The following is a 576,716-nucleotide window of genomic DNA, read 5'->3' as shown; positions in this document are numbered from 1 at the left end:
TTTCATAAAATGACAATGATCCGAAGCACAGCAACAAATCTAAGAAAATAAAATAATCAAGTTGCTGCAATGGACCAGTAGAAGTTAAGACCTTATTTAGATTAATATGCTGTGGTGGCACCCCAAGAGAAATGTCAATGAATGAATGCTGCAAACCTCAATGAACTAAAGCAATACTATAAAGAAGTGGGACAAAATTTCTCAACAACATATGAGAAAATGATAACATCAGAAACAATTACTTTAAAGTTATTGCTGCTAAAGGTGCTTCTGCATGTAACATAACCATGGGGTGTATATATTTCACACACTGCTTCTGCATTTTGGTTTAGATTCATTAAAATGAATAATAGTGAAATATATCATGTGTCATTGTTTATCTGAGGTTGTACTGACCTAGTTTCAGAATTGTATTATTCTTTTTTAAATATTATTTTGTCCTGACAAGTAAAACCTTATATTGGAAAGAGGGTGTACCTAATTCTCAAACCCACTGAAAACCAATGCATCTGCCAGAGAAGTGTAAAATAAAAGCCACAAAGCCCAAGCTCCCCTGTCCTAGCTACCAAGCCCTACTTAAAGACCTCTCTCAGCCCTAGTTTTCAGACAGATACAGGTGTTGGGTATTTCAGCACCAATTCCACAACAACAAGAAAAGCACCGGGGAAATGCTCCCAATACACTGTTATCCCCCATGTTGTCTGGCATACTGAATTAAAAATATACTCACTGGTCTCCGATTGAGATCAACCACTTAAGCCTATAAATAGGATGCGTGCGTGTCTCTGACAAACTCAAATGTGGCTATGCTCACCCAGAAGACCTACATTTCAAAAGAAACATTGCTCCCTTCCAGCATCAAATAAATTTACCCCACATGATAAAGAAAAACTGTCTGATAAACTGATTCATTCATGTGTGGTACTTTCAAAAGTCTTATTTACAATGCTAAATACTAAAGCACTTTTAAGCTTTATGCATAAAAAGCAAACAGTATAGCATTTGTAAAAAAGTCTCAAGTTCATCAGATTGTCTTTGTATGGTCCAACAACCATTTGGCACAAACTGGCTAAAAGGAAAGTGACAAGTGAAAAGGCAACACAATAGAATTACTGAAAGGACATTTTATAAAATTAACTTATATGAAAACAATGGAATCAGGAACGGAGTATCAGATAATCTGAGCACTGAATGGATTTATGTTGTGTTTTCTGGCACTGATGAAGGTACAAACACGAATAAGGCTGATACATTAGTGGATTGAAGAGAGACAGATTAAACACATGGAACGGCTTTTACAGCCTTTGAGGATATAGGTGAGCTGCATTAGCTAACAATCCTCTCAATTGGCTGCAGCTCCCCACGAGACAATGGCAAGGACATCACACTGGCGTCTTATTTACATGATTTAAGTGATATGACTAAAACACCTCACACTTAAAGTAGGATTAATCAAACACTTTTAATCCCATTCATTTTTGCTCCTTCCTTCCCATCCCTGCTCTTCTCACATGTTCCTCTGCTTTTCTCACACAGGCAAACGTGCTAAAAACTGGTTCAGAAATGCTTTGTAACTGAACTTTAAATGCTGAACAACTAAATAAAAAAAAGATAAAAATAATTAGTTTTCTGTTTTTAACTAAACAATGAATAGCTGAATATCCTCATAATTATGTGAATATGCCATGAAACAGATTATCTTTATTTAGTTGCTTTTTGTACATCCATTGGTTTTGTATCTTTTAAATTGTTTGAGTTATATGAAGAAATTACATGGCCAGCTTTGTAAATATTTCATACGGTTACTCATGCTGTACTTTAATCATACTTTAGGAGCACTGCATCAAAATTGCACAAATCAATCTTTTACATAAAAAAGCAAAACTTATAGTGAGGGAAACATAGAAAATGATCATCCAACTTTTTTTGCAAATATCTTCTTTGCAGGATAAATTGATCAATTCTTTATCTTTGATTTGATTTCCCAGCCTTTGCCCAGAGTTGATCTCATCATCCTTATAAAGAGAGATGATACAGTAAACCCATCATACAATACTTGTTAACCAAATGGCAGATGTGACAGATAAAGGTAACAACTAGCTGGAGAAAAGAAGAAGGAACATTTAGACCCAAATATGTTTATCGGGAGTTAGTAGAGATTAAAATAGAGGGGAAAAGAAAACACTTTTTATTTGTTGGATGTGCATAAAATTTACTGCTTTGTAAAAAGTTCTCAACATATAATTTATCAGATCATTTTATCCAAACTTTTCATTGTCAATTTCTTCTATTGTGCAAACTGACACATGTTAATGCAGCTTTAGACAGTTCAGCCACAGTTCTTGTCTAATACATATGTTATTTATGGCCTCTCACAATGAAATATATGGGAAAACATGCAAATAAAGATTTTTTTTCCTTCAGTTTTCCACCATTTCCTCTCCCAACTTAATCATCAGTCCCATAAGAGGTAACCATCACATTTTCACCCTTTAAAATCTACCAAATGATGTATAATGGAGCCAGGAAATGCTTTATGCTTACTGTTTAATACAGAGATTGTGACAACCTGTTGTATTCTGTTTGATTTGTGATGAAAGAGTTTCTTTTGATCAGCACCTGATCTATGATCAAACGGCAGCATGATCAAAAGAGTTTGTGAGCAACAGGTAGCACTTCACAGTTTTAATGTTACCGTCTTTCATCCTAAATTGAAAAGTTTGGCTTGAACTACCTTCTTACTTCCGTACTTTGTTTTGTCCCCGTTGTTTTGGTTGGCAGTTGGGTGTAAAAGACTTCCAATAGCAGGTAACAGATGATTATTGTTTTGTGGTTTTCTGTGTTTGATCACCACAACTATTCAACTGTTTGATTTTAAAACTGGTGTGCAGGGAGAGCAGACAATGAAAGACATTTATATTATTCAGAACAACGGCAGTATCTAGGGCACTTTATCGAGAAAGTAAACAATAAATACTTGTCCAATTAGATAAAGTCCAGCTCAGTCAAATTCATTATCAATTAAAATTATCTAGCTAAGGAAACCAACAGATTGCAGCAATTTGCATTGAAGTAGGTGTGTTTTGTTATCTATATTGTAAGTATTTTGAGAGACATTCCTTTAATTTCTACAATGTCTAAAACTCTATAGGACATGAAAAACACACACAGACAAAAAACGATGAACAAAAGAAGGAAAGCAACACAAACAGTCTTTCGGATAAACTGATCACAGCACAGAAGAGGGAGTCTTTTCACCGGTCAGAATTTGGCCTGAGTAGCTGTGAGATGATTCTTCGCTGGGGACCTCGTGATGATGATTAGATAATGTTGGAAGATATCGCTTTTGTAACAACGATGATATGACGATAACTGGAGGGAAAATGATTATTTATAAGAGAAATTTGACACATTCTACTGGCGGCCTGTCCAGGATGTACCCCGCCTCTCGCCCATTGACTGCTGGGATAGGCTCCAGCCCCCCCGCGACCCGACCGACGGATTCAGCGGTATAGATAATGGATGGATGGATGACACATTCTGACATACTTTCCTGTACCACATGTAGCAAGTAAGGGACAAGACATAGACCCACTTCACCGTGTTTGCAGCTAGTCTTTTGCACATCACACAGATGATACTTTATGAATCTGAAGTGAATGTTGTTGCCTATTTTTTGTCACACTTCATTTTGTGTAATAGCTACATTTACCACAGCCCAAAGTGTAGCCATTTCACAATAGAATCTCAAAAATTGGTAGAGGAAAAGTATTACATCTTATGGGCTACAAAACATTTACATACCTTTATCTGTGTTCCAAAGTGGTATCATGCCTACATTTTGCATAATGTGAAACTATATGTGATTTAAAAACTAAAAGATTACTTCATTGTCCTAGGTTTCCCTTTGCTAATAGTAACTTCACTACTTTATGATTATTTGCATCATGTAAAACTGTCATAGGTGTGACACTATACAACTATTAGATGTTCCAAAATATGTATACTGTATGAATGTAGGAAGGGGTGGACAGTGGCATTAAACCACAGACTATAACTGAGAACCAAATTTGAGTCCCATCCAGCCCAGTATAGTCCAACAACTTTTGACTTCATGACTTTGCTGTCATCTCTCTGGGTACTCCGGCTTCCTCCCACTGTCCAAAAACATGCATGTTAGGTTAATCGGTGTCTCTAAAATTGTCCTTAGGAGTGAGTGTGAGCGTGTGTGTGGTTGTTTGTCTTGTTTGTCTCTGTGTGGCCCTGTGATGGACTGACGACCTGACAGATTCAGCGGGTATAGAAAATGGATGGATGGATGGACTTTGCTGTCAGATGCAGCTGGTTTGGGTTATGTATAAAAAACACATCATTATGGTTAGATACTCATAAATAGCCCACAAAGTTTCAGGTTCACATCAAGGCACCTGAATTCTCCTCTATACACGACAACAAGTAATGTAAAACGATATCATATCAGAATTTCTGCTCCATATTGTGTCAATACTTCATTTTAAACATGTTGACAAACATACGTATAACTTATTTTCTTGTGAAACTGGGATGATAAATGTAAAAAATACGAAGGCTATAAAGCTATTGGAAATAGTTTGTATTACTATTTGCTTGAGAAAATCCACCTATGCACAAAAACAATATGGATGTTTGATCTATTGATAGAAACCATTTCAACCAATAAATACTTTACCTTTAGTAGTTTACCTTCACCTCAGCGTAAATATATGCTCTGTAAAAAATAAAACTTTTACAATTTGGCCAGCTAGTAATACCCAATCAGAAGAGTACACTGTGTTATACTTTCAGTGCTATTTGTGTCAGTTTGCCCTGGCCTGCAGGCTGGACGGTCAGACAGTAGTCATGTAAGTTAGTGGAGGGACGCCAGCTCTGCTGGGGGTAATTGGATCAACTTGAGGACACAAATGCACAACAGGGACATGCAACACCCTCCCCTGGGATTGAATGTGTTTCTTTCTACCACTGCAGCAAGTAAGTCACAAATCAATAGACAATGAAAACACATATTTCACTTCAGTGATGATATTAAGAAGTGCTTTGAGAGCCATGGTCTGGCCAGATGAGATATTTTGATCTGAGCTGAAAGCCTTTTCTGTCCCCTTTGATTGAATCTGACCAAGTAAAACAAGTCCAGGTGATGTTTCACAATATTATTCAGGTGCCTATTGTGCCCAGAGCTGGCACAAAACGTCTTTTACAGATTTCCAAAATCTCTTGAAGGAACATTCTTCTATGAACTGTCAGGGGGAAACAAAGTGCCCGTATTTTCGCATATTTAGAAAGGAGAAGGCAAAACTGTTGCATGAACATAAATATACCTCATTCTCATGTGGAAACTAAATGGCATGTACAGTGTCCATAGTAATTTAAACTGGCTTCAAATCAGATGGTACAGATCATTAAATGAAATTGAAATAAACACTAGAATTGCCAACACTAGGGCTTCACCATCATTCATCAGTGTTAGTCGGTAAACACGAGAAGAACGAAATAGTTTGAATTTTAAATTGCATTAATTTTCCAAAGGAACTAGACTAGAGAGAAAAATAGCACTTCACCTTGTCATGTATGTGTCGCAGTCTATCAATGGCAACTAAGACCTAAAAACAACACCCCTAGTGATTGGATCATTGATTGGTTCTCTTATTGGATGGCTCGGCTGCCACTCACGGTCTTCTCTGTTGGTTTGTCTAAGCTCAGGGTTTACGCATAGCGACTAATCTTTGTCCAGGTTACAGGCGCATAGGATTTGTGTCGCAGCGTTTCCACACTAAGAGAGCATCTGCCTGGATATATTTCCATTCAACGGGAAAATCATCCATATTCTTATCCTCCTCCGCCAAGTGAGTAAATGTGTAAATGGAGTTTCAGTCGTCGTGACTGCCGTTCGCCGCCTCTCACCCTGCAGAAGATTCTGAGCTGAACTTGCTGCAACATCATCCATATCACGGCAGCTCTCTCCTTCGCAGACATGGGTACCGTGCTCTCTATATCACCTTCCACAAAAAAGGCATCTATTATGGAAGCTGAGGCCACGGGAGAAGTACACAAAAACGACAAGAGCCTGAAGCGGCACTCGATGTTTGTGTCTCTCTCCTGGAAGAAGCTAGTGTCCACTTCGGCCAAGAAGAGCGCCAAGAAAGTGACCCCGAAGCCACTGCCCACCCGCGAGCTCCCGTCCAGCCAGGTGGCTCAGCTCAACAGCGAAAACATCAGGAAAACGCACCAAACCGAGGAGAAGAAACCCAAAGCGCCCATTCCAGTCCCGGTGCCCACTGTTCCCACGCAAAACAGCGAGGTTTCGATCCAAAGCGGGAGGCTTTCCACTGTCCAGAAGCAGCCCAGCAGCGTCTCTCTGGTGTCGCCCAGGCGGATAGTCATCCAGGCGTCAACCGGGGAGCTGCTTCGTTGTTTGGGGGACTTCATGTGCCGCAGGTGTTTTAAACTAAAAGAGTTAAGCAGTGGCGAGGTGATCCTCTGGTTCCGAAACATTGACCGGACTCTTTTGATCCAGGGTTGGCAGGACATTGGCTTCATCACGCCGGCCAACGTGGTGTTCGTGTACCTGCTGTGCCAAGACTCCATAACGGACAGCATTGACAGTCAGGCTGAGCTGCAGGGCACCTTTCAGACTTGCCTCTACCTCGCATACTCCTACATGGGCAATGAGATCTCATACCCACTCAAGCCATTCATGATCGAGTCGAACAAGGACGTTTTCTGGGAGACGTCGCTTCGGATCATCGACAGCATGAGTGCCAAAATGCTGCAGTTGAACGCAGACCCGCACTTTTTCACCGAGGTCTTCCAGGACCTGAAAAACCAACGCGATGTCAGCGAGTCCACTCTGGACCGCTGAGGCGGAAACGAACAAGACACTGGAGTATTTTAGAGATGAATGTAAAAAAAGATGACTGCAGAATCACATTAGCGTGGTTTTGAATAGCAAGGCCATCATTGAAAGGTCCTCGCGTCTGAGCTGAGTGTCTCTCGTGATGTTACACTACTTAAGTATGGTGTTTAGGTTACAGTATAGGAAGTTTCAAACTTGCATGCCAATTGTACATTGCATTTCTGTGGTCCAATCCACAGTCCTATTTTGAACTTTCCCTAAGGTGACACGGGGATCGACTTCATTCTACACGTTCTTCTCTAAGAGACTCTTAGATCCCCGTTTCATACAAGATTAGCCAATGTTCTGAAAAAAACCTGAATGGATGCTTTAAGGTGAAGTCAAAGACAGGACCAGAATAGATCAGTGAGTGGAGTTAGAGCAGGGGGCGGAGCTGTCCGAGGTGCTGACCTGTGCAGCCATTCTCTCTTGTCTCCCTGCTGTGGGAGTCACTTTTTCCTCAACAGAGCCAAGTGTAGCTTTGGAGGACCACAATCAGCCCAGTCAACTTTCAACACATAAACCTTGAAAGAACAGGTAGCAGATTGTACTTTTTAAACAGTAAGCTGGTAAATTACACTGTTGCACAGGCAAGAGATGGCAAGAAGCAATGATGAATATAACTGTAAATATCAATGTATGGGCAACAGCGGTATGAGGCTACACATATCATCTGTAAACCCTGTATACATGTTAAAAGTCTCACCTTCAAAAAAACAAAAAACACCATGCTGGGGATCTTTTAATAGCTGGTTGGTGTATAACTGTTTTCAGCTCTTTCTTCTGTCATAACAGAAATCTCAATTTGCAATTACAACTGTAGTAACATACCCGTGCAGTAAGTACGTTTCAAGCTGAACATGAGGGGTAGATATTCAAAATTAGAGGAAGAGAGTGTCTCCACCTCTGGAATGTATTCGGTTGCACTAAGGGGGTCTATAGATGGCCATACAGCAAGGTAGTCAACCCAAGGCATCTTTTATGTTTTGCTTTTCAATACATGTTGGCCACTGTGGTGTACTGCTCTGCAACACATTGCAGTGGTCAGCTGGAGGCTGAATGTGTAGTTTTTCACAAGATTATTTTATTTTTATCTTCTATGTGCCAACTATAAAATGATCTGAAATCATGTTTTCCATGTACATGTACGTATTTAATTTCCCGCTGCTTGTTTTGAAGGTGGCTGTATGATATGTAGTTGAAGCATCACAAACACAAATAGCTTAATGGTCAAATAAATTTTTTGCGCACTACTCTAAATGTGTCCTGGGCCTCAGTTTGCTGGCTTAGGTTCACTTTCAGTTGAGCTCATTTAGGATTCTTCAAAATGTAAATATGTAATTAGGGAAATCTTATTTGTGAGTGACGGACGAATATAATTTTGCACGTGTCATTGCAGTATGTATAAGCTAAAGGTGTTTTGACTTCAACTCTGAAACCAAACTTGCAGGGTAAACCTGTGTATTGAGTCTCATGGACCCTCCGACAGATCATTGTGATGTGCTGTGAATCCGTTGCTTGGAAAGTGAATAATGATGCTGCTATTTTTGCACAGCTGTGAACAAACTGTTGATGTTTTGCACAGTGGTATAACATAATGGTGATGTACCAGTGTTTCCTCTCAAGCACTGGAGTGTTTGCCATTAAGTTTGCAGTTACTGTCACCAGCTCTCGCTTTAGAATGATCATCTGTGAACCGAATCTTTTGTACAGTCCATTTTATGTCATGCTGTATGAAAAGTGATGTTTAGGTGTGTGTGCTGTCTGCGGTGTCACGCCACAGATGCGTTCACTCTTTCTACATGTTGGTAAAAGGTCAATAAGGTAATTGTTTAATGTGACCCTAATGTAATAAAACCAAACTAAAGTAGAATATCATGTCTCTCCTGCATTTATATTGTCTTAAAGTTTCTGTAAGTAATCTAATTGTGTGTGCACACGCGTGTAGTCCGTATTTATACATGGCTTGCGGTTTGTTGAACAAGTAATTCACTCCACACCTTATCTACGCACAATACCCACTAATCCTCAATTCGCTATGAACCCTTGAGACACAATTATGCAATAGAAATAAGTCCATGACGAATATGCTTACCGGGATGTGTTGCCATAGGTTGCTAAGAGATTGTAACTCGTGAGAATTTTTTGGTTGCTATGAAACTAGAAGTCATCCGTTAGAGGTATTGTTACATGGAAAGTTTTGTTTAGACGTTTTTTTTTTTTTAGAGATAATGCAGTTTAGGGGTGTATATATAATCAGCTATATATGTAAATCTGAACCAAACAGCTGTTACATCCCATAATATTGTTGGAATTGATGCTGCCTTGTAGATTGAGGACATCAAAGGATGCTGACATACATAAAGGATATTTTTGGTATCCTGTCTTTGTGTCCTGGCTTTGCTATGAGGCCATGTACTTAAATGGGAACAAAGGCAGCTTAGAATTGCGAGAGGGAATTGCGAACCTTCACAGTTCTGTCTTTATGCAGTAATTTTCTTATCTGATCTCGCATGGCATTTTTTGTGTTTTTACAGATCTTCATTTAGCATGACAAGAACTTTCAGCAGCCTCCATTACTTCAGATCAGGGATATATTGATGATTTACTGGATGGCTGAGCAGAACTGCATTGATAAGGATTTCCTCTTAGTTTTATGAATAAGCCACATGGGCTTGGAGGGTTCTTTCGTGTGATTGGTTAAAATCTGCTGCAGTCTCAGAGCTGTCTGTGGCTCGCTTGCTCTCCCCCTCTCTTCTTACAAGGACACACAGTGTCTATTTACAGAGCAAAAACTGTGAAAAGCAGACAGAAAATGAGAAAAGGCAAGACATTTGTGACAGAAAAGGGGCAGAAGGGGAATTGTTTGAAGGGTAGATAGAGGTAGAGAAGCTACAAAGATTAAAAAAGGGAAAGATGAAAACAGAATCACGGCACACTGGTTTCAAATTCAATGCTTTTATTTCTAATTTCAGTCTGATGGTAAGAAAATATGCAACCTCAAATCTTAGTTTTATTTCAGGGGAACATAATCAATTCAAGAATTTTGAAAATGAAACTTTAGTGAAATACAGAATGTCTGCAGCAAAATAGTTCCTCCTGAAATATGATATTGCTCACTGCTGCATGTTGTGTGACATACAAACATTTTAAACTTCCATGTGATCTAAGAAGTTCATTTTCCCTTTGATCTATGAGATCAACCAGCTCAGTGAAACAGGTTGACTTCATGGTAGAATTCTGCAGCAGCATTATGTAACCCACATAAGAGCTGCGAACCAAAACTGTGTTTTGAGCCTTTTTTGGTTATTAAGATTCAACCCAGGTCTCCTGCATATCTGTCTGCCAGCCTGCTCCCTGCATTCTTCTCGGCTGCGTCTCTATAGTAACGGGTAGGTAAGTGAATGGGAACTGGGCAAAGTGAGCTGTGTAGGGGTCCGCGTGGGCTGAACCACTGCGCAACACATGCACACTGCAGTGATCAATAGAAGATGTACACACAGTGTAAGGGAACGTGTGTTGGTCCTGACATGTTTCTAACATCTCCACATTCAACCACTCTGTCATTTCCCAGCTGTCGTTGCCCCAGCTTTGGAGCTGCTGTGGTTATTAGAAGCTAAATGTAACAAAGTACATTTACTCTGTACTTGTATATACTTTAGTCATTGGCTTCCCTGCCTTTTTTTCTGCTCTTCCACATCTTAGGGGGACATATTATATATTCATTACATGTATATGACATAGTTACTGGTGACTGTACAAGTCAAATATTTTGCACAAAATAAAAAAAAAACATGTAAAGAACTTGATATAGTATATCATGTTTTGTTGTAGAAATACTCAGTAGTTTATACAAGTTGAGTTGAAATCTATCAGCCCTTCTTAGATACTTTCTTAATTTGATAATTGTTGTTATGGAATTATTGTCTTAACTCCCTATTAAGATTTTGCTTACCTTCCTATTACATCTGATGAGAAGTGAAATATAGACTTTCAATGTTTGTGCCGGCCGGCCACGTGTTTATTTTCTTCTGCAAAAGAGGTCAATCCTCACCAGTCAGCGTTCGTGGTGAGAAGAGACCCAGAACAAAGGAAATCAGAAGCATTTATACAGAAAGAGGAGGGTTTGGTTCTTTCAGGTGACACCTGAAAGAACACACCGTGTGTATTCTCCAACTGTCTCCTTGCCACACCCCCTGGGGGAAAGTCTCGCACTTTGGGGAGATGCAGAATCCGGAGACAATGGTCATTTGAATGATTATTGTCAATGTGTTAATCAACAGACACATGGTCTGCAGACATTGGGTCTACAACAAGGTGTCTTTTAAGAGACAAAAGGTTAGCAGACATCGAATTTACCATAACACTGAACTATTGAGATGTAATTTCTTTCTCTTTTTTCAGAATAACAATCAGAAAAGTAATCAGTCAGCTTAAAAAATGACCGAACGTTTAATCCATAATCAAAATAGTAATGATCTGCAGGTAGATGCAATAGTTTAAAACGAACTCCACTTCAACCAACTCAAAATCGTGCTTGCATTAATGCATGAGTAACAATATTCTGCAAAAGGTTCACAGTCACTGGGGATCAATTTTAACATTGGTTGGCTGCCTCCTTTTCCTCTTCCTCTTCTTCTTCTTCTTCTTCTTAATACAATAAAACATAGAAATATTAAACTTGTGATATCCTTCCAAATAGCTGCTACTAATCCATACCTTAAATATGAGTTGCTATGTCTCAAGTTGGAACAGGGAATCATATGACATGGATGCTGAAAAAACTTGCAGTATCATATCTAACATGTTATACATTGTATTTATAAACCCAATGCACAAACCCAAGTTCCATAAAGGCCTATTTTTGTTTGTTTAAATCATTATTTAACAAGCAAAGGGAGTTATCTTATGCCAAATGTATCCCAAAAATTAGAGAGACAGGCAGATAAAGACAGAAAAGTTAATAAAATATAAAAAGTAAACCTGTACTGGATTATTGTACAATCAACAGATTAATTTTTCAAAAAAGGAGTAATGGCTCAACCTCATGAAAACAAAAAGAAAATATGCAAAATTGTAAAGAAATTTGGTCTTTCAACATCAACAGTGCATTATGTTGTGAAAAGATTCAGGTTGTCTCAGGACATCAAAGTGCATAATGGTCAAGGATGGAACCACAGCTGGGTGTGTGTGACCTTTGAGCCCCCCAGGCAGAGCTCCATAAGAAACCACTAGACCACCTTGATCCATATGGCCACATGGGCCTGGGAGCTCCATTTTCACTCAGCACGGTCCACTGCTGCATCCAAAGAAATGCAACCTTAATTCTAGATTTTTTTTAAAACATTTTCTCAATACAGTGGAGTTTGTCAGTGGAGACTCAGAGTTATTTCCTCCATATTCGTTTGTCTGTTGATGAACAAATTACAGATTTAAGTTTTAGTTACATTTTAGAAAACTTTGGCGGTTGGTACTCATATCTAAGTAATATTTAATTGGAGACATTTTAATTTTAGGTATTTAGGACATTTTTGTATAGATATACTTCCTCTATAGTGACAGACCAGGAGAATGGCAATGAAAAGAAATTTAATGCATTTTTACTTGGTTACACTCACCAACACACAGTACCCATTTTAAATCGTTTGCTCAGGTCCATCTATCTTATAAAGGGATTCTCTTTTAGGTATCGTCATCCTCATTTGTTTCATTGGAAAAAAGTCCAAATCTGAACTAGCCCTTTTAACACTGTTGGGGATTATGTCTATTCTGCTGTCCGACTACATAACCACACGCCTAATCTCTTTAACTAGATTACACCACTGTTAAGATACAGCAAGAGGCACTCAGTCTCCTCTATTACCCCTCAGGCATATTAAGCAGAGAAAAATAACTTGTTCACAAAGTCTCAATCAATTTTATCATTTGGTTTATTTAGGAGGGATTTGAGTAATTTGCGTCCCTTATAAATTTGTGTTGAAAGGCGCTATACTGCTGTCTAAGTAACATCTTTGTTAAGCAGATCAGAGTTCTTACATGTTATGTAATACAATTTCTTAATTTATCACACACCCCCACTGTGTTTGTAGCTATGTTATCTTCTGTATAAGTGATTCATTTCACACTGTGCAAATCAGCATGGATTTTTTTTTTACATTTAGTTTCATTTAACAGCCAGAATCCAACTCTAGGTTTTGAAGTGTAGAGGTGCTCCATTTCCAGGTCTTTATTCTAAACTCACAAATTAGCATTTCAAGAGAGCCATTACTGCTTTTCTGTGCACAGGCTTTAATAGCCTATTTACCACACTTCGGGCACTTATTTTATTCTAATTTTCATTACAGCAAACTGCAGTGAATAAATTCCTTTAACTGTGAGTTTTGTAAATTCTGGGCTTTTTCTCAAAGATTAAAGACCCCAAATCCTCAGTGGCTGTTAATACCTGAAACCCAACATTGCTGTGGCAGAGCTCATTAAGTTACACAGCCTCGATTAAGAATTTTTATCCCCACTAGATTTATGCCCTTTGATTAATATCTTATTGAATATTTTTCATTATTACAGACATAATATATATATTATTATTATTATCATGGCATGACATTAGGGGGTCTTTAGGAGGATTTATAAACCAAAAATCCAAGTCTGTGTCCTTACAAGTCCAAATAGAGTATGGAGATCTTTGCCCTTCCCTGCTTTCTTGTCTCGCTTTACTTTGCTTCTCCTTCTCTCACCCTCTTATTCTTATGTCTATTTCAGAACCACGTAGGTGTGTTGTTCTAAATTCACTGAGCCTTTATTACCACTCTCTGGCTAGTTGGCTGACTCACTGACTGTAGAAACACAAGGCCCACTGACTACCTACCTGGTAATGCACTGCAGTGTTCAGAGAAACCTGGTTATTTACTGAGCCGTGACTCATCCAAACCTGTCGATATATAATGAACTTTTAAGCAAATTTGATTAAAATAAATGTTTTTTAAGCTCACATCTCTGATACTTAAAAAAAGAACAGTCACATAAGAATAGAAAGTACATCATTGTTCAATGCAAGACTGATGAACAGTTGATATTTTATATTGACTCTTTAAAAAAACTCAAAATGCAGAAGAAGTGCCAGAAATACTAGGTCTGCCCTAACCCAAAAAGTTCAGATGTTTGGCCATAATGCACAGTACCACAATCAGTGAAGACCAAACACATTATGTCGCCACAAAAACCTACAGTTAAACATGGTGGTGGAGGGCTGATGATTAGGGATTGATTTGAAGTATTTTAGAGTCAAATGTGAGCCCAACTAATGCTTGGCTGAAACTGGGGCATGCAAACAATCAATGATTCAAAACATCCATCCATCCATCCGTTTTCTATACCCGCTTAATCCGTCGGTTGGGTCGCGGGGGGGCTGGAGCCTATCCCAGCGGTCATCGAGCGAGAGGCGGGGTACACCCTGGACAGGTCGCCAGTCCGTCACAGGGCCACACAGAGACAAACGAGACAAACAACCACACACACGCTCACACTCACTCCTAGGGAAAATTTTAGAGACACCAATTAAACCTAACATGCTGTTTTTGGGCAGTGGGAGGAAGCCAGAGTACCCAGAGAGAACCCACGCATACACGGGGAGAACATGCAAACTCCACACAGAAAGGCCCCAGCCAGTTGAACCTGGACACCCTCTCGCTGTGAGGCTGATTCATTCATGAACAGAGTCCATTTATCATTTACGTCGATAAACACAAAACAGCTATTTAGAGCAAAGCAGAGAAGGCCATAGAATGATGCGACCATCGCCATGTTTGACTATAGGAATGGAGGCCTGTTAATGAGGTGATAATCAGTGACTCTGATAACTTTGCTTCTCTTGGTGTTGAGAGTCCTTTAGTTGTCTTCTTCTTAACTCCTATAAGTTCTGCTGTGCGTAATGCTGTGTTTCATTCTACCACAAAGGTTTGATTGGAGGAATGCTACACCAATCCTTCTGTAACATTCTCACACAAAGAAACTGTGGACCTCATTTGTAGGGACGATTAGCTTGCTGGCTGCGTGCCCGATGGAGACTCTGTCCCTGATTGCCCAGTTTGGTTAAACAACCAAATTGGCGAAATCTCTTGGTGGTTCTGCATTTTAAACTCCCATTAAATGGAGGCTACTGTACTAATGGTGACTTTATATGCTACAGTGTTTTCAGTGTGTTCTTCCACTGTTTTCTTCATTCTAAATATTTTCCCAAAACCATTCAAGAATTGTTTCTACTTTGTCATTACTGAGAATTGTGAGTAGACTTATGGGGTAAAATAAATGTATGCAGAATTAATTTTAAGATGAATAACAAACAAGAAAAAGTTGACTGTACTTTGCATGTTTATTGTAAGTGCTGTTAAGTAACATTTAAGTAGCTGCTAATAATGCTTGTTTCTTCTTGTTTTTCTCCTTCTCATCCTTTTGTTTATTTATTGCTCCTTGGTCCTCTGCGTTCACATGGTTAATACAGTGGCTCACAGGAAAACACCCACCTAGTTTGTTATGCAAGAGAAGGGATGAGGCTCAACAACAACACGCCAACAGATTAGAGGCAGAAAGGAGAGAGTGCCAACTGCAAATTTGTGGAAGTGGTTAAGTCCTTCTCTGTGTTGTTAATAGAAGAACAGACTTTAGTGTGAAACACAAACCTGGGATGCACACTGCTTGTCCTGCATGTGTGTGTGTCTTTTAAAGGACCTGGACTAGGGAGAGTTAGATTCAGTTGTCAGTAGCGACCCCATGTTTTTCCTATTGATATGCAGGACACACACACAAACACTGCTATGAATGATCCACTCCCTCTGTCCACACACACACACACACACACACACACACACACACACACACACACACACAAACAAACTTGTTTTTCTATCCTTGTAGTGATTCACCATTGATATATGGCAATCCCTTATCCCTTAGCCTAACCAAATCTATCACAATAAAATGCTCAAACTTAACCTTTACTCTAAAACTATCCTTAACCTAATTCAAACGTTGACCATAAAGAAAATAAGTTTTGACCATCTCTTAACATGTTGGCCCCATCAAATCTGTTGGACCCCACAAATATAGAGGGCTCAAAGGTTCTGGATCCCACAAACACTGAAAAACAAGAACACAAACAGCACTTTCTGAATCTTTGATTTATCTGTCTGCATTACAGATGTAGGTACTGATAAAGCTTTACAAGTTATAATATCACATCACAAATACAGTTCAAATTCCAGGAAATCCATATTTCATTCATTCAGTACATGCTTTATTCTGCAAGTGAAGCTGTAACAAAACGAGACAAGGAGCTAATTTGGCAACTTGCAAATGCCTCCATGTTCTATGTTGAACCCAGTTATGTAAACAGAGTTGTGAGGTCAGAAGAATCATGGCGCCACCACATGGCTGGCAACTGTTAGTGTTAGTAACTTTTTCCCCCCTATCTGTTGAAGCTGCAACAGCAGCACACTACATCTTAAAAAGATTCAGATTTTTCTAACAGTAAAATGATGACAAATTACCATCTCATTAAATGCACAAACATGAATTTGATATTTGTACAAATAATATGTACATTTATTGTACTTTTTAGGCAATTACATTTCTTTATTACTATATGAAAAGAAGCTAAACATATTCTATATATAATGTTTAGTGATGTGCTGAACGATCCAAATAGAGCCAAGAAGTTAAATAGTGAATTGAGTATTACTGTTATAGTTGTTTGCATTTTTTTCTCTGGGGCAGTAACCGCCATACCTGAGTAATGCCACTACTCATTCAAGAGAAGTTATCTCTTATGTTATATTTCACATTTGAGAGCACCTTGATGTCAAATCCTCATATAAAGGGCTGACTCATTGCTGTTCAGTATGGATCAGTGGGATAAATCTCCAAAACTCATCCATTGGTTAGTCAAAGAAGCCAAATACCTTCTGTAGTAACTATTTACCCCAATTTGTGAACAAACCAGTTGTTTCTTTTTCTTCTTTGCCCATGTCATTAACATTATTATCCCTTTTTATTTTTATAGACTGCATAAGCAACATTAATTTTAATCCAAATTTCGAAGGAAAAGAACATGCAATTCAAGCACACACTGGCAAAAAAAAAAGATGTATCCACAAGTCTGATTTAGTGATTTAATTAGTTTAATTATTTTTACAATTGTTTACGCCACAGTATGGTGCTGTGTAACTGGATGTTTTCTAATTCACTATGAAATCACTAAAGGCAATGGAAGCGTGAGCCCGTCTCTGTCCTGTAGTATTTACAGTTCTTCATCCTGTTTCACACAAAACAAAACACATCCATGTGCCTTTGCACTTTACGCTAACCAGCTTTGATTTTCTCACAAAATTGTTCCTTACAACAATGATTACAGGCAACTCCTCTCATGTGAGATGAGTTACTATAAGTGAATATCACGTCCGTTTCAGAGCCACGAGATGGCGTCAGTAGTCCAATAATCGTTTGAAAATTTGCTCCAAAACTGATGCAAATCCATTTTCCAAAGATAGTTTACCACGTCAGAGCTCAGTGAGGGCTGCACAGAGAAAGCGAGTGAGCAAAGAGGGATGATTGAAGGGTTGAAAGGTCTTCCTATATACTATATTAAATAAAACACACACACACCCCGTCTGACCTGGTCTCTCGCATGGAGATGTTTATTGATTTTTTTATTCAATTTAATAAATTGTGCTGAAATTGTACAATTCTAAATTTGGGATTTTTTTGGATTGATTTTTGGAATTTAGAAATTCCATGCGTCAAAGTTCGAACCACTGTGCGTAAAAGGACAGATTGCCCTCTTGGTGGGTTCCGGCAAGTGAAATATGCTGAAGACGTTTGAATTAAACCTGAACAAGCACGTTCCTCTTTAAGTTTTTACACGTTTTCGCACGTCCCGCTTTCTTACAAGCAGTTTCAGGCGCAACTTATCGATGCGCAAAGTCCTCACGGAAGGAAACAATGGGGAAAATGTTATGTTTGCCTTTTTTTGAGATTTTTGTACACGTGTATACACACATAAGCACACACGTACGCAAGCAAATACACGTAGGATCTCTTATTTCGTTGAGCCGTCTTCAAATAAATGTTTACTCTCGCAACGCGTTTGTTTCACTATTTGCCATAAGACCGGGATGGATATGTCACAATCACAAGTTGAATAAACTGCTACGGCAGCATGTTGGAAAAGTTTTATGAAAAAAAAAAAATCTTTAGTCTACGTCACTTTTAGTTTAAACCACATTTGTGTCTGCAAACCAAAACTGGCCTCTTTGTGGTGTCTATTTCCCAGTTTGTGTAATATACGCCATAGAGTCAATTATAGTGGTTATTGATGTTGCTCAGGCTGTTGATGTTGTTGACACAGCTGATGTGAGATGGGGACACGGTGCTGAAGGGCCCCGGAGGCTGGAGGTTGTGGCTGTGATACAGAGCCGCCGGGGGGGACCCTGGCCAGTAGGAGAAACCTGAGGGCCCGACACCGGGAGCCACGAGGTTTAGTTTGGAAATCCCAGTGAAGGGAAGCGGGGAGAAGTTCCCCTGAAATTTATAGATGGCCTGCTCGGTGGTAGACGGCTGGCAAACTTGGGCCAAGCCATGGAAATCAAACTTGTAGGCGTATCTCTTGCCATGGACTTTGGTCATGATGTTTTTGTCGTAGTAGTAGCGCAGCGCTCTGCTCAGTTTGTCGTAGTTCATGTTGGGTTTGCTTTTGCGTTCGCCCCAGCGCCGGGCCACCTCGTCCGGGTCGATGAGCTTGAACTCTCCATTGGTGCCCTCCCAGGCGATGCATGACACGTTGGTGCTGTCAGAGAGGAGCTCCAGCAGGAACTGCCAGAGCTGGATCTGCCCACTCCCTGTACGGGGGACAATAAAAAAAAAAGCCCAACTTTAGTCTAAAAGACAGAAAAGTACTAATTTATTTATCCATTTAACATTCAGCGGTAGCTTCTTCTTTTTTTTTGACCAACGTTTTAAGAAAAATGATACAACTAGAGATTGTTTGATTCATTACACGTATTTTAACAGGATTGTTTCTCTTTCAAGCATTTCAAGCAGCTCAAGAACATGAAGTCTACGTTTAAAAACCAGAGCAGGACTGTATTATCCGTGATAGCCCCTGTTAAGATAAGTTCTTGAGTCTACATGTGAACTATTATAGGCCTATTAAAAAAGATCAATCAGTCTTCTTTTTCCACATACATCAGTTTACTGAAATATATATATATATATATTTATATATGTGTGTGGGTGTGTGTAGCTTTATTTTTTCCCTTTGAGATGAGTGATGAGATGAGTTCGTGCCAACTGATTGTTATCATTTAATAAAATTAGTCAAAAGGATAGATCTTGTTATCTAGTGTCTTTTTTGTCAATGATCATTGTTTACATTGATCTTTCTTTCTTTCCTCCTTTCTTTTTATTGTCTCCCAGATGTTATGGATGCTGCTATTTCAGATACATAACTCCATATCAACAACAAATAAACAAACAAACAAATAGGCCAAAATAAATTAATAAATATACCCAAGTGTAAATAATCAATGAACATATAGTGATCATAGTTCATGCGCTTCCAAAAGCAAGAAGAATGCCTTGTTCCACTTGCTTCAACAAAGGCCATTATGATTATTCTTATTTGTATTTATATATATATATATATATATATATATATATATATATATATTTTTTTTATATATATATATATATATATATATATATATATATATATATATATATATATACACATAGATAGATAGATAAATATATCCTTTATTTATTCCATGATACAAACCTACAGCTTACATTCGTCCATTTTGGGAGCTTAAACTAAATTCTAAATATGTCATAAAACGCGACCTAAAGCGTTTCCATTTTGATTCAGTATAACTGCATCACATACGGGCTGTAGAAATAGGGCAAGACCTACCCTTAAAGGAAATCATATTTCATTTGCGTGCAAACGTATTTGGTTGTGCATAATTCACAGCACTGCTGGAGCATATATCATCATCACCAGCAGCACATGTATCATTCCCGATGATATGACCCAAATACTTTATTTGCCACATATTTTAACATCCAGTCTGCGAAACAGAATTAAGGACATTTTAGCTTCTGGCTCTCCTAATTGGGGGAAATAACACAACCCAATATGTTTAAAGTTAAACACAATGTCATATAATGCGCACCATGATAGGCAGACATTAAGCGGTTGCTGTAAATCAGCTTGTAAACAGATAAAATTACAAAATCATCAGCACACATGGGGCGGTTTGCAGGACAATCAAACTTTGAGATAAAAAAAAATGGATTGAATGTTGGATTCTAGAGTTTATTATAAAATATCGTAATTTGTAGACATTTGGGGTTCAACGGGGATGCCTCTACAATTGGGGTTACACAAAAATGAAGTAAAAATAGCCAGTAGCAATATTATATATTATATATCAACTCTATATTAAGCATAACATTTGCTCGTCTCTAATTATTTTGTGAATTATTTCTCATGCATCTTACATCGCGAGTTTATCTGGGAGACTACTCTCAGCTATTTCTTATATTTCTATTTGTTTATTTTCATTGTTTGAATTTTAGAGGTACGAAATGCCATGCTAGGATAAAGAGAGACTTCTTCAATGCAAAAAAAAATGATCCCAGGCTGATAAATATCACCCAGGGACATTCTCTTACCTTTTTGCACTCCTGTGTTTATTGGACCCCAAGACGATCCTTTACTTTCTTTCAACAGATTTTCTGTTGGGTCTGAAATTAAAACAGACAAATCGTCAGCATCATGTATAGGGTATAAGCAAAAAATCTATTCAAGTGATTGCTAAATGAATCCTGGGACACACGGGCCTTTACTGTTGCATATATATATATTTTTTAAAGGCCTATAATGATTTACTCTGCTTTTGTTGGGGTAAAATAAACGTCCAGAATTGTCTTCAGATGTCGTCTATCAAGAAACACTCCCCCATGTCAATGGAGAAGGTGAACAGTTAAAGGGGAAAAAAATGTATTTAAAAATAGCATTTCTTTTCATTTGCATTTAGAAAAAAAAAAATCATCCGGGAGAGAAAAGCCCCACTTGATATAAAATGCTATGAAACTAATAAATTCTACTATTGGCTTTGAATTAAATGTTTAAATTCTCAAATAGATTAAAATCCTAATTGTATCCTGCTGCAGTTTGAGTCCAATGGGTGAAGCGTGTCGTCTATGCGGTCCCCCTGTGCAAGAAGCCAGGAAACGCGTCCAGGAAAAAGGATTTCCGATTTCCGACAAAAGAGCAGACGGGCTTTCAGATTGAAAAGGCTCAACAATGCTGTGCCCTGGAAACGGAGCATCATCACCCGCGGAACATCGACACGCAGCAATATTTAAAAAAAAAAGATATTTTCTAACAGGCTGTTTCTCTGACTCCTAACGGGACAAAAGGACGAACCTGAGAGATACATGTTGAACATGAGGTTTCCTCCGCAGTCCTGCCTCATTGTGTTCAGATGCTCAGAAAGGGTTGGATTTCATTTCGTTGGTGGCGCAGGGAAAGATTTTTATTAAACTTTATCTCATAACTGTGATCTGGAATAAATGCGGGTGGACAGATTGAAGTTTCCAGGCAACTGTCACTGGCCCCCATCTCTGAGACAATATTCAGACAGCAATTTCCCCTGGTGCATTGCTTTAATTAAAAGAGCAATTTACCTCTGTCAGCCCGCCTGGTGCCCACAATAAAAAGAGGCCGATAGAAATTCGGCCCTTATCAATCCGCGATCACAGTTTAATAAAGTTTCCGCGTTAAGATCTGAGTTTCTATGGTGAATTGAAGTGTTTGACATGGAAACCAGTTCAGATCCTCCTCACTTTTCCGCCTCTTTACCTCTCGGCAAACAAGAAAGGCCTATTTCATGTTGGAAAAAGAATATTTACCTTGAAAAGCACGCTTGGGTGTGCACGAGAAAACAAGAACATGTCATCCCTGCTAACCTGCACCGTGTGGGTTTAAGGTTATATGGCTTCAATCTGAGGCTAATGAGGTCGTAACTTTAAAACCATGGCTTCTGATGCTCATTTACGCTATCATGTCGGCTCCTACGTTTTTCTGCTTCTTCTGTTTTTCGAAGCAGATGACTGTGTGGAAACCCTTTAGCTTCATGGCTCTGCGTTAAACTCTGCTTATTTCAGATTTCGGGATGGATGCAGTGTTCTTTCATATCTTAGTGCAGAGCTATCTACGCACCCTTTGTAACAATTAATACTGGTTCCATTCTGGTCACTCACTTGGCATCAATTTCCAATTCCCAGAGATATGCAGGACGTTTCAACCAGTTTATTTGGGTGGAAATTCAGTGGACACACACACAAAAACACATAAGACTGGTGATGCAGCGCAACATGCATTGTAATTAGTTCTTCCTTTTATTGTGAAAACTGCAAGTATGGCATACACATCATAGAAAAAAATCTGTTGATCTAAACCAACAAACATAAAGCAAACATTGGTTGTATGCTATCAGTCTTTCTCTCCCCATCCTATCTCTATCTGCATCTACACAGCGAAAGCAGTCTAGCCAGCGCAAGGCCGAGAACACACGTTTCATGAAGCGGCTAAACCCAGACAATGACAAATGTAAGCCTGCTGGATTCATGCTGGATTCGTGTGTGCTTTTGGTTCTTTTTCTCCTCCCATAGTGTTTCACGACATAAACAGATGCATAGCAGGTAAAACATTGATATCGCATGTCTGAAACTGAGAAATAAACACAAATGTTCAGCTCCAATTGGGTTAACTATAATGAGAACATGTTGACAATACAAATGGCTCACAGAAAATATCCATCCTAGAAAAGAAGGTCAGTGTGTTAAAAAGACAAGATCAGAATGAAAACTACGGTTTAAATCTTATCATAGCATCAGCCCTCTGATATGATCAAACCAAAAGTGAATGGCCTGCTAATCACTAATCATCTCTATAAAGAGGGAGTCTCAGTCAGGGGACTCCAAACGCATCTGCCTGGAGTAAAGTATCACACCTTTATATAAAGAGTTGCAGCTATTTGGTTTTCTATTAATCAACATAATTGTGTTACAACATATGACCCCCAAAACAGGCAAGAAACAAAATGTGTGGCTTGCCAATGCAAAGCTCTTTATCAACCAGAACTGTTTTTGTGTTTCATCCGTCACTTTAAAGGTGTCCTTGTAGGCACGTCTCTGGCGTCCGAGACTTGCTTTAGCTGCCTGTGTCCACTACAAGTCGCAGGCAACTTAAAACAAGCCTCGGAAGCTGGACTTCACTGATGAATTGGTAGAACAAGCCGCAGGAAGCTTCCTGTCACTGAACCCCATGAAGACAGAAATCCACAGAAGAATCCACAAAATTTAAAAAATGGCATGTTTTTTGTATAATTGCAGATCAGTTGTATTTGCTTCACTGTCATTTAAACTTACTTATCTTGGCTATAAAATGTAATACTTAAGAATAAAGCTATGTTTCTCTTTACATATCAAATAAACTTAAAACTAAAACTAAATCAGGCAAGCATATCGGGAATCCAATAATACTGCCATACTGCCAGTCTCTCAAAGAAAAGCTGTCATTACAAATAAACACTTCTTTAAAGTCTTAACTTACCTTTATGTTCCAAATTACGTGGCCGCAGCTTGTAACTCACCACACCACTCAGATGTCACTCCTCTGTGAGCCACGCTGCAGCTGCTTTAATCAGTGTGTAGAGGAATTTATATTTGAGAAAGGTGTGTGTGCATGGTTACACATTCATGAAGAGATCCTGTTGTTTTTTGGGTGTGGAACAGTGAGAAGATGAAGGCTATGAGGTGTGTGACGTGGAATCCCATGTCCTGGACCAGCAACAGGCGTGTGCGTGGAGGTAAACACGCTCTAGGATCCTGGCGGATGTCTAAGGTAAACATGAATGAGTTGTTATAGAATTAGCAAACAAAAGCTAATCTACTAGACTTTCAAACGTAGTACATTGAACTTTTTTTTTTTTTGTTCGTTGGTTTTGTTTTATGGAGAATTTCATTTATTGACAGCCTCTTTCTAGTTAGCTTTCAGCAGCTCAAAAGGCATTAAAAGAGTTAACTGCTTTTCTTCTTCACATCTACTTCTCCTCCTTAAAGCACACACCATTTTGTTTTTTGAACACTTGACATTTTTGTTGGATTCTGATAATGTCTTTGTGGCCTCCCCAACAAAACAAAGAAAAATAAATATGTGTGTGGCTGTACATGTGCAGGGGTCACACAGAGAATTTTATTTTCATGAAAGTGCTGTTACATCCCACAACTGTAGGGGGGGCCACAGAGCAAAACTGGGCAAATTCTCCAGTGTTGCTTTAAGTTAACCATTAAGAAATCAATAGTGGATAAGATCAATGGTTTTCACTTTTGTCAAACCAACAAATATGTCAAACAATGGCAATGGTTTTGTCACCAGTGAGGCTTACATGTGGCAACTTAGCAATAATGTTCATTCAGGTCATTAAGACATAGGCATAGAAGGGGAACAAAATTTGTGAAAGAAAAAAAGTTGAGTAAACTTCCCCACCAAAAGGCTAGTTTAAATAGCTTGGTGTTGCGCTCCTAAGTTTTTTCCTAAGTCCTAAGATTTTTATATTATTTTAAGACCATGAAATCAATATTTAACAAATTACTGCTATCATACCTCATTTATGAACAAAAGGAAAGTCTTACTGATTCTTAAAGTTAAAGGTTAAAGGGTAAACAAGCTAACACGAGGTTGAAATAAATCATTAGCATGAACAGTCAACATATTAGTCTGATAAGTGAATAGATTCTATTGGTTTTCTGACTTGCCACTTGGGTATGACATCTTTGTCAGCACTGACTACCAACAAAGAGTCAAATGGAACAGCATTACTCCTGTGCTCTAAAATTTTGAGGATGAAAACAGAAGAATACAACACCTTACTTTTGTTACAAACACTTGCCCCTTTCTTGTAGAATATAGGCAACAACATTGCATGGTTATGTTTAAAAAAACTTAAACTTAACACACCACCATTTTGCTGGTTGCCTCTAGGATGCATTGGCACAACACATTACAACACTTTACGCAACAATATTACTTGCTTTGTTATATGTTGTTTGTTTTATGCTGCCATCATTGGGATGAATGCCATTTTGACACTTTCTCGCTTTCTTTGAACACTACTTTAGGTCATTAATGTCTGCATGAGCATAATTTCCATGCAGTCACTTTTGTGAGTCTAGCATATGACATTTTAGCGTCTCAGATGGGTACTTCTGTAGGCATCTTTGAATAAGAGTAGCTTTTGGCACCGAATGCTTTTCTGTTATGTGCAGGTGAATAATGGCCTCTGTGTCCACTTTTGATCGAAGCGATAAAGCTCTGCAGTATTTTTTACTACATAAAGGCCAATAAAGCAAGAGCAAACACAAAAATCCAAACTAAGTAAGAAAAAAAAGAGTCGGGGACGTTTCTCTCAGCAGTCAACAATTCTAAAGTGAACAGCTGTGAAAAAGTCAAATATCATAAGATGCCTGGTGCTTTTCTCACAGCTTCACTTTACTATGAAGTAAACTGTTGAAAAACAAATAATAGAAACAAATATAATCTCATGCTCTTGTTTATTGGAAATAAGACAACAGTCTGACAAGAACAATATTACACATCCTAAAGCCTAACAGAATCAAATCTTTCTGTGAAATTTCACCAAAGGGCTTAGTATGTGTTCAGTAAATACAAAACATAATCTGTCTGCCAACAGCCTTGTTGGCAGAGCTAAAAGGGGCTCTGATTTTGCAATGCTTGTACATCTGTAGTATGACCTCTTGTCATTACTACAGGTACATAGTGTTTGATAGCGTAAAAGGGCCAAATGTTACAGTTTCTCTGAGTTTTCATATTCTATTATAATTTGTAATATCAATGGAAAATTTGGAAATATCATTGTAGAAAAAAAAGAATACCGACAAAGAGTCTCTAGTTTTGAAGAAAAGCCTTTATTTCCTATTTCAAGAACATGCTTTAGCATGATAGTAGAAGTAGGTACCTAAATATCCATACATGCAGAGCCACAGAGTGATAGAAAGAATTTGTCCATCCACTGTTTTGTGAGAGCATTCTGTCCAGGGTCCAAGTTAGGGAGGCGATTAGAGGAGAGTTTCTTTCATTTTTTTCCTTTTCAGGTCAGGTCAGGCAGGCAGAGTGAAAGCTTAGTGCTGGATCCTACGAATGGACTGCACCTGGTTGGTGTGAGCCTGGGTGCTGAACTCATTGTAGTTTCTGTACTCGCCTTGGCGTCTGTCTCTCTCCAGGATGTACTGGTAGCCACGGTAACCAGGGAACTGGTAGGCCACCCAGCTGCAGAGAAGGAGGAGGGGTTAATTCAAGGTTTGAGCAAATCATTCAACATGTCATTTGTAACAGACACTTCAGAAAGGAACTGGGTTGCTTTTAAAAGTTAGATCAAGCTATATCTACATTCATCTAGAATATTTTTAAAATAACTAGCACCATGGAGATAAAACTGATGTCTGTAAAAAAGGAAGGTGTGACTTACGCTCCCTGGTTGACTTTGATGGAGGGCACCTCCTTGGTGCACCAGCCCATGGCCTGTAGGGAGGGGTAGTCATCGCACAGCTCAAACTTACGGCCCTGGAAGTCCTCACACTCGTACATGGTCACCTTGCTGTCACTGTGTTTCTGCATAGAAATAAGGAAATATATGAGGGTGCTGCAGGAGATCAATGTTATCACTGATATCCCTCTGCAAACGCTAAGTAATTAGATGAAAAAGGAGAAATTAAACTTGAGAAACTATTACTAAACTACCGTGGTACATTTCTGCAGATTTTGTAATGTTTGGATTTGAATTTCTTCTTTTGATTTTTAGAACAGAGCCAAATGGAATACAGAAGAGAGAAAATAAGACTGAAGCTTAAAAAAGGGTAAGAAGAAATGATTTTAACACATTTTGGGGACTCACAGTGATGATTAGGGGTAGGTTAACATCAAGGAAGGGGGGGGGGGCAGGGGTGTAAGCTACTCTTTGCAGTTGACAGAGGCTGCATAAAAAGAGGGAACGGATGAATGAAAGGATTTCAGGGACTTACGGCGCACTTGATGGGTCTGAAGGAAAGCATGTGCTCAGTTCTGTAGCTGCTATTTCCACTCCAAGCCTCATAGCGGGGATAGTCTCCCTTCTCCAGGATAAACTGCTGTCCCTGGAACTCTGGGTACTCATAACCCACCCAACTGGAAAGGAGAAATGAGAGAAATATTGACTGTGCTGAAAGTGAATGAAGAACCAAAAAGGAGGAAAAATAATCCCAAAATAAAAAAGGAGAAACTCCTGAATACGTACATAGAATTATATAGAACAACTAATGACTTTAAACCGTCATATTGTGATTAAGTGCAGAGCCCAACACCCAAAGAATAGCCTCATGTGAAAAGCACATGCAGCCTCTTTTGTCACTTAGAGGCACAAAGCAAACATTAAGGATTGCTGCTGCTGCCGTTGCTGCTGCACCCAGGGCGCTTTATCTGATCACCAGTCAGTCAGTCAGCCAGCCATGCTGGCTCGTAGCCGGCAGCTGCACACAGCCAACTCATTTCACAACAGCGTCACACTTGGATGCATGCACACACACACACATATAGCCAATACGTGCCAACTAGCAAAGTAATAACACAGCAGGTTGTAATTTGTCTATATTTTTTGTTATTTGTCTTTTCTACTTTGTGATTAGAGTCAGTGTCTCAACCATGTCTGTTTTAATCAGTTTATAATTTTTGTTTTAATTTTTGACAGATCAAATATAATAGAAGTAAATAATATGAATCTATCGGATGTTACTTTGGCTCTTAGTTTTCCACAGATACTTAAAAACTTATGAGGAAATCTCCTCCTATTTGAATGCATTCTTTATAAGGTCGGCTTTAACTTTATCCACACTCAACAAATCTTTGACTTGAATCTGCTCAGATCATTAGCGAATTGTAGGAAAATACAGACTTACAAACCAAACAGGATCCACACAAAAGTATATATATCTAGAAAGTGAGGTGTTCTAGCAGTCAAGTGGTTAAAGCAATCAGAAATTTAGAACATAGATTGGGATGGAGAGCAGGGAGAGTAAAAAATCCAGAAGTACATCGACAGTGCTGACTTACGGTCCATTCTCAACCTTGATGGAGCGGATCTTGTTGAAGCCCCTCTCCATGATGTTCGGGCACTCCAGCATGAACTCACAGCGCTTTCCCTGGAAGTTCTCCTCCTCCCAGATTGTGATCTTGAACTGGCCCATCTGCTCCATCTGTTGAGTGTTCATGGCTGCTGCTTCTCCCGAAGGGGTTACTCTCTGCAGAAGAAGACACTCAAATATTAAATGGTTGACAGAACAAATGACAACCACAACAAAAGGCCTGCATGACTTGAGTCAGCATAACACAGAAAAGGTCTCTTAATATTAGAAACTGTCCTGAAGTACACCCCTGGCGAGTCCCTTTTAAATGCAAGCATTGTATTTCAGCTTAAACAAAAACTAGTGAGTAATTAACTAAAAGTATCTGGAAAAGGTCACCCTCCAACAGTCTCACAAGAAGAAAAGTTCCACTCCACCATCTTTCCATTTCCCCTCAGCAGATATTTGTCTCATCCACTCAACTGAGTCGCCATGCTATGTCACAAATGTGATAACCACCAACTAAATATATGTAAATTAAAGCAAGAAAGTGCACCAGCTTTCTCAGCAAGACAGGTTTTTTTTTTCATTTTTAAGAAATGCTAAAAGTCTTTAGTCAAAGTTCTTAGAAAGAAAAAAAAAACAAAACTGGTGAACAGAAACAGAAATTTGCTTTGGTCTTGTTTACAGGCAAAACACAAGCACACCAGTAAGGGATCATCCCATTAGTTTTGTCCCTTGGAATAGAAACAAAAGTATGGAGTGGCTTCTATGTTTTTACTGTAAGTAAATCAAAGTACACCCACAGCAGTCTATCTAAAAAATACACGATATGGGGAGCATCTTGGTGGCAGTACACAGAGCTGTTCTCCCTGTATGCAGTTGTCTTAAAGCTAATTCTAAGGCAGTGTGTTGATATACTTACAGACAGTACTGAGGTGGGACAGATCCAGTATAATCAATGTCGGTCAAGAGAGCCTCGCCTGTGTTTTTATAGGGCCGGGCCCCCTGGACCTGGGCCACTCCATTTGCCGAGCAGCCTTGCACACTCAGCAGCTGAACAGGCCAGCTGAAAGGGGCGCATTAGTCTCGCGCTTTGTGGAGGCTCCAGAGCACTATTGTCCTCAGAGCCCCAAACTGACTTAGTCATCAATATGGCAGCCATGGTCAGTGGCAACCTGACCCAGGACTATACAATGGCAACACACTGACACAACAGTTTGATTGGTGAAGCAGGATAATAGACACATTCTGGGAGCTGATCCCCACTCTCTGTCACTCACTCTGCTGTAGGTATCCTAAAGATGGGAAAAGGGTCCAAGGCATCCCTCATCGTGACTGCTTGGGTGTACACCAATGTCATCTAGAGCGCATATCTCCCTCTTTCACAGAGAATCTGGAAAGAGTCAGCTGGATGAAGTTCGTCGGTGAAAAAGCTGCAGTTTTTCTACCAATACCTTTTGAAAAATATGGCCTCTAGTCCTCTGTGATGAAAGACCCAAATATCACCCTGACATTTTGTCATAAGATCTAGGAAAAGATAGGTATAACCATGGCAGTTAGATGGGTTAGCTGAGTCACACGTAAAATAGTCTAAACAAAAGCACAGAGCATTTCCAATGAGGGGAAATAGCAAACACCAAAAGTACTTAAATGTTTGTGTTTTTCTTAACAATACACAAATTCAACCAAAGCTTTTTCAGCATGATTCCAGTTTATAATTTAAAGGGGATTTTTGTTACTATGTACGTGACAGGATGATAAAGCTGTAGTAATCCCGTCTGGACATATTCTCTGCATGATTCAGAAGAGAATATTTTAAATTCTTGGAAAACAAAATAACATTTTTCAGTGAAAGTTAATATGTTGATAGATGTGTAATTGAGTTTGAGAAGAGAATAAAATTGAAGAACTGGGCTTTGAATTTCTGTGTTTTCTGTGGCACCTTTAAAATTATGATTGAAATTTTTGTATTACTGTTTCTTTGTCTCATTGCATATATGTAAACATATATGTATATGTATGTATGTCTATGTATGACTACTTGCACTATGTTAAAAAATTGCAGTTTTTGACTTCACAAGAAGAATAGCAATATCCCCAAGTGTTGTGTCAGGAAAGACTGCGTTGAGATTAGTGATGTATTTTCCTGTAGCAGTAGTGACATCTAGTGGCAAATATATTTATTACATTTAAGTTGGCCAAAAAAAACAATACATTTTGAGATCTTGTTAATCAAGCTCTGAATTCTTACTTTTCACGTGGTCTGTTTATGTTCATGCTGCTAATATTGTTTCAAGTGAACGGAAGTAATGAAAAACAGGTCGTTTTTTTTTCAAACTAATAGTTCATTTTGCTGACATGAATATACTACTGTATTGCTTACTAAACATTTTGGCGATCAGCCAATTTCCTGAACTGCCTGCTGCCAGAAATGAATATATCAAGAATAACAACTATCTAGCCATGTGTGGAGCCCAGAGGATATTACTGAGTGAATATCTCTCTTTTATCACTAAATACTGTATACAATGCAGCTCTGAGTTACTTTGGTCATATGCAGAGCGAGTGTTTGTGTGTGTGTTCCACCTGTGGGGCATGTGTGCTGTTTACTTGTATGAACAGCTTTCTCTTTGTCCTCTGTTAACCCATTCATTGTCCCTCTCTCTACATCTGTGTGCTTTAGTGTGTGTCACCCTGCTTGCCCTCAGAGCAGGTGACGGGCAGGTGAAAGGAAAGGCTTATATGGACGCAGATGTTATATATGTGTGTTTGTGTATGTGTGCGTATACTTTCATTACTCAAAGGGTGGACTATAACTCCATTTATCTTGACACATTGTGTCAAAAAACCTCCCTTTTGGAGTCAGAAAGTAAATTTCAAATCATTAGATTCTGAGGTAATGTCCTCTGAAGTGATGTAAAACATGAGTAGTGTGTGTGCATGTGCTACAGCCTGAACTACTTACCATATATACAAATTTGTGTACATTATTTTTTACATTTGTACATTATTATTATTTATATATTGTATGTATTTGTGTGTGGAGGTAGGAAGACGGTCTTTTCCCTTCCTTTTCTTTTTTTGAGATGAATCAGTTAGAGATCCTCACTGGCACATAAACACACACTCAGTGGAAGTCTTATCCAAGCCCTATCACTAATCTTCATAATAATCATTTAATTTCTAATCCTAACTTCAATCCATCCCTTTCTCCTAACCCTCACCAGAACCTCAGAAATAATGTCTTGCCTGGCTTTGATCCCCATGAGGAATACTAGTCTTCAGTCTACGGTAGAAACTGTCCCACTGAGGTGACACAAATGAGCACACACCCACACACATAGACACAAGTGCACCTCATTTCCCTGTTAAATACAGCTGGGAGGAAGAATTTGCATGTGTAAGGTCAGGGTAGTCCAGAACAGTGCGCTCACTATATGGTTCTACTTTGAATCCTTATCATCTGGTATTACAAATCCTTACATGTGTTTTAACTGGGCAGATGACTCCATCCTGTCCTATTATGCTGGGTTTAGTTTTTTTTTTCCAAACATCTCCAAACAGCACTGGGAAACAAAATTAGAGTTTGTGACAAATGGTTGAGAAGAAATGGGTTAACAGCCAGATATGATCTACTTTAGGTTGCAATGTCCATCCTCAACCCTTCCCTTTATTTTTGCCTGAATCTATAGTAGGCAGCTCCTGTCGGTCTTCCCTGGGATTCTTTGTGAATTATTTGCTTTCATTGTCTGTTTACTAATGTGTTCATTTGGAAAATATAGCACAACATTTCAAGACAACCATCTGAAAATGACATATTCCCATACATACAATCATGATCAAACAGGGTGAAGGCCTAATTTAATACTCAGACTGTATATTTTGGACACAGTGAAACACCTGTATTATTACTGCTGAGTTTTAGATGTGAGCCTGAATTATTTGATTAGTTAGTGAATGAACTTGCATGCAAACAGATACACACACATATACATATATGTATATATATATTTATATGAATACATATATACACACACGCAGACAAAAGCTCACACATGACAGTATATCTACACACAGGCACGCTGACATGCAGATTACACTGAATAAATGCTCTCCTTCAGGTGGAACGTTACCATGGAGACTAATCCAGGTAAGGGTGATGTGAGCAGGACATCTGCTCGTGCCGCCTACACTTGTCCCCGATGTTCTCTGACCGGACACCTAAGCAGCATGACACAAAAACATGAAGAAACCGTATATAGGTTATGACATTTTCTATGGTTTTGTTTTGTATTGGTGGAGGTAAACATGAAGATAGAAAGGCAAGTCAGTATTACACTGTGATGACAGGCACAAACAAAGCCATTGACAGTCAGTTGTGCGGACATACGTAAAATATCCTTCATTGAGTCGTACAGAATGTCTGAACAACTTACTTGGCAAATTTTTCTGTGATCACTCAAATGTTGACTTTTCAGTTTAATCCAGTCGTGGCCATTTACTAACAAAAAAGTCTGTGAGCAAAGGTGAGGAAGAGCCACCTGGAAGAGGGAACAGGCCTTGGGCATTTGCATGAGTTCATTATCAGTAACTGTCAGAGGAAACAGCCCATAGCCTACAGGCAGCACACATGAACACACATACATACACACAGCCTCTGGGAAGCACTGGCTCCTCTCCATTTACAGATAGCACCAGAGTTGGGCAGGCACCACAAATGCAATCATGTTCCTGTTGCACAGATACAAATGGGGCTGTTAATGATACAGTATGACCCAGCAGAACAGAGTTTACAGGGTCATCGCTGAGGCAGCAGATGTCTTGAAATGAGACAATGCCAGTGTTTGGAAGAGTCAGGTTTTGTGAAATGTATACATAAAGCCCAGGAAATTTGTGCTGCTGGTAACTTTTTAGATAAACATCCCCTTTGGTAACTGTATTCAGTTTGACTGATAAAACAGGATCAATAGAGATTGTATGTGTTTTAAAGAAATGGCGGGCTCTGATGTGTAACACGTGTTTGAAATATATTTCTTGGGTTACACGGTGGTGTGGTGGTTAGCACCGTCACATCACAGTGAGTGGGTTCCAGATTCAACTGCTGGCTGATGCCTCTCTGTGTGGAGTTTGCATGATCTCCCCGTGTATGCGTGGGTTCTCTCTTGGTACTCTGGCTTCCTCCCACTGTCCAAAACATGCATGTCAGGTTAATTGGTGTCTTTAAAATTGTCCTTAGGAGTGAGTGTGAGTGTGTGTGTGGTTGTTCGTCTCGTTTGTCTCTGTGTGGCCCTGTGATGGAGTGGCGACCTGTCCAGGGTGTACCCCGCCTCTCGCCCGATGACTGCTGGGATAGGCTCCAGCCCCCCCGCGACCCAACCGACGGATCAAGCGGGTATAGAAAATGGATGGATGGATATATATTTAGATTTATGTGGATATTGCATACATTTTCATCAAAAATGTCAAATGTTGAATTATTCCAGGTAATTCAATATGAAACTCACTTAAACTAACACAAAAAGATATAGAGGGTAACCACTGATTGCATTCTCTCCTCATGGGTACTAACTGTTTGTTTTTTGATATATACCTAGGGAACCTTTCTCTTCAGGTACTGAGACCAACAGTATATTGAAATACTGAATATTTACATGGTCACATAAGGACAAGCAGTTGCCATGGTAGCATCACTATACACCAGTTGTCAATGCAGCTTTCCCACAAATATTTTGGTCTACCCGATGCATTCTCAGTTGTCTCATGAAAAAAAAAGAGAAAAGGGTAGTAACATTAAAAAATGAATTGCAATGCAATAATTCAATAGCCAGCCTCCACCCATAGTGTTTTAATTTGGGTAGATTTGCCACTGCCAATGAACAAAACATCAGGTCACAATGCTTCTGTTCATGGTAGGATTTTGGGTGGCCAGGTGACAGGTGGCTAAGCCTCCATGTTCAGTCCTAAACAAATTATCTCCACGCTAACACAACTCTTAAAGGGTGGGTGTAGCAACAGCAGGACCAGTTGGAACAGTCATTCTAACTCGGAGCAAGGTAACCAGGATACTGAGGAGTGTGAGCCTTGCTGTCCTCTGCCTTTAAGCAAATATTGACTGGAGATTTAAGTGGAGGCAAATAGGCTCTCAGGTAAAGAGTGACATGGAAGGCTTTTTCATGAAGTCGCATGGAAGGTGGTGAAACATGCATCAGGTGTTGTTTGTTTATTTTTTGTTTTTAACTTAATGAGGAGTGTGTGGGGGGGGGGGCATTTGGGAGGGACACAAAAACAGAGCAAAGATGATCATCTGCATCAAAGGAAAAATACAAAATCTGAGCGTGAACATGAATGATCTCTGGAAACGGTAGACATGCTGCACTGTTGGACAATGTGCGTATTTCAACTTTTCACACAGAGACAGGCAAATGCTGGAGAGGCAACACTCAAAATAACTTTTAATTTCATTGATTACGTTTCACTTTTACCCAGATCATTGTTAAACATCAAAAACCTAACATGGCTCTCATTTACTCTTGTGTTGCTCGTGAGTACATAAATGAGAAGTAATACAAAGTATCAGTTTAAATTCAAATGTATTTAATGATGGTTTGATTTATGACATATGTGCTTTGGCTCTTTGTCAGAGTGGTACAGAACATGTTCTATTAGATGGTCAATGTGTCATCTCCTGATTTAGATAAGCAATATGAAATAAAGACTCATTTGTAGCAAAGCAGCATAGTCTGTATCAGGAGTATCAGTTCATTGTCAAACCATGGAGAAAATTTGCTTCATTTGCTTCATTTTAAGGCATATATAATGATCCATGTAAGAAACAATGACTAATGAATGGCAGCAGTGCTATGGTTGAATACTTCATCTCAGCATCCAGATGACAGATGGCTTGTATTAGATGTCTGCTGTGCATGTGTGGTTAATGTTTAGTTAATGATTAACATAACCTCCCATTAAGCCCATCTCTCTGCACTCTGTCGCTTGCCCGAGGTCTCGCTTCCTGACGTAGGAGATGGGTTGTGATGAAAGTTGTGCCCCCACCCACACAGTGGAAAAAACATGTTGTCATCATGAATGTGCCAAAGGGAAACTGATTAGCAAAAGTGCACTAAAGGGAGATAAAGAGATTATCACCCCTATCATGGTAAATGTCAATCTCTTCATTGGGCAAACAAGCAAAACTCATACAAACAGGTACAACCTGTCACTTAAAAATGACAGAGGTCTTGGACTTTTTTTTACCAGTGTCAGTTACAATTATAATGTATGTCTCTACTAGCCTAAGGGAATCAGGTGTTGCATGGACATATGGATTGATTGGAGGCCAGGGTTTTCAGTTTTGTGTTTGCATTTTCAGTAAAAACTAGAATGCACAGAGCATGTTCGACACAAGCTGCTACTAATTGTGGATCTGGAGTTCTGTTTTCATTCTATTTTCAATTTACTCAGCACAAACATCCTCTGAGCAAAACAGCCATTACCCTTCAAACTTTGTTTAAAGGAGGCAGCAAGTTGCTCTGTCCTCTTTCAGTAGAGCATTGTCTGCAGCCAGCTGTATGCAAATATGAGAATCTACCTATCCAGTGGAGTATAGGCTTCAACACACCTGTTGTCAGTTACTGAATGTGGGTTTATCATTATGCTATCTCAGATGAGGCAATTGTCCTGACTCAAGCGTTGGTGCATTGTCTTAGATATGTCTAATAAACCTTTGTAGGCTTTAGATAACCTTTTGACTTCTCTGTGCTCCTGCACGGTTGTAGCACCTGGTCTTACCTACTCTACACAACCAAATACACTGAACTTTTTATATTATTGGGAGAACACCCCCTCTAGACCAAATCCCATTTGTTTGTAATAAGTCTTGAAAGTGTGGATAACATTCATCTTCTTGCGTGACGGAAAACAAACTTTGCGTCTTTTCCAGCTGCCCACCCGTACCTGCGTAACGCGAGCCGAACGAACAAAACTTCATCTTCAGGTATTGTACGTGAGGCTCAACGTGAAGCAAATACGGACAAAGGGGAAAAGTCACAAAACCCATCAGGGTAATGCTGCTCCACAGATGTGCCGTGCTGCGTTCGTAACAGCTGGTCTCTCATTTGTCAACCTTTGGGAGGAAGATTTTTTTGAGGGGGAGGAGAAAAGAAAAAAGTTAGATCACCGAGCAAAAGTCATGAGGAGGACAGATTCTCAGCATGAAATAATGGCCTACCTTCAGAAGAAACAAAGCAGTAACTTGGTCCTCACCTTTTACACGCGCTGAATGTGTTCTGTGTGTGACAGGTATACACCTTTTATACCTTCATACGCGTGCGCGCGCTCCCTCTCTTCTTTCTCCACCCATTGAAGTGGATCCTCGGGGCGCGCACAGACACCTGTCGCATGATGCGTTGCTCTGATCCAATATTGACATAAAGAGGGAGGGGTGCAAGGGCGGGGGAGGGGGACGGTTTCACAGACAAACACGTGGATATAATCACGCGCGTGCGCGAGAAATGAATTACTTTAAAGTGCCCTCCCTCCCTCCCTCTTCCTCCCCTGTGCCAGGCAACGACGTGTGTGACCTCTGCGTATGCACTGAGCTGTAAAAGCCTCATTGTAACGTAACTACCTGGCGACCTACTCATTTCGTTTGACTCAGCGTAGGATCGAGCATCATTTCCATACAGTTTGCCTTGCAAATGCCTTATCTGGTGCTGGACGGCTTACTTTGCTTCACAACTTTTTTTTGTGGAAGCTTACTCTGGAGTCTTGCTGGTTGTGGAGGAAAGTGTGATCAGTTCAGATGTGTCAGTGACAGAAAAACCCACTCTGAGACAATACACATACAAAGCCTACATATTTCCAAGAGAATATCAGAGGATCAAGACTTTCAATCCACTGAGGGTGGATATACACTACACATACAGTATATTCCAGTTTGATACAGAAATAAAAGATTAAAATATGATTCAAATGTAGGCTATTTGTTACTCGGGAAGATAAATTGTTTCATACAGTCACAATGCCAGCAGGCCAATCAGTGAGATTCATGTCATCTATTTTCAGGCATAATGGTTAGTATTTAATGTACGTGATAAGTTTTTAATGTATATTGTGGCTGATGAACCTGGAGTTTGAATAATCTACAATCTGCTCTTGTCAAAGGGCAAGGGATATTTAAAAAAAAAAAAAAAAGAGGGCCGGGAGAGTGATAACTGATCATTTTGACAATTGTTTTCCTCACATAATGGCTCCAAAATAGAGTATAGAAGATATATTGGGGCCTTGCTGCCTCAATCAGGTGGAGTACACAGATCAACATCTTAGAAAATGCATCCTTAGGAATAACAATAGAATAAATAAACTGTTAAAATGTTGTTCTGTTTTTTATTGTTATGCTTTATTTGTACATTTCCATATCATTTCAAAGTACCTTGTTCACAAGTTTGATGTTCTGCATTAAATTACTCATTGCCTTCCATATAATTTCTGTAGATTTGACAAGTTTGGACAAAATCTGCCATTCAGCTTTATATCAAACAAAGTGATGATGAATATTGTAACATTTCACTGAACTGTATTGCTCAGCTCCATTTGATGTGTTTTCAGAAAAGCTCAAGACAAAACGTTGATCTTAGGATGCCCACTGGTGTTTCACTCAGATCAGCTCATGTGTCTTAGATAAACAAAAAAAAATGGCAGTTTATTCCATGAATTTTTCAGCACTGGTTCATTATTGAAACAGGACTTTATTTCAATCCAATCCAGAAATTACAAAGATCAAACACTGACTTATCAAATTTCTAAATGTACACCAGAGTGTACTTACTCCCAGAGGTAGGAAATATTGACTACTGTCCAGCAAAAATCAATAAAAAATATCATGCTACTATAAATGTACTTATTTTCAATACAGGATGCATTAAGAGTCATTTGAAAAAATAAAAATAAAAATAGGAAGAAGTTCATAGCTGAAAAAGGAAACTTCACATTATGAAGTAAATCCAGGAGAACACCACAGAGTCAAACATAAAACCGCTGCCCTACATCTAGTTCCTGTATCGTGAAGAAATAGTGATACTTTGTAAAGTTGGAGCTCAAAATGTATTGCTCCGACATCAAACACCCGTCATTTGAAGTGTTAAAGAGCAGCGGAGGACAGTGATCCTCTGTGTGCTGGAAAATTTAAAGTATTAGTCCCCCCCCACCCCCAATGAATGATAAGACTTGGTTTCGTGTATTAAGAGTTCTGCAGAAGTGTGAACGGGGACGGACAAATTCTCAGTGGAGTAAGATAGATGGATAAGTAAGCTGAAGGAAAAGGAATGTTGGGAAAAAGTGTAGATTCTGATGTGGTGTACGGATGCACAGTTCTACATCGTTGCCATGTCAACAAACAGCTGCGGGCTGGAGAGCCAACGAAGGCTTGCAGTTCATCTGTAAAAGTCCTCAGAGTTGTAGCTTGAATTTGAAATGATTTCACCCATGAGCTCTCAGTGAACACTCTGGCTCACTCTTTTTGTGTAGGCTTCCCAGCCCGACTTTCTGTAGGACTCAGCGGCTTTCAGCCTATCAGAGGCCTCCAAGACGCCTCGTCCCACAATGATGACGTCCGAGCCTTTGCTGTAGATAACTTCCTCTGGGGTGGTGTACTGTTGGCCCAACGAGTCTCCTGGAGGGTGGAGGGAGACAGAGGGAGACATGGCTGAGGAAGGGAGACTACAAAGAGTGCTGGTACAGTCAGCTATAATACCTAGTACTACAGCACCACCATGTGTCAAATAGGTGTTATTACACACAATGAAGAAGAGCTGTAAGCTATTCAAAAAATATGGGTACATTTCATGAATGCATTGACTCTGTATTAATTTAATTAGCAATGAAGGATTGACTTCCCTCATCAACTTTGTTATGCAATAGTACTTTAAGATTAAAAAAAAGTGCTGCAACTATACAATAATCACTGCATATAGTCTGTAGTGGTGTGATAGGTAGAAAAACACAAAAGAGGATGCCTGTTGAAACGAGTCGGCGTGAAATTTGCTGTTGTGGTGCATTTCTTAATCTGCACGTACAGGATGGTTCCCTTTTGTTAAAACACAATAGGCAACCCATAAAGTACATCATGCCAATCAATGTGTCTTTTGAATATTATCAAAATTACTGTAGAAAATATCAAAATGCAGAAACATTTACCTCCTGCCTGCAACTGCACCCCAGGGGTCATGTGGATGAACTCTGGCCTCTCGGTAATCTTCGAGCTGCAGATGAATCCGATCACAAAGTCCGAGTGCTCTTCTGCCATCTCCAGCTGTTAAGACAGAAAAGACGCAAACAGCTGTGAGCAGACGGGCGTCGACTCAGTGAGCAATGGCAGAACGAGGCCTCAGTGCTCACCGCAGCCTTTGTGTATTCGCCTGTAGCAAGAGATCCCTGGGAGCTCATCTGAGCAATGAGCAAACAGCCTCGACCCAGAGGCTTCCCGACACCTCCCAGGCCCTGCACGACCCCGGGCCCCGGCACGGCGTGAGCATTCACTATGTGGGACCATGAGGAGATCTGGTACACACCACCTGCAGAGCGGATATGAAATCACTATGTTGGGCTACTTTAAACATGAACAAGTGTATGTGTGGTTCACAAATAAGTGAACAACGAATTTAATACAAAAGCAAAATCCTCTCACCCTTGTATTGATGCTTTACTGTGTTCCCAATGTCAGCAAACTTTCGATCTTCAAATACAAGGAAGTCGTGTTTCTTGGCCACAGCCTGGAGCTTCTGAGTGAAAGCCACTGTGAAGTCCTGTCAGCACACACAACAATGACATCAGTTTGTTTGTTCTGACAAAGCTTTCCATGTAACGGACTGCTCCTCTCGCACCTCCAGGATGTCGACGTGAGTCTTCAACATGCAGATCTTTGGACCGAGAGACTCTGCCAGCTGGAGCAGCTCCTCGCTGCTGGTCAAGTCAGCGGACACACAGAGGTTAGACTGCTTCTCCTCCATGATCTTCAGCAGCTTTGAAGCCAGAGGGTGAACACCTGCAGACAAAAATGCAATTTATAGCTTGCTATGCTTTGTAGGGCATTCGATTAAGCAGAAAGACTACATACATGGCAACTCTGCTCTTTCTGCGTAGCTCAGCTCCCGTTTTGGTTCAACACATGGCTTCCTTGTGACTGGAGCATCACTTCCATTCTGCTTCTTGGGGCTGAAAGAGGCAATATAAAAATGTTGCTTTGGGAGATTTTTGGGGTAAAACACTGAAAATCATTCACCATCAAAGGGGAAAATATGGATCAAGTGTACCTGAAAGTGTTATTGTCCAGAATGAACTCGCGGACACTTTCGGCGGTTTGGTCATCGATGCGTTTGGCGGCGAGAAGCACATTGAGCAGCTTGAACAAGGAGATGATGGGAAGGAGCCTGATTCCCCGAGAGGCCAACATCTCCACGCCACCTTGCTGTCTATCCATTAGTACAACGGCATCCGTCACCTTGAGCAAATAAACAAAACATTCTTGAGAACGTCACACCTTGTGGGGCCAACTTTGGTTCTAGTTGAACACTCTCGTATCATTCCAACTATTGAAATCTTCTCATGATTCTCCACCTTCAGGCCTTCTTTGTGGAGCACTTCTGCTGTCTCCATGATGCTGCTGCCACTGGTCACGGTGTCCTCAATGATCAGACACGTGTCCCCTTCTCTAAATGAGCCTTCCACCAGTCGCTTGGTTCCTAGAGGATACATGAGGATTATCAGCCGCAGAAGACAAACTGACCCACAATTATGCTCCATCTATCATCAGCCAATAATACATGCAGAAAAAAGGATAACTCAAGGATTAAAATAAGCTCAAAGGTCACTTTGTATTTTAAGAGCTTGATGAATTCAGCCCGACTCACCGTAGTCCTTGGCTTCCTTTCGCCTGATGAGCATGGGCCTTTCATGTCTGGAGCAGATAATAGTGGCTAAAGGCAGGGCCGTGTAAGGAACGCCACACACCGAGTCAAACTGGAGGCACTCTTCCTGCACGCGCTGGTATATGAGGCTTGACACCTGCAAAGAGAAGAAGAGAGATCTGCTGTTAAAGGTTACGATTAATGCTATAGATGTACAACGTGAATTAAAATGTTCAAAGATCCATTATTGTGAGCAAGGACAAAGACAGCACTTAACTGCCTGCTAACAAAGACTGATCTGGGGCATCAAACTCACACCTAGAAGGACACCATCCTGCTGTAAGAACATTTACACAAGGCGGTGCAGGCCCTCGTGTCTGCTATTTTTCGCAATGCCTACTTTTAGGGTCATGCGACAACAACAAAATAAACAAGAGAACATAAACTGTGCTTCGGTCATGTCCTTTTAATCTGGTCAGTGTCCAGGATACCTCATCATAGGTGACCTCAAGAAGAGCAGCATTATTTCATACATTTGCAAAGATAAAGCTGCCCAGTGCTGTTGACACTGCAGATTTTGACTGCTGACTGGGACAAAGATAAAGAGTTTCAACAACCTTAATCTTAAAGTATCTGGTGGATTCTTAAAGCGTCAATGAATGGAGCGACTTGTTGAGAATTCATTCATTTGACTGTTGGACTTTCAAATAGTGATACGCCCACGTGTGTGTTGATATCACATCCAATAAGGAGGAACAGATCATTTTTAAAGAATATAATGAGCTTTTGCTGCTTGATAGTTACGTTTTGTGATGTTTCCTGGTTGTTTCTACACTTAAAGTTGTTCTCAATTCAGAACACGCAGCGCTGCGTTAAAAACAGCACGTGCTTACCTGATTCATAAGTGTTGGGTGGGACACGAGCACCCTCAGGTCAATATAAATCGGAGTCAGCAAGCCGCTTTTCAGCTTGTATTCTCCAAACTTCACCGCGTTCACGTCGTGGAGCTTCAGGATCAAACTGTCAATGGTAACGTCGTCCATTCTTGAGTATTGTGGAGATTCAGCTTCACCTTTCCTCTGAATTCAATCACCGAGTGGCGCTCGCGTGGTAGGAGGCAGTGACGACACCAAACTTCCGTTCAAGCTTCTTCAGAATAAACGTCTCGAATCTCGGGAGGAAAATTTGAATTGTGTTGAATGCATGGTTTGCACAAATACTGCAACGTTTGTGAATTATCAATGTTTTTTTTTTTGTTGTTGTTACTACCACTAAATTATAAGTGTTTCATTTCCACAAAGGCTGCTGCGTCTTTAACGAAGTAGGCTATATTCTGATTAATCAGAATAACACTGTTTCTAAGACTGAAAGACAGTCAGCAGTTATGCATCTTTGTATGAAGAAACATATCTCCAATGCAATTATCGACTCAAGTTTTGTTGCGTCATAAAGTTCAAACCTTTATTTTAAAAAACGCCTCTACCGGAAGTTCTTCCAACATGGAGCGCTAACAGCTTCTGTTTGAGAACTATTTTACGCGGATTGACTAGATCCGTTTGGGATTATTGTTGTGTTGTATATTTGGATCTGCATCAAACGTCTCTCAAAAATTAAGATAAGATGCCATATCAGACATTAAGATTATGTGCAGGTGTATTTAAAACAACTTTAACATCAGCTTGACAGGGAGAAAGGGGAGAATTGCCAAATGAAACAAGGAGGATTTACATACTGCTTTATCTCTCGATGTTAACAAAAAGGTCTCAAAAGATATTGACAAGATGTTATTAAACTTTATATGGAGGAATTTAAACCACTATATTAAAAAATAATAATTAAAATCAGTATTAATGAACTCATGTGATAATGGTGGCCTTAACTTTTTAGACTTTTACACTTTAAATAATACTTTCAAATTAAATTGGCTTAAACAATTTATCAAGAACTTCACACCAATATTGTTCCATATGTAGTATATATGTGGGGAAAAAATGTTTGTAGATCAATGACCAAGAAAGAAGCATCTGTTTATGAAAGAAGGATAGTTTTGAGGGGATTTTTTTCAAAATTGTAATTACAAAGTAAAAAGAAATTTAGGCCTCCTAATTTAGAGAAAATAAAATTTGGTATGAAGTTCCATAATATCATACCAAATTTTATTTTCTCTAAATTAAACTACAAATATTGGAAAAATGCTACCAATATTTGAATATTAACACTGTAAAGGGCAGCCACCCAACTCGATAGACTTCTTAGTAGCAGTTCCAGAAATGACAATGCACGTGTTCAAACTATATATCCAACATATTAACACCCAACATCTGTACAGAGTGCTGCACTTGACAACCCACACCGGGAATGTCTCATTAACATGCAAAGCCTTGAAGCAGCCAGGGCATTTGTTTACTACTGTACCTCTGAGAAAGGGCCTACAAATCTCCACAAAAAAAATAAACAATATAACACAAAATATGGCAAGTGACACCACCAAATGGCATATTTTTTTCAGTTTATTAAAAAGATTCAGTCCACAGTAGTTCAGAGTCTGGCACCAACAATATAAAAACAAATTAAATCAAAAAATAAAGTGTACACCCCAAATAGCATTGAGCAAAATGCCTGAATAAAAAGGGATAAATAAAAGAAATGACTTTAAAAATACCAACATGTATGTATTTAAAAATGAATATCACTTTAAAACAAGGGCAAATTTCTTAATTCAGCTTTGAAAAAACAGTTTGAACGTTTTGGTCAGTCAGCTGTGGTTTAACAGTCCTACAGGTGCTTTATTTTTTTCATATTTACACCCATATTGCATACAACATGACCAAAAGATGATGAAAGTCTATACAATAACAGCTGGGCAAAATAATATCACTTCAACAGGAACAGTGCTCATATTTTAAAATTTGTTGTGACTTAGAAAGCAGAATAAGTAGAACATTGATAACAAAGACAAAGACAGGACACTTAAGGTGGCCCTTTTTAAAAAAAAAAAAAAAAAAAGAACGCTGACAAGGTAACAAGAAACGTCAAAACAGTTCAAACTTATTTACTGCCGTGTCTATGTGGTTCAGTACAGCTAAAATGAGAGTTGTTAAAGCAGTTTTAGGGACCAATGAAAATACTGCATGGCTGTGAATGTTATTTTCAAATGAGCTCTGTTTTTCTTCCGATTTCTGAAATGTTTCGGCCGAGAATGATGAAACAAATGTGGCCGCACTTATTGTAAGCATTTCTTGGATGCTTTTTGTTTTGGCTAAAGGAGAACAAATGTCGTGGAATATTCTGATATCAACAAAAGCTCCCATGACTCAGTGAAGATACACAACGGTGCTGCATTTGGTGTGCAAATGTGTGTGTGTGTGGACAGAACAGTATGCTTGTCAGGGCATGTTCAAGATCAGGAAGCAGCAGGATTTGGGCTGTAATTTGATGAAGAAATCCTGTTTCTCTTAAAAAGGAGACGATAAACACCCACATGAAAAATCGGACAGCTCTTAGATAAGGCACAGAGTTTGGAGTAGAAAAGTCTTGTTAAGGCACTACACTCTGGTGTGGTGAAAACGTTTTAAGGCACAAATCTATGGAAACGTTTTAATGCAGCACAAGGAGGCTTCCTTCTTGAAGTGACGACATTATAAGGTGTCCCACTTTTGTATCCTCCTATCTTCACACTCCTACTGCTCCTCTACTCTGAGGGGCTTTGAGCATCTGCAAGCAGCTCTGGCCTTAGACATTCAATCGGACAGTGGATGTTCTGGAAGAGAGAGGAGGGCAAGAAAACAGGGAAAGAAAAAAAATGAGGTGTTTGTTTATGTTTTCAGAGGTGCACACCGCCCCAAAGTTATTTCCTCACATAGAAAATACAAGTTCTACATTTTTTAAGCTGTAAACTCAATTAGTATAACAGAAAAATATTTTGTTTGCATAGTGTTTCTAAAGATGCTTTATGTCCCCATGGATAAAAGATCTTTTCCAACAGAAGATTCAAGGTTTGGAGTTTTACACAATGGATCGGTTTGTAAAAAATGAGCATTTAAGCATTTCAATTTAATATCCATTTTGTTTCTGACACTGACCAGTTTACGTAGAGCATTTTCTCTGTAACGGTCGAAGGCATCTGAGGGAACAGGATGCAGGAGGTCGGCTTCCACATTAGTCTGTGTTCCGGGCCTCCTACAGTTTTCACATCGCCAACCCTTTACATCAAGAAGAGGTCAATGAGCATACAATTCACACACAGACAAAAGCAGTCCAACCACAATTCCACAATCATGCAGCTCTGGGACTTTCTGCATACCTGAATATCACAATTAAAAAGAGATCATTCACATTTTACCATCTTATTATTGTTTTGGAACATTCCCAAACCAGCAGGGCACAGGAAACGGAGTATTGTCTTACCTGCTGTCCTCCATAGCAGGTACATGTACAGATGGCACCCAAGTATTCCTTCTGCCACTGATTTCCAACCCGGTACATTTTCCCATCGTCATAGCATGTCGACTCATCTGGACAATGACATTGATTTATTAGAGATCAGCAGTGCTGAAGTATTCTAATCCAGTTCATATACTGTAGGTTGGTATCTACGCCAAAGATTAGACTTAGTTCACCGGAGTGTGTGTAAACCAAGTATTCCATGCAAAACAAACATGAAATGAATTTCATAAAAGATAAGACACAGGGAATCTAGTAGCCTGATATTCACTAAAAGCACTGCTTGATGACAACTGTGTAAACCAGCGAGTACTTACGAGGTTCACATTTGAATTCTCCCTTTCCGTTGCCGAGGCAGGTGCAGCTCATCATATGACCGTTCTCGGTGCGGCGGTCCCACTTTTCTCCAACGCGGTAGTTATTACCGTTGTCGTGGCACCACTCTGCAGAAGGGAGTGGTGGGAAACAAGAAGGACAGAAACGGAGGATAACGAGAGAGGAAGACACACGGAACAGAGATAAAAGAAGAGGAAGGGTGGAAGGTAGCGGATTAAAGTGGATATATAAGAGGAAAGATGTTCATCAGTTTGTTTGAAGAGCAGTCAAACATAATTCAATCAGAAGGGAAAAAAAAACATTCACATTCCATTTCAAAAACACAAAACCTTGTTTGAATATTCCTGACTCCCAGTGTAACGAACAACACGTCATCCCAGTAATACTGCACTGATACTGAACGTGAACCTGCCATGTGGTCTGGGTTCCTGGTTTTCTAATGTTAGTTATGCACAGTTAATGACAACGCGTGTTACTCAGAGTGAGCGTGAGCTGAGCTTGCTTCCTCAGGAAGACAGTGCTGAGAGATCAGCATGGGCAGACTCGCAACAGTGGAAAAAATCTCATCTTTATAATCAAGTTTTATACAAACTGCATCCAAACATCTATGATATAACATACAATAATAACTATACAGAAGACAAAAAAAATAGCTGTAAATGATTCCATTGTCACTGACAAGGCTGCCCATGCTGTTTTTTTATTATTCAATGCTGCAGCACATAGAGCACAAGCTATTTGAGTCTATGGCTTGTGAACTGTTGCTAAGGAATTTACAATGCATATGATAGGGAAAAAAAAGCTTGTGTTTTTATTTATTGAGTATTACTCCTTTAACTGCCTCTTATAAATTCCCCTCGAGTTAATCACATAGAATTATTGGATTTGATTTGTTTAATTCCATGGTGTTTGCAAAGCAGGATGGGATGGGGTTAATAAGCCACTCACTGGATGAATCACATCTAAAATGACCACTGCCCAGACCCAGGCAGTGGCACCACAGCTTGAAGCCCGTCTCAGACATGCGCTCCCACTCTGAGCCCACCTCATGGTAGGCGTGTGTGAAAGTGTCATAACACACATCCCGGTTGGTGGTAACAGGGATGTCATCTGGAACTAAGGGGAAGGAAAAATAAAGTTTAAAACAAAACCAACAGATTTAGTTTGCAGAGACATGTAGGTGGTATATGCAATAAACTGATTTTCGTTTTTCTTTGAAGACTCACCATTTTATCTTATTTATGTGTCTTAGTAGGATCTATATTTTGAAAAACTAAGTTTACCTCCGTGTAGTTCATGTAATGGGTGCTACTTGTGTATTCTTTACATATTAAGCAATTTTCTGTGCATGTGCGCACTTTTTATATAAACAAACTTGAGTCTCTATCAATGAGCACTACTGTACCAGCATTGCCAACTGTTACGACTTCCTCCAGGACCCTCTCTTTAGCCCCATCTTTCATGGCCTCTACAAGAACATTATAGGATGATCCGGATGTCAGTCCAATCAGCGTGGCGCTGTTGGAGGTGCCAGGGAGGCGCATCTGTATGCAGAAAGCGAAAAAAGCGATGTTGGCATCCTTCATCAGTGTTTGGCATCCATGCAGGTTGGGAGTGTGTGTGAGTGTGTGCATACCTGAAAGCCTCTTTCCTCCACATGTGTAATGGGGGTACAGGAAACCTCATACTCTGAAGTTTCTGGGACGGGTTGCCAGGAGATGGCTGTGATTGTTTTTGCTTCCTGGGGCAACTCTGTTTCGTTGTCAGGGAAACCAAAAGCAAGACCTGGGAGAGGGTTGTCGCTCACCTGCAGGGTCAGACGTAAAATCCAACAATGTGATGTCACTCCAAAAATGTTGCATCTATACTTAAAGAACAACAGCTTATATCCTGGTATATTTGCAGTTCAGACTTTTGAAATTCTAAAATGTCTAAATAATAATGAAAAATTTAAACAAAGACATTTGTACTTGTACATAACAGAAATAAAGAATAGTTGGTTATATCAGCACAGGGGTTTCGATTTAAAACACGTCATTCAGGTGGGTTTGCTGTCACTCATCAATCCCGAACTTAAGAAAAATACTCTATCACCCACTGATATTTACATGTTTTTTTATCCTAACATTCTAATTTATTATTTATTGCAATATAAAGAAAATATATCTTTACAAGCTTAGGAAAAAAAGAAGCATTGTGATATAACAAGTTTATAGAAGTTAATTAAAGCCTCACACACCTTAACCAGGGGTACTCTGTTTCCATCAGGGCCTGCTACAGGAATGTAAACCAGGGGCTCTCTAAGAATAGGTCTCTGGCCTTCACTGGGTCCGTTAAAGGGTCCATGAAATCCAGTATGGGGGCCAAGGTTCTGATACTCTGTGTAGATATGCTGACCTTGCTGGCCTGGTAGGTTCTGTCCACTTGTACCACCCAAGTGAACATGGTTAGAGTCAAAACTAGACGAAAAAAAGATGCAAATGGTGAAAAGAAGTGAACAATAAAAAAAAAAAAAAAAAAAGATGAAAAAGCCCTGCTTTTCAACAAAGAAATTGTATAGCTTTGATGTAATAATTTTAGTTTGATCATCCAGATGCTTACATCTTGTCATTAGTGGACTCTGGAACATCCAAGATGTCAATGCTGGGTCGATGGGAAACAGGAAGCTGTGGCAGCTCAGGCACCAGTAGTTCAGGAACAATTGAATAGTCTGTAGCTGGTTCTAAATACAAGAGAAACATGTGTATGCTGGCTGTTAGAAGCAAGCATGGTAACACACACTTTAAGTAGCCGACTTAGAGGCAGGCAAAAACCACAAGATGGTTTCAACTGTGTTCCAGTTCAGATGGCAGGAAACTGTTAGACCAGTTCCTCTCAAAGAATGCATACAGTTCATTAAGACAAATGCTTAAGAAGCAGTTACAGATTAAAACCAGAAGAGTAATGACTTTAAAGGGTAAACATGCATCTGATGAATCCAAACAAGCGAGAAAGCTTGTTTCCAGTTCTGGCATTGGTTATAGATGTGGTGCATTCGGTTAAAAGTAGAAGTACTGTATATAAAGACACTGTTTAAATAAAGCTTAATTTATATATAAGAAAAAACAAATCATAACAACTGCCTGCCTTCCTCTTAGCATCAGTTTAAATATGTAATTAAACTGCATAAATGTTACAGTCAACGCAAGAGCAACATGCTGTCGGTGCATTTTTGGAGCAGTTAGAAAAAAAGGCCAGTAGAGGGAAGCAGACAATAGATCTAAAAAACAGATGAACTAAAGGCAAACATGTAGCAGTTAAGAGTTAAGACATGCAGTTCTGTTCATCCATAAGAAAAGTTCCCCTTTATAAACAAAAAGCACGACAGTGACACACAACAAATTTCAATTTGTGTTCTTAAGTTTAAATAGAAAATTACTTCACCTATTCATTGAAAGCCTTGGCATAAATTGTGCAATTGGATATCATATAAACTGTCTTTATTACTTTATTTATTGGCCTGCTCATCATGAATTTTGAGGAAAGTCTTAACATCATCTCAGTTTATCATTCGATAGCACTAGTAATTTGTCATATTTTTACCATATCGTGATTTAAGATGAAAGGATGATACGCTTACTGTTTGTGGGGAAAAAAAAGACAGAAGGCAAGTAACACTTAGATAAAATCTTTAACTAGCATCTAATAAAAGAAAAAAAAAAAAAAAAAAAAAAAAAATCAATCTTTTTGCACTTACGGGTTCTGGCTTTGCCAACAAGCGGTGTGCTTCTCAAAGCATTCTGCAGTGCTACAATCTTGATGACGTACTCTGTGCCTGGTTTTAGACCTAAGATAAAAAAAAAAACACATTTGTCAAAAATATTAAAAAAAAGAATAAATAGTGTGCATTTACCATTTGTATGCTTAAATCTCATACACACTCACCATCGATAGTGGCGTAACTCTGGCCTGCGTGGGGCCTAGGAGTGACTTCTCGAGGCAAACCTCCAGCCTCCTCATAAGTGACGTAATAGCCAGTGACCTTTGGACTGCGTGATGGCTCCCACATGAAAGAAATGCTGTTAGGATTCAGGGAGGTAAAGCGGATATTGGTGGGCGGGATGACCAGTGGTTGAGCTAAAAGACAGATATGTCAATCATTAGTCAGGAAAACAAATTAAATTCATGTTGCATTGAGCAACGCGTTTGGCACAAACAGCAAATACAGCACTTTCTTCCACTGTAACGACATAATACGGAAAGAACTATCAACAATACTGAAGCATAACATCTGACAGCTACTAAACACTCGTTGGAAGCATCCAAACATGGCTTACTGGATTTTTGGATTTTCAGATTTGAAGCAGATCTTAACACAATGTGGTCAGTGAAAGTAATTTAGCTAAATGAATATTAGAACGTATGAAGGAAAGAGTTTGTTATTTACCTGTGGTAGCAGTGAGTGTGAGAGGCACGCTTCGTCCATTGCCTTTCAGCGTATAGACACTAATCTTATAAGTGGTTCCAGGCTCCAGACCTTAAATATAGACATGCACAGGTTAGTGAGACACACAGTGGGTTTGTATGAGCACTTTGTGATGACTTACTAATATCATATTTAAATTGTGCTTTCCTCTTACAACTACAGGTTTCAGTTTTATGCATTTAACTTCTGATTGCCTACCCGTGATAGAGTATGAGCGCAACTCCGGGCCGATTGTCTTTTGAATGGGGGTGTATCCTGAAGGGGACATGGTGGGTGTGGCTTCGATAAGGAACCCGGAGATTGTGTCCGTCTTCGAACGCCAGGTCAGAGTGATGGTGGAATCATTCACGTCAGAGATGCGTACACGCCGGGGGGGACTGATATCTTCAAGTAAATGAGTCACAGTGGGGAAAAAGTATCAGTAAGAAAGAGGCTATATACCAAAACTGCATCACTTTGTCAGAATGTCAATGTTTATGAGTTAAAAGACTCACTCTCCTGAGTGGTGACCTCTCCTTGGACTGACCTACTGGTCAGAGAGTTTTTCAAGGCATAAACATGTACTTCATAGGTTGTTGCAATCTGATGGAGAAAAAAAAAAAAAAGAGAGACTGTCAGACTTCACAGATCTGAGACTGAGTACACAGTGTGCAGTGGGAATCTGAACTGTTAGTCTGCTTAAGCATCCCTTTTTGCCTCTGTGTGAGTATGTGTGTGTTAGTTATTTTACAAACAAGTGCGCTGATGTGGAAAAGTTCCAGATGGATAATTATTTTTGGGTTATTTAAATTGATTTTTTTTTTTTTGTGGATTTTATTCACACCCACCATGAGACCAGATATGTGTGCCTGAGTGGCGTCTGGGGCCAGGTTGATCTCTTTGGTGGGTCCGCTTTTGCTCTTCGGGTTCACCACCACACGGTAGCCTGTGAGGCCTGTAAGGCCAGTAATTCGATTTCCCTGACCCGGTGCGGCCCAGCGCATAGTGAAAGATGTGGGGCCAACCTGGGAGAACTGGAGATTAGTAGGAGGAGAGATTGCTGGGGAAAAAGGGAGGAAAAAGAAAAAACAAGGTGAGAAAAGTTAGTGCGGACATCGTATAAAAATTATTCAATTTTACTCAGGTTTGTTACCCTAGAGGTCTGTCCCCTGTAATGTAATCCTTTTGTAAAATCTTCTAGAAAAATAAAAGATAAAAAATTACCTGTAGCTTGTGTCCCGACAAGTGGCTTACTGGCTGTGTCATCATACATGGCAATGACTTTCACAGTGTATTCAGTGCCTGGCTGAAGTCCATAGATGACAGTGGACTCTGCGTCTCCTCTCGGAGTGGGAAACAGCTCTCTCTCACCCTCTTCTGGACTTGAATACAAGACCCGGTAAGATGTAACAATTCCATCAGGACTGTCCCAAGTGATCCGCAGGGAGGTGGAGTCAATGTCTGAGAAAGTGAGGTCCTTGGGATGATCGATATCTAAAAGAGCAGAAAAAAGGGAAAGATAACAGTGTTGCAGAGGAGGGAGAGGTTATGGTTTTTCCAATCCTCCCAAATCTAATTGTGGAAATGTCAAGTCCTTACTTGTTACAGCGTTCACCACTAGTGGAGAGCTCTCTTCATCTTGTCCAAGAGTGTACACACTGAAAGTATATTCTGCTGCGGGCATCAGACCTGTAAAAGTAAACTCTACCTGGTCTGGAGAAGAGAAGAAGAAAGGGTTTTCAATTTTGGAATGAAAAGCTTGCACACAAAAAAAAAAAAAAAAAGAAAAAAAAGTGAACTTGAATGCCATACCTGGGGCAACCAGTTCAGAGAAAGTTGATCCTTGTCCATTTTTGGGGACCCCCGTTACTCTGTATCCTTTGATCGGGCCTTGGGTTGGGCTCCATTTTACTGTTACACTGTTGTCGTCCACATTTGTCACCTCCATATCAGAGGGAGAGTCGACACCTGGCGGGGGAGAAAGAAAAGCTTAGGAGGACAATCACAAAAACAAATGGTAAATTGACGTGCATTCGAAAAAGAATGCGACATAGTGTCTGTACCCGTCTTGTGCGTGACATAGATCGGAATGCTGGAAGCGGGGCTATCTCCTCTGCCAGTCACAGCGTACACAGTGACAGTATAATCAGTGCCAGGCTTCAAGTTGTTGATTGTAGCAGTGGACTGAGAGCCGGGCACGGTGAACTCCTTGGGACTACTGTTACCTCCTGAGTCAAAAGAAACCGTATGATGGATAGATTTAACTCTCAATGCTGCTAATTAGATAACCGTTTGGCAAAAGTATGACAATAATAATAATTAAATAATTATACAGAAGTTAAAAAGTACCAACTCAGTTAAATAAACTCAGCATATATTCTACTTATGTCTACCTGACTCTCCGTGAGTGATCCTGTAGTAGCGCACAGTGACCGGAGGAGCAGCCCACCGGACTGTGATGCTCATGGGGGTCGACTCCAACACTTCCAGGTCAGTGGGAGCATCAGAAACTGGAAAGCCACATAATTAACACAATACTCTGCATTGTAATGACATCATGATGCGTAAATGGGTTAATAACGGTAACAAATCCTGCATCCATACTTGTTTTCTGTTTCCCGCTGAGCGGCAGGCTCTCTTGGATCCCGCTTACGGCGTAGATGTTGACCGAGTACTCTGTGTCTGGATTGAGTCCTGTCAGAGTGAAGTGGGTCCTGGATGGGGGCAGCCTCTCATCCTTGGCCCTCCCACCACTTGCCATCTGGTAACGGATGCGGTAACCAGTGATTTTGCTCTGGGGAGCGAGCCAGTGGACGGTGAAGGAGTTGGTAAAGATTTCAGAGAAACGGAGGCCAACTGGTGAATCCAGAGCTGAGGACAGAGAAGGATGGATAAAGGTCAGAAATAAAGGAAAAAGAAAAAAAAATAGATTACTTACACTGACTCTGTAAATGATTTGTCAAATTACCCGTTTTCTTGGTTCCAACAAGTGGCGAGCTCTCCCTCTGCTCATACACACACACCACGCTCACCAGATACTCCGTGTTAGGCAGCAAATCTGAGGGCAGGAAAGAGAATTCAAACATAAATGTAGCCATCTGTGTGTGTGTGTGTGTGTGTGTGTGTGTGTGTGTGTGTGTGTGTGTGTGTGTGAGCTGTGCATTTTATGCGCCTGCAGCAACTTACTCCTTAGCACCACTCGGTTAGACCCGCCTCCCACACTGGTCTCTGTAATTTCATCCTCATCATCAATAGGGTGATACCTTTATGATAAAGATAAAAGCAACATGTGAGGATGCTAAAATCTAAAAAATTAATAATAATAAGATGACAGCTGAATGAGAAAATTAATAAAATGTTCCCCCAGATCCAAGGTTATGTTATTCTTGTACCTGATGTAGAAGCTGTTAATGTCAGCAGTGTTTGGGACTCGAGGAGAGACCCAGGTGACTTCAATGCTGTCCGGCCCAACCTCGCCAAAGCCCAAACCAGTGGGTGCTGGCACAGCTTTTCAGAGAAGAGAGCAGCCTGGTTCAGTGTGTTTCCAAAAGGAAAAATCAGATCTACAACATATTTACATATCTGAAGAGCTGGTTGGTAAGCTGTAATAATTTTGTGAAAGAGTGATGAGGCAAGAGAATAATTTATAAGAGACTCTGTGAAGAGTCGGTGTTTTATGTGTGAGGCTGAAATTTTACAACATCTTAAAAGTTAAAGAACAGGCAGTGTTTGCACTGGGGGGCAAAATAAGCCTCAGTATGACAAAACCTCTCAACTAAAACCAGATGGTCCACGCGTACACAGAGACACAGGGGCTTATTAAACTGACAACACAGCATGCAAAGCAATTACATCAGCGACTTAAAAGGTTTTTGTGTTTGAAGAGCCGTGTCAGAGGGTTAATAAGAACCAGATTACATTATATAATCTTGACACACACAGTCATTTGTGATTTCCTCATCAGCAACTCAAATCACACCATAAACTTCCATTATTCTTATTCATAAAGTGCTGAGTGAAAATGTTTTTCTCATTTAGGCATGAACTCTTACAGGTCTGTTGGGTGACAGTGATGGCTTCGCTCTCGCCGTTCTCCGTCACGGTGATCACGCTGATGTCATAGTCGATGCCAGGTTCCAGTCCGTAGACCGTGTAATGACCGGTGCTTGGTATGACCATATCTTCAAAGATGGGGATGCTCTCGCCAGCTGCAACCACCGTGATCTTGTAGCCAGTGATGACTGTGGTGTTGAGCGGGGACCAGCGGAGACTGATGGTGGTGTCGCTCACACCCTCAAAGCTGAGGTCAGTCAGCTGTGGGACTTCTGGATTGGTGGAAAGAGGATTTGGGAGGGGAGAGGAAAGAGGAGAAAACAGACACAAACAAACAAACAAACAAACAAACAAACAAACAAGAGGCAAAAGGCCAACGGAAAGCAAAAGGTTTGGACAAAAAGAAAGAGAAAGCAGCAAGAGTCAGTGGTTAGGCAGAGGAATAAAAACTGTCCACTTCCAGCAGCTCGTCACTTTCAACAGTGATGGAAGAGTTTCTCTCGTATATTACCATTCAGTTAGGTTACTGAATGAAATGGTTTCATTAAAAGTCACGAGGCATTAGTATTGCAAAGTCACTAAGCAGCTAGTTTTGACCAAAAGAGCTAGCACGACGTTAAATGTTGAAAAAAAAAAAAAAAAAAAACTTTCAACATAGAGTTATTGTAATAACTGTTGCCAATGCAAAAGACAGCCTGTTCTTATCTGTCCAAACAAACAACACACAAAAGTTATTTCAAACCCATATCAAGAGTATCTCTACAAGGACTAAATACAGTATTTATGCACAGAAATATTTCCAGCTGGCTTCCAGACTTCCTCATCTGGCTCAAAAACACATCCACCCCTTTTGGCAACTTCTTGAACTCACCTGGTGTAATTACAGTTGATACAGGAGTGCTCTCCATATGGTCTTTGATAGAGACAACACTGACATTATACTCCACGCCTGGACTAAGGTTTTCCAGGGTGCAGGAATTCTGTCCAGCATCCACAAATTCCTCCACACTGTTTCCTTGTTGCCCATTGGTGGGAGTGCAAGTTACTCTGTAGCCTGTGATGTCTTTAAAGGGTAGAGATTCAGAGAAAGTCGGGTAAGAGCGGTGCATACAGCTGGTAGACTGATAATCTTTGTTTGAAAAGTCTTTCGTCTTCTATGATTGATATTGATATACGACTGTGTACCTGGTGTACTGGCTCCATTCCATTGGACTGTGAGCTCGCCAGTTCCAGGGTTGGACTCCAAGTTCAGATCAGTGGGAGGAGACAGAGCTGAAGATAAAAAGAGGTTCCAAGGAGGAAAAACAAGAAGAGTAAAAAATAAAACGTGGAAAAGAAGAGGGGGGAAAAAGGTAGCCAATGTAAGGGAAAAAAAAAAAAAAAGGTGACAATAAATAGTCAAGCGTTTAAAAAGGATTGTTTACTTACGCGTGACAACACGGTGGGTGATTGGGGTTCCTTCCTCTTGGCCATTAACAATTGACTGGACACTGTAGGTGTACTCTACTCCCGGAGACAGACCGGAAACGTAAATACTTCCAGAGTCAGAGGTCACATCTCGGGGGGCTTCCCCACCCAGACTGGGCCGTACTGTCAGCTGAAAGATAAATGGACACAGAGTCAAACAGAAGGAACGGAGGTCAGAGGTCAGTGTTTTCCCAAGAAAATGAAGCCAACGGAACTGTGTCATCTTTGGTCTTGCCATGTTCTGACCAATAAGATGCATCTCTGAGGTCTTGAGTTTCCACATTGAACAACTGTAAAGATGCTTGCACTGAACCAAGGAAAACTAAAATGTGCTTGCATGTAAGAACAATCACAGAAGGCTGTAGCTGCTTTTAAGAAATATGAATGACATGATCAGACTCATAAATAGGTAGAATTGAGATATAAAAAGCAGACTAATGGGCAAGTTTTGCCTCTCAACATTTACAGCTGTGTGTTATGCATAAGCAGTGAGCATACCTTGTAGCTAACGCGGGGAACTGGATTCCAAGAGATTATTATGGAGGTGTCAGTCACATCAGTGTTGAACTGAGGAGCATTACCCATTTGTGTGCCTGGAAACAGCAGAGTAAAGATGTGTTATGAGTTCTGGTTAACTGGGCAGCATGGAAATAAAATATACAAACATATCCCCTCGTGTTGACATGCAGGTTATGCATGTTTGCATACACACAAGGCCACATTACCATTCTTTCACACTCCTCACAAAGTATTAAAATTGCAATATGTTCTTGTAATGTCTGATCTCAGCAGACAGATTGTAATTTTTCTTTTTCCTTTTTAAAAGAGCTTAAAAATAATTCAGACAAATCCAGCTCCTGTTAGGTATACCCAAACTGACCACAGTGCTTTATAGGCTGTAATTAATGCACCCGACACTTACTGGTGGTAAACACGGAACTCTCTCCCGCACTCAGTGTATTGTCCTGCTCTGAGTGCAGTGTGACGGTGTACTCCGTATCAGGCTTCAGGTTGAGGAGGGTGTACTGAGTCAGGCGGCCGGGCAGGCGCAGCTGTATGGGGTTTGAGCCCTCGACGGTGAGGAAGAGACGATAGCCGGTGATTTTGGCACGTGGTGGAAACCACAGCATCACTGCGCTCACATCAGTGACGTTGGTGAAATGGATGTCTGTGGGGGCATCTGGCTCTAAAAAGAAAGGAGTCGGAAAACATTGTCAGATGTACAGCAGTTTGCTTTGAAATGAGGGAAATATTAACATTTACAGGAACATATCGACAGTTCAAATTCAAAAACAGTCTTAGCTAATGTGCAAGTCACGTTGTTTTACATCACAGGCATTTCTGATATGCAAGCGGTGCCCTGAAAAAGATGAGGCACTTTGGATGTTTGCATTCTCATCAAACATACAATAGTAGCCATCTTATCAGTCTCAAATTCATCCTGCACAGCTATAAAAACCATGCTGCAGCCAAAGACATAACAAACTATCATCAACAAAAAGAACAAAGAGTCGTACAACAGATGGTACAGACCACACGGAAGATTGATCTCAAAAGCAAGTCGTAAAGGATAAAAGCCTAAATCCATTAGAACTTTTGAAAGGTGTCCCGCCTGCATGCAACAAGCTTCTTGCCACAAACCCTGAAAATTGAACTACTGTAACCCGGAGATATGAGGCCATTATGCAGCAACAGCAAGTTGTGGCCAAAACAGACACTGAATGCTTCTTAATGCATACTGTATGACAGCAATCACAGCACCATTATTGAAAGCATACTATTTTAAAGCCTGGAAATGTTTCTGGATTGCATTAATACTCCACACAACAGCTTTTTAATTGTGTGAATGTTTGGGGTCATGTGAGTCTTTAAAAGTCTCCATTCATATCTACTGTAAATGAACCGAGTACTACTTTAGACTGTAAAGATGTTAGAGATGAATCCCTGTGATTATTACTTCTGCCAACCAAATCAGAGTCGTCTTTCTGACAACATTTCTCATACTCACTAGTAGTTTGCTCCCCAATGAGCGGTAAACTTTCCTCTCCGTTGTGAATGGCATAGACACTGAAGCGGTACAGTGTGCCCGGCAGCAGCTGCGTCACTTCAGTGTAGGAGTTCTGACTGATAGGCAGAGTCATTTCCCTCTGAGGAGAACCAGACTCCTCAATGGGGACCACGATGACCCGGTAACCTGAGACGGCACCAGTTGGGCGGGACCAGGTCAGAACTATTTTCTTATCAGACACTTCGAAGAACTGCAGGTCAGTGGGGGAAGCCACTTCATCTGTGGAAAAGAAGAAAAATTTCTCATGGCCATTCTGTAAAATTCCATGAACAATGAAAGAACTTTATATCATTTGATCACATGAATTGAAAACGAACACAGTAGAGCCATAGCAAACTTTGCTTTAATTTGATGAATCTGAAAGCAAAGCACATTGATGTGCCGAGTGGCAGATATGTCCAAACATGCCATCCCATTCATTCTGACCTCTTCAACAGCAAACATACTCGATAGAACCCATTAATGTCTTCCTCCTTTCTATAGTTTAAGAAACAACCCACTAAGTAACTTTAACCTCAAATAGGAATGACAGCTCTTCTCTGTCTGAATCTGGAATAGTTGGAATAAGTCTTATGTACATATGTGGGAAATAAAGCTGGTGAATGCAGAGAAAGTGGTGGAACAACCAGAGAAAATGTGAGATGGCTTTGTTAAGAAAATCTAATTTGTTGAAAATAAACTTAATAACTAACCACCTTTAACAGTCAAAATGATGAATTCATTAGCTCATACTCAACAAATCTGAAAAACAAGGTAAAAGTGAGGAAAACCAGCTAATAGCTGTGTTTTTAGTCATCTTTTAGAAGTAATTTTACAGATAGGATGTTATATCATCATCAATCAAAACACACATTGGTTCATACATACATTGACATACAACATTTGATCATTTAGACAAAAAGGATGCCAAACGTTATACCCCATGATGGGGTGGACAGCAGAAAAGAAGAGCCTGAAAGGGAGCAAAGACAGAAAGCAGAGCTACATCGGACTTCTGAAGGACATGAGAAAGATAAACAGAAATAAGAATTAAAAGAAAAGGTTAAGGTAATTAAAGCGGGATGTCTGGGCTGACTAACATTTTGTCAGTTTGAGCTTGTGCAGACACAAAGATCAAAGTAAGGCAAAGACAGCAAAATGCTTGGCTGAGGATGCAACATTTATTTTTCTGTGCCGAGCCTGTAATTTCCCGCTGACTCTCATGACGGTTTTAAAAAAAAGAAAAGAAAAAAAGAGTTTATTAGCATTACGAGACAATGTACAGCAGAGGAGGGTTTGCTAGTGTGTCCAAAGATGACAACACTCTCAAATAGGCCACTTTAGTTCATCACACAAACTGTACAAATAAGCATTCACAAAGCTCTCCAACATCTGCACAATTGGCTTCACTGAATGTTCGACTTGGCAGAGTCAGGAGTTTTACATAACTCCAGTCGAGCAGAATAGGAACAGAACAGCTTTGAACTCAATGACTTCACAGTCCAACTCTTTTGACTTTTAGCATTAAGAAGTGGAAGCTAGTGGAAAATGAATGACTAAATAATTCACGAGACGAATTGCATATAGCTTAAAGAGGGTTCCTGAACGTTAAAAATAATGTCACATTTATCTGAGCATTTCCTTGTAAGTTCTCATTCAGAAGGTGGCACTGAGTAAATGAGTTTCATCACCTTTGAGAAACACAGGTCAACACAACTGCTCTGCTAAGTATAAGCCAGTATCGCATCTTTGCAGGTATGCTAGGGCTTGAGTTGGTGTTGCAGATTACATAAATATGAAAATTAACTTCAATGAGGGGGAGATGACATGAATATGTAGGGAATATTCCCCAAAGAATGCTTTCAACTGGTCAAAAGATTTAGCTAGATTATTTGCGCATGTCACTTGCAATCACTGAGAAAAAAAAAACCTTACCAGTAACCATTGAGATTATATAACCTTGTGCATAACATTGGTGCTTTACCTGGGAGTGGATCTCCAGCGGTGTTGACCTGAACAAAGATTGGTTCACTCTCCAGGCTGTCCTCCACTGCATAGATACTGATGTTGTACAACTTCCCAGGCAGAAGGTCACTCAGAGTCACGTATGTTGCAGAGTCTGGGAGAGTCAGCTCTGTGCTTTCACCTTCTACGGATGGCGTGTAGACCACACGGTAGCCTGCAAGGAGAGACAACATAGGGTTGATTGTGCGCGGACAGGTGAGGGGTGCAAAGACTTTGGCTGTGACCAACAAGACTGATGTGATGTCCCTTACCAGTGATGGGAGCCAGTGGTTTTTCCCAGCTAACTATAATGGAGGTTTCTCCCACCTCCTTCACTTCATGCTCCTTGGGAGCATCAGGTGCTGCAGAACAAATAAATGTGAAAGAATGCAGAGAAGAGAAAATTACAGCCATTGCTTCTTTACTTTATCACTTCCTCTATGGACCTGGCACATGTCCAATAGGTTGCTTGCACTTTACTATAAAAAAGCCCACATTTAAGTGTAGTTGCAGCAACTTTTGTGCCTCAGAGAATGAGGCAAAAAAAACACCAGGTAAAAGATGAGGGTGAAAGAGAGTCACGTGTATCTACACACCAGTTGTTTGTGAAGTAGTGAGAATGAGGTTGTCGTCTTCTCCATCTGTAACCTCATAGACGCTAACAGTGTACTTTCTCCCAGGCAGAAGCTCGTTAATGTTCACTGAGGTAGCTGTACGTGGCAGGTCTGACAAGATACATACGTGTATAGCAACAAATCATTACAATCAACAATACGTTTGGCGCTACTCCAGAACAAAGCAAAACTGTTAAAGAGTATCTGCACATACCGACAATAACGGGTTGTCTGGCAGCCTGTCCCTGCTCAGTGAGCTCGTACTCAACCCTGAAACCGGAAACCGTGTCAGAGGCAGAAACCCAAGAGATGACAAAGCTGTTGGAGGTGATTTCGGTCACTGATTCTGAGATGTCAACCACAGGTGGAAGCATGGTGGTCTCGCCTTGTGCAGTGGCCACTACAGAGGGACACAGAGAAAGAATATTGTCTGACAATAAGCAACACAACACAAACACAGCAGACAAATAAATTGGACATTTATTACGGGAACTCACATGACCCATAAGTAGTGGTGAAGTCAAATCGTGTGATCTCTCTGCGTCCAAAGCGCAACACGCTGATCAGCTGACCCTCATATGTGATGCCTGGTTTCAGACTTGAGATGGTGTAGGAGTTAAGATGGCCCGGAATAATCACTTCCCTCCACGGGGTCCGTGAGTCTTTCTGTGATGAGATGTTTTAAAAGTTAACAGCTGAATGTTTGATATGTTAATGGGAATATTTAAATCACTGGATTGGTGCCAGATTTATTTAATTTAAAAAAACCCACCACTCTCCATTTAAGGATATATTGGGTGATGTGTGCAGACGATGGGGTGTTCCACTGAAGAGGATGAGTGTTGGGCTGGGTTCCAGCCTCTGCTATGATCACCTGTACAGGACGATGACCACCTGTAAAAGGAAGAGACCGACAGGCGTAAGCATAGCTGCTCCAGAATACACTTTCTACAGTAAAGCTATATCAATGCTGTGATATTAGGATGGATATTGATTAAATCCAGATATATTATCTAATGTATGTTAAATTAAATCAAACCTTTCAGTTTATAAACATAACATTTATTACAATATCAACAGATTCACAGTCATACAGTCTAAGACAGATAAAGACCCTGTTGCGGTAGATATTCCAGCCTAACAGTGAGAGTCAGTGTGCAGCTGTTTTTTTTTCCTGAACAGAAAACAGAGTGGAAAAAAGAAAAGAAAAAAAACTAGCAGGTCCCTGTGAGATTCCAGCAGAGATTTCCATCACAGGACGGGGAGAAAAACTTTTACTCTCCTTGTTCTTTACCATGTTTTCAAATCTTTCCTGTCCCCTTGGAAGTGCAGATGAAAAGTGAAAGTATAGTTGACAATCAAAGATAACACTTGTATAAAATGCTCAATTCTCTCTTTTTTCTTCTTTTTTTTTATGAAACATTTCTGCAGTGAATACCTCAAATATGGACAGCAGACTTTATGAAACTAAGGAATTTATTATCAGGACAGTTCAGTTCTCTTTATCAAGCTAGTTGCTGTGTTTCATTTTTGGAAGGGTAGCTGTGACGAAGCCATTCTTAAGGAAAGAAAACAGGCAGAAAAGGCGGATGTATAGGGGCGGTCGGTGGCGTAGTGGGTTAAGCAGCCGCCCCATGTACAGAGGCTTAGTCCTCGATGCAGCGGGCCCTGGTTCGACTCCCGCATCGACCCAAAAAAGTACTTAAAAAAAAAAAAGAAAAGGCTGATGTATACCAAATACTACAAGAAGTGGACTGAAAATCAGTGGCAACAGGTCTTATGGAGGGATGAATCCTCCCCAGAGCCCGGACCTCAACATTATTGAAGTAGTGTGGGATCATCTTGACAGAAAACAGAACAAAAGGCAGCATCCAAAGAAGAGCTTTGGAATGTCCTTCAAAGGGCCTGGGGAACTATTTCTGAAGACTATTGACTTTCAAGCTCGCTGCAAATGTATAAACTCTTATTCTGCATCATAAAATGCATTCCCATTCACTTATTTCAATAATTGCTGCTCTGATTTCTTGTCAACCTGACTATGTAAAAATAAATCAGGGGTGGCTAAAGACCTTTGCACAGTACTACATGTCCTACTGTTAAGGTAGCCCAGCAATCTCATCGAAATATTTGCGTTGCCCAAAGCAATAAATACATTTGGATAAACAGCCAGGTATAAAAGGTATTGCGCTGGATGAACAACTTTCCATCCAACAAACGTTCCATCCAATAAATTCACAATTCACCAGCAATGGCACAAAACAACATTTAACAGCTGCACTATCCAGTCAAAGCAAGGTGGACTTCTTGGGAAACCTCCCAGTCGTGAGTGCTGTTGGTCATTACTCTGAACGACAGCACTCTTGATAGATTTGTGGTCTACAATACAAAAAATGGCAGCAAGCTTGTAGGGTACAAATCCTCTAAATACTGCAATTAACACACAAGCCGACTACTGAACAGTTTAGCTGCTACAAGACATGAAACATGTTATGAATAGTAGCAAAAAAAAATGGCAAGATCTGTAATGGTTTTAAAATTTAAAAAAAAAGAAGGGTATCAAGTTGTCTTCAGTGTAAACAGAAGTCATGTGGTGAGCAGACTCCTGACATATACTAAGCTGATAGAAACTGGTAGCGTCTATAAAGAATCGAGGTTTTCTAACCACTTTTCCAAATAGCAGACCTGTAATCAAAGTTTCTGAGCAAGTGGCTCGGTTAACCAGAAGTTGCGAGCAGATACGCAAACCTCAAAAACAGTCTGGGACCAATTACCGCATATTACAGACCCACAGGCCACTGGCGAGGGGAAGGGATATGTAGAATCATAGATGGGAGTGGTTAAAGAACAGATGCACACTCGAAGTGGATATGCACACACATTCTCCCTGCGCTGCTTGCACACATTTCACACATGCATGCACACATCCACCCTTACTTTGCACACATAGACATAACATCTATTCTTGACACTCAGACAGATGCACACTAAGGTTCTGATAAGGAGAACAGTAAAGGGAGGTAATAATCTAAATGAGAATGAGAATGCCCCAAAAGATTAAATTACACCACAGGCTACAAGAGATAAACACTGATAGCAGAAAAGAGAGCAGCATTTTTTGGAAGAAGAAGATCTTATCAGTGTATGTGCTCAATTTGAGGCTTGTGAAAATGATCCTTAACTCGGGTTTTCCATTTTTACCTTTTATGGTGTTTTCCTGAGAGAGCCAAGTGAGTTCAAGTCTGGATGTCTTGCTGCCCTTAAATCATTATATGCTGTATTTTGTATGCCTAAGCACACACATACACACAGTGCAAGTTCACAGATGGTTGCTATTATGGCCACTTACGGCACAGCGGTGCCCTACATTTCGCATCTCCCGTCAACCTGCTTCACAAAACAAGAAACAGTTCAAATGTTCCTTTACACAAGACCTGATGAACCTGAAGTCGTTTTCCACTTGCATTATTTTACAGCCTCACTTGGAAATTTACTGTCATATTTATTTATTCATGCCGTTTTCCTACTCAAGACACCAAATCCATTCCACAGAAGCCCATCATCCATGCGTGCTCAGATTTAGAGAGAATGGAAGGCAACAGGAACAACATGCCATGACTTACACTGTTGTATTTAAAGATAACTACTGAATATAACACAAAAAAGCCAAGAAAAGTCACAGGAGGAGAAAAGAATAAACTAAAAGTAAACGGTAAGATATTCTTGGTGTGATGCAATGCCTCTTTAATGTACTTTTTGAAGAAGGCAACTTAACCATTACGGATATATAGCAATGGGCAGTCAACCATAAACCCTTTGTTCTGCTACAAACTTCAACTCTGAAACAGGAGATTTAACAGATGAAATTTCTAAAAATCCATATCTAAACTAAATTGAAATTGTTCAACGAGCTTTTTAAGAAAATACTTCCGTGTCAGGGTATAACACAAAGTTAAGGGAATGCCGTGTTTAGTGCAGCTGTGGCAACATCACAGGGGATGAGACACATGCTGGCAGGAACAAAGGCTCAAAGTAGGGGTGTGTGCTTGTAAAAGAGGAAATGAAAACGTAACGCCCCCCCCCCCACAATTTCACATCAAAGTCAAGGGCCTCATTTTTGAGGTGACTTAAACAAACATTTTTCAGAGCTGGAACACAGTTCGTGATGTAAAAAAATTCTGAAAAGGTCGAAGGTGCAAAAGGTAACCAGGTGGGTAATAAAAGAACACAATCCAGACAAAAATACTTACGTGTCGAGGATAGTCTTGATGACTGCGTTGCAACGACTCACTATGGCCTTATATGCCAAAACATTTTGGTATGGTATAGTAAAACTTCTGATCCGTCTTACATCATCATTATAGAACTCAATTTGAAAAACCTAAATCTTACCAGGGTATGACTGCTGCGGGTCACAGCTGAGCTCTCCAACTCCATTGCCATGGCAATAGCACTTGAACTTGATTCCATGGATGAGTTTCTCCCAAGACTCCCCGATCTGATAATAAGCTCTCGTCTCTGGCTCCTGGCACTGGTCTGAGAGCAGAATTATATATAAAAAAAAAAAAAAAATTTAAAGAAATTTAAAAAAAAAAAAGCACTAGTGAGATTCAAAAAGTGTGGCACAGATGTGGTTTTCAGCAGAAGCATGCAGAAATATCAGTTAAATTAGCCTCTGCGTGTCTTTTCTTTAACCCTTCATACAAAAGGACAAGTCAAAGTAGTAAATTAACTAAATCTAACAAACTGCAGCCTGTACAATGTGAATCTGTGAAGTAATAAACCCACCAATTGGATCACACCTCCAGCGACCGCGCCCCAATCCAAGGCAAGTGCAGTTCATCACATATCCCTCATCATGGTGTTTAGTGAAGGTCTGGTTAACGTCGTAGGTCTGACCATCCACGGTACACTGGTCTGCAACAGACATGCAGAGATACAGTGAAACATGCACCAACATGGTAAAACTTTCTTCTTTTTTTTTCTTCTTTTGAATATCTTTGATTTTGAACACTGAGTTTTTGTACGCGTGTCTTTCAGCTACAGCTGCAGCCATATAAAGTGCAGGTGTTCAGGCTCAAGTTTGACCTTTTTTGTGGGTGAGTGATTACATCAAACATGACCCTTCACCTCCTCACTCATGGACTCCTTATACTAGTGGCTGATTATTATGCCGTACACACTGCCACTCTCGATCTACCTGTGTGTATCCAATTTAGTCTGTCTCACACGCGTACACACACGTACCGTTGAGTTGGGAGTAAGCGACACAGCTCCATTCTCCTCGTCCATTACCAACACAGGTACACCGCATCATGTGACCGAGAACATCATGCCATTTATCCCACTGGTCGCCTACACGGTACATCACCCCTTCAGTTGCAGTGCACACTTCTTCATGAGCTTGAACACACAGAAAATAACAGATTTATTATTTCAGGAATTTGACTCATCACAAACAAAGTGGAGATTAATTTCACTCCTCATGTCTTTTGGAAAGCAATACTTATTTTTAAAGGTGGAACTGTAACAGACTTGAACACAATGCATCAACGCACAACTAAAATTGTACATATTTAGTGAACGATTCCCCTGAGAGATCACCGACTTTACCCTATAATCATCACAGAAGGCTGTTGAGGATACCACCATAATAAAACACCTGTGTCCAAAGGAAAGAAAATTTGATAAAAGTTAGAAACAGCTGTCTCGCCTCGACTGCGTGTGTGTGTTCGCCATATGTCCTTGGTTAATTAAAAGAGTGTGAGAGATAGAAAGCCAGCAAACGTGGGTGGGATGAGCAGAGACTTGTGTTAATAGGGGTGTGCATATGTGCGATGGAAAGAATGTCATTGGCACACTGGCTTTATTTCAGTGCAGGTTTTAACCTATTCCGAGTGTTGACCTTTATAAAAGGAAGGGGTAAAGGAGCAAAACTTACAATGAGTCCTGAACGTAAAACGAGGCATTTATTGTTGAGACTGATCAGTCACAGGTAAGATGCCTGAAAACCGTTTCATTGCTTCACAGCAGGTGAAAGAAAAGAAAGAGATGATATAAGGATCCGGGCAAACTTGCGCTTCCATCTGGACGAGCCCCTCTTCTTGTAAGAGATCTTGTATTTCAGTGGGACCTTCTTGTCTAAATAAAAGATAAATACAAATAAATATAGTCTTTGGAGTCCAGACAAGACTTTTATTTGCCTGGTACAATCTGTGCCAGATCTCCTGACTCTTAGAAAATAAAAATCCCTCAGACTTGGTTTAGTGGCTGCTTATTAAGGTTGTCGCTGGGGCAGAAACACAGGGGCTGGAGATGATATGAGACAGTCAAGTGCCAATGTCAAGTTAAGCCAAGCAGCCATGTCCAGGCTGAACCAAAATTAGACCCATGAATAACTGGATAAATGGCTAAAGGGAAACTTAAAACCCATGTCATGATATACCTTTTCATCAAAGCAACAAAAAAGAAAAAGAAAATCTGTTGTTGTTGTTCATTTTTGTTTTACATGAACAATACATCATTGTGTGCATTAGATAAAATTGTGTAACATCATAGATGATTTCTCTTCTGGCTTGTGTTCAGTTGTTTTGAGTGACGTGCCTTCAACCCTTTTTTTCTCAGCTGCCCATAGCTGGAGGGTACTTTGCTGTTTTTTTATAATCTAAACATATTATCTCTTTACGTCTTTACACCTCTAATCTTTTCAAAACCGTCAAAACTTTTATGATACAGAAATATGAGCTGGTTAAACAAATGGGACACTGAATGAATAGGTGTATGTATTCACATTCATGTGCACGTGACTGTGTGTACATGTATGTGTGAAAGTATATACGTTTGTATGGGTTCATAGGTGTATGCAGATATGTGTGTGTATTTGTTTGATGTTGAGAAGATGGATGGTCACCAGCCATCACCTAAACTTATTTTATGCTATTGTTTGGTTATTGCTGTTGTTCTTTTTCCATTTCTTTTTTGCTTGGACACTTATCATAATTTAATCTGTAAAATGATTATTGAAAACAGGGTAGACAACATAAGTTTGCTTATTTCTGCCACCTTTCATTCAGCATTTGCATCAGTTTATTTTTTGTTGTTGTTTTGTTTTAACTTTTGATGAATGAAATAAACAAATAAACTAAACAAAAGGTTGTCAACAGTATCAACTTAATCGGAATGCAACTCAGCCGGTTTTAAAGAACCCACCCATAAAGAATCCCTCTGGATAGTCTTTTTTTCAAACAACATACTTTCTCCAACTGTTTTCACTACTTGTTTCATTGTCTTTAAAGCCAAATATATTCACACATGACATGAATCAGTCAAATTACTCGTAATGTGGCAATTTAAAGTGTCACTGGATATAATAATTCCTTCCATGCAAAAAAAGATCAATTATCAACTGAAACTTGAGCTGCAGAACCAAAGAATGGTTTGGAGGAATTAGGAACCTCTGTTTTTGTTAGTGATTAGATCAGGACACTTGATCCAATAATGCAAATGATGCAGCTTGCATAATGTAACTGAACCCTGAATGTCGGGTAACACCTGGAGGCCGCTGCTCGACCATCCCAGGGGATGATGACAGACAACAGATTAGCCCATCTAGAACCTTTGAAGGAGATTACCACAGACGGAAGAGAAAGCAGGGGCTCCAGACCTGTTTAAACGTCACCATTAACATCTCAAAAACTGTGTTTGTTTTGAGAATGCCTGTGAAGTAATTAATGTCAGTATACAGACCGCCTGCAACTTTTATCACTGAACTGCGTTTACCACACACAAACAGCTCTGACAATGGTTGACAGTTGTTAAAACCTGCCATGATAGTTTCGACAACAAGGTGTCAGCCAAATGGTGGTCCCAGGGTGAAGTTAGCATATAAAAGGAATCTTGTGGAATATTTTTGGTCCATCTTCTGAAGCACATCTTGATGTGAATGTGTCAGCTCAGAGTGTCTTGATGTCTCAGAAGCAGTTTGATTCAGAGTAACGTTAAACAAGATTTATACATAAAGTGATTCCTCTGATCCACCACTGAAGACATTCACTGCCATAAAAAAACTTGCTTGTTCTGAACACTCAGCTGAGTTTGGGTTAAAAGGCTTAGTCCCCTTCTACAATTCACCTTCCTATAAACAGCTGATATAATGATTGTGGTGTAGGCCTAGTAAGCTCCCTAAAAATCAACATGCGTCTGATCTGTAAACAGTTTACGTGAAGCTTCGGATTGTATGACTCCTACTTCAACAGGCTTAAGCCTCTTTTGGCTGAAGCCAGACATCAACACATTCTTACAATGCACTGGTAACTTCAATGTGAATTTGGCTGTGTTGTGAATAAAAGGTGTTCAAAATGTAAATAAGACTTTGTGTGAGCCATCAGCTCTGACTCCTTTTTGACATCTCTCTGATAAGATGATCCGGCCTGGGGTGGAGATACATTTCACACAAGAATGTGCGAGATGCTGCAATTAGCAGTGTTTGGTATGCTAAAGTGCATTTTGAAGCATATAGAATTTAAATGTCCAAGGGCATATTTCAAGGAGCCAAAGGGTTATTTTAGCCTTTGTTTTATTTTTGTATTCATTTCCATTGAGGTCTGCATAAGGAACATGGTAGATTAGGCAAATTAATCAGTTAAGGTGTGGAGCGACTGTGAGATGGCAACATTAGGCAGGCCTGCCTACACAGCACAGTCAAATAAGGAAGAGTGCTTCGGCTGTATCTGTTAATGTCAACCATTTCTATGGGTTATAGGAGTTTTGATTAATCTTTCAGCAATAAGAAATGCATGTTTTATTATTTTCATTCATTGATATTTTCACACTCCAGCTTCCTCCCAACTGTCCAAAAACGGGCATTTTAGGTTAATTGGTGACTCTAAATTGTCCCGGGGAGTGAGTGTGAGCGTGCATGGTTATGTCTTGTTTGTCTGGACTGGCAACCTGTCCAGGGTGCATCATGCCTCTCGCTCAATGACAGCTGGGATAGGCTCCAGCCCCCCCCGCCACCCTAAATTGGATTAAGCGTGTATAGAAAATGAATGTATGGATGGTATTTTTATGATGGCTGCTGCTGCATCTCTTTATTAATTCAAGCTAGCTCAAAAACCTCATTTCCCAGCACTCACTGTGTCTCCCTAGCTGACTGAAGTTTTCATGTTCAGTTTGTATGCAGTATTTGCCAACAGTACCAATTATTCCCGTGGTTAAGGTAAAATATGTTACGAGCTTTGGTGGAACTCAAATGTGAGATGACCACAACAGAAAGGCAGAAATATAACACTGGGAATTCTTGACCAATCAGAGAGGTTCACTGGTGTGACCCCCATCTCAAAGGTTCCTGGTTATTTCAAAAGTGATATCACCCCCGCATGGCACCTGCGGTGGAAGTGGTAGGTGGGGGTGTTGAAGGAAGGACCCTCCAAAAAAAAAATTAAAGAACTTCTGGAAAATATTCCTGTGGTCGAAAATGATGTCACCATCACAGCTTATGTCACTATAATGACAAGTATAACTGTTGAGTTTATCCACAGTTTCTCTAAATACCACACATACACAAAACACAACCTAAAGCTCCACCATCTTCTCTTTCCATCTCACACTTACCAGCCATAGGACAGAACCCAAAACGTTGTTCCACATCATAGTTTGTTGTGGTGCCACACCACTTCATGCCATCCCTACGTCCATCTGCAGTGCAGTCAGTATAGTTTCGCCCATTGTAGAGGTAGGGGAACTGACACAGAGCACCATTAGAATTACCACCTCGTGTCACCACAAGCACTGTTGAAGAAAAAAGGAAATCATAAAAAAAGTCATCACTGTGATTTATTATCTAAAACTCCAACGCATCCTTTGATTCGTTTTATTTTTTTTTCAAGGCACAGTGTAATAATTACCATAGGCGTGTCATCTCCTTGATATACTGTGGATAAGACTTGTTTGCACTTTGGAAAAAGTCTCAGCAAATTAAGAAAATGTGAGTCGAGCAGCAGATTGTTAATGTACTGCCACCGATGTCTCAGACAGCGTGCATAGAAGTCTACGGGAGAATCTTCTAAAACTGAAGTTCACATATGTGTGGCACAGATGCGCACCTTAGCTGTTTGGGCTAATGTTAGCTTTGCAAGTCATGTTTCCATGTTATGAGCAATGAACTGAGAATAAACAAGTCCTTCACTTCTGACCTGACAGAATAACTACAATGTATCCAACGGAAAATATTAGACTTCCAAATTTCCCCACATAAGGCCCAGGTGACAAATTTTAGTGACTATTTATTACAGCCATCTACTGACATTATGCAGCCGAGTTCAGTCGCTAAAAAACTGAGTGATGAAAACTAGCCTGATGAAGCAACATTTTAAAAAGCTTGCTTGAAATTTCCCTTAAAACTGATTGGAGACCTTCAGCTGCAGAATGAAAATGCCTGGTAATACCAGTCCTGATTTCAGTATTTAAAAAAGGTGGTCACTTGAAAGACCTGCTCTGAAAGATATATTCACACTGCAGATAAGCTTGCATTATAAATCAGCCGCAGCAGTGTGGGGTTTCTACTATTTTTCTGAAATCAAGCTTGCATTTGATCTGTTTCCGAGCACCACATTTCAAAAACTCTTAGACATTCCCACCTTAAGCAATACCAACCCATCTGCTCACCATTCTTCTCTGTACAGAAAGAATATTTCTGGTCCGTCTCAAAGTCAGAGGAGGTGGAACACCACAGCTGTCCGTCACTGCGTCCATCAGAGGTGCAAGAGTGGTAGGTCTTCTTCTTGTAGACAAAAGGGAACACACAGGGCTTGCCTCCAGAGTTACCGCCGTAAACTGGAGCTGGTCCATCTGGATGAGGATATTTTAAATCACATTGATAAATAAGAATAATTAAACAGTTGTTTCGCTTAAAATTATGTGTGTATTGATCATTTACCCCAATTACATACAGCTTCAGGTACATTTAAGTTTACAAAATGATGGCTGTTTTTGAGGGTAGCTGTGCGCTGAACTAGTTTCTAAAAGCTCTAAATTTGCAAAGAAAAAGTAACAGCTCTCACCCCATGGGTCACAGCTCACTCCATTGCCAAGGCAGGTACAGATCATCTGCTTAGATCCCTGGTTCTTCATCCAGCGCTGTCCAACAAAGTATGTCAGTCCTGCATCGGTCCTACAGGTTCCCTCTTTTGGAAGCTGAACTACAGTCGTAGGCGTCTGGAGTGCAGTCTCAAGGTTGGTGACCACACGAGAGCCAGTGCCTATGGTGTAATGCATAACGTAAATCAGATGCCACAAACCAATAATCAAAAGTACAGCAGAAAAATATTTGCTCACCAGAAAAGTTGCCACAGACAGAGATTATGGGAGTGGAAAACTTATATTAGCAGTAAACTCCCTTTAAATAAAACAAAATAATAATCTCTGAGGGTCCAATATGCTGCTTTTGGGGATTTACCATATCCATATAGCTTTGTATATGCGAAAGGTCAGCAAAGTTTAAACTAAATGGTGTACACAGTTTACCGCTCCTGCAACATGTTGTTGGCAGTCAAGGCTTTCATCCTGTTACGTTTCAAAATCATAAGTATTAACATTAATTTAAGTCCTGTATTGTGGCTGGTTTGGTATGCCTCAAAATAAAATATGACAGAATTTTAAAAAAGCGGCTACCTCTCACTTCACCATTTTCAACCAATCAGAGCGGACGGGGGGGTTGCTTAAAGAGACAGAATCTAAAACAGTGATTTTCAGAAAGAAAGTGACAAATGGTACTGCAGCAATGTACATTATCAAAAACTATTATGTGTTATTTTAAACGTTTAGGCATGTCAACTTACTGTAGTAGAATACAAAATGATGTACATCTAAATTAGCCATATAGGAGCTCTTTAAATAAACACCACTGCAGTACAGTTCAATGCTGACAAAAAAAAAAAGTTTAACTTCCAACAAATGCTGTACAGATTTATTTTTTTTTTTTACTGGCTTTAAGTCACAACAAGAACATGTTTCTGCTGTGTCACACCCCATAATCACTGCACATTTTTCTCACCAGTGTTCCCATGTGGATATCCCCCTCAACATCACTTGATCCCACATGCCATAACCGTCTTTCCATCTCATGAGGTCATGATCATAAGTTACAAGAAAACTTCTCTCACATCATCACTTGGACACTTGGCACTTCTTATCTCTCCCTCCTCTCAACATCTGTCTCTGGTATACATTCTTCTCGTCACACATAGTCAGAGGTGAGGCAAGGGACAGGGATATTATCATTTCTCACCCAGGCTGGTGGTGTGAAGTGAGACATGTCGTTCACACTTCCATTCCCCACGACCATTGCCTGTGCACAGACACTGAAGCTGGTGGCCGTTGGCATCTGTCTTGGTCCACGTATCTCCAATACGGTGTGAGGTAAGAGTCTCTTGGTCATTACAGCGATCTAGGAGGAAGAAAAAAAAAAAGTGAGAGAGAAGAATAAACATAAATTAAATTAATCCTCTCAAACAACAGATGTTTCCATGTTTGTGACTTACAACTTCACTTTCAACTAGAGCATATGGATTAATTTATCAAATTACCTCCAATAAAAAAAAAAAATGTTTTTTTTAAAAAAAGCCTCAAAGGCCATCCTGATTCTTGCATGCAACAACAAGATACAATAACAATAAGAACAATGACGTCCATCCTGATTTATTGCATTAGACAGAATAATTAAGGAGGCTTGCAATGGTTTGAACTGGCGACACAGCTGGTAAACGTTTCCTGCACACCAAGCAAAAAACCTCCAACAATCACAAGCTACCCTTTGCTGTTGGGCCTGGCAGCAGAAAGCATGTGCGTGAAGGTCATGATTAAGCTCACGTGCATAACCATGCGATTACAAATTAGTAGGATTTTAGCCGCAAATGATTAGATTTTCCGCTTATCTCTGTTGCTCAGTTAACCCCAACAGGTTTCAGACATTATCAATATACAAAAAGTAAAGTCTTTAATACAAACGTCTGACAGACGAGTGAGAAGGAGTTTATCCCACCCAAATCACATGATTTCAGTTTTCAAAGCTGGCCTTTCAAACTCTAAGCTCTCAGCATCACAGATGAAGCTTAGCCACATGGAATCACTGCCAGGGGAAATAAAACATATTGGGGAGTTTTTTTAAATTCAAAAGCTAAAGATAAAATTGTGCCTTACTTCTGGAGGTGCATGTGATGAGTCCACCTCCCTCTCCAAGACAGGTGCAGTCCACTACCATCCATCCCTGATATGGCTTCTCCCACGTCTCCCCAACATTATGAGATGTCCCCGCAGAACTGTCATAGCAACGTTCAGCTGCAACACACAGACACATGAACAACTTCACCTCTTTTCCAGTCATCGATGCCCATGTGTTAACACTCATAAAACTCTAAAATAATGTTAAGCATTGAAGGCAAAATATAAAAATGATTGATACATAATGAGAATCCAGTCACAAACGTTTGCGGCAACCTAACAAGCAATTCAGAGGGTTTTTCCGACCAGGTAAATACAGTCATCTGTTAGTCAGCTGTCTGAATGACTCACCGACAGGTTTACAGGTCCACTCTCCCTTGCTGTTACCCAGACAGACACACTCCAACATGTGGCCTCCTGTTTCATGAGGTCTCCTCCAGGTGTCTCCTATCTTATATGAAGCCCCACTGTCGTGACAGCGATCTGGATAGATAGAAGGAAGAAAGAAAAAAAAGATTATTTTTGTTCTTGCGTGTTAGGAGTACACATCGTGAAAAAAAAACAAAGGAAATGAAAAAAACCGAGACAGTGTTTGCCATTATCTAACCATGCAGCTAACTGCAAACAGCTGCATGGCACCAGTTGTTAATCAACAGGGGAGAATTTAGAGATTAACAAGTTTATTGCAATCAGTCTGGTAGGCCAGGATAGAAAAACTGGAGCCAGGATGTGGGGTCTGAGGTTAGAACAGTAACTGCGAGGGCAAGTCCCAAACGGAGGAGGCTCGTATCGAGCTACATACAAAAACCTTGAAACAATATGCACATACTTGCGATGGTGCAACTGATCTTGCCCTTTCCAGATCCAATACAGGTACAGTCCCAGATCATGCCGTCCATGGGCCTCTCAAAGGTTTCTCCCACAGTGTAGTACTTCTGGTTGAGTTTGTCGTAGCACTTTTCCTCCGCTGCACCAAGAAAACTCTGTTAAAGACTTGTTGGTTTTGTAGGGGAAACAAAACATTGTGTTCTGGTGCAAAAGACGTATCTTGTGGGAATAGAAGAAATATAAAGTTGTTACACACAAACTAACCTTCAGGTTTGCTTTTGCACTTAATCCCAGCAACTCCATGGCAGGTACAGATGAGAGTGCCGGCCAAAAATGGACGCTCCCACTGCTCATTGACATTATAGAAGTGGCCATTCTCTGTACAACCGTCTGACCAAAGAGAGAACAAAGCACAGCTAATGGTATAGGCAGCAGAAGGTGGGGTGGGTATGGGTGATTTTTTTTGTTTTTTTGTTTTGGGGTCTTTTTTTGGGGGGGGGGGGGTCTTGGGTAGCCACACTGGATAGACCAAAGCATTTGCTGGAAAATGGTCACAGCTACACACATACTCCATCATTGCTGGTTAAAACAACAAACACAACCACTTTTTTTTTTTTTTAAATCTCTATATCAAAATAAGCAAAACCTAGATTAGAATAAACATTCTGTCCAATGATAATAAGACTCGACGCATATCTGTAAAACTGACGCTGGCAGGCTTAACATGACATCAAAGGGCTCTTATAGAGAGTGATAAATCATTTGCACAGGGTGGAGAATAATAGTTATCCACTTTTACTCTCTTCCTCCCCCACCGGGCACGTTCTTTGTGCATATCTCCTGACTTCCCCTGCCATGAACTTCTTTTTTTCCCCTTTTATCAACCTTCAAACGAATGCCAAGAGCCTCCCCTCCCTCTTTGTGAACTTGGATCATTACAGTTTTCACATGGACCAAGCAGACAGCTGGGGTTAAAGGTTAATCTAGTCACTCAGAGACTGATTAGGCCAATTAGTTTTTAATGTCATCATTAGGTTGATGACATCAAATGCTTAAACAGAGTAGGTATCCAATTGCTTTTCAATTCAGCAAGTGTGTGATGTGACACACAAGAGTTAGGCAGCACATGAAAATATATAATTAGTGTCCCCCCTTTATATATTTCTATGTCAAAAAATGATGAATGGTCCCTGTTTGTTGAAAAAGGAAAAACTGAGAAAGATTGCAGCTTACCTTGAGAGACTGAGGGGACGTGATGCTGCTGTGCCTGACGCCGATCTCGCTGCGTCCCTTTGGGCATGCAGTTCACCGCAGTCCCGATGCACAGAGCGACCAGCACCCTGGCTATGGTACCGTGACCGGACATATTGCTAAAAACCAAGTTGCTCGGGTGCTGCAGCACGCGGTCACAGGTGCTCCTTGTGCGACTTCTGTTCCTAATTGAATCACCAGAAACAAGTCGGTTCCAGACTGCAAATGTATTTAATGCCGCTCTCCAACCTCATTCAGTCCGCTTCCCTCCAGCCTGCGGCCCCAAAGTGCAGGTTACCTCTATGGGCTGGGAGAGCTTTATCTGGGCATGGCTTAGTTTGCAGGCGGAGGAGGGAGGGAGGGAGGTCCAATGAGCCGACTACCCACGCAGCATGTAAGTGAAGCAGACAATCCTCCGAAATAAAGTTGAATTTTCCAACAAGATGTGGTCATTTTTTAGTTGCTATTACACTTTACACAGAGACCTGCAACACCGAGGTTAGTGGATTTTAAAATACCACTGAAATTATAACCAAGTAGAAATACCACGCATGCTGGCTTGGCGTTCTGCTATCGGCTGCTTTCTCTTGAAATGACACCTTTCACCATTCCAATCACACCACCGGACTGTCTAATTCACTGGATTTAACAGTCAGAAAGAGACCGCTACTTTCCCAGTGAGAGAAGCCACTTCCACTTGATTTTGCTCAAATTGATTGGATTCATATTTATTCAGTTGACTCGACTTTTCTGCAAGACATTGATGCAGTATAGTATGTGTATTGGCCTATATATTCGCACAGAGCATTGATCTGTAGGAATTAGGTCAAATGACGTCAGTGTGTGGAAAGTCTCCAACAGCCTTAAATTTGTGAGTCTGGAAAGTGTTTATGCAGTATGTCTGTGTGTTTTATTGAAATGATTCTTCTGTGATGCAAGCTAATTATCCTCCTGTCTCACCCACCTTCCTTCTTGCTCCTTTGCATGCCTTATTCAACAATGTTCTATCTGTTTTTAAACCACTATTAGTTGGCCAGTGCATGCTGCATAAATAGTTCTTCACCTGTTACTGATTTTGCTCAGTTCCCATGGGGGTGCTCCTGGACTGCAGGGACCTTTTCATACTGAAAAGGCTGTTGTATCCTCACCTAAGGAATTGCAATCTACAACTCCATTTGTAGAGTTCTTTTTAGCTCTTGCTTCAGTTTGTGAGCTTTTCCAGCATGAGGGCAGCTATCTGTGACATTGCCCAGCCCAGACGATGGACGTGCACAGTGACTGTACAACCATGTAGGTTGTTTGTTTATACCCTTAGACACAACATGTGATGACTTTCTGTAACGTGTTGCCTGCATGAGCCACAGGAGGAAACGACTTGCGATTCATAGAAGCGTTCCCACAACTGAGCAGATGTCCTCCTCAAATCATTCATCTAAGAGTCTTTATAAGGAGGAGCAGGATAGGGGTGGATGTTGTGGCTGTGTTCAATGCTTTGAACCGTATACCTTAGTGAGATCTAGACTAACATATGACAACTCAGTCTATACTTGGTTAGGGTTACAAAACTATCATGATTAAGGCTTAAATACATTGTTTTTACAACAGGGCCACCTCAGTGGATGCCATTTTGCCTGCTGCCTTTGTTACAAACACAACATGTCACAAAGAAACTGTTTCTTCCTGATTGGCTTTAGGCAATAAAAACACTTGGTTAGGTTCAAGAAAACAAAACTGCTTGCCTAGGGTTTAGAAAGAGATCGTGCAATGGCTAAAATACACTCATGAATGTCTTTACAAAATGACAACATTTGTAAAGCCATCTTAAGTCAATCAGTCATTTGTGCTCTCTGAAGTGTTTTGATTTTGTTAAAATACTAAAATAGGAGCGCTCATTAGAAGCCTTTGAGATGAAAATTCAGCACCCTCTAGTTTGTAATTTTTAAATGACAACATCAGGATCATCAAAGAGAGAGCACTTATATAAAGTATGATAGATTTGATGTTGAAATGATTATATATATATTTTTTTACATTTCTCATGAAAATCATTTAGTCTTGAAATACAGTTGACGTTTAAAACCAATTTACTGAGTGGTACAGCTTGAAAAAAATTAAAAACAGCTCATTAACAGTTATGGGTGTCATTATTTTCGTTGTGGTCTCACTAGCTCAACTGTCACTGCAAAAAACAGATTAATCATCAGTTAGCTGGTAAATTAAGGCAATCAAAGTGTGGAGAAATGTGAGAGAAGACTTTCAAACCCACCATGTTTTGCGTGTCGAGAAATCCAAGGAGTGTAGACACATTTTTGAGACGTTAGAAATCTTATGCTTGTTTTTTTGTTTTGTTTTTTACAACTGTCTTAAGACTATTTTTTATTGACCATTTGCTCCACATCAGGAGACAGAGATTAGTTACAGGGGACTTATTCTGAAACACCATAGAAAAAAGATCCATCTGTTACATTTTGTCTCATGCAGGGGAAAAATGTCAGCTGGCATGTTGACATGTTGTCTCAGTTCCCCCATTCAGCACTCACTCTCGGTGCTACCCCTCAGGTTTTGCATTCTGCTTTGTAGGGTATGATGCCCCTCTCTTTCAGTTGTGGTCATCCAGCCCTGCAACCAAAACACACGATGGCTTGATGACCACTACTCCTCAGTCTCTAAAGTGGATTACCCAATGAGCCAGCATGAAAAGTGGAGGGTAGGGGCAAGAAAAGAATTTGGATTGGGCCTTTGAGGCAAGAAAATGATCCAATAACTGTCTGTCTGCATTTCTGTCCAGATGAAGGCCAATAGTCCTTTACAAACTGTCTGTCCAAGGCATGATTGTCGCAGCTTTGTTGTGTCTCAATGTTCAGTTTGTACAGTCCGAAGGTGAAATTTGGGGTCAAAGTTGATGCACATCTGAGCAAGCAGTGGAAGCCGTCACAGAGCCAAACTGACATGTAGGGGAGCAAAACATGCCAAAACTGTCAATGCTATCAAAAGGAAAATGCTGATATGTTTTGACATATGTCTAAACATTAAAAAAAGCTAAATTAAGCTGATTAAACCCTTTCCTAAAGCCATGTGTACGCTCAGTGTTCTGGGAGTTACAGTGAGTATGTCGTTATTCACACTTAAGTTGAGTCATGGTTTGTGTTGCGAGTAGCTAATTATGATAGGTACAGATGTATCCCTTCTCAGTTTGTTGGTCATGGGCTTATTAACTTACAGACCAAAACAACTGCCAAATATTTAGCTTGCGGCAAATTGGTACTGTCAGGTGGGGAATTAGACAGCTTTACATCTCTGTGTATTTCATATGTGCTGTAAGCTTTTTTATTCCACCATGTTGTTGCAACATGCATAAGAATCCTTTAATAGAAAAGATGGCCTCAGTGCAAGCAGAATCTATGTAATATGACATTCAACCCAAACAATGAGTTCCAAATTACCCAAAGTTCAAAATGGCAGTATATCATTTTTACATTCTCTGTACACTAATTCCAATATTGTCCAAAACTGATTCAGCCAGAACCAACAGAGGATCTTTCATCGCTATCAGTCAGGCTTTGAATTTGACATTATAAATTAATTTTGCATAGTTCCCGTAGGTGTTGGCAATGTTATGTTTCTGTGTTGAACTTGAATTTAGAGCTTATGACAGCAACAACAGAGAACAAATAACTGCTGTGTGGCAGAGAAGAGGAAAACTAAATACATGCTATAATAATAAAATAATTATATATATTTTTTTATATTTTTAATTTATTTAAAAATGCATTATATCAATGCAATGTAATGAGGTAGTTATGTTTTGTATTAAAATGTAGCTATCCATTGTCATGAGTCTAACCACTGGAAACTGTTAATCATCATACTGAATGCTTCAGCTCTGAGGTAACCTCTTTCAGTGCTATATTGGCTTTTTCATCAACAAAACATTGTGCTATTTCATTATAAGTTTGTCCAGAACAACAACAAAGCCTTTATTTAAAAAGTGCAACCATTTTGTGTACAATAGGAATTTATCCTCTTCTCTGGATTAATTCTCACTTGAGGGGCACAGACTAAATTAATGTCTGTGGTTACCATCTGTAAACCTCATCTGCCACTGCTCTGTTGCGACGATGATTAAGCTGAAAATCCCAATGTAAAGTCATTATTGTGAAACCTAACTGCCTGATGTGGTTTCACATAGAAATACACACATTCTCTGGTTTTAAGTGGTAATTTTCCATCAGAGCAAATCACGCAGGATGATCAAAATGAAAATTGCAACAGTGAGTGCCATTTTGCAACTTGGGTACAGTGTGGCAATGACACTCTGTTCACAACAAATAAAAGACCTTTTTCTATGACAGGGTAAGACTTTCTTTTTGTGCAGCATGAAAATTTATGACTTGAGGAAACGATTTTAGCATTTTTAAAGACTATAAAATTCTTAATGAGAAGAAAAGTTGCAGATTATTCAAGACAAAGTCCTGACGTGGATGTTAGCAAAAATATAGCAAAAAAAAGAGAAGAAAAGAGGAACATGGCCACAAGAGGTATGAATAAGCCCAAAAGCTGTTGGGAGGTGTACTAAGTGAAAAGCGAGGGAAGCTTATGTCAGCAAATACAGTTGAGAAATTTTTGGGGAGTAAATTAAGTTCAATCCTGACGTGTGCAAATGATACAGTAACTTTCTGATTTCATCACACAAGATCATCCAGGGTGATCATTCTGAGAAAGGGAACAAATGCAAGGAAAGAGGTCACAGCTGCAAAGCCTCTGTACAGCTGGAACAGCCAGTTATTCTTCTCGCCTCAAACTGTTGGACTGCTCCTGAGTCAGCTGAGAGTTAGAAGCTTTCTGTGGCTCTCACCTTGTTGTGACCCAGATATTAAGGTCGGTCACGTGAAATATTCTCCATCAACTAATAAAAAGCCTTAGTAGAACCATAGTTCATCCAGAAATTAATCACATAGTTGTTAAACTATTTTACTCCAAAGTCAACTAATCTGACCTCACGGAGGAGCTACATGTTTGGCAGAGCTACAGAGTTCTGAATGACCCACCCAATAGTTGGACGGTCAACGTATCAAAATTACACAAAGTATCTTTGCTACTATCCCTCTTCTGTTTATCCTTTGCTGTTTACTTTGGCATTTGGAAAAAGGAGCAGAAGATAAAGGGGAAGACACAAAACACAAGAAGATGTGGAATAAACCTACAGCACACCTTTTTTCAGAGAATGTCAAGCATTTGCTTTTAAATCTTTAATGGCCGACCCTTGAAAAGTTTCACCAGAAATATTATTGTTTTAAAAGATAAATTGTACAAAGGGACATAATTACACTCCTAATCTCTTGTTAACATCACCCTTTTTCTGTCTCCTTTGCCTTTGGCTTTTTTTCCCTCCTCCCTCTGTGTCATCCAGGGAGATGAGGTCACAGTCTGAGGAAAGATGAAGTGATTAGAAGCTCAGACTCAAAAGTTTTCTTAGTTCTACATATCGTCTTGATCTCATGACTTGAAATGTTGCATAAAACATTCAGCTGAGTAAGCAAAAAGTTGTCCTCTAATCCTTAACTGAATTAGTTGCCAGAGGCTGCTTCTGTATACATATGTTATGGGACCGTATCAGATCTCATCAGTATTCTCTTTTCTCATTTCAAGCAAACACATTTAAAAGCTGATTGTGTTTTTGTGGGTGACACCCCCCTCGAGTTTCTAGTATCGGCGTCTGCTGTGTCGCCACCGTCATGGTCATTTGCTGTGGAGACGTGCTGGAAAATTGTACGATAGCCCAAAAGAGCGTGAGAGCAACATGGCCTCAACATTAGCAACAGCACACCACAAATATGAGTGTGTCAGATCGCTGACCAGTGAGTTAGCACGTAGGTTGGTGGTAGTCGTCAGCAGGAAACTTGTAAATGCATCATGTACACCTCATGGACCACTTCCACTGTTATTGTCTGTTTTTTTTTTTTTAACCACCTGGAAAGTGGGATGTAGATTATTCATTAATTAACATGTTCCGAAGGATTGTCAGAAGAAAGCCCATGAATTTTAGCATTTAACATGCTAACGGAGACCTGAAGAGAATGAGATGAAGTTCTCGTGTTGCTTTGCAGTTTCTCTGAGGATTGCATAATCTGATTTTAGGGTCAGTTTGGTGGGACGTCCACTCCTGGGAAGATTGGCAGCTTAATGTTTTCCACTTGTGAATAATCTTTCTATCTGTCGAACGATGGACTCCAAATTGTTTGGGAATGGCCTCATAACCCTTCCCAGATTGATAGGAGGCAACAGTTGTTTCTCTCAGGTCATTGCTGATGTCTTTCCTGCTTGGCATTGTGTTAACACACACCTGAATGCTCCAGATCAGCAAACTGCCGCAACCTCTACTTTTATAGAAGCGCTCACACTTGCAGATGATCACTAAACCAGGCTTAAACCAGGCTTTACCCTCTTAATTCTAATGGAAGCACTAAGGATATCCAAAGTTTTTAACCACCTTTTGGCTTAAAATTAAAAGAGGGTGTAATTTATTTTTCACATAACTCTATATGTATTTCAAATTTGAGGCTACTATGGTCTTGATTTTATTTGCTTTGTTTGTATTATCCCAGTATTAGTAATATTTTTTAATTGTTTAGCAAACCATTGCTTTATTCAACATCATATAACAGTCTTGCCATCGCAGCATTTCTCTACAAAGGTTCAATGTGCACACAAAGTAGATGTCGGTTGTAGATGTCATTTTACTGAAATGTCACACAAACTCAGCATTTTCAAAATGTATTCTAAACCATAACTGATACATCAAGACACATTTGGTGTTTCTTAAATCCTGAATGAGTTGCCTCTGAAGAGTTAAAATAACATGTCCATTGACTTCAAAGAATAATACACATATCTGAGCAGAACTCAATTAAAAAGCTCATCCATACACAAGCAGCTGTGCTCCAAAAGCAAACATCCAGTAAGTGTAAACTTTCAGTGTTTGATTATTCAGTGAGCAGACTGTGGGTTAAACAAACCGAGGGGATAACATGAGTTAAATTTGCTTATTCAAGATTTTTCCTGCATCCTGTTTCATTCCTTCCCTTTTCTATGACAGTCTGTCTCTCTTCATCTTTTATAACACCCAGTTTTCTTAATTGGTTCCTAATCTTTCCTTCTCCCTTCATCCCTTCTCTACATTCCCCCCGTGAATCCCCCACCCCCACCCCCACACACACACGCACGCACGCACACGCACACGCACACGCACACACCCTATTCTCCCCTCCTCCAACAAGCAAACAGACAGATGATGCCATTGCTGCAGCATTTGGTTTATCTCATGGTGACAGACCATAATGCAAAGGGCTTGTCAACCCCCACAGGGAACCAAGCTGATGGGGAGGAAGTTTGGAGAGTCACAGGGGGGATAGTGGTCTGTGTGTGGGTGGAGGTGTGTGTTTAAGCCAGCAGATCTCACAGACAGATGTGAATTGGGCTCCATCCTAACAGCACCATAAAAGAAGAAAGCAGCAGTTTCCAAACAGATGTATTGGTAATACGAAGTCCAAGATCTGTTCAATTTTTATTCACCATACTATTTTTAACACTGGCTATGTGTATGCTCTGACTCTGGTTGTAATAGCTGCAAGCTACAAGTTGTGTGCCTTTGTGACATCTAAGTCTGCTGACAGGATTGCCTAAAAAGAGCTTTAGAGGTCTGCTGGTGGTTTAGAAAGCTTACATTCTGATACGTTTGTCTAAATATAATCACACTACCTTGTAATGGCATCTCTTCCTTGGCTTCCTCGCAGGTTAGAGAAGATTTTAAAGACTTGCTTTTAACTTATTTTGAATAAGTTAAATGGCAGAGCACCAGAAAATTGAACTGAGCTTGTAAAGTCATGTGATCTCTGTGATCTTTCGAGTGTCCCAAAGGTTATGAAAGCGATACTTGGTGAGTGTGCATTTCTATACCGTGTCCATTATGGAATGGTCTCCCAGACATTCGCTTGAGGTTGAGTTGAGGTTTTGTAAGCAAAGCTGAATATCCACTCGTGATTGTTTAGAATAAGGCATAGTAAATATGTGATTGGGTTTATATAATGATAAATAAATATGTTTAGGTATGTATAAACACATATTTAGGCTTAAATGTTGATGGTAGGTTACAGGTTTGCGTCATGTCACCTTAAAGCTTCCCTGTACAAAACAACAGGAAATGAACAACTTTACTATCCCACAATTTCCAGATCTTTCTCGTGACACTAAAGAACATGTGGACAAACAAGTCCATTGCATGTGTTCTTATGAAAATGGGCTAATATCCATGATAGTTTATACCTGACAGGCCAACTGCCTCCTTTTCTTGTCAAAATCCACCAGAAGTGCGTTGTCCACAATTTATTGAATACTAGAACTGCTTGCAAACTTAGTTCAAATCTGAAATCATTAACAAACTATATTGCCTAGCATATTGCCTTCTCCAAAGGACAAGTGATGACAAAATAACAGCCAAGAACTAAGATTAGCACAAGTGAATAAGCATGTCGTCTCATCATTTCACTTGTCAGTCATTCCAAAAAGACTCACAGTCATGTCATTCAAGCCAGTCACGCCTCAATCCCAAGTCTCTAAGGCCAGATATATCTTATATTAATGTAATTAGTTATCAAGTTATTATATTAGCTAATGCTCCAGAGACAGTTTTGATTGATCTGATGTTTCATGGGTAAACTTGAAGCTTTATGAAAGGAGTTCTGTTGGAGCAAGATAATATATGGATTGGAATTGGCTTAAAGTGACTCGGTGCTGAGTCACTTTAAGCCAATTCCAAATCAGGTACACTGTAGAGAACAGTCACTACATCTTCCTTTTAGTGTGAAGCAGCTGGGCAGCCAGGGTTTCTCTGTTCCTCTTACATGTTCCTCCTGTGGCTTTGTTGGTTTTGTGATGGTGTTTTGGTGTCCTCTCACTGTCCAAATAAGTTTTTAATGGCTGAGATATCCATATATGGGTTGTCTCAGAATTTGTCTGGACAGATTCTAAATATGCTTTCACTGATGAATATATTTATAAGGCTGTAAATGTGAGGTTTCCAATGTGATCCCTTGGTGAGACTTGAACTAGGGAAACACTCTTGGCTCGAAAGGGGTTGGAAAGATTTCCTTGAAGGGAAATAATTTTATAAAGTAGGAATACTTGCCTTTACAAGCCTGGCCCATGCATGAAATCTGGGTGCTGTCAACCACAGCAATGATTTACTTCTGGCTTTTTTGCTTCCATATTAGGTGTTAATTTCCACAAAATACAAACTATATATATATATATAGAGATATATATATATATATATAGAGAGAGAGAGATATATACATATTTGATGACAATGATGTGCTTTCCCTAGCTTTTCATTCATAAAATAAAATTGAAACCTGGGTTTGGCTTCTTAACTTCGAGGCAATTTGAGAAGCATTACCATTTATCAGTGGTTGAATGGGTACGGTGCTCTTTGGACTCTTTAACAAAGATGCATGAGCCAGACGATGCCCTGTCTGGCCCGGCTGTCCCCCGACTGACCTGCACATATTTAAGATTCCCATTTCCATCTGTGTGTTCCTGTTTCTGAGAAATGTATTAATGGTATTTTCCTCCGAATTAGGTTTTCATTTTTCATCGGAAACAAAACTTAAGGTCAACTATAACAAGACAGATCACAAGTTCCACAATTTTATTTTCTATAATGAAAACATTATCGTTAGTCAAATTGAAGAAATATTAAATATTTTCTTTAAACTAAAAGAAAGTTAAACTCTTTTATGAAGACCAAAGGGTATTCAGACTCTGGTTTCCATGGTAACTTCATAACAGTGGTGAGGAATTTGAGAGTCATAACTTTTCTCCAGAACAGGAAGACAGAAAAGAAGTGTTTGGGGGGGCTGTGGGGGAGAGGAGCAAGATTTGGAAGAATAAGAGAGAGAACAGACATGAGAAGGAAAGAAGGCAACCTCCAACAGCCATAGTGCCTAAAAGGGTTTGGCTGAGTCATTACAATACCGCTAAAAAACAGTTACTAAGCACAGAGGGCACGGAAAGTCAGGATAGCTGGGAAATGATGAATTCCCTCAAGCGTCTGACTCATAATGTTCTAAATCGAGGTGTATAACTACAGATGGAGATGTTTTGGAAGGACACATGTGAGTTTGTGTGTGCTGAGGGCATAGTTACGTATAACCTAAGAGAATACTACAGCCAGAACCCTCTTGTTTCAGCACAGTCTCACTAGAAAGCATATAATGCATCCACTTGTCCAAAACCTAGCAGTGTCACATTCTGTGGTTTTAAAATGTGAGATGGTAACATATCCCTTTGCTCTTGTTTTCTCTCAGACTGTGTTCACATGACATGATTGGAATCACGAGGCACTAATTTCAAAATGTGAAAACCATAACCATGTAGATTTTATTTATCCGCCTAACCATATCTTTTTTTTAACATTTAGACCTAACCATGTACAGCAATTCCAACCGTAGCAATGTATATTTCACACATAAACCTAACAATTCCCGGGTGAGAGCACACAAGAAGTCTAAGGAATCATTAGAGGGAGGCAAGTACGAGAACTGTTAAAAACATCAGAATAGTAGCCACCATCCCCTCACTCCTCTATGGCATTTATGAGCAAAGTAAACACTAGTGAATCGTGGAAAGCTGGTTTGAAAAGACAGGACAATGACCTGCTGAAGAATCAGTTCTGGTAAAGAGTAAGGAAAATAAAGTAATTGAGGTTGCAACACTGTGCAACACTGTCATGGAATCGTGTTTTTTGCTTTCTTCCATCACTTTTTTTTTTTCCGAGCTCACATCCATAATGGAAAAGGAAACCAAGACAGTCACTAAAATTATGGTAATAGTTTATGAGACATGACACAGTTTTACACTAACCACCACATTATCCCATGCTTTAACTGCTTTCAATTTCACTCGTACTACTGCAGAAATTTTTGTTTTTGTAAGACATGCTCATGCTGCAGGTAAATTGTAACCTTTTCAAATTAGCACAAAATATATTTTCTCTTTATAGGATAGCATTACTGGTGTTTTTTTTAAATTTTTTTATCAAAGACTGATTACCAGCTGGGCTCTGTTGATGATTCTGGATTATTGGTGTGCCAATATTCCTGGACAGAGCTGTGTGCCCCAAAGATTTAATTCCCTTCCATTTCACAGAAGTAAAGACAGAAACCCAGAAGACTGATGCATTTAAACTACGCATGGGAAATACCAGCAGAGAGAAGTGAAAACCATAGGGGATTCTATATTGTGTAACATGAGTGAGATGATCCTTTAATCATTTTTTAAGTTGTGCCACTGAGTTTATTTAGTGTCCCATAGTCTTATTATGGCTTTGGTTCAATAAGCTCTTTCATTTGAGGTTTTTGTGTGAAAGGAGTCTAGAATGATACTGCAGCTCTGTTTTCTTTTCTCCTCTCTCTGAATGTGAGTGTTACATCATAACCTGCGCGAGTCCACTGGGCCTGAGTAGAAACCAGAGACTGGAAACAAACCTGGGAAATAAATGCATATGGGCACACAGATGTCCAGATGCTCTGTGCAGCCACTCTGACAGCATTGGAAAGACATCTGTTACTTTGACAGGGCTACCAGTGAGCGAGACGCTGTGTGTGTCCACGCTGATGTAACAATCAGGGCAAATTTACTGTATGATGGATGTGGCCAAATACAAGACTGTTTGTGTAAGATTTCATACACAAGTATGTTTTCTTTCTTTTTTTCCTGATCAGAAAATAGCAATGAAACTGTTAGGATTCAATTACCTTAGGAGACATCTGGGTTTGCAATAAACAGTAATAAAATCTTTTCTTGGTGAGAAAGGGAAAGAATGACAAGACGATAATGAAAAAAAAGTGCATGAGATGGGAGGAAGTAAATGGTAATGGAAGGATGGAAATTATGTAATAATTGGGTGTAGATTGTGTATTTAAATAAAACAGACTCCTTTCTAATTGTGTTAGAATTGGATTTAACTGTCTGAATTCCTATGGTGTCAGAGCTCAGCTGAAGAGAGGGATTTAAACCTCTTATATGAAGGCAAAGAAGGGTATGTGCTAGAGTGTAATGTAAATAAGAGATCAAGAGAGGGTTTATGGTCATCTCATGTCTTTAGATGAGCTGCATTATTAGCAGTGACTGTGTCTTTGCTACCTGGCCACTGAACCAGGACAGATGAATCAGGTCAAGTCTTTTGATGTTGTGCATTGACCTGCCCCCAAATATCTACTCCGCTATCAGAACAGAAGAGCAACTGTATTACTCAGGGCATCCAGCCCACTCTTCTGACTGTCTTTATTAATCCCTCTGATGATTTACGGTGCAGAGAGATGGGAAAACTTTTAGCACAGCTGCAAGTTGTACGTCAAGGGTCAACAAATGATCATTCATACTAGTGCAGGTGGCAGCAAAACCACGTGTTGTCAAGGAAGGAAATCAGGCATCAGTACAGGGCAAGCAGCTGTGGACAACCAACTTTGAAAAGTGAAAATTCTCAAAAAAAAACCTGAACTTTAAAAGTATGGTAAGACATTGGTAGATTTGGTTTGTGTTTTGCCAAGAGGGGTCGTCACCCAGTAATAAAGAGAAAAGACGTTTCGATGCAGTACATTGTTAGTGTCTTAGGATGGTGATGAAGTAAAATGGGATGGGCAGCTTTTTTGCCTGTTACTGTGATGAACAGTCCCGTTGTGGCAACTTTCCATTGTTACCTTGAAAACATTTAGCAGTGCAGTTTGGTCAAGTAAGTTCAAATAAAAAGATGGACTTCAGTCAAAACTCATGCCATAAGTTTTTTTTCTCCCAAAAGTTCTTTCTTAAGCAACAAAACAATGATTAATTTTTCTGTTACATCCACCTAGCTAGTCTCACTTTCTCTGTAAATGGTTTGGTTGGAGTTTGTGGCTTTTTTTGACAACTCTGATTGATACTACACAGAAACACGTAAAAGGAGATGAAAGACTGTAAAAAATTTGGAAATGACACACAATTATACACCCCTTCCCCAGTGACCAATTCAAGTTAAAACCATGCATTTTCTGTATGGAATCAGTGGTGGATTAAGTCAGTTGTGTTTTTTGTCACAGCATGTGATTTAAATCATCCTGCTTTGCTGTAGATTTTAAACCTGAAAGAACTGATTGGCCTGAAAGACATGACAAGCCTTAAGATATCTGTTTTTTATCATTTTTGCAGTAAATCAGCAAACACATGACCGGATACAACAACAACAACAACAACAAAAAAATGTTGCTGATTATGTGCTATGGGTATAAAACGGTGATTCACCACTTTGCCTCCCATTCTTCAGACTCCAGGACCCTTTTCCCACCATAGAAGGGCATGGTCTGCTGGCTCGGTTTGTTTGTGTTTGTGTGTGCATGCCTTAGACATTGCAGCATTAACATTTTGTTTTTTCAAACAACATATGTCCATTGTAAAATGACACTTATTCAAAACAAATCCCTCACTTCTGCCCACCAGCTATGGTTTCTTAAACTATTTCACCATTAGCACAGGACACCACACACAGTGACAATGTACACATTGGTCAATTGCTGTGGTTCAAGCTAGCTTTAAATATGAGGGGATTTACAAAACATTATTTTCCCTAATGCATACTTGTATAGTCTCAAAATAGACAGCAAAAGCACAAAAGTAGCTATATAAACAGCTCCAGCAACCCTTTAGTGGTTTATTTTCTTGTGAAATAACTAGATTTTTTTTTTTTTTTTCAAAAAAGAGATCTGAAAGTAATGCACAAAAGCAACTCAAGGCAACTCAGATATTTTTCACTGTTACTGATACTGATGCAATGTTGGGATTTTTTTATAGAGAAGTGTGAGAAGAGCAAATTACGTTATCATATGCAAGCTCTTATGGTGACATGATGAAGACCAGAGAACTGCAGTTAAAGGAACATAAAAAAGAGACACACATACACAAATGCATGCCGCTGTACCAGCTTTTACTTTCAGGGGGAAATTCTCTCACACATCCCGCTCTTGCCTTTTCCAGGCCAGATTCCCATGCGTTTCTCACGTGCAGTTTTTCTCACAAACTTCACTTCTCTACACCCTTCTGCTCATGCACTTTTAAGCAAGCCCCTCCGTTTGATTTGACCGTAACATTAGTTGATGTCATTGATGCAAATATTGTAGATATATTGAGTACAAATGGTTTGAAATGATGGTAATGATGGCTTATTCTGATTTATTGCTCACCTTTGATGCTGCCACCATTTACACTTCAATTAACAGCTGCAGAAAGGTTTTAGTGACCTTAAATGATTTTAATGCACTCATGTGTGCCATCTCACCACTTGCCTTTGCCCACTTTCCCCCTTTTTTTTTGCTTTCTATTGCTTCATTTCTTTCAAACTTTTCCTTTTTGTCTCTCCTATGTTCCATTTTACCACTGTCCCCACCCTTTTTTTTCCCTGTCCATTGTCCCTTGCTCTCTATGTATGTAATTAGTTTCATCCTCCTCCCGGCCCGGATGACCCGAGTTGATCTGAGAGCTCTAGTGTTTTATTCATCCTTCAGCTTAAACCTCTAATCACGCTAACTACATGACAGTCACTATAAAAAGAGATCCTCTGTGTGGATGTGAACTCTCTGTGTGTGTGTGTGTGTGTGTGTGTGTGCGTGTGTGTGTGTGCATGTGTAGCTGTATGTTTGTGAATGGTTGCACACTTTGTGTGTGTCTACCATAACTATCTCTGTAAGTCTGCAGGTTACACCCAGATAATACATCATGATAACAGCAGCATGGGGTCTGAATGTGTGTTTGTGCGAGTGTTTCGTACAGGAAAACTATCACCTCATGAGTTGGGCACTACCGCTAAAGATAAGCACTTAATTAGCCTTTCTGCTGGGGTTGCTAGGCAGAATATTTTTTTCCCCCCCATTGAGAGTTTTTTTTAACATCAAAGAGAAAAAGATCTTCATTTGTCATGTTTTATCTACTGTCTCCCTTTTAATCGACTTGCCTCCTCCCCTTTGCTCCAGTCTTTTTGTTCTGTTATTTCATCCTCTGTAAACAAAGGCAAACCATTTCCTCAAGCAAAGCTTTATCCTTTTTTAAATTTAATGCAAACATGAACTCTGCTGTAGTCTGTCATGCAAATACATCTCAGTTAATGTGCAACTTGACAGAAAAAAACCACATAAAACTTTTAAAAATTATGAGGCTTTAACCCTGCCAGAAATAGAAAGGTCGCACTTTCCCTCTGAGTTTTGGGTATGTGACATTTTTTTTCTGTTTTTTAGATGAAGCAGATGAAGAATGTGAGAATGTGATCATTACCAAGCAGTTGGTACAAAGACAAGAAATATAGCTCCATATTCAAACTGCCAGCTTTCTCTGCAAGCAAAGAAATGACCCTGAGCGCCCCCCATCTAAGGACTGGAGGTTTGCCAGACTAAGCTTCTCTCCACAATCTGTATATCAGACTCCCTCCTTCTCCTCCATTACAATTCTTTCATATGCCTCACTTCCTCCTTCTCTCAGTTTTCCCTTTTTCAGACATCTATCTTATCCACAGTTGCTTCCTCTGCTCTCACCTCCTCTCCCTCCTCCATATCTTCTCTAATTTCATCTTCCTCCAGCCCCCATCGCTATCTCATTACCGTCTTCCTCCTCCTCCACATCAGTCTCTTAAAGAAAGGTAGTGTCCATCAAATGAGGCCTCAAGTTTCAGAATATTTTGTTTTGCCCCAAATATAGCGTACAAATAGTAACATGAAAATCACTGCAGAGCTGCACCATATAGAATCAAAAGATGTCAAAAGGGAAGGCAATATCCTACTTTCTACGGACAAATAAGATGAGAATCTTTCAGTTACAACCCACAGAGACCTCAACCAGCTTTTATCCTGCAACAGATTATAAAAAGCGCAAAAAGAAGATGATAAGAAACAAAGCAGCTGCACTTATAAAGCTGGCTGTGAAGTTTCAAAGCCAAGGGTTTGTCCAGAATGAATCACCATGAAGAAGTGAGTTCAGGATCCTGTCTTTTTACTCTTGGTGATGTAGTAATTTTATAAAACTTCTAATTACACATGTAAACTTTATCTCAACTTAGTTTCAGTCCAACAGGATGTCAGTGAGAATGTGAGATCTTTGTGAGAGGTCTGGAGCCAGTCATGGTTCATTTATGATGCGAAAGGCTTTATGAATCATAGCCAGCAAAAACAAACCAAAGACTCCCTCTCTGTCTTGCCTTAAACACCCAGATCCCTTTGTGGGTCATTACAGGGGGGGTTTCATATACGCAAGTCATGTGTCAACACCTTCTTGAGGTCTTACAGAGTGGTGGGAAAGAGCGAAAAACACAAAAAGAATACAAAAGTTTGTGAAAAGTGCCTTAAAGCAATGCATTGCCTCGACTGGATGAAAATGTGAAAAATGGTGTCACTGCAAAAAAATTTAGCTTTCAGCTCAAGAAAAAATTGGATTTGAAGCAATCAGATGAACTGTCATGAGGTTTTTCACATGATAGAAGGATGTGCCGGTTAAAAATATGAAATATGAAGAGCAGACAAGCTCCTTCTTTCCCATCTGTATCTATTCATCTCTTGTTCTTCTTATGGCCTTTGAGATGTGGTTTTAGAATCTTTCCCTCTCTACCCTCATGTCCAAGCAGCTGACTCTACTTTCCTCTTTGCCCTCCATTCCCCTGCCTAACCGCCGTTGAGCTCATGCTCTATCATTTAACCATACCACACTGGGAAAAGCCTTCCTTTTGATGCATCCACCTCTGTATATGTGTGTGTGTGAGTTTGTGTGTGTCTAATGTGTTCCTCCCAAAGGGAAGGGAGGAGCATCGTTTTTGAGTCAGATAGGATGCTGAGCCATCTGAAATGCTTGCGGACAAACATCTACACGTACTAACACCCACACAGGAGCACAAAGTCACAATGGAGAAAACATACACAGACATCCATCTGAAACAATCATTTAATTAAAAGGTTGAAACTCGCTGACTTACCTTGGTATGATAACACAGATGCCATGTAACCGCAAAATAAATGTAGCAGTTGGAAAAAAGCTAAAGATGAGTAAAACTCCTTTCCAGAAGAAATTACCTAATAGATCTATCCTTGGCATAGCCAAAGTAAACAGAGCTTTTCTAAAACCACATGGAGTAACAGCTTGATGGTCTCCTTTGAAAGCAGATGCTCTTATTTTTTCTTAAACAGTCAAAATCGCTCTGAATAGTACTAGGACTCACTTACAAATGTGTGAACACATATTATGTGTGATAATATTTGTTTTTTTCTTTTGTCAATCCAATTTTTTTGGTTTATACAGCTGTTTTCTTTTCTTACTTTAATGTATGTGCAGATGGTCTTCAAACATTATTTTCTACTAAAGCTTGTGAATCATCTGAAAATTTAATAAAAAAGTTTGGTCAGGAATATATTAATCACTGGATTTTCAGGAGGCCTTTCAGGTGATTTCTGTCCATTTGGGGATTTTTACTTTGATTGTTTTTGCTGATTCTGTACATGAAATGTGCTATACAGATAAATTTGATTTGATTTGATTTAAAGGACAGCAGTATTTAAGGGTATTCAGTTCAATTCAGTCAAATTATACTTTATTAATCCCCAGTGGGAAATATATTACTGTAGTATAAATTATCATTAATGTTACAGTACTACTGTTATAGATAAATAAAATAATAAAAATAAAACTTTCACACCAGAGCTTATCCAAAACTATGGTACGGACTGAACAAGCGAACTCTGCTCCTCCTGAAAATGTGGGTCTTGGTTCACTTGCAAGTGAACCCTCATACGGTTCGGTTACAGTGGGAAATGCAAATGGACTATCTAGTGAGGCAATATTTTGCTCAGTGTCTGTGTACCCACAGCAGCTTTTGCTCTCCGCTGTTTTTTTCAGAGCTGCTGCATTAGTCTGTACAGAGCAACATGCTGGACAGCTTGCTGCCTCGACTGCTGCTCATACTGGGCAGCTTCTTGTGAGAAAGTATTTAGGTTTAAACATAAAAGTAAAAACAGAAACCCCAAGACTGCCTAAATTTGCTGCTGCTTTATTGTTTGTTTTTGTTGTGAACAAGCCGGCTGAAGGGGATGGATTTCCGTTTTCGGTCCTGCCCAATTGATGAGCCTGGTTTTCATCTTTATGGTGCTTTGTTCCTTCCTGGTCAGTGCTCGTTTCAGGCAATACCGACCCAAACGAGCAGCTATTGTAACAGCGTGACGTTCAGGCAGTCGGGTCCGCTTTCAAAACTGCAGTATGAAATGTTTCGGCATTCCCCACTCAATCGAACCCAGTCCTGGACTGTGAAAGCATCATCAGAAATCAAAGTGTATCAAAGAGAGCTGTGGCAGAAAACAATGGGTTGGGATGTTGTATCTAACATGGACAAGAACTCAGCCAACAGTTCAACTGGGATGCAGAGACGCTTTCTATCAGATATCACACTTCCAGGATTACATCATCTGTTGTTAACAAACACTGCAGTCCCTCCTGCCTTCCTGGCTGCAGTCTCTGTCTGGCTGTATAGTTATAAATCTGAGTAGAGAGATGTTTGAGTTGTCTCTGCAGCCATGTCAGTGAAAAAAAATTGCCTTCCTTATATTATAGCTGTGTCCTTATCTCAGTTTATCTATTTTATCTGACAGTGATCTCACACACCCATGATGATCAAAGGAAGAAATGGTTTAAATTTCCTCATCATTTCTCTCCATTTTGTCAGTGCTCTGCATCCTAGATGTCAGCTGTTTAACTTATCTGTATTTGGGATCTTATTTCAGGCATTACTTGGGCTTTGGAAATCTCAATCAGCGTTTCAAACATACAAGCAAGTCTCCCGTTACCCTGGTAATACATGATAACAGATGACAGTAAAGTGTGTCACAGCTACCAGCAGAAATCATTACAGCAGCACAGCATCCAAATCAGCATGGAAAATTGTTTTAAAATCTGTAATTCCACAGTCAAAAATCTCAAAAAGATGCCAGGAAAGACAATTTTAGATCTCAATATGTATGATATGAATAAACAACTCTCTGTTAAGTAATTATTGCATAAATCTAATTTTGTATTTACAATCTAACTAAACTGTTTATGTTTTGGCACATCTATTGGGCTGTTAAGACCCTTTTTGTTGCCTGGTTTTGTTGTGGAGACGTCCTCTTTGAATCATGCCCACAGCTACAAAAGTGAGATTAAAGAATTCTGAACCACAACTATTCTTTTCTAATTAACAGAAAACTGGAGTAATAAGCTACACAGGGTGTGTAGTCATAAAGCATATTGGAAAAGAGTCAGACAGGGAGACAGGCAGACATTGAGTTGGCCTTGGCTTTCCCCCTCATTTGAACCCTATGAGTTTATGGCAGCTGTTTTTCAATGAGCTCATAATAGTGGAAGCCCAGGATTTGTCATTTTGTCTGCTTTATGTGTGTATGCTCAGACCCACCAGAGTGGATTTCTGGGCGGTGAGTCACAGAAAGTGGAGATTGTAGAGTCAGGCAGATGCATATCCCAATGTCCCAGAGCAAAAACACCTCTCCACCCCCTACATACAGACACATAGAGGGCCAACAATCACATCAGACATTTAGTGTGAACACTAGTGTGTGCATTTGTCTGTGCCAACTTTTACAATCAGAGTAAGTCTTGCACTCATGTCCTCTATAGAACTCAGCTATTACTGTTGTACTAACATGTAGGGTTTCAATTATCATGATTGCTGATAAAACTGTTGTTTTACTTTCTTTAAAATTATGGATGTATAATGCTCTGAAATACACATTTTGAAAACCTTTGTTCCCATTGGGGAAACTGAACCCTCTGAAAGACACATCATCATCCAACTGCACCATAGAGGCCCAGTCTCATCATTGTGAGAAGTAACCTTCATGGAATATAAACTCCCAAATGTAATCATAATTAAAGAGGTGCCTTTTCTAAAATACATGTTCTAGCTAATGTTAAAACAGAGTGAAGTAATGATGGATGGACAGAAAGAAAAATAGGACACTTGTTCAGACAAGAATCGGCTCTGAGCAGATATTATGAGTATATGGTTCATCAGTTTAGCTTGACGACGCAACCCTGTAAACATGTTTCCATATCTTGGAAACAGCCTCTCCTCCAATGTCCACCATAATGACAAGATCCAGCGCCATCTTAAATGCAATGGCACAGCTTCCAGACATCTAGAAGCCAACATCCTTCATGGTCAAGACATCCAACAAGAAAGTTAATGCACAAAGCAGTGTTTTGATACAGACTTGCTTCAATGCATCAAAACCCTCAGTCAAACTACAGACAACATCTTTGTCAGTTGGGAAGTTCTATCGATGCTGCCTTCTGAACATCTTAAATGTCAGTTTGGAAGACAGAACAGCCAAAGCAAAGCATACTGAATGAAGCATAAACAACCTGTATTAAAGCCTGTGGCTTCAAAAACCAACTAAATTAGAGCAAACATGTTATAGGTATGACAGAAACCTAAATAAGTGCAGTTTAGATTTTGATTTAATCAGGATGAAGGGTGATTTAAGGCTTAAGTTTGTGGGTCCTCTGCTGCTCTGTGGGTTAGGGTTAGAATCCAAGACTTAAGCCCAAGTTGCTAAACAACTTCAGTGCCACTCTCAATAGGTCGCAATTTATGTCTTGATGTTTGGTTTGTAAAGTCACGGATGATGCCACGAGTGCAGAAAATAGAAATGAGAATACTAGAGGTCCCAACACATGGTAGATAATTCAGTTTAGTTTTTGCAGCGACATGAGCCTTTCACGTGTCTCAAAGCTACACAATTCAGTATCTAGTACTGTTGATTGCATTTGTCAATAGTGGAGGGAAAGTTGCAAAGTCTGTGGTTTTATTTAAACATTCTTTGCACTGTCTTTATAGTCAATAAGCCAGTGCATAACATGTGCACATTTGGATGTTTATTATTTCCATACCAGAGTGTTTAAGGAAATTACTTAACAACATTTTTTCATATGAAAACCATGTGTTTGTGACATATTTCTAAAGAGTAATGACAAGAATAAATCACTTTGCTCACCTCTCATCCCAGTATAGTTAATTGCCTCAGGGACTGCAGTGACATATGACTGTAATTGCAGGCTCAAGCTGATCGCAGGACTTTTTGTTTATACTTTACTGTACTTTACTCCCTCACTGAGCTTTCTTTAACTATTCTAATTCACTGCATCATAATTACATAAAAGTACTTGGTTGGAAACTAAGCTAAGGAGACAGACATAGAATATGAAGTCAGTGTTGTGTTCCGACCAGGCCAGCGGGAGATAGAATCATGGATTCAGAATTAGAATTCTATTACTATTCCAGAACCGTTTCTGTGTACTGTTCCCTCACAGTTGTGGCTCATTCATTCCAATGTCACACACACACAAACGTGCACCCAAGCGTGATGTCTTAAGGACAGGACTGGAAGGGATGGATTATTTCAAGGTGTGAACAGCATATACTTATGCTGTATGGTGAGTATACCTGTCTGTGCACCCTTATGTTTATACTCCCTGCTGGTTTTTAGTTGTATTTCATTATCTTTATAAACAAAGGCAGAGCTGCTTTTCCGTCTGGACCATGATTACATGACATCAGTTAAGATGTGACAAAAGGAGATTCTTCTGTACTTTGGTCTGTCTGTATACAATTTGTATGTCATCAGTATATTGATTCATGTCAAACACACTCATGCTCACGGTGGGTGAGCGTGAGTATGTTTCAGCATGAAGCTGTTTCGTGGTGTTGTCTGCTGGCCAGGTAATTTGGGTGAGCATCAGGTGAGTGTTGACAGATAACCCAGCCAGGTGAATGAATCACTGTCTAACTGTCTTGAAAAGAGGAGAAAGATAAAGATGAAAGAATCTTAGAGTCAACATTGTGTAATCACTGTTATCTTCTTGTGTTTGTTTTTTTTCCCCTCCTTTTACTAAAATTTGACTAAAAATATACGTAAATACGTATCAGTACACATTGCTAACTTTTCAAAACTTTGACTGGAGACTGCTTACATTTTTGTTTGTTAAAACTTTCAAAGCCACAGCAAGTGCAATGATCAATCATGTGAAAACATTCCAACTGAGAGAGTGTGTGGAGTGGTTTCCATACATAAAGCTTAACTATTTAACCAGAACTGTTTTTGAGACAGTGATAGTTGCCAAGCAGCAGATATAGTGGAAGAAAAGGAAAAGGAATGTTAATTACCCACAAAGTGGTCTTACATGAAAATATAAAAATATGAAGTAGCGATGCAGCAAACATCTTTGGATTAGTTACAGAGATAGGAAATGCACATTTTTTCAGTTCACTTGGAAGTAATGTATTTCCGCTGGAAGTTGGAAGTCTTGTTTGTCTCTTCTAAGCCAAGAAAAGGAGATTTTTATGCTGTAAATTAAATTTCGTCCAACAGCACCTCGAACCTAAACAGCCTAGGGTTTTTTTTTATTCCCAAGGAACTAAGAGATTATTTCAACACCAGGAAAGGTTGCATTTGCACTCAAGTCTTAGATACAAGGGAAGATTGGTTCAACTAATTTCACTGAAGGGTGTTGGGGCTGCCATGCTGTTCACAAAGCGGCCCATAAAGCAGTGAAAGCTTCAGCTGTATCAACACACTTATATAGATTTCAAAGAAGTTTGGGGGTGTTTTCATTAGAAGATAACCACTGTAAAACAACCAGATTACTGTTTTACTGCTCGTACACTGTCATTTCTTGTTGCAATCAGAGCTGTCTTTTCCCATTAATATTATAGCTCGCTAAACCGCCGCACCTATGTCTTTTCAGTTGATAAAAGTGGGCATGACTAGTTGAGTGTAAATGTTCTTTTAACAAACTATAAACACAACCATTCCTGTGGCATAACTGAAAATGAACCAATTTTATGTGGTGGAAACAAAATGCTGGGAAATACTTGACCAAACAGAAATGTTTAGCGCTGTCAGCTGCACAATGGTCGTTTAGGGCATTTTCAAAAGTACTACCTCCCCAATGGGGCCATTCTTTGGGATTTAATTTCTAACGAATAACTGTGTTTAGCCCAATTGCTTCACTGAAACTGGAGCAGGTCAAGGAAAGCGAAGGACCCCCCCAAAAGACCAGAATTCCTGGAAAAGGTTCCTGTGGTCTAGATGCAGCTTTATGTTTTATGTATGTTTTTAAGACAAGCAGTTATATCTATCTAACCCTCATAATGAAGTTTTTAAAAAAAATAATGTCTCAAACAGGAACTGAAAGTGGATTCAATCAGCAACTGAAACTAAAAGTTAAGTTTCAAACTAACGTGAATGTGGAAAGTACCAGGTCATGTGTATGAATCCACCACCAAGCCTTCTGACTTCCAAAATTTGGACAGTTGAATCTGACAATCACTTCTTTCATGATAGTATGACAAAATTCCCTGAGACTGTACTATGTCTCTAAGCAACAGCACTCAATGTATCTCAGAAGATCATGAGGAATACACATCATGGGTTTCAGTTCAGTGGGCATGCAGTCAGAGTTCCGGTCGAGCCACTGATGATTGGTGTGAGCATCTGTTCAAGAAAGAAACTGTAGTGATTTTGGATGCTGAAAAGAAATGTTTTGCACATCTTTAATAAGAGGATGAACAAGCCAACACTCGTTGAATAGCCTGTTTGGCAGTTTTGAGGGAGAGCATTGCCTTAACAGCTGTGAGATCACTTAAATATCCAAAACCACATGAGTGAATGCCATAACACACACACACACACACACACACACACAAACAGCACATACACACAGCTGCACCTGGATGAATCCTTTACTCTCATGTTAGCGTTGATTATCGGTCCAAACAAGGACCTGTTCACCTCATGTGAATGAAATTAGTGTTCCTATAGTCAGCTGTAAACTTGTATCAGCTTAAAACCTTGAAAGATGGCTTGTTGAAGCCAGAATAAGGGCAAAGCAATGCTGGCAATTTAATTATATTTTAAACCATAGAACCATTACAACTTAAAGAATAACATCATAGCTACAAAGCAGTTTTAAATTCAGGGTTATCTTGTTTAATTGTGCTCAATTTGAGGAAAATAAATCAAGATATTTCAAGAGCATTGGTGGACTCGTGTAATTACTCCACCATTGATGACCACAGACATGCTGCACACACCCTGCCCTGCCCAAATAGTTGCTCTGTGTATGTGTCTAAGCAACATTTCAGTCTCTAAAATGCAATTTTAAGAGCATCTGTTAATCTGGTGAGTTATGGAGTGCAGTAAATATTTTTTTCAAATGTTACCATAAAATTATGAAGGAAGAAAAGAAAAAGTGATTATCTATGCTGGAAATGTTCAGTTTAGAAATAGTAAAAGCAGTAAGATTTTAAATAGTTTTGCATGAACATTAAAAGCATTGCTTGATTTTGCTTTATGATTTGTTTTGCCTTCTGGCTATGCCATTAAGATGGCTTAGACTAGCATAAAACCTGAATCTGCTTTCTCTTATTGACAATATTGAAACGGCAGTAGGTGGGTTTGACTTGAAAGCAGCACAGTAATGCTGCTTTTCCTGAGCAGACTCCTGACATCTGACCTTCTGTCTGGAGTCACACAGGTCAGCACATCAGGGCCTGGTGTATTTGTCCAGTTCTCTAAACATCCGTTGCAAATTATTGAGTGTGCGTGCACACTTATCTATAAGTTTGTCAATGTTTGTTTGCATGGGTGTAACACTGTCTTATCAGAAATCACCCTCGGATATAAACAATGGAAGCTTTGAGGGGTTAAAGTGGGGCATCTGGGGAAGTATGTTGTCTGATCCAGTAAAAAAACCAGAGCGAACCTGTAGGTCTCCGATTTGAGCTGAGAGTGGGTAAATTAGATTTAGACCTGAAAGATGTATGTTTGATAAGCTTCTATTCAAAGTAAAGTGCATGGCACAGAGAATAATCTTTTCTGTTCTTCATCTTACTCTGAAAAAAATCATGTAATAACAAACTATAAACAGATGGGAACAAAAGCAGCTGATGGCAACAGATTTATGACGACAATATCATGAGTATTTATGATGCAACAAATCGACCAACATTAACATCCATAGAGGATGGCTAAAAATGTATTGGGACTCAGCCACTGAACTATGTGACTAGTTCTAACTTGTTTTTCATTGCACCAGTGGGCGTATGGTCACCCTGTTTGTTCAAACTTAAGTGTTAAAGGAATAAACATATTTAAAGTTGACATCTTTTAACTGTGTTTAGTCTCCTGTAAAATGGTATAAATAAATATCTAATAATTACTCACTGTTCTTAGCAGTGTGCATTTGGTTTGTTAATACAGTCTGTGCTTTCGCGCTTCTGAGTCAACTGTGTAGCCTTGACAGTCAAATGGAACAGCGATGTAGTCCATCGTCACAGACTTTGACATATTTTTTCTAAATCATTAGTAACTACAACAAAGCGCTTTGTATGCTGATACAAAGATGAAAGGACTGACCTCATGCGTCTTGGTTGTGTATTAGAAGCTTTCTGCAAAGTAAGATTTGGCTGAAGAAATAGTATACACTGTCTGTGTTTATTGGTATCCACGCACCAAAGGGAACAACAAGACTTGGAAGCATCTGGAAATCAAAGAAACAATGACTATGTTTACATAAACAGCACGGTTCAGACAATTGTTCTTATTCGATTATGACGATTTTCCAATCGTGTTTACAGCAGCTGCATTTACAAGTATGTGACAAATAAAATACACTTCCTTTTTATTCTGTTTTGTGTATTTGGATACAAGACAAAATGATTGGTTATTACCAGGTCTTAAAATTAGGTAAAATACAACCTGAGATGAACATCAACACATTGCATGTTACTCCAAGTTTTTATTTATTGAGCAAAAACTAAGCCAAAATGTACTAAAACTCAGTCTCTCACGTTGTTGTGGATTCTCAAGGCCCACTCCTCTAGCATTAATTCATAGATCCATAGATAGGTTTGCAGGCATTGTTTATGCACAGCTCTCTTAAGGTCCCACCACAGCATTTCAATCAAGTTGAAGGCTGGACTTTGACTGGACCATTGCAATAGTTGTAAAGTTGCTGGTCTGCTTCAGATCAAATCTGTCCAGGGTATACCCTGCCTCTCGCCCAATGGCATCTGAGATAGGCTACAGCCCTGCTGCAATTCTGAGAAGGATGAAACGTGTATGTAAAATAGATGGATGGATGGATGGGCCTGGGAACATTTTCCTATCACATTTTAAGACAGATTTATTAAATTTGACTTACCCCCTGCTGCGTCCTGTGAGCCGAGTTCCAGCCTCGTTTTGGCGTTGACGAAGGTAGTCTGGCTAGTTGGCTGGAGCTTAGAAAATAAAGCGTTTTGCTTCTCAAAACAATATGCATTCAAAAGAGTAATACATTTGCATCACAAAATCGTCCATCCAGAAAAAGTCAGACCTCACAATCGCTTGGCGCTATTTTCTCTCTACCTCCCTTCATATCAATGAGTTCAGCCACCTGCCGACAGCTGCGCCTGTTACGGTGTTTGCTGCTCAGAAGCAGGGGAGTGCTCGGTTTGCACTTCGGTCTATACGGTCTACACAGCCCGTGGTGATACAAAGGGAGATAAAATAGTGCCAAGCGATTGTGAGATCTAACTTTTTCTGGATGAACGATTTTGTGATGCAAATGTATTACTCTTTTGAACGCATATTGTTTTGAGAAGCAAAACGCTTTATTTTTTAAACCCCAGCCAACTAGCCGGACTGCCTTCGTCAGCGCCAAAACGAGGCTGGAACTCGGCTCACAGGACGCAGCAGGGGGTAAGTCAAATTTAATAAATGATATTGCTAATATGAGATGTCATACAGCTTCATGTCAAAAGAGGCGAACTATCCCTTTAACACACTAGAACGCTCCAGACCAGCAAACTGCCAGAACTCCTATTTTTAAAGAAGTGCTCAAACGCGTTGATGACAATTGATCAAGTGCATTTATTTAGCAATTATCCCAACATGTCAAAATAAAGTGTGAAATGCCTAATTACCCAATAGGACAGACGGTTTATTCCGACAAAACAAAACAAAAAAAAAAACAACCAAAAGACTGTTTTCTCTCCTGCCTTTTTCTGTTCCTTTTGTAGATGTTACCCCCCTAACACACAAGCACTCCCACTGGGGATTGGGTGTGTGTCTGTATGTGGAGAATAGTATTTCAGTGAAAGTCTCAAAAATGATGTAAGCACTACACAATGTTGAATGCACATATGCACACACACACAGTGGTTTAATGAGAAAAAGGTGCAAGCAGTACAGTGCATTTCAATGCCGCCATCTCGTACTACTCCCCTCCCCCAAAGTCCCCCCTCTCTTGGTTCCACATCTGTTTCACAAACTTTGGAAGGGGCCTTGGAGAGAACGATATCTGGGTCAGAGTAAACTCTTACTTGATGGGCATGTATGAGCGAACAAGCATGAATGTATGCACAATGTACTGCATTTATTGTCTGAAAAAACTATTAAAACGGTATTTGATCCTTTTAAACTGAGGATGGTGCAATGTGCAGGGTTCTGGTTAAAAGCCTGAGTGTGACATTTTGATTGTATTCTGCATGAATCTAGCAGAAAGTTAAGTTCAGAGGGTGATTAAAAAAAGGAAATTTGATTTTTCATGGAAAGACTACATCAATGATATAATTCACATACACACATTTATATATGTATATATGTATATACGGTATATATACATATATACAATAGCGTTTCAAACTCTGCGAAACTGTGAAACAGTTGAGCCTTTTGAAATGTGTCTCAATGCTGCCACCCTATGGATAAAATAGCTGACACACCTTGGAATGGAGCCAAGTTAAATATGAGTAAATACTGTATAAAGAAAAGTAAATGGAAAAATTAAATACAATAAAGAAACAGCCCATATCAGTTAAAATGCATAGGGGGAAAAGCTCTGGAACATGTTTTTAATGAGAGAAATGAAGACATTTAAATGGACGGCCTACCATTTAGGATAGATGTCATAAACATGTTTCTGCCTGCAAAGAGTTTTTTAGTTGAAACCTTTATGTAGGTCCATGTGTAAAAGGACTAAATAGGACTTATTATGCATTACAGTGCAACAGACATGCTGTCAAAGTTACATTTACACTTCTAAAATAAAGATAATAAATCAAAAACATTGAATACACTACTTTACAAAAGTCTTGAGCCACTCCTAATTTCTTAATTTATTGCCAGGAAAATAGGAAAAAAGTGCAATAATTTAGTGAAACATGTGCAAATATGAATGTGATCACAGTATAAAAGTCTTAAACAATTTGTACAATTAAAAAAAGCCTTAAAGTCAATATTTGGTCTGAGCTCCTTTATTCTCCAACAGCCTGAACCCGTCTTTAAGTAGTCTTCAGGAATAGTTCTCCAGGCTTCTTGAAGGACATCCCAAAGCTCTTCTTTGGATGTCGGCTGCCTTTTGTTCCGTTCTCTGTCAGGATGACCCCACTCTGCTCTGGGGAGGATTCATCCCTCCATCAGACCTGTTGCCACTGATTTTTAGTCCACTTCTTGGGACATTTGGCATAGCTCAGCCTTTGTCTCTTGTTTCCCCTGCCTAACAATAGCTTCTTGACTTGACTTATTTGTTGTAGACAGTTTTCAAGACTTTCCACCTCTTGTTTTTTTCCATCACTTGTCTAGTTTCCTCAAGTTCTATTTGAAGAAATACTGAGATATGCCAAGAAACAGATTCCTCTGAAAATGGTCTGGCTGAATATGTGTGAAAAAGCAGCCAATATCCAACGAAGAACTTTGAAAGATGTTCAGAAAGCCTGGAGAACTATTGCTGAAGACCACTTTAAAAGATTACAAGGAAGTCTGGCTGCTTGGAAACAATTAGAAAAAAAACGAGGGTTGACTCAAGACTTTGCACTTTGCTATATATGACAAAGTATGTGGACTAAACAACAGACTTCAGTCAGTCAACATAGCAAACAGTAGTTGCATGTTAGATGAAATTAGTTTGCACAGTTAAAATAAATGATAGAATGTGGTATATACACTGTGGATTAAAGGGAGTTCAGTTTGTAGAACTGGTTAACGTTTCAAACATTTTCTTCAGGCCAATTTAACCTCTGTATTTTTTCCCGTCTGTTTTTGTCTGTCAGCCTTCGTTTTTGGGATATTTTGCTTTGGCCAGTCTGACAAAGTCCTCTGCACTGTCCAGTGACACCAGCCGGTCCTGAAGGAGACATGAAGAAAAAAGACGATTTTCAAACATCAGGCCCTTATCATGCCCTACCTCTCATAGGATTTTTAATGCAATCTGATCATTACTTTTTTAGTAATCCTGCTGGCAGACGGCGAAAGATGCAAACCATACCAACATAAATTCTGTGGTGTAATAAAGCATTTGAGAATGGCCAGTTGGAAGTGACAGTGGACGATAGATACATCATAGGAAAATGGAGGCGTGACAAAAGAGCGGACAAGTGAAAAGAGTGAAATAAAAGAGGGGTAGCAGACAAGGGGGCAAAAAGAAATGAAACTATTTTCATGTGACACACAAGAAATACTTTTTATTGACTGTACAGAATAGTATGGAAGCCCAGAGTGGACGTGGTACATATAAACGTTTTTTTGATGGTTTTCTCAAGATAACGAGATAATTATCTCGTTATTATTTCAATGAAAGGGTAAATAGATTTAAAGTAAAGGAAAATGGGTACACCTTTGCCAGAAATATATATTAACACATATAAACAGGGGTGGATTGGGGAGAAAAAGTGGCCTTGAAAACCATTGGTAAATTAACTTGTTATCTCGAGAAAACGATTATAACGAGATAATTATCTCGTTATCTCGAGAAAACCATCAGAAAAAAGTTTATGTACCACGTCCGCTCAGGGCTTCCGTAGAATAGGAAATATGTAGCGTAATGAGACTTCTCAGGAGAAAATTCTGGGAAACTGCCACTAATTGGATAATAAGTGATAAAGAGCTGGGTTTGTTTTGGCTTTGCAGCCTAAGGATGGCCTGTTTAAGTTGAATTTAGTGTTGTATGTTGGGCTCCAGAGAAGGAATGCAATGCCTGAACCCCTCCTCCAGTTTAATTCTAAATGCCTTCATATTAAGGCTAAGACTACACACTTCAAGCCAATATCAATGTTATGAATATAGCTTGAATATATTTTGGTAAACAAAAGCTGCGCGCATGCATGTATACCATGACGTAGAGGTATCTGCTGTGGCGTTCCGTTCCGGGGGGGAACAGAGAGGTGTGGTCCAGCAGCTGTTTCAACAGGTTGGAAGCTTTGTTAAGATGTTCTTGATCTCGACTGAACTGGCTCTGTCTGTTCACACACAGCAGGGAATCCACCTCACACTGATAACCTACAGGGACCCAGAGAGAGGATTAGGAGATACAGATTGAAAGATGCAAGGCAGTTGAGGAAACATACCAAACTGTCCCTTTTGGTGAATTATTCTATTCTGTTTTATGATAGGAACAGTCCACGTGTTATTAAACATCTAAATTATACCTGAATTGTATTAGATTTACTTGAGCTCCAGAGTGCTTGTTTTGTTCATGCTGGGGCACTGCCACACATTGCTGACATTCTGAGGCACTATGAGGACAGGGGATATCTTTAATGACATTTGAGCTCAGCGTTCACTGCAAATGTAACTAAAAAACTAATCATATAAACTAAATACTTAACCTGTAAAGATACAGACTGTAAAATGATCTGTCAGTGCAGTAAGAATATTACAAATGGTGAGATTTCTTGAAACCTGCCTAATAGAAGAGCAAGCAATCCCTTTAAATTTGAAGTTTAACCCTGATTTTAGGTCAAAACCACTTTTTAAATTCTTTTTTTAATGTTTGTTTGTCTTTATTTGTGGTATTTGATCTTAAACCAGAGCTTTGAAACATTAGGCCTTTTCTTAACCATTATCAAATAGGTGGTTATCTGAACCTTTTGGTCATTCAAGGCTCCTTACCAACATTTCGAAAGTGGCCATAATGAAATGGACACTGAGCATCATTTATGACAATTCTCCATACTGCACCCACCAACACTTAAAGACCTTACTTCAAAACAATGATGACAATACATTTTCTAAGGAAAAACGAGTTATAAGACACAGTAATTTTGCATAATACAGCTTTTAGTTTCAGCTTTACATCAGATATTGTGTACTTTTTTTGTTTTTTTTAATGTTAATTGAAGAATGTTTCTGCATTTAATGAAATGACCTACAGATATTGTTGAAAATGGCTATTATATAAATGATTAGACTTTTTTACAATTCCATTCATGTATCATCAATTTTATTACACAAATTCTGGTGGCTTGTCGTATTAAGAGACTATAACTGTTCATTGTATTGTTATATTCAAATTCATCTTTCATAGTATTGATAGATAAAAAAGCTCAACTTTAACTAAAATCTTACGGCTCTTAGTAATATTTCGAATCAGCACCATTGTGGCTTAACCCAAGCCATTAAGGTATGCGATAAGTGCAGGTCTGCAGCCAGACTCTCTTGACCGAGTCTGATTGTTTCTTACAGAGCTCTCATTCATGGTTGCCAATTGTTTATGAAATTCAACACTGTTTGCAGACAATCAAAGCTCAGAAACCACAACAAAAGTTCAAATGCAACAAACCTGGGGTCCGTTTCACGTAGCAGGTTCAACCAACTCTGAGTCTATTCCTGACCTCTGAGTTGATCTACTCTGAGATAGAAAACCCTGAGTTTTCGGTTCCAGAAACGCTGATTTGAGTGAGTTTAATCAACTCTGAGTAAGTTCACCTTGAGTTTAGCGCGTGCACCACAACTTTAAAAAGCCAGCATCAATGGAGCCCCGATTCGACGAGTCACCTTGGCAACGGGGAAGAGGAGGGGCTACGTTTTTCACCAACCTCGAATTGGAAATCTTAATGCGCTCATACGGCGAGTTTCAATACGTTTTTAGAAATAAGTGCAACACCGTTGCAGCAGCAAAAGTGTAAGTTTAAATATAGTCCTTTGCAATCACAATAATATTACAGGGAAACTGCTTGAATGGTAGCCCATTCATTCATTTCATTTAGGTGCAATCTCGCGGGGGAGAAGCGCACTTGGCAGCAGTTTAAGACAAAAACATTGTTCAAACAGGTGAGACCTCGGCATGGAGGTACCTCATTTTGATCATGTTTTACACTGTAAAATAAATATTAAGTGGCTATTTGACTGTGCAGTTATTTTATTCCCAACATAATGCTGTTTTCACACACATAAACTATGTATTCTCATCTATACCATCCATCCATCCATTATCTATACACCGATGAATCCGTCAGTCGGGTCGCGGGGGGGCTGGAGCCTATCCCAGCGGTCAATGGGCAAGAGGCGGGGTACACCCTGGACAGGCCGCCAGTCCATCACAGGGCCACATAGAGACAAACGAGACAAACAACCATGCACACTCACAGTCACTCCGAAGGACAATTTAGAGTCATCATCTATATCATGTTCTGTTAAATAATTAAGCCTATTTAAACTAACACAGACTTCTACTGAGCCAACACAAAGAAGGCAGATGCCCGTAAAACGGGTGGTGGCCACCACCTCTAACGGGAGGCCAGTGGCTGAGGGAGTCCACCCCCAAGACACGAGTGCCTTTATAAAATATAATAGGCCTATATATGTCTTTTTTAAGCCTATTGATACAAATATTTATTTGTCTTTTATGTCTTTTTTTTCTTTTGTCCCAACACATTCTGATGGTGCCGCTCAAAAAGATAATTGTCTGTAAATGCAAAAACATCTATGCGCGGTCTGATAACCATCTCCAACGAATATTTATTTCTCCGCGCAATAATGCTGCACCTTCATCCACGGGATCGTTGTCAAAAGGACATGTTTGTGAAAAAAGTCGCCTCCTACTGTGCCTAATGGACTTCTAGAAGTAGAAGAACTCGCTCTGCTGACTGAATGAATGAGGAAATCAAATGGCGTGTGTGGCTGAAAGACGGCGGAGACAGAAAGAAACTCAAGGTTTCTTGAATAAAACCTGGTCCCGACCAGGTTAGGTTCAGAGAGTCTGTTACTCCGGTAACTGACCGAGAGGTTAAGTTACCTCTCTTTGTGAAACAGGCTAGAGTTACCCCTCTTTCTCGGGGTTGAGTTACCTCCCTTTGTGAAACGGAAAACTCAGGGTTTCCCTCATTTCAGGGTTAACCTACTCAGAGTTTTCACTAAACCTGCTACGTGAAACGGACCTCTGAACCACAACTGCATTGCAAATAAACAGACTGGACTTGAAATTTAGCACTCCCATGAGTCTTTGTTCAAGCCAGCACAAAACTGACCTCAGTCAAAGTCTTTGGTGAAAATAAAATCCCATTTTCTTAAATCTTAGGGTACTCATTTACTCGCATTTTCTTGTTATTTTAAATCACATAAGTAAATGCATAGTTTTGTTTTAATTTTATTCAATTGTTTTATCATGTCCAAAAACACAAAGAAAACATGAAAAAGAAAAGAGAATAACCCAGCAAAATGACCCAATTATGTGGCACAATACAACAAAGATGAGAGCATTTAAGAGATAAACAACATGCCACATGCTGTGCGGGGTTATGTAAAGGGGGTTATTCTGAAAAGCAACAAATCTTTCCGAATAACATAAGTAAAATTTCTTTGATAAACCCAGATGTAAAAAAAAACATTTATGTTTGTGTGGTTTCTGGTACCAGCTCTATAAGTTGAGTCTCTATGGGTTGACATACCTACCAAACCTTATTTTACTTAGGCAGCAGAGTTGATAGATGCTAAAAAGATTGATCTAATAATAATTTAGCCTAAAAGATAATGTGTATCTATCAGGTTTCCCTCCCTTTGCATCCCTATTGGCCTATCAGTGGCAGTACAAGAAACTATAGGCCAGGGATACCCACATCCTGTCCTCAAGTGCCGCTGTCCTGCAGGTTTTAGATGTTTCCCTGCTTCAACTCACCCGATTCAGATCAAATGGATCTCTTCAAAAGATTGTTAAGTTCTCCACAAGCCTGCTAATGGTGCATTGATCTGAATCAGGTGTGTTGAAGCAGGAAAACATGTAAAACCTGCAGGACAGCGGCCCTTTAGCACCGGATGTGGGTATCCAAGCGATAGGTGGTTCCTGAACTTCTTTGTCTTAATTGGCTTCATGGACCTGGACCTGTGAGAGTGTGATCGTGTCTGGTAAAGCTTGCAGGAAAGATTGCCACTTCAGTGCTGTTCACCACCTCCTTTTTACTAAAGTTTTTCCTAAATGTTTCCTTTTAGATTTTAACTGCAGGAGAGAAATTCTTATCTAATAATAATTTGATTTTCCAAATCTAAGTATGATTATAAGCAGCTGTTGTTGAGAAGCAACAATCATCAGCTCTAAACAGTACTAAAAACCACAATGTGCCTTGAAGGCCTTGTACAGTAAATTTGTCTTAAAATAGGATCAATCAGACTTTATGGATAGATATCATGGTGTAAATCTTGGTTGGATTTGTTTATGCAGCATGTTTTTTGAGTTCCCTAACGATAAACAGTGGATTGCATGGAGGACAAATGTACTGAAAAAACATGGAAACTAGTGTGTCTCACCCAGCTGCAGCAGGATTTTCTGCCATCTGGATCTGACCTCTCGTCTGGCATAGTGCAAAGTGTGTATATCATAATTCAGCTTCTCCCATTCCTGCACACAAACATACGAGCATATGTGCATAAATATTACTTTATCAGACCTTTTCAATTCAATACAAAAAAAATGTATATAAAACAATATGTTGGCATTGGTTTGTGATAGGTAAGCACCAATTGTGTAATTCTATTTCGATACTGCAAATTATGTGGAAAATGATAATGGACAACAGCTATTACAGATTTTTTAAATACAAAAATATAAATAGCAGATTATAATAACACATTTTTGAGTATTTCAGCACTTCATTTTCCAAAGACCATTACCAACCCAGGGACTTTTCTGTGCTTACACAGCCCATCAAAACTTGTTAGTTTCAGGGCAAAGCAAATGTGACACAACCAGGACACACCAGATGAATATTGGCCACTGTCATTGGTTATTGTTATTCTATGGGCTGATTACAGTCAGCTGGCTCATTTCTCCGTACATCTCTAGTCTGTGAAGCTTCACTCACTGAACAACATACATGCCACTGTGAAGGTAACGTGTTTGTCCTTAGAATGGACGTTAACATTCTTAACATTTTTCAATGTAAATTGACAAGAATTTTTCTACTACTTTTAGCCTATTTTGCCGAAATTTTTGTCATAACAGCACTGCAGAAATTTAAATTTTTGACTGTAGCACTAAATGAAAAGTGAGGGAACCAACAGTGTCAGTACAGTTAATCTTCTGGGGGACATGAATGTGAAATCCAGTCTACATGCGGAGTCGTCCAATAGCTGTTCAACAGTTTTGATAAAAAACAAAACAAGTAAAAAGTCAGCCTATTAGGGCCACTAAATAAAAAGCCAGGCTCTCACAAAAGGCTATGGGATCCATGCTATGAGGATGAGGAAACTCTTCCAAAGACATGCTCAGGAATAGTGCCAGATTGGAAGCTCCACACTACACGCATTGCTAAAAGGCACACAAAAAGTAAACATAAAGAGAATAAAAACATATGTATATATGTATATATGTATAAAAATCACACAAATTTATGATGGACAAATTCCACGGAGCAGTTTCAGAGTCCTGTGAGCTTTTGTTCATGCTGCATCTGTCACAGTCACAGCTCACTGGGAGTGCTGTTAATGTGATCTGAAACACCTACACTTTTCTCTCTATGGCAAGATGCAATTAAAACTGCACACTTAAACCAGGCAACCTCTAAATTTTAGTAGCAGTTTTAAATCGTTCAAAGCTGAAAGTTTAAAGATTACATCATGTTTTGTTTTTTTTGTCTTTTACTTGTTTTTCACTGTTGCAGATGCATTCATAGTTTTTTTCGGCCAAATGTTAAAAACGGTCTCACAGCATGCTTCAGTGAATATACTTTGGGCTGGCCAGTTAGGCTGTTGGCCCACATCTCAACTGAGGAATTCCTTTATCAACACAATGCTCTCTCTGTGTCCTGCAGCATGCTATTCTCAACACGAACATTGTCACATGTTTACCATCATTCTCACAGAAGAGACTGAAATATCTTAGCTCCTCTGTGGAAGATTACTGAGCTGCAGTCCCAACATTTTGAGGAAATTACTTTTTCAGTAAACATGTCTCGTCTGCGGAAAAACGAAGTAAGACTCACAAATAAAAAATACATTTTGAGACTTTCTTTTGAGGAGACAGTAACTTAAAAATCTAAGATAGGGTTGCACATGAATTTCACTATTCAACCCTACACAGCGGTCTAACCTAATGACTAAACAGCCATGTATAAAAAGCATGGCCCAGTTATTGAGTTGGTGTGTAACGGAGCATTTCACCTCTCTGTGTGTTGGGATAATGTGATCTAAATCATTTTTATTCAAAGTGAGCTCTTCCACCAGCTTTGATCCTTCTTTCTAAAAATCTAATGGCTGTCCTTAATGCATATTGAACACATCAAACATAGCACCATGAGTATTCTAAATGTGTGTACAGTCTCTATACCTAAGTGACTGGCTGCTTTCCGTTACCTTTCCTGACTACTGCTTCCAATGACAACTCTGCAGACTAAAGAAACAGGAAGGGATGGCATTCGACTTCCCTATGAGAGAATTTGTGATAGCTATGCCTTCATAAGATGCTACTTCTGACAACATTGATGCGAGGCATCATTTTTTATATCGCTTGGTCTACCTGGTGTTATGCTAACATCAATTCAATATAAAGTTGGTCCATACGTCCGAAATGTCACAATGACACAATAAAGACCCAGAAATTGTAAGATGGTAGCGTTCCTTAACTGTTAGCCATTTTGCATTCCACTTTGAGACCCTGTTAAAATACTGTGACTTCTGCACACTCATTTGACACAGAACTAAATACCAATTAGAAGTTATTGGCCATAAGACTTGTTGTCTCTCCAATGTAAAAGGGGCTTTAAAAACTTATGAAATTAAAAAAAAAAAAATTCAGTCAAATCTCACCCAAGCAGTCTGGTGTATCTGCTGCACTCTTTAAACAGAATTTTGGAGCAAATAGTCAAGCAGACGAACATTTCTGCCCCACTTTTCCCACAGTTACCGATCATGTTGAGTTTCCTTAATGAGATCATTTTGATATCTAATTATTGTGAAATCCAGGTCAGGTTCATTAAGTGATGTGACATAACATGAAACGGAATCAAAGGCGTCTTTGAGAGTCACCTGTGTGTGCCCTCTGCCTCTATTGGATTATTACATTAGAAAACTCCAGTGGACCAAATAAGGACAAGAGACTGAATTAGAAGCACAAGCATGGATTTTCTAAAAGAATCTAACCCTAAAGAAGTCCTGTTTATCTTTGCCCAGAGGTGACTTTCGTGTTGCTGCCATGTTATCTAAAGTTGCATGGAGTCATTGCAAAAGTCAACTTTTGTCTGATTACTCCAAACTTCTGTTCCCACCTGTTTACAGCAGGCACATAGAAAACATGCCTTTTGAGAGATAAAAATTATACTTTGGATGAGTCTTTTTAGCTTAAGGTTAGTGAAAAAAATACACATTTTTGCATGTAAATCTTCAGTAAAGTTATACAACAACAGCATTGTGAAAATTTGCAGCAAATTAAACCATCAAAAAAAATTTCAAACGGCAGATTATCTTTTACTCAGAGAGCAAGCATATGGACCAATTTACTTACTTTTGCATTGAGCATGTATAAGTATGTGTTTATTGTCTTTTACATTGTCTCGTGTGTGCAACATGATTTTTGTCACCTCTGTAGCCTTGTCAGTCTGGTCCCTCATGCTGATAAAAGCCTGTAGCTCTCTGTCCCATCCACGCCTGGTGCAAGAGTCACCATGTCTGATTGCGGTGGCCCACGGATCCGCAGTCTTCCTCTGTTTCTGCTGGTACGCCCATGGGTTCTTCTTCATGGGCAGTGGTCCAAAGAGGCTCTCCTCTTCGGTGTCACTGCTGCTGGAGCCGCTGGATAACAGTTCAAGTGGTCTAGGAGGTGAAGTGGTGTGTGTACTGGTAAGTAAAAAGAAAGAAAGAGATTGAGTGAGCTGAAAAAGTGAGTTTAAAGTAGAATTCTAAAATTAGTTGTATTTTTTTAGTAAATAAAGATTAAAAGGTAGAACTTTTGGGTTGTTGATGTATCTGTGAAGTGTTTCTCTCACCTCAAGATAGCCTTCTTCTCCTCTCTGTTGCGGTTCTGATAGTACTGACAGCAGCAGAGAGTAAAATTAGCACCCATTGCCCCTCTCCAAAAATGGATATCTGTCCCTCCAAGTAACAGTCAGACCGTCTGTCACAGATTTCCCCCAGAATCCTTAAAACATTTAAACTTGTTCAAAAGGAAACATCCAAAATGCCCAGGAGTACACATCCGGTCAACATCCTAACTTGTTATGCTCTTCCCTCGATCCTGGCCAGAATAAGAACCTATCCTGAAAGCTGTCTGCCAATTACATTATCCACGTGAATTGAGACTGGATGACAGCAACACACCAGCACACACACACACACACACACACACACAAACACACGGGGCAGTTCAGGGATGAATGGCACATTTATTCAGCAGCTCTTGATGGTGCAGAGCGTCCTGATAGACGCAGGGCTTTGAAACTTCACTGCTGCAAAACACAGGCTTATTGTCTGTAGTTCAGATGTGGTTTTTATGCTATGATCTTTTAGGTTTAAAAGAAACGCTGGTTAATTAAGTGTATGGTTTCATGCTTGCAGGAGAGAAAGCAGCAGAAGTCTTTGATAAACAGTCACTTGGATCCTTCTCAAGGGGGAGTTTTCTATCACACAAAAATGCCAATCCTTTTTGATTTGAATTAACTTTTATTCTTAATTTGTTGAACTTACCTCAGGCTGATGAAAAGCAGCAGTTGCTCTTTGTCAGTTTGTCAAATCAACTCCATCCATCCATTTTCTATACCCGCTTAATCCGCCGGTTGGGTCGCGGGGGGGCTGGAGCCTATCCCAGTGGTCATCGGGCGAGAGGCGGGGTCCACCCTGGACAGGTTGCCAGTCCATCACAGGGCCACACAGAGACAAACGAGACAAACAACCACACTCACTCCTAAGGACAATTTCTAGAGACACCAATTAACCTAACATGCATGTTTTTGGACAGTGGGAGGAACCCGGAGAGAACCCACGCATACACGGGGAGATCATGCAAACTCCACACAGAAAGGCCCCAGCTGGGAGTTGAACCTGGAACCCTCTTGATAACCACCACACCACCGTGCAGCCCAAATCAACTCTACTTGCCTTTTTTTCTCCTTTCTGGTAATGCAAGCAGCAGCAGGTCTGTCTGCTGGTCTAATTTTTCTATCCAGATTGAACTATTTGATCGAGACTGAGCTATTAAATTGATTAACGTTCCCCATTAGATCTTGATGGCCCCCCAAATGTTTCTCCATCACAAACATCAAGTTGACATATTTATTTTCATGTGAAATATCTTCTTGAATATCTGAAGGGTGGCCATGAAATTTGCTAAATATATATAAATATATATGTATATATATATATATCAATGACAAATTCAGAAGAGTAAGTGTGATTGTGATCCTCTGATTTGTCCCCTAAAACCACTGTTAGGCCAGAATGTCCTTTTGTCCGTATGATTTCAGTTCATGACAAAGTCTGATGTTAATGTCTAAAGTTGGACTGTTTTTTAGAAACAAAAACAATCAGTGATTGGCCATCATGACGAACACACAAATGACATGTTTACGGAAAAAATCTGAACCATTGATTTTTTTTTAGGAAGCCCGTCTTACTTTTTTACTTTATATGAACCCATATACAACAGTTTTTTCAACACCCAAGTGTGATTTCACTTCAATATTTGGTCTACATACATACATGAGCATTCCACTTTTTAGTACATTAAAACAGTGTTTCCCTTGGGATTATTGTAGCAGCAGAAATGTTGCTCATCCCAAATTTTTTTAAAGGCTTAGACAGGCTGGATATAGTTAGATACTGTAGCTGGCTAGTTAGATATAGGCCTACACAATTGAGTAACTAAATGTGTATTGATACTTCAAATAAGTCTTTGATACGTTTTGCTTTATTTTATATTTAACCTACAGAAATAAAATGCAGATGATGGCGTGTTCAACTTAGCCTACCTCCATATGTTTTACCAGGGGTGGACTGGGACAAAAAATCGGCCCTGGCATTTTGGACTAGACTGGCCCACCACATTGCACAACACAAACATTGTCAGATTTTTTTTTTTTGGTGTACTGAATGTGTATACCAACTGTGCAAATTTTGAAAAAATAAATACCTTGAGGCATGGAACGGGTTAATGGAAATTAGTGAGAGTGGACACTTAAAATACTTCCAAAACCTTAATTTATTAACACTATTGTGACTTTCTTTCATTGACTTTATCCATCTTAATAGAAACTGCCACCTGCCTTTTGGCAAAACCTAATTTAGCCTTGGTCTAGCCAAGGCTACTCTACCCACAAACATTGATAGTCTAATGATGACATTTGCATGCTACATTCTGTTATGTTGGTGAATAGTGGTTTTAAGGTTCTCGCATTGAAAAGTGTTCAGTTCAGGGTGGAAGACATAGACGTGTTAGGCTTATTTTCCCATGCACTCAGTGTAGGCTATAATAATTCTTAAAAAAAGAAAATCGAATTGTTATCTGGAAACTCCACCAGATTCTTGTTTTACATGTCCTCAGCTACCTCTGTGGTGATTTTTTTAATTATTTCACTGCATCATGCCGGCTGCCTCTTTATTTGGAGCATCCCTTCTGCAACAATTAGCGCTACGCGCTTGCAAAGCTCATTTTGCGTAAAAAGGTTAAAAAAGAGTGTCAATTTCAGTTATTAACCCGGTAGCTGCATCTACCCAAAATTTAATTTAACCCGTCAGCGGAACCAGCGGAAATGTAATTTTTCCGTTCCGCCACTAATTCGACTGCGACTGAGATCGAGACTCGTCAGACCAGGCAGTTTTTTTCCAATCTTCTACTGCCCAGTTCTAGTGAGCCTCAGTTTCCTACTGCGGCCACGCCATCTGCGCTTCGGAGAGGCACGGTGGCGCAGCTACACTTGAAAATCTAGTGCGCGTCTACACCTTGTCGTACGGTAAAGCGTTTGAGCCCAATGCACGATGTATAAGGACAGATAAAATAATTCTTAAAAAAAGAAAATCGAATTGTTATCTGCAAACTCCACCAGATTCTTGTTCTACATGTCCCCAGCTACCTCTGTGGTGATTTCCAAGTTATTTCACTGCATCGTTGTTTTAATAATCTGATGCTGAAATCATACCCAATGCATGAATATGGCTAGATTTAAAAAATCATTAAAAATGAAATTCTAGTTGTTTTCTGCAAACTCCACCAGAATCTTGTTCTACATGTCCCCAGCTACCTCTGTGGTGATTTCCAAGTTATTTCACTGCATCATGCCGGCTGCCTCTTTATTTGGAGCATCCTTCTGCAACAATTAGCGCTACGCGCTTGCAAATTTTGCGTAAAAAGGTTAAAAAAATGGTGTCAATTTCAGTTTTTTTTTTCATTGAGAGCCCCCTAAGGGGCCTCACAATGAAAAAAATTAACCCGGTAGCTGCATCTACCCAAAATTTAATTTTGCGGAACCAGCGGAAATGTCACCGGTGTGTTTTGCTGGTATGTCCAGGTAAGAGCAACAAAAAATAATTACAAGGTTGTTCAGAATTATCATTTTAAACCAACAATTAATCTTTTTAAAACATTTTTGAATAGCAGTTGTCTCTTTCTGAATGAGTGAACACATCCATAGGGCATGAGGGTCACTGAATGGTTTCAAATGGAAATGATGTGAATCATATGCTATCACCTGTTCGAGACTACGACACCAAAGTGTCGGACAGCCCTCTCCACCAGCATTATCCACACACCAAATGAGGGTAAATCCTTGAGAAGAATGGTGTAACATACCAGTAGCATTACTGTTAAAGGTATTCAACCCATCTAACACTGTTTTTTTTTAAGTGAAATCAGATATGGCGATGTGTTCTAAATTGTGACATCTAATGGTTTTTAGCTTGTTATACAGAAGTAGGTCAAAGGAAACATCACCATGGCACCGCAGTGGACAAAGTGAAACTCTTCTTTTTAAACTCTTTGAAAAGCTCCCCCTTTTCTGGGTTGTAGACTAATATAAAACCAGCAAGAAATTGGAGCAGATGCTGCAAAATCTTGTTTACCGTGATCAATGTGGAAGGCTACATATTCATGTTGTTCATATTTTTCACAGGAGGTGGCAGTATTTCCCTATTTTACACTCTGAACTCTTTCTCCTGCCTCCTACATAATTTCCAAACATCCTAAAATTATTCACACAGTAGCACAGGCAGCAGAGTTATATATTTGATCAGTTTTATCAACATTCAGATGAAATTCATTCTAAATAATTACTCTCATTCTTTGTTTGGTGATTTTAAGCTTTTTCCTTCTGGATGAGGATTTTTAGGCCCAGAACAGAGCGCTACAGAAACCGCTTTGTTTCTTTGTTCCTTTCTTTATGAACTTTAAAGATTTATTGTCAAAAATCATTTAGTTGTTTTTATTGTCTTGTTCTTTTTATCATTAGTTGGGATTTTTAACATGATTTTGTAGATTTAATATTGTTTGGATGGACAAGCACTCGTCTTATTGGCCTTTCGCTAAGAAACCATATAAGTATCGACATGTTCCTCCAGCACCACTTATGCTATATGAGCGTATCCAACTGGTCCATTACATACTATCCAATAAGACTGAGGTGGCTGTGGTTTCTGTGTGCAGTGCATACATATAAGACGTTTCAGAGGAAATTCTTTGGAGAAAACGCAGAGAATTGGTGGTAACAGAGTTCTCTTTAGCCTGCCTGGCTTACAGCCATGCTACCACAAACTCCTTTATTGTTCAACACAGCCTCAATCCTCTTAGAGAAAGTTTCTTGTCATTTCTTTAAGTATTAATCAGGAATAGTTCTCCAAGTTACTTGAAGGACATCCCAAAGCTCTCCATTGGATGTTGGCTGCCTTTTGTTCTGTACTCTGTCATGATGATCCCACACATCGTTAATAATGATGAGGTGTGGACTCTGGGGTTTCTCCCGGTTTCCCTTCCTTAAGAATGGCTTCTTGACAGCCATGCTCCCATGAAGACCATTTCTGATGATGCTTCAGCGCATCAACTGAAGATCCATATGCATATCACTCATGTCCTTTGTCTTTGCTGGAGTTTTGTCTTATTTTTAAGGACATCCCTTTCAGATACTGGTCATCTGCTGTAGATCGTGTTTTTGAATTTGTTCATTTTCCTAAAACGTTTTTAAGGACACACTGCCCACCGTGCTGAGATATGTCAAGTTTTAAGCTAATCGCTCACCTTGTTGGTGCTAAAATACTATTTTATGTCTGTCAGACCGTGTTGTCTCTGGGATTTTTCATAGATGCAACTATAGAAATGTGAACAAATCATGTGTGTTTTTGACAGGCTGCTCGTGCCGAAATATACAATTTAAAATGGTCTCTTTGCCAAGTTGTCTGTTATGTGTAGAGACAAAACAGGTTCATCCCTTGAGTTTTTCGCCATTTTTTTCTGCTTCAATTATTCATCGGTCAGTGTTGAAGTGGCCTCACAAACAAAAAAACTAATTCCTCTGAAAATGGTCCCATACAAAGACTTGAGTGAATTAAAAAGCAGTCAATGTCCTAACAAAAATGTTGAAAGACCTTTGGAAAACCCGGAGAACTATTGCTCAAGATTACTTTAAAAGCCAAGGGCTGGCTGCTGTTTGTGAACACATCACACAAACAAACTACAGACTCCCTGAATCTTTTCACAATATTCTGCTGTAGACATTTAAAGACAAAATTTCTGTGGGACACATTTGGTCAGCTGGTTGTAGGATCTTCCAGAGCATTGTTATTTGTTTATTCTGTAAACATGTTTATTTTCAGTTCACAATTTTGTTTTAGCATGATGCTGCTATCACTTGGTTGGATTAAGGTGGTTAGAGAAGGCATTGGAGATCGTTTCCTTTGTTAGTAAGTTTGTAAAATTAAGGATCAAGCAAAAATAGTAAAACAGTAAATAAACACAAAAAAGAGCAACTGTACAATTTGGAATTATTTTCACGTGTTGCTTTATTTCCATGTATTTTTGCATGATGTATTTATTTTTTAAGATATTAATCTTTATTTGTTTTTAATAATTGATCTATTTATTTTCCTAATTACTTTCGTCATTTCTAAAATTGCACTCCTCTCGTTTTCCACCCTCACTACAGAAACGTCTCGCCACCTCTGTTTCAGCTCTGGAACAACTGGCCAGTGGGCGCAGTCACGGACCACCACAAAATAGGGAATTTTCTGTCCCGCCAATCAGCGAATCCTATCTGTGACGTAGGCTTAACTGATTGGCAGGAAGATTTTCCGCTCTTCTCTGATTGGTCCAATATGTTGTCAGCGGTGTAAGCCGGCTCCTGTAGCAGTCTGATCCGCTGTCACCTCAGTCCGGACATCACTCCGCTTCCCCAGCTCGTCACTGACTGTTTATTCGACCTTTGCATTATAAAAGGTAGGCAATTTTGATTTTTAAGTTCAGCTACTGCAGAACGAAATAATGCCGACGTACAGGGCAGATAAATGTACTCAACCCTTAACTCGATTTACATCTTGCTTTGCAAGAGCCTACCCGCCGTGTGTTCTAGAAACCTGCATTTATATCTATATCTCTCTCTATATATATATATATATGTATATATATATAACAATGTGTTATATTTTGAGTTTGCAGAATTCATCCTAGTGCCACTTTTGGGGCTTCAGATTTAGATTAAGCAGTTTGGAGCTAGCCCAAGGTGTCCATTCAGGCCCCGAGCAGCCCTGGAAGTCCTCTTCCTGGTTTCATGTTTCATGCTCTCTATTTATCTGGATATTTTCAGCTAAATGTGCGTGACGCACCTTCACGGGTCTTTTCTTTTTTGCATTCCCAGTATGACTGTTTTTAGCTTTGTGTCCGAGGATCTTTCTCCCCATCATGTCTCAATCAACTTGTCAGGAGGTTTTGAGGACATTGTGTAATATTCAAAACGGGGACAAAAGTCATTAAGTTGTCACATATCAGCAGGCTACTATTAAACACTCGGGGGATATCTGTGATATTGATGCAAATGTTAAATGCCAAAAAACCATGGTAAAACCCGATTTTAGAAATATATATTTATTTATTTATTTATTTATTTGTTTGTGGGCTTATTTATCACGGCTTTGGCTAATTTTTGTTGGCATTTATTTACTATAAGCTGTACATGTTACATGGTTCACTTTAACAGCTTTTCCAGTTAAGAGGATTATTATGGAGTTAATCTGGTACATCAACTTAAATGCTGAGTCACTGTTCTGGCCACTCCAAGTTTATGTTGTGAATGAATCTATTTATTGAGAGCAAAACAAACTTGTGTCATTTTTCTGTGTAATTTAACATTTAACAAAACTGTTACCTCTGTCTGCACCTGCATCTTTCATCGACCCCTTAATTTGTGTCTGAGATAAAGCTAAAGCTGTACATTTCTCTGCATTTCAACCTCTTTTTTCTCGATCTTCTTTCATTTCTCTCTTCGTCGTCCTCTCCACAGTCTGTGTTAAGGCTCCAAGATGTCTCCGAAGATCAAGGCTGGCTCGGTGGTGGAGATGCAGGGAGATGAGATGACTCGGGTCATCTGGGAGCTCATTAAGGAGAAGCTCATCTTCCCCTACCTGGAGCTTGACCTGCACAGGTGAAGACGCCTCTTTAGAAAGATCACACTTTCCCCTGAAATGTGCAGCACAGTCAGTCTTAGTTAAATTTAAAAAATAAGTTGAAGAAGAAAAGTGGAAAAAATCAAGTCTGGAGTTTTTGCTGGTCTTGTTTTTCTAGTTTGACTTGATTATCTTGAATTCTTTGCGTGGTGTTAGTGAAAAGCAGGACAAACTGTTGGAGTGTCTGACATTGCGCAATAACGAGTTGCTTGGGTTTGTTACAAGTACATCTGTCCATTGAGTGTTGACCCGTCCCTGACAGAAGGTTTTCTCAAGGTGTCGTTATCTCGCCTGGAAAGCAGAAGGCGTAGCTGCACTTACACAATTTTATCTCTTCATGAACTTTGCTTGGCGCTGTATGTTATTTACGTGACCTTCACATGAAGCTCGAGTCACTTATCGTATGTTCCCACCCGAATTTAATCTTTAAAGTGGACATGAAATGATCAGTTGCAGTCATTTAGTTCGTAGTTTTGAGTACCCCTCGATTAGCTTTGCACACTTTTCATTAGTTCAGAGCAAGGGGAAGCCAGGATAAAGTGTCTTCTGATTGGTTTGTTAAGGGGAGGAGCATGATGGTGACCTGTACCTATGCAATTTTTTTTCTTTTAGCTTTGAGTAATGTTTAAGGTGATAATGCATGATTTTAACACTACAGATAAGCTGGAAAACATGGAAAAGCATGCTTTGAGCACTTTAACATATTAAATTTGAATAGATCTTTCATGTTGTTTCATCACTACTTCTTGTGAGAAATCAGAAACGTTTCTGATTTGTCGCACGGCAGGTTCTGAAAGTCCACATTTGATAATAAATATTGTAATAACGAACCTGTTACAACCCTTGTTTTGAATTTCTGATCCCTGCTGTCACAATGCTCAGATCTGACAAGCGAATAGCCATGTGATCACAGCAGTGAGTCTCCCCGTACACCACGTCACATTCCTCTGTCCTGCTCAAACAGGTGAAGCAACCTCTAAAACTTACAGACTGAAAATGTCTGCAGCACGTTTTCAACACTTCTCAGATGCTGGAAATCTGGATGTCTAAAGATTTTACAGCTGGTATCCAAGTCACCCTGCCCTCTCTTTGTTACATGGTACATGCTTGATTCTGCCTCCAGCTGAGGAAACCCTAGAAAGAAGATGAGTTACATAATGTTTTTTCCCTTCAGCCGTACAAACGGAGGTCCTTCCCACCGGGACTTAAATGAGCTGTAGAAGTACTCAGATCGATAACAAGGTTATAGAAATGATTTAGGGGTTTGGTGTAGGCTTTCTGGAGGTTTTCTCAGGGAATGATTTAACTTGTTGAATCAACAGGCTGATTTGATTGTTGTGGTTTGGGTTCAGCTTTCCGAGGAAGGGGCCGACGAAAGTAGGTGAGAGGTCACAGCTGCTTTTCAACAAAGCCAGCCAGTGCACACAAATGTACAGAGGCTAATACCTGAAGGGAATGATAAGCACTTGTTTTCAGATCTCACAGTAACAAGGGGAGCGACTTATCCGGAGGTCTCGGCAGAGAGCCAGCTATCATTGCACAACCGAGCACTTGTGCCTTTGTGTTGCTGGCTGGTTGGACAGATCTCCTCATTATAGACACCAACAGTGCAGCATAGAAGAGGAGCAGGGGGAGCACAGCGGCAGTACTTTGGACAAAGTGGGATAGGACGTTTATGGCTGTTCTTGATGGAGAGCACCGTGACAGTTTTTGATGGAAACGTATTTAGCTCCAGTACGGCAGGCACGAAGCCAGAGCAGCAATCTGACTGAATCCTTCACTTGGAAACCAGCTCACGTAGCCTTTCAGTGCTCATTAATGCTGTTCAAGTCCTTTGACACAGTAGTTGTGTTTCATATCGCAGTCGTTGTACTGATGAATTCACCATTCGAGCCGATTAAAGCAGCGGCATACACTCACTTAAGTGCTTGTTCAGTTAATGCTCCAGGCTGCTGCTAAACGGTGTATCATCGGTGTAGCATCGATAATCGCAGCTTTTCTCGAAACAGAATACTTTTGTAAATGGGATCAATGTATTCCACTGTTGCTGAGATTTTTAAGTGGTCTTTACTGTCCTTGAGCAGAGAAGCATCTGATTCCACCACATTTTGCTGGAAAATGTGAAGAGAGGCTTGTTTTTGTCCATAAATGACCTTTTTCCTTTCTCATATCTCTGCTTATTCTCTTACTAAAGCAGGGCTGACTGTAGATGACAGGAGTCATTAAACTTGGAAATAGTCTAAAATACTAACAAAATAAAAACTAAATCCGTAATTTATTAATTGTTTGAGCCTTTATTTAAAAGAAAATAAAATATTTTCAGTGTTTTTCTTCACTGACTGACTTCATTGTATCCAGAAAACATAAACAAATCTAAAATTTGGTGCAGCAACACTCAGTAAAGGTTGTTGCAGACTCATGTTTGCCACTGTGTTACATCAGCTCCCTTTTAATTTGAACTGAGGATACTAATTATTGCAGGTTTTTGGAGAATCTGTGTCCATTCTTGCTGAATTCAGGGTTTCAGCAGCCCAACAGTCTGTGGTTGTTGTTGTCGTCATCTGATTCACCTCTTCATGATGCTCAGGCACACACACACACACACATACACACACACACACACACACACACACACACACACACACACTCTGTGTCTATGAAGCCACGGTGGAAGTTGTGCAGAATGAGGCCTGGCATTGTCCTGCTGAAATAACTACTGACCTCCTGGGTAAAGAAGTCACCTCGAGGGTAGCATATGTCTCTCCAGAATTCTAACATACACCATTTGCATCTATAGTAACTTCACACAAATGAAGTCATCCATGCCATGGACACTGATGTACCCCTGTACCGTCACAGACGCTTGGTTTTTGCACTTTTCTCTGATAACAGCTTGGATGGTCTTTCTCATCTTAGAATTGTGTGTGCTGTCTTTCTGTCCATCTGAGATGAGCTGGTGTCCAGAGAACTGGGCCGTGTTTCTGCACAGAGTTGACCTATGGCTTCCTCCTTGTGTGATACAGTTTCAGGTTATATTTCTGGATGCAGCGGTGGACTGTGTTGAGTGAAAATAGTGTTCCATGGTACTCCTGAGCCCATGTGGCTGTAATGATCATACAGTGCTGCCTGAGGGCTCAAAGTCTATATTATATTTTAGGTTCATTTTAGAATGAAAATAAAGATTCTCTTCTTATGTTTAATTTAGGAAAAATAATTAATTAACTACATTAGATAGAGCATCGTGGTATATCAAGATACAGTTATGTTGTTCAAATGCCCAGATTTTATTAGCAACTCCACTGATACTGGAGTTGCTAATACTATTGAACATTTCCACAGGCTGTATCAGATGCATCTATTTTTTTTCATTCTGACTCTTTTAAATTCGGTCTCTGTGTCTCTCCCTTTAAAGCTATGACCTCGGTATGGAGAACCGAGACGCAACTGACGACCGGGTGACGGTTGAGGCAGCGGACGCAGTACAACGCTACAACGTGGGCATCAAGTGCGCCACCATCACGCCAGATGAGAAGCGCGTGGAGGAGTTCAAGCTGAAGCAGATGTGGCGTTCGCCCAACGGGACCATCCGTAACATTCTGGGGGGCACAGTGTTCAGGGAGGCCATCATCTGTAAGAACATCCCCCGCCTGGTGCCCGGCTGGACGATGCCCATCATCATCGGCAGACACGCGCACGGAGACCAGGTAACACATTCCTGCATAAAGAAAACTGCGTGCAGTTTTTTTTTTAAATGTATAATTACTGATATTTTACTGAGTTAAAAAGCAAATGTCTTTTTTTTTATTATTATTATTATTTTTTTGAACCCCTTGTCCTGTTTAGCATTATGGCAGCAGAATTGTAATCTGAATACCGTTTATGCCAAACAAATTTGATATGCCAAGGGAAGCTTTATGAATGTAAAGCTCCCCTTGACGCCCATCAACTCCTTATTTATTTATTTATTTTTTTTAATGATACTTAACATGTGATAGTGCCGAACCAGACCGGGGGGCAGAGAAAGAGGGAGAGCGAAGAAGAAAAAAAAAAGGAACAGAAATAGGAAGAGACAATCATAGAAAACAGTGAAAAATCAGACAACCAGCTGCTACACCTGTAAAAACAAAACTGAAGACAATCCACGGATTTTGTGGGGAATCCAGCCTTAGAGCCGCCAGGAGCACCTGTAGGCAGGCAAGCAGAGAACAAACACACAAACAAACAAACAAAAAAACACAAGCAGCAGCAATCAGATATAATACAACCGTGGATACAGATGACCTTAAACCACAGGACAACACAACTGCTGCTTAGCGAGCATGCTACTGGGCTAATGAATGTGTGTGAATGTGTGTGTGTGTGCGCATGAACATGCAAGACACAAAGATGGTCCCACATAAAAAAATGTTTAAAAAAAAAAAGCAAATGTCTAAAGCATATAAAAGGACAAGAGACCTGAAATAGCACATGACTTAAATCAGCTTGTTTTAGAAACTGCAGCTGCACTTTTATCCCACAAACCAGTTACTGAAGTACTTTGAGAGGTCTCATTTCCAGGCAACCTGACTGTTTTCTCTGTCAACTCATGTATGATGAGCTCAGTGAGTTGATGGTTAGATCAGACGTGGTGGGGTTGCCAGGAGGGACTTGGTCAATAATTATGTTTCATCAGCCGCCCTTTGGACAACAATGACCTGCCCCTGCAGCCTTGACAGGTTGCAGCAGCGTTACAGCAACTAAATCACGGGTTAACTCATGGCAATTACGCCAAAGTCAACAGTTCTCTAGTCAGAGTAGGGAAGAGCGAGTGAAGAGTGTGCTGGTTACGTAATAGATGTCAGGGGCATTTGCGTTAAATGCTCTGTCGGGTGAGCCCTGCTGACGTGTTTATGACTGCCGCGGTCGTTGTCATGTGAACTTTGATCTGACATTTTAAGAGACTGAGGCCTTTAGTGGATTCAAACAGCCATGTTGCTTACCATGATTAACCCCCTCCCTCCTCACTGTGTACCCTCCACAGTACAAAGCCACTGACTTTGTGGTGCCTGGGCCGGGAAAACTGGAAATGATCTACACACCCACAAACGGAGAGCCAGTAAAATATGTCGTCCATGACTTTCAGGGTAAGAATGCAGCTAGTTGGATGTGCAGTCACACTTCCAAACAACATGTGAAAGGTCTGATCATGGTCAGGTGCTGAAAAGCCTCCCAGATCTACACTTTACATCTAACTCTGCCTTTGTTATACTGCTTGCTACTTCATACACAGATGATTAGATGAGCCATTTATTGCCACTGACTCTGTGACCCTTTAATGGCAGGCATATTTATCTTTGCTTTTTAGGCCTAACATTAATTTGACTGCAAGGAGACACATTTAATATCACAAATAAATCCTAAAGTCTCTCTAAAAGTACATTTGAAAGAATGTCAAATATAAAAATAAGAAAGTATTATGGTATCAGCACATTGAGCTAATTTTTTGTAAGTGGGAAAATAGTTCACCAATGAGTTCAGTGATGTCTTTTCTAGACTTTCGGTTTGTTAAAGCTTTGCTAGAGTGCACTGTTACATTTTAAAATGAACCAAACAAAGAAAAACAAACTCTAATCAACTTCAGTTCATGTGAAAATACCGTATGAACAGTTTATTGTGCTGTGTCCGTCCAGGTGGTGGTGTAGCCTTGGGAATGTACAACACAGATAAGTCCATCAGGGACTTTGCTCACAGTTCCTTCCAGATGGGCCTGTCTAAAGCCTGGCCTCTGTATCTCAGTACTAAGAACACCATTCTGAAGAAGTACGACGGTCGCTTCAAAGACATCTTCCAGGAGATCTACGAGAAGTAAGGATCTTAAAGTCATAATCGCCATAGTCACAAATGAACTGTACCAGATGCAGACACAACTTAAAGGGGATTTCTTTGTGTTTCAGGGAATATCGGGCTCAGTTTGAGGCCAAAGGCATCTGGTATGAGCACCGTCTGATAGATGACATGGTGGCTCAGGCCATGAAATCTGAGGGAGGCTTCATTTGGGCCTGTAAGAACTATGATGGGGATGTACAGTCTGACTCTGTTGCACAAGGTAGGGGAAACAAGTCCGTCTCCATCAGAATATGTGAGATGAATCATGAAATATTCTAGTTCACCTGAGCAAAACTCTGTTAATAGGGGGTAATATCGGGTGTTTTCCTGAAGATTTCTTTGAAGTTAATTGCTTTTTTTCATTGCTGTTCTTAGGCTATGGCTCCCTGGGTATGATGACCAGTGTGCTAATCTGTCCTGATGGACGCACAGTGGAGTCAGAGGCCGCCCACGGCACAGTGACTCGCCACTACAGACAACACCAGCAGGGCAAAGAAACCTCCACCAACCCCATCGGTAGGAGGATAAACCTGAGGATCACGTTGAACATTACTGTAAAACCCTCAGATTCAGAAGTTGTAAACTTGTGTTCTGCGATCTGCCTCGATTTATTGACTAATGTTTGTTAATACAATGTTCATCTGTTTGCTTCAGCCTCCATCTTTGCGTGGACACGAGGTCTGCTCCACCGGGCGAAGCTGGACAACAACACAGAGCTGCGGGTCTTCTCTGAGGCTCTGGAGGCTGTCTGCATTGAGACCATCGAGGCTGGTTTCATGACCAAGGATTTGGCCATCTGCATCAAAGGCCTGCCGAAGTTAGTCACATGTGTCTTACTTTGTGCACATACACTGTTAACACAACGTAATGGTGGATATATTAGATATGTCATTTTTTTTTAAATTTTTTGCACCAATGTGGATCTGTTTGCCAGATTGGGACTCGGGGGAAATACTGATACTGAGTCAGATCCTGTAAAAACATGCAGCCGTTTCAATTCTGACATGTTATTCTAAACAGGCCACTTTATCAGAACTCTGAGGCAGATGCTAAAGAAACAGCTGTTTCACCAACAGTTCACTCTTACTGCTTTTTGACAAAGAGATGGTAAGTCTGGCTCATGTTTGCGCACAAGTTCGGTGCTGGAACCTTTTCATTAGTTTAGGTGGTGTCTAAATGGGGACTGGTGCAATTTTCTAAAAGTCAAGGACTGGAAATTAAACACTTCTTTCTTTATCTCCTCTCACATAAGAAACACTGCATTTGCATTTGCGAAGGATAGGAGACAACGTTGTTTTTCGACAGCCAAAATGTTTCTTGATTAGTTTCAGACAGTCGTGCTGACTGGGATTTATGCTAATGAATAAATATGAAAACAGGAGGATGAATATGAACAGCTGTTCTTAATTTACAACAAATTATTTCCCTTCTGTAGCTTTCATTTTCCTTTTTTTTCAGTTTTTCAAAGTACCAAACTTGGTAGGTTCGATTCCCACTCTCGCAATGATATCGTACTTTCACAGAGTTGTCTAGTATGGTATGAACACAAATGATGAAGGCCAATATGGTTTAGTGCATCTTTAGAACAAATTCAGGAGATTGCTTCCTGAAGTTGAGATAATCTGACCACACATTAAACAGTTGCAGGAAACCTTAAAGTTATCTGGATTAATACCAGCAGAGTGCCTGCATACACTTTCTGCTCTTCCATAAAAATGCAAAGCTGTACTAAGTCTACAGTGGGACTTAATTATAAAACAATTTCACTTGTGAAGAAGAGGTTTGAAGAATTGCAGGTCAGGTGGTGCAGATTGGCTTTCATTTTGGGTGCAGTTATTTTAGAAAATATTAAGAAGGAGGCTGTCCACCTCCCCAAAAAGTTTTCTAACCTAATCAGCTGATCATTTCCAGAATTCAACAAAATTCTGTCATTGGACAGAAAATTAATTCTAAGCTGTTAAACTTGCAGAATGAGTCATCGACATTTTGTAGTTTTCCAGACAAACTCTTACAAACCGTAAGACTGTATGACTTCTTCCTGTTTTAGACCAGGGACTGTTGTACATGGGATATTTTGTGTGAGATGGATGATTTAAAACCACTTTAAACAATTAGATTTTGTAAGAACTTTAACTTTTCTCTGGAAAGTAATGTTAACTTGTAATGCCAACAAAAGCTGCTGCGTACCCTTGGGTATTAGTCATAAACTGAGCTGCACTTTATAATCACTACCTTAAAGGCCTCGGTATGCTACTCCTTCGATATCCGTCAATCCGACTCCGTGGTCCCGCAGAGGCTATTAAACCTTTCGAAGTTCTCCGTCGGGATGTCGGATACGCAAGACAATTCACCTCCCGATCAGTAGGCGTCGCTACGCTAGACGACCTAATCTCGCGACGTCTATCGTGAAAGTCGTTGATTGATTGTTTACCTTCCGGCTCCATTCCACTCCTCACAGTGAATGATGGCGACCGAGAGAGAAAGATTTTTGTTGGAGTTAGAGCTTGTTGATATTGAAATGCAAATCATTTTGACCAAATGTTGACCGGCACACAGTAAACTCTTTAAAAAATGGCGGTGTTGTTGTTCTGAGAGGAAGGAGCAAAACCGGAAAAGTGATTCCGGAAATTATGTTGTTAGCCGACCAATGACAACCCTTGCTGTCTATGCGAGTCTCCGTCGCCTCGACGGATAGTTAGGAATTTTGGGAGAGCGGAGAGCGCTCTCCGTGGCTCTCCGTAGCCTTTCCCGGACGACCATAAATCGGGCTTAAAGGCCACCTATTAAAATGAATTCAAAGTTGAAAGTTTCAGGTAAGCCCTCACTGATCTTCTCTCCTGTGTTTGCAGAGTGACACGTGCCGACTACTTGAACACCTTTGAGTTCCTCGACAAATTGGCGGAGAACCTGAAGCTGAAGCTCGCCAGCCAGCCCAAGTTGTGATCTCCTGTCCCAGCTGCAGCACTTCCACGCAGACACACACAGTCAATAAACACACACGTCCACGCACACGGAGACATCCACACAAGAGTTACTGGCGATCAAGGAGGGTACTTGACAAGAATGGACCCTTCGAGCTTCCGTCCTTTCTGAAAAGCCATTCTTTTGACTGTGAGGAAACACAACGCAGAGAGACACCGGGTACTGACCTGACAGCTCGCTGTCCTTCTTCACCCTCATTGCACTAGCTCCCCTGACATGTGTTGTCATGATTTGTTGGTGATCTGTACTGGACCGGCTGAGGGAGCCTCGAACGCCATTGCCTTATTAGTTTTGTGTCAAAGTCCTCTATAGATTCTGGTCTTCTCCCTCGCCTTGAAGTGTTTTTTAACTATACCCCAGGCAGCATTACATGTTTGAGTGCCAGAAAAGCAGAGCACAGTGAGGCTGTGTGCCACTAATGAGACCTCTCAGCTCTGCAGCTGAGTGACCACATTCCAAGATATTTTACTCTTTTACAACTAAGAAATCATAATCTATGAATTTTAACATGGGTTGTGACTCTTCTCACACAATTTGTAATGACACTACTACTAAACAATAAACCATTTGTTCAGTAGCAATTAGCAAAAATATTTGGTTTTTCGTTTTTGTGCTTGTGAACGACATGGTAACAGATGTTAACCTGCCACCAACAAAACCTTCACCCTGCTGCTTTTTAATGAGTACTAAACATGTAATTCCAGATCTTATAACTCATAAATTAGTTTTTTTTATTGACTTCAATTGCTAAAAGTTGTAAAAACAAAATTAAAATAAAGAAATTACACACAACATGCTGAGTCTGTACTGACATACTGCAAATGCAGCATACACTTCAGACAGAAACGAGTAGAAACGGAATACATCACAGTGTTGACATAAAAATTTCCTCCCTTATGAAACAAAACTTTCATTTATTTAAGCCAACACAAGCTGCACAGCACACACAAAACGAACAGTTTTGTACATCCGCAGACAGACGTGTGGAACACACTGACACACAAATCGTATCTTTAGTTTGTAAATTGTGCAACACATGGAGCAGTACGTTCATTCACCAGTTCACCTTTTTGAATTCCAGGAATTTTTTTCTGTTAATTCTAAATCAAAAATCTTCCTCCAAGTTAACGTTTGCTTTGGTTAACAGGAGAATGAATATTCCTCGATGATCCAATGTTCTAGGGGGTCTTAGTGTTCCCTTTTGTTTTTTTGCAAAATGAACTTTGGCCTTTATTCAAAGCAGCCTGACTTGGTGAGAAAGGAATTGCAGACCTGGTCTCAAACCTGGGTCAGCTGCAACGAGGACTTTAGGACATGTGTACATGGGGTGTCTCTCCAACCAGAGAGGCTGCTCAGCACCCCAAAAATGTATTCCCAAAGGTTTAAAACAGCAGGTGTATTATGAAATAATTCAACCGTATAAAACAAACAGGTTGACTGACTGTCAAAAAAGGGCTCTTGAGGGACAAATAAAGTATCTGGGTGATTCTTAGTATGACTGAGGTATTGCTCTACAGTATATGAAATGCAGGGATGTTTAGTGTCCAAAAAAACTAAAATGCTTTATTTCTCAGCTCTAAGATAAAAGTATCCATTCTCCCAGCTGATGGCGCTGTTGCATTAAAACCCTCCCACTGTTCAAAGGGCAGGTGGAGCCCTGTCACAGCCAACTGCAGCTGAGGCGCATGTTGTGAAAGAGAGCTGCGCAGAGAATAGAACAGCAGGAACGGGCAGCTTCAGTCACACACCAACTCCGAGGCGGCCTGTACCCGCAGGATGGATCCACATCAACAAAGATATCCTGGAAACAGGCTGAACCCCAGAGGAAATGACCCGGGACAAAACCCAGCTGGTCCTGCAAATGTTCAAACACCTCAAGGAGTCGATGAGGGAACACCTGAAAGCAGAAACCAAGGGGCGGCAAACAGAGAGCCGCAATAGTAAGTAACAAGTTAAACTGGAATGAAATGAACCGACAGAAACACAACCATAACCCTCTGTTTTATCCATGTACAGGTGTAGTCTATCAGATGTCTGTTTCTACATTGGAGTTAATTTCTTAGGGTGTGTTTGTGTTTTGCTGGATGTTTGCTCCAGTTCACTTTCACTTTCGTTTCATGAGATTGGAAACTGAAATGGTGCCTTCACTGCCCCTCGTAAATCTTAGCTGTCTCAGACAGAGTTCGAATTGCTTTTTAATTGATGCGGTCCCAACACCTAAGCTTAGTTTCACTGATAACCCTTAAGATAAACAAAAAAACTTGCAAACACATGCAAATGCCAAACATGCTAACTCAAAGAAGGGCCTTAACTAGGATTCAAACCAGGAACCCTGTTGCTATGAGGCACCAATGCTAATCACCTCACCACTGAGCAGCCCTGCTTCATGTACCCTAAAACATAAAAGTAATGCCACATGAATAGTGGCCTCTACAATAATGAAAACAGCATTGTATGGATCAATACTTTTCGCTCATACCTGTATATTCCCAACTAAGGCTGGGAGAGCTTTTGGTGTCACAATTGATGACCACTTCTTCTGTGAACATGTTGGGGGATCATGTTCAGAGTGGCGTAACACAAATGACAGCGTGACAGAGACAGCTCCACACTGCTCCAACAGTCACACCGTTGTTGTACTTTCCCATCAACGTGGCATAAGCTTATGGTGGTGTAAAGAGCTGCAGGTGGACAAGGCGGATATGTTGATCCTGATAAGCAGCGTTGGGACTGATCTGCAACAGTTTCATTAAAGGTAGGGTAGGAGATCCTGGATTTTGAGTCCAGCGAAGCTGCATTTTGAAAATACACAGGTAAAAAGTCCCAACCCTTTTCTTCACTTTCCCCCCGAAGGCACGCCTCTAGAGTACATGAACGCGCACGAAGGTGCACGAGCGCTGTTCTGACAGCAAGCATCAATCGTTGCTGTATTTAGTATTTAGTATATGATAACTATACGTTTAATAATGCTAGGTGCTAGCCAAGCTGGCTCTAGTTTAGCTTCCTGCCAAGCTTCTGGACGCGTAATTCGTTCACGGAGCAGGGTACGCGCACAGGGGGAAGGAGGGGGAGGGAGGAGCAGATTGCAGTTTGATAGACGGCATCAGTATCCAATCATTGTGAACGGTCCGTTCAGTATGATTGGATAGTGTTTTTCCTAGATTGTACGTTCTAGAGGCCACTAAAACTTTTCATATATGTGTCAAAACTTTTAATTAATTGGTTGCATTGGGGGTGTGAAGAGTATTTCAAGCAATATGTAAAAAAATGTTCCAGAAAAAGATCCCCTACCCCACCTTTAATGTTATTCTGCAGATGCACATTATTAAATATGTTTGCTAGGGCTAATTTTTAATCTAATTAATCACATGATTTCCCTGATTAATCACGATTAATTGCATTTGTACGCAAAATCCAAAAATGAATCCAAAAGTAGTGTATAGCTTTTAGCATTTAGTTTTATTTTAAATGTACTGCCATATGAATGAAAGTGCCATAACATTTGTTGTGCAAACACACTTTTAACATCAGCATTTTTATGTAGTTTATATGTAGAAGCCTCGCTCCACTGTCTGTTTCCTTGAATGACTTGCTGCTATCAGTTGTGTGTTTTGCCTTTAAGTGATATTTTAGACTGGAACTACTACACTGAGAAGACGATTCAACTTGCCAGTGTTTACAGATGACTTTGGTTCTGTCGACTCCGCCGTCTGGAAGAACTTTAAAATGACAATGGCCGAGTAAAAGTTCCGTACCCTTCTCCATGTTTGGTGGATCCGCCGATTACTTTCTTTTCCGGTTCCACAGCAGACAGCAACAGACTTTTACAAAATAAAAGCCTGTGAGCAACAGACTTTTACTAAATAAAAGCCTGTGAGCAACAGACTTTTACAATAATAAAATAAATAATAAAACTGGGGTGGTCCGTGGCGTAGTGGGTTGAGGAGGCATGTACAAAAGTCCTTGCTGCAGCTGGCCCCGGTTCAAGTCTCACATTGGACGGCCGTGTGCTGCGTGTCGCTCCCCCTCTCTCTGCCCCCTGCTTCCTGTCTCTCTGAACTGTCCTATCCATTAAAGGCACAAAAGCCCCCAAAAATTCTATATAAAAAAAAAATAATAATGTGTTAATGCGCGATAAAATATTTATCGCCGTTAAATAACTAACGAGTTAAAGCGATGATAACGAGTTAACTAGCCCAGCCCTAATATTTGCATTACTGCATTTCTTCCATTGTGGCTAACCTGAAAAAGACTGATAGCTCTGTTCCACAGCGGTTCTTCCAATTGTGGATTCTGCAGAAATGTGAGAACATTTTTCACTTTGTGCTGCTTTTACAGTCCTAACCACATTATTCAGCTCCGCTTTGTGTTAATGGAGGTATGTTATTGTTAGCATTTGTCTGTTCGTCTGATGGTTTACAAGATTACCCAAAAGCTACTCAGCCGAATTTAATGAAACTTGGAGGGAGGTTGGGGCAAAGTCAAAGGAATTACCTTGGTGGAGGATGTGCTCTTTTTGTGCACTTTTTTCTGCTGCAGGTCATTAGAATATTAAAGGGATATTTAACACTTCATCTCTCAGACTTTTCCCGCAGGGATCAAGTTAAAACGTTAAAACAAATGGAACAAAGTTTCTTTCACTTGACAAACGGATCAGTACATTTTTTTTAATTGTCTGAGAAAACTTTCCACCCAGAACCCTTCACGTGGCACATTACTTTCAGCATTATTGATTCTAAACTTTTTTACAAATATATAAAGCAAATAACATTTTACAAACATGGCTTTGGATGCTTAATTCTGTTTTTTTTGTAAAATATTGTGTAGTTGCTCCTTGGGAAAAAAAGGAATCACCATTCTTTGATGATTTTAATTCAGCTCCATTCAGCTCTTTTGTAGAAAAAAAAAGGCTTTGTAAAACATACCTCAAAGAAGATTAAAAAAATGATTGGAATTGACGATATTTCTTTTACAAATCAATTAGGGGAAAAAATTTGGGACCAAAAAAAATCACAGTTATTTGTTACAGCTCCTCTGTCATTTCTGACAGCTTGAATTCTTTGAAGGCTTCACTAATGGAAAACAGTATCCTTCATCAATCATTTCTTGTACAGCAGTTGACAGATCTGCTTTGCAAGAAGGAGCCTTTTCATGGACTATTTTTCTTTCATTTCCATTATAGATTAGACTCAGGTAGTCATCGTTTCCACTGACAGCTCTCTTGTTCCCGCAATGTTTCCTGCCAGTCGGCCAGCTGCAACAGCTCGTTATCCTCTACAAACTCTCTCTTTTAACTGCGGACTCATTTACATATTTAGACTTGTGCAAGTCTTTGTTTCAGAAAAGCAAATTACAGGGTGACTCTGTAATTTCTTCCTCTACTTGATCTAGAAAATATTTGCCAGTAATTACAATAATTTCACTTATCTTAACAGGTATGTTTTACAGAGCCAGAAGCACTGAAAAAATAGAGCAAGTTAAAGATTTATGATTGAGTCAAACTCAAGTAAAAGTATGTTGAGTTTTTTGGAAGCTTAAATTGTCCGGCAGCTCTCAAAAATGTGTTGAATCGATGTGATGTGTTGAAATATGTTTTATTACTCTGTGCTACTTAAAATTGTCCCATTGATTTATTGTTTTACTGTTTCAGCACTAATGATGAATTAACTCTGCTGCCAAGATTACGTGGCTTTTAAACCTTTTTTTTCTAATTGTAAGCATCGCTTCAGGAAGCAAAGAAAAAAGCAGATTTGTTTCAACTTAAAATCTGTTCTGCAGGATTAATAATCTACCCAGTTGCAGCAATCTTTAATGACACAACACCTGTTCAAACGTTGTCAAACTGCAGGATTACACTCAGGTTTTGCAGTGTACACATCCCTGTGTCTTTGTGTCTCAGCTTAGGTGGATTCACCATGATCCCACCGAACGAATCTCGCCGAAGCGAGATGAAAGCAGGTAATTATCCAACTGATTCTCTTTCAGTCTTCATGCACATTTGAAACATCTCTTAAAATGAGTGTTTACTGTTGTTGCAGCGGCTCAGAAAGAAGAACAGAATTTTCAGAAATGGAAAGAGGCCCAGAGGCCTTCTTCTGTGCACCTGAATCCAGAGAAGCTGGGTAAACCAACACACAACATTGCCCTCCATCACATTCTGCCAGCATTATTCTTATTATTTTTTTATTGAAGTCCATTAATCCACCAGGTGGTCATGTGACATTGACTGAAGCCAGGCAGAAGCAGTACACAGCTGCACGCTGCTCCAAACTGCAGAAGAAGGTAAATTAACCACAGCAGCATATATTTCTGGTCACTTCAGAGATAGCTTTAAGCATATTTGGATATCATAGAGGAAATGGTTCACATACATTGTTTTCCATCATTCTTCGTGATTATGTAGTATATAATGCATGCATTACAGTGCCTTGAAAACGTATTCACCCTCTCTTGCTTTTTATCCTATTTAGTTGCCCTATTAAAGCTGCAGTCTGCAAGATTTGTTGTTGTCATATGTAAAGTCCTACTTTTTGGCATTTTAAGAGTTTACATGATCTATCAGAACGCTTGAAGTTGAAAACGGTGACCTCCGTAGTCGCAAAATGCAAGAAATGCTTATTTTTTAACCGAAAAATAAAAAGTTATTCAACTTCCTGTCCCGCCCCTTCAAAACACATGAGAACTCGTGCACGTAGACGTGCACGCCAGATGCGCCTACACGACTCTTCATTCATCAACTCACCTGTCATTTGCGATCATGGAAGACACAGTAAGTAGACAAGCCCGTAATGAAGTTCAATAGTCTAGATAAATAAGCGTGGGGACGAGCCTACCTTGTATCGCGCGTGCACAATCGGTGATTGACAGGCAGCAGAGCCCAGCTCGTAAACCTGATTGGTTACCTTTTACCGGTCCGGTCTGCAATTTTGTAAACAAACCTGCTGGCTTTGGAGGGACCTAGCGGGACATATAGGGGACCTAGAGAACTCTTTTTTTTTTTGTATTGGGGTATTTAATGTACTACTTTCAGAATCCCCGGACAGTTCCAGGCATTATGCTTGAAAAAGAGTTGCAGACTGCAGCTTTAACAAGACCTAAACTGAACTTTGACCATATTTTTATTGTTTGAGAAATAACACAAAAGTCACTCGTCAATACATAGTAGAGGCCCTTTTTTCTAACAATTACAGCTATATGTCTCTTTGAGTATGTTTGGCCCATCTAGCCATTGGTATTTTTGTCCATTTCTTAAAGGGATAGTTCACCTCTTTTGACATGAAGCTGTATGATATTCCATACTAGCAATATCATTTATGAACATTTTCTTACCCCCTGCTGCGTCCTGTGAGCAGAGTTCCAGCTTCGTTTTGGCGTTGACGAAAGTAGTCCGGCTAGTTGGCTGGGGTTTAAAAAATAAAGCGTTTTGTTTCTCAAAACAATATGCGTTCAAAAGATTAATACATTTGCATCACAAAATCGTTCCAGGAAAAAGTCAGATCTCACAATCGCTTGGCGCTATTTTCTCTCCCTTCGTATCACTGCGTGCTGCCGACAGCCGCGCCTGTTTCATGGTGTTTACTGCTCGGAAGCAGGGGACTGCACGGTCTACACAGCATGCAGTGATATGAAGGGAGAGAAAATAATTGTGAAAATTGTGACCCCAGCCAACTAGCCGGACTACTTTCGTCAATGCCAAAACGAGGCCGGAACTTGGCTCACAGTACACAGTAGGGGGTAAGTCAATGTTCATGCACAATATTGCTAGTATGGGATGTCATACAGCTTCATGTCAAAAGAGGCAAACTATCCCTTTAAGACCAAACTGCTCTTTTAAAATGGATGGGTTCTTAGCATCTTTCTTCAGGTAATTCCACAAATGCTCGATCACATTTAAGTCTGAGTTTTGATTCAGACATTCCAAGACATTTAGATGTTTCCATTTAAACAATTCTAGTGCTAATTTACCAGTATGCTCAGGGTCATTGGATTTCTGAATGGTACATCTCTATTCAGATCTTAGTTCTCCAGAAGACTGAAACAAGTTTTTCTCAAAAATGTCCCTGTATTTAGCACCATTAATCATTCTCTCAATTCTCACCAATTTCCCAGGCCCTCCTAATGAAAAACATCCTCACGGCACGATGCTGCCACCACCACGCTTCACTGCTGGGATGGTGTTTGAGTTTATGGGAAGTGTTAAGTTCGAACCAGATGTAGCATTTCTGTGTTTTTTATTTTCCTTTAAACAGTGTTTTTTTTGGACTGACATTGACTCTAATCTCTGCTTGTTAAGCTTTGCAGCTCTTTCTTTTGTTATCTGTCTGAGTAATGCCTTTCTTGCCTGATCTGTATGTTTCACCAATTTAGTGTATTTTCTTTTGGTTCGGTGCATAAAATCCCCAAACATATCATTCTTAATTCCCAGTAGTTATGCAACAGGATAGAATAAAAACACCATGGGCCATGTATACTTCTTCAAGGCACTGTATGCAAGAACACATGTTTGGGATGCAGAAATGATGTCTTTGTACATTAGCTTGCACTTAAACTAAATTTGAATACATTTTCAAGCTGAAGAAGGAGGAGGCTGACAAGCAGAAGAAACGGGAAGAGGAGGAGGAGCTACAGAGGATGAAGGCCGAACAAAGAGAGAAGGTGAGACCAAGAATGGTAATTTAGCCTGTTAGCAATTTTTTTTTAACTTTTCAATTTAGCCATTTAGAAAAAAAAATCTCAAACCACACATCTTACATTTGAGGTGTTTTTGAATAGGAAGCAGGAAAGTCTAAAGAGCGGGAATCAATCTGGGAGTTACTCTAAAATAAATGGTGTGATCATTGGCTGGTTGGCACCTCCTCTATCTTTTTTAAATCACTTATGTGTCAGTGCAGAGATTTCCTGTACATCACAGAGTGCTTTTTGACAAACCACAGGAATGCTCAGCTGCATGTTGTAAGTGTAGGTGGAAAAAGTTAGATTTAAAGTTAGATTAAGAGAAGGGGAGATGGTGTTTTCCTGGTAAAGAGTTGCACCACTTACTCAGAATATACTGTAGCAAGGCTTCTTTGCACATCCTCAGTAGAAAATGTCATGTCTCTGCTGGGTTTGTGATGGATATCTCCATCTGTAATCGCCACCAGCTCCAAGAACCTGCACCAAAGTGACACTAAACACTGACTGAAGAAATACAGACTGGAAGCTGTTTGTTAAGAGTTGAGGCTCTTGTTATAGTGATGACTTTAACTTAACAAGAGGTTGTAAAACAGAAGCAGATCAGCTGAAGATTTTTTGGGGGGCTCTAATTCCCTTTATTTGACAGTTAAGACACACAGGAAGACAGGAAGAAAAAGATGGGGATAATATGCAGAAGGCGGCCAACCTTCAAAGAAGACTTATAGCCTTCATAAAGGGGGCGTATGCCCGACAAGTTTATCTACCAGAAAGCCAGTTTTTTAAATTTGTACATGAAAAATGTCTCAGATTCAATCAGCAGTAGTTCTGTATCTGGAAGGCTAATCTGAACTGAATTTGGATCTGTGGATACCATCAGTTGAGTGAATTCAGAAATACTAAGTAATCCTAATTCCTCACCTTAGCTCACCCCTCCCTTTTACAGATATAAAGTTCTACTTTATAGGGCTAACTTTTGACTACTACTTGATCCCCCAAGAAAAGTAGCATCTTGTTTCCATCAAAATAAAACGATAGAGCCAAAAGGATGGGTTGGGGTAAGCCTCCTTAGGAAAAAAAACATTCCGACTCACCAGCCACCTGTTGAAGTTCACCTTCCTGTCCACCCGTTAACTCCCCCGTTAATGTTTTGTTCTGCAGGTATGTTTTTACTTTTTTTAAAAAAGAGAATAGACTCTCAGCAGAGACACATGAGAATAGGTAGCATCAGTTGCAGGAGTTGTAGCATGTGGTCAAATTATGGTCAACTTATTCATCAAAGCCAAATAAAAAGGCAGCGTACAGTCCTACTCAATTTTAAATATTCACATTGATATTCAGATGAGTCATTGCCTCCATTGCCTCCTCCACAGTTCTGCCAATCGACCTGCTGCTATTCCTTTATCACACTGTTGTGACGTAAAATTTTATGGATTTCTTGTGTTTCGTCTTTTGTGACACTGATGAGAAACATTTTTAAATACAGTGCAGTTCAGGACATACAAACTGAACATTACAGCATATTTGAAGGCAGATTTGATGGATTTTATTGAATTAGACTATTTTAAACAAGACTGGGATGATTTTATATGGTGGCCCTGAGCTAAAGAAAACACCTGCAGACAGACAAAACACAGGCAAATGAAGAAAAAATCTTCCCCTGTCTAACTGCACTTTAATAAAACTCAACATATGCAGAGTTATGGGGAGGGGACAAAGAAACATTTACTTTTCTGTTTATTTACTTTCCAAAGGACATTATCTGTTTTGTTTTCAAGAATTTCCACTTGCATGGCGCTCCCTCAGCGAGAAATATCCTGTTTAGCCTGTAGATGTCAGCAGAGACAAGCGTCCGCCTGAGGAACAGTAAATTCTCACACACTGAGTAATAAAGGCAATAGTATAGACTGATGGGTTTGTGGGTTTCTGGTTGCCGTAGAGACAGCTCCTCACTGAGACACGTTCTTCTACACGTCTGACCCACATGCATGTGAAACAGTCTGTTGCTGGATTTGATCAAACAAGATGCCGGCAAAAACCTGTTTCATTGTGAGGAGCCCATCATGCTCGTCTCCACTCCTCAACCACCCGCCTTATTTTGTTGGGCAGATGTATCTGGTTTTGCAATAGATAATTGCTTGCAGATTCATGAAATGCTCATTTTATCATCTCAGAAATCTTTGGGACGGTATGGAAAATATAAATAAAAAAGGGGATTCTTACATTTTATTCATTGCAGACAGTATGAACCGCAAATATATCATCTTTGTCTCGTCTCATCTTTGAAACTTAATTTCACTTGATTACATGCACATTTATTTATTTTTTGTGTGTGTTGTAGGCCACATTCCAGAAAAAAAGTTGGTACAAGGTCAATATAGGGCAAGGGACATGTAGATGTGAAGATAGTTATTTTAAACAGGTTATGTCAACAGGTGATTGTAATCATGATTAGGTACAAAAGAGACAAGAGAATCTTTGAGAAATAAAGATGGGCAGAGGATCTCCAGGTTGCCAACAAAAATGTCAATGTGAATAAATCATTGAACTATTTAAAAACAATTTTCCTCAAAGAAAGATTGGATGGGATGACATATTTCTCCCCCTTAAAATCATTAATCCATTCAGGGATTCTGGAGGAATTTCAGTGTGTAGAGGACAAGGGAGTAAGCCTAAGCTGGGTACCCGTGATCTCTGATACGTTAGACGGCACGGCATCAAAAACCATCATTCATCAATAGATTATATAATCAAATGAGCAAGGGATTAGCATGGGAAACCTTTGTCAAGAACTCATATACACAGTAACGTGTATTGTGGTCAGACCAATCGGCATTCCACTTCTTTGCTGGAAGAAAGACGGGTAATTAATGGAGATTTTGTGGAGAATTGATAATGAAAAATTTGATAATGATGACCCTGCACTGTTGAAAACCTTAAGACATGTTTGCAGGAAGAATGAAATAGAATAACAACTTTGAACTCCTCATGTCTTGGTATCCTAATTCCCAGAATGTCTTAAGTGCTTTGAGATGGAATGCCAAAATAAACTCTTCAGAGTTTCTTTAGCAACAAAATGAAGTTGACAGGAAAATATCAAATATTTCGGGTTCATACTGCCATGGAATAAAAGTCATTGTAAGAATGACTTTTTAGAAACCTTTTCTATTTTCCTTGCTGTATAAAACTTTGTAATATCAAAATGAAAATTTAATTTATACACTTAAGTGCTTCTTTCTACTTTAAAATTATTTCAAAATCTCACATACAGCCAGTAAAAGTTCCAGTGCACAAAGGACAGATATTGTAGAACGCTGAAAAGTCCTGAATTTTGACGCCAGTTAAGCAGTAGCTTGTCAGTGTGTTGCATGCACAGCATTCTACAACACCAGCAGCCCATATATCATGCTGTAATGTACAAGTTTGCTGTGATGTGTCGATGTGTTGCAGGCTGAGCGCCTAGAGCAGAAGAAGCGACAGGATGACCAGAGGAGTTGGGAGCAGCACCATGAGGCTCATGCCAGGTCAGTTTGGGATCAGATTCAGTTTGTTGTCATCACTGCCACCCTTCGATGTTATATTGTTTTGCGCAGTCTCCCTTTGCAGTGAGGCTCGATCATAGATGTAGCATCAGATGACACAATCTCCTACCCTCCACAAACGAATCTCTGAGGGTTTGAGCCTCTGCTGATTGAGAATTTATTGCTGGAGTTTAAGAGATGAAAATTTTCCGTGCCAGGAATGGGAGAAGCAGGGCATATTAGTTGCAAAAATCAGGCTGCATGAAATTAACTTTGTATTACGCTCATTCAACAGCTAATTTCCAAAACAAACACAAAAAACTGAAATATTTAAACACTACAACCATACCAGTTCTAAGGTCGGACTCCTATTTTTGAGTAATCTACAGAACAAGAGCACCTTTGAAAAACAAAATTATGAAATAGGCCATTGTACAATAAAACTATATGAATGTAAGATAAAACATACAAGAATCAAACTGATGACATATACTACAGGCCCGGTTGCCTTTGGTGACATGTTTAATTTAAAAACCGACACTATTGTCTTTCCCAAATCTCATGCAGTGATCAGGTGCAGATAAAGGCGGTATCCAGGAAAAGCTTTGAAAACAAGAAGTAAAATCGTTAAATCTGTGCTGAAACTGCCATTTAGCCAGTAAGTGCAAATAAGACACAGGTTGTGTGCTTTTTTTTCTCACAGAAAATCAGGATTGCAAAAAAAAAAAGAAGTGTCATCATGTCTCTTATACTTAACGGAATACACCCACACATTTGGACCACATTCAGCGCACATATGTTACATATATATTCACATCAAACACTCAACATCACACAAATGACAAGAAAAACAACCACATCTCTCTCGCCACATTCTTTATTGTACCATTAAATCTGTCAGTGGGTATAGGTCTTTTTTTCTTTCTGCAGATTAGTTCATGTAGAAGGTGCAAGGTACAAAAATGCAATTTTATCTAACTCTGTTAAAGCCTGGAGCTCATTTAAAAGCAAACACAGAGAATAGCTGATGAATGATAGAGCTGAGACAAAGAAGGGAACAGAGTTTTGCTGGAAGTTTACCCTGTGTTGCTTTTCAGAGCACATGCCAACATTTTTGTCTGACTGCTGTCACTGATGTCCAACCCAAGTTATAGAGAATTAAAGGTGGGGTATGAGATGTTTTCTGGAGCATTTTTTATCATATTGTCTGAAAACCTCCTCACGACCCCATTGCACCCACTAAAATAGAATGTTTGGGAAAAAATATATATATTTTAGTTCATTGTAGAGGGTGTAGCAAGAGGAAATGTCTGACCAATAGAAGTAATGATGAGAGTTACTTCTATTGGATTCTGACACGCCAATCAACCGTCAGCCCCCCTCACCCCTGCGCATTCACATACTCATGACTCGTTCATGTATTTTGAAGGCGTGGTTTCGAGGGGTGGGCTGAAGGGAGAGGCAAGGTTGTGTATTTTCAAAAATATAGCTTGCAGGAACCGTTTTTCCAAGATCTCATACCCCACCTTTAAATGATGAGTTACAATCTTTGCATTTTAGGGACTAAGTAATCACAGGCATTTCTGCATTAAAAGTAAAATTTTCTTTGGTAAAATAAAAAACAAACCTCACTTTAAGATTTTTAACTACATTCACAACATGAGCACGGAATGAGAAGTTGTCGTCCATCCATTCACTCAAATACATACTGTATATAAAGCCAGCTTTTGAATTATTTTAACATTAGATGCAAAAATTCTAAAATAATCATGTGAATGTAAATATTCTTTGGGGAAAATAATAAACTTTATTCTCCGCAGCAGATAATGAATTAAATGTAGCCTGAGGCTTTTTCACTTTCCGTGTTATTGATGGAGCATGTATAAAAATAATAGTGTCATTATGTATTTTTTTCTGTTGTTCACTACAACAATGCTAAATAACAAATAAAGTCCAGTCTAAGTCTAAGTCATCAGCATAAAGGTTTATTATTGCTTCAATATCCTTATGCAAGTTATTTATAAAGATAACAAATAGAAAGGGTCCCAAAATGCAACCCTGTGGAACACCAGTAGTAATATCCAAAAAGTCAGATTTGTGACTTTCCACAAAAACCATCTGTGTTCAATCTACAAGATATTTTCTGAGATAGTCTTAGGACTGAAATGAGCATTCCTGAGCTGTTCAACAACCATGTAGTTCATTAAATTAAACGCAAAAGAGCCACAAATTAGACTGCAAAAAAATGTTTTCTGTCCCAACAAACTTGGTGCCTCGTCTCATTATGTTAGTTGTTTTCGAACCAACATGTTAGATCATATTAATACAGATAAGATAACATTTTAAACCAGGCTTTAGCATGACATCTCTAGAAGAATGGACAGGGATAGCACAATCAGAGGGGTAGCACAATCAGAGCCAGAGTGTTGATTCTAGATCACTAATTAGAAATTATTCATTTACTGTGTCAAAAGCTGAGCCGAGGTCAAGAAAAGCTAAAGTTGTACATAAGACGTGGAAAAAACACAACAAGAACCCAAAAGCAGCCCAAAAATAATCAGTAATTAGTAATCAGTATTGTGTTTGTGTAAGGAAGTACTGTATAAGGGAGGGAATAGTCTGATAAAAAAGAAATCCTTAAAGAAATACGTAAACGGAGAAATTATAAGTATGCTATTTTTGAGTCAGGAAATAATGGGGAAGGTGTGGTTCACACCTGATCTAACATCTTATAGATTTAGTTGCTGGCTCAACAGTACAGGATTTGTTGAATTAGGGAGTTTTTAATTCCCTTACCCTGACTTGAAGGTTCATTCTTTGAAAAGAGTAAATCTGTGGTCTACCATAATTTATTAAAAACCGAAGGAATTCATACTACAGATCATAAAGTGGATGTAATATATCACAGCTCTCATCATGCTGTATGTATTGGACTGATTAAACACCATAATTCTGGTAAATGGGATGAGAGAATTCCTAGAATAACATCTGTACACACGTAAAACCCAGACAATCTAAATGTTTGTCATTGCAGTAGTGAAGCTGCTTCTTTCTTTCCTCTTTTTCTGATTATTTCACTGTTATCTATCAGTTAACAGTGTGGAGTTTGAGAGGGATTAGTTTGCTCACCTGATGTTGTAAGACTAAAGTGACATGATGCTGACATTCTGAAAATACAAGATAAAATAAAGGCTGAACCATAAACAGACTAATCGCAAACCATCAAGGCCTCCTCCCAGTAGGACACGTTGCAAACACCTCCTCTGGGAAATGTGTCCAGAAGGCATCTTAAACAAATGCCTTGACCACCTCAGCTGGCTCCATTCTATCCAGAGAAACAGGGACTCTACTCTAAGCCCCTCGCAGATGACTGAGCTCCTCACTCATTCCATCAGGGCGAGCCCAGCCATCCTTAGAAGGAAGCTGTGTCTGCAAAATCCACAACTTTAGGACAAGGAGTCACTCCCAACCTCAAGTAAACAATCCACCACTTTGAACTGAGGTCCATTGCTTCTCATCCCAGATGTTATCATATCGGTGTGGTTACTGATAATAACAGATAAAACACTTAAAGTGTGTGTTTTCTTAAGAAAAAGCTAATTAGAAAATCTCAACAAGATAGAAAGCCATAATATGGCCAGAACTTCTGCAGCTGGCTGCCACTAGTGTGGTGCCATTCTAGAGCACTGAAGTAATGCAACAGCCAACCAGCAGATAATGGACAAGTCAAAATCATCGATCAAATATTGCCTCAATGAACTCCAAACTTCGCTGTTACGCCATTCGTCTGTTTTTTTTTAGTTTTTAGAGGCTAACTTTAAGAATTGTTGCCTATATCTGCAACATTTTGCCAATGGTTTTATTAAAAGTTAGTTTTTTTAGTGGCAGGCTCCACTGCTGGGCAATTGATGCTGCATTCAGTAACAAATGGAAACTAACATCTGATTGAGAAGTTTTAGTTGTGCAGCACTTTGGTCAACTGGTATTTAAATATGCCAATAAAGGAACTTGACATGAGAACAACAAAACAAAAACAAGACGTTGTATTTCCTTCCCAGTACTGGTGGAGCATTATACGCCTGTTTGCCCTCAGTGAGCTGTATAACTGCTGATGACAATTTGCTGTCAATAGCAATGCAAAACAACTAAAGAGTTCAGACTTCCCACTTCCAAGACACACAAATGCAGTATTAAGTGCAGAAGTGGGCAGAGGTGAACATGGAGAGGCTACATAATTCTACCCTTGGCTGATACTGTGATGTAAAAGTACCCTCCAAAACTGTACAGCTCACTTTAGACATCCAAATATTTGCTCCCAAGCATGGAAAGTGTCTTTTTTATCATATCTACTGTAAAAACCTTAGATCGGATGTAGATAAGTAGTTAAATCAGGAAACAAAAGTTATAAAATGTATCCTTCTTGTAGTTTGGACAATGTTGATGGTTGATCTGTTGGATTAAAAGTTAAAAAAACATCCAAAGTAATAGGATGTTTTATAGCACCTGACCCACTGTCTATATTTAAAAGAAACAGCATTACAATTCCTTGTTTGAGAAACCCAACCATGCTCACCACTGAGTTAACTGACATATACATTCAGTGTAGGGCCTCATTAGAGATGTCATGTTTTTATGTTGGATGTAGACACTAAAGTTATTTGGAATGTCTGCTGTACAGTATGCTTGCGGTTTTCATTTGATATTCCCCAGTTATTTTGGACTACTTTAAATCAATTACCTTGACAGCCTTAATGTTACTGGAATCTGTGGCTGGCTCCGAAGAAAATTGCCTGTCACGTAGCATCTCTGGCTTCCCTACAAGAGACACAGAAACAGGAAACAGCAGACCAAAATGCAAACCTAAAGGAACAATGAAGATATTTAGAGAAGAGACGAAAAGGGAGAGCGTAACATATCAGATGCTTCATGGACAGGGACGGCAATGTCAACCAGGGACAAACAAACCCGATCAACCTTGTGGGACTGAGTGTTGCAGGCATGTGGAGTGTCTGTAAAGTAAAATAATACGCCGTCAAGCTTTAGCATTTGTGTGTGGCTTTGTCTGAAGATCTTCTGTGTTTATTTATTGCAGGAGCACGGAGAGTTTTCTGCAGAGGTTTGAGAAGAGAGCCGCAGATCTTTCCAGCGGTGCCGCACACACGTCATCCAAGGTGATGCGGCGACCACACGTGTGTTGTTTGTTTACATGCAGACTCATGCATCCTTTCTACATGCAACTCGAGCTATATAACTTGGTATCATTCTTTTGGCGCTGGAGACTCAATCTGTGTAGTATTTCACACCAGTAGGTCCGTTTTTTTTTTATTCCAAACTGTTTTCTGAATAAATACATTTGGGTGCAGATTTTCATCATTCGAGGCCAGCAGGGTATTAAGATCTATCCTCAATGGCCTGGGTGGGGGTGAGAAAACTGTGACCCCTATAATTATCTCTTGCTCACAGACAGAAAGGCCTCTGCTCTTGCTTCCGAGTGTTGTCTGTCCATCTGCTCCTCTCACTCTCATTTTTTTGTTTTGTTTCTTTTCGTCTGCTTCCTTTTCTCTTTTCTCGGCCTCTCTTCCTTTTTGAATGTTGGTTTTCCTGGGAGGGAAGGAGTGGTGTGCTAGCAGAGTTCAAGGGACTTCCCAGAGTTCACACTGAGAGGCATGCAGATTTACAAGACTGTGTGGTTTCTGCAGAAGACAGAATAGTGGAACAACCTGTGTTCGTAAAAGTACCTGCAGAAAAACCCCAGCTCTTCCCCAACCTGTCCATGTCTTGTGAAATAAAGAGGTGATGTTATGCTTTTGGGATTTTCCCTTCATTCAGTGTGTTACATAGTTTTATGTACAGCTGCAGAACTACCTGAAACACAACGATTGTAGTTCAAGTTTTCTTTTCTCTTGCTTGCTGATATCACCATGTTCAACAATCCTTAATGCCAGCCCAGCAGCTAGTTTTATACCTCAAAGAATCTGTTCACATGCCATTTTTGACCAATGTGAGCCGACAGGCCCTTATGTGAGGTGTTCCTTAAAGATACAGGAACTAAAATGCACATTTTCTGATACAAGGTGACAAGAACTGCGCAGCAATGTGTACTATGAGGAAAACAGTGTTGTTATATAACATTAAACCACGTTAACTTAATCTAGTGCACCTCAAGGAGAAAATTAGGATCGTTTAAGCATTTCAAAAGCTCTTATTGATGCAGGCATACCAATTTTCTCAAGAAAGGAGGACATAAAGGAAGACAAACGGAAGACAAAAAAAACATCAGTTAAATGTGAGAACGCGAAAGATTTTTTTTCTCACCACCAAGAGAAACAATTATTTTCTTTAAAAAAAAGAATGAGTAGGTAAATTTAAAAAAAAAAACGTTTTAACAACAACAACAATAACATCATTATTTTGCGACCTGTAGGGAGTAGAGAAGGAGGGGAGAAAAAAAAAAGGGGGGGGGGGGACAATAACAACAGCAATCATTACAACAACAAGGTTTACAACAAAAGGGGTTAAAATTGTTACAGAATTACACACGATACGACGATAACTGGGGGCATAGAGCCGATTGAGGGAAACATAGTGCCGAATGACTGGACGAACAACTTAGTGAGTAGAGTAGGTCAATTCTTGAAGATAAATATAAGATCTAAATGCCGACTTTTTTCATTTCGCAAAAGAAAAAAAAACAAAACAATCATTTATTAAATTCCAAGTCAAAATTTAAATGGAGCACTGAAATATATTAGTGTTATAAGATAAGAAAAAAACTGCTCGGAAAAGTGATAAAACTTTTGTCAAATCTAAAAAATTAAGAGGACTATATTATGAGACAGAAAGTCAACATTTTGTATTAAAAAACAGATAAAAGACAAGTAATAATTAAGATAAATTCAAAACATAAAGAAATTCAAACCGATTCAACATTTTGCGCTAAAATGCAAAAATTTTGAGTTGCTACAAAGTATAAAATTTAAAGTCAAAAGTTTTGTCTTGTAAATTTGACTAAATAAATATTTTTCTTCTTCTGGTATTCCAGAAAGTCCCCGCCTGCTTCCACTATAAATACATTTCTTCTCAATCAACCTTATTTGTTTGAGTGATAATGAATATCTGCAGTAATCTGAAAAGGTCACGGTTATTCTTAGCTCAGAAAACACACATTTATTGCAGAGTGTTGAGAGCTCCTGTCAGAGTCACACGCGGAGCTAACAGCGTGCACACTTCTGCATCCAGCCCATCAGTGATGTTACAGCTGAGCAGGAAACAGCCTGAGGACACATTGTGTTCTGTGGTGACTGACAGAACTGTTAAAATTGCAACCACAGCTTCCTCAGTGGACATGAAGTGCTTGCGCTCTTCACTTTTCTCATTCTTGAGTCTTTCACATCTTCTCAAGAGATTTGATTCAAATCTTTCAGCCGGCAAATTACATCGAAGGTGAGAGGAGACTTTGAGTCAAAGTATTGTGGAGGAAGACAAAGAAACAGTTAGAGCAATAAGTAAGTCTCTGTTTTATGCGGGGACACACATACAGGCTAATAGGATGATACAGTTCAGGGGATGATATTGAGGTTACAGACAGAAACAAAGACTTTTCCAGCCTCTCATCCCCTTCCATATTGTCTTGTTTTTTACTTCTTATTTTCTTTAATTGCTCTCACCTCTCCCATTTTGTCTTATCTTGCATCAATTCTTGTCCTTTTCTTCTTCTGTACTTTTCTTTCCTTTGTTACCTTTCTTCCTTCTCTCAGCATCTTCTCATCTCTTCTCATTTCCTCTCCTGTTTCTTGCTTTCCCATCTTCCCTCTTTTCCCCTGACTCTCCCAGGCTGCAGCTCTGTCAGATAGACGTCACAGATTAGGAGATGAAAGCTTGTGGCTGCAGAGCAGCAAAAGTCAAACGTCTTGATGTGGCTCTAACCAGGACCCTGGGATCTGTTGTTTTTTCACTATTGGCTCCAAAATACAGACCGATCTCCCCTTCATGTCCTCTAGCTGTGGGCGTGTGTACATGTTTGGTGTGTGTGAGTGGGGGATTTGGTGCTGAGCTGTGGTGGGATTAAAGTGTTCACACAGGTGGGCTGCTTTCCCTCTTTCCCTCACTGACCCGTCAACCCTCCTGAGAAGGAAAACTGAGAAAGATAAATAAGGGAGTGTTTGTGTGCGAATAATAAGATATTTAACTTTTTTTCCACATCATAAATTATATCAAATTTCATTCTCAGTAAAATTTTGGCTTATACGGAAAGACATAATTTGGATATGTGGGACATATGATAAGCTTCATAGTTAAATTAATAATTTTCAGTGCATTGATTACTGTGCAAAATAGTAAACTTGTTGAAAGTTTGTATAATGTACAGTGATAATCAATAGTTTGGACACCTACTTATTCATTTTAAGTGAGTAGGGGTGTTCAAACTTTTGACTGGTACTTTTTGCACAGTTTGCTTAGCAATGCTGCCAATTTGCTCACGTCGTTTTTCACCTCTTCTCATGGCTTTTCTTGAGCTTGTGCTCACCACAAAGATAACATAAAGTCTGTGATGATAAAAGTGGTTAATGGCACAATTACAGGTTAAACAAAAAAAAAAGATTGGTGAGAGAGAAATTGATCTGAAGTGGCTACAAAAATGGGGGAAAAAAACTGATACATAGAGAAGCCAGCACTTGTATTGAAGTTTATTCCTTGTAGCATTTTCTTAAAGCAGAACTTGGTAATCCTAAAAAGAATGTGAAATTGTCTTTTAGATTTTAATTAATGCAACATGCATGCCCATGCACCCATGCCCTCCCTCTCTGCTGTGCTTCAGCTCTTCAGCGCTATCTTCAAAGCTGCTCTCTGCAGAGGAGGCTGTCACAGGCTAATAATGGCAACTTAAAAGGTGTCAGTGTTCAACAACATCTGTGCTAGCATTTATTGGTTGATTCCTTAGTTACTTAGATACGATGGATTCTCATGGAGAAGGAGCCAGAGGAACTTTGCTTTTTTTTTTTAGTTTACAGATTGTCCATGTTACTGTCACCGAAGGTGCATTTAACAGTGTTCCCAACCTGGCACCAGATTTAGCTACTTTTGAGACCCTCTCAGCAACCTTTTTTTTTCAAAAAACAGTGATTAGCAAGAAAACTCACTTTTAACAACTTTTAAAACAAAATACCCAGTATTGCCCCACAAGAGTGAGGTTTCCCTTCTGCTGGAGGAACACCTCTCCCTGCATGTGAACTGCTTGCATGTGTGTGCGTTATATTGCATTAGGAGACTGAGGACAGCATGAGAAACATTTGAGATATCTTTTAAATGGGCTGAATACAGCACAGACGTTGTCTTACTTTTTTTGGAAAGTGATTGTGTCAAATGATGCTGCAATGCTTTAATAGTCACCCCAGGTTGACACATAGTCCCAAAGCGCCCCTTTTATGTCAGAATTTCAGACATAGAAAAATAACGAAATAGAAATAAAAAAATGTGTAAATGAGAGCTTTGCTTCGAGAGCTATGCTTTTGTAAGCCTTACCAAATACATTTTCATTCTTAAACTGAACCAAGCACTCAGTAAAAGTTGAAGTAAACAATGACTGGAAACAAAAGGGAGTTTCTAGAGTGAAGAGAGATAAATGCCGGTCTCCTTGATGACATTCATTTGTAAACTCCACTACCAAACCCCTCCAGTCACCAGAAGTGGATATTTTCACCTTTTAAAACTGGTAATAACCTACAGGTCATAAACTGTCGTGAAACGGATGTGTTGGAGTATTACACTGTCAGCCATTGCTCTTACAAACTTGATGTGACTCAACTTGGGTTTGACTTTTCTCTTTTGTAAGAGTGTGGACATGGAGAATGAAACAAGAGGGAAACGGTCCAAAAGTTCCAGAGAAGTGGAGCAAGAGCACAAGAGGTAAACTACCCACACACCAACAACAAAGATGATAGAATAAAGAAAGTCATACCGCACACGAGGAAAATTAGGAAATGTTTTAGTTAAGTTTAAAATACACAAGTGAAAAAAGCACTAAGACAGATTAATTGTTTGTTTTGTTAATTCCTTTGGAACTGAACCAGTACAGACCAGTCGGGTCAGTGAATGTTAGTGGTACCAAGTAGTTTACTAGCCCTACTATATTTTAGTAGGTAAACAAGATTAAAAAAGCTGTCAAACACTTCGAGCTCACAGCCTCTCTGATCTTGTAGGGATATCAGAGTATAAATTACAACACTGGCAGGTTTTTATGGGAAATCTTTTTTCTTTTCTTTTTTTCCACTGTATTTTTTGACAGGGTAAACATGGCCTTTCTGGACAAACTCCAGGGTCAGAGTGGAGGGACTGAGAAAGAGACAAAAAAGGAAAGCATTCACGAGGGAGCGCATCCTTATTTGGACCCTGAAGACTTCAGACAACAGGCAACAATCCAACAAGTGTCACTGACTCACCTGGAACCAGAAGGAGAGGATAGCTTCTCTGGCTTTACAGAGGAAACTGGTGAGTTCAAGTCACAGTAGATGTGTGAATAACCCGCAATCTGCACCTTTTTTTAGTCTGGCTCAAAGCTGGTTAACCAAATCTAAATCAGACGTGACAAAAGTTGCCCACCTCATCCTTTCTGTGATTGTCTGTTTAGTCTGCGATAAATCAAAGGCTTGACATGCTTCAAAAATGCAGGCAGGAAGTTATGCGTGGTACGTAGGGATACTTTCGCTCCTGGCATTCAAATCCTGCTGATACTTGTAGTTTGTGACAGATGGGAAATGTATGTGTGTGTCTATGAGTAAGAAAGCTTTTTCCAGGGCTTTCATTTACAAACTCTGATTTGACAAAAATATCAAACGTATCTGAGTAAGAGCATCAGACCTCAACACAAGCACACAAATGCACAGTTTGTTAATATGCCTCTTTCAGTCATGCAGGGAATTTCTCTGGAGCGCTGAAACCAGGCTCGACTGACAGAACCGGCCTGAAGCCGAGCAGACATGTCGAGAGGTGCAGTCCCACGCCTCTGTAATTGAAAGCCATACACCTATGAATAATGTCATGTTCACCACATGCTGCATGAAATGGGACCTTTGTCCCTAATCATGTATTCACTGAGTCAGGCTTTGAGATTATAAAATAGAACAAACAAGTATTTTCTTTGTTTGATTATCTGGCCTTGACTTAATGAGTTAGTCTGATGGCCAGACACATTTATGAGGATGCAGTGAAATATTCAAACTATAAAGAGATTTACAAACTCAAAGATAACATTCTATAGGAGGAAGAGACTAGAGATATCTGATGATAAATAAAATTTGCTGTTGCTTTGCTGTTGGGGTCGTTATTTTTCCTTTACCCACTTAAATTGTCAGTGAATGGTGTCATGAAGTCCGTAAGAAACTAACCTGGGTTGTTTACACATACATTTAAATTTAATTAAAAAAAAAAATCAATAAAGACAACTGCAAAGAATTTGTATGTAACTTTAATAACTAAAGTCAAGAGTCCAGCTTCAGCCTAAGATGTGCACAGTCATCTTTTCCTCTTTCTTTCAACACCACACTTATGAAGCATTCGAGTTGAACTGTCAGAATTCCAGGGTTCCTGGAAGGAAATTTCAACTGGAACGCCTTTCCAAGTAAGATTTCCAACAATGAAAAACAACCCTGACCTCAAATTTCAACAAGACTGACAAGAGGTGAAAGCTTTAGCAATTGACTGTTTTATTAGCCCTTCAGTGTATTTGGTATGGTGTCTAATGAAATGTGCTGCACATATGGTACTACCCTGCTTGTATAAGCTGTGTACACAATGTAGCGTCATCAAGTAGTATTTTCTCAACAGCTTAATTGGTCAATGATCTAAATGTACCAATGTTCCATTTTGTTATGGGACACACTGGCGACCCGTCCAGGTGTACCCAGCCTACCGCCCAGTGACAGCTGGGACAGGCTCCAGTCCTCCCGTGACCCTGAGTTGGATTAAGCGGGTATAGAAAATAGATGGATGGATGGCCACAGTTAGCATGGGTGTTACATCATTCCAAGCTCCATCATACTACCTCGAAAGTGATTGAAACACATCATTAGGACAAAGGCATTTTATTTGAACTCTATTGACTTTCCAGTGGAGAAGGCATCTTGACTTTTTGCATTCAGTGTGACAGATCCATTGATCCAAACGGTGTGAGCAGAGAGTTGCAGGTTCTTGCTGCTGGAGGGCCAATTAATATGTGCAGTGTGAGTTAATACAACGTACTAGACTAATCTTTGCATAATTTAATGCTAACTCAATTTGCATGCTGTGGCTGATGGGTAACAAGTCGTAAACCACCAAAATTATAATGGTGGAGTTTGACTTTAGGGTTTTGTTCCATGAGGTATATACATCAACGTAAATAAGCTTGTCTTGTATCAACCTGCTAAGGCAGCTACACGCTGTATGATTTTAGCCATCTTATAAGTTCACTGCTGGCCACAGTGCAAAAGGTATCGTATGACTTTGGCTATGACATTATGTTTTATGAATGAAGACTGTACGAAGATGACACCTGACACATTTTTGTTGGCTACAGCTGTGAAGAGCAACACAGATACCAAAGGGGTCATTAAAGTTGAGTAGGTTTTATCAACTGATGGACTGAAAAAATACTGCAGATAACTAACAGTGTGTGTTGATAAGTTTGCTGGTTTTCTACTCACCCTGTAGCTACAACTCTTGTTATCTATTTCAGTGCTGCATCCTTATTAAGTAGCAATGTGAATTGTGAATTCAATACAGCACCATAACTGTGTATATCAATGCTTCTGGTGCACTGGACTTCCTACAGTTTCCTTGCTAAACAGCAGGTGTCTCCAATGAGAAAATATCACTGTGACACCCCAGAAATATCTAGGAGAAGTCGTACAGGAATTTACATTTACAATAGTCCTATGTTTTTATGGGTTGTACAGATGCCTGTAGAAACAGACCATCTCACACACTCTTACCTTCAGGTTTTCTTGTTTTAAGAAACACCACTCATGCAGTACACTTCAAGTTAAGAAAATCAAGAGGTGCTTGACCAGCATTACGATGAGAAAGGTGACCATAAACCAGGCGTTAACATGATTTTAGCTGGAGGACACTTCATTCAGATCAGACATTTGCCACCATAACCCAACCAGAATTGCTTCTTCATTTGAATTCTACAAGTTAAGTTTAGTTTGGTTGGCTTCCAGCTACACTCTTCAGTTTTTTTTTTGTTTTTTTTTGCATTTTTGTTGCAGCCGTCATACTGCAGGATGATCATGACACAATCAGAACTTGGTCTCTTGCAGTCTTTGGTCGCAAAACCATTACAACAACAGTCTTTGAAACTCTGTAGGGATATGTAGGAATAATGTTTTTAGCCATGAGTAAAGATAAATTTCTTCCACGCTCGTCATCTTTCATTTTGACAGTTTCAGTTTGACCATTGACAGTTTACAAAAGATCGATCTAAAAACGTGGCCTGAGACATGAAGGCACAAGGTAGAGCCTTTGATTATGAAAACCCCTTAAAAACAACTCTGGATCTGAGACTGCATTCAACAAGTGTCAGTTTCTCCCATGAAACGATAAGAAATATCAAGAGAAATATTGACTAGGTGACAATAACTCCCCATAGGAAAAGTGGCACCTTGTCCCTGCAAAGTGGAGGAATAGGGGCCAAGTGTTGGTGGTATACGGAAATGTTCAGGAATATGGATTTAGCTTGAGTGAGTGAAGCTATGCAGACTGGATAGTGTAGTGGTAAGATTGCCGCCTTTCATGTGGGTGCTTGGGGTTTTGAATCCTGATAGTCACCCTACAAGAGCAATAAATCTGAAGACTCATCACCAAAAGGTAGCCCTTGTAGTCTTTGAATACAAAAAAATTTTTTTTTAAAGAAACTGCTTGTAATTTTAGATCAAAACCCACCTGTTTTTTTGTATGTTTTTGCATTTTAAGTTACAAATATTCAAACAAGGAGCTGAATTATTCACTTCCAGCTCACCGTTTTTTCCATCATAATGGGGCTGAAACTTTTTTTTTCATTTCTCAGAAAGCTTTAGAACCATGTTAAATGTAGAGAAAATTAAAATATCAATTGATCTGTGGTGTTTTGATATTGACGAAACAAAAGTTTACATTGTTCCCTCTACAATATAAACTCCATTTACAAGGCATCTTGTCCTACCTCTCCATAGCTGCTCATTCTTGACTAACTGCCATCAGAACACTGGCCACAGCAGGGCGACTTCACTAGTCCAGGGTTAAAGCAAAAATACCAAAGAATATTCCAAACATTCAGCCTGCCATTGTGGGCGCAGTTGCAATCGTCGCAATCCCACAACATCCTCTATCCATGACAGGATGCATCCGCCAAGCCCAGCCTATATTTTACCAGCATTAAGATCAGGATTTTCCATTCTGCCATAACCTGCATGAGACAATCTCCTGCCTGGTTAAGGGATGGCATGATCAGTAATTTTCTCATCCCAGAAATGGACCAGCCTATGGCTAAAGAACCACTGGAAGTTTGATCCTGGTGCTGCAGAGATGTCAAAGTTACCAGACAGGAAAGCGTTTAAAGTTACTGAAAATAAATGACTGCAAGAAGACTGTGCAGTCTGTTGGAGTACTTTAACCAAGTTACTGTTGAAAGACTTTGTTAATGATTGCTGCTTAGCCTTTAGTGGCTAATCGTGTTTACAAATTGTACTAGCAGCTCCACAAAAGAAAACACTGAAATGTGAAATAGAGAGACCTTCAGCTGTGCACAAATATAAGCAAAAGGGCACAGCTCTGCATATCAGGACAAATACAAAGCACTCTTTCCTTAGGGGCCTCTTGGAAGCAATAAGAGATAAAAATTTACTCTTTGGCGATTATTTCTGTTTTTCCTGTATTTTCCAGACCCAGAGCCTGACCAAGACTGGGCCTTGATGAAACTGATTGCCATCTTTCCAGACTGTGCCAAATGCTTCCTTGAGGACATCCTCAATCAGTGCAACGGCGATTACGAGCAGGCCCATTCCCTACTCCTCTGCACGCTCAGTTGAATCTTTATTCATCTTTAATGTGGGAACTATCTTTTATTAATTTTGCAGCAGACACTATATAGATAGAAGATAGCAGGAGAACAGATAGAAGGAAGTTATCTTCAGTGGTTTGGTGGTAAAAAAAAACTAAACTCTACTGACTGTTGTACACAAATATACCTACAGAGGACTGTGTGTTTTCTGTGATCTGTTTTTCATTCTGCTGTTAATCACTTAGTGTTTGGTGTCTTGTATTTGTATGGATGCACTTGTGAGTCATGCTGGGTTTTTGCCCTGACAGGGAGTTAAATTGATGTTTGTTTTCTAAAAATCTAGTCAAAGGTCATTGCGTCGTGATTATATTTGGGGCTTTTAATTAAATCAGTGTGCACTAAAAAAAGTTTTTATGTCTTTTTCATAATCAAAGTCACATGCAAAGTGTCTATAGCAGGACACTAAAATATGTAGATCCAGTAAGAACTGATTTCAGTTCAGCTAAACCTTTTTTGTAGATTCATCATCACCATGTGTCTCACAGTTTTATCAGTCCTATGTATTTTAGCTTATAGGGTTTATAGGACTTATAGCTGCCCTTGGGCTATAAATGTGAGGTACTGCATTGCTAAACTGAACACAGAGATGGTTATCACCTGATTGAAGCAGGAAAGAAATATGGGTGGTGCTGTCCACAAGAGGGTCTGAAAATCCCCTCTAATTCGGCATGAAGTCATGTTTACTACTGATGTCATCCAACAAATATCCTTTCTTCAAAGATCAACAATAAACCCAACAGTTCTGCATACATTCCATCTAAGTAAGACGTTGAGAAAGATGTTGATCATGTTTATTCTATTTTTCTGAAAATATCGATTTGAGGTGCAGGAAAAATATCTAAAGGGAGGAATTCAAGAAAATTCAAGGAAAATAGCTTTTCGACTTATTTCACATTTAACTTACCTAGCAATGGGAAATAATTATTTGTCGGCTTTCTCTCTGATACAATAACAAGATTCTCCCAAATTGTGATGGTGTTCATTTTGATTCAACATAATGCAACTCAATGTGGTTCAGTGCATTGCAAATAAATATGATTCAATGCTTTTCAACATTCTTGTACTCTTGGTTCTTTCACAAGCAAACAATAATGATAAACTAAAAGCTTTTTTTTATGTTCTCTGACAAAAGCAATGTAGCGTTACCACTGCTAGCATTAAGATGTTCTTGACACAACATTGAAAAATTGTTTGAAGGTGTCACACCCATGGACTCACGTTTTTTAGTTTCATGTTTAGGTTAGGTTTATGTGTCAGTTCATGTCTTAGTTTTCCCTGCACCCGGTTAATTAGCTCACTCACTGCACCTGTTTATTCCCCTCCAGCTGCACTTTGTCCCAATCACGCTCACTCCCTATTTAGTTTCCTGCCTCCCCTGTCAGTTTTGCCGGATCTTTGTTGCTGTTGTTGCATGTTGTTTGTTGCCATCCATGTTCCACGAAACCCGAGAAGCTAAGTATTTATTATCCAGGTCATGTTAAGTCCTTTGTTTTGTTTTTCCCAAGTATCTATCCTGAGTTACGTTTTTTGAATCCGGCTTTGCCGCGCCTTTTGTTTGCACTTTGTTTTGTTGTTAATAAATCAACCCCTTTTTTGGAAGTCCGCATCCGTGTCCACCCTTCCATCCACCACAACCTGACATAAGGTATGGCAAAAAGGGATCAATACTCTTTTCTTTAGGGACAAAACTGGGGCTATCCAAATCTGAATTGTAAGTGGGGGCAAATATTTGCTGTTGTTTCTATTCATTAGTGAAGGAAGTCTAAAGCAATCTTTTGAAAAGCCATAAATAATTTTAAACAATAATGCGTTTCTATTGACTGGCATGAAGTGACTAAACTAGGCTGTGTGGTGTCCAGAGGGTGGCAGTATAGGCTACAGTGCTAGTAGCTATAATTCAGTAGAAAAAGGAGTTGCCCAAACTAGAAACAAATCTGAGGAAAAACAACTGCGGTGGACATCCACAGGAGAAAAATAAAGAGCACTTCCTTCGGAATTACTTTAATCTCTCAGAATATCTGGGAAATAGTTTATCATAAATATAAATAAGTACCATTTTATTTTACATGTTGTACAAATACATAAAGAAGGTATAACTGTACTTTTCCAGGTAGAACCCTGCTCCCTTGTGGTGATCATCTTTGAGAACCAAAAACTATAAAATCCTTCCTCAAAGGCACTGTTTGACACTTTGGATAATATATTTGTTCCCTTTTTGTTAAGGTTTTAGGAGCACAGGTGAGTAAAAGCAAGTGACTTTATCTACAAGTGAAAAAGATAAACCATAACTTAACTGGGGTGTACGCTCATGGTGTGACATAACTTGAGCTGAACAGGGGTGGGATTAATCAACCTCTCAATCTCAAAGGTGATGTTGGAATACCTGTCAAACATGTAGGGAATGTCCCTCCTGACTCCAAGAGAAGATGAGAATGTTGTCTCGATGAACAAACACAAAGTGGTTTAGAAAGTCCCTGAAGATTACCTTTGCAGATTGGACCGAGGTGATTGGCACTCCTCAAGTTGTTAATAATACCCATAATTATCTGCATTGTTATTTACAAATAAGATAATAATATATAGATGTAAAAGTCTGACTGACATAACAAAGGGATATTATACTCTGCTACATTTGGTGTTCAAACTTTGAGTGTTTTCTTTTGTTTCTTAAACTGCTTTGAAATACATGTCTGAGAAAGGTTTAAGGCGGGGTGGGGAACGATGAAGTCAAGTCCGAATTCATAGCGGTCACAAGTTAATGTGTTTTGCTAAATCTGGGTGGTTTTAGAGTGTATCACTATCAAGTCACTAGGAAAATCCTCGAAATGAACTGGCAGTGAGTACGGATACGTGGGCGAGAGGTTGGGAGACATCCCTGATCTGTCTCCTAATCAATACAGTTCAGTGCTGTCTGTTAGCTGATGAGATGCTGGTGTGGGAAGGTATCAGATGATGTATTCTCGGGATGTGTAGATCTCATTCAGAGCAGTTTAGCTACCTCAGATGGAAACAACTGTGGAATTAGTGCAGCAGAACTGTTGCCTGTTCCAAGAAGCAGGTTTACAGACTTATTTAATTAAAACATTAAATCCCCAAGATTTGTTGCATGGATTGATGCAGGAGGACTTGTTTTTACTTAGGAAAGTATTTCAAATAATTCAACCTGCTTATTGGGAAACGCCTTGACCTTTGTTGTGTGTGTGTGTGTTGAAGGTTTGTGGAAGTTATGATTTATGAGGGAAATTTTGGCTATTGTGCTTCTTTTTGTCTGCGGCAAAAAAAAAAAAGTTTCTGTTTATGACTGTCTTCCAGAAAACAACAGTATTAGTCATTGACAGATGAAAACAACTTATTCTGCATTCAGGGCCAAAGCAGAAGGTAGCGTGACTCCAATATTTGGGAGGGGGCTGGGAGTGAGTGCATGGCCATTAAGTACGTGACTACAGAGACCCTGGAATGCTTCGTTTTTTTTTTTTGACAAATATCACAACTCGTGACCACAAAGTTAATTATGGAGAAGACTTTGCTCAGATGTCCTGTTGCCTTCTGATATTTGTCAAAATGTTTTTTACATTCATCTTTAACTGGAGTCGGCCTTTGTGTTGATGTTTAATGGTGGCGTGTGTGGGATATTGGCATTATTGAGACAATAATTCAAGAGACGTATTAAGTCCACTATTTATTCGATGATGTCTGCACTGCCGTTTGGGAAATGCAAGTTTTTTTGCTACTCTGTTAAGGAAGTTCTAGTGTAGCTAACATGCTACTTACATCACTGATTTCAAGCTGTTTCTGCTGAAGTTCAAATTCAACTAATTAATTTATGTAGTGCCTAAAGTTAAATTAAAATAATTAAGTTAAATCCAATTCAGGGCTGCATAGTGGTGTGGCGATTAGCACTGTTGCCTCTCAGTAAGAACGTTCCTGGTTTCTCCGTAGGTCTCTCCGTCTTCCTCCCACCATCCAAAAACATGCACTTTGGGTCAATTGAGGATTCTAAATTTACCATAGAAGTGAGTGTGCATGGTTTTTTTCTCTCATTTATTGTCATGTCTATTAGTTTTGTTAGATTTTAAGTTTGTGTTTAGTCTTTCATTTTTGCCATGCTTTCCTTAGTTTCTCTTGCCCTGCCATCAGCTTCACTCAGGTCACCTGTGTGTTTTCCCCTCAGCTGCACTCACTCACCAATCACTCCCGTCAGTATTTAGTTTCCAGGTTTCCTCATGCATTTTGCCAGATCCTAACCATCCCTCATGTCAAGTCACTGTATTCATGTCAAATCAGTTTTTTTTTTTTTTTTTTTTTTTTTTTTTTTTTTGGCAGTTTTGTTTTGAATATCTGCATCCGGGTCCTACCTTCTCCAGGCCACGCACGACGCACATCAACCCAAATGTGACATTTATCTCTATAACTGGCGACTTGTCGAGAGTTCGAAACGCGTCTTGCCTGATGGCAGCTGGGATATGAGCTAAGCTCACCAAAACCCTGAATAGAACAAAGCAGGCTTAGAAAATAGATGAATGGATGGAAAAAGATTTTTTAGGAATGTATAACATTCAATTCAGTTCAGTGCTATAATATAAAATGCCAATTAGTAAAAAGTTGTTTAGTTTGAGAATCCAATTAAGTAATCATGGCCAGTGCACATTGACAAGCGAGAATAATCAACTGTTGAAAAGAATTCCTGAAGAACTGGATTTTTCTCAGCCAATACAATATGTTTTGTCTTCTTCTTCAAAGTTCTGTTTCCACAACAGCCATTGTTACAGCCACACGTGGTGCAGGCTATACTGCCAATTTCTGAAGAAAATCCCAGAATGTTGTTTATTACCAGTTAATGGAAATGTGCCATATGAGGATTTTATGCTCAGCAGAAATGAATCCTCAGTCTCACCAGAAAACATGGAATACATATATTCTCCATTTCTCAAAAATGTTCTTATGTTGTTTTAAATGCCTCCATGGATGGGCTTCTACTTAAATAACTGACCTCTTAAATGCACATACTCCAGCTGGAGACATGCGGTCAGCCAACCAACTCCTCCTTGATGGGTCAGAATCAGGCTAAAAACAAAAGGAGATCAAGCTTTGGCAGTCACCTAAATTATGGAACAGCTTACCTCTCTATGTTAGATCTGTTCCCACTGTTGGGCAATTCAAGTCCTTACTAAAAACCCATATCTTTTTCCTCAGCTTTTCTTTCGAGTTGAGCACTTCCTAGCAGATTTTTATTTTTCCAATTCCTATGATGTATTATTTATTGTTGTTTTTATGGATGTTGCATTTTCATTCTGTGAAGCTATTTGGTCAACGTCAGTTGTTTTTGACTATGCATACTCACTGTGTTCTGATTATCTCTTACTATCATTGTCATACTACATTTCCATGTTTTTGTTGAATGCTATCCTGAGGTCCGTTTCACGTAGCAGGTTTAGTGAAAACTCTGAGTTGATTAACCCTGAAATGAGGGAAACCCTGAGTTTTCCGTTTCACAAAGGGAGGTAACTCAAACCAGAGAAAGAGGGGTAACTCTAGCCTGTTTCACAAAGAAAGGTAACTTAACCTCTCGGTCAGTTACCGGAGTAACAGACTCTCTGAACCTAACCTGGTCGGGACCAGGTTTTATTCAAGAAACCTTGAGTTTCTTTCTGTCTCCGCCCTCTTTCAGCCACACACGCCATTTGATTTCCTCATTCATTCAGTCAGCAGAGCGAGTTCTTCTACTTCTAGAAGTCCATTAGGCACAGTAGGAGGCGACTTTTTTCACGAACATGTCCTTTTGACAATGATTCCGTGGATGAAGGTGCAGCATTATTGCGCAGAGATATTCGTCGGAGATGGTTATCAGACCGCGCATAGATTTTTGCATTTACAGACAATTATCTTTTTGAGCGGCACCATCAGAATGTGTTGGGACAAAAGAAAAAAAAGACATAAAAGACAAATATTTGTATGAATAGGCTTAAAAAAGACATATATAGGCCTATTATATTTTATAAAGGCACTCGTGTCTTGGGGGTGGACTCCCTCAGCCACTGGCCTCCCGTTAGAGGTGGTGGCCACCACCCGTTTTACGGGCATCTGCCTTCTTTCTGTTGGCTCAGTAGAAGTCTGTGTTAGTTTAAATAGGCTTAATTATTTAACAGAACATGATATAGATGATGACTCTAAATTGTCCTTCGGAGTGACTGTGAGTGTGCATGGTTGTTTGTCTCTATGTGGCCCTGTGATGGACTGGCGGCCTGTCCAGGGTGTACCCCGCCTCTTGCCCATTGACCGCTGGGATAGGCTCCAGCCCCCCCGCGACCCGACTGACGGATTCAGCGGTATAGATAATGGATGGATGGATGGTATAGATGAGAAGACATAGTTTATGTGTGTGAAAACAGCATTATGTTGGAAATAAAATAACTGCACAGTCAAATAGCCACTTAATATTTATTTTACATTGTAAAACATGATCAAAATGAGGTACCTCCATGCCGAGGTCTCACCTGTTTGAACAATGTTTTTATATTTCATCTTAAACTGCTGCCAAGAGCGCTTCTCCCCTGCGGGATTGCACCTAAATGAATGGGCTACCATTCAAGCAGTTTCCCTGTAATATTATTGTGATTGCAAAGGACTACATTTAAATTTACACTTTTGCTGCTGCAGCGGTGTTGCACTTATTTCTAAAAACGTATTGAAACTCGCCGTATGAGCGCATTAAGATTTCCAATTCGAGGTTGGTGAAAAACGTAGCCCCTCCTCTTCCCCGTTGCCATGGTGACTCGTCGAATCGGGGCTCCATTGATGCTGGCTTTTTAAAGTTGTGGTGCACGCGCTAAGAGCCTCTCCAACTCAAGGTGAACTTACTCAGAGTTGATTAACCTCACTCAAATCAGCGTTTCTGGAACCGAAAACTCAGAGTTTTCTATCTCAGAGTAGATCAACTCAGAGGTCAGGAATAGACTCAGAGTTGGTTGAACCTGCTACGTGAAACGGACCCCAGACGGTCTGTGTAGACTCTCAGTCATCCATGCTGTTTTAAGTTTGTAGAGCAGAATTTAATCTTGGTAAGACAGTTCCTCTAACCTCTAACCAATGGAGAGCTTTTTAAAAGGGTTAATTGACTAGAACTTGCCATCAGAAACTAACTTAGAACTGACAAAGAAGACCTGTTGCCTTCTATTGAAGCTGAAAGCCTATTTAGTTGGCATTTCTAAAATGCAGGGTTTGTGACTGCTTCCAATAAAAACATACAGTGTTTGTGTAGTTCAGTATGTTGAGATAAGATCTGACATATTTTTGCACATACTTCCGTCCATGCTACAGGGTGCAATATGGGGAAGAGATTTAACAACAATGGAATGACTGTGTAAAAGCAACATGGAAAAGGTCAAACTGAAAATTTAAGACACATTTTCCAAACAGGTGAGGTGTCTGATACTTAAGAGAATATTTGAAAAGAAGCATCACTAAGGTCACTGAGTGCATAGGCTCCAAGCGCATCACTGATGAAGGCCACTGAGTGTATATGTCCCCAACCAGAGGAGCATAGAGTCAAATATGGAGATTTGGAGGAAAATACATTCCAAAGACATGAAGTCCGTATACATTATTTTCTGGCTAGATGCCTGGAGACAGGGACATGGAGCATCTTCAGGGCTACCAAATGGGGGAAAGTTACCCCAAATAAAAAGGAGCTGCAGACAAAAAAAAAAGCCAGAGCTTTAATTCAAACATTGGGCTCATCTCTCCAGACTTGATGCATCTTTTCTGTAAATTTGAGATAGACTTGATGAATGCAATAAAGGTTTCAGCAGAGTTCTTTCATTACCCATCTACACATCGGCTGATTGAAGGCGACCATCCCTGATTCACCTCACAGGTTTACAAATGTGTCAAAAATACCATAACAGCTTGTTTCTGCTCCCACTTAAAAGTGCCAAAAAGCTTTTATGGGTTAGAAAGGGTATGTGGCTTTAAGACGTTTTTGATATATCACTGTTAATGTCCACAATCAGAATTGCTGCCTTTTGTCCAATCAGCATGTCCAGGTAGTTTTCTTTGTGGCAATCTTCCCATAAGTTGTTTCCATAAACCTTGTAATTAAAGTCTAACCTCAACCACAGCTGTCGCAGCATTTAAAAAAAGACTTGTGAGTCATTTTAACCCTGACAAATGCCCTACTTTGGCCTGCAGGTATGAGAACAGTTGTTATCCCTGTTTGTGGAGCAACTGTTCTTCACACATTGAGTCATGAGAAGGAGGCAATCAGGCAGAAACAAAGTCCTGCAGCGGGGGAGGTTTGATCCTGCAGGGGAGTGGATGAAGGGGGCAGGTGCAGGAGGAAATGGATTCTTTCCTGGAGCTTCAGAGTACAGCCATTTTTGCCTGAACAGCATCCAAACTCCACAAAATAAACACACGTTTGACACACATGTGCTGCACCAACGCATAGGTTAACACAGAAAACACCCACTTAAGTCCCACAGGAGTGAAGGATCCTTTCCTGTCTGGTCGCCAGTACTGGTATACTGTTGTTCTTGAACAGAGATGAATCAGAGGAAGGAAGAACTGCCTTTTCACTCTTATGTTTATATTCTCAACGAAGGTCTTACATTTCCATCTCTTAGCCACTTGATGTGTATGAGTATCCTTACAAGTGTGCATGATATATGGAGTCTGATGAGGTCGAACAAAACTCATGCGTTTATTAACAAAAAAATGTATTACCACGGCTGTAAAAACCATCGGGGCTCAGTTTCTCCCAGCCTTTAGTTAACACAAACATTTAAGCCTGTTCAAGGAATTACACTCAGGTTTGATGTATTACAACTTTTAGCTACTTTCAGTTTTTCCATTTGTTGCACCTTCAAGCAATTGTCACGTTTCAGTCACAGGACCACCCAGCGGTTGTTTCTGAGGATGAGCTGTTCGCCAAAGACGACCATTATCTCAACATATGGCAGAGCTTCACAGACTGACACGCATGCATGGATGCAGCGGCCTACAAACATTTGAGAGACCAAGAGTTGGGGGATTCCCACAGGGTGGTTCACAGTCAGAATGAGGTCACCTCATTCTGTAGTGTTACACACACAAACCCCAAAACTTCTGGGTGAAAAATATATTCAAATATGTCCACTTCAGATACATACCAACAGTTCCACACAGCCATGAAGATCTGGGGAATATTGAATATCGGTTTAAAACACATAAAACATCTTGATATGTGGGGAATCACCTCCATTTGTGTTTATAGCTATGGAGGATGGATCTTTTAAAGGTTATTCAACATCAGTTACAACATCAAGTTACAATATGATCTCATGCATGATCAGTGCAGTTCTAGTCACACATCTTGCTTTGTTGTTCTGACAGACTGCCACGGAAGGGGGGTGGCAGTCCACCACCTCCTAATGTGATCCCCTTGCCCCACAAAAATAAAATGAATAAAAAAAACAGATAACTTGGGGTAAAAAATAAAATGGAAATAATACAGTTATTAACCGTTTTGCTTAATTCAAACTTAATGTCTTTTGTTCTTAGAAATGTTACAGCTCGTTACTTCACTGTTGGTGCAATAAATGTTTCCCACAAGTGTTTGAAAAACTAATATCATACTAACTTAATGAAGTTATTTAAGAAAATGTATATGCTTTTTCATGAACAATCTATTCAGTCCTGCAGCACCTCTTGTCACCTTGTGCCTGAAGCACTTCGGCTGTGTCCCAATTCAAGGATTCGGTCTACAAAGGTGTGCCCTCCACAGACAGTAAAGGCTGAACTGACATTGGATAAATGGAAAGGTCTCGTCTACAGAGGACATCCTGATTATGCCAACAACTGTTGCCTCCCTTCACTGGCCGATAATGAATCTCAAGCTGAGAGAAGACCTGCATGGCTAGGTAAAATATCTTTGATTAACCTGTGTGTTTTTAACAACCACTAATGTTGACATCACCTAGTTAGAAAATGTAAGTTTGGTAGTTAACAGTTGCTAATGTCATTTGACTATGATAATATAATGTCCCATTTCATGTAATCAGAAGTGAAATGTAACACAACCGATTTCCTCAAGTGATATAAATATTACTTACATGACAGAAATTCTGCAAACATATCTTTATTTTTTTAAATGTAACCAATTTGGTAAAAAGCCTAACAGATGCTAGAGGCTCTGCTGCATAGAGCAGGGAAGCAAGTCCTGAACAATCTTTAAATTCACTCACTTTTTACTGTGCAAAAGTGTCTGTTGCATGTAATTCTAATTGTCTAACTTCCTTAAAAAGTTAAAGTAACAGTGTGTTACAACTACTGACATCTAGTGGTCGAAGTAGAAACTATCTAAAATTCCATTTACCCAATATCTAACGACAAATTGAATCTAGATCAGTGTCTAAATTATCTGTTGATGAGAAAAGAGGCAACTTAAGCTTCTCTTCAAATACCTTCATCAGCGATTTCCATCTAGTAAAATATCAAATATTCATCCTTATTTTCTGCCTATGCTGAATTTGCTTTGCTGCTTCATGTTTCACTTCTTTGAATATGTCGAATCACAAGCCATTGTCTGTTCTTGCATTAAATAATAAGTTGATCTTCCATTTCTCAAGGGTACCCTCAAACTTCTCAGAAAGCAGTACCCACGACCCTTGATTATTGTCTTTCTTCATCTTTGTCGCCCTCTATACTGTACTTTGGCTATTTGAGGGTTAATAAAGCCTTCATCCTACTGACGTCCTACTAACTCATGACGTAGTCTGAAAATATAAAGTAGACATTCTTGATTAAAATGAACTTGAAATTACCTAACCTTTTTTCCTACTCTTCACAACCATAAAGACTAATTGTATGCCTACAGTGTAATGGAGGTAAAGGCTTTTAATACTGAAAAAAAAAAAAGAGTTCTATCAGCCTCGTAAACTGCTGGGAAAACAAATGGAAAGATCAACACCAGTCGTTCTTCCCAGAAACAATGTCCTGGTTGCTCTGGATATTCCACAGACCTCACTGGACGGCTTGCACTGGGACTATTTCTCAAGAAGAAAGCACTTCCAATGAAAACTGTTCGGAGATACGTCTGTGGATTATCCAGAGTGACCGAGACATTCTTTCTAGAAATAGAACTATTTTTTTTGTTGTAATTTTTCAACACTTTGAACACCGCAAGCAGGATTCCAGTCACCTCTTTTGTATTGGGGGTGGCGACACAAAACTCACAAAAAGATATTTCAAAACTTTAACACATAAAACCAAAACTATCTGCCTTGCTAACCATCAGGTTGTTGTTGGCTGACTTTGGACCTTACATGCATACAAGATAAGTCTATTTCCTCATCCAGGGGTCCGGCAGTGTGCTGTCTGGGTGGGTTTTGGTTTTGACAGCACCCTACATGCTACTCTTAGACTTTACATTTGGGGCGTAGTGGTTTGAAGTCTGTACAACTGTCATAAAACATTATTAACAGTGAGGGATGAGTGCTATATATTTTAGGACACCGGTAAACCTCAGACTGACCTGAGTAAAGACGCTCAGTGCTTGAGCTCAATTGTGTAATCACCTAAAAATGTTTGCACACGCAAACTCAAACAGATGTACACAGGAATGTAAGCATGCAATTTGCATACAGGAACTACTGCTCTTACTTTGTATCCTTTACTCTCCCTCTTTCTACGCACACACACACACACACACACAATATGCACTCACAAACAATGTCAAACCACAACTGAGTCACTTTGCTTCCTGAGGAAAAACTGGCTCCACACAGAGGGCAGCGAAGGCACTCCTTCCCAGTTGGTTGATGTCGCTGACAGCAGCACATATGTTGTGCTTTCCCATACACTCTGCTCATACTCATCTGAGTTTGTGGGAATGTACAACATTGTGCATAAGTTATAGGCAGTACAGACACTAAAGGTTCTTATCCGTCATGCAACGCTGTCATGGAGGCATCTGATCTAGTTACTCTCCAGCAGGACTTTGAACCAAACATCGGACAAGTCATAAAGCAAAATAAATCATTTTTCAACTGACTGTTCAACCTTCACAGCCCAAATCCCAGCCTGATAGTGTCGGTCTTGAGTCACACGAAGAGACACGGATCCCTCAAATCTTCAGACAAGTTGTTTAAGTTGCATGGAAAAAGCCTCTGAAATTATGAAAGCATCCACATTCCCTGAAATATTTGAATAGCACTGCACAGATACAGTTATGTAAAAAAGAAAGTACACACTCTTCCAATTCTAAGGTTTTACATTTGAGGATATCATTCAAAATGATGTGTTTCTTACCAGGTCTTAAAATTAGAGAAGCAATTGTTGTTGCGCATCGATCTGGGAAGGGTTTTCAAGCCATTTCCTAACTATTTGGAGTCCATTATTCTACATTGAGAAGTGGAAAACAAGTGGAAACATTCAAGACAGTTGATACATTTCCAAGGAGTGAACATCACAGAAAGTTCACCTCAAGGTCAGACTGTGCAAACCTCAGAGAACCTGCAAAAAATCCAAGAGCTACAGACTCTACAGGCCTCAGTTTGCATGTTAAAGTTCATGACAGTACAATGAGAAATAGACTGAACATGTTTGGATTGGGTTGCAGGAGAAAGCCTCTTCTCTCTGAACAAACCACAATACTTCTAGAACAAATCCTTTAGATAGATGAGACCAAAGTGGAGATGTCTGGTAATAATGCATAACACTACGTTTGGAGAACAACTCATAAAAACTGTCAAGCACGGTGGTGGAGGGCTGATGATTTGGGCTTGTTCTGCAGCCCCAGGACCTGGGCACCTTGCAGCAGAATGTGTGAAAAAGAAAAGAATCAAGGTGTTGCAATGGTCCAGTCAAAGTCCAGTCTGATTGTAATGCTGTGGTGGGACCTTAAAAAAATCGGTGCATAAACAAATGCTGCAAAACTTAATAAACTCTAGCGACGTTGTAAAGAAGAGTAGATCAAAATTACTCCACTACAAAGTGAGAGACTGATATCATAATATCATACTGCAAGCGATGACTTCAGGTTATTGCTGCTAAAGGTGGTTCTACAAGTTGTTGAATTTTGGAGTGGCATTAGTTTTTCAAACAATAAATAACGAATGACACACTGTAATATATGTTTTGTCTAGAAAAAAAGCTGAGTAAAACATACAGTTTGAGCCAACACGTTTTGCCAGATCCATAAAGATTACAGTGTCTGCAAATTTAAGGGTAAGGGTTTAGTTTGTTGACCTTATGCACATGGATATACACCAAAAGTGGCATATTATTGTTGGTGCTGCCATCTCAGAAGGTCATGCACCCTTTTTATGTAACCTTCTGCAGGTGCTGCAGCCTGTGAATTTGCAAACCTCGTAGGCTGAAAGGTCAATGGTACAATTCACACAAAAAAGAAATATTTTTTAATCCAGAAGTAGAAGAATCACAGTCAGAAAAAAATATCTATGTACATATAAAGTTATAAAAACAAATTTGATAAAAGTAAAATAACTGTAAGCATCCCCTCAATAAAGATGCTCATATCAAATATTGACTTTCAACGTTGTTAGAATTGGACAAAATTAGTTTTTGCCTCAAAACTGTATTTCCAATAATATTTGCACATGTTTTAATGAATTACTGCACATAAAAAAGACAAGAAAGTTGTGCTTGGAGGTTCTCATCCCCCTCATCCTTAATCGTTTCCTATGCGGTTCATATTTTGTGTCTACTGTTACACAGGCTGTGTCTCTTCCAGCATCCATTAAACAGACAGAACCAGGGTCAGAGCACAGATATTAGGTTCTAATGATGATTTATGAGCTACTACATAACTCTGTGACATTTCAAAGGAGTAAGACAATATACACTCATTATTATATACGACAGTAGAAACTCATCTGTCTTGAATGAATCCCTTGGCTTTCGGATGCGTCCAAGTCCATGACAGCGTTACCGTTTGACTGCTTTTTACTTGCGCTACAAATCTATAAGATATAAAATGTGACCAAAAGAAATTAAATGAGAACATTCACTTTCATTGAAATCTAATCTTAGCAATAGAAATATAATTTAGAGTGCCCAAAGTTCCCACAAAATAGCAGATCAAGAATACCGCAGCCTGTGACAGGGGAGCTGGGCTGTCTGCTGGTGTTTTTAATTGCCAGAGCCTGGACCTCTCTTCTAATGAACATGACTCATGGTGTTTATAATGGCAGACTCCAGTCTGAACTTCAGCAGTAAAGCAGGTTCTAAGTTCAGCTACTTAAAATATGCAGATAGCTGGGTGAAGCAGAGGTGAAAGGCTGCCGGGTTCAGATACTCACGCACGCAAGTTAAAATGTTCTGCTGGTATCAAAGAAACACGTGTTGCAGCAATTTACTCCTCGTGCAAAAAAGCCAAAATAACAACTTTTCAACTTAGCAACTGTCAACAGCGCAACCAAAGGCCATGTCATCATCGGACTGCTCCTAAGTTTCCTCCACCCACAGGATGGTTTGCTCGGAGCCCCATTTCTATTTCACTGCTTAGACTCAGGCACAAAAAAACAGACGCTAAAACACATGTGGTGGGTTGAAAAGCAACTGATCCTTTCAGAGCCACTGTGTCAATTCCCACTCATCGAGAAACACAGCGATAGAAAAATATATTTAGAAAGAGAGATGTTTGTTCTGTTTAACCAGGTTTCAGCTTCCTCGGCCCCTGACCCAAACAGAAACGGTGGTCGTGTTCATGTCTCGTCTTTCACCAGCTGCGTCATTAGCTTGTTGTGAGGGGTGTTAATTTGTGCTTTTGGATTCTGAGTGGACATTTAGGAATTGAAAGGAGAAGCCACACACATACACACAGAGAAAGAAAGATGGATAGCAAGATGACAACATTTGCAGACCTACAGTGCGATGTGGCTGTTAGCGTAGCGTACAGTATGTGGTCCAGTGGGAGTCGACTGGGAGTGTAATTAGAGGCTTGAATTCAAGTGGAACAGACCTTACAGTAACAAGGCTGTGACGGTGACAGATTGATGGTGTGTAATGGGAGGTTAGGACAACAGTGGAGGTCCTCCTCGTGAATGGATGAGCATTTTACCTACTATGCTGCAGCAGAAGCTGTCCCCGTGTCTGGGAAAGAACTTTGGGGAAATCCCACGGGGCTGCAAATGTGCACACGCAGCTGGTTGTAGCACCAATGTGTTTTGCTCAAATTATCTAATGCAGCAAGAAAATTTAAGTTTTTAAGCTCCTATAAACAAAAGCGAACGCTGTCCTTCACACTTTGTTGAACTTAAACTAAATACTCTATGTCTAATGGCAGTGTGGCACAGTAGAAACATTCAAGATCAAGCTACAGATTCAGAAGGATTAGTGGAATATGAAAAGAGAAAAGAAAATCTGTGGCTTTGTGGGAAACAATTTGCCCATTTCTGTGGTCAAAAGCTGTAGAACTGTACAAATTATCTTGCAGAGAACCCCTGATAATTATTTCAAAACATCTACAGTACTGTGCAAAAGTGTTGATCCAACCCTCATTCCGTTCTGTTTTTCCTCCAAGCAGCCAGACTTGTAATCTTTTAAAGTGGTCTTGAGCAATTGTTCTCCAGGCTTTCTGAAGGTCTTTCAAAGTTTTTCTTTTGACATTGGCTTCGTTTACATTCCACTTTTTTTTACTTGATCATTTTCAGAAGAATCACTCTGTACTGACTTTGCTATGAATGATCCAAGCTTAAAAAAGGGACCTAACTCAAGAGATGAACCAGTGTTATCTTTATACATTTTGTACACTTTATACAAATTGGCAAAGGACCGATTTTACACATAATTTGTTCCCATTTCTTTATATGAATCTAGGAAAAATGTCAAGCATAACACAGTTTTACAGACAAAATAGCATTTTTGCACCAACAAGGTGATTCCCAAAGAACTATGTGAAAACTTGGCATATCTCAGCGTGGTATGCAGTGTGTCCTTAAAATATTTGAGAAACTGGACAAGTGGAGGACAAAAGAAAAAATGGCAGGCCTAAAAAACTATCTACAGCAGATTAATCATATCTGAAAGTGATGTCCTTAAGAAATAGGAAAAGAAAAACCAGCAAACACCTGACACAGGACCTGAGAGGACCTTCAGCTGATCCATCTACTGTTGGCCAAATCCTCATCGGAAATGGTCTTAGGGAAATGGAAATAAGGAGAAAAGGCTGAGTTATGCCAAATGACACAAGAAGTGGGCTGAAAAATCAGTGGCAACAGGTCTTATGGAGGGATGAATACTTCCCAGAGCCCGGACCTCAACATTGACATTGACAGAGAACGGAACAAAAGGCAGCCAACATCCAAAGAAGAGCTTTTGGATTTCCTTCAAATAGCCTTGAGAACTATTCCTGGAGACTACTTGAATTAATGACAAGAAGATTTATCTAAGAGGGTTTAAGTTATGTTGAAGAATGAAGGTCCCCTCATCAAATATTGACTTTCAAGCTTCTTAGAATTGGACAAACTTTGTTTTTGCCTCAAAACTGTATTTATCATGTTTACAAATGTTTCAGGAAATTGCTTGCCAGCATATAAAGAAATGTGGCTTCAGACTTTTGCACAGTATTGTAAATGTGCTCACACTGAGAATGCGGCGTCCAGAAAATTTTCGCTTCAGGAGAAAGAGAAAGAAAAGCACAAACAACTAAAAGTAAAATGAACCCAAAAACACGGGTCAGCTCCTTTCCCTGAAAACATTCCCTGAAACAAACTCAGCGGCTTAATATAGCCGCTCCCTTTGGACCCTGCCCTGACCCAACATTGACCATGTCCTGACCAAAGCTGTGGTCGCTCGCTGTCTCACTAAGGTCCTCACTGATGACTCTCAGCACAGCTTTGGCTCAGTGGACCCACTTCATCAAGTCAGGAGACTCCAGAGCAACACAAAAGCTTGGGCACAGGCACAAAAGCATGTACAGAGACACCCAGCTCAGTCGTGCACTATAATGCTTTCTCAGCACACTGTAGCTGGCTACATTTGCGCAATTCAAAGCAATTATGGTCTTCCTTCTAAAACAGGTCTCATAAGACTGCGTCTGTCTAACTGCTCTGCACAAAGAGCATCTCACACAATCAATCATAGATGTTACAGCATAATTGGAACGTATAGTTTCTTGCGGTCATCTCCTACCATGCTAGATTGGCTGCATTATGCAAATATTTTCAGTTACGAATGTTGATGAGTTTTGAAATTGTGTTCACTCCCTTTTGTCTTTGTGTTGTGTTTACACTGCGGTTAATGTCTTTCTAAATCAGATATTTAGGGAAACACAATGTTGTTTCAGTGCCTGAATCGTCTATGTGTGCATGTGAGAGTAAAAAGGAAACACGCAGGAGAACACAGTAGATTTTGAGTTTAGGAGTTAGAGGCATTTTCTGCATTGTTTCAAACAAACTCATCCCCTGGGAGCTGCTTCTGGTTTTTAGGATTGTCAGAGCATTACTGAGGGCTCACCTGAACATTATTATCCAAATTACTCTTCACATTCACATTATGATTACCCGCATCCACATTATTATGCAAGCGTTTGGAACAATTGCTCATAAACACAAAATGTCAATTTTAAAACGACTATCAAACCTTGAAATTGATTACAAAACAAACTAGGGAGATGCTTTTGGGGAGTTCCCGCTTCACTTCTGGTTGTTCAACTCATGTCCAATTCTGTCTGAACACTTTGCTGCTGGGAAAGCACTTTGCAAGTCCTTATAAGCATTGCAGAATTTGCAGTCAGACTTTGCTGTGGAAGGAGATCTGATGATTACTTGCAAGATCTATTCCAGTGGTAAGATGATATGTTTTTCTTTGTACTTCATTTAGTTTATTCATGCCTGTTACGACATAGAAGTCAGATGAGCCAGTAACTTTCTTAAACACTCTGTCCTACACTCTTAGATTTTATGTGGTGAGTTTTATATTGTTGAAATATAAAGAAACTTTCAAATTTGATCATTTGTCAAGGCTTATTATTGAGTTATTCTAATATAATCTAAACTATGCATTCAAAAAATATGTATTTTGTCATGGGCGCATGGTGGTGTGGTGGTAAGAGCTGCTGCCTCACAGCTTGAAAGTTCTTGGCTTGAACCTGCTTCTCATCTAGGGTCTTTCTATTCGTATTTTCCTTCTGCGTCTGCATAGGTTTTCACCCTGCGTTTCCCTTCAAGACATGCATGTCGGGAGCTCTGGTGAATGCTCTCAGTTTGGATAATCAGAGTGTAATTTAGACACCAGAGCAGAGCAAACCGTTTAGATTGCTAAAAATTCAAAGGCATTATATATGTCTCCCTATTACCAGGGTTATGGATGGGTCACTTCCTCAGGTCTGCTCCGACTGCTCTCTGCTGCAGGTAAGACACTGACTGCTTATAAGGACTTCATACAATGCTCCTTCAAAAAAAAGAAACAGCCCTTTAACATGCACGTGTATATATATATATATATATATATATGTGAGTGTGTGTGTGTATATATGTCTGGTTGCTGGTGTGTGTAATGAGTGTGGTTGTTGGGGGAAGATGGGGAAGGGGAAAGTTGGACTGTTATCTGTGTGTGTGCTTTGTTTTGAATGTGTGATGAGAGTAAGAGAGAGTATGTGCTGTTTTTAAAATATTATGGTCTGCATATTACTTTTATCTGTCATATTTTACAATCTTAATCTGTTCTTACCTTACGTGCCATGGGACTACAGGTGGAAATTAGCAAATGCTGCCACAACCTGGCACAAGGCATCTCTTCTCTCACGATTAATGCTTTTGTGCATTGTCCCTGTTTTAAATAAATAAATAAATGAAAATGAAATGACGTGCAGCCGTTTCTGCTGCCACAACTCACAACACATGAAAATGCTAATCTGGCCTTGCCTACATCTCCATCCGCCAGCAGCTGAAACAAATCTTCCCTGCCTCTGCCATGCAATGACCAGGTCTAATAATGATGTGGTTAAGCCATACATTAAAAAAAATAATAATAATAATTAAGTCATTCATCTTTGAACCACAGAATATTTCTTAAGAAAGAAGAAGGAATTATACAAGAACGTATGGATGTGGAACTATCATAATGGCAACATATTCGCTCTCTATGCTCCAGGAGCTGTGCTAACTCAAGGGCTGGCCTACTCCTTCCCATCTTTATTATGATGTCTGTAGAATCTTATGTGCTCCTCTTCCTTTACCTTACCCTTGTACACCGATGAATTTAGTCCCTTCTCTCAAATCCATTTCTCCTTATTAGTAATATTCAACAGAATGCAATATGATTTAGTGGTCTAATTGTTTAAATGAAAACACATTAATCCTGTAATAAATAAGAGCTGCGACTATAAATGGAAACACCATAATTATAACACTTTGAACACATTGGCAGCAATTTAATGACATCCTGACAAATATTTAGTGTGTGGTTTGAAGGATCATTAATGTAACCACCAAACCATGTACCATACATTCAGTTTCTGTCAAGATTTAATTAAATATCCGTGTGGTTGCTGAATCAGAGTCGTGCTCCAAGACCACACCCTGGAAAAGGTGAGGAATGTAGCTGCTTTTATTTTCTGTCATCCAATATCTGTCTTTTCTTTGTGTATGTGTGTGTAGATATACATCTGCAACGGACATAAAAACCTGACTCCCTCAGAGGAGATTAATATTCTCAGAAGTGAGATCTGTACCACAACCACACAGCCAAACCCTCTAACAAACTCACACAGTCACATGCAGTCTAATGACGACTGCTGAGCGAGTGTTTCCTGGCCTCTTGCTTCTCTTTCTTACCAGAAACGCGTCTGTCCAGGATCCACCAAAAACTGTCTGGGGTTTGAGACGTTAACACCTAGCTTGACTCTGTCGTCATTTCCTATAGTGCAGTAAATGCCTCATTGTCCTCAATGTCTGCAGCTCCACGAAACAGTTGCCATGACCAGGAATGGGTGGACAGGCTTAACTAATGCTGTGTGTAATTGTTCCAATTATCGAGAAGACAAATCAAATCATGAAGACTTAGCTTGTCTTTAAGAGCCAGATACGTGGGTACCACTTTGCCGCCTGCTGACATGCAAAGCTGTAACAAGCACTTGCGAAAGGCTCGTCAGTGCTTTGGTTGAGAAATAGATTTTGACTCAAAGTTGATTTGCTATTTGGGGTTGATGGGGTCATTATCCAGTTTCTTATGCCAATCGTAGCCGGTTTTTGAGAGAGGGAATATTAGATTTAGTGCTTGGAGAAAGGATTAGAGCACAGAAAGAGCTTAAAATATTGTTGTTTGAAATGTGTTTCTCCTTAATGTCACTTTTATACCATTGGAAAATCAATCCATAATATAAATATGAGATTAAAAATCATGACTATGTATTTGTATTCCAGGGAACAGTAAAAGTATTTTCAGTTCATTCTTTTTGTGTGGCCATTTTCACTTCTCCACTTCTTTTTTCGAAGGAGTAACGTTCAATAAGGAAACAAAGGAAAACCTTTGCCTGAAAACAGAAAGTGCAACATTGGTGGTGACAGCTATGTGAGAGATTTTCGTCCCTTGATTTCTAACTTTTTGTGGCTGTTGCATTCTTGTCTGCTGAGGCAACAGCCAGTAAAAATTTAGCATGTTTGCCTCTTTTGAAATTAATTCATCCCAACGTGATTATTGCTTTCACATAGCGGTGGCCGTGGACACCAAAACCACATCTGCTATTTCAATTCTGGACTCATGTTAAAATGTGGAATAGGCATGAAACAAAAGTAAGTGCATTCATTCTGATGGGCGAAAATCATGTGTTTTTTCATAACACCCACCACAAATTTCAAAATAACGTATTTCTGTGGGAGGTTTTTTCTGTGTCAGCATCACATTTTGTGTATTTTCACCTGGTAAGCCAGAGAGGAAATTTGTCTGGTAGACATTGTGAAAGGATGTATTTTAAGGCAGGGCATTATGTCTCCTCAAAGTAAACAGTCACTAAAAACAACTGTGAAATTTATATTGAAATCCAAGTTAGAAAATGTTTAATACAATAGGAAACAAAAGCTTGCTTCCTGGGGTCCGTTTCACGTAGCAGGTTCAACCAACTCTGAGTCTATTCCTGATCTCTGAGTTGATCTACTCTGAGATAGAAAACCCTGAGTTTTCCGTTCCCGAAACGCTGATTTGAGTGAGGTTAATCAACTCTGAGTAAGTTCACCTTGAGTTTAGCACGTGCACCACAACTTTAAAAAGCCAGCATCAATGGAGCCCCGATTCGACGAGTCACCTTGGCAACGGGGAAGAGGAGGGGCTACGTTTTTCACCAACCTCGAATTGGAAATCTTAATGCGCTCATACGGCGAGTTTCAATACGTTTTTAGAAATAAGTGCAACACCGCTGCAGCAGCAAAAGTGTAAGTTTAAATGTAGTCCTTTGCAATCACAATAATATTACAGGGAAACTGCTTGAATGGTAGCCCATTCATTTATTTCATTTAGGTGCAATCCCGCAGGGGAGAAGCGCTCTTGGCAGCAGTTTAAGATGAAATATAAAAACATTGTTCAAACAGGTGAGACCTCGGCATGGAGGTACCTCATTTTGATCATGTTTTACACTGTAAAGTAAATATTAAGTGGCTATTTGACTGTGCAGTTATTTTATTCCCAACATAATGCTGTTTTCACACACATAAACTATGTATTCTCATCTATACCATCCATCCATCCATTATCTATACACCGCTGAATCCGTCAGTCGGGTCGCGGGGGGGCTGGAGCCTATCCCAGCGGTCAATGGGCAAGAGGCGGGGTACACCCTGGACAGGCCGCCAGTCCATCACAGGGCCACATAGAGACAAACAACCATGCACACTCACAGTCACTCCGAAGGACAATTTAGAGTCATCATCTATATCATGTTCTGTTAAAAAATTAAGCCTATTTAAACTAACACAGACTTCTACTGAGCCAACAGAAAGAAGGCAGATGCCCGTAAAACGGGTGGTGGCCACCACCTCTAACGGGAGGCCAGTGGCTGAGGGAATCCCCGGAGGGAGTCCACCCCCAAGACACGAGTGCCTTTATAAAATATAATAGGCCTATATATGTCTTTTTTAAGCCTATTGATACAAATATTTATTTGTCTTTTATGTCTTTTTTTTCTTTTGTCCCAACACATTCTGATGGTGCCGCTCAAAAAGATAATTGTCTGTAAATGCAAAAACATCTATGCGCGGTCTGATAACCATCTCCGACGAATATTTATTTCTCTGCGCAATAATGCTGCACCTTCATCCACGGGATCGTTGTCAAAAGGACATGTTCGTGAAAAAAGTCGCCTCCTACTGTGTCTAATGGACTTCTAGAAGTAGAAGAACTCGCTCTGCTGACTGAATGAATGAGGAAATCAAATGGCGTGTGTGGCTGAAAGAGGGCGGAGACAGAAAGAAACTCAAGGTTTCTTGAATAAAACCTGGTCCCGACCAGGTTAGGTTCAGAGAGTCTGTTACTCCGGTAACTGACCGTGAGGTTAAGTTACCTTTCTTTGTGAAACAGGCTAGAGTTACCCCTCTTTCTCTGGTTTGAGTTACCTCCCTTTGTGAAACGGAAAACTCAGGGCTTCCCTCATTTCAGGGTTAACCAACTCAGAGTTTTCACTAAACCTGCTACGTGAAATGGACCTCTGAATAACATCCGTATGTTTAACTCCACAACAGTTTGCCACAGAACATAATCTATTGATTCTATATCCTGGGATTTATTTGTATGCATGTGTCTGTATGTGGACACAAAATTACTGCATTTAGGAGCAGAATTTTATAAGTATAAGAGAAGTGTTAGAGAGTTTAAACAAAAGCAAAAAAAAACCTAACCCAATTCAGATGCATTACTTTGAAAGTCGTGTATGTCAGGGGGGATTTTATTTTGTTTTGTAATGAATTTTTCCACCACACTTCTAAAATAAGCTTCTTTTTTGACAGTTTTACAAAAAGTTGTGAGGCTGTGTTGGCAGTTTAGATATTTCACAGAGCTTGTTTGGTGAAACATTTGTCACTGTGTGGCAACATGTTGCCAAGGTGCTGCATGGCCACTGGTTAGTGATATCTGAGGATAAGTCAATTATGTCGTAACCATGCATTACTCAGAAATGTAGGCTGAGCATAACGAACAACTTGCCCAATATTGTTTGCATTTCCATCCAACTTGATCCTACTGCATATAAATAGCTTGCCACTTTGGGCACATTTAGCAAAGTTTTTTTTATATGGACTGTAAGCTTTTTGTTTCTGTTTTAATACCCTTAATATGACAAACTAAATGTTGGTGGAATCCCTTTACAGTAATGTGAAATCCCACAATACGAGAAACATGCATACCACTGTACTCTGTTTCATGGACAGGAATGTGTCTTCTAAGATTGATGATATCATGGTGTAACAAATTGCAGGATATCATTATATTCATCCTGAAATTGAAAAAAAAATGAGAATAAATCAAATTAATCCAACCTTAATTCCATGCGATGATAACCATATGGTTCACAATATAACAAATCATACCTTGTGAGATGTGGCCACTGTTTACTCATCACGTTCCCACATGATACTATGACATAATTTACTTATGGCCATAAATTAATTATGTCATACCCATGAATTAGTAACCCATGGCCACATAATAGTATCTTGTGGCCACGCAATGAAATATTTTCTACCTATGTCACCATTTTCTGCAAATAATCATCCTTAATTTTCCCGTATAACCAAACAAAGCCCATTATTATATTAAGAATTAGGCTGATGACAGAAGATCTTACACTCCAGTGCAAAAAATGAGATGAAAATAACAACAGATTTTCTGACTGATTCTGCAAGACAAAGCCTTTTATTACATGAAATCCATTTCTGTGACATTTTCAAGTCATTAAAATTCATATTCAACTTTCATTTTACTCAGTGTCAAAACCACTTTTGGGGCCACATCTGACACAGGAAGCAGGAGAGGAAATGCAAGGACACTACACAAGTACTCGTTGGCAGTTTCAGCCTCATAACCTTTCTAAACAAAAGCTGCAGATATGAGGTTTCACTTTCAATGTTTTTTTCGGGTTCATCTGACACAGATTGTTATCACCACACTGTAAGCTACAGATAACCAAAATGACATCAATTATGACGACTTGAAAAAAAGCTTAATTTCTCAAAGTCTAAGAGGCCCTCCACAACAAAATCTAAGTGGACAAATATGAAGAAAATTAAATGCTTGGCTCTTAGAGTGTGTAATGTTTTTGTTTTTTTCTCTTTTTGAACCAAATAAAGTGAAATCACTTTGGAGGGCTGTGACGTCTGCAGCAACATTCCCACTCAAGTGCTGCTCTGTTAGGCACGGGCTAACACACTGTCCTGATGGCGATTTGTTTGATTAAACACAGCCTTTCACTTGACTTTGTGGTGAATAATAAAACTAATGCACCCTCCTCTGTGGGAAATGTCAAGCCTGCAAACGATGTTCAATAAACATCCAGCCAGTGCCGGATCGAGGACTGGTCAGTGTCAACGGGCTGAAGCGAGAGGGCACTGCACCAGAGGTGACACACACCACATTCAGAACATGTGAACTTTTCCCCTCCTTGCACTACTAATCTGCACATTGTTTAACTGATTAAGGTAGAGATAAATCTGTCAGTTGGACTGCCTGAGGTTTGGCCTGTTAATGTTGCTGGATCATTCCAGATGAGGATTCCCTTAAAGTTAAAAGTTGTGTGGAGCAAGGGTGTGTGTGAAGTGGAATCTGGCTTTTTTGTGTGCCTTGGCTGAAGGGTGTACAGTGACTCTGAAACCAAAGAGAGCCCTGCCCACTCCCACAGTGGAAAGAATGATGTGTTATTCTGTAAATGACACTACTGACCGAACAGATGCTTGCCTGAGGTGAGACACTGGGCATTGTGGGTGTGTGTCAGAAAATCAATGCTTGTGTGGATCACCTTGCATGCAGCAGTTAGCTATCAAAATGTTTTTTCATTCACTTCTTCAGCTACGTGTGCTCTTGTGTGTGCGTGTGTTGATGAATCAGAACTCCCTGCAGATAGCGTTGGACAGCATCGATGTGGCCACCTGTGGAGTGTTTGGTCTGTAAACCTTCCATCTTCTGTTGTGGTTCCCACGTGTGTGTGTGTATGTGTGTGTGTGTTCCCATGTGTGCAGTGAGGGGGCCGGCCCCCTCGTTGCACCTTCTCCGTGTGCTTTCACAACCACTGCAGAGGAAGTTGTTTATGATTTGTAGTTGTGTGTCCGTGTGAGCAGCCGGTGGGTCGTGAGATTGCAGGTGCGGATGAGTGCCCTGTTGTGCTTTCTGAGCGTGTAAGCGGGTGAGTAAGTCTAGTGTGTGAGAGTGCCAGCACGAGTGTTTTGCGTGAGAGTCTTTTTTCCTTCATGTGGTCACTGAATCCTGCCACAGTTAGCATAATTGTGTTTACAGTAAAGCTACTGCCTACTTCTGACTGGCTGTGGAACAAACACTTACTGGATCAGAATCAAACCCAGGGCCAAGTGCTGGAGTGTGGGATTTAAATACATGGTACTTCAGGGTATCAAGACAACACAAAGAGCCGCTTCAACATTAATCCTTCTCATGTTATCTTACTGAAACTTATTTGTATGAAATGAGTAAACCATCCCCAACACTGACATGTGAGGAATCATGTTCCCAAGACCTAGGGAGTGTCCGGCAATGCTGCATGAGTGTATCTACAATTTGGCCTTTTATAAACTTCAATCAGTCAGTTGAATCATTTAAAAGATGCTCTACAAAATACTCACAGATGGGTTTAACAAAACAGTTCTCTTCGGTTCCTGGTGATATAAATATCAAAGCTTCAAATGAGATTTTAACTTTCATAACATTCAACAGGATTCTTCCAAAGCAAATAATCCCAAATAAACATCTAATTTATAGATGTTTAGTTGCATTTAGATAACCAATGAAAGTTGTATGTATATGAGTGGCTACGTTACAGGGACTGCTGATAGATAAATCTGCATACTTTGGCCCAATTCAAATTCCTCCCTACCCAAAAGGCTTGACGACCTTGATGGCTTCTTGATGCACGAAAGAAAAAGGGAACCATATCCCTGCAAAAGTGAATGGTATAGGGCCAAGAGGAAGAAATCCAATTGGGCCACTAAGTGACAAAAATACATAAAAAGCAAATGGATTCAAAATAAAATATTGTCTTCAAAGCGAATATCATGGTTTGCGGGTTGTTTTTTTTAGGTCATTTCCTGTCTTAGTTTGAAAAATTGCCTCCCCTGTGTGTCATTTTGTTACGCTCAGTCCTCGCCTTTTTCCTTCCATTTTCCGTCCTCTGTCAAGATTTATATCTATAGTTTAGTGCTTCACTCAGTCAATTAACAGTCAGCATGTGAGTCTTGGTTGTGTCTCTTGGCTGTCCCAATAGAGTTACTTTTTTTTTCTACCTGCCTGCTCCTTTCTTTTGTTCACAGGGGCTCAGTTTGTGAAAATGAGCTGAGGACAGGGAGGTGGGCGGCAGCTGCACCTCTTTCTAAAAGGGATCTTTATGGCAAAGCTTTTAATGTGCAAGCCGACTGAACAACAGACTTCAGGGTTGCAGTCCTGGCATTCAGCCGACAGAAATACTCTAATAAAGTCAAACTGCTCCTAAGTAACCTTGATTTATTGAACACCGTAGACATCATTGTGCAACCCAGATATAAACATTATGTGTAATTTGAGTCAAACTGTGATTCTCATAAGACCTAAAATTCTACTTTCCATGCTCTGTCAAAAACACTTCAGAAAGAACATGTGGGGTGGAGCCAAACCCAAACAGCGTATTTGGACAGGCACATGTTTACTTAATGAAAATGTTTTCTAAATCTTTTGTATTCAGGAAAAATAATCCCTTTTCCTCATGTTAGCTCAGCAGGGGTAAGGTTGCGCTGACGGTCTGCTCAGTAATGGAGGGGTGTTTGAAGAGATTGGCTATTGTCTGTCAAATAGTCCCTGCCTCATAACCACTTAATTTTTGCCCAAGTGGGTTTGTCCCAGCGGCTACGTGATGATGTGGTAGTTAACACTCACAGCAAGAATGTTCCTGGTTCATGTCCTGGTCGGGGACTTTCTATGTAGAGTTTACATGTTTCCCTGTGCATGCATGAATTCTTTGACTTCCTCCCACAGTCTAAAAATATGCGTGCTAGATTAATTTAAATTAATGATTCTAAATCTGTCCATAGGAGTGATTGTGAGCATGGCTACAGGTTTGTCCCTGTGATGAAATAGTGACCTGTCTTGGGCCAACCCTACGTTCCGTCCAACTGCAGCGGAGATAGGCTCAGCTTGCTATGCTTTTACTTCCATTTTCGCTGTAATTGATCTATTAGGCTTTAGGGCTTTTGTACTCGTGAGTAGTGGAACTGGTGATTCTAATTCTAAAAATGTGTTTAAATGGCTAATTTTGGATATTTGCTTATACACAGACACACACACACACACACACACACACACACATATGTATATATATGTATATATACATATGTATACATTTATATGTTTTGTATTTTCATGTATTTATTTGCACCCTTAAATGTGCAGAAAAATAATTGGATGAAAATATAACTACTGACTTGGCCTTGGGGTTGATGTCAGCTTTGCTGCCGGATGTACGCTTTGAAACAATCGATGGGTTTTCCCGCAATCCGTTCCAGAAAAGTGTCACGAGTGATGGCAGGTTCAGAGAGTGCCAGGACCAGGGAACTGTACCAAAGCAGTAAGACTCTGAATATTAGCAAATTCCTACATTCAGGGCATTCAGGGATATCAAAAGCTCAGCACTGGTTGACATTGATTGGTTCTTTAAACCACACTCCCTGCAGAGATTTAATCTTTTCAATTTTTTCTGCTTTAAAAATAACCCTTGGGTAGATTTGGGGAAATAGATACCTGTTTGTTTGATTATGGTCTTGGGCCAGCAGTTGTCACTCCAAGTGCAGAGTATTAATCTATGAATATTATGTTTTCCCATATTCTCATCTATCTTTGAATGTTGCATGAGTCGCAGTTCTGTCATTGAGTTCATAACCCCTGCCATGTAATTCTAAACAGCTGTTTGTGTGTTAAATGTGCCCATACACGCATGTAATCCTGTGTATTTCTAAGTGTTTGTGTGTGAGACAGACATTAACCTCACACCACACAGACAGACGGTTGTTGATTCCTGGATTCCTCTCTCCAGTCTGCTACCGCTGCCATGGTTTACTGCTGACAAACTGACAGATCGCTGCAGGGAAATGGCTACACATGGCATGTTTGTTTCCAATCAGTGCAAAAGGATTAACTAAAAATAAACTGGCTCCTCTTTCTCAGGTGATACAACGATATACACATGAATGTGGTTTTGCTGCAGGTTAATCCAGGAATAAGACCAGTGTTTGAGTTTGATTGCATCTCGAGGTCAGCTGGGTTCTGGTAAAGGGATGTTTTGCAGAGGTGCACACTCCCATGTCAATAACCTTGTGGGTGGAAGTTTTTAGTTTTTACTAGCTCCCAGTGAGTTAAGAGTGCACCAGCTTGTGTTTCATACTCTGAAAATGTTGTACGTTTGTGCAAATGTTACAACTGCTTTCATTGGAGAATTAGAAACATTTTTCTATCTCTGCAGCTTCACAAACACTTGAGTCATCTACAGTCATGCCAGGATCAGACAATAAGAACCAGTGATGAAATGCTGTTTGTGAAGGTAAAAAAAACACAAGGGCTTGCATGGAGTCTGTAGTGCAGCGTACTCATAAAACCATGCTGCATTGATCAAAGTGACAGGCCACAAATGTCTTCTTTAAAATGTAGACAATGCTGCTTTCAAACGCTGCAACTAATTGCCTGCAATCAACAACAGACTTGTGATACATTTCAAAAATGCCATTCGTGACAGCAAATGTAACCAGATAACTTTGATTCAGGGCAAAGCAAAGACATGCATTTGCAAGTATTTGAAATGACGTACTTCTTTTTGCCCACTTTAGATATCCAATAGTTTTCAACGAGAGCAGTGTGGTGTCCCATTGTTCATGACATACTGGAGAAATTTGCCACTCACGGACAAGTGTGGGTTGCAAAGCTGGGTCCTGCATGAAGATAGCTGCTCTGAAACAGCATGTTTCACTTGTTAAGAAAGTCAACCGGGTCATCAGGGTTAATTAGGTTTCCATCAAACAAACAAATTTGCAACTTTGACCATGTCATGATGGAGATTATTGCTTCTGACAACCTATCTATAAAACTGTGATAGAGATTTTAAAACAGAATAACACATTATTTTGGTCCCTTGTACATAATACAGTTTCAACAATTAGAATAGAATTTTTGGACCTGACACAGGACCTGAGAGATGTATCTGGACCTTCTGTTGATCCATCTGCTGTTGACCGAAGCCTCATCTAAAATAGTCTCCATGGAAAGTGACTGCCAAGAAGCCATTCTTAAGGAAGGGAAACAGGGAGAAAAGGCTGAGCTATGGGATGAATCCTCCCCAAAGCCCAGACCTTAAGATTGTTGAAGCAGAGAACGGAATCAAAGGCAGCCACTATTCCAGTGGTCCACAAAATGTTGATCATTCCACTTCGTGTCAGAAGTGACTCTTCATTCTCTTTCTGGTTAGTTTTTAACAAATGTCGTGCCAAATAGTGTAGAACAGCCAAGCAGGAAGTAAAACATGGGAATAATACAGAGAATCTGGATCATTTTCAAAATAAGACACCTTGTGCAGACAGCTAATCATTTATGACATGATATTACAGGCGACACCAGGCCAGAAATCAACTTTCAGGAATCAACTATCAAGAAGTATATCGTACAAGTTGTCTCATTATCATTGAATGCTACATTCTGTACATCATAGCGATGCCCGAATGTGATGCAATCTAGCGAAGGAGACAGGGCCCATCATGGTACAATAAAAAGAAACACAGAAGTAACTTACCACAAAGTAAATGGGTATCATCTGTATACAATCCAGTGGTTTCAGTTTACAGAATGCCTGAGTGTGTTTCCAGGAACATGAGCTAAACTAACAACGCAGCAGTGTTGCACACGGTGTGAGTTTCCTGCCTGCCTCAGCAGTCCAGCTCCCCTTTTGAATTCAGGCCTCCAGATTAGTGGTAATCTGATTAGAAAAATGGTTTGGTTTCAATTTCTTTACATTGTTCACTTGTATTCAGCACTTACAGTCAGTTTGAGTGTGACTACCCGAGAGCTGTCGCTTAGTACAACAGCCCTAAAATAAATACTGTTTTGAGAAATATGTAATGTTCAGTTTAAACTTCAAGATAATTTTGGATTATACAGATTCAAGTGTTGTCAAATTAACCTGAAACTTTGCAGGTAAACGATAAAATTTCTTAGATAACTTCCTTAACGATAACAGAATTTATTTTATTCTAAGGCTCCTTATAGACAAACATATGACAGTATGGTTGTGTAAGACTTAAAAAGTCTTTGCTTATATTAATGATTTTACATTTATTTCATTGGCTCTTTCATTATATGCAGTGAGGGTATGTGCAACTTAGAGTTACGACTTTTTTACACTCTTTGTTTCCCTTGTTTTATTTACCCGACTTTTTTTTCTTCCCTGATTCATACGCATTTGACCCTTCATTGTTATAGTTCTGCTTTTTATCTGGGTCCATATGGTTTTCAGACCACACTGACATCATCACAGCAACCACAAACAAACAGCGTGTTCTATGCAATTTATTGGTTTTAAGATTTTGCAGATGAATTAAGAGGGAAAAGGTCATCCCACAGCTTTGGAGGACTTCACTTCAAGTTGATCATTTCAGAGACATTAAACTGAACATTGTGTCAAATTGAGAATCGCTCAAGGCACTTAACTTTGACTGTAGTTAATTTTTGTTACATGACTGTAGGCATGTTTTCATGAAGGCTCATCGTTCCTTATCTGGTTCCAAGTCCTCTTTCAACCACAGCTTTCGCTTTGTAAACCTGTTTAACATGATCTGTCCAGTGTGAATACAAGAAAGCAGAATTATTTGCCAAGGGTGTCACCTACAAGTCATATTGCAGATTCATTACTCATATTTCTTGTCATTTTCAACTTCAGTGAACATTACTGAACATAAATGTTATCTCAACCTATTACTGTATATTACTTCCTGATCTCATTGTATCTGTAAAGAAAGCCATTCGTGTCTCAGACGGATCTTTGACTGACTGTCTCTTCTCATTTTCTAAAAAGACAATTAAAGAATTAATGGACAGGCTATGATTTCACAGTGCAGCATAGGGGAAAACCAGCAGGAGCTGCTTTAATGATATGACATAGTTATGAAGCCATGTGGACCTGACAGAAAGTGAAGCTGAGGGCCTTCCTGGTAGTGCTGTATGTTGGTGGTTAGGATGTACTGTGTGGTCGTATCAAGGCCAGTCTCGTAGAAAACTGCTGCTTGCATCAGAATTTATGTGAGACAAGATAAAGATCACATCCGAGGAACTACAGTGCCGTTGACATCGACCTAGTTTGGAACAGAGTCAGAGAGATTGCCAACCTTGATATTGATTTCTGTTTGAGTGTAAAGGGGAAGTTTTGTCATTTGAGTTATGGAAAATAAAACATCACGGCAAGTTGCCTGTGGCCTCTAGCCACAATTTTATACACCATTTCCAACTCGGGGGAACTTGTTTTGCTCCTTGTTTAAGTCTCAGATAGAAAATTACCCTCCTCCTCCTCATTGTTTAGCTCAGAGCAATTCTTCATTCTTTTAAAAACAACTCTAAAGTGAGCATGAAACATGTGACTACTGTACTATAATCTACATTATAACTGGTAATTGTACGGTCTCCACAATTTGTTAAACAATACGAGGATTATGAAAATGGTAATATTTAGAATCCACACAAACATTCAGCTGGGGGATAGCCATGACTGTTTCACCACAGCCCACTGTGCAATTACACAACCACTCACACAAAACAACAAACAACCAAGGGACCAGCTGATGAGCTGACAAAATCGTCAGCGAGCTAATAATCCTATTATGCTGTAAACCATTCAATGAGACCCACCCTATAGTGCTGCAGTAAGAGACTGTAATCCATAGATCTACTGTGACAAAATGCTTTTAACTATTTAATCTCTGGATTTTTGAAAACTTGAAATATCTAATCAAATTCAGTGTTCGAAAAACCCCATGGCAAAACTGGACACCTATTTGAACTATTGGGAATAAACACTTGGGAATGTTTTGAGATAATATATCTCTTCTTATGTCCATCCTCAGTCCAGATTGAAATTTTAGAAATGAACCAGTGTTATGTTCACACATAACAGACAACTTACCAAAGAACCAATTCTAAATTTTGGTTCTTAGCATTCTGTTACTCGCAGCCTGTCTCTGAAACACCTAATTTGTTCCCACTGCTTTTCAGTTCTCAGGGAAGGTTCAGGCTGTGTTGGAGAATAAAGGTGCTCATACCAAACATTGACTTTCAAGCTTGTTAGAATTGTACAAACTCTGTTTTTGCATTAAATACTGGATTCCCACTTGTGCTTGCACATGCACTAATAATTCACTGCATGTGTTTCCTGTTTTCATGCCAATACACACACACATATATATGTATATATGTTTATATATATATATTTATATATATATATGATATTATATATATATATTCATTTCTTTGAAAATGGTCACGTAGAAGCACTGGACTGAAAATGAATAAAATATTATTCCTGTATTTACCCTAAATTTTAGAATTATTCTTTCTTCTTAAATTTACAATAATCTGTAGAATATATCGCAAAGTATATTATGATATTATCAAAGTAGGCTATTCAACTAGATAAACCAACAAAGACTTACTGTAAGACAAGCTAACGTCACATCTGTCATTTGAGGCAGATCAATGGGAAACAAGTCAGCTAACCAAAGAGCCAAAGAGCTACTCCATCTCAAAGTTGTGGGACAGAAAAGGATGAAATAAGAACCATATGAACGACATTATGGCTTGTCTTGATTCTGGGTGTGTTACTTGTTGTTGCTGGTGGTTTGGGAAGTCTGGGAGCCTCCAGTGATTTAGGTTCTTTTGACACTGTCCTGGCACAACCCCTCTGTCTGACTCATCCCTCTGGTGTCACTCCAGCACAGATCGAACCCACTGATTGAGTGACAGAGGGTCAATTACCAGTATTTTAAAATCTCATTTAGAGTACCTAAAGAAAGGCATATTAATGCTGCAGATCTCACTGAGGGTTTTTAGTTGCAGGTGCCCTCAGGAGGATTAGTGTGTTAGTCAGTGATCCTTGTGAACCTGTCCAGGTGTCACCACATCTTAATGAAAGCAAAGAGATCCATCTGAGACATTTTATCCAGGCAGGATTACAAGGAGGATTGCTGCTGTATGACTCAGACGGGGATTCCCTCTGTACGCGCATGTGTATATCTGTGTGTGTGTGTGTGTGTGTGTGTGTGTGTGTGTGTGTGTGTGTGTGTGTGTGTGCGTGAGATACTGTGCACATATTTTTGAACGTGGTTGCATGCATCTGTACGGTATGTGTCTGCCCATGCCTACATTTTCTGTCAATTAGCGTAAGTCCAGCCACAGTCTTTCCTGTTTTGAACATTATTGATATTCCCTCTTCCTCTGGCTGTAGTTTGAAGTCCCTTAATTAAATCTGTGGGATAACCAGCGATCAGAATCCCGCAGGAGTTCAGTCAAAGCAAAAGGAATTTTTTTAGGCATACAATAAAAACTGAAAAGTAAACAATGAATTTTGTAAAACTTCAATGATTCCCACAAAGGAGGTTAAGGAGAGGAAAGTGAGTAGTCAGGGGGAGGTTTACAAGCATTTGGAGGCCTAAAAAAGAAAGCTGGATATGAACATGTACATAATTAATGCTTTCTGTAATAAACTAATTATAAACACATAAACAATTTAAATGATTATCATATGAAATAATATCAAATGTTGATTTATGACTTTTACCTTCAGTTTGTATCTGATTATATTTGTTTGCATCTTTTTACTTTTTATACAAAACTTTTTTCATTTGTCTGTGGTCATTTTGATCTATTTGTTTTTTAAAAAACAACTTTTTGGGTAATTTATCATTAGATTATATTGGATTATTGTAGTTTCCCTTTCTTTTGGTCATTTTGTGTACCTTTGTTGTTGTTTTGAATCTCTTTGTGGCAATTTCTTGTATTGTGTCTCTTTATAATGGTTGCATGCTTTTTTTATTATATTTCTTAATCTGATATCAGTTTTTCTGTATGTCTTTGCTGTCACAGCATCCTTCTCAGTGCTTCATTGTTATATTTCATGTCTTTATTGTTATTTGTGTCCATTTGTGGGTGTTTGTCATTTGTTTGTGATCATTAATTGTATTTTTTAAGTTATTTTGCTTCTGTTTGTAGTAGTGATATGCCTCATCATAGACAATTAGTCTTCAAACAAAACATGTTACCATAATTGATATTTTCCTTATTATTTGAAATATTAAACGATTATTTGATTAGCTTAACTCACAAACAGTCCACACTGGATTCTGAATAGTTGTTTTTTTTCCAGCTTTTAGGCTTTTTTAGCCACCGTTTTCATCTTGTGTACTTGTTTCCAAAAAGTAAGATGACAGTAAGTGTTTGAGAAACTTTTGCTTAAAGGAAACTGATTTTACAGTTTGATTAACTGAATCAACTGTAATTTAATTAGATAACAATTTGATTCAATTATGACATATAGTGTGTATTTTCTTAGCAATTACATAAAAGTATATGTTACTGTCAACATGATTATACCCAAAGGTTGGTGAATTCAGAGTTCAGATTGGGTTATGTTTGTTTTGGTTTCAGCTCCAATGGTCAGCTATTGGCTCGATGATTTTGAGACTCTGCTGGCTCGCGAGTTGGTTTAGTATGCCAGCACTGGCGCAGACTGATTGTTGGGTATTTCTCAACACAATATGAATTTATTTTTAAAAGCAGTATGGATAAGAATGCCTTTTTTCTTTGCATAGTGTTAATTAGTTATTAGAGGTATTATTGTAAATTACTCTTCTGAATGACTACAAACACACTTGTCATACACATAGAAACCAGGAGGCTGCCAAGTTTAACTACAATTTGAGCTACTGGTCATAGGCCAGCTCCACTAAAGAAGCTGAAGTTTGAGTTCCCTGCTTAAAGGCACCTCAGCAGCCCAACAAACATAAGTTTAAAACGACATATTTGGGTGTTTATAAAAAACATTTTGATTTTCAAAGCATCAAATGTTAAAGTCCAAGTAAAACAAATGCAGAGATTTGGAGGAAAACACATTACATTTATTAAAGAAAAGTTGTTTACGACATGTTAAAAGACTATTTAACAGATTTTTTTTGTTCAGTATTTTAGGGCAGGTCTAAAACCTATATTTTGCGATGCCATTGGATCCCCGAGTTTTCAAAACTCAATTCTGTCTCTGACACTTGAATAGCATAAATAGGCGTGCAATACCCTTGACAAGCTCGTTCCGCCTTTTTTTATGGAAATTCGTCTTCCCTTGATGCCAGAGTTTGGAGACTTGGGCTATCTACTTAAATAGCAAAGAAATTATTAGATCAATCCATCCATTTTCATCTGCTTATCCGAATTATTAGATGCAGAGGAAATAGATTGATTTGGTGAATAGCAAAGTAGAGATGAGGCTTCACATCAGCTCATACTATGTTTTTACTCTGTTTCTACAGAACTGTATATTCACATCTTGTGGTGGTTGTAGAGCTGGTCACTTACTCTGAAAATTGAAATCAGAACAGTGATCAATTGATTTTGAGACTGGGTAATAGAAAATTGAGGGTCAATAGCAACATCCATCTCACTTTAATTACCTTGTAGTTTGACAAACTTTTTCTGGTGATCGCTGAACAGATGGAAGATAACTGAAATATTATCTGTTGGGTAGGTTTGTAATTTGTATCTAAGCGGTGTGGTTTGGTTAAAACAAAATCTGCTCTGTTGGCCCAGTAGTGTGGTTCATTTGAACTGATCTGAGATCTGTCAATCGGCGACTTCAGCGGTCACACATCCAGCTTCTCAGAATGTAGAACACTGGACATTTTCTCAAGATTTTGAAACTTTACGTAATAATTTTTGTAATCATTCATGTTTGGCTAGGGCATTATTAACACATTTTTATGTGGTACAACACACTCAAAACGCCCATTTAACTCTGCCTGACTCAGACTTTAACCTTTGCATGTGCTCTCCATGGTGCTGAAGCGAAAATGATGTGCGATAGGTTTGGGGTCACAGTCATGTCCAAAGTAGATTTCATGCTGAGTTACGCACATTTGCTCCATCTCTTGTTGTGTAAAGGTGAATAAGGAAAACTGTGGAGTGAGTGTAACAGATTTTATCTCTATGGAGTGACACCATATTCTGCTGAATCAACTGATATACCATCTGAATGATTTTTTAATTTTTCAGCGGGTGTGTTCTTTGATTTAATCCTCACCATACTGACACATATTCTCAGAGACAGTCTGGCACACACACACACACACTTGGCCGACAGCTCATGCAGAAGATGACAGAGCCCGGTTACAGTAATAACCATCCTGCTATCTCACGCCCATGTGTCTGCAGGATAGCCTGTAAATCTTGCTCTGTTATTGTTTTAATAATATTAATGTTAGTATTAGCCAAGTGGTAAAACCGTCAGACATCAAAAACCAGAAACATCTGAGCTATATTGGGCTAAAGACAAAGGGTGAGGGCCCAGCTTGTGAAAATAGCAGGCCATGCTGACTCGACAGAGTGTGTATAGGGTTGTTCATGTTTGTGTTTGATGTGTGTGGGCACAGATTTATACACTAATAGTGCATTTGTGTAAGTGCATAGATATTTGAATGCGGGTAAGCATACAAAATTCTAAGCAACCTGCACAGAACAAAGCTCTCCAGCTGCTCGGTAAAACTGACTTCTCAGAGCTCCATTTCCTCCAAACCACAAAGTCTCATAAAGCTAAGCACCCATATTTAGCTAATGGGTCCATACTGATGCCTCTGGTGCTGCTTAATGGGGGAAAACACCCTGATATATTTTCCAGCACATGACTTTGTTTTTCTGAATCAACAGCTCCACCTCTTCGCCTGGCCACAGGGAGAGGACTCTGAAATAATGTCTGATGGAGATGAAGCATCATAAAACCAAAGAAGACGTGATTAAAGTCCTCCATGTATGTTCCGCTGTGTGCAACAGACCGTCATGGAATATCTGAAAATCTGTAGGCAGGAGTGAAAATGCAAGTCAGCAATCTGGTTTATGTTGACATGGACTGGGCCATTGCTTTTCACTGCTATGGCCCCTTGTGTTTTTACATATGTGAGTAATAAAATAAGCCGCTAAGTTCTCAATTTCTGCCAAATGGACCAATTCATAAACCACTGAGTGCAGCAAATGGGATGTCTCTATATGCGTGTGATTATGGAAGTGAGTACAATGGCTGAAACCTTTGGAACCTTTTAGATTTGTCCCTATTTCTGCATGAATCAGCAGATTTTCAGATAGCTGCTGATCAGTTCTGCACACCAGCTTGAAGAAACTTTTGTCCATTCCTAGATACTACTGCATTACAGTCAGGACTTTAAATTGACCATTCCCAAATATTGAGCATGGCACAACAAAATCTCAAAGTGCTACTAAGCCTTTATGTAAGATATGCAAGTACAAAGAAAATGATTTTCAGTGACTTTACCAACCACTTTCAGTTTATTTAGAAAATATATGGTACAGACTCATGTTTGCAACTGTGTTTCATCAGCCTCCTTTTAATGACACTTTTAATGGTTTGGGAATACTAAGGATACTAATCGTTGCAGATTTTTGGAGGAATCTATTGATCATTCTTACTGAATACAAGATGACATCCGTCCAGCAGTCTGTGGTTATTGTGTCATTCTCCTCTTCATGGTGCACCATTTCAAGAGGAGACAGATGTGGACTACAGGCAGGCCAGTCAAGCACACACACTCCATGTCTATGAAGCCACACTGTTGGAAGTTGAGCATGAATAAGATCTGGCATTGTCATGCTGAAATAACAACAGTTGGACTTCCTGGGAAAAAAACCTCAACTTGATGGTAGTAGTCTCTCCAAAGTCCCTATGTACACCTCAGTATCAATGGTAACTTCAAACATATGAAGTCATCCATGCAATGGACACTAATGCACCCCCATACCATCAAAGAACCTTTTGAACCTTTCTCTCAGCTCGGGAGGCCTTTATCATCATCATGTAGAACCAGATTTCAGTTTTTCCCCAAAAAAGCTGAGACATGGACTCATCTGACCACTGTCTTTCTGTCCACCTGAGAAGAGCTCGTGTCAAAGAACTTGGCTGCGTTCCTGCAGAGTTGATATATGGCTTCCTCCTTGTTTAATACAGTTTTAAGGTTACATTGGATGCAGTGGTGGACTGTGTTGAGTGAAAATGTTTTTTTTTAAGTAGTCCTGAGCTAGTGTTGCTCTATTGATTTTGGTAGCTTGACAGTTTTTCATGCAGTGCTGCCCAAGGGCTCAAAGGTCATCCAACAGTGGTTTTAGTTCTTGGCCTTAAAGCTGCCATCGGCAGGTTTTCAAAATTCCGAGTCTAAAGTCGGAAAATTCGAACTGATACAACTTTCAGGTCCCTCCCCCAACCTCTACCAAGCTCCAAACCGCCCCCCAAACCCCTCCCCCTCTGTGGATGAGGTTGTGCATGTGAGTTCACACCAGTGTGAGCGCACACAAGCTGGGGCCAGACTCACGCTCAGCATGGTTGGTGACTGTTCTGCTCAGATAATAGATCAATAATAAACCTAACGTGATTGGTAAAACACAAGCGGGAGTGCTCGATTTTTGCAAGCACGATACAGGCTTTAGAGGGAGCTACAGAATTCAGGATTTTTCCTAAACAGCCTATTTGATATTCTACTTCCAGAATCCCATGACAGTTCAAGCTAATATGACTAAAAAAATGTTGCAGACGGCAGCTTTAACGCACTGAGATTTCCCCACATTCTCTGAATATTTTCATAATATTCTGCTCCGTAGATGTTGAAAGACCAAAGTCCTTTACAATTGTATCGATAAAAAATATATTCTTTAACTTATTGATGATTTTCTGAGTGGTGAGCCATGACCCATTCCATACTTAGAAAGAATAACCCTTTGGTGGATTCTTCTTTGTAGACCCAACTTGTTTCTGAAATAATTTTTGTCATATCTTTGTCATATGTTTCCTAGTTCTGTGCTTTAAAGAAGGGTTTTTGTTGCTGCTGTCACTTCAACAGGTAATCCATATTTACATGAATGTTTTCCAGAACAGGGCCATACCACCATAAACTACTGTAAATTGCTACCATGAATGCATTATTATTTTAGTAAAAATGGGGCTAACTAAAATTTAACTTCATCAACGTGTTATGATTTGTCTGCTGATGGTTGTTTTAAAGCTTGACTCATTTTCTGTTGAATTTCAGTCAACAGTCAAATCTTATGGAATTTCTTATATTCACTTAGCCTGGGAATTCCCATGCTGCTTTGCGCTCGATTTCATTCTCACTGCAAAGGCAGCCTGGAAACTACCGCCTTTATTTTTGCCTGAGTTTGGGAACCAATCACAGAACGGGGGGGGCAGCAAGACGATGACGACGTCTATGCGCTACACCGAAGCTTGTAGGGTGTTAATCCAACATGGCAGCGGACACAACGTTACCGTTCGATGCAGCCTTAGAAAGTGTTTCGGAGTAGATTCACCCTAGGGTCATTTGAACCGTGACATCCAGCCAAGTAGCCCACCCGAAGTTTTTCCCATATTGGCTGAACATCAGCTGAGTTACTGAGTTATCCCGAATAGCTTAGTACAAGCGCTAATGGACCCGGGAAGTATCTCCAAAATTACCACACTAAAATCACATGCCATGACACCAAACTTCTACAGTAGTACAAATATGGTCTGTACTCACAAAACAATGCATTTGGAAGTTTGTACATAGTCCAGGAGTTTACTATGTACAAACTTCCAAATGCATCGTTTTGTGAGTACAGACCATATTTGTACTACTGTAGAAGTTTGGTGTCATGGCATGTGATTTTAGTGTGGTCATTTTGGAGATACTGCCAGGGTCCATTAGAGCTTGTACTAAGCTATTCGGAATAACTCAGTAACTCGGCTGATGTTCAGCCAATATCGGAAAAACTTGGCTGGATGTCACGGTTCAAATGACCCTAGGGTGAATCTACTCCGAACCATCACTTTAAGTAGCTTAGAGCGCAAGTTTACTTTTATTTTACTTTTTTTTCTTCTTCTTCCTCGTCGAATTTCTGTCATCATCTGGTATAAGTGATACAATTGGCTATGAATCGCGCGCAAAGCAGCATGGGAAGAACCAGACGCCATTTGATAGACATTCGTAGCGCCCAATAAACGGCTCTAGGCATTCGTAAACTACGCCTCAAATACGAGAAAATGCACACCTAGTTCCCAGACCACCATCTCATCGAGATGTGGACACGTCAGCCAGGCTAATATTCACTAGTACATTTCAGAAATAATTGGTTAATCAATGATTGATTGTCTTCCTTACACCTGATGAAGCAAAACAGTCTAAAACCATGATTGTTCTTCCATCGTGCTTAATAGATAGAAATAAGGTTCTTATGTTTGAATGCATTTTTTCCCTTTCTCCAAACATCTGTTACTTAAACCAAAAAGTTCTGTCTTGATCTCATATGCCCACAAAACATTTTACTGGTAGTATTCTGACTCTTCCTCATGACCTTTCGGATACTAAAAATGGCGCTAGCTGCCTTTATTTGAAAGTTGCTTGACAGGAAACAAGGGTTAGAGAGAGAAGGGGATGACATGAAGCAAAGGGCCCGAAACCGGGACTTTAAGTCAAGGCACTTCAGTCTCACTGCATGGCATGCTTGCTCAACCAGTTGAACTACTCAACCCCCACAATGTTTTTTTTTGGAGAGCAATTGGTTTCTCTTTGCAGCCATGCCATTGTTGTTCAATGCTGGCGAAGGGGATGATGACATACTCTTGAACATTAACAGGAGCCAAAGTGAGAGGCCTTTGATTGTCTAAATCCTACCCTGGTCTTTGTGGCTCTATCTGACTCAAAGTTAATCTCCAAATTAACTGCTAACTCACATACCTTTTTGATTTAGAGACATGCGATATGTTGCAACTTTTGCAACCGCTTTGCGGGTAATGTTTTGTATAGAATTTTAATACCCGAATTTTGTAAACTCATTGGCCTCATGTTTTGACATCTGTTGTTGGGTTTTTCCTGGTTTTGGTAGCAAGATAATTATTGCTCCTGTCGTTGATTTTGGAAGACTCCTGCTGTAGAATGCTTCCTAAAACATTTCCAATAACAGTTTTAATAACTTTGTTTTAAACTTTCTACAGAGGTCATTTGGAAACCCATTTGGTCCTGCCCTTTTCCCAGATTTCATGCTCTTTGCTGTTCCTATATCTTCCTGATTAAGCACTGCTTCCAGCTTCTGTGTAAACTCAGCTGGGATAGTTCCATCCGTCCATCCATCCATTTTCTATACATGCTTAATCCCACATAGGGTTGTGATGGGGCTTTTGCCTACCCCAGCTATCATTGGGTGAGAGTATGATTTATTTAATCTTGGGATATTTTTTGATCTATTTTTGGTACCTGTGTTGAAATAATATATTTTAGGTCATATTGATGCAGAAACACAGACAATTCTTGAGGACTGATAAAGGTTTAAGCACCACTGTATATGTATTGTGTGCACGTGGGTGTTTGTGTGTGTTTAAATGGGTTTCCAGTGGACGCCAAGCTTTCCATAAGTTTTACTGACACAACACATTTTAATGGTTTCTGTCGAGTGCCAACAATTGAGAAATCAAGTCACATCAAAACGGTGGCACACTAAAGTCCATTGTTTACACTTATGGCTTCAGCTATTTAAATCTGAAATAGAATAGCCCAATGGACACCACAACTGAATTGTTTTGTTGTTGCAAAACTCTTTGCAACAGAAATCTTTAAAATAAACCTTCTCTTTGACATTGAAGATGTATCATCCAGTTAAGTATGATTAAATATTACATTCTGCAGTCAATTTGGTAAGCTGTTCACCTGTAAATCAAGTCAGAACTCCTCACACAACTCACAATTTTTTTCTCCTCAACCCTCAGATTTTATTTCAAACTTTCAGTAATGTTTGAACAATGAGCTGCAAGTAGTGTGAGGTCTAGTCACACAGCATAATGTGTGAAGCTCAGCCATCATCTGGGCATACGCTGGTGAACGCCCAGGAAAAGACAATAGAGGAATTGTTTGGTCTGACATTTAAAGTTTCTCTTTGTTGGGCTTCATGGGAGACTCAGTGCTCAAAAAACATCTTACGCACATCACAGGGAAGTAAATTCTAATCATTATTCTCATCCCATGCAGTCTGTTTCTTGTTTGTTCTGCAGGTCGCTATGAGCTGTGGTCCAAATATCTGCTGCAAGTTAGAGGCGCTGGAGCAGCTGTGGGCGGCTTCTATATACAACTTATCTCTGTAATGAGCTGGTGGGCTGTTCTAACCAAGCAGGCAGTGAAGGAAAGGAACAGCTTGACTTCACTATTTGGCTGTGATGGTGTTGAATTTCCCAAAGTTTGTGGGGATTATCAAATAGCACACAATAATATCCCAGTCAGGGTGGCCTGTTTATCATGTTACAATGTGAGGAGTCCTGTGAAGTTTAATTACTGCAAACAACAGCCTGGATCTGGTAATTTTAATACACATGAAACACTGTTACAAAAGTATTTTTTTATTAAAACATACACAACCATAAATAGTAAGAAAACTGAATGGAAAAAAAAACTTTTAAACAAAGCTTTTACAAGTATGCTACAATCTTGTAGAGGGGACAATATATCCATATTGCTTTTGGGTAGGCAAGTACACACAGAATTGTCAAAATTAAGATGCATAAATATAAAATTTGAAATGAAGCCCCTGTGTTTTAATAACAAAAAGCGTGTCTACTATTTCCTCTAAGTGCTGCAAAATAAATGTCATACAGACATAAAATATAAATGATTTACACAGCCGATAGGTCAATTTAACAATGACCCGTCTCTGTACTTCTATAGCTAATAAATAAATATTTAGTGCATATTCCCATTTACCTCCCTAAAGAGCCAAATGAAAAAACAAAATTTAAGTTAAAGATGAACCAAACTCAATTTGGTTCCTCTAGTTTAAGACAAAGAGTCTATTTATGTCATTTATGGTCAGACAGTCCAGCTATCTGCATCGCTTGTTGATCGTCACAAACAAAACAAACAGATGTCATTTCCTCCTTGGTTTGAATGACATTGTCGAGTAATTGGCTTCAGTGGCCACTTAGGACAGAAAATTGAATGAGTATTTGCAGTACGCTCTGGTTTTGTTGTTTCAAAACGATGTCAGAGTCAAAGTGAGTCTTATATGATGTCTTAGAGATTGTGATAGTGAAACGAAGAAATCTCCACCTAACTACTTATGCCAAATTAAACTGTTGGGTTACTTATTGTGCAGATGTCTCATTTCCCACCTTGTTCACACCTACAAAAACTTTGAGGAATACATTTATGCATTCACTGCGGTGGGTCAGACTAAGCCCAACAAGTCTTGTTATTTTTACCCTTTGATAAGCCACTAAGTACAAGCAGATGCTCTATCAATTACAGTGCTCATTCTGGACATGTTTTCCAACAATGAGCGCTGATAAAGCTTTTCTTCTTGCTTCTCTTCTTGCCAATAAACTCACTTCCTTAGTTGTTACACTGTGGTTTGTTTAATTAGTGAATAAACACATGTCAACTCTTGAGTTTTAATGGTGTAATCTGAATCTCGATGTATTGAAATGTCCAATACAAACCACCACACTTTTAAAAAATGTCCAATAAATCCAGTTCTATTTTGGATGAAGTTGAGAGCTCTGTGGGAAAGTGGAGAGACATGTTTTTAAAAGGTGGTTACCTTTTCCATAAGTTTTTCTCATAGAAGACTCCAATGCTGTTTGATGAGGAGCAATGTGAAACACACTCACACAAAAAAAAACACACTTCTGGAATGAAAACAAACTTTTTTGACAAATCAACATCATAAATCACTAACAGTGGTTCTTTGGTTTATAAAAAATGTTCAGTAGCACGTCAGTTACCCAACTTTATGGCCCCAAAATACGTCCCATCTGCCGCCTGGTCCAGCATCCAAGCATTGGACACTTTGACAAACAAGGCATCTCCCTCGACCAAGCGCACCCCTTGACCCTGCTGGGCGCAGTACATGTTATAGCTCGTGTCATTTAAGCGCATGGTGCTGCCCGTCTTCATCAGTTGTGCAGCCATGCTGTTCTGTTTAATGCTCTCGTGGTAGACATACTGGATGAGCTGGATGTTGCTAACATCCACTGGGGGGATCCCAGTCTGACTGCTGACTCCTGAACCTGGAAACCCGTAGTAACGGAAGCAGGTTTTAGCATATACATAGTAGAAACCTGACTCCATAACCAGCAGTCTTCCCCTCTGGTAGCTCATTCTGCGAAGGTTGCCATGTATCTCATCCCATTCGATGTTGCTTACATCAAGCTCTGCATGAAAACATGGACAAAAGACATTTTAGTTGGTCAGCCCACTGGTTCATTTTGTGCTTTATCAAGAAGCAACACAGTTATTTTGTGAAATGTTATTTAGAATCATCTTTAAAAACTTTACATCAATATTAATAACATTTTTCACCATGTATGTAGAAACAGTTACAGTATATCACCACCTTTACTCTTCACTATTAAGAGTCCACAAATGAGCAAGCTAACTTTAGCTTGGCTAAGTTAGCCATTTTTACACAGCAGTTACACCTGGGAATGAATACAAAGTGTCAACCAATTGATGCTAACTTGTTTTTGTAGTGCAAATTAATAAGGTGAATTTAGTGGTAGGTAAAGCTCAATTATGGTGCATATTTATCTAATTAAATAAAACAAAATAAGAAACATCAAACAAGTCCCTTAATGCTGCATTTACACCATTATGGTTTTCTTTTTAATTTTGAAATTCAGTCCACAAAAATGTTTTTTCACTAGTTTAGAAATATCCTTCACCTATAGAAACCAGCACCAGAGGAAACCATAACATTAAGCAACTAGGACCAAGATACCATAGTTCTAAAAGTTTTCTTCTTTCAAAACTAAGACACATTGCCAAAGTTTTCAAATTGAAACTGGATTGGCAAATTTTCTAGAGTTTTTATAAAAGTGGATTCCACTATAGGTGTAAATACAGTTAAACATTGCAAATGACACCAATGGAAAAACCAATGTAGCAACCAGGAAATCTTTCTTATGCTCAAGATGACAGAGAAACTCTTTGCTCAAAGGGGAAATACAGAAAAAGAAAATGATGGACAGTAAGGACATGCATATGAGGTGTATACAGAGCATTTGCAATAAAGAAGACTGGAAGAGAGGTGTAGGCAGCAGATGATAGATTTACACAACTTGAATGCAACGTTGCTTCATAATTATTCAGCAGATATTTGAAGTTACATGTTACAAAAATAAACACTGGCAGGACAGGTACATGTGGTGTTGCATACGTTTTCCACTGTTTATTGTTGATAGCACGTCATCATTTATTGAATTTATTTGTAATATTTCAAAAGCAAGATGCACAACAGTGCATCGATACCATGTTTACTGTTTACAATGAACAACTAAAGTTTTTTACAAGTAATTTGTCAAACCCTGCAGCTCAGGCAGAAAAGACTGGCACTGTGACTTCAGGTCACAATGGATCATTGTCTATTTTGACCAATGTACTGTACAGCTTCTGTACACCACATTTACTGTACCACGCGACGAGTTTGTGGTACTAAAGTAGATGAAAATGTTTGAACGACACTATGAATGACTCACTACAAAGTGGACTATTTTTATGAAAGAGTGGATGTTTCAAACATAGCCACAGAGAGCTGACAGAAGATGAACTGACTGCAGAAGCTAACTGAATTTCAATTAAGTAGTGCATCTAATCTGAAGTGATCTTTTGAAAAGCCTCAAAAAAGAGCTGTGAATCAGACACATTTCCATTGATTGAAGTGAGTACAATAGGCTTTGTAGTGTTGCCAGAGGGTGGCAGTATATGCTACATTGCGAGTGATTGTAATTCAGTAGAAGAAGCAGACATGCTAAGAAGAGAGAAAACTGCTGTGGGCATTCACAAATGGAAATTGGAGAGACCTCTTCTTCAGGAATTATCTTCATGTCTGGGAAAATCTGAGATACAAAAATTACATCTGCGAAGACACCAATCAGTCACATGCGTTTGCTGTTTTAGAGCTTTTAGTGGAAAGCTGATGGGTCTCATCATTTTAAATCGCTGCCAGGTCAGATCCAATTTGCAAAGTTGTTTCTATTTCCCCAATGTGCATCAAGTCTTTGTTGAGATAGGCAAAAAAACACCTCAAGCTGGTGTAAAGACTTTTTTGATGAATTAGTGGAAGTTCTTTTTTTCCCAATTCTTAATCACATATTCAAAGTCATACAATTTGTTCAAATAAAACAATTTGTTTGTAAAAAAAAAAAAAAAAAAGAGAGATAAATTGGTAGATGTCTCTGTAACAGTAATACAAAGATGTTAAATCACTCACTCTTAGAGAAGGTCTGGTTCACTTTAATTGGTAGATGGGCTGATGGCAGGTTTTCTTTAGTTTTGTACTTCCTGTTTTTCCGCGGATCTTTCTGTGCGTTTAGCACTGGCTCAGTCTGTACCTCCTGTAGAAAAAAAAGAATAAAAAGCTCATTCAACAAACATTGTCTGATGGATGAAAGGTTAAAAACATATCTCATGTCTGTTTTCTATGAATCTGTATTCCTGAGCATGTTGTTACAAGTAAGTTTCTAAATTGGAAAACTTACTTACAAGCAATATTTTCCTTAAGCAAGCTAACCACAGCTTTGTTCTGCTGTCTTTCTAAATGAATGTTTTGTATGGAGTTGTGTGGGTGTACATGAAGTGTATGAGTGTCTATGGACTGCATGTCTGTATATCATCCATCCGTTTTGGCTAGCCTGTTAACTCCTTTATTACATCTATCATTGTATTTGTGGCTGGAGGCCATGACAGGGAGGCCTCCTGTCAAGTATAACGTCTTGGAAAGATCGAGCTTCTCACGGATTTGGCACGAATAGTATCTGGACTGTATTTAGCGCCCCTTCCCGATTGCTGATTCTATTCAAGGTCAAGATGACGCCGCCATCCACAATCTGAGCTGGCCTGTCTTCAGGCAAGACAGAGCATATACACGGAGAAAAACATGGTTTCCAAGCAAGTAAACAGTTCCTGTGCAGGAGCTGCCAACTCTCCTACACATCTGGCATGAGATTAAAACTTCAGATGTGAGTACTGTTTTCTTACACAAGAGATGTCAGGGATGAGTGAAATTACATTCTCAAAGTTGAACCACTTGAGCACATTTATTCAAATTTGACGATGATAGATGAAAGTGATGAATAATAAATGTCAGTTAGAAATGATCCAGACTGATTAACTGGGGTGTTCTTATAACCCAAAGGTGTTTTAACTTGTTTTCTGGTTTTAGGGTAGTATCCTCTGAATGAGGAATTTAAGGAATCCCGGCATTTCATCATTACTCTGAGCCAACATAAAAAAAGGAAAATAAAAAGATGTAAAATGCTGGGAGTTATATCATTTTCAAACATCACAACTTAAAAACCACACAGTAACACTCTAAATGAACTCAACCACAGAGCCAGCCACGCCAACATCATTAACATGGTTTTGCAACATTGCACCTGTACCGAGCGAATATTACTCTGTTTGTTTGCAAGCTCAGACAAATTCATTCTAAGATTAGCACTGTCTGTTCTCCAAAAACTTTAGAGTTCATAGCAAAGCATCCTGGAGTAAGAGAGGCATAAACAACGTCTTGCCAAGGCTACTGAATAATTGTGTGCGTGCTCCCAATTGGATCTAGATTGTGGGATTTATCTTGATTTGTGGTCAGACTCTGCCATATCTCTTTAACCAGAATGAGCAGATTATTTGCTAAAAGTAGAAGGAGTTTGTCAGCTTCCTGGTCTACAGTGTGATCAAAGATTAAAATGTGGCACCATGACAACCCCTCTGCACCAGACAGAGCTGCAACATTCAGAAAAAACGTCTGCACAGAAATATGCACCCTGCTACGGCTGGCTTGATTGCGCATGCTTGGTGCTGCAATACCACAGTGCATGCAGGCTTCAGCTCAGCCCTTTAACTATGCACCGCATGCATCATTCAACATGTCTATTATGTTGATGAGTGGTTTCTGAGATGCTACTCTAGAACAAAAGTCCTCTCACTCAGAGCTTGGCCACCAAAGCAGATTGCCTCTTTGTGTTTCATAATCCAACAGACTACTTTCACAGATCGCCACACATTATAAACATTCAGATCTTGATTCATGGTCCTGTGCTCTCACCACTGACCACAGGCTCGGCCCAGAGTGGGCCTGGCCTGCACATCCTGTCTCACATCAGAAGCTGACAGTTGTCCACCAAGGCCTGTTCTCTAACAAACCCCTGAGAAGTCTCTGTGCTGACCCTAACACAACACAGTATGTGCCAAGTGGGGCTGTCACTCTGACACCTCATTAAGGTCCCTGCAAGTCTCCTAGCGCTCCATGGGAAACAGCCCCGGGCTGATGACACAATGAGATCCTCAGTCCTAGACAGACTGGGTGGCTTGTCTAAGCACTCCGCCAGGGATACCCGGGGCAAATACAAATACATAATTTCAAAGGAAATGAAAGTACCATGGGAAACCAAACAAAGCGAAGCTCTTATACTGCGTTGTTTCGCTTCCTGGACAGTTTGGGCTTTTGCTTGGCAAAGCCTGTGTCAGAAGAGGGGTGGTCACTTCCATAAATGGATTTGAAAAAAAAAAAAAAAAAATGACTTCAGCAATTAAGTATTTTACATCTCAGGCTACATCTGATCGTCAATAAAAACACAGCAACCACTGACGCCAGTGAGTGACTCACTGATAGCTGAGGCTGTAAACTACCATCAGTGCACAGCATGAGAAGTCGATTGATCAAAGTTGTGGAAAAATCCTAAACAAGAGCTTTTTGACCAGAGGTGTTTGTGCTGCTGCGGTCTGACCTCAGTCCAGCATGTTTGACCAGCTGTTTTATGCTGGCTTTACAGAAGCAGTGGCCTGCACGGAAAACACACCCGTGGGAAAATGATGATTTCTGTCAGTGCAAAACTGCAAATGCTAATTTTGCTCTTTTAAAAACACAACACCGATGCTACAAGCGCTGCACTTCCTCCTTGACAGTTGCAGGAGGAAGTCCCTGCGCCGCTTTAAAAAATGTCTTAAAAGCTGATTGCCATTTGCCTCTAAGACATTTTTTTGGCTCTGTAACAACTATGTGTTTTTCTTTCCAATCAACGCCAACAGATATCAAGATTGATGACAAAGACAACACTATGTCAGTTATTTAGCAAATGTTATGAACACCAGTGTTAAACATGTGTATGATGCTGCAGCCAAAGGGACAAGTGAACAAAAGCAGTTAATTTAAGCGAACTGTGTCAGACTTACCTCTATGGGCCGATGCGGGGTTGTAGACAAATCCACCTGTAGAAGAAGGCGGGGTAGGTTAGATATGTCAGCGTTGAAAAATCTAAACTTTTGCTTCATGTGCATTATCAGTCTTTCTGGCAGCAAGGTGTGGGCGGGAGGAATGTTTTCCAAAATCTTAAGGCGGACTATCAACAAGTCTGTGCGCTTGAGTGGGAGGTTAAATTATTTTCCGCATGTCATTCTGCATTCCACTGCAACAAGTGAAAGTCTAACTGATCTGGAAACTGAGCTTTGTTCTGTAGTCACACATACAGATGCATAAAAGCTCAACCATTCAAAAATAGACTTCCATCAAGAACAGCAGCACTGCTCTCCTCTCCCGTTTCTAATAAGTCTTGCAACTGTTGAGGGCATAATGGCCCGATTTCAAAATGCAGAACACAGGACACACTCGGAGTGCTATATTTGCAGCAAACCCTGATTTGATCAAATTTAAATAACTCATCTTCATTTCATCAATCCAGAGATAGTTGATTAAATACCATCTCTCTTTAACTGTATTATCCTCTCAGCGTTTTATTTTTTACTCTTCTTCCTCCTTTCCTTGTTTCTTCTGGCACAGATCCAGTACATAACTATCAGCCACCACACTCACAATGAGGTTTTTGCCAAAATATTTGCACGCAAACCTAGAGACACTGAAAGGGAACGAGATGCTCCCCCAGGTGAAACCAAAGCATCCAGAGGGGACTGCAGTCTGCTCTTTTGGTTTGTTCAAATATGACAATCACTCAACTGCAAAACCGCTGCAAAGTAACAAAAACACTCCAGACAGAATCTAAATGTTATTTTACACGAGCACAGAAATGCAGCCCAGATGAAGACAAACATGAGCTGATGAGAAGCCATGTGCGGATTTAAGGTTTTTTGATCATGTAAGAAGTGCTCTATTACGGGAGCAGTTCATTCTTGAACTTTACCAGACCTCACTGCCTCCTCTCGAAAAACAGCTTTGCTTATGCTCAAGAGTTTACAACTTATGACACATATGAATTACAAATACAGCCCCAGATGGCATGTAAACACGCGCATGAAAAATTGCAGCCTCTAAGCCTCAAGTGAAAACATCTGCATCTTGCAAACAAGACATCTCGCAAGGCTGACATTTGTCCTCGCAGCGGAGCCTACTGATGAGATGTTATCGCTGCAAAACGGGTGCTCTGATTTGAGCGGCAGCCTCTGGAAAAGATCTCGCCGAAATCACTAATCTCCGCGGAAAGTTGCATCAGAGCTTCGTGCGATGTTATCTGTGTGTTTTTTGCAGCGAGGGAAGAAGGGTTCTAACTGCCTGCCGATGAGGCGCAGCACTTTCAAAGAGACGCCGAGGCTGCACGAAAGCTTGGCGCACAAATCTGCAGAAGTAACTGCACGATGACGTTTTCTCTTTCTCTGTTCACATCAACAAATTGCTACACTTCAAAGAACACAGGCCCTACGATTTTATACAGCTTCAACTGGGTTACTTATCTGGCAGTTTATGACATTATAAAATTGCGCAAATATTGTCGGACTATCGGAACTCGGAGCGTAGCCTGTAAGCGTTAACAGTGTTTTTTTTTTTGTTTTGTTTTTTTGTGGCCTGGGTGAGTATTTACAAAGTTTGAGCAAAACTTCATGTATGGACTCATGTTGCGCTCTAAAGATCAAACCCCATATGAGACAGTATCGCAGGTTGCGCCTACCTCTTGCAGATAACCTGTCAGGTGCAGTAGGATCGCCACGCTGGAGGCCACCTGAAGCAATCCCATAACAGCGAGGGTCCCGAATAGAAGAGGCCGGTAAGTGCTCTCCGAGTTCTGCACCGGGTGGAAGCGGTGCTGCCCCGCCTCGATGTCGACGGCGTTCCGCAGGTAGGCTCTGTACTCGCTGTGCGTAGCTGCCATTGTGCGCTCTCTGTGTGTGCCGTCTCGCCCCGGGGTCCCAGACTCAATGCAAGAACGGAAACTGAGTCTGCAAGAGTCCCTGTAATCAGTGGGTGGGCTGAGAGTGCTCGTTTTCCTCTACAACCAATCACAGTGATCCTCGAGCACTCAGTTTGTGAGGACTGAAGCAAGACCGTCTGCCGGATCGACCTGAGCCCAAGGCAGGTAAAGCGCGCTCTTTATGGCCTCCGAAGCCCTTTGCAGAAAGTTATTAACATGCGATCCACGCCTCCTGTGCGTCAACACCCTCGATGACACACTCTCACTGCTCTGAGCCTGACTTAGCAGCACAGCGGGGATGCAATGGAATGAATTGGGAGGGGGGGATCCGCCCCACCAGTTATCAGTGAACACGCCTATTAACACTGAAAAAGACTCTGAATCAAACTACCCAAAAAAAAAAAAAAAAAGAATGAATGAGTAAATAAAACAAATGTTCAGTTTTAATTGTAATAATTCCTAATTGTCATGACCACAAATCTTGTATTACATGTTTTAAAAATTACTATATAAATACCCTGCTCATAGTCTTTCTAAAATAAGTGTCAAGATCAGATCTGTCTTATATATTAAAAGTTACAAAAGTTTGGCTACTGGACGCAAGACAACTATGAATTTAAGTTTAAATAAATAAGTTTATAGAATGAATAAACTATGAAATTGATCCTGAATTAAAATGAATGAAATCAATAGATGTGTAGATGAGTGCAAACATGAAGTGGGTAAAGAAAAGGGCTCAATAGAAGGATTTAGTCATTTTCACACTGCATCACCTCATCTATACATGTATAAATGCATTAATATCCAGATTTATTTCACAGCCATATGTATAATTCCATGGGCATATTTACTTATTCAAGTATTTATTTATTCATTATTCAGTAATGATTAGAAGATTATTGAAATATATATTAATTGTGTCTCTTACAGTGTGAACAATGGACACAGAAGGTGCACTGGGGGCTTCACATTTCCACATTAAACTTTTTTGGGTTGCTGAATTGAACCAAGACTGACTTAGTTGCAAAAAACACCCAAAAAACTTTGTGTCCCATATGGCCATTTTTGATGAAAGAAATTAGATGAATAGAAATGCAAATTGTTATTATTCATAATCCATTAACCCTTCAATAACCTTTTGAAATCATGCTCAGACTTGACCAGCATAACTAATGAACTGAACCAGTTTCATATCTACATAGAATAGGGCTTGGAGATTGCAGCAGTCCAATTTGCCAAATATCTGGAAGAATTAGTCATGCATTTGTCACATCCTTTTTCACTAGAATTGGTAAAACGTCTGTGGCAGGCATTCAGAAGATTAAAAATGCAACAGCTGGGAGATAACCTAAATCCTGAATGCAAGCATGAGAAGCCAGCCCACTCACTGCATCTTTCATTTCTTGTTAATTTTTCTCATCTCTGGTGAAGCATCTTAAGAGCTTTTAAAACCTCAAAACTCATGATCTTCACAAGATGTACAGCTGATTTGATCTTAGATGAAGTCGGAAAGGTTTCAGTCTCTGTTTGCTTGCAAATGCCATGTTTCGTTTAAAGTTTCAGTGGGTACACTCTTATCTTAGCATAAGAATGGAAAAATATGGGGAAAGTTCTCAGGTGGGCATATTATATCTACTTTTCTTTCATCTGAAAAAAAGTATGACAAGTTGTGACAAGTGTGGTGGATATTTGTAACAGACCTTGCTGGTAAAGGAAGGAAACAACGGATTAAGTTCCAGTATTTATTTATAATTACACTATCAGAGAACAAGCGGGGCACAGCCCAAGATGGTTCAAATGGGTAAGAGTCTGTCACTAAAACTGATATCTGGTTTAGACTAACTCTAGATGGAGCATCTACAATATTTTAGGAGGAGCACAATATCTAGCTGAGATAAGAGGTCTCATTAACTTTCTCATCAATCAAATTTCATGGCAACCATACTGCAGGTAAGCCTCTGCACACAGTTGTGTTTTACTCTATATCAAACATTGATAACTCTTTAAAAACAAAAGCACCATAGTATTTAACAAAAGTTATTAAAAAGGATACTTTTCCCCACACGACAAGCAGGCAACCATCTAATACTCCAGGAGACCCTGTTAGTGGGGTTGTTTAAGGCTCAGTCATTTCAAATTGGTGTTAAAGTTTGGTTTTTACTTCCAAGTTGAAGTTTAGGGTCTATAGAACAATTTGAGTCCGAGTGTCAAACACACAGATAAAAAATGGCCTCTGGGGGGCGCTCTAAAATATATAAACTGCTACAACTTTTTATTAGATTATCCAATTTTAACATATGAGGTATGTATGGATTCAGAATTAAAAGGAGCAACTGGTGTGCTAAGCATTTGGTTACCAGATTAAAAACACACTTTAAAATAAACACACTTTTAGCCCATGGACAGCTACACTGAGAATGCAGCACTTCAAACACCCAGTGTTGTTTTTGACAACCATCTTAGATTTAGTCTTAGTCTTTTGGACTAAAATGCTTATTAGTTTTAGTCACATGTTAGTCACTTCTATATGTGATAGTTTTAGTCCAGTTTTAGTCGACGGAAACTCAAAAAGGCTTTAGTCTAGTTTTAGTCAAAAAAAAAAAAGAAAAAATAAGTATAGTCTACTGTGTTAAGAAAATAGTATGGTCTTAACTATCAAACAAGCAGAACAAAAATACATAGCTTATTAACTGACCCTGTACTAAAGCTTTCTGATTTTTCATTCTGTATCTACTGTGCGTGTGTCCCAACTTTACTGTAAGCGCACTAAACGCACAGGTCCTGGTTAGGGCTGCACAACGTCACTTGTGGCTTTTAGGCTAAAGCTAGCAGACTCTACGTATAACAGTAACTCGACCTGTTTAACATATCAAGTTACGTGCTGACAGAACGTACACACAAAGAGATAACCACACTGTCACTGAATGTAAACATGGCTAAACATGCTGCTAAAGTAACACACACATAATGAATTGACGTTAGCGTAACAAAAGCTAACTTTAGCCTGAAGTTAGCAGCCCATTTGCGCCAGGAGTATGTGGAAAACTTACTAATGTATTAGCTTACTATGAAATTTATCGATTATGTTAACAGCATTTGTAACTTACCTTCGAAAAAATATCCCTGTGGCAAGCCTTAAGGTGCCGCAGTAGATACTTTTTAGGTTTTAATTGACACACACAATAAGCAGAAATGTCACTAACATTTTCGTCCATTCTCGTCTCGTCAACGAAAACTCACACACGTCTCGTCATGTTTTCGTCATCAGAGAGCTATGTTTATCTCGTCACCGTCTCGTTATCGTCATGAAAAAAAGTGGCGTCAACGAAATGATTTCGTCATCGTCATCGTTGACGAAAACAACACTGCAAACACCATGCAGAGCTTTATGGGAAAGCTTTCATTGTGCTGGAAAGCCGCAGTGGGAATTTGGAAGAGTTTTTTCGACATGAGTCTTCTCCATACCCACCAGCATTATCATGTGAAGGATCCCTCAACTCCTGTACCAAGTCAGATTTGTTGTTTTACATCCTGGGAAATACTACAAGTGGAGACATTTCTGACAATGAGGAGATAGTTGCACCAGATCTTTATGATTTCATTGTTATTGATGGTGGAGCACTTATCCATTCACTGCCTGGCACGACCGTCCAAGGGAAGACTTTTGAGTCCTACTTCAACAATGTCTTCTGCCCAAGAGTTCAACGTGACTTGAAAAGATCAACACGAGTGTACATTGTCTGGGACCAGTATCGTGCTTTGACAATCAAAGGAGGAACACGAGAAAAACGAGGATCAGGCACCCGACAACGCATCTCTGGCGCTGCTAAAGTTCCAAGAGATTGGCAGGCATTTCTGGCAAATGAGGATAATAAGACAGAACTGTTTTCATTCCTGTCAACTGCGTTGGTAACAAATGGACAGTTTCCAGATGACAAAGATGTCTTCATAACAGCAAATGATTGTGTCTACCATGTAGGGAATAGTCCTCCAATGGATCACTGCAACCATGAGGAAGCTGACACTCGTGTCCTAGTGCATCTTCTCCATGCCCTCCAAACAGCATCAGTTGGGATGGTCTATACTGGAGACACAGATGTTGTTGTCATCCTGCTTAGTAATTACCATCATATCAAGAGTTTGAATGAAAATGCTGAAATTTGGATTTGCTTCAAAACTGGAAAGACATCAAGAATGATCTCCCTGAACACTCTTGCCACAAAACTAGGCACAGAAACATGTAAAGCCATGGCTCTCTTCCACGCAGTCACTGGATCCGACAGCACATCTTCTTTCAAGTTCAGGGGTAAGCGATCCTGCTGCAAATTGATGCATGAAGTTCCACACTTCACAGAGATGTTCGCAACTGTCCCTGAGACTCCATTCCAAACCTCTCCAAGGCTGAGAGAAGTTGCAATAAACTTTGGTGCTGTTTACACATACCCGGGTATTTTGATAAACGAGGACCTTTCCCTTCGTTTGTGCCTTTCGTTTATACACAAACGAAGCTAAAAAAAAAATCCGGCAAAAGTGGAGATTTTTTAAAAACTCCGTTTAGCGTTTGTGTATGAACTGGTTGAAAGAGACAAAAACGGAGTTTTGGGAATGGAATGAGGAGTCGTCGTCATAGTACAGAGCCCCGCCCCTATCCGCCATGTTGGGAGGATGCTAGCGTGAAAACGCCATTCTCTCCGTCTATTGTTTATCTGGCAAGCATGGAGGTACTAGCAGCATTTCTGTTGTTGAGAGCTATACTCGCTTGTGTGATTTTGAAAATTACAGTCATACAATGTATTGAACAACAAAGACATTTTTCACGGCTTTAGCAGTTTTATAGTCCAGCGCAACGTGTAAAAGTAGCTCAGTCTCGCTATCAGTCCACACACATGAGCCTGGCGCCATATTTTCTTCTTGAAAAGGATCCGGAAGTTCTTCCTGTCAGCGGTTCTCTATTAGGCTTCTGATTGGCTTGTGTGGAATTCTCATTGTTCTAACACTGCCACCGTCAGGCTTGGCGTAATTTAACAGCTCTTGATAGCGTATTTATGCGGATCAATGTAGACGTGTTTTTTTTTAAAAACGGGGCTGTGTGCACCTAGTTTTTTTTGCAAACGAAGGTTAGAAAATATGCGTTTATCAAAATACCCGGGTATGTGTAAACGGCACCTTTGTCTGTAGGCTGTACTCCAGTGAACCAAATGATGTTGATCTTCTTCGAATGAGGCTTTTTACACAGAAGACGAGGGATGTTGAAAGAATCCCCCCAACAATGGATGCTTTGGATCTCCATCTCAAAAGGAGTGTCTTTCAAGCAAGCATCTGGACGACAGCCCACATGTAAGTATGCACATGTCTGGATTTGAGTATTGTACTATATAATCACAAAAGATCATGCATTTAGTTACTAATTTATTCATTCATTCATTTAGGTCAACAATGCCTGTCAACAACCCCACTGACCATGGCTGGAAAGAAGAGGACAGCAAACCTCTTCCAATTTGGACTACACTACCACTTGCCAAAGATGTATTCCAACTAGAGATGAAGTGCAGTTGTACAAGTACTTGTACAAATAGACCTGCCAGTTCTCGGTGTAAGTGCATGAAGGCAGAGTTAAAGTGCACACGTCTGTGCAAGTGCACATGCTATTACTAAGACTGACCACTGACTGTTATCATATCTGTTATCTGTCATAGTTATCATTGTAGAGTGGAGTATTGGAATAAATGTTAGCCCTATGGTCTTCTGTTTGTTTTTTGAATGCCAGAAAAACTGTTGTTCCTCATATTATTATTGTTATTATTATTGTTTATTTATTATTATTATTATATATTTACTTTCTTCCAGACATGAAGTTCTTTTGTGTATTTTTTTGTGAATAAAATGATGGCTTGATTGAAAAAAAGTTGGTACTCATGATCCTAAATTCATAAACTCAAAGTTGCAAGTTGGGTGCTTAATATCACATAGGCTTTATGCAGCCATATTTGTGTATGGGTATCCTTGGTATCTTTGTGCTTCAGGGATATTCTGAACACCGATCTTAAATCGAGTTGAGTGATTACCCAGCCTTTATTTACAAGAACTTTAAAAATGATGTTTCATTGCAACTTTGAGGGCATTTCCACCCTTAATCTAAAAAAAAGCACAATTTTGCTGTCCATGAGCTAAAAGTGTGCTTATTATAAAGTGTGCTTTTTATCTGGTAACCAAATGCTTAGTTCAACAGTTTCTCCTTTTAATTCTGAATCCATACATACCTCATATGTTATATTTGGTTAAACTAATCAAAAGTTGTAGCAGTTTAAATATTTTGCAGCGCCCCCTAGGCTATTTTGTTTTCTGTGTGTTTGACACTCGGACTCAAATTCTTCTATAGACCCTTTACTTCAACTTAGAAGTGAAAACCAAACTTTAACACCAATTTGAAATGACTGAGAAAAATTACACATACATACGACCCCACTATGGATGCTGTTTTCCTGACGTTTCCAGTCCTTTCACCAACTGGCTGAAAGATGGTTTTGTTTTTATTTTACAGCCCTAGGAAATACATCAATATTGTTATCTAGTTATCACCAGAAAGCAAAGAAAGCACATATATTTAATGTCCCAGATATCGTTTGAAATCGTTAGATTTTCATTCTCTACATATATTCTCACATTCCTTAAAAATGAACTAGACGGAGGAAGTCTTAATCCAAAGATGAGACACTGAAAACAGATGACAACAAACCTGGATTTCCACTATTTCAACAAGACAAAAAAGTCATGCTGAAATGACTCATAACTCTGGCCACAAATGTCCCTGACAGGCTTTCCTGGAAAAACAGGCAGATGTAAAGCTTCCTCTCACCTCCATTTAAGTACTCTTTCATAATATAAAACCCACCACAGATGGATGAATAGGATGACGGGAAGGTGGCAAGTTGATGTTGTGGAAGTCCATGGTGTAATTCAGCTGCCTCTTCTGTGTGTCTGCCCAGTCAGGTTGCCTGATATAAAAAATAAGGATGTTTTTTATGTTTCTCATTCTTCTTTTTTTATTTTTTAAAACTGCTCTAGTAATGCCAGTAGCAATTTAATTAAATTCAATTCAGTTTATTTCTATAGCGCCAAATCACAACAAAAGTCATTTCAAGACACTTCAATGATACAGTCCAATTCAAGCCAATAAGAGTCCAATTCATTGTAATCATAATCCAATCAAATCCAGTTAATTAAACTAAAAAATAATCCAATTCATACATACAAAGACAGTTCAAAAAACAATTTCATAGCCAGGGGAACCAGCAGATTGCACCAAAACCCATGGTCCAATCCCCCATCCTGAGTGTGCACAAGGTGACTGTGGAAAGAAACAACTTCCTTTTAACAGGAAGAAACCTCTGGCAGAACCAGACTGAGGAAGGGTGGCCATCTGCCTCGTCCAGCTTGGGTTTGAGAGGACAGAAAACAACAACAAACACCATGACACAATTCAAAGGATACTGTTGAGAAAGAGAAACACAAGTTAATGACAACAATAATGCGAAATGTACATAATGTCATATGAGGAAATAAAAGGGAGGGAAAAGAGAGCAAAGTGAGTAAAAGTGTAATATAGAAACCATAAGCTTTATCAAAAAGGAAAGTTTTAACTCAAGGGGTAGAGGGATAGGGCCAGATGGAGGGATTGGAATTTGGCTCTGGTCTCATGTCCCATTCACAGACTCCAAGTCTACCAACCTGGACATCATCTGGTGGCACTAGTCCTTGATCTGGCCTGTGGTCTTGGGAGCTTAGTGCAGTCTCCTCCACGTACTACAGTTTATGGCTTCAGCTGGCAGTGGATTTACCAGAAAACACTTTCTTAATTATCCCAGCAGTGCCTGATAGAAGATAGAGAAGTTGTCTGCCAATCGGAAGGTTAGTTAAATCCATAGCTTCCCCTGTCCACATGTTGATGTGTCCTTATGTAACTAAAGAAGCTCACATCACCTCCAATGCACATATCACTGTGAATAAGAAAAAACATAGAAAAGCACTATATGAATGTAGAGCAATTACTACCGTGACAGATTTTCAATTAAAATTAAAACTACAATGATTTACTGGCATTGGTTCTTCTTCAGTTCTTCTCAAGTGTCCACCTGTTTCTTCACGGGACGTCCATTTGCTTTAACCTGAACTTGAGACAGCCCACACAGACACCAATGCTTTGTCAGTTTTTTTAAAATAAAAGTTTCATGTTTTTGTGCTGTGAATTCATTGAAGGCAGACTTCATTTTCATGTCTGCACTCCATGAACCATGAATAAAAAAAATAAAAAAAATGTTCATACTTTTTGCATTTTGTACAGCTTTAATCAACAATACATAGTTTAAACTCTCAATAAGTCAGCTGTAGAGCTTTTGTTTTCTGTTGACAAACATTTATGAGATCAGTCTGTTTTTCCTTTTCTAAGCTGCTATAGTCAGCTAAAGATTTGTTATCGTCATCACGACACGTGAGTAGTAATGAAGAAAGGGAATAAATATTTATTCTAAGGTCCACTGTGTAGGATGCAGCAATATCTAGTGGTATAAACTAAAATTTGAAACCAAATGAATACCACCCACTGCCCCTCAACTATTGTGGTTGAGAAAATGCAAAAAGGTCCAGGTTACTATAGTAACATGGTGGTGTTAATGATAACAAATCTACACTGATGATCGCATGCAGTACCAATTAAAAGTTTGGATACACTTTCCAGTTTTGTATTTATGAACATTAGAATGCATCTATGTCATTAGAATGCCTGACACATTACACTGTGGAACATTAAAACTCTTTTTTAATTCTGGGGCTTTGGCACATGTTTTATACACAAGAGTGATGCAGTATGTTGCCCTGCATTTATGTCACACTTTTCTAGTTTTTTTGAGCTCTCACATTCACAGTGATTATTTTCCCGTACATAGAGCATTTCTCATATAGTCATATAGACTCATATACACACTGTTGATACATTGGGGACAATGTTTGGTCCAGTATTTTATCCAAGGACACTTCGATATGTAGACTTGAGAAACCGAGGATGGAATCACCAGCCTTGTGATTGGTGCACGACTGCTTTACCTCCTGAGCCCACAGCCGCCCCCGGCTGTTGTATTGGCAAATATGTAAGCAGAAATGGCCTCAATACATATTCAGCAGAGACAAACAAACATGGACATTTATTTTTGGTTGCGTTTTTGACCACTTGATGAATCTTAGTCTAATGTTAGCTCTGTTTTTGTCTCAAATAAGCCCTGAGGGAAATAACTGACTCTAAAGACGGTAAGTCTTACTTTAAATTCATCGACCAGTTCCTAACTTTGTCAAGGTGTAGCTTGGTGCCGGATATGTCATGTGCTTGGAGTTTAACAGAAGGTTTTCACTGACGTTTGTATAAAATACTGTCAGAAGGAATAAAGTCATTAAACCAAAACACTAAGCTGAAAGACACTAATGTGCTTTGTAGAGCTGAGAACAAATCAACATCAACCTTTTCAGTTCATAATTTGATAATGCCCTATTATAAAATGGTGAATAACTCAGCTTTTAATGTTTGACGAGGGCTGCACGGTGGTGTGGTTGTTAGCACCGTTGCCTCACAGCAAGAGGGTTCCAGTTTCAACTCTCGGCTGGGGCCTTTCTGTGTGGAGTTTGCATGTTCTCCCGTGTATGTGTGGGTTCTCTCCGGGTTCCTCCCACTGTCCAAAAAACATGCATGTTAGGTCAATTGGTGTCTCTAAAATTGTCCTTATGAGTAAGTGTGAGCGTGTGTGGTTGTTTGTCTCGTTTGTCTCTGTGTGGCCCTGTGATGGACTGGCGACCTGTCCAGGGTGTACCCCGCCTCTCGCCCGATGACCGCTGGGATAGGCTCCAGCCCCCCCGCGACACGACCGACAGATAAGCGGGTATAGAAAATGAATGGATGGATGTTTGACAAAAGTATACAAGAGTACAAAAGTTTGTCATTTGTATATGTGAAAATGGCAAGTAACGTCACCACAGCCATGTGTTTAAAAAAAGCAAAAAACAAACACAAGAAGATACTATTAATTCCTTCACATGTTCCATTACAATCCGCTTACACCTACATTCTCTAAACACATGCACAATGAGGTATTGTTATCGTAGATGGTATTGCCGGACCACCTCATTAAGGCTAAGTATCCACAGACGGGCCAGCGGTCACACATCGTGGCTGTTGCAGCATCTAAACATGGCAGTGGCTCCTGTCAGCCCAGAGAGTGACCTCCCTCACCTCAATTTTCCCAATGCCAGCAGAACAACAGTGTAGTATTTGAAAACCCAGCAGAAAACGAGCCTCCTGTAGGAGCTTGAGTTATTTTAGGCAGAAGCAGTGACAATGGGAACGAGGGGTGGTTGTAGTAGGTTGGGTGAGTTTGCGAAATCCAAGTGAATTTCTGGTTGCCAGTGGAGTTCATGGGAGAGAGCTGGCTTTTTATATGTGCCCCCTCCCCATCTTCTCAAACCATCAAACCTCATGGCGCTGCAATCATTTAATACTCCATCATTATGGGCTTTCTAACTTCATAAAACCGCACACATGATTTTGGTTATGTTGTAGTAGTACCACATTCCCCCTTCTGGATTTTACAACACCAGCGTAGAACTGGGTCTGTTGATGTTTTGCTTCTGAAAGGGAATGGAGTTTTTCTGTGAGGGTACTGACCTTCTGACCCCATGTCATGGCTCCGGCAACCTCCTGTGTTTGGCTGAACGTATCCTGTTCTTGGCACCGAATGTGGATGTAGCACTACGAAGGGCTCTTTTTGTTGGTCAGGATCCATTAAAACACCGTGAGAACCTGTGTTTAACTGTGGCTTTCCTGTGCCCTCAGCAATTTCCTCCAGAAGTCAGTAGCTCTTTGCTGCAGCACGGAAGAGATGGTTCAGGTTAACGTGTGTTTGTTTGGGTTGTATCGGCTTTTATTCTTGTTGGGCTGATCTTCAAGCGTGCGTGTACATGCATGGGTGTCATAGATGGGATCAAGAGCGTTTGGGCGGTCTCCATGCCCCTGTGTTTTGCGATGTGCAGCCTGCCGGAAAGTGGAACCTGATGCTATTGCAGACTATGACAAACAGCCAAAAGCCCTGTAGCTGAAGAGAGAGGGAGAAGGAGAGAAAAGAGAGTAAGCATGAATGAGAAATAAAGGGTGAGTAGAGGTGAGGAACAGATAAAACTTGCATGCAAAGATAAAATTTGAGACAGGGTGTTTACCCTGCCACTGGCCAACTATTGCATTGTTATAAGTAACCTATTATCTCTGGTTTAAAGAGCATTCCTTGGTAACCATGGCCTTCTGTTCACCCCTTTGTAAAACTCAAGAACCTCACACTAAGCCATGAAGTCTGACGTCAGCACTTTATCCCGTCTGAGGTCTCGGGTCAAGGGTGAGGGTTCAGGGTGCACAGACAGACTGTGGAGTCACAATGAGCAGGGCCCGGTCAGTCTGGTTCTGCCCGTGGCTATTTCAGCTTCAAAGCAACCAGCATGATTCCACTGGATTCAGCCAATTTTGTAACCAGAGGGGAGAGATGCATAAATTAGAGAAGCCAGGTATGAGGAAATGGTTGAGCTGCTGCCTGGCATGTAAATATTTGGTGGCACGCATCCTGACATTCTGACACAGCTGTATTAGTATTTGATTAACTGAGTAGTCTGAGACGATGGCATGTCTTCTCAAGACTCCTCACGCATGAGAGACAGACATCGAGTACTGAAGGTCTAACAAGCCTGGATTTTTCCAATGTTTATTATTGGTCTCTTTTATCTGATTGCTTTTAAGACTCACGGCATGAAGAGCGGAGAATTGTCTCTTTCCCCTCACTCCCACATCCTCTGTGGTAAGAAGGTCACTCCAAGTCTGCAATAAGACACACACTCACACTCACACACACGCAAACACACAGCCATTCTGACTGCTTCTTCTTAGACTGCCGCCTCCATAGCAACCCCAATGTTTACGCCCCGCTCCCCACCTCCACCTCTGCCGTCACATCACACCAGCCTGCGGTTTTATCAAAACTACACATTTGAAAAGAAAATTGGAGTGATGATCAGCCCAAGCAGGGATATTCCAGACCATTAGGCAGATCCTGTTTCAGCTGATGTGTGTGGGTTGGAGAGTGTGGGAGAGTTGGGATGTAGAAGAGCAGACTATCAAAGCAGGCATTTCTGAACTGTGTGGAAGGATAAGGTGTGCAATGACAAGTGACACCAACGCAATTGGCAGCAAAACTGCTCGCATATCATTTATTTCCAAGGATTTTTAATCTTCAGGCATCACTGGGCTGATGGGGTGTCTGACACAAAAGTGGGAGGGGTCACGTGCCAAGAGAGGAAGAGGATGTCTCACTGGCAACTTCCCCTTTTGTGCAGCAAAAGCAAAGATCTGAGAACCATGAATGTAATGAGGCTGTTTAGTGGAATTATATGAACAAGACTGGTACAGATTGATTTAACCTCTGAGATCAACAGCAGCAATAATCAAACCCAATGACAGCTTCTACAGATTGTTGAGGGGAAAAAAATACTGCTACATTGTAGATTTTGCTTTGGGATAGATCATTTATTCTTCCATTTGATTGCATTTCATTACATTTAAAATTTCTCTGCACGAGAAAAAATGTCTTTACCTAAATGCTGATTTAACATATGATTTAATGATTTCTGCTAATTAGCACAAATAAATAAATCATTGTCATTACAGGTATATTGGATTTATTTCAGAGATCACAAAATTACTTGAATTAATCCTGAAGGTGGTGAACAGAAAATAGATCAAATTTCATGCCAGTTCATCCAGGATTGTAGAAACATGTAGCACAAAGCACCAAAGTTTTTAGGGTTCATCCTAAAATTAACCTGTGCGATATTTAGCACCAATTGATCTTGTAGAAAATTGAGAAAGTTCACTGCAACAGTGAATATCTTAGCAAGCGGGATGACCCTCACAAAGCCTAGAATAACCTAATTATGCTTTTGAAATGTTACATTGGGTTAGGTTTGGATTAGGGTTAAGCTCTATACAGTGAAATGAAAGTACTTTCTATTTCAATTCGACAGTTTTATGTATCAGGATATAATAAAAAAATAATCATCCGGTCTTAAAATTATCTTTAGAAATTTCTCAAAAATAAACCCAAAATGCAGAAACATGGTGAGAAAAAAAAACTAAGTGTACCACATGATTCAGCATCTTGTAGAGCCACCTTTAACAGCAGTAATTGTTTTCTTGAAATGTAATACAGTAGACATTTCTGGTGTTGGCGGCACAGTATATTGAAGTATGTTAAGAAAGAGGCTGAAATATGCTTAGATTCCAGATTGTGCAGAATTTCTTAAAATAATGCTCACTCCATAACCCCAAAGATGTATCAGGCATGTGTACACTACTGGGTGCAACATGAAAAGTAAGGGGATTTCAGAAGTCAATAGCACTGGGGTGACTCAGGCTCAGGACTACAGGAGTAATTCACCAGAAGTTCGATCGTTTAATGGTTTCCCAGTTCCCATGTCGAAGTGTCTGCAAAATACAAAACCGTGCATTCAGGTTTGAATGAGTTTATGGCAGTGAAAGTACAGAATGAATGTGTGTGTGTGTGTGTGTGTGTGTGTGTGTGTGTGTGTGTGTGTGTGTGTGTGTGTGTGTGTGTGTGTGAATGTGGCATGAATTGTGAAGACCAGAATAGTGCTGTATAAATGCAGTCCATTCATCACTTAGAATTCCTCCTTCGAGCACCTTAATTGTGAAAAGAATTCATGGCAATCCATTCAATAGTTATGATGGACCGAGGGATTGAACAGGCAGCAGTGATAAGGTTAAAATCATTCTGCTGACATGTCTAAAAATATGAAGATGCTGTCACAGAAACACACCAGGGAATGTAATTTAAAAGTTCATGAGGGCATCCACAGCTGGGAAAAAAAAAAAAAAAAGTTCAGTCAGTGCAAGTCATGCTTATCTTGTTTAAAACATGTGTTAACACACATGTCACTCCCCGCATGGCGCCAAACACACCCTGTCGAAAGTTCAACAAATCATCAGCCCTCCTGCAGGGCTCCATTCTTTGCTCCCCTGCCTCCCCTCTTCCTCTCATGTCTCTTTATTACATCACATTGCAGACAGAACTCTTTGTTCAAACAAGAATCAGAATCACTGACTATGACTTTCCTACACTAGACGTTAGACATCAAGGCCAGGCTCTGTTTGTCTGGTGAATCCTCTGTTTGAGTATGGAAGCCTGGAAGTGAGATAAACTATAAACCTTCATGCTGACTGTATCAAAAAATGTGCCTTTGAATGTTCAGTAGAAGAAATGTTGAGCATGAATGATTTTTTAAAAGCAATAAAAGAACTTAAATGTGGAAAAGGCTGAAGCAACAAGGCAAAACAGATTTAATTGATTTAAATTTAATTCAGTTTTATTTATGTAGCGCCAAATCACAACAAAGTCATCTCAAGGCACTTCAATGATACAGTCCAATTCAAGCCAATTAGAGTCCAATTCATTGTAATCATAATACAATAAAATCCAATTAATCAGATTCAAATTAGTCCAATTCAGAAATACAGAGCCAATTAAAAAAAATGTTACACATGAGTAATTCAGGAAAGCATGCCATGTAACTCGAATGTCTTTAACAACTTGCAGCTTTTTTCTAATCTCCAAACCACACGTCTCCTGTGAAGCATTCATCCCTGTAATACACAATGCTTTGCCAGTTTCCCTACCATCTGCAAAGGCGGAGGAGAAGAGGAGGAAGGAGCAAGAGGAAAGCAGCAGGGCCAGACCAATCAGCAGGAGACATCTTCTATTCATTGAGCCATGTCAGGATCTCCCTGACTTGACCTCCACTTCCTCTCTGTGGTCACATCAAAGTGGCTCAGTCACTGAAAGCCCAGACCACACTGTCATCTCAAAGGTGGGTGTGGATACGGAGGAAGTTCTCTGAGGTCATTCAGAAAGAGGGAATTATTTGCCAAGATGTTTCCTCATTCATGTGCTGTCTGTCAAACCCCAAATTACGCACACACCTGAGTCAACACAGCAGTGGGTGTAAACTGATTAAAGATGAGCAGAGACATAACAGAAGATGAGGCAACTCATCTTAGATTAACCAGTGAAAACCTGCCCCTGCTGTTTTCTCTTATTCTTGGGTGGGGATGATGGAGTGTAGTGTACACCGGCTGAGGGGGTGTTTGTTGCTTTTGTAAGTCAGACAGAATAACTACTCACGTTTACAGATGATATCTAATATTATTTACCATGTTGCCAGGTCCACCCCGAGATCCAACTGGTGTCTTCAATCTCCAAAGAGTCACAACAGAGTTGTCAGTTTGGGAAACATAAGTGGCCCCTCTCGACTATGATATTTCTCTTCCACCCAAGTTGCACTCTTTCTGTTCATTTTCAGATAAACACTTAGAATTTCAACATGACTCAGCTGTTCCCTCTGACATAAACTCTTATCTCTTGCTATCCCCCTCTCTGTTTCATAACAGTCTCCATCCCATCGCTCCCACGCTGATAGTTTTCATTGTGCCATGTTTTGAGTTGCCCTGGGAGTTGAAGTGCCTTGAGTTATTGTCCGGCCTTCACGCACACACTCATGGTTACAGCATCGCTGTGTGGCTGTGTGGTCACTCATGGAAACAAGCAGACAATAGCTTGGAAATGTCATGTGCAGTGTTCTCCTCACATTTTGAAAGATGAGTGTTTTCCACTCCTCTGTCTCCCTGGTGGTGACTGTGGGATCTTTCATTAAGTCATGGCCTCACTCATAAAGTCAACAAGAATTAGGAAGTCCACCACAACTTTTGTTACCATGGCATCCACAAAAACATCAAAGGATCCGTATATGGAATCAAACAAGGTGTGCTTCCCAGGGGGCTAGCTTTTTAAAAGGTGAATCATAAGAAACTATATATAGAATAGCTGAAGACAGTTACTTGTAAGTGGGTATAAGCAGCTGAAATATTAAGCTAAAAGAATAATTCAAATAATAATTCAAAATAATGCATGCACAGTTTAAATATAAAGTACACTTTGAAAAGATGAAATTATGTGCTGAACAAATTGAACATCAGCAATACTTAGAAGAAGTTCTGTAGCTGAAATAAGAAACGGAAAGTTGCCAAATTGATAAATGATTAACATATCCAAAAGTGTGCTGATTTTACTGTAATTGAAAAATAAATTTCAAGATGTGCAATAATTGTATAAAAGTAATGAACACATGAAATTGGAAAGCTGATGGAAAAATATCTGCAATAATGAGCTGAAAGTCATGATAAATGGTTGAATAACACAGCTAAATGTAAGCTAATATATAAATGTTTGTAACAGATAGCTAAAAAGGTAAGTAATACATTAAAAAAATGAAAATAAAGAGGATAAAAAGAAGTTAGAGATATTTTTTTTTAAAATCTCATAAAAGAAATTAACAGTTCTCATTGCCAAGACAACAGGTAAGCAATGCAAATGGCTAAAATGGGCAAACAGTTACATTAGCTAAAAGTAACAAATAACTTGAATAAAAATTAAAATTGTTGAAACAGTGAATTAGAAAAAAATCCAGGAAAATACTTAAATCAATCTTTTAATTCAAATTTAAGAGTTAAAGTAAAAAATAAATCAAATAAGAGCATTGGATCAGTAAGGAGTTGAGAGCTGTACATACAAATATAGGCAGGTTAATAAAAGAATATCTAATGTATAATCATGCTTATGACATTTGAAAATTCTGACACAATTAGTTTTTTTTCACACATCTGGAAGCATAATCCCCTCCCAGATGAGGTTATTTCAGTGTTGTGGTATTGAAATGAGCTAGTTTGGTCTAAAATACAAAAATATTTAGCCAAAATGCTCCGTTTATGAATCATGAGATTTTTCTGGTCTTTTTTTTGACACAGTGTTTCCTGATCTCTGTCTTGATCTTGTCTTGGTCTCAAACCCTTCAGATCTTGTTTTTGTCTTGATGCCTGGACACTCTGGGTCTTGGTTATGTTCTGGTCTTGGTTTTATGTGGTGCTCATTACAGCACCACCTACAAATTCAAGTAGATAGATAAGTCTGTGGATGAACAGTTGGAATAAATAATAGCCCTGGAGTATTATGAGAGGTGTGCATCCCACTCTATTTGTTCTTTGTTAGTGCACCATAAGGATAGTAGCAGTGCACTTCCTGCAGCTGTAATGCTCTGCAGATACAGCATGCACCCAAAATAACAGGGTCTGGAACTGCACGGTTCGAGACTCAGCAACAGTTCTGAATGAGAGTATTTTAAATCCCTTACAAGGGGCGGATGGTGCACTTCCACAATGTACATAACTCGAACACTCCTTACTTTTATAAATCCTGTGGGACATTTGGATACTGATTAAAAAAACACAAAGGTTTTCAAAAATGCTAACAAATTTTGAATGATTTTCTATCATAAGCTTTTTCAGTAAAACAAAAGTATTGTGAAGGTTTTGGACTTCACCCTTGCCAGATAAAAGTAAATCATGAAATCCAGCAGAAAATTCATTCTGAAATGTATTTGTGTCATACACTGTGGCAGCGCCTCATTGTTCTACATGACACAGCGCAGTAGGTCGACCCGAATGACCTAAGAGCCAACTCAGTGATTCAGCCCTACGGCTCGTTAACTGCTCACACCTATTAGTCCATGGTGATGAAAGAGAGAGCAGATGGATCGACAAAAGAATCACAACAAAAGACGTGTTCTTCAGGCCGGAGTAAACAAAAGATTTGCAGGGATGATGTAGCTGGTTTTCCCCTTTTCTAACACAAAGCCCGGTACAGTATTTCATGGAATCCAAGTGCTTGACTCAAACAACCCCCCTTCCTCTTCCTTCATCCAGAGGACTCTCCTAACAACCCGGCCGTTTGTTGCTGTTGGGAGGGAAGTGATCTTAATGAATCGCAGTCGGGGGAGTCAGCAGGAGGATGTATTAAGCCAGGACCCAGCCTATCTGATGTCAGAGATAGTATGTGTGTGTGTGTGTGTGTGTGAGAGAGAGAGAGAGACACATCAGCCTACACAAATGTGATCAGACTATGGGTGGTATGGTGCTGGGCCCCTCTCTGTCTCCATGTGCTGCTGACTGTATGATTGCTGCACAATAACTGCTATACACTGCACGTTTCACTGATAACAAAGTGAGCCTTTGTGTGTGTCAGAGCAGATTAATAAAAGTGTCTGATTTCCTCATAAACTGCTGTTGCGTTTCATTCCTGTGGTTCCACTTCTGTGAAACCGTTGCAGTCTCTGATTAGGGTTTCTGTGGTCATGTTTTAGATGTTTTAGTATGAGTGTTATCCTGAGCCAAGTTACATCCTGGCTACTCACTCTGCTGTGGCCACCCTACGAAAGATTAGGTTTGTGTTACTCAACCACCTAAGCATGATACGTGCTCCTTCAGAACAGCAGGCTACGTAAAGGGACAACAGTTCTGCAATTCCCAAGAATAGAAAGGAGGGAATTAAATGTCCCCGCGACCCGACCGACGGATTCAGCGGTATAGAAAATGGATGGATGGATGGATGGGAATTAAATGTAATAATACAAGCCCAAGGTTATGAGTCTTGGTAAAATGTAAAAAAAAAAACGAAGTCAATGACTTGCAGATTACAGACCAATATTTTATTCACAACAGAGCATAGAAAACATAAAATGTTGAAAGTGAGACATTTTACTATGTCATGGAAAATATTATTCAATCTTGAATTTCATGACAGCAGCACGTCTCAAAAAGGTTTTATCACTTGATCATTCATTACCCCTATTTTGCCAGCTTGTCTTCACTGAAAGCAGGAGGCATTCCAGCCAGCCTCTGGGTTTTGTGTATAGTATTTCTACTTTTCCCTTGTTTAGATTTCCGTTTTTTTGTGTTGACTGAGCTGGTTCGGTTTTCTGGTTAAAAGCTCTCTCTCCTCTTACTCAGGAAGATGCAACATCCAAGATTTCTGAAAAGAATCTCAGATTACTGATTGGTTGGACCACATTACAGTTTTCCAGTTCACTTCCGCAGTCCATCTTTAAGAAGGTTGAGCAAAGAATGCAGCAATGTTTCTGGATAGTGTTGATATGTTTTAGCATGTCATATGAGTTTAACTTGTGTGGATGTTGTGCATTCATCGAATTTAAGAAGTACACTGATTTCCACTGATAATGTAATTTGATATTGTTACTTGATATTGTAATCATATTTGACCATATTCCTAAGAATGATGAAATCCAAAAAATTCAATTGAAAACATTATTTTCAAACTGGACTATTTTCTCACACAATCTTTCAGAGTGGTGATCCCATTTCTGAAAGATGTAGCCTGTCTGGGATGGGGCTTTTTATACTCAAAATGGATGGATGGATGGAGGATTGTAGTATAGATTCTAGTATTAGAACTAAACTGATAGCTAATAGACAGCTTGTGGCTAAATCTTTGGAATTGAACATGTAATATTAGATGAAGAAATTTACATCTGAAAGTACTAAATTCACCATTCACATCGTGAAAGTAATGGGCAAATTGAAATAGCAAGCTAACAAAAATAGGCTAACAAATAGCAGAAATGTTTAGATAAAATGAATAAACTGCTTGAATGAAGAAGCAGTTTACACTACAAAAGTAATGAATATATTCTTGATGCTAAAGTTGGATAGCTGATATTTAGATGAAAACTGACCATTGTAACTGATTAACAGTTGAAAAGGCTAAAAGTAATGGCTAATGGTAAAAAACAATAAGCTGTGTAAATAATTCATATTGATATTGGTATTTGGCTCCTTCAATCTATTATAAAGCGATTGTGGTCAAACGTGCCTTTTCATGACTGTAACTGTATTTAAAGCCCTGGAAAAGTCGTAGAGCAGTATGTCAAAACAAAAACACAAATCATCGTGAGCTTTGATGCTTAACTTTTTTAAGATAGATTAAGTCAGAATTAGCTGCAGCTACAGAGCTGGGATGTGAAAACTCTGTCAATTTACACAGAAAGCCATAAAAAAGTAGTAAGTAGGTCTTTGGTTTTTCTTTGTCTTATTCATTGCTCATTCATTATTCTGAAATATCATAAATCAGCCAAATGAGAGAATTAAATGTCTAAAAAAAAAAAACATATCAAGTCTTTTTATCACTGAGTGTTGTGAAACACAATATACTCCTGTGCTCTGGTTATGCAATCAAAACTTTGACTAAAGTCTTTGAGCAAAATCTGGTCCTGGTCTGAAAATTCAGACGAGTTTCAAATTTGGCATGAAGGTCAAGAAGAGGAAGCCCACCATTCTCCTTAATATGCCCACGCATCTCTTTTCCTAAGAGTTGTCAATATTCACATACAGGTGAGCCTGCTGGAAAATATTTCATTCAGTCAGATCAACCAATTGTTGAGGCGATCGTGTCCTCATATGGCCGTTCTATAAAGAGTCTCTGTCAGCAGATTAACTGCCACTCAGAAGATCAAAGATTTGCTTGTCAGACACATTCCTCGCCTCCTGTATCACTGTACAGCCTGCAATTAGGTTCCCCACCTTCCCCCCTCCCTTTCTCTTTCTTCTCTTCTGTCCCTGCATGTCAGACAGACACCTCCATTCATGCAGTGCACAGAAAGCTGTATGCTGACAGGCACTGGCCATTGTAGCAAACATTGCCTAATTATACATTTGTTCCTGTGTGGTATGGTCTAATCACACAGCAACAATGGCTGTTTTGTCCTGTCGTATCCAGGCATCACTAAGAACTGGAGCACTGTTATTGAAACCATCTTTAAAAGACACTGTCCCTCTGTTTTCTTTGGCACCTGCAGCACAGGTAACACCAAGGAAGAGTGGGCAAGCCTTTCCTTGGTAAAGTGAAAGCCTTTAAATGGATCTGGAGGAATCTCTGTATTTAACTAAAGGCTGTTATCAGCAGGAAATCAGCATTTTAAATCTCTCATCAAAGTGAGATAAATTCTTGAGGTGCATTGCTGAAAGTAAGACCAGCTTTGATGTGGTCGAGTTTCGGTCTGCAGTTCAGTCAGACTACAAGGCAACAGTTAATGATTACGCTCATTACTTTTCAAACCGTGGGGGATTTATTACTGTTGAGAGAGACTTTAGTTTGTGAAGCTTAACAATATGTGTGGTCAGATTAAGAAGAAGTTGTGAGACCATTGAAATATTCGTGAAACAGACTAATAAAATATTCATTGTGTTCCCTTTCAATGATTCTGTCACGACATGTATTATTACTATTGATGTATTGGTCTGTAGGCTTCACTTCATTTGGACCACTTTAGAGCTGTGGCGGTTTTATCTAAAAAAAATTTATGCTTCAACGGATTTCAGATTGAACTATTTTCTTTCATGAAAAAAAAAGATGGCTGTCCTGTTGATATGGTGGAGTGACAAGTACAATATTTAACTATGAAATGGGGTGAAGTATAGATGGAGATTTGGTGGTATAATGGTATAACATGGAGATTTAAATACAAGTATGTCAACACTGAACAAAGAGATATTACTGAGTAATATATCGGAAGAATTCACATAAAAGCAGCTTATTCTCGTGTCTTAGTATCTACAACCAGGAATGTTTTTTGTTTAATAAAGCAACTCATATAACTAATGAGCTATTAATTGATGTTTTCTACACAAAAATGATCAAATATTAAATATTAAAAGCAGTTTTATTTCCCTTTTAGGTGTTATTGCTAATGCATTGTGTGAACTAATCTGTTGGATGGCTACGTTTTACAACATAGTCAACATCATAAAATAAAATTATACTGAATTTTACAGGACAGAAATGGATTCGAGTTGAGAATTCATTAGACTGAATTGAAATGAATCGGGTTGTAATGATTCCGCCTTAATTGGAATGGATCAGAATAAATTGCATTGCATTGAAATTATCTGGGATGTAATGAGTGACTTAATTGAAATTAATTGGCTTATGAGTTGGATTTTATTGGACCATTATTAATTGGACTGAACAGAAAAGGATGAAAATTAATTAAAATTAATTAGATTATAATTAATTGAACTAAATTGGACTGGACAATAAAGTGGTTTAAATCGCACCATATTCAATATGAATTGCCTGTTGAGGCATTGAGGGGTTGCGACGTTTGTTTGTTCAAAATTTTCTAGAATTGAACTTAATTGAATCGAATTTAGTTTTTGCACACAAAGTGAAGAAATATTCAACATGTTGGTACAAATGCGAGACGAAATATTAGAGCACATAAAAAGCTTTATTGTCACACCAAGCTTTCACATAAACAAAGTTAGATTTCAAGCTTAGAATGTGGAAACTATTCAGCAGTGCCACTAAGGAAGTAACTCACTGTTGTACATTTCAACATAATTTAATAAATATCTTCATTTGGCAGGATTTAACAAGGAAGCAGGATGATACAGGTGAGGGAAGGTGATGTACTTTTCTTCATTGTTTTTTAAGTTTTCCTTCCTGTGGCAGGAGAGGCAGAAAGCAACACTGGGAACAACAGTAGCAAAACAGATTTACAGTATATCTGCCCCGACGTGGAATCTTGGCAGGCTCATAACACATTCAGCTTTCACAAACAACAATATAGCGCTAGAAGTCATCCGGGATGCACGGGAATGTAAAGTAGATAAAGAAGTTTAACACAAAAGAGAGTGGGTGCTGGATAAAACCTGGGGAAGTCCTACTTGAACTGAAATACCAGGAGAGAATTTGTACATTGTGATGCGCCCTTGTGTGCCCACGACTCTTAATACATTCCTTTAATGTAAACCAACAAACTCTCATACTTCCGAGATTAATACTCAACCGTTTCTTCATTTCTGCAAGTATGTTCGATAATATCTTGGGTATCACTTTAGATTATTATTTTTTTTTTAAATACATATACATTTTTTTTGTGTGCAAACAAATCATACTGAACAAACACCTTTGAGATTATATGACAAATTGGCAGCCTGGAGATTAAGCAGGAACAAACAAGTCATCTGCGAGGGCCTGTATCATACTGAGGCAGTGTGAACCCATCACTGCAGCTCAATTAATGCAGGCCAGCGTATAAACAAAGAGAATAATGTTGAGCGTCAAAATCTGATTGAGCCATGCAGGCGCACACCACCAACAACACTTAAGTTACTAATAATAGATGTGAGGTTGTTGTATATTACAGTGTTTCAAACTCAAGACCTTGCAGCATCAAGTCATCCTTCGGTCCCTCATTCAGAAAATAAACACAATAACAAAAAATAAATACAAACAAATCCCAATAACCGTTCTTCGGGGAAGAATTGTGGGTACAGTGGCATGTACAGAGCAGACTGTTCATGCTGGGAGTGAAGTCACAGAGGAGGCCAGGTCTAGAAATGCCCAGCCTCTCCTCGGCCCAATCAAACAAAGTGCATCTCAGCGAGTAGCTGGTAGTGCTGTGCGTGTTGGTGAGTAATGTGGGTGTGTGGACGTTGTGGTGCCTTGAACTCCCTGATTCCACAAGGTGACTGAAGCGCGTGGGTGTCAGAATGTGTGAGTCCTGGCTTTAGCTATGAAGATGCTGCTAATTTGTGGTTTTCTATTTGGAGGGGCAGACAACACCGGAGTCTTTAATTACTATCTGCGTCACTGGATCTTCCCCGAACTCAATGTGGGCCCCCCCCACCACGACACAGCAGAGACTCACACAATTACTACTGGCTGGAGTTGCAGATGGTCACCTATGAGCTACATTTGGCAACTTTAGACCAATACAATTCTTTTTTTCATAACTTTGAGCAGCATTTCATGTTTGAATAGATAATCTACCTTAAAAATATATACTTTTTTTTTTCTTTCTTTTAAATACCCCCCCACCACCATGGTAAACGTCATCCACTCTAAATGTCTTACTAAGTTTGACAACTGAGGAGATTGTTGCTAAGCAAGGAGATCAAACAGGAAAATTCTTGAGAGGCAATTTCATTAGCTGCTTTTTTATCATTCTGCAGCCAAATTTATGGCTCTTTCATCACAAACACAAAATGACAGCGTAATTTAGACACAAGTTTTTACAGATTTCTACACGAATGGCGACACATTGATGAAATATGAAGCGTCCCTATCCCTGCATTCAGAGCTCCAGATTAACTTCACTGAAGTAAATTGTGAATGCTTATTTCTCACCAAATTAACACTAACGGTAGGGGGTAGTTGTGTTCTTGAATTGGTTCTGATAGCACAAGGGTGTGGTGTGATGTATGTGTGCGCGCACAGTTGGTCTCTTAACATGTGGAAACACCACCACAGAGGTGAGCTGTGGATGGGATGACATCATCTGCACAGCAGCTGTGGGGATTCCCTGACAACCCAAAAAAAAAACAAAAACCATTCTCTTTCTCTCACTTCATTTGTGTGTCTGTCTTGAAACACACGGGGTGGGCCCCGCTGTCTCACAAACCAGCCCGAGCACAACAGCAGCTCGACGTGGGGCCTTCCGCTCGGCCGTCTGGGCGGCGCCTCAGACTGGGCACTAAATAAACCAGTGATACAAGCAAAAGGATAAATAATAAATCTCCAACAACAAAACGGAAGGTGGAAAGAAAAATAGAACACAATAGAAGTACTTCTTGGTCACAACATGCGTTGCGAAATACATGCCGCCCGCATTCATGACAGTAAGACGGATTAGCTGATCTGTGTGGCGCCCTCTGGAGGCTGTTGTGTTTGCAAAGGCCTGTGTGGAACGCAGGAGAGGAAGAAAAAAAAAAGCTCTAAGCAAGCTCCAGCAGCCACTGGAAGAGGGGGGTGCGGTGAGGATCTCTGCCCGCCTGTAGTGCCTCCTCTCTGGCTGGGAGGAGACCATGCGTCTGGTTCTCCTCGCAGTAGCGGAGCAGTGTGTGCAGCAGATCTCCCACCCTCCACTTCCTCTCTCGTAGCCTCTGCACCACCACCGGCAGCTGCAACGTCACAAGGTTATCAGAAGAAGCACAGATCCATTGTCATTTATCAATATGGTACACTGCCACCAAAAGGATCTAGTTAATGTTCTACAGTTCACCACCACCACCACCAAGTCATTACAAAATGATGTATGTATTAGCATCGAGGTTTCTTATCTCTTCATTACTGTGAACCTCTGGTTACTAAACACAGCAAAGGGAAACCACAGCAGGGTTCTCCAACAAGAAATAGTCATTAGAACCATGCAGGCCACTTTTTTTTTTTTAATGAACTTGGACAGCAGATATTTTAGCTTTTTAAAAAAAAATTTTTTTTATCTTTTATAAATCATTCATGGGACCGTTCCTGGCGGTCAGAGAATAAACCTGTAACTCCATCTATTTGAACAGTAAGAAGATCCACCTAATGGTGGAACTTGGTATTACATGACATCCGCAGTAATTCATCTCACAGTTAATTTGCATATCTTCTTTCTTACTAGTTAATGTACAGTATTTTTTATCTCAGCCAATTGTTAGAGGGAATTGACTGACATCTGAAGTCATGACTAAAACCAACATCTGGAAAACTGTCGTCAGTAAAATGGACTAGTAGATCTGACAGGGCTGTGTGACTGGAACATTATACAACTTGTTTAATTTAATCAGTACAGAAGCTGGTTTGCAGCTGTTTGTCTCTACAACAAAGTTAACTCTGGTGGAAACCAGGACATCACTTTTCAGGACTGCAACCTTTCAAAAATCAACAGTAACAGAAAGCACGACTGCTTTCACTGTGGCAACATGTTAAAGAAGACTTGTTGAATGATAGATCCCACAGTGGGAGCCTGTTTGAGTCGGAGGGAAAGAATCACCTGCTGCAGCTCTCTGTCAGGACTCAGCTGGATCTGAGTGATGTCGGCCATGGAGGCCGCCACCCACTGCAGCATGCTTCTGAGCTGGGGGTCGGGGGTCACATGTTGAGAGCCACGCCTGAACTCCCTAACATCCGAGTTCACAATGAGCAGTGCGGTCTTGGGAGCGTGCACCTGAGTCCTGTCCACACAGAGTGTCCCTGCAGCACAGAGTGATGTCATCAATCAGCCTAACATCCACAGTTACAGACAACAATTATTCCCAAATCAAGCACAGACAGATCCACTGAGGGTTTATGTGTAACAGCGTTCTTCTGGGTTCCCACAGTTCTATAGAGCAAAAGTGACTAACCCCCACACCTCACACTGGGGCTGCTGTAGTTTGACACACATGTAATGCATTGGCGTGGCTGAATATGGGGGTGGTAAAATCCCCTTCAACAACACAGTCAGACAGACGAGCGCAGACAGCCGGAATCCAACTGCTGTCCAAGTCTCAAAAGAGTGGAAAGAACAAGACCTCAAATTAGCAGAGGGGGCCGTCTTTAGCTCATTTCCATGGGTTAAACTGTTTGATTTGGACTTAAGCAAACTCAAGAAAAACATATTGAAAAAAAATACAATCTAGCATAACCACTGACTAGACAGTACTTTGCTAAAGTCTTGATCCAGCCCGAATAGTCAAGCAGCCAAACTTTCTTATTACCTTTTAAAGCGGTCTTGAGCAGCAATTGTTCATTCTGAAAGTCTTTCAATGTTTTTCGGCCGCTTTTTCCACCCATTTTCAGTCCACGCCTTGTACCTGACCATATTTGCGAGGCCACTTCAACACAGACCCATGAATTATTCAAGCATAAAAAAGGCCCCCCAGCTCAAGGGATGAACCAGCGTTGTGTCTACACATAACAGACAACTTAGCAAACATTACTGAAGCAGTGTGAGATCATCTCGACAGAGAATGAAACAAAGGGAGTCATCCAAAGAAGAGTCTTCAAGAAGCCTGGAGAACTATTCCTGAAGAATAATTAAAGAAATAAAAAAAAAAAAGCTTGTCTAAGAGGATTCAGGCTGTGTTGAAGAATAAACGCGCTCATACCGAATATAGAATTTCAGGCTTATTACAATAGTACAAGCTTTATTTCCATTAATGTTTGCACACGTTTCAATAAATCACTGCACCCATTTCCAGTTTTTCTGGTAAAAAATAAACACAAGGGGTGGTTTAACACAGTATTGCACATCCTCAAAGGAAGACTGAGGCAAGAAAACACCCTTACCACTGGACTCCTCTTTGACTTCGGTTTCCTTGTCTTCTGTATTGTCACTGTTGGATGAGACACAGGTTGGTGAGAGGAGAGAAATAGCTGAGGATATGAGGCTGCATGTAAAGACAAAAAAAAAGGAACAGTAAGCATGCATAAGCCAGCAGCCTTTGAAATGGGCATAGCAGGATATCAAAGGCCAAACCCAAAGCAATCAATGAAATCATGATCAAAAGACATCTTGGGCACACTGAGGGAAGCATTCAGCTTATTTCCAGTCAATTGTTTTTTTTTAGATTCCAGTTACGGTCATTTACTTTTCTGCTCTAATGTCTTTTTCCAGTTAAGATGCAATGACGAAGAGAACATCTTAATCAGTGTGAAAGTTGATTTTTTTTTTTCCCCCTTCTGAAAATCTACACGATATCCTTTCTGTCAATTTTGCAAATATTTGCTGTGTGACGTGCCAACGGGTAAACAGTCATTTCTCCACTTTATAAGATTGTTAATCACAGTCTTGTTGACACAGCCTGCAGCTACAGACACTCAGACTCTACTCCATTTGTTATAAAGGATATCATTTTCTTTTCAGAGGGGAAATATCTGAGGAGGTTTTTTTTTTTTTCCTTTTTTAAAATACAGTCCCCACTCAGGGTCATGAAGCATCAAGGATGGCAGAAGCAGAAGAAAAGAACATAACAACCATACAGAATACACACAGTTTATCAAAGTACAGTATCGGTGTGATTTTAGCTTAGTCTATTACAAGTGGAAATTAATGAAGGTGCCTCGCAAAGGTTTTTCTAAATCAAAATGCAATAAATTTGTTGTCGTGACCAGCACAATCCATGTTAGGGATTTGGTCTTGAGCTGTTTGTGTTGACAATTTGATCCTGACTTTTTGTGCAGATGCCATTCACATGTTTCACAGTAGGAGGCTTTCTGCTGGCGAGGTGCACTCACGGCTGCGGATGCATTAATTACACTGTGGAAATCTCTGAATTCATTACGACACTTTGGCAATGGCAGACGAGGCTGCATGTATCTGAACATATCCTCAATCCCAAGGAGTGAGCAGCAAACAGGTCAGCAGAGAGGAGAATGAAGGGGCGATTAACTGCACATTCACTTGCACACAGGTGTTCAGGAATATTTGCTGCTCCATGAACACATTATCTCACCCAATGGTCTTATGAAGATTTCACAAGGTGTTGCATGTTGTGCAGAACATGATGTGGGCGTTCAGTATTTCAGTGCATGCGTGACAATTTTTATTTATCAGATTTTTATGGGTTTTTAATTCCTTAAAAGAAGCTAAACCACAAAGCTGTATCTGAGAGAAAATGACCATCTAAAAAACAGGTTCTTAACTGGCTATCAGCTAGTTGCTGCACATCGACTGTAAGAGTGAGCAAAATTTAGAAAACTTTTAGGATGTATTAACATGATCTGAATGTAATTTTCTTTAGATCAAATATTCAGGAGGTTTGTACAGTGTCTAAGAGGACTCGCTTTCCAGCGACTTAGACACAAAAAGCAAATGTAATTACAGGAAAGTACTGCAAAGGACTTGATCAATAACGGGAACACTGAAAGTTTTTACACTAAAAGTAGCGTATTAAATCTAGCTTTGTAAATGCTGCTACGCCTGCTAAAACAAGTCAGTTGAATCCTTTTACGATTACCAGAAGTGATGTGTTCAGTAATGTTGTAACTTTCAGTGCTTCGAGGCATGTAACGAATGCAGAACTGAAGTTACATCCAATAAGGCTGAAGGCTGTAATCCATCCATCCATTTTCAACCGTTTCTGATATCAAAACCTTTCCGAGATAATTAGACGAGTATATCATGTTTGATCTGACCACAAATGTCACCCCCACACAGTAAGAGAGTCTGTGCTTCCAGCTGTCTTGCAGTGGTTGATAAATGTGTGTTTATGTAAAAATAAATAAATAAATAAATGAATTAAAACACAAGTGAGCAGTGCCCTCTCTTGCAGCTCTGAGTGCAACATTCTCTCTGAAGGTGAGCGTATGCTTCTGGTTGTTGTGTTCCCATCAATGCTGATCGGAGCAAAAGCAGGTAAATACCCCCAAGTACTGCCGAGTGTGTGCTGTGCCTCAATGAACAGCAACAAGCATGGAGAAAGCAAAAATACATTCTACCACACAAGCCTTCATACTTTAAATCTAAGACCACAGAAAACTCTTATCAAGCAACCACACTACACACAGCAACAGCAAAACTTGAAAAACACATTGCATGCAGACATTAGCATCAACAAGCATTTACCATGTCAAATCTATTTATATTTGGAGCTACAATGTGGTCATGCAAGAGGCTGGTGGTTCCTAGTATGAGACAAAGAATAAATCTAAATTCCTTTGTACAATGCTTTGAGTTATTTTCACATGATGAAGCAATTCTCCAATTCTGTGTTGGTCTTTCCTCTGATGAATCTGTCACACGCTTCCCTTCACAGTAAATTTAGTAACTCGGCTCATTCTTTGTCCCATTCTAGGTGAACCCTGAGGCAGTTAAAAACAGATTAACCCAGTCGCTGACCAACCTGTCAGAGGGGGAAAATGACATGCGCTCCTCACAAACCTCCCCCTCCAGGCCCAGACTGCTCCAGCTACTGCTGTTCCCATTGCTGCTGAGGAGAGAGGGCATGTAACGCACCACGATAACACTAAATGCAACAAAAGATCAGGATATAATAAGCAGTTTCCTCCAGTTTGCTATAATGACTAAATCCATCATGAACGGTTAATAAACAAAACTTAGGCTGATGAGCATTTGGAATGATCCGTTAACTGTCAGGTGAGGTTCATAACAGAGGAGGATTCTCCAAATGATGCAGGTTTTTCCACTGTATTGTATATCCCACTGAATCATCTGTAATGTCGGTAGAGATAATTTGTTGCTAAAAGCCTAAGATGTGAGATCACTACATTCACATTATGCCGTTAATCCTGTGGGTTCCACCGGGACAACGAGCTGGCAACAGAGGCACAACAACACTCTGTAATTAGTCAATGATTAGCCTACTGGCTGGAACCTGCACACAACCTCAGTGAATCCGAAAGGAGCAATGTTTCTGATATCTGAAAATATCTCCATTAATGTGCATTAGCTCAGGCTTCCCCTTGTGGTTTCACTAAATGATTCATGTTAGGAGTTGCTTGATTTAGTCAATTTTTATGCTCAGTGTCTAAACAAGCTCATGAAGATGTTTCTCTCGTCATGTTTTCCAGATGTTTTCCTCTATCACTTCATCTGCGGAGGGTGGTCGCAGCAGACTTTTGAGGAGTCTCATGAATTACACATGATGGACTTTGTTCCTGTAGAAACAGTGCCTGAAGTGAGGAGAGCGCTCAAAAGACACACCTTTAGAAAATATTATGATAGATTGACTCAGTCCCAATGGCCAAAATAACAAGCTGTTCACACACTGTATTGTTTTGGTATCTTGGGAAGAATGTCAGATGTTGTCAGTTTCGCTTCCATAGAGATAACAACCTTTGCCAGAAATGTAAAACACCTCATTCCAAGAGACTTCATCAGATCCCGTCCCTGAGAAGTCGGAAAGTCAGACTCAGGGTCCTGCCATGGTTCCGTGTCCTCTGTGCATTGGTGCTTTGCATGCCAAGACTACTCACCGTGTGATTTATCCAAGTAGTCTGACAGCACAACTACACCACAGCATCTCCTGTAGGCCCCGTTTCCGCCTGCAGAAATGTTCACACGTGTCTGTTTGCCCAGTTGCACGTCTTGTTAGGCAGAGTCGTTGCAATTGGCGCTCTGCCAAGGTATATGTGCGTGCATATGTTTGGAGTCAGGACCTTGTCAAGTGTAATGATGGTGGTGCCTGCAGGTAAAGTCGCAATACCAGCACTGACAACAACTGCCTATACATAAAACCATACCAAAAACAGGAATATGGAATGGTCAAAAAAGAGTCTGAGAACAGACAGAATAAAATGTGTGCCAACATTGGTGATGGAGAGAACTCAACGATTACACTGAAGCTGGTTCTGAGCTGGCTTGCACTTCTCTTGGACTCTAGTGATTCTTTTAACATGCTGCAGTGGTTTGTTGCGAGCGGATAGTCACAATGAGTGCCTGTGTCAGCTGATAAAACAGGATTCTGTGAACCACAGATCAAAGCAATGTTGCTGTAGTGGCTTATACAATTCACCTCATGTTTCAGTTTCAAACACCTCAAAGCTTATCTGCAGTATTTCATCTAAAATGGTCCAACACTGTATAAAGTCTCCCAAAGTTCTGCTGTGGGCCTTTACTGTGCTGGATTCATTGCATGACTAGTAAAAAGCTATTCAAGTGATCCCAGTGATCTAAATAAATGCTAAAACTATAGTCCAAGTTTAATAATCGTTTGTCAACATGACGTGAAAAAAAACAGAAAAGTAAAAAGCCTTTTCATCGCGTGCTTATTATCAACAAGACTGTTTTTGTACCAGGGTTGCTTGTGACTGCCTCCGTGACTGCATCCATGTAGACATGCACTTTGATGGGGAGTGGTTTCAAACAGAGGAGGGAACGGGAGGCTGCAGGCTCTGTGTTCAAACTTCTAGCTGTTCTTTTCTGGTTTCCAAGATTTTTGCCTTCTGCGACTTTAACATCAATCAAATACCAAGTCCCTTTATTATCGCTGTGTTCATTGATTACATCCAGCAAATCCAATTGTTTTGTACGCTCTGACGTTTCTGGTGTGCTCCCTCGATAATAGGTGTATTACTCGAGCAAGTATATGAACAATTAACACTGACAATAGAGCTGGTCGTCTCCATCCGTGTGACATTATAAATGCGAGTGTGTAAACTGAGAAGTTAAGTTTGTGTATGAATGACGTACTTTCTACACAACTTTCTCTAGTAGCAGTCCTTTGGGGATTGAAATTGTGGATATCATATTGGACTCCTGTGCTGAGGACATCCTGGATGCTACACGCTGGAACTTTAAAAAGCATTCTGCTCATTCTGTAAATTATTTCTTATGAAAGCATTTATCAGAGATTCAGTTCATATGGAAAGAATATCAATGTGTTGTGCTTTACTTTAATTTATGCGCTACTGCTAACTTTCTTTGGTTAATCTGCGTTTACTCGAGTGAACTGAGTGCATGCTGTGCAGTAGTGCAGGATTACATGGAATTTAGTTGAACTCTACTCTTTTTAAACAAATCAATGTGGCCTTGAATTTAATTACAGTGCTGTTAGTTTACAGGCAAGCAGTTAGTATTGTATTTACTTCCCCATAGTGATTAATAGATTCCTTCTTGCAAAATGCTGCAGCAACTCCATCAGCACATCGGTTTCTGTATACTTTACGCTTCATGCTGCTGTTGTGCTTTACAAGTATTTCTTGTTTAAAGTTTGCAGAGGAGTTGTGCAAACTAGTTTTTACCAACAAATGCTCTGAATGAGAGCAGGACACATATTACACGGTGTTCCTTTCCTTGCGATATTTCAGTCACATAAACTAAGAGAGACATTCCTGTTACAAAGAGTGGACCTTCAAGGTCACCTGCCGATTCCTCATTTGAACTGTCCTCATCAGAAATCTTTGACTTTGAAGCGACACGGCATTCTGAGTCATCTTTCCTTATGAATAAGTAAACCTTAAGTATACAGGAGCTAGCGACACACACCACTCCCTGCAGGATATGTAGGGCATATTTACTGATGTTCTTCATTACAAAATTTAGTAGCTCCGTCTCCAAAAACGGTAGCCAAATAGAACTACCTGGTCCAATCCTGCAGCCTAACTAAAAGATTAAAGCTCCGCACACACTGTCCCCAGAGAATTCAACAGTTCGATAAGTCCACAGCTTAGATGCTTCTGTAACACTTGTATAGAAACAATCCGTTACGCCTGAGAGATGGCTGCACTAACAGCTCATACAAAATAAAAAGAATTGTCATGGCAACTTGGGAAAACCCTTGGAATAAACACTGCATGCTGCACAACTCCCCATCCAGCGAAAAAAACAACCCAAAGCTACTTCTAAAATATACTTGTTTGTACCACTTTGCTGTGTCAAATCATGCTGTTGACTGTTTATTGTAACCAACAAAGTAGCTACAGGCAGAAAGTGCTGAAGATAAAATTAAAAGGGTGGACAGATGGAGACACAAACAAATTCTCATCATCTGACTGTGTTAAAAAAAAAAAAGAAAGAAAGAAAAAAGCTGCATGTAGACTAGTTGCATTTGATAACCGGAAAGTGTGGAACTGAATATTTTCCGACATGTATCACAGACACCCTGCTATAGCTCTTTAAGACATCTGGAGTGTAAACGTCTGAGCAAATGAGAATCGTTTTGTTTACTTCAGTGTTCAGTGCACTGTGCTCCAAGAGGTATGCATGAAAACGTTGCTGGTTTCTACCTGTCACTGAGATGGAGGAAGCTGCTGTTGTCGTCTGGATGATCATCTTCAAAGCTCAGGTTAGACCAGCTGCCCAGACTGTCATCTCCAACGCTCAGCTGCTGGGACACGGTGGACTCTGTGGCCTCCCTACCTGGAGCACTGTAAGAGATGGGAAAGCAAAAAAGCCTGAAAATTAAACGAATATTAACAACTACAAATTCAAGATGATTATTGGTAGAACAAAATAATAAAATAGTTAAGCACCAGCTTCTTGTGATGTTTTTTTTTTTTTTTTTAAATCAAACAAAGCTGCTTTCATGCCAAAGTATGTGTGGGTACTACTAATAAGTTTAACTCATGAGCATGACAGTCAGTGTGTAAAAGCTGCTACATTTGCAGATCTTGGTGTATGTACCTGATGCTGGCAGCTTGACAGATGTTGGACAGCGCAGACGTCATGATCTCTGCAGTTAGGCTCTCAGCGTAGCTGGTGCCATCATGGCCGATGCCGCTGTCAGCGTTAAGGCTGGTGTTACTCAGCTCACGTTTAGCCGTCTCCATTGCCATAGAAACCATCTCCTCCGCAAACGTTGCCCTGTGGTCCAGGTCGATGTGGATCTTGGGGATCTCCACACGGGAGAGCCGCTGACATTCTGCTCCGCTTTTCCTCCTCTGTAGTACAGACCGGTTGTGACGCCGGCTGAGTTTGGTGCAGTATGGACACTCCTGGACCTGACAATAACGGCAGGTCCTCTCCCCAAAAGCTCGGACCCCTGCTGGTCCTTCAGACAGCCTCTGGGTGTGAGAGTGTCGGTCTTGGCCTTGTGTCCGAAGATGCTCCCAGGATGAACTTCCAACTGAAGCCAGGCTCATCGTCAGCGTGTCATCCACTATCTTCCTGGCATAATGCTCAATAACCTGCATAACCCTGCTGCTGTAGCCTCCATCATACAGGCTGCCTGTACTGTGATAGTGTCTGCTCTTATCCTCCTTTGACAACAGAGGACAGGAGAAAGAGTTCCTAATGAGATTATCTGCCATGTCTTCTAGTTTGGATTTCTTATAAAGACAGGAGTCAGTGAGAGACTTGGGAAGTCTCACAGAAGAAAGATGTAGCTTGCGCGTGACATCACAGGTGATATTGTAAGCTAAAGACTCTGCAAAGTTAACCAGATCCATATACTCCCTCTTGCTTTGCTCTTCAGAATCCCTGCAGGAGCACTGAGCATCCTCACCTGACTGTAACGACACCGACTCTGCTCCGTCTTTGGGTGATGAGGTCTCACTACTCGATGCTCTCCATTCATCTGGCAAAGACTTGGAGGAGTGAAGGTGGGCACCTGAGGATCTTTGCTTGATCTTACGACTAGCATGAGCCAAACCTAGTTTTATCGAACGGTAAGCCAAACGGCTTGCATATTGGTCCAGAACCAACTCTCTACTGCCGCCCTCCTTTTTCAGCACCCTGATGAGGTAGCCAGCATATTCATCTGTCACACTCTCACAGCTGGGATACTCAGACGACAGGCCGGAGCTCGAGCTGGAGATGGTGCTTGAAGCTGAAGTAGGAGACCGGGAAACTGAGGCTATCAAGTCAGTAGACCACTGATCAGCCAACCTCCCTAACCTCCACTCACTGATCTGGTCTGTACTGGGATGAGACTGGTGTCGGTTGTGGTGATGCAAACATTCAGAGCTCGATCTGTCAAAGCTTCTTCGTCTTCTGAGAGCTCTGTGATATGGACACTGTTGTCCGGAGCCCACCATCCTCTTCACATCATTTATGACTTCTCCCGCCACCTCGCCGGCATACACCCACAAGGTGTTCAGGGTCTGCTCTGAGAACTGAGCGACACTGTCTCTCCTCCTCTCACTGCCTCTGCTCATCTCCCCCTCTCCCTCTGCTACTCCTAGGGTATCCATCTCTGTTGCCATGGACACTATGTGACACGCCAACCGCTCAGCATAGTGGAGAGCTTCCTTGTTGGACATTCTGCGAGAAGACACGTGGTTCAGATCATGTCGGCCACCTTCAGCCTCTAAACAACCACTCATACCTCCTTCTTCCACCGGTTCGTCCTCTACGTCCTCAGTGGCATCTGCCTCCTCAGAGAGAGACCTCATGAGGTTGAGCATAAACTCAGCTTTTTCTTGCTCTGGGATGATGCCTTTTGGCCCAGGGCCTGGCTCAGGTTGATAGTGAGGGGTTGGAGGTGGCGTTGCAGGAGAAAACTCCTTGGCCAGCTTGCTCTTCAGCTTCTTGGAGAACTGTTTTATTTGTTTCTCTTTGGAGACCTCACTGGGCTGCTGAGGGGTGGAGGGAGGAGTGCCAGGAGTGCCGCCAGATTTTTGGCCAGGGCTTGGCACTGAGTCATCCATTGGTACGGATATCCTGTTTTGTCCACCCACAGCTGTACCCGGCACGCCAAGAGTATCCATCGTTACAGGATGCGTTTCAGCCACACCTCTCCTCCTGGGATCCATTTCACAACTGACTCTCCTCTGGTTTGAAGAGCCCACCTGAAAGGAAACAGGATGAATGTGAAGGTCTGCCGCTTGCTCAAAAGGACCACTCTGCTTAACACACCCATCGTATCTGAAACCAGCTTCCTGCTTTGAAGGAGAATCTGGAGTGTCCTGCTTTGAGGTTGAATCCCTTCGGCTTCCGATCGTCTTTGTTAGGAAATCAGCACAATCCCCGAAACTCTTCTTCATCTTGGAAGCAGTCATAATCTCACAAGCCTCAGTTACTATCATATCTACCATATTACCAGAGAAGTTTTGGAATGGAGACTTTTGTTGGGAGGGGTCTCCTCCAGGTATGGAGCTATGAGTGTGTGAAGAGGCGGTAGTCTCAGAAGATGAAACTCTTTTGGGGCTGGACTCTGGGCTATCTAACAGCCTAGCCTTATGCTGACAGGTCTCCTCTGTATCCTGTAAGTGAGAGAGGACTTGGCCTGCTTGGGGAACAGGAACACAGCTGGCCATGCCTGATACAGTGAACAGAGCATTCTTCATTGTGCAGTTAGCATCCTCTCCTGACGGCACTGGCGCTGCTGCAGTGGAGCTGGTGGTTAAAACCTGCTGGTTAGCAAAGGTGCTGCAGGTGGCAGTGCTTGTGTTTTCTGCACTGACATAGCAGATGTTGTCCAGCGACACACTAATTGCTGCTTGGCTAGTGAAAGTGACATCAGTCTGAGATAGCTCTATGAAAGCTTCCTGGATTACAGACTCAGAGAGGTCTGAAGCATAAGAGGACACCACCTCCTCCTCTTCTTCCTCTTCTTCCTCTTCCTCCTCCTCCTCCTCTTGCCCGTGGCCAAATGACCAATCGCTTGGTGTGAGAGGGGTTGAGGGATGGGAGAACTGACAGACTTCCATTATGCCCTCAAACACTAGCTCTTCAGCCAGATCGGCAGCAAACTGTGTCACAGTGCTGTGGAAAATCTGCTTTTTTACTGTGAGGAACTCTTTCAGTGCCCCAGAAACAGCCTCACCAACAAGGAAACCAGCTAATCCATTAATAGCTCGTTCTTTCAACACATAGGCATGTCGCATGCCAATTTCATGGAAGGCCATCTGAAAAACTGAGGAGGTGAGTCTAGCAGCAAGGTGACACAATGTAGTGGTACAGGAGGACACACCTTTCTGAAGGTCTCGGAGGGCGCTGCCCAGGCTCATCTCCACCAGATCAGAGGCAAACCTCTGAATACCATCCTTCAGAGACTGGGACTTCTTCTGGAGCTTGACCACTGTTACAGTTTCCTGAATGTCTGAGAGCTTCATCAGGTAGCCCGAAGGGTTTTTAAACTCCTGGTGGCAGACGCAGGTGAGATTCTTGTTCTCACTGATGTCAACAGCAGACTGGTAGCCACATACAGATCCCAGAATTTCTCTGGACAGGCTGCTGGCAAAGTCTGAGTAGGTCTTATACAAGGAACAGAGATCCTGAGGTTTACGTAGCTCTGAGCTGTCCTGCCCATCCATATCTGTCCTCCAGAAGTATTCCTGCGGTTCACTAGAGTCAACCAGAGGACTAAAGGCAGAGGAGCTGACAGGACTGAAAAGTGGGCCACCATTCTCCTCAGAGGGGGTCTGCACAAGCCGAGGGGAGTCAGGCACCTCAGAATGAATAGAATAGGGAGAGCCTGGTTTCAAAGGAGTGGGTTTTTTCACATTGGCGGGGAGAGTGGGATGGTCAAAGCGGTGAGGATTCATAGCCTTAGTTGAGCACCCCCTGGAAACATATTTGGATTTTGACCCACTGGGATTGGCCTCAGTAGACTTCTGTGTGGTTGAGGCGCTGGTGGGGTCCAGAGGTAGTATCAGAGTGCAGCTATCTGAGCTCAGCTCCTCCAGGTCATCAAACTGGTCAAAGCTGTCAAAGAATTCACTAACTTCAGAGTCTGAGTCTTCAACTCGCTCTCTGGGCCCCCCTGGCACCTGGGGGATGTCCAACTTGGCTAGGAGGCTCTTTTGGTAGCCTACTTCATCCAGGAAAATAATTGGGCTGGGGCTGGAACAGTCAGATTCTTCAGATTCACTGACGTTAATCGGAGGGGAGGGCAGAGGAGCTCCAGGACTGCAGTAGGTCCACTGGGATTCAACACCTGATGATGACCTCTGCACTGTGACGGACACATCTGGGACCAACTTATGATTGGCTGAATACTTCTTGGAAGATGAACTTATGATAATGCGGGAGCCTAACATTTCCTTTTTTCTCTTGTGGGCTGGGATGGTCTGTGATGCCACATCACGCTTGTTAAAGTGGCAATAAGGAGCTGCAGCTGGGAGGAAATAGACAGAAGGGAAAATTAGTTATAGACAACATGTTGAACTTACAATCAGAGGTTTTAAAATTCAGGTTTCCTTTTTGGATTTTCCTAATTGGATTTTAAATGCTACTAAGTTTTATCTGAACCCACAGGGATGGTCTCCAGTGTCTTCCTCCTCCAGATGCTCCAGGGCTGTGACAAAGTCATCCTCGATTGATGAGACTGACTGGTTGGTGTCATCTTCCTCTGGCTGACTGTTCTCAGCTGCGCCCCTCTGAAGAGTCTGGAGCTCCAGGACATACCGGACCCCTGCCATGTAGCACCCCAACAAGCCCACCAAAGATGCTACATTGGCCTGAGGGTAGACGCTTGAGCTGGGATTATGCCTCAACACACACACAGCCTTTAGCGAACACTACAGGAAAAAGGAAAATCACACAAAAAGAAGAGAAACGTTAAAAGATTTGGTCTGGCTGGCAGGTGATTTAAAACAAACAAACAGTCTACAAACTTTTAAATCCATCTTATCCTGTAATCACTTGGTCAGACCAGCTGTTGTTGTGAAAGATCTTGAGTTCAAAATGTAAACTGAATTCACACGTAGATTTTTTTTAATCCTGCAGGAGGGCAGAAGTGGGCTGGAAGAGGACTGTTATGTCTGTGCTCTGATTACAAGTTGTCCGAGTACAAAATAATTTTGTGCAAAGCCACGCTTTATAATTCAAATCAGTGGGAGGTCTTGTAGTCTCAAATGGGCGACAAACCCACAAAATGAGCTGCAGGGCCTCTGGAACCCAAACAAGACACACAGTACCAGGAAGAACAAGGCTGCAAGTCGTGGGCAGCAAAAACAACATCTGTCTATCTATCCCACCTGCGTTTCCTGAAAAGCGTGAGAAACACTTGGTCTGTTGAGCATACCAAAGGCCAAGAGGTAGGAAAACGGTTTAATCAACAACAGCAAGAATTTTGTTTTGCTTGTGAGAGAAAAAAACAGTTCAAAGTGAAATTCATGTTCTTTTGCCATGTTTGTGCATTATTCTTGTACAAATACACTTAACATTTTTCAATTAAACTGTTTTTTTCGCACTTGTGTAATAATAGGTTCCGTTTTTTTCACCAGAAATATGAAGAAATGTGCCTAAAGTAACTTATTTAGGCCAAAAGTACTTTTTATATCTATAGAAATAAAAAAAGCACTTGTGGAAGGAAAGAGATCCAAATCCCTTCAGCTTTAACACACTATTGATTTGATTTTAAATGAATAAACAATAACAATAACACACCTGATGAAGAGAGATTACCTTTTGGATGGATATGACTGGATGGGAAGGATCTGTTTCCTGTCAACATCAGGTACCCTTACACATGTTCTGTAAGGTGCTGCCCCCTTTTCACTCCCTGCCACTACCATTTAGTCCTATTCCTGCATTTTGTGCCATCACACCACAGGCTGATTGTTCATTCTGGGATTGGGTGGTGAGGACAAATTGACTGGACTATATGGGTCTAAAGTGTGATGAATAAACTTATATGTTCAATTAACATGTGTAATAATTTAATTTACATTATTGTCTCTTGGGAGGAAATAGAAGCAACTAGATCTACTACAGTTTTGCTGGTTATGTATGTGTGGGCTCCCTACAAATGGCAGTAAGAAAGGATTACATTTGCACAGCTCTGAAGAAGTGTTTAAAATACATGCAATTACACCATAATTGTATTGTAAAATCTTTAAAAAAGATAAACTTGAAGTGAGCGCTGCTGACTCTTGCAACACTTAACGACGTTCTTGTTGAGACTGAGCAGTGTTATGTCAATTTGTTTTTCTGTTTTTTAAAACAACCAGTCTCATTTATGGGATTTGCCTGCACAGCACACAGCCGAGCCACAAGGTTGACTCACCTTCCTCTTTTGTGAAGGGTTGGAAGTAATCTGACGTGTACATATAATTTCAAATACACACAGAAGGACGTGTGTTGTAGACACATCTCAGAGATCAATAAAGCAAACAGTCTACAGTGAGATCAAAAAGGGTTTGAATATTTTCGCTGAGTAAAGGATTACACTTCTTGATTAATGAAAAGAAGGTACTTTTGTTCATTTCAAATTGAGAGCAGAAGAATGTCAACAGAATGTGAAGGTGTATGTGTGAGCAGTTTCTTTATCCAAAGTCCTAGTTTAAACTACATGTGCAGAAAGGCTTGTGTGCTCTCCCGTTACTCATTCTCACTTCCTGTTTTTGTCTCCCTTCACTTCCCATCTGCTCACTTTTGCTTTGTTCAGAATGCTGACTGAGCAAATTCCATCAAAATGCGAAGTCTGACACCTACCTGAGGCCCAACATCCCTGTGCGCTGCCAGCCGACGGGAGTCTTTGAGCAAGAGGACCTCATCATTCCTTAGGCTGTGAACATGGAGAGACCGGAGAAGCTCACACAAGCCCCCTGGCAGGGACGACAAAGCCTGAAGGAGAAAAAAAATAGACAAAGAATCATCTTCGACTGTAGGACAAACAAAGAACTCATTGGTAAAGGAAGCTTGTTGCCTATAAAACGGGTGAATTGCTAACCTGCTGGCATCAGATTTGACAAGTTAAAATGAATTAGTGGGAAATCTCATTAGTGTTAAATTTTTGTTCGTAGTTATAAAAAACATACCTGCTGGGTGACATCATCTCCTTCACATTGTCCAGGCAGGCACACAAAATGAATCTGAAAGAGATGGTCAGTATTAATGGCTCATGTCTGAATCTGGGGGAGCTTAATTTGTGGGATTGCACAGTGGTTTGAGTGTCAAACCTCAGTCAGTCTTGCTGTGTCTCTGGTTGGCAGCTCCAGGCAAACACTGCATAGCTCCTTTTTATTCCTAAAGAGGCTCTTGGCGGACTGCGCCTCACCATCACGCACAGTCTGCAAACACACACGCAGTGTACGGTTAGCCCTAATAAGCTCTCAGCAGCATGCCTGAGGCCTGACTGAAGGATGCAAAAAGAACTGTTGTGTGAGTCTTGTTTGCTGTAGCCTGATAAGTCATATCATATTCAAGCCAACTGAAATCACTTTAAAGAGCCCTTCCAAATCTTACCACATTTAAAACTGCAGTGAATATCTGCAGACTACAAGCACACAAAACAGTTAAAGGGCAATATTGCATGATGATTCTGAGAAGAAAAAAAGTACAAAATAAGTGGACAACCATTTTTTTTTTTTTTAAACATAATTCCAGTTCTGTCCTGCGGCTGTCTTTTAAAAAGGAAAATTCTCCTGTATTAAATGAAAGGCAAAGGAATTAAATTAAAGAGAAACTATCCAGTACTCCATTCTTTCATTCTTGCCTTGTGTTGTGTTGAGGGTGGGCATTGTCCCATCGTTCATTAACAGGACTCTAAAGCCTCGTTCCCACTGTCAGTACGGTTCGGGTCACTTCGTATCGGTACGGGTCGGGTCGGTTTGGGGTCAGCTTTGCGTTCCCACTGTAAAAAGGGGACCCTCAGGGGTGGGCGGAGAGCGTGCCGAAGCGTAAATAACAAATAACAGCAAAGAACAAAAAACATCCATAATTTCGAACCACCTCCAAGCTTCTTCAGCTTAATGCGACACTGGCTCGCGGTCCGGTTGAAACCACTCTCTGCCATTTTTGCAGCAATCAGCTGGAAAACTTTTCCGTTTCACACAGCGCCATCGAGCTCCCGCTCCACAGCCTCCTCACCAACAACGGAGAGCAGAGCCTGGAACCGGTCCTGTGGGCTAGGTACCCCAAGCTGAAGGGTTACAGAAATGGTAACGGGTACCATGGGACCGGTACGCTTTTGTGGTAAAGGAAACACTGAAATAAGCGAACCGTTCTGAACCGACCTGTACCGGACTGCATAGTGGAAACGAGGCTTAAGGCAGTCCCCAGCACAGAGCCAGCCTTGATCAGTTAATTGTATCCAACTGGAAACTGGAGAGTGGGGGCTTCGAGTCTCATTCAAAAAGCTCTCTTCAGTGACAGATTGTACTATATTGCCGTAAGAAGATGCCCTCGTTATGCCAACTTTGCGAATTCATTCAAACACAAAAATTATACATGTAACCTTTTTGACCTCTGGTATATTCCAAAATGATTATATTGAATTGAAAATACTTTATTTATCCCTTGCGGGAAATTCTTTCGCCACAGCACTCCAGTGCACAAATTACAGCCTAGATTTAACGAGTCACACAATTAAAATTTACCCAAATTTGCAAATTTACAAACAATGTACAAAATAAAATATAAGCCTAGAATAAAATAAGATAATAAGATATTATTAAAATGAAATGTCAGGTGAGCTGGATTATTTTACATGAAGTCTGTCACTAAAGGTGCTTCTATGGCTGGCCAGCACAATAATGCAGAGGATTTGAGGAGTTGTCCAGTATGGATCTTATTCTGGACAACATCCTTCTCTCCAACACTACAGTCAGAGAGTCCAGCTCCTCTCCCACAACGTGGCTGGCTTTGCAGATAAGCTTATTGAGTCTGTTGGCGTCCTTCACCCTCAGTCTGCTGCCCTGGCACATATCAAGTAACTTTTTGATCTACAAGTTCATTTTCTATGAAAATACAGGGGCTGCATTTCAACCGTCGGGAACCTCTTCAAGTAATCAGCATCTTTTAGGGGATCCCTTAATCAACCTCCTCCATTTGGACTGCAGGAATCAGAAGCTAAACAGAGTTCTGTTTTTTAGAGTTTACCCCCCCTAAAAACAGCCTCAGTAGAGAGGTAGTACTTTTGAGATCACCCTGAACGTTTTTGACTGCTATTCCAAGTATTTTTTCCCCACCTTTCTGTCTGAGTCTTGTCAGACACAAAATCTAAAACAGGTCATAACATCTTTCAAGGTTTACTGCAGGAATAGTTCTACCTGCAGACCTCAGCAGAGCCTCTACAGGACAGAAGCCCTTATTACACATAAAAAAAATTGGTTTTCTCCTCAACGTCTACCAGCTGTCACTGCCCTGGGCTCCTGGTGTTCTGGCTTGCCCTCCCTCCCACATGTACCATCTCAGGGACAAAACAACATGGCAGAAAGCAGGGAAAAGTTTGTCGAATTTGTTTGACTAATGTCTATGAAGGAGTGTCATGTGAAAGCCTCATCATTCAACTTTTAAAAAAATATTTTTTAAACTTTAATTGGAACAGAGAGGGACTCCACCAAAGGAGGGAGGGGAGTACCTGGAGTCATGAGACAGGCAGACGGGGACACTGTCTGTACAACACTGTTAGTTAGAAGAATAAATAGAAGGTTAAGTTTAATAGTAGTTCTATTTTTTTGTAATCACAATGAATGTTTTAATTATTCATTCTGTTAAGAGTTATATGTGTTATGAAAAACGTACCTTTTCTTCCAAGAGGGAAGCACTTTTATCAATGTTTTAGTGGTGGGCCGTTATCGGCGTTAACGTGCTGCGATAATTTGAGAGTCTTATCGGGCGATATACAAAATATCGCTGTTAATCTATTCTCAAAGTTGGGTTGGGAACTGGGTCAAAATAGGTAAGCAAACTGTGATGACTTTTACCTTGATATTTTAGCTCGGGTGTAGGCCGATGTACTTTGTCTGCCGTTAGGTGTGATGAAAACAGAAGAACGCCACTTTGCAGAAGCCTGTGCTAGGCAGTTTATGGAGGTCGCTAATCTGTGGGGGATAGTTGACAAAATCTGCTCTGTTGGAACAGACAGCGCTCCTAATATGGTGGCCGCAGGGAGGATACTGCCCTTCGAGCATCTGCCGTGTGTTGCACATCTTGTACAGAGAGCGATTGTTATGTCACTGCGAGAAGGGGGTTTGATGCTGCACTTGCCAAGTGTTGACAAATGGTGGGACATATCAAACACAGTCCGGCCAATGCAGATGAGCTGAAAGTCCAGCAAACCTCCCTTGGGCAAGTTCAGGAGCCGCTCGTGCAAGATGTTCCAACACGGTGGAATTCCACCCTCGAGATGATCAAGAGCATGAGGCGCAACAGAGACGCACTGCACACAACGCTATCTCAACAGCAGCACCATCTGGCCCTCCCAACCAGGGCCGCTGACAGGTTTGGCTGGGCCCGGGACAAAATTCTCTGAATGCCCCCCCCCAATCAGTGATGGGTTTTGGAAACAGGAAATGAGCACCTGTATTAAGAAACCCTATCTCAAAGACTGATTTTTAGTCATTACTTGGGTAGCACGCATATTCTGAATGAGCCATTTTAATCTAGATTAATTTCAAGATTTCAGTGAGATTAATCTAGATTAAAAAAATTAATCTATGCCCACCACTACAATGTTTTGAGGTGAGTTTGAAGGTGTCACAGTCAGAGATCTGTTTACGTTTGGAGGTTATTAAAAAAAAACTTGTTCTTTTTAGTGTGAAGATAAAAGCAAAAATTGTTTATTGAAAAGTTCCTTTGTCATTTGCAGTTTGTGGTTTTAAAGAAACAGACCAATGAAATCAACTCTGGTGGGAAAAATTGAAAAGAAACACAGATTTGTATTTTTCTGCCACGTCGCAGAGCACTGTGTGTTCCACCAATGAAGGTACAAAAGTCACACCATGAGCAGAATGGGCTAAAGCTACATTACAGCGCATAACTGAATAAAAACGCACGTGTCCCGGCAAACTCACCTCTTTCCGGACAGAGGCCCTAGCCCTTACTGGGACCCCTCTGATACGAGCACAGGCATCCATAGCAACAAAGAGCTGCACCTGGCTGCTTGGCTGACTGGCAGCTCACCTGTAAACAGAAGGAAGCCAGGAAGCATGGAAAAAAAAAAGAAAACAACAGGGGAGGGGACAAAGCAAAGAAGTTTTTAAGTATGAGGTAAGGTTAAGCTGCTGGAATGAGAGGGAGTATAAAGAATTATGAGTTATATCATCACTTTTTTAAGATTCCCCTTCTATCAACGATCCTCAACATGTAAAAGAAAACATATTTGTTCTGTTGCTCTAACACGCCGTCCCACCCAGAGTAATGACAGTATCAGTGTTATTACTAGAGAGATATTTGAATTTGATAATGGACATGAAAAGAATAAGAAGCACACTGTGAAAAAGTCTGAGTTACTCATAAGAAAGAGCCAAGTCACTGCGCCTGTGCACCAGTAAAGTTACTAAAACACTGAGCTATGGTATTGCAGGCCATACTTCTTTGATATTCTGAATGCAGCGCGGCCTGCATCAAAGATCAAACAGTGCGGTAAGAACGTGTGTGTGTGCTCTGAGCAGGGGAAACGCACTTGGTAAGCAGAATGAGAGTGTGAATGAAGGAGGCAAAATATTTACAGTGTACAAGAGCGAAAAGTTTCCCAAGAAATCCAAGCCTCTCCTTTGAGGTATGATCCAAAGCAGCAAGCTGAGTCTAGATGTAGGCAGGTGGTCCTATTGATCAGCCCATCCTGCATCCTGAGAAGCAGTGGGATAGAGTACATTCCATCGGCTTCCTCTGGTGATCAAGGACCTGTCTTCTCACGGGTGCTTTGGTGGGCTGTACAAGAACAACACAAACAGCCAAAGCTTCCTAACCTCAACTATGCAGAGCATCCCAATTCAATCACAAGTGCAGCAGGCACAATGACATCTTTTATAGCAGCAACTCGCTTTTTTTTTCTTTCCGTTTTTGGCCTAGAATATTTGATATTTAGTGCACAGCTTTGGCATTCAGAGACATAGCTGCGCAAGTTAGTGAGAACCAACTCCACAGCCCTACATCATCACCTTAAGTGGTCACGTGGTGAGTTGTGTATTTACTTTTAGTCCTGCGATAGAAAAACTGCAATAAGTGCAGCTTGCACAAGCGTTAAAGAGCTGAATCATAAAAATTCCATTATCATTTACACAAAAATGCAACAGAGCTCAGCAGATCTAGCCAGAGGATTGTGGAGGTGATCATTTCCGAGGGGAATCGGAAAAACACCCTGTCACAGGAATTCCTGTGTAGTCTAAAATCCTGTTTGTTTGGGGGCCAATGAGGGCTAAATTTCAAGTGTGGGTGGCCGGACAGATAGATAAACAGGCGGAGGGAAACAATCACCGTCTGGAGAATTTGAGAAAAACCTCACAGCTCACAACAAGTACAGAAACCGGGCTGCAACGAGGCACAGGATACTCTTTGGTTAGGCAATGACAGCACAACAGGTGTAAGGAACATTTAAGAGTTAAACATGTGGTGCTACGCTCACAGAATTACATTGTTTTAGGGATAGTTTTCTAATTGAACTGATCCATGTTTTAACAAAAGTTGGTATTTAACTGTTAACGACACAATGCCCTATTCATTAAATGTTGTTTTGAGATGGAATAAATGCTTTCATCACAGGAGTGTGGAGTTTTTAAAATAGCTCAATATATTTTCATGCAATAGCCGATTGTCAACTATTACAAGATAATTACAACACTATTATAAGAGTATAAATGTCCTACTTATTTCACTGCAGATATTCAGCAAATACAGGTGAAGCAAAATCCATTGATGATGGCCACTAAGTATCCCAGGAACCCATGGCAGTCGTGGGAAAAAATAAAAGTAGACCCTCTTGCATATCTAAAGTTTTATATATCAGGATTCAGGGCATTAAGAAAACATTACCTGGTACTTACTAGGTCTAGCTACCATAGATGAACAACAACGTGGAATATTTTACACCATTTAATCATTTATTTTAACAAAAACTACGACAAAATGCAGAAGCAGTGTGTGAAAAAACAGTATACCCTTATTGGAATAAAGTGCATCTAAGTTAGGTGCTCACACTTATTCACAAGTGGAAAACATTCAAAACAGATGTCAATCTTCCCAAGAGTGGACTTCCCGGCAAGTTCATCCCAATGCCAGACGATGTAATGTTTAGAGAGAGATTACAAAAACACCTGAGATCTGGTGGAGGGCTGATGATTTGGGCTTGTTCTGCAGCCACAGGACCTGGGCACCTTGCAGTCATTGAGTCCACCGTGAACTCCTCTGAATACCAAAGTATTCTAGAGTCAAATGTGACGCCATCTATCTGACAGCTAAAGCATGGGTGAAACTGGGTCATTAACAGGGAAATGATCCCAAACACAGCAGCAAATCTACAGCAGAATGTCTGAAAAAGAAAAGAATCAAGGTGTTGCTATCTGATTGAAATGCTGTGGTGGGACCTCAAGAGAGAAGAGCATAAACAAATGCTGCACACCAAAAATGAGTAACGTGGTGAACAAGAGTTAGCTGAAATTCCTCCACAAAATGATGTGAGACACTGATAACATCATACAGAAATAAGTTACTTTGCGTTATTGTTGCTAAAGGTGGTTCTAAAAGCTGTTGAGTCATAGGGCGGACAGACACTGCTTCTGTACTTTGGCTTAGTTTTTGTTCAACAAATAATAACATGATGTCATCTGCCTTGTGTTCATCTGAGGTTTTGATTTGCCAACATAAAGACCTAATAAGCACCAGATGATTGATTTATCATTATTATGATGTCCTGATAAGTCTCGCCTTAGCTGTGGGCATTCAGCAGACTGAATAAAACCAGATAATGTGATTATCTATGAGGGTCGTCCTTTCCCTTTAATTGACACCTCTGTGGTGTTCTCAAAATACAACAGGAATGAGGGCAATACAAACAACAGTATGACATTATGTATGATCCTATACAGACGACTGCATGGGCACTGCTGCTTAAACACTAGAATAAAAACACTCCGTGAACCGTGGCTTGTTGACAACGTTCACATCTGAATGTTACTGACCTCGACTCTGTGATATTAGAAAACGCTGCGCTTCAGATTCCCCATAGCTTTTCAATATTTCAATAAAAGGCCTGCCAACCATACTGGGTGTACGAAGGAGTAACAGCTCACGGGGCTGGTACCACCACCGAAGGTAGCAGGCCACGGAGGAGCCTCTCACTGTGGATGCTGATGTTGATTCACGACCACTCAGGCTCGATGCGGTAACGGCCAAAAACACACGAACGGTTTCCTTGCCGGCTCGTCGTTTCACACCACTTACACTGATACGTACATGTTAGAACAACCCCTCAGAGTACATGCTTTGACAAAAGTCCATGACGACACAATGCTCGTTGCTGGTTGACAGCCTGTCAATCACTGAGCTAACAGCAGAACCAGGCCGCGGTCGGATCTGTCTATTGTCATCCTATTCTTGCTAGCTAACACTTAGCCAACAAGCTAACGGCGACACTTGGGTAAAATCAAATAGTAAACCGACGGCAGTATTTGATCACAAGCGATTTATTCTAAACATGGCTGTTAACTGTTAGAAAGTCATCTCACCTCACCTCTCAGTGTCGGACTCCAGCAGCGCTGTCAGGAGCCGCTGCGTTTGATGCGCGATACGGGAACGATTCGTCCATTTGGAATTCGTTCAACCACGACACGCTAAGATGGACTTTCACGGAAGCTGGAGTTGGCACAGGAACGTGGACACCCTTCAACACTTTGAGCTTTTGTGACAATATACAATCAGCACTTTATTTCCTTTTAAAACCTGCCCTAAATATAAACTGTATGAAGTCACTCCTTTAGAGACGTTAATAACGACTCTCTAAAGTGAACTGAACTACCCATTCACGGCCGACTGCAGATCTTCCAGAGTCTTCCCATGAAAACAAGAGTCAGGCATAGTTAATCGCACACCGATAAAACTATTTCAGTCGCGCAGTCTATGGCAGAGCAATCAAACAGTGGGCAATTAATGTGTGGCCTGCTTTAAGCCTGGAATAGATATAGCAACATTGTTTTAGCTATTCTGCCACTGCTAACATTAGAGCATATGGAACAACGGAGTTTGTTAAACCAGAGGCTAATACAGGAGGTCATTCCTCCCAGCAATAGCGATAATGACCAGTCTATGTTATTTATATTGGGTTTTTTTTTGGATTGTGAAGAATACATGTAGGCCTACATTATATTATGTAATTTTGGAAATAGTTACACCTGTTATAAACCCAAAATATATTATAAAAAGATGTAATTAAATTATAGTGCGATAGCCAAGAATGACCTTTTCCATTTTTTCTTTTTTTCTTTTTTTCTTTTTTTAAATAGGGGTACAATAACGTGCCTTATGGAAAGCATACAGGACACCCGTGGATTTATTATAAACATATTTCCTGAGATTAATTTGATTTCACAAATTCTTAATGTTGAGAATATGATATTTTCAGGTTGACACTTTTAATGGTCACCGACTGTGTTTCTCAATGATTTGCAGATAAATTAGTTTGAATATCCTTCTTTTAAAATGTGAGGTGCACATTTCGAGTTTGTGACTCTTATAACAAAATCCTCTACATGGCCCTGACTACACATTGGCAGCAACAAAAAAAACTAACATAAACAGCATCCAGTCATAGACCTGTAGTTTGTATCAGTGCTGGCTTTATGGAGATGATTACATTTTCAACAAATTTGACCTAAATTTGCTATATCTGCAGGATGCCTTTTGTTTGATCTGAAAATGTTTTGTTCTCTGCATCAATGATACCTTCACACAAATTAAGTCATCCATGCCGTGGACACTGATGCACCTCCATACCATCAGAGACGCTGGTTTTTGCACCTTTCTCTGCTAACAACCTGGTTGATCTTTCTTATCTCTGTCGTGTAAAAGCTGATGTCCGTTTTTTTTCCAAAAGCAGCAGAAATGTGGACTCATTGACCACAGAACACGTGTCCACTCTCTTTCTGTCCATCTGAATGAGCTCGTGTCCAGAGAACTCGGACGGGTTTCTACACAGAATTGATATGCGGCTTCCTCCTTGTGCGATACAGTTTTAGGTTACATTTCTGGATGCAGCGGTGGACTGTGTTGAGTGAAAATAGGGTTCCAAGGCACTCCTGAGCCCATGTGGCTGTACTGATCATGGTGGCATGATGGATTCTCGTGCAGTGCTGCCTGAGGGCTCAAAGGTCATCCAACTGGGGCTTCTATCCTTGGCCTTTATACTCTGAGATTTCCCCAGACTCCCTGAATCTTTTCACAATATTCTGTTCTACAGATTTTTAACGACCAAAGTTTTGCCTTGAGAAAAAAAAATATGACTAATTGATGATTCTCTGATAGAGTATGGCAACAAGTGGTGAGTCATGTCCCATCCTTGCTTGGAAAGAGTGAATCTTTGGTGGAGGATCCATTCATACCTGACCCTGACAACCTCATCTGTCACCATTTAATCTGTTGATTATAAAATCTTCCACAATGGTGTATAAGGCTTATAAAAGGTTGTCTTTTTTATTTCTGCCTTCTCCAGAATTGTACGTGCATTGCTGCATCAACATCTATATTTGTTTATATTTTCCACATTTCATGTAGTTGGTCAATGAAAACGCGAGCATAATATCTGATGTACTCGTGTCCGTTAAATGTTTAAAATAGTTAACAATTTACATGACATTTCAGAAAACTTCCCAACTTTCCTGGAAAAGAGATTTTGTAGCTCACATCTGTCTTCGATTCGTCTCAGAAAAATGTTCCCTCCGTTTGTTTGAACATACATTCTGCTCGTTCTGAAAGTTCTGTTTACTGCAGGCACTTTGACAGCCACAGTATTTTAAACTTAAACAGATTACTTGTGGGTTTTTAGCTTCCTGGAGATGAGAAAAAAGTTGAGATGACTCACTCCAGACAAGTGATGAAGATGAAAATCAGGTGCAAGGGATTCGACAGGCTGAGAAATGATCAGATAAACAAAATGTTGATCAGAGAGAATTCAAAGTCGGAAAGCAGAATAAATGGGTGGACCTGCCATAAAAGATTAAAGATTAACGAGAGATGAGTGGGGAAAAGTTCCATCAGAGGAGAGGATTTGGAGAGAAATTCTAATGGATGTAGTCATTAAAAGAGCCTTCAAATGTCTGAGGACTCATTGTTCAGCCTTTGGTTTGCTACACCTGCAATTCATTAGGAATCAACAGTCAGTTGGTTAATGTTGGAGGACATGATGTGAGTCAGGCCTTCATGGTGAAAGTTCTGCAAGTAAACCATTACTGAAGAGACCCAGAGAACGTGAGCATGTTGTGACTGCGATGCCGGGTCGGCAGTGTGAACGCAACAGCGGACACGCTAAATTCGCGGATTAAACGCGGGTTATTCGGCAGTGTGAAAGGGGCTACTGAGGAGCAGTTGTAGTTGAGCTGTGTGTTAAAAGTTTGATTTGTCAGCAGAACAGCTAGCTGCTGCCTGAGTGATGGAGTGCTGATCTAACACTAGATCTGGCCAGCACATTCAGCCACCAGCAATGGTTCTGGAAGAGTTTGTGAGAAATCACCCTGTGATTCACCAGCTTGTAGAACCACATTTTTCAGCAATAATTTTCAGTATGATCTTATCAGTTTCTCATATTGTTGTGGAGGAATTTCAGCCAACTCTTCTTTATAATGTTGATCATTGGTGATGTCTTTCCTCCATGCCATTGTGTTAACACCTGAATCGGCAAACTGCCAAACCTCTGCTCACACTTGCTGATGATCAATCGATCAATCAATCAAGTGCATTTGATCAGCAGCACCTGGCTGCTACTTACCCTCTTAAGTCATATGGCTGTGGTAAAGATGGTTTCCATATATAGCTTCTGCATCTTGACTTAGTTTTATTTAAATAAACACTGAATGTGCCTTGTGTTATTCATATGAAGTTATATGTACCTCATCTTAAGTACAGTTCGGAACCAGATTTTTAAAAAATTATATTCAGATACATCACACCTTTGAATTAATAAAGTATGTACTTTCTTTTTTTATAACTATAAATTTAAATGGTTACTGATGAACAAATCAAAACTGTTGCTTATATGTTTTTTTGTGCAGTGATGGTTTCTGTCGTAGATCTTGCACTCAGTGACAAATGAGAACATTTCCAAGTTTTAGTGCATACAGAATCAAAAACACTAAGAAAAAGTCAAATTTTCTAGTCTGGATATAAACACTGGTCGGACATTTTCAGCTAGTTTACGTTTTTTAACATAAGTGTGCCATAAAACTGCTGCTGAAAACTTTCTGTTACTTGCAAAGCAAAATGCAAGGGCAAAAGTTTATCAACTTCATATTTCCAAGGTACAGTAATTGCAGCATCATTTGAAGTTGTAGGTGGAGAAAAAGATCTGAAGTTTGGATAATTCTACTATGAGCTGGCACTCTGGAGTAACAGTATATTGAAATCAGAACAGCCCACTGAATGACATAGTTTTAGATGTAGGTGGCCCCAAACAAAGCGACAGGTTTGTTTTCCCCTTAAATCCTTCTCCTGGAGATAAAATCAAAACAAGAACAGAACGAGGCAGAAACACACTGCATATGTATTTGGTTTTATTGAAGAAGAGAGATATGAATAGGTAGCCTGTTTTAAGGCACCTTAAATGTACAACAAAAGCTGAACCATTTATTTATTCAGAATACAAAAATACACATCTCAGTGACTCCAAATTGTAATAAATAGTTAACCATGCATTCTAACCATAAAAAGGCACAGAAAACAGTCACTTATAGTAGTCATAAAAATGATCAACTACTTTACCAAAATCATCCAGATAGTAATACAGGTGACAACTGTAACATTATATTCCAAATGTGAAAACACAATATACATCATATCATTTAACCTTAGGCAATAAATATGCAAATATTGTCTATAGCTACATATATATTCTTAAAAATTAAAACTGTGCCATTGTAAACAGAATGTAAACAAATGAAACTCACTTTTCTCCCATCACTTTGATAACTATGTCAGAGACAACGTGTTAATCGGTCTTTTTGATATCCTTGCGAGGGTTTTGTTGGTTTTGAAAACCAGGCAGTTTGCAGCATTATTTACAGACCACTGGAACACACAGCTCAGGAGAAAGGTGGCAACTTCCGCTTTGTATGGAGAGGTTAAGCACTCTCAGGTCTGGCAGACACTTTGGATAGAACGCACAGAACGCAGATGGAAAGGCTTCAACAATTAAACCTACGCAGTTAAATCTGATTTATTAAATTAATAAAAGGCAGGGGACTAAATGGTCCTCTGTATAGAAGAGTTGCAATACAGTGGGACAGAATCTCTAATATTCTTTATCATAAATCTGTATTTTTAACACCTATCTTTGGCTGCAGGGTGAACAATAGCACATGTGCATACAGGGGAGATAAAACTGATCTTTGATTGGAGTTTGATTAATTATTTTGTAAATGCCATAAGCTAATGTAAGCAAACTGAACCGATTGTAAGCATAAACAACTCCAGATGAAGTTTTCCAACACAGTACTTTAGAATGTGAAATGTGTTAGATTGCCCTCTTCTGGAATAGTAGATGACAATATATGATTATGCACAGACTCTGATTATGTATCTACAACCCCAAATTAGAACAAATGGGGATGGTATAGAAAACGCAAATAAGAAAAAATGTCATTGCAGACGGTATAACTCCAAGATAGGTATCCAGACTTTTATATTAACTAGTTCAAAAGCCAGGCTTTGTGATGACATGGGGTTGTATTAGTGCTATTTGCAAAGCTCATTTCCACTTCTGTGATGACAGCATTAATGCAGAAAAGTTTACTGAGATTTTAGAGCAATATATGCTGCCTTCAAGACCACATCCTTCCAGAGACTTTCATGTTTCTTTTTCCAATAAGACAAAGACACCTGAAACCTTTCATCACTTGGTATCTTCAATGCCAAAAACTTTCAAATGCTGTGAAAAGTAATGGAAACATTACAAAGGGGTGATAGCTTTGCTGTCCCAACTTTTTCTGGAAAGTGTTGCAGGCCTTAATAGCAAAAAATAGGCAAAACATTTAATATTTTGGACACCATATTTTGTCTGCAATAAAGTAAAAGCCAAAAAAAAGGTTTGGTTTTTTTCCCAAAATCTTTTTTCTTTGCATTTTCTATGCTATCCCATCTTTTTCGCTTTTTGGAGTTGTACTTAAAATATTGTCATGATAACCATTACTTCTTGTTGAATTCTAAACTTCTTCTAAACAGAAAACATTTCACTCTAAAAGAAAAAGGCAAAGTGGAAAGCCTACAATAAATTCATTCTGCAACCAAAAGTATACAATTGCTGATATGATAAGTTACAATAAGTCACTGTTGTAGTACATGCACGCAAATGCACGCAAAAACATTGTGATACATAACAACACAACAGTCACGTCTGCCCGATCTACCCATTCTTATCTTGGAAGCACAGAGGAGCAAAACTACAAATGAGTGAACCACTGGAAGAAATTTGGAGTCTGTAAGAAAAAGCAGTCTGTCTATGGGTCTAACTTTTAAAATCCTCAGACGTCGTGGAGGACTATACATATACAAAAAAAACACTCGTTCAAGATAATTCTTCCTCCCTAAAAGACGTCATGTCGGAAAGCTATCAAAACAAGAGATCAAATATTGCACCATCATTAGAATACAACAGCATTATCATGTACAAGAGATTAGAACCAAATCAACAATGCACAACTGTTATATACACAATCAAATGTGTGAGCTGTTGACAATGCATGCCATGCCAGCAAACTACAGATGCATCAGACTACAACACAAACATTGTTTGCATACACTCATATACTGTATATACAGTGCATATATATGTACAAACCTAGCATCACATATAGAAATATACCCTGTAATGCCACCAGTCTTAGAAGAAACTAACAGGTAAAAGTGTTCTATCAACATGTAAATTGAAGAAGAAAAGCTGCACTTGAACAATGCGATGCAGGCTGCAGATCAACTGCTCCGTTACATATTCAAATCCGATATCTAACTGCTATTTGCACTAGTGTTAAATACTGTTTTAAATTGCCAAAAGGTACAAAGTTGAGGTGAACCGTTAATTCTACGTAATGATATGAGGATTTGCACTTGCATGAAGCAAGAAGTGAAAAGTGCCTTTTTAGTATTCCTTAAAAAAACTCAACAAACCTACATAATATGAGGTTGGCGGCTGACCAACAATTTTACTTTCTCCCTGGGTAAAACTAATCTTTATCCCACCTTAACTGGAAGTTAGACCTTACTGGTCTATTAAATAAAAGATGATCATGTTTTATTAGACATTCACTTTGGTACTGATCTCACATCCACAGAGAACGTGTCAACTTACGGATATTAATTCCATATATTCATACCTCGTCAAAAACTTCTTTTGATGTCTACTGATAAAGCACATTTTACACTAAATGACTGAAAATATGGCACTTGACAGAAATCTTTGACACATCAATATCATGCAAACCAAATAAATTAAATCTATAAAGAAAACAAAACAAAACATTGATTTAGAACAAAAAGGATGCTTTCAGTAGTAACAAATGGCATCGTTATACTTCATAAGTCATGTAAAACTTGTTCAAGTGTTATTTCGCACACAATAAATCAAGACACTAATCATGCAATTAAAGATACTTAAAGTCGAGCAAGCATAGCATGCAACAGCATCCCAACTTCCACATTAACACCTACAGTAGATGGTGATGTTTATCTTCTGTCTCTATGGAAACCCGAAAGTTGCTTTAATGCTTCAATGCATCTGCAGCTCACACTACCAAACTGAACTGAAACCAAACAATCATGGAAGTCTTAATTTGCTACTAGTCTGTTATCACAAGTAGTCATCAGAATGGTAAGTTGCATACCTGATTGTGTGCTATGAGTGGTTAATAACTAAGAAATGGCTTTGTTATTGTTGCTGTGAGGATCCATGACTTCCTTTCGCACTTCCACCCCCCTTCTCGACTGTTATTTTGGCACCAAAGCACAAACAATCACACAAATGTACCTTGTTCACAACATCACAAAGGCTCTCTGTGTAGGGGGATAAACATCCAGCTCTCCTTGAATACCTTTCTCCATCCTCACAACCTTCGGTGCTCTCAAACGCTGTCTCCCATTTTAGGGGAGTGTTTGTTTCCTCTCTCCAGTAGCTTCCGCTCCCCAGTTAGAGGTCAACCATAGAGGCCTTGGCCAGGTCCTTAGTTCCCTGGAGAATTCTCTTCATATGACCCACTTTCGATATCCCCAGATCCTGCGAAACAACAGAAAGAGTCAGCACATTAACACAGAGAACAAACTCTAAGCTTGAAGGTGATCCATTTTAAGAGGTCGGTTTATCTATTTTATGTTTTCCCCTGTCCCTTGATGTGTTAAATGGCTCACTGAGCAATAAATAGTCTGATCATTTACAAAGAACTAAATTCATATAAAAAAGTTATTCTCTCCCACAGAAAATGCTGCTTTTGAACTACCCAGAACTACCTAGAACACCATCTCTGGTGCAGTTTGGCGCAGAATGGTAAAGAAAACCCACACTATTGTTGAGAGGGAGAAACTTGAGTAATGCGCCATGTTTCTAAAGCTACAGATAAATTGAAGGCTTTGGAAGGGTGTAAACATTGCAGTGGTGCTGGGGGCATAATGTGTGTAAGACGCATTTTCAGACTATACTCTCTGACATGTAAATGGGTATATGAATGGAATATCCAATATCCATCCTTTGCAAATATCATAACTGGAATATTGTCTTCTTTAAATTAGGATAATTACTCTCTACTATACTAGTGGAGAAGAGCATTTGGAGAAACATGGAGAAGCAGCATTTAGCTGTTATGCTGCCAACAAGTGGAACAAACTGCCAGTGGAGATTAAACTTTCACCAAATGTAGACATTTTTAAATCCGGGTTAAAGACATTTCTTTTCTCATGTGTCTATGCATGAAATATCTTTGAACTTATCTAGACTGTTGCCTGTTTTTAAATTCATTTAAATGATTTTATTTGTTTCTCTTTATTTTCTTTTATGTATTTTTAATGCTTCTTGCACTCCCTGCTGCAATGCTTTTATTTTATGTGAAGCACTTTGAACTGTTTGTACATGAAATGTGCTATACAAATAAATTTGATTTGATTTAGTACTATGGTGCATATATATTTAGTCAGTGACGAATAGTGAAAAAGTGAGCCTTTCTAGAAAGAGCCTTAAAGAGACAGAAACCAAAACAAAACATTTCACTCAAAGACTGAGTGAAAAAGTAGTTTTTTTTCTTTTAACATGAAAGTCTTCAAACCAAATTCTAGTCATATTGACTATTATTGTCACGGCCATGGGGTTTTTCCCCATGTTTTTGGTTTTGGTGTTGGTCATGTCTTGGTTTTGTAGTCCATGTTTAGTTTCTAGTTTTGCCATGTTTTAGTTTCCCTTCATTCAGTTCATTAGTTTCACTCACTCCACCTGTGTTTTTCCCCTCAGCTGCACTCACTCTCCAATCACTCCCAGCCCTCTATTTAGTTTCCAGTCTCCCATGTCACTTGGTCGGATCTTTGCTTGCCTTCGTTACATGCCTTTTTTTCCCCATGCTACCGCTGTTTCCCATGTTACTCGTCACCACTAAGATAAGTATTTATTTATCTATGCCATGCCAAGTTCCTTGTTAATTTTGTCACAGTTTGGTTTTTGAATCCGGCTTAGGCCTTTCGTTTGAACGGTTTTTTTTTTGTATAATAAATCCAGTTTTCCTTTCATAAGTCCGCATCCGTGTCCTACCTTCCCCACACCCCCGTGACAATTATGGATTTCACCCTATAAAAAAAAAAGCAAATTCTCCAAGAATTCTTTGCATTAATAATATGCATAATAACAGATCCCTAAAAATCAATACGACATCAGAAAGTTATCTACTTTGTCACTGAGTCTTGCAACATGGCTTTTTAGATGAACATTGGTTTTGGTTATATGGATGTGATATCGGAAAGGCCAAGATGTCTTTGTTTTTACAATATTAGAAATAAACCTTTCATTTGTAGTCGGCCATTGTTGTTTATGTCATATCGTAGTCACGTGAGGTCAGATGGGTCCTCCCCTGAACCACTCCAGTCAATGCACATTACAGTGGGATAAGTATAAGTTCTGTTTGGCCTTTTCACTTCATACCAAAGCACAGCTAAATAGGTGAAGAGTGTGGAACAAAGTCTGTGAGTTCAGTACTAACAGAGGAGCTTCCCCTTGTGCTGTTCAAGCTAAATATGTAGAAGCCAGTCAAGATAAGCATCGACTCTGATGAAGAACAGTTTCACTCTGGTTGGTGCAAAGACTCATGGGAGTGTTTTAGACCACAAAATATTTGCTTTCAGTTTCAACTCGCTTGTCAGGAAAGTTTCTGATTCAGACACTGAAAAGTACTTCAAACAACGTTTCAGCATTGTTTAGATGGTCATTTGCTGATTCTGTGATGAAGACAGAAAGAGGTTTTCTTCTGATAACTCTTACATGAAGATTTTATTCCTACAGGTGTGGCTGCACATCAGAACTGAGCTCCACAGCTCCACAGTCTGATTGATCTACCTAAAAGTCTCTGGAGGTTTGAATTATCTTTGTTGCAACCAGAAAAAGTGTTTTTTGACAGATTTCTTAATATATTAGACCTCAGCTTGACCTCTATTGTTCCTATTAAACGCTTTTCTGAACCAAATTATATACCAAGAAAACAGCTGCTTGAAAACTCTATCTTCTTGTAGCCCTCTTTGGCTTTGTGAGCCTCAGCTGGTTATGATTTTCAGAACACGCAACAGCTAGTAATAAGAGGAGGGTAAAGGCTGCTGATTGTTGTGATGGGGTTTGAGGAGCCATAATATTTATAAATCTGTGTAATCTGTATCATCTGGCCTTTCCTAAAGATGTCTGTGAACAAGCCACAGCTCTAAAAAGTTGGCTAATATCTGAGACCTTGGTAGACACGAGAGGCCAAACCTCTATTTGATGCTCAAATCATTGTGCAGCAATGTAGTATTTTTTTCACTCAAAACCTGAACAAAACAAAAGCAATGTTGCTTTAAACATTGAAAAGAATGGCAATCTTTAACTTAATTACTGTGTAGATCAGTACAACCTCTTCTCAGTTAAATAGTCAGAATAACACATATCAATCAAAGTTTTGGTTTCCACTTGACTGTTATTTTATGGTATATAGCTAGTTGGACTACACACCACAGTTTCCTTCTTAGGTGTTACACTTAGGGCTTACTCTCCAATTAACTGAGGGATCCAGTTAATGATGTTCAACAGAACACCTTAAAAGATGTCCTCAGTTAAGGAAACCATAACTAGTACAGGCTCACAAAAGCAACCTCACAGATTACTTTAAAGAAATTTCTGAAAAAAAAAAAAAACATAACAAGCCGACGGATTCAGTCATTTCATATGAAAGTATTGTTTGTGTACGAACTCTTCCTGGATGTAGTGGGGATTTGTTTGAAGTGCTAATTGGACAGGATACACATAGACAAAACAGGCAAATAAAACTCATCCAAAGGATGGTCTATGTATGTTTTCTTTTCTACTGGAAAAGGGAACATGATCAGTCTGTAATGTATATAGATCAATGGTATGCTGATCCAGGTAGTGTTTGGTCATAACATAATTGACATAACCTGTACAAATCGCATGTTTGTGTTCTTCTAATCTGTTGTAAACGTCTTTTAATCCCATCCATACATCCATTATTTTCCACTTATCTTAGGGTAGGTCCCAGAGGCAACCATTCCAGGAGGGAGACCCAGAAATCCCTCTCCCCAGCTACACTCTCCAGCTCCTCCTGGGGGATCCCCAGGCATTCCTAGGCCAGATGGAATATACTGTATAATCCTTCCAGCATGTGCTGAGTCTGTCCCAGGGTCTCCCCCCAGAGGAGGTGATTTTTAATTGAATTTTAGTCCCACAGATATACAAACACTGTATCTTGGACATTCTAGCAAATAGATCACAAAATAAGTTTGAAATTTGATCAAATTATTGATGACAAACTATTTCTGAGAGAGAAAATCCATAAATGTTTTGTACTAAATTTGTGTAGTGATTTGTTTTAGAGTTTCTTTAGGTCGATATGACCATGCCATGAAAATAAAGACATTTTAAATAATTTATTTTATTTACATCAAAACAAACTAAACAGATGTTTCCTGAAGCTGATTCTTTCTGCCAGTTCATTCACCTTCTTGCTTTTTGAGCGCTTGAATCATGATGTGTGTGCCGTCTGTTTGAGGTAACTAACTGTTTTTTCTTTCAGTTGGTTACCAGGATCATTAGTTAATATTTTAGAACTTTTTTTAGATAAAACGTCAAGCTAAGGCGAAAACTTAAGTACATCTAAAAACAAATTCTAAAGAGAAGACTTAAGGTGATTTTTAGTTAAGGGATCCTTAACTTGAACTATGTTGAAATTTGATCTCAATTTGATTTTTTGCACCTTGTTCTGACAGTCTTTAATTTATGTCACATTCAAATGTTTTTCATCACTTTCAAAGTTTTATTTTAAATCCAGTATATAGGACTATATTATTTAATGGTGTTTTTACACTGGTGACATTATCTGAAACTTGAAAAGAGTCCTGCCTTTTTAATACAAATACTCCAAAGCTGGGCATGCACAATAATACTGTGGTAGAAGAAAACATGGTACAAAATATAGTTCCTTACAGAGGTATCTGTAAATGCCACATAATGTTTGTTCTTTCTCAAAGGGGAGCTTATTTTTAAGTAATATGAAGGCTGTATAGGTCTGCTGCTCCCTTTAGTTGCACCCATGTTTTCCTCATCCTTCCAACATTGTTCTTGTCACACTGGAAACATATGCTGACAACGTCAGAGTTAACGAAATCCACAAAAGTCCCACAGACTAGAAGAAATTTACAGTATTGTGCAAAAGTCTTGAGTCATTCCTCTTTTCTTTATTCTTGGGAAAATGGGAAATAGGTTCAGACATGTGGAAACATAAATGTAAACACAGTACATAATGAAAAAACACAGGGACGTCTGGGTTTCTCTGCTTAAGCTGCTGCCCTCGCGACCCGACCCCCGGAGAAGCGGAAGATTATGGATGGATGAAAAAACACAGTTCTAAAAAGCTTAGATATTTGGTATGAGCACTTTTATTCTCCAACACAATCTGAACCCTCTTAGACAAGGTTTCTGTCATTTCTTTAAGTTGTCTTCAGGAATAGTTCTCCAGGCTTCTTGAAGGACATCCCAAAGCTCTTCTTTGGATGTGGGCTGCCTTTTGTTCCGTTCTCTGTCAGGATGATCCCACACTGCTTAAGTAATGTTGAGCTCCGGGCTCTGGGGAGGATTCATCCCTCCATCAGACCTGCTGCCACTGATTTTCAGCCCACTTCTTGTGTCCTTTGGCACAGCTCAGCCTTTTCTCCCTGTTTCCCTTCCTTAAGAACGGCTTCTTGACAGCCACCCTTCCATGGAGCCCATTTCTGATGAGGCTTGGGCCAACAGCAGATGGATCAGCTGAAGGTCCAGATGCATCTCTCAGCTCCTGTGTCAGGTCTTTGCTGGATTTGATTTCCTATTTCTTGAGGACGTTACTTTCATATACTGTTCATCTGCTGTAGATAGTTCTTTAGGCTTGACACTTCTTCTTTTGTCCTCCACTTGTCAAGTTTCCCCAAATTTTTTCAAAGACATAGTGCACACCATGCTGAGATATGCCAAGTTTTCAGCTAACAGCTCTTTAGGAATCACTTTGTTGGTGCAAAAATACTATTTATGTCAAAACTGAGTTGGCTATTTTTTTTTTCTTTGGCTATTTTTGTAGATACACCTAAAGAAATGGGAACAAAGTATACAGATGCGAGATACAATTTAAAATTGGTTCTTTGCTAAGTTGCCTGTTATGTGTAGACACAACATTCAGTGGGTCTACATGATGAGATTAATTCGATTATAGCTATAGTTGGGTTATGCTCCTTATTTGAACAAGGGCAATTTTCCAAGTATACATGGCGGTGAATAAATGGAATCATTGGCACAAAGCATGCCATACCCCGGTACGATAGGTGGCGCTTTACCCATTTCAACTATTGCTAATAGAGCCACTTCACCACCACCACCAACAACAACAAACTCAGGCATTCTAGAAAGATGGCGAACGAAGAGCAAGATGAAGCTACGTCCCTCTACATTTCGTTTGTGATGAGCTGGTTATTGTACAAATGCGATGCACAACGGCGCATTCTCCATCGCGTTGTTTGTTTCTTTCCGACGGCGGCGACAACAATAATAATATCGTCTCCTTTGACGTCCGGTTCACGACCCCGGGAAAAAACCTCAAGCATGCGCAGAACGCAAATTCGAAATTCACCACGTGCTTCACCGTCTACAAGCACGTTTAGTGTGACTTTCAACCGAGTTATCTCTGGGTCTTAATCCGATCGTGAGTAATTTGATTCGACCCAATTTCTTGTCAGATTAAGGTGTCTACATGAACTTAATAATTCAGTCTTATTGTAATTTAGCCATAAATCTGATCGTTTATAGTCCCATGTAACCCCACTGACTGGTTCATCCCTTGGGTTTGGTACCTATTTTATGCGTGAATGATTCATAGGTTGGTGCTAAGTGGTTTAACAAACAAAACAACAAATAAAAGACATTTCTCTGAAAGTGGTCAGGTACAAGGAGGTGCCTGAAAATAAGTGAAATAGCAGCCAATGTCCAAAGAGAAACTTTGAAACGGAACTATTGCTCAAGACTACTTTAAAAGATTCCAAGGAAATCTGTCTGCTTGGAAACAAAAGAAATGAGGGGTGGATGAAGACCGTTGCACAATACTTAAAGTAAATTTCATCCAACTGAGCCAGTATAAACATCCCAAGTAAACTGGATGCCTCACTGAACTTTAGGTAATCTACAACCAGCCCAGCTCAGTTTAGACCTTTCACTTTGGGCCCCTCCCTGTCCTGTAGCAGGCTTCCCTTCTCTTAAGCAGATACACAGTGTTAGTGGGTTACAGTAAGTCCTTTTCACCAAGCAACCATCAGACAGTAGAAGCCAAGCAGAGCGATGCAGCGCAGCACGAGAGGTGGAAAAACAGGGAGACATCTAACAGGTTACAGGGCAAAAGAGACGCACGTGGCACACCGAGAGGACACAGAAAGAAAGAAAGAGCTGATTGTGGGTTGGAGGAGAGGTTTCACACAGATTCACTAAGGGTGTGTGTGGGAGAGAACGTGTTCGTACCTTCAGGTCTCTCCTCTCCAAGTGCAGTAGCTCCGACCCTCGGATGTCGTGCCGGATGAAGGTCTCTCTGTACTCCCCCAGACTCAGCTGTTCCAGCCAGATGCCCACCTCTTCTGTGCCCCATCTCTCCACTACATACACACACACATCCATACAAAGCAGAGCAGAGAGAGGCTCAGAGCGCCTCACAGGTATCCACACCCACTGGCACATACCACTTCACCTGAGTCTTTCACCCACATTCACACACACTCTTTCTCACACAGATGTGAATATGTCCTCACACGCACAGCATCACACATGGGCACAAACTGTGGTAAATTATGAGGTGGGAGAGCATCAGAGAGGAAAGTAGGAGAGAAAGCAGTGGCGGCAGCTGGCGGAGGAGGAAGGAGGATGAAAAGGCCAAAGGTTGGTAAGAACAAGGCCTGTGGTGTTCGGGAAAGACTTAGATGGGGGGGCATGCATTTCATAGACCATTGTCAGAACACACGGAAGAAGTAGGAAATACAGGGAGGCGGAAGCCTGTGTGGTCTGCAGGAAGTTCAGCCCAACAAAGCAGGAAGGGCTCATACTTTCTCATATTATGTAGAAAAAATACGCCCACTAAGTACTTAGTGCCATACTAGTCATCTTGAAATCTGATATTGGCTTTCTGCTTCATTTAAAGGAATGACTACTTTATTACGGCTTATTTGTGTAGGATTTTCCACGCTGCACAGACTTGTTCTTCTCCTGACTTTGTTCCTTTTGGACACATGTTCACAGCTGGATGGGAGCATGAATGGAGGGGAGGGGGTGCAAGTTGATGGTTTTGTTCAGACTGTGGGATGTAACACCTCAAACACACACCCATTCTTTGCGTTTCTACTCACAATGCGGTAACACCTTAATGCATGACGTGTACGGTGATGGCGGTGAGGGTGTAACCTTGATGGCAGACGCACAAATGTTTTTGTGCACGTAAACTTTAGGGACAGTCAGTTTTCAGTTACTTCCAACTGACTGACACTAAACGCTGACCGATTCCCCATTCTGAGCAGATTTATACACTCTGTGTGCCCAGTGCGGAGGGGCAAAGTGGGCACAGTCCTACCTGACTGCGGACTCGTCTTCTTGGCAGCCTTCTCCTTCTTGAACTTGGGTACTATGCGAAACATGCTGCTGCGACTGTTCCTCTTGCCGTAACCCAGAGAGTGGTCCTGGTACATAAGCACAGTCAACCTATAGCCTTTCATTTAGCTACTCAACTCTCTCGTTACCTGGATCATACATTGAACAACAGCAGTACACCAGATGTGAACACTTTGGAATTAAACAGTTTTTGATGACAATAATTGAAAAATGAAATATGATCTTCATCTAAGGCCTAAGCCCAATTATTATGTTAGCCCTACCCCTCTGTTATGCAGAGGTAAGGTGCTGTAGTTGTGGATATTTACCTCCTCTACCCAGCAGCAATAGTAAACACTTGAGTAAACATGCTAATTTTCTAAGCATGTGCTGCACTCAAGGCTGCAAAAATTTGCACCAATTTTATTGGTGATAATTCTGGACTGTTGTTGGGACCTTACAGAGATCCCTCCACCAGTACGAGGGCAGTTACCGGAGCTGACAGTGAAACCGTTAGGGTTGCACTGAAGAGTGAAATTATTGCTAGACATATTTGGGACCGTCACAAGGACTGTAGCTGGAATCATTAAACAGCTTCACACAGAAACTGGTGATTTGGACACTTGCTGGAATATTAAGATAAGTGAAATACTTTGTTTCTGCTTGCACACAGCATGCATCTCCATTGTCATTCTGAATCAAAGTCAAAACTGAAGATTCAGCCATCTCTGTGATGCTGGGTTTGCTCCAGTGAATGCAACTGAAACTAAACTGAGGAAAAACAGGAATGCTGTCTCTCGTTATCTGTCAACAAGACCGTCATTGAAGGAAAACAAGCTCAAGGCTCTCACCGATTCAATGATTTATTTAATCAACAATAAGTCCATTGGCGTGTAAAATCTACTTTCCAAGAGTGACCAGGCCAAGATAGCACCCTTACATAATAAATACAAATGACAAACATTGATCACAATGTTTTAGTGTGCCTGATAGTAGGAAGCTGTGTGCAGGCCTATGTTATAGAACACTACGTAAATGATATGATGACTCAGTATTAAGTGTCTGGAGTCGTAACTTAGATGAAGATCAATGGAACATCTTGAAGTAAAGTGAGAAAATAGAATTTCCAAAATTTCTGTGATCCATTTTCCCAAATTTTTCTCCTGCTATTTAATTAACAATTGTTTTGCTGGTATATATTTTTTTCAATTTTAATTATTTTCTTAGCAGGTGAAAAATATGGTTTTCAACTGGAGATGGTCCCTCGCCCCCCAAATAAATCTATGCATATATATCTGCATAAATGTTAATTTACTTATTCACATCATTGTACAAAAACACACACACACACACACACACACACGTGTATATACATATACATATATATTTATATATATATATGTGTATATACATATATATATATATATATATATGTGTATATATATATATATATATATATATATATATATACATATAATAGTTATATTGTGAGCAAGTAGTGAGAGACAATGGTGCACACGTGTGTGTATTTTGCAGCTGCTTACCTCCTCATCGTTGGGCTGCAGGATGTGGTAGAGCCAGGGGATTTCTCCTAGTTTTCCCAGTTCCAACTCCGCACTCTGCAGGGCACTGGATAGCTGCTCCTCCTCTGGCGGGTCCAGTTGCTGCAAGTGGAGGAAGCAAGTCAACTTACAGTAAATACAAAAGAAAACATTTTTACTTAATGCTGTTGTATTGTTGATCCAATGAATGATAAACGATCCATTTCAGAACTGACCAGAGAGACTCGGCCCAACAGAAGAGACTCGGTCTCATTGTAGAGCGCCTTGACAGTGCTGGCCACCTCAATAGCTGTGTTCCTCGTCAGGCTCTGGGGAAGGAACACAACAGTTATTTAGTATGATGCCGTATATCACACTATATGATCAATGAATGAAGCACTAATAGTTTATAAAACAGCTGTTTAACAGCATAGCTTCAGCTAAAACTGGGGTTTAATATGAACAATCAAACTGTCTGCAGATAAAAACTCATGCCGTGTGTGACAATGTGACATGTAAATCAAAAAGCTGTGAAACACAATGCAATAACACATATATTAAAAAATATCATTTCAAATTGAGTTTCTGATTCGGTTTAGTTTTTCCTCCTGTAATGTAGCCTATAATGCCACTTACTGATCATACCACACAGACATACAGAGTTAAATGATCCAAACCAGGGATGGATATGAGCATAAATAACAATATAAAAGCTTTCTTCAGTTTTTGTGTAACTGGATTGAAACTGCTGCTGTCGGTTTAAACTTGTCTTAACTTCAAAACGCAGCTCATTCCGTCACGTGCAACTTTAAACCAATAGTATGTGGTCAAGTCTGTGTTGATGGCTCACCTCTGGGAACTTCGGGTGGGTTTTGTTGATTGCATGAGATGCAGCATTAACAGCATGAGCCAGCTCCTGCTCTAAGAGCCCGTTGGTCTTTGCAGCCTCACATATCCTGTGTTTAGACAAAGTACAGTCAGCGGGCTTGATTCAGTCTGTAATGCATGTTGGCATGTAAGTTGATAGCTGATACTCATAACAGAGCTGGTTTACCTTGTGATGAGCTCCTCTGCAGCTCGGGCGCACAGCTGCACCAGGGTAGCTTCCTCCTCTGTGGCCAGATCCACAGACTGCTGAGGGTAGAGGTGAGGCCGCAAAGGAGGCTTATCGTATTTCAACTTGTCCTCCCAAGACTTCAGTGTGTTTTCAAACGCCTGTAGGACAAGTAGAAGCATATAAAGGGTGAGCATCCTAAAAATGAAACATGCATGATTATCAATGATTATCAAAGTCCATCATCTGTATTACTATGATCTCCAGACCCACTCATCTTCCTCACCCGGTCTCTGGTGAGCATCTGTGCTCTGTTCTTGTGCTGGATCTTGATGACTCCCGGCGGCTGTATCCAGGCCTCGCCGTCCACCTGAATGGGTACCCCCTCATCACCCAGGATGGTAATCTTCACCGTTCGACACTGATTCAGGCAGAGGCTCAGATCAGGCACACAGATTCTGGTATATATTTTTTTACTTCATGCTGTTACTGTTGCATTCCCTCACCTGTGCTATGCGGTGGTGTTGCAGCTTGATGACTCTGGACACGGCCATCTGCATGCTCCCAAAAACAGCCACCACTTCCAGGATCTTATCATCAAATGATGGAGCACAGAAGATCTGCACAGTATCAAAATGAAATTCGTTAGAGGTGTGTGCAGTTCTGTGTTGTACGTGTAGATTTTGATGACACTGTTAAAGCCTTTTGACATTGGATTAGGGTGTAGACACAGCTTTCTTAAACATGGCTACATCTGCAAACTGAAGGTCATAAAATCCTTTCTCACTGCTGATAGTGGTGTCTTTACCCTCAGAGCTCTGAGGACAACAAGTTGTTTTTTACATAAATGCTGATAAGAGCTGGAGTCGATGAATACCTGCAATTACTATCAGTTGATGTGGGACAGAATATTGATTGAACGCTTCTACATTAAACCAACGAATAAAGTATTGAATTAAATTTTTTTATTAAAGATAAGATCCAACAAGTCTCATACTGATCTGTACTAGCAAACAGTGGCCAAGAAGTTTAAAGATTGAACACCTGCACCAGAGAACAGAGAAAAATTGCAGAAAATACTGCAAAGAGATGGCTGTGAAGTGCCTTATGGGGCTTCAGCCACTAGATGGACACATTTGGAAATAAGTGGAAGATGCTGATCCAGGACTGAAGCTCGATAAATCTTCATATTTTGTATCAGTGATGTGTGCAGAGAAACCAAGATCAGCAGCTGAGCTATAGCAGCTATAGCTGTCTATAAATCATTCAAGGCAAAGAAAAAGCCTTTATTTCAATCTACATGCTCTCTCCATTCTTTACTTCCTTCTTTCCAGGGTAGCAGTTACATAACACCAGACACAAAACTGTATGCATGTGTCCTTCACAGGGCCTCACTGAGGGGTGTATGTGCAAACTGACACTGTAATGGCTCAGCAGCCGTTGTGCTCTCAGCCTTAAACAAACAAGCACACATATCTCTTCAGCACTCCCCCCTCCAGGCCAGTGGGGTCATGTCAAACCAGCATCCACACTGTCATTCATTAGTTAACAATAGAGGGAAAAAAAAGGTCCCGGAGTCTGGCCAGTTTCTTCCCTGAGGAGGAAAACATCCCTCTTCCTCTGTAGAAGTGATCTGAGTTGCCTACCAAGGGCATGAAAGCGGATAGAGCATGACGCTGGAGTCGTTTCATGGTGAACATCTAATGGACTGTGAATGTACTCACATCATCCTCCTTGGTGCCGCCCCAGAAGTTGGTTCCACCCGCGTAGCTGGGAATGTTCAACACTGCAATCCCCTGAAGGCTGGGCAGGGGGATGTACTGGCCATCACACTGGGAAAGACACAAAATAACCAGGTTTCTTCAACATTACACCTTTGGTTGCTTCCTTCAATCAACTTTCCGGACTGTTTAAAATCCAAAAGAACGAGCCATAAAACATGTATTACTGATTATGGTCACAGTAGTTTTCACTTCTGACACAAGAGTGACAAGCTCTGTAAGTTTTTAATCTCAGCCATAAAGAACACACACGCCTTCTTCCAGAGAACGGTGCCTTTCCAATGGCGAACGCTGATTCCGTGAGTAACTGAAGTTTTCATCCACTGCAGGGTCTACCAATTTTGGTAAAATCTGTTTCGGTTTGCAAGATTTTAAATGCCTGTTGCTGCTTTTTCTCACCTCCAGTTGGACTTTTTGCTCAAGGTTCTTGTACGTTCTTTGCAGAAGTTCCTTAGTGCCCAAAACCCCATACCACATCATGTTCTTGGTACGACTTCTGTGTAAGGAAGGTGCAGAGGGTGAGATCAACAGTATACAGGAAAAGAGAAACAAATTTTTTTCCCCTTTTTTTTGTAAACTAAAAAGACATAAATATGTTGTTTTCTCAACTCAGCTCAAGAGAACATCTGCTGGAAGATTGACCAAGTGATTCCTGGATATTCGGAAACTGTCTCACCTGCATTTCTCTGGATGCTCCTCTCGCTTGTTGTTGAACTCCAGGGAGATCTTGGCATCCAGGCCGATACCAAAGTAGTTGTTCATAACACACTTCTCCATGTAGCCCTCTCTGGGTGAAGACACAGCCACACAGAAAAACAGAAAGTCCGTAAGTTTGTAGACAAGTATGCCAAGAAGAACCAGAGAGAAAGACACAGATGTGTAAATGTACTGAACAGAGAGAGAAAAATTAAGAAACGCCCTAGACCCAGTCAATACAGTGATGAAGACAGAGGAAGGCAATAAAAGAGAAATGGTTCTCACAGCGAGTCGAGGTCAGGGTCGATGAACGGTGTCGCACCGAATGGGTCGATGTTAGCCAGCAGCATCTTGCTAATGATGGAGCTGCCAGCTATAGAGGCAGCCAGCCCTGCCCGTAAGCCTGCACACACACATCGCACATCTGTCACACAGCACTGAACTGCAGCATCTGAGCGACTGTACCCTTGTTGATGTAATGTAATGAGGCTTCGCTTATGTGTGTGTGTGTGTGTGTGTGTGTGTGTGTGTGTGTGTGTTTACCAGGGCAGATGATGCGAGTGTTGAGCACAGGAAGGTTTTCCTTGCTGGTGGTGAAGGGGGTGATGGTGAAAGAGCCGTAGGACTGTGTGCTGCGGCTCACCCTCCTCTCCGTCGGAGAACAGGGACTCTTGGCAGCTGGACACAAACAAAGAAAACTTTTAGGTCTTTCCTCTACACATTTGTGTGGCTTCTGAGGTTCAACACAACAGATGGTGCTAAATATAATGCCTTTTCATGTGATACAAAGCCTCTAACCTCCCCATGGGGTGTAATAAAGCTTGAAGAAGCTTCTGTTGCACAGCGTGTATAGATAATAATCTGTTTTATGAAGTTGACCTACAACTACATAATGACTTAAGACGCTTCATCATACCATCCATCTATTTTCTATACCCGCTTAATCCAATTCAGGGTTGCAAGGGGCTGAAGCCCAACTCAGCTGCCATTGGGTGGGAGCCAGGAACACCCTGGATGGGTTGCCAGTCCATCACAGGGCCACACAGAGACAAACAAGACACAAAACCAACCAACACCTCACACCCACTCCTAGGGAGAGTTTAAAGACATCAATTATCCTAACATGCATGTTTTTGGGCAGTGGGAGGAAGCCGGGGTACAAGACGCATCATTTGAATATAAATATGAAAAAAAAGGCAATCGTGTAGCATGATTTAGGAATTACAGCGTCGACTATTCCACAAAGAGAATGTCTCCTGAAATCAGCAATACAGTGATGATGATGATGATGATATTGCATGGCCCTTTAAGCTCGTAAGTAGTGAAGTGACAAGCACTTGTAAGGTAAAGGAGTTCAATTCCCAGGTAGGCAAATAATATTTATATGATTGGTAACTGGTTAAACATATAATCAGCATCTTCAAATAGGCCTAGATGTCTACTAAACTTTAATTTTTTAACCAACTTTAACCTTATTTTTGTTGAGATGTCTATGGACCATTTGGACTTCTTTTATACATCTTTTTTAACCTCCCAAAATAATGTTCTGTGGGGAGAAACCAAGGAAAAGAAAAGATGTTTTATTTGGTGTATCAGTTCTGAAATTATGGTCAGAAAAAAAGTGAAAAAGGCCATAAACTTTGTCAGTTCAGAGAAACTGACTATGCAGAAATAAACAACAAAGGGTTGGACAACAAATCATTTGCAAAAAAAATACAACAACAACAGACAATTTACGAATCCACCTTAAGAAAAAATAAATCAATAAATAACAAAGCCACATCTCTCACCCAGGTAATTGTACTTCACAGTTTAAATTAAAGTGGGTTCTTTGTTTGCTCATGAAATGGCTGCCCAGCTTGACAGTTTAGATATTTTTTCAGGTCTTCAGCCATGTCAGACTTGATATCTGCACAAATCTACTGAAGTGTTTTTGTTTAAAAGTTTTACTTCAGTTGCATCTGAATTGGTCAGTGACTCAATGTGTCATTATGTGCATCCTCTGTCAGGGAACCAGACCACATGTAACAACTCCTCGTGTTCAGAATTTTTGTTTCCAGGTCACAAATGTGTAAGGAGGCAGTACTAGGAAACAGGGAGAGGACACAAAGCAGAAGGTTTGACTGATGCCTCCTTGTCTTCTAACTGCTGGAAAATGTGTGGAAGGAAGGAAGCAGCTCCACAATAAACAGGAAGAACTTCTGCCTTCTGAGACAATAACACATCCTGTGGACGATCCACGAGACTCCGATGCTTCACAGTAACCTGCCTGTGCATCCAGATACAAAGCAGCACCAATGGATACAAGCAACTGTGCACTGTGCAACTCAATCATGGCCCTGCCATCATGTTTTCAGTTCTGCTCGTTTATTATATAAGAGGTTCACTGTTGCCAAAATCTCATGTAGAAACTGAAGATCAAGACATATAAAGGGAAGCCTGAGGGAAGAGGTGGAATGTCACAGGAGAGAAGAGTCTCTGCACTCACTTTTAGCTCTAATCCCTGAGTTTATTTATGACAGGAAACATGATGTACGTCAGCAGAACTTTTTTCCATGAGCCATGTGTCTGCATCTGTGTGATGCAGGGAGTGCAACAACCACAAGGTGGCAACATTTGAATCCTGAGTGTAATAATCTCCTCCAATACTTTAAGAATCAATGGCTGACAGAGGGCACATACCAACTTCAACTCTCTCAAACCTTATACCAATATTTAAAGGAAAGAAAAGGCAACTCAATAGCCAAGGATAGGAAAGTTCAATTAAATCCGGAATGTATCAAGGCCAAGCAGGTAAAAGGTTTGGAAGCAGGCCCCAGACATGGGAGGAGAAACAAGCTTGACAGGTCATGTAAACTGAAGCCGAAACACTTACAGGACACTGCTTCCAGTTCCTTGGTGTCTTCATCTTTCTCGCTGTCTCTGTTCTCCTCCTCGCTGTCCTTCCTGAACTCCAAGGGAGACGGAAGCTCGCTGTCGTCTGTGTGGGCGTTTTGCTCATCAACCACTGAACAGAGCAAGCACAAGAGGGATGAGGAAAGTATACCATGCCTCCTGTCATTTCAAAACAATACCTCAAACATATGTCAGCCTGAAATAGTCCTTTATTGATTTCCTTCACATTAAAAGTTCAGTAAACCGGCTCCTCCTATAACACAGTACATGTACCTCTCACAGCCTGCTCTATGATCTGCCGGACAGCTTTCTTCAGACTGTTGGCCCTGAGCATCAGCTGCTCCCTGCTTTTAAACAGCTGGTGTGGGGACCCTCGCCCCACTCCTTTTTCCGTCTCCTCCTCCTCCAGCTTCCCCTTCGGCTCCGTCAGGCTTTCCTCACTGGCCTCCTCCTCCTCCTCCTCCTCCTCTTCGTCCTCCTCCTGCTCTTCCTCTACAATAGGAGGAGTGGAGTGGGGAAGCAGAGGCAGAGGCGCGCACTCTGCATTGAGGGTGTGGAGGAGGGAGTCCAGTTTCTCGTTCAGGATGGCACACTAATGGGAACGGAGGGGAAAAGACACTCAGGGAAGCTGGATGGCATGTTGCATCAGTGGTCAGAGACCAGCAAAAGAGCAGAAGTTCAATAAAAAAGGAAGTTGTCTTTCGGCACAGGCTCATTTTTTAAGCTTACTTTCAGAGACATTGTGTCGCACTCCTCAGCGTTCTCTGTGCTTTTTTCGTACGCTTTCCCCACTTTGGCAACAAAATCTTTTACTGTTTCACACAGGATCCTAAAAAACAGAAAACATTTCATTGTGTGAGAAGAGCTGGTTGTCTTTTAAAAAAGGCTGTTCCTTCAGCTTTTTTTGTTTTGTAGAAAATATAAAGAAAACACAGATATGGCCAAAACTATTTTATTAAATACCTGAAAATCCAGGGTCTGTAAAACATTACTATGCCTCAAATTTTTTATGATCAAGTAGAAAAAAACTTTCCTCAAATTGTGGTGAGGGTGAGTCCATAATTTTTGCCAGGAGTACTTAGAGAATGAAATAGAATCAATTCAAGTGTGCAAAAACCTGCTCAAACTACCTGAAGGCACTGAGAACTATGTTGCATTAAACTGTGGTGTTAAAATAATTTCAATGTTTGTCAGAAATCTTGACTGTGTGACACCATCCCGAACTCCTTAAAATTAGAAATAAAAGAGCACATTTGCATTGCATTGAACATGCAAACTGTAGCATCTAGCCATGCAACTCACATCTAGTAAGGTAACTACACTGCCTTCATCAGGAAAATACATCTTTCCTGAATGGTAGAATACCAACAGCAAAACTGATGAGATACAGAAGTGAATTAATTTTGTGGAGTGCAAACTGAGGGGCAGAAAGAAAGATGTTAGAGGGCTGCGTATCCACTTAGCTAACTGGAATTACTGGAGTTTCGTTTAGTGAATTGATTTTGGGCCGAACCACACTGATGGTAATCAATAAGTAATTGTTCGAGGATGGCGTTGCACTAATGGCAGCCTGCTGCAGTGTCTTTCTTTGCATCTTCTTGAGGTTTTCCAATGAGGTTTTTTCTGTGAAAATTTTGTTGGTTTTTCCATGCTGTGGTGCTGGAATAATTTCTGCTGGTAACTCTTACACATTTTTATGGTGCATAACATTGACAACCGAAAAATTGTTTGCATGCTAGAGCAGTTGATTGAGCTTTCTAAAGTGCACGTAATGCCTCTAATGAGACCCAAAATCCAGATGAGTTGAAAAATAAATGTTGTGGACAAACAGGCATAAAAAGGGAGAAAGTTTAAAGCATTTTCCCTTGATCATCATGGAAAGTGTGACATCATTGGCGGATAAAATGGATGAGCTTGGAGCCTTGACAAGAATGCAGGGGAAATATCAGAAAGGCAATATATGTTTCACTGGCTGCAGGGAGAACTCTGACACCTCTTTGCTCAGCTGTAACACCATATGGGCCGGCAAAGACTGCAGGGAGATGTTGAACTGTTGGCTGTGAGTTTCTGTCCATGTTGTCGACTGAGAAAGTTCACCTGTGTTACCTGCCAACGCTGTGTGTGACAACATCAATTCAGTTGTTGCCAAGCTACAAAAACAACACCCCTGTCCAGTCATGGTGATCTCTGAAGATTTCTGCCACACCCTCCTCTCTCCTATGCTTCAGCTTTCTAAATGTTTGTCAGCTGTTCTTTTTTCAAATTCTATTTTTTTATCTATCTATAATGACAGCATATATTTCACAAGTATATATTTAAGAATGATTTATACCACAGCAATTTAATTTCTCTTCAGGGAATAATAAAAGTATGATTTAATTTTTTTCATGTTCCCTCTGTGCACGTGTGGGTTCTCTCTGGGTACTCCAGCTTCCTCCCATCATCCAAAAACATGCATGTTAGGTTAACTGGTTATTCTAAATTGTCCCTAGGAGTGCGTGTGATCACACATGGTTGTTTGCCTCGTTTGTCTGTGTGTGGCCCTATGAGTGACACGCGACATGTCCAGGGTGTACCCCGCCTCTTGCCCAATAGCAGCTAGGGCAGGCTCCAGACCCCCTGCAACCCTGAATTGGATTAAGTGGGTACAGAAAACAGATGATTAAATTAATCTAACTGAATTTAATAGAACTGAACAGAATTGATGGACTGCTAATGCTGCGTTTCGTTCACCTCTGATGCCGAAACTATTAGCTGGGAAAGACGTCACTCTCAAATTAACCTTGTTTAAGTTGCAAGGCATAAAGAAATGCAGAATTTTCTTACTGGCCATGCCAGCTAGTTGGTTTTATGTTTAACTAGAAAATTAAAAAGAATTGGAGTTCAAATGGAACATACTAAGAAGAACACCACCCACACCTGCCTTGTCATCTTGATTTTGCATCTGTTAACTTGAACAATTTTTCCCTGTATAAAGCTCTCTGCCTATCCTCAAAATATCTGGTGCTGTGTCAGCAATACATGCTGCCGATAGGTGTAAGTTTCCTTGTGTGCTTAGTTCAATATTACAAGTGACTCAGTATAATGCTAGAAAGTGATCCAAATATTTGATATCTGTCTCAAGTAAAGTTGTCACATACTTAAGACATTTCAATGTTTCAGTCTGATTTGCTCACAGGGGCATCATATAAAACCTGATCGGATCATGTTGCATCAGATTCAAAAAGGAAATACACATATATGTTGAATCGTCTCAGTGGGATATATTAACCTATGCTCCCTGATATAAGTGTCGTTTTCACCTGCATATCCTAAAAGCCATGGGCAGATTATCTGGACTTCAGAGATAAATCAGCTTTTCAAATGTATCCATGTAAAAAATTAAATGAAAGCTGCTGCAGATATGTTTAGGAAGACTCAATTTTAGTCTAGATTTGGTCATTTTACTATGTTTCGGGTCACAGTGGTTCTGAAGAACACTTACTTTGCAGAGGAGATTACCACAGAGTGCTGCTCTGAGTTGAGGATCTTTGTGAGGTTAGCAGCTACTGAGTCTTCATAGGCAGAAATATGAAACTGCAGAGAGAATATACGACAAAAAGAAATACGTTAAACGAGACCTACATTTTCAACTTGTGGAGATATTTGTTTTTCTCTATCCAGTTGTGAAACAGAGCTGAGGTGAAGCTGAATTAAAATAGTCAGGGTCTACCCTCTCCTACCGACTCTGTCTGTCTGGAAACCCTGCTGTGTTTGAATATGTCTGCTGATGCGTGTGATTATCTGTCAACTCCTGCGAGTACCTGGCAGTTGTCAGCTCCCTCAGGCGTGGTGGGGCAGCTGTGTTTGGGTGGGATCTTAATCTCGTAGGTCATGATGCTCCAGCGGTCCAGCATCTTGGTGCTGGCCCTCTCTAGCTTCTCCAGGATCTGGGGCAGCTGAGTGTCGTCGTCACATGACGGGCCCCAGCCCAGCACCCGTGCCAGATCGTTGCCCGTGCCCAGGGGCAACACCCCCAGCTGGCACTGAAAGGCATAGAGGGTTTATTTGACATTCTGTATCTGTGACTTTCAGTTTTTATGTACGCTGACCAGGGGGAAAGGCATAAAGCTCAACCGCAGACAAAAACAATTATGTTCTATTTGCTGGTTACTAATATTCCAATCTGACAATTTCTGCACTAAATACCACAGGATTTTCTATCCAACATGTGTTAACAGCTTTGTATTGTGCGCACTACCTGTTTGTGTAGATTGAGTTTGTCAATCTCTGAGAGAACCCATCCCACGCTGCCATCACCTCCACAAACCAGGATCCGGAAGTTATCAAACTTCTGAAACAAGCGGAGACTGACAGAGACACACACTTACTTACTCTGAGGGGTCTGATTTCTATTATAAGTACATCATTTATCAGAATGCCTGCTTATTTTTAATGATCGTGAGAACACGTGCAGCTGGTTCCTCACCCCAGGTGCGGCCCACCGTTCACCAGGTCAAAGACCTGAGCCGGGTTGAGAAGCTGCTTGAAGCGTCGAAGAAATTTCACCCCCTGGTTGTCACCACTTTTAGAGTTGACGAAGACGAGGAGGGGGCTGGCACATGATGGGGGACAAGTGGCTTTCCAGAAGCCTGAAGAAACATGAAAAAAAGCTGTTTAACGATTTGAACAAATAAAAACCAAAACGAATGTACAAATACATTTATTTTTGCAAGTCTATTGAACTGTTCGGTGTGTTTTTCTTATTTCTGGACTTTATGTTTGAGATGTGATAGTATAGTAGTAGTTTATTTTAAATAGTTGATTCGGTTGAGATTAAGGCACTCATGGGTAGCCAGTGGAGTTCAGTGTGCAACGAAGTGACATGTGACCTTTTTGGTTGATGCAACAACAGATCCACTGCTGCGTTCTGGACCATCTATCAGGGGTTTCACTGTGGATTCTGGGAGAACCTTTAGAAGAGCACTGTAGTAGTCAAGGAAAAAGATGACCTATCTGTACAACCTGATTTTCCTTATGTCATAAAGTGCAAAGAGATAATGCAACAAGATCAGAGAAGGACAACTAGTCATCAAACATGATACCCAGGTTTCTCACAGTGAGATCATAAAGCAAATTTATGTTGATATTTTGATTAATAGACTGATTAGCTGCAATGCAAATAATTCATGATAAAAATCACTTGTCTGGAGAGACTGAAATAGATTTTTCTACAATCTCAAACCACTGAACAGCAGTGTAGGATTCAGCAGGTGGCGTAAAACAACTTTCATTGCAACACAACCTCATCAAATCTGAGTCCTGATGTAATTATAAATGCGAGGATAACACATGCCATAAACACGTGCTAACCTGTGGGAGGTAAGGCAAACACCAGGTTTCTGCGCTTACACTATAATCTTGTGAACCACCACGGTGTTGAGAGCTTTGTGTTTGTTGAAGCTTCTATCTTACACGTGTGTCTGTGTGTGGCAAAGTTGTCGCCTCCTTCTGTTTCTTTCCCTTTATTGCATCCTGCTTCACCTCTTCATCCTGCTCTTAAATGTCTCCATCTACACTAAGATTTTCTTCCTTTCTGCCTCATTCTCTCTACTCTCTTGTCACGAAGGGATGGATAGAGGCAGTGTGAGTGGAGAAGAGGGAGGAGAGGAAGAGGAGGAGAGTCACGGTGCTACGGCACGTGCTACAGCTCGTGTCCCCCCAGCCAATTACAACCAAACACCCCGTCCTCTCATCCCCGATTTACACAGAGAAGATCCAGAGCACGTGAGGAAATACGAAGAGATTGAAGAACAGAAAGAAAGAGATGAAGCATATATCTGCTTTCTCATTTAAGCTCTGTGCTTTCTCTGCTCTTATCTTGTCTTCCTCCTTTCATCTGGATGCCCCATCCTCCCTTTCTCTGCCTCTGTTTCATCCAACTACCAATTAGTAGATGCCAGCTTTTCACAGACTCAGTGGGCTGTGTGTGCACTGCATGTGTGTGTGTGTGTGTGTGTGTGAGATGCAGCAACTGGCTCCGGCAACAGTAATCCAATCACACATGCTTATCTGAATCTGCCTCACAGGTGCTTATCTCCATCTACAATGAGCTTAAAGTGAGCCCCCCCCCAACACACTCACAGAGGAAGGTATGTGACCAAAGAAATACAACCTCACACACAGACGAGTTTCTAGCTGTAGAATGATGGTTTGGAAATGAGCTTATAACCCTTCCCAGATTGATCAGCAGCAACACTTGCCTCTCTAAGATCATTGCTGATGTCTTTCCCCCTTGGCATTGAGTTAATGCACACCTGAATGCTCCACCAGAATGTACTTATCTCATTTAAAGACCTGGTGAACCAGATGATTTTTATTATGTTCTGCTACGTAACATCATAGAACTGAAAGAGTCTACTTTCTTTTTCACATTATTGTGGATGACAAGAAGAATGTTATGACATGTTCTTGTCACATAATCTATTTTAGGAAAGGTGTGTCAACCTGTTAGCTAGAGCTATTGTTGTAACACCTTACGACACAAGAAAGAAATTAACATTTTTCTGTAACACATACCTGTTCGAAACAGGAAGCTCATCACATAATGACAACAGTTCCCAAAAGGGAAATAAAATGTGTGCTTGAATAGATGCTCATGCCATGACCAAATCAAAGTGAATCAGGACACACTCCTTCTAGCTTTCCTCCCCCATGCTAACATCCTTCCATGTGACAGAGTAGAAAGTCAGAGGTTGGAGAGAAGACATCAGCTGACCAAATGGGGTGAAATCTCATGTGTTTGCTTCTGAGATTTAATGATTGCTCACAGGTGCAGACTGGCATCAACAGCTGACCCTTTGGAGTGAGTCAGCCAGATTGCACGGGTTATTGTGCATGTGTGTGTTGCCTACCGTCTGAGTCGATGCTGTTTAGCGCTGTGGGGGGAATGATGGAGACTTTGCATTGACCTAGGGGGCACTTGCGAGGGTACAGATCCATGCAGGCTGTGTGCACCTGGAGAAAACATACAGACAAGATTCTACAGTCAAAACGCAATAATGTCTGCTTTGGAATGATCATTGAAAAGAAAGAGACAAATAAATAAAGTTTATACTCCTAAAACCTGACTTAAACACTGTTTGGAAGTCTCCTGCTAACACTGTTCACTTTTAACAACCCCTCAGTATCAGAATTCAAAGCCCATCCTGTTCAGACACATGCACATGTAAGTAAGTAAGTAAGTAAGTAAGTAATATTTATTTATATAGCACCTTTCTCAGACAATGAAGGTCACAAAGTGCTTCACAAGAAGTGCACATAAAATACAATAAAAGTCGACAATAAAAACATACAGTTATTAACAAAAAAAAAAAAATAATAAAAAAAAATAAAACAAAGAAAGTGGTCATAAAAACAGCCAACACACTGCTGTGGTTAAGTCTAAACGAGAAGACACGAACGCATGGATTATCAACTCCAGATCATTCTTGGAAACAAAACTTCTAAGTTTTGAGATATTCCTGAGCTGATAAAAACAGTTTCTTGTCAGCTGCTTTGTATGATGCTCCAGTGACATCTCTCTGTCAATTCAATTCAATTCAATTCATTTTTATTTATATAGCGCCAAATACAACAAATGTCATCTCAAGGCACTTAGATAGTAAGTCCAATTCAAGCCAATTGGAATTCAATTAATTAATAATAATCATAATTCATAAAATAATCCAATTCGTTCATATAGAGCCAATTCAAAAACAATTTCCTAGCTAAGAAAACCAACAGATTGCACTGAAAACTTTTTGTTTTTCGGTCCAATCTCCCGGCCTGAGCGGCGTGCCTGAGGCGACTGTGGAGAGAAACGACTCCCTTTTAACAGGAAGAAACCTCTGGCAGAACCAGACTCAGGAAGGGTGGCCATCCGCCTCGACCAGCTGGGGTTTGAGAAGACAGAAAAAGGGGGAGGGAAGGGGGGGGGGATGGGGAGGGGGGCAGGGGGCCACCGCGACGGCGGCACTGTAACACCATTCAAAGGATATCTGTTGGAACAGGGAAACACGAGTTAATGACCACAATAATATCACATATACATAAAGAGAGTAAAGTGAGGAAAGGTGTGTCAGATGAGGCCCCCCAGCAGTCTAGGCCTATAGCAGCTTAACTATGGGATGTTTCAGGATCACATGAGCCATCCCTATTCAAGGTAAACACAAGAAACTTGTGCTAACGAAAAAATAAATAATAAAATAAAGTAAAGGACCAGACTCAGTGAGTAATTCCCTATACTCCCTATATAGATCTGCTCCTCACACCACAACAACCATCTTTTTACAGCCACAAGCTACCTCAGCCTCTCACCAACTGCACACCAGTCACAGCGGGGTGGGGATGCAAACCCTGGTTCGGGTAGGGGGAGAAATAAAAGAGGTAAGAGAAGCGGGAATGGGATTCAAACCCTGGTTCGGGTAGGGGGTAATGAAAGTATAGAGGGTGCCAGAGGTGGAGGCAGAACAAGACACACTAGCAGACACACTATGTCAAAGATAATGCCCAGATTTCTAAGGCTTGATTTAGCAGACAAGCTCAGATCACCCAAGTATTGCTTGATTCCTGGGATTTCATTGTCAGGGGCAATAACCAGCACCTCAGTCTTTTCGGAGTTTAACTGCAGAGAGTTTGCGCCGAGCCATTGTTTTACTCTCACAAGGCAATTCATTAATGAGTTCAGTTTGTGGATCTCAGAGGACTTAAAAGAGCAGTATAGCTGGATATCATCTGCAAAGAGATGATAAGAAACACCAGCAAACCCCTGAAGAATTTTACCCAAGGGAAGGACGTAGAGCACAAATAAAATTGGTCCCAAAACAGAACCCTGGGGCACTCCACACAGCAAATCTGCAGAGTCCGAAGTGAACTGGTTTGCAGAGACGCTAAAGGTCCTACTCGACAAATATGAGGTGAACCATGCTAATACAGGACCAGACAGACCAACCAGGTCACGCAGTCTTGTTAACAAGATTGGTCAATGGTATCAAATGCCGAAGAGAGATCCAGCAGGACTAAGACAGTGCATTTCCCAACATCCGCAGACATCATAATATCACTTGACACTTTGATCAGAGCAGTTTCCGTGGAATGATGCTTGCGGAAACCAGATTGGAAAGGGTCAAAGATGTCAGAGTTCTCTAAAAAAGATGTGAATTGTTCTGCGACCACCTTCTCTAAGAGTTTGGACAAGAATGAAAGTTTCGAGATAGGCCTGAAATTCTTTAGAACAGTGGGGTCCAGATTAGGTTTTTTGAGAAGCGGTTCCATAAAAGCATGTTTAAAAGAGTTGGGAAATACACCACAGGACAGTGACATGTTTATCAGCTTGGTAACCCAGGGGCCAACGACTGTAAATACTTTTAAAAATAGTCCAAAAGGAACAACATCAGATGGACAAAAAGATGGCTTCATCTTGGTTACCAAAGCTAAGATGTCATTCTGTGTTACAGACTTAAAAGAGGACCAACTTTGACCAACAGGCTCAGCAGCAACTGTGTTACCCAAATAATTAATTGGAAATGTAGCCTTAATGTCCTGAATTTTGCAGACGAAGGACTTTAAAAAATCATTGCTGTCTGCCTTGCAAAAAACAGGGGTAGTGGGAGCGACGGGGCATACAATAGATTTGATGGTGTCAAACAGAACCTGGGGTCTTTTCTTATTCAAAGTTATCAACTGACGAAAGTATTCAGATCTGGCATTCTTTATCATTTCATTTAAGGAGGAAATAAGTTCCTTAAAGTGCAGTCTATGGACCTCAAGTTTAGAGGACTTCCACAAGCGCTCAGTTTTACGACATACTCGCTTTAGTTCACGAATATTGTCGTTGGTCCAGGGAAAAGTAGTCTTCCTAGTCACCAGATTAGATTTGGCAGGAGCAACCTGATCTAAGATGGCCTCACAGTGACTATTAAAACTAAAAAGAAAGCTGTCCACATCATGGCAGTCAACAAACAATTTGGAATCGAATATTGAAGAAAACCCTTCAGCTGTATTCTCAGAGAAAATGCGCCTCTGAGACCTAATCACAGAGGGCTTCGGTTCAGGGGTAAAAAGTACATCAAAAAGAACACAGTTATGATCACTCATGTGGACGTCCTCCACAGAGAGATTGGCGACATTTAGGCCAAGAGAAAAAAACAAATCAAATTTTGGTGGGTGGGACCAGAAACATGCTGCTCAAAATTAAAAGTTTCTGTCAAGTTTAAAAGTTCAGAGGCTTCACTAGAAGTGCTGTTGTCAACATGAATATTAAAATCACCCATTAATAAAACATTTTCTAACTTTATTATTGAAGATAAAAAGTCACTAAAATCCTTTAAAAAGACAGCAGCATGACCAGGAGGGCGATAAACCAGCACACAATAAAAACAGTCTGTAGATCCCACCTTGACCACCTGAGATTCAAATGAGGAGAAAGTCTGCATTTTCATCATCTTGCAGGTGGAACTGTCTCTGAATACCACCGCAAGGCCTCCTCCGCGACGCGAGGGGCGGGGCAACCCAAAGACCGAGCATCCATCAGGACAAAGTTCATTTAGATGAATGAACTCACCTTCTCTCTGCCAAGTCTCCGTAAGGAACAGAAAGTCAAGGTTTCGCCTGCTAAAAAGATCATTTAGTGAAAATGATTTGTTTGCAATGGAACGGGAGTTGAAAAGACCGAGTCGAGACGAGGATGACGTCACAGACTTTGGTTTTGCTGGACACAGCGGGATTTGTCGAAGGCAAGAAATCTGGTCACGTGGTCTCCAGCTGGGTCGGTAAGACAGCTGATTTGTGTATACCGTAAACAGGGAAAAGCAAGATAACGAAGTATCCCACCACTCGTAATCCCAACGATGCACTGTGTCCCAAACACCTGCGAGGTACCTGGAAAAAAGCGGCGAAGGCGCACCATCACAGCGCCCATCGAGGAGCGGAATTATCCGCAAACACCTGGCACGGTGATCCGGACCGGCGGTCCGTAAATGTGGAACGCGTCTGCGTTTAACCTGGACGCCGGACCTAGAGCCACGTTTCCTCTGTTTCCTCTGTTTCCTCCACGATGCCCGAGACAGCAACACGTACTCAGGTGAGTCCGGTGAGCAAACAAAAGGGGGAGGAAAAGTTTGTTTGTACTTTCCCCAGTCAAAAAAGAGGGATTCCATAGACTCCTTTATACCAAAAAGAGAGCTACGGTCATAACTAAAAATGGCAGAGACGCATCCATTTGATAATCGGGCTGATTTGACCACATATATGACATGAACAATTAGTATAGCTTTGCATAGGAGACGAGCAGTGGCGTGGCCAGAAACAGGCGCCATCTTACTCCCCAACTCCAACATGCTTAACAAACACAGCAAAAATACATACACGTTGCAAGCAACGTATGAAACAGCATCAAGCAGTTTAACACTAAATATGACTTCCAGTTGTCTAAAATGTTCGAACATATTCTAGTCCAAACGTTACCCTGCTTAAATGCTAACATATTTTAGCAGGGTTAAATCAAGTATTTCTACATTTTCTGCATTTGTGACAGTTGCCTCACCATAGCTTTGCACCAGAGGCAGCGCCAGTCCTGCAGCCTCAGTACGCTGCCACATGTTTTATCGCACACGGCACACTTGGCACTCACAGGCAGGTTGCCCTCCAACCACTGGTGAGGCATGGCAATCTGTTGGTTGAACACACACAGATACACCATTGGAGAAAGGGTACAGACTTTTCCACTGCCTGCTTTGAAACAAAGCCAAGAGGTATAGTTTCTATAGATCTAGTTTCCCCCCTGATCAGCAGAATTACAACATCCTGAAAAAAACAACATAAAACAATAAAATGCCACATCTTCCCAAGCTTTAAGTATCTTTCTGATTCTGTGACAATTTCAATGTATGGCTGACACTCTTTGACATGTCCTTGTTTTTACAGCTTGACATTAATCAAGTTTTAAGGTTAACCACTTACAATTTCAGTAAATTTGTCTAAAATGCCTATCCATGGCACACCCAAAGTAAAATCAGGGTTCTTCTAGAACCATATGGAATAAATGCTTAGTTTTGTTCCCTTTAAAAAGCGAAATCTCTAAACTTTTTCACCAAACAGTCAGAAAAGATATATATCAGTCTTTCTTTGCCTTTTTGTAAACAGATGCCTGTAGACGGATACAGTTGAGAGCTATTAACTGGAAAAGACATCAGATCAAAGCCTTATGTCTCCCCAAGTGCTATATTAGCCCGTGGACGTGACATGTGAAGTCTTAATGTCTCAAGTGAGGTGTCACTCAAAAGCTAAGATGGCTGGCTATATTTTGGTATCACTGCATCAAGAATACATGAAAGCTTGGGAACAGCGACCAACTTCCATTAAATGAAGCAACAGTAATCAGTGGGAATATGCTGAAGATAATTATTTAGGCGTGGGCCATTTTACAGAGCTGCATTATCAAGACCGCTGTCGATGTCGATCAGTGAATAAACATGATCTTTCATATGTGAGCTGACTCAGTGTTGTAATATTTGCTTTGATCATTGTTTGTGCTGATTGTGCTTGCTGTGGTCATAGCATTGTAGCTTTGCATCAATCAAATCCAAATAATCTAAACTTTCCATCGGTATGTCACATGTGCAGCCACTCACACGCAGTACTCGTGTACACCGTGAAGTAGAAAACAGCCGGCCGCCGCAAATTTGAAGGGGTTTAATTACAAGTCCAGATTGCACAACCTTACTTAAGGTCAGGGAAAATATAAGATCAAATCTAAGACACCAAGTGTAATGCTCTCCTGACCGTCAATGACCACACAAAGCTTAATAGTTTCTTTAAGTTTGATATTAATGTCTGCTATGTGTCAGTGACACATTTAGGATCAGCTATGTCAGTCTAAACAACAAAAATACATTGTTCTCTTGTTTCATTGCTCAAGGAAAAGCCTCTAAAGTATCATTCTAACATAAACAAACGTCTCTACAGAAAGTAATGCAAACTTTGCAGTTAAAAAGCATTCAAATTTGTACTAAATCAAGTCTAACACATTCATTATTTTCAATAAAAAAGTCAGATTTCAACAAACTCACCCCGTCCTCATCTTCAATAATGTCCTTCCCTATGGAGGCCAGGGTTGTCCATTTACAGTTGTTAGTGGCTCTGACAGCACAGCGTTTGTGGGCTTTGAATTTGCACACTGAAAAACACAAACACACGGGTCTAATGAGATTTTCCACCTTCAAAACATCTGCCATCATTCAGCTGCATCATCCTGCAGTAAATCTTTAGATGGATACACCTGGAGACTGACTCTTAAAGATAAATTGTCAATGGTGGTACAGCTTATGCCTTCATTTCAAAGAAAATATATTTTTAGTAGTAGAAGACAGAAGGCTTCTATTCCAGTGAAAGTCAAATTTGTCAACACAGGACAGAAGGAATCTCAACACAATCTAATTCTGAAACAAGTTAATCCAGAAGATTCCCAGGAAAAAAGCATCATAAAAAGCGGGATAATTCAATAATCATTCTGAGAGGTCCAACATGTTATCTGTGCAGAAAATTCAAAATCTAATAAACCTCTCAAAGTCTTTCCTGCAACCCAATGTCAAACTGTTGCTGAGCAACGGGCTCACTAAAACTAGGAGATACTTTTCAAGTGGAGGTTAAAAAAATTTAGAAAAAATACCATGACAAAACATTCAAATGAATTCAAATTTGTTGCTTTAGTATTTTTATATCATATGGCTTGCTCTTTATGTCACCTATAAACAGTATTTCCCCCAACTATGACAAAGAAGTCATTTTTTAGGTGTTCCTTTAGGTGTCATCCTGGAGGCCGCGGACTGTCTGAGAAAAAATTTGAAACATTCTTGTAGCTTCTAACTTTTTCTCTGAATGATTATCACTTATATAATTTGAACCGAAATCACAGCACGGACACGGTCTTTAACTTCTGTGGATGGTGGTTTTATCAGAAGACAGTGTGCTTATAAAAACAGATAGTTTTAATCAGATAAGAGCGGCAGTGTTAAAATGCTGATAGTAACCACAGGTTAACACACGGTCCTAATTGAATACTTTTCAGTCACAAATGCAGGCTTGTTTCAACATCTGACAACAAAAACAGAAAAATATGGAGCAGCTTTATTTGAGAATTCGCCTGTATTAAAAAGGCATCTTAGTCCCTCTTTAGTCTTCTTGCACTGGCTACCCGTATGCTTTAGAACTGATTTTAAGAGCTAACTATTGACTTTTAAAGCCCTTTGTGACTTTTCACCTTATTTATCTGACCTTTAAAAACCAGATGACCCTGTTTGTAGACTGAGATCCTCTGGCAGAGGACTTCTAATTGTTCCAGAGACACGGTTTAAGGCCAGAGGTGACACAGATTTAGCTGTCAAAGCCCTTAAACTCTGGAATGAGCTACCTGAGGAGATCATGTCAGCAGAGTTAGTTAGTGTTTTCTTTTAAATCTCCTCTTCAAACCTTACTTTTATTGGAAAGCCTTTTCTGATTTTACCTTACATATATTTATAGATAGATAGATAGATAGATAGATAGATAGATAGATAGATAGATAGATAGATAGATAGATAGATAGATAGATAGATAGATAGATAGATAGATTATCATCATTACATATTACAAAAATTAAATGCAACAATGATGTCATTATCATGGGCTAATCAAGACATGGCATTATCGTGAAATGTTTAAACTTTAAATGGTTATGCAGAGATGTAAAGTAAAAATAACCCATTTCATAGGAATGTAAAAGGGTTAAGATCAAATTACTGCAGAATATCTGCAAATTCAATTGCTTATGCTAGTTGATTTGTTGCCGAGAGTTAGATGTGAGGATTGTTGGTATTGTTCTAATTGTCTGTTAAACGTCAGCTGATTAGCAAAAAGGTTCAAAGCGCTACATCATTTCCTGTTTATTAAATCTTTACAAAACCAAAGTGTGATTAATTTTTGGCTGGATGCAGCGACTTCATGGAGCCTATTGTCCTATTAAAAACATGAATAGTCGATAGCCATTTTGTTTAAAATATAGACAAATTATATTTTATCTAGTGAGCTTCAGCTTTCTTCATGACTGCATGGAGCTAGATGATCTGTTTCTCCCTTACCTCCAGTGTTTATGCCATGAGCTTAGCTTTACTTTTTCTGGCTTGAACTTTGTATTCCTGGACATATATGAGTCTATAATAAATCTTGTCATTAAATAGTTCCTCTGAAATACATTAAGTAACATTGAGTATATATCTTAGCTGAAGATAATCGGGGTAAACAAAACCTCAGATGCCATTTAACATCCATCCTGTCATTTCCATTTACTAAGTTTCAGTCATAATGGCTAAGAGGAAAAGCACTGACTTAAATGTGCTTAATGCCGTCTGCTCTGAATGTGAAACAAGAGAAATGTAAATATAGCATGAATGTTTTTTCATGAAGATGTACAGACAGATAGAGCTTGCTCTCGCCTTGTCCTCCAGTAAGAGATGAGGCACTTAGTGAAATCATGAATAATGTCTACACTCTGGGGAACTTTTCTTCCAGCAACCCCACCCTTGCTCATACAGCAAACGGACATACACACAATGTTGTCATTAGCCAGTCTACACAGATACTACAAGTCAGTCATATCCGGGAGGAACAATCAATGTTTCAATCTAGTTTACCGCTAAATGCTGTTAGAGCGCATTAGCAGAACATTAAGAGAACTCAGAGGACATGATACCAAGTGCTGTTAATGGCCAGGCAGAACCCTGAGCATTCACAAGCCAGACTGGAAGAAAATATAGACAGAAAGGCAGAAGTATTTGTCTGCATGCGTGTGATTGTGTGTGTGGTTAGGTAGCACAAATCAATCCCCACTGACTGTCCTGTTCAGGAAATCGAAGGGAAATTTAAGCCACCATGATTGCTGTGGAACTGTTTGGCTGGATGGTCTCAAAGATTAATAGAAACACTCTCTCGCTCTCTCCTACTTGTTCTTCTTATCCACTTTCTTCCTCTCATTTCCCCTGGTCATCCTTTTCACGGCCTTGCATTTAGATGTAAGCCAGACATCAGTAGGCTACTACTGGACAGTGCTTAACAACTTCTGTTGTTTCCAACCTGCATAAGGTTAGTAACAAAAGAGTCGTGTCCACATAGAAAATGACTCAGATTAGAGCTGCATGTTTAAAGGCCCTGTCACACTGTTGCGTATGAGAGAAGCGTATGAGTTGCGTATGAAAATTAATCATACGCACGAAAAGTCCTTGAAAATAAAGAATGACTAGCGTATGAGTAGCATATGAACTGCGCATGCCCAGCGTACGTTTCAACGCGCCTATTGAGAATGAGGAGTCACGTGACTCCGGTCGGCCGGTCGGCCATGTTGGTAGAAGACGCTATTGGTTGCCAGGGGCAACGCCATTAACTCAGCAGCCTTTCCACATTGCTCCATTATTGCAGTAGACGACGCGCTATCAACATCTCTCGAGACATTCATCTCGATCATGCCTCCCAAGAAGCAATCGTCGTTTGCCCGGGCCCTGGGCTGAGGAAAAGGCAAAAAAACACAAGAATCATTCTCACCCAAACCTGCTGAAATGCCTGATGCACCTGCGGCTGATGAGTTACATGCTTCTGAGCGATCAACATCCCCAACTCCTCCTCCTGACCGCTCCCGTGAATCGTCGCCCGTCTGCCGCCTCCATCTCCGCCCGTCTGGCGGAGATGGAGGCGGCAGACGGGCGGAGGCTATAAATACGCTAGCTGTACGGTACACCTTCATGCCAACATATGGTAATTTATGTCCAGCGTTCTCGACCTATCAGTAACGTACCTATATCGTACCTCTAGCGTATTCAGCGTATGCCTAGCGTATGCTCAGCGTATTAACCATACGCACAAAAGTTTTGAGCATGTTCAAAAATTTATTTCTGCCTCAGCGTATGCCAACGTATGCCAACGTATGCCAGCGTGCTTGAAACGTATACAACCTATGCCTAACGTTCCCCTGGCGTATGTCAGCGTATACCAGCGTATGAGTGATAATTTTCATACGCTAGTGCCATACGCAACAGTGTGACAGGGCCATTAGCATCAACCTTATCAAATGGCAGGATGGGGGTGTCCAGTCAGGCAAATTGATTCAAACTAGTTGTGCTACAACATTTTTGCTGCTTCATATGAGCGAAAACCCTTTCAACAATAGGGCTGTCGCAATAACCGCAAAAATGAAATATCGCGATATGATGACGCCCACCGCGCTTCATGATGGGTCACCGCGATCACCGCACGTATTTTCGATAGCGTCCGTGCAGGTTTCAATCTACATGCGCACGGTCCTATTAGCAACATTAAACGTTCGTTTTGCAAAGCTTTGAAACTTACCGAGTGGTCACTGTTGTTCATAGATGTTCCACAAAAAAAATTTGAGCAAAATATGCTTTCCAGCAGAAGTTTGACGATCGTTTTGACGAACTACTTTTTCATCACCGCACCTGACCTGATCTCGCCACAACTTAACACACTTTAGATAGAGAAAATGGAAGCCGCACTAGTATCGAAAGCAAATGTTACTTCGCCCCTTTGGGAGCATTTCGGCTTTCAACCAAATGAAAAGGGTGAACCAGCCAATTTAAACGAGGCGATTTGTAAAATCTGCCGAAAAACGGTTCAAGTAAAACGAGGGAAAACAAATTATTTAAAGGCTCACCTAGCAAGCTATCATCCGGCTATTGCGGCACGGTTGCCGCCGCCTCCTGCCACACAGAGTCGCGGAGCAGCTCATGTTGGGGCGAGCCGACAACTTGGAGAGACAGTGACAGACATAAACGCCTAACAGGTGCTGTTACACGGTATCTGGTTGAGGAGATGGTGCCGTTTGCTACTGTGGTATAATTTTGTGTGTGTGTGAAATAGTGCCTGGTACATCTCACTTTGTATACTTAATTTAAAAAACAAAAAACAAAACAGGCACTTGTTTTTTTAGTTCATTTCATATTTTATTTGCATTTAAAAGTTCAACTTCAGTCTTCTCCTGAATTCTGTTTTTAAGTTCAATCCGTAGGAGAAACAACTTGCATCTCGCATCTGTGCCGTTACCGCCCTTTGTTCTGCTTTCAATAAAATAAAGTGTTATAAAGTTGCCATGTCTTTTTATAACCTTTTTTAAATGTGTAAGTGCTATGTTTCAGAGGAAATATTGCAATGAGTTTAGTAATTTAGTAATTAACAAACGAATTTGCTACATAGATAGATAAAAAATAAAAAAAAGATGGCGCAATAATATCGCATATCGCAATATTGAGCCGCCCTGACTCACCACAGGGGGAATTCCTCAACCGCGACAGCCCTATTCAACAATTTTATTTTCTTTGATCGACAAGGAAAATGTGTTTGGATATACAAAATGTAATCAGATGTCAAGGTTTTTGGATATGGTGGGATTTCTTAAAATTTATTTTACACAACAGTTTGTTGCCCCTCTTTAAAAAGGGGGACCGGAGGGTGTGTTCCAACTATAGGGGGATCACACTCCTCAGCCTCCCTGGTAAGGTCTTTTCGGGGGTACTGGAGAGGAGGATCCGACGGATAGTCGAATCTCGGATTCAGGAGGTGCAGTGTGGTTTTCGTCCTGGCCGTGGAACAGTGGACCAGCTCTATACCCTCCGCAGGATCCTGGAGGGAGCATGGGAGTTCGCCCAACCGGTCTACATGTGTTTCGTGGACTTGGAGAAGGCGTTCGACCGTGTCCCTCGGGGACTCTTGTGGGGGGTGCTCCGGGAGTATGGAGTGCTGGACTCCTTGATATGGGCTGTCCGGTCTCTGTATGACCGGTGTCAGAGTTTGGTCCGCATTGCCGGCAGTAAGTCGGACATGTTTCCTGTGAGGGTTGGACTCCGTCAGGGCTGCCCTTTGTCACCGATTCTGTTCATAATTTTTATGGACAGAATTTCTAGGCGCAGCCAGGGCGTTGAGGGGGTCCGGTTTGGCGACCTCAGAATCGGGTCTCTGCTTTTTGCGGACGATTTGGTTCTGTTGGCGTCCTCAGGCCGTGACCTTCAGCTCTCACTGGAGCGGTTTGCAGCCGAGTGTGAAGCGGCTGGGATGAGAATCAGCACCTCCAAATCCGAGACCATGGTCTTCGGCCGGAAAAGGGTGGAATGCTCTCTCCGGGTGGGGAATGAGATCCTTCCCCAAGTGGAGGAGTTCAAGTATCTCGGGGTCTTGTTCACGAGTGAGGGACGAATGGAGCAGGAGATTGACAAACGGATCGGTGCGGCGTCTGCAGTGATGCGGGCTCTGCACCGGCCCGTCGTGGTGAAGAAGGAGCTGAGCCAGAAGGCGAAGCTCTCGATTTACCGGTCAGTCTATGTTCCTATCCTCACCTATGGTCACGAGCTGTGGGTAGTGACCGAAAGAACGAGATCGCGAATACAAGCGGCCGAAATGAGTTTCCTCCGCAGGGTGTCTGGGCTCTCCCTTAGAGATAGGGTTTGAAGCTCGGTCATCCGGGAGGGGCTCGGAGTAGAACCTCTGCTCCTCCGCATCGAGAGGAGTCAGATGAGGTGGCTCGGGCATCTAGTGAGAATGCCTCCTGGACGCCTCCCCGGTGAGGTGTTCCGGGCCCGTCCCACTGGGAGGAGGCCCCGGGGAAGACCCAGGACACGTTGGAGAGACTATGTTTCTCGGCTGGCCTGGGAACGCCTCGGGGTCCCCCCGGAAGAGCTGGAGGAAGTGGCCGGGGACAGGGACGTCTGGGTCTCTTTGCTCAAGCTGCTGCCCCCGCGACCCGATCCCCGGACCAGCGGAAGATGATGGATGGATGGATGGAGTTTGTTGCAGGTGGGTGACATACAGCATGTACAACAATCCTGTAGGTCCGGTCATTTTGAAATATCTTATCTTTTGCAGAAAACAAAATGTGGCAACATCAGTTTGTCCTAATTTGATGCCAAATCTATTAAGCTGTATAGCTTAGATGTTAGGATTTGAAGTATCCACAGGCTGCATACAGCCCCTCTCACAGGAGAATATGTCTTGGGCCAATTCTCACCAGTACATCCTGGTCCCTCAACACCTGACACAGACTTTGTTAATCCTAATGAAATCCGAGCCAGCAAGGCATGCTTATATGTCTCCTGCTCATGTAGATACTGACGTCGGTGGCTGAGGGCTCACCCTGACCAGAATTTGAACCACTTCTCTTATGTTTCAAGAGCAGCAGCACCACCATTACGCCAACCAGCCATGGTTGGATGACTAAAGAAATAGCTGATATCCAGACACCCTACTAGTAGCTAAATCCAGGCTGGTCTGAAAGACATACTGGAGGCACTAATCATGGCAGCACAAGAACTGTGCTGTGTAAAGATGTCCCCGAGACAGTCCAACGCATTACTGCAGGGTGTAAGGTGTAGGCAGGTATAGAACACATGCAACACCATAACCAAGTGGCTGGAATAGTGTACAGGAACATCTGCGCCTAGTATGGGGTTAGAAGACCCTGAAATATAGCAGAAGAAGTCAGTAGCAACAGATGTATCAATCCCAGGGAAAAGGAACCCGAGAAGCTTGAAAAATACCAGGGCTGATAGAGGAGATAGAAGAGATGTCAAAAGTGAAGGCAGCGGTGGTGCAAGGGGTCATGGGAGCAATCTGCACTGTGACCCCGAAAAACTGGGAGACTGACAGCAACAGATTCCAGAACATCAGAGATCGGTTTCCAGAGGAGTGCAGTCTTAGAAATAGATAAGATACTGCATACTGCACCTCAACTGAGCTTAAAGGATGACTTCCTATGACAGAGTTCTGTAGCAGCTTTATTCTAATTTGTGATGAAGGCACTGTTATCTGATTTGTATCTCCTTCATGTTTTATACTATCTGTATATTGCTTTAAGATTTGTTCATTTCTCTTTCACTTGTAACTCTTGATACAAGATGTCCTCATTGCGGATGATAATGAGCTCTGAGTGGAGAGGCTCTTACTGCCTTCACACTTACACACATGCGAGGGTTGAGACTCAAATGCCCCCCCTCACAGGTGAACATCAGCAAAATTAGCACAAGATGATATGCAGATGGTGCTCATTATGGTCTGCTGCCTGTCACTGCCACTTAACACCAGCTAAAAGCAAGCAAAAAAATAGTCTCATCCACCCTTGTCAACTCCATTCTCCACCTCACAGCTCTCTAACAGATAAGGTGAGGAGATGTGGCGTCATTCACACAATCCTTTAGCAGTTTTTTTTTTCTGTAAATGGTAAACAGAAATGCTTGAAATGCTATAAAAAAAATAAGTAGGCTGAGTCAACTATTATCTAACACACAGTATGTCACAGAAGCTTATGGATGCAGGCTGACATGAGCTCATATGCTGGCGTAGTGCTCATGCCAGTTGCCCGCTAGCTCTTTTCTTCTCCTGCACTTCAAGCGGTGAGTCTGACGGGCATCCCACTCCACAAGCCAGAGCATTTCTAAGACTCATGCTGGCTTCAGAAAATCCAATCTGCTGCACTTGGACAGACATTAGAGACAGAGACATTTCCTCCTTCGGGGAAGTTATTACGCAACATATACCTTCCCAAATTATCTATAGGCCTTCCAGCTCCCAGGCTTTGCACCTCCAAATGATCTGATGCCGCACTACAGTGTGTGTGATGTTTAAACAGAGAGCAGGAAGTCCTTGTGTTGGGATGCAGAAATTAGCGAGAGATGCTACAAAACTCAGAGGGTTACAGGGAGTTTTGTAAGAAAAAAATATGTGTATTTCCCATTAATTGACTTCGCATTCTCCATTTTTTCGTAGAGCTTTGGTGTAGAAAACGTTTTTATCTGGGCAACAAGCACAGGCTCCATGCAGCTAAAAAATTAGGATTTACATGAATAATTGTTTTAAAAGATTTGTTTTGTTCATAGTGAGGCTGCTGCTAACCTACAAAGTCCCTTTAAGATTTTTTTTTTTTTTACCCATAGACTGGAGGATTTACATGTAAAATCATGTCTCAGTCTATTTTTATTCAACACAACCAACATTACCAGACATGACCACTGTAAGTAAAGAAGATAGCAAATGATTATTATAAATGATAAAACATGCTGCCTATCTTTAACTCCATAATTAAAATGAACACAAAGCTAAATGCAGGTCTCTTTTTGTGTTTGTTTAATAATTTGGGCCTGACAGTCAGCTGGATTTCTTCTAGCCTTTTGTCTGAATTGAGGCTTTCACTGCATTTCAAATGCATCCTTGTATTTCTTCTTCTGTGCTTCTTTGTCTTTTTCTATCTCTTTCACTCATTCTTATGGTCCTTTGACTAGGCATTTCTCTCCGACCATGTCTATTGTAGCATTGCTTCGTTTCTGTTTACCTGCCTTTTCCTCACTCGGTTCACCTACACCTTGGAGTATTTATACTTCTACCTTTTAAATTGCTTTTTGTCAGTCGGTCTATGATCGTTCCTTTTTCTTGTTTTCCTTTTAGGATTAGTTTGTTTCTTTCTATGGAATAAGCTTGTTTAAGCTTAATATAAGTTTTTGTTACCTGTCTGTCTACCTCTGCTTTGCCCCGCACTTTGGTCATCTAAAGTAGGGGTCTCCAACCTTTTTCAGCACTACACTGGTTTTATGCTAAGAAAACTCTTGCAGTGCAATTGCGCAGTGTTTGATCATATTTACACGGCACACATTTTCCTCATGTAAACACATAAAACATTGCAAAATACGATAATTCAAGAAATTGAATTAGAGGGACCCCTGACATGTCTTTCCAGCTGAGTGATAAGGGAAAACAGCAAGCAAAACTTATTATTCAAGGTATTTATTTATGTTTTTGTTGAACTACTTATACTGGTCTATGGCGCTAATGACTGGGGACCCCTGATTTAAGAAATTAAAACTTATCAAGGACATCTGATGCCATTTTCACCAGGATTCCTTGGAAGAAGAGATCCTGTATCTCAATGGGACCTTTTTGCCCAATAGATCTTTGACCAAGCCCAAGCAAAATACTTCATGACCCTCTGGGAGTTTGTAATCTTTAAACTTTCACAAAGTGCATCCACTAATATCCAAAAATACAGTATGAAATGTGTGGGAACGTGAGCAGTAGTCCTGTTCTGCCAAGCCGTATGGATCTATTTTTCCATTGTTGTTTAGTTTATCCAAGACACATTGGCTTGCATTATTTTTTTTCCATTAAGGTCAATTTCCTTCTCTCTATCAGATTTGAGCTTTTTTTATCAACTTTTAGGCCAAAAATTACAAAAGTTTTGTTTAAGTTTCGGGTTTGGGAGAGTACAAGAGACCAGTTATCTGTTGTGTTTTCTACTGCACAATACAAAGAAACTGTAAATTCCTGCTTTGAAAACTGACCATCGGAACCTGCTTCTCCACTTCCTTTCATCTGTGCAAACACCTAATTCACATTTTCACCTAATTTGCACTTTAAACATCTTAAACAATGTTTGTCTTATCTTATAAGTCTTTTGGGGGTTTTATTTTTGAATTACTGTTGCTATGTCCGCATCGCCTCATAGAAACACTATTTAATTCGGTACTACTGTAGTTGCATGGTCTGGAATGATAGTAAAGAATCCTGAATTGTGAAATCTTGATTCACATGATTCTGAAAGAGCTGCACTCGGCAGACTATTGTGTGTGTTGTGAAACTTGAACACGATGAAGATCCTGTTGGATCGAAACACCCAAACACTTGTTCTTTACAACACAGCTGCAGCTTTACTCCCAGGCAGCTTATTTCTGTGTTACTTTTACTAGGTTCTTTTGGAATGCGGCAGGGAGACTGCACTTTTTGCTTCAACATCCATGTTGTCATGTGCTACACCTTGTGCAGCTGCACAACACAAAACTAGTCTGACCTATGGAGCCATGAAAGAAAGTGCAAAGACACCTGATTGAAAAAATAAAAACATAATTACCCTTAAACATTCCTAAGCGTGACAATAAAGATGAGCGGTGTTTTGTGTGTGTCTGTCTGTGTGCGTCTTACTCACCTTCGCAGGAGAGGCCATGAGATGTGACCCCAGACAAACTATCTTTACAGACGTTGCAAAAGGTGGGCCGTGCGTGGGAGCAGGCGTACCAGTTGTGCATCCCTGAGAAATGTTCCACATTAAACTGTGCCGTCTGACAAAGAAGAAGTTAAAACAAGGTTGGCAGCACTGAGATGACAATCACAAAAAAAGTGCACAACAAGACAACAATATTCTATTTGCATGTTCCCAATACTGAATGTTACTGTAACTGTATGTTCTTATTGATTGATTGATGTGAAAAATAGAATTAATAACTAATTCTGTTCATAAGAAAAGACACAATTAAACACCTCACTAGATTCAGTTTAATTCATTCCTTACATAAAAGCTTTCTCTTAAAAAAACCTGGCAAAAAATAAGGAAACACCCCTCTTGGAGGATGTTCATTCATGTGAATGAACTGTTTTCTGGCCATATCATTGAGTTGATACAGGTATGTGTTTCCTGAGGAAAGGTTTGAACACTTTGCTTTGTGGCAAGATACATTATTATCCAAAACAATTATCTGGAATAAGAAAAGTGTCCAAAGTTTCAGCATCCATCTGTACATCTATTGTAGAGGTACTGACTGCCATCTCTTCTGGTCCTCTACCTGACACCAATCCAATTTCATCAGTGATTGTGGAAATGGGCTTGTTTTCTTCAGGCAGACATCTTTCTATTTTGCATTGAACCTCCACCAAATTAAAGTTTCAGCATCATCTCCTTATCCAATGCAGATTGGTGATGCATCACTTAAAAATCACTTTCATCCAATCATCCACAGTCCATGACTGCTTCTCTTTAGCCCACTGTAACCTTGTTTTCTTCTGTTTAGGTGTTAGTGATGGTTTACATTTGGCTCTTTGGCTCAAAGCCGGACTGTTCAGCTATTAAATGAAATTTTTCTTTTTGCCATATCTGTGACCTTTTTTTAATAAATAAAACAGCTGATGTGGTGGTGCTTCCAAATTGTTTTGCCAAGTGTTGTAATAGGAACCTCACGATAAGACCCAAGAAACTGTCACCAGTGTGACTCTGTTGCTCCGTGATTTATGAAAAGCTCCTGACCCACTGGATACTTGTCTGGATATGAGAGTATGGACACGGTGGAGCAAAAGTGAATGGCGCACTGTACCAGTGTGGGCGTTGCGTCTGCAGCAGTTGGCGTTTCGTAAGTAGAACTGTAACAGGTGCTTGCAAAGTGGGTCACTCGCGGTCTTGCAGCGCCACACGAGAGAAACAGTAATGAGATGCTGTCGTGTTCAGATCTTAGCTGGGGTGTGTTTGTGTTTGCACATGTGTACACCCTGTGGTGTGCAAGCTCTGGGGTTGCTGCTGCACTGCAGTGAAGAAAGGGGGTGCGGGATGGGGTCTTATATAAGATTTCCCTCTTAAATCAGAGCCATTAAAATTCAGCGCTGCTTTCTGCCTGTGCTCCCTTTGCTTCCCCCAGAGCTTGCCACAACCTGTCACTGTCAACGCACAGCCCAGAGCTTACATCTATGTTGACATCAGGATATTCCAAACAGCGATGGTAGATTTTTTTTTTTTTTGTGAAAATAAAATGTCAAGGGAGTCAACTGTTAAGCTGTTGGTCTGTTTTCTAGATCCTGTCCTTCACAATAAAGACGAGCATTAAAAGAAGTGTCACTGCAACTTAGCTGACAGACATCAGCATATGTTCTCTGCTTGTGTGTTATCCAAAGGAAGAAAAAAAAAACTGGCAACTGCAGACTCAGCTCAATTTCATTTGTAATCACCATGTGTGGGTGTCTTTGCTATAACTCTACCCACACATCTGTGCACCTTTGACTTCCACACGTGTCTTTGTGCTCGTGCTTGGAAGCTTTTCATATCATTACAGAAATGTCTTGTTTTAACCAAAACATGCTAAGTTTTGGAAGTATTCATTCAACACTGAAAGGGTTTTTACTGGAAGCAGCATCCTGTACTAGGAGAGCCTACGCCTAATCTCTGATCTATTGTTGATGCTGCCTCTCCATCTTTTTCTCCCTCGTCTCTTCTCCCATCCTTGCACACGTGCACTTTCATACAAAAAGTGTTTATTTGGAAAGCTCTTACCTCGTAATGCTCTCTCGACTGGACGGACTTGAGTGAACTGATCCAGTCCTCCATCTCTTTCCTGTTCTCAGCGCAGAGGATGAGCCTACGGAATGGAGTGATCACCTGGAGGGAGAGGTAAGGATACGGTGAGGATGTGAAGACAGATGCTGTGGCTGAAACCAGAGTAACCTTTTCTGTGCTTTCCTCCTCCAGCCAACGGTGCCTCTGAGCGGAGAGAGCATTTGGCTCGTCTTTAAAGCAGAGAAAGGATGAGAACCTCCCTCCCTCTTTGTCACCCATCCTCTCATTAACTCTGGCTCACTCACACCTTTCTGACTTGGCTGTTTAGTTCGCTTCAGCATCCTTTCCCCAACCCTTCTCTCCTGTCTTTTTGTTCACTCTCCATCCTGCTGTGAGGCAGATATGTGCTGACAGGCGAAGAAAAGCCTCTCTCCCCGCATTGTCTCCCCATCTCGTGTGAGTGTGTCTGTGTGTTTAAAGGACAGTCCCTGTAGACTCACAGCACCCTTTCAACACCCCATCACTTATTTATGCGCCCTCATCTCTTCTTTCTAACTCATGTTATCTATGTTCATGGTAGTGTGAGCAGTGAGGCTGATCAGAGGCACTGCACACTCGAGACAACATCTCACTAATAAATAAACACATTCCACCACTGATCCTTATTTTTCCCAACCTCTATGAGAAATACTATCTGCAATTTCAATCTTTTGCAGGATTGCATACACTTGGACAAAAATGTGCTCTGAATTAAAACAAAGTCCAATCAACAAGCCTTTCTGGCATGATTTACATGAAATTACTGACAAAACTAAAAGAAAAAAAGATCTATTATGCCAGAAAAACATCAGAGGGGGAAAATAAAGAGCTTAATTTGAAATTCTCCAGAGAGAAGTCCTGCATGCTTTCCTGAACAAGCCTGCAGTAAGCCAATGTTAGTCTTCAATCAAACTAAATGTTCACTGACAATTTAAAAAGCTTTTATGAGCTCCAACGAACAAAATTTGATAGTTGTGGAAACTTGCTATCAGACCTCTTAAACTGATATATCATTTGACCCATATAATCCAAGGACACTAACATTTCACATATATTATTCCCGTCAGATTCATCTCAACCATTGTTCATCCCATAATTCATCACACTATCAGGATAAAAATCACCTCTTCATCTAGCTCCTCAAACAAGGTTGCAAGAAAGTAAGATCTCATAGCTGATGACAAACTCTCCCTCTCTGAAGATATCATGTCTGTCCCTCAGCCATATCTCTTTGCAACTGACAACATAAGGAAAACCAGGTCATATCTGACTCAGGATGCCACCCAACCTTTGGTACAGGACATGATTAAGTCTAACCATGACTATTGTAATAAATGCAACCCACAGTGCCGTCCCTTGAAGTACTGTCCCCTACAGGTGGCATGAGGTACTGCATATCTCGTAAAAGACGTTTACTCTCTAAAATGTGATTCACCTGTGCATTTCCACATTGGAGCAAATTCAAGTGTTACCTTTAAAAGGCAATGAAATTCTTTCAAGGATGAAGGGGTAGGGGGTTAGGTGGGGGCTTGCTATCAATATGTGCAGCACTTTCAACCATGGGTCTCCAATTTGACACCAAGAAGATAAACATTTTTTTCACTTTCAGGTTATGGTCAGGCAATACCACCACAACTCTTCACTAAAAAAACTTTTGTCACTTCCTGGTTGCATTTAGACAGTAACACCATTTGGCTTGGGTTATAAAAAAATCATGTTAAAGGCTAAAATACATTCTTTCTTCTATGCCACCATCACATTAGTAATGTCACCCGATGCTGTGGTGGAAATTTGTAATAAAGACAAAACACACTTTCTCTGGGGTTATCTATGTATGTGCACATGGACTAGTGGACTATATACATATAGAGATGAGAGCCTCCACAGTCTCCATTTATACACATATGAGGAGGAACTGTTGCATTATCTCCTTGTGTCAGACTTTATTAGTTCAGGATGGGCGTGGGTGCTGTATCCGTCTCCTCATTGTCAGAAAAGAGGAACTAACTGGTCCAATCCTTCGGCTCATTCAGTCATTTACACTGACAAATATATATAATACAGAGAGCACAAGTTGGATTACACAAATAAGATAAAAACATCCATTTTAATATGACTTATGGGTCTAACTTCACCGATATTTTGAGGTGGTGTCTCAGGTCCTAATGAAGTAAGCTTTATGCAGGTACCTACAGTACTCTGCAGTATGGGTCGGTAGACTTTCATACATTTGTGGGTCGATGACCCATTTTGTGTCCTCTCAGTGTAACTGTGATGCACACAGTTTGTTTTCCTTCTTATTCTCCCACAAAGTGTTCACCGATTTTCCAACACACCATTTCAGACTGACTATTCACCACAATTTGAAGCCTTACAGTGAGCTGCTGTGGAGGTCCATTCTTTTCTTGAATTACACCCACTTTGGCAATAATTGGATAATTGTGTTACTGTGTAGTCCACACATCCTGTAGGGTAAACACACACGCGCACACTTGCACACGCACACACAAGCATACTCACAAAAACAAAGGAAAACTGAATGAAACTGTGAGCACCTGAGGCTCTCACCAGGTGTGGAAAATGGCAGGTACACACAAACATCCATATCACTGTGAGTGCAATATGCATGATGAGTGTTTGTGTGTATTGGTGAGCTAAATCTGCTGCAGGACTGTTTTTCTTTCTGCATGAGGGCTCATGTTGCTAGCTACCCATCTGGTTTACAGCCACAAGTTGCCGCATGACAAATGTTACCAACTAGATAATTTTCTTCAGAGAACATGACTGTATTTAATCAGAAAAACCTGCATACCTTAGACCCTCCCAAAGAATAAAGTGCAGCTTAGTGCCCAGTCACATTACAGTCAATGCAAATTGGTTGCAATTTTGTGAACGTATAACATGCAGCACTGGGTTACAAAAAAGTGACAGCTGTGACAGCTGTTATATGGCATCTTCCTCAAATTTGGACTCTTCGGGTCTCCAGTCCAGTCCCTCACGGATGAGGATAGTTTATTATTGGTGGTTAAGGATGCAATAGGATCAAACTAGTATGGAAAATGGATAGATGAACGAATAGAAGCAAATCATTTAGTGTAGTTATGCATCATAAGAATTTGACATTTAGTTCCAGTAAGATTTATCGATTAAGTTGTGAAAACGTCCTGTTAACAATGAACACTGAATGATGACACAACTGTATTCCTCAGCTTTCCTCAGTCTGATTATTAAAAGTTCGTATAATTATTTATGAGATGCTTTAATTATCTTTTATGTTGTATTAGCACCTTTGAATGCCACTTTCCATTTTGCTGTAAATCCAACAAATAACAATAATAAGATATTTCATTTTTCTTAAAAGAGTTTCTATTTTACTAATAACAAATGATCTGATCACCAGTCTGGTTTTAGGAAAATGCAAAGCATAAAAAAGCAGATTTAGAAGTAGCAAATGATTTTACTGAATCTCTGAATAAAAAGTTACACTATGAAGATCTCTTTATTGATTTGTCTAGCTTTTGATACTGTGGATCATCAATTATTGAAAGAATGACTATTCAGCATGAGACTCTCAGATCACACTGTCCGCAGGTTTGAAAACTACTAATCTGGCAGGTCTCAGTGTGTGCATGCAGAAGGTATCCCACTTCTGGGGTCCTCGATATGACCAAGGGTGTTCCTCAGGAACTGGTCCTAGGACTACTGTTATTTTTATACATTTAACAGTATTGTTTTTAAAGCAGCTTTTCACTTTTATGGAGATGATATCTTGATATACTACTCTGCATCTACACCTGATCAGGCTCTAAGTTAGCTACAACTTGCATTTAAAACAGTTCAACAAAAGTCTGAAAACTCTAATCTTTCATCTAAAACCACTTTTCATAGCTCTGTTGCTGGGTCTGTCTCTCAATTGAAATATCTTGGAATTGTCAGAGATTATAATCTTTTCCTTTGCAATTGCTATCCAGCAACTAATAAGAAAAATAAGCTAAAATTAGTTAGTTTAATTCTAGATTCAAGTGAGAAAAATGAAAGGGCATCAAAAATAATTCAAGATTTCCAGAACAAAGTTGTGTCTTTCATTTATAACCCAAAAGGAGGCTTGTAGCTGCCACTTTTATGTATGTGCTGTATTACAGTGATATCATTTCCATGCATGCATCCTTTGGATGCATTAAATACAGTGTTTGATTGGGTTCTGTGGTTTATCACTAATTCTTCCGGTATGTGTTCGATGTCCTACTTCGTCTACTTTGTATGTAGTCAATAGCATTTTCTTATTTACAGGCAACCTGGACTGCTTCCTCATTATCTGCAGTCCTACATATTTCAAAAAAGCTTGAGATGCCATGGTCCTCAGTCCTTTGCTATTATCTGTAAGCAGAGCGAAGAGTGAACTGGGAAAAAAGGCATTCAAAGGCTTTTTCCTCCCTTTGAATGGAATCTGCTGGAAAATCCACCAGCTTCTTCTTTGAGAACAATTTTTTTTCTTTGCAGCAACTTTTTCTGACAACCAATAAAATATGATAACTTGCACCTTCAAAAAAAGCACATTTTCTATTTCAAAAGCAAGAAAATATCCAGATTGTTTACATTTATACTCAGGATGCGTGGACTCTGACTGTTGTTTGGGTTTATCTTGTGTTTGCTCATAATAGTTGTACTTTGTTTATGGCTTGCAAAACTAACAGGTGTGTCTCTGTGAGAATCTTTCTGGGTGGCCTACAGTTTCATGTTCAATTCAGGGATTTTTTTTCCCAAAAATGAACAGAGCTATTTTTCACTTTTCGAAGCACATGAGCTCAGATTCTATTGGTCAGAAAACTGGTGAGAAAAGTGATTAAAGGACATGGTAAATAAGAGCTTATTTTTATGTCATGCGTTTCTAGCTCCAATGGTTTTTAAATCACACTTTTACATTCTAATGAAGTTCCTTCCCCAACTCATATATTCATCTATTTGTTTGCAACATGACAGAGATTAAAGGCCGAAATGTCATGAAACTCAGAAAGAAAGAAAAGATTCAATTTTAGTGAAAATCAGGATCACTTTAACCTAAAAACTGCACCTTCACTTGATGATAAAACTAATCCTATCAGCCTCCTTCCTCATTTTTTAAGTGGGGACTACAACTCCCTAATTACTGTTCACACGCGTATGTGTGTTTGCAGTGCATGTTTAACTCTCAGCCGGGAGTATGGAGGCATGTATTGGAGGTACATTCCGCATTTACAAGTAGTTCCGTTGTTCTGGCTGCCTTTCTCTCCTCACACTTCAGAGAACTCTGTTTTTCTCAGCCATTCATCACCATACATCTTTATTTCCCACCAGGAACTCTGAGGATTAGAGTGCATGTGGTCGCACACTTGAGCCTTTGAGTGTCTACTTGCATGCACACAGGCAAATTGATCCCTTCGGACATAGATCATCCTGTTTCTCTGCTGGTGTACTGTGTCCATGTCTGTGTGTGTGTGTGTGTGTGTGTGTGTGTGTGTGTCTTTTGATGAATGTGTGTGGAACTGAGGAGTGATAAGATTGGTTGCCAGGGGAAACAGGGAATGGCTGTTTCCAAAAATGTCTCTAGGCATCCCTGAGGTGCGGAAAAACCTCTCTTGATGACTGACCTTCACAGATGAATACATCAGACAAGTGTGTGTGTTGTGCAATGACAAGTAGCGACAAAAAGTGGCTAACTCCCCAGAATCATTTATCTGATGAGATAGAAAGCCATCCACCAGAGACGCACTGAAGACTGCGTGGGACAACGGTCATCTTAAAACACTCAAACACAGGATTGGTGACAGAGGTGCACTCATCTGGTATATTGCAGCAAAATGGAAAAGACAGTAAGGAAGAACAATCAAAGCTGCTATAAATAATAATTCCCTTAAAGCACTTAGGACATGAGTAATGCAAGCGCATAGTTCAAAACTGATATGAATCTCCTTGTAGATTGAAAGCGGACTGTAATAACAGAACCAGTCCAATGAGACTGAGACTACAGACTCAGTCAGTGTGAGAGGCGGTTCTCTCCTGCCGAGTCTGTAACGAGTTTAGAGTTTGGGTTGGGCTGAGCTCTCCCTCACGTGGACCTCAAGGTGCTCTGTCTACACACTACAACAACAGCCTCATAGCACATTCATACACACAGGCTGTCCTCCATGACACAAGTCAAAATATCGCTTAAACGATTGGAAAGATAGCAAACACGGAGAAAGGATCAGCTGATGTTTGTATTTCATGCACACATGAACCGAAAGGGAAGTCCTTATCAATAACCAGTCATGACAAATACATGCACAAACACACATCTAAAACACGAGCATGCACATTAAGTACACCGAGGAGACGTCTGCAGGGCACCCACATGAGTGTGCACGCAACGTTAAGCATCTCAGTGCTGGCATGACTCAATCATATATGCAGAATAGACCTGTGAAGAGGACGCCAACAACATCAGTCATATTCCTAAGGGGGGCGACCGACAGACAGACTCAGAAAAGCCAGCAATATCTCCTCTGCAGCCATCTCTTAGCTCGATGAAGCCTGGACTAACCCTGTCGCAGAAAGTGTGCACTACAAAGCGCAGCATGCATGTGTGTGAGTGTATGCGGATCAGCTGCGGGTGATCTGCCATCACGCATGTCACATTACCTCTACGTTTCACCACTTCTTCACATCAGTCGTGTGCCCCATCTTTATTTCCCCTTCTCTTCATCTGCCTCCGTCCTTCCTCGTCCTCTTCTCCCTGCTCGCTCCCGCCTGGCCCCAGCTCAGCCCCTCTTTTTCTCTTTTCCCCCCGAGGAGCATGTGTGCAAATGCAGTCAGTAGCGAAGTGACATCACTTCAGGATTTCCTCCTCTGCACTACCTTTCGCTGTATTTACCTCTCTGGCTGCTCTGCAGTCATTCCCGATAGATTACAAATTCAACATGCACTTTCATCCATGTACGTCCTTGATTCTCCTTTTCTATTTTTGGTTCTCCTTAGCTCATTCTTTCCCTCCCTCCTTCGTTTCTTCTTCTTCTCCCTCCACCCCCTCCTTCTCAGCGGGATTCTTCATAAGGGCATTTTTCTCAATTTATTTATATAACCAGGACAAATAGGACTCTTGAGATTTAAAATCTCCTTTGCAAGGGCGCCCTGACCAAGCTCGCCCAACAATAGTTGCACAAGCAGCAACACACACATATGTATGACACAAATATATATATATATGTATAATATACACAAATATGCATATAAATGATCTACAGAGACATTAAAAGTGCTTAGCCAGGCAACATATCAGATCGCTGTCACAACACATGCTGCACACACATGCTGCACACACACGCAGCGGTAATCTAATTTTTTAATATGGCAGACATTAAGCCATACCAGGCAATCAGTGAAGCGTTTCAAGGCGTCACTAAAAAACAGCCACGTGCTCTCCTCACGGCACTGCTCCCCTGCCTCCCTCCTCGTTTCTTTTTATAGCTCCATCCCTGGAGAGAAGACACTTTTATAGAAAGCAGAGGGCACCACTAGCTCTTTCACTTTCTGTTTTCATCCTCATTGCTCATAATTCTCATGTTCATTTCCTCCACCTCCCACACGCACACTCAGCTGCTTGTCCTTTTTGAGAACAAGCGTCCATTCACAGCAGCACAGCTTGTTTTCTTCCAGAGGAAGTGTCCTGATGAGAAGCATGTGACAAAAACAATAAAATCTATATATATATCAAGGGCTGACACCGTCAGGGAGACAAGTCTTGTTTTCTTGTAAAACCCTGGTGGAACTTCAGTCGAATGTAGTAAAGATTATCAAAGAAATGAAGGACAGAAAGACTAAATAACTACGTGCACAGGCTGCAATTGTCGTTTCTGAAATTCCGTTTTCAGAATTTGTCCCAGTCATGTTTTCTCCGAGTGTTCTCTGTCTGTCAATGTTTTCATGCAGACATAAACAGAGCAACAGCTATAGCACGACTCACACATTCAACTGGACCGCTTCCTACCGTGATCCATTTGTCGTCCGTAACAAGTTGACGTCTAGTCTTGGTGTGATGTTGTGAATGAGACTTAAATCAGACCTTAAGGAAACGTCCGCTTTTGGGCCTGCAGATGATGTTTTTTTTGGATTTCATTAGATTTATGTGTCCTGTGATATTGCACATGTGTGTTTTCATATGCACATCCATATATCATTCAATGTAATGATGGTTTTTCAGTAGACATGTGTATGAATACAAATGATAAAACTATTTCCCCACAACTGCTTGCACAAAGACAAAATGTCAAATGTCAAATTCTGGTCAGTGAAGATGTATAACTCCGAGTTTCACGCTGGTGTGGAAGGATGGGGATCAATCTGCCGTTATCCAGTGGGCCCACTCATCCAAGTTTGCCTGTCATCCATCGGACCATCACTATGCTACAGTGCTACCTCTGGGGGCCCTCACTGGTCTGACACTCGGGAATATGCCGCAGCCTGTCAGATTTGGGCCAGGAATAAGAGCAATAATAGCCCTCCGTCTGGTCTTCTGCAACCCCTTGAGGTCCCCGGTCGGCCCTGCTCCCATATTTCATTAGATGTTGTCACTGGACTACCTCCTTCGCAAGGTAAAACCACTATTCTCAACATTATTGACCGTCTTTTTCTAAAGCTGCTCACTTCATTCCCCTAGACAAATTACTATTATCTGCCGAGACTGCTGATCTCCTCACCAACCATGTCTTCCGACTCCATGGCATCCCCTCTGAGATACTCTCCGACCGGGGACCCCAATTCATATCTCAGGTTTGGAGATCTGTTTGGAGTTCTGCATAGCTCTTGGGGCCAAGGTTTCCTTAAGCTCCGGATACCATCCCCAGTCCAATGGCCAGACGGAGCGGTTGAATCAGGAGCTTGGCGCTGTACTTCGTTGTGTAGCTTCAAACAATCCATCCACCTGGAGCCAACAACTGTGCTGGGTGGAATATGCTCATAATTCCCTCAACTCCTCAACAACTGGTCTGTCCCCCTTCGAGGCCTCCCTTGGTTACCAGCCTGCGTTGTTCTCGGAAGAGGAAAGGGATCTCGACGTAATAATAATAATAATCACCGGACTGGGTTCTCTGTGGACTCACCTTGCAACCCACTTCTATTAATAAACCGGTTTTCCTTCCATATTTCTGTGTCAGTCTGCCTATGGGTTCCACCTTGTGTGTATCTGCTAATTCATAGCCTTGACAACTATATGAATAATATCAAATGATATTGCTGCCATTAAACCAACAATAAGTGCAATACTCGTTATCCTATTCTCTCAAACTTGACTCTTTCATTCTCTGTAAAAATATCATAACAGCACTTTTATGGTATTTTTGGACGGTTGTTGCACCATGTTTCCTAAGTTCTGTTTATAGCCTGTTGTAATGTCTTGTAACTGGTCTGAAAGTCCCAACCATCCAGAAGATTTTTCACACAAGAAACAAACCAAACCGTTATTCAGTTAGACTTGGGTCGAGATCACCTCCACTGGACTCACGTTTAGCTGTTTGTTCCAAGGGGAAGTCTAACACATCCAGAAGAGAATTAGCTCAGCCAAAATCTCAGTAAATTGGCTGATCTACATGCTAACCCGCAAGTCTCATGCTATCTGTATGCTGTGGTGTAAAACCTTGAACTTCATTTGCTCTAAAAGAGACTGCATTTTATGGCAAGAACATCATTAAACCACTACAGTTTAATATAGCAAATTCATATAGCTAAAGTGCACCTGAGAACATCTATTGGCAGATGATAAAAAATATTAATCACAAATAAGTTTTTATCAGTGTGGAATAATATGAAAATAAGAATTTCTGTGGTTTATCATTCCTAGAACAAGACATTTATATTTAAAGATCTCATTGGTTGCTTCATTGACCCTGCAGTGTTGTGTTTCCCATGATACCACAGTAGCCTAGTAGGGACCAACTAAATGGGACCTTTTGCTGGGATTTTTGTTATTGGGAATTTTTGTCAAGCCATTGTAGTCTGAGGGTTGGTTGCAACTTGCAATATGTTCCATTTGATGTCCCTCCGTCCAATACACTGGACTTTTAATTTCCACTATTATCTAATTAACTATTTGAAAGGGAGGTATTTTTAATACCTAACTTTCAGATATTAATGATATTATATCATATATATCATATATATATCATAACTCTAATAAGATTTTACTACAACCGTTGGGATCCCAACTGTAGATTTCATGTTGAGTCTTTATGATCACTGTTTTATACATGGTTCTACATGTCAACTCCCCTATAATCTAGAGTATTTGTGGGCATTAAGACTGCAAAATGCACTCACTGTGAAGCTGTTGTTGACATTCTTTGTGCTGGACTCTGCAACGCTGGCATCCGATAGGTCCACTTCATCAAAGATAAGGGACTGCAGAGAAGAAGAGGAGGAGGTTTGAAGAAGAAGGAGGTCCAGAGTGGAGAGCAGAGAGACAAAAGGGAAGAGAATGAGCTTTTTGACATTATTTTCAACACAGTGGGTTGAACTTAGCTTATTGTAAACTAAGGCATGAAGACAGCGGTGACAGGCTGTAAGAGATGTGTCTTGTTATAGGCACAGCAAAGCAGACCTTAATTGAAACTTATCAGTTTGTAATGGAAGCTACTGTAAAAGTCATGCATCATGAAGATAAAAACATAACTCATGTCTGGCTCTGTAGTTTTTGGTCGATGAAAATAGAGACTTCAGAAGATGGTAGACTTCAAAGTACTTGAAATCATAAAAGTTAATATTTTGTTATTTCTCTAATTTGGTAAAACAATATTTTGCACAGGGTATGGGATATTATTAAGACTGATGGGAAGCTGGCCGAGGCTTTATCTCATCTGATCAACGATAAGCCATTGCTGGGAACTGATAGGCCAGCAGTGGGAAATGAGAAGCCGTACACTCATCTGTCTAATCCAGCAACCCACTAGGATACTAGCTCAACTGGTCATTGGCATGCCATAACTAGTAACTATCATGACAAGGTCAGCAACTCACTGGGATAGCTACAGGCTTGGCTTTTCATGAGCAAGCCAGAGCAAGCGATTAGCTTGTGGATACAAGCTCTGGCTAGTGATTAGTGCTTCTCTATTTTAGTTGAGCATGTTTGTGGTATTACCTCTGGTCTATCAGTTACCAGTGCAGGCTTATCACTGGCCAGATCAGTTTTCAACTGTGGAGAGGATATAACCTCTGCCAGTTTCTCATTAGTCTTCAATTTGTTCCATATCCATCACTAGAGAAGTGAGCTAAATCAAAATGTCAAGATTTTTTCATGTCCACTGAAAGTTACATTTAACTGGTCATTTCAACCATCAAGACTTTAAATGTGGTACTAAGGGAGCATTTTAAAGACATTTATGTCTTTAAAAGTCACATAAGTTGACTTTATAATAACCATGAAATATGCAGAGTATGCATGTCAAAATAAGGTTGTAATATAGATTTTCATCAATAACCATCTCAGAAACCTCAACTTCATAGTATAAACGAACGACTAAATTATCATGATCAGTTACACTTCAATAATAACAGTGACCTTTAAATGAGGGAAATTGTTTTTCTTTTTCTTTTGGCTGAGCAAATCCTGTTTTATAACTGGAACATGAAACATTTTCTTTATTGAAGTGTTTGTGGTTGAAGCTGATGAATGTGACAGGCAGTTAGGAACAAAACAGCCAGTTAAAAGTTTGTTTGCATTTTTTTCTACCAGAGATGAATAAATATACACAGAGGGATACTAGCCAGTTATTGTGAAACAGCTGTAAACCAAGTGTCTGCTGGAAAGAGATACCATTAATCCAAACATCACAACACTTACTTCAGAGGTTGACCAAATTCAATTGGAAGCATTTCAAATGTCACGAATGTCAGAGATATGGGCAGAAATAAACCTGTTTAGGAACATGGAAAGTGCACATAGTTATACTTGTGTGTTGTTTGGGCTTTTGGCAGGAGATATGCCTTTATCTGACAGAATTCCCCTCCCCATTCCTTAAATAGTTACATTTTTAGGATTTATCTATTAAGTTGATAATTCAAAAGACAAACTGACAAAGGGATAGCACACATTTTAGGATTGAAATTGTTTGTACTACATTCATAAACTTTAAACTTCAATATCCTCAAAAAGATGACGTACACCAAAAAATGGTCAAATTTTGCCCCAGAGCTTTATTGTAAGCCATTAACAAACTGGCTACCAGAGCCTGTTGAGGGAAACTATTGGCTCACTCTGGTTAACAACAAGGAGTCCAATTTGTCTGGACCTTTTGAAGATAACTCAGTTTATTTCATTTGACAGGAAATGCACTCCCCAACAGCACAACTCAGTGAGCCCATTCCTACTTTTTGTCTCTTTGCCAAAATGAGAATAGAGTGAACAACATAATGGTGGATGTTCCTGTGTTTTATTGGATTTCTGTGTGATGGAGGAGCTGAAGTCAGACAGAGAGGAGAGTCAGCGTCTACAGACTGTGATGCACAAGGCATGCAGCTGAGCTCTTAAAAGGGCCGGAGGCCAAAAACCAGTGTCGTCAAAGGAATGCCCTCTGACTGCATGTGTGTGTGTGTGTGTGTGTGTGTGTGTGTGTGTGTGTGTGTGTGTGTGTGTGTGTGTGGGTGGGTGTGTGTGGGGGGGAGGAGTGAGCTGCTACAGCTGTCAGAGGGAATGCCCAGTCAACAATGCTCTCCTTAGGCCTGGCTGGAGAGGGATACCAGCCAATGCTCACTATGTGTGTGTGTGTGTGTGTGTGTGTGTGTGTGTGTGTGTGTGTGTGTGTGTGTGTGTGTGTGTGTGTGTGAATTTACATAACAACTTTTGGCAGGTTTTTGTACGGACTTCTTCTCACTCATTCACTCACACTAATACACACTTATGTATGTGTGTGAAGGCATATTTACTGTTTTGAGGGAAGTTGTAATGGAAGCTGACAGTGAATGGTGGTAAAAGAAAAGCCCCAAGACTCTCTATCACCCATAGATCCAGAGCTCAGCTAAGCAGCAGCGTCTCAGCATCTTCAACTAGCCTTCTTTCCTTGCTCCTCCGATAGTTTTGCCTCTTGTCCATCTTTTTAGTTCGGCTATGTGTTCACTACATCTTTTTTATAAGTTAACTTGGTTAACTTTAACTCTGGCTCTTTTCTGCCTTTAAATTGTAGGATATGGATGGATTATGAAACAATGGGCCCCTGATAATAGTTCACTGCACTTTTTTCTAGGAAACACAATTCCTAGAAACACAAGAAATACGTGCTCACTTTGTGTCTGAACTCATTTCAGTTACTGGAAGGAGGACCCATTGACTAACTCATCCATATCAGGAGAGAGGAGTTTCTACAACAAGCTGCAATGCTGCTGAGATGACACCTCCTTAATGGATCAATGAGGAGGTCAAGCTTCTTAAGCACAGGGCAGCACAGCCAGCCAGGCCACCTTGGAGACACCAAAGTAGATGGACATGCAGGACAGTGGGCACTTATCTATAGAGATGAATGTCACTCCAGCTGTGACAGAAAGAACTTTTAAGATGGTGACTTTCAATTTCTTAACATTCTTTTAGCAAAGCCATCAAGATAGTCAGGGAAAGACCAGCAGCACACAGTCTAAAACAGAGATAGCAATGGTGTAGTAAAGGGGACAAAATCATAACTACTAAAAAGCTGAAAGATGCTCTATTTGCCAAGCCAGATATTCGAATTGACCAGATCAGAGCACTAAGTCAATATAGTTGATAACTTGTGTATGACCAAGCAAACTACTGGAACATTTAGGAAACAGAGAAATCAGTTGATCCTCACATATCTGTGGTCAAAGTACCAGTTCATACATTTGGGTTACGCCTCCATTACCAACTTTATGGTAAATGCTTTGAAACTGTGTAGAATTGTCTGACATGCAGAATTAGCATCTTCATTCAGTCATTTCCCCACATAACAAGGCAATTGTTCCTAAGAAAAGGCTATCAAAAACCTAATCTAATGAAGCCACGTGTGACTGCATCAAATTTGGCAAAGTTAGCATTTTTAGTCAGAGATGACATCCCATATATCTCTGAGATCAGATGGCAGAGCTAGGACTGCACGCAAGTTGACTTTTGTACGATAAAGAAATCAAAAACACCGGGGTTACTCACCAATGAGAAGTAATTGTTGATAAGATCCCATTATACAGCACTTTGCCACACGTGCGGACATACTCTCTCTGTGCACTTTCTATGCATTTACCACTAAGTTTGTATATATAAGCGCACACTTTAGGGCTTTGACCACAGAGTCTCAAATATCTCATTACTAGTTGCCACTGAGGCAGTAGCTAATAAACATGTTTTGCAGCCTAACATGGATTTACGTAATTATATACAGAGCATTCATGTCATATAGTAGTAATAATTAAGGTCTAGAAATGCAAACACCTCCACTGAGGTATCACCAGAAAACATGGGATATAATGAATGCCTTACATTGTATTATTTTACATCTTGTCAGAGAAATTTAAAATGAATCAAACATGTTTAGATTTAGCTGATATATTACATGTCTTTGCCCAAGAGACCCATATGACATGAATGCAGCTCTATTCAGTATTGGTTAAGCCGTCCTGGTGGTCTGACCCCCTGGCTGAGCTGTGCTGACCCGAATTCTCACTAGGCCCTCCTCAGATCCGCTGGCACCCAGAGGTGGGGGGGAGCGTCGTGCACCCGTCCAGCACACGGACAAAAGTCGCCAGCACACGCGACTCCTGGACACTCTGCGCAGCGCTCGCTCCTGCCAGCGTGCCAACGCACTGCCAGACTAGTGTGCGTGCAGACATCCGCATACACACAGACACACACGCGTGTTCCAGAACAGGGTGGTTACGTTAGAAGCAAAAAGGAAAGAGATGTCAAGAAGAGTGAAAGGTTCAAAGGTTAAAAGCAAATAAACGTAAAAAAAATAAATAAAAATACAGACACTGCTTATTAGAGTCATTAAAGAAGGTAAATAAAGAGTCGAATGTAAAATTTGATGAGTCAAGAAAGAAAGTTTGACAAATTAAGAGTACTGATACCACCCTCATTTCTCTATGATTAGTATAATCACATCCAACAGAACCAGATACAATGAGTGTATAAAATCAGTCACTGCTCTGACCAAAGGTAACAAAATACTCCTCATAAAGCTCACAAATTAAAGCACTATATCAACAGGCCAGGAGCAGTTGCTAGGCAACCAGGCGAGGCTCCAGGAAGTTAGTGGTCTCAGTTAAAAGGTAGTGTAAAAGATAATCCCCAATAACACATAAAATTTTCACTTTCACTCTATGATTTTTTTAAAGATTAAATAAACAGATTCAAGTTGGATTTTCTTATCTTTTGACAGAATCCTGCTAGCAGTTTCCCGTTATTTCCAGGCTTTATGCAGGCTTGCACACACCAGATATGAGAGTGTTATTAGTCTGATTATCTCTGGACCTCTAATGCAAGTCCTTTGTGGCAGTAAATGGCAGAATTGAAGCTGAACATTAAAAGTAGCTGAGTGTTTGCAGGTAAACTTGATAATTTCACAGACAGAAGAACTGCTCTGATGTGGCAGCTCGTGCTGCATGGGGAACCCACCTTGGCATCTTTGGCGTAATAGAGAGTTCGGCCTCTCAGTTTGAAGTAGCGCTTTTTCCATCTCTGGAAGGAGCTTGTCTGTTTCAGCAACAATCCCTCTTTTATACTCGTCTGCAGGGAGAAAAGACACAATGGAAATTAAAAAAAAGTTTCACGAATCCTTCCATCAGAAAGCAACAAAAGGCTTCACTCTCACAGTGGATTTCCCTCCCAGATGCAGAACACCCACTTGACTTTATCTACAGGAAACTGTCAAGATAAAAAGTGCCTAATGTTTATGTGAGTGAGCAGCAATTTTATGCATGGCAGACAAGGAATAGGCCAAAAAATGGAAAAGAAAGGAAGTCCATTCCATACACCACCCCTCATTTCTCTAAAGAGCTTTAAACACAAATCACTCACTAAATCAATGGATCAGAGAAAAAACTGACAGAGTGAGAAGGAGGAAAGAGATGGATAGAAAAAAACAGAATGAGAAGGCAGAAACAGCTTCCCCCATTGATGGCTCCTGCTGATTTGGACATCTGTTGAACTCTGAAGGACCCAGTGCTTTTAAACACTTTAACACTTCTGTGTAATACAAATACTGTGCGTCTTCCAGTGGGCAAGTTTGACAACCTTAAAAGAGACTCACATCATAATATCCCCACTAAATGATGCATGTCCCATGAATCAGAAACATTTATGGTGATTTGTAAGGCCATGCTTATTTATTGGTCGTGTTAAAAGCTCTTGATTTGTCTTTGTGAGGTATTGGGATCATTTTCTTTAAAACATCTTTAACTTGTATTTCTCAAAATGCATAACTAAAATGAAACTCCACAGGCTCACTAGCTTTAGGTGTTATTTGAAGTTGCCAGATTTCTTTCTAAAGAAGCCTTACAACTTGAATTATTCATATTTCTCTTTTAATTGCAATACTGTGTGTTTTAAAGGGAACATTTCCTGTAACATCCTCCCCCGTTTCTAGTTGTATCACCGATGATCTGATCACAAGTAAACAGCTCTCAATACAGGTTTAAACATCCTCTGGATGCATACAAATGATTAGTCAGACCACATTCAAAGGTGCTGTGGGATGCATGTTGCAGTCTAATAACAGTGTAAACACAAATGAGCTCTGGGCCACTCTGCATGACCACCTATTTACTCAATGGGACTCCACACAAGAAGTAGGGGTTCTGCTCAGATTTTTTTCTTTCTGGTCTGAGCAAAGTGGAGTCCAAAAGCACAGGATGTGTCATCTATGTCAAACCCCCTGCTCCTCTGCAGCTACAAAACAGCGTGAGCAGAGGGAAAATGGGTTACTGGGGGCATCCATCGTGTTGGGAAGTTTTCTAAAATGCACCAAAAACTCAAATCTGTAAGTTGTTTAAGCATTTTAACATTTATTTAAGGGACACAAGTAGAGCATAAATAATTTTCAGAAATGTAACCTGAAACTGTCTTACACAAGGAGGAGGCCATGTGTCCAGTGTGTACAGCAGCCCGGCCTTAACACAAGCCGGTCTCAGATGAACAGAAATGAACAGAGATGACAGTGGACACGTGGTCTGTGGTCAGAACACATTGATTTGTTGAATTGCAACAATTAGTATCCTCAGTTCCCAAACCATTCATTTGCTATTCAAAGGAAGCTTATGGAACACAATGGTAAGCATGACTCTATGGCACCTTTTACTCAGTGTGTTCCTGCATCAAACTTTAAATTTGTTTCTATTTTCTATGTGCAGTTAGTCAGTGATCACACTGAAAATCATTTTGTTTGTACTTGTGTCTGCTAAATATAGCCTCAAATCAGCTAACAAATTACAGATTTAAGTTTTTGTTGCATTTTATAAAAATTTCCAATTTTTCTGGAAATGGGGTTTGTAGTGTCACACATCATCTGAATCAGCATTATCTTATCTGAATAAGTTAGATTCTTGTGGTATTGCTCTAGTAGTTATTCCTCATCAGGTCTCCGTGTTACTAGATAACACTTTGTTTTGTTTGCTGTGAGGTTTTAAATTCACCAAAACATACAGTATTAAAAAAATTTAAAAAATATTCTTACTTGCTACTTAAATGTATGGCTTTTTTTGTGTCTATAAAAGTTAGAAGAATGGAAAAGAAAAAATGAGACACTGGAATGATAAAACAAAGGTGAAAACTACTAAAATTTTGTACAATTAAATGAAGACAAAACTGAGATCATTCTGTTTGGGAGCAAAGAGAAGAGGGTCAGCGTTGGTAAATATCTTGAGACTCGGGCCCTTACAATCACTGACCAAGTTGGTAACCTCGGAGTGTTGATAGACTCAGATCTGACTTTCAGCAGCCACATCAAAGCTGTCACCAAGGCAGCTTTTTACCATCTCAGAAACATCAGCAGAATTAAAGGTTTCCTCTCCCAAAAAGACCAGGAGAAACTCATCCATGCATTCATCTCCAGTAGACTCGATTACTGTGATGCTCTTTTAACTGGACTTCCCAAAAAGAGCATTAAACATCTGCAGCTCATCCAGAACGCTGCTGCTGGAGTTTTAACCCGGACTAAGAGATCTGAACACATCACAGCAGCTTTAAAATCTTTACACTGGCTTCCAGTCAGTCACAGAATAGATTTTAAAAGCCTGCTGATGGTTTACAAATCCCAGAACGGTTTAGGCCCAAAATACATCTGTGATATGTTCAGAGAATATAGACCTAGCAGAGCTCTTAGATCCAAGGACTCAGGCCAGCTGGTCCAGTCCAGAGTCCAGACTAAACATGGAGAAGCAGCATTTAGCTGTTATGCTGCAAACAAGTGGAACAAACTGCCAGTGGAGATTAAACTTTCACCAAATGGAGACATTTTTAAATCCAGGTTAAAAACATTTATTTTCTCATGTGTCTATGCATGAAATCTGCACGGTATCTTTTAACTTATCTGGACTGTTTCTTGTTTTTAAATTCAATTGAATTATTTTATTTGTTTCTCTTTATATCCCTTTATGTATTTTTAAAGCTTCTTCCACTCCCCGCTGCGATGCTTTTATTTTATGTAAAGCACTTTGAATTGTTTTGTACATGAAATGTGCTATACAAATAAATTTGACTTTGACTTTAAAAGGAAATGACGTTGTTATCTTCTACAGTGTGAGTGTGTCACATCAAACCATATGTAACAGTACACACAGTCATCATCATTATGACCACCCTCATCTTTCACACACACGCACACTCTTGGAGGTACAGAGCAAATACACATTGAGACATGGAACAGTGGACACAGCAAAGATTAAACACACACACACAAATGGAAATGCTGCTTGGAAGACCATCACTCTCTTTGACCACACCGAGGTGAGGTGGGATACACACACATACACACAATCAGAGGTTATTTTTAGCAAAGGAAGGCTGCTCTCTATGGGGAGAATTACAAACAGACACAAAGGCCTGAAGCTGACATCCTGCCCACCAGCTGTGTCAACTTAAACATAGAAAACACTGCAGTAGAATAGAGTCTCACTGTGGAGAAAACACTGTATACACACACACAGGAATATCACACTGGAAGAATAATATATATACATCAGAGATCATATAAATTTGGACTGAAACTTGAGTTTCAAGTGCTGGTTCATCCACCGAAATTAACAAAAACTAACTTAAAAAACAAAATTACCCCTGGGGAAATGCTGATCATCACATTAACTTGTTTTTGTGACGTTTTGACCATCATAAACCCTTTAAGGAAATTAATTCCAATATGCAAAGATAGTTTTCTCGGTGACTGTTTCCTAGTCACACTGGTTTAAAGTGACACCTCTGGATTATCGTCATAGTGTTTCTGAACTGTGAGCTCTCGTAAAATTACAGTCACATCAGTGGTAATGGAGCAGAAATCTCAAATCCTATCTGAATAAAAGGTAACTCAGAAAACTGCTTCTGTAATTTATACAAAGCAGTATTAAGAAAAGAGTTCCAGAAAGGCTTGATAGCACTTTCATCACATTTAGGACAAAGAAGTCAAGCAGAGGCTGAGATGTCCTGACTTTTAGTCCATCGTACGTGTCAAACTTTAAAAGCATTACACTTCCGTCTGTCCACATCTCCAAAAAGTGGTGGTGTCACAATCCATGATTAGAAACGACACACTCTCACACCCAAATCTTCACATACTGATGCTTGGCCAAGACCGCTTTCAGTCCATTTTTAATGTCAGTTGTACCCCTGCGGTGACTAATGCACCAACTGCACCAATAGTTAACAGCAACAGGAAACATTCGACAGTGCTTCCTCATAGCACAGCAGTCTAAGCACGAAAGGGCTGCGGTGGAGGCCACCTCAAGCATGGAACTTGTGATGATACCATCCTTGAGAATGCAAGTTGTCACTTTGTTTTTTTCATTCATTCAGTCTTTATTTTGACCTCCTTCACACTCTATTCTACTTCATGAAAATCCCTTAGAAGTTAGGAAAACATCAGTACATTTCATTTCAGAAAATATCACTGTAATTTTCCACATATACCAAAGTGACACATCCCGTGACTGTTGCATTACCAGCTAGAATTTAAGGGTACTCTGTGAGTTACAAACAAACACAGCATGCCATTGAACAAGCTTCAGTGTATGATGAATTGGGAGGGAAAACAAACTGTTACAAATTGTGTGATGGCAACATTTCCCTTGGCTGTTGTTCTGGATAGGGAAGCATTCACAAGACGAAACAGGAACTATGACCCAAGAATTGTAAATGTGTAACCTCTAATGTATATTTTAATAACCCTAATCATGTATTTTATAACCTGTAAATCTAACTGTGTGTGTTGCTTCTTTCATTTCAAACACTAACCATTCACTAGTGCAAGCAAAGCAGAAAAGTGACAATGGAAAACGTTGTGAGGGATGGATACTGAATTTAAGCTTTTAGGCATGAAAGTTGTCGGACTGACACCTCTGACCATCCCGCTTTTCTCCTTTTGACCTTTTATTGCCAAATCAGCAGCATTTAACGTATACATTATCGTGTAGTGAGATGTCCAAGACTGATGCTCTGACAGACCTAGCAAGCATGGCTTGGAGTGTTAACATCATGAAAGTGAGTTTTGGAAATGAGTAAGGAAAATGTAGTCTTGTTCAATTTTTGATCCTTCATGGTAAAACTGCAGGATTTTGAACTGAGGACCAAAGTAGCTTTTATACATTCTGCTGTAAGATTTGGTTTCTGCCAAAATAAACACCCATTAGATCTTTATGCTTGCCTTCAGATTTATTCCATAGCAACTTCTCTGAAACACAGAGAAGAGGCTCACTATGTGTGTGCGTGTGTGCGTGTGTGTGTGTGTGTGTGTGCGTGCGTGTGTGTGTGCGTGCGTGTGTGTGTGCGTGTGTGTGTGTGTGTGTGTGTGTGTGTGTGTGTGTGTGTGTATGAATTTATGCCTCTATGAAGAGGCTGGTGTTGGTGAAATGATTAAAGCGGCACAATGCAACTTTTTCATGGTCATAAAATTGCTTGGCAATCATCAGATTGCTTGGCTGACCCGTTCTGATGAAAACGGTGACATTTCCACCTCCATCTGGTGGCCCTAGACCGAAACAGCGCTTGCAACTTTGCCTGTGGCGCCGCGTGCTTTGTTTACCTCTGGAAGTCTCGCGACACACGAGAGCCGAGAACTACTGCTTCACGGTAGGTCGTAAAGGGCTCTGAGCCGAGCCAGGTAGCCTGATAAGACACACCCCCTCTCCATTAGCTGTCGACGGCTCTCCAAGGCTGTGTTCGAAACCGCCTACTTCTCCTACTATTCCTACTAGTCCTACTTTTTTAAGTTCCCGGATGTACACTAGATGCATACTAGATTCGCCGAAATGTTGAGTATTCATCATGAGGTTACTTGTCACACTCAAACTACCCAAGATGCAACGTAACGTGACGTCGCCCATCGCCATTTGAACGGTCAAATTCCGTTAACGGGACGAGAGCAGTCAAAACGGCATAACCGGAAGTGCGTTGCTCACTGCGGCTAGCTTTAGCAGCGCCGAATTCGTGGGAACAAAATTGTAAATAGCCGGTATTTTGTCAGATTTTCAACACCTTGGGGGTCTAAATGACTACTTTCTCGCCTGAAAATGTTTCAAATGTTGCTAAAGTTATATATTTACAGAGTTTATAGCTTAAGCGAAATCAGCTTTTCAGGCTGGCTGATTTCGGCTCGGGCAGGAGTGAAGTGCACTGTGTGTGAACGCTCTGCATACTGTTTGATCGATCAGTATGCCGTTTTCAAGTATGTAGTATGTAGTAGGCGGTTTCGAACACAGCCCAACTCTCTGCCAGTGTCTTGAAAAATAAACCGTAAATTGCCTCTGGTGGGTTTACGACAGTCTGGCTAGACTGTTGCCTTATTTTCTACGGAGCTCCCCCTACAGCTTTGGGGGGTGTATTGCATGGTAAACAAACCCCGTATTACTGAAAGTTGCATAGCGCCGCTTTAAGTCTGAGCAGGGGGCGTCATCTTACTTAGCTATTAATTTATTTGTTAATTCATTGGACAACAGTTTTGTTTTAAGTCACTGTTTTATTTCTCTCTCAGATGCTTTATGTATTAGATAAGTCAAAAAACTACCGAATGCAGCAGTAGCTTTCAAAATGACAGGTGGTGTTGTTTTTATGGGGAGGGAAGTCTCTGGACCACAATGCAGCTTGATGGTATCTTGAATTCATTGGACTTTTACCCCTGTTTCAATTTCTGCGGCTTCATTTTTTTAAAATTCAATTCCAATCAACGTGTTTCCATAGGGGTTAGCACCGCCGCCTCACAGCGAGAGGGTTCCAGGTTCAACTCCCGGCTGGGGCCTTTCTGTGTGGAGTTTGCATGTTTTCCTCCGGTTTGGTTTCATTATACTGCTTTTGTTTGTGTTTAGGTTGTCTCTACTTTAATTCCTGTTTTATTTGGAAAGAGTATTATTTGTGCTTTTAGTTGAGTTCTGCTTCCCTTTCTTGTTGCTCACCTAGTTTTAGTTTATCAGTTGCCCTACTGGCTCACACCAGGTGTTCATTTGTGTGTGTTATCCCAGGGTATATATTCTGCCTGGCTTTTATTGGTCATTGGCAGATTCTCATAATTCATTCCAGTCTAATTCAAGCTTTGTTTTCTGCTCTGTCATTCATTTTGGATTTATTTTTCGAGTTGTCATTTAGATTTCTGTTTGTACAGCCTCTTTGTTTAATCAGTCAGTTCAATTAAAGTCAGTTTCTTCAAATATGCATCTGCACATTTGGGTGTTTGACAAACCGAATCAGGACAACATTGGTCAGGCTCTCGCACATACTCTTGAAATCACTATGCATTTCAAACTATTTCTCAAAAGTGAATGAATGTTAATGGCTTAAGTGATGCAACTTAAGCAATTTTCCTACTCTGTAAATAGGACTGGAAGATTGAATTTGTTATTTAGAAAGGTGAAGTGAAGTTCTCCTTCAAATGGCAACATACAAAGGCTTCTTACAGAGATTCAATTTTGGAGGATCCATCTAAAAGCCACAAGGAGGAGTTCATCCGTCCATCCCTTTTCTACATAAGTTTTATCCAGTTCAGGGTCACAAGAGCCTATCCCAGCTAGGACAAGTTTATATTTCCTAAAATCCAGATTGGGGTAGCATTATTGTAAGTTTTAACATTCTGGCGCCGGCTGTTTTGACAGAATAGTTACTAAAAAGTCAAATGGGGCAGGAAGAGGACACACTAAAAAATTCCTTGAAGCTGATGTCTACCTACGTTAATTCACTGTTTCCCTTTCCGTAGGTTACAGCCTGAGGACAAAATTCCTGCGGTGGATTAAGGTGAAATACCTCAAAACTGACTACCGTATAAGGCCTGAGCAGCTTGCCTGTTACTACAATCAAAGTGGGACTGTAGCATACAGGCAGGGCAGATGAAGTCATCTCCTCATTTAGACCTGTCAGACTACTGGACCTTTATGAGGTGCATTCTGGGATCTCCTTAGCTGTTTCTTATTTGCACAGAAGCGGTATTTTTCAGGAACCTGAATGCAGAGCAGTATTAATGGTTCCTGGTTGCAGCATCACATCTTGACATGTTGCTGACTCTATAATCAGCTGCATGAATGGCTAATCCAACCAGAAGAGGGCAAGTCCAGTGATGACTGAGGAGCAAGCTAAACACCCCATGACTGATTGAGACAAAATCATAAAGATGAGCTGAACTCCACAGGTACTGACAAAGGGCTCAGTGTATATTTGTGTCTTAGTGGTTGCTTTAGTGCAGCCACTGTGTTTCACGTCATCTTGAACAAATAAAAAACCAATGCATGAGCCTCCAAGGTCTTTAGGTGGAGCTCTGGCCAGCTGGAGCAGCAAAAGTGACTTTTCTCTAGTTCTATTTTCTATTTTGTTCCTCCTTGGCCTTCATAGTTCCTTTCCTTGTCTTCATCTCCTTCCTGTTGCCAAGTAGGCCAGAAGTGATCTATAAATAGCCCACAGCTTGCCTCTGTGTGCTACTCCTCTCTTCTGCTAAACTCTGAGACAGAGAGCGAGTCCTGTGCCGGAGCGAAATTAGTAACCTGAGTGCCAAGTACCGTACACCCACACTGTGCCTGGCCACGGACAGGGTGACACACAGGCTCGAAACAACACACACATGCTTATACAATGGACAAAGGCACAGGCATTTCAAATGAATCCAGCAGCTGTGGTTGGTGGATAAGAGTGGAGCAGGAGTTCCCTCATAGGAGAGCAGAGCAGACTCACGTCCTGCCTTTGATAATACCCAGATGAGCCGGCTAACTCGTGGAAGTGGAGACAATTTAGGAAATAATGCTGCAGCTAACTAGAGTCAACAAACTCTTCTTCTAATGGGATAGCTTTTCAGTTTGACCCTTAAATCCCAGAGCGCTGTGACTTAAACCAATTACTAGTCCTTTGTGAGCTTCACAGATGCTTCTGTCTAATTAATCTGATTTAAAAAAAAAAAAAATCCTTGACTTCCCAATTCTTTCTCTGGTTAGCTTCTCTTGCTCTAATACAGAAAACAAAGATTACAGATTGTTCATTTTAAATCTCTCTGTGAATCACAGGGCTGCCAATGTAGCCCTAAATACAATGACCATGGAATGATGTGAACCACTGCCCACATTATCTTTCTTTGCATCAAAGCAAATCATGTTTTCAGGTAGAAATCTGGTTAAATCAGTTCATTGTCTAATCGTTAACAGGAGAAAACTGTTCAATTGTCCAAAAAAATCATTTTGATCATTTTTTGTCCTGCACATAAAGGCCGAGAGAAACTGTTCATTTTTACAAACCTGAAATACAAATTAAGAAGGGCAAGATCTGCTTGCAAACTAAATGTAAACCTATTATATATTCGGAGAAGTAGATTTCTTTTCAAGATCAACTTTAGGTTTCCTAATTTGAATCCAATTTTAAGGAAATTTGGTTTATTATAAAGCTTTTATTTTTAACGTGACACTGATTATGAACTTGTAGCGTAAGTTCAGTTGCAGATTGTGGATCTAATCAACTTGAAGCCAAAAAGTTTATTTTTAAACTTCTTACATAACACACGGATTCTGATTAATGAAAACCATCGGTCACGTCCAGTGTAAATTATTAGAATTTTAGGCTCTGTGAGGCTCCATTTATGTCTATACATCAAACTATGTAATCTATGTCTGAAGGTTGGAAATTTGCCAAAGCTCTATTTTTGTCCACTTCTTATTTTAGCGATAAGACTTTGTAATGTCAGCATTAAGTATGGTATGGTCTTCATCATGCATCCCAGACTGTTTGGATGAATTGCTTGGATGTCTTTCTCTTAACTGCAGTTTTATTACTAACAAATTAACAAATAAACTAATAAATAAGAACGATCCCTCATTTTGTTATATTTTGCTACCAAGGAACCAGATTTTCTTCTAATCTTTTAAACTAGTTTCCTTTGGTCATTGGCTGCTTTTTCACTCATGTTTAGTCCACTTCTTGTACCTAACCAATTTCAGAGGAATTATATATAAATATATATATATTTAAGTCACTTAACACTAAGCCATGAATCATTCAAGCATAAAATGACTGTAACCCAAGGGATGAACCAGTGTTGTTTTTGTCACTGTTAGGCCAGAAACTGATATGGAAAGGTTCAACACATCATCTTAAAAACACTTACATGCTAAATTTGATGTAATGGGGGAATTTAAATTATGTATGAAATTGTTGAGAGTAAAAAAAAACAGAAAACGACTTGTTTTCTAGTCCATTTGCGGTACTCTTTCCAGATGATTCTCTAACGGTCCCGGACCTGCCATAGTCGTCAGTTCACTCTGTTTTCTTTCTTTATGGAAAATAAATAATCTGTAATATTTTAAATCAAATGAAAAAAAAACAATATAAAATGAGGTCATGGAAGAAAAGTCATCTGACGGAGCAATATATGACATTTGCAATTTCAAGACCTCCACTCATACTGCTGCTTCTGTGTGTGTGTGTGTGTGTCAGCGCTTCTTCCGTTCTCTCACAAAAACATCTTACAGCTCATATAAGGACAAACATTTACACACAATCCTGACACATGCACAGAAAAATAAAAGACAGAGAGGTAAAGAGGCACTCAGTTCAACCTCTGCGAAGGCCAATTAGGCTAATTCATAATTTTGAAATCACACAGACAAGCAAGCAACAATGAACACATACCTCCGCCTCAGTTCTTGGCTTAGCTGAGGAAGATGTCAGCCTGCCAGAAGAAAGTCGTTCTCTTTTTGGAAAATTTCAACACACGACCTCTAACACTAAACTGCTGCAGTAACTAACCCATCCATAAAGAAGACTGCTTACACATCTGTCCTTGCTGGCTGGCTGCTGAGAGAAGCCCACTGTCTTAGCAATCATTCCATGCAATTAGGCTCTGTTATGCATCCCGGATCAAATAATTTGTTATTGCTAAATAAGGCCAAAACAATGAAGTCTTTCAGAGACCAATGCTGAATTTCTCAAATTCTCCCCCTGTATTCCTCCTCAGGCTCACCACACTGCTGTGGCTGTGTTGGCATAATGTCCTCTCTTCAGTGTGTAATTGTTACTTTGTACCCATCCAACTCCCACTACATGCTAAAATTTCACCAAAGTGATGGGAAAATAACAATGCAGTAGATGAGAGGGGGTAATTCCCCTGTCTGTGATCTCCTTTGTGCATCTGGGCCACATATATGGGTAGTTATACATGTGTCAAGTGAGGACAGAAGATGCTACATGATGTTATTGCAGCCTGGCCTCACTGCTCCCTGGTGTAAGGCTGCATTCAATGTATCAAGGAGGTGGGAAGCTGGAACTCAAAAGTCATGTTCAACTTCTGTATGTTTAGTGGATAAAGTGGGAAAAAAAAAACATGGCTTCTTTAGATAAATTTGTTTTATCCTCAGTTATTTAGTTCCTCCATTTACCCACTTGTGCCTTTTTTTCACACTTATACTCATCATCTGTAAATTTAAAACTCACTAGGAGCAACGAGCTATTAAGGACACACACTAGAGGCACACAAACCGGTGGATTTAAGCTTAAGTTGGTGTTGAGAAACCTTACTCAAGTTATAAACTTTCTATATGGTGTTTTTTTTTTTTATAGAGATGGTAAACTCTGAGTTCCATGTTGCCATTAAATGCAGAATAGAAAATCCACGTGGAAAGTCAATTTCAGAGTCAATTTCCAATGTGCAGAGTGAAATATCTGTGTAATTTTACTTAATTGTCTGACATATTTGAAAAACATTAGTAAAAATGTATTTCAAACCACCTTTTTCTGAACCTATCTGAGTAACTGCGATTGCCTAAACCGAACAGTCAGTGAAGTTCAAAGTAAACGGTGAGCCAATGAGAACATTGTTTCTTGTTCATAAGTTAATACTGCAGCATGATGATTGCCGTCAGCTCGAGCTTTGAAAAAATAACAAAAAAAAAACACTATTCATCACCACTAGAATGCCAGCTTGTTGGTTATTGGGACTGGAAATTTAAACAATTACCTCTCAGGATTCAGCTCCAGGTTTGATTAGAAAAGGCCACAACTTAACATGATTTAAGAGCTGCAGAGGGACATATGTGTCGATGTTACAGATGTCTGCAAACGCTAAAGAGAGCATTATGGCAAATGCAGAAGAAGTGACTCTCTTTTAGCATAGTGTTCCTTACAAATTATCATCATATAATTAAACTGAAATGTTCCTCCATCCGTTTTCTATACTCGCCTAACCCAATTCAGGATCACGGGGGGGACTGGAGCCTATTCAAGCTGTCATTGGGTAAGAGGTGGTGCACACCCTGGATAGATCACCAGTCTATCACAGGGCCACACAGAAACAAATAACCATACTCGCACTCACTTCTCGGGTATATTTAGAACCAACAATTAACCTAATAAGCATGTTTTTGGACGATGGGAGGAAGTCGGAGTACCCAGAGAGAACCCACACGTACACAGGGAGAACATGCAAACTCCACACAGAAAGGCCCCAGCAGGGAATCAAACCAGGAACCCTCTTGCTGTGAGGTGACGATGCTAACCACCACACCTCCATGCAGCCCGAAACTGAAATGTGACCTTTAAATTAAGACTGTGCAGGAAATTTCCTGCTTAAGTATAGTATCAGGGGGAAGCTTTTGTTTGCTCTGTAGGTAGACCGAAACATTTTTATCAGTGGGCAAAAGCTACTTCAAACAAGACTTTACATGACTCTCCTTCTTATGATTAACTAAATGCATGTTTTCAGTATGAAAATCTAAGCAAAAAAAAGTTTTGTATATTCAAACAAGTAAAAGAGACTATACATCTCAAGAGAATTCCTGGTTAAATAAACAGAAAGATTTAGGTGAGATTTACTCTCTCAGCTCTCTCAGCTCCTCCCATAAATGGAAATCACAGAGTGTGTCACCTCTTCCGACAATGCCTCATCCATATACTCCCAAACTCAGCATCTATTTGCTCTGGATTTACTCTGCGTCTAGCTGTGTCGGGCTCATAGAGCTTTCCCAATACCCCGTGTAGCAGCAGCAACAACAACAGCGGCAGCAGCAGAACCCTGGAATACCATTAGCTCTGCTTTCAATCACACAGCCACAGCATTAGTCACAAGTTTATATGCTCGGTTCAGCTGCAGCATGACAGAGAGGGGGCTGAGAGTGGAGATGACAAGAGAGCAGAGGCTATGAAAAGACTGCTATTCTTTCTAGAATCAAATATAGACTTCTTCCAGATATTTTGCTGTAGTTAACAAATGCATTTACAAGAATATTGATGCAGTTAATGGCTTTATTACATGAAGAAAAATGGGAGAAATGGCCATTTGAATGTATCAAGCCCCTGTATATTCTGCAGGAGAATAAAGATTTCAGAACATCGGGCAGACATAAATGATACCTATTATCTCATCTCTGCATCAGCCAGCCGCTCAACAACAACTATTTACAGCTGCCAATATATTGATTTTCCACTAAGGGTTTGCAAGAGTTGACAACATGCAAATAGAGTGAAAAGATAGCTACAAACGGCCATAATAAAGGGGTTCACCTCTGTTGATGCCAATGGTTTCATAACTATCAACATCGATGTTACTCATACTTTTCTAAGATATACTTTTTGCCCATTAAAAAAAATTAATAAAAAAGTTTTTAAGGTTCTGATATCAGTCAAACATATTCATAGAATTGTAGGCCAAATTCTGCAAAATGTCCTGGTGAGTGTCTATATACAATTGTGGGGAAAATGAAGCTGACCTCTTTCAGTTCAAAGGCTTAATTTATGCCATCAAAAAAGAAAAAAAAATCTTAAATCTTAAAATGAGGTAAATACACCTCAGATGAACAATAACACATGTCACTCCTGTGGCTGCAAAACAAGCCCAAGTCAATACATGACAAAACATGTCCATTATTCCAGAAGTCTTGTTGTTTGTTTAGATGCAACTTTGCAAACCTAAGGTGTGCTGCCAGGCTTTCGATCCTTTTAAACCAACCAGACTTGTTCAGTCTTTCAATATGCGACATTGAGGCCTGAGTCTAAAAAAATAACTCTGCTTCTGCTTTATTAAAAGTAGTCTCACTTGGTGATGATCAATGAATCAAGTGCATGTGATTAACAGCACCTAACTGCTACTTGCCCTCTTAATTAATAGGGAAGCAGTATAAATAGTTTAGTTTTTGCTGAAAAAAATAATGACACAATGTAATATGTCATGTGTTGTTGTTCATCTGAGGTTGCATTCTCCTCATATTAAGCCTAATATATCTATTCTAATAATAATAGAATTGAAAGAGGGTGTACATTCTTTTTCACATGACTCTATCTGAGAAGAACACAGGAGACGAGACTCACTGTGTGGCGTATGTGCACCTTGGAGCAAACCAGCTGTCTTACAGAGCATTGCCATGGAGTCAACCAATAACGGCAGAAGACGTGGTTGTCTGTGGCAACCAAATAACCGGAGATAGTGGACAGAAAGGGGTGGACAGGGACAATGTGATGCACACACGGTCCAGAGCTGAGCAAACAACCCAGTGGAACAACACTCAGTGAGTCAGTGCATGCATGATCCATTAGTAACTGTCAGCACACACACTCAAACACACACGTAACAAGTCTGAGACCTCCGTTAGCACAATGTCAACATGCTCAGCACGCTGATACAATTACAGCAGAAGTGCTTTATACTATTGTGATAGCAGTATGAACTGATTCTAGGCTGACCTGCAGTGTGTTGTATGTAGTTTGGGAGAACAGATTAAGGTCCATCTGGGCTTTGAGCCAGCCAATGCAATTAGCATCCGTTCGGTATATGTGCATCGCTGCGGGCGGAGTGTACATTGTGACTCATATCAGCCTGACTTTTATCCACTTTTAAAACTCCTGCTGTAACTGCAGGGGCAACAGTTAGGCAGTTATCTGACCAGGCTGACACTGATCAGACAAAATTAATAATGTAAATGTAGGCTTAAGTAACCTCAGATAGACTTTTGCCAATTCGGATATTTTTTTTAACTTGTACTTTAAAAACTTGATGAACTACCCATAGAAATAAAGCAAAAAATAACTAACTGGACAAATAAAAACGCACATGAAATGTATGGTCAGACACTACTCCGTCCAAAGTATCTTAATATCCTGAATAATGTAGAAGGGGTGGAGTGAAGCAGTCAATAATTAAGCGAACCCATTGGTTTGGGACGGCGGCCCTCTTTTACAGCGTAAAAGATAAGTGGGCCAAGAGAGCTTAGGTGTCGGAGAATTAGAGCAGCATTCTCTTACTTCATCCTGAATGCCAAAAGTAAAAGCTGCAGCAGACTGTTGGCAAAACATTTGCTCTGTGAAACATAATTTATTACAACTCCAAATTAGAAAAACTGCTGAGCAGTAGCCCCAAATAATTCATGTTTTGTCCTGTCAACTTTTTTTATATCTGTTCAAGTTCGTAAATTTTTACATTTCAGACCATAAATACATTCCAAAAAGGTTGGATGAAACAAATTTAGGGCTACTGATGAGATTATAAAAAAAAAGAAAAAAACTGATTGGATTCATGATCTGGTACAAAAGCAGGCTCAGTAAAAGACTTTTAGTCTTTAAGGAGCAACGATGGACAGAGAATCACCAGTTTGACAACAAATGTGTGAGAAAATCATTTAACTGTTTAAAAACAAGGTTCCTAAAAGAAAGATTGGAGGACAGTTACATTGTTCTCCAGGACAGTTGAGAATATAAATAAACCATTCAGGAAATGTGGATGAATTTTAGTGTGTAAAGAACAAGGGAGCAAGCGTAAGCTGGAAACGTAAGACAGCACTTCATCAAGAATCGTCATTCATCAGTAGCTGATAAAGCCACATGGGCAAGGGATTACTGTGGGAAACCGTTGTCAAGCTTTACTATACAGAGTTACATTTACAACTGTGACTTCAGACTATGCTGTGCAGAATAAGACGCCTTATGTTAACTTCGTCCAGATCAGCGTTGAGTTCTCTGGGCTCAAAGGCTTCTGGAATGGACCATCACACAGTGTAAACATGTAACGTGGTCATCTGCTCCGGACCAAAGACCAAAAGGAGCATCCAGACTTGCAACAAGTCCCTGCAGCCAGGCTCTGTGGTGATATGCGTTGTTGTATCAGTGCCCTTGGCAAAGCTTGTTTACACTTCTGTGACGGCAGCAGAAAAGCTCACTGAGATTTTAGAGCAACACTTGCTTCCCTCAAAGCCACAACTTTTCCAGGGATGTGTAGGCATTATCAGCAAGACAATGTAAAAGCACATTCTGCACACATTACAAAGGTATGGCTGAGGAAGAAGAGGGTACACCTTTCCTCAGGAGAGAATGTTATGGAAATCTTTCAACTAAATAAATAATAAAATGACCTGTATCAAATCACACCTTAAGATTTCTTTGCAAGGGGAATGGAACAAAATAACATCTTAAGAGCCTCATTATTAGGTATCCTCAAAGCCAAAGCTTTTTTTGAGGGTTGTGAGAATGAATGGCTGCATTACAAAGTGGTAAAGATTTGACTGCCCCTACTTTTTTTTTTGGCAATGTAAAAAGTGGATTGAGTTTATACTGTCAGTAAAGAAATAAAAACATATCTAACTACGACTGTTTAGCATTGCATTTTCCATCATTTGACTTATTTGGGGGTTTACTTTAAAATAAAGTTGAACTAAACTCAATCACCATAGCGGTTCCTCGCTGAGATTACATTTACTAAGAGCAACAGGTTTTAAAAGCTCTTGTGAAACTAATATCTTATCGCCAGCGTACAAGATTCCTGCAGTGTTATCCTGCATAAGCCGGCATGGAAAAACAGTACAGGCCACCAAAACATAACGGGCTGTGTGTTTATTAGGCACCTTGGACATCAGTGGTCAACAAAGCCCGCAGCGCACACTGATCTGTTGAATGTTTGGTCTCAGAGTCAGAAAGCGGCCGACAACTATTGCGCTGCTTACGGCCAACCCAGCATTCATACAATATATTCCAACATTCATATAAGCCAAAGCGAGACAAAGAGAGACAGAAGAAGTCTTACCTTGGTCCTGATCTGTCCTGAGGTGGACACTTTTCTGATGAGTTTCTGGGGGCCTTCCTGCTCTGCTTCGCTGTCGGAGGACTCGTCTGCAGCGCCGGAGCCGGCGACAGCGCCCACCACATGGGCATGGATTCCTGCCGCGGACGAAACAGGCCCTTTCTCCGGCTCCTGTCGAGAAGAGGGATAAAACCAATCGGGATTAGCCTTTGCCCGGTCCACTGCTCCTTTCCTCTCCGGGAGACGAGAGCTGTCGAGCGACTGAGAAGTGTCTCTCCTCGCTGTCATGTCTCTGTGTGTCTACGATAAAGACGGCTATGTTTTCTGGAGTGTGTGTGGGCTGATAAACGCATACGGGATGTAGCATGTCGCGGCACGGTGGGGTTGGGCTCCAAAGTCCCCCGCTTGCCAGATGCTTATGGCTCCAGCGGCCAGTCCAGACTGAGGCGAGAGACCGCCTCATCCACTCCGTAAACCGGCGGACTTGTCCGTGCCATGACAGACCCTAGTGGCTGTTTTACACAAACACTTCATCCGAGTAACAGTGCCACAAATAGGAAATAAGTGTGATAAATCAACTAATGAAGCCCAGTCACTGTCGTATGTGGTAATGACTAAAACACATCACAAGCAGTAAATATTCTGCACTAATAGGAGTAATCAATGCAAATTAATGAAGGCTTTCATCTGCTTATATGCATATCAGGATGTTTTTTTTTTTAAAGATGCTTTACGCACGAAAACGCATTAAAGTCCTTTTTTCTGTTAATTGTGATAGTATTGAAAAGATGCATGGGATTATAAAATGAGCTTGAGGTAGTCAAACAGTGAGTTGTTTCAACAAAAATATAAAAATCCAATCTTAACAAGTCATAATCCAACTCCCAATAAGTGACTGTTGCTCTAGAAGTAACTCTGCTAATATTTTCATTGATTGGAAATGACAGACAATACGGCAGAATTGGAGAAGAGAGAAGAAGAGAAGAAAAGTTACTCGAGAAAACGCAGCTAAGTAGCTATTGTTGGAGTCTTTAAAGACCAATTTTGTTTGCTTTTCTCTCAAAACACCAGTTTCATTCAAATGGCTTTTAGGACGATAGTAGTGTGCAAAAATCACGGCAACAGTGGAAAAGGGGCTTTACGCACGAACGCGCTTGGAGAACGAAACATCCTCAGAGTTAAAAACAAACTCTTGCTGTGCACTGGTTAGAGCAACGGATTCACATAATGAGGTCTAATTCTGTTATTTTCTTTGAGAAAACCGCGCTGGATCGCAGCGACACCAGAAGCGTACTGAATAGCGCAAGTCCACAGTGTTGGTTTATACTAACCAGTTCCTCCCAGGCAGGGCTGCGGCTGTAATGATACACATCCTCCATAGTCCCAGACCTCTGTGTTCGCTCAGGGAGAGAAGAAACGAATCAAGGAAAGATTGAGCAATTCACAACCTGCCTCGCTGCCCTGGCTTGACGCCACTCGTATGCGCACTGAGGAGGAGATGGGACGTGGAGCTAGCCGTCCCGCGTCCTCCCTCCGCGACGCTCTCTTTCCTTTGAGGGCCGAGCCTATCAGCGCTCCACGTGATAAATGTCAAACCAGCTTAAAAGCGCGCGCAGCTTGGTACAAGACTGTTCCAGCCCGGGGTGAGAAGGCCAACTATGCACGCGTGCATTTAGGTCTGTGTGTAAGGTTAAAATGACGTTATCTGTAAGTACTGCTACCAGTTTAGAGCGTAATATAAAGAATCAGTCTGAATAGACTATAAAAACATTGCCTGGTCCGAATTACAGCAGACAGCGTTTTATTTATGACTATGAAAATGGGAAATAGGTCCCGCAATGTAATAAAACATGTGCAAACATATGTGAAAACAAATAAAAGGCAAAAGAGACAGTGTTGAATTTGAACGAACTTGAAATTAAGTCTGTCTTTGGTATAATCTTTATTCTTCAACACAGCCTAAACCCTCTTAGAGAAGCTTTCTTTTTCATTTCTTTAAGGAGTCTTCAGGAATAGTTCTCCAGGCTTCTTGAAGGACATTCCAAAGCTCTTCTTTTGATGTGGGCTGCCTTTTGTTCCGTTCTCTGTCAACATGATCTCACACTGCTTCAATAATGTTGAGTTCCGGGCTCTGGGGAGGATTCATCCCTCCATCAGACCTGTTCCCACAGATTTTCAGTCCTGTTCTTGTGTCATTTGGCATAGCTCAGCCTTTTCTCCCTGTTTCCCTTCCTTAAGAACGGCTTATTGACAGCCACCCTTCCATGGAGGTAATTTCTGATAAGGCTTTGGTCAACAGATTGATCAATTGATTGTCCAGATGCTTCTCAGGTCCTGTGTCAGTTTTTTCCTAGATTTTTCCCTATCCCTCAAGGACATCACTTTTAGACACTGCATCGACTGTAGATAGTTTTTCAGGCCTAACACTTCCTCTTTTCACCTCAGTTTGTCCAGTTTCCTCAATTCTTTTAAGGACACACTACACACCATGCTGAGATATCCCAAAGTTTCCAGCTAATCACTGTAATATCTTTGTCATTTTTCATAGATGCAACAGAAGCAGTGGGAATAATGTGTCTTTGTGACAGGCTGCTGTAGTGCTGAACGATATAATTTAAGATTAGTTCTTTGTTAAGCCGTCTGGTTCACTGGTTCATCTCTTGTGTTAGGTGCTTTTTTTATGCTTGAATGATTTATAGGTCAGTGTTAAGAGCCTCTGAACAAAAATCACATTCCTCTGAAAATGGTCAGGTACAAGAAGTAGATTGAAAATGAGAGAAAAAGTAGCCAATGTCCAACGAAAAACTTTGACAGACCTTCAGAAAGCCTGGAGAACTACTGCTGAAGACTTCTTTAAAAGATTACAGGGAAGTCTGGTTGCTTGGAAGCAAATTATAAACTAATTTTGGGTGGTTTAAGATTTGTGTGCAGTACTATATTTTCAGTATTTAATATGTATATGTTTATAAATAGCCTATAAATGACCCCTTTAAGTGAATTATTTTGGTCATGGAGCATAGAAATTAAATACACTTTGACTTAACAATTCATTAGTCTAAATAACTTTAATGTGAATGTTACTTAGCTTTCAATATTTATCAGTATGAACATAGAATGGCACAGGATGTAATTATAATCACTCTGGGCAGGAATCCTTGGCCTGGTGTCATGGTGCTTATTGTTCCTTTTTTCCTGTCCTTTCAACCCCCAACTGGTCGAGGCAGGCGACTGTCCGTCCTGGTTCTGGTTCTGCTCGAGGTTTCTTCCTGTTAAAATGGCGTTTTACTCTCCACTGTTCCCTTTGTTCAAGACAAGGGAAAGAATTGAAGATTTGATCATTTGATTTCTTTAGCTAGGTCAGTTTTTATGAATTGGCGTAATATGTATCAAACTAATTGGGATTTGATTTTATTGGATGATAGATTGATTGGATTGAATTAGATGTTTAATGGATTTAATTAGACTGTATCTTCAGTATCTTATATTATATATTCTTATATCTGTCAGTGTTGATGACATTTTTAACCTGCACTCAGGCACTTTACCTCTCAAGAAATCTGGTATCAGTAAAAACATCAAGATGACATTTCTTTTTATTTATTTTTGGAATGCAGAGTTTCGTGGCTGAAGTCACATTATCATGTCATTAACGTTTACAAAGCTGGAGACGGCGGAACTGTTGTCAACATCATGGAGATCTTACGGAAGAGTTTAGTCTCGGACCAGTTTGTCCTCCCGTTAATGTGCTCCGACTCCTGCAGAATGAGCTGACAGACGTTATGAAATGGGAACTTGGGCGCTTCATCTCGCAGTTTAACAAGAAGTGTGTGTTTAAATGTCATACTGGCAACAGATACAGTTAAAGAATGCATTCCCAGTTATTATTTGGCGGTACAACAGCGGCCGTCGCCGCCAGAAGGATGCGGAATATTTTGGGTTCTGTCCTGGGAAGAGACGGCTGGATGTGGAGGAATCATGAGGTCAAACTTCTTAGTACATCCTCAGGTAACATACAAACTCTAGCTATCATATAACAGACAGTCGGAGCTGAAAATGAAAGAGGGGGCTTTTTTTAATTTATTAATTTTGTACAGAAAAAACCCACCTGTAACTGCAAACAGCTAAGTGGCTGCACACACTAATACCTGATTCATATGTACTCCATGTTTGACTTGTTTTACAGGTGATTGTACAGGTGTTTTCAGTTAAATCAAAGCAATTAGCAATTATCAGTAAGATAAACACGACTTGGAACTGAGGACGTGACCAGTATCTTTTAACTAGCTTGTGGGTGAAAGGTCACAACCAGGTGTTTTGCAACTTAACCTAATCTTAACTGCAATGTTAGCCCTACTTCTCTCCCTTCAGAAGACGATCAACAGGGGGTAGAAAAATAGAAATGGGATTGGGCCTCTATATTCACAACATTTGCAAGCATGATTCTTTAGCTTGTTAGCTTGGAGAAGCAGAGCTAATCTGCTAAAATAAAAACATTTTGACCTTCTTCTTTTTAATTTTTTTTAAATCAAACTGGACCAAAATGCTGAGATGAACTTTAAGAGATCTAAAAAACCAGACAGCAGTTTTTTTTAATGACATTAATGTTTTATGGGACACTAATGGACCATTTATTTTTCCTGTTATTGACCGTCACAATAAGATATTGGGTAATAAAGGTGATTAACAATTAAAATGTTTCTCAGTTCAAATGTTGCTTCTATGAGCCTAAACTAAAAAAAGTTCACTATAAACTAAAAAAATACTTAAAACTCAATTTCCAGAAGATATTGGGAAATGGAAAGTCCAGAAAAGTTTCTCTGAAATGCAGTAAATAACTTGTTAAACCTTCCTTTAAGTGACACAAGCAAAATGGAAATTATTTGAGTGCCTTCACTTACCAACTTCATTGTATGTAGAAAATAGAATTTGATGCATAAACACACTAAAAAACGTTGCGTGAGAGACAAACAATTGCCAGAAGGGAGACGCACATCCAGTAATTCATTAGATGGAAAAGAAAGAAAGACAGAAAAGTTTATAGAATAAACAAGTAGCCTAACAGCGTTCTGTAAGATTCCACGATCGGCAAATACTTTGGTGACAGGTAAGGGTGTCAGGATTCTGTAAAGAAAAATTTGCTGTCCTGATTTTTTTTTTACTGGAACTGTCTGTGAAGGATGCTCGGTCACCCTTTTTCATTTTGCAGGTGGCACCGTGACGATCGGCGAGATCTCTTTCAAACTCAAAACACCCAAGAATCCCGAACTCGTTCCTGTCAAACACAGTATGTAACTTTCATTATGGGTGTGTCAGAGTTTTGTGATGTATGAGCAAAAGTACTGCAGAGGCATGTCTGAATGACGAGATTTATTTTTTCCGGGCCACCAGTGTCTGATTCGCTGCCACAGACGGTGGCTCAGCACCTGCGATGGATCATGCAGAAGGACCTTTTGGGCCAAGATGTATTTCTCATTGGACCCCCAGGACCCCTGAGACGATCTATAGCTATGCAGTACCTCGTGAGTGCTCAAGTTTTTCACACTCAAAGCTAAATATTTGTGATTATTAGGGATTGTAAAGGTTGTGTGACAAATGTGTGAGAAAATCATTGAGCTGTTTAAAAAAGATGTTCCTCAAAGAAAGATTAGAGGAGATTTGCATCTTTCTTCATATCCAGTGCAGAATATTATTGAACCAGTCACGGAATCTCAACAAAGCTGGATGTCTGATCCCTCAGACAGCACTGTATGAAGAACCTTCATTCAAATGTTTCATTACAAATTCATTGTGGTGGTGAATAGAATAAGGAAGGAAGTGTCACTGTTAAATGCTTATAGACTCACCTATATATGCAGTTGCATTAAGTCACACTTTGTTCCTTGTACAAGTTTATGCTTCAAAGTTCAGAGTGCAGAAGTTCATCCAGTAAATGAATAAAAGAAAACATGCAGATGTAGATAAATGGTGTGAACCACTGCACATCTTTAGTAAGTTTAACAATTGAATATCAAATCCTAGAAAGTTTCAAATGTTTAAAATAGAATTGAAAATGTGCAGTTGAAACACTGAAAAACCATAAAAACAACAACAGAACCAGAGTTTTGCACATGTTGCTCGACACACTTTTGTACTTTGTCTATAAATGCATTAAGACCGTAAACAGAAGAAGTTAAAAAGCTTAACAGAGGCTAGAACAAACCAGTTATTTGACAGTTATTTGTAACCAGAACGTGAAAACTCATTATCTTATTAAGAGTATGATATGACTGAGGTCATTCACGCTTCATTTCTTATCTTACTGTAACCTTTGATGCATTTTTCACAAGGGGACAGAGCTCAGAGGCTACCAAATTGGAATGGCATGTTATATCAGAAATACTTTAAATGCTGAACAAAAACTAGAATTTGCAAGAATTGACTAATTTCTTTGTGGGTTTAGTTTTTCCAACCTTGTAGCTGAATGTTCCAGGTGCAGGTGGAGTTGAGTACTTTTTTAGTCATTCGCATCTGGGTATAATTGTCTTTGTTGAACTTTTTTTTTCTTTTTAATAGAAAGATGTCTTGAATGAACCTAAATAGTTTTTTTTTTTAAGTACCGCTGGTAATGTTTAACCCCTTTTTGTTAAATAGGAGTTGACCAAACGGGAAGTCGAGTATGTCGCTCTGTCCAGAGACACCACAGAGACGGATCTGAAGCAGAGGAGGGAGATCCGATCAGGAACGGCCTTCTACATAGACCAGGTAAGTCTGTCTTTAGTGGATTTCTACACCAATAAGCAGAATTTGAAATGAATGAAATGAAAGTTTGTATAGCAGCTCCTCCAAACAATATTATCCAGCCTCCTCATATTTATCTCCACCCACAATTTACCGTCAGTTGAAGTCAGAAGTTGGAAGTCTTGAAATCCTATATGTTATTGAACACGTCACACCAGCACCCACCATAACAGAAAAAAAAGATTATAAATACTCGTGAAAAGTAGTCCATAAGCAACAGTTCTAAATATTACCCTCTAAAATCTTACGCGAAACACAGGGGCATGAAGTGACAGCGAAGCTCGGGGTTTATTGATCTGATGTGTATGTCAATATCTGAGAAGAAGGCTTAATGGATATCCTTTTAGGTATTTTAAACAAACTGTAATTAAAAATTCTCATTAGCTCTGAGTACCACCCATTTTCACCTGGTTTATACCACAAAATTACCTTTTACATGCAGTACCACTGTCAGTACATATTTCGCACAAGTCATTATGACATTACAGAGAAAAATAAATCCTCAGGAGCAACTTTCACTGTGCTTTGCAGCAGAAAAGGTAAATGTTGCTGTTATTGCACATTGGAGTTCAGATTTTTTTATTGCACATTTGTAAAATCTGTTAATCTGTTGCTGCAGATCTTAATAGACCTGCAGTATCTCCCTCACGGCAGGAGGGTGAATATAGGTGGTTCCCAGGATGAAAGGGGTCTTTGATCTTTTGTGGCTCTCTGCAGGCATCGGGCTCTGTATATGTCTGTGAGACAGGGAAGCAGACTCCCTATGGTGTCCTCAGCTATTTAACTACTCTCTGCTGAGCCTTGCTGTCAGCCACAGTCCACCCTGCAAACTACAGCAGGATGTCAGGGGTGATGATGCTCTCAAAAGAACATTTGTCAAAGGATAGCAACAGTTTCTGGGACAGGTTGTCTCTCCTCAGTGATCTTCAGAAGTACAGCTGTTACTGTGCCTTTTTCACAAGTGAGGTGGTCTTCATTGTCCATGTGAGGTCATGTGAGAAATGTGTCCCCTGAAATTTAAAGTCAGCGAAACTCTCTATCATGTGGTAGCAGGTTCTCTGGTCTTTTTCCTAAAGTCAATCACCAGTTCTTTGGTTTCGGAAGGGTTTAGAGTCAGCAAAACTCCCATCATAGCTGCAGTGTCGGTTTTCTTGCATGCCTTTTCTTTTTAATTAATCAAGCTTCATGCAAACACACACCCACACACTCAGTTAACTTTATACATTTAGTAACCATAGAAACTAGCAGTTTCCTTGGATTTAGACTGGTTTCTCTGACCAGAACTTTCTGTTCCTTTTTCATCTTCTGTCAATTCTAACGAAAGAGAAACGTGGCCATTAAACTGTTTGACTTAAGGCAGTCAGCAGAGACAACTAATGATAAACTGTTATAATTAACATGGTATTATCCACAGCTAATTAGCACATGTCCTCATCTTTGTGAAAAAAAATCAGTTGCGTAACAGTTCAGATATCAACTCCATGGGAACGGGTGCAGTTTATCCAGATTTTATTTTCGGCACATGTATTCTTCAGACGTGGTCTTCTGAAACAGAACGTCTCATGCCTACTTTAAATTTCTTATGATCAGACTGGAGTTCAGAAACTGTGGTGTCACTCCACTTTCCTCAGCGCTAACTGAAGGTTGTGTTGTATGCACATGTTTCCACAGTGAACACAGAATTCTCTGTTAACGCATGGTCAGGGTTTGAGAAGTGTGTGTGCTTTGTTTACTTGGATAGAAGCATCTGCCATGAACGTTTGTATATAAACACCCCTCTGAGTGGTCTTATAATTTAATAAAGGGTGAGGTGGCCTGTCTGTGTGCCATTGCAGATTAAGCATTGAGGCATTCACACTGCTGATGTTAGAGTTTTGTTCAGCATTAGCAGATTTCTCTAATTTAATCTCTATAATGGCCATAATAACTTTTACTGAAATGAATAGCAGGGTTCCCAAGGGGGCTGTAGCACAAATCAATTTAATTAAAAACCTGTGCTTGTGTGTAAAAATCTACTGTAGGTCTATATCCGTTGCCAAATAGCCAAAAAAAAGGAAACCAGTGCAAGGAAAAAGTTTGAACACCCTGCATGGTCGCCACTCAATGAGATGGCCAGCATTTTGGCAAATATCACAACACGTTTAGCAGCAGCTAAGTTTTTTTAAAATTCTTGTTTCTGGGATTTTCTGTCATTCTTACCGCAAACATCTTCGAGTTCCTTGAGATTCTTGGGTCGTTTTAAAGTCTGTCCGCACATTTTTGATGATGGGGGGCGTTGAGGGTCAAATCAAAACCTCAAACTCTCTTCTCTCGAGGTTGTCACCTGTGAATTTTAAGGCATGTTTATACCTTAAAATTGAGGTTTATACCTCCAAAGGACGACCACCAGTCACCTCAGCTGACTCCTTTTTGTTGTGGAGTAGTAGTGTCTCTACCCTGAGTTCCCGACCTGGAGATTGTTTGTTGCTTCAGTATGTTTTACAAATTCTGAAGCTTATTGTCTTTTATTTTACATTCCATAGTTTTAGCTCACCTTATACCAGAAAGCTGTGCTATGGATGCGAGCTCATAAATGAATAAAGTTATTCAGTATGTGCTCATGTGCTGGTGGTTTTGATTTAACTGCTCCGTATGCAACACTACATTACAACTCCTGTGGCACCAAAGTGAGGTGGCAATAAGAGGCTGCATCGCCTGGTGTTAGCACTATGGAGAGCCTGAGCCAAGACTGTCCATATGTCATGTTTCCTAGTCCAAAGTCATAGAAAGAATCTTTGAATCATGTCTTTTGACTGGTCCTTTTCCAGAATGTAATTATCACCACATGCTGTCTTTTCCAAGAAAAAGGAAAGCTAGTCAACGCTTCTATCAGAGGCACATCCGCCTCCCACCTTCTCATCAAAATGAAAAGTTGTCCATTGTTTCCATGGAAACAGCTCATTAATAGATGTAGCATTCTTGATAGGGCCAATAGGTGTTGCTTATTTCTGGTCCTCTGTAGATCTAACCATGCAGTGAGCATGTGTTTGTTTATAAGTTGGAGTTCTGCAATTTCACATGAGCCTGTGGGTGCGATTATTAAGTAAAAGTACACAATACTGAATCTTTTGCCTGTTCCAAAGAACGATAATGTGTGGGTGTGAATTACAAAGCTTCAGTCATCGGGGATAGTTTGGTATCGTAGGAGGTATGTGTTTGTGTGTTAAGTAGAACATTCACGTATTCCTCCGGGCCCTGTGCTGATTTGGAGCCCTATATTCAGGCTTAACGTGTCAGTCCCTGTGCATTCTGTGTCCCTCCCCTTTCTAGGTCTTTCTTTTTTCTCTCTTTCCTTCATTTCAGGCATCATTCCACCCCACAAGTTTGCACAAAGGCTGTAGTCACATGAATATAATCGCATGCTTAGTATAATTTTGACATTTAAACTCACCCGTCTCATTTTGCAGGCTCTTATGTAAGACAGCTTACTTCAAAGCCGCACGGCAGAGTCTTAAGTCTATATTACAATAATAGAAAGTTTACCTTCTCTATCAAAGTTACATTTGAACTGGAATCAATTTCAACTAATTGTAAGCTTCTGAAGTTCTCTTTTGAGCTAAAAAAAACTAACGACATTTAGGTTAAAGGTTGCAGTTTAATCCCTAAACACTCCTATTATGCCAATTAAAGCCAATAATGATAATGATAATGATGATGCTAATGATAATGCAGATTAATTTGTCATCCAGGAGAAAACAGGCAAATTTAATCCGAGCACTGGTTTGGAGTGTCCCTACAGTGTCCCACTGTATGGCAGTGAAAAACAGATTCAGGTTTTTTAAACATCAGAATTCTATGATCAGGAAGACCAAACTAGTGGTGATCCTGGACTCTGATGTAATTTTGAATGTTCTTGGACTGAGACCTAGAAAATATGTAGGATCATTTTGTTCTGTTCAGCACCTTCTGGTTTTAGATATCATCCCGGTTATTGTTTCCAGTGTGCATGTCCTGTCATCATTTCGCTACTAAAATAGTTTGAAGGACCTTGAAGGAGATGCAGTCGGTTGTAACTTCGTGAGGGGAAGAGACGGAGCATCTATAAAATCAGGCGGTGTTTGTGGTCTGTTATAATGTTTAGGTGAGTGGTGTGTGTAGGAGTAACCAACACATGTAGAGTGTAACGGGGAATGAGAAGCTCCCCGAAAGACCACTAACCTACAAAGTTTTTTTTTTTTCTTTAGCTTCATTTGTGCTGTAGATAAGAATCCTGAAGAGATGCAACAGCCAGTCAGCTGTTGGTAGATGAGTCAAAGTCATGTTGTAATTCATCCATCTTGTATTTATTTCTTTTTTTTAAGTAACAGTGGTGATAGTTACTGGCATGTAGTGATAGACTGTATGTCTTCTTCTTCGTCATCCTCTGACCAGTACTCCTCCTCTCTGTGCCTTTAATGATGGAAATAAGGCCTTTCTCTTGGATAGAAGATTCCTTGGTTAGGTAATTAAAATAGAATAATGATACTAATAGAATCATAGTTGTTGATAATGGAATACATTTCTTCTCCATAGTTCTTTGTTATTGTTACACGCTGTAACTTAAAGAACTGATGTTTAGGGCAAAGTCTTACTGATGTTTGCAGGGTTGTTTTGTAAGGACAAGTTCAGCGGTTATAATGTTGTGGCTGATCTGGTTTATGCATTGTATGTTTTTATATGTGCATTTGTCTTTAGATCTTTCTTCCCCAGAATTTTCCATTCATTCATCGCTCTCTGACACCCGTTAAGTGTTGGTTAAAAGCATCTCAGTTTCTGCTGGGATGTTTTTCTTCCTCCTGTGGGGTTTGTATCAGACTGAACACAAGGGCCAACTGTGCTTCCCCGCCTCTCGCCATCCTGCGTCACTCACATTTCTAACAATTATCTGATTATAGCGTTGGTGCCGAAAATGGATCAAGAGTTAAATATAGAGCATCTGGTCCTCACTATAGTTTTATAGCTTTGCTTCCCACACAACCTGCCACGTATTTACATGTTAACCTAATTACATGGCCGCTCGCTCTGCGGTCCACCCAGACAGCTAAAGTTTCCTGCCTCTTGATGTCAGATGTGCGTTTTGAATTCTACTGAAAAGAGCATCAGCACACACATACTGTATACATGTACACTCGCGTAGATGTGCGGAACAAACATGCAGCATGTGTGCGCGTGGCAGAAAATAGACCTCCCTTAAAAAGCAGGGACTGTGTTGAAAGTTTTGAGGTAGTTTGGAGGACATTCTGAACAAAGTAAGTTGAGGACACTCTCAGAAAAGGTTCATTTTGAGATTCTTAGAGCATAGGGAGCTAGAATTCATACATTGTCAGGTTGATCTTTGAGTCAGGGGTCATTCTGGACAGTTGAGCAGAAGATTCTACCTGAGTATGAACTGATTACAGTGGACAGAGTGGGTTTCATCTTTGAGATCAGTTGTTCTGTCTTTATCCCTATTTATCTTAAGTATTGACTTCACTTTTAAGTCTCGATGTCTTATGTGTTCGTCTCTAGTGTGCCGTAAGAGCAGCGACGCAAGGTCGAGTTCTGGTCCTGGAGGGGCTGGAGAAAGCAGAGAGAAATGTTCTTCCTGTCCTCAACAACCTGCTGGAGAACAGAGAGATGCAGCTGGAGGACGGACGCTTCCTGATGTCGTCTGAGCGTTACGACAAGCTGCTGCAGGTCAGCGCAGAGCCCCCGTCCACACTCTCAATCAGACAAAGACTTTTTACTTTGGAAAAAAAAAAGAAAAAAAAAAGTGATAATCGTTTAAGGGATGATTACACTAATAGGTGACAGAATTAGTGGTTGTGGTTTGTGAAGCTGAGTAGAAATGAAACTTTACACTGGAGCAGTGAAACTACAGTGCTAATTTGTTATTGTGAAGATATGCTGTCACCATAAAAACCTTGATATTTGTTGTCATAGACGGCGATACAAATGTGTGTTTTAAACCTTTATACTCTGCAGGAGCACACTAAAGAGGAGCTGGACGGCTGGAAAATTGTCCGTGTAAGCGAGGACTTTAGGGTTATCGCTCTCGGGCTTCCTGTTCCCAAATACAAGGGCAACCCGCTGGATCCTCCTCTCCGCTCTCGCTTCCAAGCCAGAGATATCTATTACCTACCATTCAAGGTCAGTCCAGAAACCTGTACATGATCCAGCCCCAAAAGTTTCCCAATGACTCAATAAGGAGATAAAGGGTGGTTGTGTGAAGGACTGCCAAACTCCACTTGTTTATACATTTAACAGTTTTCAGGCTGTGAGCTTTTGAGGATCGTGCGTAGCCCTGCAGCAATTACCTTCTTTGTATTTTCAGGACCAGTTGGAGTTATTGTACACAGCAGGACCAAATGTGGCTGCTGAAAGGTAATTCGAAGATATACACATTTTAGAGCTTGGACCTTTTTAAATTGCTTTTTGTTCATCTTTGTGGTTTCTCATGCGGAGCGTCGTTTTGTATCCTGTTTGTCAGGGTTTCCCAGCTGCTGTCACTCGCCACTACACTGTGCTCCCAGGAATCATCCAATCTTGGTCTCCCTGACTTCCCTGTTGACAACCTGCTTCCTGCCATCCATGTTCTGGTGAGGCTTGAGGGGGAAAGAAAAATCTAAGACCAGGATAAATAAATAAAAAAAAAACAATACAAATTTAAATTTCTCTCTTGTTGCAGAACACTTTCCCCACGCTGTCCTCCCAGCAGCTGATCCACAGGCTCTACCCCTACAAGAGTATCTTAGGCAAGGACGGACACTCTGCTGTCGAGGGTGTGCTGAGTGTAAGCCAAGAGCTTTGTCTATCAGTCAAAATGTTGATGTGTTTTATTTCATTTGCATGTTTGATATATTATCGTTGTTGCCTGCATACCTGTGGTGTCTTTCAGAGATTTGAGCTTTTGGATGGTCGCCGTCAGCCAGCACCCAACTCCATTATGAGTGTGTCAACGACTCGGGAACTTGAAGGCCAGGCAGATGTCACTGTACGTGTCGGAGACAGGGACATCCCCTTCCAGGTACTGTATGGTTTATATCATTTGCTCAACACAAAATGCCAACTATTTTGAAGGTGCAATAGCAGGCCCAGAGATTTTCACTTCTGCTGCATGAGGGGGGGGGGTTCTGCAAAAATTGTGTATTCCTCTCAAGGTGCTAACTGTCTCCATTGTATTGTGTAGTCCACCCCCCACTGAGGTTGCTGCCTGTAATGACAAAGGCCAAACAGCTGTTTGAATGAATCGGATTAATGGCTAAATTACAAGTTATTAACTGATCAATCTCAATCTGCACATCATTTATATGTGGCATTAGTCGTGTTGGCTGCTAATATGCAGTGCTGTATGTCTCCTGGATTCTTTGAGAACTTGAGTTCTTGGAACGTACATGTAGCTTAATTTGTTCCCAGAAATGTGGCAGTGACGCGATTCATCTGGAGGAGCATTTTTATTTATTTTTTTATTTTTTTGAATGACAAATCTGTTGGCTGCTGCTTCATGGCAATTTCTTGTCTTTATCAAACTTAAGGTTCCAGCGGGCACCAAAGATCCACGTCCCCCCAACAGCAGCCCCACCTTCATTAACACACCGAGCCACTCCCAGCTGCTGGCTGAGATGATGCAGTCGCACATGGTGAAGGACATATGTCTGATTGGAGCCAAGGTAGCCCACACACTGTGCAACACACACACACACACACACACACACACACACACACACACACACACACACACACACACACACACACACACACATTCAACACACATATCTGAATTTATTAACAAGAATTATGTATTTCGCAGGGTTGTGGCAAGTCAGTTATTGCCAGAGAGTTCGCTGAGATGCTGGGTTACAGCATAGAGCCCATCATGCTCTACCAGGTAAACGAATGCTTTTGATATGTCATTGTTTTTTTCAAGTTAGATGCCATCAACATTTATTATATGCAGAAGCTCTACAGAGCATGTGCTGAAAAACAGAATGCCCACTGTTTGTGCCAAATAATTAATGAGACAATCAGGCGTTTACCATCTGTCAGTCTTTTGACCCACATTGTGTAACATATGCAACAGCATTTCTTCTCACATACAATCTTTATTTAATTTCCTGTAGTTACATTTGCAGTTCAGGCTTTTCAGGCATGCATCCATCTAATAAGCAAAGAGTTGAAACACTGTGACTTAGATTATGTGATATACATGAGTTTGTGTTTATCCCATACACTGTGCCTCATCAAGTCAAGGGTAACAAATCACATCTAGAAGATGCAATGTGAAAAAAACTTCTACTTATGTGCAAAAAGTTCTTAGAATTGCTTGAGTTGGTTTTGTCTGTTTCTAAGAGAACTCGATGCACATTAGGAGAATGTGAACAGCTTTACGGACCCTGTCTGACCTGGTAAAGGTTATAGATCTTAGCTGGCAAACAGCAAACTCATGTGACTGATCAGCTTCTTCCCATATATGATATGATATGATATGATATGATATCACACATTTCTCCAGAGAGAAAATGATTCCTAAAGAGCTCTCTCCATTTTTGGAGAGGTTTTGATTTGTTTGTTATGGTGTATTAAAGAAGACTTGAAGGTAGTGACTTGAGAACATCAGGAAAGCTGTTGCACTACAATTAGACTTCTTCTTGTAGTCAGAGCCCCCCCCCCCCCCCCCCCTTGTGTAAAATCCCAAATGTATGGGATGTCAAGGCTTTATTTATTTAGAGGAAACAGTTCTTAACCCCACTGGTTACATTTGCACCTGATCACTTGGTTAAGTGCTCATAGACAGTTAAACATGTTTGACTATGGTTTCATGAAGGTTATGGTTCAAGATTCTCCACACATCTCCTCCTGTTTGTGAGCTTGTGATTATGCAGGAAGTGGGCGTGCTGAAGCACAATGTATGAATGTATCACACTGCAGCTATTTTTAGGTCAGGATCCACTCCTTTACTGGGTATTTCATCTCTTCGGCTCTTGAAAAACCACTTTTGGAAAACAAACATTGTAGGCAGACAGTCTTTTTTCTTCTTCTTCCTCTGTCTGTCTTTACAAAGGTTGCAAACAGTTCAATGACCTGGGAACAGCTCAGGAACTGGTTGAACTCGCCACATGCTAAGGAAGAGTGCTTCAGTTCTTTCCTTCCTATCTCTTTAAGTATGGGCTATATATATATATATATATATATATATATATATAAAAAAATTTACATAAAGGGGCACAAGCTGTCTTTCACAGGATGATGTTAATGCAACATGGCTGAAACATTAGAATGGGATGCACTGTATTACATTTACGGACCTAATGCGTCATGTTTGTGTTGGCAACTATTTTTAGTCCTACTGGCTGGTATTTATGATGTTAAATTGGACAGTGCATGGGGGGAGAGGATGGTGAACATCCTATCCTGGGCAATCGTTTTAGTGTGACGCTAACCTTGAAAATGAAGCTGTATATATCCCGCATGAAGAATGGGGGGAAAACTATTTACTATGCCTTTAGTTGAAGTTTATCACCACTGTTGAAGCAGCCGAAAACTGCTCGGGTTCCAGTTGCACAGACGCTCTTCTCAAAATGAGCTCTGCATAGAAGGAAAACGGTAAATCGTTCGCTTCTCGGTAAAAGTTTTTATTACAACCTGCTTGGGTAAAGGTGACTTGTTTACTCCAGGTTCTTGCCCTGATCTGTGTTATGTGGTCTTTGCACCAGTTTAAAGATAAACACAGACTTTAATTCTTTTGGATTCATTACAACGTTTCATCGATTTACCTCACTGTAAACTGTTGTTCAAATCTTGGGGACTATAGATGATTAATTAATTTATAACCATAAAGCCATTTGGAATATTTAGATTTGAAGAAGTAAAAGTTCCGCTTTTGAATTTTTATCTGTAGGTTTCTGGGTTGATTTAAGTAATCAATGAATCAACTGAATCAAAAACTATGCATCCTCTCTGTTTTTAGAATGAATTGCTAACTTTTACGGTAGAATGAATTAAAGTGCACTTCCCAAATTGTAGCAACTGTTACAAAATCTCCTGGGTAATTCAGCAATTACTCCAAACTGTGGTTATTTTGATTTCTCACATTACATATATGCTAAACATTGTGTTTCTGCATTTAGTAACTCATAGTGCTTGTGAGTAATGAAGCCCTTGACCCTGTGCAACATGGCAGAACCATATATGCAAACCCAACTCCATTACTGCCTTGCAGTTGAGAATTATTGTGAGAGGTTCAATAGCATTATCCTCATTGATCCGTTGTTATAAGGCAGTTTGTCGCTCTCTTTGGAGCTTTCAACTAGATGCAGTTAGTAGCTCTAGACTCTAGACTCCCTATTACAAATTTGTCTAACGCTACTTGTCTTCCCTCTTGAACCCCCCAACTGTGCCATGACATGTTAGCATGATATTCAATATGACAGCTTTGCTCAACAGACGCCCTCCAACAGAAAAGTGCCATTAACTGTTATCTGTAAAGCAGAGTTATCAGATTTAGCAGTTTGGCCAGATCATGCGGGGACAGAGTTAAAAGTGTTTCTGATTGCAGAACAAGCTCAGCTTTCGGGATCCGGTTTCACAGAGTGATTGCAAACTCTCTTCTAATCAAATGTTTAAAATTGTGTCCATTAAAATGCTTTATTTTGATTCTTTGAGAAGAAAATAAAATCTCTACACCTTTTTTGGAGAAATTGTACTTATCAGAGCCATTGTGGAAATTAAACTTTATATTTACAAGGAGGAAATTAACAAAGTTTTGACAATTTTTTTTAGCTGTCAGAGTAGAATTGCATAGTGTGATATTGGACACTTATTTCCCAACATATCTGTTGCAATTAGTCAAATCTGCCACTTTTTCCCAAAGTTGAGGAACAAAGTCTATCTTGCTTTTATATATTAGAATTGTCAAACAATTTTGATGTCAACACCTTTTAAATATGATCATTTGTTTGTAAAGGAATATAAAGGAACAAAGTTCAATCTATAGTTTCAGATTTTATATTTTGCTGATAAATTTGAGTTCATATTTCCTCAACCAAATATTATTATCTAATGGAATGAAACTTTCTTTGTTCCCTTGTTTCACTTTCTTTGAACACAAAGATGGTTATAAGCATTTCTTGTTAAAATATTTGACTTTAGCAAAAAGCCCTGCAAAGTTTGTTGTGTGTATATATATATATATATATACATATATATATATATATATATATATATACATATATATATATATATATATATATATATATATATATATATATATATATATATATATATATATATATATATTGCTCATATGGCAAAATCTCTGATTTTATGTGTCTTTTATCCCTTAAGGGTTTTTAACACAACAAAAAATTTGATAGTTTTATATCTTTATTATTTTTACTATAATTGTTATTTCATTTGTTTCATTTCATCAAATGTTTGTATATTCTATGTGTGAAATTTATTTGGAAAGAAACTTTCCCTTCATCACTGTGACTTTACGTGCATCTTCCTCTCATCTTCTTTTTGGTCTCTTTTCAACACCCGCATGTTCTGTCTCTTTCCTGCGTTGCTGTAATGCCACCCCATTCTCCCTCTGTGCCTCTGTCTGTGACTTCCAGGACATGACAGCCCGGGACCTCCTCCAGCAGAGGTACACTCTCCCGAATGGAGACACTGCGTGGAGGCCGTCTCCACTGGTCACTGCTGCCATCGAGGGCAAGCTGCTGCTTCTTGACGGTATACACAGGGTCAACCTGGGAACCCTGGCTGTGCTCTCCAGGTACCCCAGCTAAAACACGTTTTAGAATGCTGTGTTGATATGTGATTATCTGTAGAACTGGGTTTGATAATGAGTGAACCAGACCAATACACAGACATACAGAGTGCTGTGCAAAAGTCTTGAGCCACCCCATATTCCTTTATACAGGGGCAACACTGTATTCAAACATGCGCAAACATAAATGAAAATACAGTGTAAGGGGTTATAGGCTAAAACAGATGTTTTGCTATTTTAGTGAGCTTAAAAGTCAGTATTTGGTCTGAGCTTCTTTATTCTCCAACACAGCCTGAACCCTCTTAGACAAGCTTTCTGTCATTTCTTTAAGTAGTCTTCAGGAATAGTTCTCCAGGCTTCTTGAAGGACATCCCAAAGCTCTTCTTTGGAGGTGGGCTGCCTTTTGTTCCGTTCTCTGCCAACATGATCCCACACTGCTTCAACAATGTTGAGGTCCGGGCTCTGGGGAGGATTCATCCCTCCATAAGACCTGTTGCCACAGATTTTCTTGTGTCATTTGGCACAGCTCAGCCTTTCTTAAGAATGGCTTCTTCACAGCATCCCCTCCTGCAGGCCATTTCTGACGAGGCTTCACTGAACAGTAGATGGATCAACTGAAGCCTCAGATGCATCTCGCAGGTTCTGTGTCTGGTCTTTGCCAGATTTTGTTTTACCTATTTCTTACTGATGTCACTTTCAAATACTGTTAATTTGCTGAAGATAGTTTTTAGGCCTGCCACTTCTTCTTTTGTCTCCATTCGTCCAGTTTCCTCAAATATTTTAGGACGCACTGCACAGCATGCAGAGATATGCATAAGTTTTCAGCTAATAACTTTTTAGGAATCAGCAAAAATACTATTTTCTGTGTGTTTTCTGTGTTATCTTTGATATTTTTCATTGATGCATCTAAAGAAAGGGGAACAAATAATGTCTTTGTAACAAATAAAGTTTTTGTAACTCATCTGTTGTGTGTAGACACAACACTGGTTCATCCCTTGAGTTACTTTGCAGCTCATTCCACTGTGTTTTGTGTCCCAGGTTGCTCCATGACAGAGAGTTGGACCTTTATGATGGGACCAGGCTGCTGAGGTGGGACAGATACCAGACAGTAAAGGAGCAGCTGCAGCTTAGTGACCAGCAGCTACAAGACAGGTACACACACACACAGGTCAGCATACACCTCAGGGCTAATTGTAGGGAACCTTTGGTGGATTTTTTAATTTCCATTTGCATTAAATGTGTGAAAATGTGGTCAGTGGCTGACGGTAATAACTGCAGCCAGCATTACTGCAGTATCAGTGGATTGGCAGGCAGCAAAGACAGAAATAGCCAGAGAGGGATGTTCAGATTTGTGATCATCACCTCTTTTGAAGACTGAAGGTGTTTCTGAAGGTGTGGAAAGAGATGAGTGAGAAGGAAAATTTAACAGGAACTTGCATAAGTGCAGTTAAGAGTCACATATTCTTTACGTTTGTGTTACGTCTCCCTCCTGGATCAGTTCTTAGCAAGCTTTTTCTGAGGATCCGTCGGGGAGGGAGTTAAACCAGGTGTTCACACTGAAAACACAGGACAAACTTTAAAGAGTGCTGGCTGGAGTCTGCAGTGAGGAGGGAGTGCTAAGGAAGCTTTTATAATGTTTTCACTTTGCACCAAAATGCTGCACTGTGGTTTATAAAACAGTTTAAACACTTTAAATTGTTTCAAATACAACACTTGCATCTAAATATAGGATTTTAATGTATTTATCAGTAAGTGTTGCTTAACTGTTCCCTGTGTTTGTGTCATGAAACATGTTTGTGTGTGTGTTTCTTAAAAAGCCACCTAAGGCAGCAGGAAGGATGTTTGTGGTGAGGTGTCTCGGTTAACTGAACCCACTTCCTCGTCTTCTACTCCTGTGGTTCAGACAAACAGTGTAGCCCATACATGTGTGTGCATGTGTGACCACCGGTATTTTATTTAGTGTTATAGTGCAGGTTCCATTTCCATTCTCTGTCAATATCCAGTTGCTGAGTTAGGATAAAACATTTTATAATAAAATTCAACAATAAAAAATGTACATGATGAATAAGATATTTTGTAAATTCAATATTTTTAAAAAAAGAATATAAATAAGATTTTGAATTCAAACATATACATACAAGAATTTGCAAAGATAATAAAATATAAAAGAATAATTTCATGAATACAATATGAAGTAAAAATCATAAATATTACAAATAAAAGCAGGGAAAAAAAATTCTAAAAAGATATCTAACTTAAAGTGCAATTAATGGGAATAATGCCAATGCTAACAACTAACATGAACCTTCTTCCCACATATTCATCCAGTGAGGATGATGATGGTTAGCGCCCACTTTCGCCCGCAGTGCAGTAAATATATCCAGCGTGGGTGTCTCTGTGGTTTGATAGAAATGGACTTTGCTGTCCTGTTGAATCAGACGAGTTCACAGCAAGCTGTCAGAAGTCATGCTTTTGACCCTGACATAGATTGGGTGGGACACACGGATACACACACACGCATCCTTGACACGTTCTATTTGAACCTCCTTCCCAGAGCTACTTGGACACAGCTGAACAGATGTTTGACAGTGTGCGTCTTCCTCTGCTGGTGTGCAGCTGTGTGTTTGTGTGTGTCTTCAGGTCAATCTTCCCTATCCATCCATCGTTCAGAGTGCTGGCCCTGGCGGAGCCCCCCGTTGTGGGCGCCAGTTCAAGCAGCAGCAGAGGTCAACAGTGGTTGGGCCCAGAGCTGCTCACCATGTTCCTCTACCACACTGTTACACCACTGGCCAAAGCAGAGGAGATGGGCCTCATACAGGGCCTGGTGAGAAACACACACAAATCTCCACTTCTAACATTCTTTCCTTATCATCGAGTCATCTTCGTTTTATTTTTTCTCCATTTTTAGACTCCTAATGTTCCAGAAGAAGCAGCAGAGCAGCTATTGCATCTTACACACAGTCTCCGCAAGACAAATGACCCCACAGTAAGTTTGCCTGCTTTTACCACTTTGTTTACACGTGCGTCTTTAAAATAAAACATTTTTCTACGTTGTGTCTCTCCAGGCACAGTCTCTGGCCTCCTCTCTTTCAACCAGACAGCTGTTGAGGATCTGCCGCCGTCTCTCTCAGTACCCTGAGGAGAGCATCGCTCATGTTGTCAATAAGGCTTGTCTCTCTAGGTGCACACAAACACACACACCCTCAGACTGCTGCCTGTTTGTGATATCTTTTGATCTCATAAAAGAGCCATTATTTTCCTTGAAAGAATGGCTCTGAGTGTAAAGATGAATCAGTACATCAGGGTGTATTAAAAGAGGTTTCTGGGAACACAAATTACTGCTTTATATCAGTCTGTTCCAGTGACATGGTTACCACACTTAGTGAACACCAACAGTCATGTTCTGAACTCTCTGGTTACACAAATGAGGCTACCCATAGATTTTATGTTGGAAAATGTACAGAGGCTATGGAGAGCAGCCTTAAATCCTTAATCCTTAAAACAGCATTACAGAAAACTTAAGCACATTTAGTAAAGTGGGAGAGCGTCAAACTCTGGGGAAATATTTCCATTAGCCAAGTTTACATTAAGCAAACTGTGTGCTCCTCAAGAAAAGTGGGGATCTGGCTTCACCAAATCCAGTGTTATGGATTTTATCATTTAAAAATGGCAAAGCTAGCAGTGTATTTGAAACTAATGGAAAACAGAACTGACTCGATTGACACTGAGATGAATGTACGCTTACTTTAATTCAAAGAGGAGTTTGTCTCAGAAAGACAACGTGACAAAAACAATTCTTATCTTTTACATGAGGTATAACCAAGTTTTCACTTTGTGCACAGAAAGATGCTTCACTCTGGCACAGTCTTGATGTTTTTATTGGAAAAGCATCTGCATGTTGGAAGCAGTTGTACATGGCTGGAATACACACAATTGGAGATCTGTTAAAAAGATGTTTACTTTGTTTCGTATGTGGATCAAACTTTTTATTATACAGTGTGTTGGAAAATGTGTATTTAAGCAGATAGGGCATGAAGAGTTTGGAGAACAGCCCTCACTGAACTCTAACACCAAGTTTAAAAAAAAAAAAAAAACTGAAGCAAATTTCAAAACTACAAATCCAAATTAATCTAGAGGTTTGCTTCTTCTTATTATGATTGTGCTGGTCACAGCTGCCAATATTATTCTGAGACACTTGAAACTCTGAAACAACCGTGTTTATGCAATGGCGAAGATGCATTCTGAGTCCAGGCTTGGTTAATCTGAAGACAACATAGTAGAAGGCGATACTACTCCAGACGGATATTTTCGGGCTTGTATAGATACTGATGAAGGCTGGTTTTCCCACTTAGATTGGTTTTTTAATGATTTGCGTTTCTCTCTATTTATGAAGCCATAGGTGCATCCAGAAGGTTAAGAGAATTTTATTCTTGCCATTCTTGACCTCATGAATTGCAACGCCCACCAACATTCAAGTTGGCTTGATAGTTATTGTCATTTTGGCCAGTTGTGCACCTCGCTATTTTTGTACTCTCTCACATGCTGCACGAGTGGTGTGTTTGAGCCAGAGGAAGAATGTGAGAACGGGTTCGTCTCTGCATGTGTACGCCAAAATCTAAACCAAAGAAGGAATAATGAATGCAGATAGGAATACTAAAGCGAGCAGCTACGGTAAACCCCTCTGTTGCATATCAGCTCCAAATACTTGGATGTAATGCTTTCTGAATGTGTGTCTTAGGTTCCTGCCCAGCCTGGCCCGTGCCTCTCTAGAAAAAAGCCTCAGCAACTGCTCCATTCAGGACACACCAGATCCTGCTGAACACACTCGTGATTATCCCTGTGAGTTCCACTTGCAAGTATATGTTTCTCACTTTTTATTTTGCACGTTGAAATGAGCTCATAATTGCTTTCTTGTGTAATTAGATATGCCTGGATATGATGAACAGACGTGCACTTATTTTTTCTTTAACGCAGCTTGAATTTGATATATTTATTTATTTCTAACACAAGTCATAAACCAAGGCAGACACATGTTTTACTAAAAAAAGCAAGTGTGAAAGATAAGAAACAATCTATCCCAAAGTGAGTAATGTTCCTCTTAAGTTTTTGAAAATCAGGACCCATCTGAGTCAAACATGTAGTCATCATGGTTACAGACGACATGAACGTCTTCCAGAGCTGACACATTCATGATTCCACCACCTGAGCATGTGTGATATTGCATGTTCGGCGTGTGAATGCTGATGGTGCCAATCAAATCAGCTTGGAGATGTTAAAAGCTGTGGTTGTTATCACTGCGAATGGTACCATCACTACAATGAAGAAGCAGCTAATAATGTTTTGGATAGATGTGATGACATCAGTTTTAGTTATTTTGTGGAGATTTGATAGAAGTTGAAGAAATAAATGATCATTTTTCATTTCTAATACTGATAATAAAGACTTTTTAAACTTTTTATTATTTTGTTCATTGTACACCACTATTACTCTTAAATTAAATTCTTTCTACAAAACAGCTTTAAGGTTTTTACTTTTTGCTTAAAGCTAAAGTGCGCCCTGTAACGTTCCAACCGAATCCCTGACATTATTGGCAGCTCACGTCTCTTTGATTTAGTCGGTCAAGCTGAAGACATGCTGTCAGGAAAGGGTCGCAGATGGTGGGAGATCACTTTTTTGTTAGCTCCAATGCATAGATTTTAGGGTTTTTCTCCTTCACTTAATTAACTGAAGAAGTTGGTGAGCTCAAACTGAGTTTCTCAGTGCTGGACTGCAGATAACTACGCTGCACATTCCTCCTGTTTGTCTCCAGGTATGGTCAAGGATGGTGTGTTGACTATTGGCAATGTATCAGCTCCCATCTACACCCCCGATATGAAAATGAAGGTTCCTGACGTGCTCTTCTATGATAATCCACAGGTAACCAAACACAAGATCACAATGTAACTTTCACTTGTTGTATTAAAAACACAGCAGGAAATGCTCCAACCTACAAGGCAAACCCTGTATTTATCTCTGGTGTCAACATCGGAATTTTCATGCCTCACTCTGGGTGGCAGCTTCCGAGCAAAAGATGTTGAAATATCTGCAGCTGATGATGATTTTGATAGTAGGTAATGACATATATGCCAATTTTTGTTTACTTTCTCATTGGTGTTGGCCACTGTGGCACAGTGTTACTAAACCACAGTATGCTCAGAGAGGAACCAACCGTGGAAATGACACTCTGACATCCTCTGGCAACACCGATGACGCTGTGCGACCCAGATTCGCCTCTTTTCTCACTCTGTCCTCATTCTGCCCTTTTCCTCTGCCTGCTTGTGTTGGAGACTGATATTAAAAAAAATGAGAAGAAAGGATGGGTGGAAGGAGGATGTCCTACTTTTTGAATGACCTGTTTTCTATCTTCAGAGTTGCAGCATATTTATGAGAGAGAAAAGACATCAGGCTGATATTTTGTTTTTTTCATAACGTGTAACACGTTAAACACTCTGGGTTAAGCTGACATTTGTACGTCCTCAAAGCTATGATTTCTGAATTATTTGTCAAATGTGTGTCTGTATGTGTCTGCAGCACATGATGGTGATGGAGGACATGTTGAAAGACTTTCTGTTGGGAGAACACCTTCTCTTGGTGGGCAACCAGGTGAGTGAAATATCAAAACTCTTCATGTTCTGCAACATATTGTAACTTCACACCTTGATTTAAACGAAACCCGTTGAGCCTTTGTCCATAAAGGTCCAATTATGGATCGCTGTTGGTCTCAAACATGGGTTTACAGAAGTGGGTGTATCTTGTTTTTGCAGCGAACGCCCACACATGTCAGCTCTGTTTGAACACAGAGGGGAGAGTTATAAAACAGGCTCCCAGCATACTGATGTCAACCTCCAAATGCGCCCGCTCACAGCGAGCTGTTGGCAAAAGGACACATGTAGCTCTCCCTTGGGGACACAGAATGTCCCCATTCCAGATCCAATGGGCAGGGTTAAAGGGAGGATAGAGGAAGGGTGAGAGAAAGTAGATATGGTGTACTGTCACCCCAAAGGAGGTTGTCTGTGTGTGCCCTTGCATTAATGTTAATGTACGCGCATGCATGTGAGAAAGTTTGAGTGGGAGAGGCCATTTGCAAATCTGAGTGCATGACCATGCATGGGCGAAGCTGAGACATTAGAAGCTGTCAGAGCAACTTACTGGATGTCTGACAGACTGGCCGAGAGATTCAGTAGTCGTCCAGGAGAGGCCAGTGGGAGTCCCACAGAGCAGCCCGTGTCAAAACGGAGTATCATCAAAACCAGGGGACACTTCTGGTTTTCCTCTGTGCAGCTGGAACGGACACCTCTTTATCTATCTTTACAGCCAAACACTGTAAAAAAGATTGGACACAGCTTTCTGTTTAAAAATTGAAACAGATGCAGAAGTGCCATAAACGAAGGAGGAGTGGCTCCTGTAGCTGCAAAAAGAGTCGGTTTGTATTGACTACAAGTAGAACAGCTTAAGAAGTGAAAAGTAAGTGTGAGACACACCAAGGAGATTCAGTGCCTCCTCTTCACTCCTGTTTTAAAACAGCATAATGGTCAAAACACTGGCCTATATCTACTGAAGGTGTTTTCACACTTTAACCCCAGAGATTCTCAGGAAAATAGTGGACAATTTGGTCTGAACCTTTTCTGGAATTACTGTTCTCTCATGTGCCTTTCTGCTGGAGATGTGCTCTCACGGTTGTAAATTATGGGGAAAATGTCCTTCAAGAGCGCAGCGTGGGCTGCAGAATTTAGTTTGTGGATATGGATAGGAAATGTTTTCCTTGAGGCTCCTTGTTGTGTATCAGGACTGTATGTATCTAGGTACATATAGGTCAGCATAAAAGGAGATTGAAGCAGCAACTCTTACCAGTGCACTCTCGCACACACTCGTAAATGCTCTGGAAGATTGGCTGCTACAATCCTACACAGTCTCATCTACTAAACCTGCAGAGACTTCACTGGCAGCCTGGGTGGAAAGTATCTGCAAGAAGTCCGGAGCGAATGTTGTAAACATTGCGTTCACGCGTCCCACTGCTCTGGATCGCCTTTAGGAGTCCAGTGTATGTGTGAAAATGGCTCAAATGTGAGTCCACAAACCATTGGGTGGTGTCACCGCAATCCATTTTTAAATAGCTTTGTTTACAGCCTGTTAGAAAAAGGGAGTCCATGTGCTGTGCAAGATTTAATGAAACTTAATTCTGCATGTTGTTGATTGTTTTATTTTTTAATCCTTTCACAGGGCGTGGGTAAAAATAAAATAGTGGACAGATTTCTGCACCTTCTCAACAGGCCCAGGGAGTACCTACAGCTCCACAGGTGAGGAGAGTCAACTCATTTGTTAAAGCCTTTCACACAAAGCTCTCACATGCTTGTGATATCCCTGTAACACACTTTAGGTCTTTTGAGCATACACTTGTGAAGTTTTCCTTCTGCTTGCTAAGTTACATCTGAACACGCCACAAGACTTCTGAAACAATGTCCTTTGGACAGACCAGACCAAAGTGGAGATGTTTGTTCATAATGCACAGCAGCACGTTTGGAGGAAACCAAACACAGCATATCAGCACAAACACCTCACACCAGCTGTCAAGCACAGTGGTGGAGGGCTGATGATTTGGGCTTGTTTGCAGCCACAGGACCTGGGCACCTTGCAGTCATTGGGTCCTCCATGAACTCCTCTGTATACCAAAGTATTCTAGAGTCAAATGTGAGGCCATCTGTACGACAGCTAAAGGTTGGCTGAAACTCGGTCTGAAAGTGGGAAGCTGAAAATAACGATGTGGTCAATATGTTTTCTGAGGTTGTATTTACCTGATTTTAGGACTTGGTGATAACCAAGTTATTTTTTGATAATGTCCTATAAATGCCCTATAAAAAAAAAACTTAGTTTCTAAAGAGAGTGTCCTTTTTTCTCACCACTTTTTATTGGTTTTAAGTCATGAACAAAGTATTGCTCTTTAAGGGAATATGTCAGCTGCCAGGATGTTCTCTCGCCAGCCTTGGCCTTCCCATCTAAGCGTGTCAAAGCTATTTTGGTCATCTGTAAAATAGGCCATTCTTCACCAGAACAATGACTTTCACATGTTCCTATCAAAGAGAAACTATTTCAAGGAGTCCTTAATAAATTGGGATTTTCTGCTTTTATAAAAACTCACAATCACACTGCGGGAAAGTTAGGTCAGAGTTCCTCATCCATGAACCAGTGGGTTGTGTGCCGTAAAATCAGCTTTCATTGTTGAATGTGGCTTAGATCAGTCAGAGGCACTTAGCAGTAATAAGAAGGCAACGGGATGTGTGTCGGTGACTCTTGACGGGAGGCGAGCAATAAAAAGAATCCATTCTGAAAGCGTGACAAACCTAAAAGTGGAAGAATTAACAGAGATACAATGCAAAGAAATGGATTTGCAACAGTGACATACAGTCTACATGTAAGTGCCATTGAATATAATTTAACAGCACTTTAACATACAGACACAGCCACTTTCTCTTGTCGGCCTGTGTGTGTGTATACTTGGTCAAAGTCTTGTGAAAGTCGAAGAGGGGCTGAGCATGGATGTGGCCTGGTTAGCTACCGTAGCAGTAGCTAATATTAGAGCAGGGCAGAGGCAGGAGGATCTGTGCATGTGGCTTTTGGGAGCCTGTGACTGAAATCCTACAGAGATGTGGCTTAGAAAAGCAAAAGAAATGCAGTCAGACAGGAAGGAAAGTGGGACAGGTCCTGGGTCACACTTCAAGGTATCGAGGAACGTTTGAAGGAGGTGTTCAGAGAAACAGGGTGGGATCATTTTGAATTGGTTTGGATGAGTAGATGTTGATGGTCACTTGAACTCTAGTGGTTTTACTGACACCCTATTCATCTGACCTGCATCTTTGGGTATCCAATGACGCAAAAGCCACACCAAACATTCTGACACTAAATTGGCATTTTACACATCAACAAATCAGGAGAAGAATGACTATTTAGAGGACTGTCTGTGTCTCGGCATATTTAGAGACGTAGTTACAAAGACTCTTTATGAAATGACTTGAAAACAGCTATTGTGAAAGCACTTTATGAGGTGGATTGGGCAACATTCGCAAATGCCAACTAAAAATTTGAATTACTTGAACTACTAATGCTTTTTCAACCCCACCTTTATGTTAAAGCTAAGTTGTTGTTGTTTTTTTTTATTATGTTGGTCAGCACTGCTCTATATAGGGATTATAGGGAATTATTCACCGAGTCTGGTCCATTTGTTTCTTGTGTTTACCTTGGATTTGGTAGACTAAAACTTAGACTGTTTGTGTAAACTTGGCCTCACAACATTTAAATACTTTGCAGTGTACAATTTAAAGATTTGGTTTGGGCACTGGCTTCTAACCAGCACTGGAACCACTGGTGAAACTAGAAATGAGGCATTAAGAGACTAAAAGTCTTTATCATTTCATACCATTTACAAAACTTGTAATGCTTCACCTTGTTTGTGTAACATATAGGGCTGTCACTTTTTGCTTTCACTCTTATTTTCTGCTTGAATGTGGGGAAAGTTTGAAGGTTAGTAACCTGTTCAAATTCAAATTAAAGACAGGCTGAGATAGGCTGTAGAGATGGATGCCTGGGACTGTCCAAAGTAGCTTACCTTGGGTTTTATCAGGGGCTACTTTAGTATCAGCTTGGCCTAATGCATCATCGGTTAAAAAAAGTGAATACTATATTTGCAAAAAATTGATTTTTGATTCTTTATGCTGTGGGGGAAAACATTTTTGGATTAATAAAATATTATTCAATTGAATTCTATTAAATTCTATTCAGTTGTGACACCAAATAATCTATAATAAGTAGGAGCAGTGTTTGAGCGTATTATTTTACACCGCAAATTGCATAGTAATGAACAGATAAGGCCGTTTGTCAACTTTTTATAATAGCTGTCTAACTCCACAATGAAAAACTATTTTCAAATTCTTGCCACCCAAATGAGGCAGCACATTTTGGAGAAAATTACAGTCCCAGTAGCACCTCTTTTTCCACATATATATGAAAAAACAAAAAACTTGGAAGCAAGCCCACTGCACTCTAATTATTGCTGTCCTTTGGATGAAAAATCAGTATTTTCCCCTGAGCACTGGATGAGTCATCATCCTTTTTAGGAGTTTTCTAGGAATTTTCAAAGTCTTAAAAGACATTTTGATAACATAAAGCATATTTTGGATGCCCTGGTATGGACTGGCAACCTGTCCAGAGTGTACTCCGCCCCTCACCCTATTGCAGCTGGGATAGGTTCCAGCCACCCCCGCGACCCTGAAATGGATTAAGTGTGTTTAGGTAATAGATATGAATGGGTATTATTTTATTATTGTTAGTCCAGATATTGGCATCTTGGTCACGAGTAGCACATGACTCAACAGAAAAGCATCTGTCATTTCATTAGGACTTTAAAACTTTAAAGCAACTAAAGGTTTATTGAGGTACGGTCATGGTTTGTGTTTGATAGCTTGTTTGCATTTTGTTTGCTTTTCAAACTGAGCATCCACAGTGTCATCCTTGTTTTTGTGCTTGTAAGTGTGACCCCCTTTTTCCCCCTCCTCAGAGATACAACAGTCCAGACTCTGACCCTGCAGCCTTCAGTGCGAGATGGCATCATTCTGTACGAGGACTCACCTCTGGTTAGTTTGTAATGCAAGCACATATTTTGTGATAACTTTTGCAGATTTTCCTTCCGTGTTTGATGAATTTGTTACATTAGGAAAAATAAGATGAAACCGATTATTTTTTTTTTTTTTTGTACCTCATAAATGTGTGCTCTAATGACACATTTAAGCACTTATTTTTCTAAATGTAGATATTAAAGTGTGAATGGCAATAAGAACTTTGATATTGCACCTCAGCCACCCACACTGCAGCTCAACGAGAGCCTCCAGTGGGAAGTGTCTTTTACTTTAAAGGTTGAACTGTCTGCTGTACATGTGGGGGCGACATAAAGGAAGCACTCCTGTGATCAATTTTAGCTTTGGCTTCTTTCAGCAAGTGAGAAGAGTGGCTTGCTCAGGTTAAAACAAGAAGAAGTGACGCGGATGAGGTGGGATTGATTATCCATGATTAAGAGCACTTTGCTTAGTGGCCTCCGCTTCCTCACTGACTCAACCATCTGCTTCTGATCAATGAGGGTTCCAGTCTTGTGAATGACTTTATTGATCCTGCAGGGATCTCTGGTGCTGATGCTGTGCCCCCATCAGACCACAGCACGGCAGGTGGCACTCACCATCACAGACTGGTAGAAGATCTCCAGCATCCTGTGTATATTAAAGGATTTGAGCTCCCTTAAGTAGAATCTGCTTATCTTACTCTTGTACACATAGTCAGGGTTGGTCCTCTGGACCAGTTTGCCATTCTGATAATGGTATGAATACTTGCAGTGTTCAACAGCTGACACAACTTGTCTGAATTGGTAATTGCAGCCCCTCCAGTTCTCAGTAGAGTTATGGCTTCTTTAAATTAAAAGGAGCCAGTTGAGATGGTTCGGGAATCTGATCTGAATGTCTTCAGGACAGCTCCCAAGGGAGATGTTTTGGAGATGTGTCAATGAGCAAAGAGTGTTATATTTTGCCATAAACGATTTCTGTGTGTGTTCAGGTGAAAGCGGTGAAGCTTGGTCACATACTTGTGATTGACGAGGCTGACAAAGCTCCCACTAACGTCACCTGCATTCTCAAAACTCTGGTGGAGAGCGGAGAGATGATCCTTGCCGACGGGCGCAGAATCATCTCCGGTACGTTGGCACACCTCTGACTTTAGCACCAGTAGATGTGTCCCAGATACAGAGTGCAGATAGAGGAAGGGCAGTTAAATGTTAGATGCAAGCCAATTAAGGAGGCTTAGGGCAAAAGCTGTTGTGGATGGTAGCAGCAGATTCTGGATCTTGCTAGACTGTAAACATGTAGGTCTTCCATGTAGTAATCACACAAAACAGCTTCTCATGTCCTGAGAGACTCAGACCACCACAGGAATGTAAATATGTCTACTGTCCTGAGTTTGTGTTTAGGAAGTTATAAAGTCAACCGTGTAGATGTGTGACAGAAAGAAAGTATTATCTTGTTTGCTCAAGAATGGTAACTCCACTTTGTCCAAAGATCCCCATGAAGCCAACGGGAGGCCCAACACCATAATCATGCACCCAGACTTCAGGATGCTCGTCCTGGCTAACCGACCTGGTTTTCCATTCCTGGGCAATGACTTTTTTGGAGCGTTAGGTAAACAGACACATGTGCACAATCCAACAGCATGAAGGAAAGGATAAGCAATCTTGTCTTCTGTGAAGTAAAAGTAGATGTATTTAAAGTGTTAAGAGTTTTTATCAAGGCTTAAATTTCTCCTGGTGTAGTTGTTATTTGTTCTGCATTGGGATACATTGGGATATGTAATGTCCATTGATCGCCATGTCCAAGGTCCTGTCTTAGAAAACAGTATAAATGTTCCCAGCCAAGCTGAAACTGTTGGCCTTTCACCTCCTGGTCTCCTGGGGCACCGCAAAGAGAATTTCTTTGGAAGTTAGACTGATATATGTGCTCATGAAAACCTGAATTTTGAGCTGTTTGAAGTTTTACTTGATGCTCTGCAGACAACAAAGTAATCCTTCCTGTGGGAAGTGTTTCATGTTAACCTGTGTAGAATATTGGAGACAATAGTCAAATCTGTGTATCTTGTAACAGGTGACATTTTTAGCTGCCATGCTGTGGATAATCCAAAGCCCCAGGCAGAGCTGGCAATGCTGAAACAGTACGGCCCCGATGTCCCCGATGCTACTCTGCAGAAACTGGTGGCCGCCTTTGGAGATCTGAGGTCCATGGCTGACCAGGGCACCATTACCTACCCCTATTCTACTCGAGAGGTGGTCAACATCGTTAAACACCTCCAGGTAAGAAGATGCATACAGAACATACCCTTCAACAGCAGATGAGTTCTTTATCTTTTTTATTACATCTGTCTCGGTCTCAGACTAGTTTCTATCAATAATTCATCACATTTATGTGTCCTCAATCCTCCACTGCTTTAATAATGCAAGAGAGAGTCCTCACAGCTCAAATGTGACACGGAGGGAAGACGGTGTTCCCTGCCTCTTCAGTCTCTCACACTAACACATGAACACACACACCTAAAAATGAACTGTTACACAATAAGGTCTTATGTGGAGTTGTAGGAGGTTTTCACACTGGTCGATGGCCAGGTTATGCAAGAAAAGAGCAGTGATGGGAGGCATCTGTACGCTTATCGCAAACCTAATTGTCAGATAAAGTCATGTGAAAACCAAGACAAGAAAAGATATTCTCCTGGTCCTAACCAGGTCCTAAATTTAGTTAGATACGACAGCAGAATGATGGACTCTAAATAGTTTGGAAATAAACTTATAACCCTTCTCAGATTCATGGGCTGCAGCATTTGCTTCTCTTAAGATCATTGCTGATGTTTTTCCTTCTTGGCATTGTGTTAACACAAAACTGAATGCTCCAGACCAGCAAACTGCCAAAACTTCTGCTTTATAGAGGTAGTCCCACTTGCTGATGATCAGTTAATCAGTTTTTCACACACGCTGCTTAAGTATTTCTTGGTTTTTATTAGATATATAATGACACAGTGTGATTATTCATGTCTTGTTTTCCCTCTGAGGTTGTATTCATGTCATATTAATTTTATTTTAAGACTCAACAAGGACCAGATTGTTCTGCTATTATGTCCTCATACATAATACCACAGAATTGTTTTTCACATGACTGTTTGAATCATTTATTTTCAGGCAGACTCTTCCTTAAGACATTTAATGTGTTGATAGAGAAGTTAAAACCCTACTCAAGACAAATACGTGATCGTCAGTTTAGAAAAGCCTCCGCTTGTAATCAGTTAAATTGTTGGATGCTTCGCTGCAAGTTCTGGAAAGGATTAAATTGGGTATCACATTGAATTTCCCTCCACCCTCCTCTGTGTGGCTGTGTCCCATCCTTCTAATTTCCTTGTTACTCATAAGCCTCATATATGCACCGCAGAACATCAACCCATCTTAGAGGAGGGTTGAAAGTATTCATTGTCTTCATCAAAGCATTAAATATGTTTGAAATTACCAAACAGACTTCAGTAGGAAACATTTTTTTCTTCGTAACAGATTCAAGAGTTTAGCTTAAAAACAATACTCAATACTCAGGGTCACCACATTTTTTTCTCCATCCATCCATCCATCCATTATCTTCCGCTGGTCCGGGGATCGGGTCGCGGGGGCAGCAGCTTAAGCAAAGAGACCCAGACGTCCCTGTCCCCGGCCACTTCCTCCAGCTCTTCTTGGGGGACCCCAAGGCGTTCCCAGGCCAGCCGAGAAACATAGTCTCTCCAACGTGTCCTGGGTCTTCCCCGGGGCCTCCTCCCAGTGGGACGGGCCCGGAACACCTCACCGGGAGGCGTCCAGGAGGCATTCTCACCAGATGCCCGAGCCACCTCATCTGACTCCTCTGGATGCGGAGGAGCAGCGGTTCTACTCCGAGCCCCTCCCGGATGACCGAGCTTCTCACCCTATTTCTAAGGGAGAGCCCAGACACCCTGCGGAGGAAACTCATTTCGGCCGCTTGTATTCGCGATCTCGTTCTTTCGGTCACTACCCACAGCTCGTGACCATAGGTGAGGGTAGGAACATAGATTGACCGGTAAATCGAGAGCTTCGCCTTCTGGCTCAGCTCCTTCTTCACCACGACGGGCCGGTGCAGAGCCCGCATCACTGCAGACGCCGCACCGATCCGCCTGTCAATCTCCTGTTCCATTCGTCCCTCACTCGTGAACAAGACCCCGAGATACTTGAACTCCTCCACTTGGGGAAGGATCTCATTCCCGACCCGGAGAGAGCATTCCACCCTTTTCCGGCCGAAGACCATGGTCTCAGACTTGGAGGTGCTGATGGTCATCCCAGCCGCTTCACACTCGGCTGCAAACCGCTCCAGTGAGAGCTGGAGGTCACGGCCTGACGACGCCAACAGAACCAAATCGTCCGCAAAAAGCAGAGACCCGATTCTGAGGTCGCCAAACCGGACCCCCTCAACGCCCTGGCTGCGCCTAGAAATTCTGTCCATAAAAATTATGAACAGAATCGGTGACAAAGGGCAGCCCTGACGGAGTCCAACCCGACGGACTCCGACATTTTTTTCTAATCTGCTTTATTACTTTGTGGCTTTATATGAGCTGTGAACATTATCAGCTATCAGTTGGATTTGGAAATGCCATATAATAGGATGAAGTGATTTTACATCCCTGGCATCAAAATATTTGAATAGTTGTTAATCTGACACCGGCCAGTTGGGCTTGGGAAAGTCTAGCCTGGGTGCCAGCCGAACTTAGCCCCGCCCATAAAAGTTTTGGTCAGGAAGTTCAGTCTGGCTCTGCTCAGTTGGGAAATCATTATGCCCGACCAAGAATCGGTCGACCCAATCAGATTGCCAGGGCGGGCTTTATACGATGATGGACAGATGATCAACAGGGACATTATCGACTACGTCACTAAAGAGCTGAACATGGCTGTCGCTGGAGAGCTAGGGTGTGTAGATTCTGCCATCGAGTCTGTTCTACAGGATCTCCACATTGCATTCATTTTGAAAGACGAACAGAGGAACGCGATAAAGGCTTTTATCGATAGAAAAGATGTTTTTGCCGTCCTTCCTACAACAAGTGTGTGTTGCTTAATCTACGTCACATACTACGTTGCTCTGATTGGTTGTAGGTGTATCCAATTGAGCGAAGAGGCATTTTTTCTCCTGGTTCGGTTGAAACACGCCCCATACCCAAATCTCTATTGAGCGGTATCAGACTCACATTCTGACTAGAATCGTGAGTATGACGTAGTCAGGCTAGGGAAAGTCTACCATGGGTAACATCCTGGACAACATGGCTGGGGCTGTGAAACCCTTCCACCTTGTTAAGGTGGCAATTCTACAAAGGAGATAATAAAGACCTGTGGTTTATAAACTGATCCTCCTGTTTAGATTCAAATAAGCTCAAGTCAAAGCTCAGAGGCTGCACTAAGCCCATACTCATAATTAAACTGCATCTTGAATATGTCATTCTGTATAGCTAAAATAACAACAAGTGTGTCTTTTTCCAGCTTGTTTGTGAGAATAGTTGCCTGCAACAATTGACATACACTCATTTTGATCAAGTTTGTCACTTTCCTCTCTATTTGTGTCTAGAAGAGGGGAAAAATGGATATTAGAAGTTTCAAATTTGAATGGGGCATAGATCAATAATTCAGCACACAGGGACATGCTCTTATGTTTGATTTCCCAACTGTTTTCCTGTCATCCATCACAACTATCACTGATATCTGCAGGAGTGGGACAGAGAGAGAATAATTTAGTGGTAGTCTATATTGCTTCTTTTTGAGGCCACAGCTGCTGTTGGCTGTAATTAGTATATCACCTTTGGTCATAATGGCTCCTTTGTGGTGACAGCGAACCTTGATCAATACAGTTCAGTGCTCTGAACATCCAGCTGTAACCTGCTGGGGTGAGGCTCTTATTGATTGAGAGGAGAGTTAGACGAGTGCCCTGTAATATGTTGGTGTGAAGTGCAATTATGGTTCTAATAATGTCCCTTAATCCATTGCTGTTTTGTCATTATAAGCATAAAATCTTAGCACCAATGTCCAATTACTGCTTCTTCCAAGATTAACCACATTAAGACTGTAGAGTGAAGTTGGTTTGAAATGAAGTGTAGGGTCACATTTGTAAATGAAATAAAAACTAAAACCAAAATCTATAATTTCAAATTCCAAATAAAAGTCTGGATCACAAGACTTCTGTACATTTGAATCATGTCTTTTTGGAATATGAAACTACACAAAGTTGTTGTTGATCATGTCAAACATAAAAGTAAATCACCCAACTTCATTCTATTAAAAAAACTTTGCACTTCTTCCCTGCAGAGAAGAACTCACTCACTCTGAGACTAGATCAAATCGTAGCTTCTGTCTCTGCTTATACCTACATTTTGCCATTTCTCTTTTCCGTTGTGACAGAACTACTTTCAATTGATTCAGCTAACCAAAAGAGCACATGTGTAAAACAGTCAGAAATGTCCCCTATGAAAAAAAAAATATATATAGATTTTTGAGATTGTAAATAAATGAGGCAGATTAGAGACAGTCAGAGTGGAACAGGCAGACATCCAGGCTCTGTACTAAACTCCATACCAATATGAATGTATGGAGTCTAAAATATTACTTGAGCTTTATTTAGTATGTGCAAAACCATAGTACGCAAAGTGCAAACTATTTCTGGGAAAATGTTGAAATATGCAAGCGCTGCATGGCATAAATTTCCCATAATGCAGTGCAAAAGTGACGCATATGATAAAGAAACTCAATCAATTTTAAGTTCAAGTGCCAGTACAGTGTTTAACTTTACGAGGTGTCATATGTTTTAGTTTATTTATTTATTTATTTATTTGTGTCACATCAATATATATCTCATTCTTGACACATCGCCATGGTGGCGCCCCTCCATTGGCCATGGGTCTTTCAGAAAGCGACACAAAATGACTCGAAATTGAATTTTCTGATGCAACAATCCACTGGATCAAATGCAAACAAATGATACAAACCACAGTCAGTTAATTCAGAAGTGTGTTGAACGATAGTAAACATAACTGAGTATGTTGTGCATGGTATAGAATTTCAAACGCAGGCCTCATTGCATTTGCTCCAACATACAGAAAACATTCAAGCTTTACTACATGTATCTCAACAGGCACAATATAAATGATGTAACAGATGCAGTTAGAAAAAAGCAGTTCTTTCAGTGAAGTGTTCATGATCCAGAGAAGAGTTACCCATGTTATTTCAGGCTTCATTGACCCTTGTTGAGACAACCTAAGTAATGTTAATTTTTTTTCTTTCTCTATCTCCTTTGTTTTTTCCTTTCCCTATTTTTGCCACCCTCCCCGTGCTTTCTTCTTACCTCCTTTTCATGTCATGCCCTCTTCCTTTCCTTTTTCTGATAACCCTTTCCTGCTTCCATCTTTGTCCTACACTTCCTCTTCTCTGCCTTTTTCCCACTTCACTCCCTAACCAGAAATTTCCCAACGAGGGTTTGGCCAACGTGGTGAGGAACGTCTTTGACTTTGACTCGTACAACAAGGACACGAGGGAAGTTCTGATCGAGGCGCTGCACAAGCACGGGATTCCCATCGGAGCCAAGCCTACCTCTGTCAAACTGGCAAAGGAGTAAGACAGGAGCACTTGATGTTAAAATCATGCACACACGCTGAAGGCACATCCAGCTTTAGATGGAACATAGAGACAGCTTCGAGCAGATCAGTGGATCACAGATAGTTTGAGCATTTCCAATAGGCCAGAACAAATATCTTTCTCTTCTTGTATTAAACAGATTAACAAAAATACACTGAAGCAGGTCAGGCCTGCTTTCTATCATACCTCACATCCTGCTAGCTGGGGTCTGTTAATTGTGTCACCGAAAAGGAGTTCTCCAGTAGCCTAATCCATGCTGGAGAACCTTTTTTCTTTCTAATGCGACCCTTTATCAAGGTTACAAATATATTTCAATCACAAGCAGTGTTCAAATATAATCATTAAGTAGTCTAACCTGCTTTCTTGAGCAGTGATCGCTGTCATGTTATCGGAAATGTATCAAAAACTTTAGATACGTGTGATTCTTAGAGTGCTGTTTGCCTCTGTTCAGCTCCAGTGGTCTGATCAGGCCCTGCCCGCCATTCCACATTAGATCCTCTGCAATCCAAAATTCGATAAGTCATTACTTCGGACACAAAATTATTTTTATTTATGAAAATTTATGCCCCTGATTGCAGGATGACAATCGTGTATCTGTAAGAATATCCATAAAAAGGTTTTACTGTTTTAGTTCATTTAACTGGTAATAATTTAGATATTTGCTAACATGTTGTGAAAGATGGATCATATTACTTTGAATTGATATAGATGATGACAAATAGTGGAAAAAATAGACAGAACCGCACGAATTCTATTTGAAGAATGCAGAGTTGCATTTAATGTTTTAGATGCTAAAGTTAACCGTTACCTCGACAACCAAAGGTTCCAAAATAGTTTGTCTCAAACGTCTTCTTTTTTTTAATTAACGGTGCCTTTATTGTAGTTTTCTAGCTGCCTTTAGAAAAACCTCTCCAGAAGCTTATCAACACAAAGTTGTTTCTGGTTTCTAAAGGCTTTTATACTCCAAATGAATGTCAGGAACAAGCGGCCCCTGCTGTGTGTCCTCACACTGGTGGCCTCGGAGGAAAAAAATTGCTCTTGAACAGACTTCAACTATTGACTCTGACATACAATGTACATGTGTGCAGGAGGTAACAAGTTTGCAGCGTAGAATGGAGCAGGAGATGATAGATTACTCAGTAGGATAAAAAGCATAAACAGAACAGTGTTTTTATAGATTCAGGTCAATATTAGGTCAATTTTTACTATTCCACATGGTTCTAGCTCAGTCATAGGCTGTTTTCATGTGTTTAAACTCAAAAACCTACATTTCAGTTCACATGGATTGCTTTGTATATGTAAACTTCTTTTTTTTTTACGCATTTGATATTTCTGACCTGAAAAATGAAACAGTTAAATTCACATTAAAGTACTTCAGAGTTAATTTACTATGCTGAACAGCCAATCAGAGTGATCCAGCCCCGATGACAATAACATGAGGAATCTGAAAGACAAGGGAGGCCTAAGGTATAAAGAAAGTAAACACAGTTTTGGTTTAGATTGTACAGAATTAGTGTCTCAGTGTGGACATCAGTTGAAGTGCATTACACTGCATTTGTGACATTTGACAATGAAATCCTTACATGCTTGAAACTGGCTGGTGCCCTTGACCCGTGGTACTGGTTTTAGACTGGAATACACTTTGAGGCTTCCATGAAGTCTACTCACTGCTTTCTGAAGTGTTAAAACGTGTAGATAATTTTACATAATTCACACACTTTAACTATTAATCATGAATAATAAATGATTCTTATATTCACTACACTGTCTAATAATGTACAGTTTTGTCTTTTGAATAAAGGAAAATATTTGTTTCATCTGTGTCCTGTGGTTTTATTCTTAAGTATCGCTTTTAAAAATTAAATTCAGTTTCATGACTAAAAAGTCAAATCTTGAAAACCAAGCAGGGCAGAAACAAGTATTTTCCTCGACCAAATTCAAAACTCATATGTAGATTATCTGCTCTATTATTTCTTTCCTGACATCATCCAAGTTTATTGGGTCTTATGTGTCTTCAGGGGGTCTGTGTTCTAGTGATTTAAAGCCCATCTTGAACAGTTTATATCAGACTAGTTGCTTTCACCACATCTTCTGTACATAAAAGCAAATATTTTGACTCTTGATTTCCAATTTTGGACATGAAACGGTATCTCTGTGCCGTGTTGCTTTTCTATTCATAGACATATTTATGGTTTGAGGACCTTCCATCCGTCAAGCCCTCTTCCAATGTTCTTGGAATGTGTGTGTTTTGTGGTCATGGTGCATCTTCCACCCCACCTGCAGCCAATAAGACTGTGGCAGCAGTCCAGCTATGATTCATGGGAAACCCAGTGAACATCTGGTCAGACACGACAAGCCGAGCAGCGACTCAAACACACACATTTATCCTGCATCTACTGGCTCTAACCTCTTTAGAGACCACTGGATCAAAGCAGAGCTCTTCTTTAAAAAAATAAAATACAGCCCATAATGAATAAAGCTTTTATCAGAAATGATTGTGGCAGTTCCACTGAGCCCTGAAAAAGATTATTTTTCTTCTACTTTAGTATAATTAAAAAGATAGTTTGACCCATATTTTTCCAACAATAACAAATCAGAGGACGGGAGCATGTGTGCATTTTATCTCAAGAAATTACATTCTTTTATTAGGCCTTATCGTTTTATTGTCTCTAGGTTGCCTTTGCCGGAAGTCAGGATGACAGGATACTGGACCACAAACCAAGGTGGCAACGCTCGCCGCAAACTGCTGTGTCCCACTGAGACGCACCCCATAGACATCAAGGTATACTTTTTCTTTTGTGATAGAGATTATCAGCTTGAATTTTAAGTGCTGCAGCAGACAGATAGACCGAATATAGAAATTATTATTATTTTTTTTAAATGATAAACTTGAATATATTATTATTATTAGTATTATTATTATTTTGTACATGAATTTATTTTATATTAATTGAAAGTTGAAAAAACAGGTGTACTACAGTGAATGACAAATCGCTCAAATCATTTCAGATAGTTACAGCTTTTTGTCTTGAGCCACAACTTCATTTCTTCATATATTGCCAGGAAATAGGAAATGTGGCTCTTTGCAAAGTTGTCTTTTGCATGTCTGGTTCATCCCTTGAGTAAGTGTCGGCTTAATGCTTTCATGATTCATAGGTCAGAGTAAAGAGGGTTAGCACAAAAAACCCAAAACATTTCTCTGAATTCATTTCAATGAAAATGATTTTAGATGAAAACTGAGCAAATACTTTCCTTTGAAAAAGAATTGCAGTTGGTGGAATATCTCACAACTAGTTTGGTTGATTAATTAGAGGTCAGTTACATGATGAGGTATAAAAGAGCATCGCAGAGACAATCCTACATTAAGAAAAATGGGAAATACCGTTTCCTTTCAGGATAACAACAACTGGTGTCCTTTAAAAAGGCTGATGCACGAACAATTAGTTCGGACATCGAACACGTTGCAAGAATCGAATTCAAAATTCTTTTTTGTTTCAATCTTTGACATTATGTGTCTGTGTTAATGTATATTCAATAAAATATAGGGTTAAGATGATTTAACTACTGCCATTTCTGCACTTTAAGCACATAATAAGCACCTTTGGGATCTGAATATTTTAGCTTAGTCATACAGACCGTCAGTTCTAAACATTAAACCCCAGTGTTGTGCGTGTGCGTGTGCGTGTGCGTGTGTGTGTGCGTGTGTGTGTATGTGTGTGTGTGTGTGTGTGTGCGTGCTTCTGTAACTGTGGGACTTGTGCCTCCAGGGCCCTGCATTTCTTCGTGTCCAGAGTTATCCCTGCAACAGACAGGAAAGCAGGGCTTTGAGCTTCACTGAGGAGAAAGCCCACTGGCAGATTCCCATGAATGAAGTTAATATCGTCTGTGATGTCACCAGCTCAGATGGTAATTACTCAAATACACACAAATGACTTACACACTCATAAGATACACTCTCAGGTCTTTCTTCTTCGATTTTGTGTTTGTTTAGGATCGTATTAAAGGATCTAACTGATAAAGTACAGATGAAATAGACAGAGAAGTAATCTTAGCAGAGGACATTTAACTCTTAGTTTCATACCTTGATCAGCCTCAACATTAGAACCACTTAACTGATGTGTATGTCCTCCTCATGCCATAAAAACAACTCTGTCCTGTCATCTGCAGCACTGTTTATATGCAGGTTACATGAATGTGAGAACTCAGAGTTTCCTGCATAAAGATCAAAACAGGATAATCAATGTTACTCTTTACCTGCTTGTGGTTTTAATGTTGTGGTCTGCTGTAGATGCACTGTTGTGCAAGAAGCTAAACACTTCAAATAAGAGAGGAAGGCGAGAGATGCCCTTTGAACTGTTCAGTGTCGCCTTAGTTTTCCACAAAGCAGAAGAAAAAACATCTGGTGGGGCTTCTTTTAACGAACATACTCCAAACCGCTGGAGCAATCGTGAGAGGACATGAGGGGAACTGAAAGTGTTAATGTAAACATGCTGAACATTTTTTTACTGAATCTCAAGATGCAACATGTTCCCTCTGCTTGTGTTCTGACAGACATGCTGTACGTTGCCATGTGTAACCCAGTGACCCTGTACTCCATGAAGGACCGGGGGGAGACAATTCACTGTATGGAACTTTATGACGTCTTCCCCAAGACCATCAGTGGTGTCTGGCAGCCTTTTGTCACGGTTGCACCACTGGGGAGTCCTCTGGAAGGACAGGTGGTGCTGCATGAGGAACAGGTGGGAGCACACACACAAGCTTGTATAACTGAATCCCACCAATCAGATGACATGAGATCCAGTAACTTTTAGAGAATGTTGCTGTGGCAGTGGGGCCAACAAACAGGGTGTATATTATTTTGTAAAAAGATAGATTTTTTTCTGTTTATTACCACATATTTTTCACCCCATGTGTTCTTCTAAGTGTTGAGGAATTGCCCTCGATGCCCATTTAAAGACAAGTTGGCTGTGAGCTCTGTGCTGGGATTCCTCAGCAGCTCTCTCATTTGGCTCGTTGGACACTGAAACATGACTTTGCCCTTTTCATTTTTTTGCATGCTTTGATCAGGCTATTTATAACTCCCATCATCAAACATACAGTTTTGGAACAGCAGTGAAATCCCCAAACCAAGAAAGGAGCTGCGATAATTTCCAGTTTCAGAGCGCAAAACATTAATATACTAATTTCCATTTTAATCGTTCATGTTATGATGTTAACACTTCGGAGAGAAAGAGATGCACAGCCACCACCTGCCTAAAATTGAGTAGGTCCTCCTCATGCCACAAAAAGAGTTCTGATCAGCCAGATCGTAGACAAAGTACAACTGAAGGTGTCTGAGGGTGTAAGTTACCAGGATGTTAGCAGATCTTTTTGGCCCTGTGGGTTACGGATTGGACTAGTTTCTCACACAAGCATCAGACTTTTGGTCATGTTCTTTGGCTTTTGCCACATAAGACGGGAGGCGGGGGGCAACAGGGGTCTACCAACCAAAACATTTTGGTAGGTAGGAAGTATCAAAGTAAAACTCATGTGGATGCTTGGATCCATGTTTTTCCATCAGAACACTGCATTGTTATCAGCAAATATATATATATTTTTAATTTAGTTATTTCATGGCAGATTGAGCAGAAAATCGTTCTGAAGAGTTTATAACTGCATCCCTTCTGCACCAGACAGTGACATTGATAAGACAAAGCATTTTCTCTTCTCATGGCTCTTTATCTTAGTAGCTTTTAGCTCGTCTTTCCCAACAGGATTTGTTTCTGATTCTCCAAAATGGGAGCACTTTGGCTGTTGTTTGCTGTGGGAAAGATACTGATTATCCATTAGTTCTTCACTCAAAAACCCACTTTATCCCTTTAACGATACCTTTGCAGATGTGCAAGTTACTCATGCAATATACACTGAAGGATGGGGGGTGCCTCCCCAATGGTCTTAGGGTTTCCTCTTTAGCCCAGAAGATGCAGTGTTCCAGATTCTGACTGCTCAGAACAAAGAACAGTTTTCCACTGTTCTGTAAGTTTTTGTAAAGTCTCTTTTTTTGTATATCCTTGTTTAGCAGCACTGTGTTATTTAAACTTTTCATTTCAGAAGAAAACCACAGATTCCTCCCAGATTAAAATAGCTGCGCACAAGTCTGTTTCTTAAAATGGTTTGGTGGTTTGCATTTGTTTGCTTTTGAATGTGTCTTACCCCATAAGACCCTGTGACAGCAGAGTGGAAGACAAGAACAATGCGTGTTCGCTTTCTCTTCAACCAGAACACTTGCACAGCTGGTGCATATTAGGCATTAGGAGGACTTCTAAAAATACTATAGTGATGGATTGTGTTTTGTCTGTCTAAAAACGAAGAGGCCCAGACAACATGAAGTTCATTCACAGGTCACTGGCCTTTCAGTGAAACCGTCACACACAAGTATACAAATACAGATGTTGGGTTTTACACCGGATTCACACACGAATGAATGCATGCACAGATGTTATGATGCAGCATTTAAGGACATACAAAAACAACAACAGTAATGCAACAGCATATAGATCACTAATGTACATAAAATATAAACAAGCACACTTTGACATGCAGGGAAAACACGTGTGCGTTCACATGCGCATAGTCCCTTTAATGGAAGTAAATGTTTAGAATCAGGAAATGGGGTTTGCCCTTTCTGAATAGCTCAGACAGTCCTCAGCACAGCAGTGTGTGTGTGTGTGTGTGTGTGTGTGTGTGTGTGTGTGTGTGTGTGTGTGTCAGGAACAGGAGGCCATAAGGAAACTATTAGTGTGAAACAGAGTAGCTGGGGCTGAGGCCAGTTCCCTTGTGGCTCCTTCTCATACAGCTCAATCGAAGATGAATCCTTGTGCGTCACAAAGCCTTTTGCGCAGTTCATCCAAAACACACACACACGCAGATATCGAAGTATACCGCCCACAAATGTACACGCCCACACAGACAATATGTCTGTATTTGAATTGAATTAAGTTGGAGTGCGGTATTCATATGAGTTGGATTTCACAGAACATCACCAGTCGGATACATGTGCCATGCTTAACTAACAGTGTCCCTGCAAGCCATTAAGAAAAAAAACTCTTCAAACTAAAATAAGATTATCCTTTCATAAGCTGGAGGAGAAGCAAGGAAACGTGGTCCGGCGAACCAAAATCCCCTCCCCTCTTCCCACTTTGTGTCAACACGGTCAACGGATGAGCTGTAATGACGTCAGCCGCATAGATGTGGGCACAACAATTTCTGATATCCACATGATGGACTCTCATTCATATGATATATTGTCCATATGAAAGAAAATTATGCTTTTATGGATTTGCTCACCATTTCAATTAAATTTGAAAATATACTGAGTGAATACTGTAGACACTAATGGAATAGGGCACTAATATTCCTATAGTACTCTCCAAAAGGTTTGAGCAAACTAAGTAGGCTTCAAAATAATGCAGTCATACAAAGCTTTGGGGAGGCAGTATTTGCACATTTCACCTTTTAAAGAGCACCGATTCTTCTCAATCCACTTGAACACACTTCTACAAGGTCCTTAAATCTCTTCCAGCAATTTTACACTGATTATGAAAGAATTATGAAAAAATGTATGATGCTGCAGCCCAGCTGGTATTTAACGCCAAGCCATGTATTTCCCTGAAAAGGTTTTTTATTTTCCAATCTTAAAATGCAGCAAACATAACTTACCACAGGTAAAACAAGAAAATAAGAGTTTTCTGCAGGCATGATCCCAAAGTTGTTTATGTATGTGGCTGATATAACTGCATTGTGTTGTGCAGTCTAATGTAAGGAGCAAGAAAGCTTACAACCAAATGGTGAGCATTTATCACATTTAGCCATAATTTCTTAACCAAGATAATTTGTCTCTTCTCTGCCAGAGTAACACGGTGCTCCATTTGGACATGATAACAGGCGCTGTGCGGAGACTCATGTTGTCTCCAGAAAGTGATCAGACTTCCTCCAGAGCCACGAACTGGTGGAACAGTAAGGAACAACAGGTCAGAGTTCTCACTGTTGGCTCATGGACTGGACTGCATTTTGAAAGCTTTTCAATCGAGTGTCCCAGATTACATTTCGAGGAATGAAAAAGAATTCATGAACAAATGATTTCAAAACAATGTTTGAAGTTTATGTATTGTATGTATTGATTGTTTGCAGGGAGGGCACAAGATGTGTCGGGATTTTTCCCACAAAAATTGGCTTCTCTTCTATAAGGAGGATGGGTATGCATTCTGGTCTAAATTAGAGTATCCACAACAGGGGTAGACAACACAATCTTGTTCATACTGTGGACACCGGCGCTGAGCTCTGTTTGTATGTGCAGCAACCAGCTAGACGTGCTGGATGTGCTTGAGGGCCGGGTTCACTCCATCTCCGTCCCCATCAACCTAAAATCGGTCTTCCTGGTTGCAGAGGACCGCTGGCTGCTGATGGAGAGCAACACCAACAAGTATGAAAATAATTCAAATTTTCCCCCCAAAGTGTCTTTGAAATGATATGACACATTGTATATTGGACTTCACAGGAAGTATCTGCTGACAAAGCCCATGCACATGACAGCTGAAGACTCTGGAGTGTGTCAGCTCCACAGCATCAGCGAGGATTCGGGCAGCTCTGGCCATGGAGTCAGCTCAGGTATATACAGGGAATGCACTTGATGTCATCAGACTTGTGACTGGACTCTGGTAAAAAAAAAAGACAGCTCACTCAATGGCCACAGACTGTTTGATCAGCTGGAAAACACAGAAAACATGTCTGAAAAGCTTTCAACTGCTTTAACAGGGTTAGAAAGAAGTTAGTTTGTAGAACTTTGTGAAAAGAAAACCTAAGAGAAAACATGGATTTTCAGAGACTTTTCCACCATTCACAGAGACGACTGGAGTGATGGTTGGATGTTAGTGACTCGTGACAACCTTAGAGGAACAATAGCAGGTCTATTCTGCAAGTGAAATTTTTGCAGATTGACTTTACATTTAAAATTTGCTCATAATATTTTCAGATTAAGTGATTGACGATGGGATGGATGGTTAATCGCACTTGTAACCCACCATTGTAATCCTGATCCCCAGATTTATGAGTCAAATATTTCATGTTAGACATGTTAGAAATTGATTAATGGGAAAAAGCTTATTGGAGTCCACAATAAAAACATTTTAACTGTCTTATGACTCCTCACTTTTTGCTTTCAGTTTTCAATTTAAAAGTTTGAATAAATCAAAAGATGTTAGTCACACCTGTCCGTAAACAACCAGAACATCGATTAGGGTCTTTGCAGCCTTCTTCTCCGACAATTTCCCACTTTGAAGTACAACCAGACATCCGGACTTTTATCCTCTTTCAGGCCTTGCTTTGTGAATTTTCCTGGTGTAGAAATGAGTTCCATATTTAGGTCTGTGGTCCACAGATTCTTTGGTAGGTCGCAGAGATTCCAGTTGAGACCAACTGCTTTTAATTTGAGATGATATTCATTATACTTACATAATTATATACTCGCATCGTTGGACTGGCGGCGGCAAGGATGCTGAATGTTTAGCCACTCGGGGGCCATCAATTCATGAAGCTTTTCTCAGATCTTACAACTGATGTGTAACTTTTATATACTTCCTACTTGTTTCCATCAAGACTTGTTTGCAGTTGCTCCTCAGAAAGTTTTGATGGAAACAAAAAGTAAAATATTATTTTTAGATATGTTCTGATGTAGCATCATGTGACTCACATGACTTCATACTTTCTGCATTTAGAGAATAAATCATGGCCAGTATTCACTGACATGTGAAACATGTTAAAACAGTTAATACAGGGCCAAGGTAACTAGCTCCAATTTACTTAGTTTATTGCTGCTACATACGAAATAACCTCTGGTGACACTACGCAGCCCAGTGTGTTTGCTCTAATTCAGGTAATGGATACACATTGTCACTGTTGTAATATTTCAAAGAGTTTGCCTGATATTAGCTTACAATTTACTGATGAAATAAATTAAATAAACAACAAAGTACACAGATGCAGTGCAGTCTTCAGAGGTGTTTTTGCTGTTCTTTTCCTTTCTCTTTGCTCATTAATCTCTCACTGTGTCTGGTCCTTTTACTTCCTCCATCCCAGCTGAGGTGTCGATACCACAGATGGTGTCTAGTGAGCAGCTACCCAATGAGAACCTCAGCACCGCTCTCGACCAGAAGATTGTCTCCCCGAACCGGCTGCTGGTTGACACCGGCTCATTTGCACGGATCATTGTGGGCTTTCCAGACCTCATGGTGAGATTACAAGTGGACATGGGGAAGTTAATCATAGGTTGAGCTAATAATGTGACAGGAATGCTGCACTGCATGCATTCTAAACACCAATGAGAGACTTAAAACTGAAATTCTTCCAGTGAATGTACACAAAGTAGAGGACATTTGTAGTTCAGTAAATATTCATGTTTCAAATCCCGCAACACTTAAAAGGACTCTTTTGCAGATGATTAATGACATGAGCAGAGGACATAAAACAAAGTAGGGTGATTGGTTTAGTCACGTGCTCATGATGTGGGTGGTCAAGCCGATCTGAAGATTATTAATGTTTTTACAGCTCGAATACACAACTGCATGACTCATGTATGAGTGGTGACATTCTGTTGTTGATGTCTTTTCTTGACCAGTCCCCTAATGAGGTATACAGCTTTAAGAGGCCTGTTGACCTGACAGCGATGAAGAGCAGTGAAAGTGGGGCTCACATGTTCTTTAAGGGCGGGCTTCAAAGCAGCAAAGCCAAACGGGAGAACTGTGTCAGTCTGCTCTCAGCCAATCAGGTGGTCCGAGCCATCCCACCCAGCAAAGTGCCCATGAAAGAGATCTACCCTAAAGGTAAAGAGTTCAGATCGTATACAGTGCACAGTGAAAATGAGTACACCCCTGTTGAAAAGTAACATTTTGAACAATATTTTAATACACACACAAGTTATTCCCAAAACGTGCATAGAGTAAGTTTAATACAACATCTGTTGAGCTTACAACAGAAAAGAAAGGTCAATAATATAACTTAAATGACATATTTGTCCATTTTTGTGAAATTATGCTGGTGCAAAAGTGAGTACACCCCTATGTTAAACTCCCTGAGAATGGGCCGTGTTGGCCCGAAATGTCATGAAATGAAAAGGCATTAAAAGGGAGGTCATCGTTGTGCGTTTCATCCTTGCCTTACATTGAAATTTTACATTTTGAGTCTGCACCAGGCTAAAAGAGACGTGTGTGAGATTTGACTGAAATCCTATGGAGAGTATCATGATCTGCTTCAGTAGTCACAGTACATGTTGACAAGCATGTTTCTTTTGGTGAAATTCAGCTTCCTACTGTTGATGGCATCCATACAGCCCCAAACCATGTCACTCCCACTACTATGCTTGACTTTAAGCATGGGGCACTTTTCTTTGTACAAATCACTTTTTACCAACACATGCTTGACACCATCTAAAGCAAATTTGTTCATCTTGGTGTCATCAGATCACAGGACATGGTTCCAGCAATCCATATCCTTAGTTTGTTTGTCTCTGATGAGACAATGATAAACAAATTTGCTTTCGCTGGTGTCAAGCATGTGTGGTGGTAAAAAGTGATTTGTACAAAGAAAAGTGCCCCATGCTTAAAGTCAAGCATAGTAGTGGGAGTGACATGGTTTGGGGCTGTATGGATGCCATCAACAGTAGGAAGCTGAATTTCACCAAAAGAAACATGCTTGTCAACATGTACTGTGACTACTGAAGCAGATCATGATACTCTCCATAGGATTTCAGTCAAATCTCACACACGTCTCTTTTAGCCTGGTGCAGACTCAAAATGTAAAATTTCAATGTAAGGCAAGGATGAAACGCACAACGATGACCTCCCTTTTAATGCCTTTTCATTTCATGACATTTCGGGCCAACACGGCCCATTCTCAGGGAGTTTAACATAGGGGTGTACTCACTTTTGCACCAGCATAATTTCACAAAAATGGACAAATATGTCATTTAAGTTATATTATTGACCTTTCTTTTCTGTTGTAAGCTCAACAGATGTTGTATTAAACTTACTCTATGCACGTTTTGGGAATAACTTGTGTGTGTATTAAAATATTGTTCAAAATGTTACTTTTCAACAGGGGTGTACTCATTTTCACTGTGCACTGTAGATGGTCATGAATGAGTTCAGATTGGAAATGTAATTTGTTTGTAAATGCTTGCTTCTTTGTCACTCAGATGTTACACCTCCAATGACAGCAGCGTACCTGGAGGTGGCGGATCTTAACTCCAAAAAGCTCAAATATATTCCTGTCCCCAGGTAAACAGAGTCCACCTGATTTCTGACTGTGCCTCTGTCTGCAAAGCCTTCAGAACAAGTTCCTGAATCTGCATACTCTACCACCACCTTGTGGTGAAATGCATTGAGAAGAGCAAAAACTCAAATCAGAAATACAAATAAACCTAAAGGAGTTTGTATAGTCCAGTACTTATTTTTGTTTTGTTTCTTTTCCAGACTCTTTTATTTGCTTTTAAGAACTTTCATTTCATAGTCATTGTATGATTTTTTTATTTTTTATTCTTACATTAACTTTGACTTTATTCCATTGCAGACAGTATTAACCCATACCATTTATGTTGGGCTTTTCCTTTTATTTAGTATACAACCCGCACCATGGACTTGTTGCTGATAATAGTCTGGATGCTCCTTTTGGTCTTTGGTCCGGAACACACGCCTGACTACACTGTGTGATGATCTGTGTAATGGTCGATCCCGCCACTTGACCACGTTAATATAAGGCTTCTTTTTTTGCAGAGTCCATCCATTAATTTTCTATACGCGCTTAATCCAATTCAGGGCCGTGGGGGGGCTGGAGCCTAACCCAGCTTATAAGGAGAGAGGCGGGGTACACCCTGGACACGTCACCAGTCCATCACAGGGCTACACAGAGATTACATTGATTTTAAACAGTTCAATGATTTTCTCAGACATTTGTGGACAAACTGGAAATCCTCTGTCTTTTATGGATGCTGCTTTGGTACAAAATCATGACAGCCGTCACCTGTTTGAAATAACATCAGAATTATTTTTTCTAATTAGCTTATTATTGGCTCTAAATTGTCCCCGTCCCAACTGTTTTGGAATGTGGTGCAGGCCTGAAATACAAAATTTTATATATGTTAACAAATGAAATTAAGTTAAAATAAAGATATAACTTGAAATCTCTTGGGTTCATACTATTTGCAGCCAAATAATAATTTAAGTAAGTGTAAGAATCTAGGCTTTTTTTTTTTTTCTCTTTGCATTATCCGTACCATCTGCACTTCCCTTAACTTGTAATAGATATTAATACAAATGGCATTCCACAGTGAAAACTTTCTCTAAGAAGCTAATGTCATCATTTGCCCTCTTTATGATTGGCAGGTCAAAGACTGTGTCTCCCTACACCAGCTGGCTGTCCAAGGTGTCAGAATGTGATGTGCTGATAGCTGCTCTTGGTTCTGGAAGCGTCGTCACAGTAGATATGGGCGGGTACGTCCGGCTGTGGGAGACGGGATTGGACAGCCTGCAGCGGTCTCTGATGGAGTGGAGGAACATGATTGGGACAGAGGATGGCAGACCCATACAGGTAATTTGACAAAGAAGTATCTATCTTGGATACCTGATCTGATTAAAATAAATGCTTGCGGCCTGCAGTTTCTTTAAACACCACTGAGGGGCGTTGCTACTTTAAAAATAACTGCTGTGAGTGGAGTCTCGGCTTGACGTCTCTCTGCATGTTTTCCTCCTCCTTTCAGAGTATTCCCTGAACATTCCCCATTTTATGAGGGACAAAGTGTTTTCAGCCCCAAAATGTATTTCTGTACTCAGTGTACAGCACTATATAACCACTGTACAGCTTTCCCAATGTGGGCAAGCGTGAATGAAGGAGCATTGTGGTGATGATGCAATGGGTTTGACCCTAAGCATGGGTCAGAACAGTCAGACCATTCACACTGAGACAGCATTGTTCAGGTGCCCACATGTGCACACAGACAGAGACATTCTTCAGATAATGTAGCCTTGCAGACTCGAGATGCATTATCTGCAGATCTGTGTTGGGCACAAGGCAGTGAAGGAAGAGAAGTCCTGACATGGCCTGAAATGATGCTTTCACGGAGACTGATTATTAAACTTGATGTCTCTTATCAGAGACGGTGAAATCTCTCATCATCTCAACATGAAATGACCTTTTGGGTTTTGAATAGCTGATATACATACATAAACTTTATATTTGGTGCTCCAAAAACTATCACAGGGTCTTTTTTTTTTTTAAGGGAAATTATAGTCATTAATAGAAACACTCCCTTACACCTTGCACACCTGCAAAGCAAACAGGGCCTCTCTCTGGCCTAGATTCCTCAGTAGTCAGGCCGTCTTTGATGGGGCACCTTGAGCCCACCATAGGTCAGAGTTGGACAGAGGCTGCCTGTGCTCCATGTCAGCTCTCTGCAAGCAACAGTGCTTCTTCTGTATTTTAAACATACCTGCCCAAAACTTTCTGTGTGTATATGTCACATTACCAAACTGTTTACAAAAGTCAAGTCCATACGCGTTTGCGCACAGCACACATGTAACGCTTGCGAACTTCCAGAGTTCAACAGTCCGATTTATTTCTACTTAAATAAGTAATAAAAGAAAGGAAACTTCCTCCTCACCTTTTTCACTTTTCACAGATGGTTGATAAGTTTATTGAGCAAACAACGTGCCCTCCAGTTACTTATATATTACCCCACTTTTATGCCTACATTCATTCCTAGAAAGCGCCTCCTGGCTCAGTCTGATCTCACACATTTACAACAGTGTGGACACGGATGCAGATACACACAACACAAGGTGCTCCTGGTGCTTGTGCTCTCAGGTAGATCCCCGCAGGTATCCAGCATCATCACGCAGCAGTCCAGTCACTCAACCTGACATTTATCTGGACCGAATGATTGTTTTATACCTGTATGTCAGTGTGTATGTTATCTTTTTTACTCTACTGGTTGGCCACCTGCCACCATTTTCCCTCCATGCTCTTGTCCTGCTAAAGCAAGCTTATCAGTTGCACTCATATACATGTAGACACATGCTTGCTCCTTCAAAGTTCAGCACTCTTCTTCAAATATGCGAATAGCATTGTGCAACAGACAACATCTATTGCGTGTTTCTCTGTGTTTTCCTTCCTTCATTTCTTTTCCTCTTAAAAGAGACATATTCTGTCCTTTTTTTCACAAGTTAACACAATGTCCTGAGCTATTGGTGAAATGACATCTGGGACATGGTTTGGTTCAAATGCAGCTCCCTTTTTAGATGCGTCTTTACAGCTCTGTTCATGGCGCCCGTTTTTAGGTGGTGGAAGGAGCCACTCGGCCCCCTCCGGCCCTTTCTTCCACGGAGAGTTCCTGCTTTGAGATGAGTTGCTCAGCTTTATGATACCATGGAAACAGAAATTTGGAAAGAAATTACACTCAGTAAACCCTGAAACATATTATTACCATAAGAGTGCATACACACCAAACTGAAAGGAAAATATTTTTTATTCTAAAATATTTACAGTTTCCTCGTCCACAAATAGTTGGAACTGATCCATTTTTAAGAACAATCTTTTTCAAATCATGCCATGAAGTGGCCCATGTTGTTCAACACTGCTCTGCAAATAGAAACGCTGAAGTAAGGTGACAGCCAGCCTTGGATAAATCACATCATAATTCCTGCGTCAGAGCTTCACTGTTGATCCATTCCTTCTTAATTTATTCAAGTATTAAGCGGCTAACATAAACAAATGTTACTGGTATGGGTAACTTTTTACAGAGTTTTTCTTTTTAATGGCTGAAAAGCTGTGCACTAACACTACTGCATTCGATACAAGTGGGAACTTGGAATTCCCAATGTACGTCTGGAAAAATAATCAGAGCCGTTGCCAACGAGAAGTCAGATTTCCAAGTCAGAGTATAAAACTTTATACAAAGTACAGATGAAGCATTATTAGTTTTCTTAAGAGAACTATCTTAACTGCTGGTGAGAATTTACTATTCATAGCAAAGTAAAGTAGCAAAAGCAAAAGAGCTGAGACTTCCTACTTCAGAGGTACAGCAAATGCAGCATTAAGTTGTGCATTGAACAGAGAAGAGAAGAGTGGAATCTACTCTAAGCTGATTCTGTGATGTTACATAATCCAGGAAATCTTAACATCTCACAGATTGATGTATTTTCAGACCAAGGTGGTGCCAAACAAATTGACAAAGCTGTGTTATGTCTAAAGCTTTTGAGTTGGTCTTTACTTCAGATACCCAAATATATGCTCCAAAACAAAGTTTGTATTTTTATTAATTTCATAATGTGGGGGCCACATTAAGTTCCACCAAGTTCCATCCTCAAGTTCCGCATTATTTGAACCCTTTGATAAAGTTTAGTTTTGAAGCATCTAAACGTACAACACATTCGAAAAGTCACAGAAGCATTGACTGTTTCAGAATAAATCATATACCGTTGACAGACTTGCAAATGTTCGAAATTTCATGCATAGGCATGTATTTTTCCTAACACATACTAACATGCACTCAGGTTCATTCTGGGGCACGCATTTACTCACAAAAAGCTCTCAGAAGTGGACTGATGCACATGTGTGACTTCATCCAAAAGCACACACACATAAATCACTCTCTGTCTTTAGGCGTCTAAAGGGGGATTCAGAAATTTATGAGGCTATTAATCCTACAAGACCAGGCGTAGACCACAGATGAGAGAAAGAGAGACTCAGTGGGTGAAGAACAGAAAGACAGGAGGGAGGGGGTAAGACGCCGATTCCCACAGTCATAAAAGTCAGATTTCCTCCATGATACCATCCACCCTCACTCTCTTGGTCTGTCCTCTCCTTCTTTTTTAGCTTTTTTGTCCTAGGTGCCAACGTTAACTAATACTTCACACTGGGACTAGTAGCAACAGCAACATAACGAATGATAATGTAAGAAAGACACTCCCTGAAAGAAGACCATTGGAAGATATTTGCACATCAACATCAGGGAGATGTGAAAAGTGTCTCACTTCCCTTCAGTTCTAAAACATTTACATTATTTAGTGGCTGTTTGTAAGATGCCCCTTAAAAAACTTGACCTGGTATAATCCTTAGGTAAGGATGCATTAACACCAGAGAATATGCCATATTTTTGTTCTTTGGCTCACCCTACAGTTGTCGGATGCAACACCACTGTCATACAAACAAATCTCTGTAAGCCCTGCACTTGTCCAACCATTCACATGAATCTAACATCATGCTAAAGGGGCCACAAAGACGCCATAAACAGCCCACAAAAATGTAAAGTGACTGCACAGCAAAATGGTGTGGTGCTGGGTTGGAAACCAATGTTGTGAAATGTAGTATCTCAGTCTCCAGGCACTCTAGGGAAGTTTCTGACCTGGGAATGTGCAGAACAAAAGTCAGTGCACTCAAAAAGGTTCTCTAGCGTTGCTTTAAATTCCAACCTACACTGAACAAACCGATGATCAACTGTCATCAGATTCAAACTTGTCTTTTCCAGCGCTTTAACATCATAGATGGAAAAGAAAGTCCCCCGGTTGAAGTACAAAATATCGAGACATTAAACTTTGACACACAAGCCATAACCATAATGCAGCTGCGGTGCATGAGTGCCCCATGAGTCCTTCACATCCAGAATGAGAACATGAAGCGAGTATAACAGCTCTACAAGCCTCACAGAGCTCAAAATGGGGAAGCTATAAACCATCTGTCATCATTTTTCTTAACCTAAAATTAGACGATTAGTCACCTATTTACTGGTTTTGACAAGGCCAGAATGGAGTCCATTATCAGAGTGATGAGACAGTCATGTGTTATTCTGTCACCAGCGTGACAGTTTTAGCTATATACGGCGTGACGACATGGATGGATTACTGAAACAAGACAGTGATGAGGAAATCCTGCTAGCTCAGTTTCCTCTCTGACAGATGGATTTTGGAGACGAGAGAGGTTTCAGGGACCAGCCCCCGTTTGACTTGATGGTAGTGGTTCTGTTTGTCGAGTGCTCATAATCACTATCATGAACAGAAGGAGATGTCTAGCAGCAGAGCAGCTGAGCGTCTGTAGCTATATTCCTGCATCAGGGGCATACCTGCACTTCCCAGCATGATACAGGCATGTGTGCAGCAGAGCTCATGTTCTGTTACTGTGTTTTCGCCGGACGCGGTGTGTGACTCATCCCCAAACATATTTGCGTTGGGCTGTAATCGGATAGCAGTCACATGGTTGAGGTGAGCTGCTGAAGGTGATCTGCAGTGATGCAAGTGACTCAAACTTTTGACCCTTTACCTAACCACAAATCTATGGGGCTGAGGTCTCTCTGGTTACTGAGCTTAATACTGCTTCATCCACCAGAACATTTGTTACTAATGCTGGACTAATGGAGGGTTCTGTTTCTACACATAAATTCAAGTCAATTCAGCTTGTTTATGCTACGCAGATATATCATTCATAATTCATAAAGAGTTGCCTAGCTAAGGAATCCAATGGATCACATCAAAACTCCAGTTCAGTTTGTACTGACATATAGTAGAAAGTGGTGGATAACAGTGGAGAGGAAAAACTCCCTCTTAACAGGAAGACACCTGTGCAGAATTACACTCATGGAGTTTGGCCATCTGCCTCAAACTGGTTGGGAGGTGAGAAGACAAGACAGAGACACAAACAAACAAACAAACAAACACAGCAACACAAAGAGAAAGTAAAACACAAAGTTCATGACAATACTAAGCACATATACCTACATAGAGACTAAAGACAGTAGAAGAGAGATGCATCAAGGAGTCTAAGCATATATTATAACTGAAAGGATGGCTCAGTCACCTGCAAGTTTTATACCTAATCTCAAAGATAGAGAGGGTGTCTGCCTCCTGACCCAAAGTGGCAGCTGGTTCTGCAAAAAAAAGGATGCCGACCACCAAAGGCTCCACCTCCCATTCTACTTTAAAAAACTTTCAGTTGCACAAATAAGCCCTAAAATGAAGAATTCTGTTGGAAAATAATGGATCTATAAGTTATTTAAGATACAATTGAGTTTGGTCAACAAGGTTTTCACATGTGAGGAGGATATTTTATTTTATTATGAAGAGAAACTAAAATTGGCGAAACAGAATCTATCCTGCTAGGTCAGCTGGAGGCTTTTCAGAGAATATTTGGGACAGCCCAATATTAAAGAATGACAGTAGTCCAATCATGAAGTAAGGCCTGGCCTTGTCAGTTAGAAACATATTAATTGGCAGTGTTGGGTTTAGCATCTTCCTCAAGGATACTACGGTGTGAAATGGACAAGTCGGGGAACAAACCATCAACCTTCCAATTGAAGAATGACCTCTCTACCTCCTGAGCTACAGCCCCCATCCTGTGTAACATTCCCTAATGCTGTTTCAGCTATGATGTGCCCTGAATCATGACTGAAACTCTTCAAACAGAGTATTTCTCTGCAAGTGATATTAAAGGGAACATTAGGTCCAGGTCTGTAATTGGCTACCATTCCTGGATCAATAGTTGTTTTTATTTACAGGCTTAATTACAGCTGCCTTAAAAGCCAGAGGTACATAGCCTGTCAACAAAGATAGATTGATCAGATCCAGTATGTTTCTAATACAAAAAATCTGATGAGAAAGAAGCTGTATGAGACTGAGGATGTTTCTCTTGTTAAAGACCCTGCCTGACTTTTACTGCCCAGCTATGAGTGGTCAGTGAAGATTATCTTATGCGTCATGTTGTCGACAGTAAACACAGCTGGTCTGAAGACATGATCGTGGTGTTACTGAATGTCAAGTATTATCTTGTCCTTATAATCTGACATGGTGTATATCAGACTCACTGTTAATCTGAACTATATATCGAGAGGCCTGCTGATACAGCAGCCTCTTGTTGGAGCTCTGAGCTCCTCTGTGTGACAGTTTGAGGTGTGGACAGCGGGTCAGTACAAGGAGGGGAGGGGCCCTTCTCAGTTGAACTGCTGCACTGTCTTGATAAGTCTTTGTGCATCTTTTAAAAAAAAAAAAAACAGTAAAAAATCAAAAACAGCAATGATAATTACTTGCACACTCAGAGCCATCCATCCAGTTTTTACAAGAAAATCATCCCCCACAGATACATTCAGATTCCTGCTGTACCCAAGAATGCAGCCGAACCACAGAGAATACACTGAACTACCCCTTTCTCTGTTGTTCTTTCATGTGTGCCAGACTCTGGCCGCCTGCCTCGCCTCAGTGTGAGAGCCAGAGTGCTGATTTTGGCTATGATGGAGAGATACAACTAAAAATGTAGTGTTAACCTCTTTGTGCATTCACTCCTTTCCTCGCCAACGCTGTCCTGCAGAGAGAGCCTGCTTTGTGTTTCTGCTAAGACCTCAGACCTTAGAGATAGAAACTCCTTTAATTCTGCTTTCACTGTGTGGAAGGTAACAAACAGTTAAGGGCTGGTTAATGGCTCCCACATACTAATGTAATTAGATTAACACAAACAGGAGGTTTAGAAATTTAATTATCATTGTGTGGATTTTCTCATCTTAGAATTTTAAATACAGATCAGTCAGCTGAGTACCTTGTATATACAACATTTTACTAACAAAATGCATAAATACCTTTTTTTCAGATAACAATCCAAAGGGACAGTGACCTGGACGTTTCTGCCCCAAAACATGGCAAGATTGATGCAAATAATGATCCTCACTTTGGGGGAAACCAGTGGGCGGGAGGCACAGGTAACACATGTTTCCTGGATCTGGCACTAAACCTCCACCTTCTTAACCTCTGTAGTGATGATAGCTTAAAATGTGCTTACATAGAGCAACTGCTAGAAGCAAATATTGCTAATTATAGTTTAGAAACAAATGGTCAGTTTATCTATTGGTCAATCAAGAGCAAATGAGTTGATGAAGTAATCAATGAAAAAAATAAATATAAGAAATGCAGAAAAACTTTGGGGTTTTGAAAGTACAGATCAGAAACATTTGTGATTCTTGTCAATGCTCCTACAGTGAAATGATCATTAGTAACTGCAGGCAAAACTAGAAAGAGCAATTTCTTGCAAATTTCAGTGTGATTGCTGAATGCTCTTAAAGCCAAAGTGCAGTAGGAGTTATTTTAACTGACAACAATATGTAGAGTAATTAGTCATGACAAAAAATGACCGAAAATGTGATTCTGGCTAGCTTTTACAAGCTAAATTGTGTTAGACTTGTTAAAAGTGTAAACATAAAATTTAATATCAATTGGCAAAGTTTCATAAAACATGACAGCCTTGTTAGTGGTTTTGTCTGTTTAGCCAAATTTTGTTGCGATTGGAGAAACTGTCAACAAGATGTAGAAGTTTGCACTGGCGTCACCACATTCACAAAAGTTTGTTGACCGGTCGAGGTAAAACGATAGAAGATATCTACAATGAAGCCATCTTACTGCATTCTAGCTGTTCCAAAGGTGGTACTCACCAAGTTTGGTGAATACTGGCTGAAACACATCAGTTTTAATACTCATTTAATCCAATTCTAAAGTCAACGGCACTTGCTTTCCCTTTAGGTGGCAGAGACACTGCAGGACTCGGAGGCAAAGGCGGCCCCTATCGCCTGGACGCAGGGCACAAGGTCTACCAAGTTTCCCAGGCTGAAAAAGATGCTGTTCCAGAGGAGGTCCGCAGAGCAGCCCGCGAAATGGCTGAGAAGGCTTTTAAAGATAGGTATGAAAGGCATGGAATTCATTGTAAGAATGCTGGTGCAGAGTAGTGATATGCTCTTAACTAATAATCCATATTCACAGTGGTGGGAGTTAGCTCCACAGGTGGGAAACCTTGTGGAGGACGGAATGTCTTTTTCCGCTTTGGAAACTTCCCAAAAGTGAGGTTCAAGAGAGGTGTAATATGGAACAGGTGCGTGTGCGTTTGTATGTGTGAATGTATGTGTGTGGGCCATCTGCAGCATCAGTCAGCCATCCCAGGTATGGTGCCCCATCCTGGGCAAACAATGACAGGCTGCGCTGCCCCAGCTGGATGGCTGAACTCAATAATGGTGGATCCCACTGGGGTGTGTGTGTGTGTGTGTGTGTGTGTGTGTGTGTGTGTGTGCATTCACATCAGAGCTGAGGGTTGAGAGGGCATCCCTTTCACCGGCTCGACCATGAAGGCTGTCTCTGTTCCCTCTTGCTTCAAACAGTCTTTACTCTCTCTTCTCCCCCCTGCTCCCTCCCCCTTTCCTGCATGGCCCCCCTCATACACTGGTTGCTTTCACACTAAGAGGACAACCTCTCAGCCTCTCCTCCCACTCTCTGTTTATCTCCTCTGTTTTTGTCTCTTGTCCTCTAACCTTTTTCCTCTAATTTCCTTACCTCCCCGTCTTATGCCTGTCTTATCACATTCCAATTAGCACTCTTAATATCTTGTGCATACATGCTCAGTCTTTAAGTTAATGTCACTCTTCCTAAATGTTCATTAATACAGCAGGTGAATTGAAGGGCTATTTGGTGTTCCTTTCTTTCCATGTGGTAAGGCCACTCTGTCAGGCTTATTCCAACATGTTTCGTGTGTGCACAGTCCCTTTGTTTACTTTGCTTCAGGTTTAGCATCAGTCAAACTATTATCCATCAAGAAATCCTCAAGTATGTGACACACACACACAAGCAAAAACAGGCAGAGGCATTCCTACTTTGTAAAATCTGTATGTGTGTCCCACCTGTCAAAGATCTCATTTTTCCAGTTTATACAAGAAATAGTTTTTATAAGAAATAGTCACCTGGTTAAGCAGAACTCATACCTTCTGTCAGTGATAATTTTTTTGTTGGCCCGCTTCGTAGTAAGAAGAAAATATAAGACAAATACATGAGCGTGAGGCGGGTTTCCTTCAACTGTGAATACTTTAACAACATGGTTAAACAGTGTTGTACCAGCTGTTGTTGTTTAGCAAGTGTCATACAAAATGACAAAAAAAAGATGAATGCCAGTTAATTGTAGACGATCACAGCAAGCAGTTAGTTGGACTGACAAATGTATATTTGTAAAGTTTGAAAAAAGAGGTGCAAAACCACAGTAAAAAACAAAAGCATTCTGCTTCTCTAATTAAATGCATCATAATGGGCTGAATAAAACTGTAACAAAATAAAACTGCAGCTTCCTCGTAGTTGTCTGTGGCCTTTGGGGAGGAAGAACCTGTGGATGGAAGGCTGCTGTTTGTCCGGCGTGTTTGGATGTAGGGAGTGTCGGCCTAAGTCCTTGTTTTTGTGGTTTCTGTGTGTGAAATGCCAACTCGCCTCCACCTTACTGAGAAAAAAAGAAAAAAACCGAATCTTTCTCCCTATATGTCACTCACTCTGTTGTTCTCCTATATTTGAGTCAAGGTTCAGGAATTTAAAGGAAATAGTTACCAGAGAGTCTGTTGGCCACATCGTTCTCATGCATCCTAACACACACATGCATACGCAGGAATGTGTGGAGGAAGAAACTCTGGTACGTACTGTTTAGTTCGCTGACATGATGCGGTGGGAATGCCAAGGAACAAAGACACTGTGTACGCAGGTCAAAAATAACTGAATTATGTTGTGTGCGACACCAGAAGCAGGCTAATTACTGTGACTATACATGAACATGCGTGAAAACACCGTGGAGGAAGAATTCTCACAAAGAAACAAATCCAAGATGTATTTATATGTAGGTGTGAACGGTCTGTTTATTTGAAATGATCATTATCTGATTTCAGATGTATATTATTTATGTTTGATTGATGAGGTGATCAGAAGAAGATTAAAAAGAGAGACAAGAGGAAGATGAGAAAAATAATAGAGAACATTTGGAAGAATAAAAGTAGATGATGAGTGGAGGCAAGAAGAAGAAGAGGGAGAAGAAAGAAGGAAGGGCAAAATTAAATGTTAAATGAAGGCAGATATGTGTCACTCAGTCCAACATTTAGCTCTAATTTTAGGATGCTCCCTTTTTAATACCTCAGCTCCAGCTACCTGTATGACTGTTTATCACCTGTCTTTACCCTGTCATTGTTGTGAGATTTAAGATTGACCTTACAAATAATTTCAAGTTGAAGATCCAAACTCACCTTCAACAGCACCTATTATGGGAACACTTCATGTCTTTGAACTAGCTGCTTAAATTGAGTCTGCAGGTGAGAGGTCATGCAGGTGCTGGCGATGATCTAGTTTAGATCAGGTCCTCTCTGCAGACGTCGGGTTTGAGTGTGCGTGTGAATGCATGATCTCCTTTGATGGCATGGCTGATGCCAGCGCAGTCTACACAACTCGGTCTGCTCCTCTCATGCTGCGCACACCTTCACACAGATTTGTTGCAGCCTGTGACACATTAGGCCTGCGGTTTTCCATCATCCTTCAATCTCAGCCTGGGTTTTGAAGTCACAGCGCTGCATCTCTGTGGTGGTCATGGTCTAGTTGTCACCAAAAGTTTCAAACACCTGGCAGAGATTTCACCCACATCCCCCCCAAGTCTCTCCATCTCACACACACACACACACACACACACACACACACACACACACACACACACGCTCTTATCACACTCTTCAAACATGATAGAGGTAGGACCCTTACCATATCTGTGGAGGATTCTGTGTCGCGTGTAAGTGATACTTTACTACCTGCACAGTGGGATTACACATATAAGCCTGACTGAGGGGGCACAGACCACCAGTCTTGTCATGTCCACAGGTGTGTTTTTTTTTTAGCAAACACACACACACACACACACTCTTGCACAGTGCTCTGTGTTTAACAGCCTGACCCCTGTAAGTTTGTGCACAGGTGTCCAGAGGAGAGATCATTCAAGCCAGATTAATAGGTTAGCGAGGTATGTTGAGCCTAAAGCCAGAGTTTTCAGTGTCAAGAAGGTGGCTGTACTTTAACCTTTCTAGATCGCCATGGCAACCAAAGCTTTAGACCTGAGCTGCTCCAGGGGAGGTTACAGAGCCTCGATGATGGTATTTTCCCAATTGTTTTTGCATTACAGCCTTTAATGTAAATGGATTTTTCTTTTTTTCTTTTTACATAATGGACCTACACAAAATAGCCATATTGGTGAAGATCTGTTGTGAAGTTGCTAAGCAACCAGCACAGTGATGTAAGATGCTTTAAAAACAGGTCAAGGACAAAGTTCTTGAGAGGAAGCAATTTGGGTTGGGTTTTAAATCGGTCATGCTGAAACATCATGTGTCTCCTCTGCCTCTTTATGTTTTTGTCTCAGGTTGAAGGAGATTGACATGAGCGAGTACGATGCCTCTACATACGAGCGCTTCTCCAGCGCGGTGAGGAGACAAGTTCAGTCACTTCGCATCATCCTGGACAGCTTACAGGTCAGTATGACTGCACCTGTCATCACATTTAGGGCTTGTACACAGTGACGAGTCTCTACATTGAAACTCTGGGCTTTAATCTTTCCTCCTGTTTTTCTTAGAAAGAAAACTCAATGACATGTTATCAGTATCAACATTTGCTAGTAGCTGTCAAAATAATAGTTGCCTGGTCATAAGATTGGAGGGTGACCATTTTTTGACCTTCAACTACACGTGATGCCAGAGCTGGAAAGAGGGGGTGCTGTCCCCCAGGAACCCTCTGATTGGTTGACGTGACTGAAAATCAAAAGCATAGGGAGTGGTGGTAAAAAAAATCAAGGATATGATATTGTATCCATTTCATTGTTATGTTCCCACTTTCCTCCTTTTGTTTGAGTGTCATAGTGTGAGCGTTGTGGGGTGAGCACCTCCGGTGTGTGTGTGTGTGTGTGTGTGTGTGTGTGAGTGTGTTTGTGATGAGAGGAAAATCATGTAGCATGCAGCAATGATTACAGAGCAGTGACACTGAGGCTTGCTCTATTATTCTGTCATCCAGGTGTGAAGCTCTGTTTGTATGTGTTGTGGTGAGTGGGTGTTTTGTGTGTGAATGCATGTGTGTGTGTTCCATCCAGGTGTTTGCAGCCTAGCTTTGAACATGAACGTGGGTTATTGTTTGTATTCGTCCTTGTAGCCCAGGGCCTCTTTCTCTCTGTAAGGATGATGGAGATTATCCCAATCCCAGCAGGCGAGACGGCATGAAGTCATTTTTATTTTTGCCATACCTGAAGAGTGATTTAAGAAGTGGCTCACACACACACACACACACACACACAAACACACCTTACCCCTAACCATAGATGACAAGCTTTCAATAAATGGATAGTGTATTGTTTCCATCTGCCTGAGGGAAATCCCACTCCATGTCTCAACAATGGACTGGTTCTCCTGTTATAAAAACATGACATTGTCAAGCATCTCAGAGGTATAAATCAGTACTAACTGGGCAGATATTCACCAAGCAAGTGATATTTACCTTTGTTTTATTATTTTTAGGCAAAATTCAGTACTTAAGTGTCCCAGAGGTGTCATAGCCTGTTAGGATGCCTCAGAAGATGGCGGTCATGCAGAAATACAGTATACTGTGGGTGGAAAGACACAAAGATATAACAGTTCCAAATCTCCCACACAGTTCTATCAAAATAAATATTTATATTTCCCTATTTATTTTTATGCTTCAGTTTATTAAAAAATGTCTCAGGTGAAACGTTTTCAGCCTTGATGGCAGGTCCATGTGGTGACAATCAGTCAGCATTATGGCTGAGTGTTTCCACCTCAGAACTGCAGTCTAAAACATATCTGTCATTGTTTAATTGGTAGCAAACTTAAGAAACCAACGCTGTCATCTTGTAGTGTTGGGCTAACTTGACAGGCCGGCTTTTCAGAGTAAAGTTTCTTTAAATCTTTGTGCTCGAGTAGTAAAGGTCTCGACTTTAATACCCATGTTCAGTTCCCATGTAGGCAAGCTCTATTTATGGCAAAGTTTGATCAAGTCTTCAAAAATGTCTTGACATCTCCCAAACTTTCACGAAATTTAGCCCAGTTTTAGGCTCGGCATATATGAACATGCTTATTGAGGAGGCAAGTGTGGCCCACTGGTGCTTTGTGTGCAGTGAGCTGTAACTGTGGAACTGGTGTTGTGGTTGTGTTTAGCGTTTCTCTGTGGGTGGAGCTTTTTGTAAATGATGCTGTCCAGCCAGGATTTCTGTTGGACGAGGTCTAATGCTGTTAATTTCCTCTTGTGAAACAGCATTTTGAGGACCTCTGTCATTTGTTCTTAAATCAGAACTTCCTAATGACAAATATTCCCATGGCCAGTGCACTGGTGCTCTGACGTCAAAGGATGCCAATTTCAGAGAGGCTTCGATGAGGCTACAGTATTTGATCCTGGGAAAAACAATGGACTGGTGTTGAAGCAACTAGTGTGACTTCACAGAGCCCTGATCTGAGCATCGTGGAAAGTGGTTTACATAAAAAGACTGAAAACACAGAAACACAGAAGATGTTTTCCATGATGGTTTGAGCAACTTGCCTGATAAGTAACCTGAAAACTTGACTGCAGTTATGGACACAATAGGAGCTAACAGCTAATGTTTATCTTGTGGTTATGATACTTTTAATTAACTTAGATGATAAATAGAAACTGTTCCTGTCAGTCTCTATTAAAACATCCTCACTTTACTTATTGTGCAGTATATGTGTTGGGAAAAAGCACTGAACTATTTCCACAATATAAATTATACATCTACTCCATGCTTTTGTTTGCACTCTATTTTTACATTGGGCCCGCAAACTGTTTATCTACAGAAAAGCGACAGCTATTGTTGCATATGTCAATGTTTATCAATAATATGAAGTCATAAGACCTGTGTCTCCTGATGTCTTTGTTCTTTTGTGTGAGCACACGTCATACGCTTTTTAAAGTGGGTGGGGAGTGGCGGATTGAGTTCCTTCTTTTGTCAGACATTTCTCTAAAGGAGCTCTCCTTCCTCAGAGAGAAAACTGAAGGCAGGAGAGAGTGATGTTGCTTTTTCTCTGTCCTCCGTCCTTCCAAGTGACAACGGCAGAAAGCAGTGTAGTTTCCAAAAAAAAAGTGGCAGAGCTTCAAAGCGACCCCAGACTCCGGCCCTTTTTTGTTGTGTAGGCGTGGGCGGCAGGAAATGTGGTGGCAGGTGGTGTAAGAGAGGAGAAATGTATGCACACGCACGCCGACAGCTCTTTTTAGTGTGATCATAGGACGCGTGTTTCGCACTATGTTAAAGCTCCACCATAATTAAATCCTTCCCACACTGATGCTGAAATGTGAGTATTGCATTGACCTCGAGGTGCAACACGAATAGCAACATTTTGACACGTAAGTGTCCTCAAACTTTGTGTGTGTGTGTGTTCCAGGCTAAAGGGAAGGAGCGGCAGTGGTTGAAGAACCAGGCTCTGGGAGAACTGGATGATGCTAAAATCATTGATGGGCTCACTGGAGAGAAGGCCATTTACAAACGCAGGGGCGAGCTGGACCCAGAGGTGTGTGCGCTGCTGCAGATGTATTTTCATAGTTAGCTTATCTTCATTTTGATCAGTCTCACCACAAAACACACTCCCAGACTTACACACATAATTTCAACCTTTTATCTCTCCGATGGTACATTCCAGTGGTGTGTGTGGGATTATTACACCCTGTGTTCCTGCTCGAGCTCACACAGTTTCTTGTCATTTCTTGTGCTGTCACGTATGCTAGAGTAAGCCTGCATACACACAGCAGAGGTAGTTCCCACTCTAATCATGAAAACACATTAACCATAACATGCATTCCTTGTATGTCTAACTTATTTAGCCCAGAGTGTTGGATATTTTTGGTCCTGCCTGAAAGTCTATATTAAGATAATTACACTCAGTTATAAAATCCTGGCCTTGTGTTGAATGTTATTTTAAGAAAGCTACGCCAAAATCAACGGAACGCAGTCTAAAGTATGTATTTTACCTCTGTTTAATCATTAGAGTTTCTGCTTCTTTCCAGCTGGGCAGTCCACAACAGAAGCCAAAGCGTTTGCGGGTGCTGGCCGACGTGTCAGGCAGCATGTACCGCTTCAACGGTGTGGACGGCAGGCTGGAGCGTTCAATGGAGGCAGTGTGCATGGTCATGGAAGCTCTGGAGAGCTATGAGCATAGGTTCAAGGTGAAAACATCACAGAACTGTAGCATCTGTCGTTTAAATGTTAATGTTTAAGTCTTCCTTTCCTGGGTTAATCTGAATGTTTATCTTGAGTTTTACTCACATGTTCGGACTAAAATATGTACTTGTGTGGGACGGACACCACTGGCAATGAAGTTTCACAGTAACAAGGGAAAAGTAGCTTTAACATAATATCAACTAACAAGGCTTTTCTGTCTGAGATGAAATAGATTTCATTCCGGAGTTAATGAACATACACAAAAAGTGTTATATAAAAGTCCTTGTAATGTGCATCAGTTAACAGATCCCTGTTAACCTGTGATGAATGTTAAAAAAACTATTCAGCTGTGAATAATGGCATTTTAAGCATATTTCTTCTTGGTCACCGTTAATCACATAATTAAGAACATTATAAAAATTATGAGTTATAGTTACATAATGGCGCCATCACATGACTACAGTTATTTGCAGCGTACTATGCTGGTTTTTGGCTCGTAGACCTAATTGATGCCTTACGGTGCCTTATTGAGAAGAATATAGCCTTTTTTTGTGTGTATATATTAACAAATAACTGTTATTTTTACATTGTCTTATAAAAACAAACAAAGCCTTAATGAACAGTTATCTTTCCCTTTATAGAGACCAAATAATTTCTTTATCAGTCATGCAGTCAGGATGGAAGCATATGGGGTGTCGTACAGCTCAACTACTTGAGCAGGTGTCCCATGCTCTCATGTTGCCACATGCCTTCCCAGCTCTCTCTGCCCCCTTTCCTGTCGACCAGCTACCAGTACCCAAAAAACTGTAATAAATTTTTTTTTTTTTAAAGATGGAAACCTATGAGGGTGTTGCATTAAAGTAACTGTAAGCGATGCTCCAATTTTGTGGTGGTGCTATGGAAACATTTTATGCCTCTTAATATTTTTCCTCCATGGTATCAAAAACTTATATCAACTTTGTCCCTCTGTATCGATACCCAGTTTAGCCTCTGACAATCCTGTTAGGAATACAGTATCAAAGCCCTTATGAAGTCTTCTTAGATCATTTTTCTGTTTTGCCACGACCATTTCTGAGTTGAAATTGAAGCCTGTTAACAATACTGGTAGTTAACCCAGGTACAGGTCAACTGCTAAATATTGCATTTTTGTTTTTGTTGTTGTTTTTTTTTACAGGTGTTGAATTAGAAGTTAGATTAGTGCTTTATTCAGCTCAATAAATCCTTATTTTGTGCCTATCAACAGTTAATTATGTTTAACTGTGCCAGTTAGACAAGGTTAATATAATGTTAATTAGGAAAGGCGTATAAATTTAGTGTTTTCACAGTGAAGTACAAAAAGACAGCTTTAAGACTTTTGAAAAAGTGTTTTACATCGATGTAAATAGAAGCCACATGCAGCCACAACAACAATGTTCAGAAAACAACACCTTCAAACAGGCAAACAGTCAATTATTTATACGGCCACAGCATCTGTCAACAATTCAAGCTTCCTTGAACAAGCTGTGATGCTCAACTCAAAGTTTTTAATGCTTTTAAACACCTATTTGAAGCTTCCAGATTTCAGCAAAGTCCTAAACCTTATTTAAACTCTTTATATTGATTTTTATGATATTGTAATGAATACTAATATAGTCTCACTTCTACAGGTTTTATGTAAATGAGCAATTGGGTAACTGGCTTGTCTACGTTTTATTCCCCAATGATTATTACAAGGACTCTACCGATGGTGACATGGCTCAAAACACATTAAGTCACAGTGCTGCTAATCCAGGTTCTTCAGGCCGTCTACTTCACCATGTAAAGCAAATGTTGCACTGCATGCTGTTATTGGAAGGAATGAGTTGACAAAGTCGACACGGTCTCGTTGAAAATAAGGAGTCCATCGTCGCCAGGAAAGTAGAGTTGTTGAAAAGATGAAGGAGACGATGGAGACAGCACAGAAAGAAGAGGAGACACAGAGACGAGAGCGTGTGCAAAAAATTGGAAGGGAGTCAGACTTCTCGGCCCCCAAGTGACACTCAACCCAACCTAATTACTCATCACATAACACACACAATTTCAGTGTGCCACATCACATGTTGGTCTAACTGCTCTTTTTACATAGCACTCCTTCCATAAAAGTGCATTTGATTACGCACAGGACACACACACCTTCATTGTGAGCCTTACCACTTGGAGTCTTAAAGTTTTCCACCATCAATGCTTAAATTTCTGCTGGAAACAGAGCACGTAAGCAGAGGAGGCTCGGTGCAACGTTAGCCTTGAGAATTTGTCACTTTATAGTTTCATGTCATATTTATGACTCTAGTCAGACGTCCACTCACAAGCCAGAATGGCAACAGCCAGCTTACATGTCAGGACTGTGTGATGAAGTGAAATTATATTGGTGGTTTTAAATAGGTAAATGTTTTGAATTTCAACAGTGATGCGGACAGGTGCATGCCACGCTCATATTAGTAATACCTGGTCCCTGAAATAGCAGCATGGGGCCCCAAGTGGCACGCTGGTGGAGCCTTATGTAAGCCAGTTATGATGGATGCTGTATGGGAGGCATGAACACCTCTGAGGAGGTGAACATGCAGCAGCAGTTGGAAAGAGAATGCCCCTCTATGAGTTACGATCTGACGTTTCTGCAGCCTCACTCTTACGTCTTCGCTCTTAGTTTGTTGTCCTATTTTAAGTGCCGTGTGAGGACGTTACATCTTGAGGTTACACAAAAATTGTGTAACATTTTCAAATATCTTTTTAAGTTTCCCCACATCTTGCATTTTATTTACATTTTTTTATTTTGTAAAGTCACTAACTGTTTTTTCTCCACACAGTACGACATAGTGGGCCACTCAGGCGACGGCTACGACATTGAGCTGGTCACAGTGGACAAAGTCCCCAACAATAACAAGCAGAGACTCAAAGTCCTCAAGGTACACATTTACAATCAGTCCAGTCAGCTTTTGTTAATAATTATCACTCATGGACATAGGATTAGCTAAAAAAAAATTAAAAAGTGGTTTGTATTACCTTCTGATTAAACTTTATGGTAAGGGTATGGATTGTCATGATGTCATACATGACTTCATGTATGATGAAAGCAATGATTGAACCATGTTAAACCTCAAACATTGACAGGAAGTACATGAATAAACAATATCTCATGCATGTGAAACTCTTCTACTCACATGTTGCATCTGCTTTTACTGGGATTTTGCAGGAAACATAGTTCAACTATTGCAGTTTGAGTCATTAACGTTCATAATCAATCAATCCCATAGTGCATGGAGGGTAATATTATATATAGGAAGGATCAGTATTTCATGTTTACTTTGTGAAGCTGCTGAGTTCTCAAAAACATTTGTCAGTTCTGGCTGAATACTGCAAGCCTTAAAATGATTCTAATCCAAGGATGGAAAGCTAGAAATGTGTAACTTCTACAGAAATCTGTAGCCTCATCTCTGTTGCATGCTCCTAACAAGCTGTTCCATTTGCCCCGCCCTGCAGACCATGCATGCCCACTCTCAGTTCTGTATGAGTGGAGACTTCACTCTGGAGGGCACAGAGGCCAGCATCAAGGAGCTTGCACGAGAAGAGGCTGATGAACACTTTGTGGTGGTGCTGAGCGACGCAAACCTGGAGCGCTATGGCATCCGGCCTGAGCGCTTTGCCCAGGTCTTAATGTCCGACCCGCAGGTCAACGCCTTCGCCATCTTCATCGGCTCCCTCGGCGATCAGGCTGAAAGGTGAGGTGGTTGACATGAGTCATCTTGGTGGAGTTAAAAACAACGGGTAATGGGAGAGAAAAAGAAAAGGATTTTAGTTGTGTACATATACTGTATATTGATGCAAAGAGCTCAAATGAAGGACATTTAAACAGCCTCATCCCATGTGATAAGGGAGCTACTGAGTCTGAAGTGCCCAGCAGTCCAATCATGACTGTAGCCAGTCATGCAAAACTAATCAAGAAAAACTATCCTTCAAAGTTAAGTGGAACAGTGACCATCCAGTTTTGTCAAGTAGAGGCCTCCTCACTTTCTTCCTGCTGTTCGTCCTGCAGAGCTTTGATGTTGTGTCTGAGATTAAGTCTTGAGCTTTGAAGGCATGACAAAAGAGGGGTAAGTGCCCTCCGAGGTTCGCTCCTCCTCCTCAGAAGCCAGAAGCGGTTCCCCCTCTCAGCTCAGAGCCTTTGAAGAGCTGCTGGCCTCTTGGTTAGATTGCAGTCATGAACTTCAGACTAATAGCCTGTTCTGCGCTTTGCTTGTGACTCAGGGACAGCGAGAAATAAAAAAATGAAAGATTGAAGAATGGATGCCTTAGGAAAAACAGGAAGGGAAAAAAAATTCACTGCAGAGGTCAGATTTACTGTAAGGTAAAGAAGTCAAGGACAGTTCGTGTCACTGTGTGGAAATAGGAACAAGGATGATTTACTGACAAGTCCTGGAAACGTGAGCATGTGTGGACACTTTTTGACTGTTTTACTGTGCATGCCATTACTTTTACTTTATTGGACAAACTGTTTAAAATGGGAAGAATGTATATCACTGACAACATATTCTGTATGTATCTACATATAACATTGTTTTAATAAGACAATTGAACGTGTCACCTGATATTCAACCCCCAGCTGGTACTGTGAAAATATTACATTTGGCCAGTCAAACGTGATGAACACACTTGTGTAGTGAACTAACTCACTTGCATAATATGAGTCACCAACAATAAGGGAGAAAAGACCACTAATATAAGAGCAGCATTTCTGACCTCAAAAAGCCTGAAATCTGCGTTTAGACACTATTTTATATTGAAAAAACATTCACTTTTTTATTAAAAGTTTCTTTTGTATGCAGTGGAGTGGGTGTAAATGAAGAGCTCTGTGTTGTCCCCATGGTGATGGTTCCGTCCATATTTCCTAATGGTTGACCTGGGTAGAAGCAAAGGATTAATACAATGATTAAAATATGCTGAATTTCTTCAAATAGAAATGTCAAATCTTGCACCAGTTCACCCGACAAACAAGCACCACTCTGTGTTCTTATTCTGGGAAATGTTTCCGATGCTAAAGTTCAGTCCCTCAGTTTAACTCTTGGCTTTGTTTCAGACTCCAGAAGACCCTTCCAGCAGGGAGATCCTTTGTTGCTATGGACACCAAGCAGATCCCCCAAATACTGCAGCAGATCTTCACATCAACAATGCTGTCCAGTGCCTGACACAAGCACGCAGCTCACATACACGAACAAAATCAAAACATTGGCAGTGACTTTTCACAGTGTGCCCTTAACTCACTCTCATGATATCAGATAATGGAGCTGAATCAGGTCTAGGTCTGACCTTGAGGGGTCAGACGGTTCCATTTTTTTGTTTCACAGAAACCTTCGGTCTGTCAGAAAGCTGTGACAGCCACGTGTTTGCATGACAGAGTTAAATATTGTTTAGATCCTTTGTAGCTTCCCTTTGGGAACAGAGACTGCACGACAAGCCTGTGATCTGTGTCAGTGTGACGGTGAAATGACACGCACTGCAGTGGTGACATTTCTCAGACCCCTCGTGGGGATCAAACGCAGTTTAGCTTGTTGTTCTTAATTGTGTACTTGACTGACATAGAGCTGACGCACTCACCCACGCCTGTGTACTATTTTGGATGTGAGCAACTCATAGGAAAGGGTTCAGAGCTTGACATCGCAGCCCCACTTTTTTTGGATTTCCTCCTCGTTTATCAGCTGTCACACAAAAACACTCAGGCGCTCACAGGAAAACACAGACCTGACCGACACTTGGATGTGTTGAGCAGCATTAACTTGGCTCCTGTGGAATGCTGGAACTGTGAGCGGGGTATTTCCCACCTGACTGCACACGCTCTTTAAAGGCTGCCGCTGTTGCACAACCCCCTGCTGTGTGTGCGCGCGTGTGTTGACGTACAGCATCTATGTCAACATGCACAAGCCCTTTCCTTCCTGGCTGCTGGACCTTGTGACGCCCTGTGCGCTCTCAGTCCTGCAAGGAATCTCAGCTCTTCTCTCATTATCAGACCTCCAACTCCCCTTTCTCTTTCTAAAACACACACAAACACACACACACACCTCGACGACTGTAGGGTTAATTTATAAAAAGAACTGAGACTTGGTGGTGTCAGTGTGGGCTTAGCTTTACATGCTAAGATTAAAGTGCCACGTGCATCAAACACCATATCAGATTTTCCTGGCTATTATAGTTGGCGCTCACGCCTCACTTTGCAGGACTGGTGGGATCAATAGAACAGTCTGACCATCTGTCAGTCAGTATTGATGCTTCCCTGTTAGTGGGATGTCCCGTTTTTAATTAATCAGCTTCTTTTGTTTCACCTCTCACACTGCTGACTAATTCAAAAGCAAAAACGTAACATGTATAGTTGTTGATACCTAATGTTTAAGAGGCATTTAAAACTGCATATGAGAGCATATTCCGATCATGTCGATTTTGATATAGTTATTTAATTGTCCATGGTCATTAATTCAATGTACCGGGTAATGTACCATATTTTAATGAATAAATCAACATTGCTCATTTAAGTCCAGTTTTTGTCTATTGGAGATTATTTCTGTTTCTGTTGCTGCCTGAAAATGATATCATTAATCACAAAGGTTTTACCCCAGTATTCAGTTTTAAAATGCTCCCTAAATTATTTCTCAATGGGTTGAGACAGCTCTCCGACTTACATATTAGAAAAATCAATATATTGTATTTGTAACGCACTTTTTAAAGTTTGAAAGTGCTTCACAATAGTAGATTTTTTTTTAATTCATTAATTTATGGTACAGTAAGACCTTTCCACAGATGCTTGTCAAAGCGGGACTGACCACCTGCCTAATATTGAGTGGTTTCCCCTTTTTTTCCACCAAAACAGCCCTGACCTGTTAAGGAATGGACTCCATTAGACCTCAGGTACTATATATAAATCCCATAAACTGTGAGGTGGGGTCTCCATGGAATACTCGATTGGATTGAAATCTGGAAAATGGGGAGTCCAAGTCAACACCTCAAACTTGTTGTTGAGCTCCTCAAACCATTTTTGAAAGAGGCCATCAGGGAATATTGATCCATGATGAGGTGCATTTAATCAGCAAAATGTTTAGGTAGGTGGTACATGAAAAAGCAACATGGATGGCAGGACCTGAGGTATCCCAGTAGAACTTCATTGCCTTTTTTCCTGGAACATGCTGCTACCATGCTTCTATTGGTAAGGGATACAATCAGACCCAGCCATCCACACGATGTAAAAGAATAAGTGATTCATCACACCAGGCAGCTTTTTTCTATTGATCCATGATCCAGTTCTGATGGTCTGGTGCCCATTATTTGCTCTCTGAACATGGGTCAACGTGGATACCCTGACCAGTCTGTAGCTACGCAGCCACATACACAACAAACTCCAATGCATTGTGCTGTGTTCTGGTATCTTTTTTGTCGGAATTAACATGGACTTTCAGCTCTTCTACCATTGCACTTCTTCTTCTTCTAAAATAGTATAAAGTGTTTATAGGAAACAATAGGAAACAAATTAGTACAAGCCCCCAAAGCGCAAGATGAGTCATCAACCTTTTTTAATGATTATTCAAGAAAATACAAACTCTAAAATACAATTAAAAAAAAAATAAATAAATAACGGGTATAATGATGTGGTATCATGCTGGAACAGATGCTTGAACACTGAATTTGATGGGGACATTAAAAGAGATACACTTCAGGTACACATAGGCTTACATTGTGTTAGTACAGTACAATACAATCAATGGTGTACACAGTAAATCCCTGCCATACTGCAGGCCACAAAGCCACAGAATAATGCTGCTCTTTGTCACTATGTAACTAATCTAACTTTGCTTGAGCTCAGTTTGAAAGAGAAGTGATGATACAGAGACAAAACAAAGCGTTGCTCTACACAAAGAAGTGCAACTTTGAAAAATTAACACTAATATTGCAGATGTTTGATTTATGTTTTAGGATTTTTTTGGAAAGTAGCTACCCAGGGTGGCTGCATTGAGGAGCTTCTGACCGCTCTACATGGTGCTCCCGCTCAACCAGTTGAGCTACACGGTGCCCCAGGCACTTTATTTTTCCACACTTATTTAGATCTTGCAGTTGGAGTCAGTCCTTGCACAGCTTTCAGTTTGTTCGCTCTGACACTAAAGTTAGTTTCAATACTAACATAGGACTAAGATAATTTCAACTTTTCAGCCATTCTTGGGATCTTTGTTACATCAGGCACATGCTTCCTTGATTTTGCCACGAACTCCTTCGTATGATGACCTTAAGTTGCTGTAGTGACAGCGACTATTTTAAAATAACATAATAACCTTTTATAACCTGGATACAAACATTTAAGAGATTCATAACCCTCTGTAATGTTTTTCCTAAAATGAAATACAATGGTAGTGGCGGCCTATTTAGTATTATTAGTTAAAGCAGTAATTATGCACCACATGGACCTTTATTGTGTTACTGTGTTGTTTATTATTCTGCAGGAGACCAGAACGACTCGCCTCTTAGAAACTGAAGAACTTCTTGGAATCACAGAGCGCTCGGCTTCCCTCTCGTTTCCTCACGGTCACTTTTTCCATGCGTTACTCGTTCAAGCAGTCACTGGCCCACCCTCTGTTGCAAAAAGCCAAAACAACTTAACACAATGTTACAAATCTTACAGTGTGGGTTCTTACTTCAGAACATATTCAGCGGCACATGCTGACAGCTCTGCTGCTGCACTGATGTTGCTGCTTGGTTTTTATATTCCAGCACCCAGAAAATCATTTGTAAATGTCTGTCCATCACTTTGGTGACTTTTTTTCTTTAGGTTTTCTGCCAAGAGAATACAGCAATGAGATGCAACATGAGCTCCTCCTAACTGCGCTGCTGTTTACCCCAACCAAGAGGGTTGTGTGCCAATAAAGACACGTCTGACTGGTGAAGCTTTATTGACAAACTGTGTATCACCCTGGATTTGCAAAAGACAAACACTCTTGGAATGATATTAGGTAAGCTCTCAGACTTACCTGTAATGCACAGCTGGTCTGCCTACTTGAAAAATCCCTGTGTGATTACAAAAGAGAGAAAAGACGTCTAGACTAGCGGGGCATTAGATGCATTAGTCAGAGCTCAGTGTCTGTTTGGTTTGTGTTCCCCCTTCTTAAATATTCACAACATGTGTGACTCAGTTTGTTTTTGTGTGCAGTTTGTGTGCCAAACTATTTTTTAGGTATTATGGTAGATGTCGTCATATTTGAGTCTGGACCTGGTGATTGACAAAGCTAAACACTCAAACTAACATTCGATAAATGTGACCAATATTTGTGTTGACTGGAGGCTAAACTGCAGCATTATTGACCACAGAGGAACACCACATGGAGAATTTGACTGGTCACCGATTGATTGCTGATTATTGCGGCATCACAAGACAGCAGAACCAGAGGTGTGTGTGTTACTCGGACAATAGGCAGTTTACCAGCTGCCCTGTGTCATTTGCAAATCATTTAAACACCTGATTTCCCCTCCTTTTAATCCCTGCATCATCTTTCAGGACCAGCTGCTGTAGTGTTGATGGTAAAATATGTCTTATCCTTGTTCGAAGTATCGGACTTCAGCTGTTTAGCTGAATTTAACAAAGCTTTGAATGTTTTCAGTTGGTTACAGGTCTGCAGTGCAGGCAGATAGTTTGGCTGTTGCACTTGTGTGTGCCTATTGATGGTGATTATTGATGATGACTGTTAACAAATGGGAACTCAGAATTTCCCTTACACTAACTTTTGACAGGAAAAAAATCAAAGAAAACACCTACAGTAAGTCAGATTTGCTCGTAAAGAGTTTTATCAACCCTGGCTTCTGCTTTTTGAGTCAGGTGGAAAAGCAGCTTACAACGTAAAGGTAAAATTCTATACAAAGTACTGGTAGGGCATAATCAGCTAATTCCATTCTTTAGTTAACTATATAGCTCATGATGGGAATTTGTTAGTAAAAGAGCAAAAAAAACTTCAAACCTCTCAATTCTGACATACAGTGAATGCAGGATGATGTGAAGTAGCTGGTGCAGATATAGATGAGGAGGCTGGATAACTCTACTCAAAGCTGATTCTGTGGCATAACAGTAACCCTGGAAATTTGAATGGCCCCAAATGAAGAGACAGGCTTGTGTTATGTCAGAGTTTTTGAATTGATGGTCATTTAAAACACCCAAGTATGTGCTCTTAAGCATAAAAAAAACATAATTTTTCTCATGATATGTAACTTTTAACTTTAATTTATGGAAGCAGAAATGAATTGTGTTCAATGACAGTGATTTTCAAATGGTGCTCCTGAGCCTACGCAGTGATTTCAACTAAAGAATTGTGTCTTTTTAATGTTGTGCTGCCACAGGGCTTGAAGATGTGTACTGGTTTTCAACTTTTCAACTGGTTTACAGAGATTTCCTTTTTCCCTGAATCTGTCAATAACATTATGAACTGAAGATAATAAATCCCCCAAACACTGCAACTTTTTTTAAGAAGATAAAGAGTGATCTATAAATAGTCTATTTGACTTCCGAGTTTTCCAGAAAGTGCTGAACTCTTCTCCACTTTTACTTTTGACAGACTTTGCCTTTCAGATGGTATTTATACCCAATCATTTTACTGACAAGTTCATTGTTTACGATGATTCACAGGTATATTATTGAAGCATTACAAAACTTTTCCACCCATTTGTTGCTGGTATTAAATCTGAGCTGAACATATGTTTAAAAAAAATGTGAAAGTGCTCAGTTTCAACATTTGATTTCTTATTTTTTGTATCACTTTATATGTATTTTCTAAAGTGTTTTAAAGTCCTTGTAATCTGCTTTTATTCAAATTTTACTCTGCACCCTGGCCTTTTTGGAAAAGGAGATGCACAAGATTCCAAAGCTTGATGTCGCGTTGATAAGGGAGTAAACAGCTAAAGGTCAATAATTCTCACTAATTTCTCTGAGTCTGTGGAGCGAAAGTGAGTGTGGTGAAAATAAAAAGAGAAATACTAGCCTCATCTGGCCAAAAGAGATCCTGAGTTTGGCAGACAACCACATTCTGCACAAACTGAGCGACCACCTGACACCTGCCCCTGTCAAGCCTTAATTGAGTTGTACATTTTGAGAGGAGCCTCATGAGCCGAGTCGCTGACAGATCCAAAGACAGATTTGTGGAGCGCCTGACGCATAGAAATGTTGATACGCAGACGATTGGGAAGTCGGTCAGACTGTCGGCGTAGTGATGAAAAACAAACTGCTGTAAAGAGGGGATTACACCACTGTATTTCAGCACATCTTGCAAGCTCACATAGAACTAATGATGAAGTTTTGATCTCAAATTCCAAACATGGGCTCATGTTAATAAAAGGTTTGTAGACAGACCCACAAAAAATATAGTTTGCACAAGAAACTCCCATGTTTCAGTGTAATTATAAGTGCAAAGTCTGAAATATCTCAAGTAAGAAATGTGACCTAATGGCTAGTCATGGTTCCAGGTGAAGGCCCTTCCTGGAACAGGACCCCCCAGGTGTGATCTCACTTCCAACTGGGTTGAAGTCAAAAGATGTCCTGACATACATTATGTCTTGTCTCTGGTGGGGATGGAGCCAAAAACAGTCCAGCAATCTAAAGGGAGCAACAAGATATACTGCTGGATGGGTGCTGGGTCTCTGACTTCCAGAATTATTCAGGAAGGATCCTTTAGGATGTGTAAAAAATACCCAAGAGAGAGGAGGAATTCCCAGACAATAAGAGAGAAAGTCCAAAGTCCAAATCACTTCAACTGGCACCTTACAATGTGAAGGAGCAGAGACTCTACTATGAGTTTTTCCCTGATGATTGGGGGCCTCACCCTATCCCAAAGGAAGGCCCCAGTTACACTATGGAAGAGGCTCGTTTTGACTGCATGTATTGATGATCTCATCATTCACTCACAGCTCATGACCATAAATGAGAATTGGAACTTAGATCGACCCATAAATCAACAGGTATGCCTTTTACAAAACCACTCCTTCCACTACAACCTCTCCATTCTATCCCCACTCATGAACAAAACTCTGGGATACTAAAAGAAAAGCAAGGAACTAAGGCTACGTGCCCACGACAACGCTCTGAAGCATAAACGCAGATGTCCGTTTTTTTCCTCCACAATTTATCTGCGTTCTCACGAGCGTCTTGGGGTGGATATCTGTCTAACCATGGGAACAGGGAAAATGTATAAAACTCGCAGTTTGCCGATGTAGTATGCACGCCCCGGACGTAGGTGGCAGTAGCAACAGTACCTTTGGTATTGTTATATGAGTTATTTATTAATAAATATGAGAAATGCCTGTTTTGTGGCTACTTCCTCCGCGTCAGTTGGAAGAAAATGGCGAAGCGCGGCAGCAACAACAGTACGCCTTCAAACTTTGTTTGGACAGATGATGAGGTCCAGTTGCTCCTGAACACGACACTGAACTACAAAGCCAGGAAGGCAGTGGATAATGTGGATTGGGAGAGTGTCCAAAATAAATATAGTGAGATATGGGAGTCGTTAATGGAGAACTACCCACTTAACATGTGCAAAAAACGCACTTCTGCGTTTTGAACTGTTCCTACGGCGACGAGAGGTTGGATCGTTTTCAAGATCTCCACTCTGGAGGGCGTTTGCGTTTTCTCCGTTTTGAACTCCTAAAAACGCCGTCGCCGTGTGCAAGATATTTATCTGTCGTTACCGTTGTCGTGGGCACGTAGCCTTAGTCACCTCACCTTGGTAAAGGAGACTGGGGCTTACCATGGAGAGGTGTGTATGTCTAGGAGAGGCATGTCAGCGAGCGCCTGATGGTAAGGTATTTGCCCATGGGGTCTGGATGGGCACAGCCCTAACAAGTTGCATGGGACCACCCTCCTGTGGACACAGCATCTGTTGGAAGTGCTATAAAGGTCCAGATCTTTAAAGATTGGCTAGCAGAGGCAATGGTAGTCCAGTTCATGGTTGCTAAAACTGACCATGGGAACATATTGCTTTGTGTTGGTTCATACTTGTTGCATACGGACACTTTTTCAACAGTCATTCACACCAATTTTCAAGGGACAGGGAACTGCTCTACAGCTGCATATTATCCTTCTGCAATGGTAAGAGACGCACCTTCTGCACCAACAGTAAACATCTAGAGGGAACGTCATTCTACCATGCTAGGCTATCTACAATTACCATGGATTGAGTAAGCACATTAGAAGGGTGGAGAGGCATAAACCATCAAATCCCTAATGAAAGTGGTCTTGAAGTCCAGCTTTGGCTCTGCTGTTCTTCATTGCCTTTTTTTCCCTTCGTTTTACTTCTTGTCGTTAGACTTCCTCTGCTCCACCACTGTTCCACTTCATCATCAAGCAACCATCTTCGTCAATAAAAAGAAATACTTGGTTAAGGTTAGGAAAACAGGTTAGGTTTTTAAGTATACAATAAAGTACATTTTATTTCAGAAAGCTTTGCCAGCATTTGTGTGTCACTCCTGTATGTCCTGATACATTACCATCTTGGGAAACCCTGCACATCCAAAAGTCACACGTTAAGGGTACCCTGTGCATTCAAAACCAGTGCAGGGGGCTCCTGAACAAGTATCAGCATGGACAAGTTGGGAGTGAAAATGGATTAAAAGGCTGATAATTATGCAAAAGTCCAAGTTGACATGTTGAACTTGAAGCTATTAAACCAAAGTCTATGAAGAAGTTGTCTCGCGAAAGCCGGGCTGACTCACAAATCGGACTCAAGAGCAGACACTAGAAGCACAAGAGGACAAGTTAAGTATAAAGAGGTTTTCACTAGGAAAAAAAGCGAAGATGTCACCCAGATTACCACAGTGAGAACAATCTTGTGAAGACTGGTTGCTCCTGCAGATCCTTATGAAGGCGTCTTGACGAGCGCAGATGCAAAGCAGGAGTGCAGGAGCTGAACCTGGAAAACCTGCTCAACCCCGCCTGAGACCCAGAAACCAAATAAACCCCACAGCCAAGCATGATCGTGACACAAGTGGGTGATATCACAGCGGTTACATCCATCTTTTATATGGAGTCTATAGACAAAGCCAGTAAATTTAATATGTAGTGAGGCTGAAATGGAAATTTCTGGTCAAGACAAAAGCAAACATTTGGGTATGGACTAAGTAAGGACAGGTTGTGAATTGCATGGTTGCCCTGATAGAATTTTCCAAATCAGTAATGTCCTACCTTCCAATTTTGTTAATTCAAGGGCAGACAACACACCGATTTTCGTTCAGTATCTACAAAAATGAATTCTGACACAACTAGAGAGATTGAGCTGAAGCAGCAGCAGCGATAAAGCAACCTGCAGACATGCAATTAGAATTAATTCTTGGGAAAATGCAGTTCATTATCATAATTATTTTCTTCACAATGAGTTGCTGTGTACAAGACTGCTTGTAGTTACAGCACACAATAAATGACATGCTGTGTTTTCCAGAACACATGCACACTCATGCTTTTCTGTGTAAATGCCAGATAGTTAAAGTTTAAACAGATTAACACATGCGGTCACTGTGGAAAAGTCATTTTCTCATCTGTGTTTGGTTGTTGAATTACTCAGGTAAGCCAGGCTGGGCCAGAGTGAGACATCTGTGATGATAACAGTCAGTCCAGATAGCAGTATGTTGTGTTAACATGCATGAAAGCTGAGACAAGGACACCAAAATGTTCCACTTTTTATTGGCAACATTATACTTTTTTGGCCTAATTACTACCACAGACTTCTTTATTGATTCTCTGCTCATCCCCCACACTAAATGTACGTCACACTAAAACTTATGTTGATGGTATTATATGATACAATCTTTTTTAAATTAAGGCAAAAATAGCTTTATGTAAGCTTTTCTGAAAGGTTTTAGGAATGTTCTCTGACAGTACACTTACATTGAACACTATGAAATCAGACATGAGAGGCAGTGCATGCTCCATTACTAATACTTCCCATTCAGATATTTGGACCTTTCATACAGTCTTGTGACAAGTCTTACATCATGCAGAGGATGTGGTTTTGGCACATATTGCTGTGGTCAGCTCTCAGAAAAGATATGATAGTGCTATCGTCCTTGACAACTGACAAACAGTTTATATGCTGTGCTTTAGCCATCTGTTCTTTTCCGCTTAACGTATGATATGGTAGCTTTTTTACTTTTTCATGATCCAGTGTTATCTAGAAATTGAATTTCTGAAACTGTTTACAAAAACACTGAAGATACACTTAAAATGTAGTCAGGATTGTGAGATACTGATCGTAAAAAGTATCTAATTTAAGGCATTTTAGTACATTTTTGTAGGATGTGCTCTATTTTCAACACTAATGTGGATATATGTGTGTGAGTTTTCACACATGGTGATTTATGAGGCATGCAGAGGAACTTCCCTTCTGACAGTGTTTGTCTAGAGTTGAACGGACAGGATGTGCAAAGAGAAAGCAACAGAAGTCCTGAAGATTCTGGGACCTCTTGTGCACTGCCCCCATTATCCTTTGACTAGTCGAATTAAATCAGGCCGGTTTACTTTATACAGCCCAAAATACAGTAACATTTACAAATTTGTGTCGTTTATTCTTTTAGAAAAATTAAATTGTGTTTTCTCATTTCATTGTGTATGAATAATGCAGCACTTACAGCACACTTCATTTTATAGTGTTGAACTTTCAGTTACAACCAGTGTTTGGTTTACCCCGTCTGGGTGTCTATGGTAACGTAGTGGTGCAATGTTAGTGGACAGGGAAGGAGTGTTTGGATGAAAATTGCTCACTCTAATATTATGACACACATTGATTTTTCCTTTCCATGATAAAAATGGAAGTGAAACCATAGTTACAAGGACCATTTACAGTTGATGTAATGTTTTCTGTCATTGTCAATCTGGCTGTGTTTTTGACCTGCACAACACAGATGAATCTACTATGTGACAATGTTAGCTTAAAACATGCACTGCTGGCTTGTAGTTTTCATTACAAAAGTTTGAATGACATAAAAAAAAGTGCTAATTGCTGAAAACTTGTTATAAATTCTTCAGTGAGGAGGGACAGACGACGTCATAACTTTTCACCAATTGGGTCTTTGTTTCCACAATTCTCAGCTGCATCCAGCTTCCCAAAACAGCTCACTACACCAATGTTACCCACAATGCCACCATCTTAAAGCGAAAATCTTGGCTGGTAGAGTAGTAGTACATTTGTGTTCAGTATATTTGTGTTATATTTCATTTTGAAGAATTTACTAAATTAAATACATTTACAATTAAAGTGCAAATAAATGTGATTTACGACACAGAGTTTTGCAATATTTGTGATTAGGGCTGTTGACAGCAATGGTACAAACCTGACAGAAGTAAAAACAATATTGAAGCTTGGATAAACTCATGTACATGACTGTTTAACTCCAACGCAACAACCTCCAGCCACTTTTTTGCCTTTCAAAAATGGTGACAGCAGTTAAACAAATGGCTGTGATACTGTATCCTGTATGAAAATGTTTTGGTGTCTTCTTTATATGCACAAAAAAGAGTTGTGTCCCAGGATACCCATCAATAGGTTGTTTAAAGATCATGTTACGAAGTGCCATGAGACTGTCTTGTGTACATGATGTGAAAAACTAATTTAAAAAATGTACTGTATTAGCCCAGCACAACTTTTTTACGCCTTTTTACGCCGCTTCATATGATCGGCCACAACTAGGAGTTGGAATTACAGATTTAGAAGAGTCCCCCTAATTTGCTGATTTAATTTTTTCCTTTTTTCTGGTGTAATCAGCACGCAGTTATATTGGCTTTGGTTCACATGTGCACTTCTCTTATCAGAAGTTGAGACTGGTGGTGTAGTCCTCAGGCCAGCTCACAGTCACATGAAAAGATATTGCATACTTGCACTCACGTTAGAAGGCTTGTTGCCGTGGTGACTAAACATGTTGCCACTGACAGCAGAAACTTTTTTTCATTGTCGCTGCTGTTTGTAGTTTGTTCCAGTCCCTGCGTGATGATTTGAATGTGTTTTGGACTCTGTGTGCACAACAAACGCTCTGCTGATTTGTTTAGCAGATTCCTCTCCTTCCTCTTTCTTTCCCTGTTCAAGTCTTTCCTTCTTTCCTCCCTGCCTCCCTCCCACACCACTACGTCAAACTAAGTCTGGTCTCATGAAGCTTTAAACCTCTCCAATCTTAGTTTTCCTTTTCGCTTTCTCCTGCATCTGCATCCCAGTGTATGTCAGGGGTCATGGAATCAGGGATGATTTTGCCAGTTCAGACCTATGGAGATGAATGTCCTTTCTGTATTATTATTATTAATTTATTATACAACCAGCAGCAAAAGCACTTAGTCTAATTGTTTTGTCTTATTAATTGTATTCATGTGTCATCCTGCTGTCTCCTCACCAGCACAAAACGAGGGTGGAGCTGTTGACCTCAGAGATGTAGGGTCCTACAGACAATGTCTAAGCCAGCTTTTATCCCCAACAACAGCCCTGGGGAGAGAGGCTGTAATGACCATAATGATGATGAATGATAAAAGAAATGGTGACAGGGAGAGAGGGTTTTGTGGAGCCACAATGGCTAAATCTTCCACTTTCCTGTATCACAGAAAAACATCATGCCATTCACTCCACACCCACACAAGAATTCCTCCCAGGACTCTACCTCTTGAAGACAGTCCAGCAACAGTAGAGGATTGTGTCTCTTTTATAACCTTTGCTCCACTGAGACGGGGAAGTTCATTAAAGGCCAGAGCTATTTTGGAATAATACAGAAAGAAATATTTTCTCTCCTGCTTCATCACCTTCCCTCTCCAAAAGTAATTACCCAAACGACTGCTAATGTAGATTTTCTTTTTATCTAATGATAGTCAATGACATTATTTTGCCTCTTAATTTGTGAAGATTAAAAGACACTTGGGTGGGACTAAAAAAGTTTTCCTGATCTGAATGAATACAGGCGACTTACAATTCTTCAAAGCTTGAGAACACTATCGTGGTCTAATTAGCGTAGATTGGCTTTTCTTGTGTGCCTCCATGGTCCTATTTACCTCAAGGGTCAGGAAATGCCTGTTTGAGTGGGCAGTTTCCTTTTCTGCCAACTGACTCTTTAAATCTTCTGTTTGTTGACTCCTTAATGCCACATACTGATCAAAGTGCAGGTTTACTTACTGGTGCCACAAAATTGGTCAGGAAATGTGGACTGAAGTGATTTGCCAACAGCAGCTATCACTGAACATAGTGGAGTTTTCGTCAGAAACCTGCGATTTCTGTCATCGGATAAAATCGGTAATCTTGTCAAGGAATAAAGATTTCTTGTAGGTAGCATAATTATAATTATTACATTATTATTATTATTATTACTATTTGTATATTGCATTTGTTGTTTCTCTATTGTGCTCTATTTTGTTGTTCTTGTGGATGTTTTACTTTTTTTACTTTGTATATTGATCTTATTTGTAAAGCACTTGAGCTACATTTTATGTATGAAAGGTGCTATATAAATAAATGTATTATTATTATTATTATAAAGATCTAACAAAATCCTAAGATATGACTGATTCAAAATGAATAAATCCAGCCTAAGAGCACTGAGGATAAACATGCTGTACAGTGAAGGAACAAGCATTGAATCATTCAACGGGTATAATTGCATTAAAAAAAACACAAATAAGTTTAAACAAACAACAATTAGTGTAAAAACTGTACACATTAATCAGCTTATCAGCTCCTATTTTTATTTCTCTCTTGTTTAATTATGTTTTGGCCAGACCACACTCAGTGGGCCAGCCCAGTGAGCTGAAACCACAAATACCCACAATTTCTATGTTTAATAACTCATGAAGCCAGTCTGATCTATTTCTAAATCTAATCAAATAATGATGCTAAAGCCAAACCAAACTACTAAGAGAATTTAAAAAAAATGGTCTCGCACAGATTTCACGTACAACCAGAACCCAGGTCTGTAGGACCTGAAGTATGCTCCACTTTCACCTCTTCAACCCCTGACAGGTAATATTCCTTTATTATAAATACAACACAAATATTGTACTTTGATACAACATGTAGTGTGTTAGATTGAGAGGAAATGCTTTACATTCTCTGAACAATGTAGTTCACTGTACTTGACAAAAGCTCTGCAGAGTTCAGGGAAGATGAAGCATGCAGCGTCTTGTTAAGGCCTCTTCTGCAGAGTTCTGGGACTGTTTGTACTGTGAGGGAGAACAGGCCGATAAATATCTATATTTTTCCAGGAGAGGCATTGAAATATTCTGATTTGACTGTAATTCAGTAACCTTCCACCCACAAGATACAGCTGATAAAATTGAGCTCTGCAAAAAGAAATCTAACAGATTTAAAAACAAAATCAGGATACTGCACACCTCATTTGGAGTGTGAGTTATCGATAGTGTGAAAGACTGGGTAATGCACCTAAACACAGAGGAAGTCAGTCAAATGATTTTTTTTTGTAGCAGAGGAGAGAGCAGAGGGGAAAAGCAACATATTCGGCATGTTCACTCTATACAAGAGTCAGTTCCTTCTGGAGAAGAAACAAGTATCTTTAGCTTGTGCAGTCATGGATCAAAAGGTGGCAGTTAGGAGGTAACTCCGGTTAAAGGTGCTGACACAAGAGCTTTAAAGAAACTGTTCTCCTTTCTGTTGACATTATGACTGTCATTCAAAACTATGTGTAACAAATAGTTTAAGTGTCATGACTCTGAACATGGCCCCATTTTTTCTTCCCTGTGTCCCACTTTTTCCCTCATGTGTGTTTGTGTGTGTGTCTCCTGCACACCTGCTCATTGTTTCCTCATTACCTCCTGCCATATATCAACTCTTCCACTTTTCCATCCAAAATTATCCTGTCACTCAGGGTTAGACATGCACAGGCCTATAAGTTGGAGGCTTTATTAAAATATACAGTACTTGCTGTGCAGAGGCTGCATCTCCTCTCACCTCTTCATTTTTTTTATATTCTTCTTTTAGGCAGCCAAACCTTCTTGTAATCTTTTAAAGTGGTGTTGACCAAGAGTTATCCACTCTTTGTCAAGTTCCCACAAAGTTTTTCTTTATCTTTATCATTGGCTGGTTTTTCATTCATTTTCAGTCCAGGTTTTGTACCTGACCATTTTCAGAGGATTTAGTTGTTTGTTAAGCCACTTAACACTGACCTATTAATCATTCAAGCATAGAAAAGGCACCGAACTCAATCGACGTACCAGTGTTGTTTCTACACATAGCAGACAACTTGGCAAAGAACCAGTTTTGACTTGTATCTTTGAGCACTTTGTTAGCAGCCTGTGACAAAGACACATCATTTGTCCCCATTTCATTAGTTGCATCTATGAAAAATACCAAAGATAACAGTTTGACAGAAATAAATGGTGTGTTTTGCACCAACAAGGTGATTCCCAAAGAGCTATTAGCTGAAAACTTGGCACATAAAATTTGAGAAAGTTTGACAAGAGGAGGATTAAAGAAGTATCCGGTGTAAAAAACTATAACAGAAGATGAACAGTATCTGAACATGATGTCCTCAAGAAATCAAATCGAGCAAAGACCTGACACAGGACCAGAGAAAGGGCATCTGGACCTTCAGCTGATCCATCTGCTGTTGGCCCAAGCCTCATCAGAAATGGGCTCCATGGAAGGGTGGCTGTCAAAAAGGAAGGGAAACAGGGAGAAAAAGCTGAGCTGTGCCAAAGGACACAAGAAGTGGACTGAAAATCAGTGGCAACAGGTCTGATGGAGGGATGAATCCTCCCCAGAGCCCGGACCTCAACATTACTGAAGCAGTGTGGGATCATGTTGGCAGAGAACGGAACAAAAGGCAGCCCACATCCAAAGAAGCGCTTTGGGATGTCCTTCAAGAAGCCTGGAGAACTATTCCTGAAGACTATTTGATTACTACTTAAAGAAATTACTGGAAAGCTAAGAGGGTTCAAGCTGTGTTGAAGAATAAAGGAGCACATACTAAACATTGACTTTCAAGCTTGTTAGAATTGTTTTTGCCTTATAAACTACATTTCCATTTATGTTTGCACATTCAATAAATCCCTGCACCTTTTTCCTGTTTTTCTGGTTGCATAGAAATGAGGGATGGCACAAGACCTTTGCGCAACACTGTACTAGTTTACTATTTTCTGCACAAAAATGAACACAAAAGATTTTATATTCTAGAGATTATTCAAAGTTCCCACTCAAATGTCAGTTCTTGTGAAAGTCTAGTCACGTGTGAACTAGATCTTAATGACAGAGAAGCTCTTGCTAACCTAAAGCTAAACCCTGACCCACCTTTCTAACCCAGGCTGTGGGGCAGGGAGGAAAGAAAGACTGATGGGGGGAATGGGGATTGAGATGGAGAACTGAAGTCAACCCACCCTTCTAAGAAATGCCAGAAGTCAAGTAGTGTCAATAGTTAGTGCAAGGCAGGAGACAAGAGAGTGGGATAGTATGAAAAACAGTAGACAGGGGCAAGTGTACAGTAGCAGTGAAAAGGAGATGCAGTGCACAGATAAAAAAAAGGAGGGTGGAGAGGAGGTTTGGGTTTTAGGAAGTTGGGTGAGATGAAATAGAAGCATGGGAGGTGTAGTGAAAGTAGGAGGAGGGATTAGAGAAGTCAGCATTTGGTAGAGCTTAATCATTGACAATGGTTCATGTTTGCTGAAATAATGTTTAGTGTATTTTTTCAATTTTAATTATTTGCATTAGGAAGTCTAGCCAGTAAAAAACAGAGAGAGACTGAGATATGTACTGTATATATATATGAGAGAGGTTAGGTTTTATTCTAACCAGTCTGGTGCACACAGGATGCTTTTAGCCAGACATTTTTGGATCTAATCTTGGCCACTCTTGGCACTTCAGCCTCAGGCTACTCACGGGTGGAAGGTTACGGCAATTTGGGCCAGACATTCTTGTTGTTTGGTTATCTGGCTCAGTTACTGCTTGGAATCACGGCACTTAGGCTGATCCTATTTGTCACAACCTGGGCCACAACCAAACCACTGCAATGCTACTTGTCCTCTAAGTGTGAGCCAAATGAACCAGAACAGGCACCCAATCTAGGCTCAGGTAATTATTTTAAAAGTTAATAACACTGCAAGGCTGAAAATAGAATTTTCGTGTTTATAGATACTGATCAGTTTACTGTTACTGTTAATTTACTGTTAATTCTCTGTTTTTGCTGGTAAAAGATATATTTATATACCTGAACTGTGCCGGCTCTCTCCCTTTTGTTGAATCTCTCTATTAGCACCACAAGGAAGTCTGTTGAGACAAGATCATCGTAGCAGGACTCAGAGCCTTTCAGTAATTAAGATGAAACAAATTGAACAAACAGGTAACCTCACTTGAAACCTGCTCATACAAAACAGTTATTTAGAATAACATAACAACATACAACACCATTTAGAATAAGAGCATAAATAATAGATAAATAAATGAATTTCTTTTCATATATTCTTCTTTTCTAGATTAAATTTGCACCCATCATAATGCCAAACAGTATAATTGAAATAATATACATTTTTTTGATTTTCTTATACTTTCCATCTTTCCATTTTCCAATAGTGGGTGATATTCTTTACTCTTTTGCTGCTATAGCATTTGGAACTTCCCCTTGTGGGACGAATAAAGGTTTATCTTATCTTATCTTATCATCCCTATCCACAACAAATTTCTAATCTGCAAGTTCCTGCTCTGTTATACACAGATAAAAAATGTTACTTATCAAAAACTTGTAAAAGATGCCCTTTATTGACACTTTAGCTGGGGTCCAAACTTTGGCACTACAAGGAGAAAGCTTATTTCTTCCATGACAGGAAATCAGATGATATGGATGTGCTCATAGAAAGCTGTAACTGTAAGTTAAGATGCCTAAAGACAGATGGATAAATGGAAGGAAATGGAAAAAGAACAGATGGGAGCCAGACAGCCTGGACTGACAATACGAAGAAGGTCTGCATGACAACAGAGAACCATCTGGGACCTGCTGGGTGTGTCTGTGTCCTCATTTTTTTAAATTTTTTACCAAGTTAATGATATTTTTTGTCTCCACGTATGTGAGAAAGGTGATATCCACAATGTTAATAAATATATGATTAATGTTTGCAAAGCTTGCTGACAAATATGGAATGCAGTCATCGTGTTTCCTCCTTGGGTTACCATATCCATCATATGTGCTACAGTCCACTGACTCATCAGCTGGAAATATGGGCTCACACTCATTTCAAACTAATGACCGTAAACACTGACTCAGACTCTGTCTGCAAAATTGTCCAAAGGCCACTAAGGCGTCCCGTGTGATTCATGAACACTATCCGGTTTTCATCCTCCAAATTTCATTCTGGACTTCTACATGCTTCTCACTTCTGATGCACAATGGATCAGTGATAAGAGTGGTCTTTTCAGTTTGATAAAAAGAAGTCTGTCAAATACAACACAACTCTCCTTTATTTGCCATCATCAGCTGTCCAACATTTCACAAATAACGTACAAGCTTACGTGAGTGTCCTGATTTGTCCTCCCATAAAACTTCTCCAGTTTGACTCAGTCAAGCTGAGAGGAAGTACTGTTTGAGATAAGAGTTGCCAGGGGAGACAGCTGTGAATGCTGGCTCAGGATTCAACAGGCTCCAATCCAAATGATATCACCACATCTCCTCAGCCAGCATATCCCCATTTTATGACCCATCATCTGATATGTGCCAATACTTCAATCAGCCACTCTTTGTTCAGATTTTGGATACGTTTTTGCATGAACATTTCTGCATTCAATCTCCCCGAAAATGATTAAACCTGCTTTTGACAGATAACGCGCTATGTCTTTGAGGAACAGTACTTTTAATCCCCAGAACTCAATTGTCTCACAGACATTAAAAATGTCTTTTAGTTTCTCCATCTGGTGTTATCTACATGAATATAGAGCAAAGGGTGAGTGTAGAACAGATCAGGAAAATAATTAGTCCTCATCAGGACTTGTGCGGTAATTGTTTTTAACAAAAAAAATATATCATGGAGGTATGGAGATTCTATTTTTCTTTGATGATCAAAGAACAATTGTGTAGCATAATGTGTATTGTGTTGTTTTGGCACAGATTACATTACATTCCTCGTTTTATTGAATCATGACAATATTTCTTGAAACTGTCGAGATCACTAAAACAACAGTTTTTACTGGTGAAAAAGTTCCTTTTTTTAATCCATTCTCTGACAAGATATTGTTATGCATATGGAGGTTTCATACCCCTTATTTTGATTGGACTTTGATTTCCAAAAGAGGGAGGGCTAGGGTGTGGAGAGTTTTCTATAATGACTCTGCAATACGAGACAAAATTAAGCAATCAAGCACTTAGGATGCTTTTGTAGTCCTCCCAGTCCTTCACTGTAGAGAGATACTGGGTCCATCCCATCTAACTAATGCAGTTGACAAAAAATATGCACTTCTGGTTTACAGATTTCATTACAAAAGTTTCAATGAAATAAAAAACTGTTGATACAAACCTATCTGTATATAACCAGAGTATTTTCTCAGGTCCTCATTACCTTAACTAAGCTGAGAAATCCTTCCTTGGAGACTAGGCATGCCTTGAGCACCTTTGCTGCATGTTGGATTTTTGTTGATTTCAGCAGCCGATTCTTCGGTAGATCGCAAGGATCCCTGCTGAGATCTGCAGCCTTTCATTGTTATACCCCTAATTCCACGTCTGGTGGTAGTAGGAGTATATTTTGCCACAGAGGGGGGGTCTTGTCTAAATCAAGCAGTGACATAAGTGTTCATATTTCTTCTACTGGCGTCCATCAGAACAAACATAGGTACAGTTTTTTTTTTTACCTTTTTTTTATATAATTATATTTTTCTCGCTTTTTCTTTTGAAGATACTGAGAAAAATGTACAATTCTGTGCTTTCTGTTTTAGGACATTTCAACAAACATTCTTGGTCAAAACCAGCAACTCTGTGTTTAATTCCTGATGCTTTACACAATATGAGCCACAGTCACACACAATTTACTGCCAAGTAAAGCAGAAGGAAGATACCAAATCATCTTAGAATACGGATATGATCTCAGAAGCAACTTTCATTTTAGAAAAAAGACAAAGGAGGGAATGCTAATTTACTGAGTGACAGATGCCAGTAGAACACGTCTATTACATAATTACTAGACTTAATTTTGTTGTGAAAACACACTGTTATGTTTTATCCAGATTTGAAATCTTAGCGTCTTTTTTCCCCATAAGACAGTGTTTCTTGGTCACAAAATAAGCCAAAATAAGTCACATGTCACATTTTTCCCGTAAGTAATGAGTTTTTAGAAAACCATCTAGCACCTGCCACTGAGCTGTCTATCCAGCTATATGGACATCCACAGCAGCAGATTTACTGCTCTGTCAGCTCCAACACACACACACATTGTCCAGACTTTCCAACAGCTAAAGTGTCTGGTGTGTGTGTGCGTGTGTGTGTGCGTGTGTGTGTGTGCGTGAAGCATCTGCTTGCTTAGAACACTGTGACCTCATTCCCATGGTGGAGATGAGGCCAAACAACTGTATTTTTCAGTTGTTAAAAATTAACACCAACTCAGGCGGAGTGTTATCAGCGTTTTCAATAATTAGCCTCCTGTGCGGTTTTCCTTTTAAAGATAGAGATATCATCATGGATTGAACTGGACTGATGCGGTGAAGTTGCTTTAGTAGAATCAATTCAGAAAGCTTGCAGATACAATTAGTCATGTCTGAAACAAGTCAGTCTGAAGCTCATAATAGATGTGAAATTTAAGGAACTGAATTAACTCAGGGAGAAGCAATGATGGTAGCCAAACCTGCCTGTCAGTCTTCAGTTTAAAGAGGCTGGATTCTTGGTGGTAAAAGATTGTCTTTACAAGAAGCTCATCAGACTTTCCACTGAGGCACCTATGTCTTTAAAAACAGGGCACCTAAAAAAAAGTTAAATTTATGTTCATCCTGGACTCTCATAAAACATATCAACTGGCTCTGTGTTCATGCTTTTGGCATTTTTTTTTTAGCATTTTTTTTTCATGAAACCCTGCAGGACTTTAAGAGTATTTCAGCTGTTGATTTCTTTAGTGTCACCGAGTCTATTTTTACTAAATTTTGCTTAGTAGTTTTAATGCCCACCCCTTGTCAGTTGGTTTAGATGCTTAAACCTAACCGAAAGCAGAAATGTGGTTTAAATTGTATAAATTATTGCATTATGGAAGTCTCGTCTCTTGGCTGTGACTTCACTGCTGAATTTGTCCAGCCGCCTAAAATGGCCGTTTAAAATGGGACACAGTTTGTGTCCTTTTGTGATAATATCTTGAAATCCAGTGAGTATTCACAAAATGCAAATATGTTTTTAAGTCTGCATACATGAAAAATGTCACAGGACACAAATCAAAAGACAATGTTTCATCAATGTTGTAAGATTAGATTATTTGCCTTTTATCTTCAAATTTCTTTCTCTTTTGTTTATGATGAATCACTTGATTGTCAAGTGACTGTTAAGGCAGCTTGAATCCTGTATCAGACAAGAATGGGACACCATTCCTCTCCCAAAGGTCCAGCAACTGGTCCCCTCAGTTCCCAGATGTTGGCAGATTGTTGTTAAAGGAAGAAGAGATGTGGAATAGATAGCCTGACGTGTTGCTGAAATAGTAAATGATCTCGCTTTCAACATTTGATGTTTCACATGTTATTTCGCAAATAGAATATTCGTTTATGAGTTTTGCAGATCATCTTTTTACACAGCATCCCAACTTTTAATTCACAACACCACAAAGAGAGTGCTGAATCAAACCTTAAAACTTCCATCAATGAATCAACAGTGCAACCTAAGAGGTGAACAAATTAAAGACATCTGCATACACTCATTAATATTCCCCTCTGCACCGCCAGCAAGGACATCTGGGCTCCAGTGATGTGAGGAGACCCAGTGGGAAGCTGAACCTGATATTTGGCTCAGTGTCCTTGTGATGTGGACACACATCTGTGTGTGCCTGCCTAGCCTATTCATAGAACGACCACTTAGGCGGTCCTAAGGGGCCTCCCACGGGAATCCATCTCAATGTAAAGACATATGGCTGAAAGATTTTTTTCTTGCTCAATATGTCCAACTTGATCTGTCAGTTTTCTTTCTCTAAAGACTTCAGGTTCTTCCACCTTCATGTACGAACTGTGATTTCTTATCTTCTTCTAAACATTCCTCTGTTAGCTGTGTGCACTTTCCCACTCTTCCAGTCCTGTGTGTATGCTGGTTGTGCAATGCCAAGGCCAACACTTGTACAGGACTGGCCCATGCTGCCAAAAAGATGCCCACTGCTGCCAAAGGGGGAGGTTGTTTAAAAGGAAAGAGCACCCCCTTACCCTCGAGGGATCAAGTGTTGTGTCAACATTGTTTCTCAGACCAGTTCCAGCTCCCCTCTAAAATCCATACACATGGTGAAACCCAGTGCAGTAAGGTGGACTCTCGGTGGGACTGTACCCACAGCTACAGCTTCTGCCAACTATACTGGAGAAACAACGTGGAAACTGGTGTGTCTGTGCCAGCTTCCTGCCATCAGATTAATACAGACTGGCATGGAGTGATAGTGAGTCCACCGGACATACAGAACGTAAGCAACTCTCAATATGTGGGCTGAGGTTTTATGATGGTTTGTGTCAAACAAAATCAAAGGCTCCAGCACAGATGCAAACAGTTCCAGATGTATGCAGATCAGGGGCATGATTTATATATTTATATGCAGTTTTGGACCAAGTTTGTGGACATACACAAGGAAACACACAGCCAGTGTCTCCCAGATGAATGGCTGGAATCCATTGTAGAATATCATTAAACGATTCAAGAAATCTGGTGGAAATTCAGTGTGTAAAGTACAAGTGAGCAAACCTAAGTTGGACACCCATGATCTCTGATCCTCAGGTGGCACTGCATCAAGGCATTAGTCTTTATATTAAGTTTAGTGGCAAAGCTGTTTTTCGGATCAAATATGAGAAAAGGGGTGTGAAGAGGCACTGCTCTGCCTCGCTGTGCCCGAATCTGCAGCTGCAGCAGGGAACCTCGGCCAGCACTGGGTTATCTTTCCCAGTGTCTTGAGAGAAAACACATTAAAAGAAATTGACTTATTGGACATGTCTGCTTACACTCGCGTTGTCTCTTAGATAAGTTGATGGGACAGTGTCACACTTTATAAAGAATGTGAAGATACATCACACTGTGTTGCATGCTGGGACAGTGTTGCGCTTCTGTTGCCTCTGCTGACAAATAAGACTGCAGACCTGTGTCCTCTAGTTTTTTTGATGGGACACTTTAGTGTCCGTTGTAGTTTCATATCTTTGGATATTCACAGTCATAAGCAGAACATGTCACGTCTGCTATTTTTGCAACCAGAGGAAAATACACCAAAGTGCTTCTCCACCTTGCTTGTGTTAGCTTCTCGTATAACATGCTGGAGCCCCACCCAGCAAATACTTTGGATTGGTTGGTGCTGGTTCCTCGAAATAATCTACACTGAACATTTGAGCCGTCTGACCTCGTAATTTCTGAGACTCAAGGTAGTGCTCAGCTGATTCAAAGGAGAAAATTTCAGCCATAGTGTGGCTTATTTAGCTTGTAATGTGTTTTGTAACATGTAAAAATCCTACATATGAACATGTTGACAGGGTGAAAAAGTTGATTTCAAGTGTAGGGACTGTAAAATGATTTAATTTGCTAGTGAATGGAATCCTGACTATTGATATTATCGCATAAATTGAAAATAAATCCAGATTTCAGTCATTTTAGCTTGGTAGACATAGAGTTTGAAAGGCTGCATTTACCAGTGGGAAGGGAAGTGTTGTATTATGGGAAATGTAGGATACAGAGCAGATCTAATTTTACCTATGGCCCGAGTCCATCTGCACCTGCTGCACAGCCTCTAATAAAACCAATATGGAAGCATGTCTACCCCTAGTTAGTGACATTTGACCTCTGCTGGTCAGTAGACAGAGGGGTGCCTCCGACATTAGACGACTTTAGCCTCAGCTGCTGCCAAACACGGTCACACCCTCTTGTCTCACCCTCCTGTCTCCTCCACCTCTGGAAATAGACCATGATGTTAAAGATGTTACATAATTTCTGCTTTGTTAAGTGTATGATTAATGAGGATAGAAGCTAAGAGACTTGTGATATCTATTTCAGTGTGTCAGGATTATTACATGTATGAAATACATTCTTGGAAGGAAGTGAATGCCCCTATTTATTCATTCTACTTATTGTCTATTTTGGTGGCACTTTCTCTTCAGTGTACTATAGTACAGAACGCTATACAAAAAAAGTGTAAAATGCCTAAAACTTCCTGAGAGTTGACAGATCAAAACTACAGGCCTCGGTTTGTGTGTTTAATGTTAAATTTCATGACACTGCAATTAGAAAAAAACTGAACAAGTATGGCTTCTTTTTAAGGGTTGCTGGAGAAAGCCTCTTCTCAGCACAGCTTAGGTTTGTTAAGTTGCACATGAACAAACCACATGTCTTCTGTGACAATGTTGTTTGGACAGACAAGACCGAAGTGGAGATGTTTGATCATAATACACAGAACCACATTTGGAGAAAACCAAACACAGCATATCAGCGCAAACACCTCATACCAACTGTCAAGCACAGTGGTGGAGGGATGATGATTTGGGCTTGTTCTGCAGCCACAGGATCTGGACACCTTGCAGTCATTAGGTCCACCACAAACTTCTCTCTATATCAAAGTATTTTAGAGTCAAATGTGAGGCCATCTCACGTCTGACAGCTAAAGCTTGGCTGAAACTGGCTCATCAACAGGACAACGATCCCAAACACAGCAGCAAATCTACAACAGAATGTCTGAAAAAGAAAAGAATCAAGGTGTTGCAATGGTCCAGTCAAAGTCCAGATCTCAACCTGATAGAAATGCTGTGGTGGAACTTTAAAAGAGCTGTGCATAAACGAAGGCTGCGAAATTCAATAAACTCAAGCAATATTGTAAAGTAGATCAAAATTCCTCCACAATGATGTGAGAGACTCATAACATCATACAGAAAACGATTACTTCACGTTATTGCTGCTAAAGGTGGTTCTACAAGCTGTTGAATTTTGGGGTGGCCTTAGCTTTTCACACACTGCGTCTGCAGTTTGGCTTAGTTATTTTTTTTTAAATACATAAGGAGAGAGGAATATGTTGAGTGTTGTATATCTGAGGTTGCATTTACCTCATTTTTAATTTTGACTTTTTATTATGTTCTGATGTATCAAATCTGTACTTTCTTTTTTATATGACATGATAGGGGGTTGTGACAAGACTGAATAAGTTCATATTAAGTTCAGACATGAGTCACAGAAACAACCGGAATGAAGCCCAGAGAAGCAGAGTTTTTGAGTCAAAAGTCAAACAAAGAGACTGTGTAACTAAATGAACAATATTTCGATGTTTATTATCTCTGGCAGGTATTAGCTGTATTAAATACTCACACTGCTTTCCAGTTTTGTCAGAGCCGACTAAGTTTTCAATTCACATTAAATCAACTTTATTCCAGTCAACAAGTGTCAAATCCTTATCCGACTGTTCTGTCATTACCGAGGCAAATAGAATTTGAGACAAATATTATTTACATAATACAAAAATATATTTCACAAAAAGAGTGATACATTTACAATAAGAAGCTCTATAAAATTACAAATATATTTCTGTTATAAAAAGCCTTTTTTAAATACTCTTCCATCTCAAGTTTCGGGTGAGGGAGTGAAGCCTGGTTTGTGTGGTGGGATGATTTCATGTCCGAAGACAAATGTTCCAGTGATTCTGTTGTATGATGCACATCTTCAGTCCCGGCAACTTTTCAGTTCATGTTATCATGGCTGCAAAGAGGAGTGTGACCCTTCCTGCAGTCTTTACAGCCCAGTAGCTGTGTGGTCTGGAGGCAGCAGAGCACTGCGGGGGGGTGACTTTAGGAGCGCTGGCTGGACCTGATGTTGTGGCGGAGACACTTGGCAGTTGCTGTGCCATCCAGCTGCATCCTGTTGGGTGGCTGTTTTGTGTACGGGGGCAGGTGCATTTTAACTGCTCCAGGGGGGTCCAGACATCCACTCCCTCCCTTCCGTCATGGCTACACTCCAAGATGGCTGTGAGCCCCTGTGTCACATGCCTAAGAAAAGACAGAGACGGACAGAGAGAGACATGATTAGAACAGGATTGCTGGCTCCTGGGTCGCCGGTTCTATTCTCAGAGCAGCAGACGTTTGGTTTCAAAGGCTGCTCATCAGAAACAGCGGTGGCCCCAATAAACAGGCCATTCCCTGAGGCGAGCTGGAGAGCTGGCCGACTGCCTGATTGAATATTCAGCTTTACAGTGGAACGCCTGCAAGTTGTGAAAGATGCACATTCAGAACCAAAACACAAGACAGTCAGGTGGGATATGCAGTGTGCCTTACTCCCACTTCTGGTTCATTCCATTCCTGACATTTACAGTTGGAATTTCAGTTCTGGTTTGCACCAGCACACATTCCTCGTAGTCAAATGTGCAAGTTTAAACATACAAGTCCCAAGTAAAGAAGTCCAACGCTAACAGCCAGGTACTGTACGTCTACCATGATGTTCTATAAACTACATAACAACGCTCTGTTGCCTTCTAAAGTTAGTGTCCAGTTAAGTTACACTGATATAGCCCAAAAAATGACACAGTGAAGGTAGCAGAGCTTACATTACGGTTAAGTGACAGGTGAAAATATATACGCAGCCTTTCTCCAGAGTAACCTAATAGGCTTCATGGTCCACATAACATGACTGAGCTACTTCATAATCTTGACACATGATTGTTTCTTGAAAAAGCAAAGGGGAGTGACTCCTGCATCACTTTATGAGCAGTCGTTAGCATTGCTGACATGGGGAACAAACGCCAGCGTTAATCCCTAGGAGCGGGTGGTGCCAGCACACAGCCTAATTCATCAGCGAGTTCTGACAGCCAGGTCACATTAACACTTACTCTCTAATGTCCTGTCGAGGTCGGCGATGAAATCCTCCAGTTCTTTGGTGTCGCCCAGTTTAGCTGCAAGGAAGACAAAATAGAGATCCATGCGTCAGAATTAGGAAACAGGTGAAAAGGCTGAGGCTGCTGGTTTAGTTTTTTCCTGTGTATGATTTATAACTTTGATAGATATCTCATCCAAACCTTCTGAATCTGTGTGAAGTAAAGAAATATTCCAGAAATATATATATATTTTTTTCCTATTCAATGGGACTTATGGAATGTTGGGAGTGCCACAGAGGGAAAATAAATTTGGTGATAAATATTAATAAATAAAATGCACAAATCTAAAAAATAAATTAATATGTAAAAATATATATAATATATTTTTCATTATATAAATTAAAAAAATTATATTTTACTGAGTATTTTGTTGCCACATATTCTGTTTATTTTCTGCACCTCAGCAGGCAGTACTTGTAACTCAAGTGTGTTACTTTTTTCAGCAAGTAACATAGTAATGTCACTAAAAACTTTTTGACGACAGCAATCCTGCAGTCTAATTTGTTATTTTAAATATAAGTTAACTAACAATGCCTGCCACTCATGTTATAAGAAGGCTTTCCTACTCAGTGATTTTTATATACAACATGGGGAAAAAAAGGAAAGCAAAAATTACTGTAAAATGGTCAAAACTGAAGAAATTAATTCATTCCACAGACACCAGTGCAAATGACAACAGTGAGTGTGTTGAGCTCACGTTTGGGTGACATCAAAGGAGGTGAGGTGGTGGTGGGGGAGAGTGTGGTGGGGGAGTTCAGCCTCTCATCACTGTAGCTGAAGCTGTTTCTGTTGAGCGACTCGGCACCTGTCAGAAAGAAAGAGAAGACAAAACTAATTAGTTTCAGTGAGCTTTTCCGCTCCTGCAAAGCTGATCTGTGTCAGTGGAGCAGCTTCAGTGTGGAACCGCCGCATTCTCCTCTAATGACACCCTTCTTCTACAGCCTGTCAGGCACAAGCAACACATGCACGTGGCAAGTATTTATTTATGTTTTTACACGGAGGTATGCAGACGCATTATTAGACAAAGTTCACAAGTTTTTTTTGAGCTTCTCTGAATTTGAACTGCAACTCTGCATCATTTTCTCAGGCTGAGAAGGCTCTAAATTCATCCAACTCTTCATCAGCTCTTCAGCAAAAAAAAAATAAATAAATCAATGCATTCACAGCATAGTAGCAGCATATGCTCATGCTTTGGATGCTGGTTTTTGCCCAACTCTCTCCAAATGATATGCCAGCCACCTTGATTCCATCAGACCATATCCCTGTCTGTCTGATAAGAAAATAAAGGCACAGAAAGAAAAACCTAATGATTACTATACAATAAAGTTTACCTTGCTCCATTCATTAACAGCTACTTTGGTCATTCACACTCTCTGACAGCCTTGAACCTTCTTGAGACTGATATGTGTGACTGTGAAGTGAGTGTGACAGGCAGAAGACAGGGCAGCAGTTAGAGCTCTATTTTGCTCCGCTCTGCAGAACTCCAGAGGAACTTAACAGCGTCTCAGATGTCAAGCACCCACTTATTCCCCTCTTTCTGACCTTCACCTCTCCCGGCACTAAGCTCTGAACACACAGCGTGAGATAGGAGGCAACACACAGAACAGGGAGCACCAGGGGAGGCACACACACACATGGCTCAGCATCAGTATTTGACTTGAACTCTCCAGCTTCCTCTCATATCCATCTCTGTCACTCACTGTCTCCTCTCCTCTATCCATGTATTGCTTCCTCCATGGCTCCCTTTCTTCCTCCCTCACTGACACACAAACACTCCAGGGGGCAGTTTTTGTCATTTATCTGCCCCTTCATCAGTCCTTCCATCCATCAGGCTACGAGACAATAGGTCATCCCTGTGTGGGACAGGCCTCGCTTCATTAGACTGCCATGGAGAGGACAGGGCTCGTGCAGGAATCTGATCCCTTGTACAAATCAACAAGCTCATTAGTGCTATAGACACAGGTTCAGTTTTTTAATCACTGGTGTGATAATATGGAGTGGTAAACACTGTAGGCAATAATCATCTCCTCACAGAACCACTGGAACTCCAGTTATTATGCAACTACAAGACTGAGAAGAGAAAAAAATACTTTCTGCTCTTAAGTGATTCTACAGAGAGTCTTTCCAGAAATCTTAAGAGCATAAAACTCCTTTCACGCCTCCCCTTGGAAGTCCCAAGCCACTCGCATGTGGGTGGGGAAACCATCTTTGCAAATGTGGGCCTCAAGGATATTTTTCACGTGTGTCAGCATATCAAGCTGCCCCATTTGCCTTCCCTGGGCACAACCCTCCTGCTAGAGGAGCAGACTTTTTAAAATACTTTATGGTAGAGAAATATACTTAATGTATGAGAGTAAAGCTTCAGAAAAGCAGCAGTGGCCTAATCTGACACCACAATCTCTATACATTGAGTTGAGTTTTGAGTGCAAGCATGAGGTGACAGTTTATCAGTCCCTAAGCTTCTCTCTAGGTGATCTAACACATTATGGTGATTTGCCAAGGATCCAATTCAACAACTTATTTTCTTATATATTGTCAAGATAATGGGAATTGGCTGCGGACAAGTGGAAATTGAGAACATAGGACAAAAACAGAGTTTTCACAATTCTAACAAACTTGTAAGTCAGTATTTGGTATGAACACCTTTATTCTTCAACACGGCCTGAACCTTCTTAGATAAACTTTCTTTAAGTAGTCTTCAGGAATAGTTCTCCAGGCTTCTTGAGGGACATTTTGAAGCTCTTCTTTGGATGTTGGCTGCCAGAGACGAGACTTGGACCGACAGTATGGCTCAACCAAAACTCCAGATCTATCTCTCAGGTCCTGTGTCAGATCTTTACTTGATCACTTTCAGATATGTCTGATGTAGATAGTTTTTTTTTGGTTTTTTTTAGGTCTGACACTTTAGTCCAGTTTCTTCAAATACACCATTCCCATCATGCTGAGATATTCAAAATTTCAGCTAATATATCTTTGGGAGTCACTTTGTTGGTGCAAAAATACTATTTTACCTCTGTCAAACTGTTCTGAATTTGGCTTTGTTCCTAGATTAAACTGACTTTTGGTCGTTACAGGTCATAAAAAGTGATAAATCTAATTACATTAGACTAATTAGACAAAGACACCTTTGGCCTCCAACAGGATACACTGGTGAAAACCAAAAACACTTACTCTCCGAGTCGCTGATGCCGCTGTCGCTGACGCTGGCGCTGCTCCTCCTCTTCATGGTCTTCAGGTGTTCGTCGTACCTGAAGTGACGCTTCTCCACCGGCGACGTGAAGTCTTCGATCACCGCGTCGAACTCGCACAGCGCGTCGCTCAGGTCCTCCTCCTTGATGAACTTCGCTGGAAGAGAAGGCGCGATGTCAGTTGCGCGCAAGACTGTGGCGAGCATTATACTCACTAAAGTTCAAACTAGTTAATACTAACTAAAGTTATATTATATAACTTTTATACTCTAACAGTTTGGAGGAATCGCCTATACATCAACAGACCAAGCAAGTTTTTCTGAGGTAAAATAAAAAAATATATATCTATAATAATAAAAACATTTTACAACTACCATGGGTTTTCAGCTTCGGGGACTTCATGATTCCACTGGTGGTGTTAAAGATTATCCAGTAATCTTCTCAGAAGCTTGTTCAGAAAATGTGTCCCTTAGTGAACACTGCAGGTCTTGATCTGTTCCCTCCGGCCGAGGACCGCCGCTTTTTAACGAGCGCTGGTCGGTGGGGGCGGTGACAGCAGGACAGCAGGAGGAGAGGGGAGGGTGTGTGTGTGTGCTGTGCTGTGCTGTGGCAGATAAAACCTAGCCCCCCACCCCCGTCCCATCGACGCCTGCTTCTTAAAAAGTATGTTTGTAAACAACTCCCGTGTCTCTTGCCAGGCAGAGGAGTAATCCAGAGATATTTATAATCACTATTCAGCTGCTTTTCATACTTTATCACCAGGCAGATGATGACACAGGGCTGACTGACCAAAGTGACTGACGAGAAGCAGCTTCATCAGCCTGTGGCCTCTGAGATATGGGTCATAAATGGGAAGTGTGGTCATTATGGTCTTAAAACACTCATAGGTCATCCTGTTCTCAAATGAAACACGCGTACCTCTGATTAAAAAGCTACTTTCTACAATTGAACTCCCGTTTTAACAACATTTGAAGTGTATGATTTTGACTACAGTGGGATGTGTATCTATAAACTGACTGCTTCCAATACTTTGAATCTTATTACTGGTTACCATATTTGGTTCTGTTAACATGGACCTCAGATCGAATACACTGAATTCATCACAGTTTGTCTCCCTGAGAATTAAAGTCTCAACAGGCCCGATAAAATGAAAACTTATGGTGTTTTTCCCATAAACAAGGGATTTCATCTGAAGATCAAGTTCTCAAAGTAAAAGTCACCATTCGGACGTGGAAAGCATAATATTTGATTTTACCTTTCTACAGTAAAATATATGTTTCATAGGCCATAACTGAAAGGACTCATAAAAGGGTAAACAAAATCAAACAGGACCTGAGTCTTCTTGTTTTTTCTTAACATGTGATCTCCAGTATCTCCAGATACTCTTATCACATGGAGGGCCACCAGAGAAGAGTTATCTCACTAACAGGAGGATGGTTTGGCTGGACCCAAACATCAGCCAAAGTGAACTTACAGGGACATCTGCTGGTGGAATGTCACAGTTGCACGTGATCTTGACTCGTGGTTGAGTTGACATGTTACACAGCTTCCCTCTTCTCTCCTCTATGTGCATTTTTGAATCTGTGACATACTTCAGTTGGAGGAGACCTTTCGTTGGAGGATTGTGTGAGACAGCAGAGAGACTTGAAACATGAAGAAGTTCAAAAGTATGGGGACATTTTCAAATGATGAAAGGGTTGACATACTTTTAAAGATCTTCGATGTCTTTGTATTTAAATGATCGCTATTGTATGGTGATTATTGATCACGCAGAGATGAGCAGCTGGGTTTTCTTTCAACTCTGCATATACCAATACTTATAGCTCCACAATGGTTGAGGAAAGCCTTCCCCCAGTTAATTTGCTTTTGTGGATCAGTAGCAGGCAGTGGAGCCATGCTGAAACTTTAGCACTTCCAGTGCCCAGTTTAACATGATAAGCAATTGGGTAAACACAACATGTGTTTGCAGCCGCACTTGTCCATTGACTGTTGGGGCCTCTAGGTGGTGCCTGGACTCAGCAGAGGTGCTAAATGTTACACCTTCAAGACACCGTGAGAAGATCACAGTTTTCCCAGACTCATACTTGAGATACCAAGGCTCTCTCTTTGAATTCCATTCATGTCTCTCATAATACATCACTTATCTCGACACTGGATAAAAAGGATGGAAATCGGATTTATTAAAAAATAAATTACATGATTTCTACTTACATATGTACATCAATTATTTTATCACACTTATGAACTCAGACATTTAAGTTCTATCTGAAAAGCAAATAAAACTAGTGGTTAAGATCCTTTATTAAATCTTAAAACTTTAGTTATGTCCGTATGAGAAAATACTTAAAGCTCCATTCATTCTAAAACACTTTATTGCAACATGCAATTCTGACTAACAGAAAATATTAAGAGATGTGTTTAAGTAGCAACTGAGCTGTGACCTCGGTATTTATTTTTGTAATGTGGCTGTATATGTGAGAGTGGATGTGCTTAAGCCTGGAGCAATATTGTAAATAGTTTCATGTGTGTTTATTAGCATGTCTGACCTGACCTGTCATCCTATAAAGTATCAACATCCATCACTCAAAGTCACAGCCCAGTAACTCTATTCTCATGGTGATTGAACCAATCCAGTTTTGGGGGATGATTCGAAAGAAGCGAGAGAAGATGGGAGGGTAGATGTAGTTCTTCGCGTGGTCATTGTTGTTTGAGTTTCCCGAGAAGATCTGGATTTGATGAGAGACAGAAAAACAATTTAGAATCTGTTTCTGTGAAATCAAACTCCAGTGAAGTTGTTCAAAGAATGATAATTCCCATATGATTATGCTGTTGTTCACCTTGACAGCTTGGTCCTCATCGTCTGTGTAGCGTGTCCAGTGTATCCCATTGTCACTGTACTGCAGAATGTAAGAGGTAACGTACATCTCCTTCCCCATAGACTTGGCTCCCTGCGTTACGATGCCTGTGATCTTCTTGATCTGGGGCAGCTCCACTTGAAGCCACTGGTTTATGTTATCATACTGCAGAAAACAGGGAACAGAGTTGTAGTTAATACACCATACCTTATCTTTTTGATCCTTTGTGCAGGTAATTCACATATATTCAATGGATTTTAAAGGCTGTGGGTGTGTGTATGCTGTTTCTTGTCAATTATCATGATACAAAATGTCTCATGTCACATTTTGCATTTCTACCTGAAGTTACTGTAAATTTGACTACACCATTTGGTAATTGTGATGACTACCTTGGCCCTCCATGCATTGATGGTGCCTTGTTGGTTGAGGCGAGCAAGTGAAGGTTTCCAAGATCCACCGTACCAGCTGGAGCCTGCGGAGCTGGCTGTGATTTGGTTGTCCTTAATCATTCCACTCTCCATCCCCAGAGGCACCGAGCAGCCTGAGGTCAGAGATTGGAAATGTTTGCCGGAACTAAGCATGGTCATAACATGTCTGATCTGGGGCCCTGAGGAAAAGTGCTGAATCTGAAAAAGCTTTTAATGAGATGCAGCCTTTTTTTTATCTAGTTAGCTAGAGAGTCACATTTCGACCAAAGGTTCACTTAATTCAGCTGGACAGTGTTAATATTGTGTTGATGATGTGAGCTCTGTTGTATGCAGATACTTCAGTAGGTGGTGTTAAGATCAGGTGTATTAATGAGAGCTGCATTCCACTTCTGCACCTGTGCATGCTGATTAGCTGTAGAACATGTACAAAAGCAGAACTTCCTCTAAGTGGAATTCAGCCCACATTAATACACCTGTGCTTGTCTAACTATTTAAAGTCAAAATATCTGCTATGAAAAAGGTCTATGGTCTGATGTTTATTGCAGGCCAGCCAGTTTTTCCACATATTGATATTGTGTGTGTTGATATCGCATTCGTGTTCAATTTTTTAAAATATTGAGCAGCGCTAATTCTTAAAACATTTCAAGAAACTAGAAGGATCCCTCCATACTGTAGACGTTAGTACTTCCGCTATGATCTACAGTCTCAGGTAGATCAGTCAAATTTGGTCTTTGGTCAAAAGACTTTGAGAGTCTAAATTGAAATTTGGAGTGAAATGGGTGTGGCTCATTTGATTTACTCCTTTGAATATAACCGCTCAGAAAAGGAGGGTTTATGTATTATATATTTATGTGTTCTCATGTTTGCTGCTCTGTCTATTCAGCAGACTGTAAGTATTAAAAAACAGAAGAAACAATCTAGTACTGCTTTGACTTGTCTTACCATCAAGCTCACAGCCATAGAATTCCATTCGGACTGTTGCTGCCTTGTGCCAGGTGATGGGGTGGAGCCTAATGAACCGTCCAATCAAAGGAGGAAAGAAAATATTTTTCTTTGTCTCATAGGCCTCCTGGTTTCCATGGAATACCTAATTAAAGAGGGACAGACACACACAGAGAGGGTTATGGTTGTGATGTCACACTTGTTCAATTTACAGGGGGATTGTCAAACTTTCCCAACCTTCCAGAAGTCCCTGCTGTCTCCTTTGTAGAAGATCCACTTCCGACGGTCATTGCTGTATGAGATTGAATACTTCTCCACAAAGTGGGAGTTGAACATCTGCTTGGCTCCCTGAGTGGCCACCTGGCTGATCACAACTGGCCGCTGGAAGTCTACCTGTACAGAAATCCACAGGAAGCAGATCAAGACCCGATCCCAATTCCTCCCCTTGATGCTTCCACTTGGCTCTAACCCTCTACATTGCAGAAACAAAGGGCCCCTTTTCTTCTAGGGATCCAGGATAAGTGGTCATCTAGCCACTCAAGTGGCTCCAACACCCCTAATGAAGGTCTCAATGGCCACTATTTCTTGATCCAAACTAAACAAGGAGCACCTTTTCCTTTCAAAGCAGAAGTCTAGGACCAAGTGGTAGGGCCAATTAGGAAATTGGGATTGGGCATACATAGTCTACATAAATCTACATATAAAGTAAGAGAACATACTTTATACAATCAAACACCTGCTCCTCATACCTGAATCCAGCTGTTGTTCCTCTCTGTGCTCCAGGCATTGTATGAACCCTGATTGTTCAGTCTGGCAAGATGTGCCTCCCAGTATCCTTCAAAGATGGAATGACTGTCACTAATTTTGTGAATTCATTATTTAACTGCAATAAATTCACCAGTCATGGCAAATAGATATTTATGGTGAGAACAAATGGATACAGATTGGAGGCTGTAATGTTACCTCTCGTGTTGATTGCTGTGATTTGGTCATCTGTCACACTGCCCGACTGAAGACCCAGTGGACGGGAGCAATCTTGAGATGATATTTGAATGTTAGAGCACAACACATCAGGGCAATAAGAAAATCAAAATGTAAACGATTGTAAGGTGTTCTTTAACTTTACGCACCATTATCTAGAACCAGAAATAGGGTCTGCATGCCCTTCTGTTGGTTAAAACCTACTTCTGTTTCCAGCAGCCACAGGCCAGGTTTAGATGGATACATCTCCAGAGTTGCAAAGCTCCCTGCAAAAACACAGATTAATCGAGAACATAGTTTCTGTGCTCTGATGGTGACATCAAATATAATCGGAACAGGAGCTATGCTCTGCATGCTTCTTACCAGGCAGCAGGGGATACACAGCCTGTCTGTAGCCTTTGGTCTTCTTGTGAATGAATGTCTGTCCGTGAAAGTTAACACTGTGAAAGTCTATAGGGGAACCCATGTTTATCAGGTGCCAGCACACAAGCTGGTTGGTGTACATCCTCAGGCCCTTTAGGCTGTGTATGATTCCATTGATAGCTATAGAAGCAACAGAGAAAAACACATTTTATTTATATAATGTTTTGTCGGATGTAAGTTTTTTTAAATACAGATGATCAGGTGGTACGGCTTAACCTACTGGGTCATGTTTCAATACAATATTCATCAATGTTGAATGTAAATATGTTAAATCTACATGCGACAGGGTTCTTGGATATAATCTTTAAAAAAATTATTAAAGACGTGTCATAGTTTACAGTGGAACTTGAGATTCTGATTGTTGTTGGTATCCATATTTCTCCTTCGGCTCTTCCTTTGTATCAGTTCAAGATGTTTATTGTAGTACCAGCTCTTTGACTCGTCAAAGATCATGAAAAGCAGCGTAAATTCCCTCTTGTCAGGTAACGTTTTTTCCAGGGTCCCCTCTCGACACACCAGCAAAGGCCCAATCAAGCCAGAGTGGATATCCCTCTCCTACAGACAAAGGACAGAGCATTCAGAAGGTTTTACATCATTTTCTATAAAAAGAACATTGCAACATTGTAAGTAAGGATTATCGAAGATTCCTTTGTGCATTTTTTAAAATTAGATATTAGGTTTGCATAAAAATTGTTTCCTTGTCTAAAAGTAATTGCACTTTTTAACCATCATGTATTTACTTTCTGTTTTGTGAATATGCAATTACTGACATTCAACATGTACATTCATTTAATTCACCACACATCTCTTTGCACACTACTCACAGGATTGACACCCGAGTAGTAGGCCCAGGTCCGACAGTGAGACTCTCCTTTTGCTGGGCCAACCATAGAATTGACTTTCCATAAATATGTGTAAGTGGTATTGGGTTGAACCTCGTTGTCATATTTGAACCAATACTTGGAGCCATCCTCGTAGGATAAGCCCTCAAACTGTTTCGTATAGGAAACCCCATTAGGGTGTATAGAGTACGGACGGTTGGCATTGTTCCTGAACACCACCTAGAAGAGAAAAGAAAATCAGTCCATGTTTGGGTATTGATGACTTCTGATGCGACTAGGCGAGAGATTCTGGAACATACTCGTTGATTTAATTGCAGAATTAATGGAGGACATCTATCATATTGGTAAAAATGAAGTATTAGGATAAATAATGTATTTTTTTCATTTAATTTTTATTTCATTTCATACTAGTAGGAGTGAAAATTAATTAATTGGTTGATAGACTTTGCCAGCTTTGGCCAGAGAAGGACCCGTTTGGTCCTGTTGGTTTTCTGCCGTTTGAACACAGGGGTGGCATAAGTCTACTTAATAAACTATCAACAATACAGTAAAGGCACAATTAACATAACACTGTGGATGTGAATGCTGTAATCTATATAGAGTGCACAGACATGCAAAAATGTGGATGAATAGTTCTGTTGCTCTAGAAGCTAAGTGAGTAAAATATGACCTAATTTTTATTTCAGTACTTGAAAGAATCTTTCATATTTTCAAAACATCAACAAAAGACAAAACAGCCAAATCCTGCATGGTCACTACTTGTAACCCCACCTTTGTCAAGTGTGAATGCTTGTAAATGTTTTGTTTAGATGCTTAGATATGTCTCATTTCTAGATTTGTATTGAGTTCACTTTGGTAATTTAGTTTTGTATTTTTCCTGCAAAGGGCTTCAAGTTCTGCAAGATCCTTGAGCCATCTGTGTAGGAAACCCCTACCTGGAAACACTTCCCATCTTCCCACAGCTTCGGCAGTATTGAGGAATTAATCATTTAGTATTCCTTCTCTGGCCAAAGATATTCAGAATGAGAGGTAGCTGCTTTGTGGAGCCTATGACTTCGAGCTGGTGGGGCAAGGTTTGAGAAGTGAGACTTTAGAAGATTACGCATCATCTAATTGTGAACAAACAAAGTAAAAAGCTAATTATGGCCTAAGAAGGTGGTAAAATATCCTGAGGTGCCCAAATTTTGCATTGTGCAACTTTTGAAATATTTTTCAATGATGGTGGAGACAGCGGTTTACAAGTTAAAGTGCTGGTCCATCAGTGGGTAAACCAATGAGTTGACTTTGCCCCTGACATCCATGTGGGCAAGAGAAGACCTTCATGTATAGACAATGTAATGCTGTATTAATCTATAAATACATGTTTAATTCAATGCCTTTTGGAGATCAAATGATCTTCTTATCCAAGTATTAACTAGACCAAAGTTTTTCATAAAATTTTTCTTCATAATAGATACATAATACATGATAGACTACGTAATAGAATAATAAATAAAGCTGTCATGTATGAAAATGGGGCAACTAGCAAACTCCAGCAATCTTACCATGATGCTTTGCCCAACCTCCGCCTTGATGACAGGACCCAGGATACCTAGATGCTCATCCATCTCTCCACGGATGTCAGGAGTGCTGAAACTGCTATCCAGGTAACCTCGGAAAACCACCTTGGTGAATTTAGTGTCTCGACTGTGAAGTTGGGACTTTTCTTGCCTTCTGTGTCAACAACCAAAAGTCCCTTTAGCTATGGTTGTGTTTTTGCAGTACATTTTTTTGTGGATTGAAAGTAGTCATATTTTCTTTGTTCCCATATGTTTTTATTTTTGAGCTTACCTCTGCCCATAGCCAGCATAGTCCCATTCCACCTCCTCCGCAGCAATGAAATAAGTCTTTACATTTGGGCCTGATAACTTCAAGTAGTATTTGGTGGTCTCATCTAGGTTGAGATTCTTGATATCTTCAAGACTACTGTAGGGGTCTTTGTACATCACATACTCATATTCATCAGCAGTCAAATCTTGTTCATTAACTTCCAGATGATCTGGTTCATCTCCAGGTACATACAGCTGGTAGTCACTGAAATCGGGTCGGGGCACACCAATGACCACGGGTATGTCAATTAGCTCGTTCTCATCAGAGACAGGCTGTGGCGCCAAGGGCCGTGACCCACGAGGGGTCATCTCTGGATTGAATCCACGAGGGGAAAAAGGTAGACCACTCCGGGCCAGTGGCTTGTATTCCATTCTCTTCCTTGTTTTCAAACCTTTGCCTTTCTTGGGTCTTTGGCGAAGATTCACCTTTTTGGATTTTTTGGGAGGCAGTGTTGTTTGAGGAGTATCCTTCTCAAAGTATTTCTTCATGTGGTCAGGAATCTCCTTGGATACCATGTAGTGAGTTCCATCATAAGTCCAGTTATAACCTTGTGGGTTGAAGGATGAGGTTTTAATAACCTCTGTATTATTTTCTTTAAGGTAGATAAAGACTTCCTCACTGCTCTCTGAAGAACCATCAGGGAGGGACAGGTTAGAAGAAACTACAATCTCGCTGAAAACACTTTCCACTGAAGATGTGTTGTTCAGCATGCCGAGAACAGCTGTAACAATTTCCCCTGACTCTGAGCTATTCCAATCTGTTAAATTTGATCTGTTTACATCCACTGTGACATTTAGTGCCTGCCCATTTTTGAGCGAAACATGTGTTGCATTTTCAAGACTGGAATTGGCTGAAAGAGCCACAACTTCTGAGGAATTTATTTGAATTCCATACTCTGGCTGTGTAGTGGCAATTAAAGAGTTATTTTCATTGCTGTCTGTGTTCTCAACCACCAATTCAAAGATGGCCAGGTTGTGTCTGTCTTTGCTACTGATGTTTACCTCCTTAACATCAAGGTCTGGCATAGGCAATTTATGACCGTTTCCAAACGTTGACATGTCAACATGCTGCGTTGTGTTACTATCATCCTCTGTTTGTTCTGTTTTTAGAGTGTCAGTGCTGGGTTTGGATTGAGGCACATCATAAGAGACCACATTTCCCCTACTAAGTTGCTCCTCAGAGTCCTCAGACGTGATCATGTCCACAGATATATGGCCACCACCAGGTACAGTTAAATTTTCTGAGATAGAGTTTGAATTTCCTGGCAATGTTACAGTAAAATTTCTGGTTTCTTGTAATTGTATGGTGAGTTTGGTAGCATCTTGTAATTCTTCAGTTAGATTGACTGTGTGTAATTCCATGGTTAGATTGGCATTTCCCTGTAAAGCTGTGGTAAAACTGGTGGTGTCTGCAGATACATTTCCAACTACTGATGATGCTGTAGAGTTGATGACTGTTGTGTTCAATGTGTCAGAAATAGTAGCATTATCTGGTTTTGATAGAACTACAGAAACATTACCATCTGTAGTTAAACTGTCATTCTTTAATGATACATTATGTCCACTAAAAAGTGTTGTATTCATTGTTCGATGCACAACAGAATTGTCTAAATCTGATGTGCTATTTTTGTCTATATGTGTTGCATTATCACTGATGCTGTGGTCATGCAAATGAACCTTTGTAAGATTTAAGTCATCCACCTTTTTCCAGTTTGAAATTTGTGTTTTGTTTAATGCATCTGGCTTTGAAGAGAAGTTGGTTTTATGCTTTGTTTCTATTAAATCAAGGCTGATATTCACATCCATGCTGGGCACATCAATAGCATCATAATCGAGAAAAGACAAGTCCAGTTTCTCCACATCTGCGATGGTGGATTGGTTTTTCAGAGACCTGAGACCTAACTCTGCTGCAAACATGTCTGTGTAACTATCAGTCTCCCTTGGTGTTTCTGGGACTTTTTCTGGTCTCTCCTCTTCCTTTTTGATATCATCCAAGGTTGGAGGTTTCCATAAAGTAAATTCTTTGGTTGCTGCTGCTGCTTCGTCATATTCATATTGGTAGTCACGATAGCACTCAACATCTTGAAACCTAGCACGCATTCCTTTTGTTGTCTCATGGGAATTCAGGGAAGCCAAAAGCCAGACACCTAGTCCAAGACAATACATAATAAAAATAGTTCACGAGGGACTCAATAAATTGACTATCTGGATACAACAATTCCAAACGATCACTCACCAATGTTGTCCATGGTTATAGAGATAGTCTCTCCAGTCATGGGGTAGAGAGTTAGAAAGTCCTCAGTTCTCTCATTCAGCTCAAATGGATGGCCATAGAAAGTAGCGGTCTGAATGTAGTTTTGTGCTCCAACACTGGACACATGCCACGTAACCACTTCACCATTACAGAAGCCCAAGACTGGCCCACTCTCAAATGAATAACCATTAATTGCTGAAAGGATATTAACATGAGTATTACATGTCTGAGGTAATACAGGTGAATAAACTTTGATATATGAATAACAATGCATCTTATACGTTATGAGATTCCATTGCGGTGGCCTTTTCCATCTTTGTTTCATTTGGGATTTTATTCAAATAGCCCTGAAAAATTCACAGTTAGCCCATCAGTTGAAACTCTCCCTGAAGGTTGCAGTTCCCTAATGATTGGTTCAGCATCTAGAAGCACCCAGTGCTTGCGAGCACCGATATAACCCATTCAAAAGCAAACTAAAACCTTCCGAGTGCCATGATTTCCCATTCTTGATTGGAAATGGCAGCTTCTTAAATCTGTTCATGGATGTTTGAACCTAATTCAGTCAGGTCTATAAAGGCACAAAATATTACACCTATGCCTCTATTCATTAAATACTACACTAATTCCATGTGGTGACAGTAGTTATTGTCATACATTGATGATGAAATATTGTATTTGCCCTGTCAATATATGTTTATGAGGGAAACTGTGACAAATATGAATGAAAGTCAGGATAAAACAACCAGTTAAATGTTATTTTGCTCTCAGCAAACAAATACAGAGCATAGTGTAGCCCTTCGCTGCTGGATATTTGTATGCTTGAGAGTATGAAATGAACGGATGGAGGCTAAATCTACCTATCTAATATGCTTCTAAATTAGGAAGCTTTCTAACAAGCCTCTGTTAAAGAATAACTTGCGGTTCTTTTGCTAGTTTGCACTGCTTGTAGAAAGCAAACGTTCTAACCAGTACATACTATGTTCAGGTAATAAACTGTGTCACAAAAACCCAAGAAAGCCTCTTGGTTATCTTTTCCCGCAAAACGCAGAGGTAAAGGGCTTCTTGGACAAGCCACTGTGTAGTGCATCTGAGCCTAGGAGCTATACTACAATTCAAGAAGACAATTGGTGAATTTGTTCACATATTTAACAAGAGGACCGCTTGAATGTGACAAGTTCAACTGGGACTAGCTAACTTTTTTTAGAGTTTATCTTTATCTTTATATTTTGTATGTGTCTTACTACATCAGTATTTGAACCTATATATTTATATGTTAAATGAAAATAAGGAAATATACAACAGTTTAATTGTAAATAGCATCAGGCTGTTTATGGCTAAACTTACTGTGCATGACATTGGACTTGTAAAATTCTGGGTCAGCTTTGTTGACTTTGGATCGATCAGAATACTGGCGAATGTTATCATTCAGGTACCAGCTCTTGTTCTCATCGAACACAGCAAACATGGCATGCTGCTCCTTGTCTGCTCTCAGCTGTAGAAACAAACACAACCCATAATTAATTCTTGTTGTAATTATTTTACAGGTCAGTCATCAAACATATGACATCTTTCTTTAGAGGACCCAATCCAACACTTAAACAAGACAAAACACTGTGTATGGACATAGTTTTGCGTTCCGTGAAATAAACCAAATCTGAAGTGCTTTAAATGGCAATATTGCAAATAACCTCAAAGGGCAGGTTCCAAAACACAGACTCTATAAAAATGGACATTCAACAAGACTTCAGCCATTAGTTTGTGAAACTTTTTGCCTCTCTTCATTTCCTTTTTTTTTTTTTTTTTCACATTTGTAGCCTGAAGTTACCATATTTGAATAAGAATCCTTTTTCTAATTCTTCTATGATAGAGTTGACCGACTTCTCTTTTAGTACACTGATTTTCAGAATTTTAAGTATCTATTCAGAAATATATAATGTTGAATCTTAAGTTTCATCTTTGATATGTAAAACTTTTACAAACAATTCTAAACTTTAATTTACCTGCACATTCCTGACATTGAGGGACTGAGTCTTGCAGATGAGGATCGGCCCTATCAGTCCTGAAGCAATGTCATGTGGTGTATCCACTGCACTGTGGTACATTCGTGTAAGACACCGGGAATCTCCATCCAAAGGCTCATCCTCCTCGAGCACTTTCCACACATAGGTGTGTGTCTCACCTGGCTGAACACCATGAGACTGGCCTCCTAGCAAACCCATTAAAAAGAATTCCATCATTTTTTTCCCACCAGATTAAAGTAGCCCAGTACATTTTTAATCAATTTGTTTTGAAGTGATAAGAAATCAGTACCTCCTTCTGGGTAGTTGACTCCTTCCTGTGACTTTTCTATTGTTAGTCCATGAGGGTAGATACTGTAGGGCCTGGAGGCCATGTTCTTAAAAACAATCTGTAAAAGATGAGGAGGATGAGAAAGGACACACTGTCTGTAAGCAGTGTGAAATGATTGTACAAAACATACATTCCACTTTAGTCTTGCCTTATCACTCTATTTATGGTACTAAAATACTACAAAATACTGGGTTAAAAGGCAGGCTCTCAGAATTTGTTTGACTGTTTGAGTCTCTGCTGCAGATGAGTTTGAAATTGTGGCCATTTTTTCAGTTTTAGAATATACTTTTATAGGGTCTCACCTTGATGATATCTCTGACTTGCGCTCTGATCACGGGGCCCAGGATTCCCAGCTCATTTTTCCTCTGCTTGTTCTCCAACTTTTCAGTGAATGACTCATTTTTATACAGAGTGTACACTGCCTTCTTGTACTTCCTACCTATACGTGTTGATGACTGTCTCAGGTACTGGTGCTGGAAGTCCCTATACAAGAAAATAAATTTCTAATCAACTTTAAGACACCAGTCATTTACAATGCTATAGTGAGAACACAGCAGCGTTTTAAATCAATCATAAACAGAAAGGTTATATTTAGCTCTCTTTGACAATGTTAGGAAATGTATGAAGGATGTTGTTTACTCGTCCACATGTTCCTGCGTGTTGGGTGAATAGTCCCAGACAATTTCCTCAGCAGCAATGTAGTATGTCCACTCTGTGCTTTCTCGTTTTTGTGCAATTGTCATAATCCGCCGGGGTTTCTCAAAGTCTTCACACTCCTTCACATCCACAAAACCATGCATGCCAGCTGCAGTAGTAGCAATATTTTCAGTTTAGCTACAAGAACAAACAAAATGTCTTGGATTTGTTTATCTCAGAGGGCAGTGAAGCACCTACCTTCCATGTGCTTGATGGTGTGTGAGGAGAGCAGCCAGCGACCTGTGTGGAGAGTCACCATGCTGGCAGTGGCAGAAGATCCACTGATCAGCCCCACTGATGACACTTTGTGGCCGTTCTGTGTCAGCACCTGTCCATTCATATGAACTGAGAATACCTCGGGCCCTGAGCTCATACCCACCAGATGTAGGCCCATAGAGGCATAAGCACACATACTGACATCTGGAAGGAAAAGAGGAAACTGAGTCACTTTGTGGATTTTATCTTTGTTTTGCTTTGTTTAATTAGAATAGCAGGTGGATGTTTTTACTGATTGTATATCAGATGGGACATGTGGTGTATCAGTCAGCATCTGTATATACATGGAGTGGCAGAGGAAATATTCACATCATATATTTAGAAAGTGTCCTGTCTTTTAAAGTAATTTAGCATCCAAGCTGTGACACTGCAGGTACCCTATTGCTTTTGTTCCACTTCTTCTTTTTTCACTTTTCAACAGCAAGTGTTTCTGCAAGAAAAGTATTAGACAGACTAACCAGGTAGAGATCCCTTTGTGTATCCGTTGATGGTATATTTTACATGGTTGTCTTGGGCAAGTCCATTTGGAGTATACATGCTTTCATTCTCATCAAAAACCCCAAAGAGAAACACATGCTCATGGATGCCAACCTGCTTCCCCGACTCATCCAGACTGCCTTAAAGCAGAAAGACAAAAGGAGCAGAGTTAAAATCAATCATCAGTTAATCTGTGGTTAGCAGAATTTAGTCTTCCCTTTGGGTAAGAAAACCCCAAAACATTGACATAATTGACTGCTTACCAGGTTTGCAAATGAGCAAAGTACCAATGAGACCAGAGTTGTAGTCCTGCACCACATTTTGATGGGAGATGTAGGTATAGGTGAGACAGGTGGGGTCATCTGGCTGTGGAGAAACTTCTGGCGTCACCTCCCAGTTGTAAACATGTTCACCGTCAGGGCGCACTATATCATCCTCTTTTTCTTTTAGGGATGTGTTGTCAAAGTAGTTGGCTCCTGTGAAAAAAATCATCCAGTTTGATTGGGGACTAAATGTGCCTGCATTACAGATCAGAAAGTGATTGGAAATAGCGTTTCATGACAGTCAGATGAATTGGATTCCACTGCTGTGCAAAGGTCTGAGAAGATAACTCACCAACTCTAAATCTAAGTAATGAAATTCCTTAAAATCATTCAAACATAATGAGTATTTCCCTGCAAGCTGTTCTTTAACTTCATGTTTCCTCTGTGACTAGCTTTTTGATTAAGTGAAGATTAAGGAGCACTTAGCCCTAATTTCCTAAATCCACAGTTCCATTAAATACTTTTTCTGTGCTGTGTGCAAGGACTCAGACAATGATTTCCAAAGGCTTAGCGATACCTCCCGTTGGACTTCAGAACTGTCTGCTTTGATAATCTACCTGTCCTAGTTAATATTTTAGAAGAAGACAAACAACATTGTTTGTTGTACTGGCCAATGTTGTGTAATTACTGCAATGATCTGTAACATCTGTCCAAATAAACTGCTGCATGGATAACAGGCGCTCACCCTCTGACTGTTTCCCGTAGGCCACCCCATGTGGGTGGATACTGTACGCTCCGCTCGCCATGTTTTTGAAAGTGACGACAATCGTGTCTCCCACCTCAGCCCTCAGCGTGGGTCCGAGCAGACCTCAAGAGAAAGACAGACCACAGTTTATATATTTTGACTCAACAACAGTTCTGTACTGTTCCGTGTCATGACATGGAAAAACTCAGACTGACTCAGTCTTTTTGAGTGGCTATGTTGATTCAACAGCTGTAACTTACCAACACATTTAATGTATCTATAACCAATGTATCATCATAAACAAATATGGAATAATAGTCTTTTACAAAATGTTGAGTCTTTATAGAGGAGCTTTATATTTCTCTCTTACAGTTCTGTTCTCTGAGGAAATTAATATGTCATTTATATTTCTTCCCTGGAAAGAAATGTGTACTTTGGCACAAAAATATGTGACAAACAAAAAAAAAAGTATAGCAAGAGGGACCTGGTGATATGTGAACATTTCTAAGAGTCAAGGGACATTGTTACAACTTATTATAAATGTCACCAGTCTCTCCAGGAAAATCCACAGAAGTGACACGTTCTTAAACACTATGGACTATGTCACGCCCAGAGACTCACGTTTTTGGTTTTCATGTTTAGGTTATGTTTGTTTTCAGTCCATGTTTAGTTTTCCCTTCACTTCCCTCACCCAGGTAATTAGTTTATTCCCCTCACCTGTCCATTGTCTCCAGCTGCACTCACTCTCCAATCACTCCCAGCCCTCTATTTAGTTTCCGGCCTCCCCTGTCTGTTTGTTGGTTCCTTATCTATCTAATGTCAGTTTGTAACCCATGCCACGATTCCCATGATTGCCACGTTTTTGTCAAAGTTAAGTATTTATTCCATGCCATGTTCTTTTGTTTTGTTTTGTTTATAGCAACGATTTTAGAATCCGGCTTTGCCGCGCCTTTTGTTTCGTACTTTGTTTTTTGTTAAATAAATCACCCTTTTCTTTGTAAAGTCCGCATCCGTGTCCTCTCTACACCACACCCTGACAGACTAACTGTGATGGATGAGGATTTATCTGTCAGTAACATTAACCCATTAAGACCTAAGCCTGTTGAGCTAAGATAGTAATATAAGTTTAGTAACATTTACATACATGTTCAGTAGCTTGTATCATCATATCCAAATGTTAAATTAAGTACAAGTACTTATCAAATCTAAGTGTCAGCAAGATCAAATTCATAAAACAAAATCACATCAACAAGTTTAAATCAAATAAATAATTAAACAAATCTTCATATACGAATCAATTTGACAAAACGTGTACATTTAATTTAATTCTTGTGAATGGGATTCATACTTTTTAGACACATATATCTGATTTGTACTTACTTTTGCACATTAAAATATGGTGATACAACACAAGTGCACATTGCAAAACCAAAGACCAGAGCCATATTTAAAACCTGGTTCTAAAACATGAGGATTTTCCAAAAAATAATATATATATATGCATATATTGTCATGTTTCCTAAAAAGCCTTTATGTTCATCAATGTTTAAGGAGATACTATTTGGTCATTGGTCTTGGAAACATCATGACATGTGCATCCAATTGTGATGGGTTAAAGGAAGCATAAATCTGATGTGCTCCTTAAATATAACAAACGAAAATGCCTTTTCTCCTTGCTTCATCATAGACTGAAGACTGAATAAAGTTCTACCAGGCGTCCCTGAAAGATGTTTCGACATACAGTAAATGTTTTGGGAGATGACTTTGGAGACAGATTAAGTGTTTCTTCATAATTAAAGCCAGACAGACAGAGTGCTCATGTAAACCTCAAGTAACATTTACCTAACCAGGATGGATGAGTCTTAGCCTGTTTGAAGTCTTTGTCATACTCCCGAAAGACCACTTTCTTATAGGTGGGAGAAGATCTGAGGAATGATGGAAAAATACAAAACATTAATCAGCATGCAAATAACGACAGGACAGAGACCTATCCTACATACAGCTGTACTTGATACATTTCCTTATACACAGAAGCATATAGTGTAAATAATGTAGGTGTCTAAATGAGTGTTTGTGTCACAGTAACACTGATAACAACATAGATGAGGAACAGACTGCTGAAGAAAAACAAACAAGGACAAGCTGGACTGATTTCAGAACAAACTGGTTAATAACTGAGTGTCAGATATCTGAAGCAAACTTAGATGGACATGATGAAAAAAAAACATGAAAAAAAAGATAATTGTATGACAATGAAAACAATAAAGCTGCCAAATATTGCAGATCTATTCTTGCTATTTAAAATCATAGTTTTTCTCGAAGTATCTCACCTGTCTGAGTTATTGCCAGAGTAGTTCCAGTTTATTTCCACAGCGGCAATGTAGTAGTGTCTCTCCTTTGGTGGATTTTGGTCCGCTTTAACATACAGGACCTTCAGAAGAAGCAGGACAGGCAGGAGACGGTGAGCTCCAGCCCAGGGACAGAGCCTCATGTCTGTGATCAGTCTCCCAGATGGGTCCGGTGTGTACTGCAAGTCTGTGAAGCTGTGAACTGACAGAGAGGTCTGCTCTGTGTTTTATCTGTCACTGACACACTCACAGACACACGCGCACCTTTAAACATTATGTCCCAGGGCAATGAACTGTGTCCCTGCACATGTTTTTTTCTCTTGAAATTGAAACCGTATGTCTAGCCGTGACTCATCACTGAGGGTGTGTTGATTTCCATCCTCTCTGAAAAATGAAGCAGGATGAATGTTGAAAATTTTACCGCAAATTTCTCTGACCTCAGAATGTACCAGGAAATCCCCCCGCAAACACGCCTCAATTAAAAAATAGGACATTCGTCTATACTAAATGTTGGCGGCAGATACCCTTTGTTTATTTGCATATATGCAACAGATTTATCTAATAAAGGTAAATTATTTCTCAACTTATTTGTGAGCACCAAAACAACTAAATCTTGCCCACATGTAATAAACTTTAGTTTCGTAGACCCCATTCCAACTAGACTGCTCAAACATGTATAATCTTATTTATATTAGACTAATAAAATTGTCTTTTAAAGTTTCTAAATCTTTACTTTGACAGCTTGTTTTTGATCCAGATAGTTTAGCCATTTATAAACCATATGTTTGTGTTACCAACTTCACTGTGAATTATTGTATTGAAGCCTAGAGTTTTACATTCGGTCAACTCTATCATGGTCTTAACACTTCCAGAAGTGACCATATTTGGGGAAGAGGGTTGAGCTGGAGATACATAAAACCTGACTTGTAACACCTTTTTTTGGTTCCAAAAGGAATTGCCAAAAATCAGGAGTGAATTCAGCTAATGACACTACTATGACTTATGATGAAAATGCATTGACTAACACTTATTACCTAATTTTAGGCTGCTAGCACCCAGAACTTGATGGCCCAGGGCTCTTTTTCCAGGTGCAAAAAGATTATTTAAGTCTTGCGTCTGCTGCATTCCAACTTAACTCGAAGGTTCAGAGTAGACAGGGCAAATTAAGTCCATTTGAATTGTATTGCATCACCCTGACTGTGCACACCAGAGTCTCTGCATCACCATGCTGAACCTATGATAAAACCAGGAAGTCTGGTTCAGCTGTGTAACACAAAATCTGTCCATGTTACATATTTCTATGGGGTTTCAGGTCTTTTTAATGTATTTTATGTACTGATGTATTGATATATTGGTTGTTGCATTTAGGGTCGGTTATGTTAGTTCCCTCTAAAGTCAAGGAGTATTGTGTCAGTATCTTATTGGCATAACAAAGATGATTTTTTAATGATTGAGATAATTCCTTGGGAGTTGCACGCAGTACAAGCTTAAATTCATTGATTTGGATCAGAAAATTGTATTTTGATAAGAATTGTAGAAATACATGTTGCCTGAATCATTAAAGAGTTGTGGGACATGGGTTAAACCTCTGTGGAACCAGAAAGGAAAAAATTGTGATTTATTTCTGCAAAGTATATTGCAGTTATTCCAAAGAAGATATTTGTGGACTCTGGACTGGACCAGCTGGCCTGAGTCCTTGGATCTAAGAGCTCTGCTGGGTTTATATTCTCTGAACATATCACAGATGTATTTTGGGCCTAAACCATTCTGGGATTTGTAAACCATCAGCAGGCTTTTAAAATCTATTCTGTGACTGACTGGAAGCCAGTGTAAAGATTTTAAAACTGGTGTGATGTGTTCAGATCTCTTAGTCCGGGTTAAAACTCTAGCAGCACTAACAATGCATTTAATTGTAAATATAATGTTGGATAAACTAAGCGAGACAAACCTTCAGCTTTTGATAGGACTCTCCCCATTATTGACATTTCTCTTTGGCTCCAGATATTAAGAATTGATTTGGTTTTGTATAATCTATTCAAAAAGTTTCAATTCTGCCTGTCAGTTAGATTCTTTGCTCAACTCTGCTGCGGCACTAATACCACAGCCCTTTTACAGACAGCCGTTCCCCTTCCTATTCGCCCAATTATAAAAAATTTGGCTGCAGTTCAGTTGATTTTCTCTGGGGGGCGCTGGCGAGCGAGTGCAGAATGACCATTGGCCGTAGGGCTGGCGCTAATAACTCAAAAAATGTCCCCGCTAGCGACTGAAACCTGAAAATATTACTGTGATTTCTGACAGAGGGATGTAGATTTATATCAAAAGTACAATAACCTGGGAGTTATATCTTTCTGTTTTCTTACAGGTCTGGCATTTGCGAGTCAGTCTCCGCTAGCATTTAGCTAACGGAATCTGAAGAACGCACGGCAAATTACGACCGGCTGCTTTACGGCACTCGTCCACTGTGCCAGAGTGCTAACCTGGTGCTGCTAACACCTCACGAGTGACGTCACATGCGTGACGTCACTCGTGAGGCAATACTGACAATAAATGTGTTTTTAAAAAGATCTAGTGAGTCTAAAAAATCAAACCAAGTGCCGTTTGAAATGATAATTTATCCTGCCTTTAGGAAAATTAAAATGAAAAAATATAAAAAATTCTATCCAAAGCAATGGCTGCATCTAAGGTGGATTTCATAGTACCACCATAGAGTTCGGCGTGCTCTGCACTGCTTCGTTGGCGCCCCTAGAGTGCAGTACCACCCGGAAAAAGCCGCCAGTTTTCCCTCTCCTCATAATAGAGGCCGTTTCTCAATACCAAGAATGCAAAGAACAGACTTGTGTTCTTGAGGTTAGAGACCAGAGAGTCTGTAAAAGGGCTGTGTTAGAGACTCTCTGCTAATACACCCAGCAGTGCGTGGAAGATGACGTCAACACGTCACCTGCGCCAGAGTACGCATGCGCGTATTTAACCAAGAAGTACTGCGGGGTGATTGTTTACGGAAGAAAACGCGTTATCTGTGTCTTAGGAAAAAACGAGCTGATAATTGGTAAGTGGGTCTACAATTTTCTGATTTTCAGCGTCTTATTGACAAGCAGCTTCGAAACTGTTTTTCTAACTAAACAAAATACGAGTGGCTGTTATTGGGAAATATAACAGTTGAGACGCCAATGATACTGAATTAGCTGTGAGCTCACAGTCCTGAGTGTTCACTTGCTATATTCTGTGTGAGCAGGTTGATTTAAGTCCTTTACAGAAATGAACGACGATATTGTTTCTGAAAACCGTAGGTGTATCAGAATATGTAGTTAAATGACAGCGAAACATTGTTTCTTCTCTCGTTGAATTGTTTAACTAGTTGTTTTGTCTTTAAGACGCAAAATAGTTTAGTTTTACATCTATTGAAAGCCACAAGTGACATCTTACAATTGTTTTATCTGACCAACAGTCCGTGCCTTAAACACGTTTATTGTACAGCACATAAAAACTACATTTGATGAACAGCTGGGACCAAAAGACTGGAGATAAAGTGCTGCCCGAAAAATATATTACTCGTGAGAAGTAAATGTGAAGCAGGCATTCAAACAGAAAGTAGAAATACTAAAACCAGACTGTAAAAGTACACTATAGCAAGTAAAAGTCCATTGACCACAACGATATTATTTGTAGTGTAATGGTATATTCAGTGTCTGCAAACCATTTGTCTCTTAATTAACACCCAGACAATAATTGTTTTAGACTATTTATCTTTTAATGATCATCCTGCACCTTTCTCCAAAGTGTGAGACTTTCCCCCGGGGTGTGTGGCAAGGTGTCGGTTGAAGAATACTCACCTGAAAGAACAAAGCCCCTTCCTCTTGTATTAATGGTTTTGATTTCCTTTGTCTTGGGTCTTTCTTCACCATGAACGCTGAATGGTGTTGACTGACCGTTTTGCAGAAGAAAATAAACATGTGGCCGGCCGGCAGAAAAATAGAAAGGTCTCTATTTAATTTCTCATCAGATGTAATAGGAAGGTAAGCAAACCTTAATAGGAAGTTCAGAGAAATTTCCACCACATATACTTACAGCCCTGTGGAAGAAGTTTTGATTAAGCCCTCATTGCTTTATTTTTTGCTTCCAGACCTTCTTGTAATCTTTTTAAGTGATCTTGAGCAATAGTTCTCCAGGCTTTCAAAAGTGTTTTTTTGCACATTGGCTCCTTGTTTTCAGTCCAGTCTTTGTACCTGATCATTTTCAGAGGAATTTGTGTGTTGAGCCACTTAACACTAACCTATGAATCATTCAAGCATAATAAAAGGCACCTAAATCAATGGATTAATTCATGTTGTCTAACTAGAAAAGACAATTTAGCAAAGAACCGATTTTAAATTGTATCTTCTGGCACTTTGTTTCCAGCAGCCTGTCACAAAGACACATAATTTGTTGCATCTATGAAAAATATCAAAGATAACACGGTATTACAGACATGAAATAGTATTGTTGCACCAACAAGCTAAATCCCAAAGAGCTATTAGCTTGGTATATCTCAGCATCGTGTGCGGCGTGTTCCCCAAAAAAATAGAGGAAACTGGACAAGTTGAGGACCAAAAAAGAAGTATCTGAAAGTGATTAACTTAAGAAACAGAAAAAAACCCAGCAAAATCATCAGAAATCAAGAAGCTGTTCTTAAGGAAGGGAAACGGGGAGAAAAGGCTGAGCAAGAAAAACGACAGATGGTTCAAGACTCTTTCAAAATAGTGTAAATTTAAAGTAAAAAAGGTACAAGTACTCGACACAAAAAAACATTCTGTGCGACTGTTAGATTATTACATCAAAAGGTACAACAGTAAAATCAGGCTATTACACATGTAGTTGATTGAGGTGGAGGTTATGTTTTAAAAAAAAAAAAACCTTTTGGAAATATTTTTTATGATTCTGATAATGATGTCAGATTACTTAATCTGTTATACGTTTTGTCTGTTGATTTACTAATAGGCGCCTATTAACTAAAGCTGTCGGAAGTACAATGAGGGTACCAAATGTACAATATTATCCTGTGAAATGCTGTGGTGTAGAAGAAGAAAGTGTCTGTTAACAGTTGCAGACGTTCTCACAGGAAACTAAGTAATCAGTCCATTAATCACCAGAGTTGTGAACTAGCACTTTTTGTCTTATATACTAAATTTTTTTCTTTCATATGTAACTTAAATCAGAGTTGAAACTTACCAAAATGTTAAAACACAGCTTTCTGGATGTAGCAGTTCATGTTTTTGGCTCGCACAGGTCCAACCATCTAACATAGATATACTTAAAAAACCAAGAAAAAAAGTCTGAAGAGCATATGATGGACTCAACTATTTACCGCTATATACGGAGAGGTGTTCCGGTTATTGAGCCCCATAGATATAAATAGGGTGGACTAAATAGAAGAAATGCAGACCACAAAACCAGCACAATGTGATACAAGCTACATCAGTACGACCCTCAGGCAGTTTCAACAAAAACTGAACAGCTCTACCTTCATGAAAGAAGATTTATAGTATAAGCAGCATATCAGACTGTGCTAGTTATAGTGTGGTGTAACTGAGCATTTGACCAGTGTTTTTTTTTTTTTTTTTATTATTATTTTTTTATTAATTTGCAATGGAAGTACTGAATTTCCTACATTTAATGTCCAAATCTCATGTCTTTCTTGAAACTAGACTGCTTCTGGTTAGCTTATTTTTACAGGAACACTTTGAAAGGGTTTGATCAATCTTGTGCAATGTTCCATATTAGCTTTATTTTCCAATATATTATTTGTACTTACACTTTTAGTTTGAGTTCTGTAAGTTTTCTATTGATTTCAGTTAATACGCATTATGAAATGTTAATTTCAGATCTCAAAGACCAGACTGATACCACCAAGATTTATTTGCATATTTGATGTGATCCAGCAGATTTGACTGGATCCACTCCCAGCCCCAGTCATGGTGTGCTGCCCTTCCTGCCCCAGGCTCTGCTCCCGCTCTTCAGCCTACACTCTGGCGCTTGCCGTGGGCTTTGTAACATTGGGGACGAGCCGCATCCTGCTGCTCAAATTCTCAGCCAATGCTGGTGAGTGATAGACAACAGATAGAAAAATAATGTGTGACATCATATCAACTTCTCCTCAAACCAGCTCACAAATTGAAATATTGTGTAACAATTTTTGGTCATTTTTATCTGTTATGACCAACAGTAACACTTTGCAGGTTGTTGACCTTGTTTTTGTTTCATTTTCAGAGAATAACTATGACTTCCTCCCTGCTTCTGTCAATCTCCTCGCTGAGGCGCTTAAACTGCTCTTCTGCCTGGTTATGTCAGTCAGGGTCATAGTCCGAGGTAAACGTCAAAGTAAAAAGTGATCTGGTTTGTGAAATATTCATTTTTCTTATGTTTGCCCACGTCAAATGCCTAGATGATTTTTTTATTTATTTTTTTTTTTGGGGAGGGAGTTTCTGGTGCTACATAAAGCTGATACAACTAAAATGCCATATCTAAACAGAAAAACTAGAATAGTTTTGCATATTTGCACCTGATCCAGGTTCCTAAATCCCTGCACTGCTTCTGTAACGCGGAGAATGCCCGCAATTGAAGCATCCCACTTCAGTATCAGTGAAGACATGGAAGTCTTTTGCCAGTACTTTATGGAAGGAAACACTAAAATGTTAAACTACTCAATCATGTAGGTGACAGGTTTCAGTATGCTGGTTTCTGAACTTTACCTGGGGATGAAGTCTTCTCAACTGTAAAATTGATTCAAGGTTGTTAGTTACAGGAATGTCAGAATGATAACAATGTCAGTGTTAAAGATGAACTTAATCTACTATCAGCAGAAGTGACCTGATTTTAGATGATACCAGCCATTCATTGTTTTTTACTAGCTGCCATTTTGCAGTCAAACTTTTCCCAAAGCACAAAAGATAGTGTTGACGCCCAAACAGCGGCACACAACTGATTTATTATTAGTCAGACCTTAAACGCCACTTTAAACGTCATTATTTGATCATCTGTCACAACCACATAATGCACACAGTCTCAATTCAGAACCCCTGCTCCTCATCTCAATCAGAACAGTGTTTTTGTTTCTGACCCCTTCCTTACCTCCATTAAATCAGGCCACCTAGATAAGACCATGTCCGGTGTCTCAGCTGATTCTGCTACTGAAATCACCCCCTCTTGATGTTAATTGTTAACTGATGAAAATAGAATATATATATATATATATATATATATATATATATATATATATCATGCTGTTTTTACATGGCTGTGGTATGTTGACTGCCAATTAAATCAAAGATATTTACGATAGATGCCTATTGTTGCACAGCTGTCTTCTTGTCATCCCACTCTAGAGCCCTTTCCACACACGCATTGCTTTTTAATATCTGGTGGCAACTTAACATATCTGTACAATATGTAGATGACCCCCTATTGTGTTTTTCTGTTGCGATGGAAATCTGATCTTGTCGGACCTGAGAACATGCCACTTTCAACACACGCTCATGCTCTGCAGCCATGAGTTAAGCCGACATATGATTGGCTGTTAGAGGAATCCAACAGGTCATGATACTGAATAAATAAATAATGGCCCTTTTCAAACTTTCCTCCATCGGGGTGTCGTCAACAAGAAAGAACTGTAGCCACAACTTCTGCTCTGTCTGACCACATATTGATTGTTCATCTGCTGCCATTCGCTGCCATGTTGTTTAACACAATGCTGTGTGTTTGCAGCGGTAAATTAGATTCTCACCAAAGATATTTGGTGAGAAATTATAGATACTAATTTGTGTGCAGGATAGACCTACATGTTTTCCGTACTTACTCATCCTTCATGCATCTGTGCCCTTGTGTTTGTGTCATGTGACGTTAAAGTTCTAAGTGTAGCTTTGAGTACTTTTTTTTTTTTTTTTTTTTTTTTTTTTTTTTTTAAGACTTGGGAACAGTGGGGATATTTATGCTATATACATTGTGGCACTTTGTAATTACTGTAACGCTCAGCCAATTAATGTTCACCGTGTTTCTATTTAGCTGTTTTTCTCTGTTGTGGTCAGGTGACTTTGCGGATGACAGAATTATTTTAAATTAATTAATTAATGATTATTTTTAAAGGGCTCTAGCCCGCCCGCGACCCCATCGACGGATTCAGCGGTATAGATAATGGATGGATGGATATTTTTAATGGGTTTTTAATTTTTTTATTATTTTTTTATTATTTTTTTATTTCTTTTTAATGATTTTATGGCCTTCTTGTGACTTTATATAGCTGTGAAGCACTTTGAATTGCCTTGTGTATGAAGTTTGCTCTATAAATAAAATTGCCTTGCCTTGCCTTGCCTATTTGCTCATGCAGAATTTCTACCCCTGACACTTATCCCTTCAGATTGGGCTGTTTTTGCTTGTAATCATCAGACTTTCCTTAAAAAAATCTGCAGTGATGTGTATCAAGGATACTGGTGTTGTATGTGTGTGTATTTGGATGGGTATATAGAGAATCAGACATGTTTATGTTCCATGTAAACATCATAATAAGAACCGATGTGGCTTTTTCTGTCTTTGTCCTCAGAGGGACGATCATGTAGAGATTTGGTCTGCGTCTCTAGCTCCTCCTTCCTCATCTCCCTAAAGTGGGCTGTCCCAGCGTTCCTGTACTTTCTGGACAACCTCATCATCTTCTATGTGATGACCTACCTGCAGCCTGTGAGTTAAAACTTCAGTCTTCTGTTAGAGTGAAATAGTTTGCATTGTGCAAATTTAAATTGATTCCTTTCACATAGGAATAAACTTAATTGAGCTGTTTACTTGTTATCTGATTATAAAGGTTTTCTTCATATGTTACACCTTTTTTGGATGGAGTTTGATGCACATGTCCATGCTGCAGTGACTCAGCTGTCTTATCTCAGAGCTTGCTGTTCTTCCTCTTGTTGCCAGGCCATGGCAGTGTTGTTCTCCAACTTTGTAATCCTGACCACAGCGGTGCTCTTTAGAATCGTTCTCAAGTAAGTGGCTCCTTTCACAACACTGTAATGCTCTGGATGTAATGGACACAGAACAGTGTTTTTTTTTTTTTTCTTTTTGTCAGAGTCTACTTCCTTTTAACCAAATATTTGTTGTTTTTTGGCTTTAAAGTGCCATTTTATTCAATTATAAACCACCGTCAATGCTGTCCAATATGAAGTTCATAATATTTAAATGATATAAAATGATATGGAGTCATTTTTGGTTCTTGTCTTCATCTTTCAGGAGACGCCTGTCTTGGGTTCAGTGGGCAGCGTTAGTTATTCTTTTTCTGGCGATTGTTTCCTTGACAACGGGATCCGGAGGCAGCCAGAACTCCGTAGCAGTGCCAGGCCTCCACTCACACCCCCTCTCCAGGCCCTCCAACTCCTGCCTCCTCTACACACAACTCCTGGAGCAGATGAAAAACAGCAGGTAGCACTCATGTGTTCAAGGTTGCTCTTTAACAAACCAAAGAAGATATTTGTTAAGGTTTGTAAAGTATGTTGGAAAATATATTTAGTCTACAAATAATAATCACAAAAAAGTTCATCCATCCATTTATCTAATAAATTCAGCTTATCTGGGGTGTGGTTGTGGTGGCAACCGGCTAAACGGAGTATTCCAGTTGTATTTCTCCCCCAGCAACACATCGTAGTGCCTTACTTGTAAACTCAAGGCATTTCTAGGTCAAAATAGCTATTTGGAGACCCCAAACCTGGGGCCTTTTCTTGGCAGGGTGTTCCTGGAAAACCTCCTAAAGGAAATTCTCAGGTGTCATAACCACATACCTGCCCCACCTGAACAGGCTCCTTTGAATGTGAAGAATAAACAGCGGCACTCTGATCTCCGAGCTCAGTCTGCCTGTAGAGCCGAGTCCAGTCGCTTTAAAGAGGAAGCTCATTTCAGCTTGTATTCACAATCTCATTCTCCCTGTCACTGTCCATCTCATGACCACAGGAGAAGGTTTCAACGTAGATCAACAACAACATGATCATTTGAGAGCTGGTCACCATCCAATACAGCAACCATATTACGACTGAAGCCTCTCTGCATGTTTTTCAGAAAATGAAAACGTATATGGCATCCCAGAGACGAGTGTATTTTTTGGGCCCATTCTTTTCTTTTTTTTTTTTTTTTGCATTTATGACGTAAAAAAACATTTTTTATCTAGTTGGAATAAAGTACTTATTGCATTTCATTCAGTTAACTGGTTCATTTCTCTTAAATATGCCTTCTCAGAATACGGTAGGAAGAACCACATCTTGCACAGTCTTGAATACACTTTTTCATTCATTAATGGGTCAGATTCTTGTTTGTTGCAGTGCCTCTGAATCATGGACGTCATCGCTGCCTGGTCAGGCCTGGAGGGACAGGTTAGTGGGGAGGCTTCGATCTCTGGGCGTGGGCCACATCTTGCTCCTCCTCCAGTGCTTCATCTCCGCCATGGCCAACATCTACAACGAGAAGATTCTCAAAGAAGGCGACCAACTCGCTGAGAGCATTTTCATTCAGAACAGTAAATTGTGAGGAGGAGATAATGAAGTAGATACAAAAGCAGAGCATGCATGGCTACATTTGTTGTTATTCTTAATCCTTGGCCGTATGGTTTTGTAGGTATGCCTTTGGTGTGGTGTTTAATGGTCTGACCCTTGGGCTTGGCAGTGAGGCACGAGGCCTCACTATTCACTGTGGCCTTCTCCATGGACACAACATTTATTCCCTGGGTCTGGTGTTTGTCACTGGTGAGTAATAGTGGAAATTAATAAAAAGAAAAAAAGATGGATAGATTAAGGCAATTCAAACTGATTATGTAAAATAATGGCACAAAATGTTATATTATGTCTGTTTACTCTCTGTCAAAGAGATAAAAAAGAAGATTGTTGGCACTTCTCTGTTTACATTAAGTTGCAGCCAATAAATAAGAAATATGGCATTGCATCCTTTAAAAAAAATGCACACATGCAAAACAGACGCATGCAGATGCTTTATGATCATTTGAAGCGGTCATTGAAAGGCTTCTCAGTCGCACTGCAGTTCCCTTTTTGTTTGATTGAAAAATCATGTGGTATTATTGTGTTGGTAATGGAGAAAACAAATCTTTTTCTAGCAGTATCACAACCAATATCACTACACAACCTTTGGTTTGAACACTTCAAACTGTACTGGCAGAAGAGCTCCTGCTGTCACCATTTAAAATGAGCCACAGGGTTGTTCTGTTCCAGCCTCTTTCTGTTGTAAGGTTTTATATATCAGTAATATGTCATGTGTTGTTGTTCATCTGAGGTTGTATTTACAGATTATTTTCTATCAAGTCTTGATACATGTAACTTTAGAATGGAAAGAGGGTGTTATTTTTGTTTTCACATGACTGTACATGACTCATTACCAAAACCAACACAACTACACTACTTTTAATTCCAATACTTCTATCTTGGTGTATTAGAATCCTGGAATTTGCCTATATAATCAGTTAACACCAGCTATGTTGAGAGGATTGTTGTGAACATCTGAAGAACTCACCCTCCTCACTTTCCTCTCCACCAGCCGCTCTGGGTTTATCTGTGGCCTTCATCTTAAAGTTCAGAGACAACATGTTCCATGTACTCACCGGCCAAATCACCACTGTTCTGGTTACTGGCCTCTCCCTCTTCCTCTTCAACTTCCGCCCATCGTTGGACTTCTTCCTGCAGGCCCCCATAGTCCTCCTTGCCATCTTTATCTACAACGCCAGCCGGCCCAAAGACCTGGAATACAGCCTGCAGCAGGAGAAGCTGCGGGTCATCAACGGAGAAGTGTTCGAGAGGTCCAGAGGGGTAAGCGGCAAACTACAAATCCTCAACAGTCACGCATGCTCCTTTCCTCGCTCTGTTGTACTCACTGAACCCAAACATATAGCTGTTTCCTCTCCTCCCACGCACATACCAGGTCCTCTGTAGGAAACATGGCTCTTATTTCTTTATAATGTGATTTCTTCAGTGCAGGAGGGAACCGGGTTCCCTGCTATGAAAACGGCATACAGAGTTCACATAATTCCTATAGTAGTTCAGACTACAAAACCCCTTTATGTGAACTGTATTCTTGCTGATGCATTTTAGTTTTCTTTGGTTGCGCGCTAACAAAAACAAACAGCGGGTCAGCAGCTGGCTTTGAAATGCAAAGTATTTCCCCTCTCTGTTCTCAAAGCAGAGAACATCCTTGCCACGGCCTTAAAGCAGCTTAGAAAGCAAGATGCAAATGTGTGAAATACTTCAGTGTCTGCAGGTTTGTGTACTGGATTTTGTGCTGACGTCCTTTCTGTATTTGCTGTTGTAGGATGGCGAGGAACTGGAGCTTTTGACAAAGGCTAACACGGACAGTGACTCTGAGGAGGAATCGTTGTAGATCTTCTCCAACAGAAGATTGAGGACATAACTGCTGCTCACACTAAGCTGCTCAGACTTCTGCTCGATGCAGCATGGTGAAAAGTTCTCTGTGAAACCATTTGTTTAAATTGTCAGCGGGTAAACGGTGAATGAGTGTTGTATGAGTATGGCTGTGGTGTATATTTTTAAACGTGCCTGTCAGTGTATGACTGCTGTCATTTATGTGATGACAGAAGAGCCAGTAATGTGTGTGTGTGTGTGTGTGTGTGTGTGCAGGAAGACAACCGACACTGCTTTTGAGTTTCTGTTATGGAGGATTTTTCTTGCAATGATTCCAGTTTATGCTGCTATTTGGCTTGTGATTGGTTCCCACATTTCTGCCAAGATTCTATCAGGCTTTTTAAAATGTGGTGAAGTTGAAGTGTTTTGTTGTGTGAGAAAAGAAGCACAGGTCTACAAGTTATAGATTTAAAAAGCATTTATGTATGTAAAGAAGGCTTTACCAGATGTTTACACACTATTCAGGACTTTTTTTGATGTGCGAGTGTGTGTATGTGAGATTGTGTGCAGACACTTGTGTTTCTCAACTCATAACGTGGGTTTTAGAAACCAGGGGCCTCATCTAGAAAACACTGCAGTGGATCCAGACTAAAAGTTTACTAAAAGTGCACAAAAGTCTAATGTGACAGTTGTAAAATCAAATTCACGCTAAAAATGTGGACAGGTGTCAGCCTTATATCCTACCCCACAGACACTCGGGCTTTTTTTCATTTATATTACTATTTTTTTCAAATGTTACATAACGTCAGACAATATCGATGACATCAGTATATTCTGATTCCACTTGCTTCCTCTGTAAAGTCGTGGCAGTGTGTGGGTGAAATATGTTCGTGAAGAACACGAGGAGTTTAGGGATTGTTCATTATTTCTCCTCATTTCCCACACTTTTGAGTGAAAACAAAGTACACGTTGGCCAAATGTGAGCGCTTTCTGTTCAAAGGTTAGCCAGAATGGCTCGAGCACCTCACCTCTGCTGCCTCACCGTGAGAGTGAGCTGCAAATCTAAACTTTCTCAATCATTTTACTGGCAAACTTATTTGGAATGATCATGCTAGCGGCATGTGAAAAATAAGAACGAGCCAACTGTAACTGGGAAAAAAAAAGGGACTTCAAGGTGCATTTAACTTGTAAATTCTGAAAACTACATCCATTTTGTACCTCAAAGCCTGCATGATTTTAAGGTGCTTTCAAGTACAGTAGCATAGACTTAGCAGTCTATGCTTAATGTTGTTTATAATTGTATGATTATAATTTTATTATTATTCTATTTCTAAGAAATAACAGATCTTTTGATTTCATCAGTATTCTCTCACATATATACATCACCTATGAAAGATGTGTTTAAGATGAAAGTTTATCTTTACAACTAAAAATATATTCTCGTTACAACAGAGACGATAAAGTACTGGGGAAAAATTACGGTTGGGTTTATTGAGTGGTACACGACTCTAATATTAGGAAATGTCAATAGAAAATACCAAGAAATAAGTCATGTTTCTGTCTAAAGATGTGTAATTATTTTTGGCCACACCACCCAGCCTTACCACATGCCATGAATAACCATTAAATTGTCAATGCAAGCCGACTGATTGATGGCTCCTTAAGATGAAGTGTTTGTTGGAACCTGAGCGCTCATTCTCCCGATTGCTCTGTTCGTGTTGTCCTTCAGAAACACCTGCACATTCATCCTGCATTATTACATATTAAACCAAAAATGATCACATATTTCTTTACAGACCTATAATTTACACAGTTAACATGTTTAGGAGCAGAAGATATGCAGGTGATGCAGGTTTTTTTTCCCTCTGGGCTCAGATGGTGGGACATTTGATGCTCATAAAGTGGACCAGTAGCATGTTGTGAAACTAAAGTAAATATGCGAGTTTCTCTGTTTTTATTCCTACAGCCTGTCCTTAGTTCACCACCTCTCCAGCATGCTCATACGCATAGGTCAGAGTTTGCATATAAGCATATGCATTCATAGATTTGAGTGTGAAATACAGTGATAAATGAGGCCCCTGATCTGTGTGCACTGACTCAATGGACCACTAACGCCTGAATTTCTATAAGCACAAACTGCTCTTGCTTTTTTTTTTTTTTTTTTTTTTTTAACTTTGCCTTGAATGTTCTTATGTTGTACTGTAAATATTAGGAAATATCTCTCTTAAAATTGTTTCTGACATTAAAAGATGCATCTATGCCAACTGTTGTGAAATTAATTTGCAGTTCTGCTAAAATAAGAGCTGAAAAGCAGCAACGCAACAAAATTGAGCTGTCTTGGTCTTCAGCTTTTAAATAGTTTTATGTTTGGACACTTGAGTAAATGTGTTTGTAATTATGGAGACAACAAAGTTGAGAGAGTAAGGTTAAGTATTTCTAATTTGAGCTTTTCCAGTTTCCAAATTACCAAACAGGTATTTCTCTTGACCGCCTTACAAAATAAAGCCTCTAGGGGGAGATGTAGCTCAAAAGATTGTTGGAATGCATTTAGGCTGAATTTATTGGTTGATATATTGTGCACAGCAACCAATGCAGGTAGTAAACACACGTTTATTTGTCATAATTGCCAATAAAGTATAAATAAGAACATTATAGAACAATAGAAACTTTACAAAAAAAGAATTAATGTGACAGTTTTTTTTAAAAAAGGATCCGTAATTGCACTTCAAAGGCGACAGATGTCCAATAAATACATCTTATTTTAGCTCATTATCTACAAAATAAAGGTGTGTGCTCATAATCTAAATATGTGAATTTGACCTGGGATGCATGTGGAGATGAAAGATGATATAAACCGTGTTTGAGTTGGAAAAAATGACAAAAGCATAAAACTAAGGTACAAAACAAATCCCTGATCCTCCAGACTCTCCTACTAGTAAACTGACTAACCAGTTCTGCTTAAAAGCTCTTTTCAACTTACCGTTACTTGCAGCCTATTATATATGGAAGAACTGGGTAGGTGAAAGCAGTTTTGAGACTTCCACTAAGTGCTACAAAACATTCAAGGAGCTCACTCCATCTGTGACGACTGTCGGGTGGAGGATGGGTAGGAAAGATGAAGATATGTTATTGATCAAAAGAAGACAATTAAAGGGATCAGCACCAGGGATCAGCATGCCACTCTTAGTAACCATAACCCTGGTGATACCCGTCTTGATAACCATGCTCGTATCCATGCTGGTGGTAACCATAGCCGCCATACTCGTCTTCAGGGCAGCGCATGCCGAGTGACTGCTGGATGGCCATTTCCTGTCTGCGCAGCTGCATTGAGTCCACCAAGTCATAGATGTTTGCCATGGACCACATGGGCGAAGGGTACCATGACTTGACGTTGCCATCCTTCCCTACCAGCAGCATGGAGAAGTACTCTGGGCTTATCTGGAAGTAGTTCCTCATGTCCTTCACCAGGGTGGCTGAGAGGCCTTCACGCTCCACAGTTGAACTCCCTGGAAGGAGCAGAGGTTCAGGTTAGGAATGAAAGAGAATTTTCACAGTAGAGAGCACAGCCGCATTTTCCTTTTGTAGGGTTGTTTCACACAAACACAACCTCCTAATGCTGACCTCGGATACCAGAAGGCAACACCTCAATCTGCTGGTAGCAGCTGCAGTTTCTGCGGTGTTGCATGAGCCTGACTCATATTTCCCAGGAAAGCTGATAGCTTGATAAAAAGTTCTTTTGACCAAGAACTATGTGAGTGAGATACCTTATTGATTGGGAGTGGGATGGAGAAGTGTAGGATTTCTGTTTTGGATTTTTGTTATGAGAAAGAAGACTTGGTCTGAGTCAGGACTGATTCATAGCTGGAACAAAAACAACCCTCTTAAAAGGAAAACAGTGAAGTGAATGTATGAAGTGAAGAGGGGTGTACTGTGAAGTGAGATGAGTGAATTAGTGAGTCATGTTTCTAAAGTCAGAGTTACAAAAGTCTCTTTAAAGCGTACTAAATCACCATGGTAACTGAAGCTGAACACATGACCTGTCGTGAAGAGGTTATGTTCAGAATTTCTGATTAAATCAGCTGTAAAAAGCTCTTCTCTTTTTTACTGAAACTTTTCCTGATGGTAACCTGGATAGCAACATCAGACTGGAACAATCTTCATGTATTGGATATATTTCAAACCATAACTGACTGCAAATCAATATTGATTCCGCCTTTATCTCAACAGTGTGCAGCATGTAGAGGCAGTATTGATGAAATGTTGGCATTAGAGCCGTAGGTGCCAACTCCTTTTTTAAACCAGAACAAAAATGTACCCTTTTGACAAGACTTCTTTTGATAACAACTTGTGATGCAGATTCTCAGCTGATGGGATACATTATAACTTGTTGAGCCTTACTCACAGCGAATGTGATTGTGAATTAATGCGTGCAGTTGTAGTTTGGTCAAGATTTGCTTCCATTTCAATGCACTGGTAAATTTTTTTAATGTTCTTTATAGCTCTATATTTAAAACACGTGTTCCTCCTCCTAATTCTATGATGAATGTCGATGCAGATGTGGACGACTTTGCATTAGAGCAGTGACAGAACAACATGCAGGTTTGCAGCATGCACAAAATCCTAGTATATGATTTGTAATAGGTTATATATCTAGGACTCAGTGGAAACAGAAGAAGAAGAAATGCTGTGTTCTATTTTCCTCAGAAGTAGGAACTCATGTCTGGGACTGCTGTTATACCCAAGTTGATGTTATTTCAGTAGTAAGTTGGAAAACCAGCAGGATTTGCTCATTGAGCGTGCAAGCTGTTATTGCCAAAAAAGCGAAAAACGTTCTTAAAGTATTAAGCTGTATTTTGAGCAGCTACAAACACCAGGACAACATGTTCACTGATTTAGGTTGGTCAATACTATGTGTGCAACTGATGTAATGAAATACAAACTAATTAAATGCTAATAAAACTAAAACTAAGTGCTAATAAACTGTTTATTACAGCAGATATCACCACTTTTGTTGCTCAGGGAAACAATATCAGATTTTAAGGTCAGGGCGGGTAAGGTTCCTTAGATTTTCCAATTTCAGGAAAATTCATTACCAAGATTCAATGACACTACTGTGATATAACAGAACGTTTCAAAGTGGACATATGAGCACACTTTGGAATGTATGATCTTAGCAGAACGTATGAACTGGCCAAAAAGCAGGCAGTGAGTAAAGTCTACCTCGCAAAACAATGGAATACTTTAGTAATGCACCTAATAAGAGAAATTTCTAGTTCGTTTCCTTATGAAACCTTATGAATCCTTATGACTCCAGTTTTCTCCAGATATAAAATCTTGGCTATAACTTAGGGTTCTGCATGGACAAGCCTCTCAGAGTTGATAAAGCAGTACTCTTGAACTTGAACCTTCAGGTTACGTACTAAGAGACTGTTAGCTGTGTCCCACACCCAATTCAAAACCAGGGAGGACCGTTGCTTTGAAGCAGTTGCAACTCTGACATGCACTTGTATTTATTGTGAAGCACTTTGTCAGCAAAAGGTGCTATGAAAATAAGCTTAACTTACTTACTTTTCACCCTGAGTTAACTGTCTACAATCTCAAGGAAAACAACCAGCCCGACTAATCAGCCAAGAATTATCAAAGCAACTTTTGTTCTTCAAATTTGACGAAAAGAGGAGACACACTAAATTTTTGGCAGCTTTCATAGCTAAAAATCTTTGGACTTATTCTGTCGAAGAGACCCCTGAGTTTCACCAGCAATGAAAACTTGAAATCTTTTTAAAAATGTGAAGTTATGTAGAAATCTGAGGACGAACTATGCTGAGACGCATCAAATCAATAACGGAACGATTGCATTTGAATCGAAATGTGAGGGCAGTAAAGACTCACACCTCTAACCTCTATGCAGGCATGCACAAAGTCTAAAGAAAAAAACCTGGTTAACAAAGAACCACCATGATGTTACCCATTACCTCTTATGGGAGCCAGCTGAAAGAAAATCTTGCTGTGCGTCGTAGCCTACCCCTGTGGTCTTAGTGTTTAAAAAAGGAGGTCATTTGTGCAGAAAAAGCTCCAGATATGTTCGATCCACAGTTTCAGCCTTCTTATTCTCATGAGAAAGTTCTTACCGTTAATGGGATACAGTTCCAAGACTCCGCCCATATCTGGCAACTCCGTGCCAACCAGCTTCATAATGGCGATGTGCCTCAGACCTGTGTCACCATGACAAATACACACACATGAGAGATATGCAAATATCTTAGAACAAGTACAATGTGCACCGTGCTATTTTCAGCCAAACTGTTTCTTATCCATTTCTTCTGATCTGACCTGATTTCTTTGCACTTGTTTATTATTGGAACCATCCGAAGTGCTGGTTTCAAGGTTCAGGGAGGGAATGTGGTGGTGGTCTACAGAGTCCTGCCAAGAAGCTGTTTCCTCTTAAGTAATAAAGCCAACATTAAACACAGGACAACACTGGTTTTACTTGGTCAGCGCCAAGTGCTGAATACCAGGATCAAACCTCCCAAGCCTTTGTTTGGGCCTGGGGGGGGGGCGGGGCAGCTGCGGGTGCCAAGATCAGCACATGAGGGGAAAAAAGTCCCCTTACAACCAGATCTAGACCAACTGATAAGGAAAGACAGGCTTTTTTCTTCAGTTACTTGACTCGTGCACATACATACAGATGTTCAATGACACCACTTTCAAATAAATCGTATTTCACAAGAGATTCGAAGGCTGTAACGAAGGTGAACAAATCTTCATTAGTATAGCTGACAGATTTGTTGTTTAAGGTCATTCTCAAATTTATCAGAGGACTGTTGACCTACTGTCAACGGGTAAAACAGGTTTGAAACTCTTAAGATGCTTTTTTCAACAGCAACTCCCCGCATATTTCCCTCATGCTGACTTGCAGAAGTTTAAGGTTTTACATTACTACAGGTTTGACATCATGGTTCTGTGTGGTCTGTCCCATCTGATAAGGTTCAGTCGTGATTTTTGGTTGTGATCAAAGGTGAAAGCATTTCTATGGGCGACTTAAAACTCCCACCATAAAAAGGGCAGTGAAAGGTCGCTGGTTTACTGCTCTTTACAAAGCACATTCAGCAGGAGGTAAGTTTACACCAAATGTTCACTCAGTCTTTGTCTTAGTTACTGTAATCCCTGAATTTTGAGTATATAATTCAAATTATCAACACTAAATACTTTAAATCAGGTAATGAGGTAATAAGGTCACTAAATCTAACTAATTTATTAGTTAACTTGGTCCTGTAGGATTTGTCCGTTTCCTATCTACATACCTTTGGGTATTCAGTGTTGGAAGTCTCCGATTTTAATTTAGCACCACAAACAAATGTGTGCATCCTTTAAAGGATTTGATGAATTTTCTGAATATCTTCACAAATACATGTTAATAAACCAATTTTGCATCATCTGATTATTTGATTTGAAAGGTCAAAGGTTACTGAGCAAAAGAAAAAGTTTAAAAGTTTAATTTTTCTTTGTGGTCTATATAAATAAAAGAACACCCTGATATCCTAAGTAAGGAAAAGGATTTCTTAATGGATGAAGTCTTCACTTCAGCCTTGAGAGAGATAGTGCACATCAAGAAATTATAGAGTAAGTTTTCTTAACAGAAAATGTAGCCAGTTCTTTGAACTATTTAGCTGAAAGATATATCGATGACATCGATGACAATGCATGCACCTTGCGTGTGAACAACTGCCATCCTATCATTTCAGTTCATTTGAGCACCAAAACGGCCACATATTCCTTTTAACTTTTCACCTTAAAAAAAAGCAACAGTTTTTCCATCTTGCTGACAAGAAGTGCCAGAAAGTGCTGGAAAAATCTTTTATTTCCACCACACCAGAGGAAAATTCAAGCCCTTAAAAAAAGAGGAACTTTCAAACACAGCGGAGACCATAAAAATTCCCACAGATTTGAATGGATTGCCGTTTGACTCCCATGCACTGACTAAGGACAGAACTGTTGATGCTGTCACTAATCTCTGGTTTCAGAACATTCGGCAACAATGATGCTCTGAATAATAATTTGGAAGCTTCATGCGTCGGTCAGCTGGTAGCTTTTACCATCTTTCCACTGCTATGTGTTCAAGCCATTTTTACAAGTTCCTTCTTAGCACTGTGTCATGGAAGCATCTCAACCAATGACTGGGGAACTTCTTGATAACATCATAAACTGCGGAAGTCATTATAAGCTGCATGGTACCCTTTAGGATTGTGGGTTTTTTTTGTCTTTAGAGAAAGAAACTGGAAACATTCAGTGCCTTTGATTCTGGTTAATTCAGGCCACATGAACACTGAAAATAAACACAGTTAAAGGGATAGTTCGCCTCTTTTGACATGAAGCAGTATGACATTCCATACTAGCAATATCGTGCATGAACATTGACTTACCCCCTGCTGCGTCCTGTGAGCCGAGTTCCAGCCTCGTTTTGGTGTTGATGAAGCTAGTTGGCTGGGGTCACAAATATAAAGTGTTTTGCTTCTCAAAACAATATGCGTTCAAAATAGTAATACATTTGCATCACAAAATCGTTGTCCAGGAAAGTGAGGTCTGACTTTTTCCTGGACAATGATTTTGTGATGCAAATGTATTACCGTAGGGGGTAAGTCAATGTTCATGCACGATATTGCTAGTATGGGATGTCATACAGCTTCATGTCAAAAGAGGCAAACTATCCCTTTAAGTACTATGTGTTTGTGACTTTGCCTAAAAAGCTAATTCTAATTAATTAATTGACAATAATCATGTTGAGCAGATTCAATGTCTTCATATTACTCTACCTCACCATCTAAAATCTTGTCTTTTATATTTACAATAACCGAAAGCTTAATTTTTTTTTAAATGATAACTTAGAAAGTCTTACCGTGAGATATTCCCTTCATACTGACTTTTTCCAATCAGCTTATCATTTTCAGAATTCTACATCAAAATAAAGTCTAAAACCTACTGAAATGTATTCTTAGAGGGTCTTAAGTATCAAAAGTGCAAGAGTCAAAGTCATAACTGTGACATTTGCGTCCACGTTCCTCTGTTAGGCATTATGAGACTAAGAGTAGAAAGAGCCATGGAGAAACGGCAGAACTCTCGAATTCATGTAAACAACTCTGAAGCATGAGGTTCAACTGGGGTAGAAAGTCCAGATGACAGAATCTATTTAGTTTCACTGAGAAGTGAAGTTATCTGCAGGCTATTTAAAGTCTACAAGTCTCTGCCATAAATCTGTCAGAGACGTCAGATTGTTGAGATTCGCAAAGTTCAGATGAATGCGTCTTTTTAATATACACAGTAATACTGTGGAAAACTGTGGAAAAGTTGACTAACTGGCCATCTGAAAGGGCCGCCGTCAGGAAGGAAAACAAGATCTAGTTTGCCTCAGAGAGGAATTCTTTGCCAGCTCTGTCATCTGGGATCCCTCTGCACATCCCTCTGTGGCACTGACACGCACAGTGTGCACGTGTGGACACATGATAGCGTGCTAATGATATCTAAGGAACTGCTGCAAACAGAAACATTCTGTGTAATCTGTGAATCTTCTTGTGATTAATACATTCATCATTGGTCTGACTAAAAACTTTGGCAGGCAGTGACTGGACACATGCCTCAGTAAGGTAAAGGTCACAGTGAAACAAAAGATATTTGATTAGAATTCATTGCAGTCACTTCATGGAAGGCAAAATAATTGCATTTTAAATCTTTGTAGGATATCTCAACCTCTTTTTGTGTGGTCTGCAGCAACAGGAAGTTGTTTGGACACAGAGCTACAGACCATCTCTTTCCCATGTGTTGGTATCACATGACCAGGCAACAGAATATTTTCTACTGAAGTCACTCGACGTCACACTAATGACCATACTGAACACAGCAGAAAAAAAGTTACATTTTTAGCAACTTTAGTTTCTTACCCTCATATACTAGTTGCTTTAGTAAATGAGGGTTATTTGAAAGTGAATGTGATGTCATCACTGTTTTTAAAATATTTCATCTGCAGCAGTGATGATGACCCAAGAGTGAAGTATCACTGCTTCCCTTTTTTTCAAAACAGGTAAAAAAACAACTGTCCATTGCTTCCTATGGGAATATCCATGTTGCAAAACTTTTTTCCCCTTCTCGAATTTGTGTCAATTACATTAAAAAAAGACAAAAAAAAATGGTGGATTCCAGAGGGCACACATGTTAAAAATAAAGTACATATTTCTTTGATTCTAGATTTTTTACATATCAGGACATAAAGAAAAATTCTCTTGTTCTTACTGGGTCCAAAATGAGGTAAGTACAACCTCAGATGAACAAAAACAGAAGCAATATCACACCTTGTGATAATGTTTAAATCCAGGCTGAAAACAGTTCTATTTAGCTGTGCATATGACACCTGAAAGTATTTTATCTGCACTCTTCACTTTTTAATTACTTAATGATTATTTTAATGGGTTTTAAATTTCTTTCTTTTTTAATTTCTTTCTTTTATTTTTTTTATTCCTTTTTAGTGGTTTTATTGCCTTCTTGTGATTTTATGTAGCTGTAAAGCACTTTGAATTGCCCTGTGTATGAATTGTGCTCTATAAATAAAATTGCCTTGCCTTGCCTTGCCTTGTAACTAAGCCAAAATTAAAAAGCAGTGTGTGAAAAACTAAGTAAAGCACATGATTGAACTGATTGTAGAACCACCTTTAGCAGCAATAACTTTGCTTCAGGACATTGAGGTTTGCAGCAAATGGTTTATGCACAGCTCTCTTAAGGTCCCACCACAACATCTCAGTCAGGCTGAGGTCTGGACTCTGACTGAACCACTGCAACACCTTGATTCTTTTCTTTTTCACACATTCTGCTGTAGATCTGCTGCTGTGTTTGGGATCATTGTCCTGTTGATGAGCCAGTTTCAGCCAAGCTTTAGCTGTCAGATAGACGGCCTCACATTTGACTCTAGAACACTTTGGTATCCAGAGGAGTTCATGGTGGACTCAATGACTGCAAGGTGCCCAGGTCCTGTGGCTGTAGAACAAGCCCAGATCATCAGCCCTCCACCACCGTGCTTGACAGCTGGTGTGAGGTGTTTGTGCTGATATGCTGTGATTGGTTTCCTCCAAACGTTCTGCTGTGCATTATGAACAAACATCTCCACTCATCATTGTTCCAGAAAACTTGTGGTTTGTTCAGCAACAACTTTGCAAACCTAAGCTGTGCTGCCATATTATTTTTTAGAGAGAAGAGGCTTTCTCCTGCAACTCTTCCAAACAAGCCATACTTGTTCAGCCTTTTTCTAATTGTGCTGTCATGAACTTCAACTTTTAGCATCCTGGGACGTCCACTCCTGGGAAGATTGACAGTTGTCTTGATTTTTTTCCATTGTGAATAATCTTTCTCTCTGTAGAATGAGGGACTCCAAATAGTTTGTAAATGGCCTTATAACCCTTCCCAGATTGATGGGCAGCAAGAATTGCTTTCTCTGAGATCATTGCTGATGTCTTTCCTCCTTGGCATTGTGTTAACACACACCTGAATGCTCATGACCAGCAAACTGAAACAAATTCTGCTTTTATAGAGGTGCTCACACTTGCTTATAATTAGTTAATCAAGTGCATTTGATCACCAGCACCTGGCTGCTACTGACCCTGTTAATTCCTATGGAAGCAGTAAGGGTGGACTTAGGTTTTTACACACTGCTTCTGTGCTTTGGTTTAGTTTTCAGTCCCAGTTTACAGTTTGCTGAGGAGAATACTTTCTTTCAGGCGACTCACCCAGATTGCAGGCCTGGCTATTCAGGGCATAGAGCTGCTGCTGATAGGACCACTCCTCGTCGTTGGGGGCGGAGATGATAAACAGACGACGTCTCCATCGGAACCTGTAATCACGGAGAATTTCAGCCTGAATTTAAGTGGCACTTTTGTGCAGCAGTGAAAGCTCTGTGCCAAGACAAGCAGTTTGTGCTTGTACTCCACATATTCCCATACAATTACTGCCAGAGGGTGACAACCCCGAATTATGGTCAAAAACTTGCCAGGTCGCTACACCCTGGAAGTGGAATTCTCCATGGTCTCCATGGAAACAAAAGACGGCCTGTCTGCTAAAGACATCTCGTGAAACTATGTGACAGCAGTGATTCAGGCTTTAGGAACGACAGGGCTTTGTGTTACTTTTAATCTCCGTGGAACACACACAAACAGGCAGCTGCAATCTGCCAAACATCGCTCATAATCACCATAAATTCTGGTCCAGCGGATTTCTGAGTTAGCAACAGATGTTTGATAGAAGTAGAAACAGCCTTATTTGGCCACCCAATGACTATTCCTGACAGTTTCTAAGCAGAACAATCACAATATCTGTGACTTAAGATGTTGGAGTTTTTCCACATCATTTTATCAATATAAATGAAAATAAAGCAGAATATCATGAACTGAAAAGTCCTTCTGGTTGTTTGAGTATTTTTATTCATTTTTGTATGTTATTGATGAGGGTGCAATACAGTCTTTTAACCTGGTTCTGTTTTTATTGGGATTATTTCTTGTGTTTTTCTTTGGGCTCGTAATTCTATTCAGCAATGCATCTGTGATGTATTGACTGACTGACAATAAAGGAATCTGAATCTAAAAACTGATTTGGTTTGTCATACGTAGCCAGAAATGCAGAAACATAAAGATCAATAACCTACAACTTATCATATAAAGCTTAGCTATTGGAGGACATTTTCAACTTGGGAGTGCAAACTGGTCGTCTCTTCATCAACCATCAGTGACTGACAATGTGACAGAATTTGGGTAAATCCGTACAGCCAAGTTACACAATCTTCTGTAAAGTGTTCTCATGGAAGCAGGCTGCTCTGTTATGCCTTTTTGCAACCACATGTTTTTAGCTATGTCATGGATTCAGGATCTTTACAGGCAACCTCACCTGGACAGGAAGTTCTCCAGTGATCTGGGCTTGTCCTCCTTCTTACAGACAACCCCGTCTCTCTTCTGCTGCTCCATCTCTCGGATGCGGGAGGAGAAGGTGTCGATGTAGTCAAACACAGCCTTCATGGCGATGGGAACCTCATAGGATTGCTGACCGCAAAAAAAGAAAAAGAAAAACAACATTAACAAGAACCAGTCATCCTCTTGATTTGAAATGTGGTTTAGCCACAGAGTAAATGAATCAACATGTCTTTGGAAACAAAAAGCTGATCGCAGCACACAGGATTTGAAAACAGAATTCCACAATGGTTAACAATGGTTAAACTGTTTTCAACCAAGCAATGAAGTTTGGAGCATGTTTGTAAATGTGGCACGGCCTCTGCCGCATCCCAAACATTCTTTGCAACCGTTTCTGGGAAGCAGTGCAGGGCACGTTGCTCAAGCATGACGCTGCATCTCATGCCTGTAAGTTACTAAATATTAAGCAACAACAGCAGAAATATCTAACACATGTATGGAAATGTGAACACTCTCACACCCTCCATGGGATTTGCTGAAGTTACTGCACAGCTCGTTCTCTTTCACACCTCTCTTTCCACTGTGCTCATGCCTTTTTCTGTCTCCTACACACACCCACATCCGTGAACACTCACAGACTCCCCTGTCTGTGCTTCTGTCAGCAGAGGATGTGAACACTGGCCTCTTTGATGAATCCGTCCAAAAACAGCCTGTTGATTTATACTGGCACACACACGCACAGCTGTTGGGCAAATGTCATGCAGCGTGAATTAAAACAGTGTTTTGGTAAAGCCACTGTGCTGGCAGTATGAGTCCAGGTCACCTTCAAAGAGAAAGAGAGATGAAGACCAAAAGAGCAAAACATGGCCATGAATCAAGATAAAAAAGTTATGTTTGAAGTCACTATCAAATCAAAAACATTATACATATTTTCAGGGGGAAAAAGTAGCTGAGAAGTGATAACTTTTCCTGGACTCATGGCCATCAAATGCTTATTCAGATTTTTATGCAAGTACCCAACAACTTGAAATTTAAGTAAGAACATCTGCAGGGCTGATACAGTACAGTGGGCGGTGATGGTCAAGCCTGTGGAGCTGACCAATCAGAACAAATTGAGCTTTTCTGGAGGAGATTAGCTTTCCTTTTTAGCCCCATGGTTCGAATGCAGGTGATCTACAGTTTTTACAGGATGATTGACTTATTACCACCAGCATGGAAGCGCTTTGTGTCAGGATGTTACATCACAAGCTCTCACTGACAATATGTTTGTCATCTTAGAGCTGGTCAATAATGTCATCGTGGGCACCATATTGGCAGATCAGCTCTGGGTCCTAAGCTTGCAGATCACACTTTATGATTAGTTTGTGCTAATGTATTGTGTTATTGGGTTTAAAATGTAAAATGTACATAAGCTACACATATTGAATTATCCTGCTTGCAGAATAATGCTTCCAACGATTCAAAGACAGAAACAACAAAAGCAGCATACTTTTAGATCATTTGTCCTCATCTTATTTTGAGTGTCCGTATTTGGCTTTGGCCTTGAATTTGTACCAGAAAAAAAGAAGTGCTTGCTGGTAGTAAACTTTATGTTTGTAAAGCTGTAGTGGACTCTCATCTGAGGAAAACATGCATGATGGAGTGGCAGCATCTCTGTCCTTCTCTTTTTTATTCTCTGAGTTGAATTACTCAATCTCCTCTGGGATTAATAAAGTATATCTATTGTGTTGAGTGCTGTATTCATTGTGGACAGAGAAAATAAATAGTTAGTGTCTTATTAGATAATTTGTTCTCATGACATCCGTAGCCAATCGTAATTTGTGACATCATAGCACACTCGGGACCCCGCAGATCTGGTACACACGCCATCCTCTGGGGCTGAACAGTGGCTCCACTCTCCCTCATTTACTGCTTATAAATCAGCACTGACAGCGAGGCAAACAGCAGGAAGAGGAACAGACTGTAAACTAGCACTTTTATTGCATGTGACGATTCTCTGAAAATATCTTGCAGAGTCAGTGTTTTGACAGAGCTGCAGCTAAACAGAAGTTGCTAAAGTTATGTGAGGTGCTCAGTAGGTTGGATGGATGATTCGACAGCCATGGAGTGGAAAATAGGATTGCTTCATCATTGTAGCTTACTGCACAGAAGCTAATTGTAGGTTAGCTGTTCTTTGTGGTGAAAATACACAGTTAAACCATCGTCCAGATGTAACTACAGGTTGAATATAGTGGTTCAAAATAACCTTGATTATACATGTGCAATGATATGCAAAGTACAATGCATGTGCTCAGACCTGGTGTTGCTTACACTAGCTAGCTTTTTGGTCTTAATAAATAACACGGATATTAATGTTTAACAAACAGGTATTTTTAGTGGTCTTCTTAGGGGAACCTGTTACTTGCATACATGCTGAATCTGTATTCAGATACTGTATTTTTTCAGGTAAATCAGCCTGATTTTTAAATGTCAGTGCTCATGAGGCATAACTACACGACATTTTCATTTTCCCTCGTCGTTTAACTTTTCCATTTTTTCAACTGTGATACTGTCACTACTGTTTCAAAATCGCAGCTGTAACAGCTTAAACACGGTTGATTAAGATTACACAGCAAGTATATATATGTAATAAATAAATGGATTCAATGTTTATGGAGATGCGTCAGTTTTTGAGTGATTGTATTTGATCTGCATTGGAAAATATGTCATTATCTAGCCCAGAAATGACAAAGCAATGAACTTGGCTTTCTGGGAGTGACAGATCACACAAGTTCTGTTTTTACATAAAATCTGTAATAATGTGGAGGCATATGGAACTCTTCAACAGAGCCCCTGATAAAGTGCATTTTACTGAAAAGCAATCAGAACTTATACCCTTCACAACTTTTTTTAAGAAGGTTCCTTTGGTCAAAATATTGTTATAGTCCCTCCAAATGGAGCAAACAAGTACCTACCTTGACTCTCATATCGGTGTCGGTGAGGACCATGTAGAACTCATCATACGTCATTTCAAACTCTTTCCTCAGCTCTGTAATCAGGTCTTGGTTTACCAGGTCTTCCTGACGAAGACCCTTCATAGGCTTATCATTCTCTGAAAAAAGGAAAAGAAATTAGTCAGATTTAGTGACATACTTAAGACTTTTAGCCCCTGAAAGTAAATGTAGGGAACTTTTTTGACTAAATGTCTTTAGAGAGTCTGAGCTTTTATTATGCTGGGCATTTAGACAACTTATAAATTACCTCCATATTGTGCTTTAAAAGAAAAAAAAGGAAATGTGACAACACATATTGCCCATGAGACTGGCAATTGTCACATCAAAAGCTCTTACATACCTATAACAACATCACATAACTGTCTGATTTCTAAAAGTAACATTATGTACATGTGTTTTCCAGTCAAATAAAACATAATAAGAGCAAACTGTGCTTTTCATGTCTGACTTCAGAACAGTGTTTTATTGAAAAAGGTGTCTGACACAATAATGAAGTAGACTTTGTTGCAAAGAGCACGATGGAAACGTGTAGAGTGAATCAGGGACAAACTCAACAAAGAGCAGCTTTTATTCAGTGAAATCTGGCAGGATCGGATGCCTTACAAATATACTGTAGCTGGCGTTTGTACAGGCCAGAGCAAAAGCCTTTAATCGCCCCTCCCTCCACGGATGTGTGCACAACACACAAACCACAGAACAGCGAATTTTAGTGGCTGGCTCACCCACTCCCTGCTGTGTAATGTGCATGAGAAATCACATCAGGAAAACCCGACAAAAACCCAAACAACACAATACAGAAATATACGGAAAACACACATGAATGTGACCCACAGACAACCCATGCTTTTCACCAACCATTCACTCTAACTGAGAGGGGGGCAACACCAGAAAGAACCAGTTGTGTGTTCACATGCATAAGCAATGTTTCCATCACCTCAGAGGACATTACACTGACTAACCTCAACACTAACCATGACTTATACTGGTCTATCCATAACCCTTACCGTGACCTAAACCCAACCGTAAACCAAGGCTCCATACTACAATTTTGGAGATTACATCATCAGAACTGGATTTTTCTTCCCAAAAGGAGTCATGCCACCACAATGTGGCTGTGTAAACCTATTTATGTCAGCACAGCATGAGCAATGCAGGCACTGCTACATACACACTGACCCTGCAGCCAGTAAGTGGAACAAAACTGTAACAGAGCCGAACCAGAGGTGGAGGCGGCTCCCATCACCTCAGCCCTTTTTCCGGCATTCCATCTGGATAAAACCTTGTTGTCATGCAGAGTGACAGACTCATAAAGAGGGTTTGCCTGTCATGAAGTTAACACACAATGACCAAAGCCTCGGATTTGAGACAGCCATAAAATGTCTCAAAAATTGAGACGGCTGCCAAACACAAATGATGCGGCACATCTCATAAAAACAGCAGCGGTTCTGTTGCTTTTCAGCAAGCTGTAAGTAGTTTCATAATAAGGCGTCGCACTGCACTAAGTGAGTGTTGGTGGGATGATTTAATCATCTCCAGCTTGCACTTTAGCCCCCCAGGAGACAGACTTAACCCCTTGTTCAGAATGATGTATAAGGATGGTATGTACTGTCTCCTGGCTATGATTCACTTCCTCTCCAGATATGTGTTACACACTCCTGCCATTAGTTTCTGAACTCATCACCCTTCTTACTGAAGACTTGCTCTTATATTACAACTAAACCACTGTGGAAGTGTAACAGATCTAAGAATATCATTACTGAAAGAGAGAACACCACTGACAGCACCATTTAAAAAAAAATCCACCTTCGAATTTGTACAGAAAAACTAAGTTGAAAGAAGCAGAATGAAGAGAGTAAAGGGGAGCACAACAAAGTATAACACTACAAACCCATTCATCCATCCATCCATTTTTTATACCCACTTAATCGTACTCAGGGTGGCGGGGGGTCTGGAGCCTAACCCAGCTGTCATTGGGCGAGAGGCAGGGTACACCCTGGACAGGTGAAAACAACAAACCCTGTTTCCGAAAAGTTGGGAGGTTTTCTAAAATGCAACAAAAACTTAAATCTGTAATATGTTCATATGTTTTTAATACTATGTAACTTCTCAAAAAGCTCATTATGGAGCTCCCCCTACAGGCTTGGAGGTAATGTACGGTTATGACACTGTCGTAAATCTCTTTCTCTTCCTTGCTTCATCAGTCAACGTCTTCTTCTGTTTCTTCGGTGCCTCTGCCATGATGATCGTACTGACAATGTTTCGCTAGCTTAGCCTTATACCTGGGAGCATGAGAGGGGTCTAATTGTTTTTGCGGTCGGTGTGCCAGAAAGCAAGTCGAAGTACTTCCGCTCAGCTCCCGGGCCGGTCCAGCAAAGTTACATAGCGCAGTTATTCCAACTCAGACCCCCGAAGGGCATAGGAGACAGGCCAATCGTAATATTAAAACTCATTCTAGCCGCACAATTTTTTTCAAACTGTTATTTTAAGGTAGAAATGTTACATAGTATTGCTTTAAAGATGAGAAAGACCATCCAGGCTGTTAGCAGAGAAAGGCGCAAAAGCCAGCGTCTGTGATGGTATGGGGGTGCATCAGTGTCCACAGCATGGATGACTTCACTTGTGTGAAGTTATCACAGATGCAGAGGAGTATATTGGAATTTTGGGGAAACATATGCTACCATCAAGGTGACATGTTTTGCCGGGAGGACCTCATTCTGCATGACTTCTAACAGTGTGGTTTCACAGACATGAAGTGTCTGCGCTCTACTGGCCTGCCTACAGTCTAGATCTGTCTCCTACTGAATGTATGGAGCATCATGAAGAGGAGAATCAGACAACAATCACGGACTGTTAAGCAGCTGAAACCTTGTATTCAGGAAGAACGGCAACAGTTAGTATCCTCAGTTCCACAATCATTAAAATAAAGCCATTAGAACATAGTGGCAAACATGAGTCTATATAATTCACTGAGTGTGTTGCTGCAAATCATTTCTTAGGACTCTTAAATGAGGTTAAAATAAATCAACAAATCACAGATTTAAGTTTTAGTGGCATTTTAGAAAAGTAGCTGTTTATATTCTGCTAATTCAAATAGACATGAACTACTGGTCAACTACTAGCTTTGTGTACTACTGCACATAGAAGTACTTACCTATCTGATAGTGGTCAATTTTCATGGTGGAGTTGGTCAAGGAGCCAAAGATGCTGATGATAGAGACTTTCCTGATAGCCATTTCACACACTGACTCCAGGTACTCATCCCTCTGCTGAACATACATGCTGTTCTCCTCACTGGGGGATGTTATCAGCTGCAGAGGGGGAGTTATTTGATGTTAGAGCATCATGTACAGTCAGTAAAACACATACATACACAGAGTGCTGCAGAGCTTCTGTGCTGCAGAGCTTCAGAGTGCTGTAATAAGAATCTGTACTGGCTGCAAAACAGAGACACATAGTCTGTTAGCACACTGTTGTGCAAGCAGTCCATTGGCAGGAGAATAGATGCACAGTATTACAGGACACTTGTGATTTTAAGGAAACAGAACTATATAAAACAAAAGTGTGAAAATAGTGAAGGATTGTCTCCACCAAAGCACAGAGGCGCTTACTGTTGTGTTGGCCAGGAAAAATCCATCAAAAAAAACCCAAAAAACTTCTCCAGATGGTGAGACTGTTTTGACTTTCAAAAGTTTCAGGATTTTGTTAAAACAAGCAAAGTCTCTTTTTGAGAAAGTCCACCTTAACAACTCATTTTGACTGAAACCTCTGAAGTCGGTGAAAGCTGGAAGTCAAGTGTTTCCTTCAGTTTGTTTGATGTATTCTGCAGACAGTTCTATTGTTCACTTTGTTTGCTCTTTTCCTTTCTTGCTGAGAGTTAGGCCTCATTCACATGAACACATGAAGTTTTTCACATGCAATTTTGCTTTATATTTGCAAAATAGAGGAAAGTCAATGCCACAATGTTAACACTGTGACTTTTTCCAAAAATTTTGTTTGAACAATTTTAAATAAACACGGAAGTCTTTCCATGTACGCAAATACCTTTACATCTAGCTATCTTGTCATTAAGGGTATTTTTATGAGCCTCTGGCAAAGAGGCTGCTGTAGCTGAATGTGCTGAACAGCAGGCAGTCAGACAGCAGTGAAAAGCCGACATTGACTTGCTCATATAAGGTGCATACACTGCCCCATTTGGGTGGCAACCAGGCAGGTGAGACTGCAGATTTGTTGGCATTGTTATGTTATTGCTATGCAGCTAACAGACTGAAGCACTTAAGAGATTGTCATTTGTAGATCTGAGCAGGTCACTGACATTCAAAGTTTCCCCACCTATGAAGAGATGTTCAAACTTCAGAAATAAAATTGACAACTCTAGCTTGATTAGAGCAATATGTTCTGCCATGCAAGCTCAGCCTATCACTCATAAGTCAATTCGGCTCTGTGACTACCTCCACTGCCAGCTTAGAGGAATATCAGTGGCGCATCAACTTCAACTTCCCATTCTTTTTCCATTTAATGTCAGAATGCATCTTTGCTATTTAACAGCCAGTTCCTTGAATTTGATAAGTAGCAGAACACATGGATATGATGCTCCAATTCATCATGAAACACTGGATGCAAAAAGGATTGTTCCTACGTTTTTTACTTTGCCTTCATCTCACTTTTGGAGCTGTGACAATGGATCTAATCTACATTTACCTATTAACCAATCTCCTAACCCTAACTTTAACACCTTAATCACTAATCATAGCAGTGTTACTTTGTCCAAGTCTCCTTTTGGATGTGGAATGCCATTGAGAGTGCTTAAGTTGAGTTTCTGCATTTCTATGCAGATGGAGATTTTTTCAAACAGTGCTGCATGGACAAATTATTATTATTTTTTTTTAACTTATGAAACTAAAGAGGAGGAAAACCCACTTTAAAAAAAGAAACATCTGCACATGTGGATTAGGCTTTGTATGAGATGCTTGATAACATTAAGCTTCAGCTGGGAGCCAGTGAGGTAGTTTATCATAAAATGTGAGAGCAGAGGGCAAGTGTGTTGGATTTAATCAAGAAATGATGGGGCCAAACATTAAATACACAAGACTTCTCAAGTAAAACACTAGTGCTGTCTAGACAGTCCAACATCCGTAAACAAACTGCTAATCTTATGACTGAGAGTCGAAAGCTTTATCAATTGAGCTGAAGCAGAAAACCTTGTAGCAAGGTCAGCTTCCACACTTAACAAAATCATAGTAGAGACACAAGAGTGTGAAATTCTGTGAAATGAAGTAGGAATCTCTTTGACAAATTAAATAAACCATTCTCAAAATGTTGAACTATTCATTAACAGTGAATGTGTGCTGGTAGTTTGCAGATCTGTACTGCTTAATAAATGGTACTGTGCCTAAGAACCAAGCTCTCTCTCTGACTGAAGAAGTAATAACATGAGTAAGTGTGAATATCAAATCATGCCCTCACCAGCAGTCGCCTCCTGTTCTCAAAGTAATCCAGAAAGGAGGCCAGAGAGCCCTTTGGAGGGGGCGTCGGCTTCTTAGTGGGTTTCAGGTAGTCCTCTTTTTCTGTGTACTTTAACATCTTCTTTCCATTTTTCTTCCCCCCAATCTTTCCTCCTCTCCTATCAGCTTTCTTGGCAGCCTTGTCACTCTTTTTCTTCTTCTTGTCATGCTTATCGTGCTTGTTCTTGACCTTCTTGGTGGAGCTGATATCAGGGAAGGTTTCCGTTTCCTCTGGATTGCTCATGGTTGGCTTGCTGGGCTCATACTTGTCTTCGTAATCTTTAGTCAACATCTGCACAAAGAAGGATATTATTCCATTTTTATTAGAAAATAAAATATGATGATATTTGCTTAGCTTCTACTGACTTTAGACCCAGTATCTTATTATTAGTTGATTAGGTTGTTAGTATTAACAGTTCATGTGTCACATCCAGCAGAGGTAATACTTCACTTTAAAAAGCCCCAACCAAAGACACATACAAATAATATACGCATAATTTACACACAAGATTCACTCAGCTGCTTAAGATTTGCTGTCAGAGATGTAGTTTTCAAAGTGGCAAAATTAGGAAAAAGTCATGCATAACAATTTTAATTCTATATATTTCTAAAGAAGATGCAGTGTTTCAGAACGTGCTTTAAAAACAAATGGTCCCAAAGAAATTCTAAAAAAGTTTTAAACATTCTATTGTTTTTTTTCTTCTCGAGAAAATACAAGGATTGATGATATTTAGCTTAAAAAATGTCAAAGTCTGTCCGCTCTTGCACTTAACACACTTTGAGTAAAGTACTGGCTCACCATTTGCATTTCCCCTGAAATAGCTACCAGAAAGCTATCCGTCACTGCATATTTCCAGATTACTTTCCCCAAATAAAGGTTGAGGGCCTTATTTACTTGTACTGCAAAGGGTATCAGGCTTTTATTAGAGGCAGGCCTCTACTTGTAATTAGTATGACATCATATTTTTCTGCTATGCCTTTTTTGTTGCCTCAAAACGAAATCTGGAACGATGCACCCAAACACTTCGAGCCCATTTCCACAAACGTGTGTTCGAATGCAAGTCAGTAGGAAGTCCATTCATTCCACTGGGAAACCCTTTTGGGTTTTTTTACATCTGGAATTTGCGACGGGTACAGTGAAACATTTTACTTTTTCATTTATTTTGGAGAAATCTGTGGCAGGAACTTGGATAAACAAAGTAGCTTGAAAGTTAAACATTTTGAACTCATTCAAGTGAAAGCCCCATAAAATGTATTAATAAACGTATCAACTGATGGAAGGCTGCGTAGCATGCATAGTGGTTCATAAATCTTTCAATAACGCCTTTCAAAAATCCGACCACACACAGGCCTTCTCCTTTGGTATTATTACTCTTGCCTTTCTACATAAGGAGAGTCTAGTTCAGATATCAAACAGAATAACAGATTCAATACACAAGTTAGTGCAAATGAGGTGTTAAAGTTACAACATCAAGTTTTTATTACACACTAAATACTTTCTGCACCATATCAAATTAAAAGTGATGTGGGACAGACACCTTCCTGGCACAATTGTAAGATGATAATATGTTACTCTGACAAATGCTTAATGAAGAACAACCACATGTTCAAAAAAATCTTTAAACTTAATCGATTAAAGTTCTAAAAATGTAAATGCTTTTTTGTTTGTGCCATGATGATTCTAGCAATAGTCATGTTATGCTTCCCCGTCCCCTCCAATGGGCTAGTATTGGGGCCAGCCTTTATTTCTTATTCTGACTGACTGGCTCTACTGGCCCGATCAGTCACAGCACACCGTGCTATATCAACTCTGCTGAAATTCAGTATTGAATAAAGCCTGTAATTAGGGACTAAATTAGAATACACACTCTGAAGGCTGGACTACTCATGAACTACTGGTTTAATTTCTTTTTTCAACTTTAGGGTGATATAGAGTCTATTGTAAAGCTACTGAAATTAGTGAGAAAGATCATGTAAAGACACACTATTATTGATTTCATAGGGACTTTAAAGTTTGGTTTGGTATCAATGTTTTCCAAATGTTTTGTAGTCTAAATACAGAAATCAAATAAAATTTGTAAATCGATACACTATTCTTGAAACCTTTAGCTAAATTCCCCTGATTTACCTTCTCCTGCCCGTTCTTCTTCTTGGTCGGCTTGATCTTGGAGGGTTTGTGTGTGACAGGAACCAGCTTCCTGCTGTGCGGATCTTTGTTCTCCTTGTCAGTGCGGTTGTCTCCAGCCGGGGTGGTTTTGGCCGGGTACCTCTCTCTGTGGTTGTAGTAGTATGGATCAGCGGTGGTTCTCGAAGCTGGGAGCCACAGTGCTGTGGTCGGGGCTCTGGTTGGTCTCTGGGTGGTGGTGGGTCTTTTTGTTGTGGTGGTGGTTCTTCTGGTGGTAGTGGTGGCTTTGGTGGTTGTTGTAGCTTTGGTTGTTGTTGGTGCTTTGGTTGTGGTGGTTGTTGTAGTTGTGGGTCGGGTCGTAGTCGTAGTGGTGGTGGTTGTAGTTGTTGTGGTTGGTCGTGTAGTTGTCATGACGGTGGTTGTGGCAGCTGTTGTCGAGGTCTGTGAGGGCTTTCTTGGAATCTTCACAATTTTTCTCTCTACAGAAGGTGAGACAGGTGAGACAGATCGTTGGACACAAGTTCTCCTCTAAAATATGTTTTGCTTATGAAAAGGGTATTGCTTTATATTGCTAAAATTTCTACATGCTATGCTGTAAACCTAACCTGCTCCGGGGCAGGCTACGGTAAAGTTAGGAGAACTTTCTACTTTGTCATGGAAGGTTTCCTTGCTGTTTTCTCATATTCATACACCAGTTTTATTGCTTCGGTCCTTTCATTCCGGTCACTCAACTGTCCTGACAATTCTGTCTCAAATTATGCCAGTCCAATTTTAGGAAGTCTTGTTCAAATTGCTTGAAAATATGTCTTTTGTTTTCATTTTTTAATACATCCATCTTACAATGTGTCAAAAATGTCTCACATGTCCCGAGAGTGTACCCCCAGTCCACAGATTTGATTAGATACACAGTCAGACTTTCTTATACTTTAATGGACAAACTGTGATGAATAAAATAATCCAAGAATCCTCCCTCACACTTGACCAAAGCCACCTTATCCACAAATTACACCATCCCCTCTCAGAAGATGGTTTCAATTGATCCTGCCAACACCACAACTGAATCGAAGTGGAGATCTGTCTGTGCAGCTCACTGTTGTTTAAAAGAGCTTTAGTATCAGTCCTTCTTTCCTGAAAGTATGTCTCCTTAAATCGCAGTACTTAACACACCGGAATAAACCAATTCTGAAGAAACAACCCCTGTGGAGACTGTTGTTAGTGTGAATACGTTTTAGATAAAGCTGAGGATGCCTTTCTCAAGGCTTCTTTTTCTGGAAAGACATTAAACAACTTGGAATCAAAACGAATAAAAACAATTAAATATTGCTGGAAACAAAAGAGGAAAAAACAGTCTTTTAAAGAAAGAAACAATGAAGAACTGGTTAAAAGTGTGATTCACCTGTGTATGCGCCCTCCTCCACCTGACCCTCCACACCTGCTCCTTTACACTTCTGCACAAAGCCTTTCTGGCGAAGCTTCTCCAGCCTCCTCATGGGTGACTGGTCAATGGCCTCATACACTGCCTCCAGTCTCACTGGGTAGGGATACTTCTCCTCAACCTGTAGGGTTTTCTTGAGCAGGACCATCCCAAATTTACCTGCAGGATCAGACAACACCAGTTGGGCTGGGACATGAATGGGATTATATATTTCCATCCACGTGCAGCTTCATTACTCACCTTTCTCCAGTTTTAGGAAGCTCATGAGTCTGGGGATGAGTGCTGTGTCCAGCGGTTCCTCCATCACCTTCCCCTCTGTGGTGATCCTTCTCACCTTGCCCCCCATCTCTCCCTCCTGATGAAACATCACAATCTGGTGGACATGCCTCTCAGCCAGCTCGCAGTACACATCTGGCTTCAGGAGAGACATCATCAGCCGGTAGTAGCCGTCTGAATCGTGGGGCGCAGAGATCACAAGGACCCGGTTCTTTCCTGCAAAACTGGCCAGCAGATTTGGTGACCCGGCGCTGTTGGGCATCCGGGTGATCCTGGCTCTCGCCCCCGGAGTGCCCTCATCTTGTCGGTTGTCCAGCTGGCGAGGCGAGCCAATCTGTCCGGTGATACCTCTCCTTGGCACCAAACCGTTGCCCCCCGCTCTCCTGCCCTGTAAAGCGCCTGTCCTGACGGGAGCGGAACCCCCCTCGTCAGCCTGCACGTTGTCAGCCCTCTTGGAACTGTGCACAGAGATCGCGGAGCTAAATCCTGGGCGCAGGCGCCCGGCGAGTCTCTCCCTGTCCGTGGAGCCCTGCTGGACACGTCCCATCCGCGTGCGTCGGTGCAGCTGCACCCGCTTCAGATGAGTCTGTTTGTCCGCTTCGGTCCAGGTTAGCAGATAAACTAGAGCTAAAATGAGAACAAACGCCCTCATTATGGTGAAATGTCAAACTAAGTAGGCTAATCACTCACGATCCAGATAGCGATCCAGTGGTTGGAGCCTCGATCCGGTCAAGTCTTTAGAACATTTGATGTGAATCAATTAAATCCAGATGAAGACGAACGGTGCGCAGGATCGCCACATAATACGTTTGGAATAACTTTCAAAGCATGCCTTCTGCTGATGGAGGAAATCCACCTCGCGATCTGCTCTTTATTTGACAAACGAGGCGAACAGGAGGGGAAGTTTATTGCGCGTATATCCAAAACTTCATTCTAGCGCTTTCGTTCACAATACCGGAGAGCAGGAGTGTGGATTATCGTTTATATAGGCTACAAAACATCAGGAACTGAATTATTCCTTAAAACCGGCAGACAATTAATTGGGTCCTTCGGGGAAAAGTTTCAGACCACGTTAGATCGCCAAAAACATACAAAAAAAAAAGCGCTGTTTACACCACATTAACTCATTAACTTTCCATTAATCCTCAGGCATTGTTTACTTTCAGCGGACTGTGAGAGGATCCTCTGGTCGCAGGAAGGAAGTATTCACTGTAAAGCTTGCTAAACCTTTCGCAGGGACTGCACAGGGGGAAAACAGTGTCTCTGCCTCTTCCCAGGTTCCCCTTTGGCAAATGTAAGCTTTGGAGGCTTTCCCAGAACAGTCCGCACAAACCTCAGCCTCCGGACTCTTGGCGACACAATGTCAGGACCTGCCCCGGGACTGACGGTTACCAGTTCACTCAGTAACACCCCTTTTTTTCTACAGATGTGGAAAAGTGATCTTGCTGGAAAGGTTTTACTTTGTATTAAAGTATACAAGTTGAAGTTGCTTATTACAATTCAAAATATGGAGGGGAGAAGAAATGTTTGGGCCAGTTTCCCGTGAAGAGAAATGACCATAATCAGCAAGTTCCTCCCTTAAAGCCAAGAGTGAAACACCCCCAAATCATGTCCTTAATTGCAAAGTAACTTAACTTTAAAATGAGCTAAACTTTGAGGATGATCTTTTATCCGAAAGATAAAAATCCATATCTATGATGTTGTAACACGTTTGTTGTCAAAATAACATAAAGAGTGTTTTTGCTCTTTTAATGACCCTTTAAATTCAGTATTTTTCCTTTTTGTACATGAAAGTTTCCCAGTTTGGCTTGTAATTAAGGCCCAAGGAAGGAAAAGTCAACCACTGAGTCTATGCCACATCCACTCTCACTGCAAAGGCATATCATATACCGCATGTGCTAAACTACAGCATACTGTTTAAGAGAAATGAAATGCAGCTTTTTACATTGTTTCAAATATTTTACAGCAGTTTCATCACTTCAGTTCACTTTTTGCTTGGCTATTTATCAATGGTGTGATGCAACACTGTACTGGAAGCAGCTGGAATGGACAAATCCTTTTATAAAATGAAGGTAAAAAAAAAAGAAAAAGTAAAAACAATCAGAAATCCTCCTGAGCAGTCTTACTGTAAACCAGCCACTCTGCACACACCCAGTCTGACTGTCTCAGCCGAGCTGCTTTACACCGCTGGACCACATACTTTCTGTTCTTTCTTTCTCCAAACTGCCCACAGGAACAAAAAAACGTCACCTGTTTATCTACACCATCTTGTGAGAGCCAGACAAGCTCTCAGCCACATGTCAGGAAAACAGTGATGGACTTAGTGTGTCAGTGTTGCATGCAGATTCCTCAGAGTAGAGTCGGTCTGAAGAGCAAAACACAACATCGATAATAACAGAAAAAAAGCTAAATCTGATCATTAGTAGAACACAACAAAAATAAAACAAAAATATTTCAGCAAACTCAACAACAAAACCAGAAAGAAAACAGTAAAGCAGAAAAACACAAGAAAACCAGAAACAAACAAACACACACACACACAAGCAAACATGTTATATTTTCCCAGATGTGGAAAATGTAGTACTATTACAATACAAAAAAATAAATGCTTTAACAGGGCAGGCCTGTGTGGTGCTCTGGTTCGGTCTAACCAGGTTAGCAGCACCGTGGCTTCAAAGCAATAAGGTTCCGGGTTCAAATATCAGCTGGGTCTTTCTGTGTGGGTTTGCATATTCTCTCCGCTCACGATCCAAAAACATGCATGTCTAAATTGATCATAGGAGTGAGTGTGAACGTGCATGGTTGTTTGTCTCTGTGTCAGCCCTACAATAGACTGCTGTTCTTTAAGTGTGCCCTGTCTTCAGGATGAAGTGGAGATGAAAAATGAATGACTGAATTTTTGTGATGTTACAGGAACCTCAACCCACAAGCATTAAAGTGCTGTTTAGCTCAACTGGTTAAGCAAGTGTCCAATGTAGAGGCTGTAGATCCTCGATGCAGGCGCCCCAGGTATGAGTCCCAGCCTGAGGCTCTTTGTTGCACATCTTCCCCTATTCTCTCTGCCCCCTTTCCTGTCTACCTACTGTCAAATAAAGGCCACCTGTGTCCAAAAACCCACAAGCAAAGAAATCCACAACAATGTGCTCTTTTAAAAACCCTAACCTAGGAGTAAAGGTTCCATTGTTTAATTATGTTAGATTCCTGTGCCCTAACCAGTTCTAAAACTGAAAAAGAAACTTAATTCTAGATTTTAGAAAAAGGAGTTCAGTTTGTTTTTGCAATTGTTGGGTGTTTTTAACGTATTTATCATTTTCTAACATCTTGTTATTTGTGTGATGTTTCAAATGAGCACTTTTGCTGCAAAAATAATTTCAGGTTTATCTGACAATAAAGTGTCTGATCATAATGATTATATAAGTAATAAAAACATCATCATTATAGCAACAGCAGCAACATTTAGCTAAACTTCAGAGAGCATGATGTCAAACCGAAAATACAAAGGTTCCAAAAGCACAACAGTGAAACAGGTAACACAACAACAAAACCAAAAACACATTTTTGAAAATGCAGCGATTTTTCAGGAAACACCGTTTTAAAAAAAATATACAACCGAGGAAGATGTCAAAACTCCAACATTTCAGAAAACACAACAGAACCACAAACTCTTCAACATTTCCCAAAACAACAACGAGATCTTGAGTTTTCTGAAATATTGTTGTGTTTTCAGTTTTGTTTTTGTCTTTTCTAAAGTTCTTTTCTTTGTTTTTTCCCTTCAGCACTAAGGTGGAACTGCTATTCATTTGCTAAAGAGCAGCATCGGGACTTTCAGTGTTCCTCCTGATGAAGGCTGATGAGAACAGCTCATGTGATTCTCGCAGATTTGGGTTAAAATCATGAGAAGAAAATAATTGTCCTCTTTTTTTTGATAGCTCACCAAGACGAGCTTAGTTAAGTGTTGTCTCTGTCTTTTATCATAATGGCAGCTTCACACAGGGCGATGAAAGTTGCACATATCCTTTTCTGAGTGTCCTCAGAAGTCTCCACGATTCACTCTGTAATTACACATAGAATGAGCAATCGCCACAGTTCTCAAATCATCCCCAGGACTGCCAGCTGGATGTGTCTGACTTTCATCCAGATGGTTCCTTATTACAGACCTTTCTTCCATTCGGACTAACGTCCATCAGATGTAAAGTAGCGATCCACATTCATTTGCACATAGACGAGGGAAAGTCATAGAAGAGCTTTATGATGTATTTAAAACATATGTTGACTATAAATACTTGTGCTACAACTAACTTATTCGGTCATATGTTATGTGTACCTGCCTTCAGTGACTGTACGTTAGATCATTTGTTCACAGTGAGTGAAAAAGCAGTCAATATCCAAAGAAAAGCTTCCAGAAAGAAATTCAGAAAGCCTGGAGAACTACTGTTCAAGGTCCCTTTAAAGAGTTCAAGAAAGTATGGGTGCTTGGAAGCAAAATATTAAAAAGAAGGGCTGCTCAAGACCTTTTTGGAGACACACAAATAGACAGCATTCTGTGTCTTCCATGAACTGCTCTTGTTTTGTACATGTAATATGAAACAGAGCACAGTCTTCATTCAGTCGATTCAGCGAGCTCTTCACAGATCAACATCCCACACTAAGATTTCAGCCATCTGTGCCTCACATGTTCTGTTCAAAGTCTTTTGTGGGGAGTGTAACACATCTGAAAGTTCACTGACATCTTGAGATCTCTCTGAGATTTTGAGCTCAAAAGGTGCCTGTTAATTCTCATGTGTCTTATAAAACAGTGAGTGGTGTGTTGGAGAACGGCAGCTTGCTACATGTGTAGTTTTAAGACATGCAGGGTTCAGTGAATGTGGCTACACGTCAACATTTCTTCCTCCCTTAGTTCAACAAATAATCTAGCTGCAGCTAGGTATCACAGAAACATATGGTAGATTAGGAGCCCATCACTCATGAGGAGAAAACCTGCTCATCACCTGATATTCAGATGTCACAAACACTGACACCGTTACACACCAACCAACCTGACAGAAATTTGAGTCTCACTCTACAGTGACATCCTGGCCCCAGTGAATTTTTGTTGACGCAGCTCATTTACTTCCAGAGCGGTATTCATAAACACAATGACCTTTCACCTTGCTTGCTGGCCTTTCAGCTTCCTCTCTCTTTTAAATAGCCCACTGGCAGGTCAGTGACAGGGAAAACAGTTACATGTTACACACATCTCATGGCTACGTACTGATAAAACAAAACTCATTTCAACTAAAAGAATTCTTCAGAGCTGGGGAAAAAAAGAGGGCATGCCATTGAGTAACCGCGACACACTTAAGGGAAGAAAGCAACAACACATACAAGTATCTTCAGAAGTAGTCGCACAAAGCGTTCAGTTGGAAGCACCTGAAAGAGAGGACCTGGTCTGGAGATAAGTGGCTCTTATGTAACCAAGATAAGCTTACGATTCACATATGGCATCATTTAGTGAAGGAGAGCAGGAAGGAAACAAAAAATATGTGACTAAGTAGCATGTAGAGGTTGATGCAAGTCAGACACAAGAGACTTGATCTGTGTTTCATGCTGTAATGTTTCTCAGCCTCAGTATTGTTATTTCTGTGTCGTTTCCAATTTTTTTTCCTCGAGGCTAATGTGCATGTGAAAGGACAAGCGTGTCTTTGATGTATATATCTAGCTTAAGCCCTACCACAAGCGTTTTCTGAAAGTAGAGATCATCCTCCCCTGTTGTGCACACCTTGTGCAAACAGCTTAAATTAGAGGTCAGTGAAGACTAGAGAGCTGCTGTATTTCTTCCAGTATCTAAGGTTGTCTTGTTGAGGGAAAAATAGAGAAAGTACGGCATTCCTGAGGTATAAATCAAGCCAACGCTGAACAATACACAGTGTCCTAACCAAATCCACATCATCTGAGAAAGCACAAACTAAAGCAAAGTCATACAAAACCAGAGGGATGTACAACTGAACAAGTTCAACACAGCAAAATCTCTTTCTTTTTTTGTGTAAGCTACTTGACAAAACTTCCATTCCACACAGAAACAATGGGTACTTTGACGGTAATTGTGATCTTTCTTCCTCTTAAGGCTTAGTGAACGCTCACATTTGGTGCTTCTTTAGCATGAAATACTTGCCTGGCTGACGCGTCCACATCTCGATGAGATGGTGGTCTGGGAACTAGGTGTGCATTTTCTCGTATTTGAGGTCGTGGTTTACGAATGCCTAGAGCCATTTATTGGGCGCTACGAATGTCTATCAAATGGCGTCTGGTTCTTCCCATGCTGCTTTGCGCGCGATTCATAGCCAATTGTATCACTTATACCAGATCCAGCAGCAGATCTTCCTCCACTTTGACTTCCGTCTTCCGTCCGCAGCAGAGCAAAGCTAAAAGACCAACAATAGCATCAACACGACCAAGAGTAACCGTCACATCAAACTCTTCAATACAAGAATTATGAGACAGCCCTAACCCTTTTCTAAAAGGTTGTAATTTGTTCTTGTTTTTGTGTTTTCTGAAATGTTCCTTTGTTTCTGGTTTTGTTCTTATGTTTACACCTTAGAATCACTGAAGAAATCAGAGCTCAACAGAAACATGGTAGATAATTAATGTTTGAGGTCATGATAGCAGAAAAAAAGAGTTAAAATAGCTGCTTATTTGTTTTCAGTCATGTAATTTCTTGATATTTTACATGGAATGATAAATAATATGAGATGTGAGCCATTCAAAGGACTGTAAAGTTAATAAGAAGGCTGCATGTCATCAAACCCTTTGAAAATGTTGTAAAAACACACCTTCACACTTTAAAAAAGAAGATCAAATACATACTTCTGGCCATTTGAAAACTTATAAAGTGGTTTCTGCACATAATATTGAAACTCTGAGGAAATGTGAATTTGAGCTGCTGGAAACATTGCTTTTAAAAACCACCTGAGCTCATGAAAATACTTCCAGAGAACAGAAAATGCATTAAATGTATTCTCAGTCTCCAGTTGACCAAACAGGATCTTCACCATTCTGAAGACCCTTTGGTTATTTTAGTTTCATGGCACGTGTGAATAGATTTTTCAGTGAGCTTTGCCTCAGTTAGGCAGCCCCGTGTTAACCTGCAGATGCATTTGGGTGCATATTAGGATGATTATGTTCATGTGTGCACCAGGCTGGACTGATGACCTCCAGGCCATGACTCCATTTCCCTGAATGCTGCCCCGTGAGGCTTAGGCCATTCATCATGTCATTAGGGTTCTTTTCATTTGGGACAAACATCATAGAGGGCCTCTGGTGTGCAAAGACAGACTGAGTCAAACCCCACATGGTGCTGCCCAGGCCATGACTCACCAACTAATGAGCCTAACATGTGGGGCTTTCAGAAGATGTATCATAGAAAGATCTCATCGAAAAGTGAACCTGAGATTGAATACTTGTGGGGGGGATTTATCTTAATAAATTAAGTTGTAAATACGCACCGGTTTGTCAAAGTACAAAAATGTCAAGTTTGCAGATTGTGTTCTGCAAAAAGTTGCAATTTTTTTGTGGAAATGTGTTTCTGAAAAGTTACTCAGGTCAATTTATTCCACTCTTTCATGTCCACGGAAACCATTTTCGCTGTTGCAGATTGACTGTTGCATTACATCTAATGGCAGAACCCTTGACTGCCAAGTGGGCAAGTCAAGATCAACCACTAGTGCCTTCAAGTAACTTCACTTTAAAAAGTTGTTTTTGCACTCAGTCTCTGTTTTCTTACTGTTTTCCACATTACAAACTTGTTGGTTGTGGATGGGTTTAAAAAAAGAGACGGCTAGGCATTAAAGACGGGATGGTTAAGGTTAGGAAAACACAATGGCTTGGACTCAAACTGACCTTGTACTAACGTATCACATCAAAATATCAAAATAATACAAAGCAGTAAATACATTGCTTTAAAAGTCATGCTGGATGGCAGCAAAAAACACAAAAAACAACAACAAAAACAACGAAAACAAATGCAGAGAACCAGGGAAAAAAGAAGCCTTCACTGCTCCGAAAGATAGAAGCCAAAACCTCAAGGGATTGATATCTGGTACGATTCACTTTGTGGAGCCCCCTAATTTTACCCATTAGCCTACAAGGACATCAGTACACAGGACTGAGGATGCACTAATGATAGAACAATGAGCGCACTGTTCTTCAGCTCTACACCAAAAATATTATTTTTTAATTTAGTAGTTAATGTGAAATTCTGTCTTTTGACTTAAGTTTTGGCACTGTGAAATGTGGCGTTCCGTGTGCAGTATGACTAATCTTTAGGTATTATGTTTTGTTTTTGTTCCTGTTTCATACCCCAGTGATAAATGTCCGATTCTAGTTTTGTAATACTCCATAATACAGTGCTGTGATACTAAATTCAGCAATTGATAGGTAAAATAAGTTACTCAGCAGCACACCGGCTCAGTTCTACATACGTTCTCCTCGCACCACAAATTAATTTCTCTGTATGCAATATTTCTCCTAATCCTAGTCCTTTCCTGATCTCTTTGAAACCAAGCTCATACTTAATAACTTGTGGTATGTTATGTGTCTGTGAATGTAGGTTTTCAATGTTTTCAACGTCATAAGTCTTGTGTGGATAAATATTTCTTATCATAATTGCTGACTAAGCTTGGCAGCTCAATTGATCATGTATACAGACATATTTATTAAAACAAAGAAACTGCTATGATTTCCAACACTTTGAGTCAATGAGGTTGCTAATCTGTAAGTTTTATTTGTAAAGACAAATTTGTCATTTGTCTACTACATTCTTATGCTGAAGACAAAAACGGTAAAGAGGCTTAAACATCCTTCAGCTTAGCCCTGATAAAAATGTTTAAACAAAACCCAAGAGGTTAAGCCCCAGAATGATGACAAATAATATCATACCTCTGCTCTCAACTGTAAAAGCAACTTACAACTAATAGTATCTGACAGCCCTGTGCTTTAAGGTAAGGTAAGGTAAGGTAAGGTGACTTCATTTATACCCGAAGGTAGATTTGTCCTCCGCTTTTAACCCATCCAGGTTGGCACCTGCTGACACACACATGCACATGCACATGCACAGGGTCACACACTTAGAGATAGATGCCAACCTGGAGCGGTGGGCAGCCATGAAGCGCCCGGGGAGCATGGGGGTACGGTGCCTTGCTCAAGGGCATCTCAGCCGTGACAAGGAGGTGGACTGACACCCCTCCAGCTATCAGTTCCACCAATCTTTTTTGAGTGGCGAGAGTGGGAATCGAACTGCCAACCTTCCGGTTATTGGACGACCGACTCTAACCACTGAGTGTCAAAGAGCAACCAAAGACAAGCTGCCGCTCAGATGGCTGTAACAACGTGTTCATGTGGGTGGAGCAGAGGCTGCATCCCCAAACTCAGCGGGACAGAGCACATTCCTGCATTGCATTAGCTTTGCATAAAGACAAGGGAAAGAATGCTGTCTGATTCATCTTGTGTATCAGAGCGACACACTGAAACCACATCTCCAAAATCAATTCCATGTGAAGTTTTGTTACTGGTATGTTAATGGTTTTAGCGCAGTGAGAGCCTGGGAAAAAGAAGCTTTTGGCACCTTGAATAGGGCTCCCTTTAAGAAAAGTAACTTGCATGATTTCCATTTTTTATATGAGGTATCAAAATCCCTCTTGTTATTCATAGCTAAAAATTTTTTTATGATTTTTAGGCTTCCTGATCAAAAATGTTCCATGTGGACTGCTACCAAGGAGTAAAGGAAATATCCTTTCTTATGATAAGAAAACAGATTAGTATTAGTATCAGATATATGGCTGTGTGAGCTGTTTCTGTACTCAGTGGCCTTGTTTTCAGTTACACTGCGGCACAGATTGAATAATGACTTGCAGACTTCCATTCTGGGAAAGCAGTGGGACCATTAACCTTGAACCTTACAAGCCAGATAGACATACACACACACTTCAGTGTTTCTTAATCCAAATGCATATCAAAATTGACATTCCATGCCTGGTGGAAGGAAATAACAGATATCTAATAGATCACAGATGAAGATGATAATGATAGCTATGTTGGATTGTGAAGAGATCCAACATCTAGGACAGATGGCGGATGTTTTCCTGGAATTCTGAGGTCAAACATGTTTGATATACATCTTTAATAAAACCCTAAATGTGAAAAGCCTTTAAGATTTTTGAGTCTTGGTTAATTGTGATTAAGAAGGACATTTCCTTCTTTCTAAATCTAATTTATTAAGTTGTCTTTGTTTGGAAAAATTACTGTAGCTTTTTCAAGTTTATTTTTCACATTACAACCAGGAGTTTTTATTTCCAAATTCTTCCAGCCTCACATTATCTTTCCATTAGCTCCAGTATATTTGTGATACCCTCAGATCAAATTAACTTTCATGCTTGCATGACTATGATGCAAGATAGCAGTTCACTGAGATTTGTGGTCACAATCACATGCATCACTTGCTATTACTGTAGAGACAGTATCTTGATTACGTTGGCCTTTAAAAGCCTGGAATTCCTTTCAATTCCAAAACAAGCACGAAGGCTATAAAATGTAAACTCAATGTAATGGTTTGCAAATCTCATAAACCAATGTGTTATTCACAATGGAGCATGGACAACATAAAATGTTGAAAGTGAGACATTTGACTATTTCACATAAAATATTTGCTCCTCTTATGGTTTTACCATATGTAAGGAGAAGAATTTTGACAATTTAGTATGCAGCTCTACTGTCGTTAATCAGAACTCTGCAATACAGCAAATAAAAGTTTTCAAAATTAATTATTGGGCACGTGATGTTATTGCAGCCACGCCTCATTTCTTTGTACACTACCCAGAAAATAGGAAATAGGTGCAACAATTCCTTGAAAATTGGAAATGTGAATATAGATACAGTATGTAAGGCAAAAACAGAGTTTGTACAACTCTAACATCCAAAATAATGGTAAAATAATGGTATTATTTGTCCTATCTAACTGTATCATCAATGTAAGCAAACTACAAATCGAGCTATTTTGTCAGTTTAAGTTGGGTAGTTTGTTTATATTGCTAAGTGTTTTGAAGAGGAAGCTGCCATAATTAGTTTTTGTTACAACAAGCTTGCCTTTTGTTCTGTTCTCTGTCAACATGATCCCACACTGCTTCAATAATGTTGAGGTCCGGGCTCTGGGGAGGATTCATCCCTCCATAAGACCCGTTATCACTGATGATTTTCAGTCCACTTCTTGTGTCATTTGGCATAGCTCAGCCTTTTCTCCCTGTTTCCCTTCCTTATGAATAGCTTCTTCGCAGTCACCCTTCCATGGAGCCCATTTCTGATGATGCTTTTTGGTGAAAAATACTATTTTATGCCTGTCAAACTGTGTTATCTTTGGTATTTTAAACTAAACAAATGGGAACAAATGATGGTCTTTGTGACAGACTGCTAGTGACAAAGTGCCTAAAGATACAGTTTAAAACTGGTTCTTTGCCAAGTTGTCTGTAATATGTAGATGCAACACTGGTTAATCACTTGAGTTTGGTGCCTTTTTTATGCTCGAATGATTTGCAGATCAGTGATCAAGTGGCTTAACAAAAAACAACAACAACAACAACAACAACAACAAAAAATGCTCAGGTATAAGGACTGGACTGAAAATGAGTGAAAAATCAGCCAATGTTTAAAGAAAATCTTTGAGAGACATTCAGAAAGCCTTGAGAATTATTGGCCAAGACACTTTAACTGTGATAAGTTGAAAAATAAAAAATATGCTGATTGTTTCAACTTTATTCAGAATCAAGCTCCAAAGTAGATACAATTTTCTCCTATTAGGATAGCCATGAAAGAGGTCCAACAGGGGCAGTCCCTGAGGTCTGAACATGCACTTCAGTGTGGGCTGCCCTAAAGATCCTGTGGTGAAAAAACTCTTAAATGAGTAATATCCCAGCCATTCTATGTCTGTCCTGTGGGTTTAATAACAACCAAACCATGAATTCCTCTGTTTGAGGAAGGGATTTATTTTCTCTAAGTGGTTTAAAAAAACAATAGTGAAGGTCATGGTCAACAGGAAGGGGGAAACCTCCCGTGCATGGAAAGCTGCAGGTCAGAGGATGAGTTTCCTTTAAAACAAAAAAAGGGCGAGAAAAATACCAATCGTGCATTTATAGTACTGTATGAAACACCATAAACTTAATGTAAGATGCAGAAAAGGTCTAAACTGAAGGCATGGGGTTTGAAATCAGCGTCTGGCTCTGGAAGAACTTCATGTTGTGACTGTAAAAGATTGTAATGATCATCTGGAGGTTATCTGGAGTCATGAAAGTGGCATTTAACTTCACAAAACAGAATAAAACCCTGCACGGATCATTCATAACACAAAATTCCTTTACTTCTTTATCATCCTATTGGTTATGGTAATAACTGATGGGATTGAGTTGTCAGAATATTAAGTATGAAAAGCACTTTTATATAATGTAAATCGTTAAATAGATTCACACCAAATAATAATTTCATAATCGATGATAATCGAACAGCTTATTGCTGTTCAGATTTATACCAGGAAGCCATGTGACATTACAAAATCAAACAGGAAAGAAAATTACTTTATTAGCTTGAGGTTTGCCCACTGATTGAGTTTTAGATTATGCTATTCGATAATACAAAGCTTCTGATGTGATACTTGTGTTGTTTGTACCACTAGAGTTCATGGTACTGTTAGCTCATAACTCAACAAATACGTTGTTAAACAAGAAAAAACTTTAGGAAACCTAAAACTGCAGAAGTGGTGGTAGAAATTGTATTATATATATGGCAGGCATAAGTAACTTTTTAGCATTATTGAACATGATTAACTGAATAAATAAATAAACCGTCATCAGAAATATCAGAAAACAGTGAAAATAGTACAAAGTAATTTCGTCAGCACCTCTTCAGGCAACAAATCCATTGACAGAGTCTTATCTGCCTTTCGCCAAGTAGCAGCTAGGATTGTGAACCTAATCAAGTGGATGAGAAACATAAACTTAACCAAATAATGAGTGAAAATAAGTAAAAAAGAAAAAATATATATAAAAAAAGCGAAAGAAAATGAAAAAAATATTAAACAAACAAAAACAAACTTTTAAAAAACAAAATTATTGTCAAAAGATGGTCTTGAATCCAAATCTCATGTTTGTAGATCATGTGGCTTTCCTCCAGTTACATCACCTTAGGTCAAGTTTATATTCAGTTGGGAACATGCACTTGAACAGCTGAGGATATACAAACCAGCAGTTGTTCTAATTTCACAGATATCAAACTGCGTACATTCACCCGTGTGACCCTAGTTAGATCACATGAACTGAAAATCATTATGAGAAGATGGAAATAAGTCTTTCTGCGTACAATTGTATAGCCACCAATCTGTCCTGGTAGTGGGGATTTGACTGCAAACTCCTCCTGTTGATGCTGATCAAAACTATAATAGGATCTGCTAACTGATATCTACAGTTGTCTGTGTGCATGTTTGCAAACAAGCATAAATGGACCTTATTGAGCGCTTTCCTTTGTTCAGAAGTAAACACTCCAGAATACTGGCTGCTACATTTGGTGCAGCCCGGTGTGTCCAAGCATTGTTTGTCTATTGCCAAAATAGATTCAGAGCTGTGACTCTTATGTTCTGTCTGAAAATTTTTCTCTTTCTTCATCCTTCATGCAAAGAGCACCTGTAGCTTCACCAAGATCAAACCTCAGGATTGTGACGAAAGCCTCTTGTTTTGTATTCTCATGTAGCCAATTTCTTGGCAAAAAAAATAGCCCTTGAAACAACGCAAAGACAACATCCAGTTACCAACTACCTGCAGGACAGAACATAACTTTGCAGAATGGAAGAGGAGTCAGTGCATTGCTAAATGAGGTAAAATATATAAACAATGCTTGTAGAAAAGTCACTGATGGTTCAGTTTTTAGTTAGACTTGTTTTAATAAGTGAAGACTACTCAAAAACATGTTTTGCTTTTGTTTTAAATGAGCACACCATTGGGATTGTTTTGTACATTTATGCTTTCTTTTAACATTTAAGCTTCATGCATTAAAAACTAGGTCAAATGAATTCCTCTTTCTCACAGACCACCATAGCATAATTCAGCATGTTCAGCATTAATTGAGGGTTCAATAGAGCACAATGATGTCTACTGACACTCTCGATGCTTCCAACAGTTGATTATTGGCATGGTGATTAGAGAACTTAAGATGTGTGTGTCTCTGGATGCCAAAAAGGCCTTTGATGAAGTGGAATGGAGCTTTCTCTTCTCGGCGTTGTCACATTTTGGGTTTGGTTCCTATTTTTCTCAATGGGTAAAGATATTGTATAAAGAACCAAAAGCAGCAGTAATTACTAATGGAGTTATATCACCCTTTTTCAACCTGTCCAGAGGCACTAGCCAGGTCTGCTCTTTGAGCCCTCTACTGTTTATAATTTGTTTAGAAACAATGGCTGTTAGTATCAGGGACAATAGGAGAATTAAGGGAGTAGAGGGCGGTGGACAGGAACATAAATTGTTGTTGTATGCTGACGATATTTTAGCTGTAGTGACAGACCCTGAGGCACATTTACCACATTTGATGGATACTATTCAGTCCTACTGTAAACTGTCAGGATACATAATTAATTGGAATAAATCCGAGGCTATGCCTTTGCCTTCCACATGCCACCATTACATGGTGGGAAAACTTAAATTTAAGTGGGTACCTCAAGGCATGAAGTACCTTGGAATTAAACTCAGTTGGGACCAAGGAGAGATGCCTTTATTAAACTTTAACCCAGTATTGCAAAAAATTAAAACAAATTTAGAGAAGTGGCAAAAGACTTACTCTGTGGGGAAAAGTCAATATTATTAAAATTATAGTAGCTCCTCAATTTAATTACTTAGTAATGATGCTGCCAATCACGATACCGCCTGCCATTTTTAAGAAGTATGATGATATTGTTAAACAGTTTTTATGGGATGGGAAAAGACAGGGGCGTCAGCTGACCCAATACTATACAGGGGCACAACAGGGGCACAGAAATATGATGCGAGCGCGCAAAGAGTTTTTTTGCAGTTATTTCTTTGGAGGAGGTCGGACAGCCGTTCTTGCCCACACTGGTTTCTAAGCCTGGTTTTCACAATCTTGAGCTTTGAGAAGGACCTCTCTACAACTTAAGGAGGCAGCTAATTTAGCTGCCTCCTTAAGTTGTCTCTCCCTCTTTTCCGTGGGCATTTCAACTTGTCTGCATTTTAACACAACATGCAGGTGAATAATTCGAATTGTGCTTTATTTCCATCATTCATCTTGCTTGATAAAACGAAATGTCATCAGCTGCCTGTAACTTAGTTTGGTAGCCTACCACAAAACAACCTGAGCCATGTAAAACGTTAACTGCAAGCTAGCTGGCTGTCGGTGTTTTTTTTGCTACCTAAACAGTAGCTGGCTGTCAGATTATTTATGGTCACTAAACGTCCTAAACTCGACATTGGATTCGAGAGAAGTTGATTGTGATCATGTCTTGTAGCCTAGGCACTGTGTACACATTTCAAGCTCACCTTTCCAGGCAGTCAGGGCAGTCGCTCTACTCCCACAGTGTCTCTGCCGCCCGGTCGCGTGCGCGCTTGTTTTTTTTTTTTTTTCTAGTGAAGCGTGCTGCTTGGCCCCAGCAACGCCCGCGCCCCTCCCTTTTGCCTAAATCTCCAGGTGTCTGGTGAATCTGAATGATTGACTCTGAAGACTTTATTTTTGGAAACTTCAATCAAAATGACGAATTATACAGAAAATCATGTTGAAATATGAAATCATATTTGCCTATATTATTTTTTTCTCCTGTGCACGTCACTGATACCGGGGCACCTCAGATCTACAGGGGGGCACGTGCCCCCGTGAAAAGGGTCTCGCGACGCCGATGGGAAAAGAGCAAGGATAAAACTATGTAAACTTTGCACTCCCATGGAGAAGGGAGGATTAGGTTTACCAGATCCAAGGTTATATCTTTTGAAATGGCTAAACTAGCCAAATATTGGAAAATAACAGACAACAAGCTAGACTGGATGGAGATTGAGAATGAGTTATGTTTGCCATTTAGTCCAAAGGAGCAACTGTCTCAACGAAGTAATACAACAAATCCAATTCTTGTTCACTCTAAGGAAGTGTGAGCCAAGGTACACAAAATGTATAAGCTGTCACTACAGACATATGCTTCATTATGTTTAATCCTGCCATACCTATTGGTAAAACGTCAGGTGGTATAAGTACTATAGGAGACTTGTATAAAAATGAACAGTTCATGTCTTATGAGGAATTGTCACGTCAATATAAACTTGAAGGCAAACAACATTTTTGGAAATACTTATAAATTAGGGACTGTGTAAAATCTCGACTTGGTAATCGTTCAAAAAATTATATTTTGGAATATTTGAATACGCCACAGGAACGGTGCATGGATTCACAATTTTATAAACTAACAAACTATTCAGTAAGTGGTGATTCCTCTAATGTGAAATTGTTATGGCAAAGAGACCTGAGAATAAACTTTACACAGTGGAAATGGCTGGTTATACTAGCGGACTGTGGAAAGTATATTAGGGAGGCAAGAGGGCAGTTCACACAATATAAGATCAAACATAGATACTACCATACCCCTGTGAGATTACATAGAATGAAACTGATGAATGATAATATGTGTTGGAAGTGTAAAACAGTGGTAGGAACTTTTCTACATGGTGTATGGGAATGTGCATTAGTGAGTCAATTTTGGGTTAAAGTTGTGGACTTCTTGAGTAACTGGTCAGGTTCAGCGATTCCCCTGACTCCTGCTGTATGTTTATTAGGGGACAGATCACAAATACCGAATATATCAAAAATAACCTTTTCTGTCGCTATGGTGGGCTTGGTCACAGCTTCTAGAGTTATCTTAAGACACTGGAAAACCGCTGTATGTCCTAGTCTGAAAGACTGGTCCAATGCAATGGTGGAAACTGCTTCTTATGAATCCATGCTTCACAAACTGTCAGCTAACAAGGAGGATGGGATGACCTTTTGGGATCTTTTGTGGACCTACACAAGGACTAATGAAAACCCTACCTAAGAAATCAGAGACTAAATATAGCTCAGCTCCTTTTCTCCTTTTTTTTTTTTTGTGGACTGGATTTCCCCCACATTTATTTATTTATTTATTTATTTATTTATTTATTTATGTATTTATTTATGTATTTATTTATGTACTTTCAGACTTGATTTTCTTATTTTATTTTTGTAATTTTATTTTTTCCTCTGTGACATGCCAGAATATGTATATGCCAAGAATATGAGATGTATGTCTAACCCTGTACTCACATACTCTGTAAGAATTCCATAAAAAATTAAATGAGAAAATAAAAAAAAAGATGTGTGTGTCTCATGGGAAAACATTAACATTTGAATATTTGTTTAACCTCAACAATTAGCAATTGAAATACAGCAATCACAATCAAAAATCTATTTCATGCGACAGCTGGGGCTGGGAGGGTCACTTATCTATGGCTGTTACATTACGGTGTATGAATATGTATGCCCAGAAATATTCTCTGACATGCTGTTAGATAAACACTCTCAGACATGTGTACAGTTTTCATTCTCTCTACAAACCAGAGCAAGCAACAAACTAAAGCAAAAATTAACAACAGATATAGTTTTATACTACTGAGAAGCCACCCTGATGTTTTCAATCAGCATGTGAAGGGAACATAGTACAGTGTGTGGGTAAGTCTATAATGTTTGAATAGAGCATTCCACAGCCAGGCTTTAGAATAACATTCCCTCCAAGCACAGCTACTGGTACAAAAAACTCCAAGTGCCCCATCTTCTTATGAACCAGACCTTTAGGTTCTCATACATACCGTACCTGTGCAGTCACACATGGAAGAAATCAAGGTATTCAGTGAGACAATCACTGTGATACATTTGCATAAAATGTTATACTTGTGCCAGTTTACCTCCATATTTTACCTCTATATTACTTTTAGTGTGACACCTGTAACTTTAAAACACTAAATGTTGCGCAAAGATTTATGTTACGCCAAGTCATTATGTTTTATTTAACCCTAACCAAGTGGTTTCTAATGCCTGAACCTGTTAAAACAGGAAGTGCAACCAACAGCAAACAGTGATTACAAATAAAACAAGTTTAAAACAAAATTAAAAAAAATATTGCTTAGTATGTTTAAACTAGAGTTGGTTGATGTAATGCATTATGGAACCTTGTGGTTTTTTTTAGCCCAGTGATTTTAAGCTTGCTTCACATCTACAGTTCTTCTTCCATATTCACAACATATAGTTCAAAATGTAGCGAGTCTTGAGCCCTTTCTTTAAGATTGACCTTTATTGTAACACAACTTCCAGTTTTTGAATAAATCCTGTAAAAGTGCAAAGTACAGTATACAGTAGTACAGTATACAGTATATCAGAGCACTCCTCTGTCTGCCAATTATCTGTTTATGAGTCTTCTTTCTAGCTGTCAGCATCCTCCACACATTCCAGGGATTGATGACTGAAAAATGAGCACAAGCATACAGCTGTTGCTGCAGTTTTGTTAGTTCTTCTCTGCATGCATAACCAGATGAAAACATGCTTTACCTCACATATGGTAAAATAAAATTGTACCCTCTGTACCTTTGCTCAGACTCAGGGAAAATAACATCAACAATTCTCTATTAATAAGCTGCCAAAATCTTCTCATTTGTCTGAGCCATTGGAGCACATTAACCTGTCTGAGGAAGTAGAGGGAGCTATTAACATCCAGTCTACTGCACAATGTCCCAAGGCCGTGGCATATCTGTTGGTCAAGTTTGCTTTGGTTGGGGATTAGGGTTGAAAATGTTTGCTCTCCCACTAAGCATGCCCAGAGTTCTTCAGCATCTTCATTCACCCCAGCCGACGTCTCCTGGTGCCAGTTCCCCCTGCGGCTAGCGGCTCAGAGGACACCAAGCACCAAAACATCTCTGATGTCTGGAGATGGATGAATAGGTCCCTAATACCAGGTTAAAGATCTTAAGAAAAGACCAGACCCACGGGCAGACATAAGCTGACTATAGCTCTACTGACAAAATAGGTGTGCATGCCATGCACCTACACAAACACACACATGCTCATGGCCTTAAATGGATCAGCAGACACAACTGAATGTTCATCCAAGGACCATAGAGGAACCTTACCATAAATCCTGGTTATTTTTCTTACAGTAGACACTAGCAGCAATGCACTCGACAGCTGGATGCTTAAATAAAAGAGTAAATGATGAAAAATGGCTTCATACTCGTAACTGAGAAATTTTGATGAGCCACAAGGGTCCAGTACTAAACTCTTTACTCTGTGACAGACATTTCCACACAGCAAAGGTACTGATCAACATTTAGGGAATGTGTTAATAATGACTTAAATTACTGAGAGAGGAAACATTTCTATATTGTTAATATGTGGTGCAGTGATACAACCCCCTCACATTTAACTGAGTGCAATACAAAATAAAATGGTAATACTTGGTGATATTTGGTGTAGTTCTGAGTGTGTTGGATACATTTTACACTGACAGTTCCTCTTAATTGAGAAGAACAATGAGGGTTGACATCACAAATTACAACAAGTGAGCATTTCCTCCCTCATATACGAAATATCCATGAAATACCTACCAGAAGTGCAAGTTGATTTGCAGATTCAGCCTCCTCAATGGATGTTTTAGTGTTTTGTAACTTGTATGTCTGACTCTTTGTATCACAGAAAAAAAAATTCTGATTGAGAATCACAGATTGAAAAAACAACCTGAAAGATGTGGAAGATGAAGTCCATGGTGGTGGAGCATCAGCAGTAGTGACACCAGGACTGGCGGATCTCAGGTCTCTCTCCAGAGGACTGTGGATCTAGGAATAGCTCAGATACTTAACAGGACACTTTAATTCTAATTAAGCACTTTTTACACTAGTTCAAAACCAACACTTTTCAACATCTGGCTCAGATTTCTTCACAGAACTAACAGCAACAACTGATTTTTTTTAAATCTATAACTAAGACAGCTGGAAGCTTGTTCTCTGTTCTACTCTGTGGAGTCATAATCAGAATTATAAGAAAACAGCCTATAGGACACGGTATAATGCCATCAACTTTATATTGTCATGGCCCTCTGGGAGGTAGAGGTATTCTGGAGCAGTAAGTTGCATCCTTTACAGCATTGATGATAAAGCTGCTGCTACACGCAGTGGGAAAAGTTATGAATGGCTTATTTCAGTGCGTGTTGTTGCACTTAAGATATCAGTCTAAATACATTACTTTTGGTATAAAAACTATATCATAAATCTAAAAAAAAAGCGGATTTATTTCAAATAAGTCAATTAAAAACAGTATTTAATTTGACTTAGCTTTGAGGTCGTGTCTATCTGTGTCCAGTTCATATAAGGCTCTACACATTCAAAGCAGGTTCTAAGGATATGCTTTGAGACTTACACACTGGTGAGTTGTTATATTTTTGGAACAAATTCGAAGACAATACATCTGTTTTTATGGACGATACTTAGTTATTTAATCAGTAGTCCAGATCTTTTCTGGAGGAAGTCATGTCCTCTGGACAAAAGACAAAAAGGAGCATCTAGACTGTTAGCATTGCTTTTTTTTCTACAAATCTGCCAAGTCTCATAAGCCACAATAGATGTAGGTGCAGGGATTCGTTTACAAACTTTCAGCAAAGGACAGTATCAAATCCTCGCGTGTGAGTTAGAATAAGAAGAGTGGGCTGTGGATAACTAAATAATCATTATCAGTTGTAGCAAAGAGTTTCCAAATCGTCTCTTTCATGTTGAAATAAAGTCTTTAACATAAAGCACATTTCACCAATCATTAGCAAAGAATTTGGGAGAAATTATGACTTGACAAACAGAAAAAACAAAACAGAGACTGGTCTGTGTTAGATGTGGCATTCAGAGTTCAGAACAAAGCTTGTGTATTCTGCAAAAAAAAAAAAAAGAACACGGCCAAGCTGAGCTTTCAAGTGTTTCATACTTTGAACACATTGTCATGTTTTTGACACTGAAAGAACAGTCCCATTGTGGAGCAGTGAGGCAGACAGTCTGCGCTGTACTAATGTTGACAGTTCACAGAAAAAACAGGAGTGTAACTGCTACAGCAATAGATCCAGTGAGCACAAAGTCTCTTCAATGCAGACTCTCTCACACCATTACGCAAATGACCGTGTGAAGCCGCTTCACTTTGATGTCATCTGGGATCAAAGTCGAGCAACACATGACCTGATGTAGACATGAAAATAACCAGATATGGGAAGATAATTTAATGTCGTACCCATAATTATAAAATGATAATTTGAGAACAGGTTGAACCAATGTAATTTATCTACTCTCATCACTAAAAAATGGGTGGACTCAAAGCCCATGTAGAGCACTGTTGAGAAAGAGCAAATGCTAAGTAATCAAGCTATTTTGTTCAACACTATGACCACGAAAGTTGAATGTAAAAAGCTGTCTATCATTTGAAATTGGTAGAGCACAACACAAAATTATTTGGAGAGAATCAAGATAAGCTATTCCTTCAAAATCTCTCCTCTTCATTGAACATTAAATGGCAGAATTCCTAAGGGTTGCTTTCTTGAAGTAGCACTAGTCAGTGGGTTCACATCTCTGGGCTTTAGCTCCCTCGACCAGAATTCTTTCAGACAAAAACTGAAGGATTAATAAGATGAACAAGAACTCACACTGAAACACACGTGTTATACATTGACATGTCCAACATGAAGAGCAATCAAGTGCTTTTATAGTTTAGACTAAAGTTTCTAAAGAAAATGTTGACATAAGACAGGGCGGTGGACCAAGGAACGAGAAGAATTTATGGCCAAAGCATATAAAATAAACTAAAAAAAACTCCAAATATTCGGCAGAAGTTTCATAAAAATCTCTATTTTCAGATGGATGAACCTGGACAATATTTGGCATCAAAATAAAGCTCTCTTTTAAGGGACATCTGTTTCTGACTCAAATGTTGATGAAGCCAGCAGCCAGCTCCACAGCTGGTTTGGCAAATGAGAGCCATGAGATCTGTTCAATAATGGGACTGTGCACTGCGGACTGGCAGATTGAGAAGAGGCGGAGAAGGACTCTGGCTGAGTTTGCTGCTTTCTGCGGCACGAAAGCCGCAGATGGCTACGATTGCTTGTTAATCTGAAGCAAAAGGCACACAAAAAATTGTCTTCAGATAGTCTTTAAAGATTTCTACAAGTAGTAATGTCTGGGTCACATTCCTAAATTAAGTTTTAGAAAAGTTACATACTTATGAGAAGTTCCCAGCACAGTCACGCCACCTCTGGAAACTGATTAAGGAATGCAGAAATACTGAGATGAAATCTGTGACACATTTAGTAGACATAAATGATGTCTCCCAACTAACAAACGTGACTCCCTAACTTTCCTTTTTATTCCACTCTGGGGTTTTAGAGGTTTTTCTGCAGGCTGTTTCTTGTTTAAAACATTAGTCTCCCTGTCAGAATGAATTGTATTAAGTTTGGTTATAACTTATTGTACTTTACATTTTCCTTCCATGCATGTAATAGAGGGATGGTGTACAAAAAAAATCTGAACTAGTGTTTGATTTGACCATTCTGAGCCACTTTATGTGGTGGCATGAACTACAAGGAGGACCTGTGAAATCTGTAGTTTACAGTACATATCTCTTTGCAAAGATAGGAGCCATGGCTGAGGTATACAGTCACTGCTTTTCCTACTAACCCGCTGTGTCTTTGATTCTAAAGATTGAAAATGATTGCCTTTCACTGACATTGCAACGGTAGAGACCAGCAAGATAGCGCTTTTGCTGACTTTGTTAACAGGATTTTTTACATGTCAGCCACCAACTTCCACCGTTTCAGATGAGACCCAATATGACCTTTATTTGCACAACTTTGAGAACAAAGTGGTTGTAGCTAAGATTTCTTTAAGTGAGTGTTTTGACCCCACATTGAGAGGAAGACAACTGTAAGATGTCCCGTCGGTGCTGTCAGAGAAGCTGCTGTACACACAGAACTTTTTAGCAAGCAAGAGGAGGTCACATGTGATAAGAGAAGTGGTTTGGATTATTATGAGGCAAGAATGCAGCAACTTTACCCTGTGTACAGTTAGCTGCCAGTGTGGAATTGTTGTTGTTTGGGTTTTTTTTGGTGAATGAAGTAAAGAAAAACATTGCTTGCTTTCATCGAGTTGCGGAGGTCTGGCAGAAAAAAAGAACCCCTTTAGTTTTTTTTGTGGATCTGGATGACTTACTTCCAAACTGCAACACAGGACACTGGCTTTAATGAAGGATGCACGCTCTGAATGTCATTTGCACGACATTAGGAAAAACAACTAGGTGCACATGCTTTGGTACACACTACGGCTACTGAATATTATCAAGTAAACAGAGTACTTGTGATGACCACACTGTTGTTTAGCTCAGAGCAGCCTGACCGTTCTACCAGCAAGGCTGTAGGCTCTTATCTTCAGGAAATAGTTTTCCACTTTGGTGTTTGAAATATTTGCTTTTCTATTTGAGCTCTAGCTTTGCAACACACAGATCTTTTAGAGACCAAGAGCTAAATCTGTCTAGAATAATCAGAATCCAGGCAATATGTATAATACCTACAAAAACAAACACGGTCGCATATACTGTATGAGTTTAAAACAAACTAACAGCTAATTATAGAGCAAGATTTTAGCGGCATTCTTGTGAACTGAAACATATTTTGGTCCAAAAAGCTTTTGGTACTTGTTTCTAAGGGGCTGAACACATCTGTTCTGTTTGTTTCATAAAGAGAACCTTTGACCTGAGAAGTCTTAAGTAGTAAATATTTCTTTACTCCCAAATACTTTTGCATTGATACAGGGTATTCACATTTATTCTTGTAAATGAGAAATGAAAACTTTTTCAGAATAGTTGTTCTTCTGCAATGTATGAAACAAGGCAACCATTTATAGTCTCCCAAAACTTTTCCATAGAGGTTTTATCTTCCCGATGATGTCACTGGGAGGGTCTACAGCTAATGTGAGCAACAGGTTTCCTGCTTCCTACATTAGCGCCAACATCATGGAACCTGTGGAATCCCAGCCTCAGTCTCAAGAGACCAGCCTTTGACCCCCAGCTGAGAGACCGGTGAATCAGCCGACTGCCACTTCCTGCAGTGTTTCCACTGACGTCACCTACACAGACTCACAGTCAGACTTGCGTGAAGTTAACTATTACAGCTTATACAAGTTATGAAGTGCTCACAGTAAACTCCTAACAGCTACCATTTTCCCCCTGGAGCCCTGCAGTGAGCTCTGAACCAGGAGTCAGAATTGATTTGACTTTTCTGTCCTGGCATGCAGCATGTTTCTGTTCCAAACTAAAGAGCATCACTGACTTGATCCATTGCAGGTTCTACCAAATATTTGGCTTGGAGAATATTTCGCTTTGAAAGCTGGTTATTTGTTATAAGTTCTTTTTTTTTTTTTAAGATGATTTTACATTCATGTAAAAAAGAAATGACACATTCTTACAAAGGTTGTAAGATCCTTGTAGGATCAGGAATTGATAAAAAAAAAATCATCTGGTCTTTTACAAATCTGGTCTTAAATCTAGGCAAATACAACTTCAGATAAACAACAACACATGAGATTTTACACCATGTAAATATTTATTAAACAGAAAACAAACCAAAAATATTGAAGAAGTGTGCGAAGTCCACCTTTGCTGCTTCCATAGAAAAGTAAGCAGCAGCCAGGAGCTATTGATCGAATGCACTTGATTAATTGATCAGCGGCAAATGTGAGCACTTCAATAAAAGCAGAAGTTTAGGGACATGAAAGACATTGTACTTTCTATATTACATAACTGTATAAATCTCATCTATACTTTTCCTGGCTATTTCTTGCAATTTGGAAATGTCAGTATTCATTTACATATTTCTGTTTGTGTGTTTTGATCCATTTAAGGGTGTCATTACATTTTCAAACCTGAAAACATATTTGTAGACTTTATAGCCTTATGACCACTCCAATAAAACTGAGTAGGTCCTCCTCATGCAATCAAATGATCTTTGACCAATCAAGGCGAGGAAAAGAAAACATATGAGATGAGTTGCACCGGTTCATTACCAATGAATCCATTGGGTTATGTGTGCTGTGGGGTGGGGTTGTTGGTCCCATCAGGTTGGTATCTGGGGAGTTTGGGGGGCCAGGTGAACATTTTAGACTCTGTCAGAGTCCCTTCTAAGCAGCTTAAGCTGAACATTGTACTGTAACAAGATGAACCATGATTCTCACTTCATCTGTCAGTGGTTTTAATGTTGTGGCTGATCAGTATATTAACATACAGTTTCAGACCATGTATCTAATGCAACACTTTACTTTATCAGATACTTTATTAAAATATTTTGGTTATATAATGGGGCTGCACGGTGGTGTGGTGTTTAGCACCATCATCTCACAGCAAGAGGATCCCAGCTTCAAATCCTGGCTGGGGATGTTCTCTCCATGTACTCCAGCTTCCTCCCAGCGTCCAAAAACAAGCACATCTGTAATGTTTTGTGACACCATGAATCATTATTAGTACAAAAAAAAGAAAGGTGTCAAATTTGGTTGAATGCGGACCCAAAAGGCTGAAGGAACAGCAAACAAACAAAACAACAATAATGAATAAAACAGGAAGTAAAGCTCACCAAACACAAAACGACGTTGAAATAAAACATTTACTAAAATACAGCATAGGGAAAATGCCAAAAACTAACTAACTTACAAAAGCAAATATAAAGACTAGACTGACAAAACAAGGAAAACTAAACAAACACAAGAGACCATAGAGTATGGCAGTGAAAAGAATGCCTGTACATAATAATAATAAATAGATAAATATCTGTTCCCACAGAGCAAAATGATGAAGATAAAGCAAGAGTCAATAGTTTCAGGAGAAAAGTTTATTTCAGGAACCTTGAGTTCACTTTAAATAAGTTTTGCTGAAATGATTTTTAAAGCTCTTGACTCTGAGGACTAATATAATCCAGACGGTGCAGTTCTTGGATATTATCATCATCATCTTGAAGAAATACTCAGAGTTTTTGGGAACAATCTGAATTTATTCAATCTGAATGAAATGACATGTTTATCTGGTGGGCTAAGAGGAGAGCTTGCATAATTATTACTCCTCTGGTCATCTTACTCAACTGTTGATGTGAATGCAGCCTCTCCTCTTGCTTTTTTTATTATATAAAACAGTGCATAAGGGAAGCCTTTCATGTTTCCCTACCAGAAAATCTGCCCAGCTGTTTGTTTTCTTTAGATGGTTAGCAAGAATAACACCAACACACACCTGAACTTCTGCAGAAATGTCAGAGTTTCAGCTCTGGCGAAGACAGGGAGCAGCAGGTTTTTGAAGAGTGTTTTCTTTTCTCAGACACAATCACCACAGGAATGCACCGCTGGGACGCAAAGGTCAGACTGTGTTCAAAATAAGAGTGTGGAGAGCCACAGAAGAAAACCTAGCTTGTAGTTTACACAAAAAAAATCACTCCTGAAACAGAGCACATATACACAAGTGCTAAAATAGTTGATGTTAAATGTTGTTGATCCCTGTAGCAGACTCTCTTCACTCTTTATCAGCACTGTTTGTTACTACACACGGAGGCACACATTAGTCATATCACTCAGTCCCGGTTTGACTTGAAATTCCATGTTCATGTGTTTTTGTTTGCACATACGCACCCTTCTGAGGCAGAGGTGTGTAGAACAGTAAAATGTGCAACACTGCCATCCGTGGGCCATTTTTTGCAAACACAGTGCTCTCAGGGGCTTCGACTGCATCACCTCCGGTAAAGTTTCAGTTTGTCCCTGGACAGGTACAAAGTACTTGTGTTTATATTTCATGTCCTGTGAATAGCCTGCCGCCTCTTGGTGATTCTAAAAATGAGCCTTCCATATTATGATAAACATACATGTACACAAGAGGGAGCTATTAGCCCAGGAAATTCCCCTAATTGCCTTGATGCAAAGCAGGAAGACCTCCATGAATTCTAAACCTTGGTTATTGTCATGCAAATATATCTCTAAATTTCAGCATTTTTCTGTATTAAACTGTGATTTGATTGGTTTATGTGATGTTTTCTCACCATGAATGACCTGCTTTAAGAAACAAGCAGTTTGGAGTATGTAGTCGCCCCTGATCCAGACGATTCAGGCTCATGAGATTTTGCAGAGTGGAAGAATAAATTGGACATGCCTCAAAGATTTGTTACAGAGTTTTTCAGCTATTTAGATTAATTGTAGGTTCTTTGAAGAGCAATCCAGTCCTCTAAAAGAAAAAAGCCGTTGTCAGGCATGAATAAATCAGGTGGGAGGAAATTGGTATGACTACTGATATCCCTGTTTTTTGTAGTTGGTAAAATAAAGTTATTCCAAACATCTATATAATTTTCAATGTATTTTAGGTAATTAAAGAGGCTAGAAAGAAATGTTTCAGGGTTAAGATGGAAAAAAAGAATATATAGAAAACTTATCATGATTCATGCATTTTATATCTGCTATTAGATTTGTCCTGCAACATCAAACATGAACTAATCTCTGTGTGGAGTTAAGGCTCCTGGGTGGTCTCAGTCCTTGCACTGTGATGTACTTGTCTTTGGCAATCTATGACACAATTCAAGAACATTAAATGGATTTTGTCTTTGTCTTATCAATAGCTGTTTTAAAGCTGCTTTTGACAGGATAAAACATGATATTTTACGGCACTGCATTTTTACCTGATCCCCCTCTGAGGTGTTTGGGATAAGAGAATTTTAGTTCCTGAAAGAAAATGAAAACCTTCTTCACATTTTGAAACAAAACATATAGACACAGAGTAACCCTGTAAGGAAGAGTAAAATTCAGCCATCGTGTCTGTTTAAGATTTACAGTATTTGTTTGAGTCTGTGTCTCTGCTCCCCCTGTACCCCTGCATTCCCCAGCTCTCCCCTCCATTGCCTCCCCAGCCGCCCTCCGCCCCTCCTTTTTTCCTGAGGGGCCTGCAGTCAACTTTGAACTGCACAAAGAGCTTGTTAAATGCCTGCGTAATCCCTGTGTCTGTGTTTGCGAGTGTGTTTTCATTCACTATTTTTTACAAGCGCCAAGTCCGTGTGTGCATGTGCGCAATCCTCAGGTCGGTCACGCAGGACACATCTTGTCTTGGTCCATCAGATCAACATGATTGATCACGTAGCATAAACATTTAACTCACTCAAAAGTTAGCTTTTCCTAAACCCTGATGGTGGCTTCCTTCAGCCAAATCAATACTCCCAACAACTCTAACCACCAGCCAGTGTTTTTCTGTTTGAAATACAGCCCCCTAGAGGGTTTACAGGAAGAAGAAAATTTATGAAAATCCTGTACTGAGTCTAAACAGCTAGTGGTGCCAACTGTAGCGGCCCCTTTGAATAAAGACAGATGATCCAAAGTGGTCTGACAGTGAGTCACTGACATCCACAGACATGCTTCTTCTCAACCCTTGTATTCACCTCAGCGTGGAATGTAAGGGAATGCTCCTCAGTTCCCATGGCTAACAACCAAGGACAGGAATCAACTCGTCCCCCTTTACATTTAAACATAAGAGGATGGGAAGAGAGTATGCATGTGTGCACACTGGCGAACAGATTTAGAAATTCTCCGGGTGAAAGTCATGGTTTGAATAAGGACAGTGTTTGTAGTATAGCAGAAATATGCAGTGGAACAGTAAAAATAAGCATGTTTGTGCAGGCAGCGGAAATAGATGTACATGCTTACTGTGCACATTAGGAAAATACATCAAGATGTGGGTTTGAAATTGAGATGCTGTTTCGGATCTTGATCATGAATATAAGCATGGTGGATAGTGGTGGTGCTGATTGCTTTTGTGAATCAGTTAGTGCTGGGTGTCTGTGTGTCTGTGTGTGTGTTTGATAGATTCATCACAGGCTCACACATGATTTCAAGGACCTATACAGGAAGTTGAAATTTGTGTAAGTGAGGACCATTGTTTCTATTTCAATGCCATGTTTTTAGGGTTATGCTTACGCTGAGGTTGCCTTTTGTATACAGGAACAGTGCACATTGTGCTTTTAGGCAAACACTGTAGAACTAACCTCTAAAATAATGTCTCAATCAATTTCTACTTCACATAACAAAAGTCTAATTATGTCTTTCATAATATTAATAATCTGACTGATAAAGCCCTCTCAATAAAATTAATGCATTGTTGAATGTTTGTGGAAATTTGAGAGTTTGTTGAATATAATAATTGGGGCAAAAATTATTGGATCAAAACCCTTTCTCACACAAAGTGCATCCACCCAGTCCAAAAATATATTTAGTTTGCAGAGGCAACGTATTAGTATTCCAGCATGGTGTATGGATCTATGTTGTTTTTCTAAGTTTGTCCAATAACTTTCGATTTTGTTAAGTTCCATTTTCCCCTTTTTTCCAATCATTTCTTCCCTTCTCAGCTTTGACTGTTTCATCCATCCATTTTCTATACCGCTGAATCCGTCGGTCGGGTCGCGGGGGGGCTGGAGCCTATCCCAGCAGTCTTGACTGTTTTAATCTTCCCATTTTCTATTAAAGCCAACATTACAGAAAAAATAGTTTGATGAAAGAAAAGTGTCATCAAACTCAACAGTCAGACTTTCATGGGAATATTATATCAAGGATGTTCTAAAATTCTGTTACCCTATCTACTCTACTCATTTTCCTCCACCTGTCTGAGGTCAGGTCGTTGTTGCAACAGGCTAACCAGGTTGTTCCAGACTTTCTTCTGTCCAGCATCGCTTCCCAGTTTATTCCAAGAAGTTCCCATGTCAGAAGTCTGAGAAATCTATGCCCATCTCAAAACCTCCTGGGTGTGTCTGGCAAACTTCCAAGGGAAACAGCCCAGGGAGCATCCAAATCAGATGCTCAAACCACCTAAACTAGCTCATAGCCTGAGGGAGCGACAGCTTTACTTCGTACCCCTCCTGCTGTCTGAGCTCCTCACCCTTTTTCTGAGGTAGAGTCCAACCACTATGGAGGAAACTCTTTTCATCTGCTTGTATTTATAATTTCCTTCGCCGTCCATAGCTGATGGCCAGAGGTGACAACACTTCCCAAACTGATGAGAAGCAACAGCTGCTTTTCTAAGGTCACAACTGATCCCTGAAGGTTTGAGACCAGCAAACTAGTAAAACCTCTGCTTTTATCGTGGTTCTCACTCCCACTGATGACCAATTAATCAAGTGCATTTGATTAGCAGCTGCTTCTTACCTTCATAATTCCTAAGTAAGCAGTAAGGGTGAACTTAGGTTTTCACAAACTTTCTGCATTTTGCAATATATCATGCGGTGTTGCATCTGAGGTTTTATTTCATTTTAAGATCTGGTAAGGACCAGATTATTATTATTTTTGTCATGTCCTGACACGTGAAGCCCTAAATCTAAAACAAGACGTACCTCCTTTTTCACATAATAGTAAATGGACTGTACTTGTATAGCACTTTTCTAGTCTAGCTGACCACTCAAAGCGCTGCTAACACTAAATGCTACATTCACCCATTCATACAGCACGTCTACGTCTATACACACACTGCGTGCTTTCTAATCATTCACACACACATTCATACACTGATGGATTTATCGGTAGGCACCATGGGGTTCAGTGTCTTGTCCAAGGACACTTCGACATGTAGCCCGGGGAAGCTGGAGTCGAACCACCGACCTTCCGACTGGTGGGCGACTGCTCTCCCCCCGCCCCTAGTACAAATGGTTATTCCACAGGCAGGTAGTTGCCATCTTTTAAGCCCCTGTAATTGATTGTTTTCTCAGCTAAGGTGTTTGATTTATCTGAAACAAACTCTGGTCAAATTTATCTGTGTGATTAATTTTCACTAATGTCACAAATGATGTGGGTTTTGGTCCGCAGTCAAAAACTCTTTGTTTATGGTGTGAAACAAATTTCCCACACTATTTTATGACTGCTTGATTTCAAAAGCTAAATTAAACCACTAATAAATTCATTCATCTGTTCTTGATTCTACCCAACTGAATCGAATTACAGGTTGAGGTTAAAACTAATGTCATTTTACTTAATGATCTGTAACTTGTTCACTCTTTCAATTTGGTGACCATGAATTTCCCCTTTTTGTTTGATAATGACAATTGTTTGCACTGAAATTGTCATCCACTCCATTCTCAAAACTCAGGGAAACTCAGTGTGTTAGCAAGGTGTGAACGTCCTCTTTCTTGGAATTCAACTATGAGTGGCAACAATGCAGGACTCTCAAGTCAGTTGACTCTTTTTGGATACTCTCATGTCACACATCCATTTTCACACGCAGTAGAAGATTTACAATTGATCACTCTCTGGTGTAACAAATAGCATGCCAAGCTGAACTAGAAACTTGAGAGCCTTGAATAATGTTAGAATGAAGCTGGAAGCAAAGTGTAACATTTGGCATTTCTGTCCACTATCGGACCAGGTCCAGTGTGAAGGGTGTACCGACATCTAGTGGCAAAAACTGCAAATTGCAACCAACTAAATAACTTTTTAAATACATCGTGTCTATGATTTGCCGCTTCTTGGCTATTATGTTGACACGTTGTGGCAACATCATGGGAAACAACCAGCGGTGTCCCTGGAAATAAGTTGCTACAAAAACATAGTTTTTATTTTCATGCTCTACGACATCAATTAAAAGAAAAGAGAAAAACACTGATCTGAATATTACATTGCATTTTTGCCAGTATCCTGAATGTTATTTTTTTTTTAATTCAAACTTGAATGACTCTTAAGAAAAAAATAACCTGTTGTTCTGACTTTTCTTCTTGTCAGAAAGACTGTAAAACTGAAGCTGAATCATCACGATGGTCTCCTTTCAAATGTTTTGTTGCTGTCATCAGCTTTATGTGAACTTCAACTGTGTTGATAGGAGTGGGTGGTCCATTTTGACAAGATTCTCATGGTTCCCATAGGATTTAATGGCCTGACAGACAGAAACTGACAACCTCTAGTTAGTTTACAACAAGATCTATGTGTTTTGCATTTAGCCTAAGGCCACATACCAAGGTATGTGTGCATGTGTTTGAGTGCTTGTGTGTGGGTACCCACATATCCATGCCTGTGAGCTTTGGGGAGGTTTGCTAAACTAATGTTATCTAAAGGACTCCAAGAAGATTTTTTTTTTCAATGGGCAGATAAGATTGCTCTGGTGACTACATTAGCAACCATCGGTACTAATTCCATCCTTTAGTCACTGAATAAAAAAGGAATGCAGGGTGGTGCTGAAAGTCGGCTCTCTCTGAAGCTTCCCCTGGCTCAGCCTCAGGGGACAATAATTCATTTCTCTGATGCAGGGCTAGGATCCGTGCATGGGCTGTCAGACTTCCTCCAAAGCCCGCAATATGTGATCCCCTTTTTTTTGACAGATGCCTGTTATTCACATATATGTTTTCTGCAGAAAGGGATACTCGCCTGTCGGCACAATAGGACTGCAGACACAAATATGCATCGGCACACAAGCAGAAGTGTGAGATGAAGCTTTCATGAACTGCGATCGTGCGCTCTGAGCCAAAGGTCAAGCTACTGATTTGCCCCCTACCCCTCAACCGCCACGCTTCAGAGAGAGAGTGCTGAGCATATCATGACCTGACAGCCCCATTCACTACCACCACCAGGGGTAAATACACAAGGTGCACAAGAGATGAACCCCCCAGCTCAGTTTTCTTCATGGTCACTCTCCTTCTTGAATGCCTTCTCTTCTCTGAAGAAGATAGGAACAAATCTTTGAATCTCTCTATCTTCCCACCCTTTTGTTCACCCCCCTCCCCTCATCTTGTCTTTCTTTGCTTCTGTCTTCCCCCTGCTCTTTACTCTCCTGTTTGTCCCTCCCCCTCTCCCCCTGTAACTGGTGGAATCCCAGCCCCATCCACCTAAGTGTCACTGAAGAATGTTCCATCATTTAAACGGGGGGAGAATGCTCCGCTAATATATAACCAATTACACTGGTCACATTTCCTGTGTCTCCTTTGAGCTCCCTGCAGGCTCAAAGTGCCAATCAGGCCTGGAATGCCAGAACATGGCTCTTATTTGCCAGGGGTCAGCGCACCAGTAACCTCACATTCTAAAGGACCATTGTTCCCATGGCCAGAAAACTCAGAGAGGCACACATACACATCCAGGGTGAAAGACACACACACAAACCCTGGCCCCTAGAGGCCCCACATCAAGGGCCCGCTCTGTTTAAACAGCATCCGCCTGCACAGCCACCCGCCATGAAAGGGATTAAACAAGGTGTGTGTGGGTCTCTATGTGTGTATATACGTTTAAACACTGCAAAAAATGTCTATGTTAGCCCGATTCAATTAGCTTCCAAAATAAATCATCTACTAAGATTTTCTTTTGATTCATTATTTGAATTATGAAACAAACATACAAATCTTTCTTCTGTATCAAAAAGTCTGATTTTTACACAAATGTGAGATGCCACCTTCCAGTTTACATGCTTTTCAGAGTGCATGCGTGTGTGTCTGAAAGTGACTGTAGGAGACAAACAGACTGGTTGATTGCAGGCACAAAGCATTTCAATGAAGCAAAGATGCTTTATCAAGCATGCTCCCTTTCAGAGCTTTCTGTATGTCATGTTTCCTTGCAAGATCGGAGAATTGTAAACTGAACACAACTCTGTCCAAAATAAACATATGTCATCAAAATGCATGTCAAAATTTAAAAAAAATCACAACACTAATTTCTATTTTCCTTTTTATTCTGTACACCTGATATATCTGATTTCTGGTTAACCCTCTAAGTCTCTCTGTAATTAAGCAAGAGTATAAAATTACTCTATTCTTGGGCATTAATCTTCTGATTTAATGGTTTTTGGAACCTGGCTTTCCAAAATTGCCTCAATCTAGAGACAAGAGCATAGCTGAGGTCCTGCACCTTTGTAGCAGTTAACTACAATACAGTACAGTACCCACTGAGCACTAGGATTTTCTAGCATTTGTAAATTTCTTGCATCTTATAGCCTAAAAACAGAAATCAAACCCATTAAAAGGACTGCACACACCTGTATTTAAAGAGCTGCTATTACAAAGCCCAAAATCCGCAACAAAGGGAGAAGAAGAAGTGAGCTCCTGGCCAATCAGAGTTGACTGGGCTTTTCAGAGGGTGCCCACAGGGAACCATCAATTTTTTTCCCCACAACTTCGCTGTGTATATGTGTAAAGCTGACATTCTTGTGATTTGATTGACACAAAGCGTTTAAGATACAATGACCCCAGCGGGTGCGATCAAAGAAAACAACAACCAAAACACAAATGACATAATTGAGGCAGCTTGACCACTAAAGGCTCCTGGTCAATATTTTACTCAAAAAACTATATTTTTCCACTGACAAATGTCCCAAAAATTCAGTTCAGCAGAACTTTGATACCAAAACAGTCCTTTCTTCAATATATTCTTACAGATTGCTTTTGAATATCTTTAAATTTGAGCTATCAGCTGTGTCTAATCATTGACATATTCTCTCTTATACCTCTGTTTGACTGTAAACATTCTTGATACAGTGATTTCAAAATATAGCCAGTGTTTAAGCCTTTGATTGATATTTCACTTGAAATCATAGGAGCTTCCATGCTGTGTCCACAAGCTACAATAACAAACAAGTATCCTCCTTGCAAGTTAGTGCACGGTCCTCTTCTGCTGTGTGCACACTGGGACAGCTGTAAATTAACTTGTTGAAGACTGTTGCATCAAAAAGCCAATGAAAAATCTGAAAATACATGCAAACGCGTGCACACACGCAAACAGTTTCACACAGGTATGCAGTCGTGTTAAGAGAAACCTGACCTACCTGACGGATCGAAACTACTCCTACGCTGCTCTGTTAACCCCTAAATGTTCAGCGTGGGAAACAATACTCTGGCATTAGCAACTAATTCCTGCTCAAATACCTGAGATGGATGGATGGCGGGAAGGATAAACTGATAAACGTTGACACGACCTCAAAAGGAAAAGGAGCATAGAGATATAGAGGTTCCATATTTGAATGAAAAGGTGAGGTGTAGAGGAAGGAGTGAGAAGGTTGTAAATGAGCTGTTTTTCATTTGTCCCCCCTCTTTTCCTTCCTTTGCTTGCCTATAAGAGATATGTGAGGCCAAAGGGCATACAGCCTTTTCAGAGAAACATGATTGCAGCCTTGTTGCGAAAGGCCTTTCAGTTAGAAATATATGACTTCTGTTAAAGGGGAAAGCTGAAGCATTCCCTCTCCCATCATTGCTTTTCTCTGCAGTACAAAAACCTCAGCTGAGAGAGACCTTGTGCCTCTGAAAAAGGCATTTCAAGACATTTGTGTTCTCAAGGTCCTGGCTTAAAAGGATGTGGGTTTACGGACATAAAAATCCCAGTTAAAATTTTTTATATTTTCAAATGTAAAAAACTGTGAGTCTTTTTTAGTCAGTCATATTTGATTCAGTCCGTGATTGCTCTTGTATGCAGAGGAAAGGATAAATCACCCTAGCCCCAAAATCTTTTCCCCCTTTACTTCAGCACCACAATGCTGTGTCATGCTTCAGCCTTAAATGTGCTCAGCACAGGCCCGCTCTGTTATTTTGGCCTCAAGCACTTAGAGGTTATGTAGCTTAGGTCAATACCATCTGCGTGTGACCGGTGTACCGCAGAGTGATGTCACATGGCTTGTGAAAGTCCTCTTTGATGTCAACAATTAAACGGTCAAACTTCTAGCTAGCCGCAAATCCTCAGCCTACTGTTCCTGGCACATCGGTTGCTAAGTTACCCCATGAAAAACATTTGATGTCTGGATCCTTATCAGCGATACGGTGCCATACAGCAAACGAAAACTGCTTGTATTCACGTCATATAAACGTGCTTACAATGTGATATCATCCAATAATTGTAGAGATTAGAACAAAGCATAGAAAGCCAAAGTCTCCTCTGTTGTGTTGCTTAGTTTTTAAGACTTTGGATTTTAAATATATTGAGATTGACTCGGGGAATAAAGGTGTTTCATGATCTGTTTTGCCGAACATCACATTCAAGGATATTCCATTCAGATTAGGAGTGGACTTTTAAACTGTGTTCCACACTTGTTTCTCTTTTTCCTTACAGTAGACAGGACTGTAAGATACCATGCGTAGGCCTGCCACGCAGTACATGACCCCAATGTAGCACGATGGTCACACAGATAAGACTTTGTGGGGAGAACTATACAGTGAACCGCCTTATCACCTGTGTGCCCTTTGATTAAGTTTCTCTGGATGCAAATCAAAGCCTCCAGCCGATTCTGGAGACTATGCTGCTGCTTGGGGGGCAGGCAGGCACTTCTGGTGGACGTGAGCCAGCAGCTTGCACTTCTGCCCTGTCACGAACTTGGAATGAATTGCAACAGTTGTGCAACAATGACTGTAAGTCACAGATCCAGGGCAAACTGCAGGAGCAGTGTCAGCCATGTGTGCTTTGACAACATGACTTTATTCACCTGAGTCCCTGGATTTTCTGACACAGGTGTACAATTTCTATATTAGGGATTTCCCTCATTTACAGCTCTATTTCTAAACGAGGTCAGAGTCCTTCAGCTGTCAGATGAACTCTACTGAATGCTGACATTTTGATTGTTGTTTGGTGTTAGAAACAGAATCATGTTCTATTCTCATTCAGTGTCTGTACGAACTGCATTGTGATTTCACCGGGAACACCCCTAAAAAAGAACTTGAGACGTCTTTCAGGAAGTAAGTGATATATTTCAGCCGATCACAGGTTTAGCCTTCCTCTTTTTTAATGTACTACTTTCTGTACCTGTGAGGCATTGGTTTCAGTTACACAGTTTAAGTTATACGGAAAGTAATAGGTGCAGTTGGGAGATAATGACAGTTTTCTTTCCTCTGACAGTGTGATAATCCGCCTTAAACCTTAAGCGTCATTGTGTGCTTTCTCTGACAGTAACGTTAAACGTGCTTTGCGTGGCCGGCTCTTAAACCAATGTGTGCAGGATTTACAGCATTATACACATTTTGCCTCATGTAACATTTTGGCTAGTTTACCTATCACAATCCAATACTTTTTTTTTAATCCAAGAGATAAGGACAAGGATCTGTTTCTTTTTAATGCTCCTACAACTCAGATTTATGTGCTATAGTTACAGTATTTTGGGGTTTGTTAAAGACTTGAAATACTGGATCATACAAAATGGCTGCACCACAACAAGCTGGATGGTCCCTTTCTTTTTTAGTGCGGAAGATGTGGTGTCCATGACTTCCAAAAAGAATTTCTAATTTTGATTAATCTGAACACAGAGCAGTTTTCCTCTTTGCTCTGTCCTTTTTAAATGAGCTTTGGTCCAGAGAAGATGGAAGTGTTTCTGGATCATGTTCACATGTGGTTTCTTCTTTTTTTCATGATAAAAGCTTTATTTGTGGATCTATTTGTGGATGGCACAATAAGCTATGTTCATAGACAATATTTTCTGGAAGTGTTCCTAAACCCATGCAATGATTTCCATGACAGAATCATGCCTGATTTTAATGCAGTGCTACCTAAGGGCCCGAGGATCACAATGAGTATCCAATACGAATTTTTGGCCGTATCACCTGCACACAGAGATATCTCCAGATTCTCTGAATCCTTTTAATTATATTCTGTAGATGACGGGATATTGAAAGTCTTCAGAGTTTTACTCTGAGAAACAATATTCTAAAATTACTCCACAATTTGTGTACATATTTTGGCAGACTGTTGAACCTCTGCACATTTAATTCTGAAAGACTCTGCCTCTATAGTAAAGGTCTCTTTCAACATTTGTTATGTTTTCTATTATCTATTGAGAATGAAATATTAGTTTATGAGATTTGTAAATCGTTGCATTCATTTTTTGCACAGCATTTTTTATAAAGTTTGTGGAATTGGGTTGTAGTTCGTCAGTGCTCTACCCAAGGAGCTGGTTTCTTGGTAGGTTTCCTGGTTTCGACGTTCCAGTCAGGGTAACCACTTTGGTTTCCCTCATTCATTGAGCTGTAATGGATCATGCTTCTCTGGATCTTCAAACCCAGACGTGCTTGCCTTAGGAGACCTTACAAGAAGTATTTAGCTCCAGATAACCCCAAGGTTCCCTACACCATGTAAACCCTTCTGCTATGACAACATCCTGATCCAAGAAGATCTCAATCTATCTCAAGGTCTGGTTTAAAAGTGATGAGAAAACGGATTGGTATTGACCATCGGTAGGTTTTAGATTCTGCAGTAACGTGATCGCTGTACCTTGTAAAGAATGGTACTGATTACTGATGGTATTGTTTACAGGCAGATTATGTATGAGTGTGTTATGCTCACATGTGGTGTGTTGTACTTACAGGTGATTTTGTGTGATGTGACCTTTAGTGTTGCTTCTACGTGTCATGAAAAAAAATTGCCACTTGTGGGACCACATCACCACCAACACAGGACGCCATCTTCCCTGATGGATCATCATGACACAGCGCGGTGACTCACGACATGTGTCTCTGTTTTTGTTCCTTTAAAATGAAGAATAAAGAACCACAAAGGGACTAATGACATTCTTTTTTCTTTTTGAAAATGCAAGTTTCAAAGTGGATGAGCTACATTTAAGGAGACATGCAGGTTTATGCACGTGTGTGTGTGTGTGTGTGTGTGTGTGTGTGTGTGTGTGTGTGTGTGCGTGTGTGTGTGTGTGTGTGCGTAGCCAGGACAACGTCATTATCCAGACCACAGTAAATTAAACAGTAGCTGGTGGTCAGAGAAGAGGTAGGACTCGAGGCTGGTCACGGTAAGTACAACATGACTCATGTACAGTTGGCCATGTGGACCGAACAGATTTGACGTGCTCAGCCAAATGTTAGTTTTCAGACCTTTGATGCTTAAGTCCTGGCAAGAACGTCTATGAAGCAACAAAAAAAATAACAGATAATGCCAACAGTTAATAACATACAGCACAGACGAATGATGAAAACAATTTTCTTGTATCAGCAAGGGAAATAACTGAATAGAGTGGGATAATTTAAGGGATACAGACATTGAATCCAGCTGCCCACTGATGTGGCTTCCTTACGCCTCACTGTTACATGTATATATATATATATATATATATAGGCCTACACTATTTGGTGGACATATGATGCAAGTGAAGATGTTTTTATGTGTTTCCATAACTATACTGAAGCACTTGTATGTCAGTAAAGAAAAAAAAAATCATGACCGTAAAATAAAGAAAAAGCTGAAAGTGAGACCCATGAGGTTAATGTTCGTCAGATTATGCAGTAGGCATCAGTTGTGTGTGTGTCAATCCAACCTGAATATCTTCACACACGTATTTAACATTATCCAGTTGTGAAAAGATAACTCAGGACGCATGTTAGTAGCAAATGTGAACAGGACCATTACATCTAGATACATGGTGCATTATATGGAATATCATGAAAAGTCATCAAATGCAACATAACAAATATTCCATTAAAGTTCCAGAGTGTGTAACGATCTACTGTGATCTACTGGCAGAAATTAAATATAATATATTCATGTAAAGTCACATGAAAATAAGACTGTGTGTCTTTTCATTATATACGACTGAGCATTTTATATCACTTTGTTACTAAAGAATCCCAAACGGGGTAAATTAATTACTGGCTCCAAAACAGTCCTTTCGTGTTTTTTGTAACCACAAAGGTATCTATTCAAATGCAATTTGTAATTTGTACCTCTAGATATCCCGACACCACTTGGGTACCAAAATTGTTATTTTTCTTTGTTTTACCTAAAAATATCATCTTCCTTCAATCTGGATACTGAATAAACGCAACAGAGTGGTTCAGTGGGCAAAGAATAATTCTGTGTTTTTTCATCACTTCAGAGCCAAAGGAAGACATGCTCTCGTGTTGAATACACATACAGAATAGTAATAAGTGTGGGACCCTGATCGTTCATGTCACTGTCCTGGATAAATCAAGCATGCAGAAAAAAAGAATTGATCATTTTTGGTGTATATTTGCTTGGATCATTAACGACACAGAGCCTTGACAAACGTTGATTTGAAACAGGAAAGAAAAGAATGGATAGAAGTGTGTAAATAGCCATTAGGTTTCATACAGTTAAATGAATGCCAACATAAGACTTTACCTGTACTTTTTGTTAGGGTATAATTACTGCATGTCTGAATCAACTTTAATAGGTATTGCCACATCAGGTACAGTACGCCCACCGACTTAATTGAACCCACCTACTGCGCTGTGGTTAAAGCTGATGATTCTTGCGATGGATAATGTCTACTTCTGTCTGTTTTTCCTGCTGTATCTTTCCATCTATCCCTCCCGCTTGCCTTCTCCTTCACCATGTGTGGCTTAAATTACAAAGCTTTCACTCAGAAGTGACTCATGTTGAGAGAATGTACTTCTTTCTCTCTCTTAGTTTTTTCAACTGTCTTATTTAATTTCAATCACATTCACCCTCCATTTATCTCAATCTGTTCTTTTCTTCTCAGGTCATGTCTGCATGACTCTCCTGAGCTCTTTCTTTGAGCGATTACAACACCTTTTCAAAAAGCTACACACTGTACAGTGCAGTATTTTGCAGCAGCTACAGTCTTGACAGATTTTATCTGCACAGAACCTCCTCTTCATTTTACAAGACCATCACCCAAAGCAAGTTTACCCCCAAATTGAAGTGCAGAAGAGACGGTGCTGAGAGACGGGAGGTGGGAGAAGTAACGAAGGAGAAACTACAGCTGAGGGAGATGAATGGACATGAGACAAATGGCTGAAGAGAGAACGAAGTACAATTAGTCATCTATTTCAAAGACAGCATATAATAAAACATTTCCCCCTTAGGTAAACCTGGTGAATGCAAACACGAATTAGCTGCCTACGCTTAGTGAATAAGGCTAAAAGAATGCATGACAGCCCACTCGTCGAGCACCATAGAGCCACTCTCTCCCCCTCTAACTCATTCTCTCTGCCGACACATCTTATAATGGGTTTCACCTCCACCGCTCAAACAAGAGCTTTGGCAAAAAAATATATAAATAAATAAATAAATCATTTGAAAGTAAAATTGAAGCATTGTTAGAAAAAAATGAGTCCACGCCTGAAAAGTGACAGTTTATAAGATGTTTTTTCAGCTGCGGGATTCATCGCCAAATAGCAGCACAATGGAGAGGGCGTGGTGTAAAGACTGCTGCTTTTGAAACCAATGAAAGCATCATATTTAATGGAGATACAAGGATTTGCTCAGAGGTGGGGTGAGGTGGGGACAAAGTCCCCCTCCATCCCCAGATAAAGAAAAGATGTGCCACTAAGGCCACTAATGCTGTGCTGCCATAGAATATATTATGAAATCTCGATAAAAGTTGCATGATCAATGCACATTAGCCAGGTGAAGCTTCTGTTAAACCAATGAAAGGAACGAGAATGAGCCTATACAAGCAGTGAATGGAAAACCATAATGCTGTGCAGAAACAGATGTGAGTAATAAACTTTATTAGCAGACAGGTTTGTGGATCAGGACCTGTTGTGTTTAGCTGTCAAAGAGAAATTCAATGTGTTACCCTGACACAAATAAAAAAGAAAAAAATCATGCACAAGTTTGTCTGCATTCACTTTGTGTGATTCTCACCTGAATCAGACCTTGCTGTTACCGGAGCAACAAGCGAAATTTCAAGGGCTCTTGTGCTGCACTGGCAGTACGCCATTGATTTCTTTATCAAATATGCATTTTTCTCTTTATATTTGGTGAACACAGGCTCTGTAATACTCAATCACAGTCACTCATAAAGTCATTGTCGTCAGTGACAATCAGCAAATACTGACTGTTTTTTGGGGGTGGGGGTGGTGAGAAGACAGAACAAAAGAGCAAGAAATTCAAAGGCAGAATTTCCCAAAAACCACATGGGCGTTTTTACAGTGTGTCAAAAACATCAAAAACTCTGACAGAGGTTAAATGAATGAGGGCTTTTGTGTTTCGTGTTTTTTGGTATGTGTGGGCAAAGGACACACAAAAAAACACCTCCCCGGAAAAAAAAGAAAATCTTAGAAGAGACACAAATAGATGGAGTCTGGACCTGTTTGGTGTGGCGGCGGGCGACCCAGAGTCCTAGCATTTACCCTGATGTGACCAGGAAAGTAAACACAGGAATCTAATCGCAAAACTGAAAATCCTCTCTCTTTTTCATTTTCTCTCTCTCTCACACACACACACACACACACACACACACACACACAAAACAATACATACCTTCACTCTGACAGAGATAGAGGGAAACCACAGTGAGTCAAGAACAACCACAACAAGCAGCGACGCTTTCACTGCGGGGAAACACGGTGACATCAGAAGTGACCTTAAACAACACACAGACATGCGTGGCTGTAATATTTTACATTCGAATTCACAGACTGGCAACAGAGAAAACCCCACATTAATTTACTGCAACTTGCCCTTCAGCTTTTCAAATAAATGGCAGTCAAAGAACAACTGGAAACGTTGGGCCGTGTGAAACTGCCCACTCTTTCTTTGACTGCAATATTACTTGCAGATATTCCCCTTTCTTCCTCCAAAGTGAAATACTTTGAGAGTTTTCGGTGAACTCAGCTGCTAAAACTATAAACTCACTTTTCATTTCTCTCTAACTCTCACAGCGTCTTCAAGTAAGCTAATCAGCATCTCCTGCTTTAGTCACCTTTTTACCCTCTCCATCCCTCCTCCTTCGTCTCCGCCGTCTGCCTTCTGTCAGTGCTGGCACTGTTTGGCTGTGTAAGTGTCCTTTTGACTGTCATCTTGTCTGGGGCCTCAATACACTTCTCACTCCTCCGCTTTTTCTGCCTTAATGTGTATGAGTCAGGGTCTTAAGAACAGTTTTTTTTACAGTGGTAAGTGTTTGGGAGGGCTTTTTGTCTGTGTGTGTGTGTCTGTATTTGGACGCAGTTGTGAGTATGTGCACGTCTGCTAATGCCAGTATGTGCCATTATCCTCCAAGTACTTCATTAGAATTAAATGTCAGCGTGATTACCTGCATCTGTGACTCACCTCTCAGCCAGGTGCTTTCTCTCTGCTCCCATATGCAACCTGCACACCAGGAATCCGCGGTATGCAAATACTTACACAAGCCCACGTACACACTTACACTCCTGACACACGGTAAAAGAATGGGACATACCCTTTGGTCCAAATGATCACTCAACGGTATAACACACATACCACAAATGAAGGTGGGGTGCAAATCCTGAAGTCACAATACCTCCCCAAGCCATCTCCATAAGCATCGGTTCTTGTTGTCTTGTTACTGTTAACTGCAATTAGGCATGAAGGCAAAAACATTTCTCCTATAAAGAAAGAAATCACTGTGTTACATGTGGTTGCACTCAGCAAAAGTGGCCGCGCTAATTGTATAATTAAAGAAGTGCTTGAGAGAAGCCAAAGCCTACTTTCAGTCATCCTCACACTTTATCAATTGCTTCTTCAAGTGGTTGTGCTTTTTGTCAGGGTTTGGAAAGTTGCAAAACCCCTTTTTCTACATGAATCTGACGAGCACTTTGTTTCAAGTAAACCAATCCAGATCTGAATTACTCTGACTCACAGGATATCAGCCTTCTGATTGGCTGCTCTTTTCGAGTTCCACTGTCAAACTGTTTGCAGTATCTCCTTCTCTGCTGGAAAAGGCTACCTTTGAACTGAAAATGGCAAGTTTTGATGAAGATTTAGATTGTTCAAAAAGTCAGCCCAACTTGGCTCTCTGGCTTAATGGTTGTAAGCACCTACAAAGAACACAGTGCTGCTCATAATTATTAGAACCCTGATATTTTAAGCACAGACTGTTGTATTTCTTTAATGATGTTTCTATAAAAAATCTTTTAAAAAAAAAAAGAAAATGTCCAGTTATAGCACTGTCGCCTCGCAGCGAGAGGGTTCCAGGTTCAAATCCCTGCTGGGGCCTTTCAGTGTGCATGATCTCCCCGTGTATGCGTGGGTTCTCTCCGGGTACTCCGGCTTCCTCCCACTGTCCAAAAACATGCATGTTAGGTTAATTGGTGTCTCGAAAATTGTCCCTAGGAGTGAGTGTGAGTGTGGTTGTTTGTCTCGTTTGTCTCTGTGTGGCACTGTGATGGACTGGCGACCTGTCCAGGGTGTACCCCGCCTCTCGCTCGATGACCGCTGGGATAGGCTCCAGCCCCCCCGCGACCCGACTGACGGATTAAGCGGGTATAGAAAATGGATGGATGGATAGAAAATGTCCAGTTATTTTGCAACTACAGAGATTATCATATAGTGAGATAAAATATACAAACAATAAATGTTCTCAGATCCAGAACATACCCTTTAATTATTTTTGTATCTAGAAATTTGACAACAATGACAGCCTCTAAATCCTTTTTGATGCATTCCAGAGGCCTCTTGGACCTTTTTGCTGGCTTTAGCTGCTCCCAAGACTTTCCTCCAGCAATTTGAAGGTAGGTCCTAGTTATGCAACACTAAGGGAGGAATGTTCCAGGGTGTCTGGATTAAAATATGGATGTTTTCTCCACTTCACATCTTATTTTCAAAAAGCTGTTTTTAATACCTGTGAGTAAATTAGCTAAATCTGTTAATTTCCCAATTTTTTTTTAATACCATAGTCTATACACAATTTCATGTGATATAGACTTGAGGTATACTTCATCACAACCTGTTTACAGTTGTCAGTAGTTTTACCCTATAAAGGATAAGTTAGGTTTAAGGTTTCGTTCATATTTGACAGGTTTAGGTTGATTAAAACAAATTGAAATATGAATGCTTTGATGATTTGAAAATCTTTCAAGGGTGGTTATTCCAAATTTTCGCCAGAGGCTTTATTAAAATTGACTTTCTTTTCATCTCACTCTATCTTCATCTCATCCCCCCTTGAACCTTGAATAATTATCTACGTGGTCATTACTCAGTTGCACCAGCTCTGCTCAAAGTACTTGGCTACGTAGCCAAGCAGCTTCTCCCAATATGAAGTTTCCCTCCCTCCTAAAGGAGATTACTATGGGATGTGTGGGCGTCGATGGCTCGGCAAAAGAGGCAGGTGAAATGAACTCTTAACACCTCTGGCTAGGCACTATATAGAGAACTGTCAGTGATGAAGTAATTGACAATGTAGAGCATCTCCTCTGCTAGTATATCTCTCCCCTGCCAACCAGCACAACGATGCTTGACCCTACATCCTACACAGTTATAAGGCCACTCTGGAGCGAAGGCCTTGAGCTCACCAATGCAATGTTGTGTGGCTTTAAAAAAGCAGGTCACACAGTGTCTCTGAGGCCTCAATTTTCTCTCCCCTTTACATGCTTTGTCGGGAGCTTCATATTTATGTAATGTAGCAGCTCCCCATTCCGCGTTCTGTATTATCACTGATAAACACCACAGGCCTTACAGGCAACAGTATCCATCTGCCGCTTAGAAGATTTAAAATTACACCTACTTCAGGTCACTCTTGCTCCACGTTACACCCACTCAAGAGAGAAAATATGGCTCTAAATGAGACCTTACAAACTTCCAGTTTAACAACAGCAGTTTTAGGGATTGTGCTTTCAATTAGGAAAGAATCTTATTCGCACCTGTGCTATTCATGAACAGAAGGGCCTGCCCTCTTTTGGTGCTGCTAAGTACAACCTCAAAACACAAGACTTGAGACATATGGAAAATGTTAATCTAAAAGGCAATGCAGTAGTTCTTATATTGATTTTCACTTTTATTTCAGACAGTAAAAAACCATAATATGTTCCATTTGGTTTTCAGGGTGTTTTTCTTCTTAATATGCATCCATTTGTGCATTTCAGACCGGCGATACATTAGAAAATAATTTGGGACGGTGCAACTTGGGGTTACTAATGAAAAACAAAAAATGTATGTTATTTCTTCAATAAACTTTAATGTTTAATATAACCACATGGACAAGGGATTATTAAACCATTGTCAAGCACTACAATACAGAGTTAAATTCACAAATGCCACTTTACTGTGGAAAAAAAGAAGCCTTATGTTAACCTTGTCCAGCATCTGGGATGGACCACACAGTGGAAATATGCATTGTGGTCAGACCAATCAGTATTCCAGATCTTTGTTGGAAGAAATGGCATGTGCTCCAGACCAAAGACCAAAAAAGAGCATCCAGACTATTATCAGCTACCAGTCCAAAAGCCAGGCTCCGTGATGGTATGGGGTTGTATCAGTGACGTTTGCATAGCTCATTTACACATCTGTGATGGCCACATTGATGCAGAAAAGTTCACTGAGATTTTATACATGATATATGCTGCCTTCCAGAACACATCTTTTCAAGCGATGTCCATGCATTTTTCAACAAGACAATGTAAAACCACATACTGCATACATTACACATTATTGGCTGAGGAAGAGGAGGCTTACAGGTACAGGACTGGCCTGCCCACAGTCCTGATCTGTTCCAACAGAAAATATGTGGAGTATTTTGAAACAAAAAATGCAACAGTGGCAACCCTGTAGTGTTGCAGACTTTAAGTTGTTTGCTGGAAAAATGAGACAAAATAACACATGAAACTCTTTATCACTTGATATCCTCAATGCCAGAATGAAAGTGACATGTTTATAACATTTTATATTAAAGGAGAACTGCGGTATTTTCAACATTAAGCCTCTTTTCTGAGTCGTCTGCAATGTTTTAGAACCCCCCTCACCGCTTTTTTGATGTTTACTGCTGTCTCCCGTATTTGCCTAATTTTGATTCATCTCAACCTGCTTCAGAATGGCAAGTCATGCGCATATCTAGAAAGGTCCGTAAAAGCACAATAAACGTCCGTTTTCAATATAATCAACTCACCGGAGTGGTTACTGGTGTGCACTGGTAATCCATATCAAATTTCGTGGCGAAAAGTTGCTTCTGTCGTGTTTTATTTGACATTTTTTACTGGATGTTCGTTGATATTACTCCGCCACCGCTAAGAAAATAGTGCGAGCATGAACGAGCTGCCAAATAAAACACGACAGAAGCAACTTTTCGCCACGAAATTTGATATGGATTACCAGTGCACACCAGTAACCACTCCGGTGAATTGATTATTTTGAAAACGGACGTTTATTGTGCTTTTACGGACCTTTCTAGACATGCGCATGACTTGCCGTTCTGAAGCAGGTTGAGAAGAATCAAAATTAGGCAAATACCGGAGACAGCAGTAAACATCAAAAAAGCGGTGAGGGGGGTTCTAAAACATTGCAGACGACTCAGAAAAGAGGCTTAATGTTGAAAATACCGCACTTCCCCTTTAAAGATTGAATGCACTAAAACAAGGTCTGTATGTCAACATCATTTTGCCTACTGGGGCAAAAGGGAGAAAAACATTTCTGTTCACAGAAAATGTGCATGATGGGTGTCAATCCTGTATTGTAGAAAGATTAACAATTCACACAACGCATCAAATTAACCCCTTTTGCCCATTATCACTCTAACATCGTAATGTTCTCCCAAGATCCTTGGCATCACAAGTTAACTTAGCTGTTGGCATCAAATTTCAAGGTGCCAAGTAACAGTAAAATTAAGTATTTTTGCCTCAGTATCTCATGCACTGGATAAATGTTATGAAGCAGTGCAATTTTTTTTGTTGAATTTTTCTAGGCTCAAGAGGTCTTTATTTGAAAGTATAAACTGAAAGGAAAGTGGAGATAGACAAAAGGTTGACAAGCAGAAAAAGGCAAACAAGTGGAGACTTGAGTCCAGGCCTGAGGCACCCACCCTGAACTGAACTAGCTAGTGCTTAACCAAGATGGTTTCCTCAAACTAATCATTTTGTTTTAGTGCTTAAAGCTAACTCAGACAAATCAGATTATACTGCAGATGTTGGAAGGATGGGTGCAGGAGGGTGCTGTGACATTCCCCCTCACTGCACCAAATAGTAAAATGTTGTGAAAACTAGTGAGTTGTCCTGGTAAATAATTTTGACATTTTTCTGAGAGTAAACAGATGACAGCTGAGACAATGTTTTTCGGGGAGATTGTGATGGTAGAATGGCAGAATGGCACATTACAGACTAAATCACTTCACACTCCACAAAGCTTTGGTTTTTGAATGCACCCTGAATCGTGTCAGCTTGGTTATGGGTGATTCTCCTCTCAGAAAATAGCTCCATAGTGCTTGCATTTGCCTGTAAATGATTGTGTTGGTGTTAGGTGGTGTCAGAGCTGCAAGGTGCTGGGCAGATCTGATGCATTAAGTGTGGATGCTGAGAGATGCTGTGAGATCCTGGGAGTTTTGGCAGCATAAATGAGGCAGAAATATGCTTCCATTATTACGCAACACATCATTGACTTCTCATCTCTCTGCATGGGGTAGTGTATGTCTTTGTCTCTCTGATCTGGCTGGCATTCATAAACTGCTCTCTGTAGCATTCACTGCTACATGCACAGACCACATTTGCATGAATAATCGTGTGTTTATGCTTTGTATATATATGTGTGTGTACATGTATGAATTTCCCCCAAGACTGAAACAGAAAAATGCTGTAATATTAACATGTAAACTAAAGTATGTAAAGTAATTTTCCAATTTTTCCATGGAAATTAAGGTCTTTCAAGATGACACATGCTAAAACATCATTTTAGCACACCATATGGCATCTTAGATATTTCAAATGTAATCAGTCTTATGATCTTAATTTACTTATTACCACTAAAAGACATGAAATGGTACTTGCTTCACATCAATCTCCTTTTACTTATCAACTGATTTGTAAAGGTACACAGAAGAACAAGAAAATGACAGACCTGCATTTTGAGTGGCGTTAAAGAAAAAAATGCCCTAATCCTGGAAGACTAAAATGTAAAAACATTGACTAATGACATTCACTATCACACAATTTTTCCTGTGTCCTCATGCAAAATATTCATGCACTTTAATGATCACGGTACACTACATTTATTCAAAAAGGCTCAGAAGCAATGAGCCTTCTGTTTTCTCCCGATTACGAAACATGACCTGTTATCATCATTGGAAAACAAGGTGATTGTGGTGAGCTGAAAAATGAGTAACTCCTGTGTTAACACCTAATTTCATCGTTCATTATCGTCATCATGGCAGTTGGAGAAGATGCATAACACTGAGTCAAGTGAAGCATGTTTAATTCTGTTTGCTGCACTGAGTTTAATAAATGTCTGCTCTTGAGCACAGACAGTGGCTTCTGTGGGCGTTGATAAGAGTTTAACCACCTGCGCTGCACTTCAACAAGTAGCTACCTTTCAGGTGATCGTAATGTGTGTGGTGACAGGAAACAAACTTTACTAGGTCATACTCAGACATGTATTTAACCCCTTATGAGAAAACAAACCTTGTTATCCCAAGATAACAACATAAATTAATCTATTATTATAATTTAAAAAAAATCCTTTTAATCTTTACATATTGGCACAATTGTCCCGTTATCACTGCAGAACGAGCTTTGTTATTTCGAGATAATGAGATGATTAACTTGTGCTCTTGAGAAAATGACTTGAGAAAATGCTCTGTAAGGTCTCTTGGTTAGGTTTCGGCATTGGACTGTAAAACAACGCAGGGCTACAAGATATTCCATTTTAGCAGTGTCTTGCGGTAAAACTTGAGATTGCCACAAAAAGAAATGAGCCCATGAGACCATAACCTTTTTCAAAAGATAAACTGAGAAAAACAATATGACATGTGAGGACTATAAAACCAATACTTTGATCATATAATATTTCCTATTTTTGCTGGGAAAGTAGTTATTTGTTTGACGAAAACAGCCGCCAATGAACAAGTTGATCATTTTCGGCAAGTAAAACTAGTATCTTTTGTATGTAAAGCACATTGAGTTGCCTGTGGAATGAAATGCGCTATATAAATAAAGATGCCATGCCATGCCATGCCATGTATTGTAGGTGGGTAAAGTATTTACTAAGTTTTTGATTAAATCCTTCTTGCACAACAGAATTTTGGACAATTGTAGGAGACAGTGTGCAATAGACAACATCTTACTGCTCATACAGTTTTGTTCAATTTCCCTAGAAATTAAACTCTTTTCCCACTCAAAACTCAAATACACTTCCAATATGATAGGATGAGAATATTATTAATAACAATAATGATAATTATGGTAAATGAGGTATTGTCTCTGTTAAAGTAACTTGGTGGAGAACCAACAAGTCAAATTCTCTGACTCTAAATATTCAAGCTGTACTCAATCATCAAAAATGCATCTTTTTGTCCCACATATTGATTGAAAACATGCTTGTTCCTAGAGCAAAAAAAAATGTATTTGTGAGCTTCTACTCTTTGTCAGTGAACCTTTGGAAGCACATTTGGGATGCTCATTAAGCCTGTTCATCAAGCATTCAAGAATCCCAGCAAGAGGACCCATTTAGAGGAGCAAATAAAATCCATCAAAAAGAGACAGAGTCATGCATGACAGGCTGTGCTATTTGTGCTCTGCCACTACTGAGGAACAATGTGATGAGTTTCAGCCATTTCTTGAATTTCATTTCAGGATTTCATCAGTACATGTAAGTGAAATATCAATGTTTGTACTTGCAGGAACAGACTGATGATGTGACACCTTTGCACTGGTAGCTCACCACCATAGAGGATCAGTAATAATAAATCATTCAAACTAAATGTATCTACACATATAAAATCAACTGCTTAACAAATGTCTGACAAAAGGAGGGATACAAAGGAAACTTGAAGACTTTTGAAATCACAAAAGATTTTCAAAAATGTAACAATAGAAGTTGCACAGTTAAGAAAATAGATAATAAAAAAATACAAAAAATGATTATAGTAAAGTCATTAGGGCTGTTCTTCCACTGAAATTATGAATTACCATTAATGGCATATTTCCATCACTTACTGCTGAAATTGAATCTGTTATTTAAGGGATACTTTCACTTTACGAAGGTTGCCTTGTGGGTCTCAAGCCCAAATGATAGATGCAATGATTTATTGAAACATGTGCCAATATAAGCATCCTAGAAAATGGACATTTAATTACAAAAGGGAAAAGAAATCTAAATATAAGAGATTAACTAAGAGAAATTTGTGTTGCATTAATCTTTGAAAAAAACAACAACACAGTAGTCGTGTTCCGAGCCAAGCATTTCACTTTTGAGTTACCCTGATTAAATTCTGTCTGTCTCTTTGTCATCTCTTATTTCTGTAATCCACTTTGTCACACTTTGTCTAGTCTGGTCTTCGTCAGAACAATTTTGCAATGAATGGATCCATCCGCATCTCTTTCCGATGAATCCAAAGCATGAGCTGTTACAGGGATGACATCTGCTAATATCAAAGTATTTTCACATTCAAAACAGATTTCACCTTTGTGCTGCGTCAGTATTTGAGCTTGTTGAGGACTGAGTTGATCTTGTTTGCTGCAGAGTTTGTATGTTAATTTTCATCATGCGAAGATTAATTTTTTATGTTGATAAATATAGACAAGCTGATCTTCTTTACTGTTGGTATTCAGCTAAAATGATTGGAAGGTTGCAAAATTAGTCTATGAAGAGCCTTATTTTACTTCTCTTCCTTCAAGGGCAGTGGCACTTGAGAAGCCCTGCTGGGTGTGATTATTTCAGAGCTGAATACGAGATGGAGAACAAAACAAAAGATGCACAAATACATGCTACTGGAGGCTCTGTCAAAAAGCTACTGCACACTCCTACACAGTGCCGCCCACACACATGCACACACAATAATGCACATATTCAGATTGTACCATACAAAGAAACGCACACATACACAAATAAATGCACACACATACTTGGAGCACCCAAACCAGCATGCACATAGCCAAAAACAATGGCCCAGAGGCTTCTTTTGAAAATCTTAGATGATTTTTTCTTTAACCTTCTCTTCAGTGGAACCATATGGGGAATGGGAAGGGAAAAAGTACAGCAGAGGTGCAGGTTATCTTCATATTTATTCATCAGAGTTCATCTGTCTCCCTGCAGACATGCTGCATGTGAACATTAGATGGTGGGTAGGATATGCCTGCTATTCTCAGCTACAGGCTTTTTAGAGCCAGAGATGCTGAGATTCCAAAGGCTACTTGCAGGTCTGTGGTGAGATAACCCTTTCCTTGAGACCGGAAAAATACATCTGAAAAGATGTGAGACTTAAGGGAATTGTAGAATGAGTTTGAGTCAATCTTTTCATGTGCATTGAACAGGAGTATCTAACTTTGCAAGTGTTAGTGCTATAACATTTCAAAGTATACGTTTTAATATTTTAAATCTGCCTCCATCCACCCCTCTGCTTCGTTTTCTACATCCCAAACTTATAAACCCCATATCATAAATATTATATTTAATCTGTAAGATTTTTTAGATATTTGTGGAACTGAACATGTCCCCTCATAAATGTGTGGTAATTATTTGCCCAACCACACATTTATGCTAATTATGTGTGTGTGTGTGTGTGTGTGTGTGTGTGTGTGTGTGTGTGTGTGTGTGTGTGTGTGTGTGTGTGTGTGTGTGTGTGTGTGCATGCTGTGGATGCGTGTATCTGTGTGGGACTGTGTAGCAGAGGCTAAGGTGAAGTCTGCGTTAGCCAGGCTGAGTGGATGGATGGAGAACATCCGCATTAGTCGTGACTGCTCAGGCATCTGTAGGAGGATCTGACTAGCACTCACTGCTCCCTTATATAACACACTGGAGCACATCGAGCACTGATTATAAGGCCACAGGTCAGCTTTCTCAACACCTCTGCAATGATGTGTGTCCATGTTTCTGTGAGTTTGCAAGATTTAAGATTATGTAATTTTAGTGTGGGTGCGGTTAATGAGCTATTGCACGTGTGTACTGACCTAGAAAACAACAGAAATTGAAATAATGAAAAAAAGCATGTAGCATATAACACATTTCCCCCAGGAGGTTTTAATACAGGGATACCTATCAGCATCAGAGCATCAAATATCTGTTAACAGCATATGTTTCTCAATTTACACTCTTACACCCATAAAATGGGTTAAAATGAAACTTTTTGGTTTTTACCAAGTTTTGATATTAGGTAAATATAACCTCAGATGAAAAACAACACATGATGTGTCATTATTCACGAACAAAAATGAAGAAAAAATGCATAAGTAGTATGTAAGAAGAAAAAACTAAGACTATCCTTTAGCAGTTTGCTGGTCTGGAGCATTCAGGTGTGTTAACACAATGCCAAGGAGGAAAGACATCAGCAATGATCTTAGAGAAGCAATTGTTACAGCTCATGAATCTGGGAAAGGTTATAAAGTCATTTCCAAACTATTTTGAGTCCATCATTGTACAGTGAGAGGGATTTTACAAAAGTGGAGAACATTCAAGACAGCTGTCAATCTTCCCAGCAATTAACGTCCCAGCAAGTTCACCCCAAAGTCAGACCGTGCGATGCTCAGAAAAACTACCACAAAGAAACCCAAAGAGCTACATCTCAGACTCTACAGGCCTCAGTTATCATGTCAAGTGTTAAAGTTCATGAAAGTATAATTAGAAATAAAATGAACAATGAAATGTGAGCTGTGCATAAATGAATCCTGGAAACATCAATGAAATGAAGCAACATTGTAAAGAGGAGTGGGCCAAAAAGGATGTGAGACTGATAACATCATACAGAAAACAACCACTTCAGCTTATTGCAGTTAAAGGTGGTTGTACAAGCTTAAATCATGGAGTGGACTTAATTTTTTCAGACAGTATTTTTACGTTTTGGTTTAGTTTTTGTTAAATACAAAAATATACAGTGTAATATGACAAAAGTTATTCATCTGAAGTTGTATTTACTCAAATCTGAAACCTAGTAACGACCATATGAATTTTTACAACATCTTGAATAATGTCTAAAACTTTAGAATTGAGTGAAAATATTTAAACTCATGATTTTGGTCAAGGGTTTGCTTGATACTCTTAATGAGGCAGGAAAAAGCTCAAGAACTTTCATCTACTGATTAGTCTTTCTGCGAAGTGCCTGTTCAGAACTAAACAGAGATTTAGCCTCACAAACAAAAATAGATATTATCCATCATAACTTGGCAAAAGCTCACAAATAATGAGTATAGTGAGAACAGAAGGCAAACCTCTACACTCTTGTCATCAGCTTTCAACATAGCAACATAGTAACAAGCTTTATTCCATCACTAAGCTACTGACCGTTTGTCTGTTTATGTTTTAAATACTATCAAATCTGATCCTCAATTTTTTTTTTTCTTTCTCTTCTTCCTTGTGCTAAAGATGGCAGTGTTAGTTGTAGTATGTTCGTAGTTGTAGACTTGGACCTCCTCCACAATTCCAGGGATTACCAAGAAACTTTGTGCTGTTTTTTTAGTTTTTTCACATGTTTCACATGCCAATCTGCAGTCTGGGAGTCGTGCATCTGGATTAGAAAATCTAAACAAAAAACAAGCCCTCAAATGGAGATTTATGGTAAAAAAAATAGCCACAGAAAGTAACAATTTATTTTTACTCAAGTACTGTGCTAAAATTCTTGCTTTCCTTAAGTAGTATTTGTAATTTCCCATTTGTAAAAATCAATCATTTTGACTTTTGACTACATGTTCATACCGCTAAATGAGTATGTTTAAATTCTGGGTTAAAACAGTTCATTTAGATGCTTTTCAACAAAAGTGGTGCATAGATCACCTTGAGTGAATGGACATTATGCACAATATAAATTAAATGAAAAACACTAATCAAAACTAGAACATTGGTGTATTAGTGGTCATTTTTATACTGATTTATCTTTTAAATTAAAAACTGATAATCTCCCCATCTCTTTCTCCGTCTCTCAGTGTGTCTTTCTTCTTCCTCTTTCACACTCTTTTTCACAGTGACAGTGTGTCCAGATGGAGTGTGTGCCATGCTCTCAGATGTCCTTCTGGCTAATCATCCCTCATACACCTCTATTTATCCATCCATAGCAAGCATACACAGAAAAACTCTCAAGCTCTTTTCTCTGACATGTAAACAAAGTAATACATGCACAGTCAGGATGCATGGTATTAGAATGGGTAAACAAATGCTGGGTTAGGCCTTCCTTTGTTCTCAAACTGCCTGAGTTCCTGGTTTCATGGATTCTGCATGTTCCTGGCAAATCGGCTCCATGTTGTTATGATTGCATCAAGTCACTGCATTTACTGGATTCAGATCTGCTGACTGGGGAAGCCACTTAATGACTCATTCTCGAGTTCAAGAAAGTGGTTTGAGATGACCTTTTCTTTGTGACACGGTGTATTATCATGTTGGAAGTATCCATTAGAAGACAGTAAACTGTGGTAATAAAGGATGCAGGTGGTCAGCAACAACTCTCTAACAGACTGTGGCATTTAAACCATGATTGTTGATATTAAGAAGTGTGTCAAGAAAACATTCTTCACATGATTACACCATCAGCAGCAGCCTGGACTGTTGATGCAAGGCAGTTTGGGTCCCTAGTTTCATGTTGTTGATGCCAAATCATGACCAAACCATCTGCCGAACCAAATGCAGCTATATTTTCTCATCTTCAACTGCCCAGTTTTGGTATGCTTGTAACCACAGTTGTTAAGATTTTAACACGATAAACCACAACATCCCACTATCCTACCATACTACCTGAATTGTTGATATGATTGCATATCAACACGTCTTCACTCACTGATTGTGAATCTCATTTAAAAACACACTTTTACTCCCTGGTCTTCAATCCAGAGTGGTGTGGTATGGTATGGTATGGTATGGTATGGTATGGTATGACTCCATCTAGTGAAGACAAATGTTCTCTGAGATATACACCTGGATAAAGGAGCAAAACTTTGCCAAGCAACTGCCACAGTCCCAGTGTTAACTTTTTTGCATGATTTAGACATTTTTAAATCCAGGTTAAAAACATTTCTTTCTCATGTGTCGATGCATGAAATCTGCACGATATCTTTTAACTAATCTAGACTGTTGCTTGTTTTTAAATTAATTTGAATTGTTTCTCTTTATATTCCTTTATGTATTTCTAATGCTTCTTACACTGCCTTCTGCAATGCTTTTATTTTATGTAAAGCACTTTGAAATATTTTGAACATGAAATGTGCTGTACAAATAAATTTGACTTTGACTTCGACTATGGTTAAGTGTGATTGGACTCAGTATTATATGTATGCTCAATAAAAGCAATGAAATTAGGCTTTGACGGTAGACATCAAGCAGTAAAGCTTGGTTGTTGGACTCTGGATATATCATGCCATCCAACTTGTTGTTGGAGGCGCTTGGCAAAGTTAGATGGTCACTGCCTCCTGGCTCCAGGCAGCTAACCATAATGGCTTTTCCCAGGGCTTCAGTGTAGTATCTCTTGAGGTGTTTAAAGTCCACCATCTGGGTCTCCATTTTTTCCCCCATCGGCAACAGCAGGCCTTTAACTTCCACCAGCTGTGGTGTGATGGTCGCTGTTGTGGGACAGGCCCCTTGTGGTCAAAGACAACTGCACTCCCAGCTGCCTGCTCAGAGGACTTTGGGTGTACGTAAAGGCCAGGTGCGGGGTCCCTGTCCCTTGACGCTCTGTTCAAATCTTGCAACCTTAACCTCGTGTGGTGTGGCAGTTTTGCCCTGGCTGTCCGTTTTGGCCTTCCGGGTAACCCAATTCTCCTCCATCTTCCTTTTCCTCAAATGGTGAAGATAGCGAGGTGAGGTTTAGTTGGTTTAGTTGGAAAAATCAACCCCACTGGATAAAAAAGTACATGATATTATGTACGATACTACTGAACTACCTCAACTCACCGTGATAGCCTTTCCTTCAACTAAACCTCTCAAAGTTTGAACTATTGAACACATCAGTCAGCCAGTCTATCTGTCAACATCTGTGAGAAAAGTCGTCTCTTCATTTTAACTCAAGCAAGACTGCGAGAAACCTGAGTGTCATGACTGATGATAGTCCATGCAGGATGCTTAAGTAGTCCTCCTTTTGTTTTTTTTCATAGACCAAATGCTAAATCAAGAGCTTCGTTAACAAGATGTATGTTGTTAAGAAAGAGACATATGAGGCAGGACTGGCATCTGTTTTCGGAAATTTGTCGCAGATATTCACATATTTTTTCCAGTTTGTTCAAACATCGTTCACTAAGTCTGAGTAACACTTTAACTGATTCTGACCTTTTGGGGAGCAAAGTGTGTTAGTGTGAGTGTTAGCTTTCAAAAGAGACAAAAATCAAGCATTTACTCCTTATAGTTCTAGAGTAGCTTTCAATTTACTTTGGATATGCCATCAATAGGTGTTTTAGGCTAATTTTACAGGGATGGAAAGCGGTTATTGTAACAAACATCAATACATCAAATACAAAATTAACATTATTCATTTCCGATCTTTGATGTGAGCATTATCTGAGACTCTTGACCTTTGTTTAAGATTCTGTGCTTTGCACTGCTGCCAAATGATTGTCTGATTGGATAATTGCATGAATAAGCAGGTGCACTGGTGCTCCTAATAAAGTGACTACAGGCAACGGCAAGATAGTGCTGCCTTCCTTTCCAGTCACTGAAATCGGCATATTGTTGAGGTGTGAATTATTGCTAGAGCACAGCAAAAAGTGTATGTGGGCATACATGTGTGGTAGTTTTAAAAATTTTAGAAGTGATGTTATTTTTCCTGTTGAATGCACTCTTGGATACATCCATTTGTAGTTTTAAGGACGTGCAAAAAAACCTTTTCAAATTGATTTTTATTTTTTTTGTTCTTTGTACATAGTTATTTTTTATTATTCTCTCTGTCTATTCTCCTAATTATTATTTTGATATTTCTGCACAATAATAACCTCTCTCTTTGTCAAGTTTCATCAAAGCAGAAAGTTTCACATCTTCACTGATGGGTTGACACTGAATCAAAATTGTTTATAAGCATGTATCTAGGTCCTTGAACAAGAAATGCATGCAGCAAATTACACAGCTTCAAACAGTATGAAGCAACTAATGCCAGCACACAGTAAGATACACCGGATGCACTGGATTTATCAAAAATTCCTATAAAATCAACCTGAATGCCCACAGTACAGTGCACATGGCGTTGTGACTGACACCACCTCTGCGATGAAGAGGTGATAAAAGAAGGAGTAAGATTTGCTCTCGTAACAGTTTTTGATTACAGTGCACTGTGATTGTGTGTCAGAGGGGAGGGTAAATCCAGACATATTCAGAGAGGTCAGGCGGGTCAAATTCCTCAGGAAGAGAATGTGGAGACGAAGGCAGAAACATGGGAACTCAGGAACCCACCCTGCACCTCTTGCTGCACCCAGCGTTAACTGTTGCTTAGAAACCAAAGAGCGCTCCTGAATTTTTTTCACTCCCTTCCTTTCTTTCTTCTCTAAAAGATACAATTTTCATTATGATCCGCTGTTAAGAGAAGTATTGAACTCTTGCGGTGAATTGGTCTACTGACATTCAGGAGCAACAGGCGGTTCTCCAACAATCGCGCTCTGATTGTAATTCACAGTCTGTGAATTACTTGACTAAAATACTGGGTGTGCCTGACAAAGGACTGTGTTGTGTGCATGCGGCAGAGGAGAGAGAAATAGAGATAGGGAGCAAAATGGGGATAGATCAAAGAAGTGGAAGACACAGAATAGGAGATCCCCCTTTTAAAGCTCTTGTGTTTTTTGCCTAAGAGGTGAAAACAGACACAGAAAAGAAATTAGTCAATAGTCCTCCAAGTTCACTCATCGGTTTTCGTTGTCTGTGAAACTACACATTGCATTGACCATCCCAAGGCTCATCTAAACATCTGAATGTGCGTTATCATGTGTTTTACCCTCAAAGGTAAAATGACTTTTGGGTTTATGTGTTGCTCTAAAAGCTGCCGGGATCTTCCACCTGCCACGCACTGCGCTTACCACCATTTTTATGAGTAAAATATCTGGGGAACTGAAATTCAAGTTTTGTTACAGAAAGCATAGGGTCAGGCACCTCCAAAATGTTTGTGCAATTACAGATGCAGTTATATAATGTTATGTAATTTAAAAATCGAAAAGTGGATTTCAAAATACAACCCTCCACCAGTTTTACTCTGTTACACTTACACCACATTTAAAAGACATATCCACTCTATGTGTGCTTTTTTTTTTTTAACTTTGATGTGAAACAGGGAGGAGGGAGGAGGATGGAGAAGTAAGAGGAGGCAGATGAAGAGAGCAACAGGACTGGGACGTACGAAGGTGGAGGACGCGTAGGTGTAAAAGCAGCTGGGGAGAGGAGGCAGAACTGACACACAAAGGTGGATGATGCTTCATTTCCAGGGAGATGTTTTCCCGCGAGTCCTCTGCCTCCTCATGTACATCCACAGAACGGCCGAACCCTGCAGCATCCAGCCACCGAGGCAAGAATTTCTCTGGCTGTTGTCTCTGTTGACTCATAGAAAACACACAGGTGAGATACAGGGTTAAGTATATGGGGAGGAGGCAAAGCATCCACTGCTATTCTGTGTAATATGTAACCCTGGGGAAGTGGTGGGACGAGCTTGAAAGTGGTAGATGATGGTGTGTGTGAGGCAGATGTGTGTTGAATCCTAACAAGGTGAGATAACTCTTAACAGATCCAAAAAACATTATTATGTAGTGTAGTCCAACAAAACAAAGACTCACTGATTTAATTAACTTTTTTTTTTACATTAAATTGTTAAAAACTCATTAAGTTTGACTGCCTTATTGATATTTTTGCAGACAGTAAGATAAAGCCATCCTGCAATTATCATAAGGTATTAAATGCTTTTGTCACCTACAGCCCTGTGCTGAGTTTTGAGCCACACCTCACTCTGTATATGCTGCCAGGAAAACAGAAATAGGTGCAGCATGTGCAAACATAAATGGAAATACAATATATAAAACAAAAACAGAATTCGGAAAATTCTTTCCAGCTTGAAAGTCAATAATTTGGTATTAGCCCCTTTATTTTTCAACGCAGCCTGAACCCTCTTAGACAAGCTTTCTTTAAGGAGTCTTCAGGAATAGTTCTCCAGGCTTCTTGAAGGACATCCCAAAGCTCTTCTTTGGATGTGGGCTGCCTTTTGTTCCGTTCTCTGCCAACATGATCCCACACTGCTTAAGTAATGTTGAGCTCCGGGCTCTGGGGAGGATTCATCCCTCCATCAGACCTGTCACCACTGATTTTCAGTCCACTTCTTGTGTCATTTGGCACAGCTCAGCCTTTTCTCCCTGTTTCTCTCCCTTAAGAACAGCTTCTTGACAGCCACCCTTCCATGGAGCCCATTTCTGATGAGGCTTGGGCCAACAGCAGATGGATCAGCTGAAGGTCCAGATGCATCTCTGTTCACCTGCTGTGATTTTTCTTCTTTTTTTTTTGTCTTCCACTTGTCTATTTAGGAATCACCTTGCTGGTACAAAAGTACTATTTTATATCTGTGAAACTGTGCTATCTCTGGCATTTTTATAGCTGCATCTAAAGAGATGGAAACAGATGATTGTTTTAGTGACAGGCTGCTATTAGCAAAGTGCATATAGGTATATATATATAGGTATACTGTATATCTATATATATATATATATATATATATATATATTTTTTTTTTTTTCTAAACAAAGTAAAGTGAGATATTATGTTTGTGACCAGATGATGTTTGTTACCACAGCACAAGTATAAAAGAGAGACCATTTTATTACATATTTTCTACAGTAAGATAAGGGGTTGAGCGTCACATTAGAAGGCTGAAGTGTTAAAACTGCATTTTTCAGAGCATTGACACCCAGAAGGTGAAACAAATGTTAATGAAGAAAGTGGAACAGTGGTGATTGTTAAAATATGAATATGAATCTTATCTGACAGAAATAGTTGTCAGGAAAGAAAGAAAAAAAAAAGGGCTGACAGAGAAACTGTAATTGTAAACTACTCTAAGAGATTTTAAGAGTGATTTTGGTACCTTCTCCTTTCCGTCTGAAATAAATAAAAAAAAAGTATGTACTCCTCTCTTTGCACAGGATATACAACTAAAAATACATCAGGTTTTAGTTTCTTCGAGTAAATGTCATGCAAAGTGTGAGGAAATTGGAACTGACTAACATTTCAGAGCAGTTCAGCCATTCACTTCTGCCTCGATGACTAACATTACTCTTCTGTTCGCTGTAAATTGACACATCAGACTCTTGTGAATCGTTGCATCCCTAACAAACATTATCTCACAACCTTGTATATTCCTAAAATGTTCTATCTTACACTGTAAAATTGTTGGAGTTGAATACTATTTCTTTTTATTCTATAATTGGACTTTAAGTGGCACCACAGAAACAAGAGACAAAATGGCAGGGTGTGATTTCAAACTCGGTCATAGTCTCGTCTGGGAAGTTGCGAGAGTTGGGCACCCCAAGAGATCTGAACTCTCCAATAACTTTTACCAAATCTCAGACCTTAATTAGCTTGCTCACAGTTATTGTTAGGAAAGGTTAGATGATGCATATTTCAATTCAAATTTCTAAATTGCATTTTTTCCCTAAAACCCCCTCCCAACAATCCAGTGCCATTGGCTCCTCTACCTCCTCGAATGGGTAGCCGTTTCCTCAGATTATAATGTAATTAAAAACATAGATAAAAGCATTTTGGAAACAAGTTCTGTTGACTGACGAAATTCTAATAGCATTTCTCAATAATGGCTTTTCTCAATAATATTCTAGAAAAAATAGGTGTAGATCCATGGGAGCAAAACATTTTCCAAGTGTTAAGCACTGGTGTGGCGCAATCATGCTCTGGGCTTGTGTCGCAGCCAGAGGCACAGGTAACATTTCTCCAGTTCAGGGAACAATGAACTCAATTAGATAAACATAATAATGATTCCATATACACCTAAAGATCCATGTGGCCTTCACAGTTCCAAACACTGAATCAGCTTTGAACATACCACGATACAGTAGTGCATGCAGACCTCACGGATTATTGGCAGGACTAGGTGAGTAAGGAGGAGGAAGTTTAAACCATTTCTTCCCTTGAATCATTTCAAACATGAGTCAATGAATGCAGAATGAATGCAGACATGGCTGCTGGAACACATTCCTCCATCCATCTTTTAAGCCCTGTATTCACAGATTTTTTGATAACCATAAATATATATATATGTTTAATGCATTTGTGTTTATTGTTCACATTCACTTTTCCATACGTCCGGGACATCACTCAGTGGGGTTACATGGCACTGAAAGGATCAGATTATTGGCTAAATTACAATAAAACTGAGTTATTAAGTTCATGTAGACACCTTAATCGGACAAGAAATTGGATCGGATCGGATTACTCGCGATCTGATTAAGACCCCAAGATAACTTGGTTGAAAGTCAAATTAAACGTGCTTGTAGACGGTGAAGCACGTGATGAATTAGATTTTGCGTTCTGCTCATGCTCCAGATTTTTCCCCGTGAACCAGAAGTCTGAAGAGACGATATCACTGTTGTCGCCGTCAGAAACAAACAAACAACGCGATGGAGAATGCGCCGTTGTGCATCGCGTTTGTGCAACAAGCAGCTCATCACAAACGGAATGTAGAGGGACGTAGCTTCATCTTGCTTATAGTTTGCAAATTTCCTCGAATACCTGAGTTTGTTGTTTTTGGTGGTGGTAAAGCGGTCAAACGGAAGTGGCTCTATTAGCATTAGTTGAAATGGGTACAGCGCTACCTATCGTATCGGAGTATGACGCGCTTTGTGCCAATGATTCGATTAATTCACCGCCATATATCCCATATATCCAAGGATAATTACCCTTGCTCAAATAAGAAGCAACTCAGTCTTATTGTAATTTAGCCAATAATCCGATCCTTTGTCTATATAGGGCAGGAAACTATTATGAGATCAACTGTCAATACTGTCAAAAACTGTTGCTCGCATACAGTATTACTTAAATTCAATTGTGTGAGATTTGTTGTAAATGGTGCTGTGTGGATGTGATTTATTTTTTGTTGTTGTTCTTTCTTTTCGGTGGGGACTGGAAGAGGGAAAAACCCCAGTTTAAAAAATATCTGTGTTGCTATGTACTGAGCCTAAGACTATACAGGTAGACATAGATAGCAGACAGTGGTAAGAGTAAAGGAGGGGAGATTACAGTCCTTGTTAACAACAGACGGTGTTATCATTGACATGTTACAAGAATGAGTTATGCATTTTGATTATTGAACTATTGGTTTTGTCTATCAAGAAAGTTCACTTGTGTTACCTGCTGACGCTGCATTTGATGTTATTAGCTCACTTGTTGCTTAGCTACATCAGCCATGTGGTGATTTCTGGAGACTTCAACCAACTCTCTCTTTCTGCTACACTTCCAAGATTTTTCCAAGATTCCAAGATTTGTTTTACTACAAGTTTAATTTCCCTTTGAAGATTAATAAAGCATTACTCAATTAAATTCCCCATCCAACGAGTATTGACCCTCCACTGGCCATCCATGGTGGCGAAACTTTTTATTTTGATACTGTAAAAGTTCTCCCGCTTAAACTATAAAATAAATGTGTATGAATTTACTCATTTTGGAAATCGGGCATTCTATTACTTTACTTGCTTGTTTGGCTGTTCTGTGTTACAAAATGATGATTAGAGGTGCCAAACTTTTGCATGTCAAAGACAGCATTTTTGATAAAGTAGTTGATGGCTGTCATATAAACATGATAAATTATATTTAAAATTCCCATAATATTCATCATAAATAGATGAATACATCAGACCTTTCCGTTGTAGATTTAAATTTCAAAACAGATGTGAGACTAATATAGCTTTTAGTAATCAAACTCAAGGAATTTCAATACCATTAAATATTGGGTCTAGAGCTGTTTTACAAATGGATAATCAAACAAACATGAATGTGATGTTCTCACTTATTTTAGATTTATTAATGGGAATTTCCCAAATAAAACTAAACATCTCAGAACTACGAGTAAGGGAGGGGTTTTTCTTTGTAGCGGTGTGTCACTAATCATGAAGAAATGATACCAATTAAACAAGAACTCATCCAAATGTCTTATTCAGCCTTTAAATTATCAATAATTTAGAGGTCTTTATTCAGAGGTTCTCAGAAATTACCCAAACGAGGTAGTCACCATTCTTTAGCATTTATGTTTTTTGGAAACTGCCCATTATTTTCTGGAAAGATAAAAGTTGAAACCTGAAAAGTGGAACGGTTTACTCTACATAAGTTTACATCAAAGACATTTTTGAGATGGCTGTCCTTCATGCAGCATTTTATCCCACATTTGGATCTAAGTAATATTCATTCTCTCTGACAAACAGAAAACTTTTCAACAAGTTGGTGAATAATCGATGATAATTGATGAGTATTCATTTCCTGTCAGTTCTCAATAAATATATATTCTTTAGGAATGACAGCTCCTGCATTTTCATATAATTATCCGGTCTGGCCCTGGGCCGCTGTGCAATCTTTACAATCATACAGGTACATGTCAGCAGCTTCAGTTAATGTTCACATCAAATATCAGGATGGAAAAAACATGCAATTTGAGTGACTTAGAGCTTTGGCACAATCTTAGTGGCAGATGAACTTTGAGTATTTCTGAAACTTTAACTACAGTTATCCTCCTTCCTTCCTTTGACGTGTCAATGTTTTCATCTGTTTTAAACTAAAAGCAACATTTCTTATGAATGCAGGGATTTATAGAGGAGTTATTCCGTTTTTAAAAGAGTTGATGTTTACCACTTGGTTCAGCATTGTGGTTTATTTTTGATAGACTAATCATTTTATTTTTATTTTCCACCATTACTCCTTCTCATGTAATTGTTTCCAGTTAGTACGGAACATTATGAATAAAAGACTCATTCACAATCTACATCTTCAGTGTGTTTTCCAAAAAAAGTTTTCCACCTTTTGTTTTGTTTTGTTTCAGATGCATCATTAAATGGATTTTCTTCTCTGTTTTTCTCACAATATTCCACAATGAAAAGGCAAAAACATATTTTTGGAGTGTTTTGAAATAGCTCAATCAGATAAGTATTCAGGCGCTATTGAGCCCAATTCCATTTCAACCTTTGCCTACTTAAGCCCTTAAAGGAAAACGCCGGAAAGTTTCAAATTTACTATTTTCCCTGGTACATGTTCCCCAAAATCGATTTCTCACCTTGTTTACATTTGTCAGCCCGAGAGAGTAACATTCGCGAATGTTTGAAATTCAAGTTATACCGCTCTGGCTCTCCCTCCCTAGCGCCGCCATGTTCACTCAACATGACGTCAGAAATGCAAACATTTTTTCTACAGCAATGGAAGACACTTACGAACTGTCTTGGTCTGACTCGGACCCGGAGATAGAATGCGAAGTTTCGCCTGAGTCCGAGTCAGATCATGATCAGCCTCTCGATCCAAGTTATGTTAGCTTATAGCCATCAGCCGAGATGGTCGGATAAGGCTAAAAATAAGGATGGACAAGTGGCTGTCGCAGCAGCCGCGACACCGCCGCCAAATGCTAACGACTCACCGGTTGTATCCACGAGCCGTGAGGCGTTTCCGGACCCCATACCCAACCTTGTGTACCATTTCCAGGCCTACCGGCAGGTGACCTACTTTCTCCATGGGAGACTTGGGAAGCGCTTCCGAAGAGTGATTCCCTCCTGTGCGGTGTGGGCGATCAGGGATAAATATGAGTCGCAGGACGGGACCTACAAGGGTTTCCTTCACGCCGACGAGGCAGTTGTAGACTATCACTACAGATATATGTGAACATACATGTTGAAATAAAAATAATTTCTAATTCTACTATATACAGGTAGTATTCAATCATTGTGTATTTCCAAGTTACACTCTACACTTTGTTAGAGCACACTCCCGCCACACAAGTAGAATTTTATTTCCGCTGCACAAGTAGAATTGCATTTCTGACGTAAAATATGCCCGGATGTGGCTGAACATGGCTGCGCCCATGGCCAGAAGTGAAAAAATCTGGGAGCGCAAGGTTATGGGTTGAATAATGTAAAACAGTGTGAGAAATCGATTTTGGGGGACAAGTGTCAGGGAAAATAGGAAAATTGAAATTTTCCGACGTTTTCCTTTAAGTTTCCCCCATTCACATCAAGAAAGCATTCATTTCTGGGTGAAGAGGCAGGAAAAGTGATTCAGCCCTTCAAACTGAGTTTTTTTCAGAGACCCACTTCAAATTAAGAGTTATAATAAATTTCACCACAGATCATCACACGATCAACACAGTTCAACAAAATTTGTTACTTTCACAGGTTAATTGAAAATAAAATGAGGTCCCTATACCCTTAATATGTGGCTAACTTAAACAAAATTTGTTTGAAGTCAATCAGACAAACTGATACATCAGCATTTCCACAAACGAAATATATATTTTCTTTTCTTACCATTAACAAAAATACTGTACTCAACTACAAAAGAATGTCTACAGCCCACACAGCTGTAAGATAATCAACTGATCACCCAATCTGCCTGCTAATTTAGACCTGTTTACATCTGATTTACATTTACATCTTTTTACATAGAAAGAAAGAACTAACACCTGATAATGTATCAGTTTCGCAAAGGGCATCCCATTCCATGGAGTAATATTTTGACCACTTCCCAAGTAAATTTGTTTCTTAGTTGAAATTAAGGAGAAGTGGTAACACTAAGAATTGGGTCTTGCTGAAAGCACCTTTGGCAGTAATTGCAGCAATCTAGTAGTGATCTTGAAAGCTTGACATGCCTTTTCTTTGGAAGTTTGTCAGAATCCTATTAGGAGAAAGCTTGATTAAATTGGGCGGGGATTTTCATCACATTACTGAGCTGGTTTCAGGTCCGGTATTTGGTTGGGTTTTGACTGTCTGCTTCAGGTTGCTGTTGAAATGTAAACCTTCACACCCAGCTAAAAATCATGGGCACTCCAGAAAGGGTTTTCAATCAGGATCGATCTATAGTTTTCTTTGTCTACTTTTCTGTGTATCTCTCTTCCTGTAGCAGGAAAGCATCCTCATGTAATGATACCATCAATATCTTTGTATGAATGGCGTTTATCATGGAATGATGTTTAATCTACTAAATGGATTTTACTTCTCAAACTTCCTCACAATCGACAAATAGCTGTTGTCCTTCTGTAACATTTCTCTATCTTCCAAAGGAAACTTTGGATCTCCTTCATAGTGATCATTAGCTTTGTGCTTGGACTGTTTGGAGAGGAGTCCTTTATCCCAAATTACTCAGTTTGGCAGTCAGATTTCCTGCGTTGTAGAACAATGAAGGCTACTGCGTTTTTCTGTACTTTAAATGTTGCAGATTCTTATTGCATTCTTCATCGGATATGTGTTGTGTTACAGCTTTTTACCACCTCAGAAACATCAACAGAATTAAAGGTTTCCTCTCCCAAAAAGACCAGGAGAAACTCATCCATGCATTCATCTCCAGTAGACTCGATTACTGTAATGCTCTTTTAACTGGACTTCCCAAAAAGAGCATTAAACATCTGCAGCTCATCCAGAACGCTGCTGCTAGAGTTTTAACCCGGACTAAGAGATCTGAACACATCACACCAGTTTTAATATCTTTACACTGGCTTCCAGTCAGTCACAGAATAGATTTTAAAAGCCTGCTGATGGTTTACAAATCCCAGAACGGTTTAGGCCCAAAATACATCTGTGATATGTTCAGAGAATATAAACCCAGCAGAGCTCTTAGATCCAAGGACTCAGGTCAGCTGGTTCAGTCCAGAGTCCAGACTAAACATGGAGAAGCAGCATTTAGCTGTTATGCTGCTAACAAGTGGAACAAACTGCCAGTGGAGATTAAACTTTCAGCAAATGTAGACATTTTTAAATCCAGGTTAAAGACATTTCTGTTCTCATGTGTCTATGCATGAAATATCTTTTAACTTATCTAGACTGTTGCCTGTTTTTAAATTCATTTAAATGATTTTATTTGTTTCTTTTTAAATTCTTTTATGTATTTTTAATGCTTCTTGCACTCCCTGCTGCAATGCTTTTATTTTATGTAAAGCACTTTGAACTGTTTGTACATGAAATGTGCTATACAAATAAATTTGATTTGATTTGATTTGATTTACAATCCTTTCTGGCAGTTCAAGCAAGAAGTCTCTTGACTTCATTGTTGGTTTTAACTGACGTCAACCCTTAGACCTCATACAGACAGGTGTGTGCCATTTTAATCAAGGGAAAGTTACATCAATTAGGCACAGGTGAACTCCAAACACCTGCTTTTGCTTTGTATCTAATCCAGTGTGAATCCTGTTATGGCAAAGAGCACAGTTACTATTTAGGCTTCTAGTAAATATTGTTGACTCATGGGCAGTTGACAGAACTCAGGTTGGGGAATTCCAACAATGATAACACACACCTGTCCACCATTTATTTAGTGTGTTTGACTCTCTCCTGGTAACATGAACTCACACAAATGCACAAATAAAACACTTGGTTTGACTGGGCTCTGATGCGAAATGAAGCCGTGGTAAAGATCTAATGAGTCACAGTCACTCCATACAGGATGGAAAAGCTCACAACAGAAATAAAACCCAACAGTGCTGCTTTGAATAAGGACGGCTCCGACCAGCAGCTCAGTGATGCCATTCATCAGTGAAATGAGTGAAATAGAAAGAATGATTCTAAATGTTTCATGTAATTTCTCGTCTTCAAAGGAAAACATTCCACTCTAAAAAGGTTCTCCTTGAATTAATCATCCAACATCATACAGTATCAAATAAATACCGTGTTTTTTTACTCATTAATAGTTCTCTGCTCCTCCTCATGCAAGCAACATTTTCTCTTTTGTTTCAGCAGAAACCTCACATCCACTTACCTGAATCAAAATGTCACTCAGCTCTGTAATACCTCTCAGTGTCCTGCCCCAACATGAGAGAACATCGCATTGACTTTTCTCTAGTGCCCTCCCCATCAGAGCGGTGAAGGTTCAAGCTGCATGATAATTTGGATGAATCAGTCAGGGACGAGGACACTTCAGTCTCTGTCACACAGTACACAACTTTTCCAGCTGGCCAATTCTGAAATATATTCATAAATGTTCTCAGCCTGAGCCTAATACGTTAGACTGAAGTAAACTATTCTCTTGCACTACACCGAATGGCTTCACATGTAAAAACTTTCTGTTATAATCATAGTTTATTGGTTATTATTAGTGTTGTGTAAACCAAAAAGGAAAAGCAATCAAACTTGTCATATCTAAAAATATGATGTGATACGAAAGCGACAGTAGAACATTTTTTCATCTAGAAAAGATATACTTTTGTCTCGATAGAATAACTGTATAATCTCAAATTACACTTATCTCTGTACAATTTTCCTTACATTTATTGTCATCTGAGTTCATCTGAACATTTTCCATGTTGCTCCTTTTTGTGTGTTTTTCTTTTTTTCTTTTCAGTTCAGTTCAGTCTAAAAATCTGCAGGTTTTTCAATCCTTTATGAGTCACAGCTGATGTTTCCACCAATAATTATGCGGATGTTGAGGTTTCACATCAGAAAAGGTTCAGGGAAATGGTAAAATTTGAAAAAGAAGAAAACAAAAACGGATTGAAACATCCTTTGTAAATTAATTTTGACAGTGAATATTTACATGATTGATCACACAATAAGCTGTTTCTTTTTGGAGAGAATAATTATGGCCAGTACTTGTTGAAATGAAAGACTAACAACAGCTAAAAAAATTATTCCTGAAAAACTCTTAGTTTTTATCTCCAATATTGCCAAAGATTGGTTTTGTTTGTGTCTTTTTCCTCAATTTGTGGTTGAATACCTTAACATTTTGACAATAGTAGCCTTTATCACATGTTGGTTGTGGCTTATTGGCATAAAAGGTGTCTTTGTTAACCTGCTGCTGTTTCTCCTCAGTATTTCATACATGTGGGCCAGAGGTGGCTCAGCCCTGTAAACGGTGTGAACTCAACTGAGTGACCACAGTGTCGTTGGTTAAAGGGACGTGTTAGCTTGTTTTACTACCTCCCTTGCCAGCTCAGAGGCGTAACAGCAGTGTTCGACCCTCCATGCTGCCTCTGTATTTTCACACGACACAATGTGCAAAAGGCACATCGGACCCAGCTTGAAAGGCATATGTGAAAAGGCCCACAGCTTAGTTCATTCACCCCAAAACACCTAATGGAATCCTTCCAAATGCAGATTTTTCTGGTTGGGCAATATTCAAAAGAATTGTTTTCAATTTGCTTAACAATTGCCAAGGTCTTAATTATTTTATAGAGGCCCAATAAAATAAATTAATTTAATAAAAAGTGCTTTGTAATTAAATAAATTCTACATTTAAAAATACAACGTGCCAAACAATGTGATATAATAGGACCATAAAAATAGAATATATAAAAAATGACATATACAAAAACACAATGAATGGGAATTAAAACAAAATAGGACACACCAGACAATAGACAAGTACAGAGTACAACTCACAGATTTGTGGCTGCCTCTCCAAAAGCTAAATCTCCTCTGTGTTTTAGTCAAGTTCTCAGATAATCCAAGAGCATGTGTCTGGTTGACTGCGGTGCTTTTCTGCAGGACTCTCAAAGACTGACATTTCAACACTTAACGGTGGTGGGCCTCATGCTTGGACCTGTAGCGACAATCAGTGACAAGGTCAGACGCACAATTAGTCAGGGAATTTGATTGGTTGGACCCCTTTGCTGCCACTTTAAAAACAAATAACTCAACTTTCAACCACAAGCTATGTTAGCAAAGTGAAAGCAGCGGACCTAGAATTCAATGTGGCAGCACAAAACATCACTCCATTCAAAGTGAATGGGAAGCGAGACTGTTTGCACCTCAAATGTCTTAAACAAATAAAAAAGATATTTCGGCAAACAGTCTTAAATCGATCTTGAACCTTTCTGTATCAAATTTGCATGTTTGCAAAAACACGCTTGGTAAGTTAACTGGTCATTCTAAATTGAACGTAGGTGTGAGCGTATGTGGTTGTTTGTCTCTTTGTTGCCCCCGTGATAAACCGGTGACCTGTCCTGGGTGTATTTCACCTCTTGCCAAGTGGCAGCGGGGGATAGACTGCAACCCTCTGTGACCCTGAATTTGAAGAAAGGTATAGAAAATGGATGAATGAATGAACATAATGTCTTCTCAAAGGTGTATTTTGTGAAACCTGATTTCATAGAAATGTGTGAAATGACCAGGTAGTAAATTACAGTTGCAGATTTGTTATAAATATGCACTGTTTGCAATTTTTATGTTTGATTGAGATCTATAGATAAGTTTGATTTTGATTGTCTTTCTAAGAACTATATCTAAGAAAGTTTGCAAGATTATTTTGTATTTTTTGTTTCAACCGAATATTGAAACAGTTATTATAAATAACTTTTACATTTTCTTCATAACTGCAGCAAGTTACAGGGTCTTCTCTCTCTATCACTAGAGATCTAGAAATAAAAAGCTACAAGTTGTTGGACAGAGATTTTTCTACAACTAAATTATTCTGTTATAATAGTCTTTTTTAAGTCTTTTTTAAAAACTGATTGTTGCCTTTGGACTTGCTTTCAGCAGGTTATATGTGCAGCGTAAAATTAGATTAAACAAAACACAACATCTGAGATTTGTTTGATATTGTGAAATTTGAGCTCAGGCCAAATTTCTTAAAATCTCTATGCAACAGAAAATGTCTAATCACCCATAAAATTTGTAGTTTTCCTCCACAGCTTATTTCCACCGTAAAAGTATTATAAATGACAAGCTTTTGATGTGCCTGACTTACTGAAAAGAGTCCATACAAAGACATACTTATGTGCGAGTGTGTATGTGGTCTTGTTGCTGTGCACATTATGTCATTACTTTAAATGGTTAAAAAAAAAAAGAAAGAATCAGATGCCTCCTCACCAAATAATCTGGACACCAGTCAAAGCCAGTGGCTGAGTGCTATACGCTTCCCTAAGTTGTTATACTGGACACATGGATTGTAATGAGGACAAGCTCATATGAAAATGTGTCCACTTCTGAAATCTAGAGAGGATGGTGTTGGACTTAATGCCAAAACTTCTCACGTAAGCTTCACATCAGGAAGCTGCTGTGCAGTGGATCCATTCGTATTCATCCATTGATCTTTCTTCGTATCTTTAACTCCTTCTGGTAGTAACATGAATACAAAAACATTTACTTTGTTCATGAATAATTGACTCCGAGCCAGATCACTGTTAACATGGGAAAATCATAATGATAACACATGCATCACCAAGCTCCCGGTGTGAAGTAGTAGTAGTTAATGAAAATGCTTGTTTTCTTTAAAAACCTGATTTTATTTACATGGTGATCATTTTTGGCTATGTGGTTAATAACCCATTTTTCTGTTTTGTGACAAATGGAATGCATACTAATTTTTTCAAAAATGATCATTTTTGTCTTACATATAATAAATGGAAATTTCTGCTTTCCTACACTTTACTAACTTCTCCCATGTAGGAGAGGCCATAAAGGTACCAAGACGAAATTCCATAATTATTCCCCACACACCAAAATTCATCTGCCAACCAGAGAAAAAATACCCACCAAAACTTACCACGAAGTGAGAGAAAAAAGACATGGGATGGGCCCCCAATTTATGTCATGCCCAGTCTAGGGGTAACCAAGACACAACATAAAATTGACCCATCTTCCTCAGGTCTCAAGCAGCCACAGAGACATAATTTAGACGTTTCAACGTGAAAGTTTATTTGCAAGTTGTATGAGAAATGTATGGTCCACTTGGAGTTAAATGATAAGCTTCAGGATGGGCCAATTAAGGCCATAACAAAAAAGCTATCTACATCAGGAGGGAAAATGACCTAAGCAAAGCAAATCAAAAGAAAAGACAATCACTTACCTCCCTGGTCTAACAAAATAGGATAAAGTAAAGAAAAGAATGGCAGCCCACCCCTAAAAACTCTAAATTATGATTGTACAAAGTTATGCTGAACATAACTTGTGGCAACAGTGTGGCTGGTTGGGAGTGTTGCGTACTACAATTTGCATAAAATTAGACAAGAGACAGCAGTTACAACAATTTATTTATTTTTTTGCTTTGCATCAGTCACATACCTAAAAATTAGGTAATTGTATGCATGTGGAAGACTCAAAGAAGGATTGTGTCCGTAGCCATTTGAAGAAGTAGACAGTCAGAGACGGTTGAGTTGAGCTACGGCTAGAGTTCAATTGTGCTTTATTGGGAATTCATCTGTATCATTGCAATGTAATGTACTTCCAAAGTACATTCCAAAGAGAAGCAGAAAGATCCAACGTGCATTTTAAAAGTCTGGTTTAGGTCAGACTAACACGATAATTCTTTTTTTTTTTTTTTTTCTGGTGTTATGTAAACTCGCTCACTGATCTGGAAGAGAAGGAGGTTTGAAAGGAAGCAAGCGGAGAATACTCAGAAAAGTTTCCAGCACTCATTGTGAGAGGTGCCATTTTCTGCCGGGACATGAGCAAGAGTCACTGTGCAATAAAAAAAAACGAAGGGGAATTCCCTGCATAAGGTGCAGGGAAATCACACACAAACACACACATTAGCATACATGTATGTGCACACGCAAGTTTTATTTTTGTCACATTCGTATTGGTATTTCCCTCTCCCTGTCACAATTTTTAGTCGAAGTTATAACACGTGAATAAGTGTCAAACTGATGATTTGTGCAATCATTCTGTGCTCAGAAGTTGATGGGTTGTCTGTTTGTGTGTGTTGGTCTGGTGGGAGAAGACGTTGGTTTGTGGTTCGTGTTTCCTGTCAGTGACAAGTCAATGAGACCACCTTTCTCTCGGAAGAGAAGGGGAGAAACCCCTCAATCCCCCATGTGTGTCTCCTGATACTAAACTAAACTTTGTGCTGCTTTCAGTCAACTCTCCAAACACAATCATACCTCCTGGAGTCAATTCTACTATGTATGTGTTCATTTATATTTATTTTGAAGGAAATATGTGTTTATGTTTCACATTGTTGAAAACCGAAAGAACTTTATTCAGCATTTGAGGAACGGATCCAGAGACTTAAAATACATTGATCTTTTTTTGAAAAATCAAGCACAAAAGATTTCATTTGAACCCGTGGTTTACGGCTGGTTTTATTTCCATTAATGTGGTATGAACACAAATCACTCAGGCATGAAGTCTCAACTATATATTGTAACCTTGTGCAGAAGTATTAACACAAGTGGTTCCCCTCAGTGTCGGCATCAAATATCTTTGATCAAAAGCTGCTATAAGTGAACATAAAATGTGCCGTGGAACAAAGCAAGGTTTGAGAAAATGCCCGTAAAACGGAAAAATAAAAACTTCCAAAAGTTTATGCTTCTACCACAGAGAAACGACCTGCTCACACAGTTTTGTTTCATTTCTGGGGAAATTCTTGTTTTTGTTTTATTTGACCAATAAGATTCATCAACATCTAAATGATCACCGTCAGCCCAAAGAGAAGCATGCTGTGAAACCCACTTTGTGTATTTACTGTCACCATCAACATCCCAAACTTTCCCATGGACAATCCCTTCATCAAAGACCTCAACTGTATGCCGCGTCAGCACAAGAAGGCGATGCAAAAGTACCTATTTTGGACGAGACACCCATGCTTTCACATCATGATGCCTGCAAACAACAAATTGATTTTTTTCTTCCGAGAACACATAAATTTTCTGTCTTTCAGCTCATTTTCCTTTAGTCTTAAACAATGTCAGTCTGTTTTTTCTGTCTGTTATGAAAACAAAAAGAAAATCATATTTCACAAATGTACAGTTAAGCTGCACAAAAAGCTCAACATACGAAGCAAATGAATAATTTCACTCTCTTTTAACAAAGAAACCATATTTGTCTATGCATATTCATTCAACTGTTCAAACTCTTCCTGCTGAAAGTTCTGGGACAGAAAAGAAAATCCATTAATTGTTTTTGATTATTTACTAAGAAAATAATTTTATTCAACATTTGTTTGCTTTATTGCTTTATTTGTTTCAGAGAGTTCTGGCTAAGAAAGGAAGCAACTCGGGTCAGCAGTGGATACAACAGTACAATTATTTCTTTGAATCTATATTAAAGGAACCACCTCCCCGAGATTAGGGTGATTTTGTGGCTGATTTCAAGCAGAGGAACTGACTAATTTAAATTAATTTTCTACCAGCTCGGCACAGGCTTTAAAATTACAGCAAAGAAAAAAAAAATGTGGCGAAAGTTGAGTCTGCAGGACAAAGCAGTCCATCCAACCTCAGCATACGGGGTTTAAAGGTTTGTGATGAGTTCCACTGCTCAGGAGATCCCAATTCATGTAACCCTTGAAAAACTGTAGGTATGTAAATGTCATCAGCATGATCCAACATATACATAAAGACTGAAGCAAGTTTCCTTCAGGTCTGAAAGGAAGGACAAGATTCGATCCAACAGCTGGATGTTATCATTTCTTACTGAGCTTGATAATCGAGGAGAGTCTTTACAAATGGAAGATTGTAGCATGGGGACAGTATTAAAGGTTTGACAGAGCCGACATGAAACCCGATTGGGTATAGACACAGAACGGCACCATATCAGCAGCTTAAAAGGGGAAACTGACTTTGAAGACATTTATATGAAGACTGTTAATATATGAAATGAATAAGAGTGGTCCCGTGATTTTTTTCCATGGGAAACACCCTTGTTTACGCTGATGTCACCAGAAGGGCCTCTGCCTGAACATACTGGGATCTGCCAGATAAATAATTTCCAAACCATCCCCCCGTAGGTTCATTCTGTCCTACCCTGATAAGCCTTCAATATCGTGTGATCCACTTTGTCAATAGCTTTAGATAAATCTATTTAAATAGGGTCTGCAGTGTTCCTTTCTGTCTAAAGATTCAATTAAATCATTTGTTACTCTGTTGAATTATGCCTTTTTCTAAAGACTGAATGTCAGATGAAACGTTATTAGTAAAAAGAAATTGTTTCAAATTTTTCACTCGCAGGAAACCATGACAAGGACGCAGTTTTGAAATAGCCCAGTGATTATAAATAAGAGAAGAATGAAGATTATTTTTTATATAGAGAGGTTTATTTTTTTTTAGTGTCCAAGGGGAGATTAAAAATATGTCAGTTGGTGTGCAATAAAATTAGCAGCTAAATTTAAAAAAAGGATAGAAATTCTCCAGAACTGCCTGTGACAAACACTTGATTACAATTAAAGGAACAACTTGTCACAGAATGATCATTAGAGCGAATTGTGGGGGAGTCCTCATGAGCAATATTGGAAAACATGAACAAGAAATCATAGGCAATAAAATGATTAATAAAACAAAGCAACATTTTGACCTTTTCTGGGACTTTTTTTTAATTCCGTCACAATACAAGGGGAGAGCTTTGTGCTATTGTTATTTACTTTGAAGTAAATAAATGTACATGGCATGGTGCTACTTTTAAAAGATTTCCTTCATTTGCTTTCTATGATTTTATACAAGCTCCATATCAGGAAAAAATGGCAAATGTTGTCATTGCAATATAAACAAAATCCTGAAATTATAATTCTTAATTTCTTTTAACCTGTATTTAACAGAGTCGAAACCAACAGAAATTATTTTCCAAATCAATTATTTGCCTGTTTTTAAATATTAACCCCTTAACGCCTGAATTTATATACAATGGAAACCGCTTATAGTGATCACGTTGGTCCAGAGCCAAATTGAACTCTATAAGCGGTTGATTACTAAAACCGAATTTGTATTATTTTATTTTTTTTGCTATTTTATTTTTGACTCCCTTGATTCCTTTCTGGACGTCTGCTTCTGCCTCGCTTGCTATCTCAGCTGGTTGATTGAGTCAACCAGCTGAGATAGCATAGATGAACGGTTTGTAGCATATATGCAACAATAGGCGTTAAGGGGTTAACAGATTTAAAATCTGATGCAGTGACACACTCAGTAAAAGTTGAGTACAGACTCATGTTCACCACTGTGTTACTTCAGCTTCCTTTTAATGACACTTTTTAATGGTTTGGGAACTGGGGATATTAATTGTTGCAGTTTTTCAGTCCATTCCTGTTGAATACAAGATTTCAGCTGCTCAGCAGTCTGCTGTTGTTGTTTCTCTGATTCTCTTTATGATGATACACGTTCGATAGAAGACAGATGTGGACAGCAGGCGGGTCAGTCAAACACACACAGTCTGTGTCTATGAAGCCACGCTGGAAGTCGTGCAGAATAAGACCTGGCATCGTCCTGCTGAAAAAAACACAGACTTTCCATAAAAAACTGTCACTTTGATCGTAGAATATGTGTCAAAAATAATATACTCCTCTGCATCAACAATACTTTCACACATAGAAGGTCATCTGTGCCATGGACACCGATGCACCCCCGTACCGTCACAGGCGCTGGCTTTTGTGCCTTTGTCTGATAACAGCCTGGATGGTTTTTCTCATCTTTGGCACGTAGAACCAGATGTCATTTTTTCCCCAAAGGAGCTGAAACAGACTCATCTGAGTACAACAAATCGTACAGTTCTTCAGATTGCTACTCATGTACTCCTAGAACTAGAGTTGCGTCTTGAAACTCCTGTTTTCTCATTAAATCAATCAGGCTTTTTTGTATAGAACCTTTCATTCTAACTTAATGTTGCACAATTTCCTTTATAGAGTGTCAAACAGAGCACAGAAGAAACAATAAAAAGAAGCATTAAAAGCAAACCCTCCATCCCACCCTACCCCAACCCACCTCCAAGCCTTAAAGCCTTAAAAAACAAACTAACTCACTAAAACAGGTGACTAAGGAACTAAGAAAGTGAGTTAACATTATCAGATTAAGATCTCATAAATCTTTGTAGAAATTGTTCGTCTGAAATGCAAAGAGGGTGCAACCAGCCCATAAATATAGAAAAATATATTTATTTATTTGCTACATAAATAGATAGTAAAACAGAAATTTGAAAATAAGGCAAATAATGGTCCTTTAGAGAACTGAGAAGTAAAGTAAAATTTCATGCAAAAATTCATGGTTTACTGGTAAAATCAATGAAATTGAGCTGAGCGGTGCTTATCTTTAGATACTTTATGACGTCTGATGTAAAATTCTCATGACTTTTATCAGCAATTCAAAAAGCTTAACATTGGAAACTGCTCCAGAGGGATGTTCCACAAAAGTAGCTAATGAAACCCGCTAATCCAGCTTCGTGGAACACCCCTCAGGTCTCATTGGCTTATGTAAACATGGTGTCCTTTCTTCATGCATTTCTAAAAAGTTAAAATGTTTTGCCACCATCAGTTTTTCATATATTCGTATATTCTGAACGCAAGTTAGTCAATGAAGACACTGACAATAATTTCATTGGACTTGTGTCTGTTGAATAAAGGTTTAGACACATTAACATTTTTCTTTTAACTTATTATCTATCTACAAAGAATTCCTCTTGTTGCAGAGTAAAACACATTTGTTTGGCTGGAGCAGATAAGATATCAGATGGGAATTATATTTCATCAAGTTTTCAACTGATAGTTCAGTTTTTTTCTAACTGCTGACACAACAATCAGAAAAACAATTTGAGCCATTTGGTGAAATTCTTGTTATTTTACTGATACAAATAAATTCATGGTAGCAGCTTGGCTGGATGGTTGCCTTCCCTTCCACACAGGCTATTTTACTCTCCCACTGAGTGAATTTGTTCTCCCATGTGTCTGGATGGTGCTCAAGCTCACTGTAGCAGTGCCACT

The 576,716-nt window shown here is 40.0% G+C and overlaps 16 protein-coding genes across 30 annotated transcripts; 5 read left to right on the top strand and 11 right to left on the bottom strand.

Moving 5' to 3' along the window:
* The first annotated feature begins 5,713 nt into the window (after positions 1 to 5,713).
* cdk5r2b (cyclin dependent kinase 5, regulatory subunit 2b (p39)) lies at positions 5,714 to 8,801 on the top strand. The gene has a single exon (XM_075480184.1). It carries the CDS (start codon positions 6,008 to 6,010, stop codon positions 6,893 to 6,895), a length of 888 nt encoding a protein of 295 aa, XP_075336299.1. The 5' UTR covers positions 5,714 to 6,007; the 3' UTR covers positions 6,896 to 8,801.
* An 8,276-nt stretch (positions 8,802 to 17,077) lies between these two features.
* Positions 17,078 to 23,899, bottom strand: fev (FEV transcription factor, ETS family member). Its single transcript, XM_075478584.1, has 4 exons — positions 23,741 to 23,899; positions 23,601 to 23,628; positions 20,654 to 20,725; positions 17,078 to 18,816 (listed from the first exon to the last, which is right to left on the bottom strand). Exons 1-4 carry the CDS (start codon positions 23,897 to 23,899, stop codon positions 18,275 to 18,277), a joined length of 801 nt encoding a protein of 266 aa, XP_075334699.1. The 3' UTR covers positions 17,078 to 18,274.
* A 1,799-nt stretch (positions 23,900 to 25,698) lies between these two features.
* LOC142396934 (beta-crystallin A2-like) lies at positions 25,699 to 33,578 on the bottom strand. 3 transcript variants are annotated; one of them, XM_075480182.1, is made up of 6 exons: positions 32,602 to 33,578; positions 32,299 to 32,386; positions 28,152 to 28,339; positions 27,089 to 27,230; positions 26,536 to 26,678; positions 25,699 to 26,336 (listed from the first exon to the last, which is right to left on the bottom strand). In XM_075480182.1, the coding sequence occupies exons 2-6, from the start codon at positions 32,299 to 32,301 to the stop codon at positions 26,189 to 26,191; spliced, it is 624 nt and encodes a 207-aa protein (XP_075336297.1). In that variant the 5' UTR covers positions 32,302 to 32,386; positions 32,602 to 33,578; the 3' UTR covers positions 25,699 to 26,188. The 3 variants fall into 3 exon arrangements, with proteins under 3 accessions (XP_075336297.1, XP_075336296.1, XP_075336298.1); XM_075480181.1 differs by having other exon boundaries at positions 32,299 to 33,578; XM_075480183.1 differs by lacking the exons at positions 32,299 to 32,386; positions 32,602 to 33,578 and adding an exon at positions 29,088 to 31,995.
* Positions 33,579 to 37,547: 3,969 nt separating this feature from the next.
* On the bottom strand, positions 37,548 to 42,174 carry umps (uridine monophosphate synthetase). Its single transcript, XM_075478811.1, has 10 exons — positions 41,961 to 42,174; positions 41,071 to 41,224; positions 40,778 to 40,902; positions 40,474 to 40,661; positions 40,278 to 40,375; positions 40,045 to 40,205; positions 39,849 to 39,966; positions 39,560 to 39,735; positions 39,359 to 39,473; positions 37,548 to 38,834 (listed from the first exon to the last, which is right to left on the bottom strand). Exons 1-10 carry the CDS (start codon positions 42,108 to 42,110, stop codon positions 38,656 to 38,658), a joined length of 1,464 nt encoding a protein of 487 aa, XP_075334926.1. The 5' UTR covers positions 42,111 to 42,174; the 3' UTR covers positions 37,548 to 38,655.
* A 1,385-nt stretch (positions 42,175 to 43,559) lies between these two features.
* fn1a (fibronectin 1a) lies at positions 43,560 to 76,064 on the bottom strand. The gene is made up of 49 exons (XM_075480180.1): positions 75,752 to 76,064; positions 74,783 to 74,908; positions 74,520 to 74,657; positions 74,042 to 74,173; positions 73,670 to 73,807; positions 72,759 to 72,917; positions 71,533 to 71,730; positions 71,138 to 71,320; positions 70,085 to 70,261; positions 65,720 to 65,875; positions 65,261 to 65,389; positions 64,865 to 65,008; positions 61,248 to 61,369; positions 60,973 to 61,141; positions 60,690 to 60,875; positions 60,458 to 60,586; positions 60,134 to 60,223; positions 59,842 to 60,036; positions 57,819 to 58,097; positions 56,733 to 56,996; positions 56,309 to 56,403; positions 55,772 to 55,940; positions 55,529 to 55,615; positions 55,215 to 55,406; positions 54,343 to 54,615; positions 53,683 to 53,797; positions 53,477 to 53,553; positions 53,259 to 53,348; positions 52,895 to 53,161; positions 52,684 to 52,800; positions 52,354 to 52,518; positions 52,103 to 52,258; positions 51,890 to 52,003; positions 51,515 to 51,784; positions 51,139 to 51,350; positions 50,806 to 50,893; positions 50,510 to 50,695; positions 50,273 to 50,362; positions 49,771 to 49,962; positions 49,583 to 49,672; positions 48,448 to 48,568; positions 48,086 to 48,305; positions 47,483 to 47,653; positions 47,252 to 47,390; positions 46,795 to 46,962; positions 45,828 to 45,953; positions 45,475 to 45,581; positions 45,150 to 45,269; positions 43,560 to 44,827 (listed from the first exon to the last, which is right to left on the bottom strand). Exons 1-49 carry the CDS (start codon positions 75,882 to 75,884, stop codon positions 44,759 to 44,761), a joined length of 7,533 nt encoding a protein of 2,510 aa, XP_075336295.1. The 5' UTR covers positions 75,885 to 76,064; the 3' UTR covers positions 43,560 to 44,758.
* Positions 76,065 to 102,766: 26,702 nt separating this feature from the next.
* Positions 102,767 to 114,378, bottom strand: LOC142396257 (melanoregulin). Its single transcript, XM_075478810.1, has 5 exons — positions 114,105 to 114,378; positions 113,700 to 113,955; positions 110,434 to 110,524; positions 106,025 to 106,191; positions 102,767 to 105,040 (listed from the first exon to the last, which is right to left on the bottom strand). Exons 1-5 carry the CDS (start codon positions 114,179 to 114,181, stop codon positions 104,963 to 104,965), a joined length of 669 nt encoding a protein of 222 aa, XP_075334925.1. The 5' UTR covers positions 114,182 to 114,378; the 3' UTR covers positions 102,767 to 104,962.
* Positions 114,379 to 120,421: 6,043 nt separating this feature from the next.
* Positions 120,422 to 131,391, top strand: idh1 (isocitrate dehydrogenase (NADP(+)) 1). The gene is made up of 9 exons (XM_075480178.1): positions 120,422 to 120,529; positions 121,590 to 121,730; positions 125,165 to 125,456; positions 126,773 to 126,875; positions 127,422 to 127,596; positions 127,686 to 127,837; positions 127,993 to 128,133; positions 128,272 to 128,434; positions 130,467 to 131,391. The coding sequence occupies exons 2-9, from the start codon at positions 121,609 to 121,611 to the stop codon at positions 130,558 to 130,560; spliced, it is 1,242 nt and encodes a 413-aa protein (XP_075336293.1). The 5' UTR covers positions 120,422 to 120,529; positions 121,590 to 121,608; the 3' UTR covers positions 130,561 to 131,391.
* An 873-nt stretch (positions 131,392 to 132,264) lies between these two features.
* epsti1 (epithelial stromal interaction 1) lies at positions 132,265 to 158,919 on the top strand. Its single transcript, XM_075480177.1, has 10 exons — positions 132,265 to 132,539; positions 136,499 to 136,557; positions 136,638 to 136,721; positions 136,808 to 136,881; positions 139,171 to 139,254; positions 142,720 to 142,793; positions 147,883 to 147,961; positions 152,623 to 152,696; positions 153,076 to 153,278; positions 157,689 to 158,919. Exons 1-10 carry the CDS (start codon positions 132,376 to 132,378, stop codon positions 157,832 to 157,834), a joined length of 1,041 nt encoding a protein of 346 aa, XP_075336292.1. The 5' UTR covers positions 132,265 to 132,375; the 3' UTR covers positions 157,835 to 158,919.
* A 41,739-nt stretch (positions 158,920 to 200,658) lies between these two features.
* On the bottom strand, positions 200,659 to 209,748 carry tnfsf11 (TNF superfamily member 11). The gene is made up of 4 exons (XM_075480176.1): positions 209,243 to 209,748; positions 207,519 to 207,554; positions 204,559 to 204,682; positions 200,659 to 202,501 (listed from the first exon to the last, which is right to left on the bottom strand). The coding sequence occupies exons 1-4, from the start codon at positions 209,441 to 209,443 to the stop codon at positions 202,065 to 202,067; spliced, it is 798 nt and encodes a 265-aa protein (XP_075336291.1). The 5' UTR covers positions 209,444 to 209,748; the 3' UTR covers positions 200,659 to 202,064.
* A 21,999-nt stretch (positions 209,749 to 231,747) lies between these two features.
* akap11 (A kinase (PRKA) anchor protein 11) lies at positions 231,748 to 258,298 on the bottom strand. Of its 8 annotated transcripts, none has more exons than XM_075480168.1 (13): positions 258,025 to 258,298; positions 255,031 to 255,232; positions 254,374 to 254,482; positions 250,537 to 250,647; positions 250,396 to 250,449; positions 250,070 to 250,201; positions 247,887 to 248,151; positions 243,374 to 247,748; positions 242,977 to 243,117; positions 239,133 to 239,219; positions 236,578 to 236,624; positions 235,301 to 235,500; positions 231,748 to 234,443 (listed from the first exon to the last, which is right to left on the bottom strand). In XM_075480168.1, exons 3-13 carry the CDS (start codon positions 254,434 to 254,436, stop codon positions 234,258 to 234,260), a joined length of 5,661 nt encoding a protein of 1,886 aa, XP_075336283.1. In that variant the 5' UTR covers positions 254,437 to 254,482; positions 255,031 to 255,232; positions 258,025 to 258,298; the 3' UTR covers positions 231,748 to 234,257. The 8 variants fall into 8 exon arrangements, with proteins under 8 accessions (XP_075336283.1, XP_075336284.1, XP_075336286.1 ...); XM_075480169.1 differs by having other exon boundaries at positions 258,030 to 258,298; XM_075480171.1 differs by lacking the exon at positions 258,025 to 258,298 and adding an exon at positions 257,479 to 258,006.
* Positions 258,299 to 262,383: 4,085 nt separating this feature from the next.
* dgkh (diacylglycerol kinase, eta) lies at positions 262,384 to 342,193 on the bottom strand. 3 transcript variants are annotated; one of them, XM_075480165.1, is made up of 30 exons: positions 342,001 to 342,193; positions 340,673 to 340,840; positions 323,626 to 323,736; positions 318,333 to 318,413; positions 307,965 to 308,069; positions 305,859 to 305,991; positions 294,928 to 295,034; positions 293,403 to 293,528; positions 288,733 to 288,835; positions 286,308 to 286,470; positions 286,080 to 286,188; positions 285,643 to 285,864; positions 285,324 to 285,415; positions 282,569 to 282,668; positions 282,113 to 282,431; positions 281,820 to 281,951; positions 279,488 to 279,622; positions 279,230 to 279,347; positions 278,925 to 279,035; positions 278,648 to 278,744; positions 278,192 to 278,299; positions 276,974 to 277,087; positions 276,754 to 276,888; positions 276,468 to 276,628; positions 276,264 to 276,369; positions 275,650 to 275,742; positions 275,417 to 275,536; positions 273,856 to 273,961; positions 272,760 to 272,890; positions 262,384 to 265,766 (listed from the first exon to the last, which is right to left on the bottom strand). In XM_075480165.1, exons 1-30 carry the CDS (start codon positions 342,046 to 342,048, stop codon positions 265,680 to 265,682), a joined length of 3,741 nt encoding a protein of 1,246 aa, XP_075336280.1. In that variant the 5' UTR covers positions 342,049 to 342,193; the 3' UTR covers positions 262,384 to 265,679. The 3 variants fall into 3 exon arrangements, with proteins under 3 accessions (XP_075336280.1, XP_075336278.1, XP_075336281.1); XM_075480163.1 differs by lacking the exon at positions 342,001 to 342,193 and having other exon boundaries at positions 340,673 to 341,130; XM_075480166.1 differs by lacking the exons at positions 318,333 to 318,413; positions 323,626 to 323,736; positions 340,673 to 340,840; positions 342,001 to 342,193 and adding an exon at positions 314,664 to 314,954.
* Positions 342,194 to 344,411: 2,218 nt separating this feature from the next.
* On the top strand, positions 344,412 to 414,079 carry vwa8 (von Willebrand factor A domain containing 8). Its single transcript, XM_075480162.1, has 45 exons — positions 344,412 to 344,674; positions 345,876 to 345,953; positions 346,058 to 346,188; positions 347,300 to 347,410; positions 352,973 to 353,140; positions 353,429 to 353,593; positions 353,778 to 353,827; positions 353,934 to 354,042; positions 354,132 to 354,236; positions 354,342 to 354,470; positions 354,979 to 355,113; positions 355,254 to 355,331; positions 359,059 to 359,219; positions 360,252 to 360,365; positions 361,854 to 362,037; positions 362,122 to 362,199; positions 362,279 to 362,394; positions 363,952 to 364,052; positions 365,023 to 365,129; positions 365,784 to 365,855; positions 367,473 to 367,549; positions 370,801 to 370,876; positions 371,844 to 371,979; positions 372,341 to 372,460; positions 372,920 to 373,125; positions 378,308 to 378,459; positions 381,157 to 381,265; positions 382,251 to 382,389; positions 383,035 to 383,222; positions 386,373 to 386,492; positions 386,653 to 386,717; positions 386,819 to 386,944; positions 387,020 to 387,129; positions 388,597 to 388,748; positions 389,135 to 389,339; positions 390,710 to 390,791; positions 391,896 to 392,100; positions 399,136 to 399,244; positions 400,059 to 400,215; positions 403,729 to 403,837; positions 406,766 to 406,891; positions 407,385 to 407,543; positions 410,361 to 410,459; positions 411,034 to 411,272; positions 412,628 to 414,079. Exons 1-45 carry the CDS (start codon positions 344,536 to 344,538, stop codon positions 412,734 to 412,736), a joined length of 5,706 nt encoding a protein of 1,901 aa, XP_075336277.1. The 5' UTR covers positions 344,412 to 344,535; the 3' UTR covers positions 412,737 to 414,079.
* A 23,853-nt stretch (positions 414,080 to 437,932) lies between these two features.
* On the bottom strand, positions 437,933 to 443,328 carry rgcc (regulator of cell cycle). The gene is made up of 5 exons (XM_075480161.1): positions 443,112 to 443,328; positions 442,721 to 442,894; positions 440,247 to 440,354; positions 439,505 to 439,567; positions 437,933 to 438,668 (listed from the first exon to the last, which is right to left on the bottom strand). The coding sequence occupies exons 1-5, from the start codon at positions 443,137 to 443,139 to the stop codon at positions 438,661 to 438,663; spliced, it is 381 nt and encodes a 126-aa protein (XP_075336276.1). The 5' UTR covers positions 443,140 to 443,328; the 3' UTR covers positions 437,933 to 438,660.
* A 1,616-nt stretch (positions 443,329 to 444,944) lies between these two features.
* On the bottom strand, positions 444,945 to 460,687 carry f5 (coagulation factor V). The gene is made up of 25 exons (XM_075480160.1): positions 460,467 to 460,687; positions 459,979 to 460,061; positions 458,137 to 458,259; positions 457,392 to 457,604; positions 457,110 to 457,268; positions 456,574 to 456,795; positions 456,319 to 456,484; positions 455,982 to 456,162; positions 455,641 to 455,737; positions 455,331 to 455,536; positions 454,675 to 454,822; positions 453,313 to 453,525; positions 451,039 to 453,223; positions 450,753 to 450,921; positions 449,191 to 449,427; positions 448,705 to 448,921; positions 448,307 to 448,486; positions 448,093 to 448,209; positions 447,926 to 447,997; positions 447,712 to 447,797; positions 447,200 to 447,355; positions 446,963 to 447,107; positions 445,982 to 446,133; positions 445,575 to 445,757; positions 444,945 to 445,463 (listed from the first exon to the last, which is right to left on the bottom strand). Exons 1-25 carry the CDS (start codon positions 460,625 to 460,627, stop codon positions 445,317 to 445,319), a joined length of 6,018 nt encoding a protein of 2,005 aa, XP_075336275.1. The 5' UTR covers positions 460,628 to 460,687; the 3' UTR covers positions 444,945 to 445,316.
* A 2,739-nt stretch (positions 460,688 to 463,426) lies between these two features.
* Positions 463,427 to 475,106, top strand: slc35a5 (solute carrier family 35 member A5). Of its 4 annotated transcripts, XM_075480159.1 has the most exons (11): positions 463,443 to 463,530; positions 464,421 to 464,497; positions 466,403 to 466,559; positions 466,728 to 466,826; positions 469,054 to 469,187; positions 469,419 to 469,486; positions 469,731 to 469,919; positions 470,810 to 471,010; positions 471,102 to 471,229; positions 472,032 to 472,300; positions 472,800 to 475,106. In XM_075480159.1, the coding sequence occupies exons 3-11, from the start codon at positions 466,433 to 466,435 to the stop codon at positions 472,866 to 472,868; spliced, it is 1,284 nt and encodes a 427-aa protein (XP_075336274.1). In that variant the 5' UTR covers positions 463,443 to 463,530; positions 464,421 to 464,497; positions 466,403 to 466,432; the 3' UTR covers positions 472,869 to 475,106. The 4 variants fall into 4 exon arrangements, with proteins under 4 accessions (XP_075336272.1, XP_075336271.1, XP_075336274.1 ...); XM_075480157.1 differs by lacking the exon at positions 464,421 to 464,497 and having other exon boundaries at positions 463,427 to 463,530; XM_075480156.1 differs by lacking the exon at positions 464,421 to 464,497 and having other exon boundaries at positions 463,434 to 463,530; positions 466,400 to 466,559.
* Positions 475,107 to 475,443: 337 nt separating this feature from the next.
* Positions 475,444 to 499,459, bottom strand: ccdc80 (coiled-coil domain containing 80). Its single transcript, XM_075480155.1, has 10 exons — positions 498,079 to 499,459; positions 497,800 to 497,997; positions 496,407 to 496,882; positions 494,241 to 494,570; positions 491,929 to 492,085; positions 488,739 to 488,875; positions 485,765 to 485,916; positions 484,615 to 484,718; positions 478,978 to 479,061; positions 475,444 to 476,355 (listed from the first exon to the last, which is right to left on the bottom strand). Exons 1-10 carry the CDS (start codon positions 498,764 to 498,766, stop codon positions 476,033 to 476,035), a joined length of 2,649 nt encoding a protein of 882 aa, XP_075336270.1. The 5' UTR covers positions 498,767 to 499,459; the 3' UTR covers positions 475,444 to 476,032.
* Between the last annotated feature and the right edge of the window lie 77,257 nt (positions 499,460 to 576,716).

This window comes from Odontesthes bonariensis, chromosome 12 (assembly GCF_027942865.1).
Source record: "Odontesthes bonariensis isolate fOdoBon6 chromosome 12, fOdoBon6.hap1, whole genome shotgun sequence".
In the NCBI taxonomy this organism is placed as follows: Eukaryota; Metazoa; Chordata; class Actinopteri; order Atheriniformes; family Atherinopsidae; genus Odontesthes; species Odontesthes bonariensis.
This window is presented reverse-complemented; position numbering and strand designations above follow the sequence as displayed.

What these genes read in the sequence shown, in the direction of transcription:
- LOC142396257 (XM_075478810.1), bottom strand. Translation starts at nt 114,181, where the DNA reads ATGGGTGCTAATTTTACTCTCTGCTGCTGTCAGTACTATCAGAACCGC. An exon ending in GAGAAGAAGGCTATCTTGAG is followed by an intron (nt 113,956 to 114,104) that starts GTGAGAGAAACA and finishes TTTACTTACCAG; the next exon opens with TACACACACCACTTCACCTC. An exon ending in GCAGATACCTCTACGTCATG is followed by an intron (nt 105,041 to 106,024) that starts GTATACATGCAT and finishes TGTCTCCTTCAG; the next exon opens with GACCGGCTGGTGTCACTGGA.
- dgkh (XM_075480163.1), bottom strand. Translation starts at nt 340,957, where the DNA reads ATGACAGCGAGGAGAGACACTTCTCAGTCGCTCGACAGCTCTCGTCTC. An exon ending in AGCAAAAAGTCCAACTGGAG is followed by an intron (nt 278,300 to 278,647) that starts GTGAGAAAAAGC and finishes TGTCTTTCCCAG; the next exon opens with TGTGATGGCCAGTACATCCC. An exon ending in AACACCACCGCATAGCACAG is followed by an intron (nt 276,889 to 276,973) that starts GTGAGGGAATGC and finishes TGCCTGAATCAG; the next exon opens with TGTCGAACGGTGAAGATTAC.
- LOC142396934 (XM_075480181.1), bottom strand. An exon ending in ATCAAGGTTGAGAATGGACC is followed by an intron (nt 27,231 to 28,151) that starts GTAAGTCAGCAC and finishes TCTCCTTTCCAG; the next exon opens with TTGGGTGGGTTATGAGTACC. An exon ending in ATCAAAGTCAACCAGGGAGC is followed by an intron (nt 26,337 to 26,535) that starts GTAAGTCACACC and finishes CCTTCTCTGCAG; the next exon opens with CTGGGTGGCCTACCAGTTCC.
- f5 (XM_075480160.1), bottom strand. Translation starts at nt 460,627, where the DNA reads ATGAGGCTCTGTCCCTGGGCTGGAGCTCACCGTCTCCTGCCTGTCCTG. An exon ending in CACAAAGGGATCTCTACCTG is followed by an intron (nt 456,796 to 457,109) that starts GTTAGTCTGTCT and finishes TTTTCCTTCCAG; the next exon opens with ATGTCAGTATGTGTGCTTAT. An exon ending in CAAGTCCAATGTCATGCACA is followed by an intron (nt 453,526 to 454,674) that starts GTAAGTTTAGCC and finishes ATATCCTTTCAG; the next exon opens with CAATTAATGGTTATTCATTT.
- epsti1 (XM_075480177.1), top strand. Translation starts at nt 132,376, where the DNA reads ATGGATCCACATCAACAAAGATATCCTGGAAACAGGCTGAACCCCAGA. An exon ending in AGGCCGAACAAAGAGAGAAG is followed by an intron (nt 139,255 to 142,719) that starts GTGAGACCAAGA and finishes GATGTGTTGCAG; the next exon opens with GCTGAGCGCCTAGAGCAGAA. An exon ending in CCGCACACACGTCATCCAAG is followed by an intron (nt 147,962 to 152,622) that starts GTGATGCGGCGA and finishes CTCTTTTGTAAG; the next exon opens with AGTGTGGACATGGAGAATGA.
- fev (XM_075478584.1), bottom strand. Translation starts at nt 23,899, where the DNA reads ATGTTTACCTTAGACATCCGCCAGGATCCTAGAGCGTGTTTACCTCCA. An exon ending in CAGGATCTCTTCATGAATGT is followed by an intron (nt 23,629 to 23,740) that starts GTAACCATGCAC and finishes GTGAGTTACAAG; the next exon opens with CTGCGGCCACGTAATTTGGA. An exon ending in ACGTAATTTGGAACATAAAG is followed by an intron (nt 20,726 to 23,600) that starts GTAAGTTAAGAC and finishes TTTTAATTTCAG; the next exon opens with ACCCAACAGAAAATCTGTTG.
- slc35a5 (XM_075480157.1), top strand. Translation starts at nt 466,433, where the DNA reads ATGGTGTGCTGCCCTTCCTGCCCCAGGCTCTGCTCCCGCTCTTCAGCC. An exon ending in CTCTTTAGAATCGTTCTCAA is followed by an intron (nt 469,487 to 469,730) that starts GTAAGTGGCTCC and finishes TTCATCTTTCAG; the next exon opens with GAGACGCCTGTCTTGGGTTC. An exon ending in GGGTCTGGTGTTTGTCACTG is followed by an intron (nt 471,230 to 472,031) that starts GTGAGTAATAGT and finishes CCTCTCCACCAG; the next exon opens with CCGCTCTGGGTTTATCTGTG.
- vwa8 (XM_075480162.1), top strand. Translation starts at nt 344,536, where the DNA reads ATGCATTCCCAGTTATTATTTGGCGGTACAACAGCGGCCGTCGCCGCC. An exon ending in ACTCGTTCCTGTCAAACACA is followed by an intron (nt 345,954 to 346,057) that starts GTATGTAACTTT and finishes CCGGGCCACCAG; the next exon opens with TGTCTGATTCGCTGCCACAG. An exon ending in CTCGGCGATCAGGCTGAAAG is followed by an intron (nt 411,273 to 412,627) that starts GTGAGGTGGTTG and finishes GCTTTGTTTCAG; the next exon opens with ACTCCAGAAGACCCTTCCAG.
- umps (XM_075478811.1), bottom strand. Translation starts at nt 42,110, where the DNA reads ATGGACGACGTTACCATTGACAGTTTGATCCTGAAGCTCCACGACGTG. An exon ending in CTCACGTCGACATCCTGGAG is followed by an intron (nt 39,967 to 40,044) that starts GTGCGAGAGGAG and finishes GTGTGCTGACAG; the next exon opens with GACTTCACAGTGGCTTTCAC. An exon ending in AGTAAAGCATCAATACAAGG is followed by an intron (nt 39,736 to 39,848) that starts GTGAGAGGATTT and finishes TCCGCTCTGCAG; the next exon opens with GTGGTGTGTACCAGATCTCC.
- cdk5r2b (XM_075480184.1), top strand. Translation starts at nt 6,008, where the DNA reads ATGGGTACCGTGCTCTCTATATCACCTTCCACAAAAAAGGCATCTATT.
- rgcc (XM_075480161.1), bottom strand. Translation starts at nt 443,139, where the DNA reads ATGAAGTCCCCGAAGCTGAAAACCCATG. An exon ending in CCCGAAGCTGAAAACCCATG is followed by an intron (nt 442,895 to 443,111) that starts GTAGTTGTAAAA and finishes CTTCTCTTCCAG; the next exon opens with CGAAGTTCATCAAGGAGGAG. An exon ending in TCCTTTGATGTCACCCAAAC is followed by an intron (nt 439,568 to 440,246) that starts GTGAGCTCAACA and finishes TCTTCCTTGCAG; the next exon opens with CTAAACTGGGCGACACCAAA.
- ccdc80 (XM_075480155.1), bottom strand. Translation starts at nt 498,766, where the DNA reads ATGAGGGCGTTTGTTCTCATTTTAGCTCTAGTTTATCTGCTAACCTGG. An exon ending in CTTCCTAAAACTGGAGAAAG is followed by an intron (nt 497,998 to 498,078) that starts GTGAGTAATGAA and finishes CTGATCCTGCAG; the next exon opens with GTAAATTTGGGATGGTCCTG. An exon ending in AATTGACCACTATCAGATAG is followed by an intron (nt 488,876 to 491,928) that starts GTAAGTACTTCT and finishes TCCTTTTTTCAG; the next exon opens with AGAATGATAAGCCTATGAAG.
- fn1a (XM_075480180.1), bottom strand. Translation starts at nt 75,884, where the DNA reads ATGTCCGGTCACGGTACCATAGCCAGGGTGCTGGTCGCTCTGTGCATC. An exon ending in CTCTGAACTGGTTGCCCCAG is followed by an intron (nt 52,004 to 52,102) that starts GTATGGCATTCA and finishes TCTCTTCTCCAG; the next exon opens with ACCAGGTAGAGTTTACTTTT. An exon ending in ACAGAGTACCCCTGGTTAAG is followed by an intron (nt 47,654 to 48,085) that starts GTGTGTGAGGCT and finishes CTGACCCTGCAG; the next exon opens with GTGAGCGACAACCCTCTCCC.
- akap11 (XM_075480168.1), bottom strand. Translation starts at nt 254,436, where the DNA reads ATGGATGCCTGTGCTCGTATCAGAGGGGTCCCAGTAAGGGCTAGGGCC. An exon ending in TTCCTCCATCTCAGTGACAG is followed by an intron (nt 239,220 to 242,976) that starts GTAGAAACCAGC and finishes CTCTCTCCTCAG; the next exon opens with CAGCAATGGGAACAGCAGTA. An exon ending in CTGACAGAGAGCTGCAGCAG is followed by an intron (nt 234,444 to 235,300) that starts GTGATTCTTTCC and finishes GTGACGTTGCAG; the next exon opens with CTGCCGGTGGTGGTGCAGAG.
- tnfsf11 (XM_075480176.1), bottom strand. Translation starts at nt 209,443, where the DNA reads ATGGCAGCTACGCACAGCGAGTACAGAGCCTACCTGCGGAACGCCGTC. An exon ending in TGACAGGTTATCTGCAAGAG is followed by an intron (nt 207,555 to 209,242) that starts GTAGGCGCAACC and finishes CTTCTTCTACAG; the next exon opens with GTGGATTTGTCTACAACCCC. An exon ending in GAACCAGACCTTCTCTAAGA is followed by an intron (nt 202,502 to 204,558) that starts GTGAGTGATTTA and finishes GTTTTCATGCAG; the next exon opens with AGCTTGATGTAAGCAACATC.
- idh1 (XM_075480178.1), top strand. Translation starts at nt 121,609, where the DNA reads ATGTCTCCGAAGATCAAGGCTGGCTCGGTGGTGGAGATGCAGGGAGAT. An exon ending in TGTCGTCCATGACTTTCAGG is followed by an intron (nt 126,876 to 127,421) that starts GTAAGAATGCAG and finishes GTGTCCGTCCAG; the next exon opens with GTGGTGGTGTAGCCTTGGGA. An exon ending in GTCTGACTCTGTTGCACAAG is followed by an intron (nt 127,838 to 127,992) that starts GTAGGGGAAACA and finishes TGCTGTTCTTAG; the next exon opens with GCTATGGCTCCCTGGGTATG.